The 571585-nt window shown below is 40.2% G+C and overlaps 5 protein-coding genes across 10 annotated transcripts; 2 read left to right on the top strand and 3 right to left on the bottom strand.

Annotated features, from left to right (window-relative positions):
- Positions 1–32536: 32536 nt before the first annotated feature.
- Positions 32537–80750, bottom strand: dera (deoxyribose-phosphate aldolase). 2 transcript variants are annotated; one of them, XM_062983134.1, is made up of 9 exons: positions 80598–80750; positions 76181–76278; positions 74412–74559; positions 72446–72508; positions 71689–71823; positions 63417–63545; positions 41469–41581; positions 36214–36363; positions 32537–32883 (listed from the first exon to the last, which is right to left on the bottom strand). In XM_062983134.1, exons 1-9 carry the CDS (start codon positions 80632–80634, stop codon positions 32827–32829), a joined length of 930 nt encoding a protein of 309 aa, XP_062839204.1. In that variant the 5' UTR covers positions 80635–80750; the 3' UTR covers positions 32537–32826. The 2 variants fall into 2 exon arrangements, with proteins under 2 accessions (XP_062839204.1, XP_003226006.2); XM_003225958.3 differs by having other exon boundaries at positions 72446–72541; positions 80598–80749.
- Positions 80751–83972: 3222 nt separating this feature from the next.
- Positions 83973–100755, bottom strand: strap (serine/threonine kinase receptor associated protein). Its single transcript, XM_003225959.4, has 10 exons — positions 100454–100755; positions 93801–93936; positions 93549–93630; positions 93358–93430; positions 90994–91090; positions 89248–89385; positions 88835–88971; positions 86401–86550; positions 85642–85707; positions 83973–84571 (listed from the first exon to the last, which is right to left on the bottom strand). Exons 1-10 carry the CDS (start codon positions 100563–100565, stop codon positions 84510–84512), a joined length of 1053 nt encoding a protein of 350 aa, XP_003226007.1. The 5' UTR covers positions 100566–100755; the 3' UTR covers positions 83973–84509.
- A 25767-nt stretch (positions 100756–126522) lies between these two features.
- Positions 126523–284774, top strand: eps8 (EGFR pathway substrate 8, signaling adaptor). 2 transcript variants are annotated; one of them, XM_008118629.2, is made up of 21 exons: positions 126523–126781; positions 216927–217005; positions 221606–221679; positions 231796–231863; positions 233953–234114; positions 234357–234506; positions 239262–239344; positions 240526–240662; positions 242301–242374; positions 246028–246154; positions 247478–247566; positions 248613–248687; positions 249047–249195; positions 252068–252251; positions 256149–256183; positions 260788–260896; positions 261748–261885; positions 279006–279219; positions 280497–280677; positions 281132–281261; positions 283007–284774. In XM_008118629.2, the coding sequence occupies exons 2-21, from the start codon at positions 216944–216946 to the stop codon at positions 283118–283120; spliced, it is 2355 nt and encodes a 784-aa protein (XP_008116836.2). In that variant the 5' UTR covers positions 126523–126781; positions 216927–216943; the 3' UTR covers positions 283121–284774. The 2 variants fall into 2 exon arrangements, with proteins under 2 accessions (XP_008116836.2, XP_008116835.2); XM_008118628.2 differs by having other exon boundaries at positions 256149–256282.
- Positions 284775–287264: 2490 nt separating this feature from the next.
- On the bottom strand, positions 287265–419835 carry ptpro (protein tyrosine phosphatase receptor type O). Of its 4 annotated transcripts, none has more exons than XM_008118630.2 (27): positions 419229–419835; positions 350800–351076; positions 339626–339784; positions 338353–338505; positions 335049–335501; positions 333787–333948; positions 332181–332386; positions 330909–331029; positions 328925–329118; positions 328026–328137; positions 324906–325057; positions 324085–324205; positions 322679–322818; positions 319482–319614; positions 318231–318351; positions 315901–315969; positions 309649–309732; positions 309091–309126; positions 305115–305196; positions 304124–304214; positions 302956–303032; positions 302074–302208; positions 300936–301058; positions 300379–300533; positions 299192–299327; positions 292710–292830; positions 287265–291271 (listed from the first exon to the last, which is right to left on the bottom strand). In XM_008118630.2, exons 1-26 carry the CDS (start codon positions 419286–419288, stop codon positions 292726–292728), a joined length of 3657 nt encoding a protein of 1218 aa, XP_008116837.2. In that variant the 5' UTR covers positions 419289–419835; the 3' UTR covers positions 287265–291271; positions 292710–292725. The 4 variants fall into 4 exon arrangements, with proteins under 4 accessions (XP_008116837.2, XP_008116838.2, XP_062839202.1 ...); XM_008118631.2 differs by having other exon boundaries at positions 287265–291268; XM_062983132.1 differs by lacking the exon at positions 309091–309126.
- A 31762-nt stretch (positions 419836–451597) lies between these two features.
- rerg (RAS like estrogen regulated growth inhibitor) lies at positions 451598–571184 on the top strand. The gene is made up of 5 exons (XM_062983131.1): positions 451598–451911; positions 463551–463735; positions 553894–553950; positions 562774–562847; positions 565030–571184. The coding sequence occupies exons 2-5, from the start codon at positions 463675–463677 to the stop codon at positions 565435–565437; spliced, it is 600 nt and encodes a 199-aa protein (XP_062839201.1). The 5' UTR covers positions 451598–451911; positions 463551–463674; the 3' UTR covers positions 565438–571184.
- The last annotated feature ends 401 nt before the right edge of the window (positions 571185–571585 follow it).

The raw sequence follows: 571585 nt of genomic DNA, 5'->3' as shown, positions 1-571585 counted from the left end.
TGTGATATTATGATGTCTATTCTGGAGTTGAAAGGCCATTAGGTAGACCGCCCGGCAAAAAAAGTTTGGGTGTGAAGCTCAGATTTGATAAAGGGAGACTTTTTCTTCACTAATTGGTCTCTTCCTCATCTCCCCTGTCACCAGATCTGCTAACACCTGTAGGAGCCCAGAAAAAAAAAAAGCTGTAGCAGTGCTGCTGCCACACACCCATTTAGAGCTTTGTCGGGCCACTTAGCAGGCTGTCAGAGTCAGGAGTGTTCAGCAATGTGTTAACCTTTGGAGTACAAGCTGTCTTTAATGCAACTACAAGAGGAAGAACAAAGATTGGAGTACCACCTCTAGAACGCCTGTGGATGTGTCTCTCACGGGGATTGGATAATCATCGCTGGAGATACAGAGACTTTCACATTTGCAAAAGGGCATCACTTTATGAGGTGGGGAGCAAATCAAGCACGCCCACCAGTAATCTAATCTAGTGGGCCTTGACAGAACTTGGGAAAATTGCTCTTTTTTTGGATTTCAGCTTCCAATACCCGCTGGCCGGCCATGCAGGTTGGGAATTCTGGAAGCTGTCAACCCAAAACAGTCATTTTTCCAAACTCTGGGCATTTTCCAAACACAGAGACCCACAACAGCAGTAACAATACAATGGTACAAATCCTGATGATGATATGTACACACATAACTCAACGTTATGTCTCTTCTTGGACGTTGGACAAAGAATTCCGCATACACTGTCCATAAAAGATCCACTCCAGGCAGCTGCTTAAGAACCACTGTGGTGGCCATTTACAGTTCAAGACCAACACCACCCACCCCCAGCCAAAAAAAGAGGAATGAGATTGCTTTCTGCAATTATGTTCCATACTAATGTTTGATCTCAGCCATCATATTCCAATTTGATACTATAACTAGATATCCCCAGAACACCATGCACTCAGTGCACCAATATAGAAGATGCTTGCAGAAAAGATTCATAAGTAAGGGAGCTGGAACCCTTTTGCACTGCACAGTTATAGCATTATGATTCCACTTTACTGTCATTGTTCCATGCTATGGGATTTTGGGATTTGTAGTTTGGTGAGACACTGGAGTGCTTTGGCTGAGCATGCTATATAAATTTTATACTGTATTTAATAATTTTAATTGTTTTTATGTACTGTTGTGGTATTGATTTTGTGCAGGCATCGAAATGTTGCCATTGTTGTAAGCTGCCCTGAGTCCCTTCGGGTGAGAAGGGCGGGATATAAATGTTGGAAATAAAATAAATAAATGAATAAAACTGCCAATATTTCATAGGATGGAACTATGGCAGTTAAAGTGTAATAATACTGCTATGATTATAATTATGCATTTCTGCTTCAGACTGATCCCAGATTTACTGGCTAATGTAGACACACAATCCACATTTCTGCTCCCTAAAAAAAAGCAATGCTTTTTGTTCTCCTCTCTCTAAACTCAGGGCCCTTCCAGAAAGGGTCCAAAATGTGGGCCCTGATGGATTTTTATCTGAGGAATCCAAACAACACCTCAGGTAAAAGCGAAGTAATAGGAGACAAAGCAGGTAAACCCTACTTTGCCCTGAATTATTTAGATATCCCATTGCACACTAAATAGAGTTGGGCCTGATTGACACTTGGCTGATAAATTGCCAGGGAATCCCAGCAATTTCCACGTAGAGCTAAGAAAGAAATCTGTCTGAAATTTAAGAGTCAAAGTTGACAACAGTGGGCAGAGGTACTTTTATTGTTTTCCCTGCATGGCCCATATGGTCTCGGGCTAGGAAAGAATCTTGTCTGAAATTTAAGAGAGAAAGTTGACAACACTGGGCAGGGGGTACTTTTATTGTACTTTTCCTGCATGGCCCATGTGGTCTCTTCCAACTCTATTATTCTAAGATGGACCAGGTTTCCTACATTTCTATGAAGTGGGTGTCATTACAAACGGTTGAGGTTACCCATTCTTTGTTGTAGAACTAGAATCTGAAAGGACATTTTAATATTTCCTGCAGAAGCGTACATTGCCAAGTAACTTTGTCTTGTCTTTCCCTCCCCATTCTGTTTTTCTCCCCGCTCTACAAACCACTGCTACAGCACCACCTAGTGTCCAGGACTCTCATTTCATGCAAGACAGCATTCAAAGGGAAACCAACATCCTCACTATAAGCAGGTATGAAATGTTTGTTGGTTGGTGCCTAAGTTCATGTAACTCAGTATTGCCAGTGCTGGCAGATAGCATCTTTCCATAGTCTGAAGGGCAAGAGCATTCTGGGCTTTACCTTGAGATATCTAGGGTTGACCCTAGCAGCTTCTGCAGCATGCAAAGCAGATATTCTCTCCAACACTGTCCACAATTCTTTAAACAACAGCCAAAATAGTAGAATATCCACAAATTATACACTCTCAGACTCAGAGTAAAGCAAAAGCAAACCCCCTCTGACCAATTTTTTAAAAAATCCCACAATAGTATAGGAACAATTTGCAGGCACACAACAATAATAACATCATCAACAACAAGAAGGGAGTTTAAAGGAGAGGTTCAAAGGGAAAACAGAGTAATACCACAGGCAATGTGCAGAGGGAGCTCTGGGGATACGCAACAAGGAAAAATATAGTGTTGCAGATCAGTAGTTCCCAACCTTTGGTCCTCCAGATGTTTTGTACTTAACCACCCACAAATCCCAGCCAGTTTACCAGCTGTTAGGAATTGTGGGAGCTGAAGTCCAAAACACCTGGAGGTCCTGCAGTTGGGAACCACTGCTGTAGACTATATTTAGAGGAAGGGACTGGCAAAACCACCTGAAAGTATCCTTTGCCTAAGAAAACCCTATGAAATTCATTGGGTCGCCATAAGTTGCATGACCAGAACATCTCTTGAACAAACATTCTTTGCTTTGGAATAGATTTCTGGGAAGGATCAACTTCTCCATTGGAGGTTTCTAAAAAGAGATTGGATAGTAATTCTTCAGGGACTGCTGTAGTTAGTTATACAGTGTATTATTGCATGGCAGAGGGTTGTATTAGATGGTCCTTGTAGTTTCTTTCAATGCTCACATGCTATGATTCTATGCTGCTTTAAAAAGCCAAGATTTTTCCATTTTTTGTTTGCACAACTGGGGAATGTGCTGACAAACCTGAGACCGAGCAGGGTGGGGTTCCAACCATAATTCAAAACCACAAACACGATTAAAGAGACAAAGATTCATAATCCAGATTCTTAAGAGCTAAGCACTTATACCCCTCATAAGCCTGGGAATAGACATCTGTCAGTTTGGATTTCTTTTACATTCACTTTAAAAAAAAATCAAGTTCTTTCTAACCCATCTCAGAAGAAGGTTGGGAGTCTGTTGATTATTCCCAAGTAAAGTAGACCAATTCAATTAATTGTTCAGTGAACAGAAGGGTAAATACAAATGATCAAATAGCCATGCTTTATTCGTGATTTATAATACATTAAAATTAGTAGAATTTGGGAATATTTATTTATTTATATATTTCCATCATTTATATGTATATATCTCACCAAAACCCCAAATTCAATTAAAAAATCCACCTATCTTAAGGCCTTCCATCTCCATGTGTGACATAAAAATTAGTTGAAATTTGAATTTTTGAAAATTAGCCACTTTCTATCCCCTTCACCTCAAAATCAGCAAGGACCAGCCTAAACTGCCCTCTCTGATACTGCCAAGTTTCAGGTCAGTTCTATATACAATTTGTAACACGCATTCACACACAGACCAGTTCGTTTATATGATGGAAAGTGGTTTATCCTTGTATATGTATGTGTGTGTGTGTGCACCTTCAAATTGCTTGTTGATTTATGGTGATCCCATTCATTTAATCAGGTTTTCTTACATTAGGAATCATTACATGAGATTTTGCCAGTTCTTTCATCTTTAAATTAGCCTACAGCACCTCATATTCATCAGTGGTCTACTGTCCAGATTCTTTCCACAATAGCGCAGTAGGTTAAATTGCTAGCTGCAGGAAAAGCTGCTGACCAGAGGATTAGCAGTTCAAAGCCACTAGTCAGAGTGAGCTCCAAACTGTCAGCCCTAGCTTCTCCCAACCTAGCAGTTCGAAATAACACAATGTGAGAAGATCAATAAGTACTGCCTCAGCAGGAAGATAAAACAGCACCCCATGCAGACATGCTGGCAAAACACCATCGGAGATGTCTATGGGCAACAGACTCCTCGGCATGGAAAAATGGAACAAGAACATTTCCCCATGACCGGAGTTGAGCATCGCCTCCAGACGCCGGAAATGAAAGGGGAAAGACCTTTACCTTTCTGTGTATTGTATGTCATTGTGTAAAAAGCATGGAATATTTGCCTTGTATGTGTACTGAATCACTCTGGAAATAGATAGAGTGGAATATAAATAAAGTGTATTATTATTCCCTGACTGACCTTACTTAACTTCCAAGATCATATGGAATCTGGTGCCATTAAGATATTTAGGCCATGATCTGTCCTCAACACCTACAATTTCCATAATAATAGAAAATCACCTTAAACTCCAGTTATATTAAAAACCTAATGGGCAGCCTATCCAACAGTTGATGCAGAAGTAGGGTACATAGCCATGGATCCCATTTTTGCATTCGCGACTGGATTTTGATATCTTCAAATGTTTGTTTTCTTCTTCTTTTCTACTGCCCCGGGGGCACAGTTGATTGAAAATACAAGAAAGGAGATTCCAGCTATGTATTAGAAAGAATAACCAAAGTAGTTCAGCATAGCTAGTGATTGGTTGCTGATAAAATGTCCTTCCAGGCCTCTCTCCGGACTTTACACACAAGCCTGCTGTCCCACCACAATTGTGCTACTTTAATTAAGAAGGCGTACTAGTTTTGCATCGATCTTTATGACACTTACTATTCTTTGGTTCTGTTTTCTGCACTGCGGCCATAACACTGCATGACTTTTGTTCCGTCCCCCAGGACGATGGTTTGCCTTTACATTTTGTTTCAGCCTCTGGCTGCAAAAGCCCAGGAAAAGTGACTTGGAGTCTGCAAGAGCTGGCTGCAGTTTTCTTTGCAATGATTGGTCAAAGAGTACAACATCTTAGGACCGCCCTTTTTTACCAGGGTCTAGTCTCCATTTTGGAGCCTTTTTTTGGCTATAGTCTTCCAACGTGCTGCAGCTGTGCAAGGCTAACTGGGACAAATCATCCTCAAAACCAGGCCAATCTAAGCCTATCCAAATTAGATAAGTATTGAATTATACTGATCTGGAATAGGAAATCTAGTTAGAGGAGCAGATTTATTCCATCGCTTCTAGAACTAATCTTTGCTGTAAAGATAGGGAAGGAAAGAGTTTCTCCTTCTAATATAGACAGCGTGATTAGGGTATAGTGGTTTTATAATCACCTTTGCCTTCTGGAACCAGGGATAATTCTGCAACTAAAACCTATGGAAATTTGTTTCATTTTCTGCAACTTTAAGATCTGTGCCAGGTTTACAACCTTGTATGAATAAACATCCCTTTTTGAAGTTATCCAGACTCAGTCGTTCAATATCTATAGGACAGCTTATAGGGATTTGCAGTTCGCCCGGATAAAGGACAGCACGTTTCAGTTTTATAGTTTTTTATTGTCCGGCGGACGGCACAGTTTTGAGGTAGATCAGCGGTTTTTCCGCTTGAGCTAGCTTGCACGGCTTATAGTTTTTTATAGTTTAGGAAGTTTAGTATAGGCCGCGGCTTTTCCGCCTGAGCTCAGTCTGCATACCTAAAGACTCTACCAGCCTCTGAGGCAGTGGAGCCCGCTCTCAGACCTGAAGGAGTCAAATAGCGGGGCTCTATTTCCTTGCTATTTGGCTCGCGTGTGCGCACGTGGCCCAGTGGCTTTCTGGGTTTGCACAGGCTGTGCAGTTCCCAGCAACGTCCAGGGCTCCCTCGGCGGTAGACCTCGAGCCGCGGAGCACCAGCGACAGTTCTTTGGCTGGCTCTGAGGCGTGAAGCCCACCAGAACCAGGCTAGAACCTGGACAGGCCTGGCAACGCTGCTGCGAGTTCGGCCGGAGCACTCGGCCGGCTTCGACCTGCCTCATGGTCCGGCGGTGGTGACCTGCCTCATCGTCCTGCGGTGGTGACCTGCTTCATCGTCCTGCGGTGGTGACCTGCCTCATCGCCTGGCGGTGGTGACCTGCCTCATCGTCCTGCGGTGGTGACCTGCCTCATCGTCCTGCGGTGGTGACCTGCCTCATCGTCCTGCGGTGGTGACCTGCCTCATCGTCCTCCGGTGGTGACCTGTTTCATCGACCTGCGGTGGTGACCTCCCTTCACAGCGGGGAGGAGGCGTCTTTTCTCTCCTCCTTTCCAAAGCCAGCCTCGGTGCTCCTTCGGCGGCAGGCCTCGAGCCGCAGAGCACGAGGTGCTTGAAAATTTGGCAGTTTACGTCACTCGGGCAAGGGAGGTATCAAGTGGCAAGTTGCTGTCAGTTGGCATTTTGCAGCTTGCCTACCAAAGTTTGGCGCCAAAGGTCACAATCTTTGTAAAGTATAGTTACTTAGTGATATATATTGCTATGGTTAAGTGCTGTGAATTGTATTATATATTGAATTTGCTTTTATTGTAAATTTACTTGCAGGTATATTGCATTTGCCTTTGTTGTAAATTTACTTGCTACTAAGAATATATAATGTCTATGCAATTTCAAGATGATACAGATGGTATATCTCCTCCTGAGGCTGAAATTAGGAATGAAAGGCCCCAAAGGATAAAGCACCCTTCAGCCAAGATGCTAGCCCATCTAATAGATGAAAAGGAGCTCCTCCATGTGAGGTTAGGTTCGGCATGGGAGCGCATTGTAACATTAATGGGCAGAATAGAGAGCTTGGGTATTACAAGGGTGCCATCCATATTACAGACAGACCTTGAAGAGACCTTCGGTCTTTGGAGGGGTTTGGTGTCTAAGATAGTCCAGGTCCTCGAGCGCATTAACGCCAAGGATTCAGAGTTAGAAATAGTGAGTGTTTTAGCTGACACTAATGAGAAAGAAAATAGGGTGAGGGCAATCCTAGCTTCCTTATGCAGCCATGAGACCAATCTTTTAAAATCACCTGCTGTGGCACGTAGTCTTAAGTCCAACCGCTCTAGCCAGGTATCTAAACTAAGGGAGCGTGCATCGTCTAAACACAGCCACTCTAGCAAGTCTTCTGCTGCTGGGAGTGCCATCTCTTCCCTAGCTGCCTTGCACATTAAGGAGGCTGCACGTCTGGAGCTACAGAGCAAGGTTGCGGAGGCGGAAGCTGATGCAAAAGCAGCTGACCACACTTTCCACCTTAAAGAGGAGGAACAGCGACTCCAAATAGAACAGGCCCAAAGGCAATGTGAAATAGAAATGCTTAGAATAAGGATGGATGCTACTGCCAAAAAGGTAAAAGCTGAGACTTTGGCCAAGGTCCTAAGTGGGCAACTCACAGAAGAAAATGTAAGTCAGTTGCCGAAGCAGGACCCTTCTTCCAAGGTGCTTGTGCATCTTAATAGTTTAAACAGCCAGCTTTCTGACGAGGAACATGAAGACTTCTCTCTTCGGTCAGAACAGGGCCCTAAAGTTGCCTTCGGGTTGCCTAAAGTTCAGAGCATCATAGCGGGGAGCTCGTCTTTGCTCAGGTTGCCTGTGCCTCCTACTAAGATTCCTGAACAGTCAGCCAAACCATCAAAGCCTACCACCAATTGGGCCCTACAAGCAAGTCCAAAGGGAACCATCGGTCCATCTACAGACGATGTCATCCCTCCAAAGGGTCAAAGGTCGACACCAGGAGCACGGGATTTCTCCCTGCAGCAGCCAACGCCACATAAGACACCGTCAACACCAGAATCCCAACTCGTCTCGATCCTTAGAAGTCCCAAAAGAGACCTCAAGGACAAGGGAGTCGAAAAGTTTTCAGACAAGCCTGAAGAGTTCCTTCTCTGGAAGGTTACCTTCAAGAGGGCAATTAGAGACTTAAAGTTGTTGCCTGAAGAAGAGCTGACCCTGCTAGGCGCCTGGTTGGGTCCAGCATCATCTTCTCAAGTTAAGAGAATATATTCAGCCCATGTAGCTGATCCCGACAAAGCCTTGGAAAAGGCCTGGGACAGATTACATCAGCGGTATGGAGCTAGCACAGAGATTGAAGCATCTCTAATGGACAAGCTGCAAAGGTTCCCAACCTTAAAGCTCAAGGACTGCAAGCTCTTGTGGGACCTCAGTGATCTTCTTGCAGAGTTAGAGTCGGCCAAGGAGAATCCAGAGTTGCCTGGACTGCAGTGCCTCGATCAGCATCTGTCCCAGCGGCAGATTCTGGACAAACTTCCCTTTGCCCTGCAGGAAGACTGGGGGAAACAGGTTTTTAACTACAAGGAGGCCCATTCTCAGGCGTACCCACCGTTTTCCCATCTGGTCCAGTTCATCACCAGAGCGGCCAGGGAAAGGAATGATCCACAGACGGGCCTGCCCACCTTATATCAAGGGATCCATACAGGGAAGGCGCCTGAAGTGGACAAGAAACCACCTAGAGAGGCCAATAGACCTGTCAGCGTAAAGGCAGTCGAAACTCAACACAAGACTGATGAACCCAGGTCGGAGGTAAAAGAGTTGCTTTGCCCTATCCACCAAAAGCCTCACAGCTTGGCCAACTGCAGGGAGTTTAGTAGAAAGTCATACAAAGAAAGGCAACAGCTAGTTCAAAAGCAGGGAATCTGCTTTAGATGCTGTGGAGCAACTCCACACTTTGCGTCCAACTGCAAAGAAAACGTCAAGTGTGAGAAATGCAACAGCCTCAAGCATTGCACCGCAATGCACAACTCCAGTGTCATCTCCCACCCCAAAGGGAACGTTTCACCAAAAGAAAAGTCAGCAGTCGAAGACACCGACAAGCCAGTCGTACCAGAGATGCAGGTGGAGGTTTCAGCAGTCGCCTGTACAGAGCTGTGTTCTGACTCGCACCAGTACAGAGTTTGTCATCCTATCTGCCTAGCGGATGTATATCCAGCCAAGAGCCCTTGGCTTAGAAAGAGACTCTATGTGGCCCTGGATTCACAGAGCGACGCCTCCCTGGCTACTCCAGAGTTCTTCCGCATGTTTGACCTTAAAACCAAGATGGTTGACTACACTATGACTACGTGTGCAGGAAAAAAGAAGTTGCAGGGTCGCATAGCATCTGGCTTTGTTGTTTCCTCTTGCGACCAGAAGAGGCAGTTCAAGTTGCCAGACCTGATTGAGTGTTCCTCCATCCCTCGGAACAAAAAACAAATTGTAATTAGGGAAGTTGTGGAGGCTCATCCACATTTGCGACGATTAAAGAATGCCATACCTGCTTTTCGTCCAGATGTGGACATTGCCCTTCTGCTTGGTGCGGACTGTCCGAACTTGTTCTATGTGAACGACCAAGTTAAGGGACCTCCAGGGGCGCCCATTGCTCAGCTGCTACCACTAGGCTGGACAGTTACAGGCCCAGTGTGCATAAACAAGATGCACCCACCATCGTCGTTGGACTCCAATCAAGCACAGGTGCTTAAAGGTGGACGTCCTACACTTGTGCGCAGTTGCCTAAGTCACATCTCAGTCTACTGCCAAGGAATAACTCCAGAGTATTCCTCCACCTTCAAAGTCTCTGAGAGAGATGAAGCCACAGCGCTCTCGAAAGGTGAGCAAAGGTTCTTGGACAGTATGAATGCTCAAGGCTCACGAAGTACAGAGGGAAATTGGGTAGCTCCTTTGCCCTTTAAGTCAGATAAGCCCACTTCGCCAAACGATAGATACGTGGTAGGGAAAAGACTCTGGTCCCTAAAGAAAAGGATCCATCATCAGGGTAGAACTCTAACTGAGGCAGCCCTTAGAAACGAAGGTCTGTGGGTAGTTAATGCCAAAAGGTTGGTCAACAGTTGTATTTTCAAATGTGTTAAATGCAGGCGCCTTAGGCGAAACTGTCAAAATCGGTTAATAGCAGAACTACCTCAGGATAGGACTTTGACAGACCCACCCTTTTCCCATGTGGGAATCAATGTGTTTGGTCCTTGGGAAATTGTTACAAGAAAAACCAGTGGTGTTGTAAATAACAAAAGATGTGCGGTTTTGTTTACTTGTTTGTCAGTACGAGCTGTCCATATAGAGGTTGCAGAGGGAATGGACACTTCATCATTCGTAAATGCCTTGAAAAGGTTCATAGCCCTCAGAGGGCCAATTAAGACAAATTGGTCGGACTGCGGCACCAATTTTGCATGTGCAGATCTTAGCCAACCACTTCTGGAAGAGGTGGAAGGCCGAATACTTAAGCCAGCTTCAAACCAGAAGACTCTAGCAAACCCCAAAGGACAATGTCAAGGTGGGAAACCTTGTGTTGCTAAAGGACAAAGACTTGCCCCGCCATGCCTGGCCTATGGGCATTATACTAAAGACCTTTCCTTGCCCTGACGGTAAGGTTAGGAAAGTTCAGATAAAGACTCATAGTAAGGACAAAACGTCTGTCCTAGACCGACCAACCAGCAATCTCGTGTTGCTTGTCCAAAGTGTGTAAGTTTTATACTGTTTTATTGTGTATACAAAGGTGTTTGTATGTTTTTGAGTGGTAAATTCCCACATCCTGGGAATTTAAGCGGGGAGTGTTCCGTCCCCCAGGACGATGGTTTGCCTTTACATTTTGTTTCAGCCTCTGGCTGCAAAAGCCCAGGAAAAGTGACTTGGAGTCTGCAAGAGCTGGCTGCAGTTTTCTTTGCAATGATTGGTCAAAGAGTACAACATCTTAGGACCGCCCTTTTTTACCAGGGTCTAGTCTCCATTTTGGAGCCTTTTTTTGGCTATAGTCTTCCAACGTGCTGCAGCTGTGCAAGGCTAACTGGGACAAATCATCCTCAAAACCAGGCCAATCTAAGCCTATCCAAATTAGATAAGTATTGAATTATACTGATCTGGAATAGGAAATCTAGTTAGAGGAGCAGATTTATTCCATCGCTTCTAGAACTAATCTTTGCTGTAAAGATAGGGAAGGAAAGAGTTTCTCCTTCTAATATAGACAGCGTGATTAGGGTATAGTGGTTTTATAATCACCTTTGCCTTCTGGAACCAGGGATAATTCTGCAACTAAAACCTATGGAAATTTGTTTCATTTTCTGCAACTTTAAGATCTGTGCCAGGTTTACAACCTTGTATGAATAAACATCCCTTTTTGAAGTTATCCAGACTCAGTCGTTCAATATCTATAGGACAGCTTATAGGGATTTGCAGTTCGCCCGGATAAAGGACAGCACGTTTCAGTTTTATAGTTTTTTATTGTCCGGCGGACGGCACAACTTTCCATTTTTGCCTTTGTTATAATTTTGCAATTACAGTTAAATTGCCCCAAAGAAGGAATAAAAATTCTTGCTTTGGAGAAAACCTCCCAGCAAGGGAGGACAGGGAGGAGCAGGGTTTGCCCCTCTATGCTCAGCCAAAGGAATGGATGTTCTTTCTCAGAGAGAAGAAGGAAGGAAGGAAGGAAGGAAGGAAGGAAGGAAGGAAGGAAGGAAGGAAGGGGAAGGGAAGGGAAGGGAAGGGAAGGGAAGGGAAGGGAAGGGAAGGGAAGGGAAGGGAAGGGAAGGGAAGGGAAGGGAAGGAAGGAGCTGGGCAGTAGTAATATAAAATCAAGCCTTCTCATATCATGTGAATGCCTGAAAAGTGGAACTACAAGATGAGCTTTTCACATGTAAATATATTGTGGACAAGCAGCATGATTGAGAGGCATTGACTGGTTCTGCCCTTCAAAGGGGTGCTCCAGGAATAGATGTGATATGAAGCAGCTACAGGACAGAGACAGCATCGGTGAGGAATATGTGGAATATCACTTTACCAACCTCATGTGATAAAGTCCCTTGACTCCTCTCCCGGCAAATCCTTCTCCAATATCCTCCCTGGGAAGAAGAGAAACCCAGCAGGGGGTCTAGACTCTGCTCTTGCAGTGCTTTGTGGGTTGAGAAAAGCCTAGATAATTGAGTTCCTTGGAGGATCATAAGGCACAATGAAAAACCCCTCCTGATTCTGTCACCAGAAGTGTATGTGGCACACGATGCCTTGTCTGATGGATTGAATGAGAGTGTAACAAGGGAATGCATCCCTGATCCATTCATAGCACTGGGACTCATAGCTATGTGATTATCCTAGCCCCTGGCAGCTGGCATATCAGTCTGTGTCTGCACAACACACACACACACACACTTGCATCCCATTTGAAGTTTGTCACTTAACAAGTGTGATTCTAAAGCTTTCTGGTAGGGATCTGTCTTTGCAGATGTTTTTTCCCCTTCACTTACCATTTGTTTTAATTATTCCTGATGTTTTTGCCTATCGTATTCCACACTGCAAGCTTCTTCAAAAGGCAAATGAGACGATGCAATTGTCATAACAACAAAGCTCTTCATTACCATAAGAACTTTTTGACAGCTTTATTTTTTTAAAAAAAGATATAGTTTTTTTAAATTAAAAAACAACCTCCAACCAATTATTTTTTATCAGTCTGATTCATGTTCTTCTTAAACAGATTACAGTCTTTGCTCCACAAGTTACAAAGTGATGGGGAGAATGCATTATGCATATTTATGGTAACACACATTTCTGGAAAACAACAACAATGAGAACAACAACAACAACAAAGAATGAGCAAGTTCATTTTTGCAAGACATTTCTAGCAGTTGCTCATTGCCACTGTTGTTTGTAGTTTTCCCAATGTAAGACATTAGGCCAGAGATCTGCAAAATATTATGAGAGGGGGGATGAGGTCAAAAGAACCAGAAGGCTCATTTCCCATAGACAAGAAGTCTTTCAAGTTCTGAAATGCAGCATTCACAATATCATGCTACGTTGCTACATTTCAGTGTGGCTGATTACTATAGCACTTATTTGAGAATCACTGAAAGAATACAGTAATTCCAAAATATCTTATTTGTCTGTTTGGTGCATCTGGTGGAAATAACTAGACTAGAAAAGGAAAGCCAACTGCTAATGGAAAGGGGAAAGCAACATGGGAAGGCAGGCCTTGTTGCAGTGCCTCATGCCTTAATTACATACTAGTTGGATTATTGTAATTCATTCTACAAGTGGATCCTAGAACGAGATGCCAGGATGAGGCTGCTATACTTTAGACACATCATTTATTTATTTATTTGTTTGTTTGTTTGTTTATTTCATGAGAAGGCATGACTAACTAGAAAAATGATGATGACTGGAAAGGTGAAGGACAATAGGCAAATAGGAAGACAAAGTCAAGGAGACTATGGCCTTCAATCTGCAAGACCTGAATAGAGCTGTTGATGGTGAGGTGACTTGGAGGTATTTTATTCACAGATTCTCCATGAGTCAAGGTCAGCTTAAAGACAGTTAACAGCAACAATAACCCCATAGGGACTTGCCTAACTCATTTCTTGAGGCTCTTTTGTGTTCAAACACATCAAGGATGCAATATTTCAATGGTCCAAGTCTGGTGAGATTAGAAGCATCTCATCCCATCTTCTCTTGCCAGTCATCACAGCTAAGGCCCAAACTCATGGAGTTGTGTAAATCCCATATTCTGGATACCACTATTCAAGCCAATTGTTGACAAAGTTAAAAGAACTCTGAGGAAAGATATAAAAATTGCAATAATACCCTAGATCATAATGACTGCTAAGACAAGACATTTTAATATGTGTCAGACTATGTTCAATTTAAATTAGGGCTGATCATACCCTACCTTGTCTTCCATTGTTTGGTAATTACCTAATGGACTGAGAGACAATGATCCGTGACAAATGACCCATGATGGCATTTTTATATTCTTGAGTTATCAAGTAATAGCTACAATTATCCATTGAAAGGAGCCTAAATTAGGGGAGGGAGAAGCATGTGAAGGAGAGCCAGTGAACCAATGCAGAGACTTGGGTTTGGACCACAATTGAACACAAATATGCTGATTTGCTATTAACCTGGAGAGGATTCGACCTTTAAAGAATAATGAGAGGCATGGGAGTAAATACGAACAAGTTTACTTCTCTCCTGCTTTATCATTCCACCATTGCAATGCATGAAATACACATACAACCCATCACACATATAGATTGGAATCCTGTTGGTGTCTTATTGGTCATTTTTGTCTGATACAGAAAGTCCACATTCATTTCAGGGCTGCCTAAGTGCCTGCCTAAGTACATTGAGTTCCACCATGCATGAAGATATTCATTATGCATGGATGTACACATTTGGTTGGGCATTCACTTGCATATTTGGATGTGTGTTCAGTATGATTGCATTGCTGTTTATCATAAGGGTTGCACTATAGAATTAGTGCATACTTCTTGTCATAGACAGAACGCCAGCAAGTAAAACAAAACTCAGTTTATTGAGGTTACAGAACTAAAAAACGTCCGTAGGAAACAAAGAACAGGGCAAACACTTGACTTCAGTGGGATAAATAACAAAAAACAGCTCAGTTTGAGCTTAAATGGTTCAAAGGGATAAACCGGGTTAAACAGCAGTATAATCCGGATTAAATCAAAGTGCTTACTTCAGCTTGGCAAACAATGCAAACAAAAGAGGATCAACAGGAGTCAGAATGTAAACAAAAGACCAGTAGCAGATTCCTCTCTGCTACTCAGAAACAGCAGGGGAGTAAAACAGGCTTGTTTATTCCTCCCTGCAGCGAACGAAAGCGTGGTCGTAGTCAGGATTCAGGTCTAGGGTAACGGCAGTCAGCAGGGTCCCAATCCGGTCCAGAAGATCAATAGCCAAGCGTAGTCGTCAAGGAATCCAAAGGTCTCACCGATAGCCAGCAGCAGGGTTAATCCGGAATCGTAGTCAGTCAGTCCAGCGTCAATCCAGTGTAAGTAGGTATTGCCCGTCAAAAAGACGACGGAGGTTCAAGGTATCCAGTAGCGAATCACACCCGTCTTCAGGAAGTTCCCAAACAAAAGCCCAAGCGTCCGTCCAGATTACCTTGCCCAACGCAATTAGACATTGGTCCCAAACCCCATTTTATCCCAGTTCAAGCTCATCATCGCTGTCAGCTGCCATCCCAATTCCAGACGCCCCAACATCATCATCCTCATCAGAGCTTAAGCACCTTCGACTACGCCCCACAGCATCCCCAGCTGTGGATCCCGCTCCATCCCTCCAACCAGTCCATGGGTCTGATCCTGCAACCCGCCAATCACCTCCCACGCTTTCATTGCCTGTTTCCCCAACACCCAAATCCTCCCTCACACGAGTCCATTCCATGTCATCCTCCTCCGAGCTGACCATCTCTTCCTCCAAACCCTGAGAAAAACTCTCAAATGAGTCCTCATCTGTCGGCTCTGCAAACAAATCCCGGAGACGTTTTCTTTCACGCTCCTCGAGAGTGTCTGACTCTCGAGGAGTCTTACGACCCCTTCTTCCATTACCAGAGCCCGAAGGCTCAACCATAACACTTCTACATGTATAGATTTATGTTATGCAATTAAGGCCATAGAACCCAGCTTTGATATTGGATGTGAGCCGGTTAAGACAAAAGTGCTTCCAATAGTGAAGTGAGATAAAAAGGGTTTCATTCTGGTTTTCACATGCACACCAATGCATACACACTGTTTCATTGTTCAGTCATCTTTTCCGGGGTAAACAAGCACATATGTGAGATTCATGTGGTTATCAATCTGACCCTTGGTTGGCTTCTGCGTTTTTAAAGATCTTTTGGCCCAAACCTCTCAAATCTCAACATTTCACGATTGAAAACTGGGACACAAGCAACATCAGAGTGTGATCAAGATGGCTGCAAGTTATTAATGAAGGACAACAGATCAGCTAGGAGAAGTTGCACCCGTTTGCATTGGCCTGGGCCTACTGGGAAGAAAAAGACTCTGTCCCCTCTCCTCTTCCACCTGATGAGTTCGCTGAGCAATATTTTGAGCAATAGAAGTAAGCCAGGGAGGGAGAAAGTGGGAGGAAGGGGAAAAAACCGTGATATTGTGGAAGTGGGTGAAAAATTGTGATGACAGAGGACTGTTCCTGCTAAATTGAAAAAAAAAAAAAGGAGGGGGGTACATCCATATCAAATCCCAAGTTATATTCTAAAGATCTGTACTAAGCTCAATAGTGAGAACTCAAGACAAGTTTGCCATAGGGTTGCCATAAGATTTAAATTACTTGAAGGCACACAACAACAAAATCCTATTTTGGTAAAGGCATTGACATCTCCAGCTCATCCTCTGTTCTGATATCAGCCAGCATGCCAATGCCTTAAATCAAGAAAGAGCTTTCTAAGGTCCACAGAGATACTTGCAGGAACACCTCAGCAAACTAGAGTCTAATAGTGGCAGGCTAAAACCTAGAAGCTCAATCAGTGGCTGAGACTGCAAAATTCCCCCCTGAAGACCGGAAGGCACTGAACAGACTACACCCTGGCAGCATGAGACTATGCTCTGGCGGAGCCAATCTTCAGAAATGGGGCTTCTAAATGGAGTCCACGACATGCCAATGTGGAGAAGAGCAAACCACAGACCACTGACTACAATGCAACCTGAGCCCTGGCACATGCACAATGGAGGACCTTCTCACAGTGACACCAGAGGCACTCCAACTGGCCAGCTACTGGTCAAAAGATATTTTGTATAATGCCAAGTTTTTAACTTTGTGTTTTTAAATCTATATATATAAAAGAGTGATGGCATCACGGCAGCGGACAAAACAACAAAAGTAAACACCCCACAACCTTGAAAATTGACAGCACAACCCATCATCCACGCCTCTAGGTTGATACAACAAAAAGAAAAGAAAAATAAAGTCCTAATTAGAGGGAGAGGAGTAATTGCTTTTATCCAATTGCTGCCAGTTAGAAGGCTAAGCTCCTCCAACTTGGTCTCCTAGCAACCCAATAAAAAATAATAAAAACACTAAAAAATAATTAAAAACACTAAAAAATTAATACAATAAAATACTATAATAACAGAAAATAACTAAAAGTAATACAAGAAAATAATAAAATATAATAAATAAAAATATAACTTACAATAAAATTAATTAAAAAAAATTGCAAATAACGTCAAATAAAAATTACACAACAATTTTTAACCAATACCACCACCACTTTGCCACAGCAACGCGTGGCCGGGCACAGCTAGTACATTATAACTGTATCCTGTTAGCTTCTGACACAATAAATACCTAAACAAACAAACAAAATCCTGTCCAGCACAGGCTGAAGCCCTCTGGCATGATGCTCTTTTTGAGTGATGTGAAGCACCTATAGTATATGTGAACTGAAGTTTCTCTTATTTGCTACTGCTTTTGGGGATGCCAATTTCCTAAATCCCTATGCTGACTGAAGATCTGAGAGTTTTAGTCCCTGTGATTAATTTTTCCAAGCTTTGCTCCAGACACCGGAGGTCATGAAAACAGGAGTGGAGGAGGAAGCCACTTTGGACTCAGCCCTGGCATTTTGAACTAGTTTTTCTGGAAGTCTGTTATGTATCATGGATATATATGAAACCATTATATTCTCAATCTAAAGACTGGAACAAAGAGTCAATGATGTGTGTGTGAGAGTGAGTGTGGGGCGGGAGGCATGTCTTATTTATGTGCGATGCTTCCTCTTGTGTGCTAGATTCCTGCGGCACACATAAGAAGCACTTGGCTCCTTGCCTTTGAGAAATACATCTTTGGATCTCTTGTTATACAAGATGGCGTGGGGAACTATTATTTAATTATGACAACTACACACATACAAGACATTGCATTAGGAAACACACGCGGACCATCTGCTAGGTACCATGATTTAGCTGTAGGCGTACAAGAGTGGAGACTTACGAGCATTAACTCTATTCTGGGAGGCTATAAATGCAAGTCTCGCCTGCTGAGCATTAGCAAGGGAAGCATTTGGAGGAAGAGCTATCCTTGGTCGCACCGTTATTATTACAGTTTCAGAAAGATGTTAATTTTGACAATAAATATAAGTGCCATTCGCTTTGCGCAGGTTGTTTTTTTAAAACATATATTTGCGGGTCATTTTTATGAGCTAGTAAGAGGCAGGTCTGGAAATGGAATTCAAAAAAGGAAAAGAAATAATGCAAGACGGTATATAAATATGTTGATTGTTTCCTAGGCTAAGATATGTGTTGCAGGGACCAAATTATTCAGCTCAGAATATGGCTTGGTAGGAAAATTAGTATTAGCTGGTTCATCAGGGGCTGCAATGCTCAAGCAAGTATTCGATGTTTATTTTTATTTTTTTTGTTTAAATTTACTCCTTTCTTTGCCTCCAGAAGCTCTGGGCAGCTGAGAAGAAAGTTGGAAATGTAGCAACAAAAGGTCTAAATCTTACTGCTAGTCCTGTCTAGAGCAGACCCATGGAATCAATGGGATTAGCTGACTCAACAACCAACAAATAATTTAATACGTCTACTCTATTTGGGACTAGTTAACAGGATGCCAGCTAAATCCAACCTTTTTATTCATAGAGTAGTAACACAGAGAACAAAAACAAAAGCAGGACACAACACAGTAGGAACTATTTGTTTTTTTTAAAAAAAAAGGCTCAAATTGATACATTGTGGCAGGGGAGGGGATACATTATTGATCCTTCATCCTGGGCTATATTTAGGGGCTATAGTTGGCCCACTTATTACGCAAAGGATATATTCCAAGAACTTTCATATGATGCATAATCAAGAGCCTTATTTTTCTTACTTGAAATGAACCGTGTCTTGGGTTCTGGCTGAAGCATACCATAGAATCTCTCTGGAAGACCTAGAAAAGGTCTAGAGAGGTGTTCTCTCTAAGTTTTCAGCATGATTCTATGGTCAACGTCTGGTGAAAATTCTAGAAGAACTTCCAGGAGAACTGGGCCATAGAATCAAAGCTGGAGGGCTAGAGAGAACACTTCTCGAAGCACCATTGGTTCCTCCAGAATGATTCCATGGTATTCAAAGCTCTCTGTGTACAAAATAAAACCACATTCAATGTGCTTGCACAATAAATTGCAATACTATGTACATCATTGATGTGAGCCTTCAAGTCTTTTCTGACCACTGGCAAACTTATCACAGGATTTTCATGGCAAGATTTATTCAGAAGACCTTTGTCATTGCCATCCTCTGAGAATGGGAAAGTGATTTGCTCAAGATTACCCAGTAAATTTCATAGCTAAGCAAGGACTCAAGCCCTGGTCTCCAGAATTTTAGTGCAACACTCAACAATCACAGAATCATAATTTGGAAGGAATACCAAAAGGCCAGTTGTTGTTGTTGTTGTTGTTTGTCGTCAACTTGACTTTGACTTATGGAGACCCCATGAATGAGAGACTGCCAAGATCTAAGGTTTTGCCAACCCAGAGCTTTTGTTCTTTTCCTACTGCCTTTCACTTACCAAATATTCTCATATTTTTAAACAAGTGACATAATATTATGTATTGTCGAAATTACAATTGACTCAGTTTAGAAATCTTGGTTTCTAGTGAGAAATGGCAACATAGTACACTGGAAATATGTTATTAAATGGGATAGTTCCTCTCCATTCTTGTTATAGCACATTTACTTACTCTTGACACATTCACTGAAAAGTCCCACTAAGTGCAGTTGCAGTTTTAGTGACAGGGGCAGAGTGGGGAGAATGGGACCAAGCCAGTTGTGTTCTCTCTGGCAAAAAGACACACACACAAACCCAAATCAACCCTGGTATGTTTTGAAAAATCTCACCACTCAACACCCTGTGCCCCATTAATTGAAATCTTTGTTTTTATTTCAAGCACTAATGTCTTTCATAACAAATAGCCTCTTCAGCTACTGGCATTGCAAAAGACAGAAATCCAAAAAAATTGTTTTAGGCACCGAAGAAGTTGCCTTGGTTACTTAGCCCCCCCCAAATGTTTTAGCAGTTCATGTTTCCCTGCCTATAATTCTTGATAGGCATTGTATCCACACACACAAAAAAAAAAAGGAAATACAAGTGAACTCCTAGTTTAGATTAGAATCTGAAGCAGGGTTGTCAGGCAACAGGTGGAATTTCAAGGAAATGAATTGTGGTTCAGATGAGACGTTTTCTTTTTATTTACATATAAATACATAAGGCACAAATCAGAGATGAACTGTTTTATCACGACTGGTTTTACAAGGAAGACTCCACAGAAGCTTTAGATGGTAAGATGTCAGGGAAAATAGCTATTTGTACCATGTGCCTCCTGAATGTTTCTTCAGATAAAGTAGAAGATATTGCTCTGTCACAAATGGTTGGATAAGATACAATTGGTTTTCCTGACAGCTTCTAATTATGGAATGGGATTGAACTATCACCTTGCCCTTTGCCTCAAGCAAAAAGAAATATTGGGTAGGCAAGCACATACCCTTCAACAATTCACAGATGAACCTGAGACACATGTGGCCAGGTAACATCAGTGTTGTCAAGATGTTAAATATTATTAATGAACAGTAACACCCAAGTTAGTAGCAGATTGCTTGTGCCAGAGGCAACTGGGAAGAAAAAGGTTCCTTTCTTCTTTTTTCTCTTCTCCCTGCTGCAGAGCTTATTGGGTGTAAAACTATTTTTGCATTTTGTACTCAGTTTACAGTATTGCAGACATAGGGGGAAGTGGGATGTGGATTGGGACACTGAGACATTTTTGAAGTATTTGAAAAACTGGGGCAGCAGAAGATGCATTCAGAATGTCCATGCTCAGTTGGGTGATATATAAGGATTTGTTCAAAATACACACGAGTGCAGTCATATAGCTCATTTATAGTTCAAAACAAACCCCCGCCCCAACATGGAATCTAGTCACTGTCAGAGTTTTCTTGTAAACCAGCTAAGTTTTTGTTTTTACCAGCCTGCCTACCTACCTACTTAGATCAGTCCAAGCTAGAATAGACCTATAGAATCAATTGTTGAATGGTGAGTCAACAAATAAGTAAATCCTATTAATTCCATGGATTCATCTAGTAAAGACTATTAGGTGGATCTGTAATTGGTTAAGCGACCGAATCCAAAGGGTGCTCACCAATTGTTCCACTTAATCCTGGAAAGAAGTGACTAATGGAGTGCCGCAGGGTTCAATCATGGATCCAGTTCTGTTCAACACCTTTATTAATGACTTGGACAAAGAATTAGAGGGTGTGCTTATCAAGTTTGGAGATGATACCAAATTGGGAGGGATAGCTAATACTCCAGAGGACAGGATCAGAATTCAAAATGACCTTAACAGATTAGAGAGCTGGGCCAAAACTAAGAAAATGCATTTCATCAATGACAAATACTACACTTAGACAGAAAAAATGAAATGCAAAGATACAGAATAGGTGACACCTGGCTTGACAAGAGTCCAAGTGAAAAAGATCTGGGAGCCTTCATGGAGAACAAGTTGAACATGAGCCATCAGTGTGATGCAGCAGCTAAAAAAGCCAATGGCATTTTGGGCTACATCAAAAGGAATATAGTGTTGAAATCGAGAGAAGTCATGGTGCCTCTCTATTCTACTTTGGTCAGATCTTGCCTGGAATAATGTGAGACATGATACCCATATATAAATATCTGAAAGAGTGTCATAAGAAAGAGGGAGCAGACTTGTTTTCTGCTACCCTTGAAACTAGGTCTAGGAGCAATGGGTTCCAATTACAGGAAAGGAGATTCCACCTGTAAATTAGGAAGAACTTCCTGACCGTACGAGCTGTTCAACAATGGAACTCTCTGCCACGGAGTGTGGTAGAAGCTCCTTCCTTTGAAACGTTTAAACAGAGGCTGGATGGTCATTATCTTGGTGCTGCTTTCTTTGTGATTTTCCTACAAGGCAAGGGGTTGGACTAGTAGATGATCCATGTGGTCTCTTCCAGTTCTATGATTCTATGGCTAGCAGTAGAGTTTGGGCTCAAAAATGTTATTTAGAAAAATAGGGCAATGCCCAAATAAGAAAAAAAGACACAAAAGTCTTTAATAATAATAATAATAATAATAATAATAATAATAATAATAATAATAATAATAATACTTTATTTATATACCGCCCTATCTCCTGGATGGGACTCAGGGCGGTTTACAGTCATAAAAGCAAACACAAACATTACATAACAACATAATACACATTATTAAACAAAGTAAAATAATACAATTATAACAATAAATCACACTTACATGACCAGATCAAGGGGACGGGAACCATAAAACCAATATATTAAAATGTATCATTTTAGGCTAGGGAAATCTTGTGCAATATATTCAGGCCCAGAAATCGGCGGTAATTACTCAAAAACCTGCCGACACCACCAGGTCTTCAGTTCCTTCAGTCTTTAAGGAAGGACTTGTCAGATTCAGGTCCCACTCTTATAGCCACCTCTGAAAGTAGAGGTCCTTCACAAGATGATCTTAGGTCATTGGCATGGAGTTTAAAAAAAATCATAGAAACCAGTTAAAATACTATTAGAATCATGCTCCTCATTAAGCAGTTGAATTTCAAAATTTGGAGGTGGAAATGTTCACATAAATAGACTGGAATCTTCATGGTGACTCACACTTGCTTAAATAGGAGCTATGCAAGTATATGCCCTTTTCTTGCCATTGTGCAAGGAAGTACTCAGTTTTATTTCTTTTTTTTAGAGCATGTATACCTCACTCTTTGGCTAAAAGTCTCACAGAGCAGCTTACAAATTGATAATTTGACAGTTCTCTGTCTTCGGGTTTACAACACAAGTAAAAGAAGGTGGCAGTATGGGAGGGGATTAATCTGCTTCCACATTTTCTCACTCAAAGGTCACATCAGTTGCAGCTGATATGGAGGGAAGGCCTTTTACCATCTGCCAGGCCCTTGGCACAATGGTTCTATGACTGGCTGTTGTCTGTATTCCCTATCCCACTACAGTATTTGCCTATATCCCCTACCTCATCCTGCTATAGTCTTTGGGCCATATTATTAATAAGATATAACAGAAGAAATCCAGATGTTGGTCCATCCAAGGCAAAAGTTATAGAAGTCACTAGAGTACAGCTGAACTCCCAAGATTCCCCAGGAAGCATGCTGGGAGTTGTACCTAATTCTGGAACTGTTGTCTCAAAAAAGTAACTTGACCCAAGCTCTGACCCAGGACGCTTTTAAAGAACCAAGTGCTGGAAATTGCTTTGGAACTGACAAGCTCCATTTTAGTTTGAACCACAGCAGTAGTTGGATTCTCCATCAATTACTGTATTATTTCAATTAGGAAATGGGGAGTGGGGAGGGGGAGGACTGTGCTTCTGAAATAGCAATTCCTTTGTAGACACAGCTGGCCTATGTTAAAATTTAAGTGTTGCTTAAAATTCCGTTTCTTAATTAGAGATAAAACTTTAAAACAGCCCAGCTGCCATCAAAGCTCAGCATCTGGTAGGGAGGCATGAAGGAGGTGAGACTGATGGAAAGGGGTCCCTGTGGGGAGGGGGAGGACAGAGAAGCCGAAAACGGGGAGCTGCTGTGGACATTTGAAAATGATTCCTTGAGTCGCTAAGCTGTTCTTCAGAAAGCCTCCAGATCTATTTTTGTTCAGTGCCTAGTTTGCAAAAGAAAAGCTGCAAAGGCAGGTCAGGAGTTATGCATTAAAGCAAAAGCTCCAAAGACTTTCCTCTGGTTTGGGCATATGTTGGCTTTGATGCAGTGGGCCCAGACACAAAGCAGCCATGCAACTAAACCACTTCCACATCATCCAAAAAGAAGAAATGCATCGCCCTAAGAAAAAAATGTAAGAGGCAGCCCAGTTTTCCATAAGTTTTGCTTTTGATGGTTTTTACTTATGAGTGCATGGCTATGTCCCTGGCGCCAGATGCAAGATGATTACATCATTTAGCATTTAGAGGCAGTCACCCTGAAATCTCCTCCCATGTATGGGAAATCCTTACTGCTCTCAATGATTCAACCTCTTCAATTGGACATGCCCTTCATGTCCTTTATGTTTCCTGGCATTCTTGACTCTGGATTAGCTTCATTTAACTCTTTAGCTCATCACATTTTAGCTTTGGACTGCTGACTTGTTTAGTAATATATGGACTAGCCAAGACCTTGCCTCATTTCATTTTGTGAATTCTTTGGCCTGGCCTGGACTGGGCTGACTCTCCTGAAGCTGCTCCCTTAAAGGAACACTCACTGCCCTTAGTTTTAAAACACACAGGGATGTATGCAGGCCTACCTCACTTATTCAACAGGTTAGGAACCAGGGCACTGTCCCAAACTGAAAATAATTGAAAAACAGAACACATTTTTTAGCTTGCAAATGCTAGAGTAAAGGCTAGTTGTCACTGAGACAACCAAAAGAGCAAAAAAAAAAAAAAAAAGAGGCAGTGCTTAGTCAAAAGAGTGGACCAGTGGTTGAAAGCATGATACATGCACATATTTTAGATTTGTCGTAAGAGTAAGTCTTCAAAAGGCAAGGGAAGCCTGTAATTTGCTTTTGTGAGGTATTTGAAAAGAATGTGGGTATCTTCCAACCTTAGGTTTCCACTCATATATTTTTATACATATCTGTTATGTTTACTCTAAATTGTCTGTTTTTCTTAGCCAAACACTCTCAAATGCTGTACATTTCAGTAGCATCAGTGATCAGGGTTTTTAACTTTGAATTTGTTGTAATAGATTTTAACTGTGAATTTTTAATACTGTTTATATTTAATTCTGTTTTAATGTTTGCATATTTGTATATTTTAAATTGTTTGCTAATGTTTTTATGTTAAGTTGCTTTGAGTCTCCTTCTGGAGAGATAAAGCGGGATATCATCATCATCATCATCATCATCATCATCATCATCATCATCATATCAGTATGGTGTTGAGTCTGATCCTGATTTTGGAACGAGCTTTAAATCAGCCAGTCAGGGTGATAATTCGGTTCTGGGAATATACTGCAGCACCTTGAGTGGGTTTCCTGACCAACTGGCACCCACCATTATTCCAACACATTCTACGGTTTTTGGGGCAAAACAGGGAATAAATAAAGTTAACAACTACTGTGCACCATATTCCAAGTGTAATTGCACCATATATTTGTATAAAATAGTATGTTGAGTCTTCAGCTTGACTTAACATAGTTCATTGTTCAGATCTTCAAAGGAAGGTCAGTTTTTAACCATGTTTATTAATTAATTAATTGATTGATTGATTTAAAACATTTATATTCTGCCCTCTTCACCCCGAAGGGGACTCAGGGCAGAGTGCAATATATATACGGCAAACATTCAATGCCAGAACATAATATAAACCAGGGGCCGGGCTGTGGCACAGCTGGTTAAGTAGCCAGCTGCAATAAATCATTCTGACCAAGAGGCCGTGAGTTAAAGGCCAGCCCATGCCAGGGTGAGCACCCGACAATTAAAATAAAAAATAGCCCCTGCTCGTTGTTGACCTAAGCAACCGAAAGATAGTTGCATCTATCAAGTAGGAATTTAGGTACCGCTTTGCGGGAAGGCAAATTTAACTACAGTGTTCCCTCACTTATTGTGGGAGTTAGGTTCCAGGACCACCCACAATAAGTGAAAATCCGCGAAGTTGGGACACTATATTTATTTTAATTTTTATACATATTTATTTAGTAGTTATACACTATTTTAAGTCTTTATCAACCAATTGTGTGTCAATAAATCGCCTCCTTTTCCTCCCGTTGCTGCTTGGGCTGCTTTTTTCTCCCTTCAGCTTCTCCTTCTTCCCTTCCTTAGGCTGTAAATTGTAATTTTTTAATGATTTATCTTTTAGAGTTTATTGAAAAACCGCGAAACAGCGAATCTGGGAAAAGCGAACCCCAAAGTAGTGAGGGAACACTGTAATTTATGACATCATAAAACTCGGCCAGCTCCCGTTTGGAATGAGGAAGTATCCATCAAGATGCCACAGTGGATGATGAAGCAGCTGCTCCCCCTGTGGCCGGAATCGAGCATCCCCTTAGGAAGCTGGAATCTGGAGAATGTTAAATCGCCTCTGCGTCTCTGTCTCTGTCTCTATGTTTATATGGCATTGAATGTTTGCCATTACATATGCACATTGTGATCCGCCCTGAGTCCCCCTCGGGGTGAGAAGGGCAGAATATAAATACTGTAAATAAATAAATAAAAATACATAACTATTAAAATCAGTTATCTTAATGTTAAAACCATTATTTAAAACCATGTTGGTTGAAGCATTTCTGTAGTTCAAAAGATAAACTTTTCTAAGCTGCCATTGAGTACTAAACTATATAAAATGTTGAATTCCATCCTTCAAAACAAGTGTGTTTATCCCCTCAGTATAATTATGCAATCCTTATATTCCTTGCTTTTATTACCGTGTTTTGAACTTTTGGAAGACCCAAGGAAGAGAGTGTAGGTCAGGAGAGAATGGCTGGATAGGAAGAAACCTTTCCCAGCCACCTGAAGAAAGAAGCTGGTTTTGAAACTCAAGAAAAAGGCACTATTTTAATCATATCCCGAAGACACTTGCCCTTATCCTTGAGAACTATCATAAACTGCTTCACATTAGCCTGCCAGTTGTTTGAATTTACACATCAACACACTGTCAATGTGAGAAAGTGGCCATATTTTTAGTTTAACAATTTAGGTGACTTGTGCAGGGCTTTTTCCCACTCCCTTAGTAAGGAGTATTTAGTGGGGTGAGGGTTGGGTGAAATCCAAACTAGATCTTTTTTCACTTTGGCATGTTGGCCTCATTTTTCTCCTTGTAGAGATGTCTCAATTTATAGATTTATTTTGTACTTGTGTCTAGAATACAGAATGTATCTGGTTGCTTTTTTTTTTGTTCCCTCTTTCTCTGTTCTGTCACTTCCAATTCACAGTTGCTAAGCGTTCCAAGATCTCACCAGTGGGACCCTCTCCTAGTGTGATGTGAAAACTTTGAAATAACACCTACCAGCAGAAGCACCATATGTTCTGAAGTTTCACAGTGAACCAATAGGAGCAGTGCGGATAGCATTTGAAATTCCCAAAGATTTCAGCCTTTGCCGACCAACAAAGGCCTCTTCAGTCGGGGTTATATCCATACCAGCCAATTATTACATGATTTCTTCCATAATAGATGGCTTCTAGCCAGCGCAATTATGCTGCGGGGGGTAGTTAGTAAGGGGACAAAAAAATTAAGAGGGGGAGAAGATTCAGCAAGATCCAGTTGCCTGCTGTTGAATGTATTGGTTAAATTATGATTTTTTAAAAAAAAAACAAAAAAAAAAACAAACCCACACACATACATAGGATTAACAGAAAATGTTTAGAATACATATATAATCATAGTATTTTAAACAGGATTATCAAAAAGCCATCCCCTTGCTCACACACATTATATGCATACCTAATACTGATGCTTATTTTGCTATTTAGAATACTAGACACTTGCCTTGTAGAATCAACACACAGACTGGAAAGGCAAGAGCTGGAATCCTGTTGGTTACTTCCAACTAGAGTTAACCCACTGAATCAATAGTAGAAGACAGCATGTAGGCCAGCGTTTCTCAACCTGGGGTTCGGGACCCCTGGGGGAGTCGCAAGGGGGGTGTCAGAGGAGTTGCCAAAGACTATCAGAAAACACATGTTTCTGATGGTCTTAGGAACCCCTTTGGCAGAGAAGGCAGACAATCTTTCCGCCTGTCCTTCTCTTTATTTTTGGAAACAGATCGCAAAGCCTCTCACCAAAAGTATTATAATTTGGGTGTATCAGGTATTGGTGTGAAATTTGATCCAGTATATGAAAATACATCCTGCATATCTGATATTTACATTACGATTCATAACAGTAGCAAAATTATAGTCATGAAGTAGCAACGAAAATAATTTTATGATTGGGGGTCACCACATGAGGAACCGTATTAAGGGGTCGCATCATTAGGAAAGTTGAGAACCACTGTTGTAGACAAATGATTCAAGATTAGACAAAGTACGCTTAATTCTATCTATTTATTTATATTCAATTGTACATACCCTGCCATTCTCCCAAAAATGGATTCAAGACAACTAATTTTATAGGGTAGAGACATGACATTTAAAGTAGTATCCGACCAAAACAACTATGTAGTGAAGATGTGTGTGTGTTTTGTGTGCCTTAAAGTCATTTTCCATCCCAAGGTGCACCTATTATATGGTTTTCTTGGAAAGATTAGTTGAGAATGGGTTTGCCACAAATTTCGTCTGATTGTGACTTGTCTAAGATCACGCGGTGGGTTTCCATGACCAAGCAGGAACTTGAACTCAAGTCATAGTCCAATGCTCAAACAACTACTCTATGCTGGTTCTCCTCCCTTGAAATAAATAGACTTTTAACATCTCTTTTTACCTCCTGTTCAGACTAAACTATTCAGCAAAGCTTTGAATATATGACATTTCTTTTGCCCAATGAACTGGCCAGTTCTGTTTATGATAGTGACAACCACATTAAACATCTGATTGCTTCCGTGGTAGAAGTATGGTCAGACGTGCAAGGTCAGTGGATGAATTCTTCAGCTCTAGCCTCCATCCAATTAATCTGTTGTGTGGTTTGTGACATGTGGGTTTCTCAACTCCTTCTAACATTGATAACTCTGCGTACCCTTTTGATAATAAGACAGAGCATAGAGGAATATCTTTTGGAATTAATCAAAGGCAAACTTCACATAAAACACAAGCTGTTCCCTTTGTGGTTAATTTTCATCCAGCTGCACTTAACTACTGATGGAGCCAGCAGAGAAAACTACTTGGCAACATTTCCTAATTAGGGGACGTTAATTACTGCTAAATACTATACAATTTCAATGTTATAAAAGTTCATCTCCATCAATGTTATTACAGTACTAAAGGAATTAATAATGATTTCAGGCTTGGAAACTGTTGCCAAAGTGCCCATTAGTTCAGAGTTTTAAAAGTGGCTAGACAATGCAATCTCAATACGTACATTGCACAAAAGGCTTGGATCCAATCTCTCTCTGTGTTTCTATTATATGTCGAGAGAGTGGCCTGCAGTCATGGCTTTGGCCAGTTATTTCAAATGAATATGTGACCTTCGGCCTCTCATGTAGACCTCTCCAATGTGCCCATTCTCTCATCTTTTCCCAATCCTTCTCCCCTTTGAACCTTAGATCAGTAACTCTGACTTTGCCTTTCCAGATATTTTATAGTTCAGATCCCAGAAGCTCTAGCCAGCTTTTGGTCAAGGAACTAATGTACAAAACATCTAGCTTTTGTACCAAAATAGGAAAGCGGGTACATCAGCTTCAACTTACCTGCTCAAGGCTTGTTGTCCTTTTATTCCAAAAGAAATCTAAGTTGGGCAGACTGTCACGAAAGCCCCGTTGTGATTAGTGGCTCCTCTATTCTGTGGCCTTAACTAATGGCCATGGTTGATGAGTAATTTTAGATAGGCCAAACCTGCCTGGCACCTCAGGCAAATGGCATTTCAGATGCCATTTCAGGTGAAGGTGAGTCAATGAAAAACAGTTCCAAAAATGAATTTATACAGAGGCAGTTGACTTTACCACAGAAGGAAGGAAATTGGCATTGCAGCTAGACCATTGCATACCGTTTCCCCAAAAATAAGACATCCCCTGAAAATAAGACCTAGTAGAGGTTTTGCTGAATTGCTAAATATAAGGCCTCCCCTGAAAGTAAGAGCTAGCAAAGATTTTGTTTGGAAGCATGCTCGCTGAACAGAACACCAGAGCATGCAGGATTGGTCAATGTATGTACCATAGATTGTTGTACATGGAAATAATGGTAGTAATAATAAATTCTTGATAGGATTCACAGTTTGTCTGGTTATGCTGGTTTGTGATGACAACTACTGTATAGTATATAATAAATGTTCTTTTTTTTGTTCAACAATAAATGTGAACTCTTCTTCATGGAAAAATAAGACATCCCTTAAAAATAAGACCGAGCGCATATTTGGGAGCAAAAATTAATATAAGACATTGTCTTATTTTTGGGGAAACAGGGTATGTATCCTGCTGCAAGTCTGCGTCCCTCCTCAATTCTTCTGTCCTTATCTATTAACAGGTAAAACCCAACAATAGTTCTAATTCCACAACATTCCCATCACCTAATTTGGTTCTTTCTGCTTCTGTACCAATATGCCAACAATAAAGTGATATTATTGATTGGGATTCTCCTCCTCTTCCCCTTCTGTCTTGTTATCCCCCAGCTAGCTGTTTCCCTTTTATGTTATATTTAAAAATTATATTTCCCTTTTTTGTTCTGAAATGCTGGAATTGTGTGATTGCACTATAAATAAAACATTAAGAAACAGTAGTATGTGATACAATCATTAGACCACATATCAGTGCAATTGCACTGAGGTGTGATATTTGGTTGCTCAACATGGTATATATATTTACTATTAATGATAACATGACTGTAGTGGAATAGATTTGTGTGATAAAGTCCATTGTAATGCTTCTCCATTTTATTTTGGGGACTCTTTCTAATAATTCCCTAGAATGGTGTTTGCCAGTTGCTACTTGCTACATAAAAAAGAGTGACAACTCCTGTGAAATCTAATGTAGGAAACAAGCAGAAAGAAGACTCCACCCAAAAAGTATCTTGGATTTTCACTCAGATGGCCATTAGGCATTTTAAATATTGAGCTTTTGTACAGTTGCAATACTTCGGTTCTCGTCTGCCTATTTAAAAAAATGACCAGATGGAGAAAATTTTTTCAACCATCTTCTCTTCTTGTGCAGGTTGTATTTAATTAAAAAGTGATTCTCCCTTTTAATCCCACCCCTGACATTTTATCTACCATCCAGATGTTGCCTCTGATCATTTCAGCATAGGATCAGCAGGATAAAACTTACTTCTATTCTCTGAAGGAAACAAGAAACCAAAGTTACAACTGAGCAAATTAAAAGATAGAAGTTGCTTCTTTCTTTGGAGTCCTTGGAAGAGTCACCAAGTCAGGTGGGCTTTGTAGATAATCTCATCAAACCTTATGAAGAAAGATGGTAGAAGGGGAGGGAAAAAATGCTACCTCAAGCCAAGTTTCAGGTTCAAAATGAATCTGATGGGCAACATAAAAACCCATTGTTTAAACATCTCTTTTGCTAAACCCAACAAAGCTGCTCTATGCTTCTTGTTATGGCAAGAACCAACCTATGTAAGTAGGTATTATGAAGCAGGACACTGAACTGGTATAGGTTGGGACTCTGAATAGTAGGAGTCACAAGTTTTAAATGCTCTGGTTTAAGAACAAATAACCAACTCCCCACATACAGAAATCTAGAACATTCCTCTTGAAGATTGGGAATTACTGATCGGTAGTGGCCAAGGAGAAGACCCAAAGTAGATGGAAGTCTCACGTTCTCTCTCTCTTGCTGCTTGCCTTTCTGTCTCTTTTCTACTCAGTAGACCCTGTGATTGACTCAATACCCCAAAGGTACCAGATCCCATCTGATCTTGGAAATCAAGTAGAATCAGCTCTGGTTTGTACTTAGATAGGAGACATCCAACAACGAGCAGGTGACATAGGCTGTATTTCAGAGGAGGGAACTGATGTAAGAAAACCCTATGAAATTCAAGGGCTCACCATAATTTGATAGGCAATTTGAAAGCATATACACACACAGTCAGTCCATAGAATAAGGAAGGAAGGAAATTACATAAATCCATCAAGCTATTGTCTACATCATGAGTGTGCAAGGGCTCACCTGTCAACTTGCATACCCACACTGACCAGTCTAGGTGCCATTTTTGACTGGCTTGGAAGAGAGGAGAAAGCAAACTGTCATATTTGTGTGTGGCATCAGATGGACAATCTCTTGTAAATCACACCCAAATATTCTTTTAGAAATGATTCTTGGAGTAGTGACCCAAAAGAGTAATTTTCCCAAGCCTTCAGAGCAGATAATAGCAGTTTGATCTCATCCTGTAAGCCCACCTTCCTCCTTTTAAGCTAATATCTAGTTTAAAAGAATGATCAGAAATGTTCCCTTCTGCTCTTTGAGCTGTTTTATATGATGGCAGCAATAATGTTAAAACAGGATACCTAATGAGGAATATAAAAAGACGTCTGCCCGGCATCAGAGCAGAACCTAGCAATGAAACAAGTGCAACATTTGCTCTAACCTGATCTTTAGAAAGGCAATCATTCTAGTATTATTTTTGGTTTTGTCGCATCTTCTCAGTAATTAATCTCAAGTGAAATGAAAGGGAACACAGATTATTTTTTATTTAAATGTATGCTCTTAAATGTCAGGCAATTTCCTTTTGCAAAGTCAAAGTTGAAATAAAATTTTGCAGAGTAAAAAAAACACCTTTTCATTTGTGTTTTTTTAATGGAGATTCAGATGTAAAGCTTGTGAAACCATGATTTATGGCATTTGTATATAATTTGTCCCACCATAAGCCAAAAGATTACATGAAGAGACTCTGCTTTCAAGAGACTCATTCACTACAGTGGAGGAAGTAGGGTTAGGGTTAGGGTCAAAATGTAATGTTACAGAAGGATAAAACTATCTGTTTCATTAAACAATAATGGTGTTGAGTCTAGCTTGGCTTTCAGAAGTACCTGTACTTGAGTGTATTCCACTATCCAGCTGTCCTTACTTGTATTATAACCAATTTCTAAAAGCCCATCCCATCCCTATTCTCCCAAAGGTTAAAACAGACTAACAAAATTCAAGCTGAAACAATCAGTTATTCATCTTTTTTTAATATGCGTATTGAAGTTAATTTGAAAGAGCTGTAGCAGGATTGACACTGCCAATCTTTAAAATTCCAACGGTCTCCATATTTATCATCACAATATCAGGGCACTCACTAAGCACAATGAAACCACAAAATTGGAAACACCGACTCTTTAATCCTTCCATGAGCATTTCTTGAGCTTGGCTGCAGGAAAAGAGTTCAGGACATTGTTCCCTTAAGCTTCTTTCCCCGTATTGTCTCTTTCTTCCTCTCACTGTTGATGAATTAGTCACTGGTCTAAGCCATGGGTAGGTCATAGTAAGCCGCGTATCTGCCAGTCACGTGGTGATAAATCTGCAGAATGTGTTGGGGATGGGGCGTTTACCAGAGCAATTAAAGAAAACCAGAAATTAAAGAAAGCTGACAAATTAAGGGGAGGTCAACAAGAAGGCTGATACAGTTTATAGACATTTAATTATTCAAGCTGATTAAAACAGGAGTTTGCTGAAGTTTCCTAAAGCTATTGCCTTTGAGCAAGCAGCACATAATGGTGCCTCCCCCCCCTCCATTTCCCCATATTTTGTTTTATCTCTGCATTTCTATTTACTCCAATAACAGCATATGTGAAGCTGTATGAGCCTCATAACTATCTTATGAGACAGATTATGTATGTGATGTCTTCCAAGGTTCGTCAGTAAGTATCTGAAATAGAGGTTCCTTGGTCCTGTTCAAGCCATTTTGCAAGCAAGTGGTTTTATATGGTGAGAACAGCAGAAATGGCATCTTCCTATTTGTCTTGGCTTAGTGTCAACATTGAATCCAACAATGATATTTTCTCACATCAAAACACCTCCATGATTTTGAAGGTGCCTTCCTTCTGAACTTTGATATGGAAACTGAGTGACTGTAGCATCCATGTGGCAACCCTTAGGAGCAAAAATTGCAACTGGTTCACATGTTCAAACTTGGCCCCAAGTGGAAAATTCAAGAACCAAATAATTGTTTTGTTTCATCCCAAACGGAAAACACTCAAGATTACTGTAGCTTTCCTTTTCTTCTCTTATAGTCCAGGCTTTCATTCGGTTTTAAGGATTGCTATTGTGGGAACCTGGGATCGTCCAATATTTATCTGGCCTAAATGCACTCCCCTCAAGACCCCCTTCTAGTAGTATACTTCATACTAGGACTGTCAGATAACTCCAGATGCTATCACTTTATGAGCTAAAGCCAATTGTTAGTCCTGACAAGAATATGACTCAATTGTATTTATATGCAGTAGGGCACAGAATCTGCACAAAACTGTGTATTTTTTTAAATGTTACTTTTGTACCTGAGATAACACCTCTCTAGGAATCTCTGTACCCCTACGGTTATCTTCCACTGGAATTTGACCACAGAGTCATCCCAGATGATCTAAAGATTCCTACAGAATGCAGATTTGAATATCTGCAAATAATCAAAAGTTAAATCCACAAATGTGGAGGGCCAACTGTAAATGCCTGTTTCCCATTGATTCAACATATCCACTGTACTTTGAGACTAATCACTGGATTTAGTCCTATGTGTGCAGCAGCAATCCTGACATTGTGGGCCTTTCTGGTTGCAGGCCACAATCCCTTTTGACAGCCAACCAGACTTATGTCTCACAATGGAAATAAGCAATAGGACCACTGGCCTGATGCTGAACCATCACCTTAAAACTCAATATTCGAGGCCAGTTTTGCAAAGGCTTTTTTGAGGGATGGAGTTTGAGTTCTCAGTCCAAAGGCTAACTGGATTTCCTCTTACTCTTCCCTACTTATCTTGACTCCTTGCAATTTCCTTTCATTTTATCTGGCTCATAGGGAAAGCCACTATGAACGTTCTGTTTGCAGCTCACCAAACAAAGCAGCTCAGAGGTTTCTAATAATGCCTTAGCCTGCTGGTGTCCTCCAATCCCAACCCATCACTTCATTCCTTTTAGATATCTGTTGATAATGTGATGCAATCTGTAGTAATTACTCTCTTGTGGAATGGTGAACAGGGACTTGTAACAGCCGGCATGGCTACTGCCCTCTGTGAATTCCCAGCTAATTGGGTACAACCAGGTCATGAAGTCCTTTGTGTCCCCATCTTCTGAAAGGGCTGAACATATACACTCTGATTATTTTATCTCTCTTTCTTCTAATATTGTTCCAACATTTTCAATTTAGTTCTGCTTCTTGAATAGCCAAAAGGTCCGCCATGTCATCTTATGTTGCCCTTGAGGTTCTATTATTAGTATTAGTGTTATATTTATATAATGCTTTCAATGCCAGAGCAACTTACTTACATTTATACAGTCTTACAATTACAAATGGCCCTTTGAAGGCAACCATAAGGCTAATGCAGCCCTTGTTGAAAATGAGTTTTATACCCCTGTTCTACTGTAATAGAATGGATTAATTTCCCATAAAAAGTTGACCACAGAATCATATTAGGGGACCTAGAGATTCCTAGATAGAACATATTAATTCAATCTGCAAATAGTCAAATCCATAAAAGATATGGAGGGCTGTGTTGTCAAAGGCTTTTGTGGCCGGAATCATTGGGTTGCTGTGAGGTTTTTGTCTGTATGGCCATGTTCCAGCAGCATTTTCTCTGGACATTTTGCCTGCATCTATGGCAGGCTTCCTCAGAGGTCTGTGGTTGTTTCCCACAGAACTCTGAACAAACATCTGTGGATGCCTGCCATAGATGCAGGTGAAACGTCAGGAGACAATACTACTGGAACATGGTCATACAGCCCGAAAAACCCCACAGCAACTAATATGGAGGGCTGTTCTTAGAGAGGAGACCTCTAGTCATTTGGAGACAATGTAGCACAGTGGTCCCCAACCTTTGGGTCTCCAGGTGTTTTGAACTTCAACTCCCAGACATCCTAGTGAGTTTACCAGCTGTGGGAGCTGAAGTCCAAAACACCTGGAGACCCAAAGGTTGGGGATCACTGTGCTACATGATCTCCAAATGACTAGAGGTCTCCTCTCTAAGAATCTCTGCATCCTCCAGAGTATCTTTATGGTCAACTTTGCATGACGAAGAGCAAAGATTTAGTCATTGGAATTCTTAATTAAAAGTAGCAGGTGACGGAAATTCCTATGGGAAAGTGGCTATCAGATAACACAGAGATACGCACACAAATAATCTGGACCAGGTAAAATTCAGCATTCAGTATTCCATCATTTACTCTCTGTTCCTTTCAACTGGAGATAGATGGGCAGAATCTGAGCCCTTATGAATGGAAAAATATACAAAACTACAATATCTCTTTTTTTCAATTAAAAGCTGTTCAATATTTTAAATTAAAAGATGGTTTCAAGGAAAAGGAGGGGGACCCTACAAATATCTAGAGCAACTCGGGATCACTCAAAAAGCAGATGGCAGGGGCTGAACCTGTGGCACCACAGATGCGCAGCATTAATGCTACCACTGAGTTCTTACTGTAAGATGGGTAATATGCCACAAAATGAACATATTGCTACTATGCAGGATCTCTCCTTCTAAGAAAGAGGCAGCTCAAGTGCTTTAACACTAGCAATTAAAAGCAAGGCTCACTTGCTTCAGCAACCTTGTAAAAAAGCAAAAAGTTACAAAATGGAAAAATCTGAAAAGTCTGTCTTGCAAAAGACACTACTTTGGTTTCAGAAGCATCTATAAAAGCCTAACCTGTCTCTCAATATCTCCCAGCAAAGTGCTGGCACCCAGGCGAAAAAGGTCCGGTTTCAGCCATTCGTCCCCTAGTTCCTCCTTCATCAATGCAAGCCAGGTCAAGGCATCTTTGGCAGTGCGAATGCCTCCCGCAGGCTTAAATCCAACCTTAATTTAAGAAAGGGGGGAATAGAAAACAAGGTAATGAGGAATACAAATGCTGCTAGAGAAGGAAATAGATATTTGCATATCATATGCATACATTTATCTACAAAATGGATGGGAGAACGGTTTATTTATATATATAGGGATTGCTATTCTGTATTTCCCGTCTGAAATGGAGGTGTGCACAGTGGCTTATGGCCCCATAAAACATAAGCTTCACAATGAAGATGCTGACAGTGTGAAAATAAAATCATTAAAAATATAAAAGAAAGTAACAAAAGATTTTTAATTGCTCCTCCTAAAAAAGAGCCAGTCCTAAATAAAACAGGACTGTAACAACAGATAATCCAAGAGCTGGCTACCATTTTATTTTATTTATTTTACAGATGGCAATTGAACAATTGCAGAAAGGTAGGATATTATTATTATATATTTATGATAATAATAATATCCCATGTTTCTGCAGTTGTTCAATTGCCATCTGCAAAAAAAAAAAAAAAATGGCAGCAGCTCTTTTTACCACTGAGCAAATTGAATCCTTGGACTGTAATAAAGTCTGATTAATTGATTGATATTTATTAGGATCCCACTTTTCTCTCAGGACTAAGACACCAGTAAAATTAAAAAAACAACAACACATGGGGTTTTTTTTTGAAAGGATAACAAACAGCCCAATAAGGGCACAGCACATATGGTGGAATGGAGTACAACCAGCTAAATCCAGAGTCAAACAAGTGGAGGTGTGGCATTACCTTCTCTCATTTACTCAGCCACAACTTGATCCTGAAGCTCAGGAGTGGGTGAATGGATGGGAGTATCCATTGTCTACAAAACACCTATAAGTTATGAGGATGGTCTCACCCAACCTTAACCCTACATATGTGCTGGGTTGCAGCTTTCAGCACCCAACAATAGTGCAATGACTGGAGAGGATGGGAACTGAAATCCAGCATATTTGGGGCCATGTTTTCAGCACTGAAGTGGACAAGGAAGACTTTCTTACACAAGAAGTCACCCCAACCCTATAGAGATCTGGTGCTGGGTACAGTACAGCAAAAACACATTTAAGAATAAGGGACTTCTCCCAGCACACAGGACAAATCCCATTGGCTCCCGCGCCTGAGGTTTACCATTCATTATAGAAGTAGCAGTACCTACTGCCATTCTAGTGATACCTCTGTACAAGGTATAAATGTACAACAGGGCACTGTTTTGGCCTAGGGCAATGCTCTATAATCTTTTGGATAGTCATAGACCTTTGTGAGACTCTGATGACAGCTACCGACCCTCTTCCCATTTAAATATACTTACAGTAAGCACAATCACAAATCCTTTGATGTCCTTCAATATCTACCTTCTCCTGCCGGGCATGCAGGAAGAAATAAAGGAGCTGGGATTTGCAGGGTGAGGTGCCGCACAAGGCCAGCTCCTCTCCTTTCCCCCCCGGAAAACCCAGTTACTCTTGGGTAACTGGGTTTTCCCACTTTTCTGGGGAAGCTGCAGCATGAAAGTGGGGGAGGGGGGGATGAAAGTGGAAGTCTACTTTTCAATTCAACTTCTAAACAGGGGCAGTACTTTTAGAAATGAGCCTGCAGGACATCAAATACGAACAGTCCCTTTAAATTCCCCTTCCGTGTTGCTCCAAAATAATTCTATTTCTTTTCACCCAAAGTGCTGCCTGTCTCCCTTTCTGTTTGCTGACTTTACACAGACTCCATCCAACTACCAGAACATACCATATGTGCACGTGTGTGTACCTTTCATTCAAGAGCTATAAAAACTCTGGCTCCTTTCCGCTTGCTGTTTCACAGCATTTCATTATTTTGTTTAATAAGTTCATCTCCTTGAGAATATTTTCTTGTCACCTTATATTATTAAAAGTAATAAGTTTCTCTGGACTGGGGATTCCCCAACAGAAAAACCAATTTGTGTGTGTCCTTCAATAATGACAGGAAAAGATTATTTCCCATTATGCTGCATACTTTTCATATCCCCGCCACAGCTTATCATTCAATAAATGTTAGCCTGCAACCGGCTTCTGTCCTCAGAAGAAGTTTAATTTCTACATTAACCTGTTTTTACTGGCCAACGCCTTGCTGGAAAAGCATCTGTACAGCAGCCAAATTGGTTTGTTAAGGAAACCATTTAGAAATCTCTTGTCAGTGATAAAATAGTCTCCGTTTAATAAAAGGATATAAACTCAGTTTACATCTAATTTTTTATTATTATTTCCTGAGCAGGTGCCCACACTGCATGCTTTCAGTTAATAGAACTTTAAACACTCTCTCCCCTCTTTGCTATAAACTCTGTGTAAATGAATGATAAATTAAAGTTATCTTAATGACATGCAAACATCATTCCACATGAGCCTGAATATAGAAGCCCGTCTCAGGAGTGGGACTGCAAACATGACCAGAACGATATCATTTAGTCACATATGTCAGACAGTTCATCTGTTTTTGTATATGTAGCACAACTCAGAGAGCTTGAGAAAGTTAGTTTTGGATGACAAATCCCATAATTCCCCAGCCAATATAACCAATGGGGAATTCTTGGCCTTTCAAGGTTTCCAGACTCTTGGGTAACTGGGTTGAGTGGGAAATCTATGGCATGGGATGCTTCAGGAGCCACAATGATTGTCTCAAATGCTTCCAAATTAAACAAAAACAAGGTCAGAAGTGACAAGAAGTCTTCTTCTAGGTCTGAAAAATAGATACTTAAATGATCAGGTGGATGACTTTCATCCTATTTAAAAAGTGAATGGTATTCTCCTTTGGGGAGGACCAGAAAATGGTAATCAAGGGGAGTCTGAGGACCATAAACCAGCATTGGGAAAAATATGGAGACCCAGGAATTAACTTTGTCTATTCTGATCTGAAGACATTTTTTCCTATCCTGGTGTATCGCAAAAAGGTTTACAAATAATCTGAAACTTGGAGGGTTAAAGTTCAACTGAAAGCTTCTGCACACGCAGCTCTATAGACATCAAAATGGCCTTGACAGATTGAAGAACTCTGCCAACAAAATGGATTTCAACAGAGATAAATGGAAGATCTAGGCAGGAAAAATGAAATGGACAAATATAAAATGGCATCTGGTTTGAAATAAGTATGTGAGAAACAGATGTAGAAGTCTTAGAGCTCTTCCACACAGCCATATACCCCAGAATATCAAGGCAGATAATCCACAATATCTACTTTGAATTGGGTTATCTGAGTCCACACTGCCATATAAACCAGTTCAATTTGGATTTTATACAGCTGTGTGAAAGGGCCTCAGTTGATCACAAGCTGAACATGAGCCAACACTGTGATGTGGCAGCCAAAAAAGCCAACAAAATTCTCAATTGCATCAACAGTATAGTTTCCAAAACAAGGACAATGATTATCCCACCCTATTCTGTGTTGCTCAGACCTCATTTGGAATACCACATCCAGTTTTGGGGAGCCACATTTCAAGAAGAACATTGACAAGTCCAGAGAAGAGAGACCAACCCTGTCCAATATTCCATTTGTATTACAACTCCCAAAATTCTTGCCGAGAGAACTGAATAAAGCTAATAACGCTTTTGAACATTAAACCACAGTAAATGCTAGAATTTTGAAGACCTACCAATTAAATAAAAGACAGAAAGGAAATGGAGTAATGTCAGACCGAAGGGCAGTTTTCTTTTACGAACCAGAGAATTCATTAGGAAGAATGAAGTAGCACCTCAGGCACTGGATTGTCGTGTCATCAAAAAAAGGCAGAAATGTCTTACTTTCTTAATTTATTCTTCCTACTCCCAGGGAAAGGCACTTGTAGGACTTTTTTCTTCTGCCTCAGGTGCCTAAGGCTTGCCTTAGGTACTCTGCACTTTGGCAAATGGCAGGATGGAGCCTCTTTTGCCTCGGGCAGCACAATGATACAGGTCAGCCCTCAGCTGGGAAGCAAAAGTTGGCATGCTTTGGATGGTAAAGTCAAGCTGAATGATAAATCCGTTAAAATACATATGAACAAGTTACAATATTACTGTCACCATCACCCAAATTAAAATCTTTTTTTCTTGGAAAACTTTTAGGGGATCAAGAAAGAAGATTGGCTGCTCCTACACATTTTCACAAGTGGTGGTTTTCCTTTTTTTTTTTTTTTGGTTTCTTTAATGGACCATGGAGGGGGATCTCATACCCACAAAAACAAGCCACATGTAACGCACATATTGTTCACTCCCTTGCCAAGGTATCAGGCTATAAGTGTCCCAATTTCATATCCCTGTATGAATATAACTAGGTGGCTTAGACCAGAAATATCTTCAATTTAATCAACCTCATAGGATTCTTGTGAGGATAAAATCTAGTTGAGAAACAGGTCATTCTGACAGAAGGTGAAGCTAATAAGTGACAAATATGTCGAGATGCCTATAACATGCCACATTTTGGACACTTTCCTATTGCTTACACCTGAGCTGTGTATCGTGACACATTAGTATATCAGCTGCAGTGTGTCACACAAACATAACAAGAAATGACAAAAAGTCTTGGAAATGTATGTTATTATCTTACAAATCATAGAAATAAAAGGTGTTCATGAGATATGTTGTGTCCCCATATGTTTTGTCATTACAGTTTATGTGTATGTCTGTATCTCTTATAAGGGTTGGTTGAACCTCCAGTTTGGTAATAAAGCTGAATAACTGTGCTGAGAAATGATGCATGTGTAAAAAGTGTGCCACCAACATGAACTGTCTGGAAACCTCTGGCCTACATTGTTGTTGTATTCATGATTAGAGTGAGATCCCTATACCCTGCCATACTAGTACCAGCCACTTCACTTACCTGCATCCAACAAAATATGTCATCCCTAGGAATTTTCTATGTCATCTAGGGTATTCTATGGCATACTTTCACTAGAAGTTACCATAGGGTCACAATGGAGGACCTAGTCCTACAAAGAATAACTCTCTAGGAATTTTCAAGTTTCTCCAGGGCAACTCCATGTTAACTTCTGCTCAAAGTTATTCATTTTACTAATATCCAGCATTTCCTGTTTCCCTGATAAGTTCAGGAATATATAATCTGCAGATGTACAATTTTCTCCAGAATTAAAAGATAGAAAAGGTGATGGGTTACCTTGTAGCCAGTTTTCCAGTAGAAGTCTCTAATGGCTCTTACCATGACCAGCCCTACTGGGAAGGTAGCATTAACAGCTTCTTTTCCTGTGGAAGTCTTAATAAAATCAGAACCTTTGGGAAGAAAAGAAAAAAAAAGAGAGAAAAAGAGTTCAAGGTTAAGAAAATGATCATTAGTAATCTGAAGTGAAACTTCATTATCAACATATGTCTTCCTCCTAATCATATTAGGGAAGCAAGGTCAACTTGTCACATAGTGTCTCTGTGTGCATTGAGGAGCAAAGAGTCTGTAAAAGGTGCTTTGAATGCGATTTTCCTGCTTCTTGGCAGAGGGTTGGACTGGATGGCCCGTAAGGTCTCTTCCAGCTCTATGATTCTATAAAAAGCTACTTTTGTGAGTAAAACTCTATGATTTTATGATTCTATGAAAAGTTACTTTTGTGAGTAAAACTCTTTCAATCATAGTTCAGTAAGGATATTGGTAAGCTACAACATGACCAGAGAATCTAAGCCTTATGAGGAATGACTTAGGAAGATATGGATATCTAGCTCAGAGAAGAGCCAACTGAGAGATGATGTGATAACCATCTCAAAATATCTGACGATACTTGATGTAGAAAATTTTGTTTTACACTGTTCAGAAACTAGAACACAAACCAATTAATTCATCTGAATAATAGGCCCCACCATAAACATTAGAAAGAACTGTAGGAACTCTCTGACAGTGGAAGAGGTTGCCCTGGAAAGTGGAGGACTCTGTATCTTTGGAGGTCTTTAAACATCCATTCATGAGCATTTTTCCTGAGTTCCTTAGCCATGTATTCCTGAGAGGCAGGGTGTTCAACTGGATGGCCTTTGGGATATCTTCCAACTGGCAATGTCATCTGTTGGGTGCTGGGAGTTATTGTTGAAAAATGAGAGAGCTTGTTCAGAATTCCAGCCATAGCCTTCTCCAGGATAACACATTCCATTCAATTCTGCAGTTTGAACTGACATCTCTCATAGGAAGAATGTAGGAAGTTGCCTTATTTCCAAGTTAGCCTACACCAGAAGTTGAGAAAATGGCTTTTCAGACTGCAGCTTCCAAAATTCTCTAGCCAGCATATTTCTGAGGGATTCTGGGAAAAACCACTATGTCAAAATTCTGATGCTAGACATATTATCCATCTGGTTCAGTACTATCTATGCATACACATGGGGGTTCTCCAGAAATGGACTTCCATATCACTGTAAATTCTGGTATAACAAAATGGAACTTAAGATTTTCCAAATGCAAAGCATGTCCGCAGCCTGGGAGCGAGAGCTCTCCTTTTAAAGTTGATGACCATTGTCTTTCTCTTCTTACAAAAGTAAACCAAACTTTCCTTCATCAATTTATTCTCCTCCCTCCCTCTAGTTTTAATTTCACTGCAAAGTTTTAAGCCCTTTCACACAATACTTCCGCATCACCCCCTCCTTTCAGACTTAGGTAAGTCAAAGCTTTTATAAGTCTGGTAATTAGAAATCTCTATGGTATAGTTTCATTAAAAACTTTCATTAAACAACATCTGCCCTTGTATAGGGTCTCCTAATCAATTTGGTCAAACAGAAGGGCTTCTAATCGGCTGTTGATAAAAATAGAAGATGAAATTTTAATTCTAATAGATTAACCACAAACTCAAGATAGTCTTCAAAATCCATCTCGCTCTATTCTCCAGTGGATTTAACGACTATTCAGCAACTCATTACTAAATAGAACAAGATGAACATTTTCCAGTTCATTAAAGAAATGTACTATGTATTTTTGCATTGTCCTCATGATTCGTTACAGGGAGTCTTAATTACAAGATAATGGATAATGGTTATTAAACGCAGGCTCCAGTAATGAAGCTCTATTCATTTGCGAGCCTCGGAGACTGCAAAGAGGAGAAAATAAAATTACTAGCTTCAAAAGATTAACGGATCAAATTATTATTCAATTTTGAAAATCTCATTCAGACTTTGCAGAAACAAGAAGGGATCTTTTTTTTTAAAAAATGCTAGTATCAGGACTATAGTGATGCACTTAGTTTTTAAAATAAAATAATATCTTAAGGCTATTAGTAGTATAATCAGCTTGAGATGTGATTATCAAACACACAGCCAATTTAGCAGCATCTTCTAACAATGAAAACAATATACTTTTTTATTTCATGAACAAATTCTATTTATGATACGATCGAGAGTTTGCTAGCAGGATTCCATAAAGAACCCTGAAGATGGATTCTGCCACTGAGCCTTACAATATAAAGGTATTATTAACATTTTATATTCTACTAATGAAAACAGGGACTTTGAAGAGTGGGGAGAGAGAAAAGCAAAGTACCGTTTTAAAATGGATGCCATTAAGCATAACTCATGCTAGGTTTATAAATAAAGGTGGTTCTGGACACATTATTCACCATCTGTGCTTTTTTTCATGTGAAGAAAAGTAATAAAACAGGACAACGTTTATGAATAGATCAGAACCTGATCTCACAGAAACTTGTGAACTGAAAAACAACAAAAATTCAATGGTTCAGGAACTATCAGGACCAGAGATGAGTAAAAAATATTTGAGGGGATTACAGTTCCAGAATCCATAATAATCGTGATGGGAATTGTAGTCCAAAAAACTAACACATTCAAGATGTGCCTTTGGATTCTGAGTGTCTTTCAACAAAACACAGTTAAGGATCTGTTACAATCTGGCCAACAGAACAAAAATCAGACTGCAGCCAGCCCTCCATATCCACAGATTCAACCATTCGTGCCTTGAAAATATTTTCCCTTATCACCCCGCTCCCCAAAGCAAACCTTGATTCTATATAACAGATATCATTTTACCATGGGACATGAGCATCCCTGGATTTTGGTATCCATGAGATGACCTGGAGCCAAACTACAGCGAATACCAAGGGTCCATTGTGCTCCACTGTGAAGAATGTGCCTAGCACTTGCACAAAAAATTGTTCAGGTTCATTCTAACTTGGATGCTATCATTGACACAGGTCTGGCAGACATAACCGTATCCCCTTATTCTCCTTTGATAAAGAATGCTTTTCAATTTGTGAAGCCTAATGGCACAGACAGGACCCTTGAACAGGTGAGAGGTGGTAAAACCACTTGCCCAAGATAGGATGGGTGACACCTGGCTTGACAGCCTTATGTGCAAAAGGGATCTAGGAATCTTAGTAGACCACAAGCTTAGCACGATTCTGCTGTCATGCAGCAGCTAAAAAAGCTAATGCAATTTTTGTGTGCAACAATGGGACTATAGTGCCTAGACTGAGAGAAGCAATAGTACTACTCTATTCTGCTTTCGTTAGACCTGATCTGGAATACTGTTTCCAGTTCTGGGCAGCACAATTCAAAAAGGATATTGACAAGTCAGAAGGCGTTGTCAGGATTTGTAAGCTACTCAGCATTTCTTTTAAGTAATAATAGGATCTGTGTCTCAGGTCTAACCACAGGTATCATTGTAATTGGGGTGTAGTGGCCAGTACTAAGACTATAGTATATATGTTGTAGTAAATTAATAGTAACCCTGTGTTAATTTGATGAGGGAAGGGGTTTGATGGATGAAGAAAGAGATACTGTAATATGTACATAATGTAAATACTGTGTTAGTATTTGTACTGTTTGTACTATTGCTGCACCTGAAGAAAGAAAAGCCTTCCAGTTGGAAAGAACAGCTTTGTGTCTGCGTTGCTCTTGTTCCTGAGAAGACCACTTCACAAAAAGACGGTATTGGGCTCCCTAACAGGAGAGAAGACTCGCCAGGGAATTTCAAGCTGTTTTGAGAGAAGGTTATGTAATGGCACAAGATCTGAAAGACAAGCCCTTTGAGGAGTATCTTAGTGAGTTGGGAATATTTAACCAGAAGAAGGTTGAGAGGTGACATGATAGTCATGGTTAAATATGTGGAAGGATGTCATATTGAAGATGGAGCCAGTTTGTTTTCTGCAGCCCGAGACTAGAACATGAAGCAATATATAGGCAATATCCAAATTACAAACAAGATAGATTCGGCTGGTTTTTTTCGTAAGTTTAATTTGTTTGTGAATTAGAACAGGTACATTTTTGAAGTGTGTGTGTGTGTGTGTGCATATACAGTGTTCCCTCACAACTTTGCGGTTCGCTTTTTGCGGATTCGCTAATTTATAATATTATAAAACATTAAAAAAATACAATTTACAGCTCAAGGAAGGGAGGAAGAAGCCGAAGCAGCAATGAGAGGAGAAGGAGGCGATTTATCAACACACGATTGGTTGATAAAGACTTAAAATAGTGTATAACTACTAAAATGTAGTTATATATATATAGTGTCCCTACTTTGCGAATTTTCACTTATTGCGGGTGGTCCTGGAACCTAACCCTTGCGATAAGTGAGGGAACACTGTACACGTACTCTCTCTCTCTCACACACACACACACACACATACATACATACAAACATACATACATGCTTTGGATAGCAAAGAGAAGGGTTGACATCCATGTGGTGTTTGTTTTACTGCCTCTGCCCCTGTTCAGAAGATTTCACCTCACTTTCTGTTCCTGTGAGAATTGGATTTTGAAAAAAGTGGCTTCTTTTAGAAACAAGGATTGGTGATAGTTTCAGTAGAGACACCTTTTCCCTAGTATAACTCTTTCAGGAGTGAATTTCCCATCTGAGGGGTAGATTTCTCTCACATCCTGTTGTCTCACCCCGTTTTTAACCATGAGTTGTTTGTAAATAGAATGTTTGTAATTCGGGGACCGTCTATTTTCAAATTACAGGAAGAAACATTCCACCTAAACATAAGAAAGAACCTCCTGACAACAGGAGCTGTTCAACAGTTGAATATGCTCCCTGGGAGTGTGGTAGAGTTTTCTTCTCTGGAGGGTTTAAGCAGAAGCTGGATGGCCATCTGTTTGAAGTGCTTGGATTGTGGTCTCTCCCAACCTTATAATTCTATGATTTGAGACCAGGTTGACATCAAGAAACAGGACGAGCTGCCTGTCTGTATCATTCCTCTATCTTCCAACCATTATGTCCTTTCTGATCAAGGCAAACTATCTTCCGGATTTGTAAGCAGTAACCGTTTATATGATTACAATTGCAGAACAGTATTCTGTTAGCTAAATCAAGAACAATGCTACGGTCCCATCATTAAGCTGTAAAGAATAATAAGCAGCATAGCAATCACGCCGTAATCGCCGTCTTTACGTTTCAAAGTGCTATAAACACCCTGGGGAATGTGATTATCTCCAGATAACCCCAGACTGCTTAAAGTTGTTTTACTCTTAATAAAGAGTGAGGGCACAGTCTGCAATTTAAAATAATGCAAAGTGATTGGGTTAATGCATAATCTTTTTGTACCATAGTTTTCGCAGCAATCTTTTCAGACGCACTAATGAAAGTCCAAATTGGATAGCCTACAGCTTTGTCTGAAAGCCAAATACTCTCTTCTCTCTCTCTCCACACACACCTACTAATACACACACACACATGCATACATACATCATAAGCATAAGGATGGAACTCAACCGACATTCTGTCTACAGAATCAAAGATGAACCTGAGGAACAGATGAGAAGCAGCAAATGCTCCACTGAGCTCTTCTACGCCATAATTATTTCTATTCCAGTTTATGTTACTTTAAGAACTGTGGTCCATTCACATTACTATGCCATGATTCCATTTTAAGAGCCATGGTTCCATCTTACAGAATTCTGGGATTTGTAGTTGGGCAAGGCAGCAGAGCACTTGGTAGACAATTCTGAATATCCCTCCTATATTTCAAATCACAAGTGACTACAGGACAAAACCATGGCATGATAGCACCATACCACTGGAATAATAGCACTATAATTCTGTACTAGGAAAAACTATGACATGGAGCAACAGATTCAAACTAGTACAGGAAAAAATATCCTACCTAAATATTAGCAAAAACATCCTGATGGTAAGAGCCATTTGGAATATGTAGCCGTTTTGGAGTGTGTTGGTCTCCTTTTTTGGAGATTTTTAAACAGAGGCTGTGTGGCTATCTGCCACGCATGGTTTGATTTTGCCCTCCTGCATGGGAGGGAGTTGGAGTGGATGGTCCTTGTAGTCTTCCAACTCTATGAACAGTAGGATCTGCCAGCCAAAAACTTTAAAGAATAGAAATCTGGACCTTTGTCTTATTTCCCCATACTCCATGGATGGAGAAGGTATGACCTGGGAGTTGTATACAGCCCACACGGTTGCGTCTGCGGGTATTCTTGTTTCTCAAAACATAGATGAATGGCTTATCTTGTAGGTTTCAAACAATATTTTAAACAGGTTGCTTAATTGAAAAACTCCCACCTGTTTTCAAAAGCAAACATTAGGACTTCCTGATACTTCCAATACCTTACTTCTGGCTTTTGGGGGAGCCCATGCCATGGATGCCCAACACTGTCCTATTCTATTCTATTCTATTCTATTCTATTCTATTCTATTCTATTCTATTCTATTCTACAGGTCTATGTCCTCACTGTGCTAAGGAAGCCTGGGGGTTGTGCAATCATTTCCTCAGAGGTTACTCAAAAGGGCTAAGTTTGGACACCGGTGCACAAGCACTTTTCCCAGTCCAAATTCCCAGCCTAAATTCAGTGATCCCCAGTTTCTCATCAACCTACTCACTGGGTCCATGCACCCTTTATTTCAATCAGATGATTCTCCCAAGACCTTCTCAGAAGTATTGGTGAGATCAGGTACTGATACTTCCCAGCAACTTGATTTAACTTTGGAGCTTTCTAGTGTCAGCAGCCAGTTGTTAACTAATTTTATTAATAAAAGTCTATTGTCTACCAAACTTGCGGGAAAAGTTGCTGAAATGGAAAAATGAATGCTTCAGAATGGGTTTAGAAAAATATATTACACTGAACAAAGCAAGCAGGAAAATTAGGCTCCTTTATCAGGCTTTGAAAGTGCTATGAATTTTAAACATAACTTTTTTTAAAGGCAGATATAAAAAAACACACGCACACAACTGATCATCACACTTCAATGTCAACTTGAGTGTATTTTTCAACCGTTTCTGATAAAAAGCACTCGTGCTGCAATAAAAGTGCACGCCCTGAAGGAAGGCACAAGTTATTTTATTATATTTTCCCTTTGAAATCTTTAGGCTTGAAGTATGAATGCCCAGTCTGTTCAATGACAAAAACCCAAAGCCGGCTCCAAAGGAATGAAAAACTTTGCTCAGAATAAATGATGGAGCTGATTAAAACAATTGTCTGTACATGTTTCTTATTTCTATAGTGCTATCGGCACACACAGCTTATTAAGAATCTTACAACATGAGACAGGTGTGTGTGTCTGTATGTACCTTCAGGTCATCTACCAACTTATAGCCACCCCATGAATTTCAGAGTGGTTTCTTAGATTTGCAAAATTTTGAGGTAGTTTTTCCAGTTCCTTCCTCTGAAATATTACCTACAGTACCTGGTCTTCACTGGCTGCCTCCCATTCAAGTACTAACCACATCTGATCCAGCTTAGATATCAGGATCAGATAGGAACTGATGCCTTTGGGGCACTTAAGACCCTATAAAGAGAAAGACTAGCACTTGCCCCCAAAGAGCTTACAAATCACACCCAGGATCCTACATATTTTTAATGTAATACAAAACATACTCTGCGAGAGCTAACATTGACTCCCACAATTGCACAACTGATTGCTAAATGGGCACAATGCCCTAGAGATTCCCCATTGCACAATGAGAATGCATGCTCAGGTGTTTCGGGAACAAATGGCAGAACTAGCAAGGGCACTTACACAACTACTGAAAAATCCAACTGTGCACAGAACAATCTTTATCCTAGCATATTCCCTCTAAAACCTATCTAATTTTCTTCCCATGGAGAGATAGGTAGAATGTCGAAGAATTGCTGTATGTGAATGTGAGTCAAGAAACAAAATATGGTTATTTACAAATAGAGCTAATGCGCATAAATGGATTTCCATCCATAGGGAGAAATAAAGCAGTTGCAATATGAAAAATGGTAAAGAGGTGGAAGAAACCACAAGAGCTATTCAATCCAATCCCCTACCATGCAGGAACCCACATTCCAAACACTCCTGACAGATGGCCACCAAGCTTCTGTTTAAAAACCTCCAGAGAAGGAGACTCCACTCTGAGGCAGAGAGTTCCACTGCCAGACAGTTCTTACCATCAGGAAGTTCTTCTAAAGGTCACCATGATCAGACACTATGAGAGTGACATTTCTAGCCATATGTGAAAGTTCTTGAGAACTTCAGAAGAAAAGCCCTGCTGGATCATACCACATACCTATTTATTTGTTTGCTGGATTGATATCCTTCCTGTCTCCCAAAGTGGGTTTCAATGTGACTTACATGGGAGACAGCTCTCTCTGCTGTTGCGGAACTTCCTTCCACAAAAGGCTTTCCATTAGCAGGTAAAGACCAAGCTTGTAGTAAGAGGGGAGGTATGCTTCTGTTTAATTATGTTTTATATGGGTTTTAAATACATATATACATGAAATTTGACAAATTGAGTAGGTTGCCATTACCCATGGATTTGATATTCATGGTTTCACCTACCCATACTCCACAGAACTTCTCTAGGTTCTCCAGCATAATTCTATGGTATGCTTCCAAACCAAATATATTCAGAATCTAAGGTTCACTATTGCCCATTGATATTTTCTTGAGGTAATTCACCACATGCCCCATTTTCTGTTTTCCGTTATCTTCTTCTCTTGTTCCCTCTTCTTTCCAACCCAACAATTTTCTGGAAGGAAGACTATACAAGTAATTTTTGCTAGAGACCTGAGCAGATTTTAAAGATAGGGCATGGGCTGCATAAAAACTGGTCAAGGTTACACATTGGCTTGTTATGTGCTCTCAAACCAGACCCAACTTGTGGAGATTCCAAGGTGAATTGATCATCAGGTTTTCTTGGCAAGATTTGTTGAGGGAGGGGTTGCAATTATTTCCCTCAGGGGCTGAGATAATGTGAATTATTCAAAGTTACTTAGTGGGTTTCCATGTCTGAATGGGAATTCAAATTCCTATCTCCATCACTCAAATCACTGCACCAATCCAGCTGCTACAGACTGTCTATCTGAATACTGAAATATTCACTTTATTCTGATTTACCAAGATATTTTCTTCCTTCCCCAAATAGCAAATGTTCTTCTGTGTTGTATACAAACACTGCACTGTCAGAATCTCAAATTATGTGCAAAAGATCCAAAGCAGGACCACAATATACAAAAACACAGCACTGCTACTTAGGTGACCATTGTAGGCTCCAAAGTGAAGTTGCCGTTAGTATTCCTTTCTTCATATTTGTTTGAAAGGCTTTTATGCCAACCTTTGCTAAAACTCCCAGGGTACTAGCGTACTACAAGGTAATAAAAACAAGAAACAGAATACATATATAAAATCAACAACAATCCAACAGAGAAAACAGCAGAGGCCAGCGGCTATAACACAAACATGCATGTAGGAGAAATGGATAAAAAGAGAATTTAACAGCAGGTTTACGGTAGATCAGAGATGGGCAGCACTAGCCTTCCTGAAGTTTTCGGACTGCAATACCTCTATTCCTTCTCTATTGCTAACATTGACTAGGTAAGATGGGAATGCTATATACAACATCTGGAAGGCCATGCACACCCACTCCTGTGCTAGAATAATAAATAGATCTGCGCATGGCACAAAAATGGCATTTAGAGTTGACACTAGACAACTAGACAAGGGAGACATAACTAAGAAAGTCCTGTTACTTATCATTACCTAAATTCAGAAAAAGTGTGGTGGCATTTAAAGAAAATTGGAGAAGGGGTTCCAATGATAGCCCCACAAAATTTGCAAAAGAAGGCACTCTTTTGGATACTTGGCACTAAATTCAAAAACAAGAACTATCACTTTCTTCAGACCACATCCTACACTAGCAATAGTATCCTATGCCAACAATGCCATCTTAGGATAGCAATACCCTGCTACACTCTTCAGGACAGTCTCTAAGCAAGGTGATTAATAGACAGAAATCTACATCAGAAATGGCAATACTCAAAACCCAGATACAGAACATTTTCATGAGGGATTTACAGATCACACTTCTTGAAAAAAGAAATGATAAAGACGACTATAAACAGCTGGATCAAATTATATTCACATATTCCTAATCATTAGCAGAGCTATGAACAAGGACAACAGCTTCATGGAGCACTGTATATATTAAGACTAGAATCCTTGCTACCACAAAAGGCATATTCTCAGAGAGATTTCTGAAGCCAGGGAAACTGGCTTTCTGTAAGACTTATGCTTTCACATATCAACACTAACTGTCCACCACAAAGATCTGAAAAATCTGTTTCATCTCACCCAGCCTTTTGAAAATTTAGGGAAAGAGACATGATTTGCATCTTTCTGGATTCTATTATATTTTATCCTGCTCCAGGAATGCATTACATCCAAGGTCTTAATGTTATTCTGTACTGCAACCAAAGAAGTAGGATTATATCAATAAAAGTCCATGCTAATAAAAACTATTTATCTTGAAGGTGCCTCCATATTCCTCCTTTCTTCCACCCTTTTCCTCCTTTTTATTTATTTATTTCCAATATTTATATCCCGCCCTTCTCACCCGAAGGGATTTAACATGGCTACGTCTTTGAACAATTCTTCAAGTCCCAGCTATGATTGTTTTGCCAAAATAAGAAACCAAAGAACAATTCAAGAAAATACCATACATCCCATGCATTTTTGATGTAGAATGTGAAACAAGGGGTGCATCTACATTGTAAGGAGCCCCCGGTGGCGCAATGAGTTAAACCCTTGTGCCGGCAGGACTGATGACTTGATGGCTGGGTGGCTGACCTGAAGGTTGCCACTTTGAATCCAACCCGGGATGAGCACAGATGAGCTCCCTCTGTCAGCTCCAGCTCCATGCGAGGACATGAGAGATGCCTCCACAAGGATAATAAAACATCAAAGCATCCAGCCATCCCCTGGGCAACGTCCTTGCAGACAGCCAATTCTCTCACACAAGAAGCGACCTGCAATTTCTAAAGTCGCTCCTGACACGGAAAGAAAAAATCTACCAATGCATTTTAACAGTCATGATTCTATCTTACAATTCCTGGGATTTGCAGCTTGGTGAGAGAACATCCGTCTTGTAAAACTACTTCCATAGTTCCACAGCACTGAGCGATGGCAGTTAAAGTGGTGTCAAACTGCATTCTGAGTAGATGTGCCTCAAGTCCCGTGACACCTTTAAAATTAACAGATTTATTATACTAAGAGTTTTTTGCCGACTGTTGTCTACTTTTTCAGATACACAATCCTCCATTAACTATTCTCCATTAAATCAATTCGTTTAAAATGCACTCCTGAACTCTTTGTTGTTTCAGCTGCAACAAACGAGCACAATCACTCCTTTTGGAAACTAAAATAACATGAGAGATCCTCGGTTCTTTGGCATTTTGCTATGTTCTTCCACAAATTGTAGCTTTTTAATCAACGAAGGCCCCATTTAAAACTTACACTACATTGCAACATAGCTCTAATTTGTACCTTTCTCCAACCCCAAACATCCAAGTGACTCCTTCTTGGGTAAGTCTGGTTCCGAAGAATAAATGAAACTTATTTCATAGCTTTATATTAAAATAGTCCATCATCACCATCATTAAAATGCAATCCTGGCCCAAAAAATATACGGCCAAAAAAAAAGAAAGAAAAATATAATCTAAATTAAATATTTATAAGGAATACTCATATATGCATATGTGTCTTTGCCCACATATAGACAGAAAGAAAGAGATGTAGCGTGAATCTCGTCAGGAAATCAATTTTAAAAGAATTAGTGGGAGTGGAATTTAGAAAAAAGTTTGTTCTCCCCTCCCATAACTTAGTGTAGACTAAAATATCAATTAAAAAACTCCAAGCATCTGTTCAGTGGCAGCTGTAAGTAAAATTACCCCTGTGGAGACAATTTATATCTTTCTCTACTATTAAAAAATAAACAAACCCTTTAAATTATTCACCAGCAAATTAACATATATACAAAAGAGTTAGCAGCTCAGGCTCTGCAGAATGGTATCTCCTACCAGTGACCCTAGACTTCTCCCATGGCATTGACTAGACCAGTCCCTCTTGCATTGTTCCTGCCAATTTTAAAAATATGGACAAAACTCAAACATCTAATCTACTACAGTTGATCCTTCGTATCGGTGGATTTAACTTTCGTAGATTTGATTGTTCACAGGTTTGATTAATATGATCTCTCTAGGAATCTCTAGGTCCTCTGGTGTGATGCGATGGCCAGCATCTGGAGGAAGCTGATCATTAAATTGCTTAGGAGAACCTAGAGATTCCTAAAGAGAGGTGTTCTCTCAGGTAAAAAAGAAAAAATAGAGTTTTAATGCTTGTGTCCCCTTCTTTTGCACAGGTCCTGTCAAGGACAGAACGCCACAAGATTCAAAGTAACAGAGTTTATTAGATTACAGAACTCAAAAACGCCCGTAAAACACAAGGGCCAGGCAATTTTTGCCTTTAGGAGCAAAAAAGGGGCAAAAGTAAATGTTCAAAAGATAAACCGGATTAAACCGGAGTTTAATCCGGGTAAAAACAAACTGCTTTCTTCAGCCTGGGTATAAACAAAACGAAAGCCAAGGAACAAAAGATAAAGAATGCAACTAATTGGCAGCAGATTCCTCTCTGCTGCCAACACTGTGTTTAGAGTAACTTGCGTCGCTCCCACACACACACACAGCAGACAGGATTCCAACACGAACAATCAGCCAGGGATTTTAGCAGTAGAGTAGACCAGTTCCGTTCCGTAGATCAAAGCCAGAAGCAGACGTTTGTAGTTTTTCCAAGTCCAAGAAGGGGGGAAGACAAGCCGTGGTCAGTTCAGTCCGAGTTCTCAAAGCAGGAGATGGCGTCCGTCAAGAAGACGACGGAAGGTCAAGCTAATAAGAGTAAGCACAGGTTTGCACAAACAAATGCCCACACAATCCCTCCCGCCGTCTGACCCTGGATTCCAATCAACTTACGTCTCAGCACAGGAAAGTACACAAGTCTTCAGGGAAGCGTCCCACACACACACACGAATCCCAAGCGTTTGCCCAGATTACCTTGCCCGACGCAATTTGCAATTGCTCCCAAGCCCCATTTTATGCCAGTTACAAATCTTCATCACTGTCAGCTGTCCTCCTTAACCCGGGCGTTTCCTCATCACTTTCCTCGTCAGAGCTGGAACACCTCTGACTACGCCCAACAGCATCTCCAGCTGTGGATCCCGTCCCATCCCTCCAGCTACGCCATGGGTCTAATCCTGAAGGTCCCCATTCATCTTCTGCCCCATCATGGCCAGTGGCCCCCAATTCCTCCCTTACCCGAGTCCAATCCATCTCATCCTCCTCTGAGCTAACCAGCCCTTCCTCCATTCTCTCCGTGAACCCTTCGAAAGACTCTTCGTCAGAGGGTGCTGCAAATATGTCTCGCAGTCTTTTTCTCTCTCGCTCCTCGAGAGTATCCGACTCTCGAGGAGTCTTACGCCCACGCCTGTCAGAAACAGAGCCACGAGGCTCAATCATAACACTATCCCCTCTCACAAAGGCCTCCTCCCCCGATGGCGGAGAAGTGGCAGTGATACCCTCCGCTATAGCACCACGACGACTAGAGGTATCAAGTTTCAACAGCGAACGATGAAAGACTGGATGGACCTTTAAACTAGACGGTAAACGCAAACGAAACGCAACAGAAGAAATCTTTTTAACGATAGGAAAGGGACCCAAGTACCGAGGCGCAAACTTTCCCCCAGCCTGTTTAATATGTTTGGAAGATAACCACACCAAATCCCCTTCTTCCAACTCCTCCCCTGCCTGCCTGTGGCGGTCAGCCTGAGTCTTCTGCGTTGCCTTAGCTTCCAACAGTAAGCGACGGGCAACATCATGCAATGCAGCCATTTCCGTAGAGCGGTACACAGGGTCCGAAGAGACCACATTGGTCGACGGCGCCACACCTCCCCGTGGGTGAAAGCCATAAGTAAGCTCAAACGGCGTATGCTGACTAGACGTGTGCACCGCATTGTTGTAAGCAAATTCCGCCACCGGTAACCACTTCACCCAAGCCGTGGGTTGATCTAAACAAAAACAACGCAAATACTGCTCTAAGAGCCCATTAACCCGTTCCGACTGTCCATCCGTTTGCGGATGGAAGGCGGACGACACGTTTAACTTAGTCCCCAAGCACTCATGGAAGTGTTTCCAAAAGCGTGACACAAATTGCGGAGCCCTATCGGAAATAATCACCTCGGGTGCTCCGTGCAAGCGATAGATGTGCTTTGTAAATAGTAAGGCCAACGTAGGGGCCGCCGGAATGGTTGAACAAGGAATAAAATGAGCCAGTTTACTAAATAAATCCACCACCACCCAAATACAAGTATAACCCCCAGACTTAGGCAAATCTGAAATGAAATCCATGGAAATGATTTGCCATGGCCTCTCCGGAACAGGTAAAGACGACAACAACCCTCTAGGGCGCCCAACAGGCGTCTTACTCTGCTGGCAAACGGCGCAGCTGTCACAAAAGCGCAGAATGTCTTGCCGCATCTTTGGCCACCAGTAGCTCCTGGTGATAAGCTGTACGGTCTTGAACCTGCCAAAGTGTCCAGCCATGGGTTCGTCATGGTGGGCTCTAATCACCTCCAACCTGAGGGCCCCCACTGGTACGTAAACCTGCCCCCTACGCACCAATACCCCGTCTTGATCTTGGAGATGCGGCAGTATGGTACGGTTACCTGCTGAGAGCAGCATCAGTTGCTCCTGAGTCCACACATCATCTTTCTGAGCCTCAAGGATCTGGTCATGTAACCCGAGCTCATTATCTACAACACACAGCGAGACAGTAGGCAAGATGGTCTGACATACTACCTGCTCATTGGTCTTAAATTCTGGCTTGCGGGATAAAGCATCGGCCCGCAAGTTTGCCTTCCCCTCCACGAACTGCACCTTGAAGTTAAACCTGGAGAAAAACAAAGCCCAGCGGATTTGACGCTGGTTTAACTTCTTTGCTGTTTGCAAGTGCTCTAAGTTCTTATGATCAGACCTGACCACGATCTGGTGCCGTGCCCCTTCAAGCCAGTGCCGCCACACCTCAAACGCCACCTTAATCGCCAACAACTCCTTCTCCCATATGGTATAGTTCTGCTCGAAGGGTGTTAGTTGCCGCGAGTAAAATCCACAGGGACGCAAGGTCCCTGAGGAATCCTTCTGAGACAATACAGCCCCCAACGCGTAGCTAGAAGCGTCCGCTTCTACCACGAACGGTTTGTCAACATCAGGATGGGTTAGTATGTTGTCCGATTGAAAACTAGACTTAAGTTGTAGAAATGCCTCGTGAGCTTCCCGCCCCCACACAAATGGCTGTTTCTTGCGCAGAAGCTGCGTCAAAGGTACCGTGAGCTTTGCAAAATTCGGAATAAACTCCCGGTAGTAATTAGCGAAACCTAAGAACCTTTGTACATCCTTCTTAGTCTTCAGCTCCTGCCATGAGTTGACGGCGTCAACCTTATGTGGGTCCATTTTAAGTTCCCTACCTGACACTACATGACCTAGGAACTCCACTTCAGGCACATGAAAGACGCACTTGGAAGCCTTGGCGAAAAGCCCATTAGCCCGCAGTCGGTGCAGAACCTGCTTGACATGTTGACGATGTTCTTTCTCGTCCTTAGAAAAAATCAAGATATCATCCAAATAAATCACTAAAAATTGGTCAATTAGGTCCCTGAACACATCGTTCATGAACCTCTGGAAGACCGCAGGAGCATTACAAAGCCCAAAAGGCATGACTCGGAACTCGTGGCATCCGAAACACGTGTTAAATGCCGTCTTCCATTCATCCCCTTCCCGTATACGGATTAAGTTATAGGCCCCCCGCAGGTCAAGCTTGGTAAAGACCTTAGCCCCTTGCACCCTTGATAACAGTTCCGAGATTAAAGGGAGCGGGTACCTATCCCGAATGGTGTATTTGTTTAGGATCCGATAGTCGCAGACCAGCCTAAGTTCCCCAGTCTTTTTGGCTACAAAGAATACTGGTGCCGCAGTTGGAGAACTAGATGGGCGAATAAACCCCTTGGCTAAATTTTCATCTAGAAACTCCCGCAAAGCTTGCCTTTCCGGTACAGTCAAGGCATACAGCCTTCCTGCTGGCAGTTTCGCACCTTCTGCCAACTTGATGGCGCAATCATATGGCCTGTGCGGTGGTAATTTGTCCGCTTCTCTTTTACAAAATACATCAGAGAACTCCCCATACTCAGCAGGCACTCCCTCCATATCAGAATGAGTAACATTTAAAGTGCAACAGTCCTGCCTCTTTAAGATCACTTTACGTGTTGCCCAATCTACTTGTGGGTTTACTACAGCTAGCCAATCCATCCCCAGGATCACATCATATCTAGGCAAGCTCGTAATATCCCACACAAACGTTCCCGTTACTCCCTGCACCTCCCACGTTACTGCTGAGGTTTCCTGGTTAACCACCCCAGTCTCCAGCAGTCTCCCATCTGCTCCTTCCACCCACACGTCGCATGCCTTGCGCACCTTAGGAATGCCATGCTTCTTAGCAAACTCAATATCTACATAAGAGACCGTGGCCCCTGAGTCCAGCAGTGCCAAAGTAGAAACAAGTTCCCTTCCCCCAACAGATAATGTAATGGGTACGAAAACATGCTTCCTCCCCTCAGTTGACTGCTTGAGGAGCCCTAGTGCGTTGGACTCACGTCGCACTAGGGCTGGCCTTTTCCCGAAAGCTGGGAAGGTTTCACATTACAATTTTTGGCAAAATGCCCAGCATTCCCACAGTACAAACACAAGCCCAGCTGCCTCCTACGGCTCTTTTCCTCTGTAGACAGCTTCTTAAAGACCCCAAGCTCCATGGGCTCTTCCCCCATCACCACAGGTGCCCTGGTTACATGCATGGGTGGCGCACACATTGCTTTTGAATGTTTACGAGCCTCGAACCTTGCGTCTAAACGCAGCACCTTAGCTACTAAGGCGTCCCAGCTTTCAGCCGGCTCCAAGCGTGCTAATTCATCCTGGAGCATATCACTTAACCCGGCAGTAAATAAAAGCATGAATGCATTTTCCCCCCAATCCAGCTGGTGGCGATACAGGTTAAACTTATTTAAGTAATCCAAAACAGTCCCCTTTCCCTGTTTCAACCGATACAGAGCCCACCCAGCGTTCTCCGTGCGGAGAGGATCCCCAAAAGTATCAGTTAACAACTTTTTGAAATTATTCAAATTGTCCTTGACTGGGTCATTTCCCAAAATTAAATTAGTGGCCCATTGTCCTGCGGGACCGGTCAACAAACTCAAAATAAAGGCCACCTTGCTAGTGTCTGTAGGATAAGCATGAGCACTGAGCTGAGAAAAATAAAGCTCCACTTGTGCCAAAAAGGTTGGCAACTTGCACCTGGTTCCGTCAAAGCGTTCAGGAGTCAAAACATGTCCTTTCACGGCATGAGCGGTTTGGCTAACGGTAAAAGCCGTTTGCAATTGGTCTAATTTGACCCTTAACTCATCCATCGTCTTCCTGACGGGTTTATTGCTGCAATAAACCTTTTATGGGCGTCGGGCAATCTGTCAAGGACAGAACGCCACAAGATTCAAAGTAACAGAGTTTATTAGATTACAGAACTCAAAAACGCCCGTAAAACACAAGGGCCAGGCAATTTTTGCCTTTAGGAGCAAAAAAGGGGCAAAAGTAAATGTTCAAAAGATAAACCGGATTAAACCGGAGTTTAATCCGGGTAAAAACAAACTGCTTTCTTCAGCCTGGGTATAAACAAAACGAAAGCCAAGGAACAAAAGATAAAGAATGCAACTAATTGGCAGCAGATTCCTCTCTGCTGCCAACACTGTGTTTAGAGTAACTTGCGTCGCTCCCACACACACACACAGCAGACAGGATTCCAACACGAACAATCAGCCAGGGATTTTAGCAGTAGAGTAGACCAGTTCCGTTCCGTAGATCAAAGCCAGAAGCAGACGTTTGTAGTTTTTCCAAGTCCAAGAAGGGGGGAAGACAAGCCGTGGTCAGTTCAGTCCGAGTTCTCAAAGCAGGAGATGGCGTCCGTCAAGAAGACGACGGAAGGTCAAGCTAATAAGAGTAAGCACAGGTTTGCACAAACAAATGCCCACACAATCCCTCCCGCCGTCTGACCCTGGATTCCAATCAACTTACGTCTCAGCACAGGAAAGTACACAAGTCTTCAGGGAAGCGTCCCACACACACACACGAATCCCAAGCGTTTGCCCAGATTACCTTGCCCGACGCAATTTGCAATTGCTCCCAAGCCCCATTTTATGCCAGTTACAAATCTTCATCACTGTCAGCTGTCCTCCTTAACCCGGGCGTTTCCTCATCACTTTCCTCGTCAGAGCTGGAACACCTCTGACTACGCCCAACAGCATCTCCAGCTGTGGATCCCGTCCCATCCCTCCAGCTACGCCATGGGTCTAATCCTGAAGGTCCCCATTCATCTTCTGCCCCATCATGGCCAGTGGCCCCCAATTCCTCCCTTACCCGAGTCCAATCCATCTCATCCTCCTCTGAGCTAACCAGCCCTTCCTCCATTCTCTCCGTGAACCCTTCGAAAGACTCTTCGTCAGAGGGTGCTGCAAATATGTCTCGCAGTCTTTTTCTCTCTCGCTCCTCGAGAGTATCCGACTCTCGAGGAGTCTTACGCCCACGCCTGTCAGAAACAGAGCCACGAGGCTCAATCATAACAGGTCCCGTGTCATTATCCACACGAAAGTGGAAGGTATATATTTATTGTCCCTATATTGGGAGAAAATAATCTAAATAAATAAGTAAATAATCTAAATAAATAAAATATCAAAGCTGCATTTTTAAAAAGCAGAAAATGCACAGCTAATTCCTAGAAGGCCTAGCTAGTTTAGTTTTTGCTTCTTTTTAAAAGGTGTATATATGAGATCAACACAATGTTTAAGCTGTGTTCATCCATCCCTTGCCTACCAGTTTTCATACAGCATCATAGAATCACAGAATTGGAAGAGACCACATGAGCCATCTAGTCCAATTCCCTGCCATGCAGGAAATATGCGTTCAAAGTGCCCCTGACAAATGGCCATCCAGCCTCTGTTTAGGTCTCCAAGGAAGGAGTCAACTTGACATGAGAGGGTGTCCACTTGTTCTCTGAATGGGTTCCTAATGTTAGGCCAGCTGGGTTACGTATTAAAATTACATACTTGTGTAATTATATGTGCCTTCAGGTTTTCTGACTTATGGTTACTCTAAAGTGAACTGATCACTTTTGTTTTTTGGCAAGACCTGTTCATGGAGAATCATAGAATCATAGAATCATAGAATAGTAGAGTTGGAAGAGACCACATGGGCCATCCAGTCCAACCCCCTGCTAAGAAGCAGGAAATCGCATTCAAAGCACCCCCGACAGATGGCCATCCAGCCTCTGCTTAAAAACCTCCAAAGAAGGAGCCTCCACCACGGCCCCGGGGAGAGAGTTCCACTGTCGAACAGCTCTCACAGTGAGGAAGTTCTTCCTGATGTTCAAGTGGAATCTCCTTTCCTGTAGTTTGAAGCCATTGTTCCATGTCCTAGTCTGCAAGGCAGCAGAAAACAAGCTTGCTCCCTCCTCCCTTTGACTTCCCTTCACGTATTTGTACATGGCTATCATGTCTCCTCTCAGCCTTCTCTTCTGCAGGCTAAACATGGCCAGCTCTTTAAGCCGCTCCTCATAGGGCTTGTTCTCCAGACCCTTAATCATTTTAGTCGCCCTCCTCTGGACGCTTTCCAGCTTGTCAACATCTCCCTTCAACTGTGGTGCCCAAAATTGGACACAGTATTCCAGGTGTGGTCTGACCAAGGCAGAATAGAGAGCAACATTGCCTTCCTCAAGAGTTTGAAAGAGTACGATTTAAGCCCTGGAAGTGCATCTATATTGTAGAATTAATGCAGTTTAGCACTGCTTTAACTTCCATAACTCAATATTTTGGAATCCTGGGATTCATAGTTTGGCAATGCACCAGGGCTCTTTGGCAGAATTCTAAAGACCTTGTAAAACCACCACTTCCACAATTCCATAGTATTAAGCCATGGCTGGTTCTCCTTCAAACTGTGCATACATGATAATACTGTATCCACTGACACAGACACACAATTGGGCTTGGTGTCTGTATTTTTCTCCCTCCAAAGAAACATTGAACCTGTACAATCTGACAGGAGATGCCATGCTTTCAAAGCCTGTCCTGCCATGTTCAGCTGTTGTGCTCAGTTCTATTCAAACAAACTAGCCTTCGATCAAGGGATGTTATTATGTGTACTGAAAAGCGAGAAATGGCATGGAAAGCAGCAAGCTTAACAATGCAAAAGAGAAAATAGTGTTAACAGCAGAGCCACCTGCTGTATGGACTGGAACACTGCATCAGGAATACTACAAGTGAGAGAACATTTTTTTAAAATAAAAGATTAATAATAAGTTTTTGAAAGCTGAAATAAAATTTTAACAATCTATGAGAGGATTGAGATGTAGTAAAGGGATGGGCAAAGAGTAACCATGGGGCTGCATGTGGGGCTGATATAGTAGCTTCCATCATCAACTCAGACTCTCCCAACCAGCCCATGGTAAATAATACAATGCAAAGTTGAACTTTATAGATGTGCGTGCCTTCAAGTCACTGGTCAAGCTATGATGACACCATGAATTCCACAGGGCTTCCATAGGCAAGGAATATTGAAGAGGCCATGTCCTGCTGCTTTCCTCTGAAATACAGCCCACAGCATCTGGGATTCCTTCCTAGTCTCCCTGCTGGAAGAAACCACAAGGGCCATCCAGTCCAACCCCATTCTACCATGCAACCACACAGCCAAAGCACTCCTGAAAAACAGCCATCCAGCCTCTGCTTAAAAAGATGGAGAATCCATCACACTCAGAGACAGTGCATTCCACTGTCAAACATCTCTAGCTATTAATGTTTGTCCTAATGTTTAGGTGGAATCTCTTTTTCTACCATTTGAATCCATTGCTCCATGTCCCAGTCTGCTCAATCTTTAATATGACATCATTTCAAAAAGTTAAACGAGGGGTATCATGTCACTTTTAAATCTCTTCCCCATACCCAGCTCCCTAACCCGCTCCTCATACAGCACGGTTTGCAGATCATCTACCTTTTTGGTCACTGTTCTTTAAACATGTTCCAGTTTGTCAATATACTTCTGGAATTGTTATGCCCAGATCTGGACCCAGTATTTCAGGTGAGGTCTGACCAAAGCAGAATAGAGTGTGACTATTACCTCCCTCGATCTAGATGCTTTACTCTTATTAATGCAGCCCAGAATTGCATTTTGAGTTTTTAGGTGCCACATCACACTGTTGACTTAGTAGCAGCAACCCACTTTTCTACACAGGTCACAGCATCTCAACCACACACACTGTTTACACCTGGTACCTGCCTGAAGATATCAAGATAGAATTGTGTGTTGTAACTTCATTAGACAAGAAATAATAAATGCCATGAATAGGCATAAAAGAGGTTTTTTACATTTGTTGTTATTATATTTTACTGGCAAGGATGAGGAGAGGATTCTAATGGGACCTTCTGCCGCCTATATTTTTCACCCTGCCACGTCCTGATTCTTTACTTCATGCTGCTGCTGCTTACTAATAAAATCCCTACCCATCAATTCCTAAAAACCTGTAAGAACAGAAAAAGTTTCATGCTGATAGAAGAGAAGCAAAGAGGCAACCATGACTAGTTTTAGTAATTGACTAAAAGTGTTCCACCATCACATGATATGATCCCAAATCAGGATTGGTTGCCTCCAATGGAGTGTCTTCCAGAAGAGGCAGACTGAATTAGAGCATTCTGCATATTCTCATCAAATGTCCAGCTTATATGAGATACATGTATATGAAAATCACCTGCCATCATAGCAACAAGACTGGCTTTGTAGACGTTGGTGAGTGATCCCAACTCCCCCGTCCCCAAAATGGTTTTCATGTGAGCTTCTCCGCAGGCCTGACGGAACTGGCGTATTTCTTCAAAGAGCTCTAGACGACAAGTGGAAGACAAAAGTGGAAAATTAGCTGAAAATACACCTAAGACTCAACATAATATTCTATTTCTAGTTTAACCTCTAAATGTGTTTCTGAACCCAACATGACTGAACAAAATGCAGATAATACATTTTAGATTTTTTTCCCCTGTGAAAACTAGTACTAAAATGCAATACCAGTACTATTATAGTCATAGAGCACTATAATATGAATATAGTACTGGAGAACCAGAATGGAACAAGTCATGCCTCATACTTAGAGATCTGATATCTTGCATTTTTTAGACAACTCCCATGCTGTGTGGAGGATTTGACAGGCATCGCTCAAAAAGGAAGCTTTTCCATGAAACGTTACCTGACTTGTTTCATTCTAGTTCTCCAGTATTATACTGGTTCCACCCATCCCACACTGGGATCAAACCTCTGAAAAGGCTTTTCGGGGGCATATGCAATAGGAAAGTGAGGACAGGACAGAAACGATGTTCCATGAACATCTGTAAAAGAAATCTGCAGCACAAATTTGGGTTGAATATCCTTTATCTGAAAAGCTTGGGACCAACACTGTTTCAGACTTCAATTTTTTTCAGAGTTTAAAGCCACAGACAATGTGGTTGTTGTTGTCCGTTTTTGGCCTAAAATTATTTAGCCGCTTGTGATACCTCTATTTTATCAGTTTTATATTTATTCATGCATTGCTTTTAACATGAAATAAATAAAATAAAAGAGTTTGGAATATCTGTATTTGCATATATGTACATAATGGAATTCGTTTATGCTTCATATACACCTTATACACATATCCAGAAGGTAATTTTATAAAATGTTTTTGATAATTTTTTGCACCAAGATTGTGTACATTGAACATTAGAAAGCAAAGGTGTCACATTCTTAAGGGGACAATTTTTGACAATTTTAAATTCTGGTAAGGGATGCTCAATGTTTACCCACCAACTATTTTAGACTAGTCTTTACCAGTTCCAGCTTCCATATGCTAATGGAAGATAGGATCTCTAGCCCCAAACATCTGGCGTGCAACAAGATTGCCTACCTGTGATGAATATATTTCAGATTCCAAACCCACACTTGGAGAGCAAGTGAAGTTCAGAGCCGCACCAATCAGGACATGTACCCTTTGTTCCATACTTGTGATAAACTAAAAGCTAGATGGATCATTTTAGGAGTTTTTAAAAATCCATTTTAAAAATTAATGGAAGGTTGTTACAAAACAGCTATCTGTATGAAAGGAGTTCAGAAACTCCAGTGCAAGGACTTAGCTTCTAAACAAAAAAATAAAAAAGGGAAGGGAGCCACACAATACATATGCTTTTATATTCCAATCCATTAGAAAGCACTTAAAATAATTGTTAAAGACCAGGCTTAGCAAGCTATAGTTCAAGTGGCACAAAAGTACTCAACAATAGGTAACAGCAGATTTAACTTAGAGCTCAACGTAATTGGAAGTACACTAAAGTACTTAACATTTGCAGCAATTTTTTGAAACCTCTGAATGGCTGAAAGACAGTTTAGCAAGTCCAGCAGTCATGTGTCATATGTGACCCTCAGCTTTGGCAGAGGCTTTTTTAGAAGCTCTAAAAAGAAGAGGAATCGGAGGGTAGGGGAATTCAAGGATATTTTGAGGGTGGGGGACCAACACTAGTTCTTTCATAATGCAGAGCACATCACAAATTGACTTTTTAGTAGATGTGCCTCCTAAATTACAGGAAGCTAATGTACAAAGTGCAAAAGGAAAGTTAACACAGGAGTGACAGAATTATACTGCATGCACTCAGAATCATCTTCTTCTATTATTCCTTCTTTCAAAGCCAACCTTTTCTGTAAGACCTCCAGCACAATGCTTTCAGTCACCTCTATCTTCCACTGTTTAGCCCCATCCCCATTCTACTTTCTATTTTTCCTGAACTGAACATTTGACTGTAATGCCCTCAAGGAAGGGGCCTACATTCTATTTCTTCACCCCATAAAGCACTAGGTAGATTGCTGGCATCATATGAAGAGTAGATTATTAAGTAACTTCACTCTTTCTGGGTCTGATCCTCGATGCAGAAAAGTGCTCAGAGTCTAAACCTGATGCAGATGAATCCTTAGCCATGATTCCACAGTGCAGTCAAGATGGCAAAAGTTATTCATTAGGGAGAACACACTTTACTCTATTTTTCCTGAGTTGAAAGGTCCCTTACCAGCCAGTTTACTTTATTGTACACTTTTATTTTATTTATTTGGCATATTTATATGCTGTAGAATAGCAATACTCTCAAGGTTGCTTATAATACTTATTAAATATTAAAAGCCATGTAAAAACAATACATTAAACAATACAGCATTCTCCTGATTTGCCAGACAGTCCCAATGAATTCTCTTTCTTCCCACTTCATCAGCTGCTTTTAAAATGTCCCAGTTTCTCTCTCCTCCTTCTATCCCCACCCTCTTTGTCCTCAGCTCATTTCAATTACTTCAAACTGAGTACAAAATACAAAAGTAGCTTGAACTGTCAACTCCGGGTTACAGTGGGAGATAATATTTGAAACAATATCACATTGGAGATGGAGCCATCTTATGTTGCTCTAGGACAGAATAATGGATTCAAATAGAAGGAAAGAATATTACACCTGAACATTAGGAAGAACTTCCTGATGGTAAGAGCTGTTTGACAGTGGTGTTCTTGGTATAAAATAATAATTACAGACTTAGCTGGTCTGTTGCAGTGGCCCTGATTAACTCCATTTTGGCAACTGCTGACATCTCATCCATGGCCTGCATAGGTTGCTGAGCTGTCATTTGCGTTATGCTAGGAATCTTGTACCTACAATATTACATACCAATAATAATAATAATAATAATAATAATAATAATAATAATAATAATTATTATTATTATTATTATTATTATTATTATTTATAGATTGCCCTATCTCCCTGGAGGGACTCAGGGTGCTTTCCAACACATATAGCAAACATTCAATGCCAAAAAATAAACATAAGACAAATTACATCACAGAAAATAGAACTATAAACTTAATACCAAATAGACCAAAAAATAATTAAACAATCCTAACTGACTTAATCACATAAATGAATTTAAACAAGGTAAAAATGTAAAACCACTAAAACCTTATTAAGAGATAAAATAGGATCCTTGGGGTGGTGAGAGCGACCACTTGCTCTGCAGACCCTTGCCCTTCGTGGCTAATTAAATCGGCCAGAGGAGGGTTGGTAGAGTGGTTTGTGATGATAATTAATGCCTCTTTGGATCAAGGCAAATTTCCATCTGTCCTCAAACAGGCCATAGTGAGGCCCATATTGAAGAAGGCCTCCCTTGATTCGACCATTCTAAACAACTACAGACCAATCTCGAACCTCCCTTTCTTGGGCAAGGTCCTGGAGCAGGTGGTTGCCTCGCAGCTCCAGGGTTTCCTGGATGACACCGATTTTCTGGACCCATCGCAGTCTGGCTTTAGACCTGGGCACAGTACTGAGACGGCTTTGGTCGCCTTGGTGGATGACCTCCGCAGGGAGCTGGACAGGGGGAGTGTGACCCTGCTGGTTCTCTTGGACATCTCAGCGGCTTCCGATACCATCGACCATGGTATCCTTCTGGGACGGTTCTCCGGGATGGGCCTTGGGGGCACGGCTCTGTCGTGGCTTCAGTCCTTCCTGGAGGGCCGTTCCCAGTTGGTGAAGCTGGGGGACACCTGCTCGGACCCCTGGCCATTGACCTGTGGGGTCCCGCAAGGTTCCATTCTGTCCCCCATGCTTTTTAACATCTACATGAAACTGCTGGGAGAGGTCATCCGGAGTTTTGGAGTTCGGTGCCATCTCTACGCAGATGACACTCAACTCTACTACTCCTTTCCACCGAACTCCAAGGAAGCCCCCCAGATACTGAACCAGTGCTTGGCAGCTGTGATGGGCTGGATGAGGGCGAATAAGCTGAAGCTTAATCCCGACAAGACAGAGGTCCTCCAGGTCAGTCGTATGTCCGATCGGGGTATTGGGTGGCTACCTGTGCTTGACGGGGTCGCACTCCCCCTGAAGGCGCAGGTCCGCAGTTTGGGGGTCCTCCTGGACTCAGCGCTGACGCTTGATGCTCAGGTGTCGGCAGTGGCCGGGAGGGCCTTTGCACAATTAAAACTTGTGCGCCAACTGCGACCTTACCTCATGAAGTCTGATCTGGCCACGGTGGTCCATGCCTTAGTTACCTCTAGACTGGACTATTGCAATGCACTCTACGTGGGGCTGCCCTTGAAGACAGCCCGGAAACTCCAACTAGTTCAACGTTCGGCAGCCTTGCTTCTAACTGGAGCTAACTATAGGGAGCGGTCAACCCTCCTGCTTAAGGAGCTCCACTGGCTGCCGTTCACCTTCCGGACCCAATTCAAGGTGCAAGTGATCACCTACAAAGCCCTGAACGGTTTGGGACCCTCCTACCTTAGTGATCGCCTCTCCCCCTACGAACCTGCACGATCTCTTCGTTCGTCGGGGGAGGCCCTCCTCTTGCTCCCACCTCCGTCACAAGCACGGTTGGTGGGGACGAGAGAGAGGGCCTTCTCCGTGGTGGCCCCCCGGCTCTGGAACTCGCTCCCCAGGGAAATCAGGCAAGCCCCCACCCTGGTAGCATTCAGAAAGAGCTTGAAAACCTGGCTCTTTACTCAAGCCTTTAGATAAAGATTGCTAATCAAGAAGCAATCTGTATCTGTGACCATTCTTGTACCGGTTTGCACTTTTTACCTTTGTCAACTCGATATAGACACAGGGTCTATTCCCATCCCAATTTGCACTTCCAAGAATTTGCAGCACTTTATCAGTCACCTCGTGTTTACAATATTTATATGGTGCACCTTACCCAGTCTACTTTTACAATCTCTCAGTTTTTATCCATGTTTTTATTAGTTCTTGTTTTTTATTGGCTAATGTTTAATTTTTTTTATTGTGCATGTTTTTGTCTATTGCTGTGTTTTATACTGCTACTGTTTTTATTCGGGCTTGGCCCCATGTAAGCCGCCCTGAGTCCCCTTCGGGGAGATAGAGGCGGGGTATAAAAATAAAGTTATTATTATTATTATTATTATTATTATTATTATTATTATTATTATTATTAAAATAACACTAGAAGTTATAGTTACATACCATGCCAGACCCTGATAACATCCTCTTAAACAAAACACAAGTTTTAGTAACATTCTGTGCTGCTCACATAGACCTCAGATAAGGTTTACCTCATATGTATTAGATATTGTTCATGTGCACTTTGTCTTTCTCTGTATACAGTGTTCCCTCACTACTTCACAGTTAACTTTTCGTGGATTTACTGTTTTGCGGTTTTTCAATAAACTCTAAAAGACTATTATAAATCATAAAAAATACAATTTACAGCCTAAAGAAGGGAGGAAGGAGAAGCCAAAGGGAGAGAAAAGGAGCCCAAGTGGCAATGGGAGGAGAAGGAGGCGATTTATCAAGACACAATTGGTTGATAAAGACTTAAAATAGTGTATAACTACTAAAATAGTGTATAAATATTAAAATATAGTGTGCCTACTTTGCAGATTTTCACTTATTGCGAGTGGTCCTGGAAACTAACCCCAGCAATAAGTGAGGGAACACTGTAATTCTGAAGTCTTATAAAATACTAATGCTTGAAATAAGCTTTATCTATCTCATCGTGTTGTGAGTAGGTTGGATTGAGACCAATGCTGGGATTTGTTGGATACTTTGAACTACGTGATGGTTTATTAACTATTTGCCTTCCTGCTCAGTTTCATCTAACTATGTGTTCCACCTGGGAGAATAATGTTGGGCTGATATTTCAGTCCTGAAGAAAGTGTGTTCCTCCTCATTAATAATTTTTGCCATCTTGACTGCACTCTAAAGCATCATGGTTACATGTGTCCTGGTCTTCATCTGTGAAAAGTTGGAGGGTATAACGTGGCATTCCAATTGCATGTCCAACTAACTCCCCTGGGGTAATTGTTTCCATAATTGCTCATTATGGTAAGTGATGGTAGCTGTAGTCGAACAACATCTGGAGAGTTGCTCACTCCCAACCCCCAACCCCACCATAAATGGAGAAATTAACAGAGGGACACAGATCCCTTTCACAGCCTCAGAACTTCATTTTTATTTGAGTCTTGCAAAATCCTCCAAATACTGGCACCAAAAGCAAGGTCCAGGGGAATATAAAGCGTGGGACTATTCATGCCATGTTCTCCAGCTAAAGAAAATGCAGGGATGCTAATTGTAGACTCTCCCTCCTTCTTTATTTTATAATACAAAACTTGGTGACTGGAGTGCTGTCAACACTTAAAGGCAAACCATTCAAGGTACATTAAGAGAAAACCAATTAGAGAGAAAAGCCATCTCCTACTGTATTAAAAAGCGCACTAATTAATAGCATTCCAGGAAGACAATGAGCTACAGCGATCTAAATGGTACCACGCGTACCCTGAGATTCGGCAAAAGCCATTTAGAAAGAACACCAATTTTGTTGTCGAGAAACCAAATACGTTCCGTTTGGGAAAAAATCCAAGATATGCCATCTAAAGCGACAGGCCTTGGAGTTCTTTTTAACAACTTTGTTTGGAAATAATTACAGTCCTGGCATCCATGCAGTTTCTCCTTCCTCTTTTACTATTCAGTTAAGACAACTGTGTGAACGGAGGGTATTTTCACTTGTTTTTCCACAAGCTCTATAAATAAACATGTAAATCTGGAGGTTTGCATGCCCACTAATGAATTGGGTAACAGGCTCCCCTCCTCTACATATGGGCAACCACATATGGGCAGAAATGAGAATTTTTTTATTTAAAAAATCAAGTCATAAAGAATCATTGCTTGGTTGGGAAGGGCTAGACATGATTTTCAGTGCATGACTGATAATACATTTGTACCATGCTGTTAAAGCTGTATGATACCTCTCAAACTATCGTTCTGTAGGCTCCATCCTACAGAATCATAGGATCTGTGGTTTAATGGATTCTCTGTTATACAGCAATAATGCTTTAGTTCACAGGAATTGACTAGAACTCTCTTTTGCAGAAAAGGTACCAAATCCACCTGAACAAATTTTTGCTATAAATGCAATTTTCTGAGCTCTGCGCCAAGATGATTTGATATGTTTTGATAGTTTTGATCTGTACACAATATTCTACTCCTAGCCAACAACATGCTGCTACCTATAACTCATACTTCTTTTTTTTAGTTTGGTACCTTTTGGAACCAAACTATACACATACACACAACAAATACAATATAATGTAATGTAATGTAATGTAATAATAGTTTTAATTCCTACCCGCCCTCTCTCCCCGGGGGGACTCAGGGCGGCTTACAAGAACAAAAACTAATTTGAAAATAAAACAGCAGTAAACAAACAATTAAAAACAGCCTATTAAAATTTGCAACTAACACAGTAATCATTAAAACAAATAAACAATAGGTTCCATAAATAACATAATAGATTGATAAAAACTGACATAAAAATTAACAATAAAAATGTGGCTGTGCAATAAATTAAGACAGTATAATCTCATACATATAAGATTTCTATATCTACAACTTCTTAAAGTCCTCATAATATCAAGTGTTACTCATATCCTATACATGAAGTTAAATGTATAGATAAATTTATGGCATCTATCCAAATACAATACAATATCAATGATTCATGTTCCACACTCCAAAGTATATACTCTCCGAAAGTGTTTGTAGACCTCTCTAGATCTTCTTCAGTGCTATTCTCTGGTATGCTTCTGGCCCAAACATACTACAGAATAGGACTGCAGGATCTAAAGAGGTCAATGGATTGAAGTGTTTGTAGGTCTCTTTAGTCCTGCAGTGCAAATCGATTCTATATTTCTAGCCAAGTATAGTTAAAATGTAGGAGTTGCTATAATCTACAATTCCAGGTATCTACAGGGGGCCTCAGAATGATTCCCCATGAACACAGGGGTTATACCAGGCATGAACAAACTTCAGCTCTGGTAGGCTGTTAGGAATTGTGGGAGCTGATGTCCAAAACACCTGGAGGGTCAAGGATTGATCAAAGGAGTATCAATAATCAAACAAGAACAATGGGCAGTTTGATATATGCCAAAGCATTTCTTCTAGGGTTTGATCCACACTCACCTTCCCATTGGCCCGTCAGTACTAACGTTCGGTTAATGACAATGTCAATCTCTCTGGCACCATCTTCCACGGCCAGCCGAACCTCCTCCAACCGCGTTTTCAGGACTGTCTGTCCTGCTGGGAATCCAGTAGCCACTAAGGAGGAAAGAAAAGATAAATCATCAATTGGAAAAAAAAGCCAGTTGAGTCCTATTTTGGGTAGAGAAAGTAAGAGCATACATCTAACAGATAAAAAAAGTACCTACAAAGGAGAATGGACACTGGGTCTTACTGGTACTCCAGCTACTGTGGTGATATCAACCACACACCCATTTAAAAAAACTAAAAGACAGATTTAATCAGCAAAAAGAACTCTACAGACTCATATAGATATTAATTAAAATATTTATATTTTATACCCTGTCTTCTATACTTTTTTGATTTAGGACATCAATAAATAAATTATCTAATTAAAAAAGTAGGAAGGGGGGTTAACCAATTCTTAGTGGAATCCTAAGAATGGGAACTGTTTTCTTTGGGTGTGGATAACTGAAACTGCAGATATGGGTTCTGAAGTTATGAGGATATTACTGTATTTTAAAATAAGGAAAAGTATAAATTTGCATAACTTGGATAAATGTATTACAAACACGCATTCTACATGCTTTTGTGTTTGTTCAGGACTAAGATGCAACACACTATGCAAACTCAGCTCTAGAAACCTAATCAGCCATAGAACCAAATTTCAACTTTCAGAAGACAAGTTTAGAAAACTTACCTGAAGCTACTGGTATGCTACATCCAGCTGCCTTGAGAGCATTCACGGCATCAGCTACTCTTCCTGGATAAACACAGATAGCAGCTGTGGTGATGCCTGCAAAGAAATCACGGCTGAGTATCACAGCTACTGACCTATTCTCTTGTCCAGAATACAGTACCATGGCTTAAGTTTTGTTTTTTGAACTGATGTTCAAAGACAATCTTACTATTAGGAAGTGTGAGGCCTCTGCACTATATGTATAGGCAATGTTTTGGAGGGAGATGGGCTGAACTTTTGCTCTAGGGAAATCTGAGGGGCCTCATCCACGTGGCTCCAAATGCACCGATGTGTCTTGGGAGGGCAATTTTGTGTCCCTCTTTGGACCATTTTTCCAAGAGGATCCACTGACTGCTATGTAACTTTCTGCTGGAAAACGCCCCCTCCTGAACCTGGAATGACTGGTAGTGAGAGAATTTGTCAAAACCACCCCCTTACCCTGACAAAAATGAGGGAACCCTTGATGCCACAAGTTCCTCCTATCTACTCTGCCCTAGAAGAAAATTTTCTGTTATTGGTTCAAATTAATAGTTTGGCTAGTATGGGGAGCAACATTGCTAGAGTGAAAACTGGAGAGAACTCCTATATCTTTAATAGAAGAGAGAATTTCAACATGTATTGCTTGTTGACTTAAATACTTGGAAGAGGCCCTATGCACCATCATGTCCAATTCTCTGCTAAATGCAGGACCTTAAGCTAAAGCATTCCCTGCACATCCAGTCTCTTCTTGAAGATATCCAGAGAAGGAGACTCCACAATCTTTTTCTAGGCAGTTGGTTCCATGGCCGAACTGCTCTTACTGTTAAGAAGCTATTTCTAATGTCCAACTGCAGTCAAGCCAATTTCCTATACTCAGCAGCCCTGAGTAATATCTAATAAACTCGAGAATATTGCTTCCTTGAGTTTATCCATCTGGAAAGTGGTCTTCATCTTTTCCAAGTGCCTTCTATCTTACTAAACATTACTTCCTTTTTGAGTGAGCAATTTATTCAGCAAAATAAAAATCAACAAAGGTCAAGTTAAAAAGAAAAGAAAACACACACAGTTCTTACTGCTACGTGATTTACTTTCATTTAGTCAAATAATAATAATAATAATAATAATAATAATAATAATAATAATAATAATAATAATAATAATATGGTCAACTGCAAAAGGCCACCCTATTGGGATCTACACGGATCATCTGAAAATACATCACACAGTCCTAGGCACTTGGGAAGTGTTCGACTTGTGATTTTGTGATACGAAATCCAGCATATCTATCTTTTTTGCTGTGTCATAATTAAATAATAATTCTTGTATCCCACCACCATCCCCCCGAAGGGACTTGGAGCTGCTTACACACGGCACAAGGTGCCTAAAAACAGCTTGTGACAGTGGCAGCCCCAAGAGGAAAGACTCCCTGGCAGATCTTCTGCTTTGTTTATGCACTAACAATAATTAGACTTTTTTGTTATCCTCCTCTCTCCTCAGTGCTAGTAGAGGTTTGATCTTTAGTTTTCAAATGTGAAACGTTTTGCTCCGACTGTGCAGTTGGCTGCAATTTATTCATTTCCAAATTTTTAGTATTCTTAACAATTTATTCGTTTTCCAATCCAGTATCTACTTTTTTAAACGATGCTTCTGTGGAGACCTATGGTGTGAGACAACATGCTATTGTCTCCCCTGCCTATACACATGAACACACAAACATAATTTGTCGTAATGATAGAATGTTTCACTAGTTATTAATACTTGGCAAATATGATCAGTAGGGAAAAACTGAGCAGAAAAGTTTGCAAACTACAAATGAGCAGAAAGAAACAATGAGCCTTTGAGTATATTGCTTACATGAACCCATACAGCCGAGGCAACGAGGGCTGAGAAAAAAATGATTTTACAAGATTTTACAATAAGTTTCGTTACTCCTCACAACTTGCCATACCTTTATCATGCATGTTCACAGCTTGCAACAGGTCCTCTCTGATGGGATGCTTTGCTTTGTAACACAACCTGCAGACATTAGAAGGAGTGTCGTCACCCGAAAGGGTGGTCAGGTCGATGCAGGTGACGGCCCGCAGAAGCCAAGCTGCCTTTATTTAAAGTAAAGAAATGAACAGTTATCAAGAAGAAATCCTTGCCAGGTATCCATTTGCATGCCTGGCAAAAATTAGGAATTGAAGAAGAAGTCTATACCAAGTTTATACCTCTCCTGTTTTGTTCTGTAAATGCTGAAGAACCATGGTTAAGTCAGGGTTTCAGGTGGAGATCCTACCCACTCTTACCTAGAAATGCCAGGAATTGAATGAGGTTCCTTCTCCATGTAAGGCATGTGAATGTCTGTGACTCTTTTACACTACATGCATTCCCTGCTTTTTACCAATTTATTTTTTGATATTCTGTTGTTTTGACAAATCTATATTATAGCCTTGTTCTGCAATTTGAACTCCTAGTGGTCCTTTTGGACCATAGCTGTTGCTTTTTTGACAGTTATTTTCCCATCTCAGTAGACTTGGTACCATCTAGTATTTAGTTTTACAGGTGGTATCTGATGATCTGAGGGAAGGAATAAGAGGGAATCACCTCAGACGAGCATGACAGAGAGAGAGAGAGAGAGAGAGAGAGAGAGTTTGGAGTTTGGAGTTTGGAGATTCTGGAAAGAGCTGTGAATTGTTGTAAATAGCCTTTGTGTATCGCAACTGACTATATAAAGCCTTCCTGAGTTTGGCATGAACAACTTGTGTGGTGTTGTGTGTTCCAGCAGAGATTTTCCTGCAACAACTCCACAGGGGAGCTTGGACCTTACTACTGGCTGCAAGGGAAGCTTCCAGGACTCTGTTAAAGTAACAGAAATCCCTGACAAGTTTTACATTTGCAACCTGAAAAAAATGGATTTCACTTTTCAACCAATTCCATTTTCTGACAGTGATCCCATATCTAACTCGTCAGATAAGCAGGAGCTTTCTGTACACAATTATAATACTATTATTCTTTTTTAGTTGCCATTGCAACATCCTAGAAGACAAAAAACATCTAGGGTCTTGGCTAATGCATCTGGTTTTTTAAAAAATTCTGTCTATAGCTGGTTTACATGAAATGAAATCAACACTTGACTCGGGTTTTAATTTGTAGCTTGCTATTCATAAACAGTCACTTGCATGTTAAAATTTTAGGGTTAAAAACATCATTGGAATGAACTGAATAAAGTTATTGGATTGTTGTATCCTGCCCCATCTCCCCGAAAGGACTCGGGGCGGCTCACATAGGGACCAAGCCCAGCAATATACAATATATAACCAGATAAATATCTTTAAAACAAGACATAAAATCGTAAGAATAAAATATTTATTAAAACGTACTCAAAACCAGAAATAACCAGGTGCAGTGGGCAATACTGGTCCATGGTTAGCACCACACCCAATAAGACAAAGGAGAGAGGGCTATGAACATATTTGCCAAATGATTGGCTGCACCAGTCTTCCGGAATTTCCAAACCCACTTACCGATCCTGATACCTGTTTGCATAAATAAGTGATCTTTGATCAGCCTACGACTGCCTTTTAATGATTAATTTTGGAGGATGCAACAGGTCAATTGGAGCTTTTAATCTTACATGCATCTGGAAAGAAACTTAATACTGAAACTCAAGGAGATAGAAATGCTTGTGTTAGAAAGACAGGAAGGGAAGATGCAAGGCATGGACAGATCACTTACCTGCCAGTTCTTTTTCACAGCACGCTGGGCCTGAATTTGGGCTGCCCGTCTCAGAACTGCAGGCTGGTTGACACGGACCTTTGAGAGCCAGCTGAGGTCTAGGAAGAACAACAAAAAAAATCCAATATTTAAAGGACTGTTTTTAGGTAGAATCTTCTCTGACTCCAAAGAGTGAAATTCTGTTGATATTCAACTGACCAAAAAGTATTAAAATGAGAGCAACCGTTTGCATTGGTGCAGTGTTTGGAGAACCTGGCATGGCAGGTTAAATTGAAGTTAATTCAGAGTTCAGTTTTATTAAAAGTAGAAGAGTAGAAATAAAGTGATTCTTGAAGGGAGTAACAAATATGTTAAAATCAACAGGCAACGAGCAGAAGGCTTGTTGATTACTTTAGTGGGTGTTTGCTTAGAATGCTTATGCTTAGAATGCTTATAAAGGTGTTTTAGTTGCTTCTGTATATAATGAAAATTGCTTTTGTTTTTGATGGTAGTGGTTTTTGCTTTGTTTCTCTTGGTACTCTTTCGTTTTGTGTTGTGTTTTATAAATATGTTTTTCTTTTGTTTTTATATTTGAATTAATTTTATTTTAAAAAGAGTTCAATTTTACATTTCCAAAAAGAAATATCAAAATATGGTGTATTTCAGGAAGAAACCTAGTCATCCACAAGTAACCCTTTTTTTCAATTCTTTCTTCTAATGATTGAAACCAGATTTTCTCAAGTACAGTAGAGTCTCGCTTATCCAACCTTTGCTTATCCAACATTCAGTATTATCCAAAGCAGTCTGCCTTTTAATAGTCAATGTTTTTGTAGTCAATGTTTGCAATTCATTGCGATGTTTTGGTGCTAAATTCATAAATACAGTAATTACTACATAACTTTACTGTGTATCGAGCTGCTTTTTCTGTCAATCTGTTGTAAAACATGATGTTTTGGTGCCTAATTTGTAAAATCATAACATAATTTGATGTTTAATAGGCTTTTCCTTAATCCCTCCGTATTATCCAACATTTTTGCTTATCCAATTTTCTGCCAGCCCATTTATGTTGGATAAGCGAGATTCTACTGTACTGCAACTCAATCCACAAAGAAATTCTGTTGATTTGTGATGAACCACATGGAGCAGCTATAGCGGAAACTACACAAGAATCAACTGTAGTACATAAGTGTAAAGGAAAAAATTCCAAACATCATTTATACAGTAAAGATTATATGAAACTAATATATAATATCTATTACATATACAGTATTTTATAGTAGAGTCTCACTTATTCAACATAAACGGGCCGACAGAACGTTGGATAAGTGAATATGTTGGATAATAAGGAGGGATTAAGGAAAAGCCTATTAAACATCAAATTACATTATGATTTTACAAATTAAGCACCAAAATATCATGTTTTACAATAAATTTGACAGAAAAAGCTGTTCAACACACAGCAATGTTATGTAGTAATTACTGTATTTACAAATTTAGCACCAAAACATATTGAAAAGATTGACTACAAAAACATTGACTACTAAAAGGCAGACTGCATTGGATAATCCAGAATGTTGGATAAGCGAATCTTGGATAAGTAAGACTCTACTGTAATATAATATTATCTATTATATGAAACTTTTAATGGGTTGGTTTAACCTCTGGTTTGCTAGTAAAACTGAATTATCATGTTGCGAAAGGCTGCATATCTAAAAAGCGTATCACCAACATTAAAGGTTTAGAAAACTCTGCTCTAGTGCATTCACAAAATACAAATCCTGGTTTCCTGTATGATACAGCCATGGCAGTTAAAATGGAATCAAAGCTTTCATTGTGCCTTCCAGATATTTTGGATGGCGCCGTATCTTGAGAACTCCTTCCACATAGGGGGAAAATATGGCCGTACCACTTTCTCAACAGAAGCAGGTCACAAAAAGGAATATGGGGGGGAGAACATGTGTGAATCATCCCGAGTGTCTGCCAAGGAAAACAACATGTAAATTCAGTCAGCTTGGAGTGTGAATACTTCTGTTTTTAATATATGTCATCTGCTCCGTCTAAATATTCATGGGGCTTCAGGGATGAAAGTAATTAACGCCGTTAAAACTACAGCTAATTAGTCAACTTTCTTTAATCCTCCCTTGGAAAAAATGTGTTCTCCCCCCCTCTAAAGACAAGTCTTTTAAAAAAAGAGAGAGAAGGAATATCATTCAAAACTGTATTTGGAGGTTTTATGGAGAGGAATTCCTAATGTTTTAATTTTTTTTACTTTGCATTACTTTGTCCCTTGTGCCTTAGAGCATAATACTTGGTGTTATTCCAAAGACAAAAGCATACAAGTACAGTAGAGTCTCGCTTATCCAACGTAAACGGGCCGGCAGAACGTTGGATAAGCGAATATGTTGGATAATAAGGAGAGATTAAGGAAAAGCCTATTAAACATTAAATTAGGTTATGATTTTACAAATTAAACACCAAAACATCATGTTATACAACAAATTTGACAGAAAAAGTAGTTCAATACACAGTAATGCTATGTAGTAATTACCATATTTAAGAATTTAGCACCAAAATATAATGATATATTGAAAACATTGACTACAAAAATGCGTTGGATAATCCAGAACGTTGGATAAGCGAGTGTTGGATAAGTGAGACTATACTGTAATACAATTTTGAGCAGGGTTGCTGAAGCCTCTATATAATGATAGCTTCCATACTAGTCTGTTGTTGAATCCACCCTGGGTTTTCGTATAAAATTTCAATCAATCAGTCACTTTATTTACATAGGACCTAGAGATTCCAAAGGAGCATATTTTAATCAGATCAGTGACTAATCAAATCTTCAAAGGTCAAATCCACAAACGGCGAGAGCTGACTGAACTTCAAACTCTTTGCAAATAAGAGGAAATAGATCAGCTTCCCCCATTTGCACCGACTTCTAGGTTGACCAAAGGCAAAGAATTCCAGAGTTATGCATCTTCACAAGTCATTTCCAGGTTTCTTAGCATCTCTGTCACATTGCTAAGCATGCATAAAGTTCTGTAGCATAGAAGCCATAATACTATGATAAATATTTCCATTGTATTTTTATATGCATTGGGTTTACATGCTCTTTTAATTGCTGTTTTTAACTGTGTGTGCATCTTCAAGTTGTTTCTGAGTTACAGCAACCTGAAGGTGAACCTGTCATGGGGATTTCTTGGCAAGATTTGCTCAGAGGCAGCTTGGCTTTGCCTTCCTCTGAGGCTGAGAAGATGTGACTTGCTCCAGATCACCTAGTGGGGTTCCATGGCTGAGAGGACCCCCACCTCAGGACCCCAAACTGGATAAACAGGCTCCAGATTGTTGTCAAATTGTGTCGTGGGAACCAATTGTGTCTTTTATCCCCTTCACTGGAAGTCCTAGATGTCCAAATGAATGGCTGAGAGAGTGACACCTTTGCTTTTCTGATTATTCAATGTACAGTTTGTGTGACCTTCCGCATCCAGTAAGACAACAATTTTTTATGTTCATATGTTTTTAATTGGTTTTTATTGTATTTATATGTTTTAACTGTTTAAATGTTTAATTGTTTTATAATTTAATATGGTAACCCCGGAGGCGCAGTGGGTTAAACTACTGTGCTGCTGAACATGCTGACTGAAAGGTCAGCAGTTCAAATCCGGGAAGCTGGGTGAGCTCCCACTGTTAGCTCCAGTTTCTGCCAACCTAAAGGTAAAGGTTTCCCCTGACGTTAAGTCCAGTTGTGACTGACTCTGGGGGTTGGTGCTCATCTCCATTTCTAAGCCGAAGAGCCAGTGTTGTCCATAGACATCTCCAGGTCATGTGGCTGGCCAGTTCAAAAACATGCAAATGTAAGTACATCAATAGGTACCACTCTGGCGTAACGGCGCACCATGCAGTCATGCCAGCCACATGACCCTGGGGATGTCTACGAACAACGCTGGCTCTTCGGCTTAGAAATAGGGATGATCACCAACCTCCAGAGTCGGAAAAGACTAGGCTTAATTGTCAGGGGAAAACTTTTACCTTTTATAGTATGTTTATTGCTGTGTGTACGATGACGCATTGAATTTTTGCCATAGTTTGTAAGCCACTCTAAGTCCCCTTTGGGGTGAGAAGGGCAGGGTATAAATATAGTAAATAAATAATAATAAATAAATAAACCGCCCACGGCTTGAAAACTGTACACTAAACGGCATGGGCAAACTTGGGCCCTCCAGGTGTTTTGGACTTCAACTCCCACAATTCCTAACAGCCTACCGGCTGTTAGGAATTGTGGGAGTTGAAGTTCAAAACACCTGGAGGGCCCAAGTTTGCCTATGCCTGGTATAGCCGGCTTGGAGCATCCAACCCCAGCACCTTGGACCCATGTTCTCTGCCCAGCCCGTGCAATGCCACCCAAGCTCCCCATGCTGGCCCAGGCGCCCCTTACCCAACTCTGTGCCCGGGTTCCTCCTCCTGGGCTCCATCCTTGCAAGAGGCGGCGCTTCTCTTTGCTGGTTCCTGCCGACGCCCCTTTCCTCCCTCTTCTCCTCCCCTTCCTGCCACCGTCAAGAATACACTCCAAGCCATTCAGGTCTTCACGAAAGACTTAAATATTACACTCGAGAGTTATTTTTAAACAGGAAAAGGATGCAAGTGCTTTCTCTCAATATACTCCATATAGGTTTGTGTATTTTAAAGACATATTTTAATGGGCTCACAATGCTGTTCAAAGCATTTGCAGAAATGTGTGGTCGAAGGCTTTCATGGGCGGAATCACTGGGTTGCTGCTGTGAGTTTTCCGGGCTGTATGGCCATGCTCCAGGAGCACGTTTCACTCTTAACCACCACCATGTCAGACTACACAGAGAAGCCAATAAAATCCACAAGCACGTGGACAATTTCAACAGAAAGGAGGAAAGCATGAAAATGAACTGAGCATGAAGCATGAAATTAGTTTTCTTTAATACTGGCTACCAGTATTAAAGAAAACTCTAAAATCAGAACAGTTTGTAAAGAACAAGACTCAGAAAACAGAGGAATTCCAGACATGAATCAATCAGGGCCAGCTAATACCTCCCAACAAAGGATTCCCCCCCAAGCAGTAAGCAGCCAGAAACTGAAAGGCTATTCAATGATAATCAAGGTGGCCAATTGCAACATTCACACCTGCCTCAAACAGACAAGAGTTCTTTCTCCCACCCTGAACATCCCAACAAAGGATTCCCCCCAAGCAGTAAGCAGCCAGACCTTGAAACTGAAAGGCTATTCAATGATAATCAAGCTGGCCAATTGTAACATTCTCACCTGCCTCAGACAGACAAGAGTTCTTTCTCCCACCCTGAACATCCCAACAAAGGATTTCCCCCAAGCAGTAAGCAGCCAGACCTTGAAACTGAAAGGCTTTTCAATGCTAATCAAGCTGGCCAATTAAAACATTCTCACCTGCCTCAGACAAGAGTTCTTTCTCCCACCCTGAACATTCCAGAAACATAAACTACACTTGCCTAGTTTCCAACAGGCCTCACAACCTCTGAGGATGCCTGCCATAGATGTAGGTGAACCATCAGGAGAGAATGCTTCTGGAACATGGCCATACGGCCTGGAAAACTCAAGGCAACCCATTTGCAGAAAGCAAGCCCTTGTTTAAAAGGACACTACCATTTTAAGTTTTCAAACTGACACATCCTGCTGAATTCAATGCCTCTATTGTGTGCCTTCGTTTTTTCCGATGCATTTCATCCTAAAATGAATGGCCACTGGATTTTCTTGGCAAGATTTGTTCAGAAAAGGTCTTCCCATACCACTCGAAGGCTGAGACAATGTGTCTTGCTCCAGATCAGCCAGTAGGATTTCATGTGGCTTGAGCCATGATCTCGTCTTAGTCCAGTACTGTCTGCTACACCACATTGTCTCTCAGTCTGTGACGTATATTGGGTGTACCAAAGGATATGCAAAGATAGATTTATAAGTATCACAGCTTTGCCATTTCCTCCCCAGATGTGTCCAAAATGGCAGTTCTCAATCAAAATTTTGCAAGTTTAAAAGCAAGAGATGAAAACCTAAGCTTCCTTTTCTCATTCTCTTATGGCAAGTTACCGTTCATGTGACTTTCTGCTCAAGTTTTGGCACATTTTCATGTTTAGCTCCAAGCTTCACAAATCTCTAGCAGCAATGGGGTCGGACTAGAACAAAGGTTTAAACCACCTGCTGTAGAATATCCTGCCAATCAGATGGTTGACAGTTCACGTCCAGATTGAGGTGAGCTTCTGTCGTCAACCCAGCTTCTGCATAGCTAGCTGTTCAAAAGCCACAATCTAGGTAAATAAATAGGTACCGCTTTGGCGGGGAGGTAAAAGGCACCCTGGAAAAAAAATTATAGGAGTTGAAGTCCAAAACACCTGGAGGGACCAAGTTTGTCCATGGCTGACCCTCCAGAGGAGGAGACTCCGCCACACTCTGATGCACATACATAAGGGACTGATCCATTCTGGATTATAGACCAGAAAAGACATTGATGGATGAGACTCCTCGGCGTGGAAAATGAAACAACAGCACCTCCCCATGGCCGAGTCGAGGACAGCCGGATGCCAGAGATGAAAAGAGGGAAGCCTTGCCTCTGTTTATGTACTATTTGTCTTTGCCAATTGTGTGTTTGCCATATATGTACCTGTAATCCTCTGTGAGTCCCCTCAGGGATATAGTGAATTATAAATAAAGTATTATATTATTATATGATCCATACTGCATAAACATCCATGTTGAATTCAATTTCCTTTGTTACCAGTCTAAAAATGGCAATGCTGGCACAGTCCCTGAAAGCTGAATGAGCTAACACGACAGCCATGCATGCAAATTACATATTTACTCACATATTTACCACTATTTCCTCTTGGCAGCAAGAACTGAAAAACACCAATTTTATGTGTATATATCTGGGTTCCCTAACCTCTCAGGTAGTTCCTTGACCTGACAGCCATCTCCAATGGTCACCTGTACCACTACACAGACAAATTACACAGATGATTGTATCATACAATGCAATTCGTGCCGGATTCTGATGTTTTAGCATGGGGTATTTCAACACTTCACATGAACACAACTTAAACAGCCCCTGGGGGGAAAAACAACCCAATACGCACATTTTCCATCAAGATCACTACCTTATGAATTGTGAGTTACCTGCCTGTGTAACTTTATTAATTCAAATCACTGATGAGACCCTACTTTTATGCTCCTTTTGTAATTGAACATTCCAAAACAGTAGGCAGTTCTTATGCTTTCAACAAGCACAAGTGCTTTGCCTAAGATATATTGAAGTCATGTATCAGTTTCATAGATACAGAATTATGCAATGCTAGATTTAATTTCTAGTTGCCCCCACATAGTTCTTTAAATACACTAAAATGATATCAGTTTAAAGTAAGATTTAAATTCAGGATCAAACTGAGATTCCGGGACGCATCAACCAATGCTACTATCATGCATACTGATAGCTCCCTTGGTATTTACTCTTGTTTAATATATAGGTGATGCTTTAACCTTGTAGACAGTATGAATAATCTGATGTGAACAAAATAACATTTTGAGTTTTTGAAAGAAAAAAGGATGGCTGATAACTATTTTGAGGAACTGAAAAATTGAAGACAACACAAGCTCCGTTTTGACATATTTCAAAACCTTAAGTTATACAAACAATTCCACCAAATGCATGTATTAATGCAGCAGCTATAACACATGCAGGCTACACAGGCTACTTTAGAAAGACTTCTGGACGCAAAGCAGCAGGTTATTCAACCACCTCAGGTACAAAACTGCCACAAAGTTTTAGCCCTCTTTGTTTATTAAAATCCCAAGTGTCCCAATACTCTTAGGTTAGCTTGTACATCTGATGAGATTCCCTAGCAATGTTGCTGTAGAGAGGTGTTTTATTTAGATGGTGGGAAAAAGATATTCAGAAGCAATGTACAACAAAAGAAAAAACCTCAAGTCAGTTGTTTTGCCACATAACCCCATCTTTTGCCAACTTATCCCACTTTCAGAGAGACTCTGTTAGAAGCCAATAGATTTCTCCTCAGTAATAAACACAACAATGAGTAAATCAAAGTTGGAGAAACTGGGCCTCAGGTTACATTCAGACATACAGGCAGTGGTGCTAGAAGACAGCAAAAACTGTTACTGCTCGTCTCATTCAATACTCTCAACTTCCTTGGCAGACAATCAGTTCCAAAGCATTCTCATCAGTTACTGCCATTCCTTGCCCCCTGGTACAGTGTGCAGCCCAGGAGGTTGCTGCATATACTGCTGCTTTCTTGATTCAGTTCTCAGAGTGTCCATGTGTTGTCATTAACAGCTGGGATGTTCAAGCCTTAACTTCCGGGGCTGTGCTGTAGATGGAATCTGAATTTTCAGAGCCAAGGTCTTCTGTCAAGAAAAAAGGAAAAGCCAATGGTGAAGAGAAATTTGCTAACTTGATTCAATTATTTCCCCGTCAAATACTTTTGCCTTCCTGTGCTTATTGTAAGTGTAATTTGAGGCTGATATTAAATGCTGCCAGTGCAAGCCTTCTTTTTAGCCATCACAAAAGCATGCAAAGTGGAAATGCTATCCACAACTGAAGTGGGGGAGGGGGTATTCTTGCTATGACTTTTTGGTGACACCATATTTTCTTAGCCATTAAAGTACAAGGAGCTATTTATTTGCCTTCCAACCATCCCATAAGAGAATTTTCCCAATACACTTTCACATCAAAATGTTGTTGGAATGGTTCCATGCAAGACCAAAACGCACTATTGATGTTGCAGTACGCAAGAGATAGATAGGAGGGGAAAGGCCTGCAATGTTTTCAGTGGCCTCAATAGGAATTTTGTATTGGATTACAACTGCATGTGTGTCTTCTTTGAATTGTCATTTGGAATCCTGTTTGTATCACACATGAATGTAAGTTCCATCATACATACAGTTGTACTTTTCTGGCCACTTTTCTTGTCTAAGCAGAGCTCTGCAAGTATAACCATTTCACATGGACCTAAACTCTATTGATAATCACAACTGGAGTAGAGCCACTGAATCAACCGGACGTATCTATATGTTTATTCACCAACACAACGACTGATCCAATGGATCTACTTAGTGGAGACTGATCAATAGGACAGCAGCTTCGCAGTTGAACATTCGAAGATAATGCCAAATTATCTACCAATACCTTCAATGTACCACTTGACTGGCATTGTAGGAAACAGTCACTGCACACCTCACTACATAATGAGACAATATGCAGGCACTCTGGCAGATACACATTACGTTTAACAATTGTTAACTCAGCGGTGTAACTTTACCATATAACTGCATGAGAATACATTTCAACTATGCAAGCATGATGTGACACCCCAGCCATGCCACATAGGTCAACAAGTATAGAGACCAGATCTCACTTTCAGAGACAGGATACACATTCAGATAAACAAATAACAGCCCAGCTACCAGCTCATTACCTAGGTCTTCCTCTGTGGTCCCTGGAAGGTTGCCTTTTGCTTTAGCCACCTCTCCACCTTCTTCTTCTACAGAGAAATTGAAAACAAGATCAAATCCACTAATTTTTATAACAATATAAAAATACCAATTTCAAGCTTCTACTGCAGATCATAAAATAAGTTTTGCTCTTCTGTTGTGTTTTTCATTGTTGTTTCATGTCTCTATTAAATATACCACTACGGCTCATATTTTAGCCTGTCCTTTCTTTAAACTCCGTAAAACGAGCAAGATATTATTCTGAGAAAGCCAACTGTACGATGGTGGTGGGGTGGGAGAGACCAAACATTTCAGAAACCAAACTAAATTAGACTTACGGCTCAGACAGTAAATCTGTCCCTGTTATTTATTATTATTATTCTAAAAACTGGAAACACATTTTTTTTCTATTTCATACACACAGAAATGTAATGCCAGGGAAAAGGTAACACCAACAGCCATTTTTATGTGCAAAATACTGTTAATTTACTGTATGGAAAAGGTCTGCAATGAGAACCACTATCTCTGAATTTGATGTCCAAAGTATTACAGGGTTACTGCTCAGTGATGCTGAGGTCTACATTTAAATGATGTTCTACAGAGATGCAATTCTGTCAGAAGTCACTTTAAAAGATAATGAAAAACTATTCCAATACAGTGTTATAATTAACTTATCTTCAAAAGAAAACACATACGTTACAGCACACTTCCATTTCATCAGAACGCACACAATATGTTCTTACCAGGAATCACACATTTCCACAGACCATATGTTTTCCCTACTGTTGTCTGCCACAGTCTTAGTGTTCCATCCTCAGAGCCACTAGCATACAATTCTCCATCTGGGCTAAATCTGACACAATGAATAGGCCCGAAATGCCCCTTGTATGATTCTGTAAAGAAATTGTAACACATCAGCCAAAATTTGAAAGGAGGAATTAATATACGCACATTATGAGCTAGCATTTAGGGAAAAAAATAAGTAATACAAGCTGCTCACTCTGGGTTTGTTGTTTGGAGACCAAAACTAAGGTTTCAACCATTTTTGAGAGAAAGCTCTTATTTGTCTTTTATCACATGAAGAGCTTCTCCATGGCTTGTCACCAGAGAGCAGATGAAATTATCAGCAGGCAGAAGATTTTGTCAGATCATACTTACTTTCAGAGACTGCCTAAGGACCTCATCCCATGAGCAGAGGAAAAGCAGAGGTAACCATCTTACCCTATTATCTCCTATCTTTCTCTGTCTCTTGGGATGGTCATTCATCCCACACGTTTACTACGCCTTTCACCTGCTTTCTGCCACTTGGAGTCGAGTAAAAGCCCACTCCTCCACGCCCCATTTCCATACACTGCAGAAATGAAGCCCCACAGGGTCTCACTGGAAATACTTCATGTGATGGCCTCCATGGGGTGCCATTTCTGCAGCACATGGAAACAGAGTCCTAAAGCTATCTGATGAGGTTCTAATACTTTGGGCTACTGTTTGGGCTACATATCGGGAGAAATATAGGATACATACAATATATAAATAATATGCATATTTGTCAGTCTATATGCATACTTCTCAGGCGTCTTTACAAGAAATACATATAACTTAAACTCTGCCTCATATTCAAAGAAATTGGAAAAACCAACAAAACCATAAAGGGACACCAGTAACAGGAAGTCAAAGGTTCCAAGTGAGCTAAACTACCTTGTTATATTTCTGACTCATTGAATAGATCAATACAATAATTACATATCAAAGAGAGCCTAGAATGTTAGCAATTCCCAACAGAAGTGTATACTTTTCTCAGCCCAAACTATAAAGAAATGTTATCAGACAAGAAAGGAAAAGGCACATAAACAAATTTTATACTGCATCACTTTTCCATCCACTATAGGCCTTATAATCTTGATTCTACTGCTAATTGCTACCAGTAAAATACACAAGAAACTCTAAGGCTGGCTTAAGCAGTGTATATACCATTCAACAATTCCAGTTCCACAACCTATTTCAACAATTACAATATAATAAAGCGAATCTAAAAATATTTGCTTTATCATATTTTCTTGTGTAATAGTCACCACAGCATAATAGTCACACTCCCATTTTTTGGATTGCCAAAATGGGTTTTTTTTCTTTTCCTCACATAAAATTGTATGTATATATAAAACTGAGAAACTCCCCACCCAACCCCACCCCCTTCCCCGACAGTTTAAATCAACAAAGTTCTTCTCTGCTTCCTTCCCCTCAAAAATAGTTCAAGCAAACAAGAATTCTCTCTCCTTCCTCTTCATCTCCAGGGTAAGATAGGGGTTTTTGTGAAGCTTTTAAAAACAGAATCCAGCAAACAGAAGGTACATTTTTCACCGCATAATAGTCACACTCCCCTTTTCCAACAAAAGGGGGATTAAATGTGGTACTTTTCCACATTGTCATCTCCTACTGTCTTTAGCATTAGCTGTCTATAGCAGTGTTTCTCAAACTGTGCTCCTCCAGGTGTTTTGGAATTCAGCTCTCAGAAATCCCAGCCAGTTTACCAGCTGTTAGGAATTGTGGGAGCTGAAGTCCAAAATGTCTACAGAAGCACAGTTTGAGAAACTCTGATCTATAGCAGTGGTTCTCAACCTGTGAGTCCCTTGATGTTTTGGCCTTCAACTCCCAGAAATCCTAACAGCTGGTAAACTTGGGACACCAGAGGTTGAGAACCACTGATCTATAGTATCCCTGCCCCTGCAGTTTTATACTTTTCTCAACTATTTGGTGATACACAAATAACTGCTTTGCAATATTTCTTTAAGGGGCAGAAAGCAGTACATTTTCATAAAAGAATCAAATCTATATAATGGCAGCCATTTGGTATTATTTGAATCCTAGTGTGTAAGGTTTATTTGACAGTGCATCCGTTTGTCTCTTCAATCACACAAAAACTCATTCATCTATGGCAAGGTGCAAATCTGGAATGAACACAAGCCAGAATTTGGGGAATTACACGAACATCTATCAAAAATCACCTAACCGTCCCAAAGTCAAAGGAAACATGGCTACATTATGGGCTTGATAGCAAGTTAGAAAATTATTGTATTTCTGTCACACTATTCCCAAGTAAGCTTACAGATTTGACTTAGCAACTAAATTGGTTTCACATTTCAACATCAAAGCATGCTCTGAAAATACTTAGAATGAACATACCTAGTTCTTCACCAGTGTTATAGTCATACTTATACAATTTAAAATCTTCACCACCTGCAACTAGACACTCTTTCTCAGGGTGAAGGGATGCAGAATTTATTGTTGCAGGGGCCTCGAAAGATTTAATCTGCTCCAAGCTAAAGTGAGAAAGAAACATGATCAGGGAAAGGTTCCAAAAAAAATCAAAGAGACCCTATAAGAATTGGATTTCAATAAAAATTAATTCAACTATGTATAACAAACCAAATAAAAGTTGTCTAACTGTTCTCTGGTTATCCTCTGTTCAAGAGGTTAATAGGAATTACTTAGATCTGGATAAATTAGAATGATGGCATACACACATTTCCCGAGGCTCTTCCAAATCAACCAATTTTGTTATTTTTAATCGAAAAGCATATTTTAAGATAACATACGTTTCAGCACTATGAAATGCAATGGTCCTTCCATAGGTGATCACTATTAATTCCCCTTCTGGAACATACTCCATACTGCTTACAGACATGGCAACATTTATTGCCTTAATCTCTGTCAAAGTATTTCTGTCCCAAAGCCTGCAATGGAAAAACAACAGCTGAATCAGTTGAGCTTATTCTAAATGTAATGTCAGGCTTTCAAACACTTCTGTTTCAAAATTTGCTCCTCTGCATCATCATCAATCCCCAAGACGGAATTACAAAAACTGTGTAATTCTCGATACTGCTCAGCCCAACACATTGTTTATCTATGCTAAAGGGGCTATATCATGAAGCAAATATGCAAAATAAATGGATAGAAAGTAGGTTTGAATTCGTTACTATTGTAAGCAGGTAAGATTGTTATATTTTTATTTTTGTATAAAACTAGACTTTAGCTATTGGGCTCAGTGGTAGAACTTGAGGCCACAGTAAGAATAAAATAAATAAGCTTTATTTGTACCCCACCACCATCTCCCAGAGGGACTTGGGGCAGCTCACAAAGCACTAAAAGGTACAAACACAGAAAATACAAACATTGCAGAAACAATAACATAAAACAATAAACAGCTAATACAAACATCTCACTTCACAAAAACCCCTGGTTAAAATCAGTGAAATACAGCGATAGCTGCAGGCATAAACTAACATTAATCAATCTCAGTCATGTAAAGTGCTTAGTGAAATTTATAGGTCCTCACCTATATCCATTAAAAGAATTTAAATATGGTCAAAGACTTGTTGAAAAAAATCATGTTTTCAATTGTGTATGGAAGACTTGGAGAGTGGGGACTAGACTGATCTTTCTTGGAAAGGCATTCCAAAGATGGAGGACCTTCATTGAGAAGTCCCTCTCTCTCGTCCTCACAAACCCCACTTGAGACGAGGTGGGACCAAGAGGAGGGCCTCCCTGGTAGATCTTAGTGCCCCTGCTAGTTCACAGAAAAAGATGCAGTCTCGAAGACAGGTTGGACCCAAAGCATATAGGGGCAGATCCCATAAGACTGACATGTATGTACAGGACTATGCTGTATCTTACTTTCTCACGTGAAGAATATTATTTATTTATTTATTTATAGTATTTATATTCCGCCCTTCTCACCCCGAAGGGGACTCAGGGCGGATTACAATGAACACATATATGGCAAACATTCAATGCCAACAGACAAACAACATTCAGTTTTAGACAGACACAGAGGCATTTTTAACATCTTTCCAGCTTCACGGTTCCGGCCACAGGGGGAGCTGTTGCTTCACCGTCCATTGGTGGCTGTTCTTCCTCTTCTTTTCCTTATGAGCAGTTTTATGGTGTTGTAGATTAGTTAAATTAGCCTCCCGCATAAAGCGTACCTAAATTTTCCCTACTTGACAGATGCAACTGTCTTTCGGGGCTGCTAGGTCAACAGCAAGCCGGGGCTATTTTTTTTTTTTTATGGTCGGAGGCTTAACCCGACCCGAATATCTATGCTTATGTAGCTGAATTTAAAATACCAGAGACTATACAGTCAGCCATTCACATTTACGGGTTTAAATTTTATAGAATTGATTATTCACATATTTGATTCATATGTTCTTTCTAGGAATTTCTAGGTCCTTCGGGGTGATTTGTTCTCTCTGTAAAAAAACACAGCTTTTTTGTGCCCAACATCTGCAAAAGCGGAGGGCCTACATTACAATATAGTGAAATTAAGATATGTTATTTCTTACCTGACTGTTTTGTCATCTGCTGAAAGTATCTGTGTGTCATCACTGCTCCACAGAGCCTTTTTAATACCAGATGTGTGGCCACTGACCACTTGAGGTTCTAAAGAAAAGAAAAATATCCTAGTTTAAGAAAAAGGCTCTAGGATAATGTTTCAATTGGTATTTTTTCTCAGTGTGAGTTTTGATTGATTATAGCAGTGCAAACATTGCAAATAAAGAATGTTTACTATCTTTCCATTTTTAATACAGCATGACATAATCACCATTTATGAATAGGTGCAGTTTTTAAAATAAGAGTAAAATTACATATCATTTCATAAATCCAAGTTCATTTTTATTCAAACTACAAAAATACCAGAATGTATTAAGAACAGAAAAAATTAAGCCTGTATGGACAATATGGAAGTTTAATTTGAAAGCAAGCCTCTATCTCGCTAATTTCTTTCTTACAGCATTTTTCTGTAAAATACAACTTTACTGTCATTTTTATTTATTGCACTTTGTCATTTGTCCACAACTGCAACTTATTACAATTTCAGCTGCTTAAAACAACTTACCTAGCTTTACAAATCATTGTTTATTAATTTTTTTTAGTTCCATGCTACTCACATATAGTATGCTAACGAACATAACCTAACAATTATTGTTTGCAATGGGATTGACTAAGCAAACCATGGATGACACATCCATCGTGTTTAGCACAATATCTAAATATGGCAGGTGACAGGGAGGGCTTTTTCTTCCTTTTAATAAACCAAACACAATCTGAGAACAGTCCATTTCTTTCTCTTTTTTGGAGGGGGAAGGAGAGAAGCAAGCCACAGTGGGTTTTGTACAACATGGATATATTTAGTGTCTTTTGATCCAAGCAAGAGCTATCAGCCAGTGTGTACCAGTAAATGGCAATTCTGAATAATTGCTGTAATGCTGAAATAGCTCCATGCTGAAATATGCATAATCAAAAATAGTACCCAAAGCTAGTGAGGATTACACTTGCATGAGGCTCACTCCCATTTGATTATATATTGTGACATTTGACTATTCATATAGCACTAGACCAGTTTATTGTTCTGTCCAAACATAGTAACTATGTACAGTGATTTAAGATTTCTCAAAGGGTACACTGATATATTAATTTTAAATAAAGAGAAAACAGAAGAAAATGGAGGAAACTGAAGTAGATTTGACCACATTTATAGATTTCATTTTTGCAGATTTGATTACCAGTAATATAGTGTGTCAAGAAATCTCTAGACCAGGGGTCCCCAAACTAAGGCCCGGGGGCCGGATGCGGCCCTCCAAGGTCATTTACCTGGCCCCTGTCCTAAACTTTAGACTTAGGGTTGACCTAGGTCTACCTGGTCTTTGGAGGTCATTTTGCTTACCTATGGTCTTATGAGATCGTCTAGATGGTCTTTGAAGGTCTCTTTGATTAGCTACAGCTTTGGGAGACCATCTAGATGTCTTTTGGAGATCGCTTTCCTTACCTATGGTTTTATGAGATTGTCTAGATGGCCTTTGGGGGGCCCTTTCCTTCTCTATGGTCTTATGAAACCATCTAGATGGTCTTTGAGGGTCCCTTTCCTTAGCTATGGTCTTCTGATGGCCTTATGAGATCAGTTGGAGGATATTGGACGAACGGATTTTAAACACGTTTTATGTTTTATATTTTATACTGTATTTAATTGGTTGTATTTTTTATATGTTGTTGTTTTTAATGATGTATCGGCATCAAATTGTTGCCAATTGTACGCCGCCCTGAGTCCCTCCGGGTGAGAAGGGCGGGATAGAAATATTTGAAATAAATAAATAAATAAATGTAATGGCCTTTGAGGGTCCTTTTCCTTATCTATGGTTTTATGAAACCATCTGGATGGTCTTTGGAGGTCACTTTGCTTACCTATGGTCTTATGAGATCGTCTAGATCAGGGGCCCTCCAAGGCCCTCTGTCCTAAACTTTAGACTTAGGGTTGACCTAAGTCTGAAATGATTTGAAGGCACACAACAACAACAATCCTAACTTTTGACTATTTCATCATAGTCCGGCCCCCCAACCGTCTGGGGGACTGTGAATCGGCCCTCCACTTAAAAAGTTTGAGGACCCCTGCTCTAGACCCTCTAGTGCGACTTTATGGTCCTAGATATCCCTTGAGAAGTGCTCTCCAAGTTAAAAAAATTAATTCAGATTTCTCCACTGTACATCTAACCCCAGCAAATGTAGAGGAATGATTGTAGATGCAAAAAAGAGGAGAAGTTCAGTGTAAAATATAAGAAGTTTAACAACTAATGGCAGGGGCTGCTGTTGTTTTGGGAAGAATTCACAACTTTTGATAACAACCAGTTTCATAAATTGATAATATAACCCACCTGCTTCTGGTTTACTTAAGTCATAGATCCGCAAAAGTTTGTCTTGTCCACCTGTCAGTAGATAATTGCTGTCCTAGAGCAGAAAATAAGTTTAGATATTGTCAATCAAGAATATGAAATTGCTGGTGTAAGTTCTCCTTTAGAAAAACACAAAGAAAGAAACCCTAAAAATGATTTTGCATCTGCTTTACCTGAGTGAAGTCCACAGATTTGACAATATGCTTATGAGCCAAGGTGATTAATTCATCCCCTGACACACCATCCCACACTTTGCTGAAATAAAAGAACATAGTAAATGACATGCTAGTTTAACTATATTTCATACAAAACATACGAGAAAGGAGACTAAAACTGAGAAAGACAAACAGAATGAAATGTTAAAGAGACTTCAAAAATAACCGCACATGGAGAAGTCTAGTATTAGATAAAGGGCCTTCACTTACGCAGTGAAATCTGCAGCTGCTGTGGCAGCTTTAGTGGCATCTTTATTTAGAGTGGCACCCCAGACTGCTCCCTTGTGACCAAGAAATGTTCCAATCCAGTCTCCTGTGTCACCCTGGCGAAGCATAGGCTTTCCATCTAGAAGAGGAAAAAGGAAAACAGACATAAATGTGAATGTTCAGTAATCCAGATGTTGATCTAAATGGGTTCATACGTATTATAAAAGGGCACTATTCTGTTGGATAAAAAAACCCCAATGCATAATAAACAAAGAATTCCATGATTTTTGAAAAAAAATCTAAAGTTAATGATGCAAGGACCAGAATCTATTGGATTCTTATCATCACTGTGATTTTTTAGGGATTGATTCTGTAATACACACACACACACATACACACACACAAAATGTCTTGTGAGCAGTTATATTATAAAAACTTCAAATGATCAATATAAAAATTGGTATCATGGTTGAGAACAAGGCTACTTACTTTCAACTTACACTTGAACAGGGACATAGATCAGAGGTTATACAAAATTCAGGGATAGTGGGATTCCTCAGTTAGAAATAGTCATATTCATTGCTTACAATATAGTTTATTGTCCATGTCTGGAAATTTTACAATGAAGACCTTGAAAGTGTACCTCCCCTACCATCTCCTTGTTCAGTCATGGATATTGAAGCTGATCAACAAGAAAAGCACATCGGATTTTATGTGCTCCAATGCAGAAAGTCACTATCTACTTATCCATAATAATCAATCATAGAGACAATCCATGATTTGGTACTTAACAAGTTTTCTAAAACACGTCAGTTGTCATACCAACTAACTAACAATATGAGGGCTTGCAACTGAAGAAAAACATTGTATGAACAAAGTAAATCCTTTATAAATATACAATGTGTGATCTTTCTTCTTTGCATTAAACCAGATCCCGCTATAAAATAAAAAGCTTTCTTCTGTTCATGCCTAAATAATAGAAAAGACACAAAGCCAATTCTCTGAACACAACAGAAAGACAGCAAAGGATTTGGGATGTTCTAGTCAACCCAAGCCAGTCACATGGTCAATTCAGCATTTTGGCTCATGAACAGAAATCTCAATTATATGATAATTACTGAGCAAGAAAGCATTCCACAATGAGGCATAAAAGCAAAAGTCTAAGCTGCTGATGGAAAAATAAAATCCCATTATTTTTCACAGTAGCAAGACACAGGCCCTTCCACACAGCTATATAAAATCCACATTGAACTGGTTTATATGACAATGTGAACTCAGACAACCCAGTTCAAAGCAGATATCATGGATTTTCTGGATTATATGGCTGTGTGGAAGGACCTATAGTCTCTTGCATCATAGATGCAATCTTTCACATGAACAGCTGGAGGTGTAATATGCTGCAGACATAACATACAGAGAAATGAGATATTGTCTAAAAGGAAATCTGATTGAAATGAACCTTTTGAGAATGACTAACAATTCAAATGATGGAGGATTAAAATGCCTATTGGTTTAATGTTTTAAGGAAAGTCGGGTTTGTAATCCTTTTAATCTCAGTATATGTTTTAACTGTCACATACCTCCATGTCCGTTGGTGACATCCTTCTTAATTTTATTAATATATTTATTGTGTTTTTTTATTCTTTAATTATTGTGTGCTTTAAGTTTGATTTCATAGAATCATAGAATCATAGAATAGTAGAGTTGGAAGAGACCTCAAGGGCCATCTAGTCCAACCCCCCGCTAAGAAGCAGGAAATCGCATTCAAAGCACCCCCGACAGATGGCCATCCAGCCTCTGCTTAAAAGCCTCCAAAGAAGGAGCCTCCACCACGGCCCGGGGGAGAGAGTTCCACTGCCGAACAGCCCTCACAGTGAGGAAGTTCTTCCTGATGTTCAGGTGGAATCTCCTTTCCTGTAGTTTGAAGCCATTGTTCCGTGTCCTAGTCTGCAGGGCAGCAGAAAATAAGCTTGCTCCCTCCTCCCTATGACTTCCCCTCACATATTTGTACATGGCTATCATGTCTCCTCTCAGCCTTCTCTTCTGCAGGCTAAACATGCCCAGCTCTTTAAGCCTCTCCTCATAGGGCTTGTTCTCCAGACCCTTAATCATTTTAGTTGCCCTCCTCTGGACGCTTTCCAGCTTGTCAGCATCTCCCTTCATCTGCGGTGCCCAAAACTGGACACAGTATTCCAGGTGTGGTCTGACCAAGGCAGAATAGAGGGGGAGCATGACTTCCCTGGATCTAGACGTTATTCCCCTATTGATGCAGGCCAAAATCCCATTGGCTTTTTTAGCTGCCGCATCACATTGTAGGCTCATGTTTAACTTGTTGTCCACGAGGACTCCAAGATCTTTTTCGCACACACTGCTGTCAAGCCAGGCGTCCCCCATTCTGTATCTTTGATTTCCATTTTTTCTGCCGAAGTGAAGTATCTTGCATTTGTCCCTGTTGAACTTCAGTTTGTTAGTTTCGGCCCATCTCTCTAGTCTGTCAAGATCGTTTTGAATTCTGCTCCTGTCTTCTGGAGTGTTAGCTATCCCTCCGAGTTTGGTGTCATCTGCAAACTTGATGATCGTGCCTTCTAACCCTTCGTCTAAGTCGTTAATAAAGATGTTGAACAGAACCGGGCCCAGGACGGAGCCCTGCGGCACTCCACTTGTCACTTCTTTCCATGATGAAGACGACGCATTGGTGAGCACCCTTTGGGTTCGTTCACTTAGCCAATTACAGATCCACCTAACCGTAGTTTTGTCTAGCCCACATTTTACTAGTTTGTTTGCCAGAAGGTCGTGGGGGACTTTGTCGAAGGCCTTACTGAAATCTAGATATGCTACATCCACGGCATTCCCTGTATCGACCCAACTCGTAACTCTATCGAAAAAAGAGATCAGATTAGTCTGGCATGACTTGTTTTCGGTAAATCCGTGTTGACTATTAGCAATGACCGCATTTGTTTCTAAGTGTTTGCAGACCACTTCCTTAATGATCTTTTCCAGAATCTTGCCTGGTATTGATGTGAGGCTGACCGGACGGTAATTGTTTGGGTCGTTCTTTTTTCCCTTCTTGAAGATAGGGACCACATTCGCCCTCCTCCAATCTGCTGGGACTTCTCCTGTTCTCCAAGAACTCTCGAAGATGATTGCCAGTGGTTCTGAAATAACTTCCGCTAGTTCCTTCAATACTCTTGGATGTAGCTGATCTGGCCCTGGGGACTTGAATTCGTTTAGAGTGGCCAGGTGTTCCTGGACAACTTGTTTCCCTATTTGGGGTTGGATTTCCCCCAATCCTTCGTCCATTCCATGTTGCTGAGGTTGAAGATGGCTTTCTTTTTGTGAGAAGACCGAGGCAAAGAAGGCATTAAGCAGTTCTGCCTTTTCCCTATCCCCTGTCACCATCACCCCATCTACTCCTTGCAGTGGCCCTATCGCCTCCTTTTTCTTCCTTTTTCTACCAACATAAGCAAAAAAACCTTTTTTGTTGTTTTTTATGTCCCTGGCAAGCCTGAGCTCATTTTGCGCTTTAGCCTTGCGAACCTTTTCCCTACAGGAGTTGGCTATACGTTTGGTTGTATACTATTAAGAGACAGGGCCTTCTCTGTGGTGGCCCCTCAGTTATTGAACCATCTCTCCAGTGATACCAGATTGGCCTGCTCTCTCCTGGTGTTCAGAAAGAAACTAAAGACCTGACTCTGCAATCAGGCATTTGGATAATACAATATAAAAGCAGCACAATGTATAATGCAAATGACGATCTCAGGACTAGATATTTCTTGTAATAGTTTTATGATATTTATATGTTTTAATTGTTTATTATATTGATGTATTGTATTTTATATTGCCATTTGTTAGCTGCTCTGAGTCCTCTGCAAGGCTGAGAAGAGTGAGATAGAAATAAAGCTAATAGTAATAATAATAACACATTGTGTTTCTTCTGTTGTAAGCCCAAGTCCTTTTGGGCTGAGGTGGTGGGATATAAATAAAGTTTGTTGTTGTTGTTGTTGTTGTTAAAATAAGTATTTTATACATAGGCAAAAACCAGTGGTAGTCATATCTGGAGTAGAGCTGTTGTAATAAATGTAACTTAGTTGTGAATGGCAGTGGCTCTTCTCTAAACAGTCACATCAGCTTTTTTAAGCGGACAAAGGGGCAAATGAATTGTGGGGGATTTATAAGGAACAATCCAGCATTGTAGTTAATAGGAATACACCCAGTAAAACGTGGTTCCTCCATAGTTGCTGTTTTGTTGCATTTTCTGCAATTTAACCGTTCAGGCCCAGCTTACTTAGCTGACTTCATCTCCTCCCATGAACCCACATGAGCCCCGAGGTCCTCAGGAGATGCCCTGCTCTCGGTCCTGCCACTGTCTCAAGTGCAATTGGTGGGAATGAGAGAGAGAGCCTTTTTGGTGCTAGTCCCATGACTCTGGAACTATCTTCTTATAGAGGTTAGGACGGCTCCCTCCTTGCTTTAATTTAGGAATCAAGTTAAAACCTTCCTATGCAAGCAGGCCTTCCCTGAAGGAAAATAGAGGTATTGAAAATACCTGATTCATCTGTGCAATGTATACATTTTAATGAACTTTCAGCATTTAATGAACTTATGGCCTAGGAATGGATATCAGATGAGATTTTTTAAAAACTTTATTGAATGTTTAAACTGTGTCATGTTATCTATTTATAGTTTAACTGTCATTATTTAAATTAATATTTTAACTTGTGTAGTATATTTTAATGTAGTTGTTTATATATTTTTTACTTCTGATTTATACAGGCATTGAAAGTTTGCCTTTATTATGCTGGAAGCCGCCTTGAATCCCCTTGGGGAGATAGAGTGGGCTACAAATAAAGTTATTATTATGTTGTCACCAGTTTTATAATTGTATTAGATATGTTTGTGGTGTGATGATTATGCTTATTTTTATGCTCTGTAATGCTTTTCGTTACATGCCTGTTCACTACTTTGAGTCCCGACTGGGAGAAAAGTAGGATAGAAATAAATTATTATTATTATTACAGTAGAGTCTCACTTATCCAAGCTAAACGGGCCGGCAGAAGCTTGGATAAGTGAATAACTTGGATAATAAGGAGGGATTAAGGAAAAGCCTATTAAACATCAAATTAGGTTATGATTTTACAAATTAAGCACCAAAACTTCATGTTATACAACAAATTTGACAGAAAAAGTAGTTCAATACACAGTAATGTTATGTTGTAATTACTGTATTTACGAATTTAGCACCAAAATATCACGCTATATTGAAAACATTGACTACAAAAATGGCTTGGATTATCCAGAGGCTTGGATAAGCGAGGCTTGGATAAGTGAGACTCTACTGTATTTGTATTTTCCTGGCTTGTTTAAATTGTTTGTAGCTTTAAATAATTGTTTTCCTATTTATTAGGACAGACGTGGGCAAACTTTCGCCCTCTGGGTGTTCTGTACTTCAACTCCCACAATTCCTAACAGTCGCCAAAGTTTGCCCATGCCGGATCTACACTACGTAGGGCTGCACCTGAAGAGTGCCCATAAAACTTCAATTAGTTCAAAGAGCTGCATCCAGGTTACTCACAGGTGCTCTACGTGGAGCAATACCTGAAGAGTGCCTGGAAACTTCAATTAGTTCAAAGAACTGCAGGCAGGTTACTCACAGATGTTGGATTCAGAGAGCCTAGAACTCCTTTGCTACAACACCTACACTGGTGGCCAATTTGTTTCTGAGACCAATTCAAGGTGCTGGTCTTGACCTTTAAAGCCTTGATAAGAAACACCATAATGCAGTGGTGCTCAACCTGAGGTCCCCAGATGTTTTTGGCCTTCAACGCCGAGAAATCCTAACAGCTGATAAACTGGCTGGGATTTCTGGGAGTTGTAGGCCAAAAGTATCTGGGGATTCCAGGTTGAGAACCACTGCCATGTTTATTTATTTATTTCAATTATTTATACCCCGCCCTTCTCACCCGAGGGGACTCAGGGCGGCTTACAAGTGGCAATTGATGCCGTTGCACTGATATACAATGAACTAAAACGTTAAAACGGTTAAACAGTCATAAAACACAATATACAAAGTTTAAAACAATGCAAAGTGTTTATGCCATTCATCCACCAGAGCCGTAATTCAGACCGCGTCGAAGCCAACACATGCTTATTCTTCAAATGCCTGCGTACATAGCCAAGTCTTCAGTTTTTTTCTGAACCCCAGAAGGGATGGAGCCTACCGAATGTCACTGGGGAGGGAGTTCCACAGCTTATGGACTGGCACAATGTGCAGTATAATCTGACACGATGCCACAAGACTGTGAATGTATATTATTATTGTTTTAAGCTGTTAATTTTATAATGTTTTATACTTTTTATTGATGTAATTGGATTGTCGTTTACATGATTTTAATACGTTGTAGGCCACTTTGGATCTCGCGAGAGAGAAAAGCGGGATATAAAGAAAAACTTGTTATTATTATTATGGAATGAATGCATCTTGGCACAACTTCTGCTGTCATGGCTCACCGCTAAGGAATCATGGCAGTTGCAGTTTGGTGAGGCACAAATCCCAGGATCCCATAGCACTGAGTCGTGGCAGTGTTAAGAAGTGTCACACTGCCTTCATTGCACAGTGCTGATGTACCCTCAGGAGATTACACACACAGGAAGCTCACCTTTGCAGGCGCTGATGAGGAAATACCCGTAGGGGGTGATGCCGCTGAAGGCCAAGTCCACCACAGGCCGCGTGTGGCCCGAGCACGTCAGCGGCGTCTGTCGCATCGCCATGGCGGCTGAAGAAGGGAAGGAAGGATGGCAGGAAGGAAGGAAGAGAACGAAGAAGAAGGGAAGCGGCGGAGCGGGAGGAGGAACGAGGCCGCTGAAAAGCAAAGGAAAGCAACCCTCGTTGGCTCCCTCACAGCCACTGACGACGAGAAGTGGACGACGGCACGCCGGTAACGGAAGTGACGTCCAGGAGAGGAAAAAATGGCCGTCGCCGGAAGTGCTGAGCCGCCGCCTAGGAAACCATAGAGCCGCTTCCGGTTTTCTGTCCTGAGCGTATCCAGGGAGAGGGAATGGATGCAAAGAGGAAGTGACGTTATTGCGAAGCTCTTCAATGGAATAAGGATCTTGTCAGGCCGCTCAGTCGTCTGAGGCAACGAGATGTGAGGAGAGGTGGGGCCTTGCCTTTGTAAAGACTCGAGGTGCATCTACACCAGGCATGGGCAAATTTGGGTCGTCCAAGTGTTTTGGACTTCAGCTCCCACAATTCCTAACAGTCGGAAGGTTATAAGGAATTGTGGGAGTTGAAGTCCAAAACACCGGGGGGGGGGCAAGTTTGCCCATGCCTGCTCTACAGAGAGATCCTTGTTAAAAGAATTGGGGACTGGGCCGAATTGAATCAATTGAAAAATGGAATTCTCAGGGTATTTCAAGCTTGCAAATATAAGGCCGAGCTCTAGATGGCGCCAAGAAAGAGAGTACCGTGTCAGAAGCAAATTGAGGGTACAATTACAGTAGAGTCTCACTTATCCAACATAAACGGGCCGGCAGAACGTTGGATAAGCGAATATGTTGGATAATAAGGAGGGATTAAGGAAAAGCCTATTAAACATCAAATTAGGTTATGATTTTACAAATTAAGCACTAAACATCATGTTATACAACAAATTTGACAGAAAAAGTGGTTCAATACATGGTACAGTAGAGTCTCACTTATCCAACATAAACGGGCCGGCAGAACGTTGGATAAGCGAATATGTTGGATAATAAGGAGGGATTAAGGAAAAGCCTATTAAACATCAAATTAGGTTATGATTTTACAAATTAAGCACTAAACATCATGTTATACAACAAATTTGACAGAAAAAGTGGTTCAATACATGGTACAGTAGAGTCTCACTTATCCAACACTCGCTTATCCAACGTTCTGGATTATCCAACGCATTTTTGTAGTTAATGTTTTCAATATATCATGCTATTTTGGTGCTAAATTCGGAAATACAGTTATTCCTACATAGCATTACTGCGTATCGAACTACTTTTTCCGTCAAATTTGTTGTATAACACAATATTTTGGTGCTTAATTTGTAAAATCATAATCTGTTTTGATGTTTAATAGGCTTCTCCTTAATCTCTCCTTATTATCCAACATATTCGCTTATCCAACGTTCTGCCGGCCTGTTTATGTTGGATAAATGAGACTCTACTGTAATGCTATGTAGTAATTACTGTATTTACGAATTTAGTACCAAAATATCATGATGTATTGAAAACATCGTCTACAAAAATGCGTTGGATAAGTGAGTGTTGGATAAGTGAGACTCTACTATATCATGTATTTAAAAACACGTTTAAAAACTTGGCATTATACCAGTGGTTCTCAACTTGGGGTCCCCAGATGATTTTTGACCTACAATTCCCAGAAATCCCAACCAGTTTACCTGCTGTTAGGATTTCTGGAAGTTGAAGGCCAAAAACATCTGGGAACCTCAGGTTGAGAACCACTGCATTATACTTAATGTCCTTTAACCAGAAGCTGGCCACTTGAAGTGCCTCTGGTGTAAGGTGGTCTTCCATTGTGGATGTGGCAGGGCTCAGGCTGCATTGTAGTAAGTGGTCTGTGGTTTGCTCTTCACACTCGCATGTCATGGACTCCACTTTGTGGCCTCATTTCTGTAGATTGGCTTGGCACCTCGTGGTCCCAGAGCGCAGTCTGTTCAGCACCTTCCAAGTTACCCAGGCTTCTGTGTGCTCAAGAAGGAGTCTCTCATCTGGTATCAGCCATGTATTGAGAAAGAAAGTGAAAGACAGCATATTAAACCAGCAGAAGCAGTAATGGTCAAAAGAGGAAACCAAGAGTCAGAATTGCAGAACATGGCTGTAATTTAGTTCAGTCCTCGAGATATAGAACTCAGTAGGCTTAATTTTAATCAGTTAAAATTGAAGCTATGCTTGATGGGAAGGATTTAAAATATTAAGATTAAACAGGCTGCCTAAAACGTTATTTAGGCTTCAGACATTACTGATTTTGACAAATGATTCAACATTTAATGATGGTAAAGAGATATTTGTAAATATATCTGGAAAGAGGTTCAGAGCTAGATTCAAGATACTACAAGACGTTAAATTGAGGGTGAATCACATAAATTGATAATCGGACCATAGAGAAAATTTGGAACTTAACAGAATCGAAGCTGGATAGAGCAGGTTGTGATGTGTGGTCTGAATCAAAATAATGCAACTACACCAGACATGAGCAAACTTGGGTCCTCCAGGTGTTTTGGACTTCAACTCCCACAATTCCTAACAGCCTACCAGCTGTTAGGAATTGTGGAGTTGAAGTCCAAAACACCTGGAAGGCCCAAGCTGGCCCATGCTTGATCTACACTGAGGAATTAATGTAATAAATATCATTTGACACCATTTTAAACCGCCATGGCTCAATGCTGTGGAACCATGGGTGTTGTAGTTTTACCTCATCTTTAGTTTTTGCTACCAAATATTGCTGGTGCCTCACCAAAGTACAATTCCCAGGATTCCACAGTGCTGAGCCATGGCAGTTCAAGGGGTGTCAAACTGCATTCATTCTACAGTATAGATGCACCCTAGGAAAAGCCTTTGGCTAGAGGCAGCAACCACCAGTCTGTGGCTAGATTTCTAGGCAGACTGGAGCCCCTTCTACAGTGCCATGTAATCCAAATTATCAAAGCAGATAATCCACATCTGCTTTGAACAGGATTATATGGCAGTATAATTTGGATTTTAATATGGCAGTGTAGAAGGAGCCTTAGGCATACTTATATATTATCCAGACCTGTGATCAGAAGTAAATTTCTATGAGGATGCTGTGACAGTAAGTAAATAAACTTTTATTACTGTGACAGTAGTTATACTTTTTCTGGCAGCTAACCCATTATACAGCCACTGCCATATCCAGTCCCAACCTTTCTTAATTTAAATGTAGTTCCTTAGTAGATCAATACCCTGATTTCTATACCATTGTCATTCACATCACTGGATTCTGCTCAATTTGCAAAGACCAATGGAAGTGAGGTGTGGGGGTATAGGAAGAAATTTTGTGCACCCAAAGAGAGATTAAAAGCAGCAAAAGTTAATGTCACAGTTTTCAAAAACACAGAGGAGATGCTGTTTTCATTTCCAGACATGCTTTTCAGCAAAAATGCTCCCTTTTCCTCCCGTAACTCCCTCTTCCCCCAACAATTTGGAAAAACTTAAGAAAAAAATGATATTTTTAGTGAAATGATTTGAAATTAAAAAGACATTTGTTTTGCAATAGTCAAGACTCACCCACCTCCCAAATTGGTACTATTCTTGGGCTTTACACACTCTTCGCCTTTAGGTGGAGCCCTTTCCTATTGCATGAAGAGAATGCCCTGGCTATCTTCAAAAACTTAGAACCAGGCAGTTTTCGAGTTGTGCGTATTCAGACAGTAATGAAATTTTAAATTCCTGCTCTTGCTGAACTGTTGCATTCCCCTCCCATATGTGGAAGTAGAATAAGAAAAGAATAAAAAGACCTAAATCTTGATGTTTGTCCTGGAGTAGATCATTGAAATAATGGAATGTATCTGCTTGTTGTCTCACCTTTGCACCATTGACTAAAGGGGGCTTTTCTAGTTGGGATTAAGCAATAGGATTTAAGCTATTGGGGCTGTGTGGTGGTGGTTGGCGTGTGGAGGGATGGGTGTGTTGTTTTGTGATGTGTGTTGGAGAAAGCATTTAATTTTGTTGTGCGATAGTACAATGATAATAAAGCTATTCTATTCTATTATCTTGGGCTCCTAACCTCATGATTTGACAGTAAGAGTGCATTTATTTTCTTCTCATTTTTAAGGAGAATTGTTTCTTTTTAATCCCAAAGAGAAGAACAGGCAGAGCAGCTAAATTTGATAGAATTTAGGAAGGATCCATTAGAACTGCAAAAGCAAGGGTCAGAACAAGAGTTCTGGACTCACTTTCCACACATTTTGGAGTCTGAGGCTGCCACTAATCTGTGATAGGCCAACGCTACACCACTAGGCCCTCTTCTGTCCAGCATATAGGAATCTAAGGACCCTTCCACACAGCCATATAACCCAGAATATCAAGGCAGAAAATCTTACAATATCTGCTTTGAACTGGGTTATCTGAGTCCACATTGCCATATTCCAGTTAAAAGCAGAGAATGTTGGATTTTATTCAGCTGAGTGGAAAGGGCCCAAGACTGTACTAAGATCCACATCTTGAAATCTACACATTATGGTGAGGGGATTTGTAGTGACTGCACCGGGTTTCCTCAACATGCAGCCCTCCAGGTGTTTTGGACTCCAGCTTCCAGAATTCCTGAGTATTGAAACAGCAATTAGGGCTTCTGGGGGTTGAAGGGCCAAACACCTGAAGGCAACCATAGTGTATGTTCCAGCCTGTGCTACTGCCAGGTTTGATACTGGCCAGAGATAGAAAACCTTTGGACTTCCAGATGCTTTGATTTACAGCTCAATTCTACCTAGGATGGATAATGGTGAGAGGTTGTGGTCCATAATGTCAGAAAGGTCAAATGTTATTTCTATTTGATAAAGGCTTTGGTGCATCAAAATAAATCCCTATTAGTAGCAATCTAAATGAGGCGTATGAGTGTTTCTGTGATGTATACTTCAGGGAATTGTGAAATATTCTAGAAAGGAATTCCGACATTCACCCATTTCCATTACTTGAAAGAGTTGGCACCTTCCATTATCGGCTCCCCCACCCATCCCCACCTCTTCGATTTTTGAGTTTCAACTATTGACCCTGTTCCACTTTGTGAATTCATTATGAGGGAGGAACATACAGTGTCTCAATGTGTTTGACAAGGTACTAGGGCAGCCAAATGAGTCAAAGTTGTTGCGTATTTCAGTGAAGACAGAAAGAGTCTGTTTTGTGTTCTATTTTTGTTTTTTGCTCTATTTTGGGATCCAGGTGCAAAGTTAGCAAGAGTTCATCAAAGAAAAGCTGGGTCAGCATGGAGTTTTCTGCTTAAACAGCCATGAAGGTACAAATACTATGTGACTTTAGCCTCTTTTAATCTAAGCTTGGAACAGTACTCATAAAATCTTGACTGGGTAAATGGAGGGGGATGTGTTTAGATTTCAGATTTTGCAGAAATCCATTTCACCCATACTATGAGGCAATGCCATATGCCACAAAATGTGCATATGTGTTTGCAACACATTTAAGAGAAATAAAACAAATGCAAATGATTAAACACGTATACAGTTTAAAATATGCCTCAACCCAATGTAGTCAATGGAGAAAATGTAGAAAATATTAGGAAATAGATACATACATTTCCAGAAAACCCATACAGAAAATGTATCCCAATGCCACATGGCAAGGGAAGAAGCCTTTCAAGCTGCTGGAAAAAAGAATTTCAAATGGGAATGGAGTTGGGATTCAGAGAAAGGTAACAAAATCAAGACAGAATTGCTCAAATCTCTGAGACTCACAAAATTTCCGAACAATCACACTCTATACAAATTTATCCATACAAATGTTAGAAACACATTAAAGAGGGCCTACCCTTTATTTCTCGTGATAGCTGTAACAAATGTTTTACAATGTCCCATCCTAAACACTGTGCCTCTTTATTTCTGAAATGTTTTTGTCTGTATCAACTATTTAAGTCTTTGTCATTTATTCTGAGGGAGTCGAATGTTGATAATGGGAGTAGGGATCTGGGCTAGAGGGACCTTATTGCTAAGTGATATAAAGGGTTGCACTATAGAATTAATGCAGTTTGTCAGTACTTTAACTCCCAAGGCTATGGAACGCCATGGCTATGGAGTCCTTGGAGTTGCAGTTGCATAAGGTCTTTAACCTCTGCCAAAGTGTGCTAGTGCCACACCAAATTACGAAGGCAGAATTCCATAGCATTGAGCAATGGCAGTTAAAGTGGTATCAAATAACATTAATTCTACAGTATAAATGTACTCTTAGACTTGCTTGAAAAAGGATAGAGTCCAGAAGATCTGCTGTAGAGTTCTTTAATAGCCATGGGATGTTACTCCTTTCCTTAGTCAAATGCAGATGCCATGTTGTCCAGCCAGCTGAATATTGGCAGTACTCAGTAACTGCCCACCTTTGCACTATCTTTCTATGGTGGTGTGACTCCATGCTCCTATGAGAAAAAAAGGGAATGCTGATGATAGCACTATTGCTGATAGGGTCTCCCAGGCCAGACAGGCTTTCACTGAGGAGCCAAACTAAATGTGTTCAAGAAATTATTGGACCGCACCGGTAGTAAGGGGTTATATCGGTGAATATCAGAGACAGTGTTGCACAGAAGAAGCTGTGACAAATTACTGCTAGACTTACCTTGAAAAATCTATGATGAAATGTTCTAAATTGTACCCAAAGACAGTTCCAGAAGATGAGACTCTGAGCTCAAAAAGCACTCTACCAGGTACTGGCAGAGAGTGGAAGGCAAATATGTGTCAGCATCATAGAATCATAGTTGGAAGAGACCTCGTGGGCCATCCAGTCCAGCTCCCTGTCAAGAAGCAGGAAAAGCACCCCCAACAAATGGCCATCGAGTCTCTGCTTAAATGCCTCCAAAAAGGAGCCTCCACCAGACTCCGGATCAGAGAGTTCCTTAGTCGGTCCCTCTTCCTTTTTCCTTCCATTTTCCCCAGCATTATTATCTTCTCCAAGCTTTCTTGTGTTCTCATTATGTGGCCAAAGTACTTCATATTTGCCTCTAATATCCTTCCCTCCAGTGAGCAGTCGGGCATTATTTCCTGAAGTATGGACTGGTTTGATCTTATGGTCCAAGGCGTACTCAGAATTTTCCTCCAACATCTTTACACAATAAAATGTTAGTTAATTTTTAAAAAATGTTCCCAGAGTGAATATGTTGTTATTGTGTGAGTTCGTTTCTGACTTATGACACCCCGAAGCGGAACCTCTCATAGGAGTTTAAGGGGCTGAGAGTGTGACTCCCTCACAATCATTGGGTGGGTCTCCAAGGCTGAACAGGGAATCAAACCTGATCTCCAGAGTTGTAATGCAACACTCAAACTACTATACCACCATAACTCTTGGGTGAATATACACAGTTATAAAATTTGTCTCACTGTGTGTTCACATTTTATTTGTTAGTAATGAGTTACTACTGATTTTTGTCTATGGTTCCTTCACAAGAATACACAAGACACTTCCATTTCTATACACATAGTACAGTAGAGTCTCACTTATCCAACACTCGCTTATCCAACGTTCTGGATTCTCCAACACATTTTTGTAGTCAATGTTTTCAATATATCATGATATTTTGGTGCTAAATTTGTAAATACAGTAATTACTACATAGCATTAATTACTACATAGTGTATTGAACTACTTTTTCTGCCAGATTTGTTGTATAACATGATGTTTTGGGGCTTAATTTGTAAAATCATAACCTAATTTGATGTTTAATAGGCTTCTCCTTAATGCCTCCTTATTATCCAACATATTCGCTTATCCAACATTCTGCGGGCCCGTTTATGTTGGATAAGTGAGACTACTGTATTAAAATAAGATGTGGTCCATTTGTTTATTTTAGAATAGCAACAGCAAGAAGCACAAGAACATTCTTATGAGTACACATTCAATGAGAGCTGCATGGAATAGCAATTACTCCAGTGGAATAGAGCAATTGCGGGGGCGGAAAGTTACAGAAGATGGAGCTAGGGAATTACAATCATTAAAACATATTGGAGCCATTAATCAGCATTGAGAACTTGTTTATCTTTCTCCATGGCTCCGAGGAGGAGGAGAAAATTGTAAAACAGTAATGTTGAGCCAAACTATAGGAGTAACTTGGATTTTAACAGGGCACCATGAATTCTAGAGTAGACTTAGCCTATATTAGAGATGTAGTTCTTTGGTATTTTTCTTCTTAATACAAGGAATAGATAATTTTTGTGTTTTCCCCTCACAATAAGAAAACTTTAATATTTTACATAATTTTAAAAGCCTCTTCACAATTTAGGACTTGGTTTACACAAATTCATGTGTGGATGTTTTGTGCAGAAAATGTTTTTCTGTGCTGAAAATGGTGGTTTCCTATCAAAAACAACCACATTCTAATTTTTTACACAGAATAAATATGATATTACAGTAGAGTCTCACTTATCCAAGCTAAACAGGACGGCAGAAGCTTGGATAAGCGAATATCTTGGATAATGAGGAGGGATTAAGGAAAAGCCTATGAAACATCAAACTAGGTTATGATTTTACAAATTAAGCACCAAAACATCGTGTTATGCAACAAATTGGACAGAAAAAGTAGTTCAATACGCAGTAATGTTATGTTGTAATTACTGTATTTACGAATTTAGCACCAAAATATCACGATATATTGAAAATATTGACTACAAAAATGGCTTGGATTATCCAGAAGCTTGGATAAGCGAGGCTTGGATAAGTGAGACTCTACTGTACTAGAAAAGTACTACCCCCGCCCCGGGGTTACAAACCTGTCAATATCTGCTTGAGATAGTGCCTGGAGGGACTCTTAATTTTTTGCTTCTCATAGACTTAGCATGAGGATTTGGCTAACCAGTTAAAATTCATGAGTAAACCAGATATTTTTTTTAGCCTGAAAAATTGGGGGGGGGGGGGGGGGTTGAACCCCTAACCCCCCCCCCCCCTCCTCCGGCTACAGCCCTGGCTATTACTATTTTTAAGAAAGCAATGTTGCAGTGAAAGAGTTTGGATAAAAGATTCTCAGGTCCACAGAAGATAAACCCTCAATTATTACGAAGATGAACCATTAGAGTATTTTCTCCCCATTGCAGAACAACCCCATTCTTTTTCTATACTATTCTGCCCATTTTCAAAGATGCCAAAATGTTTTGGAGAAATCTTTTGTTTTTTCCTGCAAAATTCTGTTTTTTTTGTGCTGAAAAATAATTCTCTGGACAATGTTTTTTGCACAAACACATACATGTGTTTGCATACAGTATTGTTTCTCTTCAACTCTTTGTGATATAAGAATATGGGAAAAAAATGTAGAAAATTCTTGCTGGTCTATTTTTCTTTTAGATTAGTTTTTCCTGACTATCAGCAAACACATTTTTGATCTGGGAAGTAATAATATTATTTCCATCCTTAAATGCAGAAGGCATCTGTGAACCACAGAATACCCACAACACTGTAATGAAATGTATAACTCTCACTTCATCCTGGGGTTAATACAACCACATGGTTGCAAATGATGAATGGTGAGTTTACAAGTAGTTGGTATAGGATAAAGGCTTGTTTATTCAATATCTGTTTATTAAGTGACTGAATGCCAGAGTTTCACCCAAAGGTGAAAGCAATCTGGTCTCAGGAATGTTGGTGGCCTGGCAGAATGGCTATGTGGCCATCCTCAAGTTTCTTAAACCAAAGATGTGTAGAAGATCAGATAGATTTACAGCAGGGGCTTACTGCCCAGAAACAGGACACTTTGGATCATACTGTGTTTCAACAATTCACCCACCCCACTTTCCATTGTTCAGAGAGTCAAAAACTAGTAACATTGGATCTAAAGAACTCCTAGTTCATAACTTCTGATATCTGACACTAACACCCTTATTGTCATTCTGAAGTCAAATTGATGAGCCAACCCACAAGGAGCTCTACTTGGAAACAATTGTCTGAGACATCTACCAGCAAAAGCTTTATGATGGGCACATGCTACAGGTTTCTGAATCAAGTGATAGTCTTTGGGAAGACACCTCATGTATATATGCAGAAGAATAGACTGCATTTCACACTAAATTGCAAATACAATCTTTATCTGAGGGGTCACAATGTATTTCTATTTATTTCAATAGAACAGATTTTCCCCTTCCTTTCTCTAGGGAACAAAAGTATCTCTATGTTTATTGGCATCTGCCCCAAAGACTTGCAGCTGTTTCTGTGGGTCACGTTTTTATCTAATATACTAGTGGAGAAATGATGACACACTGGATTTCTGAAAATGACTTAATGTGTGGAGAATGAAAACAGTTCAAGAGGATTCCCATATGCACAAATTTACCGTACACAAGAGAGATGCTCACAGATCTGAGCACCATGACAAATAAACTTGCAGTCTTTAACTGGCAACAAAAGAAAAGCAATGTCCTCATCTTGTTGACAATAGTTGGTATTTGTCCATGAATGCCTCTCCAGTTCCTTTTATTATAGATGCAAAGAAGCCCTAAATTTGCTTGCTTTACTTCCCAGTTGAGTGACACTCAAAGGCAGGCTCTATTGGCTGTAGTTCATGTATTTGAATGAATGTGCTTAATCCAATCACTTTTTTGTCATTTGGAGAGAAAGCAGCTGTGTGGGTCCAGTACTAGAATGTGATCTAAGCCTTCAGTGGGGCCCCAGATTCATTTACTACTAAAAATTATCCCTCCCTTGGCTGCAGCCAGGCTAGCTGGTTTGTTCTGGGAATTGTAGTCCTAAGAAAGTCACTCTTTCAATGCTGGTAACCCTCTCGAATAGCAGACTTGGATATTTTGAAAGCTGGACTCCAAAGCAGTATTTTTTTCAGTATTGATGGATTTGAGGAGCTGTAGATCCAAAAAGTTCCTGTTCCAAGATTGGTTTTTTTTTGTACATATGAGTTGCTTTGGGATGCTGTGGGAGATCTGAGAAGATGGATGTAGGAAAAGAAGTGGCACAGGAAGGCTAGAAGGTTGCATAGAGGAAGAGTCTAGTATAGTTTCAGCCCAACTATTAGCAGAATCACATAAGTTCTTTTAGAAGATTCTAGAACGCAACAAAGGCCAACCCGCTCTAAATAAATCTTGCTCAAAAAAATCCAGTAACAATGTTATCAAGAAATTGGACCCTCTCCCAAAAGATGAACTTGACACAAATTCAAAACAATCAAAATATGTTATATTCATATAGAGTTGCACAATTCCGAAAGGATAGCATTTCTGCCTTTTCCCGCATTTTACTTATTTCTAGTAACCCTGCCAAAAGGAGCATGCAGACTACACATTTCAAAAGAGATTAACACATTAAGGTTTAGAGGGAATGCTTATCAAGTTTCAGATGACACCAAATTAGGAGAGATAGCTAATACTCCAGAGAACAGGAACTTAACAGATTAGAGAGCTGGGCCAAAACTAACAAAATGAATTTCAACAAGGACAAGTGTAAGACATTACACTTAGGCAGAAAAAATGCAATGCAAAGATACAGAATGGGTAATGCCTGGCTCAAAAACAGTCCATGTGAAAAAAATCTTGGAGTCTTTGTGGACAACAAGGTGAACATGAGCCAACAGTCAAAGGGATTTTGGGCTTCATCAAAAGGAGTATAGTGTCTAGATTGAGGGAAGTCATGGTGCCTCTGTATTCTGCTTTGGTTAGACCTCATCTGGAATACTGTGTCGAATTCTGGGCACCACAGTTTAAAAGAGATATTGACAACTAACTAGAAGGCGTCCAGAGGAAGAGGGCAACTAAATGATCAAAGCTCTGGAGACCATGCCATATGAGAAGTGTTTTAAAGAACTGAGGATGTTTAGCCTACAGAAGAGAAGGTGGAGAGGAGACATGATAGCCACGTATAAATATGTGGAAAGGATGTCATAAGGGAGAAGAAGCAGGCTTGTTTTCAGCTGCCCTGGTAACCAGGGCTCGGAGCAATGGGTTCAAATTACAGGAAAAGATATTTGACCTAAACATTTGGAGTCCTCCAACAGACAAAACTTCTTTCCCACACCCTGGACCATCCACAGATATATAAACCTTCCTTGCTTAATTTCTCCATATACCTCACAAGCTCTGAGGATGCCTGCCATAGGTGTGGGCGAAACATCAGGAGAGAATACTTCTGGAACATGGCCATACAGCCCGGAAAAGACACAACAACCCTAAGCTGAAATCATTAATCAATACGTTCACCATAAATCAGAAATCACATGATGGCTAACAACAGAAACAACAAACAGCAACAAAGTAATAGCAACATTTTGGAGACAAGAGATGCTTGAGAACCAGCTCATCTTTTAATCCCAAACGAGTCTAGCCAAACAGCCTTCTAGTTTGGTAGAAGGTACCATCCCATCACCTGTATTGAAGAAAGGTAGAACACGCAATCCGTTGGGAGCAGAATATTCCTATTCTTTACTCAGGGTTGGTCTGAAGGATTAAGATAAAAGAAAAGAAGCGTTTAAAGCTTGTGGGGGTGACAAAGAAAGGCATAACCTTTGTGCGAGTGGGCAAATCCTGAAGTCCCTCAAATGTTGGACTGCAAGTAGCTCTAGCCAGCCTAGATTAAAGTAAATGCTGGGAATAACGTTCCAACAACATCTGGAGGACTGAATGAATTGCCCCTTCATATCTAGGGAAAGATGTAAATGGAAGTGAAATGAGAGGTGAAGCAAGAGAAGGAACAGAAAGAGAAAGCTCCCATGTTGGACTTAGCACTAGCTATGGACAGGATACAGAAAACAGCTAAGTACATAAATAAGGAGAATGTTTGGCTTCCAGGTAAGAGGTCGGAGGTATCAAAAGGAGGCCCTTTCACAATGGAAACTGGCCTAGAAGCTCAGGAGACAGAAGAAAGATCAAGTCCTGGAAAAATAATATTTTGGGACTATAGTTCTCAGAATCTTCTTCTCCATCCACCACATATGACCAGTTATGGTATTCTGGGAGTTGTAGTTGTAATTCAAAGATGTAACTTTCGTATGTTCTACAGATATGATACAAACACCTGTGTTTGCCAAGAAAATCATACTGTGTGAACTCTGAGAAAGTAAGTACCAACTGGAGTAGGAAACAGCATAGAAACATGTACAGCACATACTTTTGTTTTTACAAAAAGGTTCCTGGCATTTGTTGGCTGCATGAGATTGAGGAGATAAATTAATTAGTGTCTTCTTTCCCCATCAAGTTAAAAACAGATTTAACTATTTTTGGTAATGGAAAGAATGACTTGTAGTTACCCTGAAATCTGGCTATGCTAGTGGACTTAATCGCCTAAATTGTCTTCTACAGATAAGCCAAAGCTAAAATGTTCCAATGAATCCCCAGGGATTGTCCATATTCAGTACTTGACAATATTTTGTGTTTAATTTTCAGGAAAACAAAACCGTTTCCCATGATCTTAGTGGCATGAGAATGTGAAAGTCACCAATGTTGAACAAATGCAGGAACAAGATGTTTCAAAATAACTAAGTTGTTGGAAGGGGTGATGAGAGGGTTTCATATGCTTACCAGGACGTTGTTTTTTAGCAGAGAAACTCAAAGCAGGCTACATTCTATCACCCTATTTGTCCAACTTGTCTGCTGAAAATATCATATGCAGAACAGATATAGACTTGGGAGAAGAGAGAGTGAAGAACAAAGGAAGAAATATCAAAAATCTAAAATACGCAGATGATGCCATACCACTAGCAGAATTAAATGAAGTCCATATCTTGGATTACTCATCAGAATGGAGATAGATTATCATGAAGAAATTAGAAGAAGATAAGACTGGTTAAATTTGCCTGTGCCATTGTATTTCCTATCATTTGATGGTAAAGAAAGCTGATAGAAAATGTGATGCTGGAAAACAGTTCTGAAAATATTGTGTATGGCTAAACCGATAAACAAATGTGTCTTAGAATAAATCAGCCCTAAACTTTCTCTAAAAGTCAAATTACTAAGGGTAAAACAATGGCAAATATCTTGCCAAGAAAACTCTATAATGGAATAATCTAAATTACACATATACAACTGGATTGATTGGGGAGGGGTTGTCCCAGTTCATCCTCTGTCATAACTGTTTTCCATTACTTTTAAACAGTTCTAAATTTTTCTTCCTGTCAGTACCCTTTTGCATCTTGACCACACTCTGATGATCCTCCTGGTCCTTTTGAGGAGATTTTTACCATCTGTGGAAAACACACCCAGCACCTTCTTGTTATTCTTTAACCTTTTGACCTCTATGTACTTGTTATTTGTAGGTATGGTTTAACTCTCTCACCTAGTCATAATTGTATGGCAATTTGCTTTGCTTAAAAGATGTGCAAAGTGAAAACTTATTTCCTCTCTACCTGTAAGAAAAGATGCCTAAGATCTTCTGGAATCACATTTTTGAAACGCATGCAACAGAGGATCAGAATGGGGGGGGGGGGGGGCTCTGCTGACTAGGGTATGTAATAGAGAGGGAAGAGGTTTGTAAAGTGAGGAGAACATTTCCATTTGGAAAGCAGATCCTGGATCTAATCCAGAACGTGACTTTTGTTATTGGTGGATATTTTAAAAATATTGCAACAGATGTTATTGAACCCCACCCCCTCTTTTTCCAGTTTAACTTTGACTCTTATCCAAGAAACAGTCTTTTGGCAGAGAGTGCATGCAGACGCTTGAGATTATGATTGAAGAGCAGAAACAAACTCAAGGCTTTGTTATAGGAATACCATTTTGAGATAAGAAAGTTACTCAAAATGATCTAATCCAGCTTTATTCTAGGGAAGAGCTGAGAGAGGACTGTTGGGAAGAGAAGAGGTGGGAAAACATCCCAAAGAAGAGTCAGAATAGGTAGACAAGGAAGAAGCTTAGGGCCATTCAGACTATAACTAGGAGGGATTTTTGATTCTTAAGGGTTAAGCCTTTTTCCACTTCTGACATGACTGATTCTTCCCCCTCCATGTTCTCTGCCATAAAATATTATATTTCCCCTTTCACATTAGTAAGAAGTGCCCTGCTATCAAATTAGTAAGAAGTGAGAGTTGTTGGCTTTAAAAATGCAAAACAAGTTGTCATCCAACTGCAACAAAAGATAATATGACATCTCAAATGTTTGTTTTTTTTTAAAAAAATAGTTATTTGTTTGTTTATTTTACTTTATTTGTGCAAAATGTCCTCAGGATTCAAAGCTTTGCCTGGGGATCTGAACTTGGCAGCAAAGTACATACATTGATTTATGTGCCATCACTTTATCTACTGCATTAATAAATGAACTGCTGTTTTCTTTTCCTTTCTATGCTATTTATGGACATCCATGAAGCATACATTTTAGAGTCTGGAAGTAATCCATTAGAAATAATAAGTTCCTATTAAGGAATTCTCTTTTTCAATAGGTATGGCAGAATTACAAATCATAGAGTTGGAAGAGGTGTCATGTGCCACCAAGTCCAATCTTCTGCTCAGTGTCAGATCTCCAGCTAGAGTATCTCTAGCAGGCAGATGTCCAACCTCTTTTTGAAGAGATTATGGATGGAGACCCCATCACCTCTCTTGATACTTCGTTCCATTGCTGAACCACTTTTACTCTCAATAAATCCCTTCTAATATTCAACCAAAATCTACTCCTTTGAACCTTCAAAACATTAGACCTGATCCTACACTTTGGAGTAGAAAGCAAACCTCTGTGTCAGTCCTTGAGATAGTGAAAGAGGGCAGTCATGTCACTTTCAGCCTTCTCTTCACCAGGCTGAACATGCCCAGCTTGTTCAATCTCCCCTCATATCTTTCGTTCTCCATACCGCCTATCGTCTTTTTTTGCCCATCTCTGAACCTGCTCCAACCTGTCTATATCTTTCTTAAAACGAGGTCCCCAGAAATTGATGCAGTATTCCAAATGAAGTCTGATCTGTACAGAATACAGTGGGACCAAACCTGTAGCCAAGGGGGCAGTTTAGGGGTTCAAACCACCCCTGAAAATTTTCAGGTAAAAAAAAAACTGGTTTACTCATGAATTTTAACTGGCTAACCAAATCCCCTGCCAAGTCTATGAAAAACCTCCAGAATGACAAGCACTCTCTCAACCAAATTTTGCTTATTCACGCTATCATTACCTACCTTTCTACCAATTTACATTGTAATAGCTGGCATAGTGGAAGCGAGCAAGTTGATCTACCCACATCTGGCAGGCAAAGCCTAAGGGGATGGGGGGGGGATTTGACCTATATTGCAGGTGAAAACTGAGGAAACTGGGGCGTTTACTACTGGCTCATCTAATCCAAGTCCTGCCGAAGAAAAAAATGGTACAGGAGCAAAGCATCTACGTTTCCAACCCAAATGGTTCAGCAGATTTCCCTAGTTAGCCTACTCATTTCAGCTACAAGGTGTGCTTTCTAAGTACTGTGTGGTGTTTGGAGGAGAAGTTGGCGGTAAAGGTACTCATCAGAAGCTTGGTGTATTGGTAGCTAAACAATTTGTGCATTGGAATGATGCAATACAAGTCTTCAAAAGAAACCAAGAAAACAGTACCATCAGAACAACTTGTACTTGGCTGAAAACTTCTTGCTAATTCACAGAGGAAAACGTCTTGATGTAACCCGTTGTTATGAGAAAGGAAATAAGAAGAAAGCAGAAGAAAACAGAAATAAACTTCTGCCAATTGTGGAAACTATTGTCCTTTGTGGCCAACAAGAGCCAGCTTAAAAAGAGAGCAATGATTCAGGACCTATTACCCGTGAAGAACTTCAGGTCATCTCAGGGCCTTGTTGAGATCTCATGCCAGAGCAGAAGACACTGGCCTGAAAAGTCATCTCAGGGGGAAAAGGTTCAACCCCTCCTGATTTTTTTTTCTGGATACAAGCCTGAGTGGGACTATTATTTGGTTTCCCAGGTCCATTCTGAGATTGTCTCAACAGTATCCTGATACTGCAAAACAAGACCTAAATATAACTGCTTGTTCCAACTGTAGTAAATCAACTTAAGTAAAGAAAATTGATAAATATATATTTATGTACATTTCACTGATTTCGTGGATCCACTCTGGTGAAGACAAGTGATTATGTTTAGGTTAAATTTTCAGGACCAGCAGTGGTAAACCATGCAATCTTCTAGAAACTATTGGACTACAAACCTCTGCAGTCTTAGCCAGCACAGTCTATGGTGAACAATGATAGGAGTAGCAATTCAGCAGTATTTGGAAAGTCAAACGCCATCCTTGCTCACTGCCTGAATTAAAAGGTGCCCACATATTATTTCTAACAATGCCCCTGGTCCCAGTAATCTCTCTACAAAGGATGTCTCTAATTAAGAGCTTGTTTTTGAATGCACATTTTAATTTGTGATTTGTAAATTAATCAGCATTGTGCTGAGCAATTACTTCATTGCTAATTTCATGGGCAACAGGGCATTAGATAGATGCCATTCACCTAGAGACAAATACACAGAATTATACAAAGAAACACAAGTCTGAATTACACATTGATGGAAGCTGGCTGATGATGAATAGAGCTGGAATAAGGTCAATACAATATAGTTAAACTTCCCGGCATGTATAAATGAGAATGAAAGAGCTGGCAAATCGCTCTCCTGAAACATCAAGATGAGTAAATGTGAAGGGTTTTCTTCCCCTTAGTAATGGTAGATCCACTGCTGTGAAGTGAATCAATCATAGCTTCTGCTGTTCTCATAATATATTCTAAATTTTCTTCAGTAGTGAACATTCCCTGGCTCATTGCAATAAAACCAGGAGCGGATAAATCTTTGTGCTAAATAAGCTACAGAACAGAGCCTTGGCTTAATTGGATCCCTTCCTATGTTGAGATCATTAGAAAGCTTCCAGCTAGGGAATGGATAATGATCCTTTGGCTTATACTAGCCCTCTCTAGGGAGAACATTTGGCTGTTAGAGGACCACAACAGACACTCCTTTTCATTCCCTTGCCTATGTTTTCATTGAAAGCAAAAAATAAGCTGTATAATGTGTTGTTGAAGGCTTTCATAGCTGGAATCACTGGGTTGTTGTGAGTTTTCCGGGCTGTATGGCCATGTTCCAGAAGCATTCTCTCCTGCTGTCAGCTAATTACACAGCTAATTGGGTTGTTGTGTGTTTTCCGGGCTGTATGGCCATGTTCCAGAAGCATTCTCTCCTGACAGCAGGAGAGAATGCTTCTGGAACATGGCCATACAGCCCGGAAAACACACAACAACCCAATTAGCTGTGTAATTCCTAGGTGAATTCCCCTGGCAATACCGACAATTGGATTGAGGCGGAAATAAAAATTGGAATCCACTGAAAGTTGACCAAAAAAACCACACTAAAAACTTAGAGATTCCTAGAGAAAAACCTTATGTAAGCATTTGTATTTCCTCCAGCACAATTCCATAGTCCACTTTTGGCAGAAATGGACTATAAAATAAGACTGGGGAACTTACAGATTCCTAGTGTGAACACTGCTCTATGCATTTGTAGGTTCTCCAGCACAATTCTATGGTCAAATTCTGGCAGAGTCATGCCACAGGATCTAGATATTCCCAGAGAGATGTTCTCTTAGGATAAAAAAATAGCATTTTAAAAAAATCAACCTTTTCCCATTTTTGCATGGTTCTTACACCCAGGGCTCCATGAAAGTTGAGAGCCCACTACCACTTCTCTTTCAGGATTGTCCTGAGTGACTCAATGACACCATGCTCCTCTTTGTACTATCTCCCTGCTTCCATGGCAAGCATTGATGAGTTGGGACAATAGGCAACTATTAACTGTGATGAGTTGATAGCCCCCTGACTTGTTCCACTCCTCCACAGATTACCTCCACCTTTCCTTCTGCTGACACTCTAGGCCAGTGGTTCTCAACCTGTGGATCCCCAGATGTTTTAGCCTTCAACTCCCAGAAATCCTGACAGATGCTAAACTGGCTGGGATTTCTGGAAGTTGTAGGCCAAAACACCTGGGGACCCACAGGTTGAGAACCACTGCTCTAGGTCTTTTAGGGCCAGTCTAGGCCATGTTGCTGCCTGAGGCCAATTATTATCCAGCCCACACAGCAGTCCCCCAACTCCATCAATTCATTTTAACAGACTTTGGAGGTAGAAAGTCCTACAATCACCTCTGCTTTCCTGGCAGGAAGAAAGAAAATATACTAATGATATGGAATACATTAAATCACAAATAATTTTCAGCTTTGTCATGGTAATAAAATCAACTGCCCAAGGCAGCCTCCTCTATCTTCCTTACCAACCGTGAGTTTTCCACTGCTTGTATTGAAACCAGACATATTCAGGAATATGCTCCCTTTGTGCTAACTTTCTCCTCCCACTAAAACAGGAAATTTATCAGGGCCTGGGCTGCAATAAATTTGTGGCTTTATTATACCTCTCACATCTGCAGAATTGAAAGGAATAATATTTCCAGGGTTACATCATATAAAAATAGCACATCCACACGGCAGAAATTCTATTGTCGCTGTCCTCCTTCCTTCCAGAGATTCAAATTAGTTGAAAGAGAAATTTCCATGTATTAAGCAGTGTTTTTGAATTCCAGTCCAAACGGGGACACTTCAGTGCCCATAAAATGAGAGGAGTTAATTGAAAATGGCTTTTGCCATGCCAAGAATTGCCCATAGTGTAAGTCTCCCTTTGACTATAGAGATTTATTCAGTCTTCTGTCACATCTAATACACCTTATATGCCTCCCACTTTCTACCCTCCCTCCCTCATGGTCAAGAGAATATAATTTATAATTCCTGGTTTGTTTTTAATCCTTGCAGCCGTTGCCTCAGCGATGACTATTTCACTACCAAGCAGTATACGTTTATATCAAGACTGTATAAAGTAACACAGGTTGGAGCTTGCTTAAGGATGCTGCAGGAGGAAGCTCATCTCTCTTACTGGCTCTCCTTCATTCTCCAGCAGACTACTGAATATTTTCAGGGTAGGAGCTTCACTACATGTATCTACAAAAATGATTTAGCTGCACACATCACATCCCATTGTCTCTGTGTTTATAGTATAGCATTTTTGCTTTCTATGTGTGTAGATGGCAGTGGGGCATGAAAGCTGAAAATCAACCCATTTGATGCTGGAAGACAGTTCTACAAAACCATGGTCTGCCAAAAAGTCAGACAAATGGGTCCTAAGTAAAAACCAGGGAACTAATATGGTATAGTGGTTTGAGTGTGTGACTATGACTTTGGAGACCAGGGCTCAAATCCCTGTTCAGTCATGATATATAATGGGTGACCTTGGGCAAGTTACACTCTTTCACTCTCAGAGTAAGGCAATGGCAAACCTCTTAAGAACAAATCTTGCCAGCAAAACACTGATAGGTTTGCCTTTGGGTCACCATAGGTTGAATATGACTTGGGCCCCTTCCACACAGCTGAATAAAATCCCACATTATCTGCTTTGAACTGGAATATATGGCAATGTGGACTCAGATAACCCAGTTCAAAGCAGATATTGTGGGGTTTATTTATTTATGTGCAGTATTTATATTACGCCCTTCTCACCCCGAAGGGGACTCAGGGCGGATCACATTATATACATATAGGGCAAACATTCAATGCCCATATACACATAGAATCGAGACAGAGACAGACGCAGAGGCAATTTAACCTTCTCCTGAGGGGATGTTCGATTTTGGCCACAGGGGGAGCAGCTGCTTCATCATCCACTGCGACGGCACTTCCTCATTCCAACATTGTAAATTAGTTAAATTTGCCTCCCCACTTTATAAGTGGTACCTTATTTCCTACTTGATAGATGCAACTATCTTTCAGGTTGCTAGGTCAGCAATGAGCAGGGGCAATTTTTTATTTTTTAATTGACGGGTGTGTAGAAGGGCCCTTGGAGGCACACTGCAATAACAAGCAAATCCAGTCTATTATGAAACACCATGGTACTATATTATAATATTATAAATATTATAATGCTTGTCAAGGTGAAAGGCAGTAGTAAAAGCAGAAGAATGTACTCTAGGTGGATCAACTCAGTCAAGGAAGCCATGGTCCTGAGTTTGTAAGACCAGAAATGAGAGGTTGATTACTAGAGCTTTTTGGAGGACTCTCTTTCATAGCATTGTCATGAGTTGGAGCTGACTTGACAGCAGGTAAGAACAAGATGAGAAGGAACATCTTGACAGTAAGAGTGGTTTGAAAATGGAATAAATTTTCTAGATAGATAGTGGACCACTTTCTCTTCGAAAAAGAGGCTGGAAGGCTACCTCCCAGAAATGCTCTCACTGGAGAGTCTGTATTGAATAGGGAATGGGACTCAGTGGTCATGGGGCTCCTTTCAGCTCTATGATACACAGAGGAGGGAATCATGTAGCCCTTCAGAGGTTGCTGGATTGCACCTCCCATCAGATGGTAAAGAAAGCAGAGAGTTTCTGCTTAGAAACATCAGGAGGACTACAGATTCCCACTCCTGGAATACAGAAAATGTTCCTCAGGAATCTCTTCCAAACTATAATTATCTACATAGGAAGAGAAAGCTGAATTACGTGCAGTCTGATCATTGGTACATTCAGTCCAGCATTGCCCATTTTGACTGACTGTGGCTTTCCAACATTTCAGGCAGCATCCCTTCCTTCCTAACCCTTCCTGGAGGTCCATGGGATTTTCTCATGGTCTCTCATCCAAGCATTAACAAGACCAAATCATGCTTGGTTTCCAAATCTGGATGAGATCAGAGATGTGCAAGGTAGTATACTGGTTTTAATTGCATGCTAAATTACTTTCCAATCTGTTTGTATATGTAGTATATTGTTATAACAGCACAAGAACAGCCTGGCTCAATCAGATGGAAATGCAATCAAGTGTAGCGGTCTATCGGTCCAAGCTTATGTGTATTTAATCAGAAGTAACCCCAGAGCCGGCCCTAGGTATTTTTCAAGTGTAGGCGAACAGAATTTTGGCACCCCCCCCCCCCGAAACCAATAACTGAAAAATAAAAGTGTTGGATAAGCAAAAATGTTGGATAATGAGGGATTAAGGAAAAGCCTATTAAACATCAAATTATATTAAGATTTTACAAATTAAGCACCAAAACATCATGTTCTACAAGAAATAAACAGAAAAAGCAGTCTCGACTGCGCCCCCATATGTTTTGTGCCCCAAGCGACCACTTAATTCGCCTCATTGCTGGACCGGCTCTGAGTAATCCTCAATGTATTTTGTGAGATTGATTCCCTTGCATACCATTGTTGCAGCTGGAATATTGGACTATAACTCTGGGAGTAAATGGTTTGAATTTCTGCTCAAACATAGAAATCCACTGGGTGACCTTGGGCAAGTCACACTCTCAACCTATGAGAAAGGCAATGGCAAACCTCTGAAAAAAATCTTGTCCAGACAATTGAATGATAGGGTTGCCAAAAATTGGAATTCACTTTGAAGGATCATCTCTGTAATAGGATTGTCAGTAATTAATGACTTTAAGACAAATGTATATGTCTTTAAGTCAGTTGGGTGCTCCATCTCTAGTTTCAGGTCATCTACTTTGACTGAAACATCTGAGTCTGGAGATAACTCAGACTGGGGCAAGGAGAGCCAGTGCAGCAAAGTATTTAGAGTCACTTGGCCAACTGTGGCCTTTTGTATATTTTTGGACCACATCTTCCATAATTTCTCAGTATTGGCTATGCCAGCTAGGGATGGTGGGATCTATAGGTAAAAAACATTTGGAGTGCAACAGCAACAGCTGTTTTTGTGTACATTCAAGTTGTTTCCAAGTTATGGTGATCCCATCACAGGGTTTTCAAGGGCTGAGAGTGTTAAGTTGCTCAAGGTCATCCAACAGATTTCTATTGTTCAGTAAGGAATCAAACCCTGGTCTCTAGAGTCTACTCCTGGGTTCAAGAGCTGTGTGGATGCTTCAAAGGTGTTTCAAGTTCAAGTAAAATATGCTGCTGGATGAAGCTTACATTACATTATCCTTGGACTGTATCCAGTTCTGAGCATCACAACTAAAAGAGCATAAAGACTGGGGTGTATATGTGAGCCAATTCTTGGAGCTGGAGTTTGTCACAGCAGTGTTCCACCATCCCATGTCTAGGTGTGCACTTATTCTACAGTTGCAGTGTGAGGTGGTCCACAACAAGCACTATCTTAGGTAAGTCTGAGATAATTTAATCCAAGCTACCTACTACATCAATGGGTGTCTCTCCACTGCAAAATGAATGCAGTTTGACACCATTTGAACTGCCATGGCCCAATGCTACAGAATCATTGAAGTTATGGTTTTTCAAGTCTTTTAACCTTTGCTGCCCATGAGTGCAGGTGTCTCAACAAACTAAGAAACCCAGGATTCTATTACTTACTTGCTTTACTTAGGCGATCCCTCGTAGCTTGAGGATGATGGTCCTCCAAGTGTAGTGTCTTGGCAGTGGGTACGTAGGTGACTGTGGAGACCTATTCTTGACCCACATGTTCTTCCACAGTGAGGACATTGGTTTCCAAATGGAAGGAGGTCCTGGTCAGGGTTGGCTTGATGCACCTTCCTCTTGGCACGTTTCTCCCTTAAGCCCTCCATTCATGCCTCTTCGAATTCTGCAGCACTGTCAGTAACAGCTGACCTCCAATTAGAGGGGTCAAGGGCCAGGGCTTCTCAATTCTTGGTGTCTATGCCACAGTTTTTAAGGTTGGCTTTAAGCCCATCTTTCAATCTCTTTTCCTGTCCACCAACATTACGTTTCCCATTCTTGAGTTGGGAGTATAGTAACTGCTTTGGGAGACGGTGATCAGGCGGTGATTTGGACAATGGAGTTGATGGCGTAGGAGCATCACTTCATTGCTGGTGGTCTTTGCTTCTTCCAGCACGCTGACATTTGTCCACCTGTCTTCCAAAGAGATTTGCAGGATTTTTTTGGAAGCAACGCTGATAGAATCTTTCCAGAAGTTCAATGTGACGTCTGTAGACAGTCCATGTTTTGTAGGCATATAGCAGGGTTGAGAGGACAATACCTTTATAAACAAGCATCTTTGTATCCCTACAGATGTCCCAATCCTCAAACACTCTCTGTTTCATTTGGAGAAATGCTGCACTCGCAGAACTCAGGCAGTGTTGTATTTCAACATCAATGTTGACTTTTGTGGAGAGGTGGCTGCCAAGGTAGCTGAAATGGTCAACATTTTCTAATGTTACACCATTAAGCTGTATTCCTGGCATTGCAGAATCACTGGCTGACGACTGCTGGAAGAGCACTTTGATTTTCTCGATGTTCAATGCTTCTGCAAACGTGTTTAGAGCGGCTAGTAGATCTTCTTCTGAATGCGCACAGACTATGTTATCATCGGCATATTGAAGTTCTATAATAGATGTTGTTGTGACCTTGGTTTTGGCTTTCAGTCTGCTGAGGTTACCAGGATTCTATAGTGTTGAGTCATGTCAGTTAAAGTGGTGTCAACCTGCATTCATTCTACAAGCTGAGGCTGGATCTACCATTACCACTATCCCAAAATCTGATTTCAGATTATATGATTTAAACTCAATTATGTGAGTCTATAATGCCAAATAATCTGGGATCAGATCCTGGGAGATATAGCAGCGTGGAAGGGGCCTGAATTGCCATTACACCCACAGAGAACCTTCATGAATGGGCAGAGCTGGTAGTCTCTCTTTGGATGAATCTACACCAGGGATCCCCAAACTAAGGCCCGGGGGCCAGATGTGTCCCTCCAAGGTCATTTACCTGCCCCCTGCCCTCAGTTTTAGACTGAGGCTCACCCAAAGTCCGAAATGACTTGAAGGCACACCACAACAACAATCCTACTTAACTTGACTATCTCATTGGCCAAAAGCAGGCCCACACTTCCCATTGAAATCCTGATAGGTTTACAGTATGTTGGTTAAAATTGTTTTTATTTTTAACTATTATATTGTTCTTTCATTTACTAATATTGTGCTATGGTGATAATATAATATATTGTGTAAAAGTATACATATTATATTGATAATAATATTATAATGTAATACAATATAATACCAATAATAATACAATATAATATTAATTACATATATAGTAATATTACTAATATTACAGTATAGTAGTATAGTACAATTTAGTAATATATAATGTTAATATTTTGCTATGGCAGTAATATATATACAGTAGAGTCTCACTTATCCAACATTCTGGATTATCCAATGCATTTTTGTAGTCAATGTTTTTGATATATCATGATATTTTGGTGCTAAATTCATAAATACAGTAATTACTACATAGCATTAATGTGTAATGAACTACTTTTTCTGTCAAATTTGTTGTATAACATGATGTTTTGGTGCTTAATTTGTAAAATCATAACCTATTTTGATGTTTAATGGGCTTTTTCTTAATCTCTCCTTATTATCCAAGATATTCGCTTATCCAACATTCCGCCAGCCCGTTTATGTTGGATAAGTGAGACTCTACTGTATGTACATACAACTTGTAAGCCGCTCTGAGTCCCTTTCGGGGTGAGAGAGGGTGGGGTATAAATGTAGTAAACAAACAAACAATAATTGGGGGGTTTTTTGCACTACAAATAAGATATGTGCAGTGTGCATAGGAATTTGTATTATTTTTCCAAATGATAATTCGGCCTCTCAACAGCCTGAGGGACCATGAACCGGCCCTGCACTTAAAAAGTTTGAGGACCCTTGATCTACACTGTGGAATGAATGCAGTTTAACACCACTTTATCTGCCATGGCGCAGTGCTATAGAATCACAAGAGTTGCAGTTTTACGAAATCTTTAGCTTCCTCTGCCAAAAAGTGTTGGTGTCTCACCACATTTAAACTCCTAGGACAGGACAGTTCAAGTGATATTTAAGAGCAGTGATTCCGTGATATAGATCAGGTGTGGGCTAAGTTGGGCCTTCCAGGTGTTTTGGACTCCGACTCCCACCATTCCTAACAGCCTCAGGCCCTTTCCTTTTCCCCCTCAGCCGCTTAAGCTTAAGCACCTATGGTCTAGATGTCAACCCACTGGTCCAACCTGGGACTTGCTCGGCTAGCAGAGGCCGGGTTCTTCCACCAGGGGGCGCGCTTGCCTGCGGGAAAAGCCGCGACGGCGAGGCCGGCGAGGCAGAGGCGGGCACTTTGGAACCTGGCGCGGGTTGCCTCGCTCCTGCTCCCGCTGCTCCTGCTGCACTTTGTTCGGCTTGGCGGCGGCTCTACTCCTTCGTCCCAGCTTCTCCGGGACCCTCTCCGTGCCTCAGGTGGCCCTGCTGCCGGGGGTGGTCGCCTAGTCGCCTCTACTGTCGGGGCGTCTCTTTGCATCCCTTCTTTCTCCGAGCGAGGGGCGCTTTTGGAAGGAAAAGGAGGCAGAGAAGCCCAGGTAAGGCAGGAGAAGCCAAGAGATGATGGTGCGGGGAGTGCTTAGAGGCTGGTTTGCGTGAGGAATGCCTCCCTGGCCCCTCTCCCCCCCCCTTTCCCCTGGAGTCGCCCTGCCTTCCGTGTCAAGACGCGCGTAACGTGTGAATCGGCCCCTCGAGCGGTGTCGCGGTGACAAAATGGCAGTGCCGGGGAGGGGTCTCCTCGCTGTGGATTTCTGGGGATCTAGGCTGCCTCCGACTCCGCGTTTACCTTGTAACCTGAGCCTTGAGCAGCCACACCTGCGCCTTTTCCCAGCTGGGTTTCTCTTTGGGAAGATGCTTTGCACCCATTGCTTTCTAAATTAATCCATAGCTTCCATAGTTTCCATAGCTTCGCCTCCGGGACCTCCTTGGAGCTCTCTTTCTGGCTTGGAGGCATGGAGTTGGAAGAGGCTCCAAAGACCATCCAGTCCAGCCCTCTGCCAGGAGGGAACACACAATGGAAGCACTCCTGACAGATGGCCATGGAGAGTCGGATTCAAATACTCCAAGGCAGCCATGGGCAAACTTGGGCCCTCCAGGGGTTTTGGACTTCAGCTCCCACAATTCCTGACAGGAATTGTGGGAGTTGAAGTCCAAAACCCTTGGAGGGCCCAAGTTTGCCCATGCCTGCTCGAAGGCATCATATTCCACTGTCAGACAGCTCTGGTGGTGGCTGAACTGCTGGCCTAATGACCCAAAGGTCGACGGTTTGAATCCACGAGATGGGGTGAGCTCCCATCTGTCAGCCCCAGCTTCCCAAGTAGGGAAATGAGGGAAGCCTCCCACAGGATGGTAACACGTCCCCTGGGCAACGTTTTTATAGACAACCGATTCTCTCCCATCAGAAGCGACTTGCAGTACAGTGTACCCTCACTACTTTGTGGTTCACTTTTTGCGGATTCGCTGTTTTGCGGTTTTTAATAAACTCTAAAAGACAATTATAAATCATAAAAAATACAATTTACAGCCTAAGGAAGGGAGGAAGGAGAGGTCAAAGGAAGAGAAAAGGAGCCCAAGCGGCAATGGGAGGAGAAGGAGGCGATTTATCAACACATGTTTGGTTGATAAAACTAAAACTACTAACATGTATATAAATTAATGTGTTGTCGAAGGTTTTCATAGCCGGAATCATTGGGATGCGGTGGGTTTTCTGGGCTGTATAGCCATGTTCCAGAAGCATTCTCTTCTGACATTTCACCCACATCTATGGCAGGCATCCTCAGAGGTTGTGAGGTCTGTTGGTAAGTGAGGTTTATATATCTGTGGAATGTCCAGGGTAGGAGAAAGAAGTCTTGTATACTGGAGGAAAGTGTGAATGTTGCAATTAATCACCTTGATTAGCATTTAATGGCCTTGCAGCTTCAAGACCTGGCTGATTCCTGCCAGGGAAAATTCTTTGTTGGGCAGTGTTAGCTGACCCCGATTGTTTCATGTGTGGAATTCCCCTGTTTGCAGAGTGTTGCCTGCATGGAAGGGGTCATAAAGTCTTTCCCTTTCCCACTGACATAGACTGAAAAAAAATAGTTTCCATCTTCTGAGAATGTGTCCAGTGACATATCCTTCAACAACATGGTGAATTTGTCCATTTCTATTATTTCCCACGTCTTTACTGTCCAATTTTCTGCAGTTGGTATCGCTGTCATTTTCCACTTTTGAGCATATAAAACTCTTGCCATTGTTAACATGTACTGCAGTATCATCTCATGTTCCTTTTTTGTCTTATCTTCCAATAATCCTAGTATTGTAACTTCTAACTTGAAACTGATTTTTGTTTTAAGAATTTGCATCCAAAATTGTTTTCTAATGTAAGTCGGATCTCTTTTCCTGCAATGTAAATCCAATGCTCCATATCCTAGTCTTTAGAAAAGCAGAAAACAACTTTGCCCCCTCCTTGATGTGACCTCCTTTCAAATATTTATACATAGCTATGTCTTCTCGGAATGAGCACCCGCTGTTAGCTCCAGCTTCTGCCAACCTAGCAGTTCGAAAACATGCAAATGTGAGTAGATCAATAGGTACCGCTCCGGCAGGAAGGTAGCGGCGCTCCATGCAGTCATGCCGGCCACATGACCTTGGAGGTGTCTACAGACAATGCCGGCTCTTCGGCTTAGAAATGGAGATGAGCACCAACCCCCAGAGTCGGACACGACTGGACGTAACGTCAGGGGAAAACCTTACCTTTATGTCTTCTCTCAGCCTGCTTTTCTCCAAGCTAAAAGGTAAAGATTTCCCCTGACGTTAAGTCCAGTCATGTCTGACTCTGGGGGTTGGTGCTCATCTCCATTTCTAAGCCAAAGAGCTGGCATTGTCCGTAGACACTTCCAAGGTCATGTGGCTGGCATGATTATATGGAGCGCCGTTACCTTCCCGCCGGAGCGGTACCTATTGATCTATTCACATTAGCATGTTTTCGAACTGCTAGGTTGGCAGAAGCTGGAGCTAACAGTGGTTGCTCACTTTGCTCCTGGGATTTTAACCTGGGACCTTTCGGTCTGCAAGTTCAGCAGCTCAGTGCTTTAACACACTTTGCGACCGGGGCTCCCATACCCAGCTAAACATACCCAGCTCCTAAAGATGCAACTCATAGGGTTTGGCTTCAAGACCTTTGATCATTGTGATTCTCCTCTGGAAAAGTTCCAGCTTGTCCATAGCTTTCTTGAATTGTGGTGGCCAGAACTGGACACAGTGTTGTAGGTGATGTCTGGCCAAAGTGGAACAGAGGGGGGACTACTACTTCTTCCCTCCATCTAGGCATTACATTCCTATTGACGAAGCCTAGAATCGCCTTGGCTGTCATATCCTACTCTTGGCTTATGCTCAGCTTGTGGTCCTTCTCTTCCTCCCATTTAATACCAAGTGAAGTGGCGGATTCCCATTTTTGAAGCACCCTTGAGGATCCTTCTTCGGAGGCAAGGGGCTTCTAAGAATGGTAGTCCAAAATGGTAAATTTTTGAAGTTCTGGGTTTCTGACTCATGCTTGTTTGTTAAATTGTGTTTCTCTTCTGTATAAGTGTTTGTGAGTAGAAAATTGAGCCGAGGTTGTTGTTGTTTTTTTCTGGACTAATTGGTATGCTTACACATTGGTTATTTTGCATAGAACACCCTTTAAGCCATCTCGGTATTATGAAATGATAGTTCATTAGACACCTTTGTCTTGTGAACAAAGGTGTCTAATGATGGAAAATCAAGTTTTTCCCTCCTCTTTTCATTTTTCCTCCTTTCCTTCCCATTTTCTATCCATTTGCTCTCAATCTAATTGCTTAGTTAAGACTTTGGCAGTTGGCATAATATTTGCTATTGGGCTGCTGGAGAAACTGTGGCATAGAAAATTTCATCGAGTTTATTACAACCTCACAAATATATTCTTCTGCTCCGGTTCATAGAATCATAGAGTTGGACAAGACCACATGGGCCATCTAGTCCAACCCCCTGCCATGCAGAAAAAGCACAATCAAAACACCCCCAACAGATGGTCATCCAGCCTCTGTTTAAAAGCCTCCAAAGAAGAAGCCTCCACCACACTCCGAGGCAGAGAGTTCCAACGTTGAATGGTTCTTAAAGTCAGGAAGTTCTCCTAATGTTCTCTCAACCATTTCATGACGGGTTGAGAATATTTACCAAAGATATAGCCTTCCTCGGTGTAGCGCTCTCAGATGTGTTAAGAATATAATCCCCATCCCATACCCTCAAACATTTCACTATAGAACTAAAGCAGTTTGACACCACTTTAACTTCCATGGCTCAATGTCCTGAAATCCTTGGAGTTGTAGTTTTACAAGGTCTTTTGCCATCTCTGCCAAAGAGTTCTGGTGCCTCTCCAAACTGTAAAGAACCAAGAGAATTCTGGGGCAAGGTACAAAAAACACTGCAAAAAATTTAAGTCAAATATACAATTGGAGCCCGAATTATTTTTATTGGGAATGTCAAATAAATAAACAAAATCATTCAACTACAAAGTATTGCACTACGTGGTAATAGCAGCATGGACATTATGTGCACAGTGTGGAAGAAGGCAGACCTGACAATAGAAGAATGGATTGTTAAAGTTTTTTAAATAGTGGCAACTGACAAATTAGCAATGATGAACAACAACCCTCCCCCCCAACAAAAACTTTATCAAGGACCAAGAGTAATTTCTAAACTTTGTAAAAAAAAAAAAAAAAAGAGGGAAAAGTTGTTACAGGAGGCTTCATCATTTAATCTGTTAGAATCTTTGTTGGGAATAAATAAATGAATGAATAAAACTATTAGGCCAGAGTGAAGACTAGAAAAACAAAGTAATAGAAAGCAAGAGCAGAACTATATACAAATGTCTCCAACCCAAAGGACGGGAAGTCACCACAAAGAGAGGAATGGGAGGAGGGAAGGGCATAACTAAATACAAGAATTGTATAGATGTTTTTTTTAAAAAAACAAAACAAAACTACAAATTCCATTGCACTGAACCATGACAGTTAAAGTGGTGTCAAACATAAGGACGCAGTCTACCATGGCAAAATGTATTAACGAGGCAGATTATACAAGCTAGGAGATGTTGCATCACTTTGATTTTGCTAGAGCGTACTGGGAAGGATAATATTCTGTCCTTCCTCTCCTTTTTCCCTACTGAGTTAATTCACTCAAACCTATGGTATTTTTGCTCTTTGAACTCAGGAGGTCCCACCTGAATTTGGAAGCTAAGCAGGATCAACCATTATTTGTATTTGGATGGGAGACCACCAACAAACACCAAGCACAGTAGGCTCCATTCCAGGGAAAGGAACTGGCAAAACTACCTTTTGTTTGTAATCATTGAAGTAGTCTGAGAACAAAGGAGCAAGATTGGGGAAGGAGAGAGAAACTGGGACTTTTTTAAAGTGAGATGGCAAAGGAGTAATTAGGACTGTCACTGCCAGTTCAGCAAATTGGAAGATATGCTGTCTTTCCCAGATGGCAAATGCCAAGGTGGCTGAGGACAGTGTGTGCTGCAGCCCAGTACATCGAGATGGCACCAGTAGCCCCACTGGCTGGCAGGTTCTGGGAATGGAGTCCAAAGGAGCAAGTTTTCAAAGTTCTCTTCTATGGATATTGTTAATTCCTCTAATACAAAATAGATGCTCCGATCTGCATTCAGGCAATGTCCTTGTTGAATTTACAATTGCAAATTGAGCTGAATATCAGGCTTTCTTTGATATCAGACTTGACAATCAAAATTCCCACGTTTCTTCGTTTGGTGCTGCTGGCAAAAGTTCCCAAGAAGTGACCGGATACCCTTTTAAAGGTGAAATGCCATTTCTCTTTCTCTAAACTGAATGGGGACTTTTGTCTCGTTCATTCCAAAAGCTCTGGTTCTCTCTGACTTGCGGTGGAATCTTGGTTCTCAATTTGCGTCCAGCAGCCAGTCAGAAAGAAAATCAACTTGACACTTTTGGACTCCAGCCCATTACCAGGGTGGGTCATAAGCCTGACTTTATCCGCATCCCTCTGATTGCATCTCTGAGTTCTGATTTTGTTAATTTGAAATGGAGTAATGCATCTTGCCTGCTTGCCAACAAGGCTCAAAACACTTAACATCTAGATCTCCCCACATGTCCCTTCTTGCTGTAAGGCCAATTGCACACCAAGAACAATCTAATGGTCTTAGCGGGTTATGCCAGGATAGTGTCCTAGTATTTATTTTTTTCCCATTTCCCCACTTTTTTCTTCTTTATATGTTAGATTTCCTATTTGGTTGACTTTTTCATGTGTTTCTAATGAAGAATAAAAAAGAAAAGAGCCAAACTAAAAGTAAATGGCATGTTCCTTGTTTAGGATTCTAACCACTGCTTTCCATTTCCCTTTCGTCTTATGTGTTTTCAGCCAACTTCTCTACAATAAGTCAATGTATTTTAGCCAATGGGCATAGAGGCAAATATCAATTTGAGTTGCTCCAAATTTACAAAAAATATATTTAAAATATTTTTTCGGGGGGAAAAAAACAACACAAGTCTCACTTGGTTTACCAGTGTACCTGAGCAGTTATGCAAAATGGGAGAGATGAAAGAAAACAGGAAGGCCATGGTGAGAGACTGATACTGTTTGGAGTTTTGGCAGGGAACTTTACACAGTTAAGAAAGTTGATTGGACTGGTTTTCTTTTACTTTTCTAGATGGATAGAGTGAGGAGGAAGCAAAAGTGTATGTAGTTGTGATGTTCCTGTAAGGAAGGAGAATATTTTGCCCTCTTTAAAAAGGGAGCTTAAGGAGAAGGAAGGAACTTGAATCTTAAGTATCTCCAATCTTATTGTTGGCACGTACTTGGTAATATTTGGAAAAAACATTGTGTAAACCAAAGGAGTGCCAAGAAGCAAGTAAACATGGAAAGTTTTACTTTTGCTGGTTTTCAAGGCAGACCCTCATTTTGCTATTGAGTTCTTGAAAGTCAGTACTGTACCGTACATCCACATGCATAATTTGACTTTATGTGTAAATTGAAGGCAGATTTTGAGGCCAAAATTATGGATTTTGATATGACTTTGGATAAGTCATTCTAAAGAGAGGGGAAAACACCATGGGTGCTTCAGGAAGCCGTCTGTCGCTGGTAGCTGCCATTTCCCTGCTGAAGCATTCAAAAAGGCCAGAAGCGGTGCCATGGCAGAGATGGTAGAGAAGTTGGTGCTTTACATTTTATTTCCTTGGATGGAATAAGACCTTGCTTTGGATGGTTCCTTTTATGATAACAGTTATAGTACAGTATTCACACATGGAACGTCAACCTAGGTTTTGGGGTTGTTTTTTTTAAACTAAAATTTCTAGACTTATCCATGACTTTCTTTCGAGGATCAGGGATGGGAACTCCCCGTGGTAGCTGGTATCTGCCCTGTCCATGAGGTTATGGTCTGAGCTATCCCAGTGCTGAATTCTGTCCCTGACATGAGTTCAGCTCCTTGGTTAGGTTTTTTAGGGTTTCGGTGAAAGCCTGGGGCATGTTCACTGCCGCATGGACACAAAATCTATCAGCCACGGCTGGGAACAACCAATCTGAAGAGGTTCCCTGTCTGTCTATGGAGAAGTTTCACCTCCAGAACCTATAATGAAGCAAGTATCTGCTGTCACCACACAGTGATGGGTAACTTTATTTTGGATGGGGAACAATGACTTTTGTTAAAGGCAGCAATTTGATGAATACTTATCTGAGGCTAAGCTTCACTAAATTCAGTGGAAATTGTGTCTGAATAAATCATCCATGTATTATCACTAGTCTCAACAAGCTGCAAGTGGAGGTGGGTGAGAAGGAACTGAGATGGTATTTGACATTGGCAGTTCATAAAGTTTCACCAGTGTATTTTGTGGATGTAGGTTATACGATTGCCATAAGTTGAAACTGACTTGTGGGTACATAAGAACAACACTTTGCTGGCTAATGATGGGAAAGACTAATTTTAGGCACTATCATGATCAGTGAGTGGATTGTAGAATAACTGTTGCACAAGAAGACTCTGGATATTACCAGAAGTATTCAGGAACATTCACGGTTGATGTGTCCCTGTTATACTTGAAATTGATGAGGTTAAGTTTGATCATGATTAACATTTCCCATTGATTTCAGTGATTGTGGTCATTGTGTGAGGTGAGGATACGATACAGTTTCTCCTTTCTTGTTTGTCCTGATGCTTACACAGTACGTATTTTTCTAGGACAATTTGTATTTCTGTGCTTCACCCTTGTTACTTCACCCTTGTCCAGCCACTGCTGGATCAAGATGCTAGATGCAAAAAAAAAATGCAGGTAGAAGAACATCAAGTACCAGCCAGTATCTCTGCAGCTGCCTGAGACTGCCAGGAGCATTTGAACAACCGACATCCACTTTTAAGTTGAAAGCAATATGCTTTAGAAAAACTAATCTGAGAAGGAAATAAAGAAGGAAATGTCACAATTCCGAAGAAAACACATTTGTTTTCTGAGGCAGTGTGAGGATGCAGAGAGAGATAACAGTGCATGCCTTATCAAGACTGTCACACGTTCTGGATGAAACATAGTGTTTCTGGCATTTATGCAATTGGCCTACCAATTACTTCCACCTTAAAGGAAGAAAGTATAGTTGGTTGTTTTCAGTGTCAATATGAATGGTGGAAAATCTCCTTGTTGCTCCTCGTATCAACATGAGCAATCGGAGAACACTTAATGCATGTTAATATATGTATCAGGTGGCATCATATGTTTTGATCCTAACTCCTGCTTCCACGTGTTGCTTCTTTGGTTGTTCTTCCTTCGAGCTAGATAATATATGATGGGAGCCTATACAGTTAAAGATTGTCTTCACTTTAAGAGCTGTTTGACAGTGGAATAGACGGCCTTAGAGCCAATGTGGAATAATCTCTGAATAGTCCTTACCAAAGAAATGGATGCTTGCTATTTATTTACGATATTTCTATCCCGCCTTTCTCTACCTGAAGGGCATGCAAGGCAGCTTTACAAATTGGCAGCTATTCAATGCCTTAACAATAATACAAAGTAGTAAAATACAATTAAAACAATAAAAGACATTAAAAACCATACAATCACAATTAAATCACATAATCCACCAGCATAAACCAGGCCGTTCCTGTAGTCATAACATGTCGTTCCATATCTGATTATTGCACAGGTTCTCCGAAGGTTTGGCCACAGAGCCACGTTTTTACTCTCTTACAGAAGATCAGGAGGGAGGGGGCAGATCTGATGTCCCTGGGGAGGGAGTTCCATAGCCAAGGGGCCACCACTGAGAAGGCCCTGTCTCTTGTTCCCAACAATCGCGTCTGCAAAGAAGGCGGGACCGAGAGCAGGGCCTCCCCAGATTATCTTAAACCCCATGATGGTTCATAGAGGGAGATACATTTGGGCAGGTAAGCTGGGCCAGAACCATTTAGGGCTTTATAGGCTAAAGCCAGCACTTTGAATTGTGCTCGGTAGTAGATTGGCAGCCAGTGGAGCTGGTGTAGCAGGGTGTTGTATACTCCCTATATGCCTCTCCAGTGAGCAATCTGCCTGCTGCCTGCTGGACCATTTGGAGCTACCGAGGATTCTTCAAAGGCAACCCCTTGTATTGTTGTTGTTGTGTGCCTTCAAGTTGTTTACAACTCATGGTGATCCTGTCACAGGGTTTTCTAGGCAAACATTGTTCAAAGTGAAGTTGCCTTTGCTATTCTCTGAAGCTGAGAGAGTGTGATTTGCCCAGTGTCACCCAAAGGGTTTCCGTGGCTGAAGGAAGGCTTTTCATCTGCTTCTGGTCTTATTCATGATACAGTTTTTCCTGCCTCTCCTCTCCTTCAAAGGCCAGGGCAGTGGCAGTTGGGATGGATGGATGGAGGGAGGGTCTTTCACCTGCTTCCGAACCTAGGCATGATGTCCCAATGTGCTTTTCTATAATGGATGTGGCATCAAACACACATCCATTATAGAAAAGACAGCTGAAGTGTTCATGATACTGGGAAACTTGGAGCTCAACTCTACAAAGCAGAACAACATGCAGAAAAAAGTAGTAGAGAGTAATGGCCTATGCTGTCTTTTTGAAAAAAGTATTAGAATCTGAATGTAATGGGAATCTTTTATACATTCATGTCCACTATCAGTCGAGTGCAGCACCAACTGAAATGCAATTTGTATCAAAGACCGTGCACATTTATTGGTCATTGGCCATAAATAGCACTTTTGTTCATGATATTTGCATGCAACAAACAGTAATTTAAGAGACATCGCTTTCTTTCTGCCTTTTGGAAATGGGTGTGGGCTGAGATGGGAAGGGGAACTGCGTGTGAAGAAAGCACAGTGTTGACCGCAATTAGTTTGTGTGTTTTAATGACCTGTTTCTTTGAGACATCCCTGATTTAGTGCTGAGTTATTTCTGTTAAAATTCAGTGGCTTATCTCATCTAAACAGCTTGCTGGGGTTGGAATCCAGACTTTCTGAATGCAGCACTAAAGAGAGAGAGAGAGATGGGACATGGGTGAGGAGGGAAGGATTGGATTAGATTGGACCAGCTAAGCAGGTAGAACAACCTTTAAGCAAACATTGAAAAGAATTGTGGAAAAAGAGAGATGAGTTTCAAACACAGGACTTTATTTTCTAGGTGGCTCACCTCTGAACTATTACAAGTGTGGCTGGAAGTGAAAAGGCATGTTAATTTTAGTGGAAGGCCAGTGCAAGCTAATTTTGCCTTCTCTGTTCAGAAATAATATGCAAGAGAGGAGGAGTGCAGGAAGAATGAATGCAATAGAAAGGGGAGAAATTTAATGGACTTAATTTAGAAACACCAGCAGGCAGGCTTTTTTTGTAACAAAAGGATCTGTACAATTATTATGGACAGCAGGCAAGTTGTTCTCCTTCAGATGTTGCATTGGAACTCCCATCTGCCTTAAGCAGCTTAGCCATTAGTGGGGGATGCTGGGAGCTGCAGTCCACCAATATATGAAGAGCCACCTGTTGTTCAGTTTTGATCTATGGGAATCTTGAATGTGCTATGCTTTGTTCAATCTTTTTTTCCTAACAAAATTTGTAAGATTTTGGGGCCGGGCTGTGGCGCAGGCTGGTGAGCAGCCTGCTGCAATAAATCACTCTGACCATGAGGTCATGAGTTCGAGGCCAGCCCGTGGCGGGGTGAGCACCCGTCAATAAAAAATAAAAAATAGCCCCTGCTCGTTGCTGACCTAGCAACCCGAAAGATAGTTGCATCTATCAAGTAGTAAATAAGGTACCACTTATAAAGTGGGGAGGCAAATGTAACTAATTTACGACGTTGGAATGAGGAAGTGCCGTCACAGTGGATGATGAAGCAGCTGCTCCCACCTGTGGCCAGAATCGAACATCCCCTCAGGAGAAGGTTAAATTGCCTCTGCGTCTGTCTGTCTTTGTCTCAGATCTATGTGTTTATGGGCACTGAATGTTTGCCCTATATGTATATAATGTGATCCGCCCTGAGTCCCCTTCGGGGTGAGAAGGGCGGAATATAAATACTGTAAATAATAATAATAATAATAATAATAATAATAATAATAATAATAAATAAGATTCACTTTGGACAAGTGTGGATGCTAAGTTGTAGTTAGCTAGGGAGACATGATTGAGAACAGGGTATGATACAGCATATGACCATTTTCATGTATCACTCACTAGGATGCAAATTTCCCTCTTCCCTGAAGAATTGGTGGCTACTATGCCATTGCATTGGTGAATTTGCTCGGGATTTCAGTTTGAATATTAAAGGAGCTTTCCAAGGTGCTCGACCTAGTTTGGGAATCTGGAGCAGATTCATTGTCCCACTGACAAGATGAAATGGCATTTGTGAATATGTTAATAGCAGTTTAAAGAGATGGAACATAATCTAATCTTCAAGCAGTGTTAATGAAATGCATTCATGATCCTGCCACCCTCCCATCTCTCCCTCCTTCCCTCACTGTCTTGCTCTACAATACAGGTTGGGTATACTTTTACAAAAAACCTGGGATAAGACATGTTTTGGACTCCACCCCCCACCCCAACATTTGCATTTACATACATGCAAACATCTTGGAGATGAGTCCAGGTCAAACCATGGAATTCATTTATGTGTTGTATACACTTTAGCCTGAAAATAATTTATACCCAATGTTTTTAATAATTTTGTGGAAACTTTGTTAAACCATTAGAAAGAAAAAACGTCACTGTCTCAGCCACCAATGTGGACAATTTTGGAGTATTTCGGATATTACAGGGAACATTCACATATAGCATAGGACAGTTCTCTGTCTATTGCAGGATGAAAAGACATGATTCGTTAGGGGAAAAAAAGATGCTGCTTGACAAGTAGGACATGTTAGTAGTAAAAGTCTATTCCAGATGGATAGACTCAGTTCAGGAAGTCACAGTCTTGAGTTTGCAAGACCTGAACAGCATTCTTGGTAACCAAGTGACTTGGAGGTCTTTCTTGGCAAGGCTGGCATAGACTGAAGTTGACTTGATGGCAGTTAACAACAACTAACACAGAAAGACCAAGGGAATGCTAACACACTTCTTCCACAATTACTATTCTTTTTTTGGAACAGGGATGGGAAAAAACTCTGAAGAAAACTTCCTGGTGTACTCTGGAGTATAATTCTTGCTATAATGAAAAGACTTGAGTTGAAGTGATGGCAGTTTTACTGTCCACTTATTGACTGTTTGCCAAATCCATACTGAAATGATGGAGACATGAGCTGGCAGATTCATCTTTGGGCTGTGAGACAGTAGGAGTGTTCTGCTTACAACTGTCCTCCTGAGCAAAGTTCTCAGTTTGTGCTGCCAAGTGAGCCTGCCCAGCCAGGAAGCTTCTGCCAGATAATGAAAGGGAGCTGAAAGGTATTGAAGATCCAAAAGAACTTTTTGGCTGGAAGAGCTGTCTGGCAGTAGCAGTGGCCATCTTAGGAGGTAGTGGTGGACTCTTCATTGGAGACCTTGAAACAAAGCTTGGTTGTCCCCTTCTTACAGCTGTGAATTTCCGGATTGGCATGAAATTGGACTAGATAGATGACCCTTATGATCCCTTCCAGTTCAGTGATTTTTTGACTCTTAAAAGCTCTTCTCCTTTAATGTGAGGAATGTTGTGTGTTGTAGTTTTCTTTGAAGAAGGTACTTTGAGAGTATCTAGAGCCTGATGCTACCAGAACTTGGAAAAATTAACATTTTTGGATACAAGTTCACATAATGCCCCAGGCTTGCTATCATGGCTTGGGAATTCTGGGAGGTGGTGTTTGTATCTGAAATCCAATTGCCAGTCTCAGTTAGAAGAGACTCCTTGAATCAAAGGGATTTTTACACAAATTTTCACTTATATTTAGATACTGACTTATATAAGGGCTGATTTCAGCAATTGAATGTACTCTGGATGGAAGTAGCAATTGGCTTTCACGTCAGAAAAGTTGCATTCCCATTTATTATTTCAACATTTTGCACTGGAATTAGCATGTCTAAGCAAATACTCTGCAAACAGAAAAATATCCCTTTTCTCCCATAATTTTGTGGTGAAGAGCTCATTCAGATGTTCCTTTACCTCAGGCCTTACATCTGAGGTGTTTATTCATCCAGCAAAATCAAATCCCATATTTTTTGTGATGACTTTGGCATAGCCCCTTAATTGGCATTGTTGCTGTTTTGTTCTTTTGAGTAATTTCTTATTTATAAATTTCTGATTTATGGTGAAGCTAAGTCAAACATATAATGAGGGTTTCTTGGCATGATTCTTTCAGAAGATGCTTGCCATTGCCTTCCTCTCAGGTGGAGAGAGTGTGACTTGACCTGTGGAGGTGTTCATGCAGCGTTAGTTGTTTACAGTTACTACATGCAATGGCTTATTAAGCATTTTGGTACTTTGGGAATGGAGGAGGAAGTCCAGTCACATCCTAGTTTGAAGGTAGACCCATATAGCCTACAAGAAGGTCTCTACAGGATAATATAGGGTGAAGGTGCCCTTCCAAATTCACAAAAATATGGCAAAATAGTCACTAGCACCATTCAGAAACTAAGGACCATATCTGAATATTTTGGGGTTTGGAAAATGTATGGGAACGTAGTGGATGTCTTAAGCAGAGTGATCAGTTGACAGTGCAGAAGCTGAACCACAGCCAGCCCCATGCTCTCCTATAGGGTCTTGTGGAGAAAGAAAATTGGCTTTGTTTTCCTTGCAAAGCATAAAGATAACCTTATTTAACAGAGCCTGCATGTTATCAGATGCATCAGGTAATGAAGGAAAGTGACGGAAAAAGAAAGCAGTTGCAAGTCAGACCGATACACCGAGTAAGGGTGTATGGTAAAACAAGTACAGTATATAGGAATTCACCCTAATGTAAATTAGGGGTTAGTGAGTATAGCACATAGAAGTTGCTAACTGTAACATTGAAAGAAAAAAAAAATGGTCCACTCCCATTTTGTGGTGGGCTTAAGTGTGACAATGGGGGATGTGGCCCTGATGGGTCCTACAGAAGGTCGGTATGGATCTGAGCCCCCTCAGAGTTGCCCATCTCTGAACTAGATGCATGGAATAAAACCTTTCATGGGGAAAGAATAGTAACAGCATATTTGCTGCTGATGATTTATGAAATATGATTCATTATGAGCAATGTTCCAGACGAAGTCAGATGCTTTATGATTTTTACGGGTTGGGGGTGGAAACGTGACATTTAGCCTTTTGAGAAATCAGTTGCTGAGAAGTCTTTACCACCATATTTCAAAGATAACCCCGTGATCATATCAGTCATTTTTAAGAGGAAAGTGGTTTTCCATGAACTTTTCTGTGCTAACGATTTGTCATTTTAACTATGAGCGCACATGCAATTAACAGCTATTGAAGAAAGTTTTTAAGTTCTATGTTTTATTTCCCAAAGTTTTCTCTGTATGTCATACCCTTCAATATTTCACAGGGATGCGTGCTGCCAAGCAACATCATACTGTGGTCAAGATGACAAAACATGATTAATGAGGAGGCAAACTCAAACTAGAAGCGGCTCCAGCAGCTTGCTTTTGCCTGCATCTACAGGGAAGGGTGAGATTGTGCATCCTTCTCTCCCCCTGCTGAATTTATTCAGTGAGAACTATTTTTGCACTTTAAATTCAGTTTGCAACAATGGAAGTACATAAGCTAAGGAAGAACGGGGAAAGTAGAAGGAGTCAGAATCCACAATGTTTTTAAAGCATCTAGAAAAGTAGGACAACAGAGGATTAACTAGAACTGCTCCTGTTAAATTGGGACAATTGGAAGTCTCTGTGTGTAAGTATTTGAAGATCTAGCTTGTATGTATTTGCTCCAGTGTCCAGTTTGTGGGATATTATATGGTGCTCTTCCCAAGAAAGAGGTGCAAGAGAAGTAAAGTTCAAATTCTACTTAGACTGGGCTGTTGCGCAGCTGGTTAGTAGCCAGCTGCAGTAAATCACTACTGACCAAGAGGTCGTGAGTTTGAAGACAGCCCGGGTCAGAGTGAGCTCCCGGCCATTAAATAGTCTAGCTTGCTGTTGACCTATGTAGTTGACAGACAGTTGCATCTGTCGAGTAGGAAATTAGGTACCGCTTTATGCGGGGAGGCTAATTTAACTAATTTATGACACCATAAAATCTTCCAGCAATGTACGGAAGAATGAGGTAGTACTCCATCAAGGACTTGGTGTCACAAGTGGACGGTGAAGCGGTAGCTCCTTTGTGGCTGGAATCAAGTATACCCTCATGAAGCTGGAAGCTGGAATGTTAAATTGCTTCTGTGTCTGTCTATGTCTGTCTATATATGTCATATTTCTAATGGCATTGAATGTTTGCCATGTATATGTGCATTGTGATCCACCCTGAGTTCCCTTCGGGGTGAGAAGGGCGGAATATAAATATTGTAAATAAATGATAAATAAATAGAAACTCCTGACAGGAAGAACTGTTTGCAAGTGCAGTAATATAGATTGCTTTGAAAAGTGGTGGACTTTTATTTTTTGGAGATTTTTAAATAGAGATTGGGTGGCCATCTTTGGGAATGCTTTCATTGTCTGATTTTGCATGGCAGGAAGCTGGACTACATAATCCTTGTCATCCCTTCCAGCTTTCTCTATGATTGAAAATACAATTGCAAGCTAATCCAGCTCTCTGCTGAGGTCTAGAACTTTCAGTGCCCCAGCATGCAGCTTTTTTCTCCATGATTTTGTGATTTGGATCCCTAACTAAGAGCTAATGTCAGCTTCTAATGCTGCTGTGCCAGTGAGCCCAATATCTCTGTGTAGATGAATAGTAAAAATGAAGGCCAGGGACCTCCTTTGAGATGAAGAGTAGACATGAAGACCATGGACTTCCTTTGCTCTTCCCTGGATTGGATTGCAGGCAAACCAGAACAACTGGGATTTTCAGTTTCCACAGCCTTCCACTTTCCTAATTTGACAGGCAGGTGCCCCATTTAATGCTCTGCCATTCCATTTTTCCAACTGCTTTTGAAATGGCACAGTCCTTTCCCCACATTCCTTCTTCGTCCTCAGCTGAGACAATTTACACTTAATTAACTCATCGGGGAGGAGGAAAGAGGCAAAATCTGACCTTTCCCTGTAAACTCAAGGAAAAGCAAACTGCTGCCATCTGTCTTACTTTAGCGTACATCCCAATTAATAACTGTTGCCAATGCCATCTTCACTATAATGTGGTGTTGACCATGCTATAACCATGTGCATGTGGCCTTCTAATTACCTGTCAACTTGTGCCAACCTTGAATTTCAAAGGGATTTCTTTAGCAAGAAATACTCAAAATTAACTTTGCCAGGTCCATCCTTTTCAATATAGCCTACAGCAATTGGTGTTCATTGGTGATATCCCATCCGAGTATTAACTACAGCTGATCCTGCTTAGGGTCTGGCGCCTTTAAGGTACTCAAACTCTCAGTGACCATGGGATTAGAATGAATTTAGCCAAAAACTAAAGAAGTGGGTTGGGACCTGGCTCTGAGGTGTGTGTCTCTAACAAAGATGAAACTGTTTTATTTGGACTAAATTGGCAATACAGCGGCTAAAACATATTCTGATAGTACATAGGTGTCTTGAGGATTTCCATGTTCCTGCTTAAGAAAAAAGCCTCACAAAAGACAGACAACCTGGATTCCAAGAGAAGTACTAATAGAGTTTAAAGGTTGCTGTTCTTTATTTCTATCCCCACATGATCAAGAATGGGAATGATCTTCACCTCCTTTTAAATCCCTCTAAACCAGGTGAACTACAGTTCAAACAATATGTGATACAAAACGTAGCCCTGTGACTCTAGCTTCCTCTTTTTTTCCTCTTCTATGATTTTTAAAACCAATTTTACCTGATGAAGAAGCCAATGGAGCTTTGAAAGCTTAGATGATGTGTTTTCTTTGCCAGTAAATGTATCGCTCCTTTGTGGAGCTTTGGCTTTGTTGTATTTTACAGTGGCCAGTTAGTGTCAGTGCACAAAAGCAATACATATGCTAACCAAAAGTCAGTTTGCTTGTGTCCAAAACTCTGCCTGAGAATATTCCTTTTTCTATATGTGCAATATTTAGGGTTTTTTAAATAATACATATTTGCCACAAAGCCAGTGTCTTTATTCATCCCTCTGTAGATGGATTGGGATTTGTAAATATTGACTTGGTTGCATTTCCTTGGTAACTTTGCTTGTGCCCTTTTTTGATATCTGAGTTGCATGGACTTTCTAAGTGACTATAATGCTAGACATTTGGCGACTAATGAGAAATTTCATACAGGTGAGATCAGGGTTCTTTTTTGGGAAGGCGTTTTGTTCCCCTGTAGCAACACTCCTGAAAGTCAGCACACTTTCATTTGTTATTCTTTATAGTTCAAGCCTAGTCTGTGATTGTGCTAATAGCTGAAGTACAGGTGATTAGGTGGAATACCATTCAGGTGTGTTAGCTCACGGAAACCAGGTGGCTGCTGGAGTAGAGAAGCCTCTTCCTCAAAGCAAAACATCAAAATATAGTCCTTCTTCCCCCTTCCATAGTAGGCAAGCAATGTCTTGGGACTCGTTCACAAGGCTGGTTTATTTCTATGGCAGATCACAACACTAAATTGGGCTATAGATGCCCATCACTGCAGATTATGCAAAGAGCTTTCACTATAATTGAACGTTACTTTACTTCCTCAAGTTTCTCCAGCTGTAGCTCATTAATTTTTCAGAGGACAGTTCAGGCTTAAGCGTTGTGTATCATCTGCAGTGTGATTGTGTACTACTTTACTGGACGTGTGTGGAGTGTCCAAACAATTATGATTACATGCAGCATTTGGATGTAAAATGTTGCCATGCATGTGTGTATGGCCACTTTTTTTCTAGAAGAACTCATATTCTTCTAAGAACAGCCTCCCGGAACAGAAATACAGCATTAAGGAATATAATTCGTTGGATTTTTAAAAATCATTTTGCTACTGTTAAAGGATTTTTGCTGAAGGAAGAAGGAGGGAAATGTGCAAAAAAAGGGATTGAATCCTCATGTATAAACTGTAATTTCATGTCTGTTGCTCATTTTGACAAGATGTGCTTGACAGATTCATTCCAACAGGTGGAAAAGAGTGTAGTACATCATCAGCCTGTGTAATTGCGGCTGTGTTGAAGGAGGAAGATCATCATTTGCTGCTAGACGCATGGCATCTTCTTTCCCTTCCTTTCGTGCTAGGAGCAAAAAATGGGCAAATGAAATTCAAATCCCGTATAGTATATATAACAGAAATGTACTGGTATATAGCCAGTCTGGAGGTACTGTTATCAGGTGATAAGGGTGCAAAATTGCACTACAGATGTGCTAAGCCTAGAGCTTGGATAAGCTACTTGTTTTACTTCACTTCCAAAAATCCCACAGCCAGCCTGGCAACCTTGTGGATTCTGCATGTCTTAGTTCAAAAGATTATCATGTCCTGATCTTTTTCTTACAAGCTTACACTTTGGCCTCAGTATTTTAAACCCGACGACTGTACCCCTCCCCCCCATGTTTTGGGAATTTTTGATACAGACCAGGTAAATGACACTCACTTGTAGTTATGTCTGGGTTCCTTCTGGAATGAATGTATATGAGCACTGTATCCCAGCCCCCTTGTATAGTAAAAAGGTAAAGGTTTCCCCTGACGTTAAGTCCAGTGGGTTACGACTGGGGGTTGGTGCTCATCTCCATTTCTAAGCCGAAGAGCCGGCGTTGTCTGTAGACACCTCCAAGGCCATCTAGCCAGCAGGACTGCATGGAGCGCCATAACCTTCCCAATGAAGTGGTACCTATTGATCTACTCACATTTGCATGTTTTTGAACTGCTGGGTTGGCAGAACCTGGGGCTAACAGCGGGCTATCCCTACCTTTATTTGACCCCTTTACTGTGACACACAACAGTAAAATGTTTTTACATGCCTACATTGGAGCAAGGGGGTGTATTTATAGTATGCACGTGTTTGCTTTATCAGTTTATGTCTTGTTACATGACCACAGCAGCTGCACTGATTTTGGGAGGAGATTGATGCTACTCATGTGCATATTCGCAATTGCGTTCTCTTGGTCTTATTGCCCTACTGCCCTTCTCAGCAAAGTTGGTAGAGAAGAGGGAAGTGCAATGCCAAATATGTGCAGTGATAGGTATATGAAGTTTTGTTCATGAACAGCAAATTCAAATAAAAGGGCAACATCACCTTTTTCAGGTACAAACAAGGATGCTACCCTTCTGTGGTGGAAACAACCAAGGGATCACCTGACTCCCAGTTCCTCTGCGATCCCAGTTCTTACTCCAAACTGCAGGGTTAATTTTGTCTCTTTTTAAAAAGTCCTCAGCCATTGAAAATAAGTGTTTTCACATCGAAAGAAGAGGGACATTGTGTGTTCCAATAGGGTTAGAATTGAGATAAGGACATGATTCAGAACCCCTCCTTTCTGCAGATCGTGTGGGTGGCTTTGCTGGCATCAGCAAAGGTGCCCAGCAACTGCCATGAGCTTTCCGCCGCTGTGGCAACAAGCAACAACAAAGATAAGAGTGGCCATTCATTGAGCCAACCTGGGTTTGGCCCCACTGGACAGTCAGGACTCTACATTGAATCTGGGCCCAGTCCAATGCAGCAGCGCTCCAGTCCAGTCCCATGCAGATGGGTCTATACATCAGTATATATAGGACATGACTGGATTTGGAAGCAAAAAGAACTATGACAGGGCTTTACAAGGCATCAGACCTTATATAGAATGCTCCAACATTTACTAGAATTATTGGGCAGCTTGTTTAACTGCAAGCAGAGTTTCGATTATTCATCATTTCAAGCCTTTTTATCCAACGAGAAAACTCAACCTGTTCATCCAAATTTGCTAAAGATTAAGGATTCAGTAGCATGTATAATGGGGACTTAAATCTGTGCCTCTGACTCATGTTTCAATTCTACATATTTTGTTCACTTGTCAGGCCTCCTGAAAGCTGTACTCTCATTAGAGATTCCTTATAGGAGAGGCAAATGTAAAGCTCCTCCAAAGAGAAAAACAGTGTTAATGAGTACATTCATCTCAGAGCAGCCAAGAAGTGCCCTCCCTCTTTTATCTACTTCTTTCCCCCTTCCCCTGCAATCTTAAAATTAATGGCTCTGACCAAAGGTGGGGCTTGTATAATATTAATATAGTTATAATTAGAAATATACTGTTTGTGTTGTGTGTGGCATGCTGATTTGAATGCAAGTATACTTTCAGCTTGGAAGAACCAATATAAATGCCCTGTGGGCATTCCTGATTTCCTTATGCAAACTTAGGGTGGAAACATATATTCAACTGACAAAACAGAAAGCTTCTACTGCATAGGCCCAACAATATTAATATTGCAGGTGTAGAGCTTAGAATAGTTCTTTTTTGCTATTGTTCAAGCAAAGAGCAATCTCTGTATGTCTTAGAGCAATAGAAGGCAGGTGTGGTGAATAAGAGGCATTTTCTTGGGGTTGTTTAACCTTGCCTACACCTTGGCTTGTACCCAACAATCTCACACTAGACACAGCTAATGCCCCAAGAGCTGGGCTTTTCCAGATGCAGAATCTGGCAAATGAGAACAAACATACCCACAGTAGTGTTTGCTTCCCACGTATTCACAGAGTGTAGTATGGCATAGCGGTTTGCATGTTAGACTAAAGGTTTGGGAGATCAGATATGGAATCTCTGTTCAGTCATGGAAACCCATACTCTCCAACATCCAGGTGAAAATAGGCCAAGCAACATCAGAGTGTGGCCAAAACAGCAAAAGCTCTTAATGAGGAAAAATACACAAGCTAGGAGATATTGCAGCAGTTTGCTTTTGCCTGAGTCCCCTGGGAATGACAGTATTCAGGCATTCCTCCCCTGCTGAGTTATCTGAGTGCAAACTATTTTTGCACTTTGAACATAGTTTCCAGCAACTAAGATAAGCTGAAAAGCAATTTGGAAACGTGGGGTTCAATATTTTGGGCACAGTGGACAGCATGAATGGGTCTGGTCTGTTGTCCACATGGGCGGTCAGCACCATACTCTGACTTGCACTAAACACAGGGAAAGGGAAGGACTGGGCCTGTTTCTTCACCATCGCTACTTTCAGATGGCCACATAACTCCACAAGAGCTCTTGGTTGTAGTGGGTGTCCAGTGCTTATCAGTGGTACCTGTGCAACCAGAGATGTTGTCGAGCAAGATGTTGTCGAGCTAGATGATCATCTTTGTCACCGGAATAAGCTCAGAATGTTTGTTCATTTAGCTTGGGAATGGGAGTCTGCTGTTACCACAGAAGAGGGGGCTCAGCAGGTATGAATGCATTAAGTATACAGACAGTGAAGCCCTTGGTTGTCTGGAATTACCACCTTTATCTTTTGGGTCTTGCACATTTGTTACACATGGAACTGGACACTTGAGACTCAGCAGCATATCCATGTCACCATTTCCTCCTGGATTGTGTCCTCCCAAGAGGCGTTTCTGCAATGGACTAGCTCTTTAAACTGTCCAATTACTAGCTGTCCTTCTTCTCACTGTGGAAGTTTCCTCCTGCAGGCTGTGATTTTAAGGGAACCCCTGGGCAATCCGGATGTGGAGCCTAACCTGCTTCTTTTTTCAGCCAGTCAGGGGAGGGAGCAGGAAGTCTGAATAGATGTCAGAACTGTATAAGATATCATGTATTTTTCTGTGAGTTTATGCTTGTGCCTTTTGAAGCAAATTGCTTGTACTTCTATCCTATTTGGCCAAATTGTAATAAACCTCTGTAGCTTTTCCATTAACTTGGAGTGTCTGGCTGATCTGGTTTAATGAACGCTCACCAGGCATGGGCGAATCTTGTTATCCGCTGTCCTAGCTGAATTCACTACAGGGTTGGCGGATTGCCCCTTTCCTTTTCCCTGGTCATTTGGACACCTTTGCTGATGTCAGCATGGGATGCCCACACTGGCTAGGAGCTCTGTGGCCATTGGGAAGTGGTTATGGTGACAGGAACGGTAAAGTATATGTCCAGTGGGGCTGAATCAGTCTTGGCTCAGTTGAAATATTTATGCCCTGCCACCACTGCTGCTGGTTGGTAATGGTGTGTGTGGCCACCTCCAGGCTCAGTCTGGAGCATTGCTAGACTATTTTAAGAGTAGCTGAAAATGTAGGATTAATCAAGTCTGATGGGGCATTTTAAAGGTATGGCTACCCACTGGGTGACCTTGAAAAAATCAAAGGCTCTCAGCCTCAAATAAGGGCATCATCTATTAAGCAAATTCTAGGATACATTGGAATTGACTTGAAGGTACCTACCAACAAATTCACACATATCCTTTTTATACTAGTATTCTGCTATTCTTAATAGGTTGTCTTTCCTTGGCTATATTTTCTTTTAAGTTCCCTTTTCCTATCTGAGAGCAAATTTTCCTTGGCTGATTATGGCCAGTGCCTTTGCTTTCCTTTTCCTTACTGTGAGGTGAACCGGTTAACTTTCTAGAGCATGGCGAGGCCAGTTGCCTGTTACCAAGTCAATATTTGCATTGCTCCTTTATATAAATGTCGTACATCGTTTAGCGGTTGTCAGAGGCACACGGTTAATGTGTTGAGAAGAGTGTGATTATTTAATTGAGAGGGAAATGAAATCCTTTAATTTATCCTTGAGCTGCAACAAGGCCTCCAAAGCGGCTTCTGTATTTGATGAGAAGCAGTGTCTCCCCCTTTCTCCTCTCCTTAATGAAATGCTTGGAATATTGACCTCTTGGCAAATATGTCATTTTCTTTTCTCTGTACTAGCCTGTGTTTATTGCCGTGTTGTTCCCTCATGTCATAGAAAAGACTATATTTAGAGTGATGGATCAAATTATGATGTGCTCAGCTGTCTGAATCTTGGTGTGTTGAAGTATATTTTTTAAAGATCCCTGTCTTTGCTCAAGGTGTGAAAACTTGCAGCTACAGGTCAGAAATTAAAGCTCTGTGGCTAGAACTGATACTTTGCATATGCCAAATGTCATAAATTCAATCTCTCCTCCAACTGCCTTGATCTGGCAGGGACAATAGTGATTACTCCTCTATGATTCCACTTTTTCCGTTACTACTACAATGTCCCAGGTTATATTGCTTGACCTTCCCCCCTCGCCTCCGGACACAGTTAACGATTTAACAGGCTGATTTAATCTGACCATAAATTCCTGTCCTTTTTGTGCACATATGTCATCTTCTTGGAATCCCCCTTTCAAATGTCAGAGCCTGAACAAATTTAATAGTAGACATTTTAAAGTTTATCATTCAGAAATGTAGATTTGTATTTGACTTCCATTCTTTCTGTCACAAAATATAAATCAGTTCATCCAACTTCTGGAACACTATCATACTTCTTCCGTCTCCTGCTGCAAAAGGAGACACTAATTGTTGCTTGGCTTTTCCTCCTTGAGAACAGCTGGTACATGGGATCTGGTTGAACTACAACTACTAGAATCCTCAAGTCAGATATGTTGGACGAAACTTCAATGTGTCGGGCTGCAATTTCACAAACTGTGCCATCAGGTTGGTGGATTCTGGGAACTTCAGTGTTACATATCTGGGAGTTTTCAGGCTGCAGATGGTTGCCTTACATAGCCAGTTTGGTGCCCTATTAACCCAATTAATATTTTAATTTTAGGGGAAATTATCAGGAGTTATGCATTATTGGTTGTTTTTACCAGCCTGTCACCATCTCCTATTAACTTTTGAAAGCAGTTGCCAAGAGGTTGTGCATTATCTCTACGGATAAATCAAGATAAGGGTTAAAAATCACACACTTCTAAGACAGCTTTAAAAAATGATTTATTTTATTGTGGCATCAGCTTTTTATGGTGGGATGTATGGTTTTAATCTCCATTTTTATTTATGTGCCTTGAAGCCCTTTTATGTTATCCAGATTTTCCAACCAAATAATTTGATTATATGCATATGTATTCAAATTATCCATGCTATTTAAGGGTAATAATCTTGTGATTTGAAAGGGTTTGTTTATTCACATTAGAACTGAGGTTCTCCTTAGTGTGTGCGTGCTGGAGCTTATGTCAGCATTAGTGGTTCTTAAAAATACATGTGTTAGTGACATTAACTGGACTTCCCTCTTGAATTCATGTCTTTCATTCTGCTATAGCAGAATGACTTCTTAGCAGACAAGCAGACACTGCTCAGACATTCTGGATTCACCTCTAATCCACTATTGTCTTCTTTGTGCTTTTCTCTCTCTCATGCCATTTGAAATGATAAATAATATAAAGGGGTGTCAAATTTTTAAAGACTTAAAAGAAAATATTATTTCCAAAACTTGGCATCTCTTGGGTAGGTTTGGAGTATTGAAGACTCTCCTAGAATAAATGGTAAGCAGATGGTTGTTGTATGTCTTTTGGGCTGTGTGGCCATGTTCCAGAAGTATTCTCTCCTGACGTTTCGCCCACATCTATGGCAGGCATCCTCTGAGGATGCCTGCCATAGATGTGGGCGAAACGTCAGGAGAGAATACTTCTGGAACATGGCCACACAGCCCGAAAGACATACAACAACCCTGTGATCCCGGCGATGAAAGCCTTCGACAACACGGTAAGCAGATGGATTTAAGGAGAACCCTATTGTCAGCTCTCCACATTTGCTGAGGTTAGGGATGCAGAATTCCTGCAAATGTGGAAAAATGCTATTTATTTTATCTAAGATAAAACCTCTGTAGTAATCTCTAGGTTCTCTAGAACAACTCCTGCCAGACGTTGACCTAGAGATTGCTAGAGGGGCGTTCTCTCTTAAGTATTTCTATATCCTCCAATACAACTCTATATGGTCAACTTTTGCCAGAAGTTGACCAGAGTCTCATTGGATGACCTAGAGCCGTGGTTCTCAACCTGTGGGTCCCCAGATGTTTTGACCTTCAACTTCCAGAAATCCTATCAGTTGGTAAACTGGATAGGATTTCTGGGAGTTGTAGGACAAAACACCTGGGAACCCACAGGTGGAGAGCCACTGCACTAGAGATTCCTAAAGAGAACATATTGATCATATCCATGAATGACCAAATTTGCAAAGCTCAAACCTGTAAATGTGGAGTGCTGATCCAGTGCAGCAGGTCCACTTTAGAGCTAGGGAGGCAAGCTTCAGCTTTCCACATTTTATACATTTTATTGTATAAAACATACCTAGAGAGGTATACATTTTTATAGCGTTCCCATTCATCAAATCCAGTTCATTTCACATAGCGGCTACTTTCCCACAATAGATGTTTTATTCTGCAACTTAAGTGCAGAATATGGTGGTGGTTTTAAATCTGAAGACTTCCCCCAAGGGATGTTGGTTGTGATTAGGGGCATGAGAGAAAATGAAACATTCACCCATTTAGATTATTTGGGGGTCTAAATGACCCCAACACATTAATTGAGAATTTTTCAAAAACTGAGTTTGAACATAATAGTAAGCTAGTTTTTGTTTGTTGAACCCTGGTTTCTTGTTATATTTGAACCTATTCCTGAATGCAAACTGTGGTCTTTAAACCTTCATTAGAAGTAATGGCTTGTTGTTGATTTTTAAACTCGGTCTTGTTTAAACCATGGCTAGTTGTCAAATTTGAATCAAGTTTTATGCTAGTGTCTGCCTTTCTCTCTTTTCAAAGCTAAAATGGGAACTCAAAAGGGATAGGAATGAGAAAGGTGAAAAACAAACTATAATTTGTCTGGTTGTCTCTGGCTACAATAAAAAATAATTAATGTGGTTTATAATGTAGCTGATAAATTACTTTATGCTGCAGTTAGGCATTTATGATAAACATTAAGTCATCAGTGACACATATAATTCAGAAATCCATTAGATTCTCAGTTGAAGAGAACAGCAGATGAAAAAGATATGTATTGGTGGAACGAAGGAGGAATTGGTAATCAGGAATAGGGCGCTAGATCAAATTCTTGGGAAGTTATATTTCTGCATGTTAGTTGTTAACTTTCAAGTTAGTTTTTAACTTCAGTTTCCATGCAGTACTGCACTTACCGTTAGTACTACCAGCTATTGCATTTCATCTGCTCTTACATTTTATATGTGTTACATTGAACACACTGAAAGTCTCTGCTTTTATTTGCTTGTTTTGTGGCTGTCTTTTTAAATTATGGCTTTCTTATCAGCTGTATATTTTGAATGCCACTTGAGCAGCTGGTTGTAAACATACAATGTTGGGCAACCATTGCTGGTAGGAAGTCGCTGTTCAATTGTTTTAGCGTTTAGTTGATTGATCGATTTTCCATGGCAATCTTTTAAAAATATGAAATGCCAGTAACTCCCATGGCAGCCATTATTGTTGTAATGGCTATCACTATCATACTATTGTGGCACCTATTATACTATGATTTGGTATCATATTGAGGTGGCAAACTTCTCTAGGCAAGAAGCTCCAGCTGGGACCCTCCTCACAGAGTTGTTGTGAGGTTAAAGTATAGGCAGATAAGAGCCCTTCCACACAGCCATATAACCCAGAATATCAAGGCAGAAAATCCCACAATATCTGCTTTGAACTGGGTTATTTGAGCCCACACTGACATATATTCCAGTTCTAAGCAGAAAATGTGGGATTTTATTCAGGTGTGTGGAAGGGGCCAAAGATTGCCTATATTTTAGACAGGGGGCTGTGTTGGAATCAAACCATAATACATACCAAATATTCACTGTATGCAGATTGAGTTTCATTGGAATATACATTTAACAAATATGTCAATAATACAGAACCAATAGATGATAAGAAATATTGCAGAGCAAGCATTGATATTGAGTGTTGGGCTAAGGCTTGGAAAGTCCAGTGTTTGAATTCCCACAAAGCCACTCATTCTCAGACTAAGGGTGCATGTATACTGTTGAATTCATGCAGTTTGACGCCACTTTAATTGCCATGATTCAATGTTTTGGAATATTTGGAGTTGTAGTTTGGTGAGACACCAGTACTCTTTGGCAGAGAAATTTGAAGACCTTGTAAAACTACTACTCCCAGGATTGCATAAGTCATTTCACATAAGTCGTTTTACAAGGCAGTTGAAGTGGTGTCCAACTGCATTAATTTGACAGTGTAGTTGCACCCTAAGAGGAAGGAAAGACAAACTTCCTTTGAATAAGTCTGACCAAGAACGCCCTAGGATAGAGTCACTATACATAAGAGTTGACTTGAAGGCACATAACAGCATATGAAGAAATATAACAAACACTCCATTCACCAGTTCTCAAGTTTCCTTCCTAGAACAAAGAGACTTATTTCTGCCTTGTTCCAGGTAAGGCCACTTAATTGATGTTTTACTTCCCTATTATGGCAACCCTGATGTGACAGTCAGTTTACAATAGTATTCATGGGGCAAGGTGAGACTTGCCAGAACAACTGAGTTATTCATTGTGGGTTTATCTTTTCATTCTGCCTGATAAATGTCCAGCATTGCCTGCTTCTGTTTAGGCCTGAAAAATGCTCCCCATGTCTTCCTGGCATCTTGCCTATTTTTCTGCTTAAGAAAGAAAGAAGAATAGAATTATTCTAATTAATAATCAAAGAATCAGGTGCTTTAATTCAAGAATATTGCTTTGGCCAATATGTAAAGATTAATTTTCTTTTATAAAATTACATTATCCCAGCATGGAGAGGCACACATGCCAGATTCACGTGACCCTTAGTTCTGGTTCTTGTTGAAAGAAATGCGCTTTGCACATGAGCAGGGGAACACTTGAATCTGAAACTTGATAGCTGGTCAGTTGGATCTGTTCATGACGAATGCAGCAGAAATGTCAAGACTTTCTAATTTTCCCTGGAAGTGACTGCTCATCATTTCTGGTTCTGGGTATCAGCCAAACGTCAGCAAATCCCTGTGTTTGGAGGGGAGATTGGGAGGCCCCTTCCACACAACTGCATAAAATCCCACACTTTTTGCTTTGAACTGGGATATATGGCAGTGTGGACTCAGATATCCCAGTTCAAAGCAGATATTGTGGGATTTTATGCCTCGATATTCTGGTTTATATGGCTGCGTAGAAGTGCCTGGAGTAATGTAAAGCAAGAGAAGTTGAACTTCTGTGTTTCAGTAGCAGTTTGACTACTTTTAAAGATTTTCCAGCTTTGTTCCCAGCCATCTAAAAAAAAAAACTTGGAGGGTTGAATGTTCAGGATGTATGAACTTGGAAGAAAAATAATGACTTGGAATAAAAATCTAAGGGGAAGAATCTGGGAAACCACCAAATACAGTTGGCCTGACACATTTGCGAGTTTAGCTTTTGTGGATTTGATTAATATACTCTCTCTCTAGGAATCGCTGGGTCCTACATTACATTAGCTAGTGTTAGTTCAGCAAGGGAATTAAATGTCCCCTTCATGCATTCCTGTTCAGTATAGCATGATTAATACCCCAAAAGGGATAGATTTGGCCCAGGGCTTGATATTAGTATTGTTTATATAAGTCAGTATTTCAAACTACTACTGATTCTGCGTATTGTACTCTTTTATCTGTTTGACTGATGCCCTCTCTCTCTCCCCCTCCCACCAATTAGAAATTTAAAAAGGAGAACTGTTAAGTACCTGACAGTGCTAATACTGATATTTGCTCATTAACTTGCTGTCTGAGTTTTCTGCTGTAGAAATATAATGTGGCACAGATCTGTCATTCATTTAAGGAGCAGTTACAAACAACATCTCTTTCTCTATAGAACAATTTTTCACAGTACAGAGGAAACTCTTTGCTTATCTGTTTATCAAGAATGGGATTAGATTTCCTTGGGGACTGGATTTCCCATCTCTAAAATTGCAGGTTTTTTCCCCTTTCTATGCAAATTTGAGCATTTTCAAGACTATTTTTAACACAAATGAGCAGGTGTGCTAAATAGTAGTCACTGAAGTTGTATTGCGTGGACCTATTTTAAAAAGTAGCATTTTTGGGGTCACTCAGCCACTGCTTCTTCACTCACCATATATGTTTGTGTGTGATGAGCATTCCCAGGAGAGAAGACCTCAGTTTTGTACACAGAGACATTTTTCACATAATGCTGAGGGTTCATCCAAAAGAAGACTTTATCACCTTAGTTAGCTCTGAAGGTGAGAAAAATCTTGCAGAGCATAGGCAATTTTTGGCAGCACCTATCTAGGTGAGAAAGAGACATTTAAGGGTTCTTTTTACACACCTTTGTCACAGACGTCCGGAAGAAACGCAAAACAAGGGGGTGCTAATAGCTAAAACTTGCACCATTGTAATGCTCCCTAGGCTGTTTTCAGAGCACACCTTCTCAGATGACAAAGAGAGGAGGCTTCTATGTTTCTGAATTATTTTTAAAAATGTGCCCTTTGACTAGAATGCCAACAGATCCTTCCCGGACCCAGCCCATGGATTAATGCAGAGAAACAAAAAGATGACTGTTCGATTTTGCCATCTCCTGAGTTTCCTTTTCTGCAGCTTTGCTCTTGAATTACTAAAGGATTACACCCGCTTTTCCTATTGGCAAATGGGAGGTTCTAGACTAGAGAATAGCTTTTTGTTTTGTTCAATGAAAAGGAAAGACATCATTTCTGGGGTTAGCAGAGGCAAAGAAGCCACTGTTTCATTTTCAGAAAAAGATGTAGATGGGGTCCCAGTTCTGGAATATCAATAGCTGTGAGTTATATGGCAAGGTTCTTTTGTCAGGATAGTGACACTGTTGCTGGTATGGGGAAATTGGGCCAGTTGGCTTCTCTGTAGGCTTCCTATTCATCGGTTTAACAATGGAATCCACACTTCATTGGTCTAAATCAGGGATGGGTAGGAAGTAGCCTTAGGGGTGCATTTGTTGTTTTAAACTGCCATCAAGTCAACTTTGACTAATGATGAATGGGAGACCACCAAGTCTATCTATCTACAACAGGCCTTGAAGACTCTTGTTTGTTGTTCCTTGATCGAAGTATCAATGTGGTGCAGTCTTCTTCTTTTCCTACTGCCTTCTACTTCACCCAGCACTGTTCTAATGATTACATTGATTTGCCTTTTTAGTAGTTCCCACATCAACCCCACGTCTGGAATGAGCTGATTCTTATCTTCACTGTACATCTTTCAAAACCGTATATAGAAATAGGAAATGTGATGGAATGGACCATCATCTATATATTCAATGATAGATCTTACCATTTCCAGAGCTCTTCTACTATCTTCAAAGCTACACTTCAGACTCCTGATCGTCTTCCAATTGTTCTGACTTCTCTTTCCATTCTGAATCAATTATTTAATGATTGAGTCAAGGCTGAATATAGACCCACCCCTAATATATTTCTTTTAGTCTTTTAACTCAGAAGTCCTCAGACCATCATTTTCTGGCCATAGGAAAGAATAAATTGTCTGCCCTAGCAGCATTCAGGAATAGCAACTCCCCTTTTAAATAAGTTGTAGTTCTCCCTGCTAAGTTTAAAATTGTCCAAAAATTGTCCAAAAACTGTTCCAAAGAGCTGCAGTCAGATTGTTAGCTAGGGTTGGCTGCCAGGAATACACAACAACCCCCTTGTTGGAACAACCTATGTTTCTACGCATCGTTCATTGCATACATTGACCTATAAAGCTCTGTATCAGTGATGGCGAACCCAAACCGGGTCAAGTGGGGAAGGCGAGCAGGCGGGCAGGCAATAGGTTTGCCACCATTGTCATATACTATTCGGGTCTATGTTATTGGAAAGATCATATTCTATTGCACAAGCCTGCTGGTGTTTTGAGATTTTCTGGTGAGGTCCTGCTCTCTCTCTCTCTCTCTCTCTCTCTCTCTCTCTCTCTCTCTCACCACTTTTACAGGGAGAGAGCCTTCTCGGTGGCAGCTTCCAAGTTCTTGAACTCACTTCCCAGAAATGTTAGGCTGGCACCCGCCTTGCTATCTTTCTGCAAGTCGATAAAAAGATTTTATTTTGGCAGGCCTGATTTTTTTTTCAAGGGAGACAGGCCTTGTATAATGTGCTATTGTTGTTTTAACTTGTTTAACTGGTTTCAGATTTTATGATGGTACAATTAATTTTTAATATCTGCATGCTGTAAATTTTTTAAAAATGTTCATTTTTACTAGTGTCAATCCTCAGTTTCAAACCTGGAAAAAAGCAAGATACAGTAATGATACAGTAATGATGGTGGTGGTAAAAATAATCATGGTAATAATGCAGATTGAGTATTTCTTTTTTGAAATGCTTGAGACCAATGGATTTTGGAATATTTGTGTATGCATACTTAATGAGAGATAGAATAAAGATCCCTTTATGCAGAATATTAATAATTTGTGCATGAAACAAAGTTTGTGTGCAATGAATCATCATTTCAGCCATTCATTTGGACAATTGGAGAATTCTGAATTTTGGATTCCTGGATAATGTTGTTGTTGTTATTGTTGTTACTATGTGTGCTCAATCTGTAATTATAATTCAAAACCAGACTTCTGGCCACATCTGGATTTTTCGCTCCAATTAGGACAGCCCTTGAAGGGTCCTGGAGCAGAAAACCCATTGCGTAGCCCACATGGATGTAGAGCCAATCATTGTCTCGGTAGACAATGATGGAGATTGGGGTTCAGCTCCCCCAAGTAGATTGGAGAGAGTGAACCCCCCTGAATTGGACCATCAAGGTTCTTAACCACTTAAGCCCTTTGAAGAATTATCAATCAAGGCATACTAAAGGATTAAGCGTGCCCCACACAGATTAACATAGAGTTTGTAGTTGAACTTTCTCAGGATTAACAAAGATCGCATGCCATCTATTCTATAAACACTTGGTAGAGGTAAGCTAGCTACACTGAACACATAAGCAGGGGCTACTAAGTACATATATAGTGTATAGCTAAGGATGATTGAATTACCATATGATGGATGGAAGAAGTAATTTGCCTTCCCTCAAACTGCTCAGAGGCCCTTTTAGTAGTCTGCCTGGAGATTTTGAATCACAGCAAGAGGTGGTAGTTTGTTCTGCTCTCAGTGGCTCTAGGAAACAATTTTTGGACTTAGTTCTTGGAGTACAGAAGAGAATGAGGAAATTGGCATTCTCAAGAAAAATAAGCCTACTAGTACAGAGTCATCTTTCACTAAGTAGCATTCACAAAGTGTGCCTTTTGTGTAATAGATGACTTTTGATACCATGATTCTGAGACTCAAATATTAGCCATCCATATCCCAAAAACCTAAAATATTGCAAGAAACCAGCTCTAGAGCACATACAGAAAAGATAATATTTGCATAAATAACTGATGGTGTGTCTGGGTGTTGTAAGTGGGAATGCAACTGGAAAATGCACTTAGGTATCTGATTTTTCCAAATAGTATACCAACTCAGTGCATCTGATTCTTCAGTGATATGGTGCTGTTCAGATTTGCTGAATTCACAACTCTGGGTACATCTGCACTGTAGAATTAATATAGTTTTATACCATTTCAACTGCCAGGGTTCAATACTGTTGAATCCTGGGAGTTGTAGTTTAGTGGGGGCCAACACTCTTTAGCAGACAAAACTAAAGATCTTGTAAAACTCCAACTCCCATGATTCCATAACATTCAGCTATGGCAGTTAAAGTGGTGTCAAAACTGCATTAATTATACATGTAAATACACCCTCTGTCTTGTACAACCTGGTTAATTGACAGCCTTCCAGGAACTCCATCATGCATGGCTTATGTTTGAGTTCGTTCTTTTTCATCATTGCAATATCATATGTAGACACTTACTTGTTCGGAATATAAAATGCTGGGTACTAACACCTTCATTTTAATGCATGCTGAAGTGGCAAGTGGGAGAAAAAGCAAAGACAATGCACTGCACAAAAAACATTTTACAATTGCATCCAGGAGAATTGAGATACTACTGCTGAAATTGCCTATTGTCATCTCTTAATCGCATTGTTAACCATTTTCTGTTGTTTCTTGTTCATCTGTTCCTTATCCTTGGATCTAATTATTGTCATTTCCTGCAAGTCTGGGTAGATATACTGTATACTCTTATATATTTTAGTAGCATCATTGCTACAGTGTTCTTGAGAGTACTATACCTGGAATTGACTTGATTTGTTGACTGTTACCATGTAGCATATTTGTATTTAACTTTTTCCCCCAATAGAAGAGGGTTTTTATCTCTGTTAAAGTGATAAACACTGCGTGTTTCAACTCTAGAGTGAGTTCACATGCCATACTAAAGTATAATTTAATGGAAAGTAAATGTGCCTGCTGCAAGAGTTTGCAAGTTTGAAGTCTTCCACAGCCTCTTTCTCCTTCATGACCTAGAAGGATAACAGGAAGAATCTATCTATCTATCTATCTATCTATCTATCTATCTATCTATCTATCTATCTATCTCAAATGCTTAGCTTGTTTTTCCATAGCAAGGATTATGATTTAAAATAAAAGACATAGTCATCTTAGTCTGGCATATCGGTATGTAAAGGGATCTTGCACAACTTTATAACCTAGTGGTTAACACAAGCTTTTGCAGACTAAGTCTATGAAAGTTGTGTCTGAGAATGTGGACTTAGAGTGCATCTACACTGTAGAATTAATGCAGTTTTACACCACGGTAGCTGCCATGGCTCAATACTATGGAAATTGGAGCTGTAACCTATTTCAAATAGGGTTGGTGCCCCACCAAACTACAATTCCCATCCTGTAGAATCCTGCTATAATTCAGAGGAGTGCACTAAAACTTCCTATAAGAGAAATACAGTAGAGTCTCACTTATCCAACACTCGCTTATCCAAGGTTCTGGATTATCCAACGCATTTTTGTAGTCAATGTTTTCAATACATCGTGATATTTTGGTGCTAAATTCGTAAATACAGTAATTATTACATAGCATTACTGTGTATTGAACTACTTTTTCTGTCAAATTTGTTGTATAACATGATGTTTTGGTGCTTAATTTGTAAAATCATAACCTAATTTGATGTTTAATAGGCTTTTCCTTGATCCCTCCTTATTATCCAACATATTCGCTTATCCAACATTCTGCCGGCCCGTTTATGTTGGATAAGTGAGAATCTACTGTACTAAGTATCATATTAACACTAAGGATCATATTAAACTACAAATCCCATGGTTTTCTAAGATGATGGCATTACAGTTAAAGAGCTCTAAAACACCAAAGTCTTTTAAGCAAAGCAGGGGATGTGATGTGCTTTAACTGCAGTAGACTCCCAGTTAACCAGCACCCATGGTGATTGGTAGATGCTGGATAAATGTAGTTTCTGGTTGCTTGAGAGTTACTATAGAAAAGGTCTAACTAAACCCCAAACTATATCATACCATAAACCCTGTGATGACTTGATATTAATACTGAAATATGGTAATAAAAACAAATCAAGACAAAGATGAACTTAATGTAAAATAGTTTTACTATATTATTGTGAATGGAATATGTAATTTTAGTTATATGGCAGTCAATAAACTTTTGCCAGTTGCTTGAGAGTTCTGGTTAAATGAGAATCCACTGTAGTAAAAACTCTGCAGTACAATATCAATTTGTTAGGAACCACATAGGAAATGTGTGATAAAGCCACACAAGGCAGGCTAGCAACTTTCCAGAAGGATGTTGGGTTCAAGCCAAACAGCCCACATGGAGCTTCTGCTCTCTGGTGCTTTGCTTGCAAAGTCTCATTTGTGAATTGCTTCAACACCAGAAACGATGAACACTGAAATAATGCCACTGTCTATAGCCTTCTACATTGAGTGATGAAATTCTTTTTGTGTCTCAACTATCCTAGCAAAATAGTTTTTGATCTTAGAAATCTGGTAGTTATTTTGCCTTGTAAACAGATGCTTGTCATATAAAGATAATATGCATACAGATGATGTGCATTCATATTTGGAATAGAGTGCATCTACACTGTAGAACGAATTCAGCTTGGTGCCACTTTAACTACTATGGCTTGATGCTATGGAATCATGGGAATTTGTAACTAGGTGAAGGACCAACACCATATGGCAAAGAGGGCTGAAGACCTTGTAAAACTACAACTCCCATTATTCCTTCACATTGAGCCATGGCAGTTAAAGTGCTGCCAAACTATCAATTTTGCACTGTAGATGCAAGTATAGATGTTGTTTGGCTACATTTTTTAAGGGTTGATGGGTTTTGTTGAGATTTTAACGCTCATAAACATGCTTCCTAACATGCACATCCAGCCTTGGTTCTGAACACAGTAACACAACTAAGTCTCTGTGTTTGATCATAGGAAATGTTTAACTTTTTCTCTGGGTGTTTTAAGTTGTAATATTGTGATTTGAAGTATGGTTTGGCCAAGATTTTGGAACACTTTTTAAAACTACATCGCCCAGAATCTCCAAACCATTATGATCACTAGTCCTGTTTTAAACACTATACCATGTGTTATGTATGTTTAATGTTGCATCGCTCTCAAGAAGGCCATGGTTAATGTGATTTCTTGCTGCTCGAACCTCTCTCCTTGCTATTTGACAGGCATATCATTTCATTATCTCCCATGGCAGTCAGGTTTTTGTTTATACCAAACTCTAATTTCAGTGCATGTGTAGCTCTATCCATTGTTAAAGCAACAAATCATAGTGTTTTTAAAACCAGGTTACCCTTAAGGCCTCCTTCTATATTATGAATCTACTTGAGTATTAATATTGTTTTAAGAGGCAGCTGTCTCTATCCTGTCAGTATCTGGTACATATTTGATGACAAAAGACAGTTTGTTCTGTTTTTGCATATCCTCCAACTGTCCTGATTTGGCAGGACAGTCCTAAGTGTAAAATTAATACACTTTTACACCACTTTAATTGCAAATGCTTAATGCTATGGAATCCTGGGAGTTGTAGTTTAATGAGGCACCAGCGCTCTTTGGCAAATAAGGCTAAAGACTATAGAACTACAACTCCCATGATTCCATAGCATTGAACCATGGCAGTTAACATGGTGTTAAAACTGCATTAATTAACTTCGCCCCAGTGGCGAAGTGTGTTAAAGCGCTGAGCTGCTGAACTTGCAGACCGAAAGGTCCCAGGTTCAAACCTGTTAGCTCCAGCTCCTGCCAACCTAGCAGGAAAACATGCCAATGTGAGTAGATCAATAGGTACCACTCCGGCGGGAAGGTAACGGCGCTCCATGTAGTCATGCCGGCCACATGATCTTGAAGGTGTCTACGGACAACGCCAGCTCTTCGGCTTAGAAATGGAGATGAGCACCAACCCCCAGAGTCAGACATGACTGGACTTAATGTCAGGGGAAACCTTTACCTTTACCTAATTGTATATGTAAAATACACCCCCGATTCATACTCTGTCATACCATTTTTCAAGATTTTTTTAAAATCCCTGTGCCCTCTCTGCCTCCTTTCTGACTTTATCCTCAACTTAATCCAGTTTAATTGTGCTCAATTAAATCAGTGGGAAGAGCTCAGAGGACAGATTTTGACCCTTTCCTGTAGACTCTGGCAAAAGCAAACTGCTGCAAACTGACCTAGCCTATATGCACTTCCTCATTCAAAACTTTTGCCGTTTTGTCCACATTCTGATGTTGTTTGACTGCATGTATCCCAGTTTTTATCTGTGAAATGTGGGAGGGAATGTTTTGCTTTCCTTTTCAGGTCTGTAATCCCACAAGAAAGTATTGGTAAGGGAAAAAAAAACTCCATGTAAAGGGCAACATGTGCATTTGAGAATTATCTGCTGCAGAGGCCTTTTCTTTAATCCTCTTGTTGATGGCTTCCCCTCAATTCGCCAAAAATAATTTTATTTAAACAGCCACTTGCTCTATAATGCTGATCTGTGTTCGCTGCTGCTGTATGTTTTAAATTGCATTTTACTTTAATGATGCTTTAACTGCTGCTCTTTTTATATGCCTTTATTTGATTGTTTGGTGGATTTATGGTGTTTGTTATACCACTGTTTCTTTTATAATGGGTTTTACATGCTTCCTCCGTGCTGATATCTCAGCTGCCCATATCCAGATCTCAAGCTAGCATCCAAATAGGTCTGGAAACAGCAGAGATTTTTTGTGGGTTGCAGATTTTCCCTTCCTATTGCATATACCAAATATTTAACTCTTTGGCTGTCATCTGTATCATCGTATTTTTTATTTATTTCTGTGCAGCTGACATGAAGGGAATTATTTGAAATGTTGTGCTGGAATTATCCACATGTGACAGACTATCAAAAAGACAAATAAATTGGTCCTAGAGCATAGAATCATAGAAACATAGAGTTGAAAGAGACCATAAGGTCCATCCAGCCCAATCCCATTCTGCATATTCCACTGCATATCTGGTCTGAATTCATTCTAGAAACTGACTAAATTTGGGGGGTGTTTATTTTGGAAATTACATGGGCTGTATATTCTCATCAGTTGATGTCCAAAGTAGACTCTGGGACTCAGAATACTTGGGTGCTAGTTTCGGCTGATGTCACAGCTATGCTCTTTCCACAACCTAGCCACAGAAATTCATGAACTGATAACCTCCCAATTAGAGTACTGTAATGTATTGTATGTGGGGCTGCCCTTGAAGATAACTTAGAAGATGCAGTCAGTGCAAAATGCATCAGTTTGAGTAGAATAGGTAGCATGTATTCCCAGTTGTAAAAGAGTTGCGCTGGCTGCCAATATATTAGTGGCCTGAATTCAAGGTTACTGTGAATTCAAGGCTTGAGACCTCCATGCATGAGGGAGTGCCTCTCTCCATATGTGTCTGTGAGTAAAGGTTTATTGGGCTTGGAGACAGTTTTTCTGTGTCAAATCAACGAGCTATGTTAGGATTTAGGAGAAGGGCCTTCTCAGCTGTGACACCCCAATTGTGGAAAGCCGTCCTCCTTCAAGCTCATATTGACAACTCTCACTTCATGTGGGAACCAAGTTTAAATTTGCCTATTTATAAAGGTATTTGGGCTTCATTAATTCAACCCAAATACTGTTTTACCTCATTTTTAAAACTTTCAGTTATTTTGTTTTGAACTAACTTTGTTTGTTTAAGCTGTTTGACCTGTTTCAAGGATATTTGTAAGCCAGCATGAGATCTTTTGTTATTTGACAGAGCTTGAGTATTGTTATAAAGAATAATAAATGAGAAGACTCACTGTAAAAAACAATTTCCAGGCTGGCTGTGGTGCAGGCTGGTGAGCAGCCTGCTGCAATAAATCACTCTGACCATGAGGTCATGAGTTCGAGGCCAGCCCGTGGCGGGGTGAGCACCCGTCAATAAAAAATAAAAAATAGCCCCTGCTCGTTGCTGACCTAGCAACCCGAAAGATAGTTGCATCTATCAAGTAGGAAATAAGGTACCACTTATAAAGTGGGGAGGCAAATGTAACTAATTTACGACGTTGGAATGAGGAAGTGCCGTCACAGTGGATGATGTAGCAGCTGTTCCCCCCTGTGGCCAGAATCGAACATCCCCTCAGGAGAAGATTAAATTGCCTCTGTGTATGTCTCTGTCTCGGTTCTATGTGTATATGGGCATTGAATGTTTGCCCTATAATGTGATCCGCCCTGAGTCCCCTTCGGGGTGAGAAGGGCGGAATATAAATACTGTAAATAATAAATAATAATAAAATAATAATGCTTGGCAAACTGGAAGGGAATAGGAATGGAAAAGACTTCATTACAGGTAAATCGATTTGATCATGGAGATCACAGCCCCACGTTTGCCAAACATGAGCAGGCATACAAACAGTAGGTTCTTCACGTTCACTGGAGCTATGGCTCAAGACCTCCACAAAGGTAGAAAATCCAGGAATAAAAAATTGTACTTTTTAAAACTTAGAACACATTTCTGGGAATTTCTAGGTATTCCAACATACCTATGTGGTCACCATCTGCCAGAAGCTGATCAGAGAATTGCACTCAAGGACTTACAAAAGCCTAGAGAGTATTTTCTCTAGGAATTTCTAGGTCCTGTAGTGTACTTCTATGGCCAACTACCAGTTGACTTTACAGTCATACTGGAAGACCTAGACATTCCTAGTAAGGGGTTGCCTCATATTTTAAAAAAGGTATCTTTTCATTCACTTTTTTCTATTTTCGTGGGGCAAAATGGAATGAGTTTGTTTTCTGCTGCTTCAAAGATAAGAACATAAACCAATGAATTCAAATTACAAGAAAAGACATTCCACCTAGAAAATACTGTTCAACAGTGGACTAAACTATCTTGGAGTATGGTGGATTTTCCACCTCTGGGTGTGTTTAAACAGATGCTGGCATATTTCAGGAGTTCTTCAGTCCTGCATACCTACAAGGCAGAAGGTTGAACCAGATGGCCTACAATTTACAAGGCCCTGTGATTCAATCTTCAAATATAGGGCAGGATATAAATATATCAATAAAGTTGTTAATAGATAATAACTCGATACATCTGGATGAAGATATACGGCCATGAACAATCTTCTATAGAAGTAACTTTGGAAAATGATGTGCACAGAACTGTTAAGACATTCAGGTGTAAGATATCAAGTGAGGGTTAATCCTGCTTCCTCAGTTGGACCAAGAAACCGAGTGTCAAGTCCTTAAAAAGTACACATTTTTGGTAGTGAAAGGTAGCAGATAGTAGCAAGATATTTGTCTTGCCAAGAACAAAACTTAGGGGAAATACACATATCTGGGCAGAGGAAAAGCAAGCAGATGGTTTTAAGAGTCAAATTGTTCAGCTTTGGCTTCCTAGCTTGCAATGAAACTCTCCTGGGGTATTCACCTTTTCCAGAGCCACAGGAATGGAAATGTGGGTTGATTCAACTGAACTAAGCGACAGGGGAAAGAGCTGTTTGTTTTCACATATACAAACCGCTGGTGTATCAACAAACTGAGGTCCAATCCAAGGCGATTTGGGACGTAGTTAATTGGCCTCCGGAGTGTTTTGGTTTTGCAAGAAGCTCTTGGCTCAGGAAAACCTTGAGGATGTTTCCTCGGCCTCTCGGCTAGCGCTAAATCCTAAAGATGGACACGCTTTCAAAGGAATAAAGGATTAACGGAATGAGGAAATTGTCTGGATTGGTAGTTAATCCTGATTAATCCTGACTCTCTCTGTCTCTCTTTTTCTTTCTGACATAAATAAACTGGAAACAAATAGTGTTGTCGTATTCTTTACTGCAGAGATGGGGGATTATGGTGGGTCTGGTGCCAGTTTTCTGCCCCCCTGGACTCCCAAAAATGAGGAGAGAGGAAGGAAAAACTACACTAGAGGAAGCTTGACTTCCACTCTGGGTTTTTAAAAGGGAGTGTCGGTATATTTGATGTTGACAGGCTTGCAGCATTTTACATATGAAACCTGGGATGCCTGGTTATTGTTTTGTGCCTTCAAGTCATTTCTAATGTGTCCTAATGCAAACCTTTTACAGAGTTTTCTGAGGCTGAATGGGAAATTGAACCCTGATCTGCAGAGCCATAGCCCAGTGCCCAAACCAATAGGACATATTCTACCTTGTAATATAAGATATCAGGGCATAAGAGAGGACATTAATTAAAACACAATTTAAGACCATTTACATTCAAAATATTTAACAGTGTAAACAAGAAACTTGTTTCTTTGGTGTTCTGTGATATCTAAATGGATCATTAACAATTTGCTTTGCTTTGTCTTCCAAATGGGAGTATGCAGCTAAAGGAGAGACCTCTGCCACACACATTCAACTTGTGAGTGGTTAAAATGTGCCAAGGCTCAGGAGAAAGGACGTTCAGGTCCTTAACAAAGGGTTGAGGATCAAGGGTTTGCTGGAGCCCTCACAAGGTATGAGTGACTTCCCTGAAAATTTGCTCGACAACAGGTTGAGATAGCAAAGATTAACGGGGAACAATCGCAGGCCATCAGTTGGTTGTAGTTATTTGGAACCACTATTTGGTGATTTTTTTCATTCATTCCAGGAAAAAAGGAAGTAATGAAACACAAGTCAGTACTGGCATCATCCTTCTTAGTTTCTGGCTGGAGCCTCCGGTGGCATAGTGGATTAAAGCCTTGTGACTTGAAGGTTAGGTTGCTGACCTGAAAGCTGTCAGGTTCGAATCCCACCCGGGGAGAGCGCGGATGAGCTCCCTCTATCAGCTCCAGCTCCATGCAGGGACATAAGAGAAGCCTCCCACAAGGATGGTAAAAACATCAGAAACATCTGGGCGTCCCCTGGGCAATGTCCTTGCAGACGGCCAATTCTCTCACTCCAGAAGCGACTCAAGTTGCTCCTGACACACACAAAAAAGTTTCTGGCTCTTAACTAAATGGAGGGAAGAAATCTGGGTCTCTTCATCCCAGCCTTTCAATGTGATTTGGAAGTGTGGGGAGAGGAGATACAAGGCAACTATCATTATACTGTCATCCCTCCGCATTTGTGGTTTTGACTTTTGTGGATTTAATTATTCATGGATTTGTTTTAAAATGTTCTAGAATCACATATGTCAAAAAGAAGACCTGCAGGCCGAATCCGGCCCACCATGGCATTTTATGTGGCCTGGGAGGCTTTCAATGCTAGGGCAACATATCTTCATCTATACAGTCTTACAATTACAAACGGCCCTTTGAAAGCAACTAGAAGGCTGCATTGGCCCTCGGTGAAAACGAGTTTGACATCCCTGCTCTAGATCCTCCGTGGTGACTCTGGTCAGCTTCCTCTAGTCATGCTGGGAGATTCAAGAGATTTCTAGAGAAAGCCGCTTTCTGGGAATCGCTGCATCCTCCAATGTAATTCTGTGATTAGCTTCCAGTGGAAGTTGATCGTAAAGTTGAACTGGAGGCCTTGGAGATTCCCAGAGATGTGTACTCTCACATAAAAAACATTTTTTTTATTTGCAGTTTTTCACTTTAATGGGGGACCTGTGCCCCTAACCCTAGTGAATGTAAAGTGCTGACAGTACTTCCTGTCTTCATAACTTCTGTGAAACAGAAACATTGATTAAGTAATATGCCTGATATCCAGTATACACACTCTGAAAGTACATGTCTTCTTCTCCTCTTATTGAGGAGGGAGGGAGGGAGGCAGTGGCGGCCCTCTGTTCCCTGCTTCTTCCATGGGTGTAGATCACAATCTGCCCCCAGCATAAGACTTCTTCCTTTTCTTCTCTTACTCTAGATGTGTAAAGGCATGGGGAGGGGCTGAAAGCATCCTTGCAGGGAAAGAACTTCACCTGCAAGCTTGTAAACTGCTATTGCATACCTGGGGCAGCATGCTGGGTACCTCCTTCTGCAACATCCAAATCTAGTTGGCTCTCTCTATTCGGCATTCATGCTTTCATCTATATTGATGAAAGCTTGAAAATACCTTCTTCTAAAATTATCTACAAAATGATCATTGCCATTTTATAAAAGGGACACAAATTTACAGTGCCATTGTATATAATGTGACTTGAGCACCCACATATTTGGGGATAGCAAGGGCCCACTGTTTTATGTAGACATAGCTAGGGACTCCACCTGTGTATGCCACCAACAAGACTCCAGTCTCTGCCTAAGTGATTGGAATTAGAATATACCTTGCTTTTTCTTTCCCATGCTTGTTGCAATACCTCATGGTATACTGTGTGTACAATGCTTCATATATGGCTGCTACGTATAATGCAGCTATATTCCTCAAGTGCTTTCAGATTTTTAAAATATGAAACTCAGTATCAGATATTTTCTCAAAAACAAGAAAGCAATTAAATAGGTGACACCTTGTACATTTGAACATTATTTTTACACTTGTACATTTTGGACATCTGTTGCTTTTTGTTGTTGATTGTGATGACTAGAGCGGTTCTCATTTATATTCTTCTTCACTGTGTACTGAGTTACACTGTCTGGCATGTCGGCTGAACAAATGGAAACAGATTCTAAAGCTTTTGTCATATTTAGAGTCATTCTTATAATGCTGATCTGTGTGTGTGTGTGTGTGTTACCATAAGCCTGCACATCATGTAGTGAATGTGTATTGCTAGGAATGAAAACAGCTTGCTTGTGTGACCCTTCTATAACCTTGATCATCATGTCATGGGAATAAGATATGAGACAGTAGACAAAATTTTCTAAAGAACTACGCAGCTCAATAACGCAAATAGATTTTTTGTTTCAGATAAGCCTCATGTAATTTGTGATTCAATTTCTCTGCTCAAGAAATTATTTCAAAGCAAAGTTAAGTCACCTTCCCTGTGGTTTGTCATCCTGGCCTGCTATAGATATGGGCTCTGAATTTCAGTTATATTAACAATATTTTTTCAATAACATCTGGAGACCTAAACAGTAAAAATGAAAGAGCACTGAAAACTATGTATGTGTGTGTGTGTACATATATATGTATGTGTGTGTGTGTGTGTGTGTATAGTTGGCCCTCCTGTATTCATGGATTCTCTGTCCATGGATTCAACATCTCTTTGACTTTGTCTGCTTTAAAAGATTGGAACATGTAGTGCGCCTCTTCTTTGTCCTCAGCATGATGGAGAGATTCCTGGATTATTTTTGCTTTGTCCTTCTAAATAAATTGGTCCCACAGGCAGCATCCAGGGAATCACCTTCATTTTCATTTTGTCATACAAACAACCTTGTGGAGTAGCCAACAATCTTGCAAGGTGGCCAAAGAGGCAACATTGGTTATAAAGTTAGGTCAGGGTGCAAAATTATGAATTTGGTGGTTGAGGTGATATTTGGACCCGGCTCTCTGTTTATGCCACGTTGGTTGATAGTGCCACAAGTGCCAGATTTGCTGCCAGAAATTACTAGGTTGGTCAGAACACATTTTTGTGGCCTTCAAGTAAGGTTTTCCAAATATAGAACCATAACCTGCCTGAATGAGTTGTTGTGAAAGTTGGGGTCAGCAATGAACCCCAAATGAAACAATTATTAATAGAAAAGTTGTTTAATACAAAACGGTAGCCGGCCAGGCTTGGCTGTTCCAGGGCTCAATTGTGTCCATATGGACTTGCTTTTAGTGACTTCTATGAAGCAAATCTTTTCTATGAAGCAAATTTTCTAATTTCATACAAATGCAATTGGCACACAGGTAATGTTTGAGGGTAACTATTACAACTTGGGATCCAATTACATGAAAAACCCAAACAGGCCAATCAAACCTCCCAGAGATAGAGGAAGAAAGCCTTCCCTCTGTGCTTTTCATCGGAGGAAGGCTGCGGCTTGAATTGGCTTTCCCTTTTGTTTGGTTTGGTTGCTGTGGCAATGAATTGGAGTCTCTCCATGCGTGTGTCCTCATTCTCTGATGCAGAAAGGCTGACCTGATGAATATGGGTTTTCATTCAGTTAAGTTGCGTGCCTTCCACCAGGAAAATGCATTTATCCCTTTTCTCAAATAGTAGTAATAAAAACATTTTCAAAAAGGCATAGAGCTGGTGGCCCTATTTGCAGTGACTATTGGCTGCATCTTGAGCCTCTTTCTTGAGATCAGCTAGTGGTAGGCTGCGTGGCCAAACTTTTTTTTAGGTTTTTCCATTGCGCGTCATGTCATTTTCCGGCCACCCATTGAGACATCACTTTGCAGGCTTGCTGATTAATTATCATGCGTGGAGATAAACATAGGTAATGAAGATGACTAATAATAAACAGAGTGAAAGGTAATTCGTTTCTTTTGTTTAGAAAGAGATTCTTTGAAATGGAGACAGAAGTGCCTGTCTTTCAGCGTGTTTGTTTAGAAATTCAGTCCTTCAGTGGCCTGGCTAGATGGGTATAGGCAGAGCCGGCCCTAGGTATTTTTCAAGTGTAGGCGAACAGAATTTTGGCACCACCCCCCCCAACCCAATCACTGAAAAATAAATGTGTTGGATAAGCGAAAATGTTGGATAATAAGGAAGGATTAAGGAAAAGCCTATTAAACATCAAATTACATTATGATTTTACAAATTAAGCATCAAAACATCATGTTTTACAACAAATCAATAGAAAAAGCAATTCAATACATGGTAATGTTATGTAGGAATTACTATATTTGCGAATTTAGCACTAAACATTGAACAGGGATATAGGGCAGTGTGGACTTAGATAACCCAGATAGCCCTCAGTATTAAAAAAAAACTCTAAAATCAGAACAATAAATAAAGAACAACACTCTGAAAACAGGGGAAATCCAGACAGTAAACAATCAGGGACAACTAACACCTCCCAAAAAAAAAATTCTTCCAGGCAAGAAGAAGCCAGGCCTTGAAGCCACAGGGCCATTAAATGCTAATCAAGGTGATTAATTACAACATTCACACCTGCTTCAAAGAAGAGTTCTTTCTCCCACCCTGGACCTTCTACAGATATATAAACCCCACATACCTAGCTTCCAAGTTCCCACAGACCTCACAATCTCTGAAGGCCCCAAAGGTGGGCTCGCATGGTGCGAAGGCGGGCTCGCGCCTGCCGTAAGGCCCTGCGCGACCGCCGGGAGACCCAACATGGCTGCCGGAAGGCCCGAAGGAGAAGGAGGCGGAGAGTGGCGCCCTCCTCTCAGGACGGTGGCGCCCCCGGGACGATGGCGCCACAGGCGAATGCCTACTTCGCCTTATGGTTGGACCGCCTCTGGGTATAGGACACAACCTTAAAGCTTTGTTTGAATGACAGTGTGTGCCAATACTTGATGTACACTATTATCTATATTATCTCTAGATTTTATGCCACAAAACTATGTGACTGAGTGATTTGTTTTTCCGTACTGAAACAATATGCATGCCTATTTATTACGTTTCATTTATTTGCTTAAACAGAAGTTTCAAAGCTCTGTTGGCAAAGTTTGTGTGTAGATGTGGGATAAATTGGAGCAGGAGAATTTATTTTCAAAGCAATTGCTTTTCAAAGTACAAGTTGAGTATACCTTATCTGGAAATCCAAAATGCTCCAAAATTGTCCTCATGGGTGGCCAAGATAATGACATCTTTGGTTTTGAAAGTTCAGTGTACACAAACTGTACTTCATTCACAATTTTTTTAAAAGCTGGGTATAGCACTAATTTCAGGTTATGTGTATATGAAACAGAAATGAATTTTGTGTTTAGACTTGGATACCATTTTCATGATATGACATTCCGTATATGCAGATATTTCAAAATCCAAAGTCCAAAACAATACTGGTCCTGAGCACTTTGGATAGGGGATATTTAATCTATATTATGTTTTCCCTTTAATGTTATGGAACTGTCCTAATGGCTTTAGTTTGCTAGTTTGTTTCTAGAGCTGAGGAATGTCTTGCCCATATGTAACATTCAAGGTAGTCTGAGAAAAATCTTATTCAGTAATCAAATGGATCTTGGACCACCTTTGAACCTAACAAAGAAGATTGTGGTGTAAGCTTTTGCAGATTCAGTCTACTTTCTTAAAGTTTCCAAAACCTATGCTATAAGCCCTTTCTTTCAGTTGTGCTCAGAAGTTCTACAATAAGTCTGAGAGGCGCTACTTGCTTATGCGGACTAATATGGCTATTTATTTGACTAGGACTACTCAGTATTAGTTGTTATGTATATATGGCAAGAACTATATCTTGCATTTTGCTCTTGTCAGACGGTAGTTAATTAGGCCTCTGCTGTCAAGTTTGAAGTCCTTGTTAGCATTATACTACAAATATTTGCCTCCCAATTATAAAATCAAAAATTACCCCTATCTTCTTCAAAGTGAAAAGGATTTATTCTGTAACTTTGGCAAGTGCAACTGATTTCCAGCCCTCCCTTTCTCTCTCTATCTCTTTTTGAACCAGGAATGACTCTATGCTCTGGGGCAGACAGAAATCCATAGAGTCCCATGTTCTTCCACATTAATAAATGTTGCCATCTTAATTACTCTCTGATGTTGCTTGGTCACATGTGTCAAATGTTGGAGGGTATGACATGGCCAAGGCATTTAGGCCAAATTTGCCTTTGTACAACTATTGCTTGTGTGACATTATGAGCTGAAAGTTCAACTTTCCTCAGTGTACATACACAAATACTTTGTGCTCGGGTATTCACAGAGAAGCAGCCGTTAGACAGCCAGACCATGTGGAACTAATAGAATAAGACTGCCGTTTATTCCTATAATAATCGCAAAATCTGGATCCTAATTTGGGAACAATGTTTAGTCTGGGCCATTACATTTTCCTCTTTCTGACAGTGGATCTCCAATGATCCTGTGGATCTTCAAGTTGTCAGAAGTCCTTTTCCAGCTGTTCATGCTGATAGCTTTCTAGACAGCAAAAAATTACCCTGGGATTTTCTCTGTGGAAACGTATTTTACTTTGCATCTGTGTTTGAACTTAGTTTCCTGAAGTTCAAACCCTTTTTGATTTGTTGTATGTTTAACTATTTAATTGACATATTTTATGTTGGCAACATAAACACGCTCTCACAGTTAGCCCTTGTACACTGTGCTGTGAAAGTGGATGAGATTTAAGTATTTATGCACACACTGAAGGTTCAACTGTAATCTATATTCCTTCTTTGTAGGAACTACCAAGGCTGAAATAGTGTGAAGCAAATGGCCTCTAGAATTTGTATCATTTACTTTCTGGAGATATAAAAAAGTAAATGAGTAAATGTTTTTCAGAGCTAGATTCAAATATACTCATTTTTATGTCCTCAATACACTGAAAAATAATGGACATAGAATAGTAGGTTGTAAAGATCCTTGACATAATAAAAGACCGTGAAAAAGTGAAATACTCTTCATTTATTTCATTACACTTTCAGTATTCCTTTTCTGTATAGAAATTTGTACTCATTTCCCCAGTATGTGCATATATTTACCCATTTTTCCTAATGTGCACATTTTCATCACTGACTACAGCATGTTTATTACTTTTTCCAGTTGTACTTATTTTTAAGCACTTGCATTTTAAAGTTTTTGCACATTGTTTTGGGCCCATTTTCTCCCTCCAAAGCATCCAATAAGTTTTTCAAAATGTGTAAACTTTCAAGGCTAGTTGTGTTCCTTCTCACAGTGAACCTCAGGAGGTGCAAAAAGATTGTTGTCAAATATGACAAACTTACTTTCCATCACTATTTGCTATATCCAGTCAGCATAGTAGGTTTTTCATTTTTCACAAGGTCTGCTTTGCTCAAATATCTGTATACAAATTTCCTACCTGTTGGATCTTCTTCCTAGTATTTCTTTATGTTCTCTTATCAAGTCCCATCCTATTTATCTGTCAAAATCTACTGGAGATGTATAATTCTATATTTAAATACATAATATGGTATCATATACAGGAAGTCTCCAAGTTCCAAACATGCGACTTAGAAATGACTCATAGGTAAGAATGAAATATGCAGAGATAAACAAAGCTTAGAAGCAATGTTAGTTAAAGACTACCTATCTCATAAATTCACTTGAAAACACAGACCTCAAGCATCCCTAACATAAATTGCCTCACTTAGGCAAACATTTCACCACAACTTGTAAAAAGGTTAATTTTTACGTCCTCAAAGCTTATTTTCTTGCATGCCAAAGCCACTTGCGCTGTGAGAGATGTCATGATACAAAAAGTGTAATCAGAGTATGCAGCACTTTCCTAATTTTGTATATGGCATAGACTCTAAAGAAATGTGTGCTGTGGTTTCTGGCTTTGTTTGAGAGATGAGATTCTTGCTAAAGATATGGAAGATGGTGGCTGCATTTAGGCCACACTTGAATCAAGATGTTGAGTGGCAATTGGGCCCCTTTTTGTCACAGTCCCCACAAGCCGTTTCATATCTTCATTCAAAACTTTTAAGTGGTTTTGAAGCATTCTTGCTGAACCGTTTATAGAGATGTCTCTATGTCAGGATCTGATTTGAAACAAATAGGCCTGCGTACCTAATTGGAGGCAACTGCAACAATTACCTCGCCCATTTCCCCATAGTTTTGTAAGAGAAAAGTGCATGGCAACTGAAATAATTTGATATTTTAATTACATTTTTTAAAATGTTTTCCCCCAAAACCAATAAAAACAGCTTCACTATGGCTGGAATCCTGCTAGTTAATCCAAACTTGAGTGAGTCCATTGAATTAATTGTTGAATGATGGGTCAACACATAGATAAATGTAATTGATTTATATGCAAAGGGATATTTCAGGCTAATTAGGGCCCTTCCAGACAGGCCCTATATCCCAGGATCTGATCCCTGGTTTTCTGTTTATCTCAGATTATCTGGCAGTGCGGACTCATATAATCCAGTTTAAAACAGAAAAACCTGGGATCAGATCCTGGGATATAGGGCCTGTTTGGAAGGGCCCTTAGATTGTAGCGTATGCTGCCATTGACTTAGGGTGCATCCACACAATAGAATTAATTGAACTGTTATGGCCCTTTGCTGTGGAATTATGGGAGCCTTGTAGTTTTACAAGTCTTTAACCTTTCTGGCCAAAGAATGCTGGAGCCTCACTAAATCATCATGATGGGTAGTTGCTGCCTAAAATCAAGTATTTCATCCATGTGAAGGAAGTAACGTTTACAAGCAGCTGACAAGGCAAATAGTTGCTTTCTTGTTGTTTATTCGTTCAGTCGTTTCCGACTCTTTGTGACCTCATGGACCAGCCCATGCCAGAGGTAATGTGTCCCAAATACACATATTATCGTATTTCTGGACACCATTATAAAAGCTGTTTTGAAGGTAAGGAAGAATGCAAAACAAACTCGCATTAACAATCGATTGTGTTCTTCCCTTTTAAAATTAATGGTGTTAGTTATTAATATCACTGTGATTGGTGACTTAGAAAAGTGTGTGGCCCCATCTGGGAACCCATATAGAACTTCGAAATTTTTTATAGGTGAAAATATCTTGAAAACGGCTCCTAGATTGCTTACATTGTAAAAGCTGGAATCATTTGATTTGTGGAGTAGAGCCATTGAATCAGTTGTAGAATGGAAGAACAACACATAGGTAAACCCCGTGGATTCAGTGTGTGCACTCTAGTACTCAGGCCCCTGGTGGCACAGTGTGTTAAAGCGCTGAGCTGCTGAACTTGCGGACCAAAAGGTCCCAGGTTCAAATCCCGGGAGCGGAATGAGCGCCCGCTGTTAGCCCCAGCTCCTGCCAGCCTATTAGTTCGAAAACATGCCGGTGTGAGTAGATCAATAGGTACTGCACCGGCAGGAAGGTAACGGCGCTCCATGCAGTCATGCCAGCCACATGACCTTGGAGGTGTCTCCGGACAACGCTGGCTCTTCGGCTTAGAAATGGAGATGAGCATCAACCCCCAGAGTCGGTCACGACTGGACTTAACGTCAGGGGAAAACCTTTACCTTTACCCTACTCTAGTAACAATACAATTCAGCAAAATGTTCTGTCCCAAAGCGCTCTTGTTTTCCAAATTGCCCAAAATGGTATATGTTTGGAAGAGAAAGGAGGGATGGAAAAACTCAAGGAACCTACCTGCTCCCACCAGATGGGATGGTTTCTTGCTACCAAGTCTGTCTTAGTAGCTTCTGGAAGCTCGTCTTTTCAGAGACCATAGCTTCTGTAGAAGATGGGAATAAAAAGAGACAGCGTGCCACTCTTTATCATTAGAGGTGCTGTCAAGTCATCTATGTAAGAGGACGGCATATCCCTCTGATTCCCAGTTGTGAATGAAATGCCAGGAATTGTGCCTGACCTACATTATACCATTTCTGTCCATTTGCTGACTTAGCAAATACAGAAAGCTGTCTATTTGCAGGGTCGCTTTCAGAAATGTTCCTTTAGAACTGGTCTTCCAAAACTACACGGAGATAGTAGTCAAGATCTATGATTGTACTGATTAGGCAATCCTTTACTGACATTAATAAAACAATTTCTCATTTTTTCCCTCTGAAATAAGACTTAAATTATTCATTGTGTGAAATTGGATCTTTGCTTCAATCTCTTGTGAGGATAGTTATGGAAGAATCCAGTTCAAAGCAGATAATCTGGATTTTATATGGCAGTGTAGAAGGGGCCTCAGTGCCACAGGAGAGCCCTGGATTTATATCTTTGTGGCCAGTTGGGGGCAGGAATGAGAGCCCCAAAGAATCGAGAAGCCCTGTTTCCACACAAGAGAACTGTCACTGTAATCTGGAAAGGTTTTTTTTTTTAATGTGCACATATATTGGCAGAATTGTAAGATATTTGGATGAGATCTTATCAAAATGCAGCTAATATTTAACTCACTAGTCCTCTATGGTTTGAAGCTTGTTTAATTTCAGCAATAGAATCCCATGATTTTGCTTTATTGATGATGTCTGAGAGCTAGTCTGATTCGAGCAAGGCTGTTCTTTTTTTTTTTTTTTGAGAATTTTAAATATTTTTATTATCATTGTTGTTAAACATTTATACCTATCTCGAGGCAGCTTACAAATAGCATTAAAACAAGTTAAGTTATTTAAAGCAACAAAATAATCTGAATAAGGCAAAATATATTAAACAGCACAATGGTTTTGGATATGTTAACTTTCAGAACAGCTTCACCGAAGTATGGATTCACCATTATGAACAGACTGAGCATGGAAAATCGGACTGAACCCATAACTAAAGACCTGGACTTCCAGCTATTCTATTTCTTGGGTCATGTTAGAGCAGTGGTTCTCAACCTTTGGTTCTCTAGTTGTTTTGGACTTCAACTCCCAGAAATCCCAGCCATCTTAACAGCTGTTAGGAATTGTGGGAGCTGAAGTACAAAACACCTGGAGAATCAAAGAAACTTAGAGACTGGTATGAGGGAGGAGGACGAAAAAAGAAGAGGAGAAGAAAGAAGAGAAAAAGAGGAGAAATGCAGAAGAAAGAAGATTTAATGATGCACTCATATTTGGAATACTTAAAATACTTCTTGGGTTCTGGTCTATATCAGAGTGCTATTATGTCCCTTTGAATGGCCTCCAAAGATGAAGGCTGTTCTTTTTGATGCCCTTGAGATTTGCCCTTAGGACCACTTGTAAATGTTTGTTCCTTACTCCAAATTATTTAAAGATCTTACTTATTGGATTTTTTTTGGAGGAAAAAGATCCTTTCCTCTGTCAATTTGTTTTAGCTGTTTGACCTTGAATAGCATTGTTGTTTTTCTGTGGCATTGCACTGTAGCTTTCTGTTGTGGAATATAACTCTCTAGACTGCAGAGTAAATATTTACTTTATTAAGCATGAAAAGGAAATGTTGGTTAACACCCTTCAAATGGTTGCAGTGAAACTTAATATTCTGGGATACCAGGTTCCAAACTCCTTTTGAAAGAGAAGGTTATTTGGGATCTGGAGATGCCGATAAGTTTCATTCTGAATGTCAACGGTATTTTTTTATATACACACAGTTGATTTTCTTGTATTGTGTCTGAGATTGGATGATAGCTATTGTATTTTTTCAACTGCAGATTTGGGGAGAGCAGGATGAGATTTCCCCCCCAAAAAAGTCAATTGAAATCTGATCTTGTACCTTGGCTATCTGAGAGCTTTCCCTATCAGTGGGATGTACACACTTTTGGCTGCATATATGTGATAGCTAGGCATTTTTATTTTCGGTATTTGAAGAGAGCTAAGACTTGAGCAGGGCTGTTGATGGAGGGGTGACTCGGAGTCTTTTTATTCATAAGGTCACCATGAGTCCAGGTTGGTTTAACAGCAGCTGACAAGAAGAAAACACATAGTCTGGATAGTTGCCTGGAGTGAGTAGATATGTACAGATTTTGTAACTAGTCCCCTTTTTGGAATAAGATTGAAAAGTTACTTGTCATTACAGTTCCCTCCCTATATTTACCAACTGTTCTAGTTACAACCCTTAAAGCAAATGTTTTGGTTCCGATTTCTCAAAGGTAATTGGAAGTTTCCTTTTTTAAAAAATCCTGATCATACAAGGTACTGTTGCATGGTCCAAAACATAGTGCTGTGTCATGTGGTCCAAAACACATTCCTGTTTACAAAACACAAGGCGCTCTTCTTCTATCAACTTAACTGTTGACCCAACTCACAAAGCTGGAAAAGCAACTTCAACTGGCACTTGAGCCACATCCTGTACCATTTAATGATGCTGCATCTCTGGAAGAATTAAAGTCATTCTAGGTTATTTGTACTTTTACATAGAATATTAAAGTTGGAGGGGACCACCAGGACCATGTAATTCAAACCATTGATATGCAGGAATACACAACCATACCATTTCTGAGAGATGCCCTGCTCCTGGACTCCAAAGAGTCTACAATTTCTCTGGCAGTCCTTTTCACTACTGAATCACTCTTATAGTGAAGTTCTTTCTAATATTTAAGTGTTTTCTTGTATCTTGAAAATTTTGGGGGTTCTGCGCTACTCTCTGGAGCAGCAAAGAACAAGTTCACTCCATCTTCTATCTGGCATTCCTTCAGGTATTTAAAGATGGCTCTCTATTTTATCTTCTCCTAGCAAAATAAAAATAATAAAATACTTTATTTATATGCCTCTCTATCTCTGAGAGGGGACTCAGGATGGATTATAGAACACACATACAGCAAGCATTCAATGTCGTTATACAACAAGAACAGACAATACACAAACAGAGGTAAAGGCATTTCCCATATTATTTTCGGCATTTTGGAGGCTGTGCTCAACTCCGGGCAAGGGAAGGGGGTGCTGTCACTCCATCTTCCATGCCAAGGAGCTGTTTGTAGTCTCGTCCTCCTGATTGATGTCTTTAAGGCTGCCTTTTATTACCTCTCCACTATAAACTGTACCTATTTATCTACTCACATTTATGCTTTTGATCTGCTACGTAGTTGGAAAGGTGAGCTGGGGCTGTTGGTAAGTGCTCTCCCCGACCATGGTGGGAATACAAATAAAGTAGATAAAGATAATATGTTATATATTTTGCTCCTTTTTAAAGGGCAGAGTTTGGAACATTACTTTTGGGGAGTTACTACTAAAATCTCCCAGCCACTATCATCGCTCATTTGGCGCTGATGATAGTGGCTGGGAGATTTTAGTAAGTATCTTTTTAAAAAAATTACTATTCCAACCTCTAATAAAGGGCTACAAAAGTCCACACTAGTGATGCTAATGTCTTCTGTAATTTCCCTTCTCTTTGAGCACCATATTCAGTACAGTTCTTACAGATATATCAATAGAGTTAGGCAAGGCATAAATGTCTGCATATGTGGTTTCTTCCTTCATTTTTGTTGCCTCTGGCAAACTAAATGTTTATCTGCACTTTGGGGATTTCCTGATAATTAACTGCAGGATTAAAGGCTTGACATTTTAAGTTATTTGGGGCTCTTTATCCACCCTGTTGTTAACCTTCAGGATATGCCCTGCCTGTTGGCTGCCGTTGCTTTGTTCCCTGTGTGCTTCCAGCTCTGCAGAATAATCCAGATTTTAAGTTAATTAAATTAATAATTTGTGAAATTGCATGTAAATGTATTTGGTGGAAAGTAAAGGTGTTTCTGTGATGAGTGTTCATTATTGAGACCAACCCATTCAAAGGTCAAGCTGGCCCTGAAACAGTGAGTCAAAGGCAAACAGCAGATTATATTCTGTACATTCTGTATATTCTGCCAGTTTGGATGGAAGTACTTTGAGATAGCTGTACCTAGTAGTCTTCCTTATTATTGTCCCACTGGATGAGGATTTTCAAGGCAACCCCACCATCTCCAACCATTGATCAAGCAAACAGGTGAGAACGTGGTCTGTAGTTAAGAACATTTGGAGGGACTAGACTAACTATATCTGATAAATATTAAAACTAAGAATCATTAAACTTACTGTTTATCTGTCCTACATAGTTCTGTCTCTCATGCCTTATATACAGCAGGTGTGGGGAAATAATAATAATAATAATTGAAGAGAAGCAATTAGAAAAGCTGTCACGATACGGGGATCTGAAGATCGAACAGCAAAGACTCTGGCATAAGCTAATCAAGATGTCCCAGTAGTCATCAGCACACTGGATGCAATGCCTAAAGACCTTAGCCTGCACTTAAACACAATTGTCCCTGACAGAATCAGACAGCTGCAAAAGGCCACCCTTGGGGTTGGGCTGTGGCGCAGGCTGGTAAACAGCTGCTACAATAAATCACTGTGACCATGAGGTCATGAGTTCGAGGCCAGCCTGTGGTGGGGTGAGCACCCATCAATTAAAAATAAAATATAGCCCCTGCTCATTGCTGACCTAGCAACCCGAAAGATAGTTGCATCTATCAAGTAGGAAATAAGGTACCACTTATAAAAGTGGGGAGGCAAGTTTAACTAATTTACAACGTTGGAATGAGGAAGTGAGGAAGTGCCATCAGAGTGGATGATGAAGCAGCTGCTCCCCCCTGTGGCCAGAATTGAACATCCCCTCAGGAGAAGGTTAAATTGTCTCTGCGTCTGTCTGTTGTCTCTGTCTCGGTTCGATGTGTTTATGGGCATTGAATGTTTGCCCTATATGAACATAATGTGATCCACCCTGAGTCCCCTTTGGGGTGAAAAGGGCGGAATAGAAATACTGTAAATAAATAAATAAATAAATAAATACTTTAATCTGCATGCATTATTCGACGATATATCACACAGTCCTTGGGAAGTGTTCAACGTGTGATCCAATACAACTGCCAGCATAGTAATCTTGTTTGCTGTGTACTAATCCTGTTGCGTATCAGATAATAATAATAATATTAAGTATCTTGTGCAAAACACTTGGGATATGTTCTGTATTTTGGATTTCCCTCACTAATTTTGGAAAATGCGCATGTACATAATGAGATATCTTGGAGATGGGACCCAAGTCTCAACACAAAATTCATCTATGTTTCAGGTATAGACATAGCCTAAAGGTGGTTTTGGAAACACTAAAAAAAATGAATACACAGAACCACCAGAGAGCAAAGACGTCATTGTCTCAGACAGTCACACAGACAGCGTTGAAGTATTTTGGAATTCCAGATAAGACATACTTAACCTGTATTTATTTCTTACCTCTCCCTATGAGTTGAGGCAAAAAACAACAGGTTACAGTACAGCCTGAGGACCAAATTCAAGTTCAGAAGCTGTATTTCAGTGATGAGAGAAGTCAAAGGCAGAAAGATGAGACTATATATATCATCACATTTTTGTTTACAGCTTTTATTGTCTGTAACTAAGCCTTACAAGAAGTGTTTGAACAATGGTGAGAAAAACATGTGCAGATGTTCAAAGAATTGTCAAACAACGGTACCATGGGGAAGGTGGTATGACACTTTGAGAACCCCAAGGTGGCCAGAGTTGGTCCCAGAGCCACACGCCCCATAGTTGTGTATGTACTGGGTCACCACATTGTTAACTATGTTGAAATAGCTTTGGACAACATATGATGTCAATTTGTGACACATCAGCAGCCAGCAGGGAGGAAGAAAACCTTGTGTCATTTAATTTACAGAAATTGCTCACCTAGAGACACTTTGTACTTTGTACGTGAGTCACGATTTAAAATACAACATTCCCTGTTGATCCAAGAGGGCTGCACTGATGTACATTATTAACCAATTGAGAACCAGCAATAAAGTGGCTGGAATGTGACATTGGGATTGAGCGGAAACAGAGTCAGATTCCTGTCTTGCCATAAAACCCATTTAATTGACTTTGAAGCTTGTGGAGCCAAAAACAGGAATGGGAAGTGTATTAGAAACAGTCGTGTGCTGTACTCGGCTACAAGGGACAGATGTATATAGGTTTGTACCTTCAAGTCACCTGTTGACATTTGCCAATCCTATGTTTTCTCATAGGGTTTTCTTAGGCAAAGAAAATACTCGAGATGTTTTTGCCGGTTCCTTCTGAAATATAGCATACGGCACTTGGCATTTGTTGGAAGTTTCTCCCTGCTTAGTTTCTAAGGTCAAATGAAATCTGGTGCCTTTAGGGTATTAAAATGATGTGACAAATGGGGACATTGAAAAGTGAATAAAAATTGTTAACTATGTTGAAATAGCTTTGGACAACATATGATGTCATATGATGTCAAGTGGCATTCTCTGATCATTCACCTTTAGGAGGTGTTGTATTTACATTACAGTGCTTAAGATGAGCAGTTGAAGAAAGCTTTCTATCCCAACTGCCATTAACCTGCTCTCTTTTCTAGGGAGAAAACAGCAGCCAGATGGACTTAATCCCCTCCTCTATTTCTACCCTATTTTCTTTGTATGTTGAGGTTTTTTAAAGCATTTAAACCATTCATGTAAAGCACCATGTATACTATGGAGCTGTATAAATAAATGATGCTGTTATATGCCTTCAGGTTGATTCTGACATGTAGCAGCTCTATTATAGGGTTTCATTGGCAGGATGTATTCAAAAGAGCTCTGAATAGGTCTACATTGTATTCCTCCTATGCTGAGAAAATGTGATTTGCGCAAGGTAACTCAGTGGATTTCCATGACAGGATAGGGGTTCAAACCCTAGTCTCCAACATTCAAACCACTATATCACATTGACCCAAATGTTAATTGCAGGTATTAATTGACATCAGGTCAACTTATGGTAACCCCTGTGAATGAGAAACAATTTTAAAAAACATGATTAAATCTCTGCCCGAATTATGCAGATCCAGTGCTGTGTCTTTCTTGGTAGAGGGTGGATCTGTACTGTAGAATTGATGCAGTTTGAGACCATTTTAACTGCAATGGCTCAATGCTACAGAATAATGGCAGTTATAATTTAACAGGGTCTTTAGCCTTCCCTGTCATAGAGTGCTGGTTCCTTACCAAACTACAGATTCTTGGATTCCATAGCATTGAGTCATGGCAATTAAAGTGATGTCAGATAGCATTAATTCAATGCACCCTGAATCTATCTGTTTGGAATTCATTTTTTCACTTTTCCTACTACTTTTCACTTTGCCAAGCATTGCTGTCTTTTCTAGGGAGTCATGTTGTCTTATGCTATGGGCAGCCTCAATTTAGTGGTTTTGGCTTCTAGGAATGGCTCATGCTGAATGTGCAGTATTGGTAATGTTAGGTTTTTGCACGTGACAGTGGTTCTCAACCTGTGGGTCCCTAGATGTTTTGGCCTTCAACTCCCAGAAATCCTAACATCTGGCAGGGATTTCTGGGAGTTGTAGGCCAAAACACCTAGGGACCCACAGGTTAAGAACCACTGCTCTGTGAAGTCTTTCTACCAGCAAAAATATTTTTTTAAAAAATCAGGTAGACATTTGGCATTTAATTTCAGTTGGTGTTTGCAGAGCTTTATTAATTAAACCTAGGGGCTGCCTTCAAAGAATCCCAAGTTGTTTTTAATTGTTTATATAGTTATCAGCTTTAATTAAATTGCCTTAAGTATTGAACGTGTATTTGTTTTGATCATTTTATTATCTTGAGTCTCTTTAACCACGAAAGCCAAGATGAAGTCGCTGTACAGGGCAGCTGTGGAAATATTGATAGGCACCCCCTTGGGTTGTAGTTAATCTATTTGCCAGTTCTTATCATATGGTCTAGTACTGCCTCTTCTTATTGGAAGTTATGTTTTGTGCAGAGCCCTGGAAAGTTACTTTTATGCTCTACAGCTCCATGAATCTCTCCCAGCCAAACTGGGCAAGAAGTCGGTAACCATGGCAAACTCAGTGGTCAGTGTGAAGAATGCCAAATAATGAAAAGAGGCCACAAGTGAATAGACATCTATTTTTAGGTTTGAAAAAAAAGGTGTTCTTGATGTTAAGCAGTGAGTTCAAGGCATTGTACAACATATTTAAAATGAGATGCAGATTAGAATAATAGAGCCATAGAGTTAATATAGACCACAAGGGCCATCTGATCCAACCCCATTTTGCCATGCAGAAACACATAATCTGTTGCTCAAGGAGTAGTCCAGAGAGTCTGGAGGTGACGAAGACCACAAAAATAGCAAAAGTGTCACATGGGGACTTCTGTGCATCCTCCTCCACCTTGGCTTGTAACCTTCACCAACCATGCCTTCCCTTGACTGCAGAACAGAAATGTAAGGGCAGCTTTCAGTACATATTGCCCAGACAAAGGTTATCTCTTATCAGTCAGAAACTGTTATGCAATGTAGGAGCTGTCACTTTTGCATCATTGATCAGGTGTGAGGAGCCAAAGTCTCTCTTTCTCACATCTACCAAAAGGGCAAAAAAGGGCTGGGAACAGAACTTTGCCCTTGGAATTACTTTCACAGTATCGGTGTACTCGAGATTGCATAGTTACAGGTCAATTATGAGAAAATGGGAATCACATGTAGCAAGGTGTGACGAAGTGCAGAGCTTGGCAACGTTAGGTTTTTGCATGCTGGCTGGAGGATTCTGAGAGATATTTTGGTTAGGAAATGAAGGCAGAGATCCTAGCTAAAAGAACTATTCCATCGCAAGATAAAACAAGAGTATTTTTCGTTCACATCTACTTGATAGAACAGGATAAGAAACCTGTAATGTATCTTTGTTTAAAGTTCCCATTCTACTAGGTGAGCTGGAAATTTTATACAGCTTTTAAACTCTTGCCTGGATGTGAGTCCCTTCAAAATGGAATAATGTGTTCCCCATGTCTGTTGCTGGAGATATCTTATGTAAACTGGAGATGCAGGGCCAAGTGATCTGGCAACCTTCTTCGTCACAGTATGCTTAAAAACTACTGATCATCTCAAAATCATCACAAAAGTAATCCTAAATTGAATGAAATTACAGGATTAAGCAGATCAAAGAGCAACTCGTTGCCTGATTCTATAAATAGTCCATGATCAAGATAAGGAAATTATGACTGTAGTGGTTTTGCCTGTTATTATCTGAAGTGAGTGCCATTAGAGGAAATTGCCATTTCCTGCACAAAATCCAACCAGTTAATTTTTCTCTGGAACTGCAAACAAGAAAAACCTACCAGAAACTGATACTATTATTAATATTAATATTATTATTTCTGAATCACTTATTGTCACCTAAATATGAAAATTTGAGGGAAGGATCTCACTTTGTTTTGATTGTGCAGTTCGTGCTAGAAAAGAAAACTGCCTTTAGTGAATAATTGTTACTCTCACTAACCATGGTGAGGCATTTATAAAGATATCTGTACCACATAAGGCTACACGAGCTTCCTGTCATGTCCAAACTTCTTCACTTTTTAAAGTAATTTATTGCCTATTGTTCAACTTTTGAAACCAGTTTATTATGGTGGTCCCTTAAAAACATCTTGCCCCCTGAGGCTGCAGAGAACAAGTCTTTATCCTCCTCTGTGTAACAGCCATTGAGGCATATCACTCTTCAGCCTTCTCTTTGTCAAGATAAATTTGACCAGCTCCTTCAACCTCTCCTCAATTGTTATGTTCTCCACATGCCTTATTACCCTTGTTTCCCTTGTCTTGACATGTATTCTTAGTGCCCATGGTGAGAAGTGGTTTCCATAAGGATACACACGAAATTTCTATACCACCTTACTCCAAAAATCCAAGGCGGTTTACAACAGCAATTACACATAGATATAAATAACCATCAAAGATAAAAAGAGAAAAGTTCCCCACTGTCCTATCGGACATAAAATTATCATTAAATAAATAGACCATTAAAAACAATAGTTATTCTATTTGTCACATTCTTCTTTCCTCAAGGTCATATTCCATTGTCATTTTGAATAATACCTGTAGGATCCCTGGCAAAAACGGCTGTGGGACTTAACAGCAATTTAATTGTAATATTACTTCCACTTCATAGATTTGTCTATTCATGATAACAATAGTTCCACATTTTCAGGCTCTTCAATAATTATATTCTTTATCTTCTGTACAAATCCTGTAATCCCCTCATTTCTACACAGCTGAGATTATTTCATAATGAGAGAGAGAGACAAGAGGAAGTAGCTATTGAGCAGATCATTGGGCATAATGACAGGGTAGTTGGTTGTTTGCTCAGAGTGCTATTCCACCAAAATTGTATATATGAAAGACCCTTGAATCTTCATTATTTTTAATATTCCAGTGTGCAGTGATGTTTCAGCCACTCTTTACAATCATAAGTTTATTATTGCTTGGCATTCTTGGGCAATAAATCCAAAACAAAGTCCATTGCAAATGATGTCAGTGTAGCTTTGGAACCATAAACATTCCTCCCATATTTATACTCTAGTCGTTGAGTTTCACCCATCTCTAATGAATGTACATGATGTACAATGTTTCAAAGTTCATTTCCTACCAATTATCTACAAGCCGTATCTTTGAGATTCTTCCCTACCTCTTTTATCAGCTGTTCTTTAAGCCAGGCAATTGAGTAAAAAAAACAGGCTCAAGCCATAGATCTAGAGTCAGACATTATAGCAAGACATGCTTTAAAGAAATAAGACTTTGTAAACCAACAAAAACAGACCATGCATTGTTTGTGGGTCCAGTTAGAGACAAGAAACCAGAATTCAACAAATCACAATTCTAGCTTATCCTTATATGTAAATCCAGCTGTTTCATTTTGTTGTGGAAGCTCATTTCAGCTTCTGGGCTCATTTGCCATCATTTGATGGCACAGAGAAGTACCAATTTCAAAAATCCAGTCTTTAGTCTGTTAGTTTTATAGGAGTGTGGTCCAAATTTTAGTTACCCAAGGGCCAATCAAACTTTAGTATAGGAATGTGGGGTCTAGAGATATTCCAGAAAGAAAATGAATTACATACCGGTAATTGATATTGAATTACAGTAGAGTGTCACTTTTCCAACATAAATGGGCTGGCAGAACTTTGAATGTTGGATAATTAGGAGGGATTAAGGAAAAGCTTATTAAACATCAAATTAGGTTATGATTTTACAAATTGAGCACCAAAACATCATGTTTAACAACAAATTTGACAGAAAAAAGTAGTTCAATACACAGTAATGCTACGTAGTAATTACTGTATTTATGAATTTAGCACCAAAACATCACAATGTATTGAAAACATTGACTACAAAAACACTGACTACTAAAAGGAAGACTGCATTGTATAATCCAGAATGTTGGATAAGCGAATGTTGGATAAATGAGACTCTACTGTACATGATTAATTACATAAATAAAATATTTTTCCAGTAAGAAGGGAAAGGGCCAACAAAAATGAATTGGTGGGCTGCATGTGGCCCGTGGGCCGCGGGTTGGACCACGCTGTTTTATAGTATCATAGCTGTTGATGCCAAGCAGGAGCAGTAGTGAGGGCATCCACAATATGATACTAAGAACAGTATGCTTCTGTTTTGTTAAGGGCGTTATTTTTTATTTACAAGAGATGTGTGCAGTGATTTTAAAAAACCCTTTTGGAATCTTCTGAAATTGCCTGTCTTAAATGAGGATAGGAAATGCTTCTACTCCATTTGGCCCCTGTGGCTTTAGCCTGGGTTACATCTGGACCAGAATTGTCAAAAGTCTTGATTGAGTTGTTTACTTTTCTGGCTTTCCTCTATGATATACATAATTTTTTGCATTCTATTATGTCCTCCTTCCTATTTGTCTTTTGTCATAAACTAATTAGCACCAGATATGACTTTTCCTAACAAAGTTGTGTCTACCTTCTTCCACTTTCTTTCTACAGTATCCTTTCTGGGATATGAGCATAGTAGTACACAATTCATTCCACAGTTTGTGTAAAATATTGAGAGGGAAGTGGCTGCATTTTGAGTCCTTGGCATCAAAGTTACTTATTTCCCAGCTGCTGTATTTTCACTGACTTGTTCTTCAATATAATTTGGTTTTTATTCATGACTTCTGCCAATTTACCTGAAAAACATTGCATTTGTTGCTATGTAATTTCTTACACACATCTGTCTGATTTAGAAACCAGGTGTGTGTGTGTAGTTGGAAGGGTGTTAGTTTTAATGCTTGTTTTTCTACTTCTCTGTCTGTCATATTTGTATTCTGGCCTTCCTCCTAGATGCTTAGAATCACAAACATAGGAATCAACCCATTCTATCTTTGCAACTTGTCTATGGGACTAGGTTTGGACTCTTGAGATGTCCCAAGGCCAACTACACCTTTTCTTTACTCAGTTATAACATACTAGCTGTGCCCGGCCACGCTTTGCTGTGGCAAAGTATGGTGGTATGGGAAATAAAGTATTGAGGAATTGGTGGTAGTTAAGGTCAAGGCTAAAGGTGCCAGCCTGTTTATGTTGGATAAGTGAGACTCTACTGTATATTTATAATCTTATATTATCTGCTTATAACTGGATTATATGAGGCCCCTTCTACACAGCTGGATAAAATGCACACTTAAGTGGATTATATGGTAGTGTGGAGTCAAGGTAATCCAATTCAAAGCAGATAATATAAGATTCTAAATGGGTTATATAGCTGTGTGGAAGGGCCTTGAGTCTACACTGCCATATAATCCAGTGCAAATTAGATAATGTGGAAGAGGCCTAAGTGAAGCCTAACTCTGCCTGTTCCCTGGGCTGAGCCGGTTGCTAGGAGACCAAGTGGGTGGAGCTTAGCCTTCTAACTGGCAGCAATTGGATAAAAACAATTATTCCTCTCCCTCTAATTAGGACTTTATTTTTCTTTTCTTTTTGTTGTATCAACCTAGAGCCGTGGATGATGGGTTGTGTTGTCAAATTTCGAGGTTGGGCGGCCTGTAGTTTTGTTGTTTTGTCCGCTGCCCTGAGGCCATCACTCTTTTATATATATAGATTGCTGTCCAATATGGTCTAATGCAGACCTACACAACTTGTGGCTCTCCAGGTGTATTGGTGTTCAGCTGCCATAATTCCTGACCATTGGACAAGCTGGCTAGGGCTTCTGGAAGTCCCAAACACCTGGAGGGCCTTAGGTTATGCAGCCTGAACTAATGGCTCACCATGGCACTACTTTTCCATGGTAGTGGGATTGCGTGCACCTGTCTAGCAAAACAATATGCTGATAATAGCAGTGCTGTCAGTGCCAGACTACATATGCCAAGCAGCTGCTAAGCAGCATCTGTAGTAAGGAAGTGACATTGGCAGAGATCTCTTAGAGACAATGGCAGTGACAACACAGCCAACACTTGTTAATATTGTGCAGAAGGAACTCCTTTTAGATTCTTTAATCATGAAAACCCTATAATGAGGCAATCCAAAATAAATAAAATATGATATTCCCAGGCTGAAAGGTACTGAACAAGCTACTAGGATATAGCAAAGCACAATTTTGAGTAGTGGTTTGGCTAATGCCACAGCTGGACTCAAGCCAAAAGGATGTTCCACTGTTGCATTGGTCAGAAGCAAAAAGAAAACCTGAATTATAGGAATGTGGAATGTGAGAAGCACGAATCCAAGGAAGCTAGATATAGTAAAACAAGAAATAGAACATATAATCATACAGTCATTAATCAAAATGGAGAGCATAGTCAAAAAATCAGAAGACTAGGACATGGGAATGCATCTAGACAAATGTGAAGTGTCAAGATACGTTACTGAAGTCCTGTGCTAGCAGTTGACATCATGGTATCTTAATTTAGCCAGAACTGCTTTAAACTACCACCCAGATCATAATATGAAATCATGCAAAGACTGATGATTGCTTACAAAAATGGGTGCTTTGCTTGTGAGCAGAATACACAATTCCCCAGTTGCATTTCATGACTAGGAGCACAAAAGGTCATGAAGTAACTTTGCACAATGAAAGTGCTGTATAAACTGATGATGGGGATTGCTGATAAAACGAATAAGCAATTATAATTTTGGCACGCTTCGTGGCTGCCAATGCAGAATTCACTGTGTTCTGTTCTATTGGGAATGACATTTCAACAGAAGAAAAGAAATATAATCCCTTATCTTGAAGGGATTATAATTTGGCCAAATGAGACAGATGGATAATAGGATTCGTACAAGCAAACAGACCATTGTATTGTTTGAGATGGAAACGTCAGACGTGAACAGTGGAGTCACTTTTGAATAGGTTGAAATTGCCTAGCATGGAGAGGAATAGCACTGAAGTGCAACAGTATTTTTCTTTTTACCCTGGAAGGAAAGAAAGAAACCTACTCGTTGTTTTTCCCATCTGCATTGTACTGACAACCTTTTTTTAATAATAATAATAATAATAAATCAACAAATACTCCGCATGCATGTACAATTTGTGATCACTAGGTTTTCTTAAAGCTTCTTGTTCCAACCTCCCACTCTCCACGTACTTCATGAATGGTATATCACATGGTTTGGAGATCAGGGTGCAAATGGCCAAAATGCTGACAAGGCTTTTATCCCCAAAGCATGTCAATTTATTGATAGGAATCGCACTGCCCTCTGGTCAAAGATTTGCTAAGTGCAACTGTTTTCCAGAGTTCGAGAAAGCAGGGAGGGAGCACAAAACAAATAAGTCCCCAAATCATGAAACGGATTAGGCAAATTTCAGAGCAGTTTCCATTGCCTCTGGTGTAGATGTGCTGAGCCAATTGTACATCTACTTTTCTCATGAGGTTGTGGGTGGGTGGACAGACTACAAAGACACTGTCAAAATTGGCAAACCTTCCGGGAAAACATTGGCACACTGGCAGAAGGTGGAGTGACTATGCAAAATATTGGAAGATTGGTGTCATTTCTGTCCAGTTGTTACAGAAACTGCAGAGGTTGGGGAAACTGCCTTTTAAGATACAGCCCCTGGAATCTCCCAGCCAAGCCTGTTTAGTAGCCAAGCTGCAGTCTAAATCAACATGTTAAGGAACCTAAAGAGCACTGCTAAATCTGGCTAGGGAACCAGTCTGGTTTAGCCTCTGGTTTCTAAGGCTGGATTTACATTTTTCTATATCCCAGAATCTGACCCTAGATTATCTGATTTGAACTGGATTACATGAGTCTATACTGTAAGATGATCTGGGATAAGTAGATCACCTGGAATCAGATCCTGGGATATAGGGCAGTGTAGATCCAGCATCAGAATGATAAGCCAGTTTCTCCTGTCCATGAAGGTACCAGGTGTGATAGCAACTGGCCATTTGTGGCCCACTGCCTCTGTATCTGGCGGCTATAATAATATCATGATGGTTCTTTCTGGGGGAAGAAATGGAAGTTGTGACTGGAACACTATTCATGCCTCTGTTTGTTTGTTTATTTATTTATTTGTATGCTGCCTTTCTCCCAGCGTGGGACACAAGATGACTTATATGGGGAGTCGAATATTAAAGAAAACCCCTTCACAATAAAAATGTGAAATGGTTAGAACTACCGCATAACACATTTTAAAACCAATTTAAACATGAACAAAGTTAAAAGCCTAAAATAAAACATATGAGTAAAATGTCTCCCTGCTTACCCATTAAAAGCCTTCTAAAACATAAAGGTGTTTGGCTGCTGGCAAAAAGGATTTAGGGAGGAAGAAGGGAATTCTGGAGGTTGAGAACAGACATTGAGAGGCTCTCTCTCACACCAAGTGAGCCTGCAATGGTGGCAGGACCAAGAGAAAGCCTTGAACCTGTAGATCTTAAGACTATCAGGTTTGTGTAGGGAAGATACAGTCTTTTAGATAGTTTGGACCTAAGCCATATAGGTCTGTGTAGAGACATACTTCCTGTGATATTGGACCTGGTGTTAGATACATGGAGTGCCTTAGCCAAGGCTGACCAAAAATACAATAATAAATCCATACTTGTAATTATAGTGAGATAATTACAGAATTCATTGCTGAATCAGGGTCCAGACTAATTCCTGAATAGACAACCTCCCACCTTTGTGGGTTTCGCTTTTGTAGGTGCTATAATTTAAAAATTTGATCAATATATTCTCTCTAATATTTTCTTGGTCTTCTAGCACAACTTATTGGTTAACTTATGATAGAAGTTGATTGTAGAGTCATGCCAGTGAAACTAGTGATTCCTAGAGAGAATACTTCTCTAGGCATTTGTGGGTCCTTCAAAACAATTCTGTTGGAAATTATCACAGAATTGCACGAGAGGACAAGATTTCTAGAAAAGTGTTCTCTCAGGTTTAAAAAATGCCATTTTAATTAGCTTTTTTCCTTCACACTAACTCCAGCAAATTTGGAGGGATGACAGTAGTTGGCACTCATTCCTAATAGGAACTTTTGAAGTCTAAATGTTTATCCAAACAACAGGGAGCTGATGTTTTCACTTCCCAAAGATGTCTAGGTAATTTGTGTGGAGCAAGGTAAGAACAATGCACACCAAACTGGGGACTTGCAAGGCAGAATTAGGCCTTGCATCTCATTTTTGGACACTGTTGCTAACTTTTGGGCAGTGAACTAAAAAGCTAACGTTGCTGCACCAAAAAGCACTAGAGAAGCAAGGCAAGTGAATGCGTGAGTGGCAAGGCTGAGCCTGCCATGCTTGAGGTAGCTAAAGTATCTCCTCGCGGGAAAGCAAACAAGGCACTAATTTTCAAAAAGGTCAGGTAAATATCAGTGTGAAGAGGAAGGGCATGTTGGAGTATTGGATATTTTTTATTACATGGCATTTGTCAATCTTTGAACATGCCAGGAAACAAAAATGGGAAATTAAAACAGAAAGAAACAATATTTCAGTTCTGTATGTAAATTTTTTTTCTGGATCTGTACAATTTATCTTAGGGAAATTACTACTTGATTTATGCATATCGTCCTTTTTATTCCAGTTCTCTGTGAGGATATTTTCCAACATTTCACAGATGAAAACTGCAACTCATGAGGATAAGCAACATCAGTGTGTAGTTAAGGTGACAGGTGTTATTAGTGAGGAAGAACACATAAGTCAGGAGAATCTGTATTATTAGTGAGGAAGAACACATAAGTCAGGAGAATCTGCAACAGTTTGCTTTTGCCTGAGCCTACAGAGAAGGATATGATTCTGCTTCCTCCTTTCCTACCTGATGATTGAATAAAAATTACTGTTGTACTTTGAACTGCAATGACATAAGATGGAGTGACATCAGAGAGAGCATAAGATGCAGATGTATTGATATTTTTCTGGTGGCTTCTCATAGGCAACTGGATGCCGCTATGCGAAAAGAGAGTTGCACCAAATAAGTCTTTGATCTGAAGCAACATGCCTCTTACGTTCTTCTGGAGTGTTCAAATTCACTCCAGTTAGGGAGAGTTTGATGTGGATAGCCAATAAAGCTATTGAAATTCTAGGCTTCATGAGCAGAAGTCAGGATTGAGAGAAATAAAATTTGTTCTCCATTCATCTTTTTCCTGCATTACTGAGTCCAGTTCTGGGCACCATAGTTCAGAAAAGATATTGACAAGCAGCAGTGTGTTTAGAGGAGGCCAGGTTCGAAATTCAGACTAAGCCATCAGCCTGTTGTCAGAAAGCACCAGTGTCTCTGGGGTAGCCTCATTCCTAGCTGTGAAAGAGACTCCACATTGGCTTGTAGTGTTTAGAACATGTGCTTTCCTCCTTCTTATGTTATTCTGGGCCTTTGGGACCTGAGAAGCTGATAATAGTAGCAAAGTCCACAGGAACAAGTTGAATGGCATGGGGCTGTTAACAACTATATGCATTAAATCTGTGCTCCCCAAGTTATCTGACATGGGATCATTACCATATTTTTGTCCAGATATCTTTTTTTCCTTGAAACTCATCATGGACCAACAGCCGATGAACCACCACTTTGAATGGCAGTGCATTAAATAACCATAACTTCTTACATTAGCAAAAACTGTCCACGTTTAATATAATGCTTAATCTTGCAGTGTGTCTTGTTGCAGTTCCCTTTCAGTTCCCTTAGCTGGTTGAGTCAGAAAATAAATGTCATTTGCTTTAGAAAGTTCTGAACATACGACCATGCAATGAAAATAAACATGCCAAAATTATATCTTCCTCATAATCCATTCTACACTAACCATAAAACAGTCCCTGCTTGTTCCAGTTTATCATTTCTATGGCAGAGTTTCAGTTTTGCTATTATCAGGCTTGTGTGCGAAGAATACATCACTGCTTGTTTAGAATGATAAGTTTCTGTCATCGAGATGCTTTGGCTACAGTTTTGTTTTTATCAGAGAAAAGAATATTCATCTGCATGCACTTTTCGCATTTTCCCCAGCATAATATTTTAATTGCTTTTAAACTTTAGCAGTGTGTGCTTTCATGTCTTGTTTTAATGCCATCAGCTCTCCCTCTTCCTCTGTGATAGAAAAAGATTGTTAATTTAAATGTATATGAACATAGAGAAATGGCATGGCCCAAACTAAGCACAAACTTGGGTTGCAAAAAGGTCTTTGCTCAATGCCAGTCTTCTCCAGTTAAATGGATCATATGGTAGATGATGTGACAGGCTTCTGCCAGACTCTGGATTGCCACTCCCTGTTAGAGTAAGAAAGGTTTTCCTTGGGTTAAATAAAAAAAGTCTGCTATGGTGTAAGAAAGTCAATTCTTTTCTTCCAGGGACTAATTAGTAGGGTATATTTCAGAGAAAGAAACTATCAAAATAACCTTGGATTATTCTTTGCCTCAGAAAATTCTAAAAAATTCTTGGGGTCGCCATAAATCAGCAAATGATTTGGAGATACATATACACACTTATACAATAATTGGGGGATAACAAATCAGAGTTGGTGGTAGCTCAAGGCTAAGCCAATTCCCATTATACTTGAACTCCGGTTCCCTTGAATTTTGCAATTTTAGCTTCATTAAGACACAAGACTTCTGTTTTCTGTCTCTGTTCATGCATCCACACACAACAAGAACAAAATATGACTCTACAACAGGACCATCCAATGGTGAAAGAAAGCAGGGAATTCTGTTCATGGCAAGGGATAGTGGAAGTAATATAGATCTAGTAGCAAGAGCTAGGTTTAATGGGAGCTCTGGTGTGTTGAGTTTGTTGAACTTCATTGACAAGCTAGCACTGGTTCAGCTTGAGCAAATATGGGTGTTACATAGGGAAGAATAAGAATATACATGACTTTAAGAACAGCTTTGCTGGGTTAATATCCAGAGGAATAGCTGAATTGTTCTAATGTAGCCTTATAAAGACATAATGAAATGCAGTAACACTTTGATTTCGAAAGTATTACTGGATTTGTTTATATCTCTTCTTGTCCTGGTAGTTGAAGGTCTACTTCGTCTGGTGTTTCAGCAGACAGCCAGATGCTTCCTGTGAAGTTGTGTGGCAGATATTTAAGAGTGTGTAGCCTTTGATCATGAAAGTCCCATTTTTTTTGGCTTGGGGGATGTGGAGGAAGGGAAAAAGGAGAGGGGAGAAGAAAGAAATCTGGCGGCACCATTAAGACCAGCTGATCCATATTTACCCTGAGCTCTCATGGATATCAATCCATTCTCCAGAAACAATACAAAAGGGATATTAAAGTCCTCAATATTAAATCTATTTTGTAGTTGTGGGAATAGGATAGAATGTAATAAGATCCAGAAAGTTGCAAGTCATGGCCCTTGCCCTAAATTTTCAAGTGCCTGTGTGTCCTTATAGTGGTCCTTCAGATCTTTAAAGTCAGTTAATATTGACATGTGTAAGCAATAAATCTAGTTACCAGAAGTTGGTTCCCTTGGGTTCAAAACCTCTTTGAGGAAATTCCTTTTGTTATATGTGCAATTCTGTGGGCTTATGTACTGATATATGTAGTGTGCCATAAAACCATTGCTTTTGATCATATATCTAGTAATGGATTGGGATTTGTGAGCATAACTCAGTTCTACTGTTTTTCTTTCCAGTCTTTTTTTGTCATGCCCTTGTTTGAGAACTCCAAACAACTGGGTTTTTGGGTTCTTCCATTTCTAATCTGAAATTTGTGTGAACTCATACTTTTGCACAGAAAGTATTCTTTTTGCCAAGTATTGCATGTAAAGGGTCACTACTGACATAGGGTGGCATATATGACATTTGAAAATAAGCAATGTGAGTGATGTTATTAGCCCCTGTACTATTGTTCCCAGAGTAGATGTAATGCTAGATAGAGCTGGCATCTGGGTTTGCTGCAGGGTCTTGAGCCAATATTATCATACATGTTGTATATGCTGTTTCAGGCAAATAGGTATTAAAGTTTCAGAGGCTGTTTCTAGCCTTTAAAGGACTGTCACCCAGAGCCAGTGGGAGGGCCTTATTATTCTGCAGAATTGGTTGTAACTTGTTGATGATGCATTTGAGTGAGGCTATCTTTTTCCAATTTCTTGAACTAAAGTTATTAAATTAGTGAGTAACCTTTCAGGGATGTTGTCCTGTACTTTTACTCGCTTCTACGGCATCTGGGTTTGAGTTTGCATGCACACAGCGGAGTTGAAAGGACTATTTTGAAGTTTTGCATTTGGCCAGAGACAAAAGAAAAAGCCATCGAGTTTTTTGGAGCTTGTTGATGAGAAACAGTTTTGGAGACCTGGGGATTTTTGCTGCGGCTTTTAAAGAGTAATGATGCTGCTTGAATAAAATATCATCTGTTTGGGCATTTGCCAGTGTTTTGCTTGTTTTCTTCTTTGTTTCCAGATATTACACTTGGAAAATTCAGTTCTGTTTCTGTCACACAAAGAGACAGAAGGTTGATTCACTCATAGCACAGCTTTTCAAGAGTATTTTGTTCATAAAGCTTGGGTTAATATGTGTTTCCCCACCGTTCATTCTGCTCTTTGGCCAGGAGGAGATTGCTAACTTACACATCTCTTTTCAACTAACTCTAGTCACTTGATGTCCAGACGAGGACCTGGGTTAATGTCACACTCTAGTTTAGTGGAAAAGATGAACAGTATCTAGTTTGTTGATATAGGATATTATGTATAACTGTATTCAGTTGAGGGTAAAAAGGTAAAGGTAAAGGTTTTCTCCTGATATTAACTCTAATCATGTTTGACTCTGGAGGTTGATGTTCATCTCCATTTCTAAGCTGAAGAGCCGGCGTTGTCCGTAGACACCTCCAAGGCCATGTGGCTAGCATGACTGCATGGAGCGCCATAACCTTCCCACCGAAGTGGTACCTATTGATCTACTCACATTTGCATGTTTTCGAACTGCTGGGTTGGCAGAACCTGGGACTAACAGCGGGAGCTCACCCCGCTCCCCGGATTCAAACCACTGACTTTTTGGTCAGCAAGTTCAGCAGTTCAGCTGTTTAACCCGCTGCACCACCGGGAGCTCCTCAGTTAAGGATAAGAGTTTCAAATCACCTCATAATTTCACCATGGGGCAAGCTCATGATCTTCAAGCTATCTGCTGTCTGCGCATGCAGCATTGAATTATGGTATAGCATTTAGGTATCTGCTTTCAATGCAGATGACAATGCGGTGATTAGCAGCAGCCAGAATAGGATTGTGAAGAAGAAATCTTTCCAAACTATCTGATATCTTTTTTTAATCTAGTTTGAAAACCATCAAGTTTAGGAGATGGCAGCAAAGCATTTAATCAAGTCTCCCATGATATTTTGATTAGCAAATTGATTAAATCAAGAAAAGATGGGATCACTACCACTGTCAACCATAATTGGATGGAAAACCATGCTCAAAGGGTGATAATCAATGCTTGTGCTTCAGTGTGAAAGGAGGTCTTGAATAGAGTGCCTTAGGGTTCTATTCTAAGGCTATTACGCTTCAACATTTTTATCAATTACGTAGATGACGGGGTGGAAGGAATCCTTATCAATTTTACAGATGACATAAAACTAAGAGGGTGGCCAACACATTGGAGGAATTCAAATGAGCCTAGATAAAGCCCAGCTTCCATTCAGGGACATGAGAGAAGCTGGGCGTCCAGGCGTCCGCTGGGCAACATCTCTGTAGACGGCCAATTCTCTCATATCAGAAGTGACTTGCAGTATATTCTGAATTTGTTTCTGACACCATAAAAAAGTAAAAATTGGACAGAAATTAGTGAAATGGAATGCAATAGAGGCCAATGCAAAATTCTATATTCAGGCAGAAAAACCATATGCAAATCTGTAAAATAAAGGCTACATGGTTCAGCAGTATGACATGTAAAAAAAAAAAACCCTTGGGATTATTGCTAAACATAAGTTTAAACATGCACCAGCTTCAGCCAAAACAAAGAATATATTTTAGCCTGAATTAATAAAAACATGATACCCAAGATGAGAAAAATAAGAGTCACACTATATTCTGTGTTTTTCAGTTCTGGGTGCATCTTTAAAAATGATATAAGTAAGTTAGAGCAAGAGAACGGCAACAAGTATGACTCCAAATCTCCCTACCCAGGGAAGCCAGAATAGCCTCCTTCCTGCTGTCCTTCCGGTGGTAGGCTAAAACTTTTCTATTCAGGCAGGCTTTTAAAGATGAAGGTGTTTAAGATTAATTCAGGGGATGCTGTGCTTTTTAACTTTGAATTTGTTTTAATGGTTTTTAACGGAGCCTCCGGTGGCCAAGGGGATAAAAGCCTCGTGACTTGAAGGTTGGGTTGCTGACCTGAAAGCTGCCAGGTTTGAATCCCACCCGGGGAGAGTGCAGATGAGCTCCCTCTTTCAGCTCCAGCTCCATGCGGGGACATGAGAGAAGCCTCCCACAAGGATGGTAAAACATCAAAAACATCCGGGCGTCCCCTGGGCAACGTCCTTGCAGACGGCCAATTCTCTCACTCCAGAAGCAACTCTGGTTGCTCCTGACACGAGAAAAAAAATGGTTTTTAACTGGGAATTTTTTAATACTGTCTATATTTAATCCTGTTTTAATGTTTGTATGTTTTAAATGGTTATGATGATGCTTTTATGTTAAGCCACTTTGAGTCCCCTTCAGGGGAGATAAAGAGATGCATAAATAAATATAGTAATAAATAATAATAAAAATAATAAGAGATATGGAGAAAAGTTGAATGGGAGCTAATGGTACCAATGTCAGTGGGGTGGTGAACCCACTCTGGCATTTAGTCATAGAATTGTAGAGTTGGAAGGGACCACAAGGGCCATCTAGTCTAACCCCCTGCCATGCAGGAACACCCAGTATAAGCTCTCTTGAGAGATAACCACCCAGCCTCTGCTTAAAAACCTGCAGAGAAGGAGGCTGCAACACCTTGCGAGGCAGTATGTTCCACTGCCAAACAGCTATTACCGTCAGAAAGTTCTTCCTAATGTTAAGCTTGAAAGAGTGATCTTAGATACAGTATTAAACATTTTCTCCATAGCAGTTTCAGCACTTTGGATAGATCCCTCAAGAGTAAAACCCAGAGGGGATTCACCACCCAAGAGACTACCAGCTGTTCTTGGTCTCTTCATTCTTTTTACGTGAAGTTAACTTATCTTGAAACTGTTCCATCAGAACTAACCTGTTCTTGTTCTTTTCTCTGTCAGCACTCAGTATGTGTTTAATTCTCCTTTCACCTCCTGACCTCTCCCCTTTGAAAGTCTCAAAGGCCAGCTGCTATAGATTTGGAAACCAACATGTATTATCATCTCACGTTATAAATAGTTGACCTTGGAAGCCACCATACCATGACCCAGACTTGTAAATAATTAAGTGTTACCTCCTTTTGACTTGTTGCTGAACTTGGTGTGCACCTGGGTTTTAAAAGAAATGGTGTGAAGTATTTGTTCACTGTTTCCCCCCTTGGAAAATAGGGTTTTTAAGATATAAAAATAGAGTTGTGTAAGAAGTGTTGATTTTCTCTGTCTCACTTACAGCATGAAATGCTTACCTACAATACTGAGTCAAAGCAAAAGAAACAAACAACCCATAACTAAAATCAACAGTATTTCAGCAGGAGCATTCAAAATAAAGAGACCTCGCACTGTTGAATTAGCAGTTGTGTTTTATAAGGAATAATTTTTAAGGACATCATTTTGAAATTCAGGTTGTAAATTCAGAAAAGGTATCCGAAATCTCTTTGAGCAGGGTTTTCTTTCATAAATTTAAAATTAGTACAAAATGAGTGAAGTTATCATCAAATCATAACAATAAAGCCTATACATTTGTTGAAACAAACAAGTTCTTACAGCAAATTCAACATCCCATAATACAGTGGATCTTTTGCTCCTGTTGAGTAGTCTTAGTAAAACAACATTCAGGATTTGCTTTGTCTCAATAGGTAAACCATATATATTCATCTCATGTTGCATTCCTCAGATTTACTTTTTGCCTTACCTGCATACACGTGAAAAGTATTTTTTTCCTTTAAAAAGTTGCCAATCTTATTTGTAATTCTCCTGATTTCCTTCTTAGTAATCTCTGTAAATCCACTTAAAAATAATGCTATCCTGAACTTTTTTGCTATTTTAGCAGTTTTACACCACTTTTAATTGCCATGGGTTGGTGCTATGGGATCATGAGAGTTATAGTTTCATGAGGCATCAGGGCCGGCCCCACTATTGAGGCACCTGACGCCGCCGCCTCGGGCGCAGGCCCGGGGGGGCGCCGTCAGGCTGGGCGGGAGGCGGGGCACCGCCCTGACGGTGCCCCGCCTCCCGCCCAGTGCGCCCTGGCCCGTCTGGCCTGCTAGAAAAGGCCAGACGGGCGAGCGGGAGTAGCGTGGGAGGCGGGGCCAGCTCTGACGCCGCTCCCCCCCCGCCCAGCGTGCCTTGGCCCTGCCTCCCACGCAGCGTGGGAGGCGGGGCCAAGGCACGCTGGGCGGGGGGGGGAGCGGCGTCAGAGCTGGCCCCGCCTCCCTCGCTACCCCCGCTCGCCCGTCTGGCCTTTTCTAGCAGGCCAGAGTTCAGCGGAGGTCCCTCCAGGCCGCAATCGCGGCCTGGAGGAACCTCCGCTGAACTCTGGCCTGCTAGAAATGACCAGACGGGCGAGCGGGGGTAGCGTGGGAGGCGGGGCCAGCTCTGGCCCCGCCCCCCCGCCCAGCGTGCCCTGGCCCCGCCTCCCACGTTGCGTGGGAGGCAGGGCCAAGGCACGCTGGGCGGGGGGGGAGCGGCGTCAGAGCTGGCCCCGCCTCCCACGCTACCCCCGCTCGCCCGTCTGGCCATTTCTAGCAGGCCAGAGTTCAGCGGGCGGGACGGGGCCAGGGCGCCGGTGGCGGGGGCGCTGGGCGGGACGGGGCCAGGGCGCCGGTGGCGGGGGCGCTTTTCAGCACCCCCGCTTCACATCAAAAAATATCTCCGGCCGGCCCTGTGAGGCATCAGCACTATTTGAGAGAGAAACCTAAATACCATGTAAAATTACAACTCCCATGATTCCATAGCATTGAACCATGTCCGTTAAAAGTGGTGTCAAACTGCACTAATTCTACCATGTAGATGCACTCATAAAGTCTATGTCAGCCCAATTTACCTCCATAGGCCACACAACTAACTCCTACAACTTTGTGAACTCCAGTTTTCTTCTGTAAATTAATATGGACTTTGGTTCAGATTTTATGTCATTATATAATTGTTGTCTATGTTGGTTTAATTTGTTGATGTTAGGTATAATTCACTGATCTTTGGCTTTATTTGGAGTTAAGTTTAAATTGGTGTTTTCCTATGTTGGGTTTTCCTGGCATTTATGTCAGTATTTGTTTGTTTTGTGGAGGCATTGAATGTTTGCTGTTGCATGTTGGAAGCCACCCCAAGTCCCCTTGGGGAGATAGGGCAGAATACAAATAAAGTTTTATATTTTATTATATTCTTATAGAGAGAAAAACATATGACCTGTAGCACTCAATAGCCACAATTTCCTTTTGATAAACACAGGTTTCTTTTTTCTGCGTCTGTTCTCCAAGAAACTGATTGGCTGCTTACAGCGAGTCAGTCGCATTCAGAGAGCACTCCGTGAATGCCGGGCTGGCTCAGCGTAGGAGTTACTCAATCGCTAAGATTTACTGTGACGAAAGAAACACTTGCCCATGGCATTTAAAGGCGGGTGTGAGTGATAGTCACAATGGGCAGCTTACTAAATTGACGGTACATCCTATTACTCAGTGTATGTGTGTGTTTTTGCTGGTAGGGATTTGGCTTGGTGAGCTCAAATGATTATTTTATTAGAGCTGTATCCAATTTTTGAGCACATAAGTGCTAGCATAGAGCAGGGAATTTAGTTTGAAAGGGAAAAGTGGGAAATTACTGTTTTTCCTTAAGCTGTGTCAGATGCAGAACATGGATAGGTAACTTTTTTGAATGACAAATCCCAGAATGCCCAAATTGCCACTGACTATACAGAATTCTGGCAGTTATAGCCAGGGGCTAAAATCCAGTTGTTAGTTTTAACAGTCACATTATTTGGACCTGAACCTGCTGTTGACCTACCATGTGCCTACTGATTGTAGTCTAGTTGGATGAAGAATTAAATTTAGTCCCCAAAAGTAGTTTTCCTAAACTCTGGCAAGAGGAACCAATGATTGAACAGGTTCTTCCAAAAATGCCCTTAGGCTAACTTTATCATTTTTAGTTGCTTGGCATTTCTGATACACTATCATCCTGCTTCTTGGAGCCCCCGCTGGTGCAATGGGTTAAACCCTTGTGCTGACAGGACTGCTGACTGACAGGTGAGCTCCCTCTGTCAGCTTCAGCTCCCCATGCGGGGACATGAGAGAAGCCTCCCACAAGGATGGTAAAACATCAAACATCCGTTCGTCCCCCGGGCAACGTTTTTGCAGACGGCCAATTCTCTCAAACCAGAAGCAACTTGCAGTTTCTCAAGTCACTCCTGACATGAAAAAAGTCCTGCTGTAGACGATTATTGGGAATGGGAGGGCAATTGGAAATGAAAGAGATTATTTTGTTTTCAGTTAATCAGTTAAGTAAACCTTTTAATTAAATGAATAAATGCCTTATGCGATGCCATATCATTTCCTAAATGATGGTTTTCTTTGCACATTAAGCTTTCCAATGTGGTTAGGGCAAAAAAGAGAAAGGGTCCCAGAGCCCAACTATGTTACATATCGATCTTTCTTGTAATCCTAGAAACATAATGTTTGAAAGTACTACAAGGGACAAGCAGTTCAACCTCTTGCCATATAGGAATACCCATTTAAAGATATTAATTAAGTATAAAACAGCAAAACAAGTGATTTACTGACAATATCCAATTTTTCTCTAACATAAGTTAATAAGAGCCACTGTGCTCTAGTGGTTTGACCATTGGTCTAGGCCCACTCATGTTGGAGACTGCATCATAACAGTAATGCCTGCCTACATTTAAAAGCTTGATACTTTTACTTTCATAAAACTCATTCAGACAAAGGAAAACAGATGACTAACCGTCTGTTGTAAAGCAATCAGGATTGAGAGAAGATTGTATCAAGGTTGTCACAGTATAACTGTCTTAGATGAGCAATGCCTTCTTCCAAGTTTCTGCTAGGCATAGCTCAAAGCATAACCTGTGTGTGTGTGTGTGTGTGTGTGTGTAGGTATGATTTGGGCTATGGTCTCTTAGATATAACAACACTTACAGATCCAGCATTTCTTATTACTTGGTCTTATTGCTGTCCCTTTTTGCCAAAATTATGTTAGTAGCAGGACAAGAAGGGGATAATTCCAGTGCAGTGATAAAATGGTACAGTGATAATTTAGCCAGAAGACTTGTCTGTATGGTATCTGATCCATAGGAAAAAGGGAATATCCATTTCCAAGTGCTCAGTGAATATTTTGGGAAAAGCTCAATGTGTTTAGACAGACAGAAAAACAGATAGATCAGTAGCTTTCTTTAGGGCCTACATAAAAAACAAAAGTAAATATAAAATTAAAATTAAAAGGATAACACATAATTGTATTATAGTACATACTTAATATACTATAACATATATTCTAATTTTTATATACTGCTTAAAGTCTATATTAATTTTTAGGTTTATATCCAGTTTCTGAGAGACGCTATTAAAATATATATAGACCAAAATAGGTTGGATTTCCCCCCCAAAATAACCTGTCCATTTAGCACTTGGAGGACGTCTCCCATTTTTCCTGCAGATTCTCTTGGGGTATTCTGCACCTTTCTGTATTGTATCTAAGCCAGGAAATAAAGCCAGGAGACGCTAATAGCAAAATGAAGCTAGGAAATTGTTCTTCCTTCTTTTCATGGCAGCTGGAAAGTGGAGCAAGATCTGACCCAGCTATTAAAATGCATTTTAGGCCATATCTGAAACCTGGACAAAGGGATCAAATATTTTAGTATGCTTTCTTAGAATGGTTTCAGGGTTAATATAATTACTTACTCAATGTAAGAATTTTTTATCTTATATCAGCTCCCATGTGTTCTTTTCTTCCACTTTTTGTGTGATTGTTTTGCCTATGTGTGCTTGTTTGGGACAAATTATTTTGTCAAGGTGTATGATGGAACGAACTGTACACTGGAATATCTATTTAAGGCTATTGGCGAGGAATAAGGAGATATGAGTGGGTCAGGGGTAGTTCCTGACTTGTTTCTATTGTATTAAAAGCCTTAAATAGTAATTTTAAAATCTGCCAAACAGCCAGTGGAAGCCGAAGAAGAAACTTGGAGAAGTGAAAGTTGCATAGCTCAATAACCTGATGTGGAGAAGAAGAAATTGATGTTTGTCATTGTCAAGAAAAGGGAACATGACTTTGTACGAATTGATAATGAAAGATACCATTTTCTAATGAAAGGAAAATGGAAAGGCATAATGGTTAAGGAGGATTTCTTGTCAGTGTAGCTTCCACAGTTTGTCTAAAACAACCCTCCACAAAGGGCAAGGAACTGAAGAAGTTGGACTTCAAAACAATCGCTGTTTTTTGGGAATGTGGAGGAGCAAAAGCTGACCGTAGGTTTAGTTTATATGTGTGAACTATGCAGCTTGTTGTGAGGTCGATGCTTTTAAAAGCCCTGGTTGATAGTGTACTCTGTCTTTCTCTCTCTATATATATTCATTGGATCACCCTTCAGGAAATAACAGGGAGCTATCCAGCCTGGAGCAACATCTGTTCAGTGTTGGCCGAGATACGTGATTTGACAAATATAAACAGAAGCTTGCTATTTGCGAGATGGGCATGATATGGGACAGTGTCCATGAAAAACAAATTAGGTGGCTGGGGGAATAAAAGCCAAGAGGTCTTTTGGAGCAAATAAGTCTGTCTCCTTGAGTCTGCCTGTCTGTCTCTTTTTGAAAGTTACACTTGCCCTTAAGTTCAAGGCTCTTTCTGGGCTTGGCTTTTCAGTGGCATCCCAGTCATGAATCTAGATAGGTTGAATGTATAGTTTCATACCACTTTGTGGATACCCAAAACTGTCAATAGTAGTTAATCTGAATCCCATATTTAAAAAAAAACCCAATGGTAAATTTGTAAAGGAGGTATTTGATGGATACTGATTGCTGGAAAGATGAGTGGGCTCAATACTTCAGACTCCTCATTTATGTCTCAACCTCCCCATGTCTTTGTAGATTGTCTGTCTTTAAAAAGGCCAGGATGTCATGATAGCTTGTGCAGTATTATCCCCATATCCACAGGACTCTGGTTTCTGACCTGTGGTTTCACCTACTGCACCCAAGAAAACATGTCTCCTCTAATGTTTGTTTGTGGGTCCTCCTGGAAATTCTGATGGAAGTATCATAGAGCTGCCCTGACAGACCCAGCAATTTCCTAGGAAAATCATTCATTTCAATATTACTCTCTTTTATCCAAAGTTGCTTGTTTCCAAAGTAAATTCAGGAGCATATTCCCTGCAGATACAAGACTCATACTATATTTTTGAAGCATCATTTTTCTCCATAACCTCCTGTTCAGTTGAGCTGAGTTAAAATGCCATCTCCAGAGTTGCTGTGTATTTTGTTCTTTATTTATACATACATTGCTGTTCAGGGCATAATAAAAATGGAATTGATTTTTAAAATCCATTATTTTGCAGGGGTTTCTTATTATGAGCTTTTACACTCACAGTGGCAATGTGCTTGCTTACTGGATGTAGTATGTACTAGATGCTGGCATTTAGCCAATCCTCCTTTTTTATTTTGGCAGTAGCAAACAAAATTACATATCAGGGACACAGCTGTTATTTTTTAGAACTATTAAAATACAAAGAATTTTGCATAGAAACCTTTTGTGTGGGAATATTGTTCATTTAATGGTGTATTTACTTATGTATTTCCAGACATGTATATGGTTCTTTTCATTTTTTTAAAAGAAAAAAAAACCTCAAAGTGGCTCAACAATAAGAACAGGTGCAGTAAAACAGTAGTGATATAAAGCAGTGAAAACTATACAGCCCATAAAACTATTCATTAAAAACCTTGAGTAACCAGTTTTTCGGTTTTGTGAAATGTAGCAGTGCCAAGCTTTTGGGAGTTAATATTGCTGCTGTGTAGATATTGTTAGTCATAACTGAATCCATTTCAGTCTGACTGGATGAGAACAGTGACTGTCTCTAATTGTTTTGTTTGTGGGGGTTTTTTTGCAATTGTTAAGGAATGGGAAGGATTTCAGTATATTGTTATGTAGGATTTATATTCAAGATACGGAAATATATGGTTCTCCAGATGCTCTTGAACTCCTGTAAATCCTAACCAACATAGCTAAAGATGAGAGTTGATGGGAATTTCACATTCCTTATTTCAAGTAGGTAAGGTAAAGGTTTTCCCCTGACGTTAAGTCCAGTCATGTCTGACTCTGGGGTTTGGTACTCATCTCCATTTCTAAGCCGAAGAGCCAGCGTTGTCTGTAGACACGTCCAAGGTCATGTGGCCGGCATAACTGCATGGAGCGCTGTTACCTTCCCGCCGGAGCGGTACCTATTGATCTACTCACATTTGCATGTTTTCGAACTGCTAGGTTGGCAGGAGCTGGAGCTAACAGTGGCCGCTCATGCCGCTCCCGGGGATTGGACCTGGGACCTTTCGGTCTCCAGCTCAGTGCTTTAATGCACTTCACCAACAGGGCTCCCTATTCCCAGTATATAACATATATCTATATATATAAAAGAGTGATGGAATCAGGGCACCGGACAAAACAACAAAACTACAGCCCCCCCCCACCTTGAAACTTGAAAACACAACCCATCATCCATGGCTCTAGATTGATACAACAAAAAGAAAAGAAAAATAAAGTCCTAATTAGAGGGAGAGCAATAATTGTTTTTATCCAATTGCTGCCAGTTAAGAGGGCTAAGCTCCGCACATAGACCCCCTCTATCCTCACCACTTTCACAGTACACAAACAACCAAATGCATACTAAACATAAAGACAACCATACAACACACATTCAATACCACCACTACCTCAACAATTTCTCACCAACACCACCAGACAGCTAGTAATTATATATAAGTTGATCTCATTTATAGGTCAAGTGCCAGTTTTGGAACAAAATACTATGGATTTTGATATTACACATAGATACATTGAAGATCAGTGTGTGAAGAGGAGAAAGCATCAGTGCCATCTCAGTGGCTGCCACCACCAACACCACCACATCATTTTCCTGCCCAGGCATTCATAAAAGGCTACAATTAGTGCCATGACAGAGAGAGTTGAGGAAGGCCAAGGCTTCTTTTTGGTTCTCCCAGAATGGACTACGCTCTACCTTTCATCACCTTATTCTGAAATGGGATGGCTCTTTTTTAAATAAGATTTTAACTACTTACCTTGATCCATGAATAAGTCAAGCCAGTTTTTTGGGTAAATTTTTCACTAAAATTTTCAGACTCAAAGTGGTGGTCTAAAGTTTGGTACCAGTGCTCAAGCTGTCTGTAGCTTATCTATGGTGAGTTAAGTATCTAGTATGCACAAATGTGACTCTACACACTGGTACTTCGGGAGTTGGGAGAGCCACTTCCCCTACATTAGATTATAATTCCTGATCCTAGTTTTCTTTCTTTCTGAGTTATTTTCATGGGAATTCGTGCTTTATGTCTCCTGACACTGTGGAGGTCTAGCAGAGTCCAAATTTGCTGTTTCTTTTAATAGTATGCGTAGTTTCTTCTTTTCTCTTCTTGATTCTCATCAACTGGCAAAGCCAAAAGGGTTCCTTACTGTCCCCAGGACTTTGTAACTCAATTTGTGAATAAAATATTAATTGCTGAAAAAGTAAATTGCATTTCTTTATTCATTTAGAGCATTTATACCCTTCCCTTCAGCTAAAAGTCTTTCAGAACAGCTTGTTGTTGTTGTTATTCTTGTTGTGTGCCCCCCAGTTGTTTATGATTTATGGCAACCCTAAGGCAGAACCTATCATGCAGCTTACAAGCCATTAATTTGACAATTCCCTGCCCTCAGGCTCACAATCTAAAAAGATACAATAGACAAGGAAAAGGGGAGTGTTAGCTGAGGAAGAATTAAGTCTGGCTGTTCTTCTGTTATTTATAAATTTGGAAGTAATTTCTAAACATTTTAGACATTCTAAACTATACTTTGTAATACCTAATATGAAAGTTTTATGCCAAAGTGAATTATATATAACACATGTTATGTTCCACCATGGCTTGATGAAAGTTTCCAGACAATACATCTCTAATTCCATTTTCTCTGATATGGGAGGAACTGTGTTGCCATCATGTGTCTGTTGAAGGCTTTCATGGATTTGTCAAATCCATTTTTAGACATGCATCTTGCACATAGCAGATTTCAACGTTTGGCTGTGTACCTTATGAAGAAGTGCTTCCTTTCTCTGTCCTGAATTTCTCACCATTCAGCTTCCCTGGCTGACCCCAGATTCTCCTTTTATACAAAAGCCTTTCTCTCTGTCTTTTCTTCCCATTGTAATTCAATGTACGGCAGCAAGGATCCAAATCAGAGTAATCCTTTTCCCCATTCACAAATGCCTTTCCACGCTTCAAGTGGGCAAACCACTAAGGGATGTTGATGAGGGTTTTCTGGAAAGCTGAGTTCGATCAAGGAATGATAATTAGGAATGAAAGAGAAAATACTGAGGAGTAGTATCTGAACATCTGACTTGTGTTGACTAAGTTGTAAGTAATTTAGCACATAGTGGGTTGAGCATTGGACCAGTCTCCATTTTTTTGTATGATTTCCATTTTGGTGGCCATAGATCTATTATTCAAAAATGCTGGTTTAGCTGGGAAGGCAGATAAGCTTATCTTATCCTGTTTTCTTTTGGGTTTTGGTGTTCAGGCATGTAAAGCTGCTGTTTACCTTTTTTAGGTGTATATGAATATCATTGGGGCCCCTGGTAGCACAGTGTGTTAAAGTGCTGAGCTGCTGAACTTGTGGACCGAAAGGTGCCAGGTTCAAATCCCAGGAGCGGAATGAGCGCCCGCTGTTAGCCCCAGCTCCTGCCAACCTAGCAGTTCAAAAACATGCAAATGTGAGTAGATCAATAGGTACCGCTCCGGCGGGAAGGTAACGGCGCGCCATGCAGTCACGCCAGCCACATGACCTTGGAGGTGTCTACGGACAACACCAGCTCTTCAGCTTAGAAATGGAGATGAGCACCAACCCCCAGAGTCAGTCACGACTGGGACTTAACATCAGGGGAAACCTTTATCTTTACCTTAGGAATATCATCAAGCCTTTTTGTCTTTGCTGTTCCATTGTTTCTTTGACAGAACTTAGAGTAGATGAACCAGTAGCAGACACCTCAATTTCCAGTTTCCTCAATTTTCACCTGCAGTTCGGGTGTGCATGTTCTGGAGTCTTCATCAGTACCAGCTGCTGAAAACCTGCTGCCTTCTTGGTCTTCAAAATTCAGCTTTTTCTTTTTTGCCATGAACTCATAAATGTTCAGTTGCTTTGAAAGATGTTTAGGTATCCTCCTGAGTCAGGTGGATGAAAGGAAATACTAACAACAATTAACAGGGCTTTAAGTCTCAGAACAGCAACTCAAGCTAGCAGACAATTGCACAATAGGACGGCTATGTTTAATCTGGGTAGTCCAATTCTGATGTCAGTTTTGAGGAATTATGTTGTCTTCACGTCGAAAATGTAGATTAAATATCCGTGACATCAAAACTTGATTGCGTTCACTATGTGGTCCATTGCTACTCTTTCAATGTAAATTGGCAGAAAGGTAGGTAATGATAGTGTGAATAAATTATCAAAATTTGGTTGAGATCATGCTGGCAGTTCTGGAGGAAATCTATTTTTTGTTTTTCATAGACTTAGCATGGGATTTGGTTAACCAGTTAAAATTCACGAGTAAACCGAGTTTTTTTTAACCTGAAAAAATTTCGCGGTGGGATTGAACCTGTAACCTCCCCACCCCCAGCTTGACTACAGGCTTTATTATCATAGGAGCAGAAAACAATGATCAAAATGGTTTTCTTTAAAAAGTCCAATAAGCCAGCCAGTTTTAAAGAACACGAATGTAAAAACATTTAAAGGTTAATTTTGGGAACAAAAGTACAACACTCCCTCATTAAAAGACTCTTTTGCAAGGACTAGTTAGTCACCAAAGGCCAGTCTAAATTAAAAGGAGAGAGCAGAAAGAGTTTCAACGATTTAAGAAAGTCTTTGTTTTCTTTCCCCTGATGTAAACCCGGCATCATACGGTTTGGAAAGGAGCTGAAAAACCCAGCTCGCTCTAGATTTTGTGGCCTTTACCTGGCCCTTTTAAACTAAGTGGAGCTGCTTCTTGAAACCAGTGGAGTTAAACAACAAATAAAACTTCAAGGACAGTTTCACCTCTGAAGAACGTGAAGTATTGAAAAGTGGAGTTGTGGGCAGGAAGGCATTTCCTTTGACCACGAGTTGCTTAATGCTTCCTGAATTTTAAAAAGGGACATATTACTTAGGCAAGGAGCATTCAAGGACCTATCTGGATACATAAAGGCATAACTTTGCTGCACTGGATAAGCCAAAAATCTGATAGTGAAAATTGCTTTATATGTCAAAGTTCCCTTATTATTTCAAATCAGAATGCCAGCAGAATTGTCCGTATCATTGAATTTAGACCATAATGGGACTAGTTTTCACAATGTATCCCATATTTGGAGCACTTTTGCAAGAACCCATAATGTGCAAGAAAAAATCATCACCTTGGACTTAAGAGTTGGAAGAGACCACATGGGCCATCTAGCTGAACCCCCAGCAATGCAGGGAAAGCACAAATCAAAGCACCCCAACAGATGTTTAAAAGCCTTCAAATAATGACTTTCCACCACACTCTGAGGTAAAGATTTCCACTTTTGAACAGCTCTTACTGTAAGGAAGTTCTTCCTAATATTCAGGTGGAATCTCCTTTCCTGTAATTTGAACCCATTACTCTGAGACCTAGTGGCCAGGGCAGCAGAAAACATGCCTACTCCCTCTTCTTTCAAATACTTTCAAATACATCCTTTCAAATACTTAAATATGTTGATCATGTCTCATCTCAACCTTCTCTTCTGGAGGCTAAACAGTGCCAGATCTTTAAGCTGCTCCTCATAGGGCATATTCTCCAGACGTCTGATCATTTTGGTCACCCTCCTCTGGACATGTTCCAGTTTGTCAATATCTCTCTTGAACTGTGGTGCTCAGACACAGTATTCCAGGTGAGGTCTGACCAAAGCAGAATAGAGGGGCACGTAAGTCCAACTACTGCTGTCTAAAGAGTTCTGGGAGTTAATAGCCCAAACAGTAACCTTTTCAATATTTGTAGGAAACCTAGATTTGCCAGCAAATATATATCTGATTGGGATCTATGATTATTTGTGATTCTCTCACAATGAATTCATATCACACTGTGCCATACATTTTTAGGTGATACCACTACACTGTCTTCAAGTGTATATGTCTGCATGGCTGTTTGCACCAAAATGATGCCTTGATACAGAAATCGGAGAGTGTAGTGACTTTGGGGGTTAATCTTATAAATGTTCCCCAAAGCTTGATTGGGTTATGTGAGTATAGAACGAAGTTCCAATTAGTGCTGTGAATTATGTTATTAATGGTCTTGTTGACAGTTTAAATAAATGCTGCCTTCTTTACTCGCTTGAATGGGATATCTCCCCAGTGTTCTGCCTGGCACTATACAAATTCCTAAAAGGACCCTATGATAACTTTGGGGCTATTTTTAAAAAGATCTTATTCAGTGCTGCCTGGGAGTGTGGTGGTGTCTCCTTCCCTGTGATTTTTTTAAGAAAAGGCTGGATGTCCATCTGTCAGAAATGCTTTGCTTGTGTACTCCTGCATGTCAAAATGGGATCGGGCTACATGGCCTTTATGGTCTCTTCCAATTCCATGATTCTATGATTCGGTATTTGCATTGCAACAGGATCTGTTAGAGAGAAATGGAGGAAGATATGTTCATACAGAACTTCTAACTCCCAATTCATGGGGAAGATTTAAAATCTTCTTATGTCACATGCTGCATTATTTATATAGCACCATTTCTTCCCCCTTTAAAAAGGTTACATAAGAAAAAAGCTTACCATCTTCCATTTCTTTTCAAAATGAACATCTCAGAAAGCTTAAACTAAGCTGATTCTCATTAAATGCCTGCAGTAATAGAGCTGCATTAATGAACAGCTCCCTTACATGTCACTCTTGTTCACTTCTCATGTTGTCTTATAACTCCAGCATGGAGCCCCTGTCCATTTCTTTCATAACCTACATATCCCTCTCACTAGCACCACCAAATTCACCAGCAAAAAAGGGCTATTTTCACATTCTAAAAAGTTGTGTCTTGTTCTGAGCACAAACCACATTGCAAGCCTCCCAGCAATCTGATGTCAACTTTCTTTCAAGGTGCATGTTGTCCAAGACTGTGTTGTCAAAGGCTTTCATGAAGGTTGTCATACCTCACAACCTCTGAGGATGCCTGCCATAGATGTGGGCGAAATGTCAGGAGAGAATACTTCTGGAACATGGTCATACAGCCCGGAAAAAACACAACAATCCTTGTCCAAAACTATTTTTAAACTAGAAATATTTCTTATTTTATTGCCATGGTGCTACCAAATGTCATACTTGCATAACAGAATTACGCATTTTAGCTGTATCCTATCCTATTTAATTTGTTGTTGAGCCACTCCTTTGGGCTTCCCAAAAATCTACCATTTGCCAAAATATCCAATCCTGTGCTTTCCTCCCCCCCCCCTCCAATTTCTAGCCAAATAGCTTAACCATTGGTTTGTCCCATTGATTATGACATCTGCGCAAGGCCTGCTTGTGGTATCTTGATATCCATTATAGTTAGTCAACATGTCCATCTGTTGTCTTTTGTTCATGCTAGATGCCCTGCCCATCTTCTTTTTTGCCTCATAGATTTCATTGACCACATCACATACCCAAGTTCTTTGACACAGCTCTTTCTTGCTGACTTTATCTGTTATTGTCATATCATGCATCCTTCTTTCCATTGCTCTCTGAGTCACTGCCAGTCTTTTCCCCTCTGACTTTGTTGTTGCCCATGTTTCAGATGTATATAACACTGCCAGTAAAACAGTAGTGTTGGAGATATCTGCTCCGACTTTCATTGGCAGCTTATCATCTGTTAGTACTGTCTGGATTAAAAGCCATCTAAGCAGCCTTGTGTCTTCTTGCCCATTCATCATTTGCCAAATTATTCGACTGTACTTGTTGCCCAAGACATACATATTCATTCACTTCCCCAATTTCATTTCTGTTTATAACAATGCGGCCCTGGACATACTGCTCATTTTTCGTCCATTTCATTTTCTGTATGCTACATCCGAATTCAGTGAAATTCCTCCATCGAAAATGATAGCTGTAGTATTTCTTAGCCCAGTCTCTAAAATTAACCTCAAATCCATTCAAAAACACTTCAGGCACAATCATGCATAAAACTACTGAATATGTTTTTACCGGCCTGGACTCTGTCTGTGATAATGTTAATAAAAGCATTCAAAATGCAAAATTTAAAAGTATACTTTTGGGAAATGCTCAACCCAAAATGCAAGACAAAGCTCTTAAAGCTTCATAAAGCTGCAGCCTCATTGCCGTCAGGGCATGACACTGGCAAAATTCAATAGCAAAGCAAAACATCTTTGAAACAAGTAGGGAAGTTATGTGGTCTGCCACTGAATTTCAGCATCAAAATACACATGCATGTTTGAAAGTGGAAATTCCAGTTTTCTTCTGAATGCTAGAGTATGATTTGGAAGGGCCTAGAAAAGATAAAATTGGTTTTAAGTGGCTTTGTGTTTTCTCCAACCCTAAGCAGGAATTGAATGAAGAATACACAGCAACTTAAAACCAATTTTGTGCATCCTCGACCCTTCAGAGTCACATTGCTGACATTCAGAAGCAAAGTGAGGGGCTAAATACTCAAAAGATACCAAATCCCTCTGAACGTTGAAGCTAAGCAGCAACACCCCTAGATAGTACTTGGATGTGAGACCATCAATGAATATCAGGTGCTGTTGGCTATGTTTCAGAGGAAGGAACTGGCAAGACATCTCTGAGCAGTCCTTACGAAAACCCATTGAAATCCATTGGATCATCATAAGCTGACAGATGATTTGAAGACATGTACATATAAGAGTTAAAAACATTACATTAAATTATAATCAGAAAGAAACTGTTAATGTCATTTGCACTTTAAAAAATATTGTTTTTTTATTGTTCTGGGGTATAAGGTGTGAAGACATTAAGCAAAGGAAAAAAGCCTTGGGCTTGAGTTGCCCCTGCAAAACTATGATAGCAAATTAAGAACAGCTCAGTAACTTAGAGAAACAAAAGACCTGGAAGAAAGGTGATAATTAAATGCACTGGAAAGAACATTTGGCACTAAAATATGTTTACTGGTAGTAAAAAATGTGAAAGCAGAATGAGTATGCATTGCTGAAGCTCTTGTTAATTTTATACATGAGCTGGGGACTTGATAGTCACTGGCTGCCCTTGCGTACAATTCTATTCTTTCCTTGAAAAGTAGGAGAAAGCATGAAGGCCTTTCAGTTTGTTGTCAATACTAAGGCAAGCAGAGAATGACAGTTATCTTAGGATCTAAGTCTTGATCATATCCAAGGACTTGTGGAGCAGGTAATTATGGCCATGCCTAAAGGAATTTTTTTTTGGAGAATGGAACTGGATGCTCTATGAGATGTTACCTGTACGCACCTTCCCTGATGCCCTCAAGTTCAGTGGAGGATGGATTTCAACCCCCATGTTGAAGTCAGTGATGGATGGTGATTTCCTTGTCAGGGTGGTGAACCATATCACCAAAAAGAGATTGAACAGTATGTGACTTCTGCAAAGTTTAGTCTAAAATCTGGAATTGAGTTATGATCCCAGCAACATGGGAATATCAGAGATTCCTGGCGAAAGTAAGATTCCAGGGGTAGCCCTATCCAATGTGGAAATTATTGTGCCTTTTTCATCACTGTAGGGAAGGTATAATTTGCAATTTGGGACCATCTCTACCCCTTCCATAAGCTGTTTAAGTCCTTCTTGTCATTTGCTTCAGGCAGCAAAGTGTGCTGAGTCAGCCTTGAATATCAAAGGGATATTTTTATCAATGGAAGTTTTATCACTAATCTTTGATTTCAGAACAAGCCAAATTTTTCAAAATCCATTTATCACAGGAACAGAAAGGGAGGCGAAATCTTCTGAACAGGGGCACAGATAACAAAACAAATACCACAGGGGTGTTGACCCTTTCTTATGCCATTCAAAGCTTTTTTATAGCTAGCTAGCTAGATAGCTAGCTAGATAGATAGATAACTTAAGAACAAACCTATAGAACTAATCTTGTTTGTAATTTGGGGACTGCCTGTACATCCATTACTTTTGTGTCTACAGTAAAATTCTTCCTTTTCAAAGTGTTGCTCCATCAGGCTCCAATTTCTGAATCCTCTGTTACAATCAGGCTTTATGCAATTATGGCTACAATTATGCAGCCTTTTAGAAGTGTTGGCCAAAATGATTGTGCTGGATGTCTTAAATGTCTTTTTCTTTTTCTTTCTCTCCTTTTCCCACAGAGGGAGTTGAGGTCAGAATGAATGGGCATATTTCAAACCCACATCCCAGTGCGTATGGAAGCTACTCTTCTCAAATAAAGTAAGTGTTTTATGCTCACCATCCAAATCTGCAGGGAGAAACATACAGAAATTCTTACTCTTACATTCTTACTCTCATCTTTGTATTTTTGATCCAGATGCCTTTGACATCTTGAGTGTAGGACCCATTTCAATTTTTCCCCATGCAGTTTTCACTTTTAAAATGGGACGGGGGGAGGACGACAGTTCGGGTGATGGGTGGGAAATGTGTTGCCAAGCATTCATTTGTCTGGCATTGTCCCACCAGGCATTCCTGAGATCAGACTTTGTCTTGTAATGCCTAAAATCACCCTCAGATATTACACTTTGTGCTAATGTTCTGAAACTTCTTGAACATGGACCTTGAATTTATGAACTCTCTATCCTTTCCTGTAATTTCAAATCTGAATAAGTGATAGGACCCTTCTTGCACAAGTTCTTTTTGCACAAGTCTACCTTGAAAAGCTAGAATGTCAGTCAAAGAGAATGCTATTCCAGTCATCTCCATATTGAGGGTCAGAGCATTGCCAACCATGTGGACCCATAAATTGCCTCCTCTGTCAAGCTTGATGTGCTGATGTGTCTGTCAAAATTATGGTTGACAGACACACCAGTGCATACCAGCCAGTGTTGTTAAATGGTGCAAGCTTTGGAATATGACTCCAGAGCCATGGAAACCAATTGTGTGATCTTGGCTGCAATCATACTCATTCAGCCTCAGAGAAAAGGCAAAGGCAATACCTTTTGGAACAAATCATGCCAAGATGACCCTGTGATAGGGTCTCTATTGGGTTGCTGTAAGTCAGATATAACTTGAAGTCACATAACAACAAATTATTTGACTTATATCAAAGGCAGGTTTGGGTCCAAAATTATGGATTTTGATATGTCCGGTGGGTGGTCATTCCTCAGAAATTGTTCCTTCCTTAATAAGAGGAAAGGTACTGTACCGGTGGATAACTCATCTTTAGTCAAATTTAACTAGGACTCCTAGACTTATACGAGTATACAGAACAATAGTAATATAATTATGTTCTGTGAAATGGCCCCTGTTTATTTATTTATTTATTTACAGCATTTATATTCCGCCCTTCTCACCCCAAAGGGGACTCAGGGCGGATCACATTATACATATAGGCAAACATTCAATGTCTTTTAACATAGAACAAAGACAAGACAAACATAGGCTCCGAGCGGGCCTCAAACTCATGACCTCCTGGTCAGAGTGATTCATTGCAGCTGGTTGCAGCTGGCTTGCTCTCCAGCCTGCGCCACAGCCCGGGCCCAATAAGTGTTCACTACATAAATGTAGTGTTCAGGCATTACATTAATGGTTGAACCTTTTCTTGTGGTTGAACACAGATAGCAAAGTGAACAGCACCTGTTTAGTATGTGCAGTCTATTTCTCTCAAGCCTTACTTTGCTTGCAGCCTTTTTTTGTTCTGCCGCTAAGAGTTTTCTAGCTGTACATTCAGGTCTGGATCAGGTAAAGCTGACTTCAACCCCAGCTTAACCCCATTGAAGGTCACACTTTGGAGAAAATTGAGTGATACATTTATCTGATCTCAATTAAGGTCAGGAAAAATCCTTTCCCTTGGGGAAACTGCTGTCTTGTTGGTTTATGTACAATTGAATGAGTAGCAGCTGATAGGTTATGCACCGTCAACTGCCAGAGGCAACCTCCTTCCCTTGGAAAATTACTAATGGGATTTCCACCCAGCCCCCCTCATTTAGTAGAGGAGCGCTTATACTTTCCAGTAATCTAAATAGACTTTTAATAGCTCTAATGTTTGTTCAAGCCAACGCCATGCATAATTTATATGTTTTTTTAAAAGCTGAGTAATAATAGTTTTTTTAAAGAGTACCTATTGTGAGGCCATGTCTAAGGTTATTTTAAGACTGAGTAATTTGAGGCTATTTTCATTTCTAAGAGCATCCCTGTGAGACTGTGCATGTGTACACACTTAAAAATGTGAACCCTTTCCTTATTTTTATTGGAATGAATAGTGTGTGCTAATGAATATGCAGGAAAAAGAAATAATTTCCCCCAAATGATTCACAGGGTGGTGTGATCACCCTTTTAGTGTAGCAATAAATGTGTCTTATCTCAAATGTGTGTTATCTTAAATGTGTTTAAATTGCTAAATAAACGATAGCTTAAAAAAATATCTAAGCTGCCTTGAACCTCATATATGCAAATAAAGTGCATGCAGTTACTCACGAATATCTTTAGATTTGCATGAACATGAGACGTGTTAAATTGGGGAAATGGAACCCACTGATGTCTTTCCAAATTTGAAAAGCTGTTGCTAAGCATTTATCGGAAAATATCCAGAGATAAGTTTCCAAACTTCCACAAAACAATACACAATAAGCTGCTGTAATCCTAGTATTTTGTGTTTTCCCCCAGGAAATACTCACATAGCACTCATGCAAAAAAAAAAATTTATTACACTATAAACCTTGCTTCTATCCTGCCTCAAAGAAGAAAATACCAACTATTACATGTATTTACTGTTGTTGTTATTAAAAGGGGGGTTACATTTAAGTTCCTCAGACAATTCCATCCTACACTACAGGACACATTACTTCCAATGTTAAGAGGAATTGTTTCTGATGGGGCATGAGGGTCTAAAATTCAAAAGGACAGAGTCACAACATTTTTGCTAGAAGCAATTCTTTAGATCTTGGGCATTTTCTGTCACTTTGTATATGGCTGCTGCAATTACCTCCCCTGTGAACACATTGAGTTTCTTACCAATCCTTGTAAACATTTTGATAATGTGAATATTGTCTTATCCTCTGCATTTAATTCAGAAAGATTCTAACTAAAAGCCAATATAGGAATGCTTTAAGAAAGTAGTCATGTAGTGAAGGAACCTCACAACTATTACATACACCTCTATAGACAAAGACTGGTCTTCAGAACTTTGGGACCCTAATTGTTTTAGTGCATAAAATTAAAGCATTAAATAGATACCCTACCTTTAAGATGCTAAGAAAAATGTATACAATTAAATAGTTTCTTTAATTATTGAATTGTTACATTGAAGAATTAAAGAATTTTTACAAATGGTGAACATTGATTGATTGATTGATTGAGTTGATTCATACTCTTCCTTTTCCCCAGGGTAGGATTTCATTTGTTAGCACTTAGTGGCCAAAATAATGAATTTTGTAATCATTGCTGAAAATTTCAACATATCAAAGCAGAGAAGTCACCCATAGCAGAGCACTTAATGAACCAACCTGGACACAACATATTATTTGAGAACACAGAAATGCTGGACCACTCTAACAACCACCATGTCAGTCTACACAGAGAAGCCACTGAAATCCACAAACATGTGGACAATTTTAACAGAGAGGAGGAAACCATGAAAATGAACAAAATCTGGCTACTAGTATTAAAAAAAACTCTAAAGCCAGGACAATAAGTAAAGAACAACACTCAGAAAACAGGGGAATTCCATACATGAAACAATCAGGGCCAGATAATACCTCCCAACAAAGGATTTCCCCAGGCAGAAAGCAGCTAGGCTTTGAAGCTGCAAGGCTATTCAATGCTAATCTAGCTGGCCAATTGCAACATAAACACTTGCCTCAAACAGACAAGAGTTATTTCTCCCATCCTCCTCATTATTTCACAGATATATTAACCTCACTTGCTTAATTTCCAACAGACCTCACAACCTCTGAGGATGTGGGCCATAGATGTGGGCAAAATGTCAGAAGAGAATGCTTCTGGAACATGGTCATACAACCCGGAAAACTCACAGCAACCCAAAGCACACATAAGTTGTTTTGCTGAACAAATCCAAATTCTGCTCATCTACTTCTGAATTGGGTATCATTCAGAAAGGGGTCTCTGAAGATGACTTAACAGTCAGCTTGTTTCTTGTAGGAACTGAAATCTAATATGTGATGTGTCCAGCCCAGAGCTTGGAAAAGCTATTTTTAAATTAAAACTCCCTGCATCCATAAGCCAGCACTATCATTGGCCATATTAACCAGATATTCTAGTTATTGTAGTCAGGTTCATAAATCAATTATGAGAATTGGAGCTCCAGAAGCTTTTTACAACTGTGGCGAAGTATCGTCTCTTCCGTACAACGTGGTGAATTCCATGTATATACCATTTCTAAAGCTAGTTGGCATGCCTTATTAAGCATTGATGAAATGCTTAGATAGCATGCCTAAAATATTTCAAATGCTAGTTGATAGGTTTTTACATCAATGGCTTTTGTGAAGCTAGAAAACATTTCTTAAATGGGTACAGATGGCTGGCGACTTCTGGCTAGAACAGGATCATGTTAGGAACGACTGTAGGTCAAGGCTATTTCTTTAATTGTTTTCTCAATTATGTTTGACCTTGGTTTGCTTGAAAACTATTTTTGTGGACATGGATCTGAAAGTGTGTTGTACAGCTGTTTTGCAGGTTTGAGCCTAGTCAGTGTAGGATTAGAAGAGCTGAACAAGTCATGCAGTCAATCACCATCTCTTGGAACATAGAGGATGATTTTTTAAAGTTCCTGAATCCCCTGATTAATATAACTTAGCCTTACATGTTAACTGCCCTTTCCAAATAAAATAAGCTCATAACCAATACCCTTGTCTTGCAGCGGATATGGGTCACCAACATTTTCTCAAGGCGACAGGGACCAGAGTTCGAAGACAAGCGCAAAAGCTTTGTATGGTAAGACTAACCATTGATTTCTAGATTGACATAATATCACAAATATACACTCACTCTTCGGCTTGGTGAAGAATGATCATACTGAAGAACAGCTAAAACTGTCTCTATATTACTTCTTTTATTGTTGTTTCTTGAGTGGACACCCTAAAATGATACTATGATGGGGGTGAAATGAATTAAAGGGAGAGGTGAACAGTAATCCAGACTTTGTTTCAGTTTAGAATGGATTCATTTGCCTTTTGCTTATACCTCATTGCATCACAGGAATGAGCCACTTTGACTCATTGTTTGTTGAGACCATGGAAATTGTGATCCAGTAAGATTTGGAGAGACTCAGTTTCCCAACTTTTTAAAATCACCCAACACTCTCTTCAATCTGTGTCAGCTCTTTGCAAGCATATCTGGATCTTATGGACATTTAAATGTGAGATCAGATAAAGGAATATCCTGTGTTCAAGAAAGTTCAGAAATGCATATTAAAATTTGTAGTCTTATAAATGAGTATATAGGGTCATGCTAGATATTAAATTTGATACATAAGCACTGCCCAAAAAGTTCTAAACATCCAGTTAGGTTCCCGTCCAGATTTTGATTGCAGGATTTTTCTGCTAGTGCTGCTCAATAGTATTGCAACATTTAATGGCAATTCTTAAAGTCCTAAATGGACAATAAAAAATAAATGCAAATAAACGCAAATGCAATATAGAAATTACATCAGAAATAATTTACCTCTTTTGGTCCCTCCTAAATACATAACTGAAAATGCCACAATGTTTTTCGAAGTGAAAAAGGCCTCTTGAGCTCCAACTCTCCTTCTCTGAACTCGGTTGGCACGTATAGCCTCCTCTTCAGGGAAGAGGTGAATACATAAGTATTGCTGATATGAAAATGTTGTGTCATGACTTTTGCCTTGTTTCAATTCTTGGGAGCAAAACTAGACATTAAAATAAAAGAAATGCACTTTAAAAATTCATGTACCCAAATTTGGTAAGCTGCCACTTTCCTTTACTGACAGTTTTTTCAGTGTACTTCCTTAACTACATCAACAAATACATTAGACAAGGAAAACGTCAGTTGAAAAGAGATGCTATTGTGTCCATTTGAGAATTAAGTGTGCAACATTCAGTGGAAAAAGGCCTTTTGTAAATTCCTCCTTAGCAAAGAATAATACAGATAATATTCTAGCTACAAAGTAAGGCTTTTAAAGGAAGCAAGCAAGCACGCTGCAGCCTATTCCAATTCATAGGAACAGCATCATGTTTTGAATGTTGCAAATAAAAGCACAGAACAGAGAAAAAAGTGATCGGCAGAGTTTTCATTTTGTTTTTAGGGTAGGAATATGGTAGTATAAGCCTGTTTTTGTTCCGAGTGTGTTGGCCCAGTCCTCAAAATAAACCTGTGCCAGAGTTTGGAAAAGTTTTACCATACATTTTGGAATGCGGCTCCCAGAATCCTCCCTTCCAATGTTGCTAGTGGCCATGCTGGCTGGCAATTTCGGGATTTTAAGTGTTGAAATGTAGATCTTCCGCATTCTAGTCTGGTTTGTTACATCAGGCTATCAGTAGAAGGCTGGCATCATGAAACATTTCTTTCTTTAAGAAAATGTATCTCACAAAGAAAAGCATCACGAGAGAAAGAAGGCAAACTAGACACTTTTTTCTTAATGTGTTGTAAGTGCAGAGACTTGTCAGAGATCTTGTAGACATAAGAATTCTAGGATGTGTTGTCCTTAACCCAAAGCTGAAAGTCATATAATCCCATTCTTCATTCAGAAGAACGAAGGGGTGTTCATGTGATGAAGCTCCTAATCCGAATGGCACACTTTTTGTACATGATTCCTCAGCCCAATAGCAGTGATGGTCTGTGATTCCTCTGGCTGGGGAAATATGGGAGGCATGGTGTGGTGTTTTGAGCATTAGACCACAACTCTGGAGGACAGAGTTCAAATCCCAGCTCTGATATGAAAGCCCTTGGGCAAGTCACTCACTCTCAGAGGAAGGCATGGGCAAACCCCCTCTGAACAAATCTTGTTCATGTGATAACTTTCCCTTTCTGAAAGCTGTAAGTCGGGAAAGTGTTAATGGCACACAACAGCGACAATACCAAAAACCCAAAAATAAGCTTTTCCATGGTCCAGACTACTCAAATGGCCTACTGACATTGATGTTCTCAATAACAGTCAATTTAATATTTTAAGTGCCTGGATTTGGTCTGCTAGCTATGAACTCCTACACTAGAGCAGACAGCTCTCAAGTCCCCGAATTAAGCATAGCAAATGCATTATCTTTCATGTTTAAAAACAAACAAGACCCTATTTCCAAACGATTTCAGATCTCTTCTTTTCTTGCTTGCTTTTCATATTACAGTAGAGTCTCACTTATTCAACGTAAACGGGCCGACAGAATGTCGGATAAGCGAATATGTTGGATAATAAGGAGAGATTAAGGAGAAGCCTATTAAATATCAAATTAGGTTATGATTTTACAAATTAAGCACCAGAACATCATGTTATACAACCAATTTGACAGAAAAAGTAGTTCAATACACAGTAATGCTATGTAGTAATTACTGTATTTACGAATTTAGCACCAAAATATTATGATATATTGAAAACATTGACTACAAAAATGAGTTGGATAATCCAGAATGTTGGATAAGCGAGTGTTGGATAAGTGAGACTCTACTGTAATAACCTTTTACATGTAAAGGTTATTAGTGTAAAAAGCACACAAGAAAGAAGGCTTATTAAATAGAGAGTAATAGTATAAAGAATGGCCCTCGTTGCATTCTAAAGTAATGTATAACACTGCACTGAGACAAAGATTCTGCAATTATGTTTGCACTCTGCCACTGTTTAGCAGAAGTATCACTGTTGGCTTGAAAGCCTTCACAATGGTGACTCCTGAATATGTTTTGGATCTGTCAGGTGTAACCAACAGGTTGCCTTTGATTCCACTCAACTTTCTGTAATTAATTGAGAATTAGAAACTGAAGAGAAACACCTCTGGAGCAGACCAAAGGCCCACCTAGTGCAACATTTTCTTTTTGAACCGTGTCACAGTATGAAGCCAGCATGTCTCCTCCTTCCAGCTGGCTACCACAGGGCCATCCCATTTCATTATTGTGACTAAAGGCTGCAGGAAGCCCAGAACTTGCAAAAGTTTCTGTTTTAAAAGCTATGGCTAAACCTGTGTTGCATGAACAGTTGTTTTCTTTGTTGCATCTGTCAGTTGAGGTATTCAGTAAACCTAAAAAAGGGGCCATTAACTCAAAAGAAGTATCTCTGTTTCACAATATTTTATGTTGCTGCTATGTTCTTCAAGATAACTTCAATTTATTGTGACTCAAGAGTTAACACATAAAATCATAGAATCATAGAGTTGGAAGAAACCTCATGGGCCAACCAGTCCAACCCCCTGCCAAGAAGCAGGAAAATCCCATAAGTCCCCTGCCAAGAAGCAGAAAAACACCATAACGTTTTCTTGCCTGGACTTATTTCTTCTACATCTGAGAGGGTGTGCCTGGTCTGAGACCACCCAATGGGTTTCCATAGCTGAGTGAAGTTTTCTGAGTTGTCTGGACTCCTATTTCAACAATCATAATGTTGATTCACTTCAGACATTCCTGCTGAAATGGTTATAATTACATTTTACTGTTCCACCTAAATGTCAATTGTATCAGGAAGGATGAAGGGTCATTTTAAAACACTTTAATAAAGACATAAAATAGTAATGAGAACATTGTTTCATTTGGTAGATTGGATATTTTTTGTCAGAGCAGTGCCAGTTAGTGGGAATAGCCATAATATAATTCTTTTTTTCTTTTGCTTTTCATTTAAATCACTGTAAGGATACTTCAGTACAGAAATAAAATAAACAAAGCTGGTACATTTGCCCAGGGTAACCTCCAATTTCTTGCGGAGGGCACATTTTGATAAACCCAGGTTCAGATCTGTGCAATGTGTGAATTACCCATCTACAAAGCCTGTGTGTGCATTGCTTTCCCTCTCTTTCTCTCCTCCTGATGACATCCAACTTTTCATTGAAAGCCCATGGGCTTGCACTCGTGCCCTACAACTTTCCCAAATGGAAATAATTAAGAGGTGTCGGATTGATCTAGTCTTTTGCTTTGCGCTTTTACTCATTTTATAACTCCTGTATTTTGTCAGGAGCAGATGGATTTTATTTCTTCCGATCGTCATCCAAGCAAAAAAACAAGAAAGGTAGTGCAGGATTAAAAGAGTGACCTGCTGTGTGTGTGTTGGTGTGTGCATTGGTTTTTGCATGTTTAAAATGCATATATACATATATGTATATGCATATAAGAAGAAAACACTGTGAAGGCAAAAATATCGTCAACTTTTTGAAGTGATCAAAGAGTTCTTGCTGTTCTTTGGAATAATGAACTAATTAGCATCAGAGCAGAGGAAGGAGGGGGATTTTTCAAGTCTGGCCTTGAATCTGTCCCTCCAGTGTGATTGCCTTATGAACAACCAGGATTTTTATCTTGAATTTTCATGTCTTTTTAATTCACAAAATTCTCCCCCTCTGTCAAGCTACATGAATGAATAATGCCCTCCAACCCATTCCTTTCTCAACCTGTAAGAATAATGGGCATTTGTTTCCCATTTTATAAACCATTTATTTCTAATCACAATGAAAGTATTTCTGAGCCCCCAAGTTTGGGTTTTTAAAACCTTCTTTACAGTCTGTAATTCTCAGATGAAGATAAAAAATTGGGTGCTTAGAGCCGGAATCCATTATCCTGGTGAATTTCTCCTCTTCACTGATAAAAGGCTCTCAAGTGAACGAGAATCATGGCAAATCTCGTATTATCTCTCCTTCCTTGGCATAGTTAGCAACACAAGGGCTGTATATAAATGCGTTGAATAAATCACTACTGCAATACATAGCCAGTTCTTTTATACCACAAGATGTTTCTGGAGGAGGGGAGGGGTACAAGATTGTTGTTTTCTGTTGAGGGATGTAGCTTTTCTTGGAGGTACAGTTTTGAATTTTGCAATGTCTGACATGAGAGGAGGGTCCCTGGGGAATGCATGGTCCCTATATTCTCCAACTGTCCCAATTTAGCAGGGACAGCCTTGATTAATCTTCAGTTGTTCTGTACAGAAAAATGAAAAGGTTCATATGAAAACTATTTTTATTCCTTTCCCTTGACATTTTAGTTTTAGCACACTCAGAGGACTGTGTGTGGCATTCTGTAGCTGTTCCTCTGGAAGTTACTATAGGGTTGCATTGGAGAACCTAGCAAATACAATACGGAAAGTCCATTCATTGTATTCATACTTTCAGATAGCTGTAAACTGACTGGGAATGTATCCCCTGCAAATATGGGGTGATCTTCCTGTACAACGGCCCTCTAAAAGATATGATTATGGCTAGGTGACTTATGTGCCTGCTTTCTGATAATGAAGTACAATATCAGTATCTCTGTTCTCCCTTATTCTATACTGATTGTATATTGTCTGACCCGGATTGCTCTCCACAGAGCTCAGAAAAGTTACTATTGTGTATTCCAGAAGATTCTCTTATTCAGAATGGGAGCTTCTGGAGATGTAATCTAAAATAGTAACATCTCCAGCATGGTAGTGGGACTTCTGGAAATTTAGTTCAAAATAGTAAGTTCTCCTGATTCTGGCCTTGTTTTTTTAAAAGTAGTATATATGATCCCCTTATTGTCTCCTCAACTACTTCAGCAAAGTTTAATATTCTTCTGCTGTGATCACTGGTGAATCTCAAGTATGTCTCACTATCTGTAGAACCACCCTTGCTGCCTATTAGTGCTAATTCTCAGTGAAATACACTTGACACAAAAATGTTGGTCCAACCACCAAAATGGCTTTATCTCTTCTCTCCACCAATCCTTCTTGCACCATAGAAGGGAAAAAAGAATTGGGTCTTCAACTTGTTATATTCAAACGAATGTTCTATTTTTCCAAGGAGAAGATTTCTCTTCTCTCATGCATACGTACATTGTAATCTTTCCACATTTGTGGTCTTGACTTTTATCCATAGATTTGATCAAAAATGTCCTCATTTCTAAGAATTTCTAAGACCTCCAGTGTGACTCTATGGTCAACATCCTCCAGTCAATATGGAGGATCTAGTGACTACTAGAACAAGCACCTCTCTAGGAATCAGTAGTTTGTTCCACATTCAGCTTCCAGCAGATGTTGACTACAAAGTCATGCTGGAAGACCTAGAATTTCCTAGAGATGTGTTATCTCAGATTTTTTTTAAAAAAAAATCATAGTTTTTCACTCTCACAGGGGTCCTGTGCCCCTAACCACAGTGAGTGTAGAATACTGACTGCATATTTCCCCCTTGGTTGGAAAGAAAAAGAAGATACCTTGAGTAAGACAGTTTTGCATTTTCAGCATTATGAGCTACTTGAAAGATCAGGGGGTTTTGTGGGGGAGATTATTGGTGTAGCCCCTTTTAGCACCGTTTAGTTTTGGATTTCTTCCCAGGTTGTGTGTTTCTTTTCAAGTGGTTTTTATTTGCCCTGTTTTCAGTGTATACAGAGCCACAAAGTTGAATTCCATTTTATGTTTGGGGAGAAGATGGCTTCACTGCCTTTTACTTTGAGAAATCTGATGTTTTGGGTTTTTTTTAAAAAAAATAAAAGGACTAGGACAGTATTAGCTGAATTGTTTCTTTGTTTTGAAAGCAACTCAGGGCTGTTATATAGTAAACTGCCCAAAGAATAACCTTGAAGGAACATGATGCAGCTGGACTGCTGAAGTATAACGCTGTAATGCATCTTGACAGGCAAACACATGGGAACCATATGTAAGCTGCATTTAATAATTTGAAAGAAGGCCATTATACATTGGTTTAACAAATCGCTACTCTCTCCAGGGAGTAATGGATAGTCCTTTTATGTCATATCTCCCATTTTAATATATGGCAATGAAAGCCAGACAGTAAAGAAAGCTAAGAGGAAGAAAATCAACTCATTTGAAATGTGGTGCTGGTAAAGAGCTTTAGGGATTCTGTGGACTGCTAAAAAGAAAAACAGATCAAATGTGATCTCGCCCTAGAAGCCAATATGACTAAACTGATGACCTCATCACATTGACTTCTTTCTCCATCCTAGGACAGAGACCTGCAGAACCCTTCACATGACATAGGGCTATTTCCGTCAGGTCTCCATCCTGGAAGCATCCTAGGATGGAGCCCAAAGAACATGGGAGGATTCCCACATTCTCATTACTTAGAATGGGGCCAATGCAAGGGGAAAGTGGCGATGTGGGGTTCCGGGCAATAGTTTCCCCCACTGCCCCATGGGGAAAACTGTCAGCAAATCCCTCCACTGTCGACCATATTTGGGATTTCAATGTTGTACTTTGGATATGTCATGAGAAGACATGACCATCTAGAAAAGACAATAATGCTTGGTAGGACAGAACACAGTAGGAAATGAGAAAGACCAGATTCCAGATGGATGGACTCCACCATGGAAACCACAGTCCTGAATCTGTAAGATCTGAGGAGGGCTGTTGGTGCTCGGGTGACGTGGCATCTCCTCATTCATGGGGTCATCATACGTTGAAATTGACTTAACAGCAGTTAATAACTGCTGTTAACTTCTTCAGTGGGGAGGGGCATAGTGGCCTATTTTCTTTTTCTTTTACTTTGCCCATGAGATGATGTGACTCACTTGGTAAAGTAGAAGATAGGGAAAAGATTGATTCAATTAAAGAAACCATGTTCCTGAGTTTGCAAGACAAAGGCAGAAAAGACTGGGCTTTTGAAGGTTTCGCATTCATAAGGTGGCCTTAATTCAAAATTGACTTTAGTGGCAAATAACAACAAAAATTATGGAGGTCATTATGAAAATAAGGTAGAGAAAGCCACATTTATGTGAGCAATCTGGAGCCCAACAGAAGAAGGGTAAAAATATGAACAACATTAAAGTACCATGTGGTGGACAGTCTGTCATTTCACGTATGGGTGACACCAGTTTTTAACAGTCTGTAACAGATTATAGGACAATTATACTGTGTCCTATTCAGGGCTTAGAAAAATTACTCTTTGAATAGCATTTTCCAACTCTGCAGTATCCACTGTCAGAAAGTCCAATGAGTGGGATTCCAACTCAGGAGAAGAATGTGCTGACAGTATGAGCTGACCAACAGTTACCTCAGAGTGTAAAGTATGATACTCTCCTTCTCTGGAGGTTTTTAAGTAGAATCTGAATGACCATCTTCCAAGAGTGCTTGGATTGTGTATTCCTGCATGACAGAATGAAATTGGAGTGAATGGCCCTTACTTGCCTCTTCCAACTTGATGTTTCTATGATTCTGCAGAATCATGAAGCTGTTCATAACTGTAATTCCAACCACCATGTATAGAACATACTTACATGATATATGAAAATAATAAGATTAGTCATTCCACAAAAGCAGAAGATATGGGCAAGGTTGGATTGGCTTTGATAGTAAGACCATAGCAGTCTAAATGTATACACTGGAAGGATCTAAATGTAATGTACATACATAAACAAGAGAAATTCCAGATCTCAGAGGCAGTGTAAGACAGGAAAGGGTAAGTGCAGAGGGAGAATGTAATTAGGGTCAAGAGCTGATACACAGACATTGTTCCATCAACCCTCCAGATGGAAAACAAGCTTTGTGGCCTGTCATAGGCAAGCCTGAACTCCCAAGGCCCAGCCTGGAGCTCAGCTGGAGGTCATGGCAGGCATTCAGACGGAAGTCCTACTGTGTTTTTAAACAGAGGTCGAATGGCCATCTGTCAGGGAGGCCTTAGCTATGGATTTCCTGAATCCATAGAAGTTTGGACTAGATGAACTTTAGGGTCTCTGCCAGCTCTATGATTCTGTCTAAGCACAAAGATTTGCCCCTTCTTCTGTAAGCAAGTACTCCTTGAGATTGGTGATCTAGTCAGGGTCTTCAGAGTCCAGCTTTTTCTGATTCTCAAAACTGACTCAGCCTCTGATTCTGAAACTGAGTTCCTTATATTTTAGACATCCTTCCATGGTCATCATCATCATCTCTTTACGGCCAGGGCCCATCGTACCTTAGGGACCGTCTCTCCTTCTCCCATCATCGGAGGTCGCAACGACCAACCCAACGAGACTTACTTTATGTACCGGGTCCTAGAGAAGTGCACTTGGAAAGGACCAGTCGCAGAGCTTTTTCTATTTCTGCCCCTGCCTTATGGAATGCCTTGCTGCCCTATATGAGAGCCATACGTGAGTTAGGGCCTTTTACCCTCGCACTCAAGACCTGGCTCTTTACTAGAGCTTTTAATCTATGTTAATTTTATCAATATTTGTATTTATGTATTTTTATCCTTTACAATTTTATCTTGTAAATCGCCTAGAGCATCGTGGATGGAGGGTGATTAATAAGTAATTAAATGATGATGATGATGATGATGATATTTTAGACATCCTTCCATGGTCTATCCCTCCTTGCTGTCTATCCTATGAGGCTCCAGGTGTGGTCCAAAGAAAATCCTTCCAGACCTAGGGGCATTACGACAAAATGGGAAAATAGCCTCCACTAAAATCTTGAAACAAATTTAGGACTACAGCTCCCAAAATCTCCCATCCAGCAAAGTCTGTGCCAGATGGAGCTTTCTAACCGTTATAGTCTAAACGTATAGCATTTTCTAGCTTACCACTCACTAAAGACTTGCTTTCCAAGCAGTATGGCAGTGTGCAATGATAGTTTGATGCCATGACAGCTCAAGGACAAGAGATCCTACAAACCCTGGCTTGGATAATTGAGCATTAATTGCCCTGATCTGTTTCTTTAGACAGACAGATCTAGAGAGACACAGAGAGAAATAAATGTAGATATTTTGGGGGGTCATTTTGTATTGCTGCACTGAATTCTAATTGTATTAAATGTTAGCACCTCTCAAAATTGCTGTGTTTTGTGTTTGCTCCCTTCATTTTCATTCTAGTACACATTGTGTGTATGCTGACAAAGCAGATGGAGAAATACTTGAAGGCTGGGAAGTGCAGGGTAAAGGGCAATGTCAATAAGTCCCGTACAAAATGTACAAAAGAAAATCTGGAATGTGAAAGTAATTTGGTATCTCTTAATGCTTTTTAAAAAATTAGAGCAAAGGAAGAATTATGCACGTGACAGTATCAGCAGCATATCTGAGACGTCACAGTACCATGTGGAGGTAAGACATCTTATGTATTTATGTATATTTTAAATTTAATTTAATTATATTTACTACACTGTGGGTGTTTTGCTATGCGGAACAAACTGGAGGTTAAACACCACACGTTTGTGCATGCGCTCAAAGTCAGACTCATTCTCCACCCAAAAAGACTGACAGAATGGCTTGCAATCTGGAGAACATGACACAAAACAAGAAGGGTTTGAAAAGAAGGAGGAATAGGCAGAAGGCTTGTTAGAAAATTCTTACACATGTTATCATGGCAAAGAATCCTTTTGGGATGGAAAGTCCCAGAATCCCCCACCCATCATGTGAAAAAAGAGCTGCTTCTCCTCCATCAGTGGGACCAAGCTTCTTTCTCCTTGCCATAGTCTTCCATCTAGGAAGCACTGGAGCAACAAAGGGCGTAACTGTGTATGGCAATTATTCATATACAGTATTTGAAAACTATTGTTCAAATTGCACTTCAGAATTTCATTCTCAAGATAAAGACGCCCAGTTCTTCTAACTGTTCCTGATAATTTGGACTTTGCATCTCTGTTAATGTACTACAAAGTTATACTCACTTTTGTAGGAGCTACAGGAACCCGGTGGTGCAGCAGGTTAAACCACTGAGCTGCTAAACTTGCTGACCTAAAGGTCAGCGGCTCAAATCTGGGTAGCGGGGTGAGCACCCACTATTAGCTCCAGCTTCTGACAACCTAGCAGTTCAAAAACATGAAAATGTGAGTAGATCAATAGGTACTGCTCCAGTGGGAAGGTAACGGCACTCCATGCAGTCATGCCGGCCACATGACCTTAGAGGTGTCTACAGACAATGCCGGTTCTTCGGCTTAGAAATTGAGATGAGCACCAACCCCCAGAGTCGGACACGACTAGACTTAATATCAGAGGAAAATTTTTATCTTTATCTACAGGACACAGGTTCATCTTGTGCACTACTACAAAACCTAGATTCTTTCCATATTCAATATTGCCACATTAGGCTTTCCCATCCTATACTTGGCTGTTCACTCTTGACTTGTTTTGTTTTTGCATCTGGAAAGATATATCTACATTTATGTTTATTTTTATTGAAACTCATTTTATTAGTTGTGTCTTTGTTCTTTAGAGTTTTGATTCAGTCTTCTGTGGCAGGAAAGAGCAACTATAGTTAATCCAGGGATCAATTTGATATGACAGAGATTTGAGATCACAGCAAAATCCTATAGATGTAGCAAGTCTTCAATTCACCCAAGTCCCAGTAGACTTTCTTAGTTCTGGTATGGATCAGTTAGTTACTGATCAAGGGACCATTCAGACTACCAAACTACAGCACTATTATTCCATTTTAATCATTATAGTTGCATCATATTGAATCCTGGGGTTTGTAGTTTCAAGAAGTACTGGAGTGTGCTGGCTTCTCCCTGAATTCCAATCACACAATTCCATAGGATATAAACACGGCAGTTAAAGTGGAATAATAACATTGAAATTCTGTAGTGTGAACACACCCTAGCCTAGAAACTGATCTCATGGATTGGGTGTTTCACCTAATCTCTTGCAGCTTCATACTACACTAATAAACCATTATTCTACCCTGTTTTATTTTGTGTTTATTATGTATTGTGTCTAGAGACAAAAAGATTATAAGGATTCCTGTAGCACCTTTGAGACTAAATGAAAACAACAAATTTCTAGCTTAAGTTTTCATGGATTCCAGTTCACTTCATCAGATACAAATGGACTAGAGTCCACAAAGTTTCTTTTTCTCAATTAATCCCTAAAGATATTGCAGGATTCCTTTCTCTCTGCTTATGCTTTTTCAGTCTTTCAATGTACACTACTTTCTGATGTTAGCATTAGTTTGGGAAACTGATGTAAAATAAATACATTAAAACAAATCATCATTTTTATTTATTTTTATTTTACAAACCTTTTAAAGTAACTAATAATTATATCATTGTTGAAAACAGGATTATTAAAAGAATGTCTTCCTTTACACACACACCCCCCCCCACACACACACAATGGGTGATGTTCTACCTGCTTTTAAAAAATCATGTCTCTCTTAATCTGTTTCCTTTGCCACAAAACCATCATCCATCAGCACTTGACTACTTTTGTTCTGGATCGAAAAGAAGCCATGATCACAGTCGATGACGGCATAAGGAAGCTGAAACTGCTGGATGCCAAAGGCAAGGTGTGGACGCAAGATATGATTCTCCAAGTGGATGACAAAGCTGTCAGCCTGGTAGACTTGGAATCAAAGGTACAAACCTGTTGATGTGATAGCCTTGTTTGTCATAGTTGACAGGAAGGCAGAAATTGTATTTGGGGTCCTGGAAGGAAAAGCAATTTGTGGGTTAGTTCATCTTTGATAGCTGCTTACTGCTGCATGGGCAATGGTAGATAAAATGAAGAGCTGCATGAGCACCAATACATTGGGGGATTTGATTTAGTAATATTTGCTGTTGATTTGAAAGATTTTCCCTTTCCTATTTCCTCTTCCAGAATGAACTGGAGAACTTCCCTCTGAGCACAATCCAGCACTGCCAAGCTGTGATGAACTCATGCAGCTATGACTCCATCCTTGCCTTAGTGTGCAAAGAGCCATCCCAGAGCAAAGCAGATCTTCATCTTTTCCAGTGTGATGAAGTTAAGGTGAGATGAAAGATGTAAATGATATGATATGTTCTTTTTATGGCCAGTGGGTATGCTGGTTTAGGATTTTAGGTGCTATGGTCCAGCACAATTGGGAGAATCCATTTTAAGGTGGAATAGCCTACAATAGAGATGGACAGGACGCAGTCTTAGGTCTACAGGTAGCCCTCCAAGGCTTCTTCTGCAATGCTCAAACCATCCAGATTCCTTAGGCCACTGTCATGCTCCCCTGGAAAGTTCATTGTTGGACACATATATACTGCAGAATTAATACCGTTTGCCATAGTTTAATGCCATGGAATCATGAGAATTGTAGTTTTACCAGGTGATTAGCCTTCCCTGCCAGACAGTGCTGGTGCCTCACCAAACTATAACTCCCAGGATTTCATAGCATTGAGCCATGGCAGTTGAAGTGCTTCCAAACTGAATGAATTCTGCAACCTTTCGCATAAGACAGAGAAGGCTTACAACAGTTGAGTCCTCCCTCCAATCTCTCTACCAAAATCACAATATTTCAACCCAAAATTTTAGGGTTACACCATGTTTTGGATTTTCCCTAGGTATTTTAGACCCGAAAAGTAGCATTTTAACAACAAAAAGTAAGCAGATAGTTATTTCCTATTAACTTCTCATTTCAAAAAAGGCTCTTCTTCAAAGGAAAACCTGATTTTTTTTTCTCAGGGTTTTCGCTTGCTCCATGTGCACAACTGCTTCGATTGAACCATTGCCCTCAGCCTTGCCTCTGTAGATTGTTAGCCAAGGTTATTGTGTCAAACTGAATCAATTTGAGAGATATAAGAGGTGACATTCTGCTTACTTCTGAATAAGATGTTCTTATAAAATTCTAAAGAAGGAAATATTTGAAACTGCTAGGACTCCTATTTTGTAATCTTGTCCATGGTTGGATTTTTACCTTTTCCCTGCCTTGTTGATAGTTTCAGACAAGTGTTACCAATGTTTTCAGAAACACAGAGGTAAGTTGGTGAAAGGTGAACACAACTGTTGCTGGTGAGTACATCCAGCATTTACTGGTGAATATTATCCAGAAGTGGATGATACATTAGACCCTGCCTGTCCACATTCACCAGTGTGTATCTGAATTGACAGAACTTATTTTGAATTGTCAACATTCATGAGATTGTAAGCATTTAATAAGAAATGCATAATTTCATCTCGTTCTTGCTAAGCAGATACATATCTCCCCTCAAAATTGCACCTCCTGTTATTCTGTTGTCTTTCTAAGACATTGCACAAAGCCATCTGTTCCAGTTGTAGTTACTGGAACCATTCCAGTGATAGTAATAGGAAAACGTCTGGTTGACCCATGTGACTGCCTTATAGAATCTGTTTTCCCAGGACAATGGGAATAGAATCCAAGAATATGTCAGAGTTACGATATGTTAAGTGATGGTAATCTGAGTGTAAGCAGGCAACTTCCGCACTATCCACAGCCTAATGCAATTGGATTAATATAACATTGGCTGCTTCCTAAACTTTACTTGTTTTATAAACTTAGGACTAGCTTTGCTAGTCACAGGAAAGGTCCACTTAATACTTGTAGAATTTTATAGCAAAGATATCTCTGTATATGTAATAGAGCAATAAGATGGGATCTTTGACCTGCCTCTTTATATCAATTTCAGAGGGCATGGGACTTTAGAATATAGTAGTTTTTCTACAACAATCAGAATTACAAAGATAAATTGACTGAAGTCAGACTGAAGTGTTTCATTGGTTTTTAATTGCTTTCAGTTGCTTCCATTACATGTTTTGTTTAAGCTGCTTAAATTGTTTTCAGTTTTTCATTGATTGTGCACCACCTTAAAATCTGATACTAGGCATGTTAGGAATATTTGAATAAACCAGTAAGTACAAATCCATAAGAGGATCAATATGTTGGTTAGCAGTGTTAAAGCAGTAGTTTTCAAATGATGTTCTACAAAATATCTCATTGTGTGAAATTTAGGACTGGCCAATACACTGCAATAAAAGTCTACCAATGCTTTACTGTATTGTATATCTGGAGGAAATTGTTAGATATGTTTCATAGGGCATTCATGTTCACTTAAAATTGAATTTGGGCCAATCCTTGTTATATCTCCACATGTGCTAAATACACATGCCCAAAAATCCTTCCATAATATCAAAATTATGAAAGTGGTAATCTAAAGAAGGATGTCAATGAGATTTGGGGATTTAAGTGTTGGAAGACCAGAATTTAAATCTGCACTTGCCCAAGGAAATCCATGGATGACTTTGGATGAGTCACACTCTCAGCCTCAGAGGAAAGCAAACAAATCTTGCTGAGAAAGCTCCATGATAAGTTTCCTTTAGGGTTGCTATACATTGGAAATGTTTTGAAGGCACATAACAACTTAAAGAAGTAACTTTTTTTCAGGTAGACTAGAAGCTGATGCAGAGCTGTTCCTTTGAAAAATCACTGACACTGCCTCTTAAGAAGAGGAAATCAGTGAGCCCCAATGATCAAACCCTTACTTCAAAGTCTTGCTTTTAAAGAGCAGAACAATAAACCTTTAGCTCAAGTGCTTCCAGATCACGAATTCCTTGCCTGACTGGTAAAGACTTGAATGAGAATGTGATAGTTTTGGCTTCTAAAGAAGAGCAAGGAACACTAACTTCTATTGGCAAGCTCTTTTCCTACAGTTTTTAAACAGCAGCTGTTCTGTATTTACTTGGAAGTGGAACATTTGCTGCCTACTGAATACCTTTTTGCTAATGGGCCAAAAACCCCAAACAGAGCTTGGCTTCCTGCCATCCAACATCCGTAAATATTATTGACGTCCGTGGATAATGATTGTCCTGAGATGGTTAGCATGTAAGCAAATATGAGTTGTGAGTGGCATGTGTGCTGGAGCCATGTAATCAAACCCTGTCAGGAGAAACAAAAATGGAGTAATTGGATATGTGACAGGCAATTAGGACTGTGGCAGACGTAGGTTGAGGAACTCTTTCATGCCCTGTTTGTTTCCCCATAAGAATTGTGAGATGCGAGTGAAACATGACAGTCAAGATGCCAAACTTGATACCCCAAAATGACTGTCATAGGAAGCTGCTCAGATGGGTTTCTATCTACAATGTATCCACGAGAGATGCATTCCTGAACTTCGTATGGATACTAATAACATGAACCATATTCAAATAAGAACATCTGGCCAGGAATACAAGGCTCATATAGTATACTGATATTGTTTATGGTACTTAGTAGCCACTCTCTAGAGCAGAGATTATCAAATTGCAGAGCCCTTATTGAAGCAAAAGTTTCTCTTGGAGTCCCAATAAATGTTTATATATTATATGTTATATATAATGTGTATATATCAGGCATGGGCCAAGCCAGTGGCAGATGGATGGAAAGTGTTTGTGGAAGGAAGGAAGGATCGATACAATACTCAAAATGAAGAACAATTTTAACCAACATAAACCTAACAGTATTTCAGTGAAAGAACCCTGGGGCCATCCAGTCCAACCCCCTTCTTCCATGAGGAAAACACAATCAAAGCACCAAGTCTGTACCCCTGGAAGACACTGCTGATGCTGTTGGTTCCAGCAGCTCAAAACTTTAATTTCCCTGCATTGATCAGAAGGAGTAAAGAGGAAGAGTCAGGAAGCAGCATGGTGCCACAGTACCCTTATCACCTGCAGAGCCCCAAGGGCTCCACGGAGCACAGTTTGAGAACTCCTTCTCTAGAAACTGAAAAAAATGTATCATAAAAAGGTTTGGTTGGATATTGTTTCCTTACCTGTCTCCAAGTACCAGAGCTCAGGCCCATTGAAGCCAAATGGAAGTAGGTGAGGAGAGACAAAAGATACTTTTCCCCATTTATGCAAAGATTTTGTAGCACCTTTGAAGCTGAGAGAAAGAGGTTACAGTTTAGTAAAACTTTCTTAAACTTAGTCTAGTAGCTCAAACTAGGTTTATGGAAGCTTAAGTTACAATTTCTCTCTCTTGGTTAATTTCAAAGGTGGTACAAGATCCCTTTGCATACTCATATTCCAGACTAACATGACTATGTCTCTGAATTTTCCCCACTGTGGACAATAAAGTTACGGAATATACTGCTATAAATATATGGTCATGATTACTGCTATAGATAGTTTTGCAAGGATGTTAGATCCATATAAGAAGGGTCCTACAAGCAACTACCACTTTTGCTACTTGTATGGAACCATGGAGACCAAACTATCAGCTGCGGGAAGAGACAGTGCAAAAGTATGTATTGCTTATAGACTTTTAGCTGGCATCTAGGTACCCATTAAAGATGCTGCAACACTTGGACTTTGGATCTAAGACATCTAATGTTCCTACAATATATTTTTGAGTAGATAGGAAAACCTCATTTGCATTTCTAATCTTTAATTTAGGGCCCATTCAACATGCCAGTTTTTGTCCAGTGAATTTCAGGGACAGCTGAGTAAAATTTATAACTATCTGAGAATGTAGTGGCGGGGAGGCAAACAGCTTCAATGTTTTCTGTAGCTTCTTGCAATGACAGCAGAATCAGGAGAAATGATGCAATAGTGCTGAATTGTGTGCAACTTGTACAATTTATTTAGCCTGCAGAGTTCAGTGTTCCTGACTGTAGGGTAATTTTCCTTGGGACAGCTGTTTATTTTTCTTAGTACAGCATTCACACAGCTGTGTATATAAGGAGATGGAGCATTCAGGATATGTGCCCCAATTAAAAATCCAGTTTTTGCATCTCTTTAACTGCTTCTGCTCCTGTTTCCATTTAGGCAAACTTTGTCCATGAAGATATTGATAGTGCAATCAGCGATAGCAAAGGAGGGAAGCCAAAGAGGAGACTTGACACACTCAGGTAAAACCTTAAGCTTCAATTTTGTCAATGTTTTGTCATATGCCTTCTATTAAATCATTGGAAAAAGGAGCAAAACATGACCACAGAGAAACAAGAGAGGAGAATCCTGTGGTTTATGAGAAGACCAGAGAAAAAGAAACCACAGAAGCCACGCATACTCCACCTGTAAGCAAAAACTTGAGGTGGAGCGGGAATGTCACAAAACCCTGAGACAAACACATTTATTTTAGCACTGGCTTTTGTGGATATTTTAACATGAGTGTTCAAGGATTACACTGACTGCTGTCTGAGGAAGTGGAAAATTCATGTTAAAATAATATGTATCAAAGGTACTGCTTCATTATTTCAACACATCTCCACTAGTTTCTATTTGATGCTGAAGGAGATGGAACACATCTGTCTCTCTGACATCTACTCCTTAGACTGCACAAAAACCAAACCCCCATGAAGACTAACATGCCTAGTAACTGTGTAATGTTGGGAAAGAAAAGCAGAAATTGGAAAATGCACTGAGCAGAATAATCCTTAAGAGCTCCCATGTTGGTGGAGAACTTCAGCCTGAGGGGCTGGGTTGAAGTCACGCCATATTTCTGAAAGAGAGAGGGGAGGATTTATACTCTCCTTTTCTTCCACAATGGGATGCAAGGCAGCTAAAAAATATTAAACCAGATTACATAAAATCTGATTTTACAGAAGTTAAACAAATTATGGAATACCTGTATTATTAAACCTATTGAAAAAAATAGTTAAAAACACATTTAAAGCATAACTTCTAATATATGTGTGTGTGTGTGTGTGTGTGTGTGTGTGTGTGTATAAAAATACAGCACACCCTTTTGGGTACATATTCCAAACCATATGGGAAAATATATACATTGATTTTAAAAAACCTTAGTGATGCATATTTGGGTAATATCGCTCCATTGTATGAATATGGCGTTGCTTTGTTTTGCAAGTGCTTCTTATTCAGCCTCATTAAAAAGGCTTCTCCTTTGAAACGTATTTATAATTTATTGATGTTGCCACATATACCGCACCCCACAGAGAGACCTGATAATATATCTCAGATTTCAGCAGACAGGGATGTTCCCCACCCACCCAATTGCTTAATAAACCACTGGAAGATGCTTCTTTTCTTTCTTTTAGTGTTTCAGTGTTGATTTGTTCTTTCTGCTGCTTAGGATGATTTCTAAAGCTGACAGCGCCATTCCTCCGCCTCCGAGAGCGCCCGCTCCTGTCCCCCCAGGTACCGTCACGCAGGTGGATGTCAGAAGCCGGGTAGCAGCGTGGTCTGCTTGGGCAGCTGAACAAGGCGACTGTGAGTGTTGTGGAAACGTTGATCTAACCGTGCAAATCAGAGATTGCCAATGTTGTGTAATGGGCCTGTAGTACCCACTGCCTTGGGCTATAGGTGACCGACTGACCTTGCTTGTCAAGAGATGTAAAAACCATTTGCAACGTCTCACCTTCTTGATGGGAAAGGCCAGCTTGACAGTATGATGAAAAAAAATGGTCTGTAGGAAAACTGTCCATTTCTGATGAACCTCTTGATAGAATAGAGACAGAACACTTACATATTACATAGTAAGCTTATTTTTAATAGAGATAACAAATAATTGTTTCACAAAAAAGACATTTCCAGAAGAAAAAAAGCAACAGCAGTGTTTTATGGGGAGGTAAAAAGGTAAAGGTTTCCCCTGACGTTAACTCCAGTCATGTCTGACTCTGGGGGTTGGCGCTCATCTCCATTTCTAAGCCGAAGAGCCGGCGTTATCCATAGACGCCTCCAAGGTCATGTGGCCGGCATGACTGCATGGAACGCCGTTACCTTCCCGCCGGAGCGTACCTATTGATCTACTCACATTGGCATGTTTGCGAACTGCTAGGCTGGCAGGAGCTGGAGCAACAGCGGGCACTCACTCTGCTCCCAGGGTTTGAACCTGGGACCTTTCGGTCTGCAAGTTCAGCAGCTCAGTGCTTTAACACACTTCACCACTGGGGTTCCTTATGGGGAGAGGAGAGTGTATTTTGCATAGAAAACACTGATTATTGCCACAGACATTGAACTGAACACAAACACCCATCACCTCACCCAAAGGGAAGAAAACTTTAAAAATTCTCCATTCTTGCAGCATAACAATGTTTATAGGGGAAAATGGTATTTTGTATCAAAACATTGTTTCCTGTCCCAAACTGGAAATATCCTGAAATGCAAGAAATTACACACAAATACTCATCGTCTCACCCAATGGAAAGAAAACTTTGCAATTCTTTATTCTTGTATATGAGATGAAATAAGCAAGATCTATAGCTCTGTGTTCAACCCCTTGGGAGAATGGAGGCAGGGCTCTTACATATTCCACAGTAAGGCTATTAAAATGTATTAAGCTAAATTCTGCACATGATTGATATCACAGTTTTTCTGTTTTGCATAATTTAGGCACATTCCTGGAACACGTTTCCTTTGAACCCAGTAAGATGATTGATGGACTGAACTTTTACACAGCCCAGTAACCAGAACTGTCTGGGAAATGTATAGTCTGTTAAAATATAACAATAACAGGAGGGAAAACTGACTAGAGAAGCACAGTATAAAAACAAGATTAAATCAACAGCAATATTTCAGCATATTGTAACAACCAAAATTGTCAAAAGCATTAGGGTGCAAAGGTGGAGAAGTACAAAAACAGAACACAGGGTTGCTGTACAACGCAGAAGTGTCTGTTTCTGTAATGTCTTCTTTGAAATGTCTTCTTTGGAAAAGGGAATGGGGTCAGTGGAACCATTTATCATCACGGCTCTTTTCGCAATATGCACACATTGTCCTTGGTGGGTGAAGAAATCTGTCTTTCTATTATTGTTATGGGTCCCTTTTCTGAGATGATAATGGAATATTACAAGTAGTTCCCTGTCAGTGCTCTGTTGGATGGCTCACCTCATGTTGTTATTTCCTTAGTTGAGAAACCCAGGCAGTTCCACGAGCATGAAGAGACAGCTGAAACTATGGCAGCCAAGATTGACAGAGATGTTGTAAGTGGAAGAAAACTCTGTGTGTCCTGGATGTGTGTGCTGTTCCTTTGCTATGTTGCTCAAACCAGATGAGTTTTTGAATGCTGCCTCCCCCTCCAGTTCTGCTTACACAGCAACTATTTCCAGCAAGAACTTTAAGAAGCTGCTTTTTTATATTATAGTTCCCAGGATCCTCCAGCTAGCCTAGGCACTGAAAGATTCTGGGAGCTGAAGTCCAGAAAACTTTTCCAAGCTGTGATTAAGGTTTTCTGAAGTGGGAAAAGGAGCAGAGCAACTCAGGACTACAATGCCCAAAATGCTCCAGCCTGTATGTGCACCAGGGATTTAAGATGCAAAATGGAATAGAAGTAACACTTAGTGAGCCTGTGAATATATGCGTAATGTGAATTACATTGATTCTTGCTGACTCTATCCAAAGTGGGACTCTGATTTGGATATTCATTCATCCATTGCTCTACTTTATGGGGAAATAGCATGGATAAAGCTACAGATTAAATAGCCTGAAAGATATGCCCTGCTTACTAGAAAAGGACTTCCTTGACTACTTCCTTTGGTCAGCCACAGAACAGCAAGCTGGACCTGTGCTTTGGAGAGTCTCAGAGTTTCTGTACATTACACAACTATAGTATTATGATTCCACTTTAACTGCCATCGTTCCAACCCATTGATTCTGAGCACAGAGAATGCCCAGTTATTGAGCTGTAATGCCTCACCAGACTACAAACTCCAGGACTCCATAGGATGTTTCCATGGCAGTCACAGTGGAATATCGCACTATTACTATGTTGTGTGGTTGGGATATCAGTCTCTTGAGAAAGATGCACAGCCTACTTGATGGAATCACCATATCTCCATTGTCAAGAAGACCAAACCGTGCTCCTTCCTGGTGCTAGCAAGGATTCTGGCTATCAATCTTTTTCCATTAATACTGAGCCCTGGCCAGAAGTGTGATGGGAACTATTTCCTCCTCTGTTGTGAGGAAGAAAAGACCGAGACGACATTACATTTATACATGCTTAATCCAAAAAATAATAATATAAAATATATGGCAGAGGCAGGAATAGTGAGCCCATGGACAATATGCTATGCTTTCCTTTTTTTTTTACAGCAACTCCTGACCTCCTCTCTCATTTTGCCTTGCTTCCACTATCTCACCAATCCTGAGCAATGCAGAAAAATTTCCTTTTTTCTGTCCAAAACTTGAAACCAGAAGTCATTTCTGGTTACGTTGAATGCAGCACTGCTGCTTTTGACATCATCCAGCCTGATGCGAGGGGAAGACTCAGATTAGTTAACTCTCCATGGATGCATGTCATAATGTTTTGATTGGCTAGCAAGGGTGTGCTCGCTTCTTTCCAGTACATCCTGGAAGACATCCATTTCTTTCTACCACATTTCACCTGTTTTGCAAGAGTATATGCTGCTAACACAATTGCTTCACAAGTCTGGAAGTCTTTGTAGATGGATAAGAAATCTGTTATGCCATTACCTAGCATCTGCAAGGCATTTCTGTCTCCCTTTCTCTCTTTCCCTAAAAGGAAAAGATAACTAAGCCTCACCTAAAGCAAATGGTTTTCAAACTTTTCTAACTTCAGGGAACACCTTCTACATTTGATTGTGAAAACCTGGCTTGTCTTTGTTCCCTTGCTTTTGACTCCCATCACTTTGACTGAGGCTTACAGTGTCAAGAGTCAGATGCCAGTTAACAAACAAAACAGAGTTTATTCCAAAAATAAGCCAAAAATAACATAAACACAGAAAATATCCTTGAAACACTTCACTTATCAGTGTTTCAAGAGTAGTTTGGACAATAATAACTCAAAAACAAGCCATGTTTTCCCATGCTGGCATTCAATAAAAAACTAAACGACGCTTCAATGCAGCTTTGGAGAACAAATAGAGTTGACTGCTAGGAAATATGCAAAATAAACGAAGGCTAGAAACCTTCCAGAAACTGCAGAGTATAACTGAAAGTGCAAAAGCCTCTCTTGGCTTCAAACGGTTTCTGAAAACAGACAGCCGGCTCTGCGGATTTAAAGGGACAGTTCCCAAAAGAAAAACAGCAAACTGTCTAGAAAACAAACAAACTAGAAAAGCAGTAAAACTGCTTCCACAGTGCAGATAAAGCCGAGAGCTTCAAAGGGATGATGAATAGCCGTCGTCAGAAGAATCCAAGGTCAGGTCAGGAGGCAGCAGCAAATTCCGAAAGGCAAACCAGTAGTCAGAAGCCGGGAGTAGTCGTCAGTCAGAAGGTGTAGACAGAAGCCAGGTCAAATTCAATCCAAAGTCCGAAGAGGGTGCAGTCATCCAAACCGGTCCACGATAAGACACAGCGAGAGCCAAGCCAGATGGTATCAGCAGCTAGAAATAGTAATCAGAATGCAGTCCAGGGAAACCCACACAGTTCCATCCCTCTGCTGCAGAGCAGTCCCAGATAACTTACATCCGAATCACAGTCCAAGTCCAGTCTTCACGGAAACACAGAGATCCCAATGGTGCCTCAGCAACACCTTGCCACACGCAAAGTGCAGTGGCCAAACATTCCCATTTTATTCCCCTTCCTCCTGGGTGACCAAACACTCACACCCAAACACCAGGTGTCCCAAATCTATTCAGAGTCCGAATTCCACACAGCTAGAGCTCGTGGATCTGGAGTACCTAGTAATTCGTTGGAGTCCCAATCATCCTGCCTACACTTAGCCCCATGAACACTTAAAGAACCATCCTCCCTTCTCCAAGCATCCCAAGTGGGATCAGCTCCTGTTCAGTAGTATCCATAGGCCCCAAATCCCCAGACATCTCCGGTGGCTGTGCCCATTCAGTGCCCACTTCCCCAGCCACCACCTGTTCCTCAGCATCCATCTCCCGATCTGAATCTTCCTCAGAAGATCCCCCATATAGCTCTCTAAGTCGCTTCCTGCGCAACTCCTCCAGTGAACCCTCATCATGAGGGTTTTTTCTTCCTCTACGAATCCCATCACCATCAATCATAATCCCCGAAGGCGCAGTCACAACACACAGTAACTCTGTGAATTAGAGGCCTCCAACTTGCAGAATAATGTGAGATCTGTATTCAGGTCCCAGACAATTCAAGTTTTGTGTCTGATTGAAAACTTTATTTGGCTTCATTGTGGAGTCTTCATATACATATCCAGTTTCTCCTTTAGTAATCTTCCCTGATGGTCCACAATTTGGAAAGCTGAGTAAGGAAAAATTACCTTTATTTAGCACCCTAGGCCCAGACAGAATGATGTTATAATAATAATAATAATAATAATAATAATAATAATAATAATAATAATATAAGAAGAAGAAGAAGAAGAAGCAACTTTATTTATACCCCGCCCCCTCTCCCTGGAAGACAAGAATTGTATGTGAATGGGAGATAACAAGCAGAAAGAACTTTAGGATTTCATAATCTCAAATCTTGCATAGTGAATGGATTTAATGGAGAAACAGATAAAAATATAGGCTCCAACTATTTGGAACTGCCAGGCCTATTAATTCTAGCTTGTGTCATTTCCTGGAGATGAATGTCTCTCCCAGTCTCATGCATGGTTTCTAATTCTGCTAAGGTGACTAACCATACCACTGCGGTAGTGGAACTTCTGACATTTCTGAACTCCCTTCTCCCCGCTTCCTTTTTTCTCTAGCAAATCCTAAATCATATTTTGGATGACATTGAATATTTTGTTACCAAACTTCAAAAAGCAGCAGAAGCCTTTGCAGAGCTTTCAAAAAGGAAGAAAACCAAGAAAAATAAAAAGAAAGGACCAGGTGGTAAGGATCTCTTCTTTTGCATGAATAAGGTGTTTGGGATGAATCTTCCCAAATCTGATCTCTTTTGAAAGAAAAGATAGCCATCATAATCTGTATATACCAGATAAAACCTTGGAAATATGTACAAAGGAGAGGAAGACACTTAGGCCTGGTTAACATCTCCCCAATTGCCTTATTTTGTTCTGAAACTGGCAGAAAATTGTGCTGTCACTTTTGATGTGTAAAGATAAACTGCCCGTATTTACTCACGTCTAATGCGCCATTGAAGCTAATGTGCACCTTAGTTTCCAAAACCCTGAAAACAAAAAAAGTATTTGCTGTGCACTCTTTGTCATTTGTCCAAAAAAGGTATGCATTGCAATTGCTGCCTGCTTAGGATTCCTTCTTTAAAAACAAAAGTGTTAGAGCATCAAAGCTTCCAACAATTGTAAGGAAAACCTTGGGATGCATCCAAGTTGTAGAATGAATCTACTTTAATTGCCTTGGTTCAATGCTATGGAGTCCTGGGGACTGTAGTTTTACAAGACATTGAGTCTCTTTGCCAAAGAATGCTGGTAGGTAAAAGTTTTCCCCTGACCTTAAATCCAGTCGTGTCCGACTCTGGGGGTTGGAGCTCATCTCAATTTCTAAGCCGAAGTGCTGGCATTGTCTGCAGACTCCTCCAAGGTCATGTGGCCAGCATGACTGCATGGAGTGCCATTACCTTCCTGCCTGAGCGGTACCTATTGATCTACTCACATTTGCATGTTTTCGAACTGCTAGGTTGGCAGAATCTGGGACTAACAGTGGGCGCTCACTCCGCTCCCTGGATTCGAACTTGTAACCTATTGGTCCACAATTTCAGCAGCCCAGCGCTTTAACACACTGTTGATGCCTCACCAAACTACAAATCCTAAGATTGCACAGCATTGAGCCATGGCAATTAAATGAGAGATGACATCCCTCAAATAGGAACTCAAGGTACTGCTCCTGAAGCAGCTTCCCCTTTGGTTTTGATTCATCACTGAGATTATTGTATGACACAAATCTAATGTGCACCCTAAGTTTGGAGAGATCACTTAACAAAAAAAGGTGACATTTAGATTTGCGTAAATACAGTAGTATAGCCTGCAAGGGGGATTTGTGAAGTGAATTAGCTCCCATCCTTATGCCATCATACACATGTTTTACATGCATCTTGAGGCATTTCTAAGTGGTATCTAAAGTCGCAGGGGCCTTCTCCCACTTCATTCTCCTCTTTCATGTATAGAGCTAACTGCCTTCCCTTTTGTGCCATTGGAATTAAATAGAAATTCTGTTTCATGGTTTTGTCTTATTCTCTAGAGGGTGTCCTCACTCTCCGTGCAAAGCCTCCATCTCCAGATGAATTTGTGGACTGTTTGCAGAAGTTTAAACATGGATTCAACCTTCTGGTAAGTAATATGAACATAATGCAAAATTGTTTTTCATTGATCAATATTGTAGTCCTATTTTATGTTCAAACTGTGTTGCATTTGTTTTAAATTATAAACTGCCTTTAGTCTGGGTGTTGGGGAAGATGAGAGATAAAAGTGAATTCTAACAATAATCCAAAGCCGCCTTCCCCACTTTCCTTATATATTTTTGTCTGCTCCAAGCTGGCATTTGATGCTCTTTGGCAATGTAATTGAAATGAGGAATATGTTGCTTCCCCTTTCCTCTCTTGTGTCCTCTCTTACTTTTCTCCATCAATTTCTTCCTTCATTTTTGGATCTTTGTTTGCTGTTACATCTCAGTTAGGCAAACGGTGGTCTGTTAGCATTCTAACTATGTTTTGAAAGTATGAAATGAAGTAGGGTTTCAAAACATGCTGTTATTGCTTATAATATTTTCTACCAAATTATGCAGTGTGTAGTGAGAACCATTTGGAGATGCAGACCAACTTTGCATGCAAGGAAAAGCGGGTACAATAGAGTCTCACTTATCCAACATAAACGGGCCGGCAGAACGTTGGATAAGCGAATATGTTGGATAATAAGGAGAGATTAAGGAGAAGCCTATTAAACACCAAATTAGGTTATGGTTTTACAAATTAAGCACCAAAACATCATGTTATACAACAAATTTGACAGAAAACGTAGTTCAATATGCAGTAATGCTACGTAGTAATTACTGTATTTACAAATTTAGCACCAAAATATCACGATGTATTGAAAACATTGACTACAAAAATGCGTTGGATAATCCAGAACATTGGATAAGCGAATGTTGGATAAGTGAGACTCTACTGTACTTGAAAACTCGGGGTTTCAGAATTGTCCAGGCTTAGACATTGTGTACTATTCTGGCCTTTCTGCTATCAGCAGTATATTTGCTGCTAATGAGGTATTGAATTTTTGGTGCAGCCCTTTCAATACAATCTAGATTAGTGCTTTAGTCTCTTCTACTAATTGCCAGAAAAAGCATTATTTCCTTTTCTCTCTTTTTCCCTCTCTTCTAGGCGAAATTAAAAGCACACATCCAGAATCCTAGCGCACCTGAATTGATTCATTTTCTGTTTACTCCTTTAAACATGGTAAGAAATGTTCTTGATTTAAAATAACACATAATTAGAGCCACTCGGTTCATTTATCTAACTAAGTACTATGTAAATAGTGGTGATAGATACAGGATGTGTGTCTTAAAAAATACAGGATGCAGAAAAAAAGTTTTATTGCAGACATCTTGCCGATCCAGCTCCAAAGGTTGGCCAAGTGTAGGCTAACAAATAGGGAGGATCATTGTAAATATATGTAGTCAAATGACACTGGCAAAGTTTAGAGGCATACTGGAAACATAACTCCACTAATGTAATATTGTTTATATATAAATAAATAGGTAGATAAATATATATATATTCTTTGTGTGTTATTTGTCTCTTTTTAAATGTCATAGGTGGTACAAGCAACAGGCGGCCCAGAACTTGCTAATACGGTCCTCAGTCCCCTTTTAACAAAGGATACCATAGATTTTTTACGCTATACCGTTACAAGTGAAGAAGGGCAGCTATGGATGTCACTAGGTGACACGTGGACCAAAGCCAGGTACATGGATTTCTTTATTAAGCATTCAGACTTGATTTGTATTAAGCATCACTGAACGATTGCCCTGGTTTTTCTTCTTGTTATTATTATTATTTAGTGTTTGCCTGTGCAAGTGAAGAATTGCATTGCTTGCTCTGGGTTATTAATCAATACTTTGTTACCCTTGTTTGTTCACAATTTCCTAGGATATAAACAACCCCTTGATAATTAAAGGCCCCTGTATGTCAAGAAACCTTGGCAAGGATGTGTCCTGATCTGTAGTTCTGCGGAAATTGTAGATTTTTCATGGGCTGTTTTGAAAAGAGGGTGGGGGGGGGGGGAATTAAAAAACTTATTCCAACTATTATTTGTCCCCAAAATTCATTTTGGAGTCTACTTTTAAAAAATCTGTATTGAATTGATTCTTGGGAAAAAGTGGTTGAAGTGGTCAAGCAGGCTTCATGACAGCTGGATCACCTGTTCTCTTACATGCCATCTTTCTGACAATTTAAATAAATAAAAGCCCCCAATCTGTGTTTATTTAATATGAGCCATTTAATTCCTATTCAGCTGTTCTCTATGGTGGATTAAGGAAGTACAGGAAGGTGTGTGCTAGTCCCATTACCTCTACAACCATTTCCATAACCTATGCAGGCAGGGCGATGGTCTGAAGAAGAGAGGCTCTTCTCCTTGTGGGGACTCAACACAATTTGATACTATCAAAAATTATATTTTTTAAAAAAGAACAAAGAGCCCTACAATGTTACAGGTAGACATATTTTTAGTAGTGGGCTTGGTTTCTTGCATTGTTCAGTTCCTTTCTTTCATTTGAGGGCTGTCATTCATAAAAGTAGTTGAATTTTAGAATCTGAAGTCATACCTTTCAGAGGAATGAACTGGAATATGAATCAAGTAATAAATTTGAAATGCCTGAGTCCCATTTCCTCTGGTTTTATTCTGTATTATTCTCTGAGGTATTCTCAAAAGGTGACAATTAATTACAATATTCTGTCCTTTTACTGAGCACAGTGATATAGGTAAACGACTATTCAATGAATTCAGGTTATTCCCAAGACTGCTTTTATGATTTTTGTCACTATGATTCATTTTGGATGAGTCCCATAAAAAAGAGGTGGCAAACACATTTTGCCTCCCTTCCTCAGACACACAGGAGACTGTAAAGTCTTTTTTTCAAGGAGTCACATATTTTTTTTGAAAGGCAGTAATTCAAACCACAGACCAACGCTTTTTATGTGCAGTAAAGAGACACCTCAGATCATAGGAAGAAATACAGCAGTATCAAAGTAGCAGGTTGGTCTCAGTGGGATATTTTTGCTGATTCCAGAAATATCAGTTTGGTTAGAAATTGTTGACATCCTATCCCATGAGAGAGATGTGCAAAACAAATCAGAAACCTGGAAGCATAATTTCTTGACAGTTTGGTTATATTTTTTAAAAAATATATTAAAAAATGTTTTTCACTCAGCCTACCATTTCAATCTGTCCGGTATATATTGTCAACATGTGTCTAGAAATTTTATAAAGAATCCCTGGCTATGTTTGCAGTTCTAGCTGTGCCCCAATTTAGCTGTGCCTTCCAGCAAAATGGTGCAAGCCATGCAAGTGGCACTGCCATTGTCAACAGAACCATAAAGCCAAAAAAAAAGCCTATTTTTTGGTCTTCACTTTTGAAAGGAGAAGAGGATGCTAAAGAATGGCAGAATGGATACTCCAGCACCTCACATGCCATACAAGGATCCCTGTCACCACCATTTTGACAGCAACTGTAGCTGTTTTGGGAGCCTTGACAGAGCTGCTGAATTTCAAGAACAATTTGGGCTAGAACTTTCACTGTGATGTGGTTTGGAAGGGTCCCATGTGGGCCCCACCAAATCTCAGGAATTGGCCCGTTCCTGCTTTATTTCTACTGCACTGTATCTACTGGGAGATTTTTTGTTCTTTTTTGGTGTATTCTATCCCTTCTTGACACATTTCAGAGCCACTGGAAAGTAAACTTTGCAAGACCCAGAATCACTGAACAAGTTTGGTTTGGGTTCTGTGAGCCTGTGCCCCAGTGAGACCTCCCTTATGTAGGTCAGTGCTGCTAACTAAGCAAAATGAAGGTGGACTTACTTCTTACCACGTGCTTCCCCACTTCCATCAACTTCTGGGAAGATCTTACTTGTTATATTATAATTACCGCCCTCCACATTTGTGGGTTTAACTTTTACAGATCTGAATATTCACAAATATGATTAATATATTAGGATCATAGAATAGTAGAGTTGGAAGAGACCTCATGGGCCATCCAGTCCAACTAAGAAGCAGGAAATCGCATTCAAAGCACCCCCGACAGATGGCCATCCAGCCTCTGCTTAAAAGCCTCCAAAGAAGGAGCCTCCACCACAGCCCGGGGGAAGAGAGTTCCACTGTCGAACAGCTCTCACAGCTCTCATATTATCTCTAGGAATCTCTAGATGAGTTATGGTGACCCTCTCCTGGGGTTTTTCTGGTGAGATTTATTTCAGAGGAGATCTACCTTCTTCTAAGGATGAGGGAATATGATTTGCTCAAGGTTTCCAAGGCTGAGTTGGGATTCGCTCTGATTTTTCTGGAGTCCTGTCACAACACAAGAGCCACTACACCCGACTGAGCATTTTCCCCAGCCTTGGGCCTCAAAGGACCTACAAAAGTGAAAATAGCTACAACTCTAACACTTTTTGTTTCTGGGAATTATGGACCAGACAAATTTCTTACAAACTACTTTCAAAAGTGTTGTGGGGAGGGGATCTCTTTTTCCTGGCTTAAAGACCCTTTAGGGGACAAGGAGAGTGGTGGATGAGTTCTTATGCTTCATCTTGTAAAATGTGTCCCTCGTTTCTCTTGACTGCAGAGCAGAGTGGCCCAAAGAACAGTTCATCCCGCCCTATGTGCCACGGTTCAGAAATGGCTGGGAGCCTCCTTTGCTGAGCTTCCTGGGAGCTCCGAAGGAACAGGAGCTCAACCAGTTAGCAGAGTCTGTGGCCAACGTGGCCGAGCAGCAGCGGAAGCAAGAGATGAAACGGTTATCAACTGAGGTAGGAGACAGGCAGCAGTGTTATTTTAAACAGAGCTTGGAACATTGCATTTTGGAATTATAGTCCCACAAATCACCCAGCCATGCTAGTTAGCGGGTGGGTTGGTGTTTTTGGATTTATACTCCAAAACAGTAATCTTTATGAGCTTGAATTTTATGTCCAGGTGGGAGGTTTTGCATTCACACAACAGCTTGTAGAATGGGCTCTGTTCATAAACCATAAAGCACTTGTATAATGGTTGATGACTGTAATAATATAGGACAGAACAGTGGTTCTTGTTGCCCTCATTCATAGCCTTCTATGTGGCCTGGCAATCGTGGACTACTGCACTCATTTCAAATACAACAGGCAAAACTGCATGACCAAAGGTTGGGGTGGAGCACAGGATCAAGTGGAAATTATTCTCCTCCTTGAACAGAACAAAGAAGGTATTCTAAGGCAAGTTAAAAAAGGACCCAAAGCCGAATCTAACTGGCAAGAATGGTGTATTCTCTTGCCTTTGGCTATTATTTCACCCCTTGGGAAGGAAACTAAAATGTGTATAAACACACATAAACAACTTTTGCATTCTAGGCAGGGTACTGTAGGACTTATGACACTAAGCATAAAGAGGCATGTTTAAAAAATTTAAGAAAAATTGTATTTTAGTCAGAGTAAGCCCATTGAATTCAACATCTTTGCTAAGGTTATTTTTAAAATATTCCAATATTTTTAAATGTGTGACTTTTCAATTTAAACTAGGAATAAGGTATCTTTATCCCTTTACAATTTTTGGATTTCAACTCCTGGAAGTGATTTTTCAGAATTCAACTTCCGAGATCCTAGTTCAAAATATCTGGAGGAGCAGATACCCCCCGCTCCTTATTTAAAGAATGAATTTTTTTAAATTAAGAAAATAATTTTTTAAAACACACCCACTCTTCCTTTAAAATACGTGCTCCACCATGAGGGGAAAGCGATGTCCCTTGTTGACTTAGCCAATTTTGGCCATCCCAGATTCCTCCTGGTGTTTCAAAAAGGCTTTCCCCCCCCTGCACCCATTATTTTGAAGTGACTTTGCCCTTCTTTAGCTGCTATGAAAGGGTGAGGGTTAATTGAAGGTTTGTATTATTTTGATAACAACAGTATCAACCATAAGTGGCCACAAAGCTTCTGAACTAAAAAAAAACAAAGGAAAAGCAAACAGTTCTTGATTATGTTATGCATTCCTGACAATAAAAATCCACAGGTACAGAAATACACAGATATTTGAGTTTTATGAGAGGTTTGTAGACGTTCTGGTTGATTAGGAGCAAACTGCTTCTGTGTCATCTATTTATTAGCAGATTCAGTTATCAAGGAGCTATCTTGACTATGGAGTCTGACAATGGCTTAGAAAAGTGGTGGAGAAAGTGTGGCCCATCGACCGTGTCCAGCCCTGGGTGCCCCAGGACACAGCCTTGAAACCCTCCTGAACACCTATATCCTCCAGCCTTCCCTCCCCAATTTGGGTGGGGTGGGGAGTAGCCAAAATACACCAAAATGTCTTTGTAGAAAGGGTGTTGTGACTCAGCTGGAACCTCAGATTGACTCTCATGAGGATGATGGGATTCAGGTTCAAAATCAGGTTCAAAATGTCCCTGTTGTAGAAGATGAGGAAAAGAGAGTGCAAGTTCATTTTCCCACAGCAAGGAATGATGTTGATGATACTGAAACTAGCCAGGTGCAAATGGACTAGGAAAAGGAGGACAGTTCTCAGTCTGATAATGAGGCTCAGCAAACTAATGAGCAGGCTGACCTTGACGAAACAGGTTCCTTAGATCAAGCTGACCATTTGGAATTCAGGGTTCGGAGGAGTGTGAGAATCGCAAACAAGAGGGAGGTTAGAGGCCAGAGAAATGCTTTCATGCTTTGCAAAGCCTATTAAAGCAATGTGTTTGGAGACGAACCTTTGTCAAAGCAGCTTTCGTTCAACCAAGAAGCAAGCTCTCGTTTTCCTGGATTATCTTGCAGCCTATGTGTTCGTGTTCCTGGGACTTTGTCATGCTCTAATGGGACTTCGTTTATTCCTTGTGACTTCTTGAATTATTCTCTAAGGCTTTATTTTGTAACGAACTTTACTTTTGCTTTTTAAGAACGTTTTACCTTCTATTTTTTAATAAACTAAAAAGACTTCAATCTGTGTGCAGTCTGGTGTATATAGCAAGGTGAAGCTTGTCTGAGGTGTGACAAAGGGGTCCTTCAACCCAGTGTGTAACCTGAATGGGATGAGAACATCAGTGTTCTTCCAGGAAACACAAGAACACAAAAGTGACAGGTGTTGACATTTCCTGTTCTAGATACATGTGGTAGACTACCTTAAGTGAACATACATTATGTCCTCATGTATAAGTCTAGAAATATTAGTCAGAAAAATCAGCCCAAAAAACCTGGGTCGACACATCCATGGGTCAGTTTAAGTACTGTACTATATCTCTGATCATAAAAGGAACCACCCCTTCCTTTTATGAATGGCAAAGGGCAATATCTTAGTCCATCCTGGGAGATCCTAAACAAAGCCCCCTCTATGTGGTGCAACAAACTGTTTCTAGTCTTTTAAAAACCTGGACAGGAAATGGTGGTGGCACCGGTTGGGGTCTTCTGCCTCAATGTGTTCCTGTGCTTTCCCCTCTCCACAGAATGACCCCTGACTTATCCACACCAAAATCCATAACTTTGGCCTCAAAACCTGCTCTCAACTTATACATGAGGCTGACCTATACATGAGTATATACGGAAAATCTAATCAAGAGTTCAAGAGACAGATTGCAACCTGTTGCTCTCTTTGAAAATGAACGAAAATGTCAACACAAAAAATCTGTTGTCTTGTTATTTTTTTGAAAATGAGCCCCATATGCACAGGGATCTAACAGCATGAAAAGATCAAGGCAGCGCAGCCTCACCCTGCCACAAGATCACCTCTTTCCTACAGGGCATCCTTTTTTAATACAGAAAAATGCATCCCAGCGTGTGTTAACAGCATACTTGCTGCTGCCATGGTTACAGTGCCTAACCCGGAGAAAGAGGCTTTGAACTGACATCTAGGGAAGTACATCAGAAATTCTGATTCCTGAAAATTATTCGGTGCTTAAGCTACAGTGACATCCACTGTGGGATTTTCCTCTGTCACATGAATCAGTTTCCAGCTTAGACATAATTAACTGGAATTAAATGCAAGATGAAGTTGCTTGTTTCCATTGCAATTATTACTGGTGATTTTTGTACTTTTGCAGTGAGTGGGATTGCACTCGTGTCTACATTCACATCCATAGGTATATATGCCAGCTGGTTTTTCATGCACCTTGGGTGCCACAACTAGTGTGATCTCAAGTGAATTTGTTACATATGAGATTCAATATTGTAGCAAGGGAAATCTGTATCCCAGTTCTAAGAAAGGAAACAATTTTTAATCTAAAAATACACAAGTTTAAAACATGCATATCCCCAGCAACATTCCCCACTTTAGAATAATAATAATAATAATAATAAAACTTTATTTATAACCCGCCACCATCTCCCCAATGGGGACTCGGGGCGGCTTACATGGGGGGGGGGAACAAATTATAGAGATCGTATTGTCAAAACCCAATATTTTAATAACAGCCAGTCACATTCCATCATATACCTAGGAGTACAGGAGTGTCTCAAATTTAGTATTACAAGCTGGGATTTATAGATGTGACAGAACATCCACAGACATCATTTGCAGTACTAGATCTTTGTGATCTCTGTGTTGAACAATGGTTGTATGAGCCCGTTTTTGGGGCTGAAGCAGTAATTGTACCTGTGCACAGGAACGTTATTGGTAATTTATAATGAAAAGTCTATTGATGATTTTATGCAGTTAACAGACAACCCTTTTTGTTTTCTCTCTTTCAGCATTCCAGTGTCTCAGATTATCCTCCTCCTGAAGGGTATGCATTCAGTAACACAGCTTACAAAAGAGGGCCCCTGCCGGACCAGGGGACGGCCGTAGCTGCTTTTAAGCAAAGTGTTAGCCGACATGTAGATAGGTAACATTTCAGCAAAAGTTGTCTGTACAGCTGTGGAGAACTGTCCCAACTGGCTGCTTCTAGGGTGGAGGTGCCTATTTTTCTGTACCACTATTTTTCCTTATAGAAATAGATCATCCTTCCTATTTTAGAGCTAATACTTAAACTATTTTTTAAAGCGACTCATAGGTTCTGCTTATGCGCAGCACTATCAATTTGGGGTTCCCAGAAGAAATTGAAAATTGAATTGGTGGCTGGAACCTTATATCACTTTTGAACAATGAACTCCCTTGATTATGGTGAAATCAACAGTGGGTCATACATTTTCTCTTGGGCCGTAGCTGTCAACTTGCACCAAAAGAGATAAAGATTAGCGATTCTTGCTGCATTTCCTAGAGATCTTGTTACAAGGAACTACTCTCACTCTACTGAAGCAAAGTGAGAACAGAAATTGAAAGTGTTTCTTTGTTGGATTACAGTTCCAAGAATTTCCTGGTAAACATGGCTACTGGAGGTTCTTGAAACTATAGTTCCAAAAGGTCCCTTTTTCAAAAAAGTTAATACCCTATTAATTTACCAAATAATAATCTGCATCTGCCTTGTTAAAGGAAACATGCATCATTATTGTTTTCTTTCTCTTCTGGATTACTGTCATTGTACACATTTTGATGATCATTAGGAAAATAGATCCCTGGTTGTTTGTACTCCCACTACTTTTCCATAATTGGTGATCTGACTGTGGTGTAGTTCTCCTATCTGTACATCAGTTTTGGTTCACCAAGCCTTAGAATTAGGGCTATAAACCACTTAATTTCCCCTTTCCTGCACCATATGAATTCCAGACAGGTGCCTTTTCAGAATGATCCACACTTTGTGGCCAAGTGACTTTAAAATTTCTTACTGATATCTAACCTTTATTGTCCTTCATTCCACAAAAGCAATAATTTGACATAGCCACAAGTATTTCTCCTTTAGTCTTTAGAGGAAAGCCATAGTAGGTAGAATTGCAGATTTAAGGAAACACCAGAAAGTAGGCGCACACAAGGTGCTTCTTAATGCATGTTCTAATGTGTGCTTTGACATGTTGTGACCTGTCCAGATTTGACCTCAGAGTCAACAAACCAAATCTGTGCCTTGAACACCGTCTTCCCATTACCTCCACTGTTCCTGTTTCTCAATCTTTCTTCCCTTTTGTCTCACAGATTTAATCTGCCAACATCACCTCCCTGCCAGTTGGTGGTATGCATTTCAATTTGTAACAAAACACTTAAGAACAGAGTTTAGCATATATTCAGAGTTTTCCAAGACAACAACAACAACAACAATAATAATAATAACAACAACAACAACAACAACAACTTTATATCCAACAACAACTACTACTACTACTACTTCTACTACAACTTTATACCCAACTACCATCTCCTTAAAGGGACTCAGGGCAGCTTACATGGCAGCAAAAGTGTAACACAGAACACATAAAGTGTGCCAAACTCAGTGAGCATCATACACTATGGAATAGTTACTTTTTTGAACTACAGCTCCCAAAACATCCCAGACATCATGGCCACAAGTCATACTAGCTAGAGTATTTTGGGAGTTATATTCCAAAAGAAATAATTTTTCTGAAGTGTGTGTAAACAAACTCCAGTGTGGTACTCTTCTTTTGCCTAGCTCACACTTAGGCCCCATCTACGCTGCCATATAATACAATTTCAGAATCAGGTTATCTGCATTGAACTGGTTTATATGGCAGTGTAGGCTCATATAACCCAGTTCATTATATGACAGTGTGGATGAGGCCTTAATTACTAGGTTTTCCTAGATGTTATAACTTGGAAAATCCCCCCCCCCCCCCGATAACACAATTCTGGATATTATACAGTAGAGTCTCACTTATCCAACACTCGCTTATCCAATGTTATGGATTATCCAACACATTTTTGTAGTCAATGTTTTCAATACATCGTGTAATTTTGGTGCTAAATTCGTAAAAACAGTAATTACTACATAGCATTACTGCATATTAAACTACCTTTTCTGTCAAATTTGTTGTATAACATGATGTTTTGGTGCTTAATTTGTAAAATCATAACCTAATTTGATGTTTAATAGGCTTTTCCTTAATCCCTCCTTATTATCCAACATATTCGCTTATCCAACATTCTGCTGGCCCGTTTATGTTGGATAAGTGAGACTCTACTGTAGTTCAAAAAAGTAACTCCAGACCTAGGCAGTCTCCCAGACACTGGCAAGATTTACTCAATGCCAGTAAGGTTATTTTACTATCATTTGTACTTGTGTATCATCATCTAATCTTTTCTTCAATTGCAGAATTGCAGGTTTACAAAAATTAAAGGAGACTTATAACCTGGGGTGAAAGGCAGCTCAAAAAGGCAGAAAATTACCATAAAATGTATATAGTTAAAACATATCAAATTGAGTTTTTAAACAGTATTACATAACAAAAGTTAAATTATTTATTTATTTTTTAACTTTAAAAACAGTATAGCACCATAAAAAGTTTGTTAGAAATCAGGTCCCATTGCTTTAAAAGTCAGGACATAACTGTCTGACAAAAAGACAAGAAGATAGGATCTAAGTTATGTGAGGATCTGAAACCTGTTGTCTTCTGAGAGTGTGATGTTCATGCAGCGTGCTCTTCCTCTCTTGCCAAATAGTGTCCTTTGCTTTCATGTGCCTTCTATTCAGACACAGCATTGTGGACCTCATTTATCCAAATGGGTTGGGATCAATATGAGACAGTGCAGAATTATTGAGTTGACCAAAGGATTGGGGAAAGTGGGATTTCTACTTATATTGGCTCATCTTCATATAGGGTTATATTGGCCACTGCACTGGAGTCAGACTACTAGAATTTTGGATAACTGAGGGTCAGTCAATATGAACTTTTTGGTATCTTTCTGCTCCTCTCTTCAAGTTAGTTGTGACAGTTCTCCACAGCCAGTCAAAAGCTAGGTAGCTTCTGGAGCACCCAAAAGGTGTGTTCAGAATCAGTAGTTGACAATGGATTAACACCTCACAAATCCATTTTATTTCTGTTCTGGAAATCCATTCCATTCCTATACAATATTTTACTGACAATGCATTCTATATTTTGTTTGTTTTGCTATGTATTCATATGACTATTTGTCATTGTATGCATGTATAATTCTATCTGGTAATAGGATGAATGAATCTAACACTATTCATTAAAATTAAAAGCACTTAGAAAAGTTACTTTGGAAATGGCAAAAGCCATAATCCCCAATCAGGATGGACACTTTCCATGATTATAGATAGAGGTTTCTGCAAGTTGTTATTCAAAAAGGAACTTGTCCAAGCTGCCTCCATTGTTTAAAACAATAATCAGAGTACCCTTCTTTGGCTTCTGAAGACAGATATCTGTCATGAAAAAAACAAATCTATCTGGGTTACAATGGATGGCCTGATTATGGAGAAGAGCTCCTTGGCAAAGCTTTGCATTCAGAAATTCCCAAGTAATCATAAATTTCTCCAGTTATGACTGGGAAAGAGTCCTATCTGAAGACTTGGAGATCGCTACAGGTTGAGCTTCGCTTATTTAAAAGTGTTCGGTGTTTTGGATTAAAAAAAACTGCACATGAAATGGGACTCAAACATAATATTCATTTATGTTTCATACATATATACATTTATACATACCCTAAAAGTAATTTTATAAACAGTATTTTTAATTATATTGTGTGTGAAGCAAAGTCTTGTACACTGAAACATCAGTAAGCAAAAATACCACTCTCTCAGTCACCCAAGTGGACAGTTCTGGATTTTAGAATATTTTGGAATTCAGGTTAAGAGGTGCTCAACTTGTACCAATCAATCCCAGGAGTTTAGCCAAACCTTGAACATATTTCTGTTTCAGATTAATAAATGACTTCCTTCCAGTAGTAGCATCCTCCTTCTACTGAAAGCTACAAATTCTGGAAAAATGCCCCCAAAGTTCTGAAATTAAGGTTTTGACTTCCCTCTGTAAAGTATGACCTAATAAGTTTAAATAACATCTGTGTAACGGTTCTCATGTATGCCCTTTGGTTGTCACATCATGGCATTGTTTTTGTGCAATAAAATTGCAATTTCAAAAATTTATAGCAAAAACTGTCATCTTCATTGAATGACTGGGACATCATTCAGAGAATGACTGGGACATATACACACATTAGAAATTTGCCCTTTTCTAAATCCTTTCATTGTGCCACTGAAAGCATATGTGTGAATCTGTAGGAACAGTTTCATTTATACTATTTACAATGGATTCATTGGTCAGTAGCAATGTAGCCTCTTCCCAGTTTTTTTGTTTTTGTATTTTGGTTTTTGGTTTTGCTTGTGTAACGGATGGCTGCCTTCTTTTCATGGTAATGAACTTTGGGTAAATCATTACCCCTAATTATATTTGCTAGCAGGCAAGGCTTGCTCCTTCACTCTCTTCTAGCTCTGCCTTGCTGCTGCAAATTGCAGCCAGAGTAATGTTTGGCTTGTTTGCTTTGCAGAAATTATGAAGCACATAAAAACCCATCCAAGAAATATGCCAAAACCAAATACGACTTTGTCGGAAGAAACCAGAGTGAACTTTCTGTCTTGAAGGATGAGATTTTAGAGGTAATATATCTATTTTGACACAGTCACTCCAATAGTGTTCTGCCAGGCATAGTTTTCTTGAATCATCTTCCCAAACCAGTTTGTCTGCCTTAAGAACATTCTTTATTGGATTGGATTAGTTGAGTTTCACAGTCTTGGGGAAACTAGTAAATGGGAACATAAGTAGCTGGCTGATACTGTTTGTCCATTAGACCAGTGCTTCTGGACTGGAAGCAGTTCTCCACATTTACTGTGTAATGATTTGAGTGTTGGCCCAGGAGACCCACTGAGTGATCTTGGACAAATCTCACTTTCTCAACCTCAAAGCTAGTCAGTGGAAAACCCCCTTTGAACAGCTCTTGTCAAGTTGATCCAATCCTAGATTTGTCTTAAGATGGCCCATAATTTGGAAAATAAAAAACACAACAACAATGTCAATTTGATCAAACAAAACAATAGATAATATTCTAGGCAGCAGCAGATTAGTTAAAATTATCCCACTTCTAAAAGTGGCCCAAAGCCAAGATAACACAGTCTTTACCTGTCACCTAAAGGCTAAAAAGGTAACAGATGAATGAGGAGGGGGGAGGGAAAGCTGCATGAGTAGATGTCCTTTCTGTCAGCATGATAAAAGAGACCTCCAGTCCACAGGCATTCCTCATCTGATATGCCAGGTGACTGTGGAAAGCACTGCCATTCAAAGCAGACAATGTGTGGCTAAATAGACAAGTAGTATAGCCTATTAGCTACTTGTCTCCCTGTTAGTGAGTTGAACAGTAATGTGTGCAAGTGTACCTTTCTGCATATAACATCTGAACCAGCTCTGTACCAATATGGACAGTTTTCTTGTATAACCATTTGCTTTCTTCCAGGTCCTTGATGACAGGAAGCAATGGTGGAAAGTCCAAAATGCAAACGGAGTCACGGGATTTGTGCCAAACAACATCTTGGAGCCTCTCAGAACTCAGGAACCTGGTGCTGCGGAAATACCTTATACACATACTATACAGGTATCCCCAGTTGGTCTTTAGATAAGTCATGTCAGATAGCTGTGGAAATGAAATCTATTGGATTTGCTTTTTTGCATGGAAATATGCATTTTACACCTCCTAGCAACACCTACAAAGTGGAGGTCAGCACACTTTGGAAACGTGCATTTCTAAGACTTTAAGAGAAAGGGGGGGGGGACTGTTTTAGAAGCAAAGAAAGTGTACATGGCCATTTCTTCAGATCATGACTAAAAATCTGAACATTTGAACAATGAATGTAAGCATACTTAAGTCACTACAAAAAAGCATGAAAATTATGTATATTAGAAATATGTGTTGGGGTGGGGGTGTGCATAAAAACATGCATGTGTGGAAGAAAAAAATCTCACAACCTGATCTCACAATTCAGTATGGAAATTGATTGGATCAAGAATGTTATTAAGAAGTTTGATAAGAGTGGGACTGATAGATGTATACATTGCTAGGCTTAAATATCCTAAGACACCAGATCCCAGCTGATTTTCAAAGCTGAACTGGATCAGTTCAGGTATTTGGATGGGAGATCACAACAAAAAAACAGTCGCTATAGGCTATATTTCAGAGGAAGGAAATGGCCAACCACTTCTGAGTATCTAATCTCATGCAGCCACTTAGGACCTTTTTGAAGCCTGTCCCCCTCCAGCTTTGCCTAAACAGTCATGGTTGAATGTCATTTAACTTATCAAAATGTAATTGGCATGAATTTCTAGGGTGGAAAAACTGCTACTTGTCCAGTGAAAGATATTTTCATTTGTGGTAGACCTGTTACTATTTTAGTTTATTTTTTAGTTACAGAAGAGTGTGCTGGAGTGCATGCTATATCATTGGCTGGTGCCTTGTCACATTCTGATATGTGTTTTTAAAGTGATACAAATAATTATTTTGTTACTATTTAAGAACATGAAAATTATGAAATATTTTTTAAAAAAATGGTACTTTGGAACTGAAACTTGAAGCTTTTGAACAATTATTTTCAGAGCTCTGGATTCAGAGCACAGCTGATAATCATGCACATGCAAAGTAGATTCATTTTCTTTTAGTGCTGAATTGATTTTCAGCCCCATAACCGAGAATCTTTATAGTGTTTGTTTTTAGCTTGGAGGGATTCTGTGGTTTCCCGCCATCCATTTCACTGCTATCATTGCCATTATATCTTCTCTGCTTTTACATTTATTTTAATTTTGAATGCTTGTCATACATTACCAGCTGTTGATGCCAAAGAGGGAATTTGAGTTATTTAAGGTAGGGTGTTTCTCCCTCATCCCAATTCCCTTGGGGAGTGTGAACCATGATGTTTACTGATGTTTGCATGTGCATGCATTTGCTAATTTTCTAGTTTGGAATTCCCAAGGAAGATGCCTATAAGACTTTATCTGCACAGAATAGTTCTTGTGCATTGTGTAGCTTTTGTGTGCTATTAAAATTATTTGGGTCTTAGAACTTTGGTGTAGATTTGCTAATTGACTGGTGTGTTGTATTCATTTTTGCTATTCACACACAAACCCGTAACATCTATACAACAACATATATGAGTGACCAGTTTGAGCAGAACTGGAGCAAACATGTAACCTTCTAGATCAGTGGTTCTCAAACTTTGGTACTCCTGGTGTTTTGGATTTCAGAAGGCTTAATCCAGTCCCAACTAAAGTAGGTACTAAACTGGATATTGAATCAGTTCAACCCATATAATCATTGACTTACACTCTGCATTTGATTCAGTGACTCTATGTGATGACCCATGGGCCTTGTAGTCCTGCTCAGGACATTGTAATTCCTGATGAGGAGGAAAACTTGGGTTTTTTACCTTTCCAGTCTGAACTGGATTCCTCTCAGCCAGATCTTTCCCAGGCAGATCTGGGAACCTTGCACCTGCAAGAAAGTTGTCTCCCAGAAGTATGTCAAACAAGCCCAGAGCCTACTTCTCCCGTGTTCTTGCGCCGGGAGTTTTGTAAACAACAGAGAAGTTTGGAATCAGCTTCGCGCAGGAGTGCGAGGATTGCAGCTAAGAATGTTGCCAATTAAGACTGTTTCTCGTGAGAATCTTTAAGGAGTTTAACATCTGGTCTCAGAGTTTAGCTTTCGTTTCTGATTCCCAGAGAACTGCTTCGGTGAGAAAGTTAGACTCTATATAGGTGTTTTGCCCGCGTAGTAACTTCGCGGAGTCAATTCGTCAGCCTACGGAGCGAGTTGTGTCTGGACAGCGCGCTCCGATTCAAGCCTCGCTCCTGCTCAAGCCTAGCCCTGCTTTCCAGCCTTCGCCTTGCTTCCCAGCCTTTGTTTATCTACGGACTTTGCCTTGTTTCCCAGGACGAATCCTTGCCTTGTTCCACGGATTTTACCAAGTTATTCCACGGACCTTGTTCTTGTTCCTAGTTACCTTGTTCCACGTTTTAGCCTTGTTTCAAGTATCAAGTTATTTCCTAGTCTTACTCAAGTTATGGACTAAAGGACCTTGTCATCTCCCCTCACTTTGCCTGGCAAAGTGAGTGTTTCGGTTATTGGATTACAACTTTGGACCTTATATTTCATATTGGACATTGCCTTTTTGGACTAATTTTGACCTTTCTTGAAAGGTCTGCTTCTGGACTAACTTTTACATCTGCTTTTATTAACTTTATATATTCCTTCAATAAAGATATTAGTTAGATTCTGGCCTCTGTGTTTGGTTATTGGTGCCTTTGTAACCTGGGTCGTGACAGTTTGACTCCGCCACCCATAAGCACCAATTAACCAAGGCCAGAATGTCTACCGGAACCGTGCCGGGTGGGCAGCCGCTTACCTACACCATCGACAAGGATGAGGTGGATCGCATCCGCGACAGACTCAACGCCCAGGATGGAGAAATAAAGGGCTTGCGGGAGCGCGGAGTCCGCCTCCCGGCCATGGCGTTGCCTACCAAGTTTACTGGAGAAGCTTCTAAGGTTCATGTTTTCCGTCGCCAATGTCAAGCTTATCTAGAGGCCCGAGATGCCGAGTTTCCCCAAGAAGACATCAAGGTGGCGTGGGTTTACAGTCTTCTAGACGGGCCAGCGGCCAATTGGGCGACGGCACTGTACGACCAAGCCTCTCCACACCTAAGATCAGCGCAACACTTCTTGGACCACCTCAAGGAGACTTGGGGAATCGAGGACAATTTGGAGGCAGCCGGACACAAACTCCGTCGCCTTTTCCAAGGAGACAGACCTATGTCTCAGTATATTGCCGAGTTCCGAGTGCTGGCCCACAACACCGGCTGGAACGATGTAGCCCTCAGAGGACAATTCCGGGAGGGTCTCAACATTGAAATGCTGGAAGAAATCTCCAAGGTGGATCCTCCCCAGACCCTCGAGGCACTCATTGATCAATGTTTACGGGCTGAAGTCATGATTGCCAACAGGAAACAGTGGGTTCGAGGCCAGGGCAATAGAGCCGGGGCAAAACCCCCCGCTCCCATCAGCGTTCAGCCACGTCCAGTGTGGAGACCCCCACCGCCAACCCCATACCCCAGAGGAGGCGAGGAGGTGCCGATGCAGTTGGGCAATGTGCGTCCCAGACTGGATGCCGCCGAGAAGGCCCGTCGTCAACGCTTAAACCTCTGTTGGTACTGCGGGAATGGGGGCCATTTCGCCAGAGAGTGCCCAGCCAAAGGGAAGCCTGCCGCCCGTCTTGCGGCGGCGTCCTCCACGGAGACGAAGGCGTCTGAGCCGACTGGCACACAGCCGGCGGGGGAAGCCAACGACCGGGTGTAGAGAGGCTCGCCAACCCGGTCAAAAAATCCATTCAAGAGCCGCCAACCGGGGTCCTGTTCCTTCTCGTGGTCACATTATGGTCAGCAAAAAGGGGACCCGTCATGATCCACGCCATGATAGACTCTGGAGCTACCAACAATTTCATTGATAGAGAGTATGCCGACTCTCTGGGATTACAATATCATGATTTCAAGAATGCCCGTGTGGTGCAAGCCATAGACGGCCGCCCCCTCAAGACGGGCCCCGTAAGTCAGTGGTCGGAACCCACCAGGATGTGGATAAGGGAACATATGGAAGAGATTTCCTTCTTTGTTACCGAGGTTCCCCATTTCCCTGTGATTTTGGGAATTCCATGGCTGACTCTCCACGACCCTAACATCTCCTGGTCCAACAGAGAACTGCAGTTTGCTTCGCCGTACTGCCAAAACCATTGCCTCGTAGCCAAGGTCTGCCATGCCACAGACACCGAGCCCATCATCACCTTGCCAAAGAAGTACTCCGAGTATTGGGATGTATTCAACGAGAAAGAAGCCGAAAAATTACCCCCACATAGACCTTATGACTGTGCCATTGACTTGGTGGAGGGGGCCCCGATCCCGCGAGGGCATCTCTACTCCCTGACTGAACCAGAGCAAGAAGCTCTCAGGGAATTCATAGAGACAAACCTTCGCAAGGGATTCATCAGACCCTCTCAATCCCCAGCCGCCTCCCCAGTGATGTTTGTGAAGAAGAAGTCAGGGGAACTACGCTTGGTGGTGGACTACAGAGCATTGAACAATATCACCAAGCGGAACAGCTATCCCCTGCCCCTAATCTCGGATCTACTGGATCGGCTTCGAGGAGCCAAGGTTTACACCAAGCTGGATCTTCGGGGGGCTTACAACTTAGTTCGCATCAGGGAAGGGGACGAGTGGAAGACCGCCTTCCAGACCAAATTCGGATTATTCGAGTCCCGAGTTATGAATTTCGGTTTATGCGGAGCTCCCGCAACGTTCCAGCATTTTGTCAATGACATTTTTCAGGACTATCTAGACAGGTTCTTGATAATCTACCTGGACGATTTTTTGGTGTTTTCTAGATCACAATCAGAACATGAGAACCACGTCAAAATGGTGTTACAACGATTGCGGGATCATGGACTTTATGCCAAGCTGGAAAAATGCGCCTTTGATCTACAAGAGGTAGATTTCCTTGGTTACCGCATCTCGCCTCTAGGGCTTTCCATGGATCCAGCCAAGGTTTCAGCAGTATTGGAATGGCGGGCGCCAACTAACAAGAAAGAAGTGCAGCGTTTCTTGGGGTTCGCGAACTATTACCGCAAGTTCATTCCAGATTTTGCCCGCTGGTCTGACCCCATCACTAGCTGCATCCGTGGAAAACAGCCTTTCCGCTGGACTGATCAAGCAGAGAAAGGGTTCCAGCAACTAAAGAAACTATTCACGTCCCAGCCGATTCTACAGCACCCAAATCCTGGAACCCCTTTTGTTGTGCAAGCGGACGCCTCTGATGTGGCAATTGGGGCGGTACTCTTACAACCGGTGGGAGATCACCTCCATCCCTGTGCCTTTTACTCTCGTCAACTAACCACACCAGAGAGGAATTACACCATTTGGGAAAAAGAACTACTGGCCATAAAGGCAGCCTTTGAAACTTGGAGACATTGGCTAGAAGGGGCCAAATTTCCCATTGAAGTCCATACTGATCATCGTAACCTAGAACATCTAAGAACTGCCCGCAAACTGAATCAGAGGCAGCAACGTTGGGCTTTATTCTTCGAACGTTTCGACTTCCAGATTCATTACGTGACCCCAGCCCAGACCAAGCAAGCAGACGCCTTGTCACGTAAACCGGAATACGCTGCAGGACGTAAGGAGACCTTTGAATCCCAACTATTACAACCCGAGAACTTTGCCACGCTCACAGTGGGAAACACCAAATCCATTTCCATTGGTTCAACTTCCTCTACTCCAGGACCCATCTGTGCTCAAGAAATCAGGGCTAGTCAGCAAGCAGATGCCTGGGCGCAGGACCAACTTCGCCAAGGTCTGCATTTTCCCTTTTCACTTAGAGATGGGCTGCTTTGCTATAGAAATCATGTTTATATCCCACCCGGACCGGGCAGGGAAAAAGCGCTCCGTCTGTGTCATGACTGCAAACCAGCAGGACACTTCGGACTATTTAAAACCATGCATCTGATCCTAAGGGATTTTTGGTGGCCCAAGATCCGCAAGGATGTGGAAAAATATGTCAACACCTGCCCAGTATGCCAGCGCTCCAAGATAAGAAGGGAGAAGCCCTCAGGGCTACTGCATCCCCTTCCTACTCCATCTCGTCCATGGGAAATAATTTCTGCGGATTTCATCACTGACCTACCACCTTCCTGTGGATTCACCACGATCTTAGTGGTGGTGGACCTTTTCACCAAGTTAGCCCATTTCATTCCCTGCGAAGGCCTCCCCACGGCCAAAGAGACTGCGGATCTATTCCTTCAACATGTTTTCAGACTACATGGATTGCCCAAGAGTTTAGTCACAGACCGTGGATCTCAATTCACCTCTCGTTTTTGGAAGGCGCTACAAAAACTATTGGGCATAGACTCCCGCTTATCTTCAGCTCATCATCCCCAAACAGATGGGCAAACGGAGCGCACCAATGCCACTTTGGAGCAGTACCTTCGCTGTTATGTAAATTACCAACAGGACAATTGGGCTTCTCTGTTACCACTGTCTGAGTTTGCCTACAACAATGGAGTTCAAGCTTCTACAAAAGAAACGCCGTTCTTTGCAAACTACGGCTTCCATCCACGTTTCTTTCCCCCTGTCATTGAAACCTCAGAAGTTCCCGCAGCAGAGGATTGGCTACAGGAACTCACAGCGGTACAACAACTTTTGCTCCAGCAACTGGACCAAGCCAAGGAGGACTATAAACGCCACGCTGATAAACACCGCCAGCCGGGCCCTGAAATCAAGGTAGGAGAACGGGTTTTTCTGTCCACTCGCTTTCTGCCCTCCCACCGCCCTTGCCGGAAGTTAGATGCCCGTTTCATTGGTCCCTATCCGGTGGTGGCGCAATTAAACCCCGTGACTTTCAAACTCCAACTTCCGCGTTCCATGCGCATTCACCCAGTGTTTCACCGTTCCCTGCTCCTTCCGGCGGATGGTGTGCGTCCTGATTCAGACCAACCGGCCCCCCCTCCTGTTTTGATGAATGGGGAGGAGGAGTTCGAGGTTGAGGACATTTTGGATTCTCGCTTTCATCGCCGCCGCCTACAATATCTCATTGACTGGGTGGGTTTTGGCCCTGAGGAACGCTCTTGGGAAGACGCCTCCACAGTCCATGCTCCTGATCTAACCCGCCGCTTTCATCAGACCTATCCCGCCAAGCCGCGACCTCGCGCCTCGGGGAGAGGGCCCCAGTTTGGGAGGGGCCTTGAGGAGGGGGATAGTGTGATGACCCATGGGCCTTGTAGTCCTGCTCAGGACATTGTAATTCCTGATGAGGAGGAAAACTTGGGTTTTTTACCTTTCCAGTCTGAACTGGATTCCTCTCAGCCAGATCTTTCCCAGGCAGATCTGGGAACCTTGCACCTGCAAGAAAGTTGTCTCCCAGAAGTATGTCAAACAAGCCCAGAGCCTACTTCTCCCGTGTTCTTGCGCCGGGAGTTTTGTAAACAACAGAGAAGTTTGGAATCAGCTTCGCGCAGGAGTGCGAGGATTGCAGCTAAGAATGTTGCCAATTAAGACTGTTTCTCGTGAGAATCTTTAAGGAGTTTAACATCTGGTCTCAGAGTTTAGCTTTCGTTTCTGATTCCCAGAGAACTGCTTCGGTGAGAAAGTTAGACTCTATATAGGTGTTTTGCCCGCGTAGTAACTTCGCGGAGTCAATTCGTCAGCCTACGGAGCGAGTTGTGTCTGGACAGCGCGCTCCGATTCAAGCCTCGCTCCTGCTCAAGCCTAGCCCTGCTTTCCAGCCTTCGCCTTGCTTCCCAGCCTTTGTTTATCTACGGACTTTGCCTTGTTTCCCAGGACGAATCCTTGCCTTGTTCCACGGATTTTACCAAGTTATTCCACGGACCTTGTTCTTGTTCCTAGTTACCTTGTTCCACGTTTTAGCCTTGTTTCAAGTATCAAGTTATTTCCTAGTCTTACTCAAGTTATGGACTAAAGGACCTTGTCATCTCCCCTCACTTTGCCTGGCAAAGTGAGTGTTTCGGTTATTGGATTACAACTTTGGACCTTATATTTCATATTGGACATTGCCTTTTTGGACTAATTTTGACCTTTCTTGAAAGGTCTGCTTCTGGACTAACTTTTACATCTGCTTTTATTAACTTTATATATTCCTTCAATAAAGATATTAGTTAGATTCTGGCCTCTGTGTTTGGTTATTGGTGCCTTTGTAACCTGGGTCGTGACACTCTAGTTGGGATTAGTAATTGGATTTAGCCTACAGAAAGAACAATCAGGAGGCATAATTTGAGACCTGAGTCAAGGGCCTGTATGTTAAACTGTGGCAAACAGTAGTCCTGTCATGTCTTGGTTTGTTTGAATTGAGTGAGATGGAGAATGCTCAATAGTTTGAAGTGTTCATTGCAGTGTATTTTGCTGTGACTTTTGCACTCAGTCATCTTGGATAATAAGGAAGTCATCCTGCTTGAGATACATTTTGCTTAATTGGAGCCCCAATACAGAACAGACCAGACTTAGAGACATACAACTTTCTGTTTTGAAGCAGCAATTTCATGGAATCATATTTTTATAGAATCTTGGAGTTGAAAGAGGCTGCAAGGACCATCTAGTCCAATCCTGTACTCCTGGCAGATGTCCAGCCAACATCTTTTTAAAGACCTCCAAAGATGGAGAGTCCATCACCCTCTGAGGCAGTTTATCCAACTATTGAATTGTTTTTATGGTCTTCCAAATGTTAGATAGAATATCTTTTCTTGTAATTTGAATCAACTTGTAATTTGAATCCAGTCTTTGGAGAAGCAGAAAACAAGCTGCCTCTATATTTTACGTAACATCCCTTCATATAGTTCTGTGGTTCTCAACCTGTAGCTCCCCAGGTGTTTTGGCCTACAATTCCCAGAAACCCCAGGCGATTTACCAGCTGTTATGATTTTTGGGAGTTGAAGGCCAAAACATCTGGGGACCCACAGGTTGAGAACCACTGAGATAGTTAAAGATGGCTATCATGTCACCTCTTAGCCTTCTCCAAGCTAAACATACCCAGTTCTCCAAATCATTTCTTATAAGGTTTGGTTTCTGGTCCTCTGACCAGAAACCTCTTGATCACCCTTCTTTGAACATGTTCCACCTTATCCATGTTCCTCTTTCTTATAGCTCCTATTGTTAACATTTTAAAAATTGATTGCTTATTCTGAAACAAGCTAAAAAAATTAATTTAGATAAGGCAAGTTTTGGGTGACCTGCCAAAGAACAGAATTAAGACATGGACCCATCTTTGACACACAAAACCAATCTGGATCTGAGAAGAATCCAGCAGGAAGATTATGTAGAGACCCCACTTGAAAAACCAGGGTTATTTTAGGTGAAAAATACACAGGTTTTTAAAGCAAATACATCTCTACCTCCCATTGCCTCCCAATCTGTCTTCTCTGTGGTGGAAGATGACCTAAGCTGCTGAACACAAAGTTCCATCCTGCCAGGGATCAGCAGGATGAGACCTCACTTCTTTTTCCTGTCCCCATGAGCACAAGGTGGACAGAGGAGAAATGCCAGCATCACAGTAGTGTCTTGGTCTCTAGTTCTTCATTTGCTCCAAACCCTCTTTGTGGAAAGGGGGAGGAAGACAATAGAATTTGTGTTATGTTCCTTCTTTAAATATCACAAAGCTCCAAGCACTCAGGTAATGTCCTTATCCTGGAAAAAAGGAAGCAGGACTGGAATTCTCTATTAGTTAATATATAGCAGTCTGATAAGCCACACAACTCGGGTTCACTTTAGCAGAGAAGGATGCTTTAATCATGCACTCTTGTTGGTTTGCATCATTATCATCAACATCCAAGAAAAGGTAATTTTCAATGTGTTTAAGGGGATGGAGGCCCAGTGGCGAAGTGTGTTAAAGCACTGAGCTGCTGAACTTGTAGACCAAAAGGTCCCAGGTTCAAATCCCGGGAGCGGAGTGAGTGCCTGCTGTTGCTCCAGCTTCTGCCAACCTAGCAGTTTGAAAACATGCCAATAGGTACCACTCCGGTGGGAAGGTAACGGTGCTCCATGCAGTCATGCCGGCCACACGACCTTGGAGGTGTCTACGGACAATGCCGGCTCTTCAGCTTAGAAATGGAGATGAGCACCAACCCCCAGCGTCAGACATGACTGGACTTATTGTCAGGGGAATCCTTTACCTTTACCTTTAAGGGGATGGAGGCCTGTCAGGGTTTGAGTTTCCTAAGGGGTTTGCTCACCCTCAGGTCAGTTTGTATATCACTTGCTCCCTCCTGGTTGTAGCCAAAAGAGTTGTCAAGAAATCAACCAAGGAGCTTCTTAACCAAGTGGAGTGAGTCAGTTGATAACTGATATTCACTCTAAAAATTCCCATTCAGTCTTTCTTTTATCTAAAATGGAAGAAGGAGACTCTCTCCAAATCCAGAAAGCTGGAATATAACCTACAGATATATTTAAATATGGCTTTGGGAGCATTTTTCATTTCCATACAGATCAACATGGAAGTGGGATGGAACGAAAAGAAAGACATACCTAAAAGGGGAAAACAGCTAATTCTGTCCCTCTATGTCCTCAACATATGGTTCAGAATGTTGCCTTTTTGCCCTTTAATATTGGCACTGCTTATATGTGCTTTGTTTAAGATTACTATGATCATTATTGTTCGTTCCTTTGGGCAAAAAGACCTTGGCCATTAATGCTGATATGCATCTATCTGTGCCAAGTTTGGCTTCCTGGTCTCTGTGGCCTTGCACATTCTTTGGACTCTACCATGAAGCCTCCTTCCAAGTATCTTTATTTAGCAATTTGTAGCAAATGGCTCTCTGCGGGAGTGCAGCTTCTCTTTCACACACGTTTCTCAGGCCCAGGTCTGCTGCCAGCATCTGCCGGCCCAACACAATTATCTCTTGCCAAGTGCCCTCTTTCCTTTTTCCCAAGCCACTTTCCTTTTCTCCTCTGCCTGGGAAATATGTCACAATGAGGGGATCCGCATGGACAGGTGCTCCTTCTGCACTTGCCAGAATTGCTGCTCAGTCTTTGCCAATAATTCTTACAGTAGCATTCTGGCTATGAAGGGAGAGCTTTGTTTCTCTTTTCAGTGGAAGCGTGATTCTGTTGTGAGCCCATTGAGTTTCTTTCCCTTATTTTTCCAGGATAAAGAGATTAAGCCAAAGGAAGTGACTCCACTTTTGAAAACAAAATAGTAGTGGCCACTGTACCCAAGTTCACATGGGGATTTTTCTTTGTGTGAGCTGTCCACACGATTGTGAGATAGAAGGAAAAAAATGAAGCAGTAAATCCACTTGAACTGGACAGAGGAAGGAGTGTGGAGTCAGAGGTTTCCGCTGCAGAAGAATAGAGCTTGGAAATGTTACTTTTTTTGGACTATAGCCCCCTGCCACCAAATTAGCCACTCAACACTTCCAGCTGGCCATGCTAACTAAAAGGCACGGAAAGCAGAACGCCAAAAAAGTAACTTTTTGGCAGTAACATTAAATGGAGCTCTTTCCATTTATCTAATTTGACAAATCTATAGTTATTACACAAACCCCTTATCCATAAAACTGATATCCACAGTCTTGATTCCTCACATACCAAAAATATTCTCCCCCAAAAGTTTTTGTAGCTTCTCTAGGTGCTCCAGTGCTATTATTTGGTATTCATCTGGACCAAGAATAACAATAAAATATGCTTAGCTATTATCTGTATTTCAGGTATCCATGTTGGTTCTTGGAACATATCCCTTGCAGATATTGGGACCATACTGCATTTGATTGCTTTGGTCCATTATATATATGCAATGTTTTTGTATAAAAACGACTTCACATTAAGCTTCAAGGCCACTTTTACAGGTGTTGAGGCACCTTTCGGTGTATCTGGGAATTGGGTGGACTTTGCTTTAGCTGTTGATGTTTATGGTAATATATTTAAAAGCTAGTTCCCAACATCTTATTATGTTCTGCCATGATACAGAAATCAAAGCTGGAACATGACAATGGAGGTAAGGGTTCCTCCAACAGCTCCCAATGAATTATGTGAGAAAAGCTAAACAAGTGCTTTCTGGGACCAGGTTCACAAGGAGGAGGGAAGCAGAATGATTTAAGAGGAGAGAGCCACATCCAGCTTTGGATATAATTCTTTGCTAATTTGCTTTGCTAATTTTCTGTAAGATGGAATCAAAGTGCTTTGAAATTAATATGCCACTTTTCCTCTGATGGCATCCCTTCATCCAAAAAACGATCAGTTCCTATCCCCAGGAGTCAAAGAATGACCATTAGTGCCCTCAAGTACAGCCATTGAATGCCACTTGGTTTTTGGAGGGGTGCCAATTTATAGTGGAAGGTCTAGTGTTGTTTTTACTTTCCTAATTTGCTTTGATTTACTTTACTTTTTTCATAGCAATTACTGGGAGAACTCTCAGAGGTAAATGCTCTCATATATAACTTGCCATTCATGTATATATTGTAACGTTTGTTCCACTCAAAAATGCTGTGCATTGACCTTTTAGTTGGCACTGTCCATAAAATATTTTGCATATCTAAATGCCTTCAACAACTTTGGTTTCCAGATTATCACTGTTAAGGAGTTATGACTGAAGGTGATGATAATTGGGCTATCGAAATTGAGAGAGTAAATCTAGAGTAAACTTGATAGATCCCATAATAGTAGAATACCAAGGCTTTTGGACTCATGACAACATGATTTTCCACCTAGATCTGAAAGTTAATTAAAACCATCATCACTAATTAAATTGCTAACATTGCTTATGGCTAACTTTGGGGAGGGGGGGGGGTTGAAAGGACATTGGGATCTTTTCTCACTTTTTGAGCACAGTATAAATTCCAGAATTCAGAAAATATTCAGAGACACCTAAAGAGAGAAGATCCAATATGCTTGAGGCCTCCCTTGCCTCATTTGGCCAGGTATTGACTAAAGTTGAAAAAGTCAGTTTAAGGACTACATCACTCAGAATCCCCAAGCCTGTATTGTCAGTTTTAGTGCAAAATGGTTATTGTTCCACACTGTGGACTAATTTGACTAGGAGTGATCTTTCAGGGCAAAGAAAGTGTGTTTTCACCACTTAACATTCCATATGTTGTTTTGAAGTTGAGATTAATTGGAGAATGAAATCAGGCCTCCCAAACATGTGCCCACTCCAGCCACCAAATCATGCTAGTTCATAGCATGGAATGGTCACCTTTTTGCACTGCAATGGCCCATGACAACTAGTGGATCTGAATGTTCTAGACCTCACAGTATCTTTTCCCATCTTCACAGTAGGTAAAACATGGTCAGATTTGGTGCTGGTGAGGAACTAGGCCTTAGAATTGTTGGACTTTTTTTCTGGAGCTACCAGATCCATCAAGGCCCCTAGTGGCACAGTGTGTTAAAGCGCTGAGCTGCTGAACTTGTGGACCAAAAGGTCCAAGGTTCAAATCTCGGGAGCAGAATGAGTGCCCACTGTTAGCCCCCGCTCCTGCCAACCTAGCAGTTTGAAAACATGCAAATGTGGGTAGATCAATAGGTACCGCTCCATTGGGAAGGTAACGGCGCTCCATGCAGTCATGCTGGCCACATGACCTTGGAGGTGTCTATGGACAACGCCAGCTCTTCAGCTTAGAAATGGAGATGAGCACCAACCCCCAGAGTCGGTCACGACTGGACTTAACCTCAGGGGAAACCTTTACCTTTACCTTTTTACCAGATCCATCTATCAGAGCTGGGTGTGAAATATAAGAATTGTAAATAACTAATTACCAGCCCAGGTTGTAGAGGGTCACCAAAAGATCCTTGTTCTATGGAAACTGAGGGATATCAGTTATGATGTTGCACAGTTTGCTAATTGAACTATGGCAGTGATCATTTTTGATTAAGACCTCAAGGCAACCTAATTGAGAAACATAATTTTTCATACTATCATTGTAGGGTCTTACTCAATATTGATCACCACCAAATCCAAAGCATCAATCCATATCAGCAGTCTAAGTGGTTTTCATCAATCCCCGTGTGATACCACACATCTAGGAAAGGAATCAGCAATCTTATGCCTTCCAGAGATAATCCCTGACCATTGCCCATGCTTGGTGATTTTGGGTGGGGGTAAGTAAAAATATCAAGTGTAGCATTACTCAGATGATCAATGGATCCGTGCAAATCACAACTCTTCAAATACAAGTACTTGGCATGTTTCCAGGAAAGGAAGAAACAATTGTAGCTAATTGGCTACAATTATGGTACCAAGTATCTGGCAAAATGCCAGTTCCCTACTTCTGATAGCTTCAGATGCATTGAACCAGAAGGGGGAAATTAATATTTTATTTCCCTGAAAATGAAAGAGAAGCCAAAAGATAGTAATCATCGGACGGTTGGGATTTCTATTTCTGACCAAGATCAACTACTTAGTATGTATACTTAACTCAGCAGTGTTTCCTGGTCAATACCACCCGTGTCCTGCTTTACTGGGCTGCAACCGCTGTGAGCAACAAAAGAGATCAGTTCTCCTTTCAATCAGGGCACAGCATATTGACATCATTGTGAAAATAATAATAATAATAACGAGTGCAAACGAGTGCAAAAAGTCAAGAACTGGACATCGCCTGGTAGTGATCAACTCCATGGATTTTGGCTCAAACATCTGATTAGTTTACATGGAAAAATGGCCCAACAATTCAATGAGATGCTGCAGAAAGGAAGTATCAGTGAATGGCTAACAACTGGAAGAACATACCTGATACAAAAGGATCCAGCAAAAGGAGCAGCACCAGGAAACTACAGGCCAATAACATGTCTGCCCACTATGTTTAAACTACTGACTGGCATCATAGCTGACAGAATTCAAGACTATCTTGAAGAAAAAAACATCTTGCCAGATGAACAGAAAGGCAACAAACGGAAAAGCAGGGGCACAAAAGACCAGTTATTGATTGACAAAATGATTCTGGAGAACTGTAAGAGCCGAAAAGCTAATCTTCACATGACGTGGATTGACTACAAAAAGGCCTTTGACTCACTCCCACACAGCTGGATCATCAAGTGCCTGGACGCCATCGGGATTAGTAAAAACGTTGGCACCTTCATTGAAAACATGATGGAGCACTGGAAAACTGAACTGTTTGTTGGAAATGAAAGTTATGGACTTGTCAACATCAGGAGAGGAATTTTCCAGGGAGACTCATTGTCCCCTTTGCTTTTCATTATTGCCATGATCCCTCTGTCAACAATCTTACAAAAAACAAATCTCGGCTACCAAACATCTAAGAATTCTCACAAAATTTCACATTTGATGTACATGGATGACCTGAAGCTATATGGGAAAACGGAAACTGAAATCCAATCTCTGACCAACACTGTCCGAATTTTTAGCACTGATATCAACATGGAGTTTGGTTTGGACAAATGTTCGACAGTGGCATTGAAGAAGGGAAAAATAATTGAAAGTGAGGGCATCAATATGCCCAATGGCCAAACAATAAGGTGTCACCAGCCAGAGGCCTATAAATATCTGGGCATATTACAGCTGGACAACATCAAGCACGAACATGTGAAAACTGTGGTCAGTAAAGAATACACACAAAGGGTCAGAAAAATTCTCAAAAGCAAGCTCAATGGAGGCAACACCATCAAGGCCATAAACACCTGGGCCATACCTGTCATAAGATATACTGCTGGCATTATAAACTGGACACAGATGGAACTGGACAATTTGGACAGAAAAACGAGAAAACTTATGACCATTCATCATTCACTGCACCCTCGCAGTGATGTTGACCGGCTGTATCTGCCTAGAAGATCAGGGGGCAGAGGACTCTTGCAAGTAAAACAAGCAGTCAAAGAAGAAGAACATGCCCTGGCAGAATATGTAAAACAAAGTGAAGAACCTGCTTTGATAGAAGTCAAAAATCAGAAACTCCTCAAAGCACAGCAGACAAAAAACCAGTACAAGAAAACCGCACTACAAACTAGAGCTGACAGCTGGCACAACAAAACACTGCATGGAAAGTTCCTTGACAAAATTGAAGGAAAAGCTGATAAAGAGAAGACCTGGCTCTGGCTCACGAATGGGACCCTGAAGAAGGAGACAGAAGTCCTGGTCCTTGCAGCCCAGGAGCAAGCCATCAGAACAAATGCAATCAAGGCCAAGATCGAAAAATCAGCTGATGACCCAAAGTGCAGACTGTGCAAGGAAACCGATGAAACCATTGATCATATCCTCAGCTGCTGTAAGAAAATTGCACAGACAGACTACAAACAGAGGCACAACTATGTGGCCCAAATGATTCATTGGAACCTATGCCTCAAGTATCACCTCCCTGCAGTTAAGAACTGGTGGGATCACAAACCTGCAAAGGTTGTGGAAAATGAACACGCAAAGATACTGTGGGACTTCCGAATCCAGACTGACAAAGTTCTGGAACACAACACACCAGACATCACAGTTGTGGAAAAGAACAAGGTTTGGATCATTGATGTTGCCATCCCAGGTGACAGTCGCATTGAAGAAAAACAACAGGAAAAACTCAGCCGCTATCAGGACCTCAAGATTGAACTTCAAAGACTCTGGCAGAAACCAGTGCAGGTGGTCCCGGTGGTGATGGGCACACTGGGTGCCGTGCCAAAAGATCTCAGCCGGCATTTGGAAACAATAGACATTGACAAAATTACGATCTGCCAACTGCAAAAGGCCACCTTACTGGGATCTGCACGCATCATCCGAAAATACATCACACAGTCCTAGACACTTGGGAAGTGTTCGACTTGTGATTTTGTGAAACGAAATCCAGCATATCTATCTTGTTTGCTGTGTCATACAATGTCGCTGTGTCAATTATTATTATTATTATTATTATTATTATTATTATTATTATTATTATTGTTATTATTATTTCTACCCCGCCACCATCTCCCCAAAGGAACTCAGGGCAGCCAATAAAATATAGCAAAGTATTTATCTAGGGATGGTGAATATAAAACAGTTATGGATGTGTAACTCAAGAGTATGCATGTGTAACTGTGATAGTGAATTCTAGCTTTGTTTTTTCCCCTCACATCTTATTATATCATGCCTTTTTGGAGTTACACTGATTTGATGTGTGATTTTCTTTTCTTGTAGAGATCTAATCTTTTCACTCTAAACCTTGGATTTTTTTCATCTCTTTCTAAAATTAAACCTGATTTTTCTTATCTGCAGAAACAAAGGACAGACTTTATTCCAAAGCAATCTGACCCTGCGCCTGTTGCTCCTTCGCCACCCCAGACACCAATTCCAGTTCCTCTTCCTCCCAGTATCCCAGCGCCTATCCCCATTCCTGTGCCAAAGGTACCTGGAGCCATCAGCCGCCAGAGCAGCACATCAAGTGACGGCGGGCGAGACGCACAGAGACAAAGGCCTCCCCCTGTAGATCGTGAGTCTCTCTATTGCATGGTTGTTTTGTTCAGAGAAGAAAACATATTGGTTAAAAACAGAGCTACTTACTTTTAACATGTTTTGGACACACATTAGGATTTGTCACCCTGGATGATTGGTATTTTGAAACATGGCATTCAGAGATATAGTATTCAGCCCTTTTTTTAAAGAGCCAGATCTCTAGTCCTTTTGATCTTAGACCAAGCCACCTTGAGATCTGTTGGCAATGTCTGATTAAAACAGGGGTGGGGATTTTGCAGCCGTCCAGCTGTTGTTCGATTCCATCTCCCAACATTCCCCATTAGCTAGAATGCCTAGGATCTGTAGGGGCCCCTGGTGGCACAGTGTGTTAAAGCGCTGAGCTGCTGAACTTGCGGACCAAAAGGTCCCAGGTTCAAATCCTGGGAGTGGAATGAGCGCCCGCTGTTAGCCCCAGCTCCTGCCAACCTAGCAGTTCGAAAACATGCAAATTTGAGTAGATCAATAGATACCGCTCCCGTGGGAAGGTAATGGCGCTCCATGCAGTCACGCCAGCCACATGACCTTGGAGGTGTCTATGGACAATGCCGGCTCTTTGGCTTAGAAATGGAGATGAGCACCAACCCCCAGAGTTGGTCATGACTGAACTTAACACCTTTACCTTTACCCTAGGATCTGCAATCCAACAACATGTGGAGCACCACACAATTTCCACTCTTGCTTTTAAAATTCCCCAGTTCTAAGGGAAATAGGCAAGGCTTCCAGTTCTCAGGAGGGGCAGCAAAAGGCTGTAGGGTGGTGGTAGATCAGATGTTTTGTATGTAGCATGTGCCAGGTTTAATCCCTAGTGTTCCTAGGTGAGGTGGAAAACACTGACCAAACTGGAAATACTGAACTAGACGGACTAATGATCTGAGTCAATATTCGACTTTGTGTGTTCTTGTTGTTCTGAACTTCATGCCACTAAAGAATTCAGTTGAAGTCCAGCCCCATCATTAAGCAGAGACAATTATCTAAAGCAAGAAATATAGTCACAAAAAGGCAGATAAATCTTCATTATCCATTTTTTAGTATAGTTTCAATTTTACTATCAAGGTGCAGGAGAGGTGCTTTATTGGATTTTCTGCTTCAGGTACCAAAATAATTTGGTTAGTTTTAGAGCCCAGAGCTTGAAATTAGCATGTTATGAATAATAAAAGCATTACCTGTACTAGACTGTGCTTTGGGGGGGGGGGGGAAATACAACAGACAGTTTCATAAATCTTGTAGAAGCAATCCATCTTTTTTCTTTCTTAGGAAGGAAATCTCAGATGGAGGAAGTCCAGGATGAACTCATTCACCGGCTCACCATAGGACGGAGTGCTGCCCAAAAGAAATTCCATGTGCCACGCTCCAATGCCCAAGTAATCAACGTCAGCTATGAGTCCTCACCAGAAGATGTGAAAATGTGGCTACAGGCCAAAGGATTCAACCCAGTGTGAGTCCAGAAGAGCATCCTTTTCCCTTGAGACATCACATAAAATGGTGGGAATGATAGCTCCCCAAGACCAAGCAGCAGAACCCTGAGCTCTGAATCCAAGGTTTTTTATGAGAATTATGAGTGGGATGCTTACTTGACTTCTGCCTTCCATGCCCCCTTAATGCACTGGGTGTCAAAGGTGGTAGAAATGCTGCCCAAAGTGGGTCCTTCCTGTGCTGACTCTTGTCTTAAAGAGTATTTAGGCCAAATGCTCAGTGGTAGTAAGTAAGATAAGGCATGTGTCATTGGACAAAAGCAGGAAGGCCTGGGGAGGTATGAGTCATTTCCTGGCTTTCTATCCATCATGTCATGCTAGACCACCTGCCCCACTTCACCAATTAGCACATTTTTTATTTTTCAAAAATATTATTGTAAAAACATTGTTGTTCTTATATTGATGCCAATCATACAGGACTGTCAACAGCCTCGGAGTTTTGACTGGTGCTCAGCTGTTCTCTCTCAACAAAGATGAATTAAAATCAGTGTGCCCTGAAGGAGCCCGGGTCTACAGCCAAATTACTGTTCAGAAAGCTGCACTGGAGGTATGGACGGACCCTTTCCCCCTCTTAATACAATCCACCAGCTTTACCTGTAGAAATTGGCTGTTGCACTTTCTACCAGGGATGGAAGATTTTGCAAGTAATGAGTTAGAAGTAACATCCACAGGTACATCTGCTCATATTACTTTTTGTATTAGGGCAAAATAAAGTTACGTTCATGTAATTAGAACTTTTTCAACATTGCAACCTATAATGGCTGTGGGTTGTTTTTCAAAGATGTGGCAAATAATGGGAATTAATTACATTTTAAAAATAACTTTCCATTTAGGCGATAAATGGGTTTTAGTGAAACTGCTATCCCAGAACATAATGCAGTGCAAGTGTGAGTGCACTCTTGGAATTATCTGCTTTTCTACCTGCATTTAGGTGTAATACTAAACCCTAGTTTAGTACAAGTCTAAGCAAGCCTACACCTTCAGCTGGAAATTGCTCCTGTGTTTACCTCATCCCAAGCCCCTTACCAATTATAGCAGTTGGGTTACCTACTTTTTTTCTAGCTTACAATCCTCACTTTATGCACTTTCATTGGACTAGTTCACTTTTATGAGCTTGCTCAGGTTTTTAACTACCTGTGTTACTTTTGATGTGTTTTTATTATGTTTTATATGGATTTGTTTTTACTTGGATGTTTTTTTTTACAATGATTGTAACCACCTGGGCTTGGCCCCATGTAAGCCGCTCAGAGTCCCTTCGGGGAGATGGAGGTGGGGTATAAAAATAAAGTTGTTGTTGATATTATTATTATTATTATTATTATTATTATTATTATTATTATTAAACCTCAGACTTACAGTCTAATGCAATCCAAAGGTCCGATGTTGCTCTCTAGCCTTCCACAGTTGCCCATTTCTGCTTTAGTATTTTGTCCAGTGTCAGATACATGACAAGATGAAGCTAATCCAAAACAGAAATGAAACCTTCTCAAACTTCGTAGGAGCATGTTGGAAGAAAGGAAGAAGAGCCCATGTTCAGCTCAAAGCTTGTGCAGCCCTTTGTTGCTATATGCTTCCAAGTCGACTCTGACTTGAAGCATTCTTCTTATAGGATTTTCTTGGCAAGATGTATTCAAAGGAGCTTGGCCATCACTTTTCAAACATTGGTTAGCATTCTGTTAGTGACATACATAGGTGTTAAATCCATTTATCCCTGCATATATCTTCTTTTTTTTTGGGGGGGGGGGGGTGTCATTGTGGAGGTTGGTGTTCTCTTCTACCTTCTACAAATGAGCAAAGCCCCATCAACTCTTTGCTTAGCCATTGCAACTCATGCCTATTAACATTCAGTGGTTGGTGGATATCAAGTTGGACCTTATCAGAGAAGTATTGTGCTATCTTCCTTTAGTCAGATGAAGACTGATGATGAAATCCCGCAACAACTCCAGAGGACTCTGGTGGATCTCAACTTCCTATATGATCAATCTGCTGCTAGCTTTGGAAAGATAGCTAAATGCTTCGATGTTTTCCCTGCCTGTTCTCCATAAACCATTGAATGGACATGTGAGAAGAGGCCTTCCATGGTTAAACAACAAATCTGAGGAAAAGAGTTTGAGAGGAGATATATAGCACCGTTCCTCTAGCAGAAGGGTCACACTGCATTGTTTCATCCAGGAGCATGGATATAGCATTGAGTATTTTGTGTATAAAATAATTTTGCATTTGGACATAAAATATCTGCTTGTGCAGAAGACAGCATTGGATCACACTCCTGTCCTTTTTCTGATTTCACAGGCTACCAGTGGAAGTTCTGAATTGCAAGAAATCATGAGGAGACGGCAAGAGAAACTCAGCGCAGCCGCAACAGACTCAGGAGTAGAGTCCTTTGATGAGAGCAGTGGTCATTAAATGTCTTTTCTATGTTTTGTTATTGTTTTAAGAGTGTGTGTGAGAGAGTGATCCCATTGTTCTTGGCATTATTCCATCGCACTATGTTTTAGGAAGCCATGAAAGGGAAATGTCTGACTGGTTGTCGTTATTTATGTAGATACAAATTGATGCCATAAAGAAAGCATGCAGTTGAGATGTAAAAGGCAGGGAGGGTGAGGCAGGGCTACCTCTGCCCCATTCTTCCCCCTTAATTTAAAAGTATATTTAAGGCAGAATTATCCAGGAGTCTTAATCCAGTCCTCCTGAGGCTGGTGTGTGAAAACAATCATTTCATGATTATTATTTTTTCTTTTGAGTGGGCAAGAGAAATCCCACTACTGCTTTTGAGCCATTCACAGACACTGAGCTGGCCGGTTAAAAACATGCTGAAGTCTTCAGTCTGGTTGTGAACACAAAGGACATGTGGAATCTATCCAAAGTAGTCCCATGGATTTGAAAGGGGAATTTTGCATAATGCTTAACCCTCTGCCTTTGGGAATCCAAAGGAGTTCACTGTGACCAGGGCTCCTTGTCATTCCTTCCACCAGCATGGTCCATATTGAGGACCTCTTTCCAGTGAATGGGGCGGTGAATTCACTCTGGCTTTGTGTGAGAACTTGAAATGAGCTATCCAAAGTGATGAACTGATTTGAGTGATATAGCTCAGTGCTAAGGAAACCTCTTTTCATCTTGAAACTGAAACCTGAAGTTGGTTCACTATCCTGCTTTACATGGAAGGGCCAGAAACGGCTACACTTTCTCTCCTTTCCCATTTTTCAGCACTTAGGGCCCATCTACTTGGATCAAATCAATCGACTTGGGAGTGAATGGACTCCAAAGCATCCACATGGCGCATGGAGTCCATTAAACATAATATGGCCTTCTCCCACTTCAAAAAAAATCATGGGATGCTCCAGAGCTTCTCTGCGCTTTCCAGACTTATTTAAAAGTTCCTAATTGCCAAGAGGCTCCGTGGTTTTGATATCATCCACAGCCCTGCTCTTAACATAAGCACAGACTAATTTCTTTGGACAGTATCATGAAATGATTTCTTAGTAGAAATGTAGATAGCAAAATAATTTATTCTGAATTCCAATTTTATTGCTGTTCCACTGAGAATAAGCACAAATCCATAAAGCCACCAAACATTGAAGCAATAGCACAAATGTCAGTTTTTAAAAGGAGGGAGAAATCGGACCTTCTTTTGGGGATATCCATGTGGTTATTCACAGTATTATTTCTTACAAATATTGTCTTTTGTTTTCTGTTGGTTTTCTGCTTTAACTTCACCGGTCAAAAGGAAAGAGTAGCCCGATTTTTGCAGGTGCAGACAGGAATGGTGTTATAAGTGTTTAAAAATATTTGAGAGAATAATTAAACCTTAAATCTTTTAAACTATGGCCAAGCCAAGCATAGAAAAAAAAATAACCCAATAAGCATATTTATCTTTTGGACTCATGATGATTTCTTATTTTCTCCACACAAAATGTTCTATTCTGTCATTTGTATATAAAGGCATCAAAACCCCATCATGTCGTTTAGGATAAATTAATCATCTAGTTTTATTAATTTTCATGGTGCCTTTTTTTCACACAACTCGGCCGATAGTCTGCAATAAACACTATTTGATGTATATGACATGGCTTGCTTTATCTGTCATGATAAAAGCAGGGAGAATCACAATAGAAGTGAAGGGTTTTTCTTTTGTCCCAAAAGGATTGTGCAGTTGGTAAATTATTTGTCTCTGTCTTTCTCGGAAGATGTAGGAAAATTAGCTTTACTTCTACCATCATGTTCAGCAAGGGAAGTCAGGTTGCTAACATGAAGACAGTTATAGGAGAGAAATGTTCTAGGTAACGTATGTTGACAATTTGAAACATATCCGGAGAAGGGCAACCAAAATGGTGAAAGGTTTGAAGGCCAAGCCCTTTCAGGAACAGCTTAAGAAGCTGGGTTTGTTTAGCCTCGAGAAGGTTAAGAGGGGGCATGATAGCCTTGTTTAAATATTGGAAAGGAGGACACATTGTGGAGGGAGCAAGAGATGGATTCACACTACAAGAAAAGTTATTCTACTTTTAACATTAGAAAAAGAGATTTCTGTATGGTACAAGGTTGGACTAGGTGACCCTTGGGGATCTCTTCCAACTTTATATTCCAAGCATGTAAATCATCAGGTCTCAGTGGTAGATTACCAAATACCAGAGCTCTTAATGAACTCACATTTGAAATGATGACTTTTATTTTAAAAAATCCAAAACACATGAACCTAAGGTCAGCCTCTATACTAGAAGACTGAGCCAATGTAACACTGTTTTTAAAAAGTGGATCCAGGAAATTGCAGGCAACTTACCTTGATGTCTGTTCTAAGTAAACCAGTAGAATTCATCAGTTAAGGTATGAACCATATAGGATAGCGGATGGCAACTGAACTGGAGTCAGGAACAAGTCATATACATCCCCCCCCCTTCCAATGAAGTACATGCCCCACAGCATGCAGTCCTGTTGCCATTTTTAAAGGGTTGGCAGAGAAAACAAAGATACTTGGGGGTAATATAAGCTTCTTGTAGGGGTATTTATGATGTTTTCATATGTTTAGGGAGCTTTTGTATGGCTTGAGAGCAAAAATCCCTCAAAAATTGCGCTGATTTTTTAAAACAAAAAATGAGAGTTGGAAGACTGATCAGGGGTTTTCGGGTGCCACAAAAGTGGGAGCCAGAGATCGCATGCACCTTGTGGGACACATTATGCCTACTTTGATATAACATGGCAAGCTCTTCTGAAAAGGTATCCATATGATTTCGGCAAAGGTAAGTCCCTTTTTTTTTTTAAAGTAACAATGATATTTCAAAAGCTTTTGACAAAGTTCTTTACTAAAGGCTGGAAACAGTGAAAGTTCTTCACTTGTGGACTGGAACTGGTGAAAGAACAAGGGAGGCCTCTTACAGTACTTTTCAACTTGTTTCTAGCCAACAAGGATTTAGAGATAAGTAGCAAGGCAGCAAAGTTCTCTGACTACACCCAGTTGTTTAGAGCAGTGTTTCTCAAACTTGCTTCACCAGGTTTTTTGGACTTTGGCTTCCATAAATCCCAGCCAGCTTACCAGCTGTTAGAAACAGTGGGAGCTAAAGTCCAAAACATCTGGAGGAGCACAGATTGGGGTGAAAGGGGGGATATATACACAGAAAAGATCAGATCATGAAAAGTGATCACATTAGGGCTGAGAGTCCCAGAAGACTCCAATGGATCTTGGTGTTGTTCTAATCATCTTGCATTTGGCTCTGGTGACACAGGAAATACTTTTCCAATTTTCCCTACTTGTCATGAAGCACAGAAAGCCCATGCAGAATAGCTTTAGCAGTTTTTAACTAGATTAAGCATTTGGCCTGTTCTGTCAAGACATTTTAAGTAAGTCCATTATAACTGTATCATTTCAACGTTCAAATGCAAGCATGTTCTAATCTCTTTTGCCTTACATGTAAGTTTTCCATTCCCAAGGAACTTTTGAGATAAAACTCTGAGATACAATCTTCCATTGCCATGTATATATCTCCTTCAATGTTTGGATTATCTCTTGCAGAATGAATTCTTAATCTCTGGCATAGGAGGTTTCTGTGATGAGTATTCAGTGGAGATCTGAGTTAATCAACAAGCTAAATATTCTGACAATTAAGCATCTGTCAAATTGCGAGTGCTGATGTAGTGCAATTATGTAGAGGATGGGCTAGAGGGGTTTTCTGCAGTTCAAAACTTCCACTTACTCATCTCCCTGTCCCCCTCCAAAATTTACATTCCAGCATTTTGTCAGAGCTTCTGAAAATGATAAAGATACAAAATGTTGGCATCCTACTAAGGGAGGAAGGTGCCAATTTGATCATCTTGCTATTCAACAACATGTAATTCGATGGAAGACCATCCAAGAATACATAGTGCTGTGGCTATATTTCAGAGTAAGGAAATCACAAACTCTCCATAAGTATTCCTTGTCTAAGAAAACTGTATGAAATTCATGGGGTCATCATAAGTCAACAGGTGACTTGAAGTCACATACACACACACAAAAAAAAAACACGGCCTTGTAAGTAACTATACAATGACCCCCCAGAAATGAAATATCCAGCAGACATTTTGCTTTGATCAGTGTTATTTTTGTTGTTCATGTTCATACAGCTCTCTGGTCCCCCAAATTCAGATTCTATACTCTACAACCTCAAATAAGCTACGCCTAACACAGATTACTACACATTGTTGCAAAACTCAGAACAGCTCCAACAGAACAAAATCAACACAATTGTTGGTGTTTTCCCCCCATCTTCACCTTTTCAAAAATTGCAAAACAAAGCAAACCAATAGTGTTTATACAGCCATCTGGTACAGCTCAAACTGATGAATGTTCTTTGGGTTTGGTCCATTAAACAACAAAGATATTTGACACTAAAGAACATGGTTGGTGCCTTGAGTAGAGCTAAGTGCCTGAACGATTGTTCCCCTAGACCTTCCCTAGGACAAGTTTTTTTTTCTATTTGGGTTCTGTATATGTATATTTGTGAAGGGAGGAGGAGAAAAAAGACTGCAGTTCAGATAAGGATTCTCTTTTAAAGCATTTCTTAACTGCAACAAAGCATGAGCAAATCCCTGAATTCAAGATGATGGATTGCTATTCTGATGGGAACTTGGTTACATTGTTTTGTTTCAGCATCTCACATGCCTAAGAGGCTAAACATGTAACCAAGTAGCAGAATAGTGCAAGGAGGTGCATGGCTCAGAAAAGCACACGTGAGACACCATCCTACATCATGGCACACAAATAGTTGGCAAAGACAACATGGCATCTTAATTCATGTCAAGTGCACATATATTATTGGCTGCAAAACATCATATCCACATGCATTTGTGGCCTGAATTTATCATTTTGTTCCTTTGAAGCCTGAAAGCACATCCTTTCCACAATAAACTCAGCATTTGTTTTGTTGGCAATAGGTCAGCATATGGGTCGCAGCAGTTCATACTGGTTTACTTAGAGGCATGTTAGAGGCTTGTTGGTCCACGGGAGAAAATTGTACTGTTGTATACATCTGGAAAAACATGCAAACCTCCTTTTCCCCAAGTAAGAGGAGGACATCATTCTAAAAACAGAACTTAAATAAAATCTGGTATCCTGATGTTCAAATGCTGAGTTATGCCTGTCTATAATCCATTAAGAAGGATTGATGTTTTTGTAAATACACACAGGATGTGCACTTTAAGATCTAAATACTATTGTTAGTCTTGACTAAAGTAGAACCATTGAATCAATGGAATTTACCCATATGTTGAGTCACCATTCAATAATCGATTCAACATGTTTACTCTAGATATGATTTACAGGATTTTAAACAAAGCCTCCTAATTAAACCAAGCAAGCTATATCTCCCTGCTTTAAGCAGCTTCTTATTCTGGATTCAATCCCATGAAAATTCCTGCTTCTGGCTCATACATTAAGTAAGTTTGGCATCTGAGACACTCCTTTACGATTCAGACTGAACTCCAAGTGGATTAACCAGCCCACTCTCCTTAGACCTACCAGGATCTATCATGCCTCCTAAAGCAGCCAAATAAATTGTCCCTCCCCAGTCCACCCAAGTCAAGGTCCCTATTACCCCAGAGTTATGTTCACACAAGTCCTGCAATCATTTCTTCACATTGTTAGTGGAAAGAAAAATACAATAAAAACATTTTATGACAAAGAGTCCTCTTCATGATCAACCCACTGTCCCTTCTCTGTTGCTTTCTCTCTCAAGTAACCTGACCCAAGGTTTAGATGCTTGGATAATGACTGAAATGCCACCATCTGATGGGAGATTTCAAAGCAATAAAAAGTTCTTTAAAACAAATCCCTCTTGTACTTATTTTAAGGATGTTTGCATTGGCAAAAATGTATTTCAACAGCACCTTTTTCTGGGGTGAGATCTTGGGAGACTGCAAACAGTTGGCATCTGGGCTACCCTAATTTCTCCTCCCCAAAAGATGCTTGATACAGTTGCCTCCTTTCTTCCAAATCCAGCTGGGTAGTGTAAGGGGGGATTTTTGTACTGTCTTAATACAATACAAAAAAGTGCACTAACAGATATTAAAATCAGTCTTAAACCCCACTCCAAAGCTAGAATTTTATCTCTGAGCTAGAAAGGTGTTTGTGTCTTACTCATGCAGAAGTTCTCTGATCAGAAAAATGGACATTTGAGTCTGATACTGAACATCCACATTCAGTTCAAAGTCACAAAAGCAGACTTGCACACGTGACACCATTATAAATGTATATTTGCTTGTGTATTCAGTGCATGTGTGCTGTTTTGGTACATTTGTGCAATGCTGCTACTGAACACAAACGTTTTGTATGGTACAATTAGTGTGTAAGGCTGCATATGGAGACCTATGGTATTCTGCTGTGGTGTGAGATCCTGGCTATTGGATGAAAAACTAGAGTTTCCAACTGATCCTTCCCAGCTTGGACAGGCTTTAGTATGGAAGGTTCAAAATAATTCATTCCATTACACATTGATTCATTGCATTTCCCTCTGAACTGAACATAGGGTAGTTCATGGGGCTGTCTACCTTTCCATTTTATCCTCACAACAATCTTATCAGGTCATTTGACCTGAGATAAGGGCTCACTGAGAAGGATTGTGGCTCAGTGGAAATCTAAACCCAGAATTGGTTCAGAACTCTATGCACTAGACCACATTGCCACTCTCATAGAACAGCTACCACCTTGTTTTGTTTTGGTTTTTTTTCCTACTGAGCAGAAATGTGGTGTTCCTGCTTTCCCTTCAGCTTGCTCCATCTTGTTTTCTGTCTGGTGAGTTCCACTTCCTTTGGAAATTTGCAGTGAAATTGGAGAAAATCAAACTGAGGACAGAAGGACTCCCAAAATGCAATCAATTGTGCATTGACAGCATTCAAATGTCACCATCTAAGGACATGTCTAATTCCTACAGAAACCGGATACAGAAACAACCAAAAAAGCAGCATTGTAAGTTACATGAACTTTTTTCCAGAAGAAAACACTTGGCAGTGAATTGACAATGACACACAAACCCACATTGCTGGTCAAACAAGTAGTCATTTGAATCCTCTTATAGCATTCTAAAAGGAATTCCCATTTTGGGAGCTTTTTTCAGACTCAACAGCATGAAGCTGGGTGCTCTCTACAACTTGCTTCTCCTCTTCCCTCTACAAAACACTGACCAACTTCGTCCCCGTCCCCACCAAATAAAACAACCACAAGATAAATACAATAAAAAACATAAAACAAAAGGGGGAAAGTATAGAAATATAGACAGCAGCTAAAGTTGGTTCAGACAACACAATCAGTACAATGATGATACTCATTGCAGAAATTGCCTTATTCAACAGCACGTTGTGTCCATCAGTACTTCCACTCCAAATCCAGGTGTGCAATCTTGTTTTTCCTTCACCCAGTCAATATGGCATCTCTGTGCTGAAGATTTTAACTTCATGAGTTGTATAATCCTCAATTGAAGATTTCCAAAGATTTCTAAGATTGTTGTGGTCAAAATCTTCAAATGCTGAATCTGAAGTTAGGAGTCGACGTCTGGTACGATTTTCTCTTTTGGAGAATCCTGATCCTATTGATATTCCATGCCTCTTAGTATTAAATGGCAGTAAGATAGTAATATCACCATTGCTCATCTTCCCTGCCCAACTTAGGGACTCTTCTCATCCTCCACCGGATGTGAATGAGGTATTATTATCCAATGCTACTACTGCCTGCTTTTAATTTACACACACCTCACTGGAGGTACATGGATAAAGTTTATTGTTGTTCAGATATTGCACATTCTGTAACCTTTAAGCCCAACCTGCATATTAAAAATAATAATAAAGCATTCGAAACTGGAGAACAACAGAAAAACCTTTCCCAAGTGCTGTATGGTTGTGCACATTATGACATGGTTCCATGTTAATGTTGCTGTGCTGAATTTGGTCCAGTATTACTAACTTTAAAAAATCAAAAGTCCAGAAAATTAAAGAGTCCAAACAAGACACTGCAGGTTCCTTAAGGCTATGTGTCTTCCCAGAGCTTCTGGATGTAAAATGTCACCTTTCTGCATCTGTCCGTGTTCTGCAGAACTGCTGTCACCCGTGGCAAACCAGAAGGGAATTAACAAAACAAAATGAGAGAGAGAGAGAGAAAAGAGTATTAAAATCTGAAGCAGGGGAAAATAGAGGCATTTCATTTTTTAGCCTGTAAAAGAGAAAGCAAACTAGTACATAATGGGTATCCCCTTAATTGGAAAACTGAAAACAGCACTTTTGGCACAGGAAATGGTATTTTCTACACAACAATGATATACTCCTGTGAAGAAATATTATTTCATGTCCAAAAAAATGCTGTCTTCTATACAAAATATCCGTGTGTGATTTTTGTGCAGAATGCTTCCAATTATAGTATTTTCAGCACAGGAAACAGATTTTTTTTCTGGCAAGAGCAGTTGCAGCTGCTGGGAAATGGGAATTTGGGGAGTTTCAGATGTCAAAAATCAGCACTTGATGAGATAGGTAACAGATTCAAGTGTCCTACTTGCTATTGGTACCTAAAAGGCTCTTCTGTTTCCTTTCCCTTTTTTTCTGTTGATATTCTCCCTTATTTAATCATCAGAATATATTGTTACAATTAGTAATGGTGAACCTCCACAGGCCTCTGGCAGCATGGACAATGGCGAGTGACTGTAAGAGCAGTCGTCTAAATCCAAAGTTTGGGAAAGTCACTTTTTCAGACTCCTCTCAGAATCCTCACCCAGCAAGGGAATACTAGTCCAAAAAGCAACCTTCTTGAGCTCTGTCCAAAATATCTGGAGGATACTGAACTTAAAGGGTTAAATTAACTGGCCCTGACCTACCTGCATACATATGGAAAAGTACTGTTTCTACATAAGGGAGGTAGAAATGCAAAAGGGTAGGATCAAAATCCAACCTTGCAATCTCTTATCATGTACCCAATGGCAAGAAAGCTCTACTATAGCTTCCAGTCAGCAGCCCTGACGCAGCATCCCAATTTTCTCAACACAGGTATATCCATGTAGCTAGAACACAGTGAGATAAGTGTAGCTATGTAGCAGTTTATAAAGGTCTTGGTGGAGCTTGGCTCCCTGCTCCATCCTTTTCTGGCAGAAAAAAGGCAAACTTCCTATTCTGAAAAGTTCCGAAATTGGAATTCAATTTTAAAATTGCAAGGTCCCCTATGTTGTTTAACATCAGAACATCTAATCATTTCTGGTTCAGGATTTGGTAGAGGGAGCTTAGCATTGTGGATGAGCCTGCACAGCCTTTGGAAAATTCCGTGGAGAGAACACTGGCCCCAGGAGTCACTGAAGTTGTTCACCCCTGCAACACTGGGCAAGAGCCAAATTCCTGCCGTCACATGCTAGCTGGATCAGATTACCTGGCTAGGAAACACATTAAAATCAATAAAAACCTCAGCATTAATATTTATGGCAGCAGCCTGCTCCTTTATGAGCATGTGCTCTGAACAACTGCTTCACGCTGGCCAAGGGAGACTTTCCTAACTTACCACCCATGACTTGGAATTACGACTTGCTGACATTCTCGTATATGACGTCGCTGATGCAGAACTGCTTCTTCTTCTTTAACCACATTAATTGCACACACTGGTGAATAAAAATGAATTGTTCCTGTGAAAAGAGAAGAACAGCAGAAAAAGATAATATATCATTTCCAAGAGAAAACTCAGCTTCTTGGACTTAGTCACCCAAATCCAGTACATCTGTTTTATGTCCTCTGGTTTTTTTAAGCGCACTTGTCTTCATCTGGTCAGTTTGAACAATTTATTTTCCTGGGCTATAGCTCTCTCAATCCCGCCAACCAGTAGGACTGGGGGACACAATGGCTGGGGAATATTTGGGGAGCTGAAGTCTCTCTGAACAAGTCATTTTTCCTAAGTCCCAATCCTTACATTTGCACTAGCTTTCCTGGAACTGTTAAAGCCAAAACAGTTATCCACTTCTTGGAGAAGGGTAGGATATAAGCCATTTACAAAGATAAATGGCCTCTGTAGTCCAAGGGTAGTAAGAATGATTCTTCTTGTTGTTGCTGCTGTTGCTGTTGCTGCTGTTGTTGTTGTTGATGATGATGATGTTCAGAATTATCTCTTGAATGTAACTTTGCAATTACAGTACAGTAGAGTCTCACTTATCCAAGCCTCGCTTATCCAAGCTTCTGGATAATCCAAGCCATTTCTGTAGTCAATGTTTTCAATATATCGTGATATTTTGGTGCTAAATTTGTAAATACAGTAATTACAACATAACATTACTATGTATTGAACTATATGTACTTTTTCTGTCAAATTTGTTGTATAACATGATGTTTGGGTGCTTCATTTGTAAAATCATAACCTAATTTGATGTTTAATAGGCTTTTCCTTAATCCCTTCTTATTATCCAACATATTCGCTTATCCAAGCTTCTGCTGGCCCGTTTAGCTTGGATAAGTGAGACTCTACTGTACTTAGATCTATAGATGAACTGTAAAGATGTGTAACAAGACACCAGCAAGAGTTTCTCAATGCACATCAAAAGGTATTAATGCACATTGGCACACCTTAGTCAGTGTCCAGATGCACATGGGCCCCAATATGCATTGGTTCTGTTGTGCAATGGTAACTGTGTTGACTCCCTACATAGTAATGGAACCCTGGCTGAATATGGGAACTGCAAAATTGCTCAATTCTGTTTCCTGTAGATATTAGTCCACTTAACAAGACACAAGTCCCTGGCTATTGTTGGTGCCAATGAAGACTTACAAAGTCTTCTAAAATTTATGTTCAGGTTATTTGAAGAAAAACACTTTCCCATACTAATCAGTCCACATTTTAAGATCTTCTGGGGAGAGTCTGCTCTCTTTCCTGCTGCCCTACTGTTAAATTTAGTGGGATCCGAGAGGAAGGCCTTCTTAATGTTCATTCCCAAGCTGTGGAACTTTCTTCCCAGAGAGGTTAGAGTAGCAGCCTCCTATCTTTTTACAAGCACATAGAAATCGTTTTATTGCAACAGGTCTTTGAGAATTAGGTCTGGTATAATGTGCTGGACTTTAGTTTGTATCACTGGTTTCAAATTGTATAATGGTTCTATTACTTTTTAAACTTTTGCATTCTTTCTAGCCTGAGGAAATGTGGTGCGGTCACTACTTAGAATCATAGAATCATAAAACAGTAGAGTTGGAAGAGACCTCATGGGCCATCCAGTCCAACCCCACGCTAAGAAGCAGGAAATTGCATTCAAAGCACCCCCGACAGATGGCCATCCAGCCTCTGCTTAAAAGCCTCCAAAGAAGGAGCCTCCACCACAGTCCGGGGCAGAGAGTTCCACTGCCGAACAGCTCTCACAGTCAGGAAGTTCTTCCTGATGTTCAGGTGGAATCTCCTTTTCTGTAGTTTGAAGTCATTGTTCCACGTCCTAGTCTGCAGGGCAGCAGAAACAAGCTTGCTCCCTCCTCCCTATGATACTCCCTTCACGTATTTGTACATGGCTATCATGTCTCCTCTCAGCCTTCTCTTCTGCAGGCTAAACATGCCCAGCTCTTTAAGCCTCTCCTCATAGGGCTTGTTCTCCAGACCCTTAATCATTTTAGTCGCCCTTGAGGTGGAGTGGAATGGCAGTCGCCATTTTTTAAGAAACCTCTCTGTAGATATACTGTGGTGGGCATTTTTAAAGGGGCTTACTGTAAACGCTGGTCTTTCCCTATTAAAAATGGCCACTGCAATCTCTCTACTGAGTGACCAGTAGCAATCCGTTATTAAAAATACCCTCATCATTCTGCTCCACTTCAAACACCCCTAATGGTGAGCACACAGCATCCTTCAGCTACCTCCTCCACCTGCCCCTCCATGTTGCTGCTCAATGCTACTCAGGCTGGAAAAATGGTGAGGAAGAATGGTTTTTCTCTGGTTTGCAAAAGGAAGCGGTAATAGGGTAGGAGGTTCTCAACTCTGCCGCTTATCACTGCTTTTTCACTGGGTTTCTGTTTCAGCACAGACTCATGTAAAAGTTGACACAGGTTTTCTGAGTTGCGTTTTTGTCAAAAATTGTCAACTTATACACAAGTATATACAGCATATCTTTACTATGTTTACATTTTGTTGGCAGCTTTGCTTGTCTCTTTTCTCAGAATTTATTTATGTATTTATTTACAGCATTTATATTCCGCCCTTCTCACCCCGAAGGGGACTCACATTACACATATAGGCAAACATTCAATGCCTTTTAACATAGAACAAAGACAAACAAATATAGGCTCCGAGCGGCCTCGAACTCATGACCTCCTGGTCAGAGTGATTCATTGCAGCTGGCTTGCTCTTCCGCCTGCACCACAGACCGGGCCCTAAACTGTAAATGCTCCACTGCCTAAGCTGTATTTGTAAATGCCTAACCTGTATTTGTAAATGTTCCACTGAAGTTTTAAGTTAGTGCAATACTAAAAATTTAACAACAATGAAAATTTCATTGTGGGGGCAGAATTATTGTTTGGTTGGGACACTCAAATGGTTCGTAGTAAGGCCTCAAATGTTTTGGAAGCAATTTCTTCAACCGATGGCTACACCGCTGATTTGGCTAGAAGGCACATTAAAACAACAAAAGTGTAGTTCAAAAGTTGTGAGAGAAGCACCTCATTTACATCTCTGTTCTGCTTGAGATTTCAGGATTGTGATGAGGGTTGCTGAAGTAGCTTAACAATGTTTCAACCTTTCGGTGTTCCATATCATTATCTCATGGTTTTGGCTGATTAATATGTTTTTATTTATGGAAAGTTTAAAATAGGTATTTTTATTATACTTTCTCAGAACTTCTGACACATGGTTGGAAAGGCTGTTTTTCAGCCTTGTAACATAATTCAGACACTAGACTTGTTTGAGTCTTAAAAACTATTTGTTTAAAATGCAAGATTCAGACTGACTGCTTCTAACCACACTCAACAACATTTGCTTCTGTTTCACCCAGAAGATCTGGAAGCAATGTGGTGCTGAGCCTAAACAATTAATTTTCCATTCCATGAGGAAATGTGAAACCAGGTGAAGGGTAAATGCAATGTGGTTTCAGGTTTTCTACTGAAACATTCACAAAGCTCTCAGGAAAGGGAACTCCTTCTATCCTGCTCCTGAAGAGGCACTGACATCTAGCGGCCAAGAACTAGGAAGGACATCTTCGCAGGGACTCACTGTTGGAAATGAAGGAATTGTCAGGAAGATAAAGATGCCAAAGAGTTTGTCATTGAAAATAAGCATTATAGGGCCACATTCAACCAGGCAATTCAATAAAGAGGTACATAGATGACTGTTGGCATCTCAATAGCTTTGTTGGTATGTGCGCTCATGTAATTTCTGACTTATGATGACCTCAAGGCAAACCTATCATGGGTTTGGTGGGGCTGAGAGTGTGGGGCTGTGGTGTTGTGTACCTTCAAGTCATTTTAGACGTATGGCTACCTTAAGGTGAACTTATCACAAGGTTTTTAGGAGGTGAGAATGTGCAACTTCACCCAAGTTTATGGCTAAGTGGAGAGTCAAACTCCACTCCCCAGAGTTGTATTTAATTGCTCAAACTACTATATCAGTGGTTCTCAATCTGTGGGTCCCCAGGTGTTTTGGCCTACAAATCCCAGAAACCCCAGCCAGTTTACCAGATGTTGGGATTTCTGGGAGTTGAAACCCAAAACATCTGGGGACCCACAGGTTGAGAACCACTGCACTATACCATGATGGCTCTCAGCAAATGTGGGGAGAGAGTTTATTAACACTTTCTCTCCATGGGAGAACCTCAACTTCCACAGCTGTCAGCAGAATATGTCTGTCATTCTATGACACATAATTTGTCCAGCACATACATAAGGCACTAACAGGAGGCCAGCCAATATGAGCTGCACCCTTCCAAAAATACAACTCCCCCATCCACCCAGTCAGTTTCAGAAAATGTGAAAACCAGCAAACCTCCTAAATGTACAAATGCTACAGCACTTTGTATGACATCCTGTCTTTCTCCTGAATGGAGTCCAAAATTAATCACAACAAGAATTCAAACAAACTACAATGTATGATTCAATTTTATCAGCAGGGTTAGGTGGTCAACTTTCATGAGTGTTTTAGCTGTGCATTCCCTGCAAGGCAGGGGGTTGGACTAGATGATCTCTTACATTGCTAGGGTTCTTTGATTGTATGAGAGTGCAAGCCAAGATCACCACCCATGCGTAATACCCCAGAGGTAAAGCATATATAATACAGAGCACAATATGAAGCTGTGATGAGATCAGTAGTTAGTCGAGCCAAATGGTTCCAGCTGACGCAAGCAGGTGGATCAAACCGCATGCTTGCAAGGACCGAGCCAACTAGCTCTTGCTTCAAAGAACTTGGCAATAGGCCTTCATTCCAATGAGGGGGTGGGGGAAAAGTTTACATCTGTTCCATACACTCTATGAAAATATAATGCATATTTTGTTTTTCTTCTAATCATAGTGTTTGGGAATTCTTGGCCAAGATTTTTTTTCTTTTCCTCTCTGAGTTTGCACTACACACAGACACAATGCCTTCACCAATGATTAAAACGCATTTCTGGCTCCACACACAAGCTTCCATCCAGCCTTGGCAAGCCATGTATCATATCCTGCTCTTGTGTATTAAACACTGGCATGCATTTGGGTCATCCTTTAATCCGGATCCAGTTTGCCGAAGCATTACAAAACCCCGCTGCTGCTCTCCCTCTCTCCCCCACCCCTCTCTCAGCGGCTGTGCGTATTTGTGTGAGTTTGTGGGGAGGTAGTGAGGCTTTGCCAATGAAACATAGGGACAGGCCAGCTGGCACCCAGCAGGACTTCAGAAACAACACAGAAGTTGGGCGTCTCTGTGATATGAGCACTTTGGAGAAAAACTAATTGAGTGCTCCTGAAGAAACAAGTGCAAGGAAGAGATAAGCACCTTACCTGGTGGTACTCTAATCTGGCACAGAGGGGGGCTCAGCACATTGGCTTGCAGAAAGAATGAAGGGTGGGGCATTTCACTGTCACTGAACTGCACCCCTGAACCTGCAGATGGTTGTAGTAGTGGTGGTGGGTTTGCATGCACTCACGTGATTGTTTTGGAGAGAGCCATTTATATCTTAAACGTAATAATTAGCAAGTCAGGGAAAATACTACCCTTTAACCCTTCATGCTGGAGGGTTTATATATAAAGGTGGGTCAGGGGAGGCATTCATTTCAAGTGGTTGTTCCACTTTACCTGTTGTTTGTATAGATCAGACCAAAGCTGGAGAATGGAATGGAAGAACAAGTGAACTGCATTCCTTCCCATTGTCCTTCTGTCATAACGTATAAGGGTGAAATGCCCATGCTCTGATGCATAAACAACTGGGTCATCTCACTTGCTCACATGTTGGGCAATCTCCAAGCCTCCACTCCTGTGCCCCCGTCAGCACAGCCAGAGACTGTATGACCAGAGACGATGTTTAGCAGCACATGGACAAAATTAGGTAGACAAATACGAAAGAAGCTCAGAATATGAGTGTAAAATGAGATTGGGGGATCTAAAGAAGTGAACAACAACAATTACATTTTCTATTTAATTATGCATTTGGTGATGTTAATCATTTGCAAAATGCAACTATTCTACACAAGGATTGCATAGCAGGTTTAGTGCCTACTGCCATCTGCAGATATTTATATTCTACATCCCCAATGGAGGATCTTGCCCATATTTTTCTAAGTGTGTCTGATGCCAGCTAAGGCATTGTTATATTTTCTCGAGCTTTTTCATTGTCAGCACATTCCTTTTATGTCGCTTCAAATTTGCTTGGCTTTTCCTCATTTCTGCTGATAGCTTTTATACTGCTATTTTATATTGTGGCACTTTGATGTGCCTTCTCACAAAATTAAATGAGTTTTATTGACACTTTCAACTTTTCACAAGCCCTCCTTGAAGGGAGGAATGGAAATCACAGCAGATATCAGTGCAGTCAAATTCTGGGAAATGAATAGAACTGGAAGTCATACCTCTGTCTGGACCATGGACATCCGATAAGACCGCATGTCGGACACCAGCCCCAGTATATCTACAAACTCGTGATCACGAATGTGCTGTAAGAGGCGGTCCAGTGCTATAAAAGTCCCCGTCCGTCCCACACCGGCACTGCAAAACACACACTGCGTTACACACTAAGGTTTTTTTTTAGTGAGGGTAGTGAGAATGTGCTTTATTTTGATGCATCACTATTCTGGGATATAGAATTAAATTTGAAAAATAATCCATCATAATCAGTTGTATTTTCATTTGGTGTTGGAATCATGTGTTTGTAGCACATATTCCTCTCTACCTCCATCAACCCTTTCATCGCTGGGAAGACGGGGAGAAGACTTCTAACCAAACTAGTATTATTCTAGGAGGCATATTGCACAACACTTTCAGATCGACTTTGAAAAAGTCCCAAATTTCCTTGGCAACTGACTGGAAGTAACAGGAAGTTTCACAAAATGGTGGGAGCACAAATACAAGATGATGCCTCTCCCTGAGCAATGCACAAAAGTTGACTACACCAGCAGTTTAAACTAACTTCAGCACTGGCTCAGTTGAGCAACGTCCTTTACAGAAAGTAGCGGGCTAAGTTATGGCTATGTTATGGTTTTGGATTTCCTTGTGAGTCTAACTGCAGAGTCCATCTTGATAACATGGGATGATAGACTATCAAGACATATGCAGAGATGCTTGCGAACAGTGAACTGATAATCAGTTTCACAGGAAAATAAATTCAGCACCTGGGATATCACCTATAAAATGCGTCATACTCATTACCGCTTCCAGTAGCTTCTTTGAAATCCAGTACAAAGTGATTACTGTCTCTGGTCAAGTGACTTTCAAGATGGAAGGCCGGTTGCACACGACTTGAACTTTCTCACTCTAATATGTCCTCCAGTTTGTTTTCATGCAAAAGACAGAATTGTATTACCAACACTGGCTGGATCTACACTAGCCTATATCTCAGGATCTGATCCCAGATTATCCACATATCCCAGGTTGTCTGGCAGTGTAGACTCATATAATCCTGTTCAAAGCTGATAATCCTGGATCAAATCCTAGGATATAAGGCAGTGTAGATCCAGCCTCAATTAGTTATATGGAAGCTAAGAAAACATCATTTTATTGGTTTTCCTGACAACTCCAAAGGGGGAAATTAAAGATTTACCTGCAGTGTATGACCATGGGACCTTTACTTTTTGTTGCCTGCTGTCTGACCATCTGCACAAACTGCAAGATGCTTTCTGCTGCATTCGTGGGAGGGACCCCATGGTCAGGCCAAGCTGTGTAATTAAAATGCATCACATCCTGTACCTCATCTGCCTAAAAGGAAAGAGAAACAGATTTGTTACACATTTGTCTGTGTGTGTGTGTGTGTGTGTGTGTGTGTGGCCACCTATGCAAGTCAACAAAGTTTTAAAGATACCTGTGGGGACTTTCATTCTTGAAAAGTTATAAGGGTCATCATAAATCAAAATTGACTCAAAAACACATAACAATGAAAAGCAAGCACACACTCTCTTCTCACCCTGATCTCTTTTAAAAGCTACTTCAAGGAACCTAACAAAACTATCAGGAAACTTTGAAAGTTGAATGGTGTGTGTGTGTGGAGGGGGAAAGAGATGGAATCATTTTTTTTAATTGTTAAATTTACAAGTGGTTTAAAGTTTGGATTCAGAGTTTGTTAAGCCCATTTCAAGGCCATCCCCATTCCCATTAACTTACATAGCTGATTCTGAAGTTCCTAAAAACCCAATCCGATTGCTGTTCTTCAGACAACATCTCCACTGTGATATCTCCATAAGACACCGGTTCTTCTGTGAAAGGCCAATAGTGATCACATTTTACCTGGAAGGGAGGACAAAAGAGAAGCAAAGGTTCCTATAGAGTCAAGATCTTTTCTTGGATTCTTTTCATGCCTAGCCATGCGAAAATAAATATAAGGGTAAAGGTAAAGGTTTTCCCCTGACGTTAAGTCCAATTGTGACCAACTCTGGGGGCTGTTGCTCATCTCCATTTCTAAGCCGAAGAGCCGGCATTGTCTGTAGACACCTCCAAGGTCATGTGGCCGGCATGACTGCATGGAGCACTGTTACCTTCCCGCCGGAGTGGTACCTATTGATCTACTCACATTTGCATGTTTCCAAACTGCTAGGTTGGCAGGAGCTGGGCTAATGGTATTTGAACCTGGCACCTTTTGGTCTGCAAGTTCAGCAGCTCAGTGCTTTAATGCACTGTGCCACCAGGGGCCTGAAAATAAATATACAGAGCTCCAAAATAAACCAAAAGAAACATTTTTTGCACACCCAGGGAAGTTCTGTTTAAAGACAACTTTTGAGATCTCTTCATTGGTTACCCATTCTTTCTTGGTTTCAGTGCAAGATATTTATTTTAATGTTTAGAGTCCTATGAAATCTAGCTCCCTTCTAACGTTCAGCCCTCATTTCTATTTAAAATCATTTGTAGTCAGCTTTTGAGCATGGGTCATGGAAGGGACACCATCTTATCCTCTTCTGAATGATAGAACATCAACTCACTCTGTTCCACCACCATTTAAAGAAACTGACTGCGACATTCCAATGTCTTCCAGTCAGTTTGCAATGCTATTTTCTGGTATCTGGACACAATCTGAGAACCCCAGAGGTCCCTGGAGATGCTCATTGTAGGATTTAAGAGACATACCTATGGACTACATGATACATGTATGGGAGCAGTGTGGGATCCAAGTCAAACTATCAACATGAAATATCCAATTTCAAAGTATTTAGCACAGATTGCTGCTGCTACATGCCCAGTTCTGATCAAGATAGATCTTTAGATCTACTTGATTCCACACAATAGCCTGGAGGACTCCACAACATACCCTTCTTTTTTCATTGCATTGTGTGAGCATAACAATGATCTGTGATTTCTGCTGGAGAACCATCTTCCAAAAGTCATTTCTCGTCTCTGGCAGTGGGCCTTGGGTTGCAATGTATTCCTGTGGAGAGTTGTAACCCTGTGAGAGAAAGCACACAGTGGCTTGTTTTAATAGTCTCTTTATACGTTTTCCAGTGACAGCTGGTAGTTTTCATGTCAATGCAGCTATGAAAATTTAAAAACGTGTCCAAGCTGCTGAACTCTATCCCCCATTTGGTCCTAACACCTTAGATCAGTGGTTCTCAACCCGTGGGTCCCCAGATGTTTTTGCCTTCAACTCCCAGAAATCCGAAGAGCTGGTAAACTGGCTGGGATTTCTGGGAGTTGAAGACCAAAACACCTGGAGCCCACAGGTTGGGAACCACTGCCTTAGAGAGTATCTTAAAGTTAAGACTAAAACTTGAAGATTTCACTGCTCCACTGAATTGAAAGTTATCATCTGCTGTGGATTTTTTCATCAAAACATGGAATTTAATGCTATTTTGAAGGTCAGAACTTGTTATCATCCACACTTCTTTTCCCAGATGTACTTGCCTTTGAAGCAAAGTACTCTGATTGTTTTTCAAAGGATAGCCAAGACCTACAAAATAGTCTGGCAGTAGTCTGGTAGTCTGCTGCAAGACAGAACTACAAAAAGTTGTGTGGCACATTAAAACTTCTCATTGTATTTGACACCTGTATTTTTATGCATCTAATAGAGTGATCTGGAGTCTACAAAGTTTAAGTGATACAAAAAGGTTAGCTCTTATGCACAGCTTATGTAGTATTTCTCAAGCCACAGTAACAATTGCCATTCCTTTGACCAATGCAAGCCCAATTTACTTACTGGGATATAATTCGCATTAATGTAATCGGAGCCTTCTTCTTCATTCATTGTAACCAATCGAACACGGCTGAAATCATCTGCAAAAGGAGCAGGGGGTTTAAAAAAATGACCACCAAAGGCGGACTGAGCTTGAAGCCAAATCACAAAAACACCAGATAGTGTCTAAGCCAGGGGTCATCAAACTATTCAAGCAGAGGGCTGGTTCACAGTCTCTCATACTGTTGGGACTATAGTTTGAAAAAAAACATGAACAAATTCCTATTTACATTGCACATATCTTATTGGTTGTGCAATGATGATGATGATGATGATGATGATGATAATAATAATAATAATAATAATAATAATAATAATAATAATAATAATTTATTTATACTCTGCCACTATCTCCCATAGGGACTCAGGGTGGCTTACAAATAGCACACCATGGTGTCACACCACATATAAAATATGGTATATCAACATTAAAAATACAATAAAAGAAAAGAAGGAAAAGGCTATCACAACAGGACAAATTAAAATGCAGCAATACCAACTAACATGATTATAATCCAGAAAATAAAAAAGAAACTAAGCTACTTTCTCATTATGAGAGGGAATTAAATGCAGAAAAACCAAGTAATGTGATTATAATCCATGTGACTTTTATGCTTCCATGCTCACAATTGATTACATGCATTTCCCGTTCTCCCTCTAAGTCAGAGGAAGCATGAAGCCAAAGAAGCAGCAAGAGAAATAGCAGCAGGACCAAAATGCTGTGCTGGCCTCTAATGATGCCCAATAATGGCAAATCTTTGTGTTATCTCTAGTGCCTGATAATTAAAAGTGGTGTAAATACCAACAAGACAAGACAGCTCTCCATATCTGTAGTTTGAATGGTTGCAGATTTTTTTTAATTCAAAAATTTGATCAATATTGTCTTTGTAGGAATCTCTGGGTCCTTCAACACAACCCTATGGTCAATGTACAGGGGGAATTGACCACAGAGTCACAGTGTAGAACCTAGAGATTCTTACGGAGGTGTTCTCTCAGGTTAAGACATAGTTTTTCAATTTGCTTTTTCTCATTTTCATGAGGGTCTTGCACCCCTAACCCAACTAATGTGGAGAGCAAAGTGTACTGTTAAAAATAGACATGACAAAATATCTTTCTTTTAAAAACAGCTTACAGGGCAGGATATTTGTGTAGCGATTTTTAGTGCGATTCATGGGGAGGTCTGCTGCAAAGTGTGGGATATCCAGGCCAATCAGCTTCAGTTCCTGCATGAAACACAAAAGAGAAATACCATACTCAAATCTCCACTTCTCTGCAGCCAGTAGATGGTGATCAATATCTACATCTAAAGCCTAACCAAGTGAGATTACAATGGAGAACCTCTCATTCTGTACAATGATGCTGCTATATTTCACTTTAACCGCTTTGGTAAGATCTTATAGAATCCTGGGAAGTGTAGTTTGGAGAGGACTATGTGGAATTCTTAGCCAGAGGATTCTAGTGCCTTTCTACATCACAAGTCCCAACCTTCTATAGGATGTAGCCATGGTAAAATGGGATGTAGTGTTATAATGGTGCTGTTCAAAAGGGCTTCTGGAGTACCATTCTGTGGAATTTATTTAAGTTTCTTGGTGTCCTAAGATGAAGACAAAGAACGTAGGTGTTGGTGTGGAATTTGGTTGCTAGCAATCAGTATCAAAGAAGGTCTGATGTGAAGGGGAAATCTTTATTGAAGATTACATGCTGCTTATGGTTATTTAAAGCAAAGACAAATACATGAAAGGAAGTGAAGTCACACCAAAGAAGATTGAGTAGATTGAGAAGATTGAGATCCAGAGTAGAAGTGAGAATGTTGTGGTCTCCAAGTAGAGAGCAACTTCCAGCAGCCCTTGCCAAACTAGAGAAGGTGAGGAAAGCTGAGAGTGCTAATTCTAATAGACCACATAATTCCTCTCTACCTGTACTGTCCCCTTTAGGCACAAAAATGTATATTTCTCTCTCCAGCATAGTAAGAAATAAGTAGAAAGGTGTAAAATGTAGGGGGGTATCAAAGAGACATGATTATCCACCCCATTCTACTGTGGAGAAACCCAGGTCTGCTCTCCATTCACTACACTTTACTTATCATGCTCATTTAAGAAGGTGGTATCTCATGAAGGACTTACCTCAAACTGTAGAGAGAATTTATAGTCAGAATCTTTAGCCATATCCTTGATGTAACTGTCAAAGTCATCCAGCTGGATGGGGCTTGAAAAAAAAAAACAGATACAGAAAAAGTCCTGTCATTCATAAAACCCAAAATACAACAACTGAATCAAAGGACAATCAAACAGGTCATTAAAAGCTTCATGTTTAGATCTAACATAATTAATTGGGAATCGGAGAACGTCAACAAGTATAAGATAAAGGTAGAAACTGTCTTTCTCTATTATTATTATTTTATTATGACACAGCAAACAAGATAGACATGCTGGATTTCATATCACAAAATCACAAGTCGAACACTTCCCAAGTGTCTAGGACTGTGTGATGTATTTTCAGATGATGTGCGCAGATCCCAGCAGGGTGGCCTTTTGCAGTTGACAGATCGTAATTTTGTCAATGTCTATTGTTCCCAAATGCCGGCTGAGATCTTTTGGCACGGACAACACTTCAGATTAAACTTTCTCTATTATTATTATTATTATTATTATTATTATTATTATTATTATTTAAATGGTCTTCCTCCAAAGACATCACAGGGCAACACATGAACCCAGTCCCCAGCTGTTCTTCACAACAACCCTATGAAAAAGACTATGCTCAAATGTGACACTGGCTTGGGATGCTGAATTCTCTCCGAGTTTCATCCTGAGCTTTAAAGGAACTATCTGAGGTGCTGGATCCTGATTTCCAAAATAGGTTCAGCACCTTAGACAATTCCTTAAAAGTTCAAACTAGGATGCAGAGTGGGTTTAATGCCCAAAGGACACCGGAGCCATCAGTTACTATAGAAGACCTGTAAACCTTAATAACTTCTCCAACTTCAGGTAACCAATCATCTGAATTGACCTAGCCAATGTTAGATATATTTTCCACAAAGGTTAAAGGAGATGGTAAACCTGTCTGGTCAAAATAATTGATCACTGAAATATAAGTGGAAAGCTCACGTGTTGGAATGCTGTCGATATCAAAACAAAGGCATAAATTATTGCATTTGTTATACTTCTGTTGTATTTCAGAATGTGATGGAATTCCTTTTAATATCGGAATTGATTCAGGAAGGGGGATACAATTCAGTTCTGTAACAGACACCCTGTTTCCTCAAACGTAGTACAATCCAAAAAGAGGTTTAACATATTCTGATCTTTGTGAAAACTTATATCACCTTTCCCTAATCCAAAATCTTTCAAATATATTTCATCACAGTCCCATCATCCCAAACCAGCATTCTGGTGCTAGCTGGGGATGATGGGAGTTATAGAAAATACATCTGGATGGCTCTAAGTTAAGGAAGGTTGAATTATTCATTTTTGTTTCCACCAGAGTTCAATCAGAATTGATTTTAGATGGCTCAGCATCCTGCTGCAATCATAATTTGTTAGGATTTATACCGTGGATAATGAAGAAGAAGCAAACACATTCACTTGCCTAATTATCATCAACTAATTTGCCAGCACTGAAGCAAATACACTCATTTCCCCCTATTTCCTTGAAGCAACATACCCCAAGGAACTTGTCTCTTATCAACAATTAATTACCCCTGTTTACCTGTAAGCATTAACGAACCAGAGTATAATTATCAACGGTGTTGGGGGGGGGGGGCGCGAATGGGGTGGCACTTGACAACAGATAAATTCCTGTCATTTCGCACACTTTGTGATTGCTAATGAAAGGCAAGCTGTGTTGGAATTGTTAGCTAGAGATAACTTATTTCCCCCCGCTGACTAATATTCTGTCAGTCAGAAACATTTTTATCATGTAGTATCTCCTGCAATGCTTAGACTGAAATGTACTTAATGCTTGAATGCTGTTGTCCTTGTGAGATCCAGACTGAGGGGACAAAACCAACACATCACAAGGAACTGCAGGCAAACCACCTTCTGGCTGGTACTTAGAGACAATAGTTCTTTCCTGCCCCTTTTATTTTCCTAGATATACTGTCTTGACATTCCACAGCACTGCAATAAATAAATATAACTAGCTGCCACCAAAAACATAGTGTGGTAATGAGCTCTCCAATTATCTGGGCAACATAGACAAGTGGTACAGTGTCCTATATCATAATCAAAGGGTTGAGGATAGTGTTGGATTTAAAGTTACAAGTACTGGGGTCACAATGTCAGAAATCAGAAGACTCAACTGACCAGTGAGATGACCAATTTTGGGAAGCTTTGAGATATTTCTGTGTAAAGGTTATAATAAATCATATTTGGGAGAAGGGGACATAGAACATGAGAGAACCAAGACAGTCAAGGAGGTTAGGTGTCAAGATACAGAGTTCATTTGTATTGGGAGTAGTCTAGGAATATTCTGATAGAGGTGTTAGGGAACTATGCGTCCCTTTTAACGTCACCCAAATATGACTAAGGGTGCATATATAGACTGCAAAAACAATGCAGTTTGACACCACTTTATCTGCCATGACTCAGTTCTATGGAATCATGGGCTTTGTAGTTGGTGAGGCAGAGAAGGCTAAAGACCTTGTAAAACTATGATTCTCATGATTACATTGCATTGAGTCATGAAAGTTAAAGTGGTGTCAAATCATATCAATTCTGCATCATTGGACTGTCTTATAGCTTTATATCTCTTATGTTTTCTTGAACGAGGTTGCCTTCATGTATGAGATACCCTTTCTACTAAATTTGCTTACTTAGAACAAAAGCTTTCTTTTAAAATTTTCATCTATCTCTGCGCTCTTTCATGTGCCTTCCTGGGTAGAAAGTAGACATGAATTCCCACTCATTGCTTACTTGGGAGCAGGAGTAAATCACTCATATGAGGACCCAGATAATGGAAGAGCCCATTATCACACAAAATACATCCTGCAACATTTAATAGGTAGAAATTGGGATATATTTTCCCGAGCAAACACAGAGTGGGATCAAGATGGGAAAATTATCAATGGGGAAAGAACACAGAAGGTAGGAGAGGGTTCACATGTTGGTGCTATTTTAATAATTACAATGTGGGTGTTAACTGGTCACAAGCATTTCATTTCCTATTTTAACAGACCTTAAAAGCAAAGCAGCTCCATTCAATGGAGATCATAAATAGTTTTGAGTCTTTCTAAATGTTGTTTGACTAGATGATCTCATAAGACCATAGTAAGTAAAGAGACCTCCAAAAACCATCTAGATGGTCTCATAAGACCATAGGTAAGGAAAGAGACCCTCAAAAGCCATCTAGATGATCTCATAAGGCCACCAGAAGACCATAGATAAGGAAAGGGACCCTCAAAGACCATCTAGTTGGTTTCATAAGACCATAGGTAAGGAAAGGGGTCTCCAATGGCCATCTAGACAATCTCATAAAACCATAGGTAAGGTAAGGAACCCTCAAAGGCCATCTAGATGGTCTCATAAGGCCATAAGTAAGCAGAGACCTCCACAGACCAGGTAGACTTAGGTCAACCCTAAGCCTAAAATTTAGGACAGGGGCCAGGGAAATGACCTTGGAGGGCCGCATCCAGCCCACGGACCTTAGTTTGGAGACCCCTGAACTAGATGTTCCAGCTCTCTCATCATTCACTATGCTTACTAGATGCCATGGGCTTTGGTGTGCCACAACTATCAAACCTAGTTTAAGTGTTCATATGTTTGCTCACTTGCATCACTGAAAGTGGATGATAAAAACAGGATCAATTGACCATTTATAGGGAGGAAAAAACTATAACACTAGATGACAAAACCGAAGGAGTAATCATGACGAAAGAGGAGCAGTAGCTCAGTGGTTTAGCCTTAATATCTCTTATCAGCAGATTCTCAGGAGACAAGGATAAAACAAACTTCACAAATGAGTCAAATGACCCAAAACATGTCTAGATGAATGTCCTGACTCAATAAAAAGCAGTTCGACATGTCATAGGTTGCTGGTGTGTCTATAAAGGCATACATGACGTCTATATTAATGCATCCTTTCAGTTATTAATGGGCATACTTGGTCAACTTTCTTTTCTTCAATCCGTTTTTACTCCTGCAAGAAAAAGAGAGCCTCATAATTATGTTTTTTGGTGTCTTCCCAGTGATTGCATAGTGTTAATAATAGTTATGTATTTTAATGCCAATATTTTAAAGCACATTTGAACACATTCACTGTTAGCATGCACTGAGCTTCCACCAATTAATTTGTGACATGACAGATTTAAAAAATAGACCAATTATTTTGGAAAATATCTAGCCCATGCAGAAAAGGGTGCTATATAACAATGTGGAGCATGCAAAAAAGGGCTTGCACTTAGCTATGGAACATGAGTTTCCTATGGAAGAAATGCCATGTACTAGTGTGTAATTAAAGCCTATCCACAGCATACAGAAGCATTGCTTCCCGATGTAACTATTCCCAGAAGACTTTCTTTAACAAAATGTAGGTCTGGGAAGCATCACATTCCTGTCCCTCTTTTATTCCAAGGGGTGCAATCCATTTTAATTTTGAAAGCTTCAAACAAATTGAGTAAAGCATCAAAGCAAAGAAGAGGAGAACAATTAAATCACTTACCAAGGGTTAATATAAAATGCCAAGAGATAATCAGTCCAAAGGCAGGAGGGTAACAGGGTTAGGAAAGCAAATACACTCCTACGCCTGTGAGTATTAATAGATAACATACACAGAGATTAACAAAAAATAGAGCAAGGAGGATTAGTATGGCAAACAGAAGTCAAGCAGTCAATGCATCACATGGTAGACATAGGCAGGCAAGGGGGAAATGCTCAGAAGGACTAAATTTTTCCCCAAGACTGGCTGGGAGTCAACTTCAGAAGAAAAGAGGGATATGCTCAAAGCCAACTGGCTCAAGAGATCATCTACACTGCACTAACACCATTTTAACATATAGCTCCATCCTATGGAGTCCTGGGATTTGTAGTTTGTTGTGGCAGCATATCTCTCTGACAGAGAAGGGCAAATATCTTGTAAAACTACAATTCCCAGAATTTCATAGCACTGAGTTATTGCAGTTAATAAGATGTCAAACTGCTATAATTCTGCAGTGTAGATAAGAGGGAGGAGCCCATCTTCTAGGACTGAGCAACTACTTCACGATATCTGTGAAATGCAGCATTCTTGATAGTACAGCCAGGTCATATTAGCTGGAAAGTGAGGCCAAAATAATTTTCCTCATTGTGTTGGGACAAAAATGGTGGAAATGTACCTAAAGTTGATAGTAAAGAAATCAAACCCTGAAGAGTAAACTACTAATTCTCTTAATTCTCCATGGCGTTTGCACAAAGCAAGATGAATTAATTTCAGCACACCATGGGTCCCCTTTGAAGCAGATCCTTAATATAACACTGAAGCATCATCAGCTTCCCTCTTTAAAAAAAAAAAAACAAACGGTCAGGATCCCTATAGGCAGAAAGGTGTGTTTCTTTTGCAATGGCACAAAACAGAGTTTGGGAATAGGTACAAAACCCTGTATCATAAGTACATGATGCACCATTAGCAGACAGGATTAACAAACTAATCCTGAAGCTGTGGTTTCTTAAACCCTATTGATTTTAACTGGATTAATGATAAGTGAGTTGCTCCTCTCACCCCACTCAAATTGGCCTGGCTCATAGGACTTTATCATACAAAACAGGTATTCCACAGTAGTTGAACAATGACCCAAATGCAACAGTATACTGGGATGAGCACCCTCACAATTTCATAAATGTGCTGCTTTGGCAATCTGTGGCCATGTTTCTGCATAACCTTATAATGCTGACACAAAAGTGTAATGGCTACATTGTTCCAGGTAAATGATGAGAACATGACACGACTAGCAGCTTTTGATTGGATTTCCCATCAGTAGCAGGGGAAAGCTTTATAAGAAGGCGGCAACAGCCTGTGCAATGCCAGTTTGCCCTGAGATAAACGCCATAAAGCACTGACTTATAACCACTTCCTGATTCTTTCTTTAAAAAATAGCTTAGACATGAAACTATTTGAGTTAGGTAAAAGATAGTAAATTCCCTTATTACTAAACCATCTGAAGCCTTTCACCAATTTCTAGGTAGCAGGTCTCATGCTAGATCCACACTGCCTTATATCCTAGCATCTGATCCTAGATTATCAGCTTTAAAGTGGGTTATATAAATCTGTACTGCCACATAATCTGGGATCAGATCCTGGGATATAAGGCAGTGTAGATCCAGCCTGGGATGTTTTAAAAGTAGCTGAAAAGGGAGAACAACAAGGTATTTATCAGGACTGTTCTTGTCATGGAGGTGTTACCCACCAGTTGAAGGGTGTACCATTCACAGGTGAGGCCAGGGCTTTCTGTCTTAGCCTGAATGTTGCACTTGTGTAACAGAAGAATGTCAAAACATCAGGAACGAGGAAGGAAAAGGAGACCCAGGCATTGTATGCCCTTGAATTCAGTCTGCTATTTGAAACAATACTAGTGGATACTGGCAGCTAGTTTTGGCTCATGAGCCTTCTAACTGAACTACCCTAGTAGCAGCAGCATAGGACAAGAAAAGAATAAAAACTCCCCAAAAGGAAACAATGTGCCTCCCTGAAGCACTAGGTGCATCACAATGCTTAAAACAAAACAAACTATCATGTGGGCCTTTAAAAGAATGGCAGCAAATATACATGATCTTCCTCCCAACCATCTGGGTTGCCATATCATCCAGTTAGATAGATTTAGCTTAGACCTTTTGCCCAGTTCTGGTTGAAAAGCAGTTCTGGCTCTTAGCCAAATGTTCATCTTCATTACATCTGAGACACCACCAGTGTTTCTGTCATCTTCCTATGTTTTCTACTTCAATTCCTAGCACCCCAAGATAGCTGAGGCTACTGGGAGTCCAAAACACCTGGAAGACCAAAGTTTGGGAGGAAACTACAGGTGTCACAGAGGCAAGAACAATGATCATCTGGAAAGGAACCATAATTGCATTTGGTAGGGAGCCATGGTTCAATGCTATGGCATCATGAGATTTGTAGTTTGGTGAGGTACCAGCACTCCTTGGCAGAGAAGGCTAATGCCTTGTAAAACTACAACTCCTATAATTCCATAGGATTGAGCCATGGCAGTTAAAGAGGTGTCAAACTGCATTAAGTCTACAGTGTAGATGCACCCGAAGATGCCCTCATGGGCTCTCTGGACAGAAAGAGAGTTGGCTAAGATTAAAACCTGGCTAAGATTAAAATCCGAGCTGAAAAAGAATATCCAAGAAGTTGTAATGGTTGCTTTCTATTAGAGGGGATATTTATCTCCCCCCCCCTCCAAAATAAATCCTCATATTTCCTTGCCTGTTCACATATGCAGCTCAAAGAAAAGATAGCATAAAAACATTTGAGCAACCGTGTGTAGCATTTTATTAAATTTAATGCTTGCTGACAGAGCTGTGTTGAGATGGGATTTGGAGGAGAGTAAACCAGCTAAAGGCTGCAATTGCACTTTTTTCATTGCAATAGTATCTGTCACCATTTGTAGGGACTGAATTTTATTCATAGCATTGGGCTGTTCAGCTTTAAGTTTCTAATTAACATTATTCAGGCTTAGATCTTTAATTAGCGAGTACCTTTGATCTCCCGCCTTTGGTGCCATTAGCGTACACACTATATCAAAGGAACTCCAAAAAAAGAGATTAATGATTGTTGTGAACGGCTATCTGCTCTTGGGAGCTTAAGCAGGAACTGAAGGTTGATTTCCACTTAGTTCATTAGTAGCATCAATATTTACAGGGCTTGCTGGTGGCATTTCATTCATTGGGGTAGTTTTATCATCAAAAGAATTGCTTCAGTGCCATAGCAAATCAATTTTAACATTTGTGCCAGCTGGTTCTACTCCCTAAAATGACAGAGATATTTGAAATTATATTTGCTGTACAAACTAAACCCATAACTGATCAACCACAAATGGAGAAGCAATGCATGGCGGCATTTCCCCTTGGATCAGAACCAAGCTCCTTTCTCCTCACCTATTCTGTTTACTTGGAAAAGTTTAGTGTTGGTCAATGAACATGGAATCAAAATTGATCTCTTTCTCCAGTACTGGAAATTTATTTCTTGCTCTTGCTGCAATGGCCTCTTGAGCTGGAGTATGAAACTAATACTAGCTTCTGTCCTTCCGCAGTAGTTCATTCCTTTTGGTAGAGGCCATTGTCCTGATGACACTAAGGAAGTTTTGGCTAGTGACAGAGCGATAAAGTTTGGCTTGCTCACTAGATGGAGACATTGTCTGGCATCATTTTTTTGATACACACCAACCTGAATTACTTCTTGATACCAGCAGTGGTAAAAATGACAACAGGGAAATTAGCAACACAAGGCTGAAACAGCTCACATGTTGATGGTATTTATCTTCCCATCACCTCTCTGCAATAAGATATGGAACCCATATCAATGGTTTCATTTACCTGACCCATAGAGAAATAGTCTATCGAGAAAATTGCTAGATCCTCCAGCATGATTCCATAGTATGCTTTCCACTTGTTACTACTGGAGGACCCAGCTGAATTTTGGAAATGATACCTCTTTGGGAATCTCTAGGCCCTATGCTAAGGGACAGAAGCCAAGTAATTTTATACCTGAACATATCCCCCAGAGATTGTGTTGTATTTATGTCTGTTTTTGGTGACAGTTGAATACAATGATAAAACAGAGGCCTAATGAGACAAAACAGGCTGCTTTGTCAGAGCAGAAACAACAAACACGACTGGAGGTATGAAGAAATTGTCCTGTTCACCAGAAGCAGAAAAAAGAAACCTTTCAATATGTCGAGAGTGTGGTATCAAAAGGTGCTTTGAAAACCCATTAATTTTGTCTTGCACTATTTCTTGGCAACTTCCAAAAAAAATCAGTGGCCTCTTATTCACAACCAGAACTTGAGAAGTTAATTTTTGTGGATTGCAACTCTTGGGATTTTCTAGCCATTATGGCCAGAATTGTAATCCAAAAAGGTAATTTCCCTAAGCATTATTTGAATTAATGAGCAAATAAATGGGGAAAAGTAACTGACATCTGCATTTTTTATAGTTTGCAAATATTTCATAAACACCAATTTTAAAGTTATACAAAGTGTTATACTGTGAGCTTTGCCCTGAAGTATAAAATAAATTACCTAACAGGCTTTGGGGTACTGAAGTTCCATTAAACAACTCTTGTTACCAAATTCAAATATATCTCTGAAGTGATAATGGATTTTTAAGTCTCACTTTAGGCTCCTTGTTGCTATAGGATATATACTTTTAAAACATGTCAAGGGGGAAAAAATGTAGAATCTGCCTGACTGGTATCTGATTGGTGCAGCCATTGTTGCATATTACAGTTTCTCAGTGGAAATACTGATAAAAGACATGAATCAAATGGAATCAAACACAATGCTTCGAAGGTTAAAGTTTTCCCACTATGCTAGTTCTTTGGAAGAGAATTCATGCCAGCATGAGATGAGCAGAAACTAACTTTGGTGAATGCATGGCAGGAGCTTTCTGAGCTTTGAAATGATGAACTTTGACTTGCCAGTTTTTAAAATATGAACTCAAACCAAAGACTGTGATCCTGCTACTGATGTAACTAGAGAAATAGTTTCAAGGTCTTCCAGTGATACCCTTCAAAAATCTATCTTTGAAGCCTTGCAACCCCTGCCCAAAACCAGCTATTTCTGATGTGTCTGAAGAATAAGATGGTAATGACATGTCCAGCCTTTTTCCAGTCATGGGGCATACTGAGTCAAATAGCTGGGGAGATGTCTGGGGACAGGGAAGTTCCTATGGGAATTGTTTTGCCCCTCTCTGTTTCAGTGCTCTCCACAACCAGGAGAGGACTGGATATGTAATTGCCCACTATCCTGCTTTCTTGGGGCTTGGAAATGACTGTGTTGGAGGAGACTGAGACTGGGAGGGGGTGTACTTTTGTTATTGTGATTATGCAATGACCATAATTGTAAACTGAAATGATTATAACACTATACAGCAGAATCACAGCATTGTAATTACTAAAAACCAACATTTTACATTTAAAAGTAGTTAACAGTTGAATCTAGAGCAGGATTTCCCAAGGTTTGCAGTCACAACTCTTCCAAAACTCACTTGGTTTATCCTGGGTCAATTGCATTCTAATCAGTTCAACCTACTTCATAGGGTTGTTGTGAGGACAAAATTGGGGGGGCGGGGAGGCTTGTGTGCCATCCAGATGATTGCAATGTATGAAGGAAATAAAAGGAGTAAAACAAATGATGACAAATAATCCATGAAATATACACCTCTTTGATATATTTGAAGGCAATAATGTTAAAATTGCATACTCAGTTAATCAAATATTCCTCTGTATAAAGAGAAGGCAACTTGATTCAGTTGGGACGTGGTATTTTCCAACATGTTCCTGCAGCCCGAAAAACCATTCTAGAGTCGTTGTAAGCTTTATGGATCACTTTTTGGTGGCACAAGGCTGCAAAGCAGGTTGATGCCACATAAATCCATCACCCATCCAAACACAAGACTTTTTTTTTTTACTTGGCATAACTACAGGGTCTGAGTCTCAGTTCCTAAACTTTGAATGCAAGAGTCATAATTCTAAGTCTTGTAACAAATCAGTGTGAACTACCTTGAAACTTTGGTTTTCTTTTCTATCAGCATAAGTGTTCCATTAAGTGACAGTTAAATACTTTTCATTCTCATGAAAAATGTCAACTCCACCAGCTACATAATAACTGTAATATCCAATACATGGCAACCTCTATTTTGTAAAATAACTAATCTCAAGGGAAGTTAAGTTAGCATGACAAATGGCAAAGCAGTAGTCTATCTTTTGTCATATACTTACCAGTTGTATGGGAGTTTTCCATCTCTCTCCAATGAAGCAAAATTCACAAAGGTTCCAGCACCGCATTCCCTGGTTTAGGAAGACCCAAAGTTATTACTGGCAGATATAAGAATATGTAGCTTAGATAATGATGTTGCTTTAATAAGATACCAGACCATATTCCTGTTCTTCTGTAATCTCTAGACCAGACTGAGAGTATGGTGGTCTTCTAGAAGTCACTGGATGACAGCTGCCTATTTAGTTTCAGGCTAATAACAGTTAGAGGCCAGCAATATATTGCTCCTATGGTAGAGCAAAACCTGTTGTAGGAAGAGAACCTGCTTCCATGTACATATGGCTTATAAGTAGATAACAGATGTCACCTATAGAGACCGGTTCTAGACGTATTGGGCTACAATCCTACAGTCTAGCATAGCATAGTCAATCTTATAATACAACTGGCCATTCATCAGCCCCTGAAAATACTATACCATTACTGGTGTACCATGCCAGGCCTAAACCATAATTATGGCTGGTCAGAGGCGAAACATCTGACTATGTCCCTGTAGCCAGGCATGAAATGATTATATCCTCCACTACAGCTCACTGGAGGATACAATCTTTTCATATCTGGGTGTCAGATACTTCTCCAATCCCTCCCTGGCTCTGATAAATCACAAAATGACTACTAGGATTAGGGGGGAGGGGGCTGCAGTGATTACATTAAGTTTGGGGGGAAAGAAAGGGGAAGAAAGGAAGGGAATTTCAACCTCTGCATCAACCAGAAAGAGACATTCAATGGTGTAAGGCTGGCTTATGCCTGTATATACTATTATCAGAGTGTGAACTCTAACAAATTGACAACTGTGATTCAGATGCTACAATGGGACTTTGAAGATCCGGGGTCCAATCCACAATGAGACATGAAACTCACAGAGTAACTTTTGCAAGCATAAAGGGGTTGGAGATGAGCTGATTGCAAGGCTACTTTGAACATCCAACACAGTTTTCCATGGAGGAAAGGTGGCATATAAATATCATAAAAACAAATAGTCCATATCTAAGTCCTTCTTGATTATCTAGACAAGGATGGTGTTGAGTGAAATTCCAACAATCCTAAGCAGCATAGTATAGAATTACAATTCAACAGCATTTGGGGGAGTTCAATATTCCTAGTCCTCATTTAAAGCAATGAATAAGTTCAATGTAGGCTGTAATTCTATCACTTAGGAATAAATTCTACTCAGTAAAGCACCTAACACCTAAACAATATGCCGTGATGGATTCTGAGCACATTAGATAAGCCATTTATGATCTAGGATAAGGATGTTTTATATGAATGTGTTTTGTGTGTGTGTGCACACATCATAAAGGAAGCTCAACTACTTAATCCAACTGTTAGACTCAAATAGAAAGATTTCATTGAATCAACAGAATTTACCAAATTGCAACTAAGTCCATGGATCTATTTTAATTGGGATTAAATTTTGGGTATAGGTCAGGAGTAGAACAAATCATATCAGGAAAATATTTAGAGCAAAATATGTGAGTTTGAATATCTCTACCCCCCTCTCTCCCCTCTAAATGGAGAAGAAAGAAAGATCGAGAAAATAATGGAATTTACCCATATTTTAGCTATGCAGCTGATCCTAAGCCAACCCTGCAGTTGGTCTTAATCCAACCCCTGTATCCTCATCACTTGCCTGGCTGTTTATAATTTCTAATAAGAGAGAGAAAATCTAACTGTAGCCCTTTCTTAAGTATCAAATATTTACCTGCCATTGTTTTACTTTTACTAGTGAGCAAATGAGAGACAGCACTGTCATGGAACTGAAAAAAAGTGTGAGAATTACCCTGGATAATAGCTGTAGCTATAAATAAGGCCCAAACGTACATAATCCAATTTAAAAGACCTGTCCTAATCCAAGTGCACATGTTTCACCTGGGTTTTCTAATGTACATCAAATACATCACAACTGGTAAAACACCATGTCTGCAAGGGGAACCAATTAACACTTCTTTTTTCAACTCTTCAAAGTCATGCTTTGAAATGCAATTATATACATCTTTAACCTTGAAAGGAAAGAGAAATGTTATTCTGGCATCAGTGTGCTTTGGGATTACAAAGCATTACAAAAATGACAGGGGAATGTGTCTCCCTTCATAGAACACTCAACTGCAATTCCCATTGTGCCCCATCATTGGTCAGACTGACTGGAGATGACGGAAACAAAAGTTGAACAGCGTCCTGAGGGCCAGAAGGTCTCCAGCCCTCCAAATAAGCACAGAACTGGTTCCTCTTTTCTTTACAAGGCTCAGGAGTGTTTCAAGGGGAACTGTTTTTTACCTACCTGGCCATTTGGAGATGTTTTCTCCGAAGCACTACCAAAGTTACAAGTAGCAGCCCTATCAGAAGGATACTCAGAATTGCTAGGACAGAAATCACCACCACATTTGGATTCATCTCGGTAACTGCAGAGGCAAGCAAAGGATCCACATTAATAAGATATTATTGTGAAGACTGATATCAGTATGATGTAGAGATGTATAAAATACTCACAGATCTTTAGCCCCAAGCAAGAACATGTAAGAACATATTGAGATACCCCATTGAAAAATACAAGCCATCTTCCATGAAGATTTCCCCCAACCCCAATAATTTGAGATTTGTCATTAGTGTAAATAAAAGCTTTCTTTCTTTTCTTTTCTTTTTACAAAATATCAACTTTTTGCAAAAAAAACAACAAAAACCAACCTAATATATTCACCCAGAAAACACTGCAATTTGTGTGAATTATATACTTTTTTGCAAAAAATTTTTTGCATGAACCTTTTTATGTGAAAACAAAATTTTGCCTCATATTGCAGGAAATCATTGATTAGGTGCAAAAGTCTTGTGCAATCACACCCAGCAAAAAGTAAAATTTTGAAATGAATCCTCCTCAAATGAAAGAATCAAAAAAGTCAAAAGATACATCCCTGGAATTTTTTTAAAAATGGCAAAATACACACAATCAGGCAGAAAGAGGTCTTGTTGAGTTTAATTTCATTAAATTTATTAAAATAGTTATAGTAGAGTCTCACTTATCCAACACTCACTTATCCACTGTTCTGGATTATCCAACACATTTTTGTAGTCAATGTTTTCAATGCATTGTGATATTTTGGTGCTAAATTCGTAAATACAGTAATTACTACACAGCATTAATGTGTAATGAACTACTTTTTCTGTCAAATTTGTTGTATAACATGGTGTTTTGGTGCTTAACTTGTAAAATCATAATTTATTTTGATGTTTAATAGGTATTTTCTTAATCTCTCCTTATTATCCAACACATTCACTTATCCAACGTTCTGCTGGCCCGTTTATGTTGGATAAGTGAGACTCTACTATATATCCCATCCTATATAATGACACATAATACAATTTCAAATGTGTTATTAGAAGCATGTTGTGGATTGAGCAGGAAGCACTTCACCTTGAAATGGCAGGTGAGGCTCCTACACTTGGACCACAGGCCATTGGCAGCTGTTTTCTAAAAAATGTCTTGGTACATGCTTTCTATTTCACAAATGAAAACTTGGACAAAAATGCAACATACCCATAGTAGAAACACTGATGAAGGCTGGGACACTGGGACTGCTGTGGCTGAAACTGGTAACGCTGCAGTTGTAGGATGTAGCAGGTAGAAGACTGGAGATTGTCACCACATGTGAAGACACTGTAACAGGTTCCTACATTTGTTTGGGAAAGGAAGAATACATGGTAGATTACTTATCCTAGGTTTCTTTCATATTGTAGAACCATACAGATGAAATGGGCTTCATAGGCCTTCAAGTTGAAGCCCCTGCAGGATGTCCAGGCTCCTTTTGAAGGTACCAAGAGGAAGAAGAGTCCCCACCTCTCGAGGCAATTGGTCCCACTGCCAAACTGCTCTCATTGTCAAGAATTTCCTTCTCGTGTTCAATTGAAATCTGCTCTTCTATAGCTTAAAACCATTAGGCCAAATTATACCCTCTAAAGCAGCAAATGGTACAAGTGAATTCACTGTGTCCTTCTGGAGAAAGGTTTAACTGCCTGCCACCTCTTGTAATCACCACAGTGTTGTAATACACATACATTAAACTGCCAACAACCTAGACACTCAGTGATGCAAGAAGGTGATTACTTCACCACATATATACTGTGGTCTGGACTAGAGACAAGCCACATCCTGGCTTACGTGAAGGATGCACAAATTGGCTCCTATGTCGTGGAACATGACAAATGAACATGTGACATCTGTGAGCTGCCTCTAAGGACCCTTCCACACAGCCATATAAGCCAGAATATCAAGGCAGATAATTCACAATATCTGCTTTGAACTGGGGTATCTGAGTCCACACTGCCACATAACCCAGTTCAACGCAGATCATATGGGATTTTATTCAGCTGTGTGGAAGGGGACTTAGAGGAGTAACACTTCAGACAGAGTAGTGGATTGCTGTTTCCTTCCACATGGCCTTTAGAGTCAAAACAGTACTGCCCTTTTAATATTTGCTTATACTGCTTACACCTTTTGAAGTTGCATAAACCAAAGACTCCAGTCATCACAGACAATGGTAAGGGATTGTGAAGATTGCAGTCCAAAATATCCAAAAAATCAAAGACATCATGTAACAGTCAGGGTAACCACTTAAACACTGTGAAAATGAAAAAAAAATGCTACACTAAAAAACAGGATGTAGTTTGCATAAAGCATCTGGCAAGCACACCAAGATGGGGATATCCTCTTCTATGTCATAAACATTTGCCCATTTACAAGAAACACCATATCATATGGCACTTCCCAACATGCAGCTCAGTTCTTTCACTCTTGACTCTACGATGGTGTGATAGAGAAGGATAAATGGGATGTGGTGGCAAAGCCAAGTCAAGATAAAGATGATTCAACATTTCCCTTTTTGCAACCAGATTAGTGATCTATATGGTTTTCTGGCTTTTCACACAGTTTTGAAAACCCAATATGACTCATATCAGTAAGTGAGGTGGTTCCAAACCTATCTTCTATACAGTGTGTGCCCTTTATTTCAGTTCCTTAAGATGTGCCCATACATAACAACCATCACAATGCAATGAAGAAGAACAAAACATCAGCAAGGCCAGCAATATTACCACTGTGGGCACCTTTAATGACTGGATTCTCTCTAGACTGCTCCTAGAGTAATTTCTGAAAACATTTACAGTTAAAACAGTATTGTGATACAGAATAAAATTTAACAAAGCAAAATATATTTAATATACCGGTAGATAAAATTCAAGGTGAAGACTAATTGTTTCCAGATAAAATTAAAATTAGCAATCTCTGCTTTTAAAAGAGCATGAAAACAAAAAAATTGGGATTTCAATCAGAACTGGTTGAATCTTGAGATCAAGGCTCTGACCTCAGATTCAAATTAGACCTTGCCCAGCTTCCTTCATTATGAAAAATCGAATAAAACAGGAACTTGTTGCTGGCTTTCACTTTCACATGCCAAGCTAGGAGACACTATAGCACACAGGCTGAAACCCCTCGATGGCTTTCTTTTTAGTAACAGAGCCAAAGGAAATGAAAAGGGGAAAACAGATACAAGAACTATTCAGAAGAGCCAGTGGTGCATGAAATGAATATCCCTGAGGGTTGACACCACCACCCTCATCTAATCCACAACTGTAGAACCAATTCATTCACCTTCTGCCCTCTGGAAGGAAAAGACTTGAGCTTGAATAGGGTCATATCCTGCCAGGGAACAGAAGAATATTGAGGTGTTCATCCAAAAAGACGACCCTGATACATGGATCAAAGAAAGCAAGTCACTTGTTTAGCCAGTGACTATAGCTGCCCTACAAGCATAGTGGTTTACAAGAATACAGAAATTTCTCCTTGTTGTTTCTCCTTAGGACTTATTTTATAGTCACATTTTGATTGTACATATTAATGTACAGTGTTCCCTCACTAATTCGCTGTTCACTTTTCGCGGATTCGCTGGTTTGCGGTTTTTCAATAAACTCTAAAAGACTATTATAAATCATTAAAAATTACAATTTACAGCCTAAGGAAGGGAGGAAGGAGAAGCCAAAGGGAGAGAAAAGGAGCCCAAGTGGCAACGGGAGGAGAAAGACGCAATTTATCAACACACAATTGGTTGATAAAGACTTAAAATAGAGTATAACTACTAAAATAATGTATAAATATTAAAATAAATACAGTGTCCCTACTTCGTGGATTTTCACTTATTGCAGGTGGTCCTGGAACTTAACCCCCACAATAAGTGAGGGAACCCTGTATACTATATGTTATGTTGTTAGTATACACCACTTTGGAAATTTCCAATACAAATAAACACATGTTTGATAGAATGTGTGAAATGACTTCACATGCACCCAGCTGAACATACTATAACACTATCCTCTCACATTGGAAATATATCCAGAATGATGTTTACATATCAAGGTTATTACTTACTTGCCCAGTTCTATTTCCTGCTGGGAGCATAACAGCTCAAAGTAGACTTTTGAATATTAAACTCCCCCCCCCCTAATTAAAGCTACAAATCAACAAAAACTACAACATAATTTCTGAGGTTACACCATTTTGTTAAAAATAGCAATTGAGTCAAAAATAACCATTCAGTTTAAAATAATCATTTTGGTGTTCTTAACCAAATTCTAAACAGTACAAATTACTTAACCACTAAGAAAAACAGATTCTAAATTTGAACCACCACGATTAGGTTCAATAAGAGATGAGCCAAAGCTGAGAAGAGAGTAAACACATACCTGGATCTTTGTGTCTTGGTTCAAGCCAGCCTGCTGGCAGAAGACTTCAAAGAAATCAGCTTCTCCCTCTTCCACCCACAGGAGAGTCACAGATGTTTGGGTCTTATTCACAGCAAAGAGTGATCTTGGAGGAGCTGGATCTTGGGACAAGAGAATCAAGTTATATGGGACATTGGGAGCCAGCAGGAAAGTCTAGCAGACAAAATCTGCTGGGGAAAACAAGATCCAGTTCTTTATTTATGACTCCTCAAGAGATATTTCACTCTTCCCAAAGCTCACTCAGCGATAGAGAGCAATTTCAAAACAGGAAGATGTTCCAAGGCAACAGAATCCCCACTCTGCCTCAATTTTTGCAGCATTCAGTTATTGCTTCATTTCCTTTTGCAATAAAAGCTTAACTTCAGTACATACACGTGTGTTTTCTAAAATTTATTATATTTGCACTATTTCCTTTAAGAACATTACTACATTAAATGTAAGAAACAGTCATTCTAAAGTGGTTTATTATGAGCTTAATCAAAAGAGATTGTGTCATGTCAATGGCAGTTCATAAAAACACCAAACTTTGTTCAATGCACATTTAAAAAAGTGATGATGTTGCATCAACACATGTATGTCATTTTTCAGTTTGCTACACTTGCAGCCAAAAATTCAGACCATTGGTTTTCTGACATTTATACCCATGCCCACTGAAATAATTTAAACGGGATTCTTATGGCCAAAGTGAAATTATATGGAGTTCAACTTGTAAGTTGTTCTTTGACAGTTCCCATTCTTTTCCTGTCTTTTAGGGTTGGCAAAGCTAAGTATCTGCTAAACTCCACTAGTAACATCTGTAAGTCTCTAGCCATACTCCTTCAATCAGAAGTTGAACACAAAATCATGTTGGAGCACCTAGAAATTCCTAGAAAAATGACCTTTATGTAGTGTAATGTCTGGTAGAAGCTGACCACAGAGTCATACTGGAAGATTTAGAGCAGGCATGTGCAAACCGGCCCTCCAGGTGTTTTGGACTTCAACTCACACAATTACTGTTAAGAACTGTGGGAGTTGAAGTCCAAAACACCTGGAGGGCTGATTTAGAGAGTCCTAGAAACATCATATTAATCAAATCTGCAAATAATACAATCCTTAAAATTAAATCTACAAAATATAGAGGGGCAACTGTGCGAATATATTTAATACCAAAGCTACTAAAGTCACAGGAAGGGAGAATAAGTTGACTCATTTTCCCAGGTAAACTACTTATTACTTCATATCATAGGAATTCGGGGATTTGGAAAAGTTACTTTTTGGGCTACCATGCCCAGAATCTTCAAAGAGCACTGAGGAACTCCAAGAACTATAGTCCAAACTCTGTAGCAACCTTGGAAGAAGGCTTGCAATGTTTCAAGAGAAAGACTTACCAACTTTCACAAGCTGAGATGCAGAGGTGTTGCTACCCGTTTCAGTGCAAGCAGTTACTGAAAGATTGTAGATGTCTCCTGGAGGAAGGTTGAGCACTGCAGTCATGGCATTCCGAGTCACCTAAGAGAAGTGCAGAAAGCATCTCTATAAAGTGGGAAGGAAGCATTTCTTTGGCCTTCACATGCAGGTTCCCTAAGGTGCAAGACCAAGCTGTCCATCAGTTTGTCTAGAAGCCATTCTTCCAATGAGGAAGAGTCCATCATCAGTCTAGACTAGTGGCTCCTAACCTTTGGCCTGCCTGACATTGCTGACTTCAATTCCCAGAAGCCCCAGCCAACATGGTAATTGTCAGGAATATGTAAAATTGGTTTCCAAACCATCTGGAAGGCCAGCTGCAACCAGCTGCAATGAATCACTCTGACCAGGATGTCATGAGTTCGAGGCCCGCTCAGAGCCTATGTTTGTCTTGTCTTTGTTCTATGTTAAAAGGCATTGAATGTTTGCCTATATGTGTAATGTGATCCGCCCTGAGTCCCCTTCGGGGTGAGAAGGGTGGAATATAAATGCTGTAAATAAATAAATAAATACTTAGGGAGGAATGTAGCCTGGGCATTGAAATAGAGTCTGTGGACACAAGTCTGTGATATCAAATGCGAAATAGGAGCACTAGGAGGATTTGCTTGTCAACTATTTCTTATGGGAAAAACTAATAAGAAGCCAACTATGTACTGAGCAGATTCAACAACATGGTTTTCTTTTAACATGGCCTTTTTATTACTTGAATGCAATAACCAAAGTAACTTAAAACAGTCAGGCTTACACTCTTTTTAATTTTCCTCTTTCCTTCTGCAACAACCATCCAGTGCAGCATTCTGGAATGGGAAAGATCTGTGTTGTCATCACCATAGATCCAGCTGACATAGAGAAGGTTGTTGAAATACTCAACTGAAGTAATTTCAGGTGCCACTGGAGCTATTAGGGGAGAAAAAAAGCATCATTATGACCACCACCACCATCATCTAATCTGTGCATGTTAAAAAATTCTTACAATATGTATATACAATGTGAGCCCCATATGTTACAGGACTTTGTATGGATACACAAAATTATAGATAACAGTGAACCCTAACAAATGAGCAACTTCCAATGAAACATAACATAAGGTTGTGCTGGAGGACCTAGGAAATGCCTAGAGAGGACATTGCTAAATTATTTGGGTGCATCTACACTGTAGCGTTAATGCAGTCTAACACCACTTTAACTGCTATGGCTTAATGGTACAGAATCCTGGGGTTTGTAGTTTAGTGAGGTACCAACACTCTTTGGCAAGCAAAAGATCTTGTAGAACTACAAATGCCATCATGCCATAGCATTGAGTCGTGACAGTTTTAGTGGTGTCATATCACATTAGTGGTGTCATACCAGTGTAGATGCAGACTAATTCTCTGGATTCCTTTTCATATTCAGCTTTAAAAAACCTCCAACATCTGACCACAAGGGGGAGCTTTGGGAAGTGAAGAAGCAAAATTCTAGACTACACTGACAAATAATGCAGTTTGAATTACATGATGTGGTCAGCGCAGACCCATATAATGCAGTTTGTACAGTACTGAACTGCGTTAAATGAGTTTCCACTGAACATATAATGCAGTTGAAGCTACTTTATTTGGCAGTGTGAATCCAGCCACAGGCTTGGAAATACGCTCAAACACACTACTTGACCACCACCCCCAACAAAGCAGGAAATCCAACGTTACAGGACACACCTTTTTGGGAGCTGGCTAGTCTACAACTTCTAATGAAAGAGAATGCACTGCACTATCTTCCAATGTGCTCTGTTCTACTATTGAAAAATTCCTATCTCATGTTTAGTTACAATTCCCTTTCCTGTCACATGAACAGACAATCCGACTTTAATAAAAACTTTAACAAAACTTTATTTGGATCCCGCCCTAACTCCTCATGAGGACTCAGGTCAGCTACTTTCTGCCTCAAGAGAAAATAAATGTGTTCCAAGTTTTCATTGATAGACTATCAAAATTGGAAGATAATAGGTGATCACCGTTCATATTACAATCTTATAAGCATCTAACTGGGATTAAGTTCCACCGCTTTGCTTGGAACCTTCTTTTGCATAATCTCCTATATATTTGTACAATTAATCATCTCAGATGAAATCCTCTATGGAAGTCATGTCTTCATAAATTAGCAGGAATTAGTACATGGCAGTTCTGTGACATTCATATCCAAAATAGGGCTGTTGTTAGTTAACATATAGTAGAGAGATGGCAAAATGACCATTGTGCTATGGAACTGATACAAATAGGACCAAAGCACTAACAGAGTTTCCCAGTGCTTCTGGTATTAAGCCAAGTACTGTACAGTAAAACCCCATATCTGTGGGATTGGTACACATCTGGAAAAAAAATCCACTAGACATTTTCTAAGCACACCAACAGATACTATGTTATGCTTTTACTGGAGGTTGACCACAGTGTTGTACTGGAAGACCTAGTGATGCCTAGAGAGAAGTCCTTGCTATGCATTTCCGAGGTTCTCTAGCATGACTTTATGGTATGCTTCCACAACAAGGTTTCTTATTATCCCCAGCTTTGTGTATCCATGCAAAGTCCTGGAATGTATCCTCCGATGGATAGAGAGGTCATACATAAAGTTAAGTAAAAGTTGATATAGGTTTCTGATGATCTTTATTCTAAATATTCTCACTAGATCTCATGATATGCTGGCATCCTGTGGCAGCTTGTCAATATATCCTATAAAAGCATCATGACCTTCCTTCCTTCCTTTTTTCCCATTCCTTCCTTTCTCTCATACACAGAGAAACACTGGTTCTTTATTGCCCTATATGCTGAGCTCAAGAGAGCGCTAACCCCCAGCCCCTCACCTTTACAAAGCACAAGCTGTGCCGAAGACAAACTCTGAATAAAAATGACTTCCTTAGAGCAACAAAGGAAAATATATTGCTGTCCAAGGAATAATAAATAAATGGCTTTAGGGACTTCAAGGTGTTTCTTTTACAGTCCCCTGTAAAGCAGAGACCAAATGCCCTCCAAATAACATAGCTATGTTCACGAACAGTGAAAATAGATCACTGTTTCTTCAGTTTTTTTTAGAGGAAAGAGAATGAACCAACACAAATATTTTCCAAACAGGGAAGGGGGCTGCTTTTCCTAGCAGAGTAGCTATCTTCCCTTTCTTTTCTTTTGTCACTGCCTCTGATAGAGCTGTTTCTTTCCCTCAAGTTGCCTCAGGCCAAAATTCAACCTCATTCTGATGAAATAGTGCAGAGTTCTAGCCCTTGGGACTTGTCATTTCCCCCAAGGGATATTCTAATGCAATTCAAATGATGAACAGGTCATAACCTGTATTGTAGATGCATGTGTGCATGTGTGTCTTGGACCTGAAACAAGACTAGAGGTTAATTAAGAACATTTTTACCATTACTATTATAACTACCACCACTCTGAATAAGCAGAATATATCCGTGAGTGCTTGACCTAAGGAGGATTACTATCAGGCAGGAGGAAAAGGACTAGCTGGAGGTATTCTGTTGCCTCATTTGAATGATGTTTCTCCCCCTCCTCCTTCATGTAGAAACCAATAATACTGATGGTCTATCATTGTGTACAAGAGAGAATATTCTTCATCATGACCTAAGATCAGCAGGTTAGCTTAAAAGACACAAGCCATGTTGAATGGCACATATAGCTTTGCATTCCAATACATCTCAAGGCAAAGGGTGGCAATGGCTTCAGGCAGCAGACTCTGCATTATAAAGTAAATGGTTACTGTTGCTGTTGTGTGCCTTCAAATCATGTCCAACTTATCGCCATCTAAATGGTCCTCAGGTGAACAGCAAGCTTCACAGTCACGAACCAAAACAGACGTATTGTCAAGCATTCATCAAATCCCGCTTTACCTGTTATGAAGCTGATAGTGGAACTGTCACAACAGCTCAGCTCTGGCTCTCCCCAGGTCACCATAGTAACTCGGAAGTTATAATACCATGCAGGTAGCAGGTTGCCTATTCTCTGAGTAAACAAGAAGAAAGGTCAGGAAGAAAAAGAGTTATGTCCACATGCTTGATTAAAGCAAGATGTTGTTCCCTGCCTCTCTTTCCGTAAGTCGCAGATGGAAATTATCCATATCTAGTGAATTGTACAGTGTAGAACATTGTTAAATTGGAACGTGGGAGATGTCAACTCAGGTCCCCACCGGGAAATCACTAGGGGTGCATCTACACTGTAGAATTAATGCCACAGCTCAATGCTATGAATCATGGGAGTTGTAAATTTACTCTTGAGGGTGGTGCTCACCACCATTTCTAAGCTAAAGAGCCAGCATCATCAGTAGACACTTCCAAGGTCATGTGGCCGGCATGACTGCATGGAGTGCTGTTACCTTCCCGTGGAGCGGTACCTATTGATCTAACTCACACTGACATGTTTTCAAACTGCTCGGTTGGCAAAAGCTGGGCTAACAGCAGGACTTCATCTCGCTGCCTGGATTCAAACTACCGATTTTTCGGTCAGCAAGTTCAGCAGCTCAGCAGTTAAAGTGCTGTTTAACTGCATTAATTTTACAGTGATGATGCACCCTCAGTGATCTTGGGCCTCTTGCTTTCTCTCAATCAGGTAAGGTAGGTACAGAGAGCCATATACATGACTATGAGATCACTGAAGGAATAGCTGCATTTGAATATATCTAATGAATCAATGATGCCAACATGACCTTAGATTTTTAAAAATCTGCAGGAATTTGTTTTTGTAAGCAAGTATGAATATGCACGTGTAAGAGACCATAACCAAAGCACATTACCACGGATGATGTCAAAGAGACTGTTGCTGCTATTTCATAGTATGTTGTCCACTCAGAGGTCATCGTTGAAGGATTGAAATAAAACATTTCTACAATATATTTCCGGAAGACGCCAAGGTAAGGCCTGTTCCAGCTGAGGACCATAGCAGTGGGTCCCAATGGATAAAGAGTTAAATCCTTTATCCCTGTTGGCACTACAAAACAGAAATGAAAAGGACACTTACATTTTTACTATTAGTTGAAAAGATGCTTCTACTAAAGGAGTAGGCTGTGCATGAGCATGTATGGATATGTGTTTCTTAGTACTATTTAGCCATCATACCAAAGCTTTCCAAGCAATCTGAAATGTTGAACACAATGTGCTAATCAAGCTTTTGAAAGTTTTATCTCTTATTTCATTGCTTACTAGATGTAAGCACTTTAAATGCAAAATTGGGTGGCTTAGCTATCCTCAGCCTGTTGTTATAGGCTGGATGATATTTTATATTTGCTCACAGTTTTGTACAAAATATATGTCTCTTTAGCCTGTATATTAAGGAAACAAATGTCTTGATAGAGTAAAAACACAGATGTCTGTTTGTAAGAGGAACAAGCTTATCATCTAGTTTCTGGGCATTCAGATGCTAAACCCAAAACAAAGGAGATAACAGGAAAAGGTATGATAGAAAAAATAAGGGGACCTAAGTATAGAGATAAGCATACTGCATTGATATGATGGTATATATCCCTCAATTCTTCCATCTAAATAGACTAAGTGGAGAATCACAACTACAGTAGAGTCTCACTTATCCAACATAAACGGGCTTTTGGATAAGCAGATATGTTGGATAATAAGGAGGGATTAAGGAAAAGCCTATTAAACATCAAATTAGGTTATGATTTTACAAATGAAGCACCAAAACATCATGTTATACAACAAATTGGACAGAAAAAGTAGTTCAATACGAAATAATGCTATGTAGTACTATATTTACGAATTTAGCACCAAAATATCACGATGTTTTGAAAACATCAACTACAAAAAAGCGTTGGATAATCCAGAATGTTGGATAAGCGAGTGTTGGATAAGTGAGACTCTACTATATTTCACTGGTGCCCTCCAGATGTGATAAAGCAGGGATTGTTGGCTGAGGATGATGGGAATTGTAGTTCAATATATCTGAACAGGCACCAGGATGATGAAGATTGGTATATGGAATGCTAGATTCAAAGCAAAGCAACTATTTTATCTCATAGAATCATAGAATAGTAGAGTTGGAAGAGACCTCATGGGCCATCCAGTCCAACCCCCTGCTAAGAAGCAGGAAATCGCATTCAAAGCACCCCCGACAGATGGCCATCCAGCCTCTGCTTAAAAGCCTCCAAAGAAGGAGCCTCCACCATGGCCCGGGGGAGAGAGTTCCATTGTCGAACAGCTCTCACAGTGAGGAAGTTCTTCATCTCCTGAAATGAGAGTAGGAAACCTTTGGTGCTCCTGGTGTTTTGATCTATAACTCCCATCAGATGTATTCTTCATGCATGGGCCCTATCTGAATGCTGTTCTACCAAGTGGATGGGACTGAAAGCATGAGAAATGGCACTAGACAGGTAAGAATGTAAGATGCTTCTTTGGTCCTCCTCGCTCCCACATGCCATCCCTTCAGACTTCCTACACAGCACTTTTTCTGCCCTCCCCAGATATGAGGAGTTTATCTGACTTTCAGAAAGGTTTCTGCCTTCCAGAAACCTTCAGGAGTTTATAAATCATATGTAATTACCATACACTGCTTAGCTTTTAAAAAGAAAACATCCTTCACAACCACAAGTGGATTCCCACTGGTTTTGTATAAGATTTCAAGCAACCCATATGGATTCTTGAGCATCTCAGGAGAAGACATTTGGCCCTCAATCCTACCACAATACCTTACCCTCATTCTAATAGGTAAAATGCAGTTCAGCATCACCATACTCATTCCCCTTTTTTGAAATAAAAAGAGGTGATTACCAATGGCAAATGTAACAGGATCAGAAGGAGGCCCAACCAGTGGTCCCTTCCGTAAGTAGATTACAACTTTGTACTGAGCACCAGGAACAAGGTTTTCAATGAAGCTGCTACTTGTGTTCACCTAGAGAAGCAAAACAGAGTAAGGAAAAGGCAGTGAAGGAATTAGACTTGTCAGTTCAGGATTGTCCCAGGACCAAAAATTAATGAACCAAACCTGAAATGTAGGGTATCATTCGTGTTATGCATAGTTGCTCACAGTTTATCATTCAGCATACACACCTTATATAATAAATCATACAATCCCTTGACATATCCATAGCGTCAGTTTCGTCATGTTGAGAGTTCAGCCTTGCTTTGCTCTAGGGCTCATTTATTTTTCTTCTGGAGTCTCATAGTGTTCTCAGACTGATCCTTTGGCATCACAATCTGAATAAACGGATGTTTTTCATTTGCATTCAAATTCCCTGAATTCCTTTCCACAAGAGATTCTGGCAGTTTATCATCCAGAAAGGGGAAAGGAATCCTGTCATAGGTTTGCCTTATGATCACCATAAGTCACAAATTTTTATTTTTATTTTTTTTCGTGTCAGGAGCGACTTGAGAAACTGCAAGTCGCTTCTGGAGTGAGAGAATTGGCCGTCTGCAAGGACGTTGCCCAGAGGACGCCCGGATATTTTTGATGTTTTTACCATCCTTGTGGGAGGCTTCTCTCATGTCCCCGAATGGAGCTGGAGCTGATCGAGGGAGCTCATCCACGCTCTCCCTGGGTGGGATTCGAACCTGGCAGCTTGCAGATTAGCAGCCCAACCTTCAAGTCACAAGGCTTTAACCCACTACTCCACCGGGGGCTCAAGTCACAAATGATTTGAAGGTTTACAAAAACAACAGCAGCAGCAGCAACAACAACAACAAGAAGGCTCTTTCATAGGACCTTCATTGTGTATGTTTATTTCAGGACACTCTAATCAGCCCTCAACACTAATGAATTTCAATGTCATATAAAATAAAAACCCAACATACATCTTGACTTAAGTCATGCCCAGGGCAGAACAACTGAAGCCAATGGAACCAACATGTGTCAGTTACATTGATTTAATCATTTTGCTCAGACAGCTTAGGGCCCTTACACACAGCCATATAAAACCAGAATGTCAAGGCAGAAAATCCCACAATATCTGCTAATGTGGGATTTTATTCATCTGTGTGGAAGAGGCCTAAGTCAAAACTTATCCCCATCAAACTGATCCAGACCAAAACAGTTCTGTTTCTCACCTCAGTGCAATAATGTTTTTCAAGTCGTTGGCTCTCCTTCTGCTTTTGGCATGTCAATGATACAACAGATACAATGGTATTGTTGCTGTTGCTGGGTTCCCATGATGATGTGGTCCAGGAGAGTAAGGCAGTGGTTGAGCTTAGCACAGTTGCCATGACATTCTGAGGTTTCTCAGTCAGTTCCTCTATCCACTCCCCTGTGGGGCCTAAAGTAATATCAAAGCAGGTAGAAACCATCTTCAAAGACAGACCCTCTCATTGGTGATCAAATTTGTAGAGCTTGAAAAATTACTTTTTCTGGCCATGCTGGGATTCTAAGAGTTCAGGTCCAACAAGATTTTTTCCTAGGCTTTGCATATTGGTGTTGGATCAAGACAAAGCATTTGGTGCCCATTAAAACCAACAGGTCTTAATCAACATATCACATTCATTTACATGGGACTTAAGTTCAGCTGAATTACAATACCATCCTATAAGTGTCTATTCAGACATAAGCTTAATTGATTTCAGTGGGACAAACTGCCAAATAACTGTGTAGACCAACCATTCTTAACCTTTCCTTTACTATAGACTCCTTGAGCAACCTTTTGTTGCTGTGGACCTCCAAGACTCAACTCCAGCTTTAAAGCCCTAAAGTACATCAAATATTTATTTGAAGTTGCTCATCAAAGATCTTCAGATTTGGAGAGGAGGGAGAAATAAGTAAATTCTAACAGTTTTATTATAATATTTGATTCACACAATCCTAATACAATATTTAATCCCATACTTATTATTATTATTACTTTATTATTTTATTTATTATTATTATTATTATTATTATTATTATTATTATTATTATTATTATTATTAATCTTATAACATTTCTTCAAGCCTTTGCACATTGCCCTTGAGGACATTGCGGCTAGCTGACAGACCACTAGTTAAGAACCACTGGTATACCATAGATGAATTCACCGTCAACTTAAGCCAGAAAACAAAAAAGAAACAACAATATGTAATGAAGTAATTAAAGATTTAAGGGAAGGGTGCACGGTTTTTGATATTGTGAAACTGCAACTTCTGTCAACCCTGGCGGCCTAGATAAGGAATGCTGGAAATTATAGTTTATTAAGTAAATGGGTTCCTGGTTACACACCAAACTAATATATGCCCACAAGTACAACGATATACACTGGTAAATGGTCAATAAACTGGTATAAAATATAAACTTACATTGAATGAAATACAATAAGTACAGAATTTACAATTGTAATGTTAATGCTCTGTACATCAAAATGAATACATAACCGAACAATGCTTGCTCTAGATATAAATTTGCCGTTTGTGAAATCAATCAGTTGAACCAAAGAGCATTCAGAATACACAACCGGTTTCGACTCTTAGTCTTCCTGTGGTGAATTTATCTGATCTGATTGTATTTCATTCAATATAAGTTTATATTTTATACCTGTTGATTGACCATTTACAAGTGTATATCGTTGTACTTGTGGGTATATATTAATTTGGAGATCATAGTTTGATAGCATCTGGATAGGCATATACTCTCCACTTTTGATTTACGATCTATATTGCATATGTATAAGATGATCACATAGAGACTTACTAATATAAAAACTGAGTCTTTTGGCTATTCGGCTTTCTCGAACTTCACATGACCCAGACGAACTAAACGTCGTAACAGATACCATGTATTTCCCTGGTTCTTTCAGATCAGCAACAAATTCATGAATGTCCTCTCCCACTGTTAGGAATTCAGTGAAGTTCTCTAAACCAAGAGAAGGAAAAATATGTGAATGGGCTGAATTTTACAGGATTTCTAGCTACAGCTGTAGTGATTATTATTGGGTGACCTAATGTTGAGTGGGCTATAGAAGCCAGGAACTGATTCATTTGGTTATATAAATCACAACCTCACAAATAAAATGAGGAAAATCTATTTAAAAAAAGCAAACAATTAGTTCACCTGACAGTACCAAATCAAACATACATCTAGATTAATTAAGATAAATTCCCTTAAAGTGCATGTATGCAGAAAGCTTCCACTTGTGTATTTTATATGACAACCTAAACAGAAAACAGTGCAGGCAGACAGTATGTATAGTGTTATGTGTGTCAATTGGTCAGCATAGACTGGTTAACACAACTGTGAGATCCTATCTGCCTAGGAGTGGCTGAAAACACTTTGCTGCCTAAAACAGAGCAGAAAAAAACACATAGGCCTCAGCCTAGGCTTGAGTCCATGGATGTTAACCCTACACCAAGCATGTATATATTTATATACTGCTTTAATGTCTTTCTTTTTTTTTTTAAAGAGGAAGACTATAGCTCATTATCCACCATGGTTTCTAACTGAATCAAGAGGTAAGCCAGTAAACTCAAGAACCAGAAGAATCATAATCTATGTACAGAAGCTGATTAGACAGACAAGCGATTTACCTTACTTCAACACTTGTAACACTTGAAGGCAGCAGGTGTTATCTGCAAGTCACAAAAGCTCATACACTCTGTCCTATGAAATCTCCCCACAATGCCACCACCCCTTAGCTTCTTAACCCTGGGAAGCTTCCTTACTTTGATTCCTGATAGTGCATACATATGTGTGCACAGAGAAGTGACAATGAAGTCTATGTATCAGGATCTACCAATGTTAACAGCAAGCTTTGCTTCTCCCCAGCTACCATACAGCAGATGCTGTTCTACTGCCCATGTCAGTGGGATGCTGAATCTGTGACTTAAAGGGGCTGTCCAAGGTACTGAACTCTTATTCTCCATCTAGATTTATTACCTTGGATAGCTCCTTAAAATTTTCAACTAAAAGCCAAAGCACCTATCACTGACATGGCAGCCACTTATTCTGAACATTACCTTCTCTTTCAATATGAATATGGAAGCCATCAAACGCTGTGGGTGGTTTTGGGGGCAGCCAGCTCAGCACCATTTGCACTGGGAGGAATGAAGAAGGCTTAGGTAAAGGTGTCCCAAATTCAGCAGTTGGGTTGATGTTTTCATAATCTGTTGGCACTGCATTGACAAACTCGTCCTCATTCTCTGGGGAGTCCAATTCATTAATCCACCAATCTGGCTGAGACGTGGTTTCATAATCACTGCTGTTATAACGATACTCAGGCCATGTATAAGAAGTGTTCATTGTTGGGAGCACTGGTAGATCATCCTCAACATGGGGAATGTTTTCCTGTCCCATAGTATTCTGGTTTTCCAGAAATGATTCTTCTGGGAAATCCCCACTGTGTTCTTCCCAGTTCTCATTGAGGTTCGTATGTACGATACGCACAGAAATGTTTCGAGGAGGGTAAGGAACTGAAAAAGAAAGAAACGGGTTTATTTATTTATTTAAAAAAAATCACTTTTAGTAGAAATCAGTTCACCAAAACACAATGTGTGGGTTGATTAATAGAAGAACACAACAGAGTTTTGGAAAACTTGATAAGTATTTTTAATGAGCTGACCAATCTTTACTGAATTAATAACAACTTAAATGGTGCTGATGATCTTCATATTTTCTACTTCTCCAGCTAAAATATTTCTCTTCTACTGATTTCCCTGATGGAAATCCCAATCAGCTAGGTTCTGAACCAAAATACAGCAGCTTTCAGCTTGATCAACCCACATCCAAATAATGGGTGCTGCAGGTATTTGGGGAATGAGGATGTGGTTATTGAGATTCTACAATGAGCATTCAGTTTTATCTAAAACAAAATCCTGGCCACTGGTTGTGTTAGGTCTTTCTTAGGTAAAACATTAAAGGAATTCTGAGGAAGTAAGCAGGATTTTAATAAATGTAGTGATTTAACACAAATTAAGCTGCATTGTGACTGTGATAAAGCTGTAAGCATTTTTTTCATCTTTCACTAAAACTGATTGTCCCAATGAACAGAGAAATAATCCAGAAGCCAGTTGAGCTTATCAGATGTAGAGTTAGTGTCAGTACAAAATTCCACATCCTGAAAAATTTCTAGGTTCATACTAAAAAGAATCTGGTGAATTTTTAAAAATAAAAAATGTCTCAGAATATAAGCAACATTTCTTAGAAAGGTTGCTTTTCTAACTAAAAATAAAAGTACTAATATTAAATATTTATTTTCTTTCATGTGTGTTGTTGCCTTTGGGGACTACAAATCTCATTAGTCCTAGGCAGAACAGCTAGCATTGAAGGATGTTGGGAGTTGTAGTCCAACTATTGGCTATTCTCATTTCCATCCAAGCTTTCACTGAATTTATCCTCACAAAAAGCAATCTGAAAAATAAGGAAGGAAGCATGCATGCCCTCTGTTGGAGTACAACCGTCTGGCCTACTGCCCTATAAGATTAAGAAGAAGTACTTGGGCACGCTTCCAAAATGGAATTCAAATAAGTTCCAGACTTTGCCCAAATGTCATTTTCAATTCATATAGCACAGCTATCCTGTCAAGGCCTATTGTGTGTTTTCTAAGTCTAAGTCTTCATGCTTCAAGGCATAAACTGATCAAGTGCAAGAGAATGGGGGGTGGAAGGAAACACAGCATAATATCATTTGTCTGCAATCTGATATAAATAGCCTAGAGCATAATGAAGGGTAACTTGTCTTCCTTTAAATATGTCAGCAACTGCTTTGCCAGACTGACCAATACAGATCTTATTGTGCAGGAATGCCTTACAAACTGGGGTATTATGGATAGTATGTAAGGCTTAGATGAAGCTGAGAAGAGTTATTTTTTGGACTCTAAAGTCAACATCCTCTGCACCCATGGCTGGGAGATTCTGGGAGTTACAGTCCAAAACAAATCACTTGGCTAAGAACAAGGTCTGCCTGGTTTCACAGTTCTTACCCAACCATAAAACACACTGGGAAACCATTTGGGTACCTACCTCACAGGAATGCTTGAAAATAAAGCAAGTATAACCCTGTCTCCTATCTTTCTGGATATCGAGTCTACCTTGAGTTCAACAAAAGAAGATGCAACAGATGCTATGGTGGCTAGGGACTGGGAGAGCAAATCCACTCCTGTTTTAAAGGAGCTATCCAAGGTGCTGAACCTATTTGGAGGGTAGGAATTTGTACTCTGGACAGAGTAATATTCGGAGCATGCTCACCACCGCAATAGCAAAAAAAACCCACAAGCTCCCACTGATCTGTGCTAAATAGGTCGTTTTTTTTGGAAATATTTTGCCAGCTGTCAATGACAACATAATATTGTACTAGATTAGAGATGGGGAAAGCTAAAGGGGTTTGTACAGGACCTCTAGGAATCTATGTCAGAAGTTGAACTGTCACTGAATTTGTTGCTGCCATTTTTGCACACACAAAAAGAAAGAATAGAAGCAAGGAAGACAGGAAAGAAACAAAAGAAGGAAGGACAAGAATGAGGAAGCTAGTCTAAGCCATAATAAGATTTTGCTGCAGGGCAGCACATTAACAATGAGGTTGGCACCAAATTGTCAGTGGTGAAAGGGCAACACAATCAGGACTGCAGAAACAGCCTTCTGTTTGCTTCATAAATTGGACATAGGTATCCTGACAGGTTTTTTAATTACATGAACAAATTCATTGAAAAAGATGAGAGTCATCATGGGACAGTGCAGAGTTTGTCACCAAATGTTTGAATCAGGATGTCGGTTGTTCAACAAACTGCATTTATTACACAGGATGCTTAAGCAGGTGTATGACCAATGATAATTTTATAAAACTCTTCCGTGAAGATGTTTGCATCAATGGCAGATAGTTATTATTACCCATGTCATGCATGCTAACTATGTAAAAAAAATATAAGGATGTTTGGGCCACCACTATCACCACTATTAATGGTTAATCTCAATAACATAATTGTCATTTTCAATTCACTGTAGTCCATTTCATTTCAATATGATCCCACCCACAGGGATGTTTGGTGGCGTTCATTCTAGTGGGGCAGTGAATTCATTCCAGGTTTTGGCCTTCACTTTAAAGCAACTGAAGTATTGAACTCTTTCTCCAAAATAGGTTCAGGACCATCTATAGCTACTTTGAAAACATGTGGATTTACATCCCTCAAATTATAACAATCTATCATAATTAGTTCATTTTAAAGATGTCCCAAAACTCTTGGCTCCTTAATAGCAATTGAACATGGCACTCCTCCTTTGAAAAGCACTCAATGAATTTGCTGTACCTGAATACACTTGTCATTTTTACCTGTACGGTGTTGTGTCGGTTCATGCTTAATCCCACTGTATTCCACCAACGTGCTTTTGTTGAATGTCGCTTCAGATACCAACTGAAATGTGATGTTGCTATAACATATTCCTGGCAGCCAGTGATTGAAAACAGTTTTGCCTTTGAAAAAATCTACGAAGAAGTAAACAAAATGGTACATGCTAAATTAGCACAAAGACTCAACTTCACACTCTTTAGAAGGTAAATACCACTTGGCTCTGTATTAAAGGCTTGTCTTTTTTTTTTTAAGGTTAACATCCTCATGTCCTATGGTTTTGGGGTTTTTTTTTTTGTCTCTCTTCTTTTTTTCCCATTCTCTGCTCTCTTCCTTTTTGGCTGTCAAAAGTACTTAGAAGCAAAAACAGGGAAATAAACATGAAAGCTAGCAAAGTAATTGCAACTGGCAATATGTAGTATATGATACTGAACATTTCAAAGGACAGATGATTTCATCTCCCACATCCTTGATACTAACTGTACACAAGGGGCTTTTTCAGGCCAAACTGCCAAGGGAGAAATTGTATGAAATGTTCACAATGGAACAACCAGTCATGGAAACTGACATTTTAAAGTTACGTCAGGGATTTATTGGCTGGATGCAGACTTATAATTAAAGAGTAAGGTGCCATCCAGGCTAGAAAGTGAGTGGAGTAGTACCAGAACTGTTTATTTCACGTAGAAATTATGATTTCTTTTCTGAATCTCTGTTGGTTTCAGAAGGCTAATTTACTCCCTTCTGCCAACCTTTTTGATATTGTTTTATATTTGTGTCCTGCCCTTTTCACAGTCCAAGAGTGTTTCTATATTGTAGAATTAACACAGCTTGATATCACTTTAACTGCCCTGGCTCAATGCTATAGCATAATGAGAGCTGTATTTTTACAAGGTTTTCAGCCCTCTCTGTCACATAGTGCTGCTGCCTCATCAAACCACAGCTCCCATGATTCCATAATATTGAGGCATGGCTGTGAAAGTGGTGTCAAACTGCATTACTTTTACAGTACAGAGATATCCTAGGTGGCTTACAAATCTCAAAATAGAGCTTTAAAAATCAAATCATATCAAGTTAAATATATGTTGTGTATGACGCACAATTTGTGTACACTGAACCACCAGAAAACAAATGTGTCACTATCTCAACTTCCCATGTGGACAATTGTGGATTTTAGAGTATTCCAGTTTTTGGAATTCTAGATAAGATATGAACAACATTTAGTAATAAATTTGTACAGAAGATTCACTTTATACCCACCTTTGTATAACATCGTCCGGTAGTCTTTTCCTTCCCAGTAGCTTATATTCACCCTGCTGAAAACGTTGTACTTCTCTGGATATTGGATTTCAAACAACACTCCAGTTTCAGGTGATGGTTTATAGTCATAGATGAAAACATTGGTTACAGGCAGAGGTTCTTCAAAAGGAGAACAGAGAAAGAGAACAGAGAAAGAGGGGAATGTTTTATTTCTTCATACATCAAATTATTATTTTATAAAGATAGGATGATCATCTGAGAAGACACATGTATCGCTCAGATCTTGGTGACATGAACTTTGGCAAAACTTTCAATGAAGTGGAGCTTATTCATAGCTGCCCCCGACAATTTACTTGATTCCTTTACCCTTGGCAATAGACAGGTGAACTGATTCCATTGAAAAAGACAGTGTCTGAACTCAATTCTCAGCAGAGATTAAACAAGTTGGCATCAGCAGGCAGCCGCTTTGAACACCAAGTGAACACTTTAAAAAAACCAGTAGGACCTGGGAACTGAAGAAAGGATCCTTTAATCATACTTCTTTCAACAGTACTGATTTTTAATTTCTTGCATTTTGTAGGATATTTTTAACTATGCCTGACATCCAGTTAGTGAGTTACAATAGTGTAAGTGCAACTTACATCATCATAACCCATTTCTTTGGCTGTTAAGGATGATGGAATTATCTTCTGAGCATGCACTGACCACCTTTTCAGCATAGCAATCCCTGCATGATGGCTATTTCTATGTTGCTGGAAAGTAGGGGGAGCAGCAGAAATTAATTCAGTTTCCCACATGATACTAGGGTGAAAGGATGGGGGGGGGTAGCTTTCTTTCTTAGTCTGCCTTACATAGGCTATAATAATCACATTGCAATTTTCTAATTACGGCAACTTTATAGAGTGAGTGAATTGCATTATCCTGTTACTTCTTCCTAGAAGAAATCTAATAATGGACGGAAGCTGTATTCGTTTTTATTACCAATTTATTTTGGTCTTGATCTTTTGATTTAATTATCCGATGATTAGATTAAGTGGAAGGCATTGCAAACTGCCTCTCTTTCCTGACATTTTCCTTACAGCAGCAGCTAACAAATCAACACGAAGTAATGAATAGCATGCATGGTGTAGTGGCTTGAGCAGTGGGCTACAACTCTGGAGACCAGGGTTTGATCCCCACTCAGCCTTGGGAACCACGTGGGTCACCTTGGGTGAGTCACACACTCTCAGTCCCAAAAAAGTCTGTGATACATTCACTTTGGAAACTACTTGATGGCATACAAGAACAGCAATGCAGAGAAGCCTGAGATACATTCACCTTGGAAACTACTTGATGGCTACAAGAGCAGCAATGCCTGAGATACATTCACCTTGGAAACTACTTGATGGCTACAAGAGCAGCAATGCCTGAGATACATTCACCTTGGAAACTACTTGATGGCTACAAGAACAGCAATGCCTGAGATACATTCACCTTGGAAACTACTTGATGGCTACAAGAGCAGCAATGCCTGAGATACATTCACCTTGGAAACTACTTGATGGCTACAAGAACAGCAATGCCTGAGATACATTCACCTTGGAAACTACTTGATGGCTACAAGAGCAGCAATGCCTGAGATACATTCACCTTGGAAACTACTTGATGGCTACAAGAACAGCAATGCCTGAGATACATTCACTTTGGAAACTACTTGATGGCTACAAGAGCAGCAATGCCTGAGATACATTCACCTTGGAAACTACTTGATGGCTACAAGAGCAGCAATGCCTGAGATACATTCACCTTGGAAACTACTTGATGGCTACAAGAACAGCAATGCCTGAGATACATTCACCTTGGAAACTACTTGATGGCTACAAGAACAGCAATGCCTGAGATACATTCACCTTGGAAACTACTTGATGGCTAAAAGAGCAGCAATGCCTGAGATACATTCACCTTGGAAACTACTTGATGGCTACAAGAGCAGCAATGCCTGAGATACATTCACCTTGGAAACTACTTGATGGCTAAAAGAGCAGCAATGCCTGAGATACATTCACCTTGGAAACTACTTGATGGCTAAAAGAGCAGCAATGCCTGAGATACATTCACCTTGGAAACTACTTGATGGCTACAAGAACAGCAATGCCTGAGATACATTCACCTTGGAAACTACTTGATGGCTACAAGAACAGCAATGCCTGAGATACATTCACCTTGGAAACTACTTGATGGCTACAAGAGCAGCAATGCCTGAGATACATTCACCTTGGAAACTACTTTATGGCTAAAAGAGCAGCAATGCCTGAGATACATTCACCTTGGAAACTACTTGATGGCTACAAGAGCAGCAATGCCTGAGATACATTCACCTTGGAAACTACTTGATGGCTACAAGAACAGCAATGCCTGAGATACATTCACCTTGGAAACTACTTGATGGCTACAAGAGCAGCAATGCCTGAGATACATTCACCTTGGAAACTACTTGATGGCTACAAGAACAGCAATGCCTGAGATACATTCACCTTGGAAACTACTTGATGGCTACAAGAGCAGCAATGCCTGAGATACATTCACCTTGGAAACTACTTGATGGCTACAAGAACAGCAATGCCTGAGATACATTCACTTTGGAAACTACTTGATGGCTACAAGAGAAGCAATGCCTGAGATACATTCACCTTGGAAACTACTTGATGGCTACAAGAGCAGCAATGCCTGAGATACATTCACCTTGGAAACTACTTGATGGCTACAAGAACAGCAATGCCTGAGATACATTCACCTTGGAAACTACTTGATGGCTACAAGAGCAGCAATGCCTGAGATACATTCACCTTGGAAACTACTTGATGGCTACAAGAGCAGCAATGCCTGAGATACATTCACCTTGGAAACTACTTGATGGCTACAAGAACAGCAATGCCTGAGATACATTCACCTTGGAAACTACTTGATGGCTACAAGAACAGCAATGCCTGAGATACATTCACCTTGGAAACTACTTGATGGCTACAAGAACAGCAATGCCTGAGATACATTCACCTTGGAAACTACTTGATGGCTACAAGAGCAGCAATGCCTGAGATACATTCACCTTGGAAACTACTTTATGGCTAAAAGAGCAGCAATGCCTGAGATACATTCACCTTGGAAACTACTTGATGGCTACAAGAGCAGCAATGCCTGAGATACATTCACCTTGGAAACTACTTTATGGCTAAAAGAGCAGCAATGCCTGAGATACATTCACCTTGGAAACTACTTGATGGCTACAAGAGCAGCAATGCCTGAGATACATTCACCTTGGAAACTACTTGATGGCTACAAGAGCAGCAATGCCTGAGATACATTCACCTTGGAAACTACTTGATGGCTACAAGAACAGCAATGCCTGAGATACATTCACTTTGGAAACTACTTGATGGCTACAAGAGCAGCAATGCCTGAGATACATTCACCTTGGAAACTACTTGATGGCTACAAGAGCAGCAATGCCTGAGATACATTCACCTTGGAAACTACTTGATGGCTACAAGAACAGCAATGCCTGAGATACATTCACCTTGGAAACTACTTGATGGCTACAAGAACAGCAATGCCTGAGATACATTCACCTTGGAAACTACTTGATGGCTACAAGAACAGCAATGCCTGAGATACATTCACCTTGGAAACTACTTGATGGCTACAAGAACAGCAATGCAGAGAAGCCCTTGTAACTATGGAGGAAAGCAATTCTACATTCACCCTTCAGGGTCAGAGAAGGAGTCTCTGGTTGATACCCAGGAGAAACTGTTTTTACCTTTTCATGCCCCATTGAAGAGGAATATAAAGGGTCCAAGGGACTCAGATTCAGGCTCACACCCCACAACCCACCCTCCCAACAAAGGACAAAAAGGAATTACTGTTCCATGAGGAAAAAAACTTTTCCCCCTCCTACCACAGTCTTCTAGGAAGAATGTTTATTAGGATAATTCTTCAGTGGTTCTTGGACGTTGGAGTATTTGGTATTTGCAGTTCTCCTCTCTTGTCTGGATTGAACATTATAAAGCTATACTCTGGAGCCAACGTTCAATTCTGGTTTGCAATTCTCCTTCCCTATTTCTTCTTTTCTAAATTATGTTTTATTATTTGACTCAGATCAGATGTGAATTCTTTCAATACCACAATTCTATCTTAATATTTGCCTTTTGTGTGTATTTAACTATATTGTCCTTTTAAATTGTGAGCCATTTTAAACACCAATTTTCTAAAGAAAGCAGAATATAATTATAACAACAACAACAACAACAACAACAACAACAACAACTGAGGCTAGCTGGCAAAAGGCCTTCCAGGCATTAAGAGCAATGAAAGTGATCAGGAATTTTTTTAAAAAAGATCGTCAAAGGCTTATGGCTGGACTCAGATCCCATTTCCTCTTCACAACAGCTTTGTGAGAGAGATTTGATACAAAGACTGAACAAAGAGGGACAGCCTCCCCAGCCCCCAAGTATGATGGCTAAAGATATTTCTACCTTGATTTCAATATTCCAATTCAGACAGTACATTCTGATGATGATGATGATGATGATGATGATGATGATGATGATGATGATGATGATGGTGGTGGTGGTGGTGATGATAGTAACAACAACAACAACAACAACAACAACAACAACAACAACACCTCTCATAGTTCAATGTGAGGTACAACACAGTTAAAAAACATTACCATAAAACTCATACTTTAAAACATATTATCACAATTACCACATCCAAGAAAAAGACCAAATGTGTGTCCCTGCCCTTCCAACCCCTCACTGGAGAGAGCCTGTTGTATTAGATGGTGTGTTGTCTTTTCCAACTGGGTGAACGTATAACTCTTATCCGTTCAGTGTGACCAGCCCTACGACAAGGAACAAGATCAATACTGAGTTGGGAGGCGTTGGAGTGGAGGAGAGGAAGACAGCGGGGAGAGAGTATTGATTTGACCCAGGCCTGGCACTATTATTAGTCCTGCCTGTAATAATAAGCCTCTCAATGGAAAAAAGAGTAATATAAGTGTGCTGCTTTACTTGCAAGTTTTTCTATTGCTTTCCAGAGATGGACATAATGTCTTCAAACCATCTCTAGAATGAACTAAGAGTGCACCTGCCCTATAGGACTAATGCCATTTGACACTCCTTTAACTGGCATGGCTCAATGCTATGGAGTCTTGCAAGTTGTGCTTTGGTGAGGCACTTTGGCAGAGACGGCTAAAAACCTTATGAAACTACAGTATAATTCCCATGGTTGCATAGCATTGAGCTGTGGCAATGAAAGTGGTGTCAAACTGCAATAATTCTACAGTGTGGATGCATCCTTAACCTAAATTTTTAAAGCACTGAATGTGCTGAAGTCCATCTGATAACAAAACTTCATTATATTATTACATGGTCTGATGGAAACAAGGTAAGTTATGGTATTGTACAAACCAGAGCATTTGGTAATATGACAACTTTAATTTGGAATTGAAGATACGCTATTTCTTTAGATCAGGATGGGAATCATGCTGCTTTCCAGATGTTACTAAACTACAACTTCCATTAGCTCTACCGTGAAATGGCATGGGATGCTGCAAATTGCAGTTCAACATCTGGAGGGCAGCATGGTTCCAGCCACAATCTAATGATGGAATTAACTAAAGATTGAATTCGATTGAAATGGAGCCATTAATAGGAATGCTTCTATTCTTAGCTCCTCATGGGATGGAAACTAAGCCAGTGCTTCTGTTAGTCTCAATGCCATCATTGCCTCAGGTGATGGGGCACCATGACTGGCAAGTTTTGCTTTCCTTCTCTCTCCTGGCAGGACTTGTGCTGTGCACCTTCCTGTACTCAGAAAGCTGCTTTGAATGCCCCATCTCTGTGTTGCCCCAAATGAAGAGAAGGATGTGACAACTGTGCTTTCCTGCCCCATCCCAAGTGGAGGGCATTCCCAGAAGTACCCCAAGAAGGAAGATAATACCACTGTGCTGTACTTGCGCCTCAGAAGGTTTGTCAGAGATCAAGATATTTCCTAAATAACGTATTACTGTGGTGGACACACAATACCTTCTTGTCCTGTTTTAACAAAGCCTAGGTGTTCAGCATCTGTGAGCTGTCATCAGAAGCCAAGGTCTTGTATTAAAATGTGTTGTCAGTAGCAACAGATAAAGCAGGTCATGAATGCTGTTGAACAGAGCCAGATGTTCAAGCGTTATCTGTAGTCACATTGCCAAGTCATCCAGAAAACATAAATCCATCAAGAACATGGGAATCAAGCCAAATGCTTGAGAGCTAGAAATAGTGTTGCTCTAAGTGAGCTGATGTTCATTATCTTTTATTGTAGAGGCGACTCGACATTTCCACCTGAATTTAATGAGCATGTCCTCTGTTGTGCTCTTCTTGGGACTTTGACTGGAACCTCATACAGCATCTGAAGGGAAGGGTGTGGGCCAGACAATTAAATATCTACCTTTTCCTGTGATGTGGGCCCTCCAAATCCTCGATATCTTCTTGTTCTGATTCTAAACTGATTTATTGAACAGAAGGAGGGCTTGGCTGCTCTTCAGGCATCTGTTGCATCACTCCAACTGGTACGTCTGCTTCTTCATCTTTTCATAAGGATTTTGGATGATCATGATAATGGCATCTCCTTTCTTGTGGTCATTGTGGGTACTGTCATCTTCCTCTCTACAGCTGTGCTATGGGCTTTCTGATGGAGCAGCATTTTGATTCTCAGGCCTCAGCTACACTGCCATATAATACAGTTTCAGAATGCAGATTAACTGCATTGAAATGGATTATATGGTAATGTGGACTGATATAATCCCAGTTGAATGCAGTTAAATCTGCATTATATGAGTCTACCCTTGAGCCTATTGGTGAGATCTCACATGCAAAAGAGCTCAAATTCATATATTTTCTGCACACTCCAAGCAGGGATGAGTTGTTGTTCTCACTCTTTGTGCTCTTCTCACCCAGCCAAAAAAGGAACATGACAGGAATGTGCAGTCCTTTGGCAAACATCTGTAGGCCCTGAGGAATAGCTGTAAATGCCAAATGATAGCTATGGGACCAATTGCTTTGAAATAACTTATTTCACAGAGTCAGGCTTCCTTGGCGGACTCATTTGCCGAATCCCAGCACAGCCGATGCTCTTGAAATGCTTGAAATGCAGCAGTAGCAGTGCCTGTCTGGATCGAAGCAACATGCCAAGCTTCCAGGGCTCAGCCGTAGCCCAATTAGGCATGTACTTCATCAATATGTTCTCTTATGGCCTCAATACACCAATGATCTTTAACAGACAGGGAGCCATATGGCACAGAGGAAGTGGTGATTTTTTTTAAAATGCCATATGGGTTGCTGTGGTGACAAAGGTAATTAAGAATCACAATAGTAAAGACATAGCATTTAACGGTTGAAAGGTTGGTGAACACCGGCAATTCCTTTTGCCTTCCCTGTAGTCTTCCTCTGCATCTTTTAGTGCTTCTTTCGGCTTGGTCTCAGTCAAGCTAGCTGGCTTCCCTGACTCTCTTTATCTTCCTCCATCTGTAGTCTGGTCTGGATGTGATGCTAACCACACAACTGGTTCTTGAATACATGTTTTTTATATGAGAAATTGCTGGTGAGTGTTTGGGATTTGGATTTCCATACTGGTGAAAGTGAGAGATATCTAAGCCTAAATTCATCAATCTGGCGTTGTTTCATTGTTTCATTCAAGAGAACCCGGACATAATTTCGACAAGTGTTAATTTAAAAAGTTCACATTTATTTAATGAGTCAATGCTGATCAGCAGAAAGCCATGGAGTTAGGCCTTTTCTCCTTTACTTCTGTCACAATTCTATTTTACCCCAATTCTCTTGGCTCTTGGAGTGGGGAGGCCTTTTCTTTTTTAAGAGGAAACAGACCCCAATCATCACCAGGACAGTGGTGGGGGCAAAGAGTTAAAAGGCCTCTCACACCAATATATGTTTGATCCCAACCTTTTTTTTGACCAGGGACCACTTTGATTAGGGACCACTCTCCAACATTAGTAACAAAAAGGTTAAGAATCAGCTTTGGAACAACTTTAGATTTGGTTTGGTTATTTGGGGTGCTGATTCAGAAAATTGCATTGGATAGACCACATCAGTTCTAGTTTCTGATTCATAACATATGCCATCCAGTAGTCGCCATCTGCTTGCCCACAGAAAACTATATTTAATAATCTAGAGCTGATGTGGTTTATCCAATACAATTTTCTGAATCATCACCCCAAATAACCCCAGGAACAGATCTAAAAACGAAGACACCAGGTGCCTCCACTTCCGGCCACCACATAGAATGGCTCTGCTCAGGGAGAGGGAGGAGGAGGAGAAGCAGAAGTCAGGAGGCTTGTTGTTATGCCTTTTGTGGGTAGTCAGCCTCTCTCCTCCTAACATCCCCATTGCCAGGGCACTATAAGAATGTTTCGTGAGAGTAACCACTCTCATTGCAACGGTGTAGTACAGTGTTCCCTCACTACTTCGCGGTTCACTTTTCACGGATTCGCTGTTAGAGTTTCAGTAAACTCTAAAATACTATTATAAATCATAAAAAAATTACAATTTACAGCCTAAGGAAGGGAGGAAGGAGAAGCCAAAGGGAGAGAAAAGTGCCCAAGTGGCAACGGGAGGAGAAGGAGGCCATTTATCAATACACAATTGGTTGATAAAATCTTAAAATAGTGTATAACTACTAAAATAATGTATAAATATTAAAATAAATATAGTGCCCCTACTTTGCAGATTTTCACTTATTGTGGGTGGTCCTGGAACCTAACCCCAGCGATAAGTGAGGGAACACTGTAATGGTAAGGCCACAGACCATATTTTAGTTCTTGGGGACCACTGGTGATCCACAGACCACAGATTGAGAACCACTGGATTTGAGAATGAGAGCTGTCCAAAACAATCATTTGAGATGTTTAGCATAGCTGTGGTTGAATAGCAGAGGTTTCACTACCGCCACACAAGAAAGTAGCAGTAAAGATTGCCTGATAGTTAAAAAAGTTACATCTCTACAGGCTGAATAAATTACACAAAAGACTATGTATTTATACAATTATATGTAGGCAGAGGGGGGGGGGGGATTTCAGCTTTCATCAGATTCTGAAAGAGTTCCATGACTTTAAAAAGGAACCCTTTCAGAATCTGATAGACCTGATCAAAGAACCACTACTCTGGAAGAAAACAAGTACTTTGAAATGTGCTCAGAAACTGACTAGAAGTTTGTGGAGTGAATATGAAAGAAGAATAAGTGCTCACAAAAATGAGCTCCCGTTTAATATACTACATTTCGAGCCAGCTAAAGTTTCTGCACAGTCTTTGGATGATGTTATGTATACTGCACAGTATGCATCCAGCTATGTAACCATGCCAGGTTTATCATCACCTGAAATGATGCCTTGGTTTGAACTAGGTAAAGGCATCCCTACCACAACAGCCATCTTGAACATTCAAAACCAAAGACCATATTTAAAGGACAAAGTTTATTTTTCAAGGTGACAGAAATCTTTTCTAAATCCAGATTAACACATGATCAGTAGTTCATTTGGAAAAACACTCTTCTGTTTTGTTTTCACTAAGATTCGGTTTCCTAAATTAGATACAAGTTTCTATTAATCCTAGGGCCCCTGGTGGCAAAGTGTGTTAAAGCACTCAGCTGCTGTACTTGTGGACCAAAAGGTCCCAGGTTCAAATCCCGGGAGCGGAATGAGCGCCCACTGTTAGCCCCAACTCCTGCCAACCTAACAGTTCGAAAACATTCCAATGTGAGTAGATCAGTAGGTACCGCTCCAGCAGGAAGGTAACGGCGCTCCATGCAGTCATGCCGGCCACATGACCTGGAGATGTCTATGGACAACTCCGGCTCTTCGGCTTAGAAATCAAGATGAGCACCAACCCCCAGAGTCGGTCATGACTGGACTTAACGTCAGGGGAAACCTTTACCTTTACCTTCTATTAATCCAATATAATTATTTAGAACTTTCACGGCTTCCCTGGCCCAAGGTGGAAAAGATAAATAAGTCTGCTCACTGTCGACATACTGCTGACAGTGAATTCCAAATCTTTAGATAATATCCCAATCCCACAGTTTCATGTTGATGCTCAGTACCATGAAGAGTCTTCTGAGATATTTATTTGCTTTCTCTCTCTACAAAAGAGACTCACAGTGGCTAACAGCAAAACCAAATGCAATACAATTTTAAACCTAAAATACACAAACATTAAAATAGAATTAAATATTAACCATATTAAAATAATCATAAAATAAAATAAAGATAGGACAGGACAAAAAGGAAAACATTAAGCACCTACCATCTGCTATGCAGGAAAACCATCACAAAAGGATGGTCATAATTAGTCAAGCCATCTAGGTGATTATCATGAATGATGATACTAAAAATGGATGAAATATGGAAGTACCCTCATCCCATTTCCTAGCATACGTGGTCCACTGAAGCTCATAGGGCCACCATCAGTCAAAGTCAATGTGACAGCAATTAACAACAATTGAAGAACACAAACAAACGTGAAAGGAAATATGGAACAATACATTATGGAATTATTACTATTATTACTATTATTATTATTATTCCAACATACCTTGCATACATTATATTAATAATTACATGTATTCATTTAATCATGATAAACAGTACTTTTAAAGCAATAGGGGCATTCTGAACAAGATCCCATGCCCAATTAAAAACAGATTTTTTTTTTGCTTTTGAGTGATAGGCATAGCAGAAAAATAGCAATCATTGCCATTATTGTTGCTGTCATCATTATAATCTTCATCTGATTTTGCAGTGTTGAAGCATTAGCCAAAATGCATGATGTTATCTGTTATACATAAGCGCACCAAGAAACGTCCACCTCCCTAAACACAGCTTTTAAAGGAGTGAGGACAAGCAAATCACTAAGAGAAGGTGGACAGCCTGAGTTAAAAAAAGAAGCAAGACTGACAATCAAGCCAGTGCTGAATTCACTGGCATTTCAGTCTCTCAGGTAGGCATGCTGTGATTTTTCTTTTTCTTTATAGCTCTTTTCAGCTTGAGATGCTAATTTGGCATCATTATGAATACGCAGTTAATTTCTTATGAAAAAAGGCACAGACAAACTAACCGCATTACATAAAAAATAGAAAATACTTACTAGTTAACACAGTGATTGATCGAGTTGGCTTGGAAACCATATTTGCGCTCACCACCATTAGAGTCACTATGTAATAAAGGCCATGGTAGGTGGCATTGAAAACCACAGGAGCGGGTAAAGTGCTGTTGAATTCATCAAACTGGAAAAAATAGTTCTTGGATTCACCGGTGATCTTCACAACATATACCGACGAGAGTGAGCTCACCACATCAGCAGCTTCAAGGGAAATGACAATGCAGTTGTCATCTCGCACAGCAACTTGGAAAGGAGTCACATTCTGCAAATCATTAAAAAAAAAAGAAAGAAAGGCAATTAGTCAAATGTAGTTCTCCAATATTGAATGCTACCAGATGAACAGAGGTCTTTATTGGTTATTCTGAATATGAGGGTTATGAAGATTTAATCATGGTGAGATGCAAAGAAAAGAGGAATTATACAGAAGAATACCATCTCCCAGAATCCTTAAGCCATGGTGGCAATCCATCTGGAGGATTCTAATCCCTTTGTTTTCTCAAGACTTTACCAGAATTGGCCATGGAAGTCCATGGAAGTCCGAAAGCCATAATTTTAAAACAGCTAGTTTTCCCAAGCTCTTGATCCTAACCACCTTTGCTATATCCTGGAGGAAACAGACAACTCACAGATGTGTAGAAAGCTCTATAAGGTGTGTTGGAAGCTTTGCAAGATGTTCTTATGGCACTTCCAGCAATATCCAAAACACTGACAAAATGTTTGTCCACTGAAAAAGCTAATTACGAAACATATGCCATCAATTTCCTTCTCTGAGGTACTACAAGATCCCTTTGCATACTGGCTTACGTATTAGCATATGAATTAGTCTTTAGCACAGTGGTTCTCAACCTGGGGTCCCCAGATGTTGTTGGTCTTCAACTCCCAGAAATCTTAACAGCTGGTAAACTGGCTAGGATTTCTTGCGAGTTGTAAGCCAAAAACATCTGGGGACCCCAGATTGAGAACCACTGCCTTAGCTTATTGTCCTTCTGATGTTCTCAGCAAGGACTAGCCCAAGATACTTTGCTCCCTGAGGAAAGTAGAAGATAGAGTTCACCTAGACGAGATTTAATTCCACTTATGAAGATAGGATGGATGGATGGGTCAGATAAACAGTAGTGCTCAACCTGGGATGGGATGGGATGCAATCTATGTATAGTAAATTTTCAGTTTGCTTTTAATTCACATATTTTATAATGCAGTCTAGATGGAATGAATGTAAGGTGTGTGTGTGTGTGGGGGGGTCAACGATGGGAAAGACCTACTTTATGCTTAATCCTTACATCTCTAGCTTTGAGTCACAGTGTATCCAACAATGTTAGTGCTGAATTAAAAGTGCCACTTCTTTTTTCTGAGAGGTTTTTCATGTTTAATACCTGGACAGCCAGCAAATACAACACACTCCTTTCCCTGAAGGGAGTAGCTCTACCTGTCAAACATGACTGGTACAGACAAGGATAATTTTAGTTTCTTGTGTTGCCTTCACATGTTTCTGACTTAAAGTAGAAACCTCTGTCACAAGGTTTTCTTGGCATGATGTTTTCATAGGGATATTGCTTGACATTGCCCTCCTCTAAGACTGAGAAAGTATAACTTGTCTAAGACCACTCACTGGGTTTCTATGGACAAATGACTCCCAACCAAACCAGGAAACCACTACACCTCACTGTCACATGATATATAAAAGCACCCCCAAGCACTCACAATGCTGTATATTTGGAATTTTCAAAAATCAGGATTTGAAAAATTCAACTGCAAGACAGAAAAACCAAGAAATATCCCCAACCCTAATACTTTATAAGTAAAAAAACTAATTCTAGCTATCATACTTCTTTTGTTCCTTACCCTTCCAGCACTGACTGGAACCTAGTGTCCCAGATTTTAAAAAGAGCAATATTGGACACCCTTCTATGAGGGAGAAAGATTGAATCCCTGGCATCTATGCCTCACAAGAGGCATTCCGTGGGTCCACAGATAATTATTAATTATCTCTTAAGTAATAATAATACTATAATAATAATTTTATTTCTTACCCACCTCTCCTCATGGCTCGAGGTGGGTTACAGATTAAAACACATAAAAACTGCAAATACACATATTAAAGTGCACCTCAATAAAAGCTACACACCAAAACGTATCTCCATCAAATACATATTAAAATAAACAAAACAGAGATTAAACAAAGGACACACATTTAAAATTCATGCTTAAAGACTGCCTGGATAGGCCTGCCAGAAGAGATAGGTCTTTACATGGTTTTTAAATTCTGACAGCTCATTTGGCTGTCAGAGTTCTTCCAGCAGGTCATTTCACAAAGGTCCTTTGGGTGGTGGGAGAAGATAATCCTTTAGGTAATCTGGACCCAAGCCAAGTAGGGCTTTAAAGGTCAAAACTAGCAATTTATACTTTGCCCAGAAACCAACTGGCATCCAGTGGATGCTCATTCCTAGATGTTCACATAAGCAGTCTGGCTGCCGTATTTTGAACCAGCTGGAGTTTCCGAACTTGGTACAGGGGTAGAAGGGTAGTGCATTGCAGAAGTCCAACCTTGAAGTTACCAGTGCATGCAGTACCATCTTCAGGTCCTCCAAATCAAGGAAGAGGTGCAAATAGAATATCAGTCAAAGCTGATAGTAAGTACTCCTGACTGCATCTACCTGGGCTGACATTTGGAGAGATTGATCCAAGAGCACTCCCAAGCTGTGATTCAAGTAATGGAAGCTTAGCAAATTTTAGTTGAATGTGGGTTTTTGTTTTTTGCTTCTGTCTGCATATATTTGCATACAAAAAAGAACAGTTCTGAAGATAATAACACTCTATTTTGAGATGGTAAACTCTAATCACAAAAATTACTATATAGAAGAATCATTCCTCTGCTTTGCCACACAGGAAGGAATGCATTTCGATACTATCGACCATGGTATCCTTCTGGGTCGGCTCTCAGGAATGGGTCTTGGGGGCACTGTGTTACAGTGGCTCTGCTGCTTCTTGGAGGATCATACCCAGATGGTGATGCTGGGGGACACCTGCTTGGATCCCTGGCCATTGACCTGTGGGGTCCTGAAAGGCTCCATTCCTTTCCCCATGCTTTTCAATATCTATATGAAACTGCTGGGTGAGGTCATCCGGAGTTTGTGAGTTGGGTGCTACCTCTATGCAGATGGCACACAACTCTTTCCCACCTAATATCAAGGAAGCTCCCCAGATCCTAAGCCAGTGCCTGGCAGCTGTGATGGACTGAATGAGGGCCAACAAGCGGAGACTTAATCCAGCCAAGATAGAGGTCATCCCAGTCAGTCGGGATATAGGGTGGCAACTTGTTCTCGATGCATTTACACTCCCCCTGAGGACACAGGTCCGCAGACTGGGGGTCCTTTTGTATTCATTGCTGACGCTTGACGCTCAGGTGTTGGTGGTGGCCAGGAGGGCCTTTACACAGTTAAAACTTATGTGCCAGCTGCAACCATACTTCAAAAAGCCTGACTTGACCACAGAGGTACATGCCTTAGTTACATCCAGAATGGATTACTGTAATGCACTCTATGTGGGGCTGCCTTTGAAGACAACTCGGAAACTGCTGTTAGTGCAAAGGGCGGCAGCCAGATTACTAACTGGGGCGAGCTTTATGAAGCTTAACACACCCCTCCTAAAGCAGCTCCACTGGCCTCCGACAAGTTTCCAGGCCCAATTCAAAGTGCAGGTGATTACCTATAAAGCCCTATACGCTTTGGGTCCAACCTATATTTGAGACTGCATCTCCTTCTATGAACCGGCACAGACATTGAGATCTGATGGGTAGACACTTCTATCAATCCCACCACCATCTCAAATACAGTTTGTGGGGACAAGAGAGAGGGTCTTCTCGGTAGTGGCTCCCCAGCTCTGGAATATCCTACCTAAAGAAATTAGACTAGCCCCCTTTCTTCAGGTCTTTTGGGTGAGTTTTAAAAGATGGCTATTCAGACAGGCCTTTGAGACTGTGCAATCTGGCCAGCCCGACAACCCAACGATTGTGCCACTCCACACTTTGTTATTGCACATAGACAGCTTATTTGCAGGTTCTACTGCATTTTAGGAAATTTTATAATTTTTACAGTTTTACTGGGATTTTATGTGTATTGTTGTTTTTATACTTGTATCATATATTTATACTGTGTACTTGTGTACTGTGGTTTATACGCGGCACTAAAGTGCTTCTGTGAGCCACCACGAGTCTCCCCAGATGATGGTAGTGGGGTACAAATAAAGATTTATTATTATTATTTAAAATGATTCCACTTACCATATGCAATTTTATAACACATATATTAATTTAATAATAAATACTTGCTGCCCAGCAAATCACAGGGTATGTCTTTAGTTAATCTGTTTTTGAATCAATTAGTCTAACTGCTTGATCAATGAAACAGCAGATGGTTACCTTTAATATAAGTAACTTTAAAAAATTAATTAATATCCTTGAGGTTTTTGCACCGTAGTGTAAACTTCAAAAGAAGTATCCAAGCTGCTATGAAATGAACACAGGAGTAGATTCACCACCCCACTGACATCTGAGCCATTTCTGACAAGGATTAGAAATACATCTTGCACAACATTGAAAGTTATCTTTTACTGTAAACCCTCAGTCTTCTTCATTCAATCCAATCCTCTAGCTCAAGTGGAATAAGTTTTTAAGAAATACTTTCCCACCCCAGTTCACTGCATTGAGCACATTTCTCTGTGTGTGTGGCTTCTTCAGAAAAGAGAGTGCCCTTTTATGTTGTCTAATGGCAAGTATCTGGTGCAAAGGAAACTGACACATCTGTAGGAATTGCAAGGAGCAATGACCATTATGAAAAGGAAAAATGTTTGAAGGTTCCAGTTTTTTATTCTTTCACATTTAATTGATGACAGTGATGGTTAGCTTCTGAAGTCCTGCTGCTGTAAAAAGTCAGCATCAGGTGATTATTTTCACTTCCTTGGAAATGCTTTGGCCTTTGATAGTCTGCAGGAGAGCAACTTCAAATGCTTCAGCCCTGTGGTGCTTGTATCAGAAGTTATTCTGCTCCCTAGAAAGAGTCAGAGAAGATGTTCCTCTAGCCATGCAATTCCCCACACCCTCTCCTTCCCTCTCCCACACACACACAAAGGAAATAAGTCAGCAAACACTGTGGGTCACAAATATTTCATTACCACATACTATTTCCCTGTTGCAACATGTCCAGTGGTGATCAGCCTGTTCGTTGACACAATGAAAACTGCTGGTGATAACCTATAATCTATTAGGTCCTATAAGTTCCAGGAAATCCACATATGAGACTTCTGGGGAGGTCCTTTTGTCTATCCCACAACCCTCACAGGTACATTCAGTATGAATATGAGAGACAGGATCCTTTTATTGGCTTTGAACTCAATTCCTAGAGAAGCTAGACCAGTGCTCTTCCTACTATCCTTCCTTAAAAAGGTGAAAACATGTTTGGCAACCAAAAGGTCCTTTAATATTGCATGATATTGTTTATATTTCTTGAGTTTTTTAACTAGGCACACTTTTAATTGTACTGATAGTTTAATTATATCTTCACATTAACATGATGTGCTCTTTAATGGCTGAAGAAGAGGTGGGATACCACTCTAACAATAGAACAGCAACAGCGGGAGGAACTATATTCTTGTCTCTTTCTTCTTTTAAAATAAATTTGGCAACTGAATAATCCCAGAGTTCTACCACTGGAGTAACAACGATGACTGAAACTGCTTTTTAATTATGGCAATTTACTCCATGGCAAAGGATTCAGCTGAATGGCCCTTGTGGTCTCTTCCGACTTTATGATCCTATTATTTTATGAAACCTCAAGCTTGCACAGATTCTCCATCCAATAAACGGCTTTTCTAGCTCTTACCTCCTACTAAAGGCAAAAGTACTTAATGCCTGCATTTGGGCTGTAGGGAACTGAGTTCTGGGAACCTATTACATTAAGACTTATTCCTGAGTAGAAATGCATACACTTGATATGGTCTTTGTGATCTTGGATGGCTGCCTCAGCAATGTTACTTCTGAGTATGAATACAAAGAGAGGAGCTTTGGTAAGAACTACATTACACCTTGCCTATTTTGCCTTCCCCTTCCTCATGTATTCGGCCTCTTTCCAACTGACCATTTTGGCTAAAGGATTCAGGGAGACATGGCCATACCCAGCTGCATCTCCATCAATGTTTCTCTGTCTCTTTTTGCTTCTTCCCCACCACATGCTGTCAAATGTTTCCTAGGCCAAACTCTCAATACTCAACTTCAAGATGTGCTTTTTGCAGGGAAACAATGCAAAGAAGCCACAAACATAAAGGGGCTTTGTGTGCTCTCAGCTTTTCAGAGGGATTCGATGCAGTGCAAATTTGTCATAATAAGGCATCAAGGCGGATGCATGCAATCATTGTGTCTAGAAGGCCCACATACTGCCAAATTTCCCTAGAGGTGGGAAACAGTCTCTCCAGCTGTGACTTGGCAAATTAGATCCAGGAGAAAGCTGAGCAGAGGTAATGAAATGTGTATTTACTATACTGACGCTGTCCATCCTGATACACGGTAACTTCGATATACTCCTGTGGGAATACTGTTTAGATGGTTCGTCTACACAGAGATGCTTTCTTTGGAAAATGCATCTCTGGAAAATGGAAAGAGCATCACAAACAGCACCTGTTATTTCATCCTGTTCAAAGCTGGTAACCTGTCACCAAACTAGTTCTGACAATGGCCGTTTATAGTTGTGTAACTTTTTAACCAAGCTGTTTCATAAGTTTCTATTAACTGGTCAACTAAAAAATACAGTGGGTTCTCTCAATGTGCATAGTATGGAATAAGGTGTCGACAGGGACAGAAAGCTGCCCAAATAAAGCATGCCAACAGCAACTACTGGTTTTTTTCCATGTCAGGAACGACTTGAGAAACTGCAAATCACTTCTGGTGTGAGATAATTGACTGTCTGCAAGGACGTTGTCCAGGGGACACCCAGTTGTTCTGATGTTTTTACCTTCCTTGTGGTAGGCTTCTCTCATTTCTCCAAATGGAGCTGGAGCAGATAGAGAGAGCTCATCCTTGCTCTCCCCAGGTTGGATTCAAACCGGCAACCTTCAGGTGAGCAACCCAATCTTCAAGTCAGCAGTCCTGCCGGCACAAGGGTTTAGCCCACTGTGCCACCAGGGGCAATGATGAATAAACATACAAGTGTCCTAGCTATTCAATTGGTCTATTCCAGTTGGGAGAAAAAAAAACAGAATTAAAGCCAATGGGTGCCACAATATTTGTGCTAATGAAATGAAGCTGATGTGTATTGGCTTAGGCATCTAAGAAGCTCCCAGTTCAAATCTCACTTGCTCTACTAGTTAACAGGTGCTGTCTTTAGTTAGATCTTTTTTTAAATAAAAAAACCCTGGAAGTTGTGGGTTTTGTACCTATACTTTTGATTTGATTTTTAAGATGTTTTCTTCATCACCGAGAATTTCTTACTAGCCCACAGCATTGCCATGGAATTTGCATTCCCTCTCATCAGGTCAGTTTAAATTAACCCTGAAATTTAATTTCTGAAATGAAATATATGTGTATGTACTTGTTTGTGGATGCAACTTTCATGTAAACAGGCACAGCCAAGAAAAAAAAGAATTGGAAAGTCTCAGTAATTCCAGACTTTTTTTCCTCCTGCGGGCACCCTGAGTTAAGAGACACAGGCTGATATTGCTTCAGACCCCTCTCTCATCAAATATGCATTGTTGAAACACTAACGTAGCTCTGTTTTCCAAGGCCACTGTCGAGCATTATGATAGAAATACACAAAGATTGCTTTCGATGCTTGAAATGCATTATACAAATGTCAAGCCTTGATTCAGGCAATTAAGAAAAGAAAATCTATAAATCTGCAAACCCAGATCAGCCAAGGAACGAGACTAATCCATATGCCCAGGCTACCAGCACCATATGTGCCCACCCACTCGGCTTCTTATGAGACATTGGCAATTTAAGTGGAGATGTTCCCTAGTGAGAAAGTACACATAAATATACAAATAGGAACAAGATGAATTAAACGATTTGATTAGAAATCCTCCTACCCCCCCACAAGCCTTATTCAAAACACAGCATGATATAAATAGGAAAGACAGATTACATCACCTATGGATCACCTTACCACTGTGAAATTGGTCCCCATAGAACAATTCTCAAGTGCTATTTCCAATTGAAAACTGTGAGCTCATGCATATGTAGGTGTGACCATTATCTTCCTTCTCCTGAAGCATGGAAACAGCACAATCTTATAAATACACACTGAATACTAACATCAGGATTGTCTATGCCCATATTTCTGATTTCAATGTATCGTTATGAAGGTTGGACAGTGAAGAAAACTGATAGGAAGAGAATCAACTCATTTGAAATATGGTGCTAGAGAAAGTTTTACAGATAACTTAGACTAGCAAAAAGGTTGGTCCAAGAGAAAATCAAGCCTGAATTCTCCTTATAAGTAAAGATGACTCAACTTTGACTATTTTGGATGTATCCTGAGAAGAAATGAATATATTTTTAAAAGGAAAATAATGCTTGGTAAGGGAGAAGGTTTCGGAAAAGAGAAATGTTATATTCCAGATGGAAACTCAATCAAGAAAGCCTGAATCTGCAAGATTTGTTGATAACAGCAGACATGGAGATCTCTCATTCATAGGGTAACCATAATGATTCTTTGCAGGAGGTCAACTTGATGGCCATTATACACAACAATAATAATAACTTTATTTTTATACCCCGCCTCTATCTCCCCAAAGGGGACTCAGGGCGGCTTACATGGGGCCAAGCCCGAATAAAAACAGTAGCAGTAGCAGTAGCAGCAATAGACAAAAACATGCACAATTAAAAAAAATTAAACATTAGCCAATAAAAACAAGAACTAATAAAAACAAAAGCAGTAACAACACATAAACACATGCATAGACATGTATGTGAGCCCATAACATAGCTCCTTTGCTGTCTCTCTAAGTAAGCTAAACTCAGTTGCCTTTAATTACAATTTCTAATATCCCTGACTCTTGGAAACACTAATATGACTGACAAGAGCTATAGTCCATAACATCTAGAGAGGATGGCTTTCTTCAAGACTTGTTCCCTGTGAGCAACAAACAGTTGTTTAACAGTATAAGATTAGTACAGCAACTATTATTTATGCTCTTCAGTACAATTAGTGTTATCAACATTTTCTGTGTGCGCAACCTCCAACCACTGTTCCTCACTCCATGATGTGACCTCTAGTTGTTCTTTCATGCAATGAAATGGATTAGGCATTTCAGCACCAAGGACAGAGAACCCATCCCTAGTTTCAGAACTGGCTATGAGTGTGATCTTTATGTTAGGACAGAAAGAAGAAGAAAAGAGTTATACAAACTTTTGGAAACTGCTAGGTTCTTTGCACATTCATTTTCAGTGCATGATGATTTTGATTTGTAGCTTGAATAGTTCAGGCATACATTGTACGACGTACACAGATTGCTGATCTATATACTTAATAAGTATATAGATATAGATAAGTATATAGATAACTCAATATCCAGTCCAACATTTCATGCAAGTACTCTTTCTTAAAAGGTATTTCTTCATCTGAAAGAACATGTAACAGAACTCTTTCTTATTTCTCAGTTAAGAAAGAGCAAATGCAGAAAATGTTGGACTGGGTGGCCCTTGTGGTCTCTTCCAACTCTACATTTCTATGATGTGCATATTTTAAAAATCATTACACATAAAATTATTGCAGCTACTCTACAAAGACCTTCCTTTTCCCTTCAGATTTTTCCATTCTTCCTCAGAATTGCCTCAAGCAAAGATTTCTTTCTGATTCCCCAGTGGCATCTTCTAAAGGACAAAAAAGTCGGAATCCAGGAATTTTACAGGTGTTACACTATATAAAGTTAATATGAGTTTATCAATTCACTGAGTTATAGAAGCTTTCATTCAACTTGGGCACTGCTACATTCGTGAATTATGCCTAGATTAAATGCATTTCTAGTGTTTGGGTACAAATCAAGTGTAACCATTTGTAGATGTCATCTAAATGCACATTCACACTGCTCAGTGTAACAAGCAGAAACAAGCTGTCATAACAGAATATTTTACAAACTGAGCAAGTAAATGTAAAAATTCATCATACAGATAGGGGATTGTTTTTAGAAATGGAATGTAATTCTTACATCATCTCTTGGATCCCCTGCCAGTAATTGGTCCCCATGCTATGATTCTCAAGAGCTTCTTCCAGTTCCCATTTTCCCCATCCCACCTTGTACTCCCCTTTGTAGGAACAATTCCAAGTACGTGTAAAACTGTAAAACTTGTATTTTTCCCTCATTCTCAGTGAAGTAAACTGAATTTGCTTCTCCACACAGCACGTATTGTACCAATGCTAATACCTCCCAGATACAGTAAGTCCTTCATATTCCCTGGGGTTAGGGACACAGGACCTCCATGAATGTGAAAAACCACAAATAAAGAATTTGCTGATATTTTTTTACTTGAGAGAACATATGTCTAGGAATTTGACCATGGAGTCACACTGGAGGACCTACAGGATCCCAAAGAGAACATTTTAAATCAAAATCATGAATAATCCACTAAATTCAAAATGGCAACTACCCAACTTCACCACTGATGTTCCTGCCGTCTGTTTGAATGTGCCTTTAAAAAACAAAATCCAGGGTAAAAGAGGGAGAGAGAATGAACCTGAACAAATAGTAAATATGGATCAATGCACCAAGCAACAAGAATTAATTCCAGTAGCAAAACTCTGGGCTGCACTGCAGAAATATGAACACATGCAAGTTAAAGGCAATTTAATGGTTCACAAAGCAGAAATGCGAGAAGATTGGCTTTGAAATTTGCAGGAAAACCCTAGTGATTTAAAGTTTGCAGGGACTCTAACAGGGAATGAAAAAAGAGAAATCAGTTCATGCTCTCCCTCCCTGACTGTCTATAAGGAATGGCCACTCTCCACCCCACTCAGCAGGGAACTGATTGTGGATTTGAAATGCTTACTTTGCTACTGTGTTCTGTCTGTGGTAGTCAATTCAATTAGAAATATGACTAAAAAACCCAGCTATTCACAGAGAAAGAAATGTACCTGTGAACAAAATCCATAGAGATTGTAATGCAAGGCAAGGAACAGAGCACTGCACATATGATGTTGTTGCTGCATGCCTTTCGGTTATTTTTTTACTTATGGCACTCTGAGGCAGCCCTATCACAGTAGTTTCTTGGCAATATTTATTCAGGAGAGGTATGTTGTGGCTTTCCTCTGGGACTGAGGGAATGTGACGTGACCAAGATTACCCAGTGGGTTTCCATGGCCAAATAGGAATTTGAATCCTGGTCTCCCAGAATCCTAACCCAATCTTCAAATTGCTGCACCACACTGGCTCTCATGAATTTATGATACAATTCTCAAATAGGATGGGAAGGGATTTATTTGGTTCACAATAAAATGCAAATGAATCCAACGTGCCACTTTTCAGCCAATATGAGAACTAAAACTCAGTGATTGTACACTTTTCCAAATTCCACAATGAAGCACTCCAATTCTTTAATTTAACTTATATCCCATTTTTCTTCCAGTATAAAATCACAGTAAAATTAAACCAGAATATCATTAAAATCTCTGCAGTTAAAAACAATTAAATAAATCAGCACCAAATTAAAACAGTATAAGGGCATTTAAACATACCAGATAAAGGAAAGACTTAAAATACCCCATTAAAAAAATTTCCATTACTACCAGCTAATGGCCAGAAGCTTGCTTACATAAAATCAAAAGCAGATTACAAATATGTGTGTTTTAGGTGAAAGCACACACAAAAATGAATGTACTAGTGGTTTTTTAAAAATGTTTTCTCATAGAAACATTTCATGCACAAAATGTGCATGCTAAGCAAAGGTAAAGGTAAAGGTTTCCCCTGACGTTAAGTCCAGTCGTGAGGGACTCTGAGGGTTGCTGCTCATCTCCATTTCTAAGCCGAAGAGCCGGCATTGTCCATAGACATCTCCAGGTCATGTGGCCGGCATGACTGCATGGAGCGCCGTTACCTTCCCACCGGAGCAGTATCTATTGATCTACTCACATTGGCATGTTTTTGAACTGCTAGGTTGGCAGGAGCTGGGGCTGACAGCGGGTGCTCATTCTGCTCCTGGGATTTGAACCTGGGACCATTTGGTCTGCAAGTTCACGGCTCAGCGCTTTAACACACTGTGCCACCAGGGGCCCCATGCTAACCAAAACTATGTACCAAAACAGTTATTATGTGGAAGGCACACAAAATGTGCACGTTGTCATGCAGAACTTTGAGAAAGGATTCTTAAAGTACAAAATTAACCAAATGTAAGAATGGGGAAAAAGGGAATTCAAGAGGAACCAAAAACAGATTTACCAACTCTACCCTTAAACACTCTGATGTTGGCTGACACAAACTGAAGAAAGCAGACTATTATTTGTGTATAGTGATTGTCCTCAATTTAGTTCACCATGCTTGCTGTTGTTGGGTTTACAAAAATAGGGCGGGATCAAGCCCTTAGCCAGGCTTCATCTGGGAGGCTGTGTGCCACAAGCTATGCAAGTTAGAGTCAACACACCATGTCCCACTAACTGCAATCTTAAACTGAATTGCCCATCGCCTTCTCTTTGTTCCATAAATTGGAATCATTAATTGCTGCTTGGAGCACTACATGTATTCTTTACCTCACTCTGCATTGCTGAGTTGCTGTTGTATTTTGCATAATGGAGGATGGCAATGCAATCAATCAAACAAACTGAATCAAATGAAATGTGCTAAGCGTTGGGGGGCTAAAGCTGTCAACCAGGGGTTTTGGGAAGGTGAGGGGCTGAAGACCTGAATGGCAGACATAATTAGACGTCCCTGTTGGGAGAAGAAAAATGGATGATGAATCATTCCTAAACCCTATGCAGTGGCTTTCTCCCTCTTTTTCTCCTCTGTTCCCCATTTCCTTTCTGGATCAAAGCCTTGAGCACAGAAAGTATAAGGGAACGACTCTTGAGAGGGGACAAGTATCAAAGAAGAGCCATTCTAAAACAGTTCAGAGAGCTGCCTAGTCCAACATTCTGCTTACATAACACCAAACCAGGTGCCTATTGGAGAAACCCAGCATCAGATAAATATTCTCCATGATGTATACTTCTGCAAGTAATATACAAAGGTATAAATTAAGGTGATAAATAACCATGCTGACCAATAGACACTAATGGCCTCATCTTCTATGAATTTATCCAATCATCTTTCAAAGCCATCCAGGTTGGCAGCCATCATTACATGACAGTTAATTCAATGCCAGTTAGTTCAACAATGCAGTCTGTGAAGAACTACTGCCTTTCATCTGATTTGAACCTCCCACTATTTATCTTAAGCAAATGACCTCATGTCTACTATGACAAGTGGGGTGGGGGTGGGAAGCTTTGTCCTGGATTTGGAAAGGAGTCTCTCTATTTCTCTAGTCTCAGGTCCCTTCTGGTTTCATTAAATGATGGAATTGTCATTACCTTGGAAACCAGACAATGCCCTTGCATTTTAGCTGCAACAAAGGGGAAAGCAAGTGTATAGCTTCTGCAAAATTCCTCCAACTCTCTCTTCCTCCCCTTGCTTCACCAGCTGTGTGGCACAACTGAAGATTTGCTTGTCATAATAGGTGAATGACAAAGGTATACAGTGTAGTTGGAAAAAAAGGGTAGAAAGAAGCATTCATGAAAAAAACATTTACTTTGATAGGACTGCTTCTAGGGAGTAGAAGACTGGGAATGTCTTCTTTTCCCTTTGAAAGACTTAACAATCAGAAGGTGGGAGGACAGAGCCTGGTCTTTGATAAAAAATTGAAGTTCAGAATCATGTGGATATATTTTTAAAAGATACATTTGAGACAATTCAGCAGCCATTCATTTTATTTGCTCATAAATACACATCCTTTCACTGCCTACACATTTCACTGGAAGAATTTTTGAAACACCACGATATCTTGATGGCCAAGGCCTTGTATGGAAGATGTAGCTATAATCTGTTTCCAGGATGTATTCAAAGTATGTGTTACTATGGCCAGATCAGAATGGCTAGAATTGCCATTCTAGCTTTAACCAATGCAATCCTTGTCACTGACAAAACCTGGGGCTCAGACTCAAAACTAAATCTAGAACTACTACCAAGCTGTAAAACTGTGGGAATGTAACCCCATCTAACACAGGTTCCAATGTCTGTGTTTTGGCTGACCAGACACATGCCTGTCTTGTCTACATTAAGCTTCAATTTATTCAATATCATCCAATTTATTCAGCCTCATTACAGCTGTCAGGTCCTGGTTTAGCACAAAAACAGTTTCCTTGGAATTAGGTGGAAATGAAAAATAGTGCTTGTATCAACAGCATAATGATGATGACCAACTCCAAAGGTCTGGGCAATCTCTCTCAGAGGTTTCATGTAGATGATAAATAGTGTGGGTGATAAGGCTGAACCATGGGGGACTCATCAGGCCAATGGCCAAGGAGTCAAATAGGAATCTCCCAACAACACCCCCTGAAAACACGCCTCTAGAACAGTAGCTTCAAGCTCCATCCCAGGGAAGTGACCTAGAAGGACACCATGGTTGATGATATCAAAAGCAACCAAAAGATCCAGAAAAACCAACAAGACATTTCCTCTGCCCAGTTCCAGAAAAGTTAATCTACCAAAGCAACCAAAGCTGTCTCCATCACAAAACTAGACCTGAATTCAGACTGAAATGTATCTAGATAACATGTCTCACCTGAAAACTCTGGAGCTTCAAATCCACTGCATGCTTCGAGTACTTGCCAAAATTAGATTATGGAGACTGTCTTATTTCTAGTATAGTAAGTTCCAATGAGGATTTCCATTTAGTTGGGCACAAATATTTTTTAAATGTGATTTTTCATAAATTCTTGCCAAAACACTACATTTGAACTTTATATGTTGGTTTCTTATATAACAATGAAGGCACAATGACTGAGAAGAGGAATGAAAAGATAACATTTCCTGTCCAATCTGAAAGAGGAAAAACAGAGCTAAGGGCCATCAAAATAACCTTGAGGAATGCACACAAAGCAAGGCCTTGAAGAGGTTAAAAAGAGATTTAAAAGGCCCCAGTATTCAAACTGCTAGGCTTTTATCTCAAATGATACACTAATGCATTTAATCCAATGTCAAGTGGAAATGTATTAATCCAAGCATATTGGGAGGGGGATTTCTTTGTATTGGTTACAATTAAAATGATTCCACATTAGACAGACAGACAGAAACACATAGAGAGATATTCCACCTATTTGACCAGGTCATTTGAGAAAATTATTTCAGGAATAGAGTTGCCCTAATTTTTTTAAACCAGATGTTCCATTAAATGTATTTTTTAAAATAGAAAATGCAGGAATTAATAAACAATGTTTAATAGTTTAAAAACATTATTCTATGGTGCTATTAAATTGGCATCATTTTATTTTTGAATCAGGTTGGACTATCTATTATGCAATTTTAATATATATTTTTATCTCTTCTGATACTCGGTATGTATTTTTTCATCTCCTAATTCTTGTATCTTTGTGTTTCAATTGCATATTTGATGGGTCAGGCTTTGCCTATTGTGCATACCTGATATCAAAACAAAAAGCACATCCAGCAAAGCCAAAAAAGACAGATTTCTGGGTTCCATCCCTATTACAATATAAAAAAGCCCCCCTCTTTAAATCATCCCCAATTCTGCCAAGGAGAGTCCCCTCCCCTTTCATTGCTTTGCAAATGAGAAAATACTGCACGTCTTTTGCAAAGCATTAGTGTCAAAATGCAGAAGAGGGTAAACAGGATGTCACTGAGAACTACAGTCAATGCTAGGGTGAAAAATACCTTTCTTGGCACATGCTCCTGGTAGCGAGAGATGAATCTGTCTGTTTCGATTTCTCGCTTTCTCTCATTTTTCCACTCCTCAATTTGTTCCATCTCATTTTAGCATCACCTTGTAAATTTTTTTTAAAGTATACACAAAATTGCCTATCTTCTTTATTCATTTCTCCCAATTATTCATGTGTATGTGCTATTTTACCCATTATAAACTTCTTTTTTTGCAAGCAGTCTTCCTTTCTGTAATACCATTTTGTATTCCCTATCCTGCCAGATATTTTGCATGCATAATGGTGGGATAAAAAAACTGCCTTACAAAATTCCAACATGCAAATCCTGACAAATAACCATGTTCTGATTTACATTTTGCCTCACAAAATGGAGATTCAGTTTGTTCTTGGGAAATGTGGACTGGATAGAACTGTTTCCCCTCTCTCTTGCTTCTAGGTCAGTGGTTCTCAACCTGTGAGTTCCCAGGTGTTTTGGCCTACATCTCCCAGAATCCTAGCCAGTTTACCAGTTGTTGGGATGTCTGGAAGTTGAATGCCAAAACATCTGGGGACCCACAGGTTAAGAACTATTCTTCTAGGTGATGGAGAGGTGGCATTTGCTTTTAGTACCCACTATCATTTCAGCTTTGTTCCCACCACACTGTTTCCATCACCACTGCTCCAAGTGGATGCGTTGTATTTGTGCTGTTAATTTCTACCATCATATCACAGGTAGTTCTTGATGTACTGACACATAAAGCAGTTAAATACTTTATCCTATGCTGTTTGAGCAGCACACTGAAATGCCTGCCTCTCACCCAAAGTTTTGATATCAACTTGCAATCTGCCAATATTGATTGGTACGCGAAAAGAGAAAGAGCAAGGCTGTCATAAGGTAAAGGTTTTCCCCTGACGTTAAGTCCAGTCATGTCTGACTCTGGGGGTTGGTGCTCATTTCCATTTCTAAGCCGAAGAGCCAGCGTTGTCCGTAGACACCTCCAAGGTCATGTGGCTGGCATGACTGTATGGAGCACCATTACCTTCCCGCCGGAGCGGTACCTATTGATCTACTCACATTGGCATGTTTTTGAACTGCTAGGTTGGCAGGAGCTGGAGCTAACAGCAGCCGCTCCCACCACTCCCGGGGTTTGAACCTGGGAGCTTTTGGTCTCCAGCTCAGTGCTTTAACACACTTTGCCACCGGGGTTATCATATAATTGACCCTATATATCTATGGACTCTACCATCCATATCTTAATTGTTTTTATTCCAAAAGCAAAACTTGATTTTTCTATTTTATATAAGGGGCACCATTTTATTATATCACTGATACACTACACCTTGAGTATCCACAGATGTTGATGTCCACAGAGAGTCCTTGAACCACAGTGCCATTTACAACTCAAGCAAGTTGTCAAAGGCTTTCACGGCCAGAATCACTAGGGTGTTGTGTTGTTTCCAGGCCATGTTCTAGCAGCATTTTCTCCAAATGTTTTGCCTGCTTCTGTGGCTGACATCTTCAGAGGATCTGTCTGAAGATGCCAGCCACAGATGCAGGCAAACCATCAGGAGGAAAATGATGCTAGAACATGTCCATACAGCATGGAAACCACACAGTATTCAAGCAAAGTTGTCTAACAACAACAGCTACAAAACTGACAAGAGAATAACACTGGGAAACAACACAGTCAAGGGTCTTGTGATCATGTTGGCTTGGGGATTCTGGGAACTGTAATCTAGAATAATACTTTTTCCAAACCCAGAAAAAGAGAGAAAGACAGAATGAGAGAGAAAGAAGACCTTTCATGAATGGTTAACCCCAACCCCTTCCCTGTGCATATGGATATTTATATCCTACCTCTTAGGAAAAATAATTCTCGCAAGGCAGCTTACAGATCATTGCTATAAAAGCGATAAACACCAAGCAGTGAAAAGCACTGAAAAGAAGCTCAGATTAAAACAGACGATCAAGTCAGCATACACTGTAATTAATCATAAAAAAAGACTTTCTGTATGAAAACATTTTCAAAGTATGGTTAAAAGTGTGCAGTGATGGTGTTTAATGCAGATGTAATACCCAGCTATTTGCAAATTTCTAATTTGCAGGCAAGGTACTCAAGTGACTCATGGATTGCTGCAAGCAATGGAAAGAAATGCATTTAAATTAACCTGGGAAGAAATTCATTTAGGCTAATCTTGGTTCCTTACTAGGGTGGTGGAGGAGAGACCATATACTCTCTTTCTTTGCCTACTGTGTGTGAGTGTGCCTTCAAGTAAACTGCTAATTTATGGTAACACCATAAATTTCCTAGGGTTTTATTAGGCAAGGAAAATTCAGAGGTGGCTCTGCCAACTCCTTTGTATGTAGAATTGCCTACAGTATCTGCTACTCATTGTTGGTCTCCCATCTAAATACTAACCCGGCAAGATCATATTGCATCCGATGCCACTTGCACACATACAAGTCCCTTTGGGGATGGGAAAACAGGGCTATTCTCTCCATCCAAAAAAACCTAGGGGTATGACATGTGCTGCTTCTTACTGGTGGAAATGAGAAGGAAGAGGGAGGTAATTTAGACCAGAGAAAACATCTCCCTGGAAAATTCTATGTTCTTCAGTGTGGATCTATGGTTAACTTCTAACAGAAGTTGGTCACAGAGTCATGCTGGAGAACTTAGAAATTCTTAGAGAGGTGCTCACTCAGATTAATAAAATAGCATTTTTTTAATCAGCCATTTTTCACTTTTCCAGAGATCTTGTGTCCCTAACTCCATGGAGGGCTGACTATACATTTTAAAACATCAGGCATGCAGCAAGGCTGATAAGAGTCTGAGAGCGAGTATGATACCTTCACTAGGGAATGGAGAGAGAAGATGGGTCCCTGTTGAGATATAATCTAGTGCTGTACCTCTGCTATTGGAAAAAGGAATAAAGTCTAACTATTTAATTCCAGCTCTAGATAAAAAGGTGTGGCTCTTCTTGCTTGAACTATTAGGGCTGGTGTTAGCACAGACAGTACAAACCCCCCAGCCCTATGTTGTCAACCTACAGCAATTAACAGTCATCCAATGCTCAAGAGAGTATATGTCCATAGTGTCAACATTGCTCTTTAAAAAACCAGGCTTTTAACTATAGACACATTTTTGAATTAGAAGGTGCCCCGGAGGGTACCCATTATCCTTCATAACGTATTACATTTCCAAATACAATTCATTATATAAATGAGGTTCAAACTGAAAGTAGCTGTTTACTCTCTCCAAGACATCAATTTAGAGAGCGGGTATTTCCTCATTACCCCAAATATAAGATAATTGTCTGCCTAATTCCTTCAGCAAGTTAATTGCACACAGGCCCTCTTTTCGTTAGGAAAATTGGCTGTCAGCTTTGCATAATGTTTAACCACAGTTTCCTAGCTGTGCCGAATGGCATTGGGGTTGATCCAGCATCCATCTCCAACACTAACACAGAAGAATTACTACAGCCCTTTAAAGCATGAGCAAATTACCATTACATGTCTGAAAACACAATGAAACTCTGCCAGTAACTGTGGATCAAGACTAGTAGATCTCAAGCTACCTTCTCTACCAAATCAAAGATGTGCATATAAGACAGATATGTTGTATTATTGCCTAATTATTAGCTGACTGGTTAGGGATCACATTAACTCAATCTCTGAAAAAATACAACTGATTGCATCTCTACTCTCATGTAGTGCCCCAACAGGATTTCAACCATTGTTTCTTTTGCAACAGTAGTGACGACAACAACTGATATTTATTCAATTATTCTCCTTAGATGTAATTGTCTTGTTAACTAAATAAAATGAAATGAACTCAAGGGGAAAAAACTGCAATGAAAATATCCGGAAAACCACACCGCAAGCCAGGTTCTAAGATTTTGCTTTATGGATACACACATTCCAGGAGGAGAAGAAATTGTGAAAAACGGAAATACAATGTTTAGATCTTTGGTGACCTACTTACAGCATTACAGGCACAAGTGAAGAGTAGCATGAATAGGAGAGGAGTCAGCTACAGTTTAATGTGGGCTGACATGCATCTGTATTTCCGACCATGCAATAAGGTTTGGATTTAAATCTGTTCCCTATTGAAAATGTAAATGTCAAAAACAAAAAGCCAGGGAGCTGTTCATACACAAGAAACCATATCCTTTATTATTGAGTGCTAGCCAACATTTGCTTTCTAATATCTATCAAGTCAATCAGACCCTGATGATCAAATGCAATGATCAAAGATTACTACTCTGTTGATCTGGGGTTAGAGATGCAGGGCTCCCACAAAAATTGGGGAAAATGTGATTTATTTTTTTTTAAAAACTCACTTTTTAAAACTTGAGGGCACATCTCTCTAGGAATCTCTAGGTCCAAAAGAAGTTGTACATAGAGTTGCCCTGGAGGATCTAAAGATCTCTAGAAAGTATGTTTAAATTAAATATGCAAATAATCAAATTTGCAAAAAGTAAAAATTGCAAATATGGAGGCATAATTATATAACAAATTAGGATAGTCTGGAGCCTTTGCTCAGCTTTACCAGTGGTTCACTAGGGAATTTGAACTACAGATGTAATGGCCTTTTGGCCCCTGCACCTGATCCCAGTCTTCCCTGCAATGACAAGATGCATGGGATTTCTATTTAAATTATAGTTATTATTCCCACACTTATGTCTCTACAGATTGTGATGAGGACAAATCAGCTTTATGAAAGTTCATCCTATTTTTGTCCTTTTTTGGCAATTTAAAAGAGGCAGCTCAATGTCCTTAACGACATCCAGAACTGGGAAACGTTACCTTTTGGGCAACAATTGCCAGGATCTCCAAGCCACCAATATATTGTGGTCAGCTGTCCTGCTGGGTTTGCTTGGGACATAAAAAGTGGGTGGGGAAATTTTTCATCTACTGTCTTCTCCAGTTGGTATTTTTCATTCACACTCTAGCCTTTGGTCTCTCCAGATTTTTGAATCTGTCAAAACATCCTCCCACCCTCAAAACTGCCTCATCAGAGTCTCCTGTGTGTGGCCAGTGGGCATGTTGGCAAACACTGCTTTGGAGGAGGAGTCAAAGAGGTAACTTTATCCCAAACTTTGAAGGTGAACAAATTGGAGGTAATTAATGCAACTATTTTTAAATAAGGGAATCAATAAACATTACAGTGTTTTGGGGGTGGGGGTGGGGGGGCTTACGCTTACTTGAAGAATTATGATTAAAAAAAACCAATCATTTCAAGGGGAGTCACTCAGAAACCATGTTGTGAAGACTAAAGTCTTAAACGTCCTAAATGACAAATAAGAATACATCAATAAATATCAAAGTTGGAAATATTCATGCCATAGCTTTTCCAATTACTTTGTATTACAGTGAAAACTGGACATTGAAAAATATTTAAGGGAAGAAAACAAACTCACTTGAAATGTGGCATTGGAGGAGAGTTCTATGGACACCATTGACTACCCAGAAGACAAATAAATGGGTACTCAAACAAATCATGCCTGAACTCTCACTGGAAAGAAAATGAGCAAACTGATGAAGTTGTACTTTAGACATATCATGAGAAGACGTAGGAACTCCCAGTGGCTCGATGGGTTAAATCCTTGAGCCAGCAGGACTGCTGACCAAAAGGTCAGTGGTTTGAATCCGGGGAGTGGAGTGAGCTCCCATCTGTCAGCTCCAGCTTCTCATGTGGGGACATGAGAAAAGCCTCCCACAGGATGGTAAAACATCCAGGCGTGCCCTGGGCAATGTCCTTGCAGATGGCCAATTTTCTCACACCAGAAGCAACTTGAAGTTTCTCAAGTTGATCCTGACACACACAAAAATGAGAAGACGTGACTTGCTGGGAAAATGATAATGTTTGGTAAAATGGAAGGCAGTAGGAAAAAGGAAGACTGAAATACAGGCCAATACAGGGCCCTTTCACACAGCCATATACAGTAGAGTCTCACTTATCCAAGACTCGCTTATCCAAGTTTCTGGATTATCCAAGGCATTTTTGTAGTCAATGTTTTCAATATATCATGATATTTTGGTGCTAAATTCATAAATACAGTATATACAATATAACATTACTGCGTATTGAACTACTTTTTCTGTCAAATTTGTTGTATAACATGATGTTTTGGTGCTTAATTTGTAAAATCATAACCTAATTGGATGTTTAATATGCTTTTCCTTAATCCCTCCTTATTATCCAAGATAGTCGCTTATCCAAGGGTCTGCCAGCCCGTTTAGCTTGGATAAGTGAGACTCACTGTAACACTGAATATCAAGCCAGATAATCCACTTTGTCTGCTTTGAACTGGGTTGTCTGAGCCCACACTGCCATATAATCCAGTTCAATGTGGATTTTATAGAGTTGTGTGGAAGAGGCCTTATTCAGTCAAGAATGACATGGTCTTGAGTTTGACTAGAATTCACAGAGGAATTTTATTCATCAAATCTGCCTTGATAGCAAATTGCAACAAAAGACAACAACCACAGATGGGAATCATGAAGCCCTCCAAATGTTGCTGTATTGCAGCTCCCAACATTCCTCACAACTGACTACCGTGTCTAGAGTTTCAAAAAGCTGCAAATCAATGGTGCACCCCAACCAAAGTGCACCATTCATTAGTGTCAGTCATGTCTAGACCTACTCCGAGTCAGATATATAGGTCACAGTGATTACTCTTCAATAAGTATACTTAGGGAGCGTGGGCAAAAACATAAATAAAAATAGGGCAGGCAAAAATCATGACACCCCCTCCCCCCACACAATGGTTTAATTATTTAAGATGTCCTTCCCAAGAAAGGTCTTTTTAAGTCTATGCTGCATCTCTGGTGTGTTTGCTTTAAACCTCAAGAGGATGTGGGCCAAGTTCTTTGAAGTCTTCTGCATTATTTATTTCTATTTACCATAAGAAGTCTGATAGGCATGCTGTTTCAGTAATTAAATGTCAACAATTCATGTTGCTGGCTAAACCCTGAAAGAGCTTAATCAATAATAATGCACTTCAGCACTGTCTTTCAGTCAAAGGCCTTGAACAACTTAACACCCCTACATCACACCACTAGGGATGGGGTTGAAATTAGTGACGCTGGCATTTTAATATCCATTTCTGTTCCCAGATTAATACTAAATTGAAGACAGTTATCCTAGGATTTTTTTCCTACTCCTTCACATTTTGCAATGCTTTCCCTTATTTTGGAATGCATCAAAATGCATATTAGGAGAAACTGCAAATAAAGATGTGCATTAGGGAGACATATTTGCAAAGTATTTTGAGTGCAGTGTACGGTAGTGGTCTGGGTGTTGGACTAAGACTGGGAGATCAGATTTATTATTTATTTATTTATTTATTTATTTATTTACAGTATTTATATTCCGCCTTCTCATCCCGAAGGGAACTCAGGGCGGATCACATTACACATATAAGGCAAACATTCAGTGCCTTGACATAGAACAAAGACAAAGACAAACGCAGGCTCCGAGCTGGCCTCGAACTCATGACCTCTTGGTCAGATTGATTGGTCTCAGCTGGCTGCAGCTGGCTGCTCAACAGCTTGCGCCACAGCCCAGGCGCAACATCCTGGAAATATTCTGGGTGACCCTGGGCAAATTGTGCACCTATCTAAACAAACCTTGCCAAGAAAACCCAGTGATAAGTTCACCTTAGTGTCATCATAAACTGAAAAAGACTTGAAGGCACAAAACAACAACAACATAAACAACAAGGCACATAAATTTAAATGAATACTCTCTCTCTCTCTATATATATATATATATATAGTCTTATACAGTGAGTATATCCCAAACTCTATATTTTAACTGGAAAAGTTGGGGGTCATCCTATATGCCCAGTCATCTTATACACTGGTAAAAACGGTAGACACACACACATGCACACACACATATATACCAGGCTAGCAGCACTCTCAGGGTACCTCTTTCCCTGTAGAATTAATGCAGTTTGACACTACTTTAATTGCCATGGTTCAATGCTGTGGAATACTGGAGTTCATAGTTTGGTGAGTCGCCAATACGCTTTGGCAGAGACAGCTAAAGAAAGTGTAAAACTATGATTCCATAGTACATATTCCATTGAAAGATACTAGTAAAAGTGGTTTCATACTGCATTTATTCTACAGTGTAGACGTACCCAAAATATCATTTTCCCAAATACTATTTTTCCTCAGGTATTTTGGTAAAATCTGTCTATGATGTCTACTTATCGTGTTACAGACTTCTAAAGAAATACATATGACCAAGAACAACATTTCTCAAGTCAATAAAATAGAGCCCTGCAATTAATATAAACAATTAAGGCTATTACTCAAAGAAATCTAAGTAAATTAATCAAATGAGGCATAGTAATTTAATCAATGAATAAATTAAATACGAGAATGAGTAAAAGCTGTATTACTGAGGCAAAGGAAACTATGTTCTTCTTTATACATGAGGAAAATTGTTTAAAAGCCCATTTTAGGATGCCACCTGCATCATTCCATCTTTGAAACAATGGACTGAGCAAACATATAAAAATCACCAGAATATTTTAAGAGCCCTACAAAGGAGATGGATAGTCTCTTCTAACAAAGAGACTACTAAACCAGCTCAGTATACTAAGCATACACATTTAAGAGGCATAAGATCTTCTTGATATAATCTACAACTTTGTCAGTCTTTAAAATGAACTGATAACAATTGCCACTGATAATACAAATAAAAAGAGCTGAAAACGGAGCCATTTATGCTTTTTTCCTCCAATTTCTAGCAAAGCTTATCATATGTTTCCGTCACATTTTAGCAAAAACTGCTGATGCCTTTATTCAGACTACTCAATGAAGGAAATCCTTCACTAGTTTGGTGAAGCTTTGAGTCGTTCAAAAGCTGCCTAGGTCCTATTAAAGCTTATTTCCTATCCCATTAAAGCTCTTGGCAGTTACAGTTAATCTTGTGTACGCTCCATTTCATCATGTAGGTAGAATACTGTGGGTATTTCAATCCTTTCCCAGGAATTGTATGCTATAGACAGAAACTATTGGATTCAGTGTTCAATGCCTATCTCTTTAGTTATGCAATGTGACCTTACAAGGTCAGAGTACATATTGATATATGAACTGGGTAACAATGGATGGGCAAGTTCACTTCCCTGCCATCTCTTTTAATTGGTGCTTTTATTCACATCATGCCCTCTCACATCACCAGCTCCTTTCTCATGTCCAATTTTTCAACACACTCGCAGAACTGTTTCACCAAAAACCCTGAGGATCAAAAAGAGTTATATGGCAAGAGCTACACTGTCATAAGCTGCAATTAGTATAGAATTGGACTGAAACTCTGGAAACCAGGGTTTGCACCCCCACTTGGCCATGGAAACCTAACGGGTGACCCTGGCCAAGTCACAAACTCTCAGTCTCAGAAGATGCCATGATAGGGTTGCCTCAAAAATGCCTTATTTCAGAACTGACTTGAAGGCACACAAGAATAAATTGTAATTCATATAGAAGAAAGCGCCATAAAACCAGGGAACTAAAATCAAAGTGTGATTCCTAAAAAATACCCTGTGCTTTCTACTCACTGTATACACTCATGCATATGTCTAGAAATTTTGGGTCAAAAAATCAACCCCAAAAACACAGGTTGACTTATCCACAGGTCAATGTACCTTAACTCTTATTTTTAAAATGACATCATCCCCCTTTCGGAATAGAGTACTGAAAGTTGAGAGTTTAGTCCATTCTGGAAGAACCTAAAAGCAACACCAACCATTATACTCTCCCTGTCATGGCTCTGTTGATGGTCTTTTTGAATGTCTGGATGGGAAAGTGATTGCAATAGTCGGGGGCTGCCAGCCCCATGAAACAGTGCTGATACATTACCCTCTCCACAAAATGACTCTTGACTTATTCACTGGTCTTATCAAAATCCACAATTTTGACCCCTAAACAAGCCCTCAACCTATACATGAGATTTAAATGTTGTAAAAACTAATGAAAATAGAACAAGAGAAATGGAAGAAAGATGGACAAGGGTAAAGAACTATATCATGAATCAATCTGGAGATCAAGCCATAAGAAATAAGATACAAATTCTATACAGTATATAGGATGAAAATGGATAAAGATATATAAAGATTGTCTCACAAAGAAATGAATATGTAAAAAGAAAACAATCCTCGTGTCAGTGGTGGGAATTGTAAATGTTTTGTATGTGTACGGTATGTATTTTTTGTGTTTTAAAAAATAAAAATTTGTTTAAAAAACCTATACATGAGATTGACTTATATACAAGTATATGTGGTATATCATTCACAATCTCTGTTTGCTTTCCCTCTCTGTACTCACACTTTTTCTTAGTGTTTCAAGCTCCAAATCATTACCCCATTATGCCTACCTTGTACTGCCTTATCTGAGAGGAATTCTCCTATGTGTTGAGCAATGCCACTTCAATGCTCAGAAGTTGGCAGAACAGGTTAAACCAGGGTAATGAACTGCTGACTTTCCAGGTGTTTCCAGATGCCCTTCTCTTGATCCCACCTCCATCTCAACCTTAGTTGGTGGGAATGAGAAAAGGCCTTCCTTCTTGGTGGCTGTCCTTTGACTCTGGAACTCCCTGCCCAGGGAAGCCAGAACGGCTCCCTCTCTGCTGTCCTTCCGGCAGCAAGCTAAAATCTTTTTATTCAGACAGACTTTTAAAGATGAAGGTGTTTAAGATGTAATCAGGGGATGCAATGGTTTTATATGCCTTTATGGTTTTAACCTGAATTGTTTTTAATATTAATAATATTTAGGTAAAGGTAAAGGTAAAGGTTTTCCCCTGACGTTAAGTCCAGTCATGTCTGACTCTGGGGGTTGGTGCTCATCTCCATTTCTAAGCTGAAGAGCCGGCGTTGTTCGTAGACACCTCCAAGGTCATGTGGCCGGCATGACTGCATGGAGTGCCGTTACCTTCCTGCCGGAGCTGTACCTATTGATCTACTCACATTGGCATGTTTTCGAACTGCTAGGTTGGCAGAAACTGGAGCTAACAGCGGGTGCTCACTCTGCTCCCGGGATTTGAACCTGTGATCTTTCGGTCTGCATGTTCAGCAGCTTCCGTGCTTTAACACACTTCGCCATAATAATATAATAGTATAATAATATTTATTACTGTTTTAATATTTGTATACTTGTATATTTTAAGTTGTATTGTAATGCTTTAATTGTGACTCTCCGTATGGAGAGAGAAAGCTGGATATAAATAAATGTAATAATAATAGTAACAACAACAACAACAACAACAACAACAACAACAACAGCAACAACAGCAACAACTTGATCTGCAACTTCCATTGGCCATGCTTGCCAAGGCTTCTAGAAGTTAATGTCCAAAACATCAGAGCAGTCAAAAATTCTCCATTTCTGGGTTAAACAAAGAGAGATTGGGGAGAGCTCAAATACAGCAGAAGTTAAAGTCATATTGCTGCTAATGACCTGGAATATTAAGCATATTGTTTTATTTCAGTGGTTCTCAACCTGTAGGTCCCTAGGTGTTTTGGCCTACAACTCCCAAAAATCCAGCCAGTTTACCAACTGTTAGGATTTCTGGGCGTTGAAGGCCAAAACATCTGGGGACTCACAGGTTGAGAACCACTGCTGTATTTCCTAGCATCTTTAAGGCAAATAGAAGTTTGTTTCATTGATTTCCTTGGAGACATCAAAATTATGTAATACTTAGCCTGCACATTCCTGGCATAAAACAAGTCCTGTGCAAGCCACAAGATCAATTGCAGAAGAATACCTATTGAAGGATCATGTGGCTTGTGACAGAGCTATACCAATAGACAACATTCTTGGCAAGAGGCAGTAGACCGTAGTGTGCCAGTCTTCATGCCCAAGGATTCATGCTCAATGATCTCGATTTTTCAATAAGAGTGTGGAGTCAGAGAGGTGTAATAAAGCTAAGAGATCACACAAGCATTTTCCTAGTATCCGCCTTTGTATGAACAAGCTGCCTCTTCATTTTGGAGCATGGAGAAGATACTTTTCAGGATTACAAGTCCCATAATCAATATTGGCTGGAGGATCTGGAGACTTGTAGACACCCACACACACAAACCACCATCAAAGTTACAGATATTTTGAAGGACTGATCAGTCCCCAGGGTTCTGTTTTGTGTCCAGTTTTTGTTTCAGAACTTGTAGTTTTAGAGTGGCTACAATTGTTAAGCACTCTGTTCCCTGCTCCAGTAAAACCATCTCATTTTTCACTGCTTCTAGACACTACTAAGGATTCACCTTTGATGGAAAAGGGGCCAGGATTATCCCAACCTACGTTTTCTTTAATTCCCAGGGGAAAAGGCATCATTTTTAATTGAAACAAGATACAATGGGTTTTCAGTATCTGCTGGGGTTTGGTTCCAAAATCCCCTGTGGATATCAAAATCTATGAATGATCAAGAACCCTTATATACAATTGTGTAGTAAAATGGTAGCCTTTTATAAAATGGCAAAAGCAAGATTAGTTGTTTGGATTTGGGAGGGGTGTATTTTCAAGCAGTAGGTGGTTGAACTTGTAGATACATAATCTGAGGATATAAAAGGACAACTGTACAACAACACTAGTAGTGGGCTATTTTAAAAAGAAGTAGATGGACCAATATATTTTACACTGTAATTCTGGCAGAAGGCTGAAGAGGCAATTGGTTCTCTTGTTGTCCACATATTTTGTCAAAGTGTTGGCCGATAGCTGAATATGTGTCTTAATTGTCTTCCTTCAATCATGTCTTCTAATGTCATCCGATATGACCCTCTCTCCCACGTTCCATCTCATTATTGTGGCATATAAAATTGAACTAATAACAGCAATAATCCTTGATTTTTATATTCAGTCTTTCATCTTGAGTGTCAGCCAGAAAGCTGTGAAAAGATGCATCAAGCAGCAGAAAAAGCTATCAAACCAATTTTCTCCTGACTTATAAGAACCTGATTCAGATCTGAGCAACGATTGAATTTGAAGGCTATGTACATTTTATGGTCTACTAGCTTTCCGCTGCTTATTTTATTTTTCACTTTAGGTTGAAAACATGAGCAAATTGGTTTGGATAAAGAGACAAAAGTGATAGCGTACATACATATACCAACATTGCTGTAGGGTTCAGATGAGATTTGCTGCTGTGTGTTGACCTGAACACACTGAAATGGTCTTCAGAATTCTGCCCGCGGCCAGATCTTCTCTATGAAAGTTTTTAACACTGTAATTCTATACAAATCTGCTAAAAAGTAACTCCCATTTGAATTTAATCTCAGGCAAAGAGATATAAGATTGCAACTTAATGGAACAGAGGGCTCTTCTACACAGGCCCCAGTTTGAAGTTGATTTGAGTTCAGGGTGTCCACAAAACATACACTTTCAATGCAGGCTGCAACATGCACCCAGCCAGAAAAAAGCATATTAAAAAACTCACTGAAAGTTCCAGATCATGCCATAAAATCCACTAAAGCTGATCAGTGTATATACAATGAAGAGCAGGAATCTGGAGGCAACATGTAGATTGTTTATGTGGACAGGGATAATGCTGAAGCATTTGAAGAAAGAAACTGGATAGTCAGCTTGGTCAGAGAGCGGAAATCACAGTGTTCCCTTTCTTGCTTTGTCCTGAATTGCTCTAGTGCTGATTCTTATCAGATATGCTGCTTCTTTTAGTGCATCTGGCAAGAGGAAGTAGAAGAAAAATATTCCTTGGATCAGATCTATCTGCTCTCAGCAGATCTTTGGAGCCAACATCCCAACTTTCAGTCAGTTTGTGGGGTGCCTGGTAAACACTTAGCAGGAAACGGGGTCTCTTTAATCCACTTCCTGACCTGAATTAAATGACTTTGTAGGAACAGCCAGAGATCCCAGGGATTATACTCATAAGCAACATCTTTCTATGGGGGAGAAAACTGCATGGGTCTGGATGGCCCTTGTGGTCTCTTCTAACTTTTTGATGCTATGAAACTCACGGGGGTCCATAAGCACGGTAAAGGTCCATGCACAACAATAAACACAACAAACCAGGACATAGTCGTGGAAACAACACTTATTTCCACTCCTGCATCCTGGTTTGGCCTTGGTTTAGCCAAGTTTTTTTTACAATCCCTGAATCTGAACTTCTTTTTAACTGCTCTTTTCTCTCATTTAACTCATAGGTTTCACTCTATCCCCTCCACAAATTCAACACACCTTTCATCCTTCACCTCCAGTATCCATCTTACACATTTTTAAAAATGTTATAGTCAGTGCTGTGCCATATTAGCACTATGTCTGTAAAGGAAAGAAAAAATGTTCAATCAGAAATATGAGTGAACCAAATTCAGTGGTACGTAAGTGGTAAGTCTGTGGTAGTTACTATTTTATTACACTGTAGTGGATACATGGCTTCCTTCTATTCCTGCCTTCTATGAACTCAATGAGTCCCAGTTTTGAGAGAAAGGTGAAATATACATAAAACAACATTACTTTAACACAATTCTCTTGAAGAATGAAAGATTCAATGTGCTAACCAGACACAATAAGGAATTCACCATGAAAAATCACAGCCCCATTTCAAACATCACAATTGGGGCCACCAAAAAGTACATTGTCCCAGGGGAAACTGAGCCAACAAAGACAGATATATGACATTTAACTTAGTTTGAAACTCCTGAGATGTGAAAAGAAAACATACACTCTGAATTGAGTTTTTAAAAGTGCAGCTAGTGCTGAAAGTGCGCAAGAAAATTCCTGGGAGGGAAATATCATCATATGGCTATCAGGCAGAGAGAAATGACTGATAACTAAGATATGATTATCACCAAATCTTTGGACCAATCTAGAGGAATCTTTACATGAAATTTGAAACAGGGACTTCTTGTTCAGCTTTTTTTTTTTAACTCTTCTTCCATTGCACTTGCTGCTTTATGAGGGTTTCTCTATGATCAATATTTGCATGGGGAATGCAAGGCCAAGGTCTCCGGAGTCTGATTATTTCATAGCAGCTCTGCCCCTTGTCAAAGCTTGCTACTTAGTCAATCTTCGCTAGATCATCAAACCAACCTGCTTTACATTATGAGAATACTCATCACCCAATTGCGGAGCTGTAATTCAGCTGAACTGTCATATCTTAACAGAGACGATAAAATGTAATTGGTTGTTATCAGTGCCAAGGCACCTGTAACTCAAACGTCTGACAGCTGTGGGGAAGATAAGGAGGACTGCACACTGGGAATTTGCTCTTAGGTAGAGTTTTTAATTGAGCAACATAGGACCTCCTCCTGCACAAATGAAGTTTGTGAACTTGGCTTAGATGCCTTTGAGCAGAAAACAGCATGGAACAATAGCACTCCCCCAATCTTGTTTAATTCAGAGCCAAATGAGATGGGATGTTAAATGAATCTTTCATTTAACTTGCACATTTTTCGAATGGCAACTAGGCAAAAATCAAATAATGGTCTACAAAGTTTCTATTCAAGACAAGGTAACCATAGCTTGCTAGTTTACTTTATTTTATAGAGGGGAATAGCTTTGCCCGATTGAGAATAGTAATTCTACAGGCTGGAAGTAACCTGGCAAATTGTCCACCTGTAATGAGTCAATTTTTTGGAATAATGACCTCCCTGCGGGTAGGGGTCGGCTAAGAGTTGGACCAATCACTGAATTAGACCTTCTGCTGTATCATTCACCCAAGATATTCACCTACAAAATTATTGGTTTCATACAAGGAGCTGGAAACAACATCCAACTCTAAACCTCCTTGGCTACTATTTACAGAAGTGCTTTGGATTTGTTCAGATTTTGGAATCCCTATGCATATATATCTTGAACACAGGGCCCAAGCTAAAACATGAAATTTATTTTTGTTTGATTTATATCTTATGCACATATCCTGAAAGTAATTTTACACACAATATTTTAAATAAACAAAGTTTGTGCATATTGAACCATCTGAAATTACAGGAGTCACCCATGTGGACAATTTTCAATTTTAGAATATACTAGCTGTGCCCGGCCACGCGTTGCTGTGGCAAAGTGGTGGTGGTATTGGTTAAAAATTGTTGTGTAATTTTTATTTGACGTTATTTGCAATTTTGTATTAATTTTATTGTAAGTTATATTTTTATTTATTATATTTTATTATTTTCTTGTATTATTTTTAGTTATTTTCTGTTATTATAGTATTTTATTGTATTAATTTTTAGTGTTTTTTTATTATTTTTATTATTTTTTATTGGATAAAAGTAATTATTCCTCTCTCTCTAATTAGGACTTTATTTTTCTTTTCTTTTTGTTGTATCAACCTAGAGACGTGGATGATGGGTTGTGTTGTCAAATTTCGAGGTTGGGGGGCCTGTAGTTTTGTTTTGTGGGTCGCCGTGATGCCATCACTCTTTTATATATATAGATTAGAATTCCAGATAAAGTATACTCAGTTTGTACCACTGAGGTAGATAAACATGATAACATGCTAGCAAAGGCATGAGTACAGCAGACTCTTGAGACACTTGCAAACTTAATGCTCATACTCCAGTGTTATTACAACCCAGAACCTGTTCAGTACATCTTGCCTTTGAAAGCAGATCCTCCTCATCTCAGACAAAGAGAAATGCTATCTTCCTTTTACAATCCCCATGGCACACTTCAGACTGCTTGGCTTGAGGTTTGTCCATAATGAGCAACAGTAAAAGTTAATTACATCTCCTCCTGCCCTCTGCTCACTCCAACTACCTTCTCCCATAAATCAAGGGGAGGAATGTGCATATAATAAACTTCATGGGTGTGAAAACAAAAAGCTAGACAAGGGCAGAATCTTTTGCTGTAAAGTCAGGTGGATGACAGAGGAAAGCAACTGGTTTGTGATGTAATCCTGAGTGAAGTGTTCCCCTTTTCAAGCATTCCTTCTATACGGTACATAAAGAATGTGGAGGAGTAGCACCGAGACATCAGACTTCTGCCCTTCTCCTGACCTACAACATAACAGGAACCAGACACTTTTTGTTGTAGATGCTTAACAAATGTGCTGCGTTGGAAAGCAGTGGTCATCTATGTAAGTGGTCATTTAAGCAGAGCCAAAAATTAAGCCACACAGCTATAGATAAATCAAATAGGATTGGTAACACCTAATAAATATGATGTGGAAAAGAGATAGCATCTCAGGATGTTGGAGAAAAGAGACGATTCTGTTCTTGAAAACAGCTGAATGTCTTTCAGTATTTTTATGGCTTTCAGGAGTTTACAACTTTACAATCAACCTGCAAGGGTTCCCAAAAGAGCCTCTAAAATGTATCCCTGGCTACGGATCACCTGGCTATTTTCAAGAGTAGTCTCATCTCTTTTTTTCTGTATCCTGAAACTGCATCTCTTTTTCACAGCACACCCATGGATAGCAAAAAGAGGGGTGCCAAATGTATTAAATGTGAGAATACCTCTGAGGAAGTTTCCTAAATCCTCCATGGTGACTCTATGGTAACTTCCAGTAGAAGTCTTTCATTTCAATACCATTTGCTATTACCCATGGTTTTGTAATTCAAAGGTAGGTTCAGAAACATTTCCTCCACAGATTCTAGGGTTGTTTGTGTCAAAATTATAACTAACAATTGTGAATAAAGTCATTGGTGAGTAAATCTAACTGCTCTGTATTCACAACTGCTACTTGCTCATGAATGTGAAACCATCGCCATGGTCATTACACAGTTCCACAGCTGCCTGCGGAGAAGGGAATCCATTCTGCAGGTGACTGGAGCATGAATTAATGCCATTTCCACTAGGTTTGGGGTTGGGCAAGACAGCCTAAGTAGCTGATGTCGCATTTCAGGTACATATACCTTTATTTTGTCATAGTAGAAACATAAATATAGATCTATGACTTGTGTACCTGATCTTCAGTTGGCTGTACAGGTGCTCACCACTGATGGTTTCCCAACTAAGCAAAACCCATGCCAATATTTGATTAGTTTCCAAAAACTGAGTATGTTCAAGGCAGTATGCTGGTTCTTACAGTTACTTACTTCATTAGTTTACTTTAATCACTGAATCAGATCTTGAAAAAGTTACTTTTGTGGCATACGACTCCTAGAATCCTGTAATCAGGGTCTTCTTGTACTTTTCCAAAGTCTGCTGACATTCCTGATGATATATTTTGAACCCACCCTAGAGCATCCTACTCATGCTTGGCTTTGAATGTACAAAAAATATTTTCCTTAAACACATGAAAATGCCAATTCTGCATAATTATGTTTTTCTTGGCACCTCCCCTTTACAGACTCCCTACTTCAGCCAAAGATAATGAACTCAGAAGCAACAACATTGGGGGGGGGGGGGTAAAGGAAGTACCAACAACCCACAGCTTGGAACAGAACATAATTACAACTCACGGGATTGCTCTTTTCAGGCACTGAAGTGTAATTACTTTTTTCGTCAGCTCCAATTCATTGTCAGTTCAAGCTCATCCCACGTAGAACAGCTGAGGTCCCTAATTACCCACTGTGATGGCAAAAAGTCCCCAATTTGCTCCTGAGAAATCAAGGTCATTAACCCAAGTCATTATGTGACAGAAAAGTGAGATGTGTGGAAATTCCACCGCTGGTATGCGAGCGACTTGACGAGCAACGGATGGCAGGAAAAGGTTACCATGGTCCAGATGAAAGTATGAATAGGAGGAAGATGCAGTTTTATTCTGCTAATTAAAGATGAAAACCTCGTACATTTTAATGCAGGAAGGCACTCATGCTGAAAGCAAAAGGACATTGCTGAAGTGAAAATTCCACGAGCTTGGATTTGCTTAATTAGAGCACACAGACTCTCAACTAGACACTAACACACAGGATCCAACTCTGTAGCTGCCTGGAGCTAATGCCTGAGATCCTACACTGTAAATCTACACTCCCAATGTTAGGACAATGCTCTGCTGAATCAATCTTTTGTAATTCATTTTGTCTCTGCCTGTGTCTCTGCTTATTGTCCCATTGTGCGATGGGGAATGCACACCAGCTGTTTCTGCCATCTCAGTGAATAAAATGGTACAGTGAAGACACTGATAAATAGTTATGCATTATTCAATAGTGGGCAACTGTATAACTAGAATCCTCTTGGTGGGTCCCAGCTAGAGTAGAGCTATTCACTTCATCATCAAATGATGAGTCAACACATTGGTAAAACCAAACAATTCAATGCACCTTCACTTGCCTGTCAATTCATGATGATCTCATGAATTTCATAGTATTTTTTTAGCAAATCAATAATAATATAATAATAAAACCTTATTATACACCACTCTATCTCCTCGAGAGGACTCAGGGTAGTTTCCAACATGTGTGCAAAACAGTCAATTGTCAGAAACATCATACAACAACTTGAACACAGCAAACATAATAAAAACAACATCCTAACAAGGCTAAAACAGTTCAGTTAAAATAGACATTGTAATAGTCAGGACAATACTCAGAATATTTGGTTTATTCTTCACATTTCACTGAAGATCTTCAGGTTCAAGCAACTGAACTTAGTAGTCACGTAAGAGGCCTTCATTTCACAGAAGAGTTGCTACAATTGATAAGCATTACCTGTCAACCTTTTATTTGAACCCCAGTGATATCTACCCAGGGGCTCACTTGCTTCCACAAGCTTCAGTAACACTTCTGTTATCCATTTCAGTTTCCTCCAGTTATATTAATGTCTCTCATTTCTTCATAGTTTCAGTGGCTGATTCTGAGACTCAAAACTCCCTTTATGGAAGCATTCTTGCACATACATACTCAAACTCTTCAGTCTGTACTAAACATGGTAAGATTTACTTCTTAATAAACACCTATGAATCAAGCTGCCCAGCACTCATTTTTTGATGTTAAATGTTGAATTTGAAAACATGAATTTTCACAAAAAATCAGAACTCTCTTGAAATATTTCAGAATTAGTTCCTACAGGGCCAATCTAAGACATTTTGCAGCCTGGTGCAAATGACAAGATGACGTCTCTCTCCATTCCTTCTACAGAAGCTGTTTGGACTCAACACAGGAGAAGTGACAAGAGTTCATTCACATACTGAAAGTAATAGCCATGTTCAAGAAAGGCAGTAGAGCACAGAAAGCTTTATCCTTTTAATACTTTTTCAACACTCTGTGCCTCTCAACATCTGTCACTTGAGGCAACTGCCTCACCATGCCACTTCTGAGCTCTGAATAGCATAAATCAAGACCCCCAGTTTGATATCAGTCTTTAGCCACTGTGCCAGTCTTTCCTGTGTATGTTTCTGCCACTGAGAGAGCCCGTAGCAACCCAACTGCCAGATTGGATGGAACAGAACATTTCCTCTTATGAGTAAACTAAGTTATGGAAATGGTTTCTGAAGAAATGCTGGCTGAGAACACAACACTGGGTCAGACAGACAATATTATGACTAATATCCAAAGGTGTGGTGCCAGTTCTGTAGCACTGCCACATATGCAGGAATCATGTAGCCCTTGAGATATTGTTGCACTACATTTTCCAGCAGCCCAGTTTCAGTCAGTGATAAGGAACACTGGGACTTGCAATCCAAGAACATCTGGTCCATTGCATAATTCCAATATCCTATTAGTGTAAATCTCTAGACCAGGGGTCTCCAAACTAATGCCCATGGACCGGATGATGTCCTCCAATATCATTTACCCAGACTCTGCCCTAAACTTTAGGCTCAGGGTCACCCTAAGTCTGAAATGACTTGAAGGCAAACAACACCAATCCTAATTAGCTTGACTACCTCATCAGCCAAAGTCAGACCCACACTTCCCATTGAAATATAGATATAATTATGTTGGTTAAAACTGTTTTTCAGTTTAAATATTGTAATTTTCTTTCTTTCTTTGCACTACAAATAAGATGTATGCATAGGAATTCGTTCATGTTTTTGTTTTCAGTCTGATGGACCATGAACTGACCATCTGCTTAAAAACTTTGAGAACCCCTGCACTAGACAATGCACAACAGGGGAATTGAGAAAGACTTTGCACGTGTGCAGCTTCTTCTTGAATGCTCTTGCAGATGCAGAAATCATAGTTACACAAGCAACTGACATAGGTTATCTTCGCCAGTGCTACACCATACTACAATATGCTACACTATTTATTTTATTTATTTATTTACAGTATTTATATTCCGCCCTTCTCACCCCGAAGGGGACTCAGGGCGGATCACATTATAACACACATAGGGCAAACATTCAATGCCCATAAACACATCAAACAGAGACCGAGAGACACACGCAGAGGCAAGTTAACGTTCTTCTGAGGGGATGTTCGATTCTGGCCACAGGGGGGAGCAGCTGCTTCATCATCCACACTGACGGCACTTCCTCATTCCAGGTCGTAAATTAGTTAATCTTGCCTCCCACTTTATAAGTGGTACCTTATCTCCTACTTGATAGATGCAACTATCTTTTGGGTTGCTAGGTCAGCAACGAGCAGGGGCTATTTTTTATTTTTAATTGACGGGTGCTCACCCCGCCACGGGCTGGCCTCGAACTCATGACCTCATGGTCAGAGTGATTTAAGGCAGCTGCTCAACAGCTGCGCCACAGCCCGGCCCCTAGCCTACTACCACTAGCACATGTGTGTCTACTAGTGCGCCCACAACTAGAAAATACACAGAACTCCACTAATGTACTGCCCCCTGAAAGCCAACAATGCATTTCAGAAAAGTCAATAGTTTATTAAGTACCTCACAAAATAGATGATGCAGTATCTTTTAATTTGATTCCTGTTTTAGCAATATCACAGTCAGTTAATTTATCAAATTCTTTATTACAAGATATGCCAGTGGCTATTCATTGCGATGGCTTAGTGTAAATTTATGAAAGGAAATCTTCAGTTAATATGATCCATGGGACCAACAGTAAAATGTAGCAGTGTAGATCATTCCTGTTCAGGATTCCCACCATACCCTTCTCCAAAATACTTAGTTCTCCCTAGTTTTTTGCCCACCTGTTCTCCATTCAACACACACTCTAAGTTACATGTTCGTTAAATATGGATGTTTTGATGGCTCCCCCTCCTTGTTTCAGGGATTTTTCCTGCAAAGTTTTTTTAGATAGTTCTTCTGTTTTGGGGGGCTCCCAAAAGCCTTATATGTTCTCTCTTATTTGTGGATAGTGTCATTTTGGCTGTGTGAGGATTAGCACTATGTGTATGAGTTGGCTATTAGTATGCAGGAAGGGTGTATAGTATACAGCCTGGGGCTAATATACCGTAGCCCTCAGCCTCATTTCAAAAGCCCTCTGGAAACAGAAACAATCTGTTCTTTCTTCAATATTGTGCAGGGATGGAGGAGGAAAGGAGAATGAGAGGTCAAGAGAAAGGTTGTGTGTGTCTGAGAAAGGAGGTGGTGTTGGAGAAAGACATAAATAAATGGAATGGCAGGATAAGATGCAGGGAAAGGACAAGCTCCACACCCTACTCACTTTTCGTTTGACCTCACACACCACTAGGACATAGCATTCGAATATCTTGGAAATACAGTGTTCCCTCACTTATCGCTGGGGTTAGGTTCTAGGACCACCCGCAATAAGTGAAAATCCGCGAAGTAGGGACACTATATTTATTTCAATATTTATACATTATTTTAGTAGTTATACACTATTTTAAGCCTTTATCAATCGTGTGTTGATAAATCGCCTCCTTCTCCTCCCGTTGCCGCTTGGGCTCCTTTTCTCTCCCTTTGGCTTCTCCTTCCTCCCTTCCTTAGGCAGTAAATTGTCATTTTTTATGATTTATAATACTCTTTTAGAGTTTATTAAAAAACCGTAAAACAGCGAATCCGCGAAAAGTGAACCGCAAAGTAGTGAGGGAACACTGTACCTAGAGTGAAAACAGTGGGCATAATAGGGAAGAACAAGGAATTCCTTCTTTTTCCTTCTTTCTTTTTCTTTCTCCTTCCATGTGGAAAAGTAGTTGTGAACAGCAACAACATAAAAGTTCCCACCTCTGGTATAAAGGGCAGTGGTTCCTCCTCAGAAGGGTCAGAACACTGCTCCAGATTTCCACTTGAACTTTAAAGGAGCCATTCAAGCTGCTGAGCATACTTTGTGTCCAGCACTTCTGGCAACGTCTTTGAAGTTCAGACTAAAACCAAGAGGAGATTCGCCATCTCACAGATGTGGGAGTCACCAGCCACATCTGATATATCTTTAAAGGGAGAAGCCTTTTGTTAGGGCCACTGTTCTTTTTAATTCTGAAATCTAGTCACCACATTTATGCTCTGCTCTTCAGCTTCCAAAAGACATCTGGCCAAAGACTTTGCACATAGCACCGGATGGGATGAATGCTTTGTCCCATTTATCCAGGGAATTCAGAAACTATTCTGTCCTTTTTATGCCCACTGGTTTCACTCTGGGTATTTCTGCAAGAGCTCTGAGCCCTTCAGAAATGTCCATGGCAAGAGCCAAGACTTTTAATGCTTCTCCCCAGAGAGACTCAATCCAATGCTTTGACCACCAGACATGGCTCTCTCCTCCCTATGAGAAAGAATGGGGAAGTCTACTCAATGGCAAAGCAATGACTTGTGTACAGAAGGGCTTGAAACAAAGGAAAGAAAATGTTACTTTGGTTCATTTCAAATTCCCCCTTCTCTCCCCCCTAGGACCCCTCCCTGGCAAGTGTGTTTCTGTTGTCTTTGTCTGCAGCAATTGGGAAGAAACAGAGGGGAAAGAGTATGAAGGAGAAAGAAGGAGGAATTAGACACACCTCAAAGGCAGGCGCAGCAGTCTCACGGAGAAAACGAGATTTTCGGGGGTGAGACAGAACTGGCATTGAAAAGGAGGGGTATGGAAGGAAAGAGGCTTTGGTGCCCGTCTTTTTTTCCCTCCCTGGAAATCTTCATTTGTTACAGCTCCATCTCTGCTGAGGATCCAATCCTACCAAAATATGCTGAGCTCACCAAAGGGACTGCTGCTGACCAAGCTGATAATGTTCCATTATTTTCCCAGAATGTTTGTCTTCCATTTGCAGCCAGCGTTCGCCACACTGCAAGCAAAGCAGCTGCTCTATGTAAAATGCCAGCATGATTAAAGAGTCGGGAGGAGAGTTAATTGCTTATTACTGTTGGGTCACTGGAGGCAGGGAAGCTTGGATCTTTGTAAAGGGCAAAAGCAGAAGGAGGCATTAGGCAAACACTGGGGGGAGCCGGATTGGAAAGAGATTACATGAAGAAACTGGCCTTCCTGGAATTCCACCCTCTGTGCCGCCCCCATCAATGAATGAATGCCATCCCCATCTAAGGGAACAATGATCTTGCCCTCTCTCCATACCAGTTTCTTTAAGCCGCTATTTAGGACTGGATGCCATCTGGTACCCTTTTGTCTTCAGAGCACATACCCTATAGTGTGCAGAATTAGAAACAGGAGTGTTTCTTTTGTCAAAGAAGCAGAATTTCCATTTTGTCTAGGAAGACAAAGGTAATACAGGCAGCCCCCAAGATACAAACAAGATAGGTTCTGTAGGTTTGTTCTTAAATCGAATTTGTTTGTAAGTCAGAAGAAGTACATTTTATTATGGATTGATGATGATAAATGGAAGCTCTTACATGTGCCCATGATCCAGAGTCACCCGCAAAACAATAACATGCCATTCAGGTTTGCAGAACAAAATACGGGAACTTTACTGATTCCAAGAAATCAAAAAACAGCAGTATTTACAATGGTCCCTCTGATCACTTACAGAAGTCCACAGTCATAAACAGTTCTTTCTCAGTCCACAAATCTGCTTCAGAGAAGAATACAGTCCTGGTTCTTCACCCTCTTTTCTCAGCAGCAAACAGGCCTCAAAATAGCAAGGCCTCTCTGAGTACACTACTCTCTTTACCAGCAGAACTCAGTCAGCACTGAAAAACTTGTCCAAACTGGTTCTACAGCAGCAGAACAGAAACAGTATCCAATCAATCCCCAGGTCTTTACAGGATCAGCCAATCGGCTTCATGGACTTCATTTTCCAGTTAGCACACACAGTACAGTACCTTTGCAAACCATGACACATTTTATAAATGTAACTCCAGTCTCACACACACACACACCTTTGGATAGTATAGGGAAGGATTAACACCCCTGCGGTGTTTGTTTTGCTATATGTGCCACAGTTCAGAAGATTTCACCTCACTTTCTATCCCTATAACAATTGGATTGTAAAAAAATAGCTTGTTGTTGAAACAAGAATTGGTGATAAGGCTTTAGTTGAGACGCCTTTCTGCCATGATAACTCTTTCAGAAGTGAATCTCCTTTCCTAAGGATGGATTTCTCTCATTTCCTGTTGTCTCATCCTATTCTTAACTAAGAGTTGTTTGTAAGTTAGATGCTTGTAATTCAGGGACTGCCTGTATCTGGTTGTTCTTCATTTCACTCAGTCTCTCAACAACAGTCAATAAAACACTTGAAATGGGGCATGCATTTACACAGAAAGAGCTGACAATGCCCACAAATCATGAGATCTTGAGGGACAAGTCATGACAGCAACAAGTCATGGTGGCAAAGGAGGACAGGTTCAAAATCTAAATGAACTGGATCAGATTTATCTTTGGACAAAGGGCACTACAGATAAAATATGGACCCTGACATTTTGACTGGTTTGGGGGCAGGAGGGAGTAGCGCCAACAGTACAGGATTTTTATTTTCCAATAAAAAAAGTTTTATCTCTGGTGTTTCTGCCTTTGGAAGAACCTTCAAGGTGGCAAGGAAATCTGCAGTTGGGTGAAAACTGCAAGGCAACCAGTCACCAAAAATGATACTGCTATGAAGCAATTTCATGAGGTAAGCCCAGATTTATGCTGCTTCTGATGCTGCGAATTGAACGAAATATATGACTTCTTCCAAACCTTCCCAGGAGCTGCAAAAAGTTAATTTTTTGCATTATGAGTCCCCAAAATGCCCATCCAGCATGGTGTTTGGTAAAATTGGGGGACAGTGGAGTCCAAAAAATAATACTTTTAAATTTCTGTCTTATATACTGTGTAGAAGAAAACTCCAAATCAGCCCACACTGGATCTGGAAGACTGCCATTTCTATTTTTAGAAGGGGCTCCTAATTTGATTAGAACTAGGGCACGTTCTTTTTTTAAAAAAAAATCTATAACATCCAGCTTGTTTTCCTAGCCTAAATCTCCATTCACTGGCAGATGTTGCAATAAAGATAAAAATATAAAGAGTTTTCCCAGGACGTCAAGCAACATGTTGGGATAAAATCACACTGTCCACCTCCTACAAGCTTTACTCATTATTGAATTCCATAACTTTTGCGCTCTGTACTTTTTTACACTAATTAATTACCAGGTCTCTGGGTTTTTTAAAACTTACACAGAGACAGAAACACACACAAGTGAGTTCAGCAATAGTGTCAAGAGATTTGAGTGTCTTTGCCCATGAAAGAAGCAGACGGAGAACCAGACAACTTCCATCTGGGCTGTGGTGTCGGTAGCCAAAAACCTTTGACTTCAAATCCTCTATTTTTCTGTTCAGCTTTGACTCCAACTCTTGACTCCTTCATAAATGTCAAATGTATATTAATGAATAATGCCAAATTTACAGCTGTGAAATAGTAGAACGAGGTATTTCATCACTACCACATGAACTATTATGCTACCCAGACTCATAGAACATTAGACATACAGTAGAGTCTCACTTATCCAAGCTAAATGGGCCAGCAGAAGCTTGGATAAGCGAATATCTTGGATAATAAGGAGGGATTAAGGAAAAACCTATTAAACATCAAATTAGGTTATGATTTTACAAATTAAGCACCAAAACATCATGTTATACAACAAATTTGACAGAAAAAGTAGTTCAATACGCAGTAATGTTATGTTGTAATTACTGTATTTACAAATTTAGCACCAAAATATCACAATATATTGAAAACATTGACTACAAAAATGGCTTGGATTATCCAGAGGCTTGGATAAGCGAGGCTTGGATAAGTGAGACTCTACTGTATTTATTTCATTAAAATTTCTTAACAAAAAACTTGTCTGAATTCCCATGAATAAACTCTAGGCAAATTTTTACTGTGGAGTCAAGTTGGTATATTTCTATCAGCTTCAATTGCAATCAAACTACCTTATAAAACCTATATAGCCCTCCCGCATCACATCCTAACTATCTTAACACACAACTCTAATAAACATTTCTGAGGTCCTTCTCTCAACCCAACATTTAAAACTCCAAGTATGTTTATCACTTTCATCTCTTTCCCAGTTTGCTTCCTTTGGCTTCTCTACACATGGAGCATCTTATTGTTCTGGTCAAGGAAGGTCTATCCCAATTGCTGAAGCCCGATGCACATTAATATTTGATCAGCAGGCAATGCTTCCATAACAAGAATGCATTCCCAGCCCTGCCCCCACCCATACTTTGAATTGCTTCCCCTCTGTTGAATCCAATCTATAAAATTCTTGCTGCTGTCTGTAAATATAATTTTGGCATTTATCACCCCGTGAGGCGATTCACATGAATAACATCTTCCATTACGATTTCCGCCCGGTAGAGGAGATAAGAAGCCACCATTGTCCCCAACCCCCTACTCTGCTTTTACCCTCCAAATGAAAAGCAGAGCAAACATCTTGTGTGTTTGCTCAACACTGAATTCTATTAGTGTGCAGAAGGAGGAGGAATTACAGCAGCAGGAGAAAGCCACTGGTGCCTCGGCTGTGGTGGGTGGATAATTATGGCTCTCTTTTTGAAACCGTTTCAGATCTGTGCTTTCTTGCAGAGGTTTCATATATATTTTAGAAGACATGGATGTGACAGTAGAGACACTGTTGGCTTTGATAATGTTATTACACCCACTCCTTTCCTGTCCTGTAAACGGTTACAAAGCTTGGTGATGAGTCTGACACAAACCTTTCCACCTACACTGTTTTCTAGGATTTTCTAACACACCGTTTGGATCAATCTGGATCACTAGATATCCTTTACTCATTCACTCAACTTTAAAGTTGTCATTTGGTCCCCCCATATGAGTGTTTTCAGGAATGGAAGTTCTGGAGGAGAACAAGGAATACAGATATGAAGAAAGGGTTGCCTATGAAATTAATCTACTCCTATATAACAAGCCAATTAGAAATTCTCAAGCATTGATTCTCCAGATGTTTTGAACTCAAATTCCCTCCTTTTGGACATGCTGGCTTTTGGGGAGTTGAAAGATTAATGGTTGAGAATTTAGGCATAGTTGCATTAAGGTGCAGTAGACAATAGAAAGCCTTGCTCCCTCCTTTGTCCAGCTCCCCATAGTGATGCCAAGTACAAGATGGACAATTAGCATGGTTCTAGGGTCTATACAAGAGGTAATTTTTACCCTGGACATGACGTATTTTGGGATGAATTGAACTACTGTATTCCATTCCAAAATTTCTTAGTGGGACATACATTCTGCACTGTCTAAACTCTGTACTATGGGTGGTGCTACCAAAGGATTTTGGCATTCTCTGTATTTACTGGTCAGATTTATACTCCACTTTTACTCCCATGAGCTTAAGTGATTTGCAGAACTTTCTTTCCTCTCCAACACCTTTCTTATTTCAACAATTTTGCAAGGAAGGTCAAAATGAAAAAAAACCATGATAGATCCAAAGCCGCACAAGTCACCCACTCATCTACAAATCATGGGCCGGTGGAAACCTGAACATTGATCTCCTATATCTCCATTTAAGGTCCCAGGTTCAAACTCCGGGAGCGGCATGAGCAGCCGCTGTTAGCTCCAGCTCCTGTCAACCTAGCAGTTCGAAAACATGCAAATGTGAGTAGGTAGGAGTGCGGGAAGGTAACGGCACTCCATGCAGTCATGCCGGCCACATGACCTTGGAGGCATCTACGGACAACGCCGGGTCTTCGGCTTAAAAATGGAGATGAGCACCAACCCCCAGAGTCAGACATGACTGGACTCAACGTTAGGGGAAAACCTTTACCTTGTCTATCTCCATTTAAACACTCTAACCACTACACCACTTTACCCATATAAAGTACCTCCAGATCATTCCTGGGACCTATTTAGAGCTGTAACCAAAGCAAGATCTTTTACTCTTGAACAGCAATGGAAATTAGATATGAATGAATGGTTGTAGAAACAATTAAATAGTGTGTATCTTCCAGAATGTATCTATCTGTCAGCAGGCATTGCTGGAGGTAAGACTGGCAAGGTCTCAGTGCATAGCTTGCATTATTTTATTCCTATAAGAAAATGAAGCAGCTCATCTGAACCTCTAAAGCTGACAAAGCACTTGCTAATTTCCAGTTCATTTTTAAAATAAGAAATCTACTTTAAAAGCAATTAAAAGCTGCTTCCCATGGGTTCTAGTAAGTCATAAAAATAAGTCAACCCACTTCGACCTTTCATTCCTGTTAGTTCCTACTGTTTTATGTGTCTTCCTCAGCAAAGTGGGACTGTTAGGGAATGAAGGAAGACAACATATAAACTAGCTCTGAAGCGCCACACTTCATCTTCTGAGCATTCTTCATCCACCACTGAAGTAATTTCACATCAAGATATGGTGATTAATGGGCTCCCCTGAGATGAAACTTTTGTACCATTTGTCACATAACCAAGAGGGGAAATTAATTGCAAAGTCTCGGGTTTACAATCTGTCCAAGAAGTACATTCAGGGGGCAAAAGAGACCAAAGGAGAACGTGACCTCTAACCATATCACATTTATCAATTGTAGTGTATCATTTCACATTTATCTTGTTTTAGACAAGCTGAGATTTTCTAGCATTCGAATCAAAGTCTGAAAAAGATTTATCTGGAAAAGATATTCCAAAATGTCAGCAAGTAAAGAAAGTGTGTGTTTTTGTCATTTAAGCATTAGGCTATGATTCTGAAGAATAGAGGTCAAATCCGTACTTGCGCATGGAAACTCACAGGGTGACTTTGGGCAAATCACACTCTCTCAGCCTCAGAGAAAGACAATGACAAATTCTTCTGAAAAAAATCTTGCCAAGAAAACCCAATGAGAAGTTCACTTTAGGGTCATCATCAGTTGGAAACAATTTGAAGGTACATTGCAGTTACAATAACAAAGCAGATTCAATGTAGAACTTATGAAAATCTTGGCAAATTTTTATATTGCCTTCACTTACCCTGAGCGCTATCACCATGCTACCAAATCTGATCGGTTGATCAATGCCATTGTGATGTTATGTTCCCTTTCGGATAACCTGATAGAATGGACTTGACTGAAGTAAATGGTAGGAGAACATGGAGACTGAGTGAGAACCTGGAATTGAATTTGGACTCCTGGAGAAACTTGTATGGGAAGGAAAATAGCATGCTGAAAGCTCTAGGACAGGGGTCCCCAAGCTTTTTAAGCAGAGGGCCGGTCCACAATCCTTCAGACTGTTGAGGGGCTGAATTATCATTTGAAAAAAAAATACAAACAAATTCCTATGCATACTGCACATGTCTTATTTGTAGTGCAACAACAACAACAACGAAAGAATACAATATTTAAAAATGAAAACAATTTTAACCAACATAAACCTATTAGGATTTCAATGAAAAGTGTGGGCCTGCTACTGGCCAATGAGATAGTCAAGTTCATTAGGATTGTTGTTGTTGTGTGCCTTCAAGTCATGTCAAACTTTGGCCGAGCCTAAGTCTAAAATTGATTATTTATTTACTGCATTTATTTACTACATTTATATCCCACCCTTCTCACCCCGAAGGGGACTCAAAGCAGCTGTATGTACATACAATATATTATATTATTAGCATAACACAATATTAGCATTATATATTACTATATTGAACTATACCACTATACTATTATATAATATGTAATATATACCATATAATTAATATTATTATATGGTATTACTATTAGTATTATATTGTAAGATAATAATAAGATTATTATCAATATTATATGTATATACAATATATTATATTATATTATTAAAACTGATATAAAATATTATATTATAAAACTGAGAGCAGGGGCCAGGTAAATGACCTTGGAGGGCCGCATCCGGCCCCCGGGCCTTAGTTTGGGGACCCCTGCTCTAGGAACGTTTTTTTTTTTTATCCCAACACAACAAAGATGGCACAGCTTATGAAAACAATATAGAGTTTGCAAACCTTTACTTTGCTCTACCTATATTCTCAGTCTCATCATGCACCACTTTTTAAACTTAAAAGTTGTAAGAACCAAATGTTACATAGCAGGAAAGGCTATTAAAGCTGACTGTACTGCATTCTTTGTTGGTTTGTGGAGTAACTATATGAGTACAGATTTACACAATGCAACTACAATGTAGGAGAATGGGAAGAATTTTCTTAAGACTCTATACTTGGGATCAGTTCATATTTAATGCCACTGAGTGAATGAGCAAGGGAATACATTCATGGACTTTTCTTTCTCATGCTCTCCTGTACTATCCACCCCACCTAGGGCCGGCCCTAGGTAATTTTCTAGTGTAAGCAAACAGTATTTTGGTGCCCCACACCCCCCAAAAAAATCAGGTCCTAAGATGTATATATCAACTCTCAGTTACCAAAAGTAAAATAAATACAAATTAAAACTTTGGAAAACAAGAGCCAATAAAAAGAAACACTCATTGGGGTGGGGGGACAATTCACATTTTGAGAAATCAGTGTATTTTTTGGATTGCTGTAGGTTTTTCAGGCTGTAGGTTATTCTCCAGTCTCCAACAGACCTCAACCTCTGAGGATGCTTGCCATAGATGTGGGTGAAACATCAGGAGAGAATGCCTCTGGAACATGGCCATACAGCCTGAAAAACCTACAGCAATCAGCCTCATACAGCTGGGAATCCAGGTTAGTTGATCAATGCAAATGGGGAGAATCGGGACCCCTCTATCCCGATTGCATGGAGGAGAGATCAAGTCCCCAATCTATGCTGATCCTTTACATGCAGCTTCCTACAAACTCCTGAGAACTCCAGCAAACTCCTTAACACGGAACAAGGTTCTGCGATTGGTGCAATTCCCTCCTCTTCCAGGCTTCCCATTTGTTCCAGAATTTTCTGCATTTTCCCTCTTACAATGCTGGTTTGAAACTGCATAGAAATGTCAGTGTGGATAGATTATTATGCCTTTAATCCTCCTGAATTAAGAGCCCCACTTTCCATCTGAACTTGCTCTAAACAGGGTGTCCCAAAAAAGGTATACACACTTAAAAACTGATACCTTAACTGAGGTTTGTTCCCCCCCCCCCCATGTTAAACCCATTGGAATTAATAATGGAAATCAGACCCCTTCTACACTGCCTTATGTCCCAGGATCTGATTACAGATGATCTGATTTAAACTGGATTATATGAGTCCCCACTGCCATATAATCTGGGATAAGAAGATAATCTGGGATAAGATCCTGGGATATAGGGGCAATGTGGAAGGTGCCACAGGCTGGAACTACACTGCCTTATATCCTAGGATCTGATCCCAGATTATTTCATCCTGGATTATCTGGCAGTATAGACTCATATAAGGGTCGGGCTGTGGCACAGGCTGTTGAGCAGCTGCAATAAATCACTCTGACCATGAGGTCATGAGTTCGAGGCTAGCCCGTGGCGGGGTGAGCACCCATCAATTAAAAATAAAAATAAAATAGCCCCTGCTTGTTGCTGACCTAGCAACCCGAAAGATAGTTGCATCTATCAAGTAGGAAATAAGGTACCACTTATAAAAGTGGGGAGGCAAGTTTAACTAATTTATGACCTGGAATGAGGAAGTGCTGTCACAGTGGATGATGAAGAGCTGCTCCCCCCTGTGGCCAGAATCAAACATCCCCTCAGGAGAAGGTTAAATTGCCTCTGCGTCTGTCTCGGTCTCTGTTTGATGTGTTTATGGGCATTGAATGTTTGCCCTATATGTGTATAATGTGATCCGCCCTGAGTCCCCTTCGGGGTGAGAAGGGCGGAATATAAATACTGTAAATAAATAAATATAATCCAGTTTAAAGCAGGTTATCTGGAATCAGATCCTGGGATAGAGCAGCAGTGTGGAAAGGGCCTCAGGCTGAATCTATGCCCTAATTCCCAGGATCTGATCCTAGATTATTTTCTTATCTCAGATTATCTGGCAGTGTAGACTCATATAATCCAGTTCAGAGCAGATAATCTGGGATCAGATCTTGGGATATAGCAGCAGTGTGGAAGAGGACTCAGGTTGGATCTATCCTCTTCCCTCCCAGCCACCTGCCTACCTGAGAGAGTGAATGAGTGAGTGAGTGAGCAAGGTAATGAATGTGCAGCTGGGCCCAGTCCCCTTGACAGTCTGATTTCTCCCCAATCACCAAATATTTGACCACTGACTAAGTCTAACTTAAGTGAACATGTCACTAGGTAAGCACCAGTGTTAACAAAGTCCCTATTAAAAATCATGTATGGCAGCAGCAAATACTCGGCAAATAATGAAACTCATGAAAGTCCAATTTGCAAATGTGAAAAGACACCTGTAATCATAAAAAGATCCCTCCTGGTATAGGTGTGTGTGTGTGTTTTGCTATACAGGTCTTTAGCACATTTGATGAAATTTCATTCTAAGGATGACCATGAATGACTTTACAGTACACTAAACATTCTTTAGAAATGATTACTAATAATGTAGAGAAGGAAAGCTCCTGAATTACCTTATGAGGCAATCAACCTGAAGTGCAGACAGCAGACAGTCGTCTTAAATTCAGAGTGCTAGATAATAGTCTTCTGATGTATAGCTCGTACTGCTCTTCCATACTTATGTTGTCATTACCAGGAAACTACATAGCTTTGGATACTCTGTGAGACAGTTATGTTTTACTTTAAGTAGCAATTAGGTAATTAGTGGATTAGAGTATATCTTCAAAAAATTCCCCATCCTTAGTATGTATGATTAGAAGCCTTATGTTTACCCACTGGTAAGTACTGTGATATAATCTGAGTGGAAGTAATGTACTGCAAGTGTTGTTGGAAGCATTTGGAGATGATTCAATCTATATACCAAATAAAGAATTCTGTTTTCAAAATCATTTTCTTGGCAAGGATCCACCACAGCATTTTGAGATCCCCAAAACAAATAGATTGCAATAAAAATATTTCTAGACATGAAACATGCAATCTCATGATGTTGAGGAACATCTACAGGAAAGGACTACTATTAATGCACTAAATATGTGACTTTAAGGATTCCAAATTGGGGTGTTAAACAGAGGGACTTCAAAGTAAATTGGTGAACCTGTCAGAAGCTGTCAGAGCTAGATCCGCACCCTTCCTTCTCCCTCAACTTTCTGCAGTCTACTCACTCCCATTTCTAGGTTTTCTAATTTTGTATTATGTGTTCTGATTTAGTGAAAATTATGTGTTACCATTTTATCTAACAGAATATACTGTTAGGTACTAGAATATAACAGAGATACTCGCAAGAACACCCCAGGAAGCGAGTTCAAAAGTGGCAGAATGAAACCCAGAACCTCAATCAGTGGCTGACAGTGGATGAGAGACTCCTTCCTGGACACACAGAAGACTGGGCAACTTGGAAGGCGCTGAACAATCTGTGCTCTGACACCACAAGATGCAGAGCCAACCTTAAGAAATGGGGCTTAAGTGTAGCGAAGAGCAAACCACAGACAACCTACTACAATGCAGTTTGAGCTCTGCCACATGAACAATAAGGACCTTTTTATAGCAACACCAAAGGACATTTAGTATAATACCAAGTTTTTTAAAACTTTGTGTTTTCATATACATTACAATTTATACCCTCAGTTCGCTTCTGACACGATAACTAAATATCTAATAGAAAAGAGGGGGGGGGGGAAAGAAAATTAGAGAAGAGAAGAGAAATGGAAGGGAAGAAAGAATTAAAAATTAAACAGAAATAGAGACAGAATCTACCAATTACAGTGTTCCCTCACTACTTTGCGGTTCACTTTTCGCGGATTTGCTGTTTTGTGGTTTTTCAATAAACTCTAAAAGACTATTATAGATCATAAAAAATTACAATTTACAGCCTAAGGAAGGGAGGAAGGAGAAGCCAAAGGGAGAGAAAAGGAGCCCAAGCGGCAATGGGAGAAGAAGGAGGCAATTTATCAACACACGATTGGTTGATAAAGACTTAAAATAGTGTATAACTACTAAAATAATGTACAACTATTAAAATAAATATAGTGTCCCTACTTCACGGATTTTCACTTATTGCGGGTGGTCCTGGAATCAAACCCCAGCGATAAGTGAGGGAACACTGTATTTCCCTTCAAGATATTGACCTAAAGTTATGGTTGGTGGTTTACATGTTGGTGGAACAGCTGAATCATTTTAGATTATAATCTGAATGTCAAAGGAGCTATCCAAGGTGTTGAACCAATTTTGAAGAAAGGGGTCAGGACTTTGGATACCTCCTTTAATGCCCATACTAAAATCTGGAGCACTCAGCAGTACTGCTCAGGTTCAGAGCTGCATAAGTTTAGGAGGATAATTGTCATATGAGCATTCAGACCAAGACTTGCTTTTCTTTTCACATCTATTTAAAATCAGATAAACATAGCCATTCCTATAGAATCAATCCTGGTTATGTCCAAAGCCTGGAAATTATCCATTAAAATTAATTTGTTTCCCCTACTTTGTTAAAATTTTCTATAATTGATTTTAAAACTTCTACCATAATTTTTAAATACCAACAACATCACTTCTGAGTAATAACCAACATGTCTTCTTTATTTTAATTTATTTCTATTTTAATGCAATTTTCAATACTGATTGGCTACAAATCACTGAATGAATGAATTAACAGTCAATTTATTTTTAAAAATCTATTTAACATTAAACACTGAATGTTCTTTACCGATTTCAAGCTAATGCATTATTTCAGACATTAACGTTTTCATGCTCTGAAACCTCAGAAACAGAATCAGAATAGAGCAATACATCCAACTTTTTGGCTATGGCTTCAATGCTCAATTACATTCAATGCTATGTTTATGCTTTGGAGATCCCTGGGCATTTGTCATCAGAGACAACTGATATATACCCTGGATACCCTTCTCTTCAATGGTGTTGTGGTTGTCTATTCACTTGCCAGTCTATCCAAACTCAACGGGCACCGCCAACTAGAAAGAGGAGGCAAGATTAGAAAGATGAACAGGATATACAGTAGAGATGGAGGAGGAGAACGTAGGAGCCACCAACTAGGACGTGGGCCTCTGTATAAGGAGGTCAACTCCTGATGCCAGTCTTATCCAATACAGGACAAGCAGGGGAAATCATTGATGAAACCAAATATTTGAAAATGCATTTGCTCTACCTAATACACTAATGTGTCACATTCAGAATGATCTTAATCTGATACAATTTTATTATTTGATTATTGTATGGGCAAGCCCTTAGACTTACGATTGTGTGAATTTAAAAAGCAAACGACCTCTATTCATTCACATAAATGTCCATGCCATGGGTAGCCCTGTGTCCATCACAGCAGAAATAATACATGGTCCTAAATTCTAGTCCTCCAGATGTTTTGGACTTCAGTAACCAGAAATCGCAACTACATTGGCCAGTGAATAGGAATTCTGAGAACTTGAGTCCAAAACACTTGAATGACCACATTTTGGGAAAAAATGGCCTAGTAGTTTCTAAAAGACTAGCATGCTTTATTGGGGATATGTTTTCATGACCTGCAGTTGACTTCAGCAGGTTCACAGATCTTTCTAAGTGGCCTAAGGCCCTTGAAAGCTTATGTGAAACAAAATGCATTTATCTTTAGGGTACTGCTAGATTTTCTAACCATGCACAGACAGTTCATCAGATTACATGAATGGCTTTGTTAGGACTGGGGTGATGCCCCCCTCTCCATGGAAGGGACTATTCAGCCAGGCCTTGGCAGCCCCCATTAATCAATCCCACAGCTTGCATATCTGGGTCGAGCAATTTGATTTAAGTACAACCTCCGTGATGGAGTCAGTTGCGGAGCCCAGACAAATATATCTGTGTCTTTTTCCATTTCATTTCCTTTCCAAAATCCATATGGATTAAGCAATGCATGATCACGATTCTAGGGATGCCAGGCCAGCAACCAATTTACTGAACTACCCAAGCAATGAAGGATTATTTTATCTAATTAAGACGAAGCACAGTATTTAAGTCACGACATTTGCATTAAGCAGGCAATTCGGAATTCTAAATACTGTTGCGTCTGAAATTATGCATGTTAATCTCCTCCCAGTTCGACAATGTTCTACTGACACATATTATAAATCACTTCCTTTTACATGAATCGGTGCTGAGATTTGCTTGCAAAGGCCTACATTGTAGCAAGGAATTCACAGGAACAGTCATGATCCTCCCTCGTAAGGCATGGCTTTTCAAGTATGCCAGGGATCCTAAAGATGGGCATCTGAACTGTGTGCCAAGCACATAAATCAATTATTCCCAATAACCTGAGTTCCTACAAATTCTTAGGTCCTCAACTAGTTCCTCCAAAGATCCCCAGCGTACCAGCAATTTCAACTAAGAGTTTTGCACATATAGGTAAAGGTAAAGGTTTTCCCCTGATGTTAAGTCCAGTCGTGACCGACTCTGGGGGTTGGTGCTCATCTCCATTTCTAAGCCGAAGAGCCAGCATTGGCCGTAGACACCTCCAAGGTCATGTGGCCGGCATGACTGCATGGAGCGCCCTTACCTTCCGCCAGAGTGGTACCTATTGATCTACTCACATTTGCATGTTTTCGAACTGCTAGGTTGGCAGGATCTGGCTAACAGCGGGTGCTCATTCTGCTCCTGGGATTTGAACCTGGCACCTTTTGGCCTGCAAGTTCAGCAGCTCAGTGCTTTAACACACTGTGCACACATAGAATCATAGAATCGTAGAGTTGGAAGAGACCTTGCGGGCCATCCAGTCCAACCCCCTACAAGAAACAGGAAAATTTTATTCAAAGCACCCCCGACAGGTGGCCCCCCAGCCTTTGCTTAAAAGTCTCCAAAGAAGGAGCCTCCACACACCATAGGTATTGAATGAAAACTAGGAGTAAAGAGATGCAACTCTCTCCATTTTGCATTCTATTGCATTGAAATGCTGTGAATTTTAGTTAATTTAGAATAGAATTCTGACTCACTTCTAAGGAATGGGTAAAATACTGCTTCATACAAATTGTGTAACTACAGCTAGTCATCCATATTTACAAGTTCCATGAAACCCTGTGGATACCAAAAATGTAGATTCTCAGGTCCCTTATACAAAAGGAATGTATATAAAGAGGCTCTGTTCAAAGATCCCTTCCACCCCACTAACTATCAAGTGCATCTCAATATTAACTGTCAAGCATGTGTGCAAGTCCCAGACTTCCCACACCATACCACCTTGACAGCCCCTTCATTCTCTCCCACACCCCACCACATCCCTCCCCACCAGGGTTTCTTTACCCTCAGTGAAGTGCCACAGAACAGCCTTCCACCATGATCCTCTCACAAGAAGAAAGACACATCAAGATACTTGGCTAAGTGTCTTTAATCACAACCAGACGATGTGGGGAACCAGATGATCTCCCAGGGCATGTGGCAACACCACAACAAAGGATGCCCTTGCAATTCAGTGCACTTCAGTATCAGTATAAGCAGCCCAGAAGCAGCACAAAATGAAAAATCTGGAGTGGTCTACATAGAGAAAGAAATTTCTTAAATACACTGGTCCTGGAATGGAGATTACAAAATGCCCTCATCTGCCTCTAATGATCAGAAGTGTAAGGCCAATGAACTAAAGCCAGATTACCAGCCTGACCTGCCTCAGTGGGGTGCTCAGGGTCTTGCAAATAATGTACAGCAATTTGTGTCCAATTGTTCTCTTTCCTTCCTGTACAAAAGGAAACTTTTTATGGTACATGAGGTTGTATCTGCAGAGAATAGACTACTGCAAAGCACAGCTTCATTAAAACGAGACCATGCATTTGGCTTCATTTCAAAGACAAAGTCATTTCCCAGCATATGAGATTAGCCTCTTTCCCTGCCTCATTATTACAACTGCACACTTCTGGGCTTTTTGTCTTCATTTCACATCCAATGGCAAGCTGGAAAATACTGTTCCGATTTGGCTTTGACTGCGTCATCATTATTAATTCCATGATCCTAATATAAAAGGGCTTATTTCATTTGTTTGAAATATTACAATGTTACTTCCTCTTTTTAAAGGTTTCATTTCAGTCTTTGCATACTTGGCAGACAGAAAAGCTCTGCGTGTTATGTCAATCTGGGGTTTTTTTGGTCTGTCTGATGAAAATTATGACTGGTGGGTAAGCAGACATTAACCAGGCTCTCCTCCCTCCCATACTTAAAAATGGATCACTGCAAAACCCAAAAGCCAAGTGATAGCCACACCATTAAAAAGACCAATTCAGTTGTCTCTGATGGCAAATGTAAGAGGTGAAAGCAAGGTACTGGGAAGAGAAAACTATGTGCCATGTGGTTGTCTGCTGTCTGCCAAACCAACATGTTCCCTTTAGATGCACTGTCTCAAAGACAGTGTTGGAGGGAAGAAAAATTCAACTTGGAGATGATGACATGATTAAGACCATCGTATCTAAATAAAATATCAACCTAACAAAGTTATACACACAGGGACACATATTTAAATCCAAGAAGTATGCAACCCGGTTTCAAGGATGGAGAAGGATCCAAATGGTTTATGAAGGGGAGAGTAGATTTTCCCTCATCCATTGCAGATATACCCAAATTTGACTGAGATCTCCTGTGGATCATGTGAAGAATTTCTACATTACTCTGTGTGTGTGTGTTTGGGCATGTGCAGACACACACCAGGAATGCTTGATGTTGCACGAATTCCCTTCTACATCCTCCTTCATGGTCAGCACACAAACTGAATGTGCAAAGAAATTAAAATGGCTAATTACCAGCAACAGAGAATCTATGATCTCTATATCTGAAACAGCCATAAGTCAAAGCTATTCTTTCCCTTATCTTCCCACTACTGACAGTTTTACCGCAATAGCAATGCTGCTTTCCAGTACTTACTCTGACTGGTAATTGCTCTCAAGGGTAACAAGTAGGCAAGCTCTTTCAGTTCAATGGCTGAAATCTGTTTCAGAAAATTTGAAGGAGGTCACATTACAGTGGTGGGTATGACAAAACGCTGCAGGGAAATAACACAAATTGAGAAACACTATTTTAGGCGAAATGCTTGGGACCAGAAGTGTTTTAGAGTTTGCATTTGGGGTGGGGGGGATTTGCATACAGTGCATGATAGTATCATATTACCATGGTAAGTGTGACAAAGGTGTGAGGAAAAACAATGCAGATTAGGAACCACTGTTTTTGCCAAAATCTTTGAGTCCTGAAGCATTTCAGAGTTCTGGATCTTGGAATATTTGCATACAAGGCAACTGCTGGGGCCGGGATGTGGTGCAGGCTGGTGAGCAGCCAGCTGCGATAAATCACTCTGACCATGAGGTCAAGAGTTTGAGGCCAGCCCGTGGTGGAGTGAGTACCCATCAATTAAAAAATAAAAAATAGCCCCTGCTCGTTGCTGACCTAGCAACCCGAAAGATAGTTGCATCTATCAAGTAGGAAATAAGGTACCACTTATAAAGTGGGGAGGCAAATTTAACTAATTTACGACATTGGAATGAGGAAGTGCCGTCGCAGTGGATGATGAAGCAGCTGCTCCCCCCGTGGCCAGAATCGAACATCCCCTCAGGAGAAGGTTAAATTGCCTCTGCATCTGTCTCTGTCTCAGTTCTATGTGTACATGGGCATTGAATGTTTGCCCTATATGTATATAATGTGATCCGCCCTGAGTCCCCTTCGGGGTGAGAAGGGCAGAATATAAATACTGTAAATAAATAAATAAGTAAATTTAGTTCCAAGACCCTTCTGTGGATACCCAAATACATGGATGCTCAAGTTCCATTATATACAATGGCATAGTAAAATGGTGTTTCTTATATAAAATGGCAAAACCATGGTTTGGTTTTTCGATTGGGTTGGGGTGTGCATAGATAAACAATCCATAGACAAACAATCCATGGATGCAGGTGCTGGAAGTACAGTAGAGTCTCACTTATCCAAGCCTCACTTATCCAAGCCTCTGGATTATCCAAGCCATTTTTGTTGTCAATGTTTTCAATATATCGTGATATTTTGGTGCTAAATTCGTAAATATAGTAATTACAACATAACATCACTGCGTATGGAACTACTTTTTCTGTCAAATTTGTTGCATAACATGATGTTTTGGTGCTTAATTTGTAAAATCATAACCTAATTTGATGTTTAATAGGCTTTTCCTTAATCCCTCCTTATTATCCAAGATATTCGCTTATCCAAGCTTCTGACGGCCCGTTTAGCTTGGATAAGTGAGACTCTACTGTACTACCAATGCTTTAGTGTCAGTAATTCAACCTCAAGGCTATATCCTATGGAACCCTGAGTATGTAGTTTGGCGAGAGACTAGAACTCTCTGGCAGAAAATTCTACATGCTTCTCCCCAAACTGCAAATCTTGTGATCCACTTTAATTACTGTGGCAGTTAAATATAGGTTTATAATTGTGCAATGTGAAAGGGCCCCAAGAGAAACATTGTAACCTTTTAGCAGGGAGAACAGAAGACCACAGAAAGCCCGGGTCTTCCCACACACAAACAGAGGTCTTGACCATTCCTTGCCACCTGTCCTTCTTAACTGGAATTGACGAAGTATGCAGGCGAAATATGTGCTTTCAACTACAGAGCTATGACACATTCCCAAAAGGCCTCTAAGTGGCCAAGTGTTCACCTTTGAGATCAATAGACACTCTGTTCCCAGCCTGTTCACATCAGCCTGTTAACTTTAGAAGTATGGTTACCACCAGCAGCAAGGGGTTTCTACATCAGTAGGGTTTAATTATCCACAATGATGAATCCAAAACAGGTTCAGCTTCTTGAATATCTCCTTAAAGTTCAGGTTAAAACTCAGAAGGGATTCATCTAATAATGGAAGTCACCCACCAGCTCTGGTTGAAACAAAGAATAGGGCTTTTTTTAGTGGCATCACTGTTGAAATGAAGCTCCCTGCCAAGGAAATCTTGTCATGTCATATACTTTCTTGTTTATTGGCTGGCTGGCTGAGGCATAACTTACTGCAGAACTCGGGCAATGTGAGAAGCTAGCCAATATAGTTTATTTCTTCCGATCCTGTATTTTATGGGTTTGTGCTCTCTGGCTGACATTAATATGCTGTGTATTTTATTGTTTTTAAATTGAATCCAGAGTAAATCTTAATTGGGTCTGCTTGCTCAGGGTCTTGACGTATGTTTTGCTGCAGGTACGCTGGTGCACTAAGGAACTGGTGTAAATGTCATTTCAGTTTAACTTTTTAAGTAAAAAATTTCTAAATTTTGTTCATATCGGATATCAAAACTTGAGACTAAAATAAATTTTATTATGGATGGAACTAGAAGTGGCAAATGTATCCATCCAAGACTATAGTCCTGAGTGCTTTGTTTTCCAAAGTATGGTGTTCAATAAATCTATGCCTAAAGGTGCTATATGTTGAAATGGGGTTGCCACCTCTTTTTTGGAGGCTTCTCATTTTAACATGGCAGGCAACACAGAGCTCTATATGCTGAGCCTGGCTGCATACAGGCCCAGGCTGTGGCGCAGGCTGGTGAGCAGCCAGCTGCCAACTGCAACAAATCACTCTGATCAAGAGGTCATGAGTTCGAGGCCAGCTCGGAGCCTGCATTTGTCTTTGTCTTTGTTCTATGTCTTTGTTCTAAGACATTGAATGTTTGCCTTATATGTGTAATGTGATCCACCCTGAGTCCCCTTCGGGGTGAGAAGGGCAAAATATAAATACTGTAAATAAATAAATAATAAATACATTAAATGTGGTCATTGGAGATGGGGAAAATTTTGTTTCAGACCAGTTTTTGAAGATTTTACTCAAAATTGTAAAAAAATTTCATCATTAGGACAGTCAGACTTTGAAGGATTAAACAATGAAAGTATGAACAAGTAAAACTGGCAGATCCCCCACAGCCCCTGAAAATCATTTGGCCTTGAAGACCTATGACATGCACAATATCATGCCGCATCTCTGCTATCTCAAGGACCCTATGAAAAATAAGAAAGGAGGCACTGCTAGGCCTTATTTGAGTATGGAAGGCCAGTAAAGAATAGGTCTCACCACCCCATGGAGTTAGCCTTGATCCCTAACACTGAATTGTGCAGGGCTGGTGATGATCACATCCCATTGATTTCCCCAGACGCATTTTAACCCCATCTAAGTCTGGTTCCAATCCACAGTATTTGCGTCACCTGTAGTCCAAAAAGAGGGAACTTTTCAAGTTCTGAAGCAAGGGCCAAAAAAGATGGGATGTGAGCCCAACTTTGAGAAAGGTTACTTGAAGGAATACACTGCACTAACTTGAGTTAGGTAAAGGTAAAGGTTTCCCCTGATGTTAAGTTCAGTCGTGACAGACTCTGGGGGTTGGTGCTCATCTCCATTTCTAAGCCAAAAAGCCAGCATTGTCCATAGACACCTCCAAGGTCATGTGGCCAGCATGACTGCATGGAGTGCCGTTACCTTCCCACCGGAGCGGTACCTATTGATCTACTCACATTTGCATGTTTTCGAACTGCTAGGTTGGCAGGAGCTGGGGCTAACAGCGGGGGCTCATTCCATTCCCGAGATTTGAACCTGGGACCTTTTGATCTTCAAATTGAGCATCTCAGCGCTTTAACACACTGTGCCACCAGGGGCCCCTAACTTGAGTTAGGCGCCTTTTTATCTGCCAGTGTTTCTGGAGTGCCACAGCTAGTTGACACAGAGCTACCATTACCAACAATAACTCTATATTATTACAAGACTTCTTAATGAAAACAATACTATCATATGCTACCTTGACTTAGCCCCCCTTTTATATGAGACAGGACATCTCCATTTTTTGAGAACCCTGGCTTATTGAGCTACCGTTTCCAACAATAATTCCATATTCTTTATTACAGGACTTATTACTGAGCAGTAATATAGCAGATTTCCTTTTCTTTATGTAATGTAATAGAGTTTGCATGCATTTGTAATATTGTATATGGTTTATTTGTATTTGGTATGGTCTGTTGACTTTTCCAATAAATGCATTATCTTATTACAAGGCTCACTCTGCCCTCGGAAAAAGCAATCTTACAGGATTTTTTTTACCAACTGCTCTCTGCAACACATTTAATAATTGCTCTTTGGAGTAAGGGGATGAAGAACTGGGGCTTCCAGAAAGCACATACCCCTTTCCCCATGTAATTCCAATAAATAAGACTTACTCATGTGAAAAATGGCCACTACTATTCTCTCTTGGGCCAAAGACTGGCAGGTTTTCTGCATAAATGTGGGCTGATTTTCCTTTCCTTTTTCTGCATATGTGCCGAACAGTACTCTCATTAGAGCACAGAGTTAATTACAGTTAGTGGCACAGGGCCTGAGTGGTTGGCAGCTCTCTCGTGAGCACAGCTTCATGAAGCGTATGAAATGCACTCAGGGAAAGAACGGGAGAAAAAACAAGGGGAGAAGGGCCAGCAGGCACACAGACTAAAATGTCATGTGTAACCAAGCTTGCACTGTTAAGCAGAAATAAATCCGTCAAGAAAAATACCCTGACCCTGTAATACTCAGCTCTGCAGTAATTGGAAAGCACAGACAAGAATGGCAAAGGTAACCGAGATGACATCGGCTCTTTCCCTCTTGTCAGGAAATCACCGGTACAGTCATAAGACTGAGAATATACTGAGGGCAGGCAGTATGATGCTGATGGGCTTAGCACGCTTGACCGGCAGACTGAGGCCTTTTAAAGGCAGCTTTCCTAAGACAAGGGAATGGGTAAATCAACAACAGCCAAGCATTTGATAGAATAGCCCAGTTCAGGTAACGGAGGAAGATAGAACATGGACATGATCTAGGGGTCTGAGTAGACCACAAGCTGAACATGAGCTAATATGGTGATGTAGCAGCTAAAAAAGTCAATGCAATTCTAGACTGCATCAAGAGAGCATAGTGTCTAGATCAAGGAAGGTAACAGCACCACTCTATTCTGCTTTGGTCAAACCTCACCTGGAATACCGTATCTAGTTTGGGGCACTGCAATTCAAGAAGGGTATTGATAAATTGGAACCTGTCCAGAGGAGGGTAACCAAAATGGTAAAAAGTCTGAAAACCATGCACGGTTAGGAACAGCTGAAGGAGCTAGGTATGTTCACCCGGAAAAATATTAAAATGTGATATGATAGACATGTTTATATATGGGAAAATATGACATACTGAGGATGTTTTCTGCTGTTCTAGAGATCAGAGGTTGGATTGTGATATATTCCATGTAGAGCATGATTAAGGCCTTGAGGAGCATTAAGCAGGTTGGCCACAGTTTCGGGATGAACACTTGATTTAGATCAGGAGTGAAAGTAGAGTAGCCCACCAAAGTCATTTGTGTAGTTCTATGGCACCCCCAGAGTCCTCACAACTATCTGATTTATACACAAAGACTCAAATGGAGAAATGCACTTCCAAAAGCATCCAATGAGTGTGATTTTTAATGACATGCTCTGCATACCTTGTTTTAGATCTGAAGCACATTAAATGGTCAGAAATGTGGCCTGTGGGGAACAGGGAGGTAGGAAATAAAGACTGTGTGTAGTGGAGCACCCAGGATTTACTGTTCAAATATGTTGCTGACTCATGGAGAGCCCTAAGGTGAACCCATCATGCAGTCTTCTTGGCAAGATTTGTTCAGAAGACGTTTGCTTTTGCCTTCTGCTGAGGCTGAGAGAGTGCAATCTTCCCAAGTTCACTTGGTGGGTTTCCATGACTGAGTGGGGATTTGAATCCTGGTCCCAATTAGATGAAGACTCTGCAGATCTGGTTCGAATCCCTGTTTGGTCATGGAAACCTTCTGGAAGGCCTTGGGTAAATCATACTCTCTCAGCCTCAGAGGAAGACAAAGACAAGGCCTCTCTCAACACATCTTGTAAGAAAATCCTGTAATATGTTTGCTTCAGGCACTTCGTAAGTCATAAATGACTTGAAAGCAGACAACAACAAAAAGTCTCGATATAGGACAACTTCATATGTTATAAATCATCATCCTAGCACTCTAATCTTAAACACATTATAGGGAAGTAAGTTTCAGTGAGACCAATTTAATGTATTTTCAAGGAATGCATCTTAGTCCAGAGAATGGAAACCCATTTGTTATGGCTAACTCCTTAGCTGCTCCTTCTAGGGCAGTTCTGAACTAAGACCAGGCCTGGGGTGCTGAATGGAGAGCTCCTTTTCACTTCAAACTTTCCCTAGTCATATTTGCTGACTCAAAACAAGCACCACCACCCGATGCAGAAAAAGCCAGAAGCTAACCGGTTTTCATTACAGAGCAAATGCCTTTCAGTCACTTCAGTCTAATGAAATATATTGACAGCTCTCTCAGCACGCCTGCTGATATCTGAGGGATTAGGAGACAATTTTGGATCTAACACATGTGTATTGACTAAAAAGAGGAAAGGAAGAAAAGGCAAAAGCCTAGGGTTGTCAGACAAGGACCTATGTGGGAAGCATAGCAGGGGTGGAAATGTATCATTCATTTACACACACTCTTGTCTCATGAGAATTGGGCTCCAGCATCTATGAATTTGTCTTTCTTTCCTCGGGTTGAGAACCTGATTTTATGGCTATCAGGGCTGGGGAGCCCTACATGTGGTTGTCAGTGTGATTTTGTTGCCCTTGACCCCACCCACCCCGAATCCTTGGTACCACATTTTTTCTGGCCAAGAAAAGTGAATTATATATTCCACAAAACTTAAACAGGCCCACATTAAAAATATACTTATTTTTATTTCCCTTTTTCTATGAAGAACATTTCAGCATGCACCCCCAGAAAGTCCCAGAAAATTACTCTCCAGACCTACCATAGATGTACACACTTCTCATATATTATACACACACAACACACAGACACACCTATTCCACCATCTTTGTGGATAGGAATGAGATAGCCATACAGAATGATCATATCTTATAAGCGATCTTTCATCTAACATCTAAACATGAATGTCCATTGAACCAACTTGAGCCAACAGTTTTCTGAATTTTCAAGCTTGAAATTTGTTGATAATCATACAAAATGTGGGTGACTGTAGACTATGGGTTGATTTTTTCCCAGACCAGGAGAAAGGTGAGATATAAATCAAATAAATCAACACAATTCATGGTGGAAATAGGCATTCTTAGACTATTTCAGGACCTCATCTCTTTGCCATTAGCAACACTTGTTTGCCTCTTCTTTCCTTTCATCCATCGCAGAAGTGGGGATCTTTGAAGCAGCATGGTCTCCCCCCCCCCAAAAAAAATATAATTTCTCACCTAGCCGGCCACATGACCTTGGAGGTGTCTACAGACAATGCCGGCTCTTTGGCTTAGAAATTGAGATGAGCACCAACCCCCAGAGTCAGACATGACTGGACTTAACGTCAGGGGGAAACCTTTACCATTTACTATGAATGGGCCTAATTTTGCCACACCAGGAGATGGCTAAACTAAATTCAGATACATGGAGCCACAACTACTTACAGGAAAGGGGTCAGGTCCTCTAACAGCACTTGCTGCCCTTTATTGAGGAAATGCCCCCACTTGCAGATCTTACATATGGGATGGAAAACTGATAGTGAGAAAGAAAAGATGGTCTTTTCTTCTCCCATAATTCACTAAAACCAAGCATGGGAAGGTGATAGATCTCTTCCTGTAGGAATGGTGGATATGGTTGTTGCTCCTCCTGCAGCTACCCTGTATTGCATAGGTAGCTCCATTTAAATCTCTATCTAATACCTGGATGATGCTGGTATAAAAGCAGCTGAAGGAGATACCATAAAACGGAGAGTGGATTCACTGCTCCCAAGACAGCTGCTCTTAAATCCGATCTCTGAACCATAGATGCCATGAATCTCACACATAGAACACAGCAAACTTCCATATAAGGAATCAGGCTAATGATTCATTTAGCTCCCTGTTGCACACATTGCCTGGCAGTGGTTTTTCAGTGCTTCAGCCAGGAATCTCTGCCCAGCCCTTCCTGGAGATTGAATATGAGTTGCTTGGCACAGAAAACATGTGTTCTGTCCTTGAAATCTGGCCTCCTTCTTAATTTATTCCAGAGATGTAGGGATGAGGCATGAGAAGAAGGAATATTTCTCCTATGCATGGGTTTGAGATACAACAAGGCTTAGACTAAATCATCATCCAAACTATTTGAAATCTACTCTTCCCACCTATCTAAAACTTATGGTGGTCCTAATGGGCAGATGGGTTACAGCCCAGCTAATTTGCTACTATCTAGCCAAGAAGTGGAGACATACAAACACTATTTAGGAGTGGCAGGTTGAATGCTTTGAACATTAGTCTGAACTTTCAAGAAGTTTTCCAAGGTTCTGAAGCGTTTAGGGATTAATTCCACCCCAGTGTTGGATGGTCATTACCATAATGTGCCACTGGAAAACAGACTTTGCATATGTAGCCAATGTCAGATGGAAGGCATTGTGCACTACATGTTAAACTGCCCTTTGTGTAGTGACCCGAGAGAAAGGTTTTTGATTAGGGCTCAGGATATTGGATAGCACCTTTCAAGTTCAGGCTGAAACCCAAAGAGGATTCATTATGTCAGTATCATAGAAGTCTCCAGCCAACACTGACATTTAGACCTTGCAAGGGAGAAGCTTGAGGAATAAACAAGATCTTCCTGGGTCCATTTTGACTCTCCCCTTGCCTTAGCCTGGAGTAGTATCACCAGTCCCAGAGGGCATTAAACATCTAAACCTGCCCACTGCAGGGGGTTTCTATTTCTCTCTGCTTCCAAGGCAACCACAGTGAAGGGAAATGCACAACATGTCCAAATAATACAACTACACACCCTCCCTTCCCAGAGCTGCCCCAAACCTCTGGTTACTCCTTCCTCTTGCCAGAGCCATGAAACACAAGCCCATCTTTGCCAGCCTGGCAAATCCCAATCCACGTGCCTCCTGCCAGACTTTGGTGAGCAAGATTCCTAGCAAGGGAGGTTTGATCAGTGTCATCCTGAAAATGACCTCGGTTTGCTTTGTGGGGAAGTGGATCCTGAGCAACCAACTTTACACCTTATTTCCTATTAGCTCCACCTCAGGAGTCCCAGGAGGGTGATGATGTAGGGAGAGAAAATCAAAGAAAGACTGAAAGATTTCAGAAATGATATCTGCTGGGAAGGGGTTGTGGCAGGTCTCTGGTCAGTGCTGACAGTTGTTAACCCTGCAATTTTCTTGGTCCTTCATAACTATATTTAATAGCACCAACCTATGACACACATACACACAAACATGGCAAAGGAGAAGAGGCAAAGACTGGCTCTTGCCCCTCTGGTGTCTGGCCTCTCCCATGTCTGGCTTGGAGCAGAGAAAGAGATATCCTATAGATAATGGGATGGATGCAATTTCAACTGACTTAAGAATTTCATTTTAGCATTCATATTTTTGCAGATTGTAAATGGTGATGTTTTTGAAGATTGTGAACCACTTTGGGTCTCAATCAATGGGGCAATAATAATAATAATAATAATAATAATAATAATAATAATAATAATAATAATAGAGGTGGCAGGTTGAAGCCCACTGAGAGTGCTAGTGCCAACTTGAGGCTAAGGCAAGAAAGCAATACGAATGGACCCAGGCAGATCTTGTGGGCTCCTCAACCTCTCCCTTTGCCTGGAATATGTGTGAGTGAGAGAGAGAAGAGACACAGAAAGAGAGAGAATGGGGTGAAGGTGATGATGTAGCAGGTTGATGCTACCTCCCCAAGGCTAAAGCAAAGGGACAATAGGAATGGATCCAGGCAGATTTTATTGACTCCCCAACATCTCCCTTTGCCAGGGATATATGTGTGTATGATTCCCATAAAGCTTATTATATGAGAGAAAAGACACAGAGAAAGAGAGACTGGGGTGATGGTGATGGTGAAGTTGATGCTACCTCCCCAAGACTAAGGCAAGGGACCAATACAATAAAACTAATGCCAATAATAATAGGGACGTCACAGGTTGATGCTACCTCCCATAGCTAAGGCAAGGGGAAAATACAATAATACCAATACCAATAATAGGGATATAGCAAGCTAATGCTACCTCGCAAGGCTAAGGTGAGGGAGCAATACAATAAAACTAATACTACTAATAATAGGGATGTCACAGGTTGGTGTTACCTCCCAAGGTCCAGGCAAGGGGGCTAATTCAATAATACTAAGACTAATATTAACAATAGGGATGTCACAGGTTGAGATTACCTCCTTGTGGCTAAGGCAAGGGAGCAACACAATAATACTACTAATATGTTGTTGAAGGCTTTCATGGCTGGAATCATTGGGTTGCTGTGAGTTTTCTGGGCTGTATGGCCATGTTCCAGAAGCATTCTCTCCTGACATTTCACCAAACACAAATCAAGGAACATGATAGGCACTGCAGATTAACTGAACTATAGAAGTCACCCACTGCACAGCACTTGATGAACTAACCTGGACACAGTATATTATTTGAGAACACAGAAATACTGGACCACTCTAACAGCTACCATGTCAGACTAAACAGAAAAGCCATTGAAATCCACAAATATGAGGACAATTTCATCAGAAAGGAGGAAACCATGAACATGAACAAAATCTGTCTATCAGTATTTAAAAAACTCTAGAATCAGACAGTATATAAAGAAAAACACTCTGAAAACAGGGGAATTCAAGGCATGAAACAATCAGGGCCAGCTAATATTGCCCAACAAAGGATTCCCCCAGGCAGGAATCAGCCAGCTGCAAGGCCATTAAATGCTAATCAAGGGGATTAATTACAACAGTCACACTTGCCTCCAACAGACAAGAGTTCTTTCTCCCACCCTGGACCTTCCACTTGCTTAGTTTCCAATATACCTCACAATCTCTGCGGATTCCTGCCATAGATGTGGGCAAAATGTCAGGAGAGAATGCTTCTGGAACATGGCCATACAGCCCGGAAAACTCATAGCAACCCAATACTACTAACACTAATAATAGGTTGATGCTACCTCCCCAAGACTAAGCCAAGGGGCAATAAAAGAATACTAAGACTAATATTAATAATTGAGATGTAGCAGATTGATGCTACCTCCCAAGGCCAAGGCAAGGGAGCAATACAATAAAACTACTAATACGAATAATGGGTTGATAGTACCTCCCCAAAGCTAAGCAAAGGAGGCAATATGATAATACTACTAATAATACTAATATTAATAGTAGGGATGTAGCAGGTTGATGCTACCTCCTTGTGGCTAAGGCAAAGGAGCAATACAATAACACTACTAATTCTAATAATAGGTTGATGCTACCTCTCCAAGGCTAAGCCATGGAGGCAATATGATACAACTAATAATAATACTAATATTAATCATAGAAATGTAGCAGGTTGATGCTACCTCCCAAGATCAAGGCACGTCAAGGAGGAAATACCATAATGCTAATAATAATACGAATATTAATAATAGGGATGGAGCAGATTGATGCTACCTCCCAAGGTCAAGACAAGGGGGCAATACAACAATACTAAGACTAATATTAATAATAGGGATGTTGTAGGTTGATGCAACCTCCTTGAGGCTAGCTAAGGCAAGGGAGCAATACAATACTACTACTAATACGAATAATAGGTTGATGCTACCTCCCCAAGGCTAAGCCAAGGGGGCTATAGGATAACACTAATAATAATACTGATATTGATCATAGAGATGTAGCAAGTTGATGCTACCTCTCCATGGGTAAGCCAAGGGGGCTATAGGATAATACTAATAATACTACTGATATTAATAATGGGGATGTAGCAGGTTGATGCTACCTCCCAAGGCTAAGCCAAGGGAGCTATAGGATAATACTAATAATAATACTGATATCAATAATGGGGATGTAGCAGGTTGATGCTACCTCCCAAGGCTAAGCCAAGGGGGCTATAGGATAATACTAATAATAATACTGATATTGATAATAGAGATGAAGCAAGTTGATGCTACCTCTCCATGGGTAAGCCAAGGGGGCTATAGGATAATACTAATAATACTACTGATATTAATAATGGGGATGTAGCAGGTTGATGCTACCTCCCAAGGCTAAGCCAAGGGAGCTATAGGATAATACTAATAATAATACTGATATCAATAATGGGGATGTAGCAGGTTGATGCTACCTCCCAAGGCTAAGCCAATGGGGCTATGGGATAACACTAATAATAATACTGATATTAATAATAGGGATGTAGCAGGTTGATGCTACCTTCCAAGGCTAAGGCGAAGGGGCAATAGAAAAATGCTAAGGCGAATCTGAAGAATGGGGATGCCGCAGGTTGGTGCTGCCTGCCAAGGCTAAGCCAAGGGGGCTATAGGATAACACTAATAATAATCCTGATATTAATAATGGGGATGTAGAAGGTTGATGCTACCTCCCAAGGCTAAGGCGAGGGGGCAATAGAAAAATGCTAAGGCGAATCTGAAGAATGGGGATGCCGCAGGTTGGTGCTGCCTGCCAAGGCCAAGGCCAAGCCAAGGAACTGGCTCTTACCTGGAAGAGGGGGAGGAGGAGGAGGACAACAAAGAGCCAGAGCCGGCCGAGGCGGCTCATCGGGAGGCCGTGCCTTCTCGCCCGCCTCCCGAGCCGAGGTCGCCGCCGGTCCGGAGAAGCCACAGGCTGGGTGGAGGAAGAGGAGACGGAGCGGGTGGGCTTGGAGACCCCGCCGCCGAGACGGAGAGGGAGAAAGAGACGAGAGGAGGAGGAGGAGGAGGAGAGGGAGGAAGAGGGCGAGCTTCCCCCGCCGCTTCGCCACCGGGGCGAACAATGGCCAGCTCAGCCCCTGCTGCCTCTGGGGGGAAACCTGGCTCTTCTCGCCCTTCTCCTCCTTCCTTCCTTCCCTTTCGAGGGATTCGCAGAGCCGGGCTTCTCTTCCTTTATGTCCCCTTTCGCCTTGGCTCAATGGCAGCCGGCGGAGGGGCGTGAAAAGGCGGAGTGGGGCGCGGAGGAGGCGGCAGAGGCTGCTTGGAAGCTTCTTGCCAGCCAGAGCCTGCCTTTTCTCCTCCTTCTCCTCCGAGGATGGATGAACGGCGAGACCCGGCTCCCCGCTTCCCTTCGCGCCAGGAGCATCCGCCTCTCGCCTCCGCTCTCGCCTCCTGGGGGGTCGGTGTAGCCCCGCCCCTTGCCTGCTCCTCCCACTCGGGTCTCCCCCAAGCCACGGCCCCACCCCCTCAGACCCCTCTCTTGGCCCCCACCCATTCACCAAGTGAGTGTCCCCTCAGCCCAGGGTGCCTCTGCCCTGCACAGGGTGGCCCAAAAGTCACAAAAGCTTCCCATGTTTTAATGACTTTTATCCCCTAGGCCACCGGAGCCTTCGATGGCCTAGGGCAGGGGTCCCCAAACTTTTTAAGCAGGGGGCCAGTTCACGATCCTTTAGACCATTGGAGGGCCGGACTATAGTTGGCCACCAAGCAATAACAACAACAACGACAACAACAATAATAAAGAGGGTTGGAAGAGACCCCTTGGGCCATTGAGTGCAACCCCCTTCTGCCTTTTTGCACCAAAAGCACAAGCAAAGCACCCCTGACAGATGGCCTCTCCACCTCAATGTTAATAATATTAACAACAACAACAACAACAATAATAATAATAGAAGAGAAGAGGAGAACCCTTGGGTCATTTAGCCCAAGCCCCTTCTGCCTTTGTGCTGTGGGGGCCGGATAAATGGCTTAAATGGGCCGCATGTGGCCCCCGGGCCTTAGTTTGGGGACGCCTGGCCTAGGGGATAAAAGCCTCGTGACTTGAAGGTTGGGCTGCTGACCTGAAGGCTGCCAGGTTCGAATCCCACCCGGGGAGAGCGCGGATGAGCTCCCTCTAGCAGCTCCAGCTCCATGCGGGGACAAAAATGACTTTGAAAAAAAAAAACGTTATATACTGTATATGTTTGTATGGTATTGTAAATTAAAAACAAAAGAAAAATAAAGAACTTGCTAACTTTGTCATTTTGTCACTTCAGCCCCCTCCCCTAAATTCTCAGGGTGGTCCGCGAGAAGGCCTTACTGGTACTGTTACATTTATACATATCTGATCACCATGCTCAATATATCCCATATGCATGGGGGTATTGGGATAATGATACACAAGTTTTGCTAGAATAGATCCTCTCCCACCCAGACTCACCCCCCCCCCCCCGAATCAAAATCCTGGCCTTGTAAAATATAATGCAGTTTGGCACCACTTGAGCTATCATAGAATCATAGAGTTGGAAGGGACCTCGTAGGCCATCCAGTCCAACCACCTGCCACGAAGCAGGAAAATCACCTTCAAAGCACTACCGCCAGGTGGCTATCCAGACTCTGTTTAAAAGCCTCCAAAGAAGGAGCCTCCACCACACTCCAGGGCAGAGAGTTCCACTGCTGAACAGCTCTCTCTCAAGGTTAGAAAGTTCTTCCTAATGTTCAGGTGGAATCTCCTTTCCTGAGTTTGAAGCCATTGTTCCTCATCTAGTCTCCAGGGCAGCAGAAAACAAGCTTGCTCCCTCCTCCCTGTGACTTCCCTTTACATCTTGATACATGGCCCTCATCATGTCTTCTCTCAGCCTTCTCTTCCACAGGCTAAATGTGGCCAGCTCTTTAAGCCGCTCTTCATAGGGCTTGTTCTCCAAACCATTGATCATTTAAGTCATCCTCCTCTGGACACATTCCAGCTTGTCAACATCTCCCTTCAATTCTGATGCCCAGAATTGGATACAGTATGATTCCAGCTGTGGTCTGACCAAGGTAGGATAGAGGGGTAGCATGACTTCTCTGGATCTAGACACTAGACTCCTATTGATGCAGGCCATCTATGGAGTCCTGGGAGTTGTAGTTTGGTGAGGCACCAACGCACTTTAGCAGAGTAGGGTAAAGACCTAGCAAAACTACAACTTCCAGGATTCCATAGCACCAAGCCATAGCAGGTAAAGGGGTGTCAAACTGTATAGATACAGGACTTAGTTGAAAAGCTTCATTCTCAGCCTTCTCTTTACCAAGCTGAACATGCCCAGCTTCTTCAGCCTCTTCCCGTATGCTTCATTCTCCATACCTCTTATCATCTTCATTGCCGTTTTGAACTCCATTTTTATAGACGTGTGTAAGTAGACACGCCCACACATACATTTGTCATATACACAGAGGGACAGACACCAGAGTATGGGGATTTTTTTTCTACATTTATGTCTCTAGATATGTGGGCATAAACAGATGGTATCAGGATCTACCTTGTATTTTGTCTTCTTCTTTTGGCAATGAAAAAGTGGCAACCCTGACACAGTTGATCACATATAGATTTTGAAAGTGTTAGGTTACTGAATTACAATACCCAGAATCCACAAAGCTCCCATAGGAACTTTTCTAGGGTCTCTCCCACTCACACATGTAATGGTATATGCACAGTTGGAGAAATAAAGATATGTTTTTCTTCTATGTCTTTGTGCCTCATTGCTGTTGTCATTGTTATGTTAAACAACTTATCATTGTTTGTGTATATAGATTTCCAGTCAGCTTGTAACACTTGCAAGCCTTATGTATGGTGTCATCTACTTAGATCTGCAGCACCATCTTCCTGTCTCACCAATCTTTTTATTTTCCTCCTTATTCATTGTTATTAATAATGTACCATTAGCCCCACAGTTCCTTAGCACAGTGAGAGGAAAAACAGAGATAATTAAGACGTGTGTTTTTCCTAATATGTTCTATGCATGTAGCCCATTGGAAAAGAAGATAAACAAGCAGATCCATACCCAAAAATACAACTCTGGCAAAAGCAGACAAAGTAGGGATGTGGGTTAAAAACGGAGAACGAAATGCAAAGGAGAATAAGTATGTGATGATCCAATGATATATTAGTTAAGAAATTAAGGTTAGGTAAGTTATGAACCAGGATATAAAGAAAGAGAGGGAGGATACCATCCAGTGCAACATATTGAGCTGAGGACCAAGAAGGTTGTCCACTCAGTTAGCTTTGTTTGGAGAAAAAGCTCCAGGCACAAGAAACAGAAGGAGGAGATTGGATGGAATCACTTTTATGACCTGGAGGTCTCCAGTGGCTGAAGATGGTTGATATCCCTAAAATGAAGTCATAATCCATGATATATAAGAATGCCAGAAGAACTATGCTATAGAAAACTCTTTCTAGAACAGCATGATGTTCCCACCATGATCAACCAGGTCCCTCAGGAAAACTCATAACAAGTGTGAGGTAGCAATAAAAAAGTCAGTGTGATTCTAGGCTGTATCAATAGGAGTATACTGTCTAAATCAAGTGAAATAATAGTATCACTCTATTCTGCTTTGGTGAGGCCTCTCCTAGAATATGATGTCCAGTTCAGGAAAAATATTGACAAACCATAATGTGTCCAAAGAAGAGCAAACAAAATGATCAAATGTCTGGATCAAACTAATCCAAATTAGGATATTTAGCCTAGGAAAGAGAAGATTAAGGTGGGGACATGTTTAAATATTTTAAAGTATGTCATACTAAAGATGCAGCAGACTTGTTTTCTGATGCTCCAGGGATTAGGACATGGAGCAATAGATTCAGAATTCAGGGAGAGAGATTCAACCTACATATTAGGAAGAACTTCATGATAGTAAGAGCTATTTGACAGCATCTCAGAGTGTGATTGAGTCTTCTTCTCTGGAGGTAAACAGGGACTAGGTGGCCATCTGTCAGAAATACTTTGTGTATTCCTGAATGGCAAGGATTGGAGTGGATGGCCCTTGTGGCTTCTTCCAAATCTATGATTCTAAGATATTTTCACTAAAACTATAAATCTCACAGAGTTGAATTTTGCAAGAATTTGTTCTTGTTATGCTTCTTCAAGCCATTTCTGACTGATGATCCTAAAGCAAACCATTCATGGGGTTTTCTTGGCAAGAGTTTTTTGGAGAGGGGGTTGCCATTGCCTTCCTCTGGCTCTGAGTATCACTTGCTCAGGGTCACCATACCCAAGCAGGGATTTGAACTCACATCTTCCAGAGTCATAGCCCAATACTCAAAACACTAGACCATGCAGGATCAATTTATAGAATCTAGTCTAAGATTTATACAACAAAATGCATTTTGGTTGGCCAACAAAGGTATTAGTGTTTTGTGAATTTTGCTGCATGGCCAACAGAGTTATCCCAAATATATTTCTAAGCTTTACAGAAGCTGTGGGAGCTATCCAAGGTCCTGATTCCTCATCCCAAAATAAAAAATGATTCAACACTTAGGATTGTTCCAAAGCAACAGAACCACTGTCTGTTGTTGATAAACCATGGGGAGCTAAAAGCGCCTGTCAATCTACTGCAAGTCATTCAGAAAGCTACAAATCAATGTCAAGCCACCTGAACATAACTTTTGCTCACTTATAGTGTAAACAACAGCCCACCAAGATTTCCCCACCATGCAGGCCACTGAGTCCACCCTGAGTCCCACTACCATCCAATATCCATTCTATTCCAATCCAAAAGTGAATAATTCCATCCCAATATCATTCATGTTAAATTTTGGAGAAAGTGGACAAGTATGGATCCAAAAGTCTGGGAAATGAGGCAGATGTATCCCTGGACTCTCTTTGACTACCTATCCCTAGACTGGGCAGGTTCTCTAAAATAGATCATCCTCTAGATTGAGGGTGGGCCTACAATTTCCATTACCACTGCTTTTGCAAGATACATGTTGTAATTAAAAATCAAGAAGTTCCAATGCTGATTGAGTCTTGTTAAGATAATGAATGAAAGCACTGCAACAAATGATTTGGCAACAAAATTCTGTCTATAGTTGTGAAAACAATAAAAACTGCCAAAGGAGAGAGGACTGAAGTCACCAAGGATGGAAGTTCACACCTACAGAAGTCACAAGAGAATTAGTTGCATTTCTTTGAGTATAAATAGCAAACATGGTAAAATGGACTATAGCAAAGTATTGCCGGGAACAGAAAATAATAACAGTAAATATTATTTTGCCTAGTTGTGGAGGCAACAGAGAAAAGCATTTGGAGACAGATGTGTGGTTTTTAAATCTGGAAACATTCATTTTAATCTGATTATTCTTCCTAAATTCTGGCTATATCTCGGTATGAAGTAAATCATATCCACATTATTGCAACAGTTCTCAGTTTGCTTGCTCCATTGTCATGGTGCTCGGGTATAATTGTATAGGAGATCTAGCATTCTGAGGCAATGGAAATCTCTTCCATGGATGAGAACACCTCCAAAGACAAAGAAGAATTAAGGTTTACTTTGCAAGAATATCATGGTGGGCTCATGCCTGTGGTAACAGTGGAACAATGCATCTGCTCCAAATGTTAGACTAATTTTAAATGCTGGATCTATTTGGTAAATAAGATTCATCACTTTGGATAGACAGTACTCCTTTAAGGTACTGATTAAAACCCTGCACAGATTTACCTGCTCAACAATATGGCAGCCATGAACTGTTAGTGCAAGTGTGATGGCATTGCATTTCGAGAAATTGGCCTGCCAGTATGTAAATTAACCTATCTTTCTCTTATAAGAACATGATGAAAACTGGAGAAATTCAATGGAGAAAAGTGGAGGAAGCAGACAGCTAAGCACTTAACACTTAAGGAAATGATGAAGAGCTTGCTTCCATATGTATCTGTAAGAATTTGATTTGTGGCATGATGGTTTGCCCTTGGATATAAAAAAGCAAATGACTATAGTCTATCCTAGTCTGTGTGCTCATTAAAAACTTCTGCCATCTCAATTCTCATGTTGTTCAGGTATACATATCCTGCTTTTCATCTGTGAAAACCTTGGAGTGTATGCAGTCTTGTGTAAGTTTTTTCACAGGCTGTAACCATATAGTCATCCATATTATTTTTCTTGGAAATTGGTGATTATCTGTATTGCCTGACAACTTTACATACATCTTTTCATACCATGTTTCCAATAAATTATAAAGGTATACCTTGTCCTCCACTTTATTATCACCAAACATAACAAAAATATATAGTTTCTCAACTACCTTCTCTAAATATATTGTGGCTTCCAGCATAAATTTAAGTTCTAAATCCTCAACATTTGTTTTTTTATTAGTTGGAGATCTTTTTGCCTCCAGTCATAAACAATTGTAGTTCAGCCAGCCAAATTAATGGCTAAGATAGCTGCTACCATCTTCTTGGCATGCTTCATTTTTCATATATTAAAATAAGAATAATAACTGAGCATAAATCAGATTATATCCCATCATTTCTTTGATGTTTTCCACTATCTTTTCTCCAGAAAAAGACCTTGATATTTATACAATACCGAGAGAAAGAGAGATTACATTTTATATTTTATATTATTCAAAAAGTAACGTACATGAGAGATATAGAGAAACCATATGGGGACAGCTTTTTAATCATCAGAATGTCTTAAGTCTTGATATGTGAACCAATAAAATTTTTTAAATGAAGCTTCATTCTGCTATTCTCAGAATCACACTGCTGTGACAAAGCATTTCCAGATATTCATTCCCTACTGTATAGCCATAAACAGACAAATAATTAGGAAGTAAAATGAAATTTTCCAGCCCTTTCATTTGCTCATATGTCTCAGGACAGCTATTGTTCTGAAGTCCTAACTATTATACTTGTGTGCGTTTCTAGCTATCTAATGCTTTCTAAAAACTCATAATAGCCTTCTCTATTGATTTTCCCCTCTCACTGTTAGGTTTTGTCCGTCTCAGTCTTAAAGGCCAGATAATAGCAAGGATTTGGATTTTATCCTTTTAATAGACCCTTGAGATCTGTTGATTTGGCATGTGACCCAATGACATCTGTTCAGGGATCCTAGTGCACAGCCGCAGATATGCCCAAATCTCTCCCCATCTCCCCAAGATAATGACCATTGCTGCAAGATTTGCAAGGAGCAAAGGGAAAGAATGTCATTGGATTCCATTGTTTGAGTGAAAATGGCCTTTTTGTATCCCCTGAGACTCATTAGGAGAAAAAAATGGCCTTTTCACAGAGCTCTGGTGCCACTTTATCTTCCATGGTTCCATCCCATGGTATCTTGGGATTTGGAGTTTAGGGGAGGTGGAAAAAGCTGGAGAGACTCAACAGGACAGAGCTTGCTGATGCACCCAAAGGAAGGTAGTCCCTCCATCAAGAACCAGTAGAACCAGCAATGCTTGAAAACCATCCTCCTGTTGGCCTCAGCAGGATATTCTGCAACATGTAGAAAAGAGTATGGCTCTGGAAGACTATGTTGGAAGATCAGGACCAGGAGGACGAGTTAAAAGGGAGGGAGAAACAAGAAGAAGGAGCCAGCAAACTAAGCCCAGCTATCCTCCCTGTGAGTGACATGCCAAAAACAGTTGCAGGCAACCTAACCAATAGCTTGTGACTTACAGTATAAATGAAAGTTAGATCCACAACACTGCTCCTTTTTGCTTCCTAAAAGAGGTATTGTGGGAAGATAGTATGGGATTCCGGAGCATTTTAAAAATATGAGTATTTTTACACATGTTTGGTTTTGGAGCATGGTTTTTGAACAAATTTGTCCCCAAATCATACCAAATCTTTTTTGGCAGAGGCTTGAGGAGGACATCTGGGGAACTTCAGGGTCATAGATGTCAGACCCAAGGGCCATATGCAACCCAAAAGCTGCATTACCCTGCTGTAGACGACATCTATGGCTGGAATGAGGCAGAAAGCTATGTTTGTAAGCACATTGATTTTTAGAGGAGGTTTTTGTAAGCATAAGAAGAAACTGACTGATTTTTCTTGAGATAAATGAGGTTGCATGCCTTTAACAGATAAGCTGACAGCTCTTCGGGTTTCTCCACTTTTCAGAAGAAGAGATGATTGACAGCTCTTGAGTGGATGACCTATTGAGCTTGGCTGTTTATATTATTCTTATCATGCTTGGGGAAAACAGTGAAGTACACATCAGGGTCTGTTGGCTTTCTCATGAATTCAAAAGCATCTGTGTTCAACCTTCTTCTGACCTCTGTGAATACAACCATATTTGGATGCTGAGATTCAGATATTTACAGAGTGATCAGATGAATATGGGGCATATTGTCCCCAGTCCCAAGTTTTTCATCCACTTCCTCAAGCCATTTTCTCCATTAATGAAAAAGCAGGACTAAACATTGTATGGGAAGGCTGAGAGAAAAGGAGGTCTTTTCTTTTCTTTCTTTTTGGAAAGTTTCCTTTATGGCAACACTAACATGTGGTTTTGGTAGCAAGATTGTTCAGTGTGTGTGTGCTTTGTCACTGTCTTCCTCTGAGGCTGAAAAAGTGTCACTTGTCCAAAGTCACCCAGGCGTTTCCATAGCTGAGTAAGGATTTGAACTCTAATCTCCCAAAGTCCTTGGATGCATCTACACTGTAGAATTAATGCAATTTGCTACCACTTTATTCACTATGGCTCAATACTATGGTATCCTGGAATCTGGAGTTTGTTGAAAGACCAGCACTCTTTGGTACTGAAATCTAAAGACTTTGCAAAACTACAATGATTACATAGCACAGAGCCATAGCAATTAAAGTGTTGCAAAGCACTAAAACTGTCCTGGCCAAGTCTGACAGTGAGGACGAGGGATTGTTAGAAGGTCCACTGTTGTAGTTGGAGACCAGCAGCTCCCAGCAGTCTTCCCATCCTACCTTAGTTATTGCAGGAGAAGAGACTTCAGGATTAGCTACCACTTTTCAGCAGGAGGAACAAGCAGAAGCCAGTACATCAGCTGATGAAGAGTTAAGTACTTGATCCCCTTTGCAATTCAGATGTGAAAGTGCTGCAAACTGCAGGTCTGTTCAATTAACAAACAGGCTTTTCACAAGCAGCACCTATGAACACAGAATAAAAGGTTTTCAAGTGTTCAGTCTTATTGCAAGAGGCAACATCTTGCTTCACGGTTAAACTCTGGAGTCTACTTGACTTCTGCTGTTGGATTTTGCCTTCAGCCTTGGACTCTGTCGTCTTCAACCTGTCAGCTTTGTTGACTGTGGAGATCATTCTTGTTGCTATGTAGACCAGCCATGGGAAAACTAAGGCTCAGGGTCTGGATGCAGCCCTCTGGGCAATTACCTCAGGCCCTCCTCATTTACCTTTTTTTCGTGTCAGAAGCAACTTGAGAAACTGCAAGTCACTTCTGGTGTGAGAGAATTGGCCGTCTGCAAGGATGTTGCCCAGGGACGCCTGGATGTTTTGATGTTTTTATCATCCTTGTGGGAGGTTTCTCTCATGTCCCCGCATGGAGCTGGAGATGATAGAGGGAGCTCATCCACACTCTCTCCGGGTGGGATTCGAACCTGGCAGCTTTCAGATCAGCAACCCAACCTTCAAGTCAAGAGGCTTTTATTCACTACGCCATCAGAGGCTCATTTACCTGTCTTCTTGGCATAAGAACACGGTGAACCATTAGAACATGGTTCTAATGCCAAAAAGATATGGGAGGAAGGCACACAGCAGCTGAGAACCCTCTGGAGTGCTCTCAGCCACTGCATGTCACCGTCCTTCCAGCATAAGGACAATGTGAGTGGCCCCATCCTTATGCCAGGAGAACAGCTCAAGGAAGGCACGTGGTGGCTGAGAGCCTTACGGAGCACTCTCAGTCACTGCCTGTCTCACCCTCCTCCTGGCATAATGCCAAGAGGACAGCCTGAGAATCAGGGAAGTTGCTGCATGTCTTGCACTCCTCCTGGCATAATGATGGGGCAAGCAGCCCTGTCCTTATGCTGGGAGGACAACCTGAGGATGACCCAGGCCCTGCTCCACCTCTCCCGGGCCCTACCCCTCGTGGGCCCAGCCTGCCCAGTGTGCAAACGGACCCCCCTTCCCAGCCCAGCCCTCCCAGCTGGACCTGCAGTGTGACCCCAAGACAAAAAAGTTTGCCCATGCCTGGTCTAGACCCTTGAACTCTTTCAGTGGGACCACAGTTATTTGGAATAGGAATTAGTAACTTGTATCACTCCCAATGGTTGGAGTGTTTTATAACATTAACATGGTCTGTTTATGTGTTATTACTGTGCATTTGATTGAATATTATGTTACTTGTTTACTGGGACTTGGCATAAACATGACACAGACCAGAACACCACATTGGCTTTCAAATTTGTGCTACTCAGATGTATCTTGCTTTTGTCATCTTTGAGAAGAAATCTTTTCTTTCTTTCTTTCTTTCTTTCTTTTTTTTTCTTTTCTTTTTCTTTTCTTTTCTTTTTTCTTTTTTTTGCATTCTAGGCTCCCAGAACAGTTAAAGTGGGGTCACAGTGATATCACTGTGTAGTGCAGCTATACGCCACAAATAGAATTTGAAACATAAATTTCAAATTAAATCTCTCAACCCCCTGACTCCAACCAGCAATGGCTTTTGAGAGCTGTTATTCAAAAATACTACTTTTCCAGTCTCTGGATATGAAGGTTTCCACTTTTTTAGTTTTTGCAAATGTCATCAAATGTATATAGGCAATCGTAGAAGGCTTACCTTTCCTACTCCTTGCTTACCTGGAAATCAAACATGTCAAACAAATCAAAGCATTCTAAAATTAGTATTTCATTTAAAATGAGTTATTACAAAAACAACAAATCTTCTTGTTTCAGAGCATTATATATTCAAAGATTGATATGAAGCATAATGTTGACTCTCACTTTCCACTTTATGCACCAGACCCCTTTCACTAATTCAGGATGAGTCCCAAGTGTGAACAGGCAATGAATTACACTTCCAAAAGGTGTCATCAGAAGCATTTGAGTGCATTTTCCAAATATTCCTTGAGACCTAAAGGTGTTCAGCAAACTGTCAGACTGGCGCAGAGCATTTGGATGAGACCAGGCTGACATTTTTTTTCCTGTTCTATCAGTGGTATGTGATGGGTGCTAGGTGGCAAATAAATCAATACTGCCACAAGACATTACAGAAGCCTCAAAACAAACAAACTCTTGTGTGTGTTTAATATTTAAATGTGGTAATGAAATGCAACGCTTTTAGGGAAGGGCCCGTGAAAACAGGCATGTCAAAGTGAACTGCCTGCTTCCATTTTCCCAATTTTGAAAAAGTAAAGAAGAAGAAGAAAGCAGTTCAGATGATACGAGGGTTATAAAATACAGAAGAGAAAGAGTTTCTTACAATGTCAGTTTTAAGTGGCTATATGTAAGCCTTTTTGTTTCATTGATGCACTGTTTCATCTTTTGGCTCATTCAGACTGGTTAAAACCTTTGGTTTTAGTGGGAGCTGAACCTGTATTCATTAGGATTTTTTTAAAAAAAATGATCATAAAAATACTTCCTGTCCTAATGTCCATTAACATTTCATAATTATACCTCTATTATTCCATTTTAACTGCTATGCTTCTGTCCTATGGAATCCTGGGAGTGGCAATTTTGGTAGAAGTACTGAAAATTCTCAGCCAGAGAAATCTAATTGCTTCACCAAACTACAAATTACTGTTTGGACTGTAAATACTAGAATCCATCACTTAGCAGTCCCAAAGAGTAACTTTTTGAAGCTCTAGGTCCTGGTATATTTTCTTAATGAACAGAATGACCTCAATGAGAGAAGAAGGGGAGGGGGGGAGTTGAAGACAAACTGTATTGGAACAACACTTCATTAAAAATTAATATTTTTATTTTTAAAAGGTCAGTGGAGCATTCTAACACATTGTTTCATCCTCTGAAACAAGACCAGGTAATGGGGCACTCTAAAATGTGTTTATTATTTATGTGCAAATATGATTTATATCCTGTCTTTCAAGAAGAAAATCCCCCTGAGGCATCTTAACACCAAAATAGATTAATAAAATCACAATAAATCTTATTTTTAAATCTTGCATGCTCATCAGAGTCCTTTCCGTGAGTATTTGGTGGCAGGTGGCCCTGTGAAATTGGAAGGAAGGAAATAGGAAGGAAGGAAGCAAGAACAGGGAGATGAACCTTGAATGACCAACCTTAGAAAGGCTAACAGTTTATTCATTTAAAACACATTATTCTGGCAGCCAAAGAGATGACTGCTGATGGATTGTTCCCTCTTGATGGCTTGTCACCTTTTCATGGTGATGGGACTTGCATGTTTCAATGAACCTGTGGGTGTAACCACCAGAGTCATGCACTCCCGGGGGGGGGGGGCACAAAGGAGGTTCCAGACTGAGTATAATCCGAAGACCTCAACAGCAGATCAAACAGAAGAAAACATGGTACATGTTACAATGCCTGTGAAGGCAGAAGAAGGCTGCAGCAACACAGTGAGAAGCCAGTGAAGTCGTGTTAACCATGCCACTGGTTGGGACCTTTCACTCTGACAAAACTGTGTGTTGATCGGCTGTGTACCGACCTCCACACACTAAAAAAGCTCACACATAGGCATCTTCCAAGGACTTGGAAGGCCATCATACTCGGACAATGAAGGATCACCTAAGGTAATGCCATAGTTTGCATTCCTGCCTGGCAGAAAGGTGTTGGACTATCGGTCCTTTGTGGGTTCCTTTTGGGAGTGTAATAGTACTTTAGAAAATAGAGAAAGCATACACATAGAGAGGAAGAGGCACATTCTTTTGTTAATGCTAGTCAAGGTCAAGAACAGGGGAATGCTAACAATGAATTTAGAACAAAAGAAACACAGAAAGAAAAATATATACATTTACAGATAAAACATCAATTTGCTTTGCAAACCAGCAAAAGCTGTTCAAACCTGAAACGCTACCAAGGAGCTGAAAAATGCAATATCTAGATAAAACGGCTTCTTTTACATAGAAATGTTCACACCCCTGTTTGCATAATTTTATGATATGTTAATTACTTTCTGTCTGAGAATGTTGAGATAAATATGTGCAGTGTGGTTTAAAGTATAAGATGTAGAAGCTCAATTCCCTCTGCAAAAACTAAACCAGGCACAGATTGGAGCACAGACCATGAACGGCTACTCTCAGAAATCAAAGTAAAGCTAAAGAAGAACACTAAATCACTCATGTTCTATGTAACATTCCCATAGGATTTAAATCTCATTCATGGGATCACCATAATGCAAAATTGAATTCACCACAAATAACAAAAGTAATTTTTTGAACTCTGCTTGTTGTAAAGAAAGACATGAGGAATGGAAAAGCTTTATGCACTGCCTCAGAAGAATGGTGAGATAGCAATGTAACTACTTATAAAATCAATCACAGCCATAAACTTTGGAAACAGTGTATAATTATTGTAATCAAGAAATGGTTATTTTATAACCAATTGTTTTAACCGGGAAATGCAATGAATGGGATTTTGTGGAAGATATAAAAGGAAGGAAATGCAGAACTCAGTGGAAGCTTGGTGGAAAGGAATGATGCTTATGATTATTATGCTGATTATGATTATTATGATTCTTCCTTTTATGTCAGGCCTAAATGGCTGTGGCAGTTTCTAAGCCATCAATGATTATAGACAATAAATGCACATGAAAAACATTTGTTAGTTATTCCTAGGATACTTTCTGTAAAGAAAAAAATGGCAGACACAAAGAAAATCAGTACTAATGTGCTGCATTAAACGAGATCAGTCTTGGATTAGCATACACATTCTACTCCATACAGTATCCAGCACAGTTCATTTGTGCTGAGCCTTCCTGAATAAATAAGCTCCTTCACATTGGATTTAATTATATCAGTATGAAAAATAGATTGACTGCTTAGTATTCTATGATGAGAAAGAAGTGATTATGGGAACAGCCTTGAGTGAATATATGCCTTTTCTTTAGTGACAGAAACATCATTAGGAACTAATATCATTCAAAGAATAAATGACCATATCTGGTGATACAGTCAGGTGGTTCTGTCACAGAGATCCATCCATTAACTTTCTTGAGAGAAAGGAGATAGGCTCAATGCGATGGAAATCCAAGATTTGTGGTTTTACCTTTCCATGTCAAAGAACACTGGTGCCTCATCAAGCTACACATTCCAAGAGTCCATAGCATTGAGCCATGGCAGTTAATGGAATCAAACTGCATCAATTCTATAGAGTAGATACACTCTCGGTTGCAAAATGTCGTTACAAGATTCAGTAACCACCAGGCAACTATGTGAATGTAGCTTTAAACTATACAAGCACAATATAATATTTAGCATCATAATACAGTGAGGATCCACGGTAATACAGTAGAGTCTCACTTATCCAACATTCGCTTATCCAACGTTCTGGATTATCCAATTCATTTTTGTAGTCAATGTTTTCAATACATCGTGATATTTTGGTGATAAATTCATAAATACAGTAATTACTACGTAGCATTACTGCATATTGAACTACTTTTTCTGTCAAATTTGTTGTATAACATGATGTTTTGGTGCTTAATTTGTAAAATCATAACCTAATTTGATGTTTAATAGGCTTCTCCTTAATCTCTCCTTATTATCCAACATATTCACTTATCCAACGTTCTGCCGGCCCATTTATGTTGGATAAGTGAGACTCTACTGTATATCACAAATGTGTTGTCTGTTGGTTCCTGGTGAGAAAATTGGTTGCAGCATCATCTGCTGGCCCCTCCTTTGAAAAGAATAAATAAAACCTGTTCTCCTCTACCAAATTCACATTGTAACTGGAATTTCAATCAGCTTAAGGAAAGCCCCTTGGAAAGGGGAAATCTGTTTCTCATTCAATCAGCCATAAAGCAGGGGAGCCATGAACATGATTTTCTCCAAGGGCTTTACAGCTTAAAATGTATTTTTGGTCTAAATACAGAGGCGTTGTTGCCAGAACCAGAAAGACATCCTGGCAAATGAAAAGATTTCAATGAAATATTACAGAATACAGTATAAACAATGAACATTGAGTTCCTAAGTTAAAAACAGGAACAGGAATTATGAAGATGGATAGAGATCATTGGACTGCAACTCCCAGCAGCCCAGCCAATAATGAGGAGTGCTGGGAGTTACAACACATCTGAAAGGTCACACAGTTCCCACCCCTGCTTTAAAAAGGGCAGGATTTTGCAAACCTCAAAATCCAATTTATGACTGAGAGAGATATAAATAGATCCAAATGAGAATATGGAACAGTTTCACAACAAAATCCCAAGGTCTTTTTTATTTATTCAAGATTTGATGGAGTGGGTGGGGAAATAAAATTTAATACCATGTATTTATTTAGTATGATAGTTGTCATATTTATTTATTTAATCTCCTACCTTTCCCCTCTAATAATGAGAATCATAGAATATTAAAACCAGAACAGACTAAGAGATTAAGGCCCCATCTACATTGCATTATATGCTCTTTTTTAGGCTCATATAATGCAGTTTAACTTCATTGAACTGCATTATATGAGTCAACACAGAGAATATAATGCAGTTTGAAACTGCATTATATGGCAGCATAGATAGGACCAGAAGCAGTCATAATTTATATATATTACATTTCTTTTTAAAAGAAGTAGCATATATACTCAGGTTTAAATTGCCCTCATGAATAAATCAAGGACAGGTTTGGGGGACAAAATTGTCACTTCTGATGTGACTCATGGATAAGTCAAGGGTCATTTCACAAAGAGGAGAATGTGTGAGTGCTGTCTCAAGGAGTCAGCTTCCCTTGACCACTACTGTCATTTCCACAACCAGACATTCAAAAAGTCAAAACGTGTCATTGTTGTGGAGACACTAGAGGTGCTTGATGTTTATGTTTTCCAGGAACGGACTAAGCTCTTGTCTTTTGCCATGAGAGAGATGGTTCCTTTTTTTATAAGAATTAAGATATAGTGTTTACACTAACCCGTGGAAGTCTGTTTGGAAAATTATATTTCTATCTCCCAAACTCCCCAAATGTAGCAGCTTTCTTTGAAGCATTGAGAAATCCTCGAAAGCCACATAAATCTGTTTTAATTGTGCTGCTTGATGCAAATCTAGGTTAGCTGGATCTGACTGCAGAGTTTGTGTTAGAATTAATCCTCTTTAAAAGCTTTTCACATGAAACAGATGTCATCAGCAAGGTTTCTTAAATACATTAGATGCACTTCAGCCAACTTTTTGTACCTCTCAAGAATCATATTCAGGCAGTTTGGACCACAACCGAAGAATATACAAACCTTTACTGCCAGGCTCCATAATGTCTATCATCCTGCAACCATGGCCAGAAAGGAAAGGGCAGCCCAAAAGATATGAGGCTAAATGAAAGACCAAAAAGTAATTCTGCCAGGATCAGAGCTATAGGTGGAGGCAAAATGAAGGCCCTGGACTTCTATATTTTGCTCCCACCCCCCATGACATTTAACTTTGTCCCCAAGTTTCTATCTTTGTAGAGAATGAGAGTTTGAAAATGTTCCCACCTGACTCATACATTCACATTGTATTCACATCTCCATGGCAACTTCTGCCTATCTCAGAAGACGTTCTCCCTGAATCCCAGAATGGCTTCTGCACCTCCAGAGGAACAGTGGCTATGATCTTCACTGCACAACAGCTCCAAGAAAAATGCAGGGAACAAAATCAACTTCTGTATATGACATTCGTTGTCCTTGCAAAGGCATCCTCTTAAAAATGGGATGCCCTGATAAATTTGTGGACCCATCCATGATGACAACAGTCTTGGAAAATAATGGCTCCCAAAGTGACCCATTTAAGGTGGAATCAGTTGTCAAGCAGGGATGTGTTGTTGCCCCAACCTTATTTTCCATCTTCATAGCTATGATTCTGCACCTTGTTGATGGGAAGCTTCCCAATGGTGTGAAAAATGTCTATCAGATGGATGGCAACCTATTTAACCTCAGCAGGATGAAAGCCAAAACCAAGGTCACAACAACATCTGTTATAGAACTCCAATATACTGATGATAATATAGTCCATGCTCTTTCAAGTCCTACAAGCCACTTTAAAACATCTTTTCCAGTGGTTCTCAACCTGTGAGTCCCAATATGTTTTGGCCTTCAACTCACAGAAATCCAAACAGCTGGTAAACTGGCTGGGATTTCTGGGAGTTGTAGGCCAAAACACCTGGGGGCCCACAGGTTGAGAACCACTGATCTTTGCAGAAGCATACAAAAAGCTTGGCCTCTCACTGAACATTGAGAAAACCAAAGTACTCTACTAGCAGGCACCAGCCAATCCCTATGCAGTGCCAGAAATTCAGCTTAATGGTGTAATGTTAGAAAATGTTGACAATTTCCACTATCTTGGCAGCCACCTCTCCACAAAATTCAACATTGATACCAAAATATAACACCACCTAAGCTCTGTGAGTGCAGCATTTTTTAAGCCATCCCTTGTCGGGACCACTTTCCATCTGGAAATTGATGTCCTTGCTGAGAAAGAACATGTGGATCAAGAATAGGTCTCTACAATTACCTATTGACCCACCACCATGACTCTACATTTGGAAAGCAATCATACTCAGCTGTGAGTGATAGCCGATGATGATGGCAATAACTTTGCCTGTTCCTTTTCTCTAGCTGGTATTTGTAAATGACTGTAGGAAAATGTCATTGGTAGGCAGAATTCTTAATGGTCTCCCACCATAGGTATGCTCTGGCCATTTCTCATCTTGAATAAGAACTTCTTTAGATTTGGCCCCTCAGGATGCGAATTTGCCCAAAGGAGCATTTGTCTTCCCCTTAACAGCCCCCTTGTGAGTTACATCACCTCAGTTACATCCCATCTGAATTACTGTAATGTGTTCTATGTGGGGCTGTCTTTGAAGAGTGCCAGTTAGCAACCTGGTTGTAGCTGGTCCAAAGAGATGCAGCCAGGTTGCCCCCCCCCCCCCCCCCCCCGTTGCTGCAGCTCCACTGTCTGTTTCCAGGCACAACTCAAAGTGCTGGTTATGACCTAGATGGTTCAGGTCCAGGCTATTTGGCTGATCATATCCCCTTGTATGAACTTGCCCAAGCCCCGAGATCTTCAGGAAAGGCCCTTCCCTTGGTCCCACCTCCATCTCAAGCTCGGTTGGTGGGAACGAGAGAGTGAGCCTTCTCGGTGGCTGTGCCTCAACTCTGGAACTCCCTGCCAAGGGAAGCCAGAACAGTCCCCTCCCTGTTGCCCTTTTTATTCAGACAGGCTTTTAAAGAAAAAGGTTTTCTAGATAAGTTCAGGTGGTGCTGTGGTTTTTAACTTTGAATATGTTTTAACATGTTGTCGAAGGCTTTCATGGCCGGGATCACAGGATTGTTGTATGTTTTCCAGGCTGTATGGCCATGTTCCAGAAGTATTCTTTCCTGACGTTTTGCCCACATCTATGGCAGGCATCCTCAGAGGTTGTGAGGTATTGAAGGCACCCATATCGATGCAGTTGTGCTTTGCCTCCATATCACCTTAATGATGGTTATGTGGCTGGGTATCCTGAGATTTGTAATCTGAAAAGTATCTTTTATAATATTTTGAATGTGTTTTTAACTGTTTGAGATATTTTAATTGGGTTGGTTATGTGATGATTTTGAATTATATGTTGTTTTGCTATTTTTTAACTTATGTTGTGAACCATTTTGGATCCCATTTTGGAAGAAAGGGTGAGATTAAATCACATTTCCAAGATATGCTTTATATCTGTTTGCCTGCCTACCTGCCTGCCTCTCTCTCTCAGTTCTTTATTTTTCTCAGAATGTATTTGAACACCTTAAAGGAAAGTGAAATATTAAACAGAATATTGCTTGTTAAGACAGTGCCCTTTTCCACAAACTCTTCAGCATGCACTTTTGACCACATCTGAATAAATATATTGCCCTCCAGTATCCAGGCAACAGAATCAGTAAAAATTTCCATCTGTTTTTTTTTCTTCAAGATTCAGGAAAAGCCCAGACAACAACATAACTGGTTTAACTGCATTAACGCAGATTGATAAAATACAAAATGGCTGCATAGATCTGAGTGAATTGAAATGGAATTTACATCTATTCCAACCCAATACCTACAATGTGATTGACTGATCAATTTAATGAACCTACAATGATCTTCTAGTTCGTTCCCCAGATGGGAGAACTCTGCATATTCATCTTTCTGAGACTGCTCAGCCACCCTCTCCAGCTGAATCTGAATGCAACCAAGTGGATATGTAGGAGTGCCATGTGTGAGCAGTGTGAGTGTGTCTTCAATTTGCCTGTTGACTTATGGCAATGTCATGAATCCTCTCCTCCATCCCAGTGGTCTTTTTTCTTTTTTCTTTTCAGATTCATATGTTATTTGAGTGATTATATTCCTTCTGTTTATGTGATTGTTTTAGTCAATTGTTATGTTTTTTTTTTGTTTTTAATTCTTATAGCGTTTTATAGTGTTTTCAGTGTTTTATTGTACAATGTTTTATGCTGATTTTATATTGGAAACTGCCCTGAGTCCCTTTCGGGAGAGAGGGCGGTATACAAATAAACTTTTACTTATTACTTACTTACTTACATAGGGGTTTCTTAGTCAAGAAATTATCAGAAGTGCTTTGCCATTTCATTTCCTTCATTTGAAATATAACCTACAGCACCTTGTCACTCTCCCATCCAGGACTGATCCATCTTAGCTTCCAAGATCAGACAGGATCTGGATGATGGTAAACCTCTCTCCCTTACTTCTGAACTGAACAAAAGCCAACAGTACTGTAAGCAAGTGTATAATTAGATTATGTCTTATTCTGTAGCACACTCTATTGTAAAATTACAATAAAACAAAGAAGATATCCAGCGATTGGCTTCATTGACGAAAGAACTTGGACTCATACATTATAGAGCAATTGAATTATACAGAACAAAAACAAAAGAAGTCTGGTAGCACCATAAAGACTAGCTGTCTTACATAAGCTATTGCCAACTTCATCAGATGCACGAACTGTTATAAAATGTGTTATAAAGAGTTATATAGGGCTTGATTCCACTGCTAAGCTAAAAAGTATACATGCCTCTGGCTACCTTGATTACCCTCTCTCCCAAATCTTCATATCGATGATTTTAAATAGTTTTAAGAGTTTTAAATTACTGCCTTGTGTATTATGTTCAAGTCTGTTCATTTTTCTTTATTGTTTTAAAGTCAATACTGTTTCAAATTGTTTAAACTGATATTGTGTGCATACTCCCTTGAGATTTTCATGATAAAGAATGGGATGTAAACACTTTAATTGAAAAAAATAGACACACACATACCCAACATGTGTTTGAGGATTATAGACTGTAGGAGCTGGGGAAATTTAACTGCAGAAAGTACTGACAGTGACAATGACATTATTAATAATGGGCATTCACCAAGCCATTGCTGCCCAGCAAAGACTCAAAATAAATAATATTGTGCTAATTTAAGGGAAGGGGCAGAGATCCAAAATATAGAGCTAGCAATAGTTTTATTAGAAACACCTAAAATGTCACAAAGGTATGTAAGCTTTCGTGCTCTTTAAAATTCTGCATGAAGCTTGATATTACACAAAGCAAAGGATGAGAAGAACCAAGCAATCATGTCCCTTCCCAAAGTAGATGAGACCCAAGGCTTTATTACACAACACTAAAGTGCAATTACTGCAGGAAAAAATATCCTGTCTGTGGAGCTAACTGCAGAATGTCATGACTCTCCCATAATCACATTGCTCTTGATTTATGGTTAGATCCTCTCTTTTCAGTAATGAGGAAAACCCATCAATGAATCCAATATCATTGTTGTTCCGTTGTTTGTCCCTGTGCAATAACCTCCTTTGCTGCAGTCCCGATATTGCAGAAGAAGGTCCCACAAGAACTCAGAAACTGCACAATTGCAGTTGCAGCAAAACAGGAAAAAAGGAAAAGAGAAAAAGCCCACAGTGTGTAAGCACTAAGTAGGGCAAATATGGGCAGGAAATGGGGTTGTGTGGAAAACTGATTCACATGAACAAAATACCAGCATCACACAGTTACTTTGGAAAGTGAAAGATATTATCCAAATAATGGCATGTTTTCATTTATTTAATGAATTGCAACAACAGTTGACTGATGATTCTATCTGGTGTGAAAGAGTCATCAATCTCTGTCTGAAGACTGAATTATGAATTATTATGAGGGGGGAGGGAGAGAGAGAGAGAGTCACTGACAGGAATTACATATATTGGATGTCTCTAATGGGGCAATCAGATTTGTAAATTATATTGTTTTTAGTCTTATTTGCCTCCCTTTTAAGAGGCATAATATTTATTTATTTATTTTTTAATTTATTTATTTATTTTCAGCTACACTGGTTCTGGTTCTTTTGTTTATGTTTCAACTTCATTTGTTTTCATCTTCCAGGGACTACATGCCAGCAAAGGCTGGAGCTCAAGCAAAAGTGAATGGGACCACTCCATTTCCACACACACACACACCCCTCCACTTTCCTATATACACAAACACACACTCACATAAAGTAAAGCTTTGGTCTGATCTATCAGGGCTCTCCTTGTAGTTTTATGCTATCTTTTTGACTGAGAATGGAAATGTTCCTTTTTAGTCCTACAGCTTTCTAAATTCCCCATGAAGAATTCTGGGCATTGTAGTTGAAAGGCTTTTCCCAAGCTCTCTTTTTCTTGAGTCACTCAAAAACATAAAATAAAAAATAATGGGAGCAGTCAATATGTACGTAGAAGGTTGTTTTTCAGAAGAATTGATAACAATGATAATCTGATGCTATCCATAACTGAGCAGCAGTAATAGGAAGACACAGGTGGACTTGGAAGAATAAAAAATCTTGTAGGAATCAAAGTAGCCTGTAGATGGTGCTATCAAACAATATTTGCATCCAATAAGTTGGTCATGGAAACTGCAATTTTAAAATCAAGATATGCCATTGCAAGAATAAAGGTTTATTTGAGAGTCTGAGTACTTTAAAGAGATCTAAAGGAGGCCTGTAGTACCTTTGAGACCAACTGAAAAAAATTCCAAGCATATACTTTTATAGAGTACATCTCATTTAATTAGATGCAATTGCCTTGAATTAACAAAATCTTATGCTAGAAAATGTTCTCACATTCAAAGTGCAACAGGATTCTTTTATGTTGCTTTTATGCTGTAAATAACTGATGCAGCACACAAACCTTTAGGACCGAGAGAAAGAAGTTCATAGCACATACTTTGGAAGACTCAGGTCCCATCTACACTGACCATTTAATGCAGTTTGAAGCTAGCCAGACAGCAAACTCGTACAAAAGTGCAAGAAAGAAAACATTTGATGTGTATCAATGCTCTCACTATCAGAGTCTCAAACTGGTTCCAGGATTTCCTATGTAATCATCTGCACAGCAGTGGGTTAAACCCTTGTGCCAGCAGGACTGCTGACCAAAAGGTCAGTGGTTTGAATCCAGAGAGTGGGGTGAGCTCCCATCTGTCAGCTCCAGCTCCCCATGCGGGGACATGAGAGAAGCCTCCCTACACATCAAACATCTGGGCATCCCCTGGCAATGTCCTTGCAGATGGCCAATTCTCCCACACGAAAAGTGACTTGCAGTTTTCTCAAGTCGCTCCTAACACGAAAAAAAAAACAGTTTGAAACTGTATTAAATGGTCAGTGTAGATGGGGTGGGACTACTTTATCAGATAATGAAATCAAATAAAAATCCAAAAGTTTGTGGAAGTGGGGGGGGGGGAGTTTTTAACTGAAATGTAAAGGCATTGAGGGAAGGAGCAGTCTTTTAATATTTAGGACTGGAGATAATGTTCAGTGTTGATATGGTTTCCACTGACCAATGGAATAATATTTAACACTACTTTTGAAACACAGATGTCATAACATCTCTTGCAGAGAATTCTTAACCTTAAGTTAACAAAAACACCACATCCTTTTATTAACATTCTCGGTGTTTGTACAAAACTCATTAACTTTTTCTTATATACTTCAGAAAGTGAGTGGGGAACTTAAGTAAGAAACTTTAAATATCTCTATGCCAGCCTTACAAGATTCCTGATACTGTACAACATACTGTGTCTCCAAGTGCAGACAGATTTATATTTTGTCCTGGGTAAGATAAGGCACTAAGCCTTTTCCAAGTCTATATATTTGAAAATAAAAATTGGAGTGAATCAGCAAGGTCGGACCGGTCACAATGACTTCTCTTTTGCTCCTTCCCCAACAACACCAGACACATTTTATACCTTTGTTATGCACTGACTAAGCAACAGAGGCTATCTCACAAATATATTAGTCTTCTGTACAGGTTGCTTTCTTGCTCGGCAAAGGTCAATATGTCTACAATGGCAAAATACATGTTTTCACCTGCAGGAAGTCCAAGGTTCAACCTTCACATCTCCAATTTAAAAGTTTCCAGTGATAGCTGACCAGACAGAGGCCTACTGAAATCCCTGGAGATTGTCTTCCATTTGCTGCAGACAATATCAAATGATAGATGAGCAAATGGTTTGACCTGGTACATTATGTAGCCTTAAGTTTCAAGATTTAGGAAGAATGAGACAGAAAGTACTTACATCACCCTTCCCTGAACTAATGCTACCCAGATACATTGGACTACAGCTGCCATCATGATTTAAGTTGTGGTACAATGAATCTGTAAACATGTAGTCAGGACTACAACTATCACTAGCACAATTTCTTCCTTTCCTCTACAGTCTCCCTAGATGTTCTCTTCTTGTAGAAGACAGACCTGTGTCTGCTGAACTGCATGTTCTGTATCGCCTAGACTTTGCTTCAGTCCTTGGGTAATGAGAACGGTGCTATGCCATTACCTCTACTAAGGTACAATTCATTTCAGACAACAGGTATATTTCATTGTGAAACTACCCATAGGTTTGATCTTCCAAAGACATTTTATATGGAGGCCCATTTGACAGATGAAAAGGAAAGAGCTTTTTCTTTTGTTGCTCTTAGATTACAGAATGTGCTCCTCTCAGAGTTGTGATCACATTCTACCACCACTTTTTTAAGATGAGTGTTTCCAAGTGGCTTTTTCAACCATTTTTGTGCTTCTTTAGAGCTTAAGATGTTACCTTTTAGAATGAACTACCAGTAGGTAGTTTTTTCGTCATTACTCTGCTTGGTCAACAGATAATTGCTTCTTAGTATTTTTGCATTCCAGGGGGGATACTGTTCCATTATCCGGGCGGGCTCCCAAAGGGGGCCTAGACAGAGAAGGATAGTCCATTTTATGGGGAGAGAGTTGAAGAACGAAAACCATTTCCCCCATTTTTGCTGGTTATTCCCTTCACCTGCTATATGGGTGGAGGGAATAGTAGGAAAACAGGGGGAAATGGTTTTCCTCCTTCAAACCTCCCCCCATAAAATGGGCTATTCTTTTCTGTCTAGCGCCCCCTTGTGGCCTCTGCCCGGATAATAGAACAGTACCAGGGAAGGCAACTCACTGAGTTACCCACCTATTGCTAACAATTTACTGTTACTACTGTTCTTCTGGAAAATATTAGAAAATGTTCCCTGGTTCCCCAAGTGACCAATTCAGATATTATACCTTGGAAATTCTTCCTAGAAGCAGCATGAAAGAATTGATTCCTGTTCCACTGAAAAGTGATTGCATATACACATGGCTATTACAAGCAAAAAAAGCAACTCCATTCCAGCTCATGATTGCTAAAGTAACACGTAAACCAACTGATTAGAAACATGAGTTATTTCCTCAGACTGATTGATTTGTTATTGATATTCATGATTACAATGTCTGATTTATGGTGGTGTTTTTAAATGTTTATTTTCTTTATTGTTTCTAATGCCATATATGCTATTCTTAGCAGAAAGATGGTGTCGCACCTCTGGTTAGCTTCACCTTGCTAAAGACACCAGACTGTACACCAAAAGTAGTCTTTTGTAGTTTATTGGGAAATAGGGAAAAGATAGTTCATAAAAGGCAAAAGTTCAGTTCCAAAAGATAGTTACAAAAACAAGGCTGTAAGAATAAATCCATGGAAACATTAGGCATGAAACAAGGTCCTTAAAATGAAGCCAAAGTCCCAGAAACAAGGATACATCCAGGCTACAAGATAATATAGGAGAGCAGACTTGGTTCTTGATTCAAGCAAGGAAATTGCTTTGACAAAGATTTCTCTCTCAGCAGATTGCCTTAATAGCAGTTTCTTTGCCCTTTGGCCTTCCTCTTATTGGCTATTCTGAGACTTCTGCGCAACCCAGATGACTAGCCCGATCTAGAGACACGGCCTCATCGTTTTCGCTTTCAAGGCCACAAGGCTTGTTAGTGTTATCAAACTGAGCCTGGGAACCGCTCTCCCTTTCTGTTTCTTGCACCTGGAAACCATCATCATTAACAACATCATTTCTTCCCATGGGAAAGCTGCCTCCCTGCTCCTCATCTCCCACAGCAGGAACACTCTGCACCTGGATCCCATAATTCCCATCAGAGTCATCTTGAAACTCATCCTGAACCTGAATCCCATCATCCTGATACAGCATCCCAGAATCCTCATCAGAGACACACAAAGGCTGAGTCACAACAGATGGGATAACTGAATAGATTTTTTAAAATGATAAATACACTGACAAATTACAATGATGGACAAAGAACCAGATTATCTTTTTCAGATGGCACTATGTCATGGTCTCTCATACCTAGAGAACATTTTTATGGGAGTTACCTAAGTGGTTGGGATCTAGTTTTTTAAAATATATATAGATCTTTGTCTCATTTTAAACCTATGCTGAAATCATGAAGATGCATAATGTGCTTTTGAATATGTAACCATCTAGAGCCATTTGTGAGCAAATTCAATATCACAATGACAAAGAAGAAACATTGATTTAAGAAATTCTTCAAAGAGACTGAACCATACTTTTGATCCATTGCTGTTGTTTAGAGGGTATTTTTAAATTGAGGTATTTTCTTAGAACTGGGAGACTGTTTGGAAGAAGAACAGATTAATACTGGACAGTGAAGCTTTTTCGATTAACTGTTCATGAAGTCCACATGCAGACAGCTTCTGTACAGACCAGGAAATTGATTTATTGAACTCCAATAGATGAAATAGAAATTGCTGTTCGGTTCCACATACTCACCATTCATAATGGCATTAAGCACAGAGCTGGAGAGAAAAGAAACCTCATTCCTTTCTTCAAGTAAATCCTAAAACCTCCATGATTGAGACTATAATAGCAAATATTAACGTAGAAAGAGAAAGCTAAAAAGTCAAAAGAAGTACTTGATGATCAAAGTAGAAAACATCTGCAAAACTGTCCTGTTCTGGTGCCACAGTTCAAGATAGATATTAATAAGCTGAAATATCTCCAGTAAAGTGTAGCTAACATGATTCAAGATCTGGAAACCAAGCCTTATTAGGAACATGCAAGGGAGCTGGGTATGTCTCTCCTAGAGAAGAGAAGACTGAGAGATGACATGATAGCCAACTTGAAATAGCTGGAGGCTTTTGCGATTCTATAGACTAGAACACATGTGGAAAAGATATTCCACCTAAACATTAGGGATTTTTTTTCTGTAAGAGATGTTCAGCAGGTGAATGAACTGTCTCAAAGAGTGATAGACTATCCTTCTCCAGAGATCTTTTTATAGAAGGTGGATCTTTCACAACTGCTTTGTTTATTCCTGTATAGTAGGAGGTTGGTCCATATAGTTCTTAAGGTCCCGTCCCACTTAAAAATTGTATGAGTCTATGAATTTGAGCTGAAGGCTGGAATTCTCCACTTGGCCACAGATTTGGCAAGTCATTAAGAACAAAACATTCCAGGTCTTGCTTACAGTCACTAATCTTTGAGCCCTTTCACTCAGTGTAATCACAGTGCTATGGTTCCACTATAATTGTCATGGCAACATCTTACAACAACCTGGGTTTTGCAGTTTGGAGGGGGGGTATTTGAAATTATCAGTCAGAAAGCTCCAGTGCCTCACCAAACGACAAACTGCAGTATGTCACCCTCTGTGTCAATGGATTCTGTTTCCAAATATTCAATCACCCATCGGTTGATTGAAACCATTTTACTATACCATTGTATATAATGAGACTTACCATAAGCATCCAAGGAGTTTGGTATCTGAAGGGGGAATCAAACCTCAGAAAATACTAAGGACCTGCTATGCAATGAAGTATATTACGTCATATGAAAATAAAAGTATATTTTAAAACTAGGATAATAATTTAGTGCATCTGGAAGCTGTAGAAAGAGGAGTGTTTGGGTGTATTGGTTGGTTCATCTTCTAACAAATTCAAGGATCTGTGAGAGTTGAGAATTAATGTCAAGAAGAGTATATACACCATGAGGTTTAAATGCTATCCTTCCTGAATATAATGGAGCATGAAGGGGAAGAGATTAAAAAGAACAAACATTTCTTTTTTTGCCAAGCAGAAAACAATTTCCCTTTGTTTCTTCTAGCTCCACTAATCCAGTGCTATAAGGCTCCTATTTCACACTCATTGGAGTATCAAGTTGTTGCTTTATTCAGCATTCAGTAAACTTCCCAAGATTTTATTATGAGCCTACCCTTACAGAAAGTGTGTAATTCATTTTATCCCATTGTGCATCATAATCCATAGGACTGTATTTTATAGGTGGCATGCAATTGTTGTGCAATGGATTATGGTCCATAGGAAATAATGATGAGAGCCAGCACTATTCCATGTCACCAAATACAGCATCTTATATCAGTGAGAAACTGATATTTAGTAGCACTGTATTTTTGATTGGCAATTTGGAGCACTATTCCATGCCATCTATCAAATACAATATCTTATATCTGATGTAATATAATGTCTGAAATGTAACATCACTGTATTTTGACACTTAATATGGAGTAATTAGTTTCTGGTAATATTTCAACATGAACATGAAATGGTTTTCATTTTTGTCAGTATTTGCTGGCTGACATGCAATGGCATTGGCACCTGACCATATTGCACATATTGACAGTTTCTGAGTTTTCATTTATACACATTTGGCTCTTACTAAAATCAAAACATGCAGAGAGTGACCATAAATCCATAGCAGTCTATAGTGAACAATTTTCACATTTTAATTTTGCTTTCTGATTTAAAATGTACATTGCAAACTTGGATGGCATCTGAAAAGTTGGAATTTTATTCCAGAGCTAAAGGCCTACAATGATCCTGTTAAACACTCAGCAATCTGCTTTGATGTGTAAAGTCATTTACAACCGAGCTGCAGATGTATTAGAGATATTGCTCAAATAAATACTCATTTGAGACATATCAGAGTAATACAGTGAAATGCCAGAAAGAACCAAAACACAAACATACAGAGAGACAATAAAACCTGAAACAATTATCTTGTAATTATATTTTTCACAGAGTAAACTATTTGCTGTGGTTGTTCAAAGCTGTCCCATCAGAAGTCAAAATAAGCAAGTATTATGACATTCAAAATGGTTCAATTGTAAATGATGCTTCACCGATTCGCAAAGAAAATTTCTTTTGGAGATGAACCAGAAAGCATTTCCCTGTTAACTTCATGGATAGATTATTGAAGAAACTGCTCCCATTGAAATGCTGGAAATCAATGCACAAATAAAAATTAATCAGCTGGGCCACTGAAATTTTAATAAACTAAAATATATTTGCAGCTTAACCATATATATATATATATGTGTGTGTGTGTGTGTGTGTGTGTGTGTGTATGTATATATATATATATATATATATATATATATATATATATAAATAAAAGAGTGACGGCATCACGGCGATTCACAAAACAACAAAACTACAGGCCCCCCAACCTCGAAATTTGACAACACAACCTATCATCCACGCCTCTAGGTTGATACAACAAAAAGAAAATAAAAATAAAGTCCTAATTAGAGGGAGAGCAATAATTTTTTTATCCAATTGCTGCCAGTTTAGAGGGCTAATCTCTGCCCACTTGGTTGCCTAGCAACCAGCCAAGGGACAGCCAGGTTTCAGTTAGGGGACAGGCAGATTTAGGCCTCACTGAGGCTTCTTCCACAGATTATCTAATTTGCACTGGATTATATGGCAGTGTAGACTCAAGGCCCTTCCACACAGCTATATAACCCATTTATAATCTTATATTATCTGCTTTGCACTGGATTATCTTGACTCCGCACTACCATATAATCCACTTCAGTGTGCATTTTATACAGCTGTGAAGAAGGGGCCTCAGATAATCCAGTTCTGAGCAGATAATCTAAGATTAGAAATATACAGTAGAGTCTCACTTATCCAACGTAAACAGGCCGGCAGGATAAGTGAATATGTTGGATAATAAGAAGGGATTCAGGAAAAGCCAATTAAACATCAAATTAGGTAATCGTTATACAAATTAAGCACCAAAACATCATATTATACAACAAATTTGACAGAAAAAGTAGTTCCATGCGCAGTAATGCTATGTAGTATTTACAGTAGAGTCTCACTTATCCAACGTTCTGGATTATCCAACGCATTTTTGTAGTCAATGCTTTCAATATATCGTGATATTTTGGTGCTAAATTCATAAATCCAGTAATTTCTACATAGAATTACTGTGTATTGAACTACTTTTTCTTCCAAATTTGTTGTCTAACATGATGTTTTGGTCCTTAATTTGTGAAATCATAACTTAATTTGATGTTTAATAGGCTTATCCTTAATCCCTCCTTATTATCCAACATATTCGCTTATCCAACATTCTGCCGGCCCGTTTATGTTGGATAAGTGAGACTCTACTGTACTGTATTTACAAATTTACCACTAAAATATCACAATGAATTTAAAACACTGACTACAAAAACATTGATTATGAAAAGGCAGACTGCGTTGGATAATCCAGAACATTGTATAAGCGAATGTTGGATAAGTGAGATTCTTCTTTAATATGAAATAATTACTGGGATAGAATAATGCAGAACAATATAATCTCTAAAACCAGGACAGTAAATAAACAGGGGAATTCCACACAGGAAACAATCAGGGCCAGCTAACACCTCCCAACAAAGTATTCCCAACATCAAAGTCTTGAAAATCCTCTGTTTTCTCAGGGCCACAGACAGTAGAAGCACATAAAATATCGCAAACAACACCACTCTGAAAACAAGGGAATTCCAGACAGGAAACAATCAGGGCCAGCTAACACCTCCCAACAAAAAAAATTCACTCAGGGAGGAAACAGCCAGGCTTTAAAGCTGCAAGGACATTACATCCTAATCATTTTTCCTAATTGCAGCATTCATACTTGCCTCCAACAAACAAAAAAAACCAATCAGAAATATTGTATATTCACAACCTTTAGGAAATAATATCCCCTGATGGCGCAGCCTGTTAAAGCGCTGAGCTGCTGAACTTCTGGACCGAAAGGCCACAGGTTTGAATTGGGGGAGCGGAGTGAGCCTTTACTGTTAGCCCCAGCTTCTGCCAACCCAGAAGTTCAAAAACATGCAAATGTGAGTGCATCAATAGGTACTGCTCCGGCGGGAAGGTAACGCCGCTCCATGTAGTCATCCCACATGACCTTGGAGGAGTCTACGGACAACGCCGGCTCTTCATCTTAGAAATGGAGATGAGCACCAACCCCCAGAGTCAGACATGACTGGATTTAATGTCTGGGGAAAACCTTTACCCTTGACCTTAACTACCACCAATTCCTCAATACTTTATTTCCCAGACCACCAGACTTCGCCACAGCAACGCGTGGCCGGGCACAGCTAGTATATATATATAATAGCTGTGAAGCCATGGATTATTCATGAACATCTCTGGCACGATTCCTCTGCATAGAGAAACATGCCAATAAGGATCATTCCTTATAAAGATGAAACAATCTAACTGCTATACAAAAGGAAGATATCACCAGACCTGGGATAGCTGCTATAAAACAGGAGCTTTTTGTTGAGTTCCAGGGTTGGAGAAACAGATAGCTAAAACAGAAGAACAACCTGCCTCAGGGGAGCGTGCTTGCTCCATCAATGTTTAACATTTACACAAATGATCAGCCACTCCTAGAAAAGACAGAGAGTTTCATCTATGCTGACGATCGTGCCATCACCACTCAAGCAGGGAGTTTTGAAATGGTTGAACAGAACCTCTCTAAAGCTTTAGGTGCTCTTACTGCTTATTACAGGGAAAACCAGCTGATTCCTAATCCATCTAGACTGCAGACATGTGCTTTCATCTTAAGAACAGACAAGCATCTCGAGCTCTGAGGATTACCTGGGAAGGAATCCCACTGGAGCATTGCAGCACACCAAAATACCCGGGAGTTACCCTGGACCATGCTCTGACTTACAAGAAGCACTGCTTGAATATCAAGCAAAAAGGTTTTTTTGTTTTTTTGTTTTTTCGTGTCAGGAGCAACCGGAGTTGCTTCTGGAGTGAGAGAATTGGCCGTCTGCAAGGACGTTGCCCAGGGGACGCCTGGTTTTTTTTTATGTTTTTACCATCCTTGTAGGAGGCTTCTCTCATGTCCCCGCATGGAGCTGGAGCTGAAAGAGGGAGCTCATCCGCGCTCTCCCCGGGTGGGATTCGAACCTGGCAGCTTTCAGGTCAGCAACCCAACCTTCAAGTCATGAGGCTTTTATCCCCTAGGCCACCAGAGGCTCCTAGCAAAAAGTGGGTGCTAGAAATAACATTATACACAAGCTGACTGGCACAGAACCAAATATAGTGAAGACATCTGCCCTTGCGCTTTGCTACTCTGATGTTGAATAAGCATGCCCAGTATGGAATACCTCTCACCACGTTAAAACAGTGGATGTGGCTCTTAATGAGACATGCAGCATTATCACAGGATGCTTATGCTCTACAACATATACTGTACATATCCTTCCAACATATACTGTAGAATTGATGCAGTTTGACCCCACTTCAATTGCCATGGCCCAATGCTATGGAATCATGGGAGTTGTAATTTTACAAAGTCTTCGGCCTTCTCTGCCAAAGAGTGCTGGTGCCTCTCCAAACTCCAACTCCCAGGATCCCATTGCACTGAGTCATGACAGCCCAAGCGATGTCAAACTGCATTTATTCACGGTCTAATTGCACCCTCTTGTCATCTCGCTTTGGAGGAGTTCCAGTAGCAGAGGACGCCATGAAGCGGGTCGGCCTGCAGGTGGCGCCCTAGAGCCTCCTCCTGCTGCTGCTTTAAAAAAGCGAAGGCGAGAAGGCGGCGTGAATGAGCATCGCTCGGCTGGGTCTGTGTGCGGACGTTTCGCTTCTGACCCGCATTTTGCAGCTTCCTCTCTGCCGGCAGCCCTGGGAAGGAAGATATTTGAGGGAGAAGGGGTACCACTGCAGAGAGAGACCCCCTCCCCCCCAATGGCTCCGTGGCATCTTTGATCCACAAGCCAGGAACGATTCGGATATCGGAGAGGAAAGGCGAGCAGAGCAGTTCCAAATCGTCTCCCAAAAGCCCGGACTTGGTTTGCTCAGACGCCGGAGATGCCAGGGACGCGGAGGTAAGGAGGCGGGACACGCGTCTGTGTGTGAACGTGGGTACACGTGTACACGCCGGGATGGAGTGGAGAAAAAGGCACTCTTTAGTAACCGATTTTCCGGTTTCTCCTTCCCATAATGGATAGGAAGGAGGGAGAGAGCAATAAGGATGCCTTTGGGTCCCTTTTAGGGCTCACTTTTCCTGGCGACTGCAAAAAAAAAATGATAATGATAATGATAAGTTCAAGAGATATTGTATACACTTGATGTCATCAACACAGGATCTCAAAGAATCAAAAGAACTTTTGGTCAAGGTTTTTCTTCTAGAATAAGCTTTTCAATACCTGTGAAGTCTTAAAAGATATACAGTAGAGTCTCACTTATCCAACATAAACGGGCCGGCAGAATGTTGGATAAGCAAATATGTTGGATAATAAGGAGGGATTAAGAAAAGCCTATTAAACATCAAATTAGGTTATGATTTTACAAATTAAGCACCAAAACATCATGTTATACAATGAATTTGACAGAAAAAGTAGTTCAATACACAGTAATGCTATGTAGTAATTACTGTATTTACGAATTTATCACCAAAATATCACGCTGTATTGAAAACATTGACTACAAAAATGCATTGGATAATCCAGAATGTTGGATAAGCGAGTGTTGGATAAGTGAGACTCTGCTATTTACAAATATTATTTTGCAAAGGTTGGATGTGTTTATACTATGTTGGTTGCCAAATCCAATTGGAGTCTTCAGAAACTGTTTAAATAGTGAGACTACTTGATATGTTTTGACTCTAGTCCACATTTAAGCCTTGATGATTACAGTTTCCTTTAAACATTACAGTCTGGAAGATACTACTGTGTATTACAACAGTTGACTGTACTTATTATTATTTTCGTTATTGTATGTACATGATGCTCTAAATTACATATTGCATTTTATGTTTTGAACCTTTATAGTATTTGCTTATCTTTTTGACATAGAAAGAAGATAGCTCTGTACTCAGAGAGGCCTGACTATTTCTGTGGCCTTTGCATGATGCTCTAATACACATACCTCTTTTTATGCTTTGAACATTTATAGTGTTTGCTTATCTCTTCGACATTGACTGCAAAAAAAAAGTCATTTATTCTACGTGATCTGCACTGCAGTGCAGGAATTGCCCTTGGTTTCATTGGGTCTTACTCCCAGGGAGAAGGGAAAAGTGTCACCCAGGACAGGAGCCTCTTATGGGGAAGGTGGGCTTTGGGGTGGTCAATGGGAGTGGGGCTCCTGTGCCTCTGCACACACAGTCAAATGGATGCAGTTTGGCATCGCTTGAATTGCCATGGCTTAGTGCTGTGGAATCTTGGGAGTTGTAGTTTGGAGAGGCTCTTCGACAGCAAAGGGAAACGACCCTGGAAGTCAGACTACAACTTCAATTTGTCCATAGCATTGAGCCATGGCAGTTCAAGCAGTGTCAAACTGCATTTACTCGACAGTGTGGATGCACCCATGGAGAGAATCCGGTGGTACCTTACCTTGTTGTGGCCAACCTGATGGAGTTCAACCCCACACTGCCCAAGTCTGCAGTCCTCAATAAAGAGTAGTTAGTTGGCTTAGAATAGGCTGGGGGAAATCCCTCCCCCTGACTCCTGAATGAGAGATGGAATGTGTATATATTTCTTCTCTCCTCTCTGTTTCTGCTCTCATTCTAATTGGTTGTGTAGAATGGATACTTGGCAGATGCATGCCTTTTGTCTTTGACTTTCTACATTTACATCTCTGTGTGTGTGCTGTCAGTATTGAGACCTCTCATAGAATCCTAGAGTTGGAAGAAATCTCATGGGTCATCCAGTCCAACCCCCTGCCAAGAAGCAGAAAAATCACATTCAAAGCACTCCCGACAGATGGCCATCCAGCCTCTACTTACAAACAAGGAGCTTCCACCACACTCCAAGGCAGATAGTTCTACTGCTGAACATCTCTCACAGTGAGGAAGTTCTTCCTGATGTTCAGGTGGAATCTCCTTTTCTGTATCTTAAAGCCGTTGTACCACATCCTAGTCTGCAGGGCAGCAGAAAACAAGCTTTTTCCCTCCTCCCTATGACTTCCCTTCACATATTTGTACATGGCCCTCAGGTCTCCTTTCAGCTGCTTGTGTGTCAGGAGGAGAGATGTGGTGCTTAGAGATTTTTCCCTATCTTTGAACCCTATAAGAGATGGAGTTTTAAGTAGCAAGGACCCAGTTATTTACTATTAAGAAATGTAGTTATTTTTGTAAATAAACTTTTTGTAATCTTAAAGACAGAACTCCTCCTAAGCTCTAAATTTGTTAAAGCCACATGGCACTTCATACTCTGCTTGTTGTGAGCTGAATGCTCAACTGTAAGCATCCTGTTTTTGCATGTTTTGAATGCTCTGCTGCTTTTGGATAGTTTTCCCTAATACTCAGGAAAATCCAAACACAACCCACATTAACGTCTTACACAAAAATCTTTATGATGGCTGCAGAAACATCAACACCTTTATTCCCCCATAGTTTTTGTATGCCTTTTCTTAGACTTGCCTGTCCCTACCTGCTATGTTCAGGTGAGTTGCAATCCCCATCATCCCAGACAGCACAGCAGTTGGTACACAGGATGATGGGCAGGGTAGCCCAACACATATGGAGGATGCCCTAAGTGAGTTAAAAGTGTTTCAAGATGCCTTATTTCCCCCCATGTTTGCCAATGGGGATATTATCCATTAGTTGTTTGCGTAACTAATCCTTATGAAAGAGATGCTAAGCTCTAGAAATCGTGCTTTCTTGGTGTTATACACTAGGAGTGATGCCTGCTTTTTTAATTATTAGAGGGCTAGAAGGGTGAGAGACCAAAGATCCCAATCCAAATTATTGGCAAGCCTGTGTGATTTTGGTATAGAGCTCCTCTATTAATCTAACCCACCTCTCAGGATTGTTGTTAACATAAAAGAAGTGGTTATGGGTCTTCTAGTCATTTTTGACCAAAGGCAATCATAAGGTTTTATTGGTAAGATTGGATCAAAGTGGGTGTGTTGTTGCCTCTTTTAGGACCTAGATAGTGTGACCCACCTAAGGTCACCCAGTGGGTTTCCATGGATTCAAACCCTGGTCCCTGGAGCTGCAGTCCAACACTTAGATCACGACTCCATGCTGGTTCTCCAGAGAGAATAATCCTGCCCTGAATCCCTGCCCCCTAACATACCTGTTCTTGTCCAATTTTGGAACTAAAGAGGGATGGGTCTGGTTAATTTCCAAAAGGGAGACCATCAAATTATATCAGGGATTTCCAAGAAGAGCTAGGCAACAATCCTACCTGAAACCCAGAGCTGACAGTATTGAGTTAGATCAGTGATTCTCAACCTGTGGGTCCCCAGGTGTTTTGGTCTTCAACTCCCAGAAATCCTAATCTATATATATAAAAGAGTGATGGCATCAGGGCAGCAGACAAAACAACAAAACTACAAGCCCTCCAAGCTCGGAATTTGACAACACAACCCATCATTCACGGCTCTAGGTTGATACAACAAAAAAGAAAAGAAAAATAAAGTCCTAATTACAGGGAGAGGAATAATAGTTTTTATCCAATTGCTGCCAGTTTGAAGGCTAAGCTCCGCCCACTTGGTCTCCTAGCAACCTCCTCAGCCCAGGGGACAGGCAGAGTTAGGCCTCACTTAGGCCTCTTCCACAGATTATCAGATTTTAACTGGATTATATGGCAGTGTAGACTCAAGGCCCTTCCACACAGCTATATAACCCATTTAGAATCTTATATTATCTGCTTTGAACTGGATTATCTTGACTCCACACTGCCATATAATCCACTTCAGTGTGCATACTAAACATAAAGACAACCATACAACAGACATTCAATACCACCACTACCTCAACAATTTCTCACCAACACCACCAGACAATGCCACAGCAACGCGTGGCCGGGCACAGCTAGTAGCTGATAAACTGGCTGGGATTTCTGGAAGTTGTAGGCCCAAACACCTTTGGACCCACAGGTTGAGAACTGCTGAGTTAGATGAGCCCAGGGTCTGACTCAGAATAAGGAAGCTTCAGAAGTTCCTATCTCTGCTTTCAGAGGAAGGGTGTGAGATAAATAAAGAAGAGCAGGTGTTCTGCACATGCTCAGAGTGGAGGTGATCATGCCCTGGCTTCACCGATCTTGGGGCTTCATCTTTGCAGGCACCATTGTGCCATCCAGAAGTGATGCCAGATCACAATATTGTTCTTTTGGAGTCTTTTAAACAGCATTCTTTAATGTTTCAAAGGTCTATAGAACAGTATTTTTTGTTGAAAAATGAATTTTGTTGCGTGTTTGGCTAAAGTTGGGAGAAAATATGTCAATGGGAGCTCAAGGATTGCACTGAACTGCCATTCCCACAGGCTGTAAGCATATCCCAGCCTGGCTTAGAAGTACTATTATTCAAAAGTTGACTCTGCTTATTTCCATTGCTTGCCTTAGTCTTTATTATTAGCAGCCAGCAATTCATAACACTTAATTTACCTGACGATGTGCTCAGGAGATCATGTCATCTCTGACTGGACTCTCCGTGAAATAGTTGTGGCTGCTGGGATTTATTTCATGGTGTGAGAAAGGCATTATGCTCCCACTTGAAGGGCACCAACTGTTATCCTTATTTTATATGTTTTCCTGAGGAAAAGTTACTTGAGGCAGTGTTCTGCCTCGAAGGGTGCATCTAGAATGAATGCTTGCGCCACTTTAAATCAATATTATGGAGTCATGAGAGTTATAGTTTTACAAGACTTTCCATCTTCTCTGCCAAAGAATAATGGTGTCTCATCAAAATATGTCTATGATTCTACAACATTATGCCATGTCAGTTGAAGTGGTGTCAAACTGTATTAATTCTATAGTGTAGATGCATCCTAGGAGGAGATTTTTACATGTGTCTCTGGGTTGCAGCACATGTACTTCTTTGGGTCATTGAAATACTGAGCAGCATTTTCATATAGCATGTGCTGCCATTTCATAGTCTTTTATAAGCCTTTATAAATGCATCATCTGCAAGCTCTTCTTCCGACTGTGAGGGTGGTAGTAGATGAGGCAGATTTCTCCCAGTTGCTGATCTAATCTATGGCTTCGGAGGGGGGTGTCCAAAATCTCACTACTTCTGCTGCCGCCAACAAAACAAATAGGGACAGAAGCCGGGAGGAGAAATAAATGGATAAGCCTGTTTATTTATACAAGGTTTTTAAACACAGCTTTACAAGGATGGATGAAAGTACATGCTTTCATTTATTTTTGCAAGAAAACATCAGTAGCTCTAGGATATCCATTTTCCAGATGTAAAAAAACTTGCAAGGCACATTTTGTTTCATGAACAGCTCCAGGAATGTGAAACTAGTTGTGGTTTTTTTCACATTCACAGAGCTCTTTGTCACATTTCTCTTTTCCCTTTAAAGAATCAGTACCTTATCACTGGGTGCATCTTCACCGTAGAATTAGTGTAGCTTGACACAACTTTATCTGTCATGGCTGAATGCTATGGAATCAAGATAGTTGTCACTTTCAAAGGTCTTTAGCCTTCTCTGCCAAAGAGTGCTGGTGCCTCACCAAACTACAAACTCTTCCCATGATTCCATAATATTGAGCCATAGCAGTGAAAGTGTTGTAATTGTACAGTGTAGATGCATCCCCTGTTTCATTTCAAGGATGCAATTGCACCAGCTTCCCTGCTATCAGCTTTCTGACTTTTACCTCAAAAGATACAATGGTTTAAAAGAACCTTTGAGCTCTTCCCTACTATATCCAATGGTAAAGAATGCTGGGGATTGCAGTCCAACAACATCAAGTGGAATGTTTGACTCTTGACCTGATTTACCCTTTCTAAAACCTGCAACAGACAACAACCAGAATTATGTTTAGAGTTTGGAAAAATTATTTTTTGAACTATGACTCCCAACTTGACTGTGAGATTCTGAGAATTGTAGCCCAACATTGTCAAAGGTTTTCACAGCTGGAATCACTTGAGATGCAGGTGAAACGTTAGGAGAAAATGTTGCTAGAACATGGCCATACAGCCCGAAAACCACACAACACTCCACTGTGGTCCAATTCCTCCAAGCTCTGAGTTCTGGATGTCTGTTGTCAAACTCTTGCTTACAATATTTTGCATATTTAGTTGACCCCAAATTCTCAGATCATAGATATTGAGCTTCTATTTTTTATGGCTCAGGATAATTTATTTTATTGGTAACACTGAAAATCTGAAGCCCTCTGAAGCTGATTCTTGACCATTTTCGAAATCAAGAGGTGCATATGTGTGGAATGTAAGAAGATTTGATGGTGGTTCTTTGGTGACTGGTGATAAGCAGCGTGTCAGTTTATTTTTATTTTATTTGTGTAACCTTCCTTTCAGTCTACTGAAGCCTTTAGCGGATTATGTTTTATTGGTATTATAAACACCCTTGAGAAGGGAGCAATGTTATAATTAAAAAGAGATCCAAGGCTCTTTGCAGGCACCCTCCGCAGTCCAACATAGAATTAAGTGTGCTTAAAACAATTGATTTCAACAGGCATGACACAGTTGGATCATGGCCATCATGTTGTCAGGTGGCAAACCCTTGGTTAATATAGAGTATATAGAGAACTAGCTGCCTGCGTCATGCCCTTGAAGAAAAAATTTTTAGCATTTGGATCCAAAGATCCGTTGGATTCTTTGCACAGTTTAACAGAACCATATAGGGGAAAATGCTAGATGTTTCCATAAGTAGAGCAATGCTTAATATAAATTGGTCAGGAGGATTATATTTTGTCACTTGTTGACAACTTCACCAAGACATCTACCTCAAAGCTTTCAGTATGAAGTTCCCAAACCAAGTGTGTGTTTGGGTGCGTATCTTTGTGTTATATGATCCAGGGTGGCTTGAGTGTTGGACGATGACTCTAGAGACCAGGGTTCGGCTCTCCGTTTGGTCATGGAAACCCACTTGGATGAATCACATACTCTAAGCCCCAGATGACTACCTTGGAATCACCATCAGTTGGAAATGACTTGAAGGCACACAATCACAACAGTGAAATGTCCCCAAAACTTGCTTCTAGGCTCAAATGGAGCCAAGAGAGACAACTTGTGGCCTTCCAGATATTGTTAATCTCCAGTTTGTTTCCTTCGGTGCTGTTGGCTATGCTGGCTAAGAAGCGGGTGAGTGTTGTACTCCAACAACGTCTGCAGCCAGGATCTTGCCTACCCTTTCCCCACAACTTCACATTTTGTCTGCATGTGTGTCACTGCAAGGTTTTTTTTTTTCAAGCTAAAATTCTCATCTTGATTATAACCTCATTGTTCCTTCAGCCCCTGGTTTTAAAGCACTTATGGTATTATAGTGCAGACTTCCCTAAAATTGATGCAGTGTGGGGATAATAGGGGTTGTAGTCCAACACATCTCAAGAGTGCTAGATTGCTGTAAAGCAGTTTCCACAGTCGTTTCTCACTGCTCATATGTATTAGGTATGGGAGTTAACAGTTGGCCCTCCACATTTATGCTTTTGACTTTTGTGGATTTGATTATTCAGATTTGATTAGAATGCTTTCCTTAGAAATCTTTAGATCCTTTAGCAAGACTCTGTGGTTGACTTATGGCGGACCCAGGGATTTCTAGAGAGAACACTTCTCTAGGCATATATAGATCCACCAGTTCAACAGAGAGTTACAACAAAATTTGAAAAAATATAGGTTATTATTCATGGCTTTTCCACTTTTGATTATCCTGTTCCCCTAACCCCAGTGAATGTGGATGATCCACTGTATGCAGTTCTCCAGATGTTGCTGAACTGCAGTGCCCAATACTCCAATCTCCTCATTTTGGGAGACACTGACTAATGTTGCTGGGATTTATAGTCTAACAGTACCTGGAAGTCTGCATATTTTTCACCCCTTATATATATTACATTACTGTACTGCGGTAAATCAGAGGAGCTATAACTCTATCATGACTTTTTTTTTTTGAATGGTTGTCTAATGCTGACTGTGTAAACCGCTCCCAGCTTGGTGGTGATATAAATCAACCCAAATTTTATTGGTTTTATCCACAGGCTACAGATAACTATGACTATAAATTTACAAAATAGATGCAGCAGAAAGGATGGAAGAGCAAATAGGACAGAGATGCCAATTACATGCCATGCAGCCCAGTATGAGAAAGGACCTTATACCAAGTCAGATTGTTATTCATCCAGACCAGTATAGCCTATTTTAACTGGCAGCTGCTTTTCAGGGGTATCAGGTCCTGGCATTGTTCATCACTGACTATCCCACATTTTAACACAAACTGTAGCAAAGTTTCTTTATTGGACTACAACTCCCAACTTCTAGCTTTAACTTGAGCTTGGAGAAAAAATATTTTTAGATAGAAATGGCAGAATTCCCCAGCCTGTGGTGCCTAGAGTATTTTGGGAACAGTCATCCAAAAGAACAATGTCATCACACTGAAATCTCTCACACCTTCAGCTGTGACTGCAGACTTCTGTCTGCATAAGTTTGGCTTTATACAAACATTCTGACTTTTTAACAAAAGCAGCTTTGAATTAGAAATGCAAACGAGCTTGCAAAGAAATGTCACCATTGAAATTACTTGGTAGAATGAAGGAGGGATGACTCAAGTATTTTTATTTTATTTTTTTATTTTTTTGCTGCCTTAGGCAAAGAGCAAGATGCCACTCCATGACCGGAACCATTTCACACAATACAAATACAGCACTCTTATTCCACTTTAACTGCCTTGGTTCCATCCTATGGGATCCAGAATTCTGTATTCAACAGAATTCAGAGAGTTGATGTGGGGTAGTGGTTGAGAAGTAGACTAGGACTTCATGAAACTAGGATTTGAGTCCCTGCTCAGTCATGAGCAATCACTAGGTGACCTTGGGCAAGTCACTGTCTCTCAGCCTCAGAGGAAGGCAAACTCTTTTGGAAGAAATCATGCCAATAAGTCCTTGTGATGCATTTGCCTTAGGGTTGCCACAAGGCAGAAACAACTTGAAGGCACACAGCATCAAATTTACATAAGCACACTACACTATTTCATAGGATAGTACCATGACATTAAAAGTTGAGCCATAACACTAGTATATTTGTATAGCATGAAAAGGCTACGATCCAAAACTGACTAGGGTGGCAACTGTATTATATTCCAACATTTCTAGCAGGACAATATTCTCCACCATATGTAACTGACTCACAGCAGGCCATATGACACCTAAGAGGTTTCCAAGACATCGGCATCACTCAATCCCAGCATCTTCTCATCCAAGGCAGTTGCCTCATTCAGAGTGCAGCTACATGATAGAATTAATGCAGTTTGACACCACTGGGAGATGTAAATATACAAGGTCATCATCTCTGCCAGTGAGTGTTGGCACCTCACCAAACTCCAAATATCAGGATTCCATTGTGTTGAGCCATGGCAGTTAAAGTGGTGTCAAACTGCATTAATTCTGAGGTGTGGATGCACCCTCCGTTTCATTCAGATCCCGCGTCAAACCCCATTAAAGAAAAACAAATGTAGTCAGCCTTGGCTTTGTTTATTTTTAATCTTTCTCTAATATCTTACATAATAATATGTAGGAAACAATAGTAACATTTGAAAGCCTTGTTATCACCACATGCATTCACCCCAGTAAGGAGCAGCTGTCAGTTCCTCAGGCAGTTGACTTCGCTGCTCCTCTTCTGAGAAAAGTCCCAAAATTTTATTTTCTTGAGTGTTCCCTTCTGCTGCACTGCAGGAGGTTAGCAACCGCCTACTCAGTCACTTATATTTTGGGGTAAGAGCACCTCCATTTACTCAGAAGAATAGAACAAGAGTGGGACGTGGGGAGCGGGAACTTCTTGTGTTTCCTAATAAAGCACACATTTTCAGTGCAACATTACAAGCCTCATATAACCCTACGCTCTCCTTCAGAGGCAGGTTATACAAAGTGCTTCCGAGTACTTTTAGCACTGAGTTTTATTTAGGGGAAGTGTCAAAATGAGTATATTTGTCCAACTGGCGTGGCTTTTAACATAATTCCTGCTGACTAATAAAGGGACTTACTATAAACTGTAGGGAGCCAGCTCTCTTCAAAAGCATTACAATGTTTTTCTTCCCTTCTCCACTTCACAAGCATTTTTTTACCAACAAAAAGTATCAAAAGTAGTTGTCAAGCCAACAGTTAGCGATGGTAACCAAAACTCTCTTGGCTGGCCTTACAACAAAAAGTAAAATGGGAACCTTTTCTTTTTAGAAAGACAGGTATTGTGTGCATATGTATATTTTCTGATGACTTTGTAGAGAACTAATTAGGATACAGACCATAGAAAAGTAGTTTTGGCTGGAATCCTGTTATTATTGTATACAGGCTTGCATTTCCCAATAGAAGAAATTGTTGTGGTTTGAGCTGCTATGCATCTGGAAACCAGGGGTTGGATCCCTGCTGAGCCATGAAAGCCATTGGGTGATCTTGGACAAGTCACACTCTCTCAGCCTCAGAGGAAGGGAGTGGCACACTTTGTCTGAATACATTTTGCTAGAAAACCCTGTGATAGGCTCACCTTAGTGTCACCATAGATCAGGAACAACTCAAAGGAATACAACATAAACAAATCCCTGCATTTACTCTAAGGTCGCAGAGGTGTAGTTACACTGGTTATCTAATGCATTCTCTAAATTTGGAGAAAAATGTCAAGTAGGGGTGTAAAAGGAGCTCTCGGTGACGCAGTGTGTTAAAGCACTGAGTTGCTGAACTTGCAGACCAAAAGGTCACAGGTTCGAATCTGGGGAGAGGAGTGAGCGCCCGCTGATAGCTCCAGCTTCTGCCAACTTAGCTGTTCGAAAACATGGAAATGTGAGTAGATCAATAGGTACCACTCCAGCGGGAAGGTAATGGTGCTGCATGCAGTCATGCCGGCCACATGACCTTGGAGGTGTCTACGGACAATGCTGGCTCTTCGGCTTAGAAATGGAGATGAGCAACAACTCCCAGAGTCAGACAAGACTGGACTTAACGTCAGGGAAACCTTTACCTAGGGGTGTAAACACAGAATTTCAAAGGTCGTTTTCCTGCTGACAAAATCACAATAATTTTCACGCACAATCATAGAATCAAGATTATAAGGGCCATCCAGTCATGCAGGGATATACAGTCAAAACACTCCCATCTGATGGCTACCCAGGGTCTGGTTCAAAACCTCCAGAGCAGGAAACCCCACCATACTTTGAGGCAACATATTCCACTGTCAAGCAACTCTTATCATCTTTCTGATGTTCAGATGGAATCTCTTTTCCTGTAGTTTATGTCTTAGTCTCTGGAGCAGCATCAGACAAGCTTGTTCAATCTTCAATATCACATCCTTTTAGATATTTAGACATAGCTATCATGTTGCCTTCTCCAGACTAAACAGATGGAGCTCCATAGTTGCTCCGTAGATTTTCAATAGCTTTTTTATTTTAGGACTTTTAACAAAAGAATCTATTTCACTATTGCTCAAACTCAAACTGCTTTTTTAATTAAGTCTTGAAATGTCAAAATCTTGCTCAGTTTAGGTGCAGTGTCTTGTCATTCCACCCATAAGTTCAGGATGTTGCAATACCATACTTTAATTTACTGTAAGTTTTCATCTGTTTGGGTTCTTTTTTTCATAGGTGTTGTTTGACAATGACAATGACATGGTCAGCCTGAAAGGACTTGGACATTTATCCATTGTGCCAGCTGGGGTAAATCACTGACATTGCTGCATCCAGCCTCCACTGCCCACTTTCCTTCATCATGGCCAAGAGTGCGGAAGTTAAACTGGCCATCTTTGGTCGAGCTGGAGTGGGAAAGTCAGGTAAGTCTTTTTTCTTCTCCACAGTTCCTTACTATGCTTTGTGTGCTATGTTTTCATTTTTACTGGAGTGTTTTGAAGGCAAGCCCATGCAGGCAAGTATGGGATGACTCATAGGGAAGGGCAGAGGTCTCCAGACTTCTCCAGGTGTTCCATTAAAAAGTATAGTCAGCACTATACAATTGAGAGTTTAAAAGAAGAGGCAGGACATTGGTGAGAATACTAGCACTCTTACACTGACTCTTTATACAGGCTGATCAAGAGTCAAATTCTGGATCAGCCCCAGGATGATTTTGATCACCAATCTCCTGGCCACCGCAGAGGCTGAAGGGAATCTTGACTGTCCAGAACTGGCCCAACTGCTTACATGGGTCCCAAAGTCATGATTTCCTTTGGATTCTTAGGGAGAATTTAGAACAGCTCATGACTTTTGTCAATGGGGTTGATCTTGGTGCCAGCATGCAGTTGCCACCGAGATGATTCACCTGCTATTCAGGATAAAAGGTCAATGTAGAGAGCCGGGGTTTGAAATCCTTTTGATCCCGACACGCACATTTTCAACAGGCAACATGAAGATGCACATACAGAAACCCATATCTTGCCAGTTTCTGAAGCAGGCAAGAAGGCCAAAGATGAGTCTGGAGAGCATACTAAGGTCAAAAAGCCAAGGGAGTTAAAGAGTGGAATGTGAGGAGGAAGCTGGAAACAGGGAGTACAACCAGGCTAAGGCAGAGGCTGAATCCAACAAGCGCAGCTCTTTGGCGTGGATGTTTTGTCCTCCGCTCTCTTGAGAAAGGCATCTGATAATAATTAGGGCTGCTTCTGTTGGTTGCCTTTCTTGCAGTCTAGCACTCCTCTGCAGTTGATTTCTCTCCAGCTGTGGTTTATGTCAGCATCTGTTTCTAGGATTGGAGGCTCAGCCTCAACGTCCTCCCAGCTCTTGAAGGGGGAGATGGATTCCTGATAGGGTCTCTGATCCAGCCTCCAAATGACCCAGGGGAGATCTGGTTGTCAGAGCCCTCCGCTGTATAATAATCCTTCTTGCTGGGCCTCATCCTCTTGGCTCTCCTCCTCTGCTGAGGATGACTTTTCCACAGGCCACGCATTCTCCACTTCTGTGATAACACAAGGGAATATCTTAGTGGTGACTAGTGGTGAAGGCATAGCTTTTTGCAAGATTCTGGATGTTGCAACTTTTCCAGGCTTTCAAACCAATATGTTTAATATTAACAGAATTTTCCTCCTTGTATTGATACTAGACTTTAAAAGCTATTTTATGTCTTCCTTGAATCACTTTTCCCCCTAAAGGTGCTCTGCCACTGACATGACTTCCATTTTTTTTTTGGCTTTTTAATTTAATTCCACCTGTTCCTTCAAATGTCTCTGCTTAACTTCATGAGCCTAATTTCTATCTTAACTTAATCTGGTCCCTGTCTGCATCGCTTTGCAATTTTTAAAAAAAGAATCAACATTAAAATAGGTCATGCATTGCTATGTGTATTTGCCCTAATACAAATATTTTTGTGGAGCCCCCGGTGGCGCAGTGGATTAAACCACTGAGCTGCTGAACTTACTGACTGAAAGGTTGGTGGTTCAGATCTGGGGAGTGGGGTGAGCTCCCACTGTTAGCCCCAGCTTCTGCCAACCTAGCAGTTTGAAAACATGCAAATGTGAATAGATCAATAGATACCGCTCCAGTGGAAAAACAGCGGAGCTCCATGCAGTCATTCCAGCCATATGATATTGGAGGTGTCTACGGACAATGCCAGCTCTTCGGCTTAGAAATGTAGATGAACACCAATCCCCAGAATTGGACTAGATTTAATGGCAGGGGAAAACTTTTATCTTTACCTTAAACATTTGTGTAAACCATTTTGTCTAGCAGCTACATTTTTGCAAACAGTTTTCCTAGGCATCAAGTGTCCTTTAATTTATTTTCTTTTATAAGCACTTCTTGACATATGTTTTTGTATCATTTTGTTGGCCTCACATCCATGTATTAACCAGAGCTGACCTGCTTAGCAACCAAAATCAGATGGAATTGGATGTCTTTTGAGTATTTAGGTATGAAAGGACTCCTGTGGATGCAAAATGGCCACGTGTGCAAATACATGGTGAAAACATGTCCATGTTTTCTCGTTTGAGGGTACTATTTCATCCAACCTTTCACAGATGAAAACAGGGATACATGTGGTCAAGATAGCAAAAGTCATTAATGAGAAAAGAGTTTGCTTTTGGCTGGACTTACAGGGAAGTGCAAGATTCTGCCAATCCCTCTCTTTTCTCCCCACTGAGTTGACTGCAAATGACCTTTCCCCCTTTCAATTCAGTTTGTGGGAGCTGAAGCAAATTGAGGACAAAGGAGAAAAGTGGTAGGGGAGCAGGAAAACTGAGGCCTTTTGAAAATAGCTGGAAATGTGGGATGACAGAAAATTTATTGGGATTGTCTTTACCAAATCAGAACAATTGGAGGGCTTTCTTTTTTGTCCATAGCAGGAACTGCGCTTTGTCCAGCCCTGTTCTACAGGACTGGTTGTTCTGATTTAGGCAAGTACAGGCTGACTTGTAGAATCGAAATGGAACAAACAAGCTCTATCCATGCACCTTATGTTTTCTTTGGCATTTTCGTAGCATTAAGAATCAATAGAACATTGGATGAGGTCAGCATGACTTTTTGGAATGGCCAAGTTTTGCAGCAATTTGCTGTATTCAGAGCCTGATCATTTTGGAGCTGGGTCAGCAAGGAGAAAAGACCTGCCAGCCTTCAGATCACAGATTATCTCCCTCATGGTGTCCATTTAAAAACCCACCATTCCAAATTACACATTTGTTAATTACTAAGCCAAAGCATATTGAGTTCTATTTTGGAAGTCAAAGCTTTCTTGTGAAGGTAAATTAATTATTCAATTAGTCACTGAAATCCACCAGTTTGTTATCACTGTCTGCATAGCACTGAGGAGAAGAACTGTGATCCTACAGATGTTTGTGGATTGTAATTTCTATACTCTTTCACAATTGGCTGTGCTAGGCATGGCAGCTGACATAACCAGGAGTGAGAACCACGGGCCGCTGGGTTGTCATTGTTTGGTTCCTACTGTCCACCATTTGCTTGGGACTTCTTTATTTTTGGAAAGGAAAAAAGCATCCATTGATATTCTGCCTTGACTAAGTTAGATGTATGATCTCCTGGACAATCTGTCCAAATCCCTTTTTAATAGTCATCAATCACATTGGGCAAAGAAGGTCTATTCAGCTGACAGTTGGGACTCAAGGAAGATCATGTGTCCAGCTTCTTGCCACCAGTGAGTAGTGTTGCTTCAGATTGGCATTGTCTTTCTCATTAGTGGGAGGGGGCTGGGAATATCTTTCTACTTGTGCCTCACTTTGACGTATATGGCTGCTGGTTGTCAAGGTGGACACAGGGGGTATTATGTAGCCCAGCAATAGGACTACAAAGTCTTCCTGAATACAAGTAGTTACACATCTATAACACATCTATAAACCCATAACATCAATACAGAATGACAGCAATTCTACTTTGTCCATTGAAAGGGCTTTATGGTGTAGGAGGGTTATTTGACATCCTGATGTATACAGAGAGATGTTGCTGCTCCCATCAAATGTTGGCAACCATAATAATGTTTGCTGCTACTAGATTATAGCATTAACAGCAGTGGTCCGATCCATTGGGCTGCCAAGAGATCCAGTGCGGACAACACAGAAGCCGTGTCAAAGATGACAAGTGAGAATTTTGTTGGGAGCTAAAGTCCAACAGCAACTGGAAGACCACATGTCCTCCATTCTTGCTTCTACTATAATACTGTATTACTTCTACTATAATGTCTTGGCTCTCAGTTATTATTAGTTTGGAACCAAGGATTTCCCCATTATCCTATTTGCCATCCCATTTGTGCCTCCCATTGTAATTTTTTGTTTATCATGTTTTCTACCCATGTAGAAAACATAACCCACGATGGCACAGTGGGTTAAACCGCTGAGCTGCTGATCTTGCTGATCAAAAGGTTGGCGGTTCAAATCCGGGGAGCGGAGTGAGCTCCCACTATTAGCCCCAGCTTCTGCCAACCTAGCAGTTCGAGAACATGCAAATGAGAGTAGCTCAATAGGTACCACTTCTGCGAGAAGGTAACGGTGCTCCATTCAGTCATGCTGGCCACATGACCTAGGAGGTGTCTACGGACAACGCTGGCTCTTTAGCTTAGAAATGGAAATGAGCACCAACCCCCAGAGTTGGACACAACTAGACTTAATGCTAGGGGAAACCTTTACCTTTTACATATGTAGATCATTTTGTTAAAAAAATGTAGCATTTACTTTGAGAATGGTACCCTTCTGGATTATGAAACTGCCACTGAACAGCAGTCTGGGCTTGAGAGAAGTGCTCTGCTCTCAGTCCTAGAAGACAGCTGTGATGTGATGGATGGTGTGCTCCTTCTCCAGATCCTCAGAATTTCATGCCATCAAAGGAAAGGTGCCATTCTTGCAAGGCAGCCAGAAGAAAAGTCTTTACATCATGACGACTTATTTGGCAGCGCTTTGTACTGCTTGCAAGCCTCCTCCCTTTTCAGCAATATTGACCAGACAGCTGAAAGTCCATGCCAATAAGAAGAAGCCAAAATGTTATCCAAGATCTGGGAGGAGGAGAAGAAAAAGATGGTGGCGGATCAAGAACACAAGCGCAAGCAGCCATAAATAAGATGACTTCATTTGCCAGAAATTCATGACAGAGTTTATCATGAGCTTTGTTCTTTGGTTCATCCTTTCCAAACCAACAGCCAAATGCTATGCTTAGGATAAGGATGTGCATCTGCTTCTGAGGAAGAACAAATCCTGGACCAAATGGAGCTCTTTCCAAGGTGTCCAATTATTCTCTGAAGTAACCATTCCTTTAGAAAATGCTGGTTTGTCATTGAAGCTTTACATTTGCTGTTGATCTTGGTGAAATACCAGGGCAGTTTTCCAAGACCCATTGCATACCTTTGAAGCAGCCCTTTCTCTCTAGGCATGTATAAGATGCCAGGTATAGTTTTCACCTTCATTGACAATTACTGTGAGATTTTCAGGTTTCAAAAATCCCCCCTCTAAATCAATTCATGAGCAAGGTTTTTTTTATAAATGGTGAAGAAGAATGTGCACAGGAAAAAATGTTTTTGTGCCAGTCACTCTCTTCTAATTTCATGTAATAAGCTATCCAGAATGGAAAGGTCAAATGAACAGATAATTGGGTCACTCTAACAGGATTCTGGTAAGATTTTTGTTGTTGATCGCCTTTCAATTATTATTTTCAGTGCTACTGTTTGACCCAGGAACATGAAAGAATAGACTCAATTCCTGGATAGCACAATCAACAAACAACATATTTAGTGATTAAAAGTGTATTTAGCAGGATTTGAGTTGTTTACGATGGCACAGCAAATACTACCTTCCCCCTTTCTCTGAAAATAAATACCCAATAATAATAAATAGAGGAACTAAGAATTTGCTGTACTTTCATTATACCTAAAACAGCTGTCTGAGGCAACCATTTGGCTCTAACAACGACTAAGGCCAAGCGTGGTTTTCAGAAAGCTAGTTTCTATTTTCAATACGTTGATTAAAGGCTACCAGAAAGCTAAAACAGGATGTATAGGGTAGTATTGCGAAGTCTCCACCAAAAGCAGTCAGTTTGAATCTTCTTAGATTTTTTAAAAATAATGGCTTTGCAACCTACTTGGATTTCGTAGGAAGGAACACTTGGTTAGCAACTTTGTAAACATTTTCTCAACAGCTACCTTTTTCCATAGAAAAGAAAGCATGCATTTCTTACACTTATATCCTGTCTCTAACAAGGCTGTAGCAGCATAGGTGGTTCTCTTCCTCCCAATTTTATATTCACAACTCTCTGTTCAAGAATTGTCAAATGCTGGGAGTTGTAGGTTCATTTTCATCACTTGTTGAATCTCCATGAGCTGTGACACTTGGTTTGGTATTTTGAGCAAAAAGATGTAATTCTTCTGGTCACTTTCTGGGTCCTTTGCTTTTTTTTCTCCAAACAACAAAAGGTACCACTCACCCATACAGTACATACATTTCCTAACTGGAAAAAAAATAGTTTAAATGCCTCATTTTGGGGATGAAATGCCACGTCCTCAACGGACTTCACTCCCAAAGAACAACATGTAGCTCACATTATTTCTACCCCTGTCCTGATTCATCACTTTAAAAACTTCAGTGCATGGCTCCCAAGTACAAATATGTGTCTGCATTTCTTATGGTAAGCAATGTAATGAATGGAAGAAAAACATCCAAAAAATAGGAGAGACTGATATCTAAAAGTAACAGAAAAAGCAATCCAAAGACAAAATAAAGGCTAGGAAAAAGACCCAGTCCCCTCTAAATGAACTCTTAAGCAATATTTCCAAAAAAGGAAAATTTATAAAAAAATAAATTCAAAATATTATTGTTAAGTGTACAAAAATGAATTAAATGTATGCACATATATCTAATATACACAAAATAAATGCAAAATATTGTGATACAAAATCTGATAGACACAAACATAAGTGCTGGAATGAGTTTGTATCTACTTTTCCAAAATATGCATGTTTTAGTCAAACGCCTCTCTCTCCTACATCAAGTGTATATATATAATATTGTGCCCTTTCTTCTTTGCCAGAATATATTGTGGCTCTTTGCCAGAATTAGGAAGAACAAAATGAGTATTGTCATATGGAAGCACAAACTCAACAATTTTCTTTCCCAGCTTTATGCCATATGGAGGTTTACAAATGGTGTTGTGGCTTAAAAGTGTCTTTCAGAGGTTGTTAAACAAATTCTATAAAACTGTATTCCAGAATTTGAAAATAATACTGGGTAAGGGAAGGGCAACCAAGAGCACTCATAAAGAAATAGCAAAATAGGTTGAAATTATTAAATAAAGGGATTGGATTCTTATTTTATTAATGTCCACTTATTCCATTTTTAGAAAGGGAATCGGCTGTGATGCCATTTCTTTAATTAATTACATTATAGAACTGCAACTTTGTTTGTTCTATCACTCTCTGCAAGTAAACAGAGCACATCTCTTAATTAAGTGCTTAATTAAAAGTCCTTTAGTTTTACTGCTTAGATGTGGTCAATGAAGGCTTTGTTCGGGGGAAATTTTGGCTTTCTTCTTGATCCTGAGTGACATGAATGTGTTCCAATACTTTGCCCTCCTTGAACTTCCTTAGGTCACTCCCGCCTTAATGCGCTTCTTGGCAATTTGGTGCATGGCATTGCATAACAGCTTGCACAATTGGTTTGTTTGATTTGCCTGCTGGACCAGTCTCTTTGGTAAAATGTGAATTTGTTACTGCTAAATTCTGTCCAAAAGGAAATTTGATTTGAGGCAGAGGGAAGGGAGAGGAGAAAGACCCTGTGCTGATAACTTATTTCAAGGAAGGTCTGTGGCATGAAGTGGGAAACCAAAGCTGTGTAAACAGCTACCAATTTAGTGAATGGTCAGTGATGCAGAACAAACTTTATCAAGACTAGGAATAAAAGATACATAGCCTTCTATATAGGGCCCAAATACCACAAAGGCACCAGATTCTGTCTGATCTTGACAGCTAAGTAAATTGGATGGTAGACTACCAATGAATACCATCTGCTGTTATCTTAACTGTAAGAGCTATTAAACAGTGGAATAGACTTCTTTTGGAGGGTTATTAAGAAGAGGCTAAATGGCCATTGCCCAGGAGTGCTTTAGTTGTATATTCTATGATTCTGTATTCTTGCACAGCAAAGGACTGGACTAATACGACTCTGGAGACCAGGGCTCAGTTCTTCCATTTGGGTGCATCACACATTATCAGCCCCTAAATACCCCATGATAGGTGCACTTTAGGGTTGCTATAAGTCAGAAAAACAACAAACAACCCTATGCCACGAAATAGATCTGTATCTTCCATTGTTCCTTTAACATTCAGAAGTAATCTTGGCCATATTCACTGCCACTATTACATGGCACAACTGACTACCACCTGCACAACACAAATATGCATCAGGTGTGTGTGCATGTGTGAAGATTAGGCACAAGTCCTTTTTTGACAGCAAAACTGAATATGTCTCTTTTGTCATCAGAACTTCCTTTTTTGCTGAATGATCTGAGACCTGCTGGCAAAACTGCTATTTTGGTTAAGTTCCAAAAGTGGAAGATTCAAAGTAGGGGCCCAGTGATGTAGGAAAGAGCCAAAGTACACTAGTTCCAAACCTCCTCCATCATTGATATGCAATACCAGCAGGACATTAGTTCAGGGCAGGGACAGTCCTATGTAATTGGAAAGGCTTGGGCTTTGGCTGTGTCTCCCAAATAGAGATGCATTCCAAGATAATAATGACTCCTGGCTAGTGGAGCAGGGTTGTCATATTTCCAGTTTGTCTAGATTGTACCTGCATTCCAGACATGTTACTTGGTGTCCATTTGCATCCACCATTTTTAAACAAATTAAAATAATCTTAAACTCAATGGGACCTTGGTAATACATATTGAAGCATTTATGTGTTGTTTCAGTGGGTCTACTCAAGTCAGGGCTAATGATTACATGAAAGTGTAATACTTTCTTGTGTCCATTTAAGCATTGAACCAGATCTTTCTTTTATGGATGGAAACCACATCGCTTTTCCTGTCACAACTGGTTGAAATTTTCAGGAATGCCCAGGAGATTCAAGTAAGGTTTTAGAGTCTGTGGATCAGACAAATGTTGTTTGGCTTACAAAACCAAATTAGACTGTTTACACACAAGTAACACCTACTCTTTGGGCAGACTGGTTTTAAAGAGCAGCAGCATGTTCATTTGCATTGCTTTATTTAGACTTCTATGTTTGGCAAGAGGGAGAAATTAAGAGGGAAAGCTTTGAATGAATAGGCTTTTATGAAATGTGATCCAGATCCGGTGCTGACAATTTATAGGCTTCCTCTTCAACAGGGCAGAGTTTATGAGGAGGGGCTGCTTCATTTCCCCATCATTGTGGCAGGTCTGTGGATTGATGAGGTTTGTGGTCTAATAATTAATTGCACGGAAGAAGGAGGTGAAAGGACAGGATCAAGTAAATATGTAGGGAAAGTTAAGAACAAGACTCAGCATGGGATTGGAAATGTAGAGTAATGAAACAGTCTTTTGTTTAACATGTTTCAGTCCAAACCTTCCTTAACATAACAAGAACCCAGCCAAAAGGCCCACAGGGTCCAACATTCTGTTCTCATATTGACCGTCATAGGCCCGGGCTGTGGCGCAGGCGGGAGAGCAAGCCAGCTGCAATTAACTGCAATGAATCACTCTGACCAGGAGGTCATGAGTTCGAGGCCCCTCAAAGCCTATGTTTGTTTGTCTTTGTTCTATGTTAAAAGGCATTTAGTGTTTGCCTATATGTGTAATGTGATCCGCCCTGAGTCCTCTTCGGGGTGAGAAGGGCGGAATATAAATGCTGTAAATAAATAAATCTAAAGTAGAACAGGAGCTTATTTGCTGCCTTCCATTTATGTTCTCCAGCAAACTGGTGTCGGGGCAGTTTTCAAGGAAATGGCTATATCTGTTTCAATATAAAAAGAAAGGCAAGGAGAGGAATCCAACAGGTATAGTTTTTCCCCCCCAAATCCCAGTTACAGTTGTTCAGATTGAATGATACAGTTCAAAATTGAGTTTGATACAGTTCAAACTGTATAGTATAATGTAGATAGTGTCTAAAATTTCTTCTACATTGCCCTATATCCCAGGATCTGATCCCAATAAACTGCTTTAAATGGATTATATGAGTCTCCATTGTCAGATAATCTGCAATAAGATGATAATCTAAAATCAGATCCTGGGATATAGGTGCCTCCATCTTGTGGTGGAAAATCCACATTTTCTCTACATATTATGGGAAGAATGGCTTTTTTTCACTCTTCTATAGCTCCCATAATTTAGCTTTATTGGAATCCCCCAGGTTGTGCTCATTTTCCCCAACTAGGATGCAAATCTTATCTTATTTCATTTTCACATGCAAACTGTTACAAAACCCATCTCAACATACAAGGATTGTTTGCACTGGGGTGAGGGGAGAGAGAGATGATAAACAAATAGCTCAATTCTACAGCGCCCATTCCTGTTATCCATCTTGTCATCACCTAAACGTGCTCAACAGAGCCCAAAATTACAGCATGAACTGGTGTTTCACCCACGTGATATTCCGCTTCCACCACATCCCTGTACCTGTAAACAAAGCAAGTTCCACTGCATGAGGAATGACATTATTCCTCATCAATTTGCAAATATGATAAGAGGTAATTATCCCATCATTGCAGTAAAAATGTATTCATTATAAGCAGCTACTTAATGTGTATACTAATGTATTAGCCGACCTCATGTATATGACAAAAGCCAGTTTGAGGAGTAAAATTATGGATTTTGATATGGCTTGTGGATAAGTCATGGGTCAATTTGTGGAGAAGGGGAAGTGCCTTCTCCACAAGGGGAAGAGATTCATTGCTGCTTCTAGATTCTCCAGAAATGGGCCAAATTCTTGCCTTTCCCAACTCTTCTCTGAGAAAGGGATGATTGCTTTTGGATAAGAGTGAATGAATGTATAGTATTTATATTGACCTGTGGATAAGTTGACCTAGATTTTTTGGGATCATGTTTCAGCTAAACTTTCTAGACTTATACATGAGTAATACTTCCAGGCTCTGACCAATCCTTTGTATTGCTGTGGCTGTTGAAACCCCATTTATGCCACAGCTAAAGCCCTGCAAGGAAGCTGCAGATATCTCCTGTTAGTGTATCAACTCTGCATTCTAGACACACAGCTCTAAAAGCTATTAGTGTGAAAAGTATTAAACCCGAAGGAAAAGAAGAGCCGCTGGTACACATATTTATTAAACGTAGATTGCCACAGACAACAGAGCACAACAGAAGCCAGACGGATTTCCGGAACCATTATTAGACAGTAGTGGGTGTATAGGAGAAGGGGAGGGAGGGAAGCAGAAATGTGCTGAAAAGATCAGACCTACTTTTGAAAGAGTACAAAATCCCCAGGTGCCCATAGGTTACTGATTCTGTCTCCACGCTGGAGCTGTAAAGGAAATGGTGGATATGAAATAGCAGACGTTTGTGGCCGCAAGACTGTAGAAATATTTTGTCCAGAGAAGCTGAAAGGCAACTTTGTACAATTCCCCAAGTGTTCCCCTTCCCCACATCACAATCTGTATATTTCAACAGAGAACAAGGGGAGAAATTGCTTAAGAAAGCAAGATTGGATTAATACGGAAAAAATTGCCACATGATCATATCTCCTGCACTGGGTTTGGGTTTTCTTTTACAGTTGCTGTGAATGAACTTGATAACACAGACTATGTAGCTTACCTTCTAGCATTTCATAGGTGAACATAGCTGCCAAACAAAATCAGATTGTGGTCAAGACAGTAAATGTTATTGTTGAAGTAGAATGGACAAGCTAGGAGACACTGACCCAGTTTGCTTTTGCTTGCATCTACTGGGAGTTATTTATTTATTGTATCAGAAGTGAAACTGAGGGTGCAGAAATACAAAGTTAAAAGTTTACAGAAGTTGAGTTAAGTGAAGACAAAGGGGGAAGGTGGGAGTAGGAAAGATAAATTGGGACATTTTAAAAGCACCTGAAAAAGTGGGTTGGCAGAAAATAAGTGTGAACTGTCCCTGCAAAACTGTTATGGTTGACGGGTGTACTTAAGAAGTAGCTTGACTCTCCTCCCCTCCAGTTCCCTTAAATCCTAGCCAGCCTGTCCTTGAATGAGTTAAATTTAAGAGAGTTCATCAAAGAAGCAGATGCCTGCATGTCTCCTATTTCTGATCCAGTTTTCCACTGCTCACAATGGGCATTTGGGTACCACTATGCATTTTGCAAGCAGGCCATGAAGGCCACAGCCTCTCCCTACCCTTCCAGCACTTCTATTATCCCCTTATCCAGGATTCAGGTTTGTAGAGTTTCTGTAGTTCTCATGATGCTAATAGTCATGAATGGTCAGTCACATCTTAATTCAAGGTGGAAATCACAGAAGCCATTTTTACCAAGACCGATTGACAGGGGGGCTGGCCCCAAAAGGCCAAGGGGTGCTCCCACAGCTAGTGGCATATATGAGATCAGGGGGTGTCCCCAGAAAAGGTCTACTTGTCTTCCACAACCCTCACAAATGTTTTTAAAGCTTCTATGCTCCCCTTTCAAACTGTGAAGTATATTAAGGGAATGGTGATATGAGGGGAATACTATTTCTAGCCTTGGTCATGCCAGCTGAGACACAAGCAAAGGAGCAGACTTGTCAGATTGAAAAATGGAGTGGAATTCTGCACTTTATATGGTTGTGTAGGAGAGGGAATTTCAAAATATATTACTTGTAATACACCAGGTAATAAGCAACACCTGCTGAAATGCCTTACTCTAGACAACTATTAAAGGTACAGAAGCTATTTCCAGTTCTCACTTTGCAGCCCAACAGGAGAGTCTCAAACCACCCCAATTTCATTGGTGTCTGGAAGGGGGTAAGTGGCTTAAAGGTTCCTCTTTGCCCAGCAGCACCCCTAAGCCTGATTCAGCACCGTGAAAAGCCAGCTTTTCAGTGGTGGAATGCACAAAGTGGTTGTTTTTGGAATTATTCCAAGACTCAAACTACTTTAAGCCAGTATTGCATCTGACAAACCCATCTGGCCAGTCTGGTTGTAGGATTCTGGAAACTGTATTCCAAAAAAGATAACTTCCACGAGCTCTGTCCTTGTGCCAGCGAAATCCCCAAGTTCTTTTTGCATTCTAGTGAAAACCAAATGCCCTTTACATTTACTGCAAGCCAATTTAATTGAGTCACTTCAAGTCTTAATGTGATGAAGAAAATGAAAGAAAGAAGAATTGTACAGTGTCCCACCCTCTGGCTTTCTTCAAGTTCACTCTAAATGGGTTCCTGAGTCAACTCAAACACAAATGACCTCCTATATATACAATTGAAAATGAATCAGTTCAGTAAATAATATATCTGGCAAATTAATATACTGTTTAAATTCACAGTAATATCGAACACCATCAAATGGATTGTCCCATATACATAGAAATGCAGTCGGCGTTAAATTTACAGTAATAACAAGCAGCCTCAAATGGATAGTCCAATATACATTGAAGTGCAATCGGCGTTGTATATTCTATTGCCGAGAAGAGTAAGTTCGCCACGACCGGTTTCGGCCCTGCATCAGGCCTTCCTCTGGTGGTCTGAAAATAGTTACGTACACTAACATAAGTAACAAAATATATCCATAAAACATCATCCATTGCCTAATACTAACATGGTTCCAAACTTAACACTTGTTCTCTTTAGAGATACATGTCATTTACATTATGAAATGTATATCAAAGACACCAATAGTTACATACACAAAATATAAGTAACTACCTATCCATTGAGTAATAACTATAAACAACATTACAATATACTTACATAGTTCCAAATTTAACACTTGTTCTCCTTAGAGATACCTGTTTTTTACAGTGGAATCTAGGTCAAAGGAACAAGGAGTGGCCATAAGCATTAAAGAGTTACAAACATCCAAACATTTGTTTTTAAACAAATTGTATATTTCTAAAACAGTATATACTCACGGGATACTCTGCTGTGTGTTAGGTTCTAATTGCGAGTATGAAAAGCATCAAGGGGTTGCCTCAATTTAAAGGGGAAGATGTTAAAGAAACAGAAAGGTTTATATGCAGATATAGAAGAAATACCACCAGATGGTGCTATGAGTACCCTTATTGTATTGGGTGTATTCAATTAGGGATTTATAGTATGCTAAGGTTCTATATATAACAACTGTATGAATTTTGTTCATTTAAGCCCTGTGGATGTTCTGTCCGTAATCTGAAAATCCAATATGTTTCCCTTTGCAAAAGTTTATTATTGAAGTCCATATGTTTGGATTGTGATACTACTTCTAGTATGTGGTATTTGAATGATTCAGGACTATGCTGTAGATCACAGAAATGTTTGTACAGTATGGATTCTCTGACATGATTTCGTATTTTGCTCCTGTGCTCTATAATTCTGCTCTTAATTTCTCGACGAGTCTGCCCCACATATGATAAATTACAATCACAAATTATCATGTAAACCTTGAACAGGAGGCCTAATCACCACCCTCCCACCTTTTTTTTGTTGGATCTTCTTGATATTATTCTTGAAAAAAATTACTTCAAGTTTGATGAAAAATACTATTTCCAAATACAAGGTGTAGCCATGGGCAGTCCTGTCGCGCCAGCGATAGCCAATTTATTCATGGATAATTTGGAGAATGAAACTATCTTGAATCACACAAAGAACCCTGTAGCGGACGGCATTATCAAATATTGTAGATTTATTGATGATATCTTTATCATTGTTAATTCACATCAGGAGGCAGTAACGTTATTATCCTGGATCAATACAATTCACCTCAAAATTAAATTTACAGGAAACATCAGTTCTACATCCTTGATTTTTCTAGATGTCGTGGTTACAAAGGAAAATGATCGATTGAAAGTGAGTAACCACCGAAAAACCACTGATAGAAACTCCTTGTTACATTACAACAGTTACCATCATTGGGCATTAAAAAATAATTTACCCTTTACACAGATGCTCAGGATTAAACGCAACTCCTCTACCCTACAGGACTTCAATCAGGAAATGGAAGAGACAAAAAGCAGGTTCAGAAATCGAGGTTACCCAGAGTCCATAATACAATCAGCCTACTCGAAGGTTGCCAGTATTCCTAGATCTAAACTCCTAGAGGACAAAATTAGACCAGGAGTAGACAGATTGATATGGCCACTCACACTTACAAGTTTGTCCAATCTAGCCATCAAAACTGTTAAAAAGTACTGGAACTTAATAAGAGACATCCCTGGATATGATAGACCCCCTTTGGTAGCATATAAAAGAACAAGGAATATTGGGGATATATTGGTACATTCAAACATAACCAATAGGCCCCGGACTGTAAAATCTAATCTGGTGGGCAACTATCGCTGCCATCATTGTTCAGTATGCAGCCAATTGATAGAGACCAAAATCTTGACACACCAACATCTATCATTCGAATTTAAATTTCCCCATTTTGCCACCTGTACAACCAAAGGGGTTATTTACATGATAATTTGTGATTGTAATTTATCATATGTGGGGCAGACTCGTCGAGAAATTAAGAGCAGAATTATAGAGCACAGGAGCAAAATACGAAATCATGTCAGAGAATCCATACTGTACAAACATTTCTGTGATCTACAGCATAGTCCTGAATCATTCAAATACCACATACTAGAAGTAGTATCACAATCCAAACATATGGACTTCAATAATAAACTTTTGCAAAGGGAAACATATTGGATTTTCAGATTACGGACAGAACATCCACAGGGCTTAAATGAACAAAATTCATACAGTTGTTATATATAGAACCTTAGCATACTATAAATCCCTAATTGAATACACCCAATACAATAAGGGTACTCATAGCACCATCTGGTGGTATTTCTTCTATATCTGCATATAAACCTTTCTGTTTCTTTAACATCTTCCCCTTTAAATTGAGGCAACCCCTTGATGCTTTTCATACTCGCAATTAGAACCTAACACACAGCAGAGTATCCCGTGAGTATATACTGTTTTAGAAATATACAATTTGTTTAAAAACAAATGTTTGGATGTTTGTAACTCTTTAATGCTTATGGCCACTCCTTGTTCCTTTGACCTAGATTCCACTGTAAAAAACAGGTATCTCTAAGGAGAACAAGTGTTAAATTTGGAACTATGTAAGTATATTGTAATGTTGTTTATAGTTATTACTCAATGGATAGGTAGTTACTTATATTTTGTGTATGTAACTATTGGTGTCTTTGATATACATTTCATAATGTAAATGACATGTATCTCTAAAGAGAACAAGTGTTAAGTTTGGAACCATGTTAGTATTAGGCAATGGATGATGTTTTATGGATATATTTTGTTACTTATGTTAGTGTACGTAACTATTTTCAGACCACCAGAGGAAGGCCTGATGCAGGGCCGAAACCGGTCGTGGCGAACTTACTCTTCTCGGCAATAGAATATACAACGCCGATTGCACTTCAATGTATATTGGACTATCCATTTGAGGCTGCTTGTTATTACTGTAAATTTAACGCCGACTGCATTTCTATGTATATGGGACAATCCATTTGATGGTGTTCGATATTACTGTGAATTTAAACAGTATATTAATTTGCCAGATATATTATTTACTGAACTGATTCATTTTCAATTGTATATATAGGAGGTCATTTGTGTTTGAGTTGACTCAGGAACCCATTTAGAGTGTTCTTTCCAAAGCTTTGCTTTGTCATGGCTGAGTGGCAACAAGGATTAAGTTTTGATGATAAATTTAAGGAATCCTTAATCAAAGACAGATCATTGTTTGAATCTGGGGAATCTACTTCTGGTAACCCCAACACGGCAACAGGCATAAGGGAGTATGAAAAACTGAAACGCAGAGAGATTAGATTAGATTTACATGCTTCAACATTGGCAGAATATATCAGAGCTAACAGAATTCCTAGGGGATTACGGATTTTTAAACCCCCAGGAATGTTTCATGATGATGAATCCTTTAATCAAAAATGGGTGGCAATTCTCAATAAGTGCTCGCAGGATTTGATGCTCTTACTTATTGCACGCTCCAATGATGAAATTGCCAATGTAAGAACCCAAACTCAGGTTATATTGGAGAGACTCAACTCTGAGGACCAGTTTAAAACTGATTTGGACACCCTCACATGTAAACTTAAAGAATTTTCCCAACAACTTAGATCTTTCAAACTTAAAAAGTTTGAGCGGGATGAAAATGATTACAACAATAACAGAGTTTACCAGTGGCTATACTCTAAACGCCAATATTCTAAAAAACAAGTAAGGTTTAGTGAATATACTTCTGAAGAAGACACAGAATCCATGTCAGACAGTTCAGGACGTAGCATGGCCTCTACTAGGAGTGATAACATTCGGGTACCCAGACGTACGGGGCGTACTAGGAATAGACCCAATCGTTTTTTTCAAGAGGCTCCAAATGCCAAACGGAAGACCTAGTCGTGAATTTATCTAGAAGAGTTCTAACCCCTCAAGAGAGGGAGGTTGTCAACAAAGGTCTATCATTTGTCCCTAAACCTAAGTATAATCCATTTAGGATGCGAATAGAATTAGCTAGGTTATTTCGCACCATTAGATTAAGACATCATTTTGGAACCAAAATAAACCCTATTACCTCCACTTTCAAACCACGGAGTAATTTTTTTCCTACGACTGACCATATTGGCCTCAGAGTTTTTGAGAAGACAGTATCTGAAGAATTATGTTGTACAATTATAAAGCAAAAAAGATCATACAGTACAAATTTTTCCAGTAAGGAATGGCACATCCTTCACAATTTAGCTAATGACAAAGATCTGGTTTGGAAGCCAGCTGATAAAGGTGGAGCCATAGTGTTAATGAACCGCACTGATTATATGGATGAGATCCATAGACAATTATCTGTAAGAGAACATTATCTCAATATAGAACGGGACCCTACACACCATATCCAGTCAATTATAAGAACGGTGACATTGGAAGGGCTGGCACTTGGATATATATCAGAGGATGTATATAAATTTCTACATACACCATGGCCCAGAATCCCTGTACTATATACTCTACCCAAAATACATAAAAACATTAGACCGGTACCTGGCCGTCCTATTGTATCCGGATCGGGCTCAGTCTTAGAACCACTAGCTAAATTTGTGGACCACTATTTACAACCTTTTGTGAAACAGACTTCTTCCTATGTTAGAGATACAAAACATTTTATTAACATTATTGAATCCTTGGTGATCCCAACAGATGCAGTCCTGATGTCTGTAGATGTAATATCACTGTATACCAATATTCCGTTAGAGGAGGCACGATATATATGTGAATCAACCTTGAACAGGAGGCCTAATCACCACCCTCCCACCTTTTTTTTGTTGGATCTTCTTGATATTATTCTTGAAAAAAATTACTTCAAGTTTGATGAAAAATACTATTTCCAAATACAAGGTGTAGCCATGGGCAGTCCTGTCGCGCCAGCGATAGCCAATTTATTCATGGATAATTTGGAGAATGAAACTATCTTGAATCACACAAAGAACCCTGTAGCGGACGGCATTATCAAATATTGTAGATTTATTGATGATATCTTTATCATTGTTAATTCACATCAGGAGGCAGTAACGTTATTATCCTGGATCAATACAATTCACCTCAAAATTAAATTTACAGGAAACATCAGTTCTACATCCTTGATTTTTCTAGATGTCGTGGTTACAAAGGAAAATGATCGATTGAAAGTGAGTAACCACCGAAAAACCACTGATAGAAACTCCTTGTTACATTACAACAGTTACCATCATTGGGCATTAAAAAATAATTTACCCTTTACACAGATGCTCAGGATTAAACGCAACTCCTCTACCCTACAGGACTTCAATCAGGAAATGGAAGAGACAAAAAGCAGGTTCAGAAATCGAGGTTACCCAGAGTCCATAATACAATCAGCCTACTCGAAGGTTGCCAGTATTCCTAGATCTAAACTCCTAGAGGACAAAATTAGACCAGGAGTAGACAGATTGATATGGCCACTCACACTTACAAGTTTGTCCAATCTAGCCATCAAAACTGTTAAAAAGTACTGGAACTTAATAAGAGACATCCCTGGATGTGATAGACCCCCTTTGGTAGCATATAAAAGAACAAGGAATATTGGGGATATATTGGTACATTCAAACATAACCAATAGGCCCCGGACTGTAAAATCTAATCTGGTGGGCAACTATCGCTGCCATCATTGTTCAGTATGCAGCCAATTGATAGAGACCAAAATCTTGACACACCAACATCTATCATTCGAATTTAAATTTCCCCATTTTGCCACCTGTACAACCAAAGGGGTTATTTACATGATAATTTGTGATTGTAATTTATCATATGTGGGGCAGACTCGTCGAGAAATTAAGAGCAGAATTATAGAGCACAGGAGCAAAATACGAAATCATGTCAGAGAATCCATACTGTACAAACATTTCTGTGATCTACAGCATAGTCCTGAATCATTCAAATACCACATACTAGAAGTAGTATCACAATCCAAACATATGGACTTCAATAATAAACTTTTGCAAAGGGAAACATATTGGATTTTCAGATTACGGACAGAACATCCACAGGGCTTAAATGAACAAAATTCATACAGTTGTTATATATAGAACCTTAGCATACTATAAATCCCTAATTGAATACACCCAATACAATAAGGGTACTCATAGCACCATCTGGTGGTATTTCTTCTATATCTGCATATAAACCTTTCTGTTTCTTTAACATCTTCCCCTTTAAATTGAGGCAACCCCTTGATGCTTTTCATACTCGCAATTAGAACCTAACACACAGCAGAGTATCCCGTGAGTATATACTGTTTTAGAAATATACAATTTGTTTAAAAACAAATGTTTGGATGTTTGTAACTCTTTAATGCTTATGGCCACTCCTTGTTCCTTTGACCTAGATTCCACTGTAAAAAACAGGTATCTCTAAGGAGAACAAGTGTTAAATTTGGAACTATGTAAGTATATTGTAATGTTGTTTATAGTTATTACTCAATGGATAGGTAGTTACTTATATTTTGTGTATGTAACTATTGGTGTCTTTGATATACATTTCATAATGTAAATGACATGTATCTCTAAAGAGAACAAGTGTTAAGTTTGGAACCATGTTAGTATTAGGCAATGGATGATGTTTTATGGATATATTTTGTTACTTATGTTAGTGTACGTAACTATTTTCAGACCACCAGAGGAAGGCCTGATGCAGGGCCGAAACCGGTCGTGGCGAACTTACTCTTCTCGGCAATAGAATATACAACGCCGATTGCACTTCAATGTATATTGGACTATCCATTTGAGGCTGCTTGTTATTACTGTAAATTTAACGCCGACTGCATTTCTATGTATATGGGACAATCCATTTGATGGTGTTCGATATTACTGTGAATTTAAACAGTATATTAATTTGCCAGATATATTATTTACTGAACTGATTCATTTTCAATTGTATATATAGGAGGTCATTTGTGTTTGAGTTTCTTCAAGTTCACACATGGAATGTTTATTCTATTCCCCAGACTGCTCCCAGAAATGTATTTGGGAACTCAGTCTGGCCAGACAATATATAGCCTGTGACTTATGAGCTGATGAATGAAAGGCCAACATTGAAGAGGCAAAGAGTGAAGGTGCCAAAGAAAACATCTCCTATTAAGCCATTTGAGCACTGAAATTGAGCTCTGCAAAACCTGCTGTTTAATGAGTAGGTAGCCTAGGCATTCCATACTAGAAGAAAATCATGGCAGCTTCCAATGGTATCATTATTATTAATAATTATTATTATCGTCCTCATCACGGTTATTACTATATGCCCATATCCACAGAACATGGTTACTTGAAACAACCAAACACCATTACATTACCTGGAGTACTTAGAAATTCCTAAATAATAGATACTAGATTTCTTCAAGTGCATTGTGTGTGTGTGTGTGTGCATGTGTGTGTGTGTGTGTTTATGTTTATACAGCACCCCAGGATTTCATCTTCATTCCATATAGTGATAAATGTCTTCCTCAAACTCTTGGTTTTTGTGCCCTGGTAATGCTTGACTGCATTAAGTATAACAGCAGATGCAGCTCTTATTTATGTAGCATCCCTTTTTGGATATTAATAACAAACAGAAATGCTCCTAAGCATATACCGCTCCTGGAAATAGCTATCTTAGGAGCCCAGCATTCATCCTGAAATCTGTCTTACTAACTGCAATGCACAGCTGGAGGAAATTGAAATGGGGATGAAATGAAACAGATTCAACCCTGGTTTTGTAGCATGGGATGTTTTGGTAAATTAGGTTAGGCATGTAGAAAACGGAAGATTTTGTGGTTTTGGGATTATGGGAAATGCCTGCTAAGAGGTTGACGTGGATATCTGTAGAATGTGAATTAATCACACCATGAAGTTCTTACCCTAACCATCAGAAGCTAATATATATTCTTTATGCAATAATCTAGTATTTGTCTTCAGGGCTTTATATGAAGCCCCCCCCTCCCTTGTCCAGACTCCTTATAAAAAATAGTTCCAAAAATGATGCTTTATATCAGGGTTGAGCACTCATGGTCTTTCAGCCTCCCACAGGATTGTAAAACATGAAAACATCCGAGCGTCCCCTGGGCTTGCAGACTGCCAGTTCTCCCACACCAGAAGCGACTTGCAGTTTCTCAAGTCACTCAAGACATGAAAAAAAACTGTTTCTGGCCTACAACTCTTGCCAACTCAAGCCAGCATAGCCAGAGGTAAGGGATCATGAGAGTTGTGATCTAGAAACATAGAGAAAACTGCACTTGTGGCCCCTGAAGCTTCCTAAATCCCCCTTAAAAATGCTGCTGCACAACACAACAGTTTCCTCTTCCTCCTCCTGCTTTTAAGAAAAAGGGCTGAAGATTAACTCGACTCAAATAAGGAAGTAACACTATTGATTTTAGGTGCTTTCAGAGGGTCTTCTAGAGGGTTTTCAAGATATTTAGGGGCAGGTTGGAGAAGCAAATAGTTTTGAGCAATAAGGGTAATTGAGATGAAAAAAATTGATTTGTATGGGGCAGGAGGGGGTCTTTAGTGTTGTCTAATGAGGGGTGCAGGGTGAAAAGTGGCCTCTTCCACAGGTACCCACCACTGATGTAGAGTTTGATCACTTTTGTATGTGATATGTTTTTGTTAAGAAGTTGTATGCTCCACTTGTGAGAGTAGGCTCAGGTTTTTTCTAACCCTTGTTGCCTCTGGAAGAAAATCATAATGTTGTTCGTTTGTTTGTCATCCTGTTTATTCACACAAGGTATGCTTTTCAAACCCTGTCTACATATTTATATATCACTTTTTGAAAGGGTGACAACACCTTCCATTAGTGTAGAATTCTTAAGATTTTACTCCTCGCCTGCCCAAGACGCTTTCCAAAGATTTTGTTTTGCTTGCAAGCCTTTCACGTCATGCTGGCCATTCTGCTGTGTGAAAATACCTCCTTTCATGCAGAGACAAAAGGCTCGTGACTTCCATGGCTGTTTCAGATTCGTCTCTGTGACACTTCAGATGATACATTTAGAGTCTGAACAAAAGGTCTTTTAATAATGGTGGTTTTCTGACACCTCCGATGACCCAGTTTGTTTGGTGCATTTTTCCTGCTTTCTCCCTCTCTTCAAATGGAAGTTCGAGGGTCGATATTTATGCGCCTACAATTAAAGCACTCAGAGTTGGCATGGCTTTGTTTTTTTCAAGATGCTTTCATTCTAGTTAATGGACTCATCCATCACTGCTGCTCTGTACCTCTGCATAAAAAGTTTGCCCCATTGGGTGAGAGGCCGGGAGGTTACTTTTAAGTGATGGTCAGTTTAGACCCAGTAATGTCACCTTTGGTCAGAGCTGAGAGTCATGTTTTGGTAAAATAGGCACCATTGTTTGATTTCAAGGCTGAATAGGTTAGGAAGAAGATAATGAACCAAGCCAATACATAATGCCTTTCCATGTACCTTCAATTAATTCTTAAAACATGAATTAGAGCTTTTAAAGTGCAGACTTTTAGTAGCTGGCTTCAAATGCAAAAAAGTTATTATTAAGTGATGAGAAAATCTCAAAAGATTTTTTTTTACTTCTTGAGTAAACAGTTGTCTTCTTGTTTTCATTCTGTTGACATTCTAGGATACATTTGCACTGTAGAATGAATGCAGTTTGACATCACTTTAAATGCAACAGCTCAGTGTTAAGGAATCATAGGAAGAGGAATTTGGTGAGGCATCAGCTTCCTTTGGCAGAGAAGGATGATGATCTTGTAAAACTGCAACTTCTATGGTTCTATAGCACTGAGCCAAGTGTGTCAAACTACATTGATTCTATAGTGTAGATGCACCTTCTTTTCCAACCAGTGGGAACTGTCTGTTGACTCCTCTCAGTGCGGTAGCCAATCCAAAACAGGGTTTAGTCACTTTAAACGGGTAAGGAGCTATCCAAAGTGGTGAGCATTATTTCCAAAATAGCTTCAGCACAGTGGTGTAGAAAGGGAAATACTCTAGGGCAAATATGTAGAGATGCCACTTGCAAAATTAACAGGTGGGCTCGTTCAGCTCTTTTTGAAGCAAGTGAAGTAAGACTTCTTACCACTGAAAAAGAGGAGCCTCTGCTTAAGACCATGTTACAAACCCAACAAAGTCTAGTGCTGGTGTTGTTTTGTTACCAAGTCAAAACATGGCTTTTTATTGAAGCCTTCAGGGCCTAACAGATTTTTATCTAATCATCATTACTGGCCAACACTCATGGTTGCGGATTATTGTTTTCCAAGGACAGAGTCTTGGCATTGCATCCTTTCACAATGGGAACATAACTTTCCAAGTGGAAGGCGATCATAACAAGGGTTTGCTTGATGCAGCTTCCTCTTGGCTGTTTCTTACTTTTTCCCTGTATTGTAATTACCACCATTATTTTAAAAAGTTTTAACATTATTGTAAAATGTTTGTCATCTTATTTTAAGCAATAAATAATTTTCCAAAACATTAATAGTCAAAAAGTAACTACAACACCTGTCCTGCTACCTGTGGAATTCTGGAATGTGTAGTTCAAAAACAGTAATTCTCTCCATATCATGTGCATCCACCACATCATACCATGGGTCTAATTACTGTTGTGTGCTTTCTGACTGGCACTCAACCAAAGGTGAACCTATCCAAGATTTATTCAGAGAGGTAGGCTACCATTGCCTTCCTCTGACCTTGAAAGAGAGTGAATTGGCCAAGGTCAACAAGTGAGTTTCTTTGGTCAAACAGGGGTCTTTAGTCGGATAGAAAGTGGACTGGGCCACTCCTTCTGCTGCTACAGTTTCATGTATCTACAAACCCAGCTTCTTATGGGCAGAGGGCAACCCACAGCCAATTTTGGGGTAGACTGCACAGAGACAGGAAGAGCATTTTTCTGAAAAATGGAGAGATAGCCTCAATGTCTTTAAAGCATTTTGGGTTACAATTCCATTCTGACATAGACAGCATGGCTGTTGGCTAGGAGTGAGAAGTCTTTCCCTTTGAAGTCAACTGGGGACCATGGTCAATGGCAGGTGGAGCCGGGCTCTAAGAAAAAACAAGTTTTCATACATTTATTTGCTTCCTGTGCCACCCCATCATTTCTGTATCATTACTACCTATATTCACACTAGAAGAAAACTAGGAAATAATTTCCAGCAAGTCACCCTGGAGAACCACAATCAACTGGAAGATGCCAAAAGTTGCAGTTTCTTTATTTCTGCCACTGACCTTGAACTGATGAACTGTGTTGCAGTCCAATATAATCCTGAAGTTCTCACAAGTATAAAGTAGCAGTGGAAAGTTTGAAGAGACCTAGAAGCCCTATGAAGGCTTGTTTTTGTTTGTTCTTTTGAAAAACCTTTTCAGAAAAATGAAGAGGGACCCCCCACAAGCAAGCTCCTGCGGTATTTCGTGTCACTTCAGCAGCCAAAATAAGTACCTCTCTTGTTCAAGACATATGGAGAAACTTTTGTGATCCACAGTCAAAATCTTTTCACTGAAGGAGCCAAAAATTAGTTTTGGCTTTCTTTCTACATTGCAAAGCATAAACGTTGCCAGCTATATTTTCATACTACTTGAGACTGACAGATATCTGGAAAATTAAACCTACTTCCATTAAATTCATGGGGGCCAAGCTGACCACTTCCTTGTAGGGGGTAAAAAATGAATACAACAACCCAAAAGACTTTGGAAGGAAGGATATAAGGAAGGTACCTCCTGGGCTTTCTTTTCTTTTCCTAGAGAGCAGGTCAACTAATAAAATGCACATGTTGCCTCTTGGCCATGTTGCAGTTTAAAAATGTCACGATGTCTAATAAACCCCCTTTGAATGTTCTTTCAATAAGCAACACATAAAACTAAACATAAAGGATTAATCAGGGAGAGGCTTTTATTGACTGAACTAACTGCAGAATAGTAGGCTCACAATCCTGCATGGAGGTCTTGAAACAAGCTTTTGAATTATTAGTTTCAAGATCTGAAATCTAGAACTAGGAGCAGTGGGTTCAAATTACAGAAAAGGAGATTCTACTAGAACATTAAGAAGAACTTCCTGACTATATGAGCTATTCAACAGTGGAACTCTCTGCCTTGGAGTGTGGCGGAAGCTCCTTCCTTGGAAACTTTTAAACAGAGGCTGTATGGCCATCTGTCAGGATACTTAGATTGTGCTTTTCCTGCATGGCAGGGGGCTGGACTAGATGGCCCATGTGGTCTCTTCCAACTCTATGATCCTATTATTCTGTTTTCAAACTGTGGGTGATTGAATCTGTGAATGTAGAAACCATGGATACGGAAGCTGAGGGTCCTTCCACACAGCCATATAACCCAGAATATCATGGTAGAAAATCTGCTTTGAACTGGGTTATCTGAGTCCACATATTCCAGCTCAAAGCAGAAAATGTGGAATTTTATTCAGTTGTATGGGACCTGACTGTATGCTGAATTCCAACCCCTGTAAAAGAGAAAATGAATGTGCAATTCTGGGCCAAGGTAGAGAAGCCAATGATGCCCCACTTGCCCAAATAAGAGCAATTCAGCAGAAACAAACTGGGCTGATTCAGTCTGATTTATACAAGCTCCTTGATAGGGCCAGATTGGCCCAATTTGTTCTGGAATAGAACAGCACAATCTGAAGCTGTTCGGACTGATCCAGAAACTTGGTCATTGAAATTAAGGAGGAATGTAAACACATGTTGTGTCTTTAAAATGACCATATAAGGACAATGGTACAACATAGAGGAGATGAAGAGTGCTGGGCTTTGATAACTGACCACTCAATTGTGCAGTGCAAGGCAAGAATCTCAGCTGCATTCTCCATTCACAGTATTGGATGAACAGATTTTAAGCATATGTTTTATATTTTATACTGTATTTAACTGTTTGTAATAGATTTTATATGCTGTTTGTTTTTAATGATGTGTCGGCATCGAATTGTTGCCAATTGTACGCCACTCTGAGTCCCTTCGGGTGAAAAGGGCGAGATAGAAGTATTGGAAATAAAATAAATAAATAACTTTACAAGGAAGGATTATGTGGTCACTGAGGTTTTTCTTTGTTTTGAGTTAGTAGAATATCATGAAGGAGATGTGGTAGATTGGGTCATTTTTTATTTCATCTGAGTTGATACCTCTGGATCTATATTTTGTTATGTTGCATGTGTGTGTGCCTTCAAGTCACCTGTTGACTTATGGTGACTTCATGGATTTCATAGGTTTCTCTTAGGCAAGAAATATTCAGAGCTTCTTCCGATCCCTTCCTTATAGTTTAATCTCTTGTTAATTTACCTGTTATTTTACTCTGTGTGTGTAAGATAGCAAAACATATTCACCCCTGCAGAGAAAAGGCAGAACGTATATCTCCAACCACATGGGTGTAGTTTTATCTGCTTTCCCTGCAAATGAACAGGTATCAATTGTCAAGGCATTACAGCATTAGCAGTTTGCTCCATCACTTCAAACCACCCGACAACAGTGACAGGATCAGGGGGACAAAAACATAGGTGAGGATTCCCAGGACAGAAGAAGTTTTCAATGTCATCTCTTCTTCAAGAGGTTTAGGAACAAATGGGTAGAGGAACTAAAGGAACACTGGAGGGAAATTTCCATGTCTCAACCCAGATCACTTAATTCTGAAGGTGAAGCAGAGAGATTCAGCAAGAGATCATGCACATTAGATTGCTGGTAAGCCATCCTCTTTTCATTCCCACCCCCACTTCTTTTGTGCTGCATCACTGAATCTCCCTGACAGTACTGTCATAGAATGAAGCCACGCAACACTCTTTACTCAAGTAAGCCATCGTTTCCTTATCATTGATCATTCTGATTATCATATCTTAATTAAACATTAACAGATTCAGCTGACTAATGCCTTGGAGGACAGCGCCAGGACAAAAGAAGCTCAAATTGCTAAGTTTGATCAGTCTACAGCCTTTGAAAATACAATTTGCATCTAGAGAAACAGCAAACTGTGTTCACCCATGAATCTGCAGTTTATTCTCTGCCATTTTCTGGGCAAATCCTCTCTTTAGGATCTGCTGTCCACAAATTTCATGGAGATATGTGAAAAAATTTAAAGTCATAGCCCTTTTTTGTTTCCAGTTCAAGTTTGGGGGGGGGGGGATGATGAGTAACTGGTGACCTACATTCCCAGATCTCAATTCACATTGGCTCTGGGTCATACCTGGCGGAATCAGGCTCTGACAGTAATTGCTAAATCAGGTGCCAAACCAGAGCTATTACCCAAATACAGCCAAGATATTTTGGCACCAAAATCCCAAAATCCCATGAGCATCATTCCCCTTCCCTAGCAATAAAAAGGTAATAATAACCAATGAAGTAAGTAGCAATTTGACAACCGAAATCCGATAACTAATGTGGTTATCTTACTCTGCCTCATGGTCAGGCTGGCATTGAAAATGTGGGGATTTACTTCTGTTATTGCAACAGACCAGCCAAGTATTGACTTCTCAGTACACTTCGAGACATATTTTTGTTTTATGTAATACCCTGCTGTTCAGCATCTCAAATATCGACTCAATTTTTCGTTGGCCATGAAGCAATTTATATGCATCACTATTAATGATTACTGCTTTTGTGGCATTTTCATTTGGAAGATCGACAGCTTAAAAGCAGGAGGAGGCCATATCCCTCTTATAACATGCTGGCTCTGAATGATTAACTCAGGGATGGTCTGCAGAGAGATGCCTTCCATTCATTTAATAACCTGGAAATATTGCTTATCTCTGCATAGGACACATGGGTAATCTTTCTCAATATGAACATCTATATCTTATCTACAGTGATAGCAGAGTGTATCATTATGTACTCTGTGCCCCTGTTCATCCACCTCCCATCTTGTAGCATGAAAAAAATCTCTGCTGCAGTAAACTCAAATGTCCGCTATTAAGACATGCTCAAATCTGCAAAAGAGGAATAATAAGAGACTGTGCAAGTTTAGCCTATCGAGGTTGGATGAGCTTTGGAGGAAAAGGTAGAATTCCTGTCCAAAATTCCGAAACATTGGTTCTTGGCTTTGAATTGGAATGAAACAGGATGGGTTTAGTCTTCTCTTTAAAAATCAGTCTTATATAAGACTGGCAGTATGCTAGAATTGGCTACAGAGAAATGGCTTGAAATCCAATCTTCTGTCAGAGTTGTGGAAGCAACCAGTGGAAGCTAATAGTGTCATTAAGTGATTTTTGACTCTAGACTTAATGGTTGACTTGAAAACATCCATTATTTTGCTTTCTTTGAAATGTGGTAAACCAGACAGCTCTGTTTAGTGTGAAGCCCCTTCTCATATTGCTGACTAGTCCTCTGGATGTCAACCACAAACTCTTGACCGAATAGTACCACTAAAAATAGCCATGTTTTCTGGAATTCATGGATCCAATGGAAATCTCAAAATTTGGCTTCTCCTCCAGGCATAACTTTAAACCAACATTGAGTTATAATGTTAGTTACTCATTTATACCAACCATCTCTTGACAAAACAGAACATTTCCCAGTGATTATGTGTATACACTGGGCAATAGACCCCATGTCAAACTTGGAGGCAGCAAGTAGTTTAGGAGGCATGGGCCAAGTTAAATTGCAAGATACATAGCTCTGACTTAGAAGAGATTTGGTACTACACTCTTCCTAATGGTAAGCCTGGCCCAGTCCAGTGTGACATTTTAATTGGTATTGAATATGTATGTTCTGCTATGAGGAGGTGGGTGTAGAACAATTGTAGAGAGCATACTTCAAGGTTACAATTGCTCTGTTAGTTTACTGAAAGCCTTTTAACTGAGCAAAATGTCAGCTCAGGATCATTCTATTAATAGGACTGTTCTACTCTTCTTTGTCACCTCAGTTAATCATTTTTGCTCTTACTTAACAAACGCGGAATGTGAGGCTGAACTCCTTCAACATTTTTTTGAGGAAGGTTAGTCACATATCACGGTTTGTGTTGTCCTCTGGGCAATCTTATGTGTGTGTGTCTCTCTGTGTGCATCTCTTTCAGAAGTGAACTGGCAATTAAATATATGGGGAAGGAAGTTTGGGGACTCATTGGATTCCCAATGCCTTGTGTGTATCCATCTCTGCTGTACTAGAAAGCTTTTTTTTTTTCAGGATTACAGAAAACACTCTAACATCCTATTAGTGAAATACAGTGGTGTACATCAGCCTTATGTACTTCTCACAACTCAATTTTATGATTGTTACATAAGTTAGAGTCGAACCATACAAGAGCAAAATTCCGCTGCAACCCCCCCCCCCCCTCACTTTGTAAGCAGTGCACCCTACCCCCCAAAATGGTAATTTCTATGTTGTTGAAGAGCGGGGGTGAGTGGGATGTGTCCAGCTATTTTCCTGTTGCTGGATGTGCTGCAACAGGCATCTGCATGGAACTATGTGGGTTTGTGTGGGCTCTCAGCGATGATTTCTTCAGTACATCTGGCTACAGGAAAATAGCTGGTTGCGACCTTGTTTATCTTCATTCTCCAACAGTGTAGAAATATTGAAGACAGTGGAGAGGCTGCTCTGCTTACAAGGTGGGGTTAGGGCAAGCATGGACAAACTTTGGCCCTCCAGATGTTTTGAACTTCAAGTCCCACAATTCCTAACAGCCTACCGGAATTTTGGGAATTGAAGTCCAAAACACCTGGAGGGCCCAAGTTTGCCCATGCCTGGTGTAAGGGGTGAGGTAGAGGAGGAATCCTTTCAGATCCCACCGCTGCCACCAATTCGTAAAGATCTGTGGTGACAGGGAAGGAATCTTTTCTGATCCCTCCACACAGTTACCACCAATTATAAAGATGTCTTGTTGATGATGATTTTAATTATTTATTTATTTAATTATCTTCGCTGCCACCAAATGGAGGAGATGTCAGGCAGATGGCCCTTATTATTTTTAAGATTTCTTTATTTACTTCAGAAGGTGATGTTGCTTAACTTAGTATATAATTGTGACAGAGACTTAGATGGAATAAAAAACAAGTTTATTGCATGTACAGAGCTTAGTGGTTTCAATAACTTCTTAAAGGCACTTAGATTAACGGTTACAAATAGATGTGAGGTGTTACAACTTTCAAAATACTTCTTTCTCCAAAACTAACTAGAACCTGATCCTCTTGGATCCACTGGGATTAACTTCCCCTAATCCACAGCCTCTATAAATAACCCTAAACAAGTCACCTAACTTGCTTAGTCTGGCCTAAAAGAGGTCTGCCTCCCTGGTTTCCTTAACCTGAAACCAGTTTGTTCCCTGTGACTAAAAATCACAGACTAAGATCCAAACTTCCCTGGTTGCCTTAAACTTGGAACCAGTCCATTCCCTGTGACTAAAAATCACAGACTAAACTGGGTTTTTAAACATTTCCTCTTTTCTTTTCCAAACGGCGGTTGGCTCTGCCCCCGTTGTCACGGCAACCTGTCTCCTAATGCTGAGCTGGTTACCTTGTGGTATTATCAGCTCTAATACTTACCATTTTAATCTTAACCAAACCTGACTGTTTAAACAAAATCAAATAAACATGTCATCCATAAATAAAATAAAATCACACACTTCTTTACACCTGGGTTAGGGAGTAACATTGGGAGATGTAGCTGCAGAGATGTAGCTTCATAATTTACATATAGTTCATGATGCAGGATTTAGGCCATTGGCTGAGGAGAAATATAGAAGTGCCAACCCCATGCTTTTGCTGACTGTGGAAAAGGACAAAAATAGTGCCCCTTCCTCTATTCCATTCAGAAAAAGGTGACTGAACTGGCAGTTTATTATTACAGTCCAATGCCTGCACCCATGGGACTGATATCCACAGTTTCAACTCCCCACATTTGACAAGACCTGTCATCTCTAGGAATTTTCTAGGTCCTCTAGCATGAGTATGTGGCACGCTTCTGCTGGATGCTAACATAAATTACCTTGGGTGACTGTAATTGACATGCCTCAATGCTATGAAATCATGGGGATTTTACAAAGTCTTTAGCCCTTTCTGCCAAAATAATGCTGGTGCCTCACCAAAGTATTGAGCCATGGCAATTAAAGTGGTGTCGAACTGCATGAATTCTACATTGAAGACACACACTGAAAGCAGCTTCTTTCTCTTTATTTCTCTGTCTTTGTCTTTCCCACTCCGCTCCTCTCTGAAACATTACATGAATTAACATGGCCTTAGCAGGATAGAAAGAAGGAAAGAAGACATTTCAGCAGAAATTTCCCTTGGTCTGGTAAAATGAAGGAATCTTTCTGCCATCCATCAGGGGAGGAATCAGTCATTAAATAATTAAACTACACACTGCAATGTGTTTATATGTTCAAAAGTAACAACCATTTCTCTCACACAGCCAAGAGACAGATGGGTAGTATCTTCTTCAGTAACCTTGGTTAAACAATGAGCATGAAAAGAAGATTGCTGAGCCAAACCTACATTATTATTGTTTTCCTTCCTAACTTTGTTTGTTTCAAGGACATTGAATGGAGTCTAAACAGCTGCTTGCATGGTGGAAACATGGTCTTCCTGTTTCCTCTCTTTCCTTTGATGCAGTAGCACTTCAGAAGCAACTTAAAATGTCCCAACTTCCAGTTGACAGGTTTTGTTGTTTTTGTCACAGCTATAGTGTCATTTATTGCCTGGATTGAACTTATGGGACAATTAGGGACAGTATAAGGAAAGCAATTTATTTGCCCCTTGAATAAAAATCTGGATCTGTAACTATTCTGGCCATGTTGGATGAGGTCAGCTGTGCCTTACAGTTCAGCTAGTGAATATGTTATTTTTCAAAGCGCGGGAGATAAATTCCTGTTGTTGTAGGAATACCCCCCTTCCACTTCTGAGCAGTTTGACCAATTATTATAGCATAAAGACCTGGGTCAAAAAGAAGTCATATGTTGATGATAGCACAAAAAAAAAACCCAATAAAAGTCTAAGCTGCATAAATAATTTTATCTGCTTGTCCAATTCAGACATCAGTGTTGTTATTTTGTTATTTGTCATCAAACTGACTTTGACTTTTGGTAATCTTATGATTGCAAAACTCCCAAATCAGATTGCTTTTGGTGCACTTTAATTATCAGTATAGAAGGATGAATGCAGCCTGCTCATTAAAATGGTCCTAGAGTTAACTTTTTAGACATTGTAGTCTAAAAATGAGGTCTAAAAATGTAATTTTTCAAAGTTCTATTGGTCACACTGAGACTGATACAGGTTGAGCATCCCTTATCTGAATTTGAAACTCTTGAATACTCAGAAATGCAAAATTGTCTACATGGATGACTGAGATAGTGATACCTTTCTTTCTGATGGTTCAGTGTGCTCAAAAGTATTAAAATGTATAAAAGGTATATATATATATAAACATAAATGAATTTTATGATTGATTGATTGATTGATTGATTGATAGACCTTGTATACATAGCCTAAATAATTTTGTGTTTAGACTTGGTCCCATCTCCAAGATATCTCATTATGGAAGTATATGTAAATGCATGTATTAAAAAATATCCAAAACTCAAAACATTTCTTGCCCCAAGCATTTCAAATAAGGAATACTCAACTTATACTAGTGAATTTGACTGAATTCTGCTTTGATTTTCTTCTCTTTTGTACTTCTTGATTCTCTGCTGAAGATACATATGGGATCAACAATTCTTAATCATGTTGTGCTGAATAAATAAAAGGGCTGAAAATTACGTGGCCTGGAGGATACATACAGCCTACCAAGGTCCTACTCTTCAGATTCCATAATAAAAATTGACCCCAAACTCATCTGTCCCCTTGGAATATCAAGGAATACATTTATCCCATGCAATGTTATTTAACCACCTCATTAGATACGGCTTGGGAAGCATCCTAGGACACTTCTCCGCCAGTTCAGCAATAGATGGGCACACTGGCCACCCCACAACATCGCAGGACTTCCGGCAGAGGCCCCGTCCACAAGTGGAGTGGACGTGTCGTATGATTCTTCCCTCCTAACACGGGAGTCTTCCCATGTTGTGCTGGCTCCAATGGAGCCACCATGGATCCTCGCCGCTCGGTTGATGCTTCTCACACGTGATAGGGAAAGTATCACTTTTTTCGTGTCAGGAGTAACCGGAGTTGCTTCTGGAGTGAGAGAATTGGCCGTCTGCAAGGACGTTGCCCAGGGGACACCCGGATATTTTTACCATCCTTGTGGGAGGCTTCATCGCACTCTCCCCAGTTGCGATTCGAACCTGGCAGCTTTCAGGTCAGCAACCCAACCTTCAAGTCACGAGGTTTTTATCCCCTAGGCCACTGGAGGCTCCAAGTATCACTGTGAGGGAATGGCGTGCAGGGCGATGGATTCACTTTGCTGCCTTTCTTTTTTTTGTCAAGCCAGGATGCTTCACCTCTCCTCTGTAATAAGGTCGTCAGTCCATTCCAGCAGTTTGATGCCCAAAGTAGTGACTATCCAGTCACTTCCAGTTCAATGAAAGAGTGAAGGTGAGAACCCAAAAGTTAGTAGGAACTTGGAGGGGGTGGTCCCTAGATTCCCCACAGTTGCCCTCCCTGGTCCATTGGAAGCTCACACCATGGTTTGGGTTCTAAAATACAGATAAGGGAAACCATAGTTGGATATGATATCTGAGTTGATATGAGTTCAGATTTCCAACCTGCAGAAGTCTTGTGCTATAAATAGGATGGTGATTTTAAGAAATGATTCCAAAATAAACACAAAAGCAAACACACATTATAATAACAAAACTACTCATTGCTAGAAGCTATTTTGGCTGGTTTTTACAAATAGCTTTGAGCTGTATGTTTTCGGTTCCTGACGTCAGGAAGGCAGGAATGAGCAAGGGAGAAATCCAGGCTGAGATGGTGCTTTATTATCTATAATAGACTTCTTTTAAGAACAGCAAGTATCCTCCTCAGCAGTGAGACAGTTCTTTATCTATGGAAACCAGACATACAGGCATTTGTGTTCTGGGGCATCTTTCCCAAATCTGTTGTTAGCAAATTAACTCGATTATACATTTCAACACAGAGGACCTAATGCAGGTACAGAAAATAAAGACTTTTATCTACTCCATCTCCCATTTTTCGGCTCTGTGTTGAAGGGTAGAGAGTTGCCGTTTCTACTTTAAAGTGCCACAAAACACTTCATTTCTAATTCATACATTTGTAGTGAGAGTAAAATGTGGTTTGAGGAACTGTAGAAAAGTTGAGATATAAATGTGATATACAAATTAACTGTGCTTCTAACTGGCCCTGGTTTGCCTTTCCTTGCAGCTGGAAGGTCTATATAAATATTCAAAGTCTGGCCAGGCCTCAGACCCCAACTGTTTTGGCTGCAATGCTTTAGAAGTCATTTCACAGTGGGATTGCTTCTCAGAAATACACAACCTAGATATTGAAAATCCACACTATTTGAGCCCATACTAGGTAAGGTTAGCTTTAGAAATCAAAATTAATTCTAAGGAACAACCCAATGGAGAAAACATAGTGAAACAAGGGGGTTATTTATTTAGTCGCTAAAAAACCCAAGGTTCTCGTTTGTTGTGTTTCCCTTAGAAACAGAATAACATTTTTACTGGATGGCAGCCCTTGGCAAACATTCAAACTTGAAATCCAATGAAAATAAACAATAATATTAATCCACCAGGAAGTTAATCTTGGTTTCTCTACCTAGCAAGGTTACTTGGTATGATTCCAGCTATCTGCCGATGCTTCTAAGTATTATTAACACATGTTTTGTGAACCCTCAAAATCAAGTAACAAATCACTGGTGCAAAATCACACATTCTAAAATAAAATGTCCCCTCACATTAGCCAGAGGAAGAATCATTTCGGGTTAAATCACTTTCCTGAATAATGTGGAAAGGAAACTTGAGAGGGAGGGCCATTTTAAGACATAGCTTCATGATAGTGCACATAAATAGGTGAGTTCTGTCATAAATTCATGGAATCATAGAATTGGAAGGTATTTCGTAGGCTATTAAGTTCAACCCTTGCTTAAAGCAGGATCTCCAGCTAAAGCATTCTCAACAGGTAGCCTCCCAGCCACTTTTTAAAGACATCCAGAGAAGAAAACCCCATCACTGCTCTGTGCAGTCGGTTTCATTGTCAAGCTATTCTTACTATCAAGAGGTTCTTTCTAATATTCAGTCAGAATCTATTCTATAACTTATAACCATTAGCCCTGACCTTACCTTCTATGGCAGGCTGTCCCTTCATCTCTAGTACAGCTCTTGAGATATTTAAAGAGTGCAATGATGTCACCCCTCAGTCTGCATATTTTGCTTAGTAAAGAGACATTGTTGCATTTCTGTGTATTTTTTACCCAAAATGCTCTGAGTTTATCCTCTTTTTTCACTTTCATAGATTTCTGTATAATTGAATTTGTGTTTGACATATAATGCTAACTTCCCTCCTTTTCTGCGTTTTAATAAATTATACCCTTCAGTTGTAATATTCCAATCATCAAGGTCCTCCAACAAGTCTCCATTATGTCTTCAAAGTCATATTTATCTTCATACACTAGGACTTCGAGTTCATCTTGTTTATTTATCAAATTCTACGTATTGGCATATATGGTCATTTGAAGCTTTGTTTGTTCTCATCTATTCATTTACTGTCAGTTTTTCTATCAATCGCATCTTCTCTGTCAGCTTCAGATCTATAGTTTACATCCCTGTGTTTAGCTCTTGCCTTTGCTCTATCACCCCAAATATCAAGTATTTACTTGTCTTGATTAGACTTGCAATGCTAATACCAAATATTTTCTTCCCAGTCTTTGTGAGGTGCAGCCCATCTGTGGCCAGTAGTCCCCTCTCTAAGACCATGATCCCAGAAGCCAAACCTTTCCCATCTATGTAGCCAGTCATTCACTTTTAGTATCTGGGGAAGTGTGGGTGGGATTTGGGAGGGGTGAGTTTTAAAGGCTATTTTTAGTGAACGTATTATATTTTAACTTGTTTTTTCCTTAACCCACTCTGTATTAATTATTTTTATCATTTCTTTATTGTGCTTTTTTAAAACTATGTACAAAGTGTGGGATTGTTAACCATCTTGAGTTCCCATGGGGAGAAAGGTATGTATAAATAAAGTAAATAATAAAATACAAATATCTTCTTGTTCCTGTGTCCCTGACAAGAATACTACCTGGATCTCACACCCCTGCCCAAAAGTTATAGTTCAGAAGTGATTTGCTCAAAACTGTTCTTGGCCATGGCATTGGTGCTCACATGGATGAAGAAAAAGGAGTACTGATCCATATTTTTGTTTAGTTTTGGCAAGTTCTCAATGACACCCTGGATGTGTGTATCTCACAACACATCCTGACTCATCTTGTTAGGCCAGCACACAGATGCTGAGCAATGTGCTTCCAACAACCAGTACCTTACTTTTCTTCATGTTGCAGTTGGCAGTTATTTTGACTCCTTCTTTGGTATGCCTCCTTGTTGGTTTCCTGATGAGGTTCTTCATTGCTGCTTTCCTCCTGAAGATGTAGGAAGTGACTGCTGCTTAGTTGAGGGGTTTTGAATCCATTTGCATGATCTGTTCCCAACTGTGACTTTCTTCTAGGATGTTTCTTTCCTGTTATAGACCTTTTCATTTTCTTTGGCAGTTTCTTCCTATTAGTTCTGTAGAATCAGTTTGCCCTGTGTTCTATCCAGGAAGTTCTCCTGTTCTCTGATACATCGAAGGAAGCATGACCTTCTAATCTGAACATGCTGCAGGTGTAGTTGATTTTCTAGCAAGAAGTCAAACAGTGCACATATATTGTAGCAGACAGCTATGGATCCTTCTGCCTCTATCTCTGCATTTTTTTCCTCTCTCCCCTTACCTCCCTTCTCTACAGATTCTCATTGCTTCTCAGTTTTTCTCATAGTCATTGAAATTTTCTTCCAAGGCTGCTCTGACATTCCTGAATTGTTTAGCAGCATCAACCCAATTGCTCCCCAGACTGCTTCCCACCACTGTCACTGTTCTGCATTGCTCCTCACTGCCATAGGCCTCACCAACAAGAATTAGGCAGTACTTTGCTGCAATTCTTTCCTTCATATAAGCTTTTTGATTATGGTAAAATTATGAATAAAAATAAAAGTGGAAGAAAACAGATTTTTCACATGACTTCTAAACTTGGGTATGACTTTTTATTGCATTCTCTGGGAAAGCAACTTTTCTAGCCTTCCAGATGTCAGGGACAGTGTGGTGTGGAGAGGGGGATATGGAAAAGCTACATCTCTTCCAAAATTTCTTTCTCCCTGCCCTCCCAGTCATGAATACTTCCAACTATAGAGCATCAGTTACATAAACAGCTAGAAGGGAAAGAGGGAGAGATGAATTTGTGTTTGATTTGGATTAAGTTTGGGGTTGCAAGCTCATCTTTTCTTCATAGTTAGCATTATAAGTTGCTGGTTATTAGTTGATAGCCTGAGGAATTGTGAGACTCCATGACATTTCTCGAAATTCCATAAGTTGATTAAGCATTGGGTGAAAAGCTATTAACTTTTGCGCTTCCCAAAACGATTGTCTTTGAACATCACTCAGAAACCGTGTCTTATGATAGCAAGAGAAAGAATTGTTCTTCTCCACTCTTTCCTTTCTCCAACAATGGGTCTCAGTGGTGAAACCCATTAGCCTTTCTTTCTATCCCCCTTTCTATTGCTCTATGAAAAACAGCACCAGAACTCCATTCAGCACAAAACCTTCTAGGGCCAGGAACTAGTAGTTATTTTACTTCAAAAACCTTCTTAAACTTTAAATAGCTCCTTATTTTGAATCTCTGGTAAAGGACAAGGGGAGAACAACCTGTAATGACTGAGAAACCATAGAAGGCTGATTTAGATTGACAGTCTACAGATGTTCCCCTCCCTTGTGTTAATAGCTAACCCACTTTTAGATGGTATCATTGTTGTGTGTCTTCAAGTCATTTCTGACTTGTGATTATCTTAGGATGAACCTATCATGGTGGTTTCTTGGCAAGATTTATTCAGAGGGGGTTTGGCATTGCCTTCCTCTGAGGCTGAGAATGTGTGACTTACTCAAAGCCACCCAGTAGGTTTCCATGATTGAGTGGGGATTCAAGCCCTGTTCTACCTAGTCCTGTGCTCACACCATTACACCATGTTATATCTTTGTTGAGAGGAAAATATGTAAACCAAACTTGCATAGAATTTTTATAGAGAAGATAGTATCAATGGAACAGAGTGTGGAGCACAATAAACAGCATGCAAGTTACTTCTTCAAGACTCTTTGTTCCACAGCAAGTGAATTTGCTATAGGACTGCTTGCTTATCTTTTCTATCTGATCAACATTACTTAACTGGAATTGGTTTTCTTGGAGAGACTGCACTGGGTTAGTAGAGATCATTATTTCCACACTATCCCGTCGCATTACTGTTTAAACAAACATGATTATCTCGTAAGGCTTGTTTCAACAATGCCCAGATACAGAACGAAGCAAGCAAACAAAGCCTACTAAGAGGAGGGAGATCTGGTTTAATGCTGCAGAAATGTCAAAGCCAAAGACACAGAGGCTGGGAGAATTTCAAATACCCCTTGCTAATCTCCTGATGAAATTGGCAAGGACACTCTGACCATCGTGGAGCTGCCATTTAGATGCATCCCTTTTTCTGTGTGTCAGCTACATGCAGGAAATATTTCAAGTCACAGAAATAAACCTCCCTTGAGAGAGTCAAGAAGCCGGCTTGATATTAGTTTGGAACAGGTCAATGAAAACAAGTTAGTTCCAGTGAGCATTGGGAGACACTTACATCTCTCTTCCCCCCTTCACATTTCCTAGAAATCCTATAAGAATTAATGCTATTATGGATTGAAATTCTTAATTATTCTAATGTTATTTATTCATGGTATCCTTGTAAGTGAAATCTAAAGAGTTACAATAAATGTTACCAGATAGGACAAATATCTTGGAAATGTTTGGTTCTCCAGAATTATTCCTGTTCGGATTGGATATTCAAAGCAGACCCGTGAGCCTTGAGTTAGCATTTGGATGCTTGAAACTGAAATTTAGTAGTATATATGATCTGAGGGAGGACAATCTCTCATACTTTCATGGGAAATCAAATCATTGGTTCATCTAGCTAGGTGTGGGAATGGGACCAATGGATTACAAGTCAGCCTCTGACCTGGGATTATAATTGAAAGGCACCAAAAAAATTGGAAAGGAAAAGGAAAGCAGATCTTTCTTGATCTTCAAGTTCTTATAATTGCACCTATTTGCAAAATAAATTTCTTCTTCATACCCAAAATAAAGAGATTATAGTAGTTTCCCTCTTCTGGGAAAAAAATGTGCCAACATTGTTCTATGGGAGAATCTGTCTTTTGCTGTTGGGCACCTTCAAGGCATTTCCAACTTAGAGTAATCTTAAGGCTAACCAGTTGTGGTGTTTTGGAGCAATATTTGTTTAGAGAGGGTTTGCTGTTTTCTTCTGAGACTGAAAGCATGACTTGCCCAAGGTCACCCCGTGGCCATGACCAAGTAAGGATTCATGCCATGGTCTCCTTGATTCCTACTCTAACACTCAAACCACTGCACCATGTTATCTGTTAGGGTCTGTCTTATCTTCTTAATTTCTTGTTCCTGTGTTTTCTGTAAGGGTTTAATAAGTCTGCCATGTAAAGAAAACTGCGCAGTTAATTACTTAGATGAACAAATGCCCTCCAGGCCCCAATATCACAGCCGAATCAATAATCCTGTTGGCTTGTTTTGTTCAGTACTTCAGGTTATATATTTTTGGAATGCCAACAAATCATTTTATGAAGCTCTTTGCTATTTGAAATGAGGAAGCAAAGGGTCACCCATACTTTCTCAAAGCAATCTTTCTGATGAAATGATTCATGGGCTGGAACAAGTGGTTGGAAAGGACCCTGGAATATAACACACACATCCAGAGCCATCCGATTTTACCTACAGACAGGAGGTTTAGAACAGAATTTGGAAATATTTCTTTCCACAATGTAGCTAGTTTTAAACTACAGTATTGTAGCGGTATGGGGAGAGGTGGGGGGTGTTGTTCACGAATGTTTAAAAGAAATAATTTTTCTTCCAAGGGTTTGTGTTTTGTTTTTTTCTTCTCCCTGCCAGTTTGAGTGACATGTCGCAACATGCCCTTTTCTTTGCCGAGATGACTTTACTCAGTTTACTTATTCTAAACCTTCCTAGGCCATGCTGTTTTATGTACTTAAAGGGTGTGTCCCTCTTTGAGTTGGCAGTGCTTTGTGTTTGTGCTCTGGGAAATTCAGAAATAAAACCCACAAGATCTGAAGAGAAATGCTGCCCTGACAAAACGGTCCCAGGGATAGGCAAGTGTGGATTCTTTTAAATTTATTTTTCACAATTTACTGGGATTTAGCTTTTTTATTATGATTTCACAGTAGTCTGGTGACAGTTATTCAGACTCTGACCTCTGTTTTAATATGAGAAAGGTATTTTCCCTACTGGAAATTCAAAGGTCTTTCATGAAATAGCAACTCTCTGCTTATTTACAGGAGCAGAAAGTGACTGTGAGTCCATCTACGCTATAGAATTAATGCAGTTTGACACCACTTCAGTTGTCCTGGCTTAATGATGTGGGATCATGAGATTGTAGCTTTACAAGGTCTTAACCTTCTTTGCCTAATAGTGCAGTTACTACACCTCCCGTGATTCTGTACCATTGAGCTAAGTGTCAGCAACCCTGATTTGTAGGATCACGGATTGATGGAGAGACTTATGTGAATTTTGTCCAGAATAAATTCCCAGCTAAATCTCCTTCTCTTGCTGATTTTCCTCCTCCTCTTTTGCTTAGAAAATGATATCTGCATAGAGAGTGAAATTTACTGTACCAAAAAGGCTATTTTCTACACATAAAAGGCTTTCTCTCTGAAAACAACATATGCAGATTTGCACAAAGTACGTCCTGAGCTGCAAACTGCTAATATTACTTATTGCTTCGTCTCAGATTGAGACACACACACACACACACACATATATCTACATATATACATATATATTCTTATTTTACTAAGGACATCTTTGATTCTATGTTTTCTTTCTGGATGACTTGAGACAGCAGCAATGGATGGCATCCATAACTATGGCACTGTGAATCTGTTCAGAGTATTAATCTAAACCAGTGGTTCTCAACCTGGGGTCCCCAGATGTTTTTGGCCTACAACTCCCAGAAATCCCAGCCAGTTTGCCAGCTGTTGGGATTTCTGGGAGTTGAAGACCAAAAACATCTGGGGACCCACAGGTTGAGCACTACTGTTCTAAATGCGCAAAGCATTGTCCAGCATGCTGAGCCTGTTTTGCAGAATAGGGTTCAGCACCTTGGATAGCTCCTATAAAATTCAAACTTCGAATTTGGAGCAGTCTCTCCTCAGAAGCCACCAACCACCACTATCTTGTTGGAACAGTTATTGAATCTCTTGGTTTCTAGCTCTGCCTGATATCTAAAATCCCAACCTTGAGCAAATAGTTTGGTGTCCATTTTCATGATCAGGATTGTTTGCAGTTCTAAGAGCCATTCTGGCTTCAGTTGAAATACACCCACACATGCCTTTAATCAGGTAAGATATTCTGGCTGAAGAAAAGAAGCAATGAATTTCTTTTCACTCCCAGCATGCCACCAGGTCGAAATTAAAAATAGCACCTCTGCTTGTGTTATTCACCAGTTATGATTTGCTTGCCTTTGGTGTGGGCTGCTATTTTGGTGTCTGAAAAGGTTGCCAGAGAAGCAGCAATGAAAGGGAAGCATTTTAGATAAACGGATTGTGTATGCTGTGTGTATGTTTTTTAATACTGGTCTCTGATGGCGTCACAGACACCTCTGTTCCAAGGTAATTTGCCATCATTAGATGCACTTATTGATGTTGTCAGCCTGTGAAGAAGATGAATATGATGATGATTCTTCCTTTTATCCAAAGGCAAGGGTTGTATAGCAATCCTTGCTCTAATCCTAATAATAAAACAGGATAAACAATTTAAAGTAACATTAGGCTAGTATCAGTACAGAGAAGCTGTCTCAAGACATTTTGTTGAAGTGGACCATCAGAAGTAACACCTGGCTACTCAGTTTAAACATGGTTCCCCAAAAAGCCAAGTAGTTTTGGCACAGAAGGCAAAAGGAGCACTTCGCTCCATTTCTATGACAATAATATGATAACTAAAATGCTAAAACATTCTGCCCTTTTATAATGTTAAGAAATTTGCTTCCTGAGATGGTTGCCTCATTCCCTCTCGTATCTTAATAAATAGGCCCAGCTCTGCAGTGAATTATTGATATGAAATAATAAGCAAAATGCTTTCAATATCTGAATCTCACTCAACTTCAGAACAACCCATTGAACTAAGATGGCTCAGCTCCCATTTTAAGGAAGGCCATCTGAAATGGAAGTGATGAAAAGCAGTGTGTCTCTAATGTGGGAGACCAGCCTCCCCCCACCCCCAAGAGTGCCAAAGACAAGCAATATATTTTGGCCCATTGAATATAATTGTATCACTATTTCCTTGAAATTTTCCAGGGGCTGCTCACTTTGTGTACAGGATACATGTGAATAGATCTTGTGAAACAGGCACAAACATTTAAGTGGTCACTCACTGGGAAAGGGGATTAGTTTAAAGGTATGTAGTTATTACTTTTATTTGCTGCCAAGTGGACTTCAGCTCATAACAATCTAATTAATGAGAGATGTCATTCATAGATGAATGTTGAAAGCCTCCCTCTATTCCCTTCCCAAAAGCTACGGTGGTGAAACTGTGGCAACATGTGGAGAGATGTACTTATTTATCCCACTGGGGATGGGGAAAGAGGCTTTAAGAAAGAATCGGGAGTACTTGGCTGCAACAAAGCCATATGAAATCACGTAATTTTTAATAGCTGCTTGATAATGGATCCTCTCAGCAGAAATGCCTTAAGCTTTCCAACGTATATATCTAAGAGAGAGGTTCACTGCCAGTCCTCTTAGATGGAACACTATGACAGTTTGTATGGGAAAAGTTTGATTCTCAGCCACTCCCAAGCAATTGGCTGGAACATGGTGTGGGAGAAGACTGCAACGGCTACCTTGGTTCAAAGCCTGAGATTGTGACACCATACTATTCAGTAGACCTGGACTTATAAACTCATAAAAAGAGCAGTTGGGAAACACTTAAAATAGTACATGTATCAGCCTGCCAATCTGCAGAATGTGGGGAAAGTCAAAAATAGTGCAGTGAAATATCCCTGAAGTTTGCATTTATGTGTGTGTGTGTGCCTTCAGATTGCCTATTGATTTACAGCACCAAGGATTTCATAGAATACAATTCCTCTGGAATGTAGCCTACAAAACCTGGTATTAATTGGCTGTGCCCCATCCAAGCACTAACCAGGGCTGACTCTGCATAGCTTCCAAGATCAGATGGGATCCCACATCTTTCAATTTGCATTAGGTTTCTGCCTTATGGTTATTTTTGAAGGGCCTTCAAAGTGCTAATTTCCACTAAAAGTTAAATATGCACATTTTCATTTTATACTATCCTTTTTCTCAATTTTAAAGCAAATGTGTATAGTTTTGGTTTATTATTTCTGCCTTTTCTCTAGAAGCAGAATTGCTATCAACATTGCTATTTAGCATTTTATAAGACTAAGTTAAGGATTTATCCAAGAACTAGTGTTGAGGGTAAAACAAGAAGCAAAAAATTCCTCCATTGTCATTTTCACCTCTGTCAATAGCAGTGGCAAACAGGCCAACCCCCAATGGCTACATTTCCCTCCCCTTGACCCCCAGTTCATCTGGAAGCAGTGTGATCTATCTACCAGATGGATCCTGAAAAAAGAAAAACTAATGTTGCCCGGCAGCAACCAGAAAAATCTGTTTGTTGGTGCTATAATTAATTTCCCTACAATTTTACAACATTTTGTTGCTCCCTCCAGATTGTTAAAATACCCAATCCCAGATACTGCTCACTTGGCCTTAAATATTACAGTGCTTTTAACACTTCAAAGCACTTCACACACATTATCTTCTCATAACCCTGTAAGATAGTAGTACTGCAGAAAAGGAAAGAGGCTCAGGCTGTGTAAGTGTGCATCTTCATAGCTAATCTTAGTCATTTGTAGTTACCTGCACTACAGGAACTGCTATTGTTCCCTTTATCCAAATCATAATCTTCAGCACAGGCAATTTTCCAGCCCAACCTTTCCAGAACACCTTAGCTTTGAGGACCAGCCAAGGAACCAATCATTGGAGAAAGAAACTTCTCAGCCCTGAAAGCCTTCTTCCAGTAACAATGACAGTGATAGCTCTGCCTGCCTTCCATCCCAGCCAGTATGCAACTGTGCAACAGATATAGTACAATGGTACTGTAGTGATGTCTATCATTGAGATACTAGCTTGATCCAACATTAATGTGGGAAAGTAAGATTTAAGATTTTCTGTTTGTTGCTGTTAAAATAGTTACACTGAGTTAGAAACTTCACTTATTCTCTGATATGCAGGAATTGCTTTCTGTTATTAGAGAAACCAGCATATTTTTATTGCATGTGTCATATTAAAATTTGGCAAAAATAAATACATCGCCCACTGTACCCCCACCCCCAAATCTTAGATTTTAGGCCTTTCCTGGGTTTATTTGGGGCATCAGTTCATAAAATTGTATCAGGTACACTACATCAGCTCTAGTTTCTTAACTATGGTTAGCATGGTTTTCTATGGGCAAGCAAATGACAGCTGGTAAATGACATTTCTTCTGAATCTCAAAATTTAAAGCTGATAGGGGGAAACTGGTGCCATTTTTGGAATCTGTAGGTCAAACATACCCAGAAATAGGTCTAATATTTGAGGCACCAAAATGTGTGTTGGCCAGTGATGTGAATGGTGATCCCCCATAGTGTGATATGTTATTCATAGGCTTTGAGGATTTGGTGTATCCGTGAGCATCATGATGCTTCCCGTTGGCACTGGGTACCATTTCTCTTTGGTGCAAGTTAGACTTGCTGTGCCTGACCTCGCTCTGCTTTGGCTTGATGCAGTTGCTCAAAGGACAGTCAAAGGACAATCTGACCAGCTCAGCATAAAGCCTATTTTCCCCACATGAATCCTTTACAGTTCTCCCAGAAAGTTATTGTAGAAGAGAATCATCACTTTGGGAAGTGGTAGAGGAGGAGGAGTGTTGGTTTGTATCCAACATACAAAAGCGTCTGCTTTTCACAACTAATAGATTTATTTTAGGCTCAGATCTAGTAGATTATATTTATTATCTACACTGATATGTGGTGCTGCAAATTGCACTGTGAGTAAAACAATGATGAAGACATAGGTGGTTAGCTTTTGTACTATATCTCTGGCCTGTTGGCCAAGTAGTTCCGCCATGTTTTTGGCCTAATTGTAGGTAAATCAATGTTCAGGATGAAGAGGAAATGTTCCACCAGTATGATTTTGATCAGTCATGATGTTTCTTATTGCTGTCTCAGTCTTCTTCTTTCTTCCTCTCTTCCTCTCTCATTTGTTTCTTCTGTGAATAGTTGTACACTTCTCTTGAGGGAATTTCATCTATTCCTCATACCATTATTTTCTTACCATCACATTTTGCATAATATATGGAGCTTTTGATGAGCGGAGAAAATTCCAATGAGTCACACGCCTCTTCTGAAAGTTCTCTCTTATACATTTGAGTCATCCATGCATATCAGAGTAATTGGATCCTCCAGGTTTGGCAGTTCTAGGCTGCAGTCCTAACTAAACCCACTTATTGTGGAGTGAGAATCATTGAATTCAGCGGGGGTGGTTTGTATCCAACATACAAAGGCGTCTGCTTTTCAGAACTAATAGATTTATTTTAGGCTCAGATCTCAGATTATATTTTCTCCACTTATATGTGGTGCTGCAAATTGCACTGTGAGTCAAACAATGACGAAGACATAGGTCGCAAAGGTGAAATCAAGAAGGGACAGGATTCCATTTCCATTTTTTAAATTCTTTAAGAAACAGCAAGCAAAGTTCAGAGAGAATAAGCATTTTGGTTCCAAATGGAATCCCACATTCTGGAGGACTATCCTCCCAGTTACAGTTAACAAACAACTACGGGCTCTTGGAAGGAACTCCAAGACTGGTAAAGGGCACATGCCTTGTGAGTTAAAGGTAAAGGTAAAGGTTTCCCCTGACGTTAAGTCCAGTCATGTCTGACTCTGAGGGTTGGTGCTCATCTCCATTTCTAAGCCGAAGAACCGGCGTTGTCCGTAGACACCTCCAAGGTCATGTGGCCGGCCTTGTGAGTTACTTAACCTCAAATTAGAAGGAAAGTTTCTGTTCAAGGGGACAAAGGAAGGAAAGATCCAAGCTTTCAAGAAAAAATCTAAGCCATAAAGAAACCCGGGTTTATTTTTTCACACTGCTGAGTATTTATCATTGGAGATGCTAAATATTTTTAATTGATCTGATGGATTGTCTGCATAGAATTTCTTGGCTGCCTCAAGAATCTATTTATTTATTTATTTATTTATTTATTTACAATATTTATATTCCGCCCTTCTCACCCCGAAGGGGACTCAGGGTGGACCACATTACACATATAAGGCAAACATTCAATGCCTTGACATAGAACAAAGACAAAGACAAACGCAGGCTCCAAGCTGGCCTCGAACTCATGACCTCTTGGTCAGAGTGATTGGTCTCAGCTGGCTGCAGCTGGTTGCAGCTGGCTGCTCACCAGCTTGCGCCACTACATTTATATCCCACCTTTCTCACCCCGAAAGGGGGACTCAGAGTGGCCCTACAAAAAGGCAGCAATTTGATGCCATACATATACATACATACAGTAAAAAATAAACATCTACATTAAAACCTCAAAATCAACAGCAATATTAAAACAATTATTAAAAACATAGTCATCCAGAGTCAAATCCAAGGCTGTTCCATTAGTCAGTTCACAATTTCCTATACTCATATTGCACTTAGAAAAACAACCTCATCAATTTAGAATTTTAATCTATTTTTTTAAAAAGGAAGTGGTTGGCTATTGTTAGTTTTTACGGAAGGAGGGATGGAGAGAAATGAGGCGAATGAAAGAGTTGGAAGGAAAGATCAGGAGCTTTGAACATTTGGATGGGTTTTTGATTTGAGCCTATAACAGCTGGCATCATCCCACTGAGGAAAGCGGTAACAAGTGTTTTGGAGGCCTGACAGCTGAAGCCGGCAAGCTTTTGATAAGAACACTGCTTTTTAAGCAGGAGTGAGTGTTCGTGTTTGAAGCAATAGTGTGTATAACTGTCGAAGGCGGAACTGTACCGGTGGGTGTGATCGCTGACTTCTCGGAAGTGTCAGAGGAGGAGGAATGCTTTCAACTTTAAACCCAGAAAGCACAAGACTAACAAGTTGGCAGTCAGCGAGGTGTGTGTCCCGAAGTGATTTAATCCATATGCCTATAGCGTTACGCAGTGATGTATGAGGTTATAAAAAGGAAGTAAACTTTGGCAGTGCATACATTTATGAGTTCTTAGTTCATTGGCACTGCAGCATAGGGAGCTGTGTTCAGAGCTGTATGTTCTTTTGCTTTAAGGGTCTTTATATATTTGGGTGCAGGACCAGGGACCACTTCCCTGCCAATTCTACTGGTGGTTCAGGGATATTACCTAGGCTGGTTTGAGTACAAATAATAAGCTCCATTGTTGAGTTATGATTTCTCCAAAGCCAATGATTCAAAAGGCTCCTGTTCCAGTTTCTTTCTACTACAATTTCAATTGTCTTGTTTTCATAAGAACTTTCCAGGTTTGTTAGCTGGTCACAGCTGTCACATCTATAAGATGTCATGAACAGAGGTACTTTTGATGTTCACATCCACCCTTTCCATTCAAACAGTCATGTTGGGAGGTATTGTGATGGTAAATCGTCAAAACTGTTCTCATTAGAAAGTTCAATGTCATAACTCACACCAGTGTATGCAATTTCAATCAGTAGTCAGCTCTTGTAAGAAATGCCACCAAGGGCATCAAATATTTAATCGCTGGTGGCCATCATGCAAAGCATGGAAACAGATGTAAATTTCAGATTCATCATGCTGTAATTAATGTACCAAAAACAATGTTTCCAACCATCAATTATTATTGCTTTAAAGAAAAGCAGGCATCACACCACATCTAGATTCAATACATATTTTGCGTCCCTGAATGGAAAAACTACTCCCAAATGTTTGCCTGACACATGAGTAATTATAAAGACCGTCATTCCATACAGGGATTTGCAGGACCTACGCAATGCCATGTGTATAAGCTCCCATTCAAGACAACTATGCTTAGCATTCAGCAGAGTCTATTGCAAACACCTGTCCCTAAAAGTTTGCATACACATCACTTCTAGCAAGAGGCCTATAAATGCCAGTTTCCATATAAACTGAGCCCATTGGCAGGCAGATTCAGCATAAGCAATCTCCATACTGCAGCTATAAATTTTAACACAGTTTGCCATAAAGTGCTTCCTGTTAACACAGAAAGCTTCCAGATGGTGCCAGATGATCTTGGAATGGGTGGGATATAAACTGGGTTTTCAGAGAACCTATTAAAATTCTTTAAACTTGCAATCTCTGTCTCACTCACTCTTGCTTTCTCTCTACTTATGTGTCCAGATTATTTAATCAATTAGTAGGTTGGTAGCCCACCAGTGTGACTTTAAAGGCCTTTAAACAGTTTATAATAACTCTATACATGCATGCTGATGAATACACATGAAGACAGATAGATACAAAATTACAAAACAGCATACCTATGAACAAAACATTGGAAGTACATTTGATACTTCATATGACAAAAAAGTACAAAAACAATTTTATGCACACTCCGGTTTAACAGTGTCATACCTTCCAACTGTCCTGATGTGGCAGAGGAAGTCCCAGTTGATCCTCTCTTGTCCCACTTTTTCAGCTGCTTTTAAAATTTCCCAGTTTCTCTCTCCTCTCACTTTCCTCTTTTGTCCTCGGTTATTTAAATTTCTAGAAACTGTATTTGACATGCCAATGTAGTTTGCACTTAATTAGCTCAGCAGTGTCTGGGAAGAGTAGACTAAGGCAAAGGCAAACTGCTGCATCCTTTCCTAGCGTAGCTTGTCTGGTTCTTCGTTAATAACTGTCACCATCTTGACCACATGCTGATGTTGCTTGGCAACCAGCGTCCCCATTTTCATTTATGAAATACTGGGGGTTATGTCTGTTAACAATATGGCAAGCTATAGAAGAATTCCAAGAACATGTTGTTGTAAATGTCAAGAGTTTCAGAAGAGCAATAATAGAGATGGAAAAAATACACTTGAATAAATCAGAAGCAGAAACCCGGTCCTGGTAATAGATCATTAGACAAAGAAAGATGCATCACACAAGGAAGCCAACTACAAATTGAATATCCCTTCTCTGAAATGCTTGGAAACAGAAGTGTTTTGAATTACAGATTTTGGGGTATTTTGGAATATCTGCATTTGCATATGCATACAGTATCTTGGAGATGGTCCCTGAATCTAAACATGAAATTCATTTTCTACACATTGTCTGTATGTAATTTTAGCATCATTTTAAATAATGTTGTGCATGAAACAGTTTGTTTGCATTGAACCATCAGAAAGCAAAGCTGTCACTATTTCAAACACACACACACACACACACACACACTCCAATGTGGACAAATTCAGATCTGGGAGTATAGTACGCTTCCTGCAGGATCAGGGCTGGTGGTTTCACCTACCCACATACAACAAAATACATTTTCTACATGAATTTTTAGGCCCTCCAGGCAGTTTTTTGAATGTTTCCATTGGAAGTTGTTATAGAATTTCACCGGAAGACCTAGCAAATTCCTAGAAATGATAATTCTCCATTAATTTCAGTAGGATTTGCTATTATCCATGATTTCGTGCATCCATGGTAAGTTCAGGAAAATATCCACCGTGGATCCAGGAGTATTACCGACTTTGCTTAGTGAGGAGTAAAGTTTGGTTAAGGGAAAAAAACCTGGATACTTTCTAGAAGTTGCTATGCATCATGAAGACTGCTAATCTTGGATTTGGAGTGTATAAAAGTATTTTTACTAGTGTAGAAAGCCCTAGGACAGGCTTATGTAGGAAAATACAGTCTTTTGAATACAAGCTATGTGCTGCTTTCTGAGTCATAACCAACACTTCTAACTGAGCTCAGAAAGAAACCAATAGTTAGCAAAGCTGTTTCAACAGGAGAGTTATATATTCCTTGCAACCAATCCCAGTCAGCATTCTAGCTGCAGTATTTTTGACCTACTGAGGTTTTCGGTGTGCCTTTCTGTATGTTTTCAAGGAAGCCAAGATCTTCATGGTTTCATAACACATTTCAGGTTGTGTCGATTTCATACAGAACTTCTATGCATTGTTTTGTTTACCCATTCCCCTCAACCGTCTTTTTTGTTCCTTGTATTTACTCATTAATAACTAAAAGAATAACTTACAGTTATTCAGTGTTTTAAGCCTGAAGCATTTGTGTAATTTATTGTCTTCTTTGGCACATGTTCCAGTTATTACTGTTGTCTTGAGGCCTTCGCAGGAGACATTTCTGCAGTGCAAATCCACAAATATGCCAGGGTTTATGTGATATAGGAAAATACATGTAATGTCTCTTCTCTGAAATACGCAAAGATTACAGCTGCCTCAATAAACTCCTTAATCATCAAATGCCGAAGTGGAAATATTTGGAAGGAGCAAGCTGCCTTGACAGTGAAATATGTGCAGAGAGGCTAAAGCTAATGCTTGGTTCTTGTCAGGACAGTCAACTGGAATTTCAGGCAGACTAACCCCCAGGGCTGGTCCTTCCTTTGGGCAGGTGAGGCTCCTACTTCAGATTACAGGTGATGGGAGGTGCACAGCGACAACCATGGCAGTGCTCCTTGTCTGCATTTTTTATCTGTACCCAGTGTTGGAGCATGGAGCTGTGCATGATAACTGGCTTGTTGCTCTCAGATGTAGTGGATGAAGCTGCTCCATCAACAATACTGAAGAAAGATTCAGTTGCCAATCCAGCTGGCTTCTATATGAGATCTTGTCTTCCTCTCAGGTAACAAATGCATTAGTTTAGCCTGGCCAAAGTAGAAATAATGCAGGGCAGCCTTGGCTGGAAGGCAAATAACAAGATCCTTATTGATTCATTTACTCCTCATTCCCTGGAGATATTTATATCCTGCCATTCAAGAGTCAAGCAGTGTATGCAGTAGGAAAGCTTGTTGTCTTTATGTGGCTTCAAGTCAGCTTTGATTATGGTAAGTCTTCAGGAGCCTCTGCCACTAAAAGCCCTTCTCAGATCTTGGATACTCTGTGCTCTGGCTTCTTTATTTGAATCAATCCACTTGTAGTACATTCTTCCTCTTTTCCTATTGCATCCCATTTTCCCAAGCATTATCATCTTTTCTGGAACCTCCGATGGCCTAGGGCAGGGGTCCCCAAACTTTTTAAGCAGAGGGCCGGTCCACAATCCTTCAGACTGTTGAGGGGCCGAATTATCATTTCAAAAAAAAAATACAAACAAATTCCTATGCATACTGCACATGTCTTATTTGTAGTGCAACAACAACGAAAGAATACAATATTTAAAAATGAAAACAATTTTAACCAACATAAACCTATTAGGATTTCAATGGAAAGTGTGGGCCTGCTACTGGCCAATGAGATAGTCAAGTTAATTAGGATTGTTGTTGTGTGTCTTCAAGTCATGTCAGACTATGGCCGAGCCCAAGTCTAAAATTAATTATTTATTTACTGCATTTATTTACTACATTTATATCCCACCCTTCTCACCCCAAAGGGGACTCAGAGCAGCTGTATGTACATACAATATATTATATTATTAGCATAACACAATATTAGCATTATATATTACTATATTGAACTATACCACTATACTATTATATAATATGTAATATATAACATATAATTAATATTATTATATGGTATTACTATTAGTATTATATTGTATAACATAAGATTATTATCAATATTATATGTATATACAATATATTATATTATTAAAACTGATATAAAAATATTATATTATAAAACTGAAGGCGGGGGCCAGGTAAATGACCTTGGAGGGCCGCATCCGGCCCCCGGGCCTTAGTTTGGGGACCCCTGGCCTCGGGGATAAAAGCCTTGTGACTTGAAGGTTGGGTTGCTGACCTGAAGGCTGCCAGGTTCGAATCCCACCCAGGGAGAGTGTGGATGAGCTCCCTCTATCAGCTCCAGCTCCATGTGGGGACATGAGAGAAGCCTCCCACAAGGATGGTAAAAAAAACATCAAAACATCCGGGCGTCCCCTGGGCAACGTCCTTGCAGACGGCCAATTCTCTCACTCCAGAAGCAACTCCGATTGCTCCTGACACAGAAAAAAAATCATCTCTTCCATGATACATCCAAAATAGAATAACCTCGAGGCTCATCTACACAGCCACAGAATCCAGGGTTAGTCCAAGGCATTGTTTCTTTGAAACAGCCCAAGGTTCTGCCATGGTGTTTGCACCAAACCTTTCCCAAACCACATCAATGGTGGAAGCAAAGTCCCTAACTTTCCAGTTCAGCTCCATCGGACAATCACCTTTATCATTTTATATTTCTTCAGCATTGGCCATGGAGCTCCAGAGAGCTACCTACTGGCCATCATTCAGCACCTTTGACAATATCTACCCATCTGACTTGAGCCCCATCTACAATGACCATTTAATGCAGCTGAAGCTAGTTCCAAACTGTGATGGTCACACACAACAAGTCCTTAATATGCATCAGTGGTTTGTGTAGTCACGATATAGGCCTGAAAGTGGTTCCAGGATTTTCTTTTTTAATCATCTGCACAAAACCACTTTTTTCAATACCGATTTACAACTGCATTAAATAATCAGTGTAGATAGGGCCTTGGGGAGGGCAGGGGACAGGGGGAGGCAGTTGATTGGGATTTCCCTTGCCAAATCAGAAAGCCATACATATCGCGTTATCTACCTTAAAGCACAATTCTATATTCCATTCACCTACTACACCTCAATATTCATTTATCTCACTTGTGCAGACTCCGTTTTCCACAGAGCTCAGGGACACATATCAGTATACAGTTTTCTCTTTTCTGTCTCTGTACAACAGATTTGTAGATTTACCTGAGAAATCAAGACCAGAGCTTGCTCTCCAGATTACAACTCCTAGAAGTCTTCATCCAGCTTGACTACAAGCCATGGCTGAAGGATTCTGTGAATTGTAGCCCCAAAGAATAATTCTTCCAAACTCTTACAATGAGTTACCTAAAGCCAGACCAGGGTTCAAAGTCTGATCATCTGCTGTCAAGATGGAAGTTATCTTAGGCCCTGCACTGGAAGAAAAACCACAAATAAATCCAATTCTTTAATCTACTTCATTGGACAGATGTGCAGTAAAGATCCAAGTACGTATCCAGGCTGAATGTTTAGACAAACAAGCAACAGAATCCAAAATGGTGTAGTGAAAATGTTTTCTTGGTGCAACATTTAGAAAGGGTGTTTCATCATCATAACCACTATCATAATCTGTATGGCTGTGGTCTAAATTCTTGTCTGTATTACTTGTGCTAAAGCAAATGAGAGACAAAATGCTTGTTGTCATTTAAAGAATAATATATTGTGTCATTCTTTAAATCCCACTAAGTGCAATAATTCCCCAAAATCTATTTGTACAAGTTCTGAGTAGGACCACAATTCCATTCATTGGCCTCTTAATGATCTCACTCAACTAAACTGCAAGGGTTTTATTACTAAAAATCACTAACAGATAGTGCTAAGCTATGTAATACTGTTATTATTCCTTGTTTGTACAGAAGAGTGCAACTGCTCCCAACAACTTTGACAATGAAAAATTATTTTATGATTGCTGAGGATTTTTTGTTGTCGTTATCATTTGGTGCCAAGAGCAGACACTTCATAATGTGATTTTGAGGTCAAAATTGCATCCATGTATGGATGAAAAGTATTGTTTTCAAAAATGATTAAAACTAGAGTAAAGAAGACACAAGGCACAACAGTGTGGGAAGTTTTCTTGCATTGGGTGCTTTTGTGGCAGTCCTGTTTGATCCAGTGGGCTTTCTTGGCAGAAGAATATGGTAGGTCTCCTTCTCACTGGAATTTAAGGGCTGTATTTTTTTTAAAGTATGTTCTTGAGGGTGCCTGCTAATTAGTGAATCAGGATCTTTTCCACAGCCACATAGATTCGTAAGTAGATAATAGAGTAGAGCAGATCTTGGATAAGTTTTTACACATGCCCTTGTAAAGATGAATGTTATGAACTATGGAGAGGCTTGGACATTTGCCTCACATATTTAGTTCTTGACATCTCAAGTTAAAATAACTTTGAGCATTATGAACAGCAGTTTTGAGTTGAAACAGTGCATGAAAATACCCAAATGTTGTACAACTAGCATTATCCACAGAGTACAGAAAATGGTGAAGTATGTTGGTAGTTACAGGTGAGCACCAATCTAAGAACCATCCTTTTTCAGGTAGATCTTGGCATTTGTCACGCCCAAGGCAACGGAGCACCAAGAACTGAACACGGAGGCCAATAACTATCTAATATCTTTATTAAGGAAATATATAAGAATAATAAAAACAAGTAGAAAATATAGTCCAGAAGCAGACCTATCAAATGAGGTCAAATATAGTCCAGAAATACTTTGTCCAATAAATGATATTAGAGTCCAAAGATAAAATCCAATAAACCGAAACACACACTATTGCCAAGCAATAGTGAGGGGAATTGTCCAGGGTCTTTCAAGGTCCAAGGTAAAATCCACAACAAGGCTGGAAACAAAACTGGATTCTAGGAACAAGGTCCGTGACTAGGAACGAGGCAAGGCAATTCTTGAATACTTGAATAGGCAAGGCAAGGAAACTGGATTTGCGGACTTTGCGAAGTCCACACAAGGCTGGAAACACGAAATCACTCCTGAAGCTGCTCTGTTGACTCCGCACGGAACCTACCGTGCCAGGCACCTATATCTGGGCCCCGTTTTCCTGCCAAGCAGGTGTCCAGCGTTCTCTTTCCCTAGAGAACAGGAAATGAAACCCAGCTTTCTCCAGATGTGAGACTCCCTAGATTTTCCCAGGGGAAACATGGCTAATCAGTGACTTGTTTAGCTGCAATTCTCAAACTCCTGCGAAACTGTTCTTTCATTCCCCTGTCTGCAGTATAGGACTGTCTCCTAGCAAAAGGGGGTGAGAGCTGCTCAAGGTCTGTTTTAATGGGTTCTTGGGCAAAAACATCAACATCAGGCATCTGGAAAGATTTCGGCTCTTGCTGAACCGGCGAAAACCCCATGTTTTCGTCTTCATTGGCCACGATGGCACTGGGAGCAGGACTACAAGGCCCATGAGGCATCACAGCATTCCATCTGTCATCTTTTGCAGCAAAAATGTTGATCACAAATAATAAAATGTCACTCAGATACTGCAACCATATGAGAGTCATCATATAATAATGGTTTGAGTGTTAGACCACAACTCCAGAGAACGGAGTTCAAACGCCCCTTGGGTATGGAAGCCCATTTGGTGGGTTTGGTCAAGTCAGAAGAACACAAACCATCCTTTCTCCTTTGCTTACTCTGTAGGACATGGAAATGAACAGAAGTGCCCCTGAAAATCTACAAGCCACCTTAAGTATCCCTTGGGAGAGAAGAAGTGGGATCTAAATTCTAATATTAATATTAATACTAATAACAACAACAACACAAAGCCCAGCCCTCTTCAAGTAAACCTTGCACAGAAACTCCAGGATAGGTTCTCCTCAAGGTCATTCATAAGTCAGAAATACCTTAAAAGAACACATCAACAAACACTGGTTGTGAGATTCTAGAAGTTGTGGTCCGAACAATTAACTTCTGCAGGCTCTTCTGAAGTATTGTGTTCAAACCTTTTCCCATCATTATTAGAAGTCCAGTGATTTTGTAGACAGGGCCTTTTACCAAATCCGTATCAATTTCAATTAAGAAATTACCATTGCTGAAATTGATGAGGAAATGGGAACACTGACTTTCCCTCACGTGAGCAGATTTCCAAATGTCCTGTTAAGTGAAGTCAACACAACACACTTTATCTTCATGAGCGGTGAGCCGACCATCATGCTCATGTTCTGTGACATTCGACCATAAATAAAATGTCCACTCTGGCCCATACTTAACTCTAATTGAGCAGCTCTCCTGCCGAAACAAATTGCTCTGGATTTAGTGCTGACATTTTGAAATGACTGGAATGTTTCCCATAAGTCTTTTTAAAAGAAGGATGGAGAATGATCTTCAGAGAAACTGCCTGTCAGACAAGAGCTTTATTTGGCACAATCCTGTGCTAATTATTTTGGTTATTTTTTTGTGGGAGCCAAGGTTAGGGGGAAATAAAATTGCAGATTTTCACATGCGCTTCTGTTTGTTTCTATGTCCCACAGAGGAAGCCAGGGATAAAGGATAGTGAAAGATGTAGCCTCACTCATATGGCATCTTCTTGTTGGGCAAAATGATATAGTTGACTTGGTCAGTAGGTTTAAATTGTCACAAAAGGGCAGCAAATTATTCATTACTTACTTTGTTATTGTTGTATAGGATTTTGTTGTTTCTTGTCAGAGTTTTCTGTGGCAGAGAGAGTGTGGCTTGTCCAAGATTATCCAGTAAGTTTCTATGGCCGAGGGAATAATTGGACTCTAGTCTTTAGAGATGGAGTCAAACATTCAAACCACTACATCATTCTGGCTCCTGTATACAAATGGCAGCTGAAAATCATCATACTCCAATGTCTGTTGATTTATGAAAGGCGTTTCACTGAATTTCATCAGGAAATAAAACATTTACCCACACTTAGCCTCCAGAAGAGAGGACAAGTTTATGGAAGTTTCAAGAGTTCTCAGTTCTTTTTTGTTTAGATAGTACTTTCTTATTCACAGATTACATTCAGTCTCTTGCTTGAAATATACTGTTTTTTTCCTCCCTCCTTTGTGTTCTTCCCCTTCGCACTGGTCACATGTCACATCCAGTCTCATGCAGCATTTCAGAAATTGATTTTCACCAATATCCACTCAATATTATTATTCAGAAGTTTAGTCAAAGGGCTAAAGTGCTTTAGGAACATTACACTGCTTAAGCATTAGGATATTTTCTGGGTACCACAGTTCAAGCAGCATATGGACAAATTGTAATATGTCCAGAGGAGGATAACCAAGATAGCAAAATGTGTTCAAAACAGTCTTATGAAGAATGGTTTACCAAGTTGGATTTAGTCTTGAGAAGACTGATAGGGACGTCATATTGAAGATGGAGGCAGCTTTTTCCTGCTGCTCTAGAGATGAAGACATGGATGATACTTTGTTTAAGTTAATTAGATTGTGTTATATGGTTGAATGTGTTTATTTTGATGTATTGTCTGTATGGTTTTCTATCCATCAATGAAATGTTTGCCTTACATGTTGGAAACTGCCCTGAGTCCCCTTGGGGAGAAAAGGCAATATACAAATAAAGATGATGATGATGATGATGATGATGATGGAGCAATTGATACAAACTACAAGAAAAGAAATTCCAGCTAAAGTTTAGGAAGAACTTCCTGATGCTAAGAGCTGATTACAGTGGAATATGTTGCCTCAAATTGTGGTGGAGTTTCCTTCTTTGGAGGCTTGGGAACAGAAGCTGGAGGACTATCTGTTGAGGGTACTTTAATAGTATATTTCTGCATGACTGTGGATTGGACTAGATAGCCCCTATGCTCTCTTCCAACTCCATGTTTCTACAATTCTAGGTGATAGTATATATGAAGGAATGTCATGTAAAAGATGGGGCAAGTTGGCTTGCTGCTGCTCCAGAGGACAGGACCCAAGCCAATGGATTCAAACTTCAGGAGAGGAAACTGTGATTAAACATTCGGGAACCCTCCTGGTAACAAGAGGAGGTCAACAGACTACCTCAAGTGTGGTGAACTTGATTGGGAATTCTTTAGCAGAGCCTGAAGACCCCTGAAGAGATTATTCAGCTGTGATTCCTGCCTTTGTAGGGGATTAGCCTGAATGGCAGCTGTGCCCCTGCTGACTCTGTGACTACGTGTAGAAAAGTCTCCAGGTTGTGATGCTTCTTGAGGCTAAAATCCCAGGAAGAAAACTTTTACTTTCAGAAACAAAAATATAGATGCCTATATCCCAGCAATCAAGACAACACCAGCAGCTAATAGCATACGTTTTTAAAATAATTTGATTTTGTAAATAAAAGATCTGCATTCGTCTGCAGTGCCAGCAGATAACAGGATTGTCCTGGTGCATTCCACAGAGTCAATTGTATAAATATTTATGAGCAGCATACAGTAAGGTGATTATGTAAAAATCTTAAAACTGGCATTTCTTCCCGAGCAAGTATTATAGATACAAATCTATGCCTAATAAGATTAACTATCATCTTTGAGGTCTCACTAATGCAAGGCGATATAGCCCAGAAATGAGTTTGTATTAGTATGGTGTCCAAAGTAAAAATAGACAGATCCATCAAGCCTGTTTCCATGAACATCCTTCATTTCGTGTTTCTTAAATCCATTCTCTCCTGTTTCTGTTTGGATTTAGAAAACAAAAAGGGCAGGCTATGCATATATACCCTTTGCAAATGAATATATTAACGAATACATTTGTGGGTGTATGTTCCCATTAATGGAAACATGTCCTGTTGGCATTTTAGAAAAGTATCCAGTGAGATTTTCACATTTTTCAAACAAAGTGAATACATATTGTTGAATACATTCTTTCTCTCTCACTCCCGCTCCTTTTGTGGAATGCATCATAAGCCTGAAAACGTACAATTTTCTACAGTTCCCTACACATTGCATCCATATACATTATACATATTTTAAAAGTGTGTTAAAATGTAATCGAACAGGTTTCTCATACATCCCTAAGTTCATGCTTGTAGGTTTGATTGTTTGTTTGTTGGTTGATTATCGTATCTTATTCATGGAACAGAACTTTTAACAATGGCCTGCTTTTTCACTTGCTTGCCTTTCCTTTTCCATTGTGCTTTAGAAATTCACTACAATTAAGCCATTAAGCCGGTTGGACCGTATTCTTTTATTGGGGAGGAGGCAGGAACAGTGTGATCAACAATTGTGCCTTTAAAGGCGAAAGAGCTAGGTGATTAGATGGTGACTATTAATATCATGACCCATACTTTTATATATATATATATATGTGTGTGTGTGTGTGTGTGTGTGTGTGTGTGTGTGTGTGTGTGTGTGTGTGTTTATGTGTTTACTACATCTTTCTCACATGTTTCACTTGTCTCATATGACAGGGACAATCCTGATAGTTTAAACTACATTCTTTATTTTATTGAGCGTGAAGCCCCCGGTGGCACAATGGGTTAAACCCTTGTGCCAGCAGGACTGCTGACTTGAAGGTTGAGTTGCTGACCTGAAGGTTGCTGGTTTGGATTCAGGGAGAGCGTGGATGAGCTCCCTCTTTCAGCTCCAGCCCCCCATGCGGGGACATAAGAGAAGCCTCCCACAAGAATGGTAAAAACGCCAAACAACCGAGCATCCCCTGAACAACATCCTTGCAGACGTCCAATTCTCTCACACCAGAAGCAACTTCTCAAGTCACTCCTGAAACAAAAAGAAATACATTTTATTGAGTGGCGCATAACTGTAACTGCAGTACACTGATTCATATTTTCAGCTTGTAATATACTCTCCCATCAATAAAGGAAAGGAAAAGAGAAGGACCCAGACTCATAGAAAGATGAGTGGAAAATAAGGGATTCTGCTCCAAATATTACATCTGGGACCCATCTGTGAAAATTTCTTTGCAAGAGGTTTAATGGTTTTTCAGTACAATATCTGAGTCACAAGCTATTTAAGTAAGTAGTAAAGGAAAGCATTCACCGGGAGTCACACCTTTAATGGTTCTCTTTCAAGATGAATGTGAGATAACCCGACACTCAAATTGATGAGTCAGGTTTGGCAAAGCAGTCGGTCTCACTAACTCTTAGATGTAGTCAAAATCCATGGGGTACTGAATGTGAGAGCTGCAGGCTAAAGAAAGAAAGTCAAACATAGAAAAATCAAGACCTCTGGTGTATGAAACTGCCTGATACAGAGTCACTGTACCATCAGTCCATCTAACACAGTAGTATCCTGGGAGGGACAAACTTTGGGTTAATATTTATAATTGTCCTTGAAGAAGCAGGAACGAGAGCTCAATTGGCTGAGCATGGTGACTGCTCTCCACCAATTTCAACAGACATTCTTCATTTTCTACAAATCTTTTAGACTTGTCACAGCACAGTGGCCCTAATACATACCTGCCAGCTGCCCTGATTTGTTAGGGACAGTCCTGATTTTTCTTTTGTCTTCCCACTTTTTCAGATGCTTTAAAAATGTCTGTTTCTCTATTACTTGACCCTGTTCTCCCTCGCTTACCTCAGATAGCAGAATTTCCTGATGGCAAAGAACACAAATGCAAGGAGAGGCTGCAGCAGTTTGCTTTTGCCTGAGCCTACTGGAACAGACAAGATTTTGCTCCTTCCCCTCCCTCCAGCTGAGGCCCCTTCTACACTGCCATATAATCAAATGATCAAAACAGAAAATCCACAGTATCTTCTTTGAACTGGATTATATGAGTTTACACTGCCATATAATCCATTTCAATGCAAATAATCTGGATTTTAGAAGGGGTCTGAATTTACTGAGTGGAAACTACTTTTAAATTTTGAACTCAGTTTATAGAAACTGAAGTAATCTGAGGACAAAAGATGAAAATGGAAAAGGAGAGAGAAACTGGGTTATTTTTAAAGCAGCTGAAAATGAAAGATGAGGACGGAGTTTTAATTTGGACTGTCCCTGTCATATTATTCAACCATTCAAACTGTTCAACAGTTTATTCAGTAGGGTCTGCATAGACTAAAACAAAATGTGCTCACCTCATAGGCGCCATGATCCTGACAAATGACAGACTTGATTATTCACTTTCAATGTGATTATTTGGATTTTAGACTGTTTCAAAAAGACTTGCCTTTTACCTTGCTGTTTTGTAGAAAATCTGGATTTTTTTTTCCTCCTCTCAGCATTGCTTGGGAGAGGAGTTAGCACTGGGTGGAATTTGTTGGTGGGAGGTGATCATTCCCTCCAGGAATTGGTTCTTTCCTGGGTCAAAATGTATTTTTCCAAAGAAGATGCATATACACAGATACCAGTATAATGGTATTAGCGCACTCGCACACATATTTATATATATTTGCATGTATGATGGAGGGGAAACAAAACTAATGAGATCAGCTGCTTTGTGGCCAAATATAATGCAAAATGTGGACTTCTCCCTAGCAGCAAGGTGAGCTGGCCAATAAGAATTGTGTGATCATAGCAATGCTACAATGTGAGTGTAACATTAACAGGGTCACTGCATGGCCCATGCATATTGGGAAAATTGCAATGCCAAACAGATTTTTTTCCCATCAGTGCAGACAATTCCTAGGCTTAGTCTAAATCAGGGCTTCTTAAACATTTTCAGTTGCGATTCCTTCTGGCCTGAGAAATGTTTACATAACCCTAGGCATAAAAGGGAAACATTTATTGATAACAAATCAGCATTTGCAAGGCTTGCTAAACAAGCTGGTTTTTCTTTTTATGAAATACAGCTGAAGCATCTTCTGCAGAGTCCAATGCAAACACTGTACAACAAAGTCATGTAAATGTCTAAAACAGCAAGGAGATAACATTCAGACAACTTTTACTGTTGCCAATTTTTGAGCGAAGGGAGCCCCTTTTGGGGTCAGGATCCACAGTTTACGAAGCAAAGGTGGAAAGCAAAGCTGGTGCCTTGAAGCAGCCGGTCGTCTTAATGTTGACCCTTTCAATTTAACACGGTTTTGTTATTTATTTATTTTATTATTTATTTAAGACATTTATATTCTGCCCTTCTCACTCTCAAGGGACTCAGGACAGAGCACGACATAAATACAACAAGCACTCCATGCCAGGACATAAAATAATTATAAATATATACAAATATTAAAATCAGTTCTATCTACTTTAAAATCAGCTACTTAAACCAACTCAGAACACCATGCTGGCTTGTCATTTTTTTCTCCTGAATGTTTCCTTACAGTATCTAGTATTCTCTGGCTGTGGCTCTGACCCTGCTTAACTTCAAAGATCAAACGGGATCTGGTGCCCTAACTGCCAACTCCAGTTTAAACCACAGGATTCAGAATGCCGTTTTCCCCTGACATGTACTGTCACCATTGCTTTACCCACAATTATTTTCTACTCTTCTCTGCACAACCCACTCCACTACCATTAGGATTTAAACTTCATTGATTTGAGGTCAACAGAGGGTGAGCCCTATATATACGCTGGCAAATGAACTCACTGTGCAGCAGGATGGCAGATAAAACTGCCTTTCATTCCGGGAGCAATTTCTTCCCAGCTGGTGCTCCTTTACAGCAGAAAAAAGAGCCAGTACTTTCTGAATTTCTCGATAAATGAAGACCACACACTGGCCCCAAGGGTCAGATTACAAGACGAGATACACAGTGATTGTTTTGATTCAGTGATGCTCACAACTGCCAGCAGAATGTAGAATCATGGACAGGAGAAACTGTTTCTGCTTTCTGTATCGCATGAACAAGAAACAAGAGGGGTTATTTCAGACAAATAAATGTAACATTGTCTAAAGTGAGAGGCTGGTTCACAAACTCAGCTGGAGATTATTGTTTCATGGTGAAAGAAATAGGTTTGTGTCTCTCACTTTTTTCCATACCATGGCATAGACTAAATACAAGGAGTGGCAACTTGAAGGTTCAATGTCAGTAAGACAATTATGCTGTTCTGGGTTTTAGTCTGAATTTTAAAACAGCTTCCCAGTGACTGAATCCTGTCTGCAAACAAAGGTTCACCATCTCAGATAGGTTTTTTAAAGTTTGGATTAAAATCTGAAACAGAATAACTATTTCACTAATATCAAATCAATCAGCTGCCATTGCTAGTGATACTGAGTGAGTGCTCTATATGTAGTATAGTATGTGTTCAGTATAGACCTGCATGTGTGAAAGTATAAATCCTATGATCTATTCCCTTCAACAGAGGAAGATAGATTCAAGCTCGCTTGGGCTTTCACCTGGATTGTCAAGTTTATACAGTATTTTATGCCTAAAATAAAAAGGAGTATACACACAGTAAAAGAGAGAAATACACAGAACTTGCACAGTGAAATTATGATTGTTGCATCCTCACTGTGAGTTGTAAAATCGTCTGACTCAAGATTCTCCAATGAGAGCTTCACAACATGGTTGCATTTTGTACTCTAGGTCTCTTTCACACTACACAAATGTGACATCTCAAACCACTTTTAGCCTTTTTATCCTGTGGATTCCTGGGATCTGTAGTTTGTGAGGCGCTGGACCTTTACCAGCATGGAGAAATGCACCCAATTACAAATTACAGGAAGGAGCCCCGGTGGCGAAGTGTGTTAAAGCACTGAGCTGCTGAACTTGCAGACCAAAAGGTCCCAGGTTCAAATCCCGGGAGTGGAGTGAGTGCCTGCTATTGCTCCAGTTTCTGCCAACCTAGCAGTTCGAAAACATGCCAATGTGAGTAGATCAATAGGCAGGAAGGTAACGGTGCTCCATGCAGTCATGCCGGCCACATGACCTTGGAGGTGTCTACGGACAACGCCAGCTCTTCGGCTTAGAAATGGAGATAAGCATTAACCCCCAGAGTCAGACATGACTGGACTTAACGTCAGGGGAAAACCTTTACCTTTTTACAAATTACACGATTTCATAAAAGTATCCATGATAGTTCAAGCAGTGTCAGTGGGTCACAACTGGGTGTAAAAGAAACCCAGTTTCCATCATTCAAGCCAAATGCTGTCCACTACACTACACTGGTTCCATATTGGAATATCTATTTCTAACCACCTTCTTTTCATACCCCCTTACACACACACACAGACAAGCTCTGTAAAGGAGCAATCCCTTTTCCACATAGACAGCTGGTTTTCATTTGGATTCCACTTAGTTCCTTCTGTTTTATACACTCTGTGTGTGACTTTAAGTCCCATTATCATTCTTTTATGGGGAGCTTTAAATATTTTAAACCCCAAAAGACCAGAGTGGAAAACAAGCTCTGGTAGAAATTGCCTACATTCTCTTAAAGTGGAGGCTGTTGAGGGACACCCCACCCCCATTTCCCTAGGATTTGGCAGCCTGCCTGTTTTGAAGGAGGTCAGGCGAGATGAATGAGTCACTGGTGAAGAAGAATTATTAACTGGTTATAAATATTACCAGTAACCTATCATTTTGCTTCACTGTTTGAAAACTTCCAAATTTATCCCTTACAAGTTTAAGTCAACACTCACAGAGGGCCAGGCACTCCCTCAAGGAAAACAAGAATTTGGAGTTGAATCTCACACTGAAATCTGCAATCTTGAACTTTTTTTTCTGTTCTGTCTGTAGATAAGTTTCTCATTAGGGACTGTAGCTGAGAGGTAGAGCAAATAAATGTGTTGTTGGCTGAAAACCCCAGGTTTCATCCTTGGCAGATCAAATGAAGACAGAGGTTGGGCAATGTCTGGCTGAGGGACTATGCCTGCCTGCCCCAAAGACAATTTCTGTAGCCCTTAGACTCCTCCAGTCCTTTCTAATACCAAAAAATCCAGGATCAGCAATTTTGCAATAGAATGGGAAATCCTCTGATATTCCATCCCATATTCTTATCATCGGGCCCCTGGTGGTACAGTGCATTAAAGCGCTGAGCTGCTGAACTTGCGGACCAAAAGTGCCAGGTTCAAATCCCAGGAGCGGAATGAGCGGCCGCTGTTCGCCCCAGCTCCTGCCAACCTAGCAGTTCAAAAACTTTCAAATGTGAGTAGATCAATAGGTACCGCTCCGGCGGGAAGGTAACAGCGCTCCATGCAGTCATGCCAGCCACATGACTTTGGAGGTGTCTACAGACAATGCCGGCTCTTCAGCTTAGAAATGAAGATTTGCACCAACCCCCAGAGTCGGTCATGACTGGACTTAATGTCAGGGGAAAACCTTTACCTTTACCTATTCTTATCATCTTAAAATCAAACTTCAGAAAGGAGCAACTGGGATTGACCCTGTCAAATGAGGGAGGGTATGTCTTGCCCTAAAGATACGATTAGTCTTATCAGACACCTCTGATCAGAATGTTTCTACTGATTTTCTGGCATTTGCCAAACTTTGCTGATAGCATCATTGGCTGGCCCTTCATGTCCACATCCAAGCCAGCCTTGCAATCAAAAGTTGAAATGTTTCTTTCAACACTTTAGTTAAATCTGTGATTTGCAGCCTCTCTGTGTCATTCTCTGAGGCTCCTAACTTGCTTTGTCCCATTGCTGAAATGTCATTCTTAAAGTCATCAACATTTTATGAATTCCTTCCCACCCGCCTGCATTCATCACTCTCACTAAAATCACTCTATTCATCAGGGAATGGTGTTTTCTGTGAGACACTTTTATAGCACACAAAATACTTAGAACTAAGCACATTGGTTGCTATGGCCAGTTTCCTCTTGTGTGTTATCTTGTGAATACACCAGTGAGTCATTCTTCCTGCGTCGTTCTTAGAGTCCATAAATATCTGATGAGAATGATGCTTAGAGCCATCGCAATGTATGAGGGATGAACATCCATTGGTGAAGAGGAAACAAAGAGATAAATCCCACTACTCAATATGAAAATGCTGATCCCAAAATTAATATTCATTCACCAGTTTTGTTCTTGACCTAGGAGCAGCTGTCCTTGCTTTTTTGAAATGATAAAGATGTATGTATTTGTTTAAAATATTAATACACAATCGGTGCTCCACATTTGCAGGTTTAGCTTTTGCAAATTTAATTATTCACAGATTTAATCAATATGATCTCTCTAGAAATCACGAAGTCCTTCAGTATGACTAAGATCATTTTCTTCCCGAAGTTGACTACAGAGTTGGACTGGAAGACATAAGAGATTTCTAAAGAAATGTTCCCCAAAGAAAAACAGTATTTAATAATTCACTTTTTACTTTCATGGGGTTCTTGTGCCTCAACTCTAGCAGAAGTGGAGGTCTGACTGTATATTAAAAGGTATTTTTCACATTAACATATGAAATAACAAGGTCCATCCAATTGACAGTGGCTAAAACAGTTTGCTGCCTGTACAAAGAGCAACATGGCATCCATATCCACTTCCATTATAAATATTGGCTGGAGTAGCTGATAGTGACAACTGTTGGCTTGAAGATGACATTCAGATATATTGAGAATGGGTAGCCAGAAGTTCATCTACACCTTTGATTTTAAGCCAATCCAAAGAGTGCTTCTTCGTCTTTTAAGGAGGCATGATGAGTCCTTGAAGATTATATCCAGGTTCCAGCCTTACAGGCCTAATCTTTAATCTCTGATTAATAGTGACTCATAAGAACTCTATTTTAACCATGGCAATCACCTACTTTGAAATGGAATGACTGCTTCAGGAATCAATTACCCTACCTTTATTTTCACTAATATGCAATAAAGTTGCCAAATTTATGAATGAAAGCAAATTGATGTAGCTTCAATCCCTATATCTCTAGAGAATTATTTTAGTAGCATATAAAATCCAAGTGATAATAGATGTGAAGGCTGGGAGCCATAGGCTGGGATGTCCATAGGGTGGCAAATGCATTCCAGTATTTTCTTTGAACCTCAGATGAATTGTCCAAGGTGCTGAAATCTAGCTCTCCAAAATAGATTCAGCACATTTAGGCTTGAATCCAATTGTTAATCAATTGTTAATCACACCTAAAGCAATTCACCAAATCAATGTAACTTACATAAATATTCCCAAATTCCTATTGATTCAGTAGGACTTCTCTTATTAGGACGAACACTTAGATTTAGGTCATGAAGTCCAGACTAAAACCCAGAGGAAATGCCCTGCCCCACCTGCATTAGATCATCTTCTATGCCCAGACATGTATACATTGAAATGAATGAAATTAATAATCTATTTCTAATCTCATCTTACAGTTCTGCTGTAACAGTAGAAAGGTCATGCCCTATCCTATTTATCGTCCATGTCTTAGGAAGATCTCAACAACAAAAAAGGAATAATATTCAAGGTTGGTCTAAGACATTTGGTTGTCTGTGGTGCACAAAATAGTATCACCACTGATACAGAGACCAGCACAACCAGTAGCTGCATTTTTCTTCAATTCTGATTATGGGCATGTTTATACTATCTGTTCTGTATAGAGTTCTGAGTATAGGGTGGAGAACAGAATGGCTGGCATCATACATATGCATAAGTCACACTAAACCAAAAAGTCACCATTGCACATTGCATATTCTAGTGATATAAATGGAAGCAGAAATGTATAGAAAGCATGTTTATCAGAGTCTCACCTTTGCAAGCTGCACATCATACGTTTTGGTTGGACATCCTACGTTAGGCATTGAGCTTATACATGGTGCATTTTGGTGATCCATCCTACATATTGTATTGTGATCATGCGCTGTGCTTTGTGTTTGTGCATCCCATCATTTGCATTGTGGTTGTGCATAATGGCTACACACCCTATAGTTTGTAGTGGATGCATTACACAGCATCAGCTAGTCATTGGTATGGTATGCAATGTTGCAATTCTGCACAGGAGTTTCATAAAGGTCATGTAGTATAAATCTGCATATTGTTACTTCTACCAATTGAAGTGATGTTGGATTGTAGCGGTTGTGTGCTATATGCCCTTTAACATCTGACACCTGAATATAGTTTCCTCCCTCTCCTTCATAACAACACTAGTCTTGAGAATGTTGATACAGATATATTGAGTCGTTTTTTGGAAGAAAAGCAGGATAGAAATAAATACATAAATAATATTTTAATTTTTTCCTTAAAGGATGAAAATAACCCAAGAGCACTTTCAAAACAAAAGTGCTTAAAAGCACTTCATTCATATTGCTATTAATTGCTATTTGGCATTTGCCAAATGTTGGAAGGTATCCAGTTTTTCCACAGGCCTTGTTTCTGCCTTTACGATACATTGTTGGATTTTGCAGGGTGAAGTCAAGGATTTGCAAGGTAGCCTTGGCCTTTATTGCAAATGCGCAGGGGATTACTGAGCAGAAGTGGTGGCTTGGAAGGAATTTGCAATGATGAATAGCCAAGTGAAATGCAATCGGTTTCCCATTTTGACCCTGACTGTTTGGAGAAAGCATAAGCTTCCCTTTGAAAAGATTCAGTAGAGTCAAATTTAATATTCGGATATATAAGAGGCAATATATCTTCTTCTGGTATATAGTTAATCACTGGATTAAGGATATAGAGGAGGTCTCAGCATTTCACAATCTGTCAAGTTTTCTGAAAGGGCGACAATATTTTCTAGCTTGCAAGAGGTTTTGCATTCTTGTTCATGCTGAAGAGGATAGATCCCAGTATGGAGCTTTTCTCTGAATTGCATTTTTGTATGATCCTTGTTTCATATCAGTTTGGGGGAGTTCCTTGGAAACTCAAGTATATTTAATGCATTTTTTCTAACAAATGGATTCATGTACATGTTTTACCTAACTTAGGCATGCTTCACTACCACCATTTTAACTGTTTGCTTTTTAAAATGTACAGATCATTTTGTGTGCAGTTTATTTCTATGCAATAGCCTACAAGCCTTGTTCTTTTGCAATATTTATGGCATTTCTCTCTCTCCTTGAGTCTCAGCAAGTACAAAATTGCTATATTAATCAAAATCTATTGAACCAAACTTTTCTATGCCTAGATCCCTCCTTGCCACAACCAGTCCATTTGGCTCCTACCGTACTTCATGACTTCACTATCCCAAATGAAAGAGAGCTCTAGTGCTACAAGGGAGATAACTAGAGATCTCTAGCAGAGAATTCAAAGTAATTACAAATTGCAGGAATTTACAAAATGGAACCATGATGGTTAAAAGTAGAATTGAAATCCTCTGTGGTATAGTTATTGTCTGAGTGTTTAAGCTGTAAAGAAATCCATTCCCCTTACAACATCAGCCAACATGACATTGTGTTTTGAGTGTTATAGGGGCCAGGCTGTGGCGCAGCTGGCTAGTAACCAGCTGCTATAAATCACTACTGACCGAGAGGTCATGAGTTCGAAGCCCGGGTCGGGTTAAGCCTCCGACCATTAATAGCCCTGGCTTGCTGTTGACCTATGCAGCCCCGAAAGGCAGTTGCATCTGTCAATTAGGGAAATTTAGGGACGCTTTATGCGGGAGGCTAATTTACAACACCATAAAACTGCCAGCAAAACACGAGGAAAGGAATTAGGAAGTACAGCCACTACTAGACGGTGAAGCAACAGCTCCCCCTGTGGCCGGAATCGTGGAGCTGGAAAAATGTTTAAAAAATGCCTCTGAGTCTGTCTAATGTATATTGTTTGTCTGTTGCCATTTAATGTTTGCCATATATGTGTTCATTGTAATCTGCCCTGAGTCCCCTTCGGGGTGAGAAGGGCGGAATATAAATACTGTAAATAAATAAATAAATAATAGGACTCTGTTCAAATCCTCACTCACCTATGGAAACCCATTGGCTGACCTTAGGTAAGTGACACTCGCACAGCCTCAGAAGAAGGCAGTAGAAGACCTCTTCTGATTGAATCTTGCCTGGAAAAACCTATGAGAGGGTTGCCATAAATTATAATCAACTTGAAGGCATCTAACAGCAACAAACAACAGCAGTTCTTCCCTTCATAATTGACATGGTTATCACAGCAAATACCAGTGTCCCTTGGCTACACATAAAAGTGTGGAGTGACTCATCCTGAGACAGCAACCAGACAAAAAGAAGGCTATTAAAGCGCTAGGAAGATTTGTCATTTCAAATGAATCCCAGTGGCTTACAGTGTATGAGGAAAAGGGAAGCTGAGCAGGGGGAAAGGAAGCGCTGAGCTACCCAGCAGCCCTTTTCAATTTCTGTGCTGCTGGAGAAACTCATTAAATACTCATGTGTTAATATGACACAGCTGCCTCTCTCAGGGGCCCACAGATATGAATTATTGAGCGGCTGCCTGAACATCGTTCCATTTAAGGCTGCTCTCTACCTGCGCTCCTTAAACCACTTTCCTCAGGGTAACCCATAGCTCTCGCCAGAGACTAGTCTCAGGGCAGTGTGAATTCAAGTAATGAATCATTGAGAAACAACTTGAAATGTTCAGGGCATGATGGCCTCTGCGGATAGAAGTAAATTCCTTTTCATCTTTGTTTTGAGAAGCTTTTATAGAAATGCACACATTTCTTCATATTGAAGATGAAAAGAGCTTACAGTTTTAAGACATTTGAATGTGGGAGAAAACAAAACTGACATTTCTTTCCATTCCAGCCCATAGTTTCCATTCCAGCCCTCTAGCATTATACAAAGAAGCCTGGGACACTTTATAGCCAAATGTAGTAAAGTTGGCAAAAGATGTGAATGAAGTAAAGAACACAGTTTAGGAGAAGCTGCAGCAGTATGGTTTTGCCTATCAAGAAGGGCAAGATCCCATCTCCTCCCTTGATTTCACAGCACTGAGCTGTGTCAGTTAATGTGGTGTCAAACTGCATTAATTCTACAGTATAGATACAGACCGAAAGGTCCCAGGTTCAAACCCGGGGAGCGGAGTGAGCGCCCGCTTGTTCACTCCAGCGACTGCCAACCTAGCAGTTCGAAAATATGCAAATGTGAGTAGATCAATAGGTATCGCTCAGGCGAGAAGGTAACGGCATTCCATGAAGTCATACCGGCCACATGACCTTGGAGGTGTTTACGGACAACGTCAGCTCTTCGGCTTAGAAATGGATATGAGCACCAAACCCCCAGAGTCAGACACAACTGGACTTAACGTCAGGGGAAACCTTTACCTTTACCTATAGATACACTCATGAACCTCTCTGTGCCAGAAACTGCTTTTCCTATTCAACATGGCAAGTGTGCATAGGAGAGGATTTGTTTTATGTTTGTTTGAAGGATGTACCAACATTTCCATTTTTTTCTTATTTCTTCTCCAAATCTGACATAATTGTCCATCCTGGTTTGCTTTCATCAGTTAGAGAGACTTGGAACTCACTGTATGGAACAGTTCTTTTGGAGGAGCTGAAGCAGCTTTAGACAAACAGATTTAAATGTTGCTTTTAAGAAGAAGAAAACACCTCAAACCTATTTCCTCTTACAACAAAAGATCAGTCTATTCCTCTACTTGCAGTGATCATTTGATGTGTGGCAGTTCTTGACATGGAGGAGCATTCCAACACAGAGCCCCCTTCCCGCCTGGATTGTGAAATGGTACAGTCCCTAGAGGCTTGCTCCACATCTCACACCTCTTCAGCCATATAGGTCAGCTCTTGCATGTTTGAGTCATCTATGCATGTTAGAGAGCCTTGCTTTGTTCTTCAAAAAGTAGGAACAGTCAGGCTAGCATCCTCATAGTGACATGCACCAGTGGTGTGCGTGTGTGGGTGTGATCATTGCAGAGGTTGGCGCCTACTTCTTCCCTCTGGAACATCCAGAGCCTCCCCAAGATTCATCAATGCACAGACATGCCATTGTTGGTGAAAAGTAGAGGGAATTAGGGAACTATATGGCTATGGGTGTGCAAGACCTGAGTAGGGCTGTTGATACTAGGGTGACATGAAGGTCTCTTATTCATAGGATCACCATAAGCCTACTCAACATGACAATAGCTAACTACAACAAGCATATTTGTGGAGGTCTGCTGATTTGAAAGACCTCCCCAACACAATCTTTACCAACTAGTGGTCATTTGGATGAGGAGGATGAAGCTACACTTGGCACCCTCCAGCTATCATTATGTAACCTGACAAAACTGTTGCCCAAAGATGTACCTGTAAGATGTACATCTGGTAACCTGTATGGTATATAAGTCACATGTGAATTTCAACCTCGGTGATACCAAGTAGAACTTTAGGGTCTCTCTTGTCCTTCCTACATCTTTTAGCTGCTCTTGGGTTGGGCAGTTCTTCAGATATGGGCCACTTCCAACTAAAACATTTTCCTCTGACAGCCCTTTGATGAGAGATGTTTTAGTGAAGAGATGGGAAAGCCTTTGTGCCTTACATGACTCCAAAGTTTGTTTTGGGAACGTAAGAGCCTTCCAACATTCCCTCATCCATTTAAACTTATTTGGGAGCTGTTCACTACAAACTACAAAAAACTATCCACAAATATGTCAGTTTTCCTCTCCCCCATCCCCAAACACCCAACCTTTGGTTTCAACTGTAAATAAGCCTTAAAATGGTGACCAGGAATTACACATTGTCACTTCCAATACGTCTAGACAAACTGGTCAGCCTTTGAGGTGACAACAGGGACTAAATGTGTGCTCTGCCCTTCCTGCAGTTTTTCATCTCTAAATAAAGTAGGATTTGTAGTGGATGAAAGTAGTATTGCTCTCTGGCTAGGAAATCAAAATACCCAGGATTTTGTTGAATCTGGTAGGGGAAATCTGAAGGAGAAACGGATTTTTTAGTTTTTAGACCTGGAGTTAATAGACCCAACAAATCATGACCATTAAAGTGGAATCAAAAGGGGGCCCTGGTCTAGCAGTTAACACCTTTTCTTTCTGGTCTCAGTCCCCTTCCCCAAACTGCTGAACTGCAGCAGAAAATCAAGGGAAATGTACTATATATCTGTATTTGGCTGGGCTGCAGGAAAAATGAATGCATTTTTCTTCAGAACTCAAGAGAAGAAATATGGTAATGAACTGACAATTTGCATTTGCACACAGACTTTACAATATCCTTTGTAATTTTTTTAAAATATCATAAAGCCCAATACAGCAGCAAACTTGCTGATTGCACGAAGGGATTTCGTATATAGCTCAAGCGTTTGAAAGAAGAGAGAAAAAACACCTGGGAAAAAATATATCCAGGATTATAAATGAGCCTTTTGAAAGTAATATACAGATTGGAGATGAATGGAAGAGCTGGGAGGAAAGAACAGTGAACCATTTGTTCTTAAAGCCCAAAGGAGAAATGAATTGAAACCAAAGTTCCTGCCAACCATAAAGCAGAGTAAGGTGGCCACATCAGATTGTGACCAGCATACTATTAGTAACATAATGCAGGAGTAAATCTACCTTACAAATCCACCATTTACATATATTTTGGGGGAGGGTGCTGTAAAGGTTGGTGTCCTCTTCCTTTATTTGCAGTGTTAGAAACCACTTCATAGAGGGTCACTGGAGGACCTAGGATGTCTCTAGGCATTTGTAGGTCCTTTAGCATGATCCTATTGTTAAATGTCCAGTGGATGTGACCATAGTCACACTAGAGGACCCAGAGATTCTTAAAGAGGGCTTCTATCAGGTTTTAAAAAGGGTTTTTTTTTTAATCTCATTTTTCTACTTTTGTGTGGATCCTGCACCCATAACTCTCATGAAAGTAGAGGGCCTACTGCAATAGTAGCAGTGGTTATAATAGCTAACCATGAGAAAAGAGTGAAATATTATTTTTTCTCCATTCCTTTGTGTTGCTGGTGAGAGCAGCAAAATCAGGCAGGTTTGCTGCAAGTACAGAGTTCATCTCTCACAAGGCTCTCTGGACCTTCTCTTGGCACTTGCTTATAAACAGCAGAGCTCTGTTGCAGGACTCCCTTGGCCCATCCAACAGTACGGGCTTCTTGGACTGACGGCTCCTCTCTCAGGGACTCATCTTGTGTCTGACCTCTCTGACATTACAAGCACAGTCAGGCATTTTCTCCCTTACACAAGTTTTTAAAATGTGAGAAAAAAAAACAAAATGAATCAGTAAGTTCTAAACTTTATAGAAACTCCTAGGCCATGGAGTTGTGCTATAGGCATGTCTTATGAACAATATTATGGAGAAGGCAGGATGTCAGGTGAGTTTAGGGTACAGCTAGTGGTGACTGATGCATTCCACATCAGGGGAATTAATAACTTTGTGTCTAAGTTTTAGTCTGGATTTTAGAGAAGCTCTCCAAGGCATTGAGCCAATTCTTCCAAATAGATTCAGCACCTTGATAGATTCTGCAAAGTTTAGACCAGAACCTGGAGCTCACCACCCCAATGGCCTAAAAACTACCAGAACAATTGCATTTAGCTAGAATAGTTACTTAAACATGAATCCTAGAATAGAGAAAAAAACTAGGATTTGCACACAATCTAAAGATATTAATTTGTACATATTGATGTACATTGAAAAAGAGTTACCATGATATTAAGAGAAATGCTACAGGACCGGCCCTACTATTAGGCAGACTGAGGTGGCTGCCTGAAGTGCAGATGTAAAATACTTTGAAGGGGAAACAAATTGTTCAATTTTTAGACCTGGAGTTAGTTGTTAATAACTCCATGAGCCCATGAGGTCTCTTCCAACTCTACTATTCTATGATTCTATGATTCTATGATAATAGACCCAACAAATCAATAGAGCTCAAATATATGCTGATTTCCGAATTTCTTCTTAAATCAAAGAATCTACTTTTCAATCCCACCACCTTCCTTCTGACACCAAGTGAAACCTTCCTATTCCAACAGACTTTTAGAAACTGACTGTAATAGGCTCTTAATGGTGGCTTGTTTGGAGTTTTAATGTTTTGTCTGAAAAGGCTAGACTGTTTTTTAAAGTAACTAATATATTTTCCTGTTTTTTTATGTCTTTCACCTGCTTTTAATATCCCATAGTTTAATATTCTGGAACTTCAGTATTGGAGAAAAGATCAGACATAAATGAATAGAAAATAATAATAATAATAATAAAAATAATAATAATAATAAACTTTATTTATACCCCGCCACCATCTCCCCAACGGGGACTCGGGGCGGCTTACAGGGGGCCATGCCCAGAACAATACAATATAACAAAATATAATAGAACAACAAATCATAGCACATTAAACAACACAATAAAAGAAAATATACACTACATTAAACAAGATCAAAGAACAATAAAACCAAGGGCGGGCCACATGAACACTAGATTAAAAACAACAGTAACAATGAGTAATAGTGGGTGCATTTTCTATAACACAACAATTCTTTCTTCTTAGTGAGGTTGATCTGGTGTGTATTCTTTCTGGTGCCAGGAAAAAAAATCGTGTATTTTTCCAAACCTTTAAAAATCATTTGAAGTGGTTATATATTCACTGTCACTGTTTTTCATTATTTCTGCTGCTTTGTGTGTTTTCATTTGCCTTTTATGGTTTGCTGTTTTTATTGTTTATGCTGTTTGCCTTATTCTTTAGCCTCTGAAAGAGTTAGAAACACAGAAAGGAAGGAGGAGAAAGAAATTTAAAATAAAAATGTAGAAATCAGAGCTTGAGAAATCTATTCTTTTTGAGTACAACTCCTTAAGACATTTCAATCGTGGACATGCTAGCTGGACAATTATGGGAAATGTAGACCAAATAAGTAACATTCCCAAGAGTAGACCAGCATTATTACTTACTAGCACTAACTCTCTGAGGTGTCAACCAGGGGACTTTTTCATATCCTGTTATGTGATTCCTTTGATGGTGTTGCATGGAATTGGACACAGGGATTGTGCAAGGTATATTATTTGCTAAAAATCAGACAGTGTTGGATTTTGAGGTCTTCATTAGGAACTCTGAGTTGACATGCCTGATATTTATTTCAAAACACTAGCCCAGGTCTGAAGCAATTTGGTCAATGTTGGATTTGAGTCACTTGTTTCTCTCTTCTTCTTTTTTGGCATTGCATAACAAGGAGTTTTCATTTCAAAACACTTACAAATGCTGAGCCAAACTTGGAGCAAATCAGGCAATGTTGGATTTTAAAGTGTTGATGCCAAGCTCAAGTTGAAGTATCTGTTTCTCAGTTGCATCAAATATATGGAGTTTTCACTGAAAACCATTGCGAAATTACTATAAAACTTTGGCATAGGTTTGGAGGGGATTGCAATGTCGGAATCTATAGTTAACAATAACAGATGCTATCTCACTGATCTGTTCAGTCTTTTTTGTCTTTGCTGATTTCAGCCATTGAGAATTGAGATTTCAGCCTTTTTCATCAGTATGGCTGTATTCTTTGGTTGCACCCCAAATTGACAAAATCTGGGAAGAAGGTTCAGTTCTCTCCCACCCCTCATTATGCAAAAGGACGTGCTTTCTCCTTGGCATCGAATTTTGCCAGCCATCTGCTTACTTTGCTTTGCCTCTCTACTTCTTCTTCCATGTCAGGTTGTATGTAGCAGCCCTTCTGCTTTCTATGAGTTGTTTGATTTTTATAAAGGGCAGACAATTAACCATCCTCACCACCTGCATGCCCACACTGCTGGTGAATTTTAGCTGAGGAAACACAGAAGCCAGATGGTTGTGGTATTCCAACAAATATTATTCACTGGGAAACAGCCAATGGACAAAGATATCACCCCTTGTTTGCTGCATCTACATGAGCCTATTTCTCTTAAGAAGCTGTTACAATACAAGGAAAAGTACTAAATTCCAGAAGTCAAGGCAGGCTCTGGTACCAAATAAATAATTTTGTTTTATTTTGTACTGAAAAAGGGCAGCCTTACATAACTATATTTATTATGTGGAGGAAATGATTTGCAGCAGACATCACCAAATTAATACCTTGAGCTCAGCTAGCAAATGGCCTTGGAGCAGCAGCGGACATAATGTTCATGATGATAAAACATCTGTGACTCTCAAGGCAGAGCCTCAGTTGTTCCAATTTGGCAGTTTCAATTAATCCTATGCCATTCTACTTTTTCACCTGCTTTTTAAATGACCCAATTTCTCTCCTCACCCCACTTTCCTCCCTTTGCTGAAAACAGTCTGCAAATGAAGTTTGCACCCAGTTCACTCAGTACAGAAGCTTTCCCTTCTCTGTAGGCTCCGCCAAAAGCCACCTGCTTCCTCATCATTCCTCCTCATTAATGATGCTTCTTGGCAGGGGGCTGGACTGGATGGCCCATGAAGTCTCTTCCAAATCTATGATTCTATCATTCTATGATGTTTGCCATCTTGACCATTTCTACTCACTTAGAATCAGTTTGAAACAAATTAGAGAATGACAATGAACCCAAGGAGAAATCATTCTAGAACTTGAGTGCCACAACTTGAGTTCTCTCCTATATTATCACACAATGTATAAATTCCATTGTTGAGAGAGAGAGAGAGAGAGAGAGAGAGAGAGAGGAGGGTCATTCCAGCAGATCTCAGGCCTTGAGTAGGCATTTATGAGCAGAAACACTCTTCTCAGCTGTTTATGACTGAAAAGTCATCACAAGCACCTTGAATTGGAATCAGAAATATATTGCCAGGCACTATCATAACTTTAAAATCATTATACAGTGATACCTTCAGATAAGAGTTTAATTCATCCCGTAACTGAGCCCTTAAATCACTCTTATCTCAAAGCAAATTTCCCATTGAAATGCTTTTTATCCATTCTGCTCCCCAATAAGAAAATATAATTTACTTACTTACTTACTTGATCCCTCCTAGACTGAAGGTTATGGTCTTCCAAGCGTAGTGTCTTGGCGGTCAGACCGTAGGTGGCTGTGGAACCCTGTTCTTGATCCGCATGTTCTCCCGCAGTGAAGACATTGGTTTCTAGACGGAAGGCGGTCCCAGTCAGAGTTGGCTTGACGCGCCTTCCTTTTGGCATTTTTCTCCCTTAAGCCCTCCATTTGTGCCTCTTCCAATTCTGCAGCACTGCTAGTCACAGCTGACCTCCAGTTAGAGTGCTCAAGGCTTCCCAGTTCTTAGTGTCTATGCCACAGTTTTTAAGATTGGCTTTAAGTCTATCTTTAAATCTCTTTTCCTGTCCACCAATATTCCATTGTCCGTTCTTGAGTTGGGAGTATAGTAACTGCTTTGGGAGACGGTAATCAGGCATTCAGACAGCGTGGCCAGTCCAGTGGAGTTGATGACGTAGGAGCATTGCTTCAGTGCTGGTGGTCTTTGCTTCTTCCAGCATGCTGACATCTATCTACCTGTCTTCCCAAGAGATTTTCAGGATTTTTCAGGGGCAATGCTGATGGAATCGCCCAGGAGTTGAGTGTGACATCTGTAGATGGTCCACATTTTGCAGGTGTATAGTAGGGTTGGGAGGACAATGGCTTTATAAACAAGCACCTTGGTATCTCTATGGATGTCCTGATCCTCAAACACTCTCTGCTTCATTCGGAAAAATGTTGCACTCGCAGAGCTCAGGTGGTGTTGTATTTCAGTGTCTAAGTTGACTTTTGTGGAGAGGTGGCTGCCAAGGTAGTGGAAATGGTCGACATTTCTAATGTTACGCCATTAATCTGTATTTCTGGCCTTTCAGAGAGATCAGCTAGTGCCTGCTGGAAGAGCACTTTGGTTTTCTCAATGTTCTTTATTTGTTATAAATAACAAATAATGTATAAATGCACATTCACATGGAAGAATAAAAAGAAACATCAACTTGGTAAAAGCATAAAGTTGTGGCAAGGAAGTGCAAAGCACAAAATAAAGAAGCAGAAGCATCATTTTCTTCATACTGTACTTGTTCCAGCCTCCCTACCTCTCTTGCTCTCTCTCCCTTCATGAAACCAAACAGGCCAGGAATAAAAGCCACAAAAAATCAACTAACCGAGTTCCTCAAAGTGGACAAGAGCAAAACGGACAAGAACACAAGGCATGGAGGTACAGAGGCTGCTCCCTTGAAGCCCCAAAGCCCTGTAGTCTACCGACAAACGTGGGTCCTGGAATGCTTCTGAGCTATGCACTTGCTCTTTCATCTTGAGAACAACTCCATTCAGGACAGGTCCTGGACCAAAAAAAACTCAAATGCACAAATCTTTCATTTTACAATGATTCAGCTTCCATCTGCTGTCCTTTGTCCATCCAATTACAGCATCAGACACTGACAATAAGAAGTAGAGCCTGTAGCATACTGATACCACTCAACCCAAAAACTCCCAATGATATTTCCCAGTGACTGCATATAGATATTGAAATGCATGAGAGGCAAGATGGACCTCAGTGGCACTCCGTAGCACAGTGGCCATTGGATTGAACAAGGGTGCTCCATACTATTTTGTAGCCAGCCTTGTAGATTGGAGCCAAAGCCCTGTAATGTGGCATTTTCTATTGTGCTTTGGAGAAGCAAAGAAAGGTATATCTTTTTGTATAGTTGAAGGAATTCCTTGATTATATCTCAAATAAGGTATGGGTCATATCCCTTTGAGCAACCAAAGCAGTGAGATCTTCAGCAGAATGGGAAAACATGTGCATGGAGAGCTTTTGTCTCCTTAAAGATCTTTAAACACTGGAAACTATGTTGCATTTGAAATACCGCTCCAGCTACCAAGTGGGAAGGTTGGTGTTTCTACCCATCAAGTTGTTTAGATTCTGGATTTTTTATTTTATTTCCTTGGCTGTGATTTAATGGAGTTGCATGTCTTGATGTGACAATAAAAATGTTTACTGTTCTGAAGGGTGTTTTATAGACTGCATATTTTCAGATGCTAGGTGATAAACAATAAGAGCAAAACAGATGTCTTCGTTATAAACATGAATAAACATACACAAAAGACGAAGAAATCCGGCAAAATGCTGGTTGCCTTCTAAGGAACATTTAACAAAGGAGGGTTATACAATGTATTGATGAGTATTTATTCATGTCAGTCATTGTTATACAGAGCTATACACACACACACAGTTCTTTCCTTATCTGTCCTGTTCTAACCATCCATTTATCTTATTTCATTACTGAGCAGTATGGTAACATGATGGCCATGTTAACTATTGGATTATGGGAGTTATCGTTCAAAATGTAATCTTGGTAAGATCTATTTTTAAGAGTCATTTGTATCAGGTCAAAATTGACAGCAGGTTGGAGTGGGTTGCTGTATATAATCACAGGTATAGAGTAGAATCTGTAGCTATAGAGTCATTACAGGGAATATGTTTTCCCTACAATACATCTATTTGAACTCCCACACTATGAATTATTCTGAGTTGCATGGCTGGGTAGCCAGATTTGTGAATTAAATCCCACGTTTATCACCAAAAACAATCATAAAACAAAGCATGTAAAATCCTTAAGTAAGAAAAGCTTTATTTGCCAGTGTAAAGGCACCTTTACTAACTATCCTTTGCAGTACATACAGGAAACAAAGCAACATAAACAAATACACAAAGAGGTGGTTTGTTGCAGTTTGCACATAAAGTGCGTGCATATTACTTAACTGTACAAAGATCCCACTTGGCCACCACGCTTACCAAGAGATGCAACAAAAGCAAAACATTCCCATCACATGCACCAGCTGTGGCATGTTCCGCTTTTTCACACAAAAACTAGACAACTACATCTGCTCCAAATGCAAACAGATGACTCTGATGGAGCAGAGGATCCAACAGCTCGAGCACCGTATTAAGACCCTTAAGGACATTCAGGCACTCGAGCTCTTCTTGGACACTGCACAACACGCTGCTGTAAATCAGCAGCCTGCATCACACCAACACCACCAAGACCATGATCAGGAGCCTTATGGGGAGATCAACTCAAAGGTAGACAACCCTCAGGCTTGGAAGGAGGTCACCCATAGAAGGAGACGCAGGACCAGGCAGCCTCCGCAGAACTCCTCTGCTCAGCTGCATTTACACAACAGATTTGAAATTCTTACATCATTAACATACAATCAGGAAACACATCTTGTGGAGGACCACAGTTTCTTAGATAACACTCAGTGGACCACCCTGGATCAATGCGCAGGGGATAGCCCTGACGGGGACAGTGCATCACCACAGTCACACTTATGTAATCATGCAAATGCTCCATCCCCAATCATAGACCAGGAGCAACAGGAACATCCTTGGGAGAGTAATGGGCTCTCGGATGTATCTCAATGGATTGTCATTGATGAATGCACTGGGGATGTTGAGGAGGAGGACAACACTTTACACCTACATGATTCACTTCAACAGGAACACTCTTCAGGGGACATACACACTGTCTTGCACAAAAGGGACCCTGTCAATCCTCAAAGGAAACAGGTCTTGGTAGTAGGTGACTCCCTCCTTAGAGGAACGGAAGCCATCATTTCCAGACCGGATGGGATGGCTCGAGAAACATGCTGCCTCCTGGGGGCAAAAATACACCATATCACTCAGAGGCTCAGCAGGCTCCTAAAGCCCTATCACCCTCCCCACCTTATGTTGATTCATGTAGGTACCAATGACACCGCTAGGCATACTTTTCAAAAGATCACAAATGATTTTCGAGCTCTGGGAACAAAGCTAAAACTGTATAATGTACATGTGATCTTTTCATCCCTCCTCCCCGTTGTAGGACACGGCTCTACAAGGGCCGGAAAAATAGTACAGGTCAATAACTGGCTCAGAAAATGGTGTCAAGAGGAGCATTTTGGCTTCCTTGACCATGGTCTACTCTTCCAAGAGGATGGACTACTGGCAAGCGATGGGGTGCATCTCACACAAGTAGGAAAACATCTTTTTGCACACAGACTCACAAACCTCATCAGGCGCACTTTAAACTAGATCCACTGGGGGAGGGGAACAACAGCCTGGCGAACACTATATTACCCACGACCACAGGGAACCGCCGAAAGGCTAAACGGAGGGCTGCACAAACACAGCAAGGACCAAGTACAGAGAGCAGAATAATCCCAAATAAACAGTTCGAGGGGAGGTCACAGGGGCTTACATGTCTTTACACTAATGCTCAGAGCATGGGAAATAAGCAAGACGAACTCCAACTCCTAGCACAGCACCACACATACGATGTCATAGGCATCACTGAAACCTGGTGGGATGACTCCCATCACTGGAATTTAACCATTGAGGGCTATAACCTCTTTCACAGAAATAGAACAAAGGGGAGAGGAGGGGGAGTAGCTTTATATGTCAAAAACAGTTACGTTGCAGAAGAAATGCAAGACTGTAATCCGGGAAACCAGCTTGAAAGCATCTGGATAAGAATCAAGGGAACCGGGACTCAAAAAGATCTTGTCATGGGTGTCTACTACAGACCTCGGAGTCAGGATGAAGGACTTGATGAAGCCTTCTGTCAACAGCTGACCAAACAGGCACAAAGAAGAGATATAGTAGTCATGGGCGATTTCAATTATCCCGATATCTGCTAGAAAACAAACTCAGCCAAGAGTACAAAGTCCAACAAATTCCTCACTTGCCTTGCAGATAATTTTAAGGTCCAGAAGGTAGAAGAGGCAACAAGGGGATCAGCAACTCTTGATCTAATCTTAACAAATGTGGAAGACCTGATCAATACAGTTGAAGTGGTTGGATCCTTAGGGGCAAGTGACCATGTGCTCCTGCAGTTTGCAATACAAAGGAATGCTGAAACTAAGACAAGTCAAACACGCATTCTGGACTTTAAGAGAGCTGACTTCCAAAAAATGAAGGAATTACTGAGCAGCATTCCATGGACACCGATATTAAAAAACAAGGGAGTTAAGGATGGATGGAAGTTTTTCAAAAGTGAAATACTCAAGGCGCAAATGCAAACAGTGCCAACAAAGAAGAAAAATAAGACAAGTACAAAGAAGCCAGAATGGATGTCCAAAGAACTTCTAACTGAGCTAAAGCTCAAAAGTGACATGCACAAGAAGTGGAAAAGGGGAGAAATCACCAAAGAAGAATTCAAACGTATAGCCAACACCTGTAGGGAAAAGGTTCGCAAGGCTAAAGCGCAAAATGAGCTCAGGCTTGCCAGGGACATAAAAAACAACAAAAAAGGCTTTTTTGCTTACGTTGGTAGAAAAAGGAAGAAAAAGGAGGCGATAGGGCCATTGCTAGGAGAAGATGGGGTGATGGCGACAGGGGACAGGGAAAAGGCAGAACTACTTAATGCCTTCTTTGCCTCGGTCTTCTCAGAAAAAGAAAGCCATCTTCAACCTCAGCAACACGGAATGGACGAAGGATTGGGGGAAATCCAACCCCAAATAGGTAAACAAGTTGTCCAGGAACACTTGGGCTCTCTAAACGAATTCAAGTCCCCAGGGCCAGATCAGCTACACCCAAGAGTACTGAAGGAACTAGCGGAAGTTATTTCAGAACCACTGGCAATTATCTTCGAGAGTTCTTGGAGAACGGGAGAAGTCCCAGCAGATTGGAGGAGGGCGAATGTGGTCCCTATCTTCAAGAAGGGAAAAAAGAACGACCCAAACAATTACCGTCCGGTCAGCCTCACATCAATACCAGGCAAAATTCTGGAAAAGATCATTAAGGAAGTGGTCTGCGAACACTTAGAAACAAATGCGGTCATTGCTAATAGTCAACACGGATTTACCAAAAACAAGTCATGCCAGACTAATCTGATCTCTTTTTTCGATAGAGTTACGAGTTGGGTCGATACAGGGAATGCTGTGGATGTAGCGTACCTGGATTTCAGTAAGGCCTTCGACAAAGTCCCCCACGACCTTCTGGCAAACAAACTAGTAAAATGTGGGCTAGACAAAACTACGGTTAGGTGGATCTGTAATTGGCTAAGCGAACGAACCCAAAGGGTGCTCACCAGTGCGTCGTCTTCATCATGGAAGGAAGTGACAAGTGGAGTGCCGCAGGGCTCCGTCCTGGGCCCGGTTCTGTTCAACATCTTTATTAACGACTTAGACGAAGGGTTAGAAGGCACGATCATCAAGTTTGCAGACGACACAAAACTGGGAGGGATAGCTAACACTCCAGAAGACAGGAGCAGAATTCAAAACGATCTTGACAGACTAGAGAGATGGGCCAAAACTAACAAAATGAAGTTCAACAGGGACAAATGCAAGATACTTCACTTCGGCAGAAAAAATGGAAATCAAAGATACAGAATGGGGGACGCCTGGCTTGACAGCAGTGTGTGCGAAAAAGACCTTGGAGTCCTCGTGGACAACAAGTTAAACATGAGCCAACAATGTGATGCGGCTGCTAAAAAAGCCAATGGGATTCTGGCCTGCATCAATAGGGGAATAGCGTCTAGATCCAGGGAAGTTATGCTCCCCCTCTATTCTGCCTTGGTCAGACCACACCTGGAATACTGTGTCCAATTTTGGGCACCACAGTTGAAGGGAGATGTTGACAAGCTGGAAAGCGTCCAGAGGAGGGCGACTAAAATGATTAAGGGTCTGGAGAACAAGCCCTATGAGGAGCGGCTTAAAGAGCTGGGCATGTTTAGCCTGCAGAAGAGAAGGCTGAGAGGAGACATGATAGCCATGTACAAATATGTGAAGGGAAGTCATAGGGAAGAGGGAGCAAGCTTGTTTTCTGCTGCCCTGGAGACTAGGACACGGAACAATGGCTTCAAACTACAGGAAAGGAGATTCCACCTGAACATCAGGAAGAACTTCCTCACTGTGAGAGCTGTTCGACAGTGGAACTCTCTCCCCGGGGCCGTGGTGGAGGCTCCTTCCTTGGAGGCTTTTAAGCAGAGGCTGGATGGCCATCTGTCGGGGGTGCTTTGAATGCGATTTCCTGCTTCTTAGCAGGGGGTTGGACTAGATGGCCCATGTGGTCTCTTCCAACTCTACTATTCTATGATTCTATGATTCTATGAAAAAACATGTGCTATTTTGAACAGATGAAATTCATCATTTGGGGAAGCAAGTGTAGTAAATTTATTATCTCATTTGATGGTTTTAGCTATGGGCATTCCCTGAAAGTATGGCTTGTGAACCCATCAGGAAAATCCAGAATAAACACAAAAATGTAAAGAGGTGATTTCTTTCCTGGATATTAATCACATAGTCAAAATTTGTCATTTTTTTTGGGGGGGGGGATCTCCTTGATACAATGTAATAGGTACAGTAGAGTCTCACTTATCCAACTGCTTATCCAACGTTCTGGATTATCCAACACATTTTTGTAGTCAATGTTTTCAATCCATTGGGATATTTTGGTGCTAAATTCGTAAATACAGTCATTACTAGGTAGCATTACTGCATATTGAACTACTATTTCTGTCAAATTTGTTGTATAACATGATGTTTTGGTGCTTAATTTGTAAAATCATAACCTAATTTGATGTTTAATAGGCTTTTCCTTAATCTATCCTTATTATCCAAGATATTCGCTTATCCAACATTCTGCCGGCCCGTTTATGTTGGATAAGTGAGACTGTACTGTAGCTTCATCCTCAAAATCTATAACAGCTAAAATCCTGTTGACTAATCCCAATGAGAGTAGATCTATTGGTTCAATTATTGAGTTACTGTACATGTAAGGAAATCTAATTGATTCAGTGGCTTTACCCTAGACAGGATTAATAATAAGCTTAGGGCATTGTTTTCCTAACATAAAGATTGGACTGAAATAGACAAATCAGTTTAATTGGTCTAAACCATGTAGCCAAAGTTTGACATAGGCATTTATCTATTTAAAACTAGATAAATAAATGTAATATTTTATTGTAAAAACATTGAGAAGAAACATGACATTTCAGAAATGGTTAAATGGATTTTTCCAAAAAAACCACATCTCCAATGCATATTTATTTAACTCGATTTCTAAAAGTATTTGAGGAAATGACCTAAAAATGCAACAGGAAGCAGCTGGCTTTCAAAATGCTTTTAGACATATGTTCCATAGACACTATTAAGACAGAGGAGAAGCAAGAAATATATTTGCCAAATATCCCATTTGAAGATTGAAGAAATAAAAAGGTCACGATACTGTAACACAATCTTAGTCTCAGACTTGGTCTTTTATAAGCTTTATCTCCATGTAGATCAAGTGCTACGGAAACCACAGAATGCTTTCAAGGGTGTTTGAAAACAGAATGCAAATGTTAAGAGTGTTTACCTGAAACTCTCCAGATTTTCAATTCATTCATAAAGCAGATGTTCTCCCAGGATTTAACAGGTCATCCTGTTGACGGATGGACAGTTTATCCAACAAGAAAAAGAACATACTTAGTAAGTTCTTTGGTTTTGTCTTTCATTCTAGCCAAAAACAGAAACAACGGATGTGCATTAAGGGAAAGGAAATCTACAAAAACACACACACATTCACACACACCAATGAACACTGCTTAATATCTAGTCAAAATTTAGGTCAACCTTCCTTTGGTAAAATCTTGCATGCATCCTGTTTTGGACTGATAAGATTGGGTGGCAGAACAAAGTTAATTTGAAGGAAATCATGTTGATGTATCTAAAATTTGGCTCATCTTCACTCTCTACATTTAGGAGTTATGAAGTGCTTCTTATTTGCAAACTGGAAATGATAGTCTGGGTCCTATAAGTTGGCCTCAAATATACTGAACCTATTAAACCAATCATTGAATACCTACTCTAGTCAGGAATACCAATAGTATTAAAGCCAGAATACACTTCTTTTCCTCCTTCATCTTCTCAGTTAGGAAGTGTCTTCCATTGCCAAATACCAACATGACAAGCATCTTAGGAGACACATTCCAACAGCAAGCAGTTTATGGGGCAGGATCAAAAGAGTGCCAAGTTGGCCATTTTCCCAAAGTATAACTCGTATTCAAACTCAACTGTATTGCTACTTAACATATATATTAAGCTATTGGGTAAAGTCACTAGGAGTTTGGAGGTTAGGTGCTATAAGTATGCTGATGATGCTCAGCTCTACTTTTCCTTGTCATCAGAATCAGCTGGGGCTGTGCCAGTAATGAACCACTGCCCAAATGCAGTAATGGGCTGTCGAAAGCCAATAAACTAAAGCTGAATTCCAATAAATGTAGGCTGGCTGGTATGGTGGGTCTGGAAACTATAAGAGTCTTCCTTAGATGGAGTCGGACTCCTCTTGAAGACATAGGTGCATAACTTTTTCACTGGGCATGAGTGGATGCCTTGCCTGTGGCCAACTGGCCTTCCAGTTATAGCCTTATCTGAAAATGTTAATTTGGTAGGTGATACAGAATGTTGGTCGATGTTTCCTTATACAAGACTGGCAGAGCTTTGTGATCTTTTGGGAAGGGCTTTTTCTCATTAGTGTCACAGACACATTTGGTGAGAACACTGACCTTTTTTCGTGACTGCTACCAGGTTGTGGAACTTCTGCTTATGAAAGGCACGGTCGGCCTTCTCTCTGGTCTCTTTCCACTGGCAGGCAAAACCTGTTTTCATCAAACATGCCCTTGGCTGTTCACTACTTGTAATAAACATGTTTTTTAGTAGGCGGTGTTGAGTTATAGCTTCTTTAATATGGTGTAAATGTCTTTTAAACTGTTTAAAGATGTTGTAATTCTTTATTAATAGGGCTTTAGCTATACTTTGTTTAGGTTGCAGGCCACCTTAGATCCTGTACTAGGAGCAGGAAAAGACAGATAACTGAATGAATGGAAAAAAGAAATCAATATGAAACAAAATGAACCATAGGACTTAGGGCATCAAGAATAAATCATAGCTGGATAATTAGCGCCTGCGCTTCACATGGAATAAAAGAGACCTGAAGCAGGAATGAATTCCATCAAGACAGACAAAGTTATGGCTTGCGTTGCCTGCTCTGCAGGACCACAGGCAAGAGGTCTGGATTTTTAATTGAAATGTCTGAATATGGAATGAGACATGATTCAGGCAAGGACGCTGCCCAAGAAATGTACTGCTTTAAATTGCAATTACCACAGGCCCACGCTGGTGCCATGCAACTGTCAGAATTAATCAGCAAGCACTTCCCGTACCTTGAGCACCTGATGCGCTACACTAGTAAACAATTGAGAAATCACTCTTGATGGCCAAGCCTCTGAGTCTCAAAATTTTGACAGAAACCTGGTGAATTGGCTGTCAAGGTCTTTTGCAAAGAACAAGTGCCTGTGAGATAGACTTTGAACCTGGGTCAGGTATCTTGCTGTTGTTAATGTAGCCAAACAGATGCTGTTGTTACAGCAACCTTTCTCCGTCTTCATGTTAAAGTTGGTGATGGTAGTAACTGTTATCCCAGCAGTAGCCCAATTTACAAAGATCTTGAAATTCAGGAGTGGGTAACTGCAGGAGGTTTAGGAGGCTTTATTATCTCCCACCAAGAGAGATTTTCTCTCAAATGTTCAGTAAGGAATTTGGTGCATTTTTACCATTGGGGTGACATGTTAGGGAGATGGGGGTTTTTTAACAACACAAGTCACATTCTGTCCTTGCCACCCTATATGAGAGCCATGCGTGAGTTAGGGACTTTTACCCTAGCTCTCAAGACCTGGCTCTTTACTAGAGCTTTTAATCTATGTTAATTTTATCAATATTTGTATGTATGTATTTTTATCCTTTACAATTTTATCTTGTAAATCACCTAGAGCATCTTGGATGGAGGGCGATTAATAAGTAATTAAATGAAGAAGATGATGATGATGATGATGATGATGATGATGATGATGATGATGATGTCCACTTCTTGTTTTAAAAAAGGCTTTTCCCAAACCTAGCATATCCTAGAGGCAGGGAGACATGACCCACATATCTCCTAGGGTGCATCCAGCCAGTGCCTAAAATGCACGAGCGCCTGCATTTTTACCCGGGGCATCCAAATGACACCTTAGGTAAAAACTAATTTGTTCAAGACAAAGCAGGACAACTTTCTCCCAAAGTTATTTGATAGCTGGAAAGACCTGATTCTTTCAGAAGACCTGGATCTTTCCAGCTGTGGGCACTGTGTGGATTGGACCTGGGGATCACGTCATGTGACTTCCGGTCCCAATCCACACATCTGTCTCGGGATTTTTGAGCTCCTGAAGCCCAGAAACCCCAAAACAACCCCCATCCCCTCCCAAACACCCCCAGAAAAGCCTTAAAAATAACTTACCCTGTCACCATTACCATGGCACGCAGTGATGGCACACCAAGAGAAGGGGGGCAGGAGCGATTTTCCGACTCCCCCCTTCTCCTGGCAGCACAGTAATGCCAGCTGGGTAAGTTATTTTCTTTTTAAAAGGTTTTCCGGGGGGGGGGGGTGTGTGTTTTGTGTCCAGATATTTCTTGAACATCATCTCCAGGAAAGCGCGGATGTTAGGTGGTGGTGTGTGAACTTCAAGCTGGGCCCAATCAGATTTCAGAAACTCAGTTGGGCACAGGTAAAAGCCCTGTATAAAACTGCCCCCAGAGGGCATGTGGGGGCCAAAAGTTTGTTGGCTTTTTTTTTTTGGAAGATATACTTTTGAATGTTTTTTTATCCTGATGAACCACATTTTGTCCAGCCCTGTTATAGGCTTTGTTGTGGTCATTTAGAATGGGTCCTTTTATTTAACACTCTGCAACAGATGTGAGCAGAAGGTAAGCAGTGATTGTGTGAATGATCTTTGGATCTTTTGAAGACCAAAACATCTGGAGAAGGTCTCTGATTTAGTAAGAGACACTTGGAGAGTGGCAGGACCACGATAACATCTTCTGTGTGTCTCCAACAAACATTTTTCTTCCTAAAGTAGAGCTTGTGAACAGCACTTTTGCAAAATATATCTTCCAGCAATTATGGCCAGTGGCCAGGCTAACTGTGATTCTGAAAGTTATGCTCCAAAAAGTAATTTTTACAAGCTCTGACTAAGCCAGAGCTCATAAGAGATCATAATGAGGAAAAATTAGGGAGAACACATGTTTTGCCTTGAGCTCCTTCTAGGAACAATGTGATCTAAATGTAGCAATGTTATAAAATATTGTGAGATTATAGGGTTAGAGTGTTCTTAACCACTTGCCTTTCTCTGCAATATTTTGAATGTGGTATTTCCTTATTTAAGAATTTTGGATACTGTGTGCTTTAAATTTTGCTTTTGATTTGTTTTTGTTTTTTTTGTTTCATACAATAGAAGCATGGCATGCTAGATATGCCTTTCAAGAACTGTGCCCAAATTTCCAGTTGTCTGCACAGAAAATTCATTAGAGCTTAAAGTTACCAGATGTCCATTATTATAAGGCATGACCTTCTTCTGAAGTTTGGAAACCTTATCTAGTGGTGGGATTATGGTTGTTGTAGTTCAGCCACATCCAGATCACCATAGCTTCTAGCCTGAAATATAGTATAACAAGCGAAAGTGCCAAAAATACTATTCTAAATTAGGCATTATATTCACTCCTTTGACCTGAATTTTTTCTCTCTTTTTCTCTATAGCTCTTGTTGTGCGTTTTCTGACCAAACGGTTCATATGGGAATATGACCCTACACTTGGTGAGTTATTTTCTGTTGCCTCTAATAATGAGTTATGCTAGAAAGTTAGTGTATAGTGCTGAACTGGGCTATTAGTAGTAAGAATGAGTTACCCCAATGGTACTGTACACACTTTGCACAAAGAAGACCCTATTTTTTCTCTATACTTATGAGTAATGCCGGTATTGGCACCTTGGATTGTAATGTCCATTACCCTTCACTCTCAGCTACCCTGGCCAGAACTTATGGGAGGTGCTGTCCAGCAACATCCAGAGGACCATAAGATGAAAAAAAATGCCTTTTAGGGACTGCAATCTCCCAGGCAGGAAAACAAGTTGGTTGATTCTGAGAGATGAGTTTCAAAAACTTCAGGTCTGGCAGTTATCATCTAAAAGGTTCTATTGGACTTATGGTAGTCCAAAAATATTATCACATGGTGACTTCCATACCTTAAAGGAGCTTCCACAGTTCTCCAATCTATCTCCAAATTGGTCTAGCACTTTGGATAGTTCCTTTCAAATTTTTTTTACTAAAACCTGATCTGAATTCACTATTCCGACTGGGATATTTCTGGTCAGAGCTCAAAAAAAGTTATTTTTTTCAGGCTGTGGCCTATGATAGCAGATAACAGGGGAAAAAAACCTAGAACAAAGGTCCTCATGCTCCAGGCAGCCAAAATTTCCAAAGTAACTCCAAGGCCAAAATTGCTATCTGCCTATGGAATAGGGAATTTGGGAAGACATTTTCTTCACCATATTTTTGTGTTGTCATCTTGGTTTATATTTATAATATGGTGAATGTAGAACTTGGCTTTTGCTGACATAGATTTAGAGTTGGCTAGGCTCAGGTCTTTGATACATCTTTTAAAAAATGTACATAATATCCTCACCCAAGGGTCACCACACCTGTGGTGCTTTTCGTTCAACGTAATGAAAACCACCCCGATTATTTTGGAAGATGAGCCAAACCAATGCTGTTAAAGAACTCTTGCCTGCCAAGACACTAGCCAATATAACCTTGATCCGACTCAACCTCCAGCAAGGCAATTAGAGCTGAATTTGAAGCATCAATTCATCAAGCATTCTTGGGAAGGGGGTTCAGCCTTTTTTGAGAACTCCTGGCTCTTCGTGATGATTCAGATTCTCCAGACTCTTCTGAAAACCAAAGGATTTGGCTCTGTGGCTGTGGTCTGCCTCAAAATAAATAGTGCTGCAGAGCATCAAGCAAAGTCAGAATTTGTTTCATGCTTTTTCTGGCAGTTTCTTTTGATTCTGTCATGCAGTTCTGAAGTCACATATTCTTTAAAGCAAGTACAATTTAAAGAACACGCAGAAGACTGCCAAATTTACTAAAAAAATAAGCCAATGTTAACGCAAGGAAAAATCTCTCTTGCAAACAAAGTTATTTATTTTATAGGGGCTTTTTTACCACTTACAATCTCTACTTTTTAAACGTTTCTCTTGTGACCATGGGTTTTTTTTTTTTACACAGCAGCGATACAATATTATTGTAAACAACAAGATATGTAGAATACACATTACTTGTGGTCTTTAAAATGTGCTTGGGTTCTCTGTGGCATTGATAAAAGTGGATGTTTTATTTTTTTCTAAAAACCACTGGGGTTCAAAGGCAGGTTGTTTGGAGCTATGTGTAATTTATGGATCGACCTAGAATAGCTGCCCTGGTGGCACAGCAGGTTAAACCACTGAGCTGCTGAACTTGCTAACTGAAAGGTTGGCGGTTCCAATCCAGGGAGTGGAATGAGCTCCCGCTGTCAGCCCCAGCTTCTGTCAACCTAGCAGTTCAAAAACATGCAAATGTGAGTAGATCAATAGGTACCACTCTGGCGGGAAGGTAACAGTGCTCCATGCAGTCATGCTGGCCACACGACCTTGGAGGTGTCTACGGACAACACCGGCTCTTTGGCTTAGAAATTGAGATAAGCACCAACCCCCAGAGTCGGACACGACTAGACTTAATGCCAGGGGAAAACCTTTACCTTTACCTAGAATATTTATTTCCTCAAGAAAGCATCAAAAGTATTTTGTGTTTAACCCAGAGCTTTGAAAGGTAATGCTGGCTGGGGATTCTGGGAGTTGTGGCCCAAAAGTAATATTTTCAACCACTGATATCAAGGAAGGTATATAAAGATGGCTCAGATCATTGATCCATTTAACGCAGTGATCCTTTACTATCTCCAAGATTTCTTCAGTGATTCTTTCCTTGCCCTTCTTCAGATGTTAAGTAAGGATTGAACCTGGGATCTTGTGCATGCAAAGTATGTGCTTTTACAAGATTAGCTACTGAAACCCATTCTAATAGTGTCTGTGGGGTTCAACCCAAAGCACAAAGTATATGTTATATGGGGGAGGCTGATTTTGTGTTTAGACTTTTCTCCCATCTATATGTATCATTATGGATGTATATAGAAATAAAAATCTCAAGTCCCAAACACTTTTGACCCCAAGCATTTTGGATAAGAGATACTCTGTCAAGGACAGAACGCCACAAGATTCAAAGTAACAGAGTTTATTAGGGTGTCAGAAACAGAGCCACGAGGCTCAATCATAACATACTCAACTATACCATTCTCAAGTAAATCATTTTTGCTGTTGCCATGGCAGCTATTTGTCATCATCCTTTCCAAATATTATATCCAGTTGCCTAAAGGAAGAATATTCAAGTCACTTAGCATCATACAAATTTAATACACCTTCTGTTGCCACCCTGTGCCCAGGCTTCTCTCCTCAGGCAGGAGGAATTGGTGTAGCATATGGATCACAGAAAGCAGCTTTCATAATGGTCCTGAGGAGATGCTGATGGTAGCTTCCTGCCTTGTGTATCAGAATGGAAATAAACGAGCATGGCCTTGGGCTTTTTAAGAGCCAGGTTTATAAAGACAGATTCCAGAATGCATTCCAGAGGGATCGAACAGAATGCCCCAAAGAGGCCTGAAGGAAAGGAGAGGTGCTGGTGAATTGAACTTTGGCTTACAAACAAAAACAAAACTGCAGACTTCCATGTGGCAGAAAAAGAATTGGATCTGCTCTGTAGTTTTCAAGGTGCCCCCCCCCCCCCATCTTCTGCCTCACTCTTCTCCATGTAGAACTGAATAAGATTAGGCAATGGACTTACCACAATAAACTGTGCCAGAGATGTTCCTTTTTTATTGTGTCAGAAGTGATTTGAGAACATACTTCGAGTTGCTTCTGGTGTGAGAGAATTGGCCATCTACAAAGACGCTGCCCAGGGGATGCCTGGATGTGTTACCATTCTGCTGGGAGGCTTCTCTCGTATCCCGGCAAGCTCAAGCTGACAGACAGGAGCTCACCCCAACTTGCAGATTCGAACTGGCAACCTTCAGGTCAACAATCCAATCTTAAGGTCAGCAGTCCAGCCGGCACAAGAGTTTAACCCATTGCACCACCGCGGCTCCATAAAACTTAAAGGCGTTCTGGTATGATTTTCTTTAAGGAAGCCAGTGTAGTGTGATGGTTTGAGCATTGGATTGTAACTCTGGATGACCAGGGTGCAAATCACTGATTTGCTTGGAAACCAACTGGGTGAACTTGAGCAAGCCACACTCTCTCATCTTCAGAGGAAAGCAAGGGCAAATTCATATTTTAGAGAACAACTGAAGCATTTTCTGCAGAGTCCACTGTAAAAGACTGCGTTTGTTGCTAATAGATTCGAGCAAATGTCTATATGGCATTCAGAAATCTTTCATTTTTGCCAACTTTTTCATAACCCCAATAATGAGCTAAAGGGACCCCATTTGAGGTTGAGACCCACAGTTTAAGAAGCAGTGTCTTAGAGGACCTCTCACAATATGAAGCCATCGCTGGGCTGTACCCATTGATGTGGCTGGGGAAGAGATCCAGCATCGTGCAGAGTTTCTACGTGCAAGAACTGCTAATTGTTTATTTTGCAGTGTTCTTATTAACTCCATGGCACAAATCAACCCAGGGGAGATTTTCTTTCTTTCCCATTCTGCTCCCTCCTTTTCTTCTTGCAGCCTCCCCTTCATAAGAACTACATACATCTGGCAATTTGGAAGTAAATTAGTTTGGGAGTAGAAAGGACAATGCATGGCTGCGTCAGTACTTTGTCTCCTGCCTGTTGTTTTACGCCAGGACAGAGCTAAACAAAACTATTGTCTTGGGCATGGATCTAAATATTTAAAGTGTGAGTTTTACATATTTCAAAATGTTAGCTTTTTTGAGCCAGTTGGGGAAAAAGAATGTGATATAAGAGACAGCCAGACTGATGTCACTCATCAGAATAGCAACAGTGGGAGAATGTACAAAGCAATTGGCCTGTCAAATGTCTAGCATTGTGTTTCCTTATTACGGCTGTCATTCCATATCGTATTTACAGATTTGTACCCTTGAGTTGCAGTTCTTTAATAACTTTGTATTCAATAGTACTACATATTCACAATTGTGCCACTGTTAGTATAGTTGATAATAATCCCGCAACCTGAAAAGTCAGCTGATGCACCAAGTAACAGACCTGTACAGCTGGCAACTAGGGCACAAGGAGTGACATTTCCAGCCACATCCCACCAGCAGAACCCTGTCACATGTTAAACTTGATTCAGTGGTGCAAGTAGGGTAGAAATGTCATTCTCCTTCTGCTTTGATTGAAACCTGAATTGAAATCCTTATGATGGCTATTAAGATGGCTGGAGAGGGAGGTGTTGGGCCAGGAGACAATGCTTACACATTTGTAATTCAGTGGCTGATATAAGATAGGGTTTCTTAAACTTTCTCTCTTTCTGCCCAAGAAATGTTTGTGTGACCCCAGGTACATTGGTATAAAAACCAAACATTTATTAATAATAAATCGATATTTGTTAAACAGGCTGAATTTCCTTTTTATGGACTACAGCTGAAGCATTTTCTGCAGAGTTGACTGTAAACACTTCACATTGTTGCTAACAGATTTCTGTAAATGAGTGGCATTCAGAAAGCCTTTTCCCTTGCCAAATTTTTTACAACCCCCAAATTAAGCTAAGGGGACCCCATTTGGAGTCGGTACCCACAGTTTAAGAAGCAGCAATATATAACTTCAAGAAGGTTGATACTATGTAAGAAGATAAGATTTCTTATTAGTAGATCCTAAGTGAATTATAATTAAAATAAATATTTACATGTATATTAATAACCTAAGTACTAACAAAAGAAATTATTTTCAAGATATGTAGATAATTGTAGATAGAAAAAATAGAGTTTGAATTACTTAATGGATAAAATAAGGGGAAGGAATATTATGCAGAGTTGAAAGAGAAGAGAAGAGAAGAGAAGAGAAGAGAAGAGAAGAGAAGAGAAGAGAAGAGAAGAGAAGAGAAGAAGGGATAATATAAGAAGATAAAAGAAATCAACTTAGATCCTGAAGGATAATCTGTTGTTCTTGTTAAAGAAGATGTCATAGTTGGAAAAAAAATTCTTTTACTTCACTTCCTCCTGATACAAAATAATACCTATAAAGATACTCCCTCCCCCTCTATGTCTTTGATGATACAATAGACTCATGTGTAGAACCTAAGATACTACACTTAGGCAGAAAAAATTAAATGCAAAGATACAAAATGGATAAAGCCTGGCTCAACAACAGTCTTATGTCAGAAAGATCTTGTCGTCTTTGTTGACAACAAGTTGAACATGAGCCATGAGTGTGATGCAGCAGCTAAAAAAAACCAATGGGATTTTGAGCTGCATCAAAAGGAGTATAGTGTCTAGATTGAGGGAAGTCATGGTGCCGTTGTATTCTGCTTTGGTTAGACCTCACCTGGAATACTGTGTCCAGTTCTGGGCACCACAGTACAAAACGGATATTGACAATCTGGAAGATGTCCAGAGGAGGGCAACTAAAGTGATCAAAGGTCTGGAGACCATTAATCCCTATGAGGAGCATCTTAAAAGAACTGGGTATGTTTAGCCTGCAGAAGAGAAGGTTGAGAGGAGACATGATAGCCATGTATAAATATCTGAAAGGATGTCATAAGGAAGAGGGAGCAGGCTTGTTTTCTGCTGCCCTTGAAACTAGGACTAGGAGCGATGGGTCAAATTACAGGAAAGGAGCTTCCACCTAAACATTTGGAAGAACTTCCTGATTGTACGGGCTATTCAACAGTGGAACTCTCTGCCTCAGAGTGTGGTGGAAGCTCCTTCCTTGGAAACTTTTAAACACAGGCTGGATGGCCATCTGTCAGGGATACTTTGATTGTGCTTTTCCTGCATGGCAGGGGGTTGGACTAGATGGCCCATGAGGTCCCTTCCAACTCTATTATTCTATGTTTCTATTTAACTAACATGGCTCCATAATTTACATACTATAATCTGTGATGTTTCCCGTCTTTCCCATCTTTTTTCCCCTTTTAATAGTTTCATTGAGTTTTTTCCCCCTTTTTTTGAAAAAAAAAACCCCAACTTATTTGTACTGGGTAAAAAAAAAGAAGCAATGATATAGGATATTGGCAAACAATGCATTAACTTCCTGCATTTACTCCATGGCCCTTACTCTTTCCCTTTATTTTTAAACAACCTTGTGATATAGCTTAGGTTGACATCAGAGTTTAAAAACCTTACTTATTTAGACTGGAAATGTCAGGATTTTTCAGACAGGGCTGGGCTAACATTTATGTAGGTAAGAGTGTGTAGTCTTACTGAATAAAGAGTAGGTACAGATCCATAACTCTATATTGTTGTCGTGATTGTTGTTATGTGCCTTCAAGACATTTCCAACTCATGGTGTTTTCTTGGCAAGATTTATTCGGTGTGATTCCATGGCCAAGCAGGGATTTCAATCCTGGGCTCCTAGTCCAATTCTCAAACAACTACACCATGTGAACTTTGAGTTATATCTTCTTAATTGCAGTGCTGAATATTAGCACAGACCAAAGTGAATGAACACTCTACACTGTGATATTCATTGCCATCATCAGCTTGCAGTCACTTGTAGCACATACAGGATGTTTTGATTTGAAGATTTTAGAACAAATGGAATACAATGGCAAGATAACTAGAACTGAACCCAAGAGACCGGCTTCTGTCTTTTTTCTGTCAACATCAAACATGACCTCAGGTAGAAAAGATATTGCATTTTTAATTTTTCAAAGGATGTTCCAGAAGGCAGAAAATAATAGCTGCTTCTCAAAATGAATAAGTATATGAACTACTGATCACAACCACTTGTTTCCAAGGTGAATAAGTGGTTCCAGGACCTTGGAGAGCTCTAAGCAGAAATAATACAGTAGAGTCTCACTAATCCAAGCCTCACTTATCCAAGCCTCTGGATAATCCAAGCCATTTTTGTAGTCAATGTTTTCAATATATCGTGATATTTTGGTGCTAAATTCATAAATACAGTAATTACAACATAACATTACTGTGTATTGAACTACTTTTTCTGTCAAATTTGTTGTATAACATGAAGTTTTGGTGCTTAATTTGTAAAATCATAACCTAATTTGATGTTTAATAGGCTTTTCCTTAATCCCTCCTTGTTATCCAAGATATTCGCTTATCCAAGCTTCTGCCGGCCCGTTTAGCTTGGATAAGTGAGACTCTACTGTATTGCAAAAGCTTGGCTGGGACCATTTATTTCTCCCCAAACTACCATTATTGGGTCACCACTTTATGGAGTATAGAGAGCCTTCCAGAATTAGCCTTCTAGCTCTGAATCTTGTCATACATTGCCTCTCAGTCAAGTGTCATCTTAGACATTGCTTGGGAAGGTGAATGGGGGAAGTCTGGGGGACCTAATATAAAGCTGGATTGTTTCTCAGGAGAAGCTGATTCTGTTATCTCACAAGCTCCTGGTTGACCAACTCTGGCTCAAAAAGGTATGGAGATACCTAGAATCTCCATTACTTTTACAGCTTCCTTTTCCAATTCAAACAGCTCTTGGCTCTTCTGCAAACTGAGGGTAAAGGCACAAGACAAAAAATTAAGGAAACAGTTTAAAGTTACTTAAATGATATGTAACATATGTAATCCTAGGAAATTTACTCAGCATTGTCTGGATTGAGATTTGTGATTTTTTTTAGGGTTCAGATGAAACAAAAGCCTGTGTTCAAACTGAGAATTTTAAAATTGTGCTTTTTACCATGTTCTGTGGAAAAATAAACCCCAAAGAGGTTTGTATGGGGATGGGAGAAGAAAGTTTGTCCGTTGGTCCCAAATTTGCACATAAATATTTAGAATATCCACCTGATTCTAAATATTTACATTTCGTCCAAATCAGTTTAAATATATATACAACAGAGTCTCACTTATCCAATGTTCTGGATTATCCAACGCATTTTTGTAGTCAGTGTTTTCAATATATCGTGATATTTTGGTGCTAAATTCGTAAATACAGTAATTACTACATAGCATTAATGTGTAATGGACTACTTTTTCTGTCAAATTTGTTGTATAACATGATGTTTTGGTGCTTAATTTGTAAAATCATAACCTATTTTGATGTTTAATAGGCTTTTTCTTAATCTCTCCTTATTATCCAACATATTCGCTTATCCAACGTTCTGCTGACCCGTTTATGTTGGATAAGTGTATTCTAAAACAAAAAAAAATACAGAAAGCCAAAATGTTTGTTTCTGATGTGCCCAGAATAGTTAGCTGATGGATCAAGTCCAAATCCATATTGGCCTTATTAACTGACATACCAAGTTTGGTGATCAAGCATTTTGATTTATACAGTAGAACAGATAGATAAATGAATACTTAATAATATAGATGTAACACAAAACAAGCAGAAGGAAATGGTTCCTAGTTGATAAGACAAGCGGAAAGATGCTTTATTTAACTTAGTGTTTCTTGTTTGTGTTTCTTTCTTAAGAATCCACTTATCGACATCAAGCCACCATTGATGATGAAGTCATTTCCATGGAAATATTAGATACAGCTGGGCAGGTAAGCAAGAACTGCTGTCCTCGCAGAAAAATGCTGGCACCGGGAAATAGAACTTAACATCAGGGAAAAGCAATGAGCTATTTGAGACAAAAGTGGAGCAGGAAAAATGGAGCAATCCCAAGTCAGCAGGACAATTGGAAGAAAAATAGAGGGAAAGGAATCCTTTTGATTCCCCTGGTTATTTGATTGCTTTTCTCACAAGAGCAGAAAGTTTATTTAGGAGTGACAATGACCACAGAAGAAAAGACCAACAATGCCATAGGCGAGACTCCCAAGAAGTCACCTTATCTAGATCTAGCCCAGCCCGCAGGCAATATAAAGTGATTGCCTCAGCCAATGTATGATCCAGGGTGAAGATGATAGACTTGCCATTGCCTACTGGCAAGCTCTCTAAACTGGCCTGCTATCCTCAGGTGAGGGAGCAGATGTCCCCTTAATCCATAAGGTATTGTAAAATGCATGTAAAATTTCAAGAGGGCCATCTTTATCAAAGCGATATTTCAATGGACCCTGGAAGTAGAAAACAAGGATAAGAAATGACCAAACTGATTTGTGGTTATACTCTGAAGCTGTTGATCGTCTTCAAAAAGAAGTATACAGGTGGCATCGAGTTACTTGCAGCAGTAAGACTTCTTTGTTCAGAGTTTGTTTTTAGCTTTTTCTTTAGCTTTTCTTTTATTTATTTATTTTATTTCCAACATTTATATCCTGCCCTTCTCACCTGAAGGGACTCAGGGTGGCTTACAACAATGGCAGTAATTCGATGCCTACACAAGATCAAAATTACACAGTACATAAAATCAATTAAAACTATTAAATACAATATAATTTTTTTTAAAAAAAACTATTTTAAAACAAATAGTCAGATCTATTCGTCCACAAAAACCTTGTGCTTTAGCCATAAGACAGTCCGTGTCATCTTTGCCATTATTCATTAAAAGCCTGAGCACATAACCATGTTTTTAGGGCTCTTCTGAAGCCCAAAAGTGTTGGAACTTGTCGAATATCTCTGGGGAGGGTGTTCCACAGCCGGTTTTATCATTTCTCATGTATCCATGTTTATTATTATTCAGTTGCGGTACTGTTCTTAGATAATATGTTATGAAAAGAGTTTTAAAATTATGCTTAATAAATACATAGGGGAACATTTGATATATGAGAAGTCATAGGGGATGAATTATGCCCAACATAAATTGGTCCCGTTTGGTGGGTGCAACCTCTTTAAATGAAAAATATTCACCTCTGGACCTCCAGATATAGATCTCTCATCAGTCAGGTCTAGAAAAGCAGCAACAAACAAAGCATAAAGCAGAAGTGGGTAAAAGCATGACAAACCTTTTCCAATTTTTTTCTTTTTTGCACATTACATTGCAAATGAAAATTCAAAAAAGCAGTTGTCTTTTCCACTCACTCAGGAACAAAACAAGGTCTTCAGCTTTTTCTGCCAAAGAGTGCTGGTGCCTCTGCAAACCACAGCTCCCATGGTAATTTAAGTGGCGTCAAACTGCATTATTCTCATGGTGTAGATGCACCCTCAATTGCATGATCCAAGGCTTGTTTGTCCCTGAACAATGTTTTATATCTATATCGATATCGATATATCAATGAGGTGGCTTATATTCTGCCATCATGAACTAGGTCATACCAAAGGGGGGGGGGGGATGAGAACCTTTTGCCCTGCAGAGATTTTGGGCCATTGCCCCTGCAGTCCCTTACCACTGGCTATGCTGGATGGAGCTATATCTTGAAAGACAGCTTTTCTCTGATCCCTGGCTTAAAGGGAGGATTCTGGTTCACTGCATAACACAGAGTGATGTAAATGGTACAGATATCAAGAAAGAACAAGCTCCTGGGTTCCCAATTTTACTACCCCTCTGATGTTTCTTTTCTTGTTTGTCCAGCCATGCCCTCATGGTTCATGCTGAAAAGCACCATAAAGCTATTGAAGTACTTGTCACACAAGAATGTAGAATTATGCTTTTCTCCTGCTGCTATGTCTAGCACTTGCATTTTGCAATACCTAGCCCTGGAGAAGTTTCTGACACTTTAATGGATCATAGGCAGAATCTATGACAGGGCTGCTAAATCAACCTAGCAGCCTCTGTTATCACAGGTACCAAGCATCTAATACGTGTCTCTTTTGCCTTCAAATCAGCTTTCCTTCATTTCTCCTTTCCAACAGGAAGACGTCATTCAGAAGGAAGGGCACGTACGATGGGGAGAGGGCTTTGTGTTAGTATATGATATCACTGACAGAGGAAGCTTTGAAGAGGTCCTGCCACTTAAGAACTTGCTGGATGAAGTCAAAAAACCAAAAAATGTGACTTTGATCCTAGTTGGAAACAAAGCAGACCTGGACCACTCAAGGCAGGTCAGCACAGAAGAAGGGGAGAAGCTGGCCACAGAACTAGCATGTGCTTTTTATGAATGCTCTGCTTGCACAGGGGAAGGCAACATCATGGAGGCCTTTTATGAGTTATGCCGGGAAGTACGGCGACGGAAGATGGTCCAAGGGAAGACCAGGAGAAGGAGCTCAACCACTCATGTCAAACAAGCAATCAACAAGATGCTCACCAAAATCAGCAGTTAGATAATATATACATGTGTCAACATTTATTGTAGAGATAGGTTAAACTTGGGTGAAAAGGGATCACGTGATCAGATTGTAAAAGAGCTTTGAAAATTTGCTTTGAGGGGCTACAACTACTAGAATCCCTCATACAGTATGGCTGCTGGCCATGTTAGCTAGGGCATTCTCAGAGCTGTATTACCCCAAAAATCAGCATGGTCCATGTTTTCTGCACTCTCTCTCTTTTAAACTATCACATTTTTCTTCCTGAAGTTATGGCGAGTAAAACAGGTTTTACAATGAGGGTAGTTGCTCCACTCCAGTTTAGTTCACAGCCAAATCATATTCTCACACACATGATTTAGAGAATAGGGGATGTATTGGAATGTGTCCTACAGGTTACTCCTTTACTACCCAGCATGTTCACATACCTTGATTATATGATGACTTATCATTGGCTAATAGGTTGCTCTTCAGTTTCATTGTATTATGATAGGTAACTTTTTACCAATGATAATTACTGTAAAAATCTTTTACCATCAACAGTGTACCATAATACACATGTGATCATTCACAAATGATTCATCTGTAACATCCAACCAATTGATGAGTACAATCTGTCAAACTCACACTCAACTGGAAACCCAAGAAAACAAAGATCTGGAAACTTAATGACCAGATTGGGGTGACATATGGGAAAGTTCTACCTAGTGGTTCCATTACATCACTCTTATATGGTGATGCTAAATATCTGCATGCAGGTCTACCTTCGTCAGATGTTGTCATGTCACCATTACAATGACAACTAAAAAAAATTACAAAGCCAAATATCTCCTCAAAAATAGGCTAATGACAATAGTTACATAGCTGCCAAAAATGTACATCCACATTATACTCATTTTCTCGATTATACTCTGAACATCAGAATTGCACAATGGTTTAAAAAATCAACAACCATGTGCGTAGGGGAACTTACACAAATTTAAAGACACTACCAGGATTCTGACTGTGTTCTCTGCTGTACTTTGTAGAAAACTGCAGGCAGGCAACCAGCTTAGCAGGTGTCTATATGCTCATTGTAATGAAGTTGACGATTGATAAATTATCAGTTTACCAATAGTCAGTCTCTAAGCTTTTAGAATGCTTATATATCTGGCTGGCAATCTGTGGATGGCATAGTATAGACCTTTTGAAGAACTATATTATAATGCATTGTAGTTTTTAAAAATGATGACAATGCTTCCATTGTGTCTCTTTCCCTGGACAGTTTTAATACTTACATTTTGGTAGGACATCTTCAAGCACTCGGCTAATGGAAGCTCTCCAAAGAGTTGATGGAATCCACTGCATTTGTCTTGTTTATTTCTTATGTTGCTTTTCAGCTGTGAAGGTTTTCCTGATGCATTACACAAATGTTACAATAATCAAACACCCAGCTGCAAACAGATTGTATCAAAAAGGAAGGATATACTTGGCTGGAAAATGCCATGTCTGTAAACTTTCCAAAGTTAGACAGCATTTGTAATAATTATCCTTTTCACAGAGATTTTGCTTTCTTGTTGAGTCCCTAATTGGTGCATTCATTCCTAACTTAAAGTGAACTGGGGCTTGAAACAGGCCTCAGATGGGGAGAGACACGGCTCACATCAGCTCACCTCTTATTAGTGTTGATGTGTTGAATACTGGCATCCACACAGATCATACAATAAGATATATTTGTCAATGGTATGTGTTGATTACAAAGATTAGTTCCCCATGGGTGGTCTTTGAGGGTGATAGTGGGATATATCAACATCACGGATTGTTCTGGCATCTGATTTCATTATGATTGATGGTTTCTGTAAAAAGATTTTTTTTTGAAAAACCTGTACTTGACTGACAGGATTGGCTGGTGTCCCTTATTATAAGGGATGACTATTTTTGAAATTGGAAAGATTTTTCTATATAGATAGAATGATGTGACTAAAGCATCCTGTATATTGGGGTGTGAGCCTTCCTAAAGACAGAAATGTGTGCATTGTGCCATTTGCTTCTTCAAATGAAGGTAAAGTAGCAGAGGCCCAATTGGGGAAGGGGGTCTGGCAGAGGGGCAAGGACAGATGAGGTTGATGGGTTGGAAATGTCTTTGGAAATGGAGAGTGGAGATGTCTTTCCAAATCCATACATTAGTGGAATATTCCCATGTTTTTTTTGTTTGTTTGTTTTTTTAAAATCTCCCATATGAACCCAAAAGCCAGCCAAATATGCCCACCTGTCTCTAGATTTTAATGGAAAGAAATTCCTTTTTGGTGTGTGGTAGCCCTGCAATTCCTTCTTGGACCGCAAAAAGATCAAACCAATCCATACTCCAGGAAATAAAGGCCGACTGCTCATGGACCAAGGGCAAGATGGATGGACGGTATCCTTGAAGTGACTGGCTTATCCTTGAAGGACCTGGGGGTGGTGATGGCCAACATAGAGCTCTGGTGTGGGCTGGTCCAGGAGGTCATGAAGAGTCGGAAGTGACTGAAAAAATAAACAACAACAGCCCTACAAAGAGATTCTGTACCAACAACAAAATAACTAATGGTGGCCTACTCCATATTGAAATTTTGATACAGACTGAAGATGCATCAGTGCACATGACATTTTTGGTTTTACATGTATTGGAAATATGCAGCTGTACACAGCCAAATGTGTGTAAGAGAGAGAGAGAGAGATGGTCCAACATTTAGACAGAGTCGAGTCGCTATTTTGAGGAAGGTGATGGTAAGGACTTAGGCACAGATCTGTATGTGTCACATGGAAAATATTTCAACACAAAAGTATTCATTCCTGCACATAAAATGGCATTTGCTTTGCAAGAATAAATATTTATGCATTTAAATACTGTTTTCTATGTAGACAGTGCTGTTCCCTATGCAGAAAATGCAGTCTGCTGCATAAAACAGTCATATGTGAATTTTGCACAGTCCTCAATTCAGTCCTTCAAATCAGCAGAGTTTTAGAAGAATTTCTCACAGCAGGGAAACAATTCCTGAATTTATCCATTGCTACCTTTGAGAAGAATGTTAGTGAATAATTACATCCCTGTCTGGATTTAAATCCCAACATATCCAACTACTGTAATGTTAAAATAAGGTTGCCACCCTTTCTTTCCAGATAGGCTTTTACTTTCCAACACAATTCTCAACCCATTGCAGTGCTACCAGGATAAGGTTGCTCATGAATGTGCAAGCAGGGATGGTCTGCAGCTGCAGCAATGTACCTCCAGATGTGGAGTGGTCAATGAAGTCATAACTGACCCTGAGGGTGCACCTACACTGTAAAATGAATGCAGTTTAATATTAATTTAAATGCCATGACTCAATGCTTTGGAATCATGGAAGGTGGGGTTTCACAAGGACTTCAGCTTTTTCTGCCAAAGAGTGTTGGTGCCTCAGCAACCTCCAGCTCCTATGGTAATTTAAGTGGTCAAACTGCGTTATTTCCATGGTGTAGAAACACCCTCAACTGTATGATCCAAGGGCTGTTTGTCCCTGACCAGTGTTTTATACACAGAGTACAGAAACAGGGCCCACTAGCTAAAGGCTTACAAGGCTCTATAGCAGGAAACATAAACAAGCAAAGTATAAGAAATCGGAGTAGTCAAGCTAGTGGGAAGAACATGACAAAAGTTAGAAATTACTGTCAATCTTTCAAGGAAGGAAAAATAAATCTACACTGAGCAATCAAGACTCTTTAAGCTTTGCTACCGTCTGTCACTGGAAATCCTGTCAAAATGGAATCATGTTACATTAACTCCTTTCAACACAGCTGCCAAAGCGCTGAAATGAAGATTTCTGGGAACAATGCACACATATTAATATACTCTTTGACAATTTTAAAAGCACTAGTCTGGGGCTAAAGACACTAAATGCACCAGATTTTATCTGATCTTGGAAGCTAAGCAGGGTCAGCTCTGGGTAACATTGTGCTGATGAATACAGGGAAAGGGCGATGACACCAAAGTCTAATCTGGACAATGGATCAGGCCAAAGTGGACCCAATCCTGCTGTTCAGATTGCCCTCAAACCAAAGGATACTATGGTTTGTTGGTTTCCAGCAAGATATAGCTATATACTGTGTTTTCCCGAAAATAAGACAGTGTCTTATATTAATTTTTGCTCCCAAAGATGCTCTAGGTCTTATTTTCAGGGGATGTCTTATTTTTCCATGAAGAAGAATTCACATTTATTGTTGAACAAAAAATTGAACATTTATTATATACTGTACAGTAGTTGTCATCATAAACCAGCATAACCAGACAAATTGTGAATCCTATCAAAATTTTGTTGTTACTACCAATATTTCCATGTACAACATTTTATGGTATGTACATTTACCAATCCTGCATGCTCTGGTGTTCTATTTGGTGGGCATGCTTCCAAACAAAACTTTGCTATGTCTTACTTTCGGGGGAGGCCTTATATTTAGCAATTCAGCAAAACCTCTACTAGGTCTTATTTTCTGGGGATGTCTTATTTTAGGGGAAACGGTACATAACAATGAAGGCATCAACCACAACCTCCACAGGTCCTCAGAAAGACATGGAAGAGGATGTCATCATTACGCATCTAGCTATAGTCATAGAGACTTCTTCTTCTTCCCCCCAGCTGTCCACTCACCTAGCATGGCTGTGGTGCAGGGAAACAGTCCCAGAAGGAAGGTGAATCCTGTGGAAAGGACGTGGGAAGATGTTTCCTAGTTCTGCTATGGTGGAACTTCATGATACATCTCCTGCTGTAGGATCTTAGCTGTTTTAGTGTGGGTACTCCCAAACTTGTAGCAGAGAGGCTGTGTTAAACAAGTGACTTGCAGGCCAACATCTGTTTGAGGTGGTACAAACCATACCATATATCCTTCTCAATTTTTGAATCTCTTCCAAGTTAAAACAATCAGTCATATCTTTCAACAAATCAACATCACAGGAATAGCAGGAAGGAGCAAAAAAGGAAATGACCTTTAACCCTGATATCCAGACTATTATCCATTTCTATTTTTAATTTTAAATTATCTTTTATTGATTTTGGGAGGAGCAGACATTTGTTTGTAACAGACATTTGCTGCTGTTCTTAATGGTGTTGTGGAAGGTATCTGGAAAACTTCAGCCAAATGGACATGAAAGGTCTGAGGTTTAGCTGGTTCTGTTTTTAATGTCTTTTTGAGCTATTCAAGGCTGTCTTTCAGGAGAGAAAGGCATTTGTAAAATATATTGGCTTTAAATGAACAATATTTCTCAGCCAGTTGACATAGCTGACTTTATTTTCCTTGGAAACATTAATCTATAATAAAAGTGTAATATTAAAAGCTCTGGGCTTTTGGACGCGAGTTCTTCCTTTGGTGCCAGAATTTAAATATAATATCTCAGTCACCTTATCCTGTGACATGGAAATGAACGATTAAGAGTCCAGTCCAATGAAAGAAGCGACTCTGCTTCTGAAATCAACAGAAAGAATTTACCACATCCATCCAATTGCTTTCAATAGGGTTTTGATTTTCGATAAACATCTATAAACATTTATTAAGAACCGTCTCTTGTTTTCAAAAGAGGTCACTCACAGGAAAATGCTTTCATTTTTTGACATATTGCTTTTGCATAAGGAAAGAAATGATAGAAGGGATGAGGCTGGTATGATGATTTTAGATGTGGAGTACATAGACTTACAAGACTTCTCTGGTATAGGCATTTCCCAACATGTGATGGAAAACTGTGGTATTGTACCTAATAATAAAGCAATTGCCTGTTATTGTGTGTTGTTTGACTTAAACCTGGAACACATTCTCCACTCTAAGAACCTGAAAACCAGAATAGATAACCTTTATTTTGGCACCATATGAAGATAGATATTTCCTGGTGTATCATTTTCCAGACTGGAGGACACACCCTAGGAAACACAAGGAAAGGATCTTCAAAGACAGATCTTTTCTCTTTCTTCCCTTTTGCAGGCCAAACACAGGATCTGTTACTGACTCTTCCTATAATCCCCAGAAAGGATTCACTCCAAGACTTCCATTTTATGAAATAGAGTGTCATCTCTTCTCAGAACCTGCAGTAGTTCCAGGAACATCATACCATTCATCAGTTTCTTTCCAGTAGAATTTTTCTCTTTGCACATTGTAGCTAACTCTAATAACTCCATTAGCACAA

Source organism: Anolis carolinensis, chromosome 5 (genome assembly GCF_035594765.1).
Source record: "Anolis carolinensis isolate JA03-04 chromosome 5, rAnoCar3.1.pri, whole genome shotgun sequence".
NCBI lineage: Eukaryota > Metazoa > Chordata > Lepidosauria > Squamata > Dactyloidae > Anolis > Anolis carolinensis.
The sequence above is the reverse complement of the archived record's forward strand: the minus strand, read 5'-3'. Positions and strand labels throughout refer to the sequence as shown.

Coding starts and splice junctions, on each gene's coding strand:
- rerg (XM_062983131.1), top strand. CDS start 463,675: ATGGCCAAGAGTGCGGAAGTTAAACTGGCCATCTTTGGTCGAGCTGGA. Junction 463,736..553,893: donor AGCTGGAGTGGGAAAGTCAG/GTAAGTCTTTTT, acceptor TTTTCTCTATAG/CTCTTGTTGTGCGTTTTCTG. Junction 562,848..565,029: donor TATTAGATACAGCTGGGCAG/GTAAGCAAGAAC, acceptor CCTTTCCAACAG/GAAGACGTCATTCAGAAGGA.
- eps8 (XM_008118628.2), top strand. CDS start 216,944: ATGAATGGGCATATTTCAAACCCACATCCCAGTGCGTATGGAAGCTAC. Junction 239,345..240,525: donor AGGAGACTTGACACACTCAG/GTAAAACCTTAA, acceptor TCTGCTGCTTAG/GATGATTTCTAAAGCTGACA. Junction 248,688..249,046: donor TGTTTACTCCTTTAAACATG/GTAAGAAATGTT, acceptor TAAATGTCATAG/GTGGTACAAGCAACAGGCGG.
- dera (XM_003225958.3), bottom strand. CDS start 80,634: ATGGAGCCCAGGAGGAGGAACCCGGGCACAGAGTTGG. Junction 72,542..74,411: donor TGTGAACATGCATGATAAAG/GTATGGCAAGTT, acceptor ATTTCTTTGCAG/GCATCACCACAGCTGCTATC. Junction 32,884..36,213: donor TGGGAGATATTGAGAGACAG/GTTAGGCTTTTA, acceptor CACATTCTGCAG/ATTTATCACCACGTGACTGG.
- strap (XM_003225959.4), bottom strand. CDS start 100,565: ATGGCGATGCGACAGACGCCGCTGACGTGCTCGGGCCACACGCGGCCT. Junction 86,551..88,834: donor TAACACTGGTGAAGAACTAG/GTATGTTCATTC, acceptor ATTTCTTTACAG/AATCATACAAGGGGCATTTC. Junction 85,708..86,400: donor GTGGAAATGTGTGATTCCTG/GTAAGAACATAT, acceptor ATTTCTCTGTAG/AAGAAGAAGGTGGAGAGGTG.
- ptpro (XM_008118630.2), bottom strand. CDS start 419,288: ATGAGCCGCCTCGGCCGGCTCTGGCTCTTTGTTGTCCTCCTCCTCCTC. Junction 309,733..315,900: donor GGAAAACTCCCATACAACTG/GTAAGTATATGA, acceptor TAATACTCACAG/GCGTAGGAGTGTATTTGCTT. Junction 300,534..300,935: donor GGAACTTCAGAATCAGCTAT/GTAAGTTAATGG, acceptor CTTTCCTTTTAG/GCAGATGAGGTACAGGATGT.